The 471,089-nt window shown below is 37.2% G+C and overlaps 1 protein-coding gene and 1 long non-coding RNA gene across 26 annotated transcripts; one reads left to right on the top strand and one right to left on the bottom strand.

Annotated features, from left to right (window-relative positions):
* Positions 1-137,700: 137,700 nt before the first annotated feature.
* On the bottom strand, positions 137,701-193,118 carry LOC102148149 (uncharacterized). Of its 10 annotated transcripts, none has more exons than XR_002803224.2 (7): positions 192,912-193,118; positions 186,708-186,776; positions 185,880-186,022; positions 179,094-179,208; positions 140,825-140,917; positions 139,935-140,171; positions 137,701-137,856 (listed from the first exon to the last, which is right to left on the bottom strand). It is a non-coding gene; the product is annotated as an uncharacterized lncRNA (long non-coding RNA). The 10 variants fall into 10 exon arrangements; XR_011431191.1 differs by having other exon boundaries at positions 179,167-179,208; positions 192,912-193,060; XR_011431192.1 differs by lacking the exon at positions 192,912-193,118 and adding an exon at positions 192,062-192,378.
* RFX3 (regulatory factor X3) lies at positions 193,035-457,640 on the top strand. 16 transcript variants are annotated; one of them, XM_070248213.1, is made up of 20 exons: positions 193,035-193,331; positions 261,556-261,774; positions 261,892-261,969; positions 278,193-278,251; positions 305,197-305,321; positions 342,546-342,643; positions 359,675-359,933; positions 376,953-377,027; positions 385,645-385,826; positions 389,190-389,309; positions 400,613-400,734; positions 402,464-402,576; positions 406,737-406,852; positions 407,288-407,442; positions 411,416-411,513; positions 414,578-414,727; positions 420,485-420,693; positions 429,138-429,291; positions 446,903-446,945; positions 450,683-457,640. In XM_070248213.1, exons 5-20 carry the CDS (start codon positions 305,205-305,207, stop codon positions 450,919-450,921), a joined length of 2,250 nt encoding a protein of 749 aa, XP_070104314.1. In that variant the 5' UTR covers positions 193,035-193,331; positions 261,556-261,774; positions 261,892-261,969; positions 278,193-278,251; positions 305,197-305,204; the 3' UTR covers positions 450,922-457,640. The 16 variants fall into 16 exon arrangements, with proteins under 16 accessions (XP_070104314.1, XP_023483052.1, XP_070104311.1 ...); XM_070248215.1 differs by lacking the exons at positions 193,035-193,331; positions 278,193-278,251 and adding exons at positions 234,966-235,131; positions 239,002-239,075; XM_070248212.1 differs by lacking the exon at positions 278,193-278,251 and having other exon boundaries at positions 193,202-193,331.
* The last annotated feature ends 13,449 nt before the right edge of the window (positions 457,641-471,089 follow it).

Raw genomic sequence — 471,089 nt, 5'->3', positions numbered from 1 at the left:
ATGTGACTAATATCAAATTAATATCAAATGCTCATAAGAATTTATTTTAAGTTTTACCTTCATATACTACTCCCTAAATTTTAAAGATCTTTCAGAGAAACATGAGTTAGTTTTTGCTATTGAGTAGGGTAAAATTAACGTTGAAGAAGGAATAAAACGAATTCCCACAGGAGAAAAAGCAGACAACAGTCTTCCAAGAGAAAGGGCAGTGATCAGGAGCCAGGAGAGTTGAAGAGGTGGAGAGCAGAGAGGGGAAGTCACAAATCCAGGTGGAGCAGAAAAGATTTTTCATTGGTAGTCAATAAAGAAAAGTTGGCTGAGTTGAAGTAGATGCTTCTAGGCAACCATTTGTTTGGGGGGGGAGAATAAGGCTAAATAAAGAACAGCTCAAGCTTTCTTCAATTTGTATGTCAATAAAACTCATCAAATCTCTGTGACTCAAAATGAACAAATGGTTCATGCAACAAAATGAAGACAGAGCAACAGGATGTCACCTAGTAAAACATTTCCATTTTGGAGGTGGCACAACTGAGGTGCACAGAAGGAAAGTAACTTTACCAAGGATGTTGATGGTGGAATCATAGCTTGAACTTTGGGTTCCTGACTTTCTGCCCATTATTCCTTCCACCACACTGAAATGTTTTTTTAAAGGTCTTCAGAACGCACTTGGGGCAGTACCCCCAAATCTAGTCTAGCACAGCAACTCTCAACAGCACTGAGATGTGCAGTATTTTTGCAGAAATAGCAGCATGGCCAAACAAGTAAGATACGACCAGAAAAAAGACGTGGACACACAAGGTGTGAAACACCTAGTTATTTATGCCTCTGGTGACCACCAAGAGGAAATCAATCAAAAAGCTGGTGAATTGTAAAGGCGCAGTTAGTTAATAAATACTGCATGTATCAATGTGGCAGGAGACATCGTGTAAAAAATTCAAAGGTGCTCAGATTACACATATAAGGAATATATGAAGACCACTTACTTTTTACTTTGAAAAATGCCACTGAACTTCCATAAAATACGACTTGCACTGAAGCAGTGCAAAAAGGAGAAAGCGGCACAAATTGGGCCTTTAGCACACTCTGCAAGTTTAGGCTGCCAAGGGACAAGGTACCTGAACAAAGAGAGAAGAGACCGTTTCATCCTATGGCAGCATGGCCACACCTGGCTCCTAAGGAAGCTGAGGTGTCCATACAGAAAGACAACAGTCAGGACACTCTGTGAGGAAGACAAATGCCGGCAGGGCCACTCTGGAAGATCAGAGGCCTCCAAGCTCGGCTGCTTCCTTGAGCAAATCCTAATTAGCCCAGAGAAGACAAAACACACTGTGTTTTCTGGACACACGCCCCAGGGAGAGAGGGATTCCTGGGTATATAATTAGGAGCAATTAGCAAGGGCTAGAGGGGAGGAGAATAGAATTCGGAACAGGCTTGATTGACTAATGACATCCCTGGAGACTTGTGGGAGGGGGGGCCCGCTTAGGGCTGCTCTGAACTGACTTCACAGTTGGCCCTGTGCTCAAAAGCTTGAGGACAGAGGGTGGGAAATCAAAGGGCATTTTCTTACTCATATTTACCAAATATTTTCTCTGTGAATTGTTTTAAACCTCCAGTTTCCAGGCCAGTCTTCTGACACAGAGATTTTCAATAATGTTTACTAACGAGGAAACAAAGTGAAGTGAAATAGTGAAGGAAATTCACACGTTTCCTGTGGGTCTTCGTCCCCTATATAAGTTGTGAGGGTGTCGGCAGAGGTGGAGCTGGCTACCTTTAGTTACGAATAAGGCCCTTCTAGTTGTCTTGTACTAGCCCCAAATAGCCTGTAAAACCCAGCAAAGGGAAACCGGGATGATATTTCTGTTTTGCTGGAGGATTCATTAGGTGTGATAAAAGATAATGGAGGTAGGGCCTCTTAGAGCCTGTGTAGACAAGATGCGTATGGGAGAGGGTTGGTTCAAATCCAAGATCTACTACTTACTAGCAAGATGACCTTAGGAAAGCTATTTGATCTTTCTGAGCCTTGGTTTGCTCATCTACAAAACACACCTGACTTATATAGAGTTGGTGTAGGAATTAATAAGAACATGTCCCCAACCGGCTATAGTGAACAACCTGAGACAGTAAGCTAATAAGTTCATTTGCCCAAATGTGTGTTTTGGAATCAGTTTGTCTTGGAAGGTTCACCAGGAAACTTCATTTCTAAAAATTAGACATTCTAAACCTGGGAGATTTATTGGGATTTTTTTATGACCAAGGTGGGCGTTTGGCAATGCCTCCTTTTAAAGATTTTCAAGTTAAAATTATTGTGGCCAGGCTCTACACTGTCAAACTTTGAGCCATTCATGCATTTTTTGGAGTATTCCTAATTTATTTTTTTCCATTCTTTTTTTCTTAATTGTAGTAAAATAATACATAACATAAAATTACCATTTTAAAATGTGCGATTCTGTGGCATTAAGTACATTCATATAGTTGTGCAACCATTACCACTATCCATCTCCAGAACTTTGTCATCTTCCCAGACTGAAACTCTGTGCCCTTTAAACAATCACTCCTCATTCTCCGCCTCCCCAGTTCCTGGCAACCACCATTCTACTTTCTGTCTCTATGAATTTTACGACTCCGGAAACCTCATATAAGGGAAATCATATAATGTTTGTCCTTTTGTGACTGGTCTATTTCACTTAATGTCTTCAAGTTTCATTCATGTTGTGGCATTTGTCAAAATTTCCTCCTTTTTAAGGCTGACTAATATTCCATTGTATGTATATACCACAATTTTTTCATTCATCTGTGGATGGACATTTGGGCTGCTTCCACCTTTTGGCTATTATGAATAATTCTCCTCTGACACTGGGAGTACACCTAATTTATTTTTTAAGAAAAAGGTTTAGCCCTTTTCATAGGTACTTCCTTGAGCTACCATGGATAATGACTGGATTGTTTTTCCCTTTAAACACATCATCTCCTCAGATTCTTAAAATCTCACCAAAAAACTGTCAGCCCTCACCCCAGTTCAGTCAGCTGTTGAAACATATGAATTTACAATTAACAAAAAAAAACTGAATGGCTGCATTCCAGGTACTTGTAAGAAAGTATAATCTGAAATTGAATGTGGCTCAGTATCCTTCAGAAGATCAGTTGAGACGCAGACTTTGCTCAATGAGAGCTGTTAGAAGCTTTACCCTTTCGAGTCTATCCCTAAATCAAGGCAGACCTCATCCCAATAACCGGGATGTATTGTTTAGCATCCACAGAAGTGCTCTCACTGAATTATGATTTGGTAAAAGGTCTACACTTAGCTTCAGTTTTTCTCACCTGAGGTTTTATTAAACTGTATTGTATTTACTGCACAGCTATCATGCAGTGTGTGATTCACTTTTTCATACTGTGCCCTCTTTAGGAGGATCCACAGAAGAAATTGTTCTTTGGTGGCAGTATCAGCTGTGCCTTCTTGGAACTACTGGTTTGTTTTTTTCTTATGAGCACAGAATTGTGTAACAAATTGTGTTTCCATCATTGCTTTGGCTACTAGGAAGCTTAGAAACAAACTTGCTACCCACCTGTAACAAAAGACATGGAAATGTATAACATGAATTTTGTGTATTAAAGTCACCTCTGGCTTTGTCCTACACTTACCATAATTTTCTCTTTGCCATGATTTTCTCACTTATTCCCTGTTGCCACTGTGTGTTTGTATAAATCAAGAGAGAGGTAGAGGATATATTTTAAAATGAGAATGTATCTTTCAAAATTCTTGGCTGCAAACAACAGAAACCAGTTCTAATTAGCTTGATCATAAATTAATTAGCTAAAAAAAGAATTCATGGGAAGACTATTAGCTGAGCTCACAAAATTATTGGTGAGGGTGGAGAATAAGGCTAAAAAAATAGGCAATGTTCTGTAGAAGCCAGGCGATGGGGACTACAGGCACCCACCTATGGAAAGGAAGAGTGGGGTAGGATGCTGCTGCCGGGAAGGGAGGGGAGAGAAGGCAAAGGAGAGGAAGGAAAGGGGAGAAGGGAAGAGAGGGGAAGAGGAAGGATGGGAGAGGAAGAAAAGCAAAACAAAAGAGGGAAAGAGTTCTATGGAAGCTTCAGGAAGAGAGCTTTTTTTTTGTTAATATTGAGGTCACATTGATTTATAACCAATGTTATATAAGTCTCAGGTGAACCTCATTATATTTTGATTTCTGTGTAGACTACATCATGTTCACCACCCAAAGACTAATTACCATCCATCACTGTACACATGTGCCCTCTCACCCCTTTCTCCCTCTTCCCTCCTTTCTTCCCCTCCAGTAACCACCAATCTAATCTCTGTTTCTATATGTTTGTTTGTCATTGTTTTTATCTTCTACTTATGAGTGAGGTCATATGGTGTTTGACTTTCTCCATCTGACTTGTTTCGCTTAGCATAATACCCTCGAGGTCCATCCTGTTGTTGCAAATGGCAAGATTTCATCTTTTGTATGGCTGAGTAGTATTCCATTGTGTATGTATACCATATCTTCTTTATCCATTCATCCTTTTAAACCCATTGCTTCTTCCATGCACGGCCCAACTGTGTGGCAGTCCTCTTATCTGTGTACGCTTAGGCACATCTTAGTAGACCTCGAGCCCTTGGTCCTTTTCCACAGGCACACAGCACATTTTGTTATCTGAAGGTCAGGTTTCACTGAAGATTGCACGTGCTAAATAGATGGGAATGTTTTCACTTTATGTCCCCGGTCCCCACCAAGGCAAACCACCTCAAACATCCTGCAGCCAAGATGTCCATTTTCCCTGGCTCTCTCTCCAGTATGTGGTCCTCCTCCTTTTTCTGTCCCTGCCATAGTGCTTACTTGTCTAAACTCTGCTTCCAACTCTGTAAAACGAAAGCCCTGTAGTTAATAGACGCATTCTCCTTAGAACGTAGTTTACTGACCATCTGGTGCTGCCTGGGCACACCCCGCCCTCCCTCACTGTCCCCCACCCCCACTGCCATCAAGTGGCTCATAAAAGATTCTTCAACTCCACGAAGGGCTTTCCTTTAAAAGAGTTCAGGTAAACACAAATTCCTCCATCCTATTAGGCATCGAACGCGTCACTTCCTCATTCAGTGGGCCGGAAATTCCACTCTCCCCTAGGTCAGTGTGAAAGAAACTCATCTGAAGACGAAATGTCTAAAAACTTTCAGATATACCCAGGGCCTGACTCAAATATAGTTCCAGAAGTAACTGCTGTATTAGCATATCTAAAGCTTTGACCCTGCCCCCTTTTTAGTCTCCACAATCCCAAAGAAAGTATATTATCACAATGGAATGCTCTGTGTGGCACCAGAGAAAAGAAAATAAGTTTGAATTTGTTAGCTGTGTTCACAAGAGGGAGTTTCCTGACCAGAGGACTGGAAGTTTCAGTCCCTTTTGCAGGTAAATACGCGATATTCTCTTCCTGTATTGGGAATGACTACGTTAAATCCGCACAGCTTGAGTTTACCAAGTTCTACTTCCATGCTCACCAAGCAACCTTCAAATTAAAACTTGATTTCCCGTGTAGATTTTCATACTAGGGAAGGGTACACTGACATGCTGACATGAATGTCTGGGTGGCCCCCTTGCCTGTTCTAAATCTTACTGTAAATAAACGCATTGGTATAGGGCAATAAACCCTTTTGTGAGTTTGAGAGTTTAGTCTATATGGGCCAATCTCCTGTGCCCTCTTAACTGATTGCACTGAGGTGATCACATTTCTAGATCTATAAAGCTGAGCATCTCCATGATACTCAAGGCCCATTCATCCACTTACTCCCACCCTGTGAGGTCCTGTTGAAGTGGCCAACAGGATTCTTGAATCATAAGAATGCTTACCATTTATCACGCACTTACCACTTGGCAGGCACATAGTCTACAAACCCTCTTGTAAAAAAAAGACAATTAATTAATTTAATCCTCACAACATCCCTGTGAGTTAGGTACTATCATTATCACTGTTTTATTGATGAGAAAACTGAGGAGCAAAGAAGTTCAATAGCTTACCCAAGTGGTAGAGCCAGGATTCAATCCCAGGCAGTCTGGCTCCCGGGCTTGCAGTCTACACTGTGATGCTATAGTGCCTCTAGGGACTGGGGACCTTTGTATCTTTGCTCTACAACTATTAAATTTTGGCCAGACTACAAATAGCACATCTGGAAATTGTTCATCTGAAGTCATTGGATAGAAGCTATGTCTAGTAGCTTAGAGTGCTTTGATATTGGAAAGCAAAGCAAAACAAAATGGGGAATGAAGAAAACCCAACACATGTGGTACATGCCAGGTAGTCCTGCAAACTGCCCCAAAGTCATGTCTTCAGCATGGGAAGTCTTCAGCATGACCAAGGAGACTTCGCCAAAAATTCACATGGATGTTGAAGGATCATTCCAGGGGAAATACTCCTCCCTAATTGGCTCAGATGATCTCTCTAGACTTCTGCCTCCACACACACACCTCTTCATCAGTGATCTGTGATACCTGCATTGACAGACACCACACACATGGTGGGCGAGCATGGAGAGAGAGTTGATACCATCAGGCCTCCAACAAAGGAAAAGATGACACCATGATGGGCCCTTCAGCCAGGGTCTCATTCCTCAGTTGTCCTCCTGTGCTCAGCATGAGTCAGGCATTCTGACTTGCTAATGAGCAATATGGTTCACTTTGACTTTCTCCATGCAGATTCATCAACAGGATTCACAGCACAAACCAGAGTCTGGCTCACTGTACCCATTCTTCCTTTGTTTTTCTATAGCAAAAGCCTGAGCATCTTCTAAGAACTTCAGAGTTAGAGCATGATGGCGTCCCACCACAACTCTCACAGCTGAAGCCCAGGCCATATGCAGATCAGGGTGAAGCCTGGGTTGGGATGTCCCCATCAATACTGGAGTCATTTCTCCCAGAGGGGGTTTGATAAAAGCCAAGCCATTTGATTCGGGACTCACTAGAGTCATCCAGGGTCAACTCTTTGTCTATACTGGCTGAGAAGTCACTACGTCCAAGTCCGTGCTCTTCCCACTAAGCTGTACTGCTTCTTTTTCGGTGTCATACAGATAATTGTACACTTTGCAGTATTGGAATATGGAATTCCTGTAACTAGAAAGAGTTTTCATCAATAATAAATTGTGTTAGGAATATTCACCATGAAAAAGAAAAAAAGCATTCTACAGTGTCACTTGCAGCTTCCTTTCTGAGAGCTGTGCCTGAGAATAAAGCCCAAGCAGGCCCCAAGCCTGGCCTCAGTTTCTGCCTCCCAGCCTTCTCTCACCCCAGTCTCCGACTAGGGTCCAGCCTCTTTGACACATTGCGCTGGTCTTGAGCCCTCTGCCTGAGCGTATCTCAGCCTGCTGGATCCTCTCCTAACCTGTGACCATGCACTGACTCCTCTGCTGCCTAGAACTCTCTCATTATTCCATGACCTCCCTCAACTTCAGCTGCAGATGACCCCTCCCGCCCCAATCACTGCTGACCCAGTGTCTTCTGGAATGCCAAGCTCTCCTGCCTTCCTCTCCTATTGACCATACTTTTTGAATGACTCGTTAATTTTCATTTCAATAGCTCAGTCCAAGAGGCAAAAATGCCCTTAAGTGACATAGACAAACCCATGCTCGCCTTCCATCCTCCAAGCAGCTGAGATTCCTACCTTTATGGCTGATTCAGCAACTAATCATTTGGCTCAATTAGAAATGCATTTACTGAATGTTTTGTTGCTTACCAAATAATACACACTTATTGTAAAAAATTCAAAAATTGCAAAAAATATATAATAGAAAAAGCGAACGTTTTGATTATTCACATTCCCATTAGGCAACCACTGTTAACAGTTTGGTATACATGGATAGATAGATAGATAGATATTTATATCTATATTTATGTATATTTAGTTTCTTGAAACTGTAGTAGGGGTATTATATAGATATATATATAGTTTTGGAACTTTTTCCCCCACTTAATAATGCAATCCTGAACATCTTTTCCCATCAGCACATAAAAATCTACCTCATTTAAAAAAATGTTACATAGTGTTCCATTGTATACACATACCAAAAATTATTAACAAATACCTAATGATGGACATCTGCTTTGTTTTCAATTAATTTATTATAACAATGCACAGTAAACATCCTTAGACCTTAGTCTTTGCTTACTTGTGTATTTCTGTAGAGCTTAGATTTTTGGACGTGGCAAGGCACCTCTGAGCCTCAGCTGCTTTTTCTATAAAATGAGTGTAACTGCAGAAGGTTGTGAGAATTATATGAGATGATTCACACTGAGGTGGACATGTGTAATTCACTCTAGCTCCCTAGTATCTAAAGCTCTGTCTAAGCTGGGAATTCTCCACTTTATGAGTCCTGGTTGAGGACAAAGACTTGCTTCCATTAGAAGTATGTATCCGAAGTGCCGGATACTCACTTTCCCAGACTCCTTTGCAGCCTGGCAAAACCACATGACCTAAGTTCCACCAATCAGATGCACTCACAGTACACTTTGACTTGGGAGTTAGTGACACAACAGCCAAGATCAGGGAGCACACTCACTCTCTCTTTGATGGCAGTGGAAGTAATGGTAAAAGCAAGATCAAGTTCTCATCAGAGAAAGAGCAGTGGTGCCAACAGTAGATTTTGTGTGTGGTAACTGACAGCAGAAGAGGCTTCTTCATTAGAATAGCTCTCATGGTTTTCAACATTGTTTCTGGCAGCTTAATCTCAAGCTTCATTCTTCAGACATCCTGACAACTCGGAATTACTCAAAATCCTATGAATAAAGTCATTTTCTTGTTAAGTCAGTCAGGAACATTTTCTGTTGCTCATAATTAGGAACATTGTCTACTACATATGCGTAGCTGTAAAACACCATATGAAGATAAGGATAGAGCAGATGCTCCTGGTTGCCTCTCCAACGACCAATCCTTCTTCCTCCTTGCTAACAGGGTGGACATTTGACCCAATTTCATCTAAGCTGATATAAAGGATAGAATTCTTGAGATTTCTGGGAAAGAATTTTCATTCCTTCCTAATAAGAGAGAGGCATGTAAAGAGAAAAACTTTTTGTCACTGCCCCCCAGCTTTCTCCTTGGGATACCGTCATGTGAGAATGAGTTGTGTGGAGATCTGGCAGCCATTTTCTGACCATGAGGAGAGATATAGACCACACATTGGAGGTGAATGACAAAGCTCAAGAATGTAAAGAGCCTTGGTGATTGATGACACCATTGAATTTCCAAAACAAACTTGGTTTGCCTACTTCCAGACTATCTGCTAAATAAAAAATAATCTTTGGGGCCAGCCCAGTGGCATAGTGGTTAAGTTTGTGTGCTCCACCTTGGTGGCCTGGGGTTCGTGAGTTCAGATCCCGGGCACAGACCTACACACTGCTTATCAAGCCATGCTGTGGTGGTGTCCTGCATACAAAATAGAGGAAGACTGACAACAGATGTTAGCTCAGGGCCAATCTTCCTCACACACACACACACACACACACAAATCGTAATTTAAGACATTAAAAATAAGATATCCTGTTACTTTCAGCTGAGCACATCCTAATTGGCATAAGACATTTGAGTTTCTTTATAGCAGATGTGAGAGGCTAAGCTGACGATTTTGAGTTTTCAGGAACTCAACTATCTGACCCTATCTCCAGTTGCAAAACTATCCAAAATTACTGATGACATCTAGATATTTTTCACCCAAAGAAAACTTTTGGGTAGTTCAGTCTGTTAGTGTTAGAAGTCTGGTCTTATTGAAGTGCTCTTTGAGAGACTATTAAATTGTCCCAAATTGGCATAGATCAAAGTAATCTTATATACCCTGGAGCTTACCCACATAGGGCTCCCTAGTATACAAATGTCTGGTACTCAGGGTCTGTTGACAAACTGTGAACAAAACTGGGACCCTCTCTCTGGCCTAACAGGCAAATCTGACAAAGAACTGCGTAGGCTTAAAGTCAGTACACTAAAAATCCATGCTGTAGTGTGGAGCAGCTGTTCAGGCCACCCTAAGCCTGCACTGGAATGACCTTGCAACCCCTCCTCTCACAACTTAAGATGCCAGCAGGATGAATCGGCAACAGGAAGAGATAATGGACACCTCACTCTCACATTTCCAAACTACATTTCTTAGAGGTAGAGGGAAAAAGTAATGACCCCAGTCCTTGCCTCCCTCCACACGTAGAGAACACCAACACTCCAAGCCTTGTTTGATGTATAGCCAAGAAGCTCTTGTTATCCTTGAAGTAGATGACTCTTAGATGCGTAAGCCTTTCCCACACATACACTGCTCAGTGAAAAGGTATATAAACTATACTCACATCTCTAGGCCTTGGAGAAGTTCCTCCGAATACTCTGTTGGACTGTTTCCCAGGATGAGAATTCCTCACTTTGATTAGCGAATAAATTCCTTCGTTTAACCTTTACCCAGACTCTTTTATTTCAGTCCACAAAACCTGTGGCTGGCTTCCAGGTCTTAGGTTCACAGCATACAACTATCATTTCTTCTCTATAGACTCTGCTGATCCCAGGGAATCTACCAGATGTAACAACATTGTTCCACTTGACACTGTTCTGCATTCTTTTACATTCATCATCTCATTTTAGCCTCAAAAAAACTTGATGAGGTAGGTATTATTTCTTTATTTTGCAAACAAGGAAAATAATTTTCAAAGAGGTTAAATAATATGCTCCAAGTCACAAAGCTAGTGAATTGTAGAGGAGCTGTTCAAATCCATGCTTTTCCCTCCACCTCAGTGGTTCTCATCAGCTGCCTATCAGGATATCTGGGGAACCTTAAAAAATACTGATACCCATTCCCTGCTTCAAAGATTCTGATGTAAAGGATCTGGAGGGAAGCTTGGAAACTGGGATTTTTGAAACAGTTTTATTGAGGTCTAACTTACATAGCATACATTATTTATAATTGCAAATTAATTATTTAAGAAAATATATAGAATTTTGTGCAGCCGTCACTAGTTTTAGAACATTTTCATCCTCCCCAAAAGTTCCCTCCTACCAATTTGCAGTCAATCCTTGTTCCTACTTCTGACCCCAGACAGCCACTGATCTGCTTTCTATCTCTATCAATTTATCTTTTATGGACATACGTATAAAGAGAATCAGACCATATGTAGTCTTTTGCATCTGACTTCTTTCACTTCTCCTAATATTGTTGAGGTTCGTTCATGTTATAGCATGTTCTTTTTTATTGATGAACAGTATTCCACTTGTTGTTTATCTATTTAGCAGTTGATGGACATTTGGGTTGTTTCCAGTTTGGGGCTATTATGAATGATGCTGATATGAATATTTGCATACATGACTTTGTGTGGAAATATGTTTACATTTCTCTTAGGTATATTCCTAGGAACAGAATTCTGGGTTATATGGTAAGCTTGCATTTAAGTTTTTAAGAAACTGCTGTACTATATTCCAATGTGTACCATTTTACATTCCCACCAGCAATGCTAGAGTGTTCCATTTTCTCTACATCCTTGCCATTCTAGTGGTGGTGTAGTGATCTGTCATTGTGCTTTTAATTTGTGTTTCTTTAGTGACTAATGATACTGAATATCATTTCAAGTGCTTATTAGCCATTTGTATATCTTTGGTGAAATGTCTATTCAAACCTTTTGCCCACTTTTTAATCGGATTGGTTTTTTTTATTAGTGAGTTGTAAGTGTTCTTTATATATTGTAAAAACAAATCTTTTATCAGATATATGATTTGCAAATACTTTCTCCCAGTCTTTGACTTATCTTTTCATTTTTTTATTGGTATTTTTTTGAAACATAAATGTTTTTAATTTTGATGAAGTATAAAATATCAATTTGTCATGTTATGTATTATACTTTTGCGTCATATCTAAAAACTCTTTGGCCGACCCAAGGTCATGAAGGCTTTCTCCTATGTTTTCTTCTAGAAGTGTCATAGTTTTAGATCTTACGTTTAGGTCTCCAATCCATTTTGGGTTGGGTTTTATGTGTCTTCTGAGGTTTTGCCTATGGATATCCAGTTGTTCCAGCCTCGTTTGTTAAAAAAACTATCCTTTCTCCTTTGAATTGTCTTCGCATCTTTGTTGAATGGGTACTGGAATTTTAACAGACTCCAGGTGTAGTGAAAAGTGAGATCCAAGCTGCCTGAAGGTGAGTCTCTTCTGCCCTTCCATATTTGACAAAGATCTTGATACGTTCTAGAGTCCAGAACAGTTTCCTAGCCTGACGAATCTTTGTGATTTTTCCCTGGAATTTTTGCAAATGCTGTCACTATCTATCTGGACAGAAATCTCCAGAGGGATCAGACCATACAAAAGTGATCTTAAACTAGACATAAACGTGACCTACACTTATAGACCTGTGCTATTATGTCTTGCATGAATCACACCTATATCTGCTTTTCCCATTAGACTGTGAGCTATTCAGAGGCGAGAACAATGTTTTAATAATAAAAACAACATTCACAGCTACCATTCTGAACACCCGCTATGTTCCAGTGCCGTGCTCAGCATTTATGGATATTCTTTCGTGTAATGAGCATCTCATCATTTTCCAAGATTCTCGAGTTGTGTTTCACAGAGACTAGGTAACTTGCCCAAGGTCACACAACCAGTAAACGGCAGAGCCAGGATTCACGCCATGGAGAGTCTGTCTATAAAACCACAAAAATTAACGAGGCAAGTGTTACTAGATAGCCCAGTCCCTCACAGGAAATGGCTCTGATTCTCCAAACTATGGCAGACCAATGACATAATTATAGCATGAAAAATGTATACATAGTCAAACAGGGTGAGCAGGAGAGGCTGGCAGAAATCTTAGGCATGGGTGGGTTAGGGCTCGCCATGAGGTGGCACTCGCAGTCTTTGTTTTTATTTTCTATTATGATGACAATTTGGAATTTTTACCCCACTGCGAAGAGTGGTGCTTCGTTTCATGTTTTACGTGGTTGGTTTCCTGCGCTTTTGACAGTTTCCCCCCAATCTTGACAACTGTCAGGATTGATCTTTCTTCTGGAATGACAGGATACTACACTGAGACCTGGGAGAAGCCTGTGTTCCCTCTCACCAGCCATCCACAAACATGCGATGCTTTGTCTGTTTTCCTGTATCACCACTCTGATGGCCTCTTCGTTTTGAAAGATGATGTCTACACAATTCCTGACACTCCTGGTTGGACCACATTCCCACAGGTGAGGCCATACCTTTGCCGAACTCAAAAGTAGGGCCCACCTGCTGCCCTTTGTCGGTTTCTGGTTAGGAATATATTTTCAGAACCAGGGCTGCCTGCATTGAGCAGGCAGCATAGATAAGGGCGGTGACACATGCACCTGTCCTACCCAGCATGGCTTCTGCTACTGCTCTCTCCCAGCTACTGCCTTCCAGACCCTGCCTCCTGCCCGTCTGGCCTAGCAGCACAACACAGCCCAGCCCAGTCCTGTGCTGGCTTTGCACAGGACTTCTGTGCCTCTGCTCAGGAAATTGGAAGCATCTCCAGCTCAACCTTCCATAGGAAAACACCAAAGCCATAGCACCTGGCTCAGCCCAGTGACTTCTAAGCAGTCCTCTCTCTAGTGCTCGCCTCTCCATCAGCTCTGCCTCTCTGCCCCAGCAGTTCACGTAAGTAAAACAGAGGGCCTCTCGCCCTAGCATTTTTGTTTTCTGATGGAAACCTTGGGGCCTCACCTCACCATGAGTCACAGCTTTAATAAGGAAATAGCCTATCTTAAAACTCAGCCCTCATCAATTTCATTAAAAGGCAATTCAACCTCCATTAGTTATTTGGTGTAACATGTTGGGGACCCACAGGTCTGTGGTGGTCAGTTGTGTTTTTCTGAAAGAGATTTGTTCCATCAACTTGTTTGTGAATTTACAAGTCACAATGACCACTTGCTACTTAGAATTTTTCAAGGCTAATGAGTTGGTAATGCCCTGGCACACAAGAACTGTGGTTGGATCTGGCACTCTGGACTGTTCCTCTCAAAAACCAGGACAAAGCTCAGCTTTCCTCTTGGCCCTTATACTCAGGATCTTATGTAAAGACATGGAGGAAGCACTATGCAGTAGTCAGGAGGTCTGAGTTCTGACTTTAGCCCTGCCACTCTCTAGCTGTGTAACTTTGGCAAAATTACTTCATTTCTACAATCTTTAGTTTCTGTATTTGAAGTTAGGACTAGCTCTATATTTCCTAATTGTTGTCCTATGTAATGCAAACCTATAATGTTCTCTAATAAAATTGGTCTTAGTGGTCAATTAAGTGAAGGAGACTTCTCTGGGAATCCATCTTGTCCACCTGGAAATCTCCTATGCTTCCTTCAACCCTCCTCTAAACTTTGATTCCCCATGAAACTCACCCTGATCATCCTCCCCAACAGAATTCATCCTTTCTCTCTTCTCCTCCCATGCTACTTTTCAAATTCTTCTACTATAGCATCCATCCCATAGTACTCAGTTTATTTTCACATGTCTATCCAGCAACAACCTGAACTCTGAAAGGTTAGAATCTTGTCCCACTTATCTTTATATACCCAAGACCTAATGACACATAGTAGGTACAACATAAATATTGATATGAATAACTAACAATTGTTATTGGATGACTAGGGATGTGTTTACACTTAGTTGCGCTCCCGTAACCATTTTTGTTGGTCATCCACACACCTTTCTTCCCTCTCTTCCTTGGGAAACAGCTTCTCCCCAACTCCAGTTATGTAATCCTGGTGGGGCTGCCGATCATAGTACTCGGCCCCTTGCCCACAGGAATAGCCATGATGTGACTTAGCCTGGCCAACTAGTTTACTTTATCCTTCTTTCCTAGTGACAACATAAGGGGAGGGGGACATGAGACCAAAGCCAGGCTTCTCATGGTTCTTCTCCAGGATTTATTTCATTGTTGTTCATGAGTTCCTTATCAAATTTTGTTTTTATGTAGTCAATTAATACTTTTTAACCATGTAAAACCACCTTTACATGGAGCCACAAATTTATGGGATGTCACCCAAATTAATGTTTCCAATGACAGCCCTAGGGCACCAAAATTCAAGAAAAGGACTGTGATGTTCATGTTTACACATCCACATATTATGCACACATTTAAATGTGAGATTGACTTTAATTGTGTTACAAACCTTACCAGGAACTCTTCCATCACATTCTACTTGATCCCTCTGTGGTGTCTGACTTTTTTTACCATTCCCTCCTTGAAACTCCATCCTGCTCTGGTTTCTGTGACATAGCTCTCTGCTGGGTCCTCTCTTACTCTCAAGCCACCCCTCTCTCATCTCCTTTATAGACTCCTTTTGTTCTGGAGTTTGTTCTCAGTGGAGAGGGAGAGAGTGTCTTGGCTTTTGGGTCACAGAAATTGGAGCACATGAATCAGAAGCTGCTGGTGCCATCTTCCATCATCTGTGGAAATCTGTTTCCAGCAGGAGAGAATGAAGCCAGGTAGAGCCTCGCAGAGTGGAGATACAGAGAGATGGAGGGAGAGAGAGCATACAAGACAGTGGGCCTCGACAGTAGCAAATCCCTTATGTCCAGCAGTTTCTCTTCCTCTGATTCTTAACCTCCAGTGTCTTTCTAACATACTCCTTAATACTTAAGTGAGTTTGAGTTCCCATTATTTACAATCTAATTTAGCTAAATCACAACTCCAACCCATCCTTTAGCTTAGACCATTCTAGGAACGTGATTACTATAAAGGCTTAACGTAATGAAATAAAGATAAAGTCCAGGGTCTCAAACAGGGAGGCAAGATTCCAGGGCCGAGAAATGTTCTTTTCAGACCATAACTCAGAAAACTAGCACATTTTGCAATAATTCTTTGTTCCTGGATAGACTTTAAAAAATCAATCTACTCCTTGCCTCCAGCATAGCTCTCTGAGAAACCTGCAGTCCTTCAGAAGGATTCCTATATTTGGATGCTGACTCAGCCAAAAAAAATTTTTTCCCCAACTAATTTAATTCTGCAGGCCCCCCCCAGTGACTGACAGTGTTCCAGATTGGAAGCACTGCAACTGAAGGCAGCAAGGTGCCTGCTGTTATTTTCCACTTTGTTCTAGTTTATTGCTTTTGTACATGTGCCTATTACATGAAGAACTAAATGAAAACTCTACAGGACTAAAAATAGCACTTAAAATAGCATTATGTCCCCTCAGAGTCTCCTGTTCAACTCCATAGCTAGGCAGGTGTTTTTCAGCAGAAGGAAAGATTAAAAAAAAAGAATTATTTTGGATCTGGAGAAAATAATGGCTTCAATTTCACCTCGCCTATGTCACCCCCTCTGGCAAATTCTCCCATTAAAATGACAGGTTTCCTCCATGAAGCCCACCAGTAAAATGTTTCACATTTGATGATGGCAAAGGAGATAAAAGTTGTGTAAAATTTCCCAAGGTGAAAGTTGTCATTTTCTTAGTTGAATGGCGTTGGGTTTGCATAGTGAGATGTTTTGATAATAAACATAGTACTGTGCTATCTCTATATTGTCACAAACTTTCCTCAGTGTTCAAGTAGTAGTGGCCATTATGATTAATACACTGTGGATTGATCCACTCTTTGCCCTTCTTCTTCTCTGTCCTGGAACACGGAGGGGGTTGGGGTGACTCCCAGAGTTGTTTCCTGAGCAACTGTGACAAAAGGCTTCCTAAAGAGTTTGGCCAATGGGAGGAACTGGTTCTTGTTCATCCTACCACCAGGATCTAAGACATTTGAGAATGGAGCAAATGGAGAGGAACCAGAGGAAAGAGGTACAGAGAAAAACTCATTTGAGCTTCTGGATCAAGCCGTGCCTGAAATCAGAACATCTTTAGGCTTTTTATTTATATGAGCCAATAAATACCCTCTCTTTTTTTCGTCACTTGCAACCAAAAGAATCCACGCTGATACTGATCATTTCATTGTGTGCATTCTTCCTCTATGAAAAAGCATCTTTCAAGGAACCGTGAGGAACGTGAACTATATCCACCTTCACCTCCATGCCCAGTCATCCATTCCCAGCACATCCTCCTGCTGCTATTTGGCCTCACAGCTGTGCTAACCTTGCTAACTCAACCTGGGGTCAATTCTAAAACAATGGTTTGTTTTTCTTCAAAGAGCAATCCAAGTAGAAAGCGTAGAACAGAGGTTCTCAAAGAGCGTAATCCCAGAGCCAGCAGCATCAGCACCACCTGGGAACATGTCAGAAATGCACAGTTTCAAGCCTCACCCCAGATCTCTTGGATCAGAAATTCTAGAGGCGGGACCCAGAGAGCTGTATTTTAACTAGCTCTCCGGGGGATTCGGATGCGAGTTGAAGCTTGAGAACTGCTGGCACAGAGGATGTCCAAAATCATTGTCGACTGGAGAGCAGACGTGATTAGCAGTTATAATGAGGAAAATTGAGCGGTGGTATCTTATCAGGAATGTTCTGTGACACAGAGGCTGCAAATTTCAAGTGGTGCAGTAAGTCAAATGTGATGCTTGACAAGCATGGAGACCAAAACAGGGCTCTGACTTACTGGACCCCTGTACTTCTCTGCACACCAATACAAGTCAGCTTGGGAAAAAAGAAGCGGGGTGGGGGAGGGGGGCGTGGAGAGGTTTGGCTGTTTCTTCTGTAGAAGAATCCACTTGTAAAGCAGCTATTTTATCAGAAAGTAAATTCCCCAAGCGATCACATTTTGATATCATCTTTGGTGGTTTCAATCGAGTAATTTGGAAAGTTTTGGAGGGTACTCATTTGATTTCTCTGCAAAATAAATTTAGTTTCTGTTGTAACAGCAGCTTATCCAACCTTATCCTGCTACCTTATACTGCCTTATACTGCATCCTACCTTATACTGCTGCCTGTAATTTGGAAGAAGCCAGAGGAACCTCCTTCTCTCTTTTGATCACTGAGAGTGCTTGGTGCCCTTGCTCACTTATGCGTCACCGCAACTAGGTGTGGTTCATTTCTGAACACAGCATTCAGTAAAGCCGGTGTATTTTAGCAAGACTCCTCCCATAGCACCCATCTGAGCTATACCATTTAGAATGAGCAAGAACTTGAGTGAAGAACGTAACTCCCCAGGCCAGGGCGAGGACTGCCCTCGATTTCTCTGTATTTGTGCCCTGCTGCCTCCCAGTCCAGCCTTCTTTCTAGATAGGGTCACTGTGGTTATGGCATTGTCTCCATGCTTGGGGAGAGTCCTCAGTACGAACCAGTGAAAGCACAATATTAACCTGCAGCATAGAGAAACAGCTAACCTGGTCCCAGCTCCAAACCCCAAGGGCAGGTGGTGGAAGCAGGACCAGGTCCTGGGCAGCAATTGCAAGGGCATCCAAGCAGCACTGCCCACTTCTGAGGCTCTCTCCTGAAAATTCAGCCATGCCTCTCAGGTTTAGAAGCCTTATGGGAAATCAAGGATTTCTCCAGGGCACTCCTCCTTCTCACAGACACCTGTGAATGTTTTCGTCTGTCAGGTGCGCTCTGTGCCCAACCATCTCTCAGTCCCTCCCTCTGTTGCCAGATAATTAGCAGGTATTCAAGAATGCTGCTTTTGTTAAATGCCTGCTGAATGGGGTAAGGCTCTAGGACAAGGCTAAGGCCTCTACACGCACACACACATATACATACACACATATATGCAGGATGTCGTCTCAGCCATGAGTTTGATTTTTTATTAAAAAAAAAAAAGAAACCACAGCAACAAAATTGATCAAGAAAAGCTTGCTTTATTCTTTGCTGCAGTGTCTACCATTCCTCCCCACGTCAGCGTGATGAGTGTACAATCCTATTGCCTGCCAGCACTGTTATCCATCAAAGCTTCCACTGGCTTCCATTCCCACTCAGGTGTGGCAGCAAGAGCCCAGGACCTGCCACCTGCCATTGGACAGACCTGAGTCCAAATGCTGGCCCTCCCACTTACTCGAATAATCTTCTGAACCCCTGCACCCTACCATTCAATAAGTATTCACTGAGCACCTACAAATGCCTCACACTGATCGGACCACTTGGAATGTCAGTGACACAAGGATATCTGCCCTCATGGGTTTTATAGTCTACCAAGAAAAGATAAATAAGAAACATAATGAATAATAAAATATGTTAGAGACATAGTATGTTTCTACTATGTTAGAAAGTGGTAACTACTATGAGAAAAAACATAGATCAGGTCAAAGGGGATAGGCTCACCACGTGATGGGGATCAAGTTGCGCAGTTCAGTGGGGTAGTCAGCACAATGCTCAAGAGCAAAGATCTGACAATAAGAGACTTACATGAAGGGGATACCTGGAGGAAGAATGTTCCAGGCATAGCGCACAGCTAGAGCAAAGGTCCTGAGGCAGAACTATGCCTGGTAAGTTTGAGGAAGAGGAAGGAAGCTGGAGCGGCCAAAGTGGAGTGAGCAATGGGGAGAGAAACAAGAGAGGAGGTCAGGAGGTAAGAGAAGGGTGGGATTAGCTTGGTCACTAGAGGCAAATGTTAGGACGTTGGCTTTACATTAGTGACGTGGGGAGCCATTGCAGGATTTTAAGCAGAGGCCTTAGGTGATCTGACCTGGGTTCTAAATGAATCACCCAGGCTGCTGTATGGAGACCAGTCTGTAGGGGGCAGAATTCAAGAGACAAAGGATGGGCTGGGCCAGGCTGGCAGCAGTGACAGGAGAGAAGTGGTTGAACTCTGGGTATATATATATTTTGTGTGTGTGTGTGAGGAAGATTGGCCCTGAGCTAACGTCTGTTGCCAATCATCCTCTTTTTTTTTTTTTCCTTCTCCCCAAAGCCCCAGTACATAGTTGTGTGTTCTAGTTGCAAGTCATTCTGGTTCCTCCATGTGGGATGCCGCCACAGCATGGCTTGAGTGGTGTGTAGGTCCATGCCCAGGATCCAACTCCATGAACCTGGGCCACCAAAGTGGAGCATATGAACTTAACTACTCAGCCAGCGGCCCCATCTGGGCACATTTTGAAGGTAGGGCACTAACAGGATTTCTTGATGGATTGGATATGAAGTGTGAGAGAAAGAGGATGTCTCCAAAGGTTTTGGCTGAGCAACTGGAAGCTTGCAGCTGCCATCAACTAAGGTGCAACTGATCTGTGAGAATTAAATGGAAAGCACGTCCCCTGGAGACTGGCACATGGTAGGCACTCACTAAATGTTGCTGTCCTCTGCACCAGCCCCAGAGTCACTGTGCTCCTTCCTCCTCACTGCCTCACAGTGGGCCAATGGCAGTTCTTTAAGCCTCAGTCTCTTCATCTTTAACTTGGGGTCAGTAGAGCCAGGAGCGTGCTGAGGATTGCATGAGAGGAAGCATTTGCAAGAGGTTGGCGTGGAGTAAATGCTCAATGAATGTTGGCTTTTATTAAACAGAAAGAAAAACTTAGCAAGTTGTTGAGTACATCAGCATGAGTGATTTTGGCTGGGCTTCCCACTTCCTATCCCTGCGGCTTCATCCGAGGCTTAATGAATCTTCCCAGACACTGGCCTGATCATGTCACTCAGCTGCTCACATTCAATGGCTCCCAAATGCACACATGGTCAAGACCAGGCTTTTACACAGAGTTGACAGGCCCATCACAGTCCACGCCCAGCCCCATCAGTAACCAATCCCCTACAACTTATGCTCAATTCACACCAGACCATGTGCTCATCTTCCCAACCTCCACACGCACATTCAGGCCACAGAATGTGGTCCCACTGCCTCTGTCCTCTAGAATGCCCCCTTCCCTTCTCCTCTCCCACCTCTTGGTGTTGTCCTCCTCTTCCTTTAGGAGACAGATGAAATACCACCACGCTGTAAAGTTGAGAAGAAAGCTTTCCTGCTCTGTGCTACTACTGTGGAGTGTACACATGTTCCTGGTGGTGCTTCTCACACATCACAAAGCTGGGATGATATTAAAATATTTAGCAGGTGGTATGGCCTGGACACTGACCTATCACCTTAGACACCAGCCATACCAGCCGTGCACGACTGCTGCAGATCAGCTTCGCAGACAGTGTCATGCATCAACTTGCCTGCCTCCTCTCTTGATTCTAAGGCCCCACAGGCTAGAGACCACCAGTTATTGATCTTAATGCCCCTAAAGAGTGTCTGACATTTTCTAGCCTCTTTTTAGATATTTTCTGAATAAACAATCATAGGGAAAAGAGAAGCAGAGGTCCTGGCCTCCTTTGAAATCACCCCAGCACTAACTTCTCGCCCCTGGCACTGCCTGGATCAAAGAGCCCCTCCTCCCGCCCTGCCTCCTGGCTGTCAGAAGGCCCAGGCCCTGGCGTGTCTTCCTCCTCTTGACTGATGCTCAAAGACACTCATATTGGAGCTGAAGGTATCTCCCCAAAGCAAGTTTTCACAAGTGGCAAAGCCAAAACCCACAACATCCTCCTCTGCCATCCGTTCCAGGAGCACACTTGGCCCTGGGTGCCAGCGGGCACACGTGTGGAGGAGATGGGCGTGGTTTGAATTTACTGCTTTCAGCTCAGCTCAGCTTTGGCAACTTCCGTTGCCCACTTTTCCTCATTTGTACACTCACCCTTTCTAGCCCTAACTTAAAAGTGGGTTTTGGAAATTTATTCCCTCCCCACCAGGAAAAACAAGCTCCAAATAGGCCAAAGTAAATTGGCTGGGCATTTGAATAAATGATTATTTTTCCTAAGTGGCCTCTCACACATAGCCAACGTCCATGATTTTAGCCAAAAAATAAATAGAGGGAAAGTGAGAAAAATTAGATTAAAGAGGGTTGGACAATCTTCATGGAATTCCCCAAAGTTCAGGCTGGAAGAGGCCCTGCAGATCAGCTACCTCAAGGTTTCTCAAACTGTGTTCTGAGGAGCCCTAGGAGTGTCAAGCAACCCCATCGGGGGATGGAAAAGGGTGACGAGCAGGTGGGGTTCCAGGCCCCCATCACCTCTCCAACCAGCTTCACAAAGGTTTTGTGTGTTTTGCGTAAGTTTACTTAAATAGAGAGTTTTGTGGTTAAAAATGCTTACAAGCTACTGTTCCAAGCCTAATCCACACATTTTACAAATGAGGAAACCAAGGATGAGAGAGATGAAACATTCTGCCTGGGCTCTCACAGTGAATTGATGAGGGAGTCAGAGCTCCATTTCAAGTCTTTTAATTCAAACACTTTTCCCTCAGTCTTGGCTGCCCCACGATGTTCTACACTGTTATTGTCACTTGCGCAGTATTCTTCCTTCCCTTTTTTCTTCAGTTAAGGGACTCTGCCTTTTCCGCTACAGGTGGCTGAGGAGTGAGGGACTCTCAGAGCCTCTGATCCCCAAGATCAGAGTGACTGGTCCAGGGATGGGTACAAAATCCCAGCAAGGCCCATCAGAGTCCTTTCTAAAGGAATGGTAGTGATATGGAGAGAGAGAGGAAATGTCTGTCCTTCTGAGACTGAGGGTGTTAAAACTTCGTGCTACCTGGAGCTGTTGGAGGCCTGTTGCAATCATGGGAAAGGGTCTGTCTGAGAATGAAACCAGCACAAAGGAAAGCCAGTGAGAGCAATGGAGAGAGACAGAGCAGGTTCCTGCAGGCATTGCTCGAAACTTGTACCCAGCCATATTGAAAGCTCGTGCTACCTCTGGACTTCTCAGTCAATAATTTTTTAATTTTGCTTAAGTTAATTCGATTGAGTTTCTATCTCCTGTTGCTACAAAGTGTCCTGACTAACAAGTGTCCTAAACTAATTTTTATTTATAGGGCATTTTTTTTGTATATCAAGCTCTTTCCACTACCCCAGGTCACAGAGGTGAACGGACGGAGCCATACTCCCTCATCCCAGAATGGCATCACCTCCCTCCTGGCCAAAAGCTAGCTGCAAGGACACATGAAACCCAGGATGTCCCAACATGCCAGAATTATTTGCCCACTGGATACGCTTTGAGAGCCCTCTAAGTGCATTCCCAATTTTTCACACCCTTGATGTGAGCCCACAGTCTAGCTGGCAGGAAGAGACAGAGGGAAAAGTATTGGCTTTGGAGGCAGATGACTTGAAATTGTGTCTGGTGTCTTGCCTTCCTGGGTAGTGCCATCACAGTAAAGGGAAGAATACACATGTATTGGTCGAGGTCTAATCAGGAAAACAGGAACCACTTCAAGGGCTGACAACAGAGTGGATTTATTCAGGGAACAGGTCACACAGGTGATGGAGGAGCTGAGAAGCCAAATGAGATGGCGAGGCAACCTGGAGACTAGCAACAACAGGAAGACATGATCACCCCTAGGGCTGGAAGAACAAAAAGAGGGGTTGGTGATACTGGAGCCCAGTATCCAAGGTTACTTGATAGAAGCTGGGACCATAGTGGGCCCGTCCAGTGGGAAGTGGAGACAAGGAGAAGACTCAGCCACCACTGGAAACCATGGGGGTACAGATGGAAGACAGGTAAGGGAAGTGGGAAGACCCTGGCCTCTTTCTCTTTCCCGCCTTCAATCAAGCAAGAGCCAAGATAACTTCACTACGATGCATCACAGGTAGGAATACACAGGTGAGGATGTTACATGAGCCTTAGATCTGTTTGCTGCTCTTCACAGAGTTGAAGTGGAAATGGTGTTTTGGCCAGGTCAGAGAAGTACAAGGCCCTTCTCCATGGTTTGGAGACTTCTTCAGGCTTTGCTAGTTTTTGTTGGGGAAAATTTTCTCTTTGTTTCTATCACTTTCACATCGACCGGACACTTGCTACTGAGTTACATCAGCTGTGCCCTGAAAACAAACAGTGGGTGTTAGGGGCAACCACATCTCCAGAAGCAACTGATCAAGGCTTTTGTTCCCCTCTTGTTGGGGTCTGGGTGGGCATGGTCCTGGTGTTTTTCATTAAGCCAGTTGGAGAGACAAACATTAGTCTGCAGACGCACCCATTCCATGGAACTTCATGGTTCTGAGCCTGCCAAGGAGTAATTAAGAGAGAGGCCATCCGCGGGAACCAACCCCATTAACAAATTCCAAGAAAGGGGATAGAACTTCCTGAAACTTTTGGTCATCTTCTCTGCCCTGTTTTATTTCTCTGTGGAAGGTGCCAACCCAAGAAAGCTAGAAGGTCACTGAGCAAAGTTACTCATTTATTGGTCTTTTGTTTGGTCCAGCCCTGATTTGTTACAGTTTGCTTCTTAACAGCATCAGTCTGGCAAGGAAATACTGTCTAATCTTTGTTGATGCCGGGAGGGTCTGCAGTTTCTCAAGTGGAAAATTGGGATTTAATGGGAAATGAGTCTTAGGGAGGAATTGAGACATCTTCTTGTGTTTTACGTGTTATAAAGTGTTGCGTGACTTCTAACTGCTTAATTATAGTGCTATTCACTCAGCAAACATTTGTTGAGTAATCTGTTAGTGTATCTTCTTAGCTTTTCCTCAGGAAACAAAACTGATGAGGGCAGAACCATGACAAGCCTTCTGTAAGGATGAGAGATTCCCTTTAGTATTTGCTCTTTTCAAGAGACCACTAAAAGTCTCAGCAATTTTTTTTAAGTTGCCACATTTTGGGTGAAGGAGAAGACGTTTTACTAATTCAGACCCACAGGAGGAGGATGTCACACAGTGAAAGGAGTGCAGACTCTGAAGGCAGAATTGGATTTGATTCCGGACTCTATGATGGATCAGCTGCTTGCACACGGGTGAATCACATCCTTTTTGAATTTCAAGGTTCTCATCAAAAGAATGGGCATCACAATACCCACCATGTAAGAGAAGAATTAAAGATAAAGAAATCTCTAACATATTACCACTCAGTTGAGCACGTAATGAGTGCTCAGGTAATTGTAAATATCGTTATAATTTATGCAATATCCTCAGACATGCCTCTTTGCCAATTTTTACCCCCTGATTAGGCTAACCAGGCACACATATGGTATCCCCTCTGATAAGGCCCTGAGCTCTGGACATTTTGTGGTCTCTTTCCACCCTTCTCCCACCCTCAAAACCCTATGCCATTGTGCTGTTTTTGGTTTGTGTAAACACACCTAGTATCATGACTGGTACAGAGTAAGTTCTGAGCAAATACTTGTTGAATGAATAAACAAATGGTCTAGTTGATCTGATAAGTGAAATCATAGGGTGATGTGCAAATTTGTCACCAATCCTAAGTACCTTGTGTATATTTTAGGATGTTACTTCTGAAGTAAATGCAAATAACCTGAAGGAGGATTGCTAATATGAGAATTGCAGGGGTTCTCACATTAGGATGTGGGGACAAAGAATAAGGTAAATCCTATTGGGAACAGTTCCTTAGGGTGTTCCTCAAATCATACCCTGGAATTACACCCTGACACCCTGTGCGAGGCATTGTTCTTTGGATTTATTATAGGAAGTATAGAATTGGGTGGTTGGATGATTTTTGGATAATTACTGGGAATGGCTTATAAGCTTTTAAAACCTTGCATAAAGATTGTTTCTAATGCCCAAGTATTTCACCTCTAACTTATACCCACAGTAGGATAAACACTGCTAAAATTATTTGGGGAGTAGTGGTGATATTCTCAGGCCTCCCTGTAATAATGGCAGGACACCAGGCTAAAGCCTAGACTGTAGCCTGTGTTCTTCTAACACTGGTGCTTATGTGATGCACCTCTTAATTCAGCCTCATCAACACCAGGCTCTAACCAGAGAGCTATCCAACCACAGACTGGACACAAGTAATCAGTTTCCATGCTTGTCTCAAGCATCCCTTCTAGAAGAAAATAAACTGTTGATTATTTGGTATTTTTTAATGATATTGAATTTGGGAAATGTTCTTTTTTGCATAAAATTTATAACCTATTTACCACTTTCATATACATTTTACTCCCCAGAAAAAATAAATGAGGTGGGGGCCATTCTGGTGGCATAGTGGTTAAGTTCACGCACACTGCTTCGGCGGCCCTGGGGTTCACAGGTCCAGATCCCAGGCACGGACCTACACACCACTCATCAAGTCATGCTGTACTCCACGTACAAAACAGAGGAAGATGGGCACAGGTGTTAGCTCAGCAACAATCTTCCTCACCTAAATAAGTAAATACATACATAAATGAGATGGCTTGCTGATTGTTCTCTTCTTGTACTCCCCTGTCTGCTCTCTGCCTCTCTCTACCTTGCTCCGTGCTTGGACGAGGATGGGGCTGACTCTCCAGACTTTATCACTCAGGCGCCATGGGCTCCAGCTCCTAGTTGATTTCAACAAGGGGAAGTGCCAACAAGAGTTTGGAAGGCAAAAGGAGAGTGAGGTCAGGATATTTCTTCCCCTGCTACCTTGTGCATTGTGCTTTGTTCTGGCACTAACTCTGTCTCTAAGCCTACACCTACTCTCAGGAAGCGTCTCTTTATAGCTCCAGTTCACATCAGGCTCCAGGAACACAATTGTCTCCACTTGCCTACTTAGTACTAGGTGGTAATGGCTTCTCACTGTTGCTAGTTTCTAAATGCCCCAACATGCCCTGTTGGTTTCCTTAATCCTTCCCATACCTCTAGAAAGACTCCAATAATTAATTTTGTTCAAAATCTAAGGTGAGTGCTCCTTCTGTTTGTTGTTGGGATCCTAAGTCGCATAGGTAATTGTGACATTAAAGTATCGTATTCAGAGTGGCTTACATAAGAGCACTCGACTTATAAAGGACAGGAGCCAGGAACTCACCTCCAGATTGAAACTCTATACCCCCATCATGTTACCTCACGGACTAGAGAAAATGTCTTGGAATAACAATGCCCTCTTGTGTCCTTAGCTGTTTCTTATATGTCTGACAGTACCTCAGCCTCACAGCATTGTACGAAGACTAATTACATTTATAAAAATTATCCATTTTTTCAATATTCAACGCAAATTTATTTAATGCCTATTTGGAGGAAGAATTTAGAAATTCAAGACAAATAAGACATGGTTTTTGTCTTTGAGGAAATTTTCCATTCTGGGAGATGAAGATAGACCTAAATAAATGAATCCTTGAATTGAGTCTTGAGGAATGAGTAGACGTTCACCAAAATAAATGAAAGTCAGAAACAGAATACTATGCAGAGGGAATAATTTAACACCGGTTGAAAGAGGAGAGAAAAATAATCCAGTTGTTCAAGGAAATTCAAATTGTCTGTTGTGCCTAAAATGCAATAGGAAGGGAGAGAGAAAGGGGACAAGACAAGAGACCTGGTGAACAAGAGTTAAGAAGGGGCCAGAGCACAGAGGACCTTGTGTTCCAAGCTTAGGAGTTTAGACTTCTTCTTGAGGGTAGTGTACCCACTGAGGGCTTTTAAATTGGGGAGTGGCATGATTAGATCAGTAGCATTTTAGATTAGTCTGATGTCATCATGAAAGAAAGATTAGAGGGAGCCATAACTAGAGACTAGGAGAACAAGATATTACAAGCATATTGCCTTACCTAGATTTGAGAAGGCTAGAGGAAGTTGGTAGCTGAATGGATGGAGAAGGGGAACAAATCCAAGAGATGGCAAATGTATCGTTCACTGTCCAATCAGGAGACGTAACCACACAATAATTCGAGTGGAAAAAGCTTAATATAAAGAATTATTATCTACAAAAAGAGATTGAAGTAATGAGGAATTGACTAGCAAGAAGTAAGGAGAACTCTAAAGAATATAGGGATAGCAGATGTAAGGAACAGCAACACCCCCCTAGGGCTGAGATAGAATGCCCAGGGAAGAGAAAAACAGCAAACCTAACTAACAAATCAAAATTGTGATTAAAAAATTAACAAAATAGACAAACCATTAGTTAACTTGATCAAGAAAAGAAAGTAAGCACAAACATACAAATTAAAATGATTAAGGGGATATGATCATTGAAGCAGAAGAAATTAAAAACAATTATAAGAAACTACAGATCTCTGTGCAAGTAAATTTTAAAACCTAGATGAAATGGATAATTTCTTAGGAAAATTCAGATTACCAAATAGGATGCAATTAGAGTTAAAAAGTTTAAACAGACTGATTTCTACAGAAAAAATAGCATTAATAAGAAACTAACGCACACCCAAAAATTACCATGCCCAATTGGATTCACAAGTGATTTCTACCAAATCTTCAAAGACTAGATTGTCCCAATGTTCTATAAATTATTCTAGAACATTGAAAAAGAAGAAACAATTCCTAATTTCTTCTATGAAACAAGTGCAACATTTTCCTTAAACTAGATAAAAACTATACAAAGAAAGAAAACCACAGATCAATATCAGTCATGAATATTAATGCAAAAATTCTAAACAAAAAATTCCCAATCCAGTTGAGATTGAAGAAAATTTATTGAATGGAGTCTTTACAGAGGTATGGGAAAAGGTAAGGGAACCAACAAATACAATATTACCAAATATAATCCAATATCACATTAAATATAATAATACAATACGGCCAAGCAGGCTATATTCAAGGAATGCACTATTTCTGTAAATGCTGAGAAAGCCTTTGACTAAATTCATCACCCCTTCATGTTAAAAACACTCAAGGCAAAAGGAATTGAGGGATACCTTCTCAAGACAATAAAATATGCATGTCTTAATCCTAAAGCTAAGTTTTCTATTTAATGGAGAAACACTAGAGGAATTTTCATTAAGATCAGGAACAAGGCAAGAATCAAACATTGTACTAAATGTGTTACCCAATGCAATTAGAAAAGAGAGACTAATTAGAGGCATAAAAATGGGAAAAGAAGTAAAACCACCTCTGTTTGAAGATATGATTGCTCTCTTTGCAAAATCCAGAGAATCAGTGATGAAATCACTTCAAACAATAAAAGAATTCAGTGAAGTAGCAAGATATAAAATTAACAAACAGAACCAATAGCCTTCATACATAAAACAACAGAGGACACAGTGGCGAAGAACCCCCACTTACAATAGCAGCCAAGAAAATTGAATGCTTAGCAATACGTTTAACCAGAAATGGGCAAAACTATATGAGGACAACTTTGAAACACTCCCGAAAGACACCAAAGCAGACTTGGACAACTGGAAATCCATTCCCTGTTCGTGGCTAGGATGACAATGTTAAAAAAATGTCAGCTCCCCCTAAGTTAATTTTGAAACTCAGTTCAAGTCCAATAAAAATACCAAGAAGCTGTTTTATGGACAAGTCGATACTAAAGTTCATTTGGAGAAACAAACACGCAAGAATCACTAAGAAACATTGAGAAAGAACTCCTACAAGGGAGTACTAGCACTACCAGACATTAAAACAGACTGTGGTACGACATGTGAATAGGCAAATACTACAGACCAGTGGAATAGAACAGAAAGCAAAGGAAAAATGTTAAAAGGGCAAGCTCCACTTGGAGCAGGCAATGCAGGCTGGATTGGAGAGGAGATGTGATGATAAATTGATCAATGACACAGGGTACCCCTTTCGCTACTCAGCATCCATATGCACTCTTCACACATTTGAACTCTCATGCACTTTGAAAACAGAAAGTTCTGTATAAATATGAATAAGATTTCACAGGATCTGCGTACATGCTATATCTTTTCCCCTGTCTTTTCTCTCTGAAAACAACTTCATTTCAATTATAAATTCTTTTGGATCCCAAAGGGTGGCTTTCCATCATTGCCACCACGTAAGAGGAAGGGAATGAAAATTATATGTGGCTCTTGTATCTTTACTGAAACTAAAGTCAAACAGAGGGATGAAACCAAATGAGATAGGGAGTCTGGGTGAGATAACCTGAGAAATCCCTGAATTTTTTCTATCCTCGCTTCTCCTGGCTTTCGATTCTCCTGGGCTCTGAGTAAAAAAGGGAAAGCAGGAATTAAGAGGGCTGCTTAGGGGCTGGCCCTGTGGCTGAGTGGTTAAGTTTGTGTGCTCGCTTCAGCTGCCCAGCGTTTCGCTGGTTCAGATCCTGGGCTTGGACATGGTGCTGGTCATCAGGCCATGCTGAGGTGGCATCCCATATGCCACAACTAGAAGGACCCACAACTAAAATATGCAACTATGTACTTGGGGGATTTGGGGAGAAAAAGCAGGGGAAAAAAAAAAAAAGATTGGCAACAATTGTGAGCTCAAGTGCCAATTTTTAAAAAAATAAAGAGGGCTGCTTATTTCTCTCCTTATTTTCTTTATTTCTCACCTCTACAGACTAAGCCTTTTTCAACAAGACCAGACCATGGAGGAGTGGCAAAGAACCCAGAGCCGTGGCTTTAGATGGAAATTTCTAGAATGGAGTGTTATATAAATTTTTTCCTACACACTGACTGGCTTGAAGATAATTACTTTAGAAACATTGGTCCTTTAAATATTCCTCTGCATGTCTGATGTTGCCGTTTCCCTGAGAAGCCCATTTGTGTATAAGCCTGAGCGAATTTACTCTGTAAGTGAGTTATACTAGATTGTCCGAGAACACAGTGAAGTCTATTGTCTAACTCCACATGAAGCCCCTTAAAAGATTTGTGTTCATCTTAGGGCATATCAAGTAGTGAGTGTTCTCATAAGAGAGTGTCCTGTTTTCTCGTGGTGAGGTAACAAAACAGATGGCTCTGGCTTGCCGTTCTCTCACCTAAACTGTCAGTGAGCCAGCCATCTTGTCTCATTTCCACAAACAAACATCCCAGTCCTTGCAAAATGTGGAAGAACAGAGGATCTTCATTCAGCAATGGCTTTAGCTGTGAAAAGATGAAAGCATTTAGCCATCTCTCAAATAAGAGTTACCCAGGAGGTGCTGTATTTTCATATAGGCAAATCTAAGTGATTTAGGTTTCAAATAACCCTGTCATGAAAAAGGGAATGCAGTCTATTTGAATATCTTGAAATAAAATTTTCAAGTATAGTTTTGTGTGGACAAGAATTGGGTGAATGGAAGAGTATGGAGTCATAAGCATCCGACTTCTGTTTTAACCAGGACCTTCAATGAAGTGGAATTTCCCTCTTTTTTTTTCGGAGAGGGGGTGATGCTTTAAGAACTTGTATCAAGGATCTTAAAACAATTTCCAGGATGTTTCTTGGGATTGAGCTGCCTTCTAGATATCTAATTCTGTAGAAATAGAACTGATGGTCAAAAAGATAACCCTAAGTAACCAGAAAATCCCCAATTATCAAAAGAAAGAATCAACTGTGGTCATTCTACTACTGTACTGAATAAGATACGAAAGAGGAGTAATGCATTTATAAACACTTTTTCAGTGAAATTTTTCAAAAATTTTGGTTATTGTTTAATTAATTACACAATTCAGTTGATTTGGGTCATGAACTTTCTGGGTAATTGAGACTTTATAAGGATTGGTCTATAAAGTTGTGTGTAGACATGCCCTCTTTAAGAATTCCTAGAAATGTTTATTTGACATTAAAGTCCTTGTCTTAAAAATGTGGTGTGTAACAGAGTAAGTTTTTTTTTTTCAGTGAAAACACTCATTCAAAGACGGTGTTCTGTTTCAATCTGAAAGCATTATCTGGCCTTGCTTTGTTTAAGAGAATCTTGCCCTGGCATCCTTCGATAAGCCACCATTTGACTTCCATTGGCCAAAATCCATCGGTTAGGAGGCGCCTCTGGGAGTTAATGTGGCAAGTGTGGGGGCATGAGGGAAGTAAAAGATGCAATATCCAGTTCCCACCGCCAAGTCACTAGTCCAGGCTTGTCTCACCACCTCCGTGATCAATCATGCTCCTTACCTACTCTTTGTTTACATTTGACAGAGCCCCACTGGACACAAAGTAGTTAACCCAGCAAGCAGAAGCAAATTTGGCAGAGGCCTTCAATTAGAAGCTAATGATTAAATTCATTTGGTATTCTTTGTGCCATAAAGACATTATTTATAAGGAATTCTTTCGGTGGGAATGTGGCTGCCTTTTACACTTCCAGCGACATTTCTCATCCATTATCACTAAATAATCTTTAGTTCTTGTAAATCCCTTAGCAAAGGCTTCTTATAAAAGAACTTAAAAAGGAATAAATCCTCTGAGATATTACAGGATTCTCGCTGTGTGCCTCCCACAGACTTGCATGAGAATCGCTCAGCTTAAACCCTGTGCATTGCTTTGAAGATCCATGTGCCCGTAATTCAGGCACAAAAAAAATGAAATAAAAGACAGCCATAAATATTTGTAACGGAGCTAACATCTGAATTGGTCTGCGATATTTTTGGTGTGCTCAAGGAGGGGAGAGCAAAACTCTGATGTTTATTGCAGCCCCCTTTTGAAGGGGAATTTCAGTCTGTCTCTTCGGTGCAAGGAATTCACTTTTGAAAACATGGATAGAGCAGAGTTGGAGGACTGGGGCAGAGATGGAAATGAGAAAGAGAGAAATCAAATAATTTTTTGACACTTACCTTTTATTATTTAGAAGCCATTTGTATATTAGCGCATATAAGCCTCTGAAATGTAGCCCTTTTCCTCCCCAAAGGGCGTGCGGGAACACCTGCCACCCACTGCTTTCTGCAGCTGCCAGCAATTTCAGCTTCCTAAGGTATGGCCTTCCAGCTGCCAGATGACGACTTTCATGATTGCAGAGTTCCTATTTTTAATCAGACTTGCAGGAAATTGCGGGCATCTCTGTTTTATTTACTTGGGTCTAAAATGTTTCCTGCATGAGTTTCTTTTTTCAGCAGAGAAAATAAATTGTAGAAGACATTATCTGTGCACTTCAAAAAATTTCTCTGTTGGGTGGTGGGCTCCTTTTTTTTTTATCATCTGTCATCAGGGCCTTGAATATATCATAAAAGTCCTGAGTCTCTTGCCACCATTTTCTACGTGTAAACTTTTTTTCTTTATTTCAGAATTCACATAAATGGCCTAATGAGTGGAATTTTACTGAGTGTGTGTTGCATAGTATCAAAGAGCTTTCTGCAGCACTGGTGTGGTCTGAAAAGAGCAAGGTCATTTCCTCTCCATTCCACCATGCTGAGCAAATTCTCATAATACCAAGTCACCAAATGAAGGGTCAAGGTCAAGATTTTTAATTACTCTATTTTATCAAATCTATGCAGCCACTAAAAAAGAAAAGAAAACTGCCCATTAACTCTGAAACACACTGTCAATTGAATGACTGATTTCAGAGATGTTAAATGTAACAAAAGTGTGTATCCTTGAACTGATAAAAAGTAGGCATTAGTCCACAATTTTTTCCTGAGCCCTTTGGTACCAGCCCCTTTGGATGCTGTAGCCGAAGCGTGGGACGTGGTCCTGGTGTCAGGGAACTTATGGTTGCCTTGGGAGTGATAAAGCTATCATCCATGGAGCAAAAGGACAAATAACCACCTAAACATAATAGGTGGGGCTACATGCCATGAAGGGGGCAGTCAGGAGAAAATCTCACAGGAGTGATTTAGAGGAATGACAAAAGCGAGTGTTCAGGACAGTCCTATGGGTGGAGAGCATTTTAGGGAAAGACAAAAGCTATGATGTCTGTGGAAATGACAGGCAGTGATGTAGGTGGTCAGGCTCTGGAACCAAACTGCCTGGATTCAAATCCGAGCTCAGCAACTTACCAGTGCTATGACTCTGGGCAACTTACTTTAACCTCTTCCTGCTGCAGCTCATCCGTTTGTTGAAGGGAATTAAATTTGTTACTGTGGTTAGAACATTACTTAACACTCTATAGGCAGTCACGAGGAATTAACTGGCCAAAACAATAAGAATGGTTGGTAAATGGCTGAGTTGGCAGAAACAAGAAGAGAGAGGGAACGAGCCTGGAGGAGGGAGTGGTTGTGGGAGACCAGGGTGGTTACACAGGCCCCTCTGCTTTTGTTAAACACAAAACACGTGAAAGTGCCAGGGCCTTTGCACAACCTAGTGCCTGGCCTAAAGCACTCTTCCCCTAACTAGCTGTCTGACTTGCTCCTTTATATTTCTTTTTGGCCTTTGCTGAAATGTAATCTGACCAGAGAGGTCTTCTCTGACTACCCTACATAAAGGGATACCACCATTGTGCCCTGTTGCTTTCTATCTCCCTTACTTTACCTTTTTTTTTTTTGAGGAAGATTAGCCCTGAGCTAACTACTACCAATCCTCCTCTTTTTGCTGAGGAAGACTGGCCCTGAGCTAACATCTATGCCCATCTTCCTCTACTTTATATGTGGGATGCCTACCACAGCACGGCTTTTGCCAAGCACTGCCATGTCTGCATCCGGGATCCAAATCAGTGAACCCTGAGAAGCGGAACATGTGAACTTAACCGCTGCACCACCGGGCCGGCCCCTCCCTTCTTTACTTTTTAAAAAAATAGCTCTTACTACTACCCATTACTTTATATGCACATTTATTTGGTTAAGGATGTATGTGTGTGTGTGTGTGTGTGTGTGTGTGTATTATCATTCTCTGGCAGAACGGAAGTTATAGGAAAACTAGGCTCAGGTAGATAAGAATAATAGGAAAGATCAAGTCCTCAGAGCTAGAAGATTTGGGGACATCTGCATTGAAAGGGCTCAGAACATGCCACCCCAAAATATGCCACTTTGGCATAGGATTATTTTGAACTAAAGGCAATAAAGAAGCAGCAAATGCAGAAAGAGCTCTTTGCCCTCCTCCAATCTGCTGAAAAGCATCATGTAAATTTCCCTTTGTGAAGGTGTTCCCCTTCCTTCTCCGACACTGGGAGGAGGACAGCCCTTATCACAGGAGACAGAGGTCAGCACCGAGATGGGTCTGCACAGACAAACCCTACGAAAATAATCTTTTCCTTCTGTTAATTTTTCCCATATATTTACCTTCCCTACACTTACTACCTGTAGAAGCCCGAACTCCTGTTCCTTTGTCTTGTCACACCTCTACAGTTTGTCACTCTTTGTTAAAATGGTATTTAAGCTCCCATGCCTGACTGTCTTTTGTGGTTTTCAATTTTTTTCTGTGAGGCCCCTCATGTATATATGAAATAAACCTTTTCTCTTGTTAATCCGTCTTTTGTCTGTTTAATTTACATGCCCCAGTAACTGAAGGTAAGAGGATAGAGGAAAAGTTTTTTCTCTCCCCTATAGCATAAATCACACCATCAATGAATTCTATTGCCAAGGATATATAGTCTACATTTTAAAAACAATAACAACAACAACAAAAGCTGTGGAGCCCCTTGAAGGCAGGGATTATGCTGATTTTTTGCAACCTCAGTACCTGCTCATATTCTGTTCTATGAGTGAATGAAGAAGCATCTCTCAGATAGAGATGCCTCCTTGAGAGAATAAAACATTCTCCTGGCCCATTAATTGAAATCTGCGGCTCAGGGGGCTTAGGCTCACTCACTGCAGTAGGCTGAATAATTGTCCTGCAAGATATCCAGGTCCTAATCGCTAGAGTCTGTGAATGTTACCATATAGGGCGAAAGGGACTTTGCAGATGTGAGTAAATTGAGGATTTTAAGATAAAGAGATTATTCTGGATTCTCTGGAGAAGGCTCTAAACATAATCACGAGTGTCCTCATAAGAGGGAGGCAGAGGGAGCCTTAACTACAGAAGAGGAAGCCGATATGATGACGGAAGCAAGATGCTACACTGCCAGTTTGGAAGATGGAGGAAGAAACCAGGTGCTGAGAAATGCAAAGGACGCAGCTCTAGAGAATGGAAGGAAAGCCAGGAAATGGGATTTTCCCCTAGAGCCTCAGGAGAGTGCGCAGCCCTTTAATTTCAGCCCAGTGAAACTGATTTCAGACGTCTCATCTCCAGAACTACAGGGAATAAATGTGCGTTAGTTTTAAGCTACTGAACTGGTGGTAATTTCTTACAGGAGCCACAGGAAATGAATACACTCCTCGTGGTGTCTTTGTGATGCTTCCTAGACATGACACGCAGGGTGTCGTTTGTTCAGGGAAATCAGAGTTCAAGACAACCAATCCCACGGAGTCTCGGGAGGCTTCACATTTTGTTTAAGCTCAGGACAGAACTCTTTTTTATACTTCACTCCATCAAAACATTAAGTCACTGGCTATAAATAGCAGTTTCTTTGTCTTTCAGCTTGTCCTACCCAAGCAGGACCAAAGGCAATATGGACCAATGAGAATTCTCTGCACACCTACGATGTGCCTGGATTTGAGGCATAAAGGAGTTTTTGACCATTTGCTCTAAACTGTATTACACCAGCAAGGGAACTGGGATACGAGGAACTCATAAGAAAAATATATAAAGAAAGCTTTAAAAACCAAAACACCATACACAGAAAAGGCATTTTTATTGCCTAACACTGTGGTGGACCCATGGACAGGCTCAATAAATATAGTATTTAAATGACATAGTTCTTCTTGGTAAGAAGCTTAAAACCTAGGGAAAAAAATTTTTATATAGGAAAAACAAATTGATTTTCTAGATAATAAAATGTGTTACAAAACTCTTATAATTAAAACAATGTGATCTGGTATAGGAAAAGACACTCAAATATCCAGAATGTCATGAAACTCTAAAAGTAATACAAGGGGCATCTCAACTAGTGGAGAAAGAATAGATTATTAAATATATAATGATGATAAAACTAGCTAATATTTGGGGGGTGAAATCTTGCTTCCAAAATATGTACCTTAACACCAAAAGAAAGCCGGGTTATGAATAGAAAACCACATGATATATCAAATTAATAGAAGAAAGGACAGGTTAAGATGAATTTTATTTTTTAGTGCAATGACATTTTTAAAAACACTGCACAAAGAAAATGCCATAAATTTCAAATTTTATAATTTGATTATAAAAAAATTTTAAACTTAAATTTGTATGTCCAAAAAGAGAATATACAAATTCCAAAGATAAAGAACCTGAGAAATAATTAGGCAGTGTTTTAGCTACCTCTTTAGAACCTCTTTTAGCTACCAGAGGTTCATTGCAATGTATACAATATGTATGTGTGTGTTTAAAAATCTGGAAAGAAAACACCAATATATTATCAGTAGTTATATACTGTTAGTGGGATTATAGCAGAATCTGCCTATCTATCTATCACTAATATAATACAACAGATAGATATACAGATAGATGGATATTTAATTTACATGTTTATTTGGTAATTTAACTCTTGGTAAACTGCCACTTCACTATCTCATTTAATTTTCAGAGTAACAAAAACGTCTATGAACATGGACTAAGGTTACAGGGTTCGGTATCAAAACAGAGTGGAATGAACCTTGCAGGAAAGCAGAAACACTAGAATTCTCTACCCATTCTTCAATTTATTGCTAGCGATTTCATTATTTTAAGGGCAGAATACTTTGAATGACTAGACATCTGCATATAGATTATCCTTTAATTCCTTTCTTTAGTTTACAAAACGAATCTCCAACTTTGGTGTGTTTAATGTAAGTAAACTACTTTGAGTAATATAAAGAATATTTAATGTTGACTTTAGAAACAAATCCTGTATAAATGCCACTCCATAGATGAGTTTTATTTTTATTTAATCTATTTTAATATGGAGAGAAACCTAATTTGTTTTCATTTACTTTTTCCCACCTTTCTTAAATTAGGGGAGGGCACAGCACTGCTTGTGACGTACAAATATTCCTCAAGAAGAGTGTAAGGATTAAGCCCCGAGGGAGAGGAGAACCAGCTTTCTTGCTGCTGGCGATTCTGTTTCAAGGTTTAATGATGGTGAAAAACGCAGTGTCTTTACTCTGAATATGAGGTGAGAACGGAGGACCAGGGAAAGAAGGGGCAAGGGAGAAAGTCACCTGACAGATTCTCATAATTCTGGGAGTCGATCCTGGGGAACGTAGCCAAAAACTAAAAATAAAAAGATAGAAGGAGGCTAGTGGACTTGGAGAAGGGCCACGTAGAGGGACATTATTCAAAAGCCTGGGAGAGCCTAGCGTTCCCTAGTCAACTGCTCAGAGCCAAAGCGTGAGAATCTCCTATGGCCAGAATGCGAGCCCATGGCAGTGGATTCTCCAGCACGTGCGGGTGGAAGTTGGTCCCCGTGGGCCTCACCAGTTGCCTGATCATCAGGGACTGCACTCATCCATGTCATGAGATGAGGCTTGGTCCTTGTCACACCACTTGTTATGGACAATCCCCCCCTCCAATGTCACAAGATATTTTTCAGCCCAGAAATTGTTTCTAGGGGGCGGGGGAGATGGATCCTACATTAATAGCGATGAGAGCACCGAACTGAGTAGTTGGAAACATCTGGACTAGGATATGATTAGCAACACCCCTGACATAAACATTTATAACTTGTCAAAAAATTAAATAAGAAAGCCTTAAGCAATGGAATAAAATCACAGAGAAAAATATCTACAGATTTAATTATACATGCCTGAAAAAAAAAATCCCAAATTTTGCTTCCCAGAACCATATAAGCCAGATTAAAAAGCAAACATTATAATGGGGGAAATATTTGCAACTATCCTACCTTCCTTTCCCGAAAATGGCGGTCGTGTCTGCTGCGATGCAGACTGACCGCAACAATGCCAGTGTGGAAGGTCATTTTGTTTAGGTTAATTGCTAGAGTGATTGGGTATTAACCTGCATTTTCTGAATGCATGAACCCAGGCACTTTGAAAATTAGCAGGTGCCGGCAGAGCTTTTCTCATTCCAGTGAAGACAGACCAGGATGCAGTCTGACAGAGTTCTGATCTTACCGGGTCCCAAACGAGAGCTCACTCACTGAGACAGACCTGAAGGAGAAATTGAGGAGAGGGAATATGGTAGTTTGATTGATTTGTTATTAATGTAAACTAGCTTGGAGACTTCATTTTTGGAACTCTCTGTGACTTTTATAATGGGACAAGTTAATATGTTCACATTTGAGACTTCTTCAATTTTTATTTAGGCATATTTTGAAACTTCTGGTGAGGTATGTTGGATAAGATAAATAAATATAATTTGAAACAGAAAAGAGTAAATACTATGGCAGAGAAGAATATCACAATATTACATGGTTATCTGGGTAGTAGGATTATAAGTGATCTCTTATTCTCATATGTGCTTTTTTCTTTTTCTATATTTTTCAAATCCCTCCATATGCATACACTTTTTATAATACAAGCAAACAAATCAAAAAACATTTTAAATGTTAACGCACAGTGCAGAAAGGCATCTATACTTTTCCATAATAATAGTTGTCATCTTCTAAAGATTGTTACATGATTCTGTGCTTAAACTGCACCTATTTGTTCAATGAGGGATATTATTTATTGGAAAATCAGTGTATCTATGCCGTGATACAATCTGAAAAACAAGCCTCATAAACTCCCAACCTTTTACGTTCTCCCTCATTGCATTCCTTCTAAATAGGGTAATGACTTAGCCTTGGTGTTAATTCCTTCACGCCACCAGATTGCCAAATTTACCCAAGACAGGAGAACAAACTGAGGGAAGAGGAAAGGAAGAAAAACTGAAGCAATTAAAAAATTTTCTGAAAGTCGCAAATGAATCTTGATCTCATTGGAGGGCTACTGAGTGGACGTTATAGTTTTCCTTTTAATAGAATGCGTGATGGGGAAGCTTCCAGTTTCTTCCCACCTGGAGGGCTATGGGCTCTGTTTATACCAAAGTCGTGACTATAGGAATTCGATTTCTTTCTGTTTTGCTTCCAGTAAGTGCATTTGTACCAGATGACTCTAGCATAACAAAGGTTACCCTAAAAGCTGGTCAATAATTTATATGAAAGAATTTGTGGAATTTTGTTGTTCTCTGATTTTCTTGTTGAAAGGGAGAACAAAACAAGCAAAAGCCCTAAAAGCTTTTTGAAATGAATGTTACAGCAGGTTCCAACTTTCAAAACAACCACCACCATAATCGTGTGTGTTGTAGGGCAATGTGCTCCTGTGGTTTGGTCTGTGGCAAAGTTGCCAAAACTCACCAGCCTATGGCTTCATTGTTCTCTGCTGAAGAGGAACAGAAAGAATGATTTTTTTTTTTAATGCTCTTGCTTGTTTTCACAGTTGTTTTCCAGTTAGCATGTTCATCCAACTTGGCCACAACCCGCTCTTGTTTCTAGAAATGGGGTTAAGCCCTCTCAAGGGCTCACCATAAAACATAACGCAGCACTTCTTTGGCGAGGCCTCTCTGAACTGCTATTACGAACAAAGGCTTGCATGTTTTATGCAGAGCTTTCAAATTTTCAGATTAATTTTAGGTCTTCTATCTCACTAAGATGAGATAATGAAGACATAAACTATTACTCCTCATTTAACAGGTGAAAAAAACCTCTGAACCGTTCTAGAACTTCTACAGGATATTATTGGTTTGGGGACCTTCTGGCATTCAAATCCCCCTTCTTTTTAATACCCTAGTATGACTTCTAGGGGACCCAAGTCCTCCCTGGCCCTACCCTGGAGCAGATTCAGGCACATGGCATAGGTTGACCCAACAGGATGCTCTCTCGTGGGACTTTGTATCTTGACTGTGACCCAAACATAAGGAGACAAAAGATATCTAATGTCCCCTCTCCTCCTATTGTCTCTCTCTCTCTTTGGGCCCTCTTTCATTTATCTTTTTAGAAAATCATTATTTATAGTGAAATTTAATTGACGTGCAGAGAAGTGCTATATTTAAAGTTTAACCAATTATTTTAAAGTGAACACAAGCATAACCACCCTCTGAGTCAAGAACCAGTCTTTTGACGACCCTCAGAAGTCCCTGTGATACCCCTTCCTGACTGTAATTCTCTCCCTCCGCAGGGTAACCATTAGCCGGATGTCTGCAGTAAATACTCTCTTGCTAATTTTTAATTTTATCACCCAAAGAGGAATCTATAAACAGTATAGTTTAGTTTTTCCAGTTTTTAAATTTTATATAAATGAAGTCAGACAGCATGTATTCATTGTAACTGGCTTCTTTCACTCAGCGTTTTATCTGTGTGGTTGTGTGAAACTGTAGTTCATTTATTTTCATTGCTATGTAGCATTCCATTGTATGAATATAACACAATGTATTCACCCATTCTATGGCTGAAGGCTCCCTGACATAGTTGAGCTATTACAAATAATGTCAGTATGAACGGTCTTGTACACTTTATCCTGTTGTATGTCGTTGACACACATTTATTGAGGGATCTGACACACATTTATCGAGGGTATCTGTGGTGGAGTGGAATTGATGGGTCATAAGTTTTATCTGTCTTCAACCTTACTACATAATGCCAAAGAGTTTTCCAAAGTGTTTGTTCCAATTTAGACTACTGCCAGTAGCAAAAGAGTGTTCCCGTCATTTGTCCATCCTCACCAACACTTGGACTCGTCAGATTTTTACAAATGGAATTAGCAAATGATTTGCGCAATTGTTCCTGTCCGTTTTGCAAAAGATAAAAGTGAGCCAGAGTATTTTCCTCAAAGTTTCCTGAGTGGTGGGGTAGGGTAATGGTAGGAGCGCTGACTTTGGATTTAGTCTGAGTTCAAGTCTCAGCTCTACAGTTTAGCGGTATGACCACAGGAAAGTTACTTAGCCTATCAAGTTGGATAATAATAATGCCCAATCTCACGAAGTTGCTGTGATGATTAAATGACTTAGTAAACATAAAGCATTTAGAACAGTACGTAGCACACGATGAGTATGACATAAATGTTCGTCATTGTTATTATGGTAAAAGTAGAAGAATGTCTGGGATCAGGAATTGCTAAAGACTGGAATGCTTACGTGTTGGAAGAAAATAAGTCTTAGTGATTTATCGATTCAAGATGAAGCATTTGGAGGACTATGGAGTCTGAAAGGATAAGGGACATGGTTCCTCCCTTCAAGAGATTCATAATTTAAGGAGACAGGTGGGTACACAAACAAGCAACTCTGAACACAACATGGTAAGTGCTATCATGGTTGATGTACCCAGAGGAGGAAACTATTAACTGGGCCTGAGAATGGGGAGTTGGAGCAAAGACGGTTTCACATTGGTAGCAGGAGTTGAAACAAGATTTGCAGTTTGAATAGGAGTTCAACAAACAGAAATAAGGGAGAAAGAGCATTCCGAATAGAGGTAAAAGCCTGAGGAGAAAAATTACAGAAGCATGAGAGCAAAAAGCCTGTTTGGAGGACTTAAGTTGGTAGGAGATATTTAAAACACTTTTTAAAAAAATTAAAAAGTGGCAGAAAATTAGATTCAAATCAGATTATAAAGGGCTTTTAGGTAATACCAAAAAGTTGAGGATTTCTTCTTTACCTAATAGGAAGTCACTATAGGTTTTCATCAGAGGAGTGGACCAGAAATTTAGGACAGAGTAATAATAAGCTGTGATATATGGATTAGCTTGGAAAGGGAAGAGAAAGAAGTAGGCGGAGGATTAGAACCAAGCGTCCTTTCTCTGAGCTAGCTCCATTTTCAGACCAGGCTCTTCCCGTGTGGTCACAAGACTACTGCCGCAGCTCTAGATCTCACATCCTCTCTTCTTCAGATCCACGAAAACAGAAGAGTTTGCCTCTCCTCAACAGCTAAACTGCTACTGGCTTACCAGAAAAGTAAATAGATGACGGGTGGCACAAATTGAGAGTTGCCCATTTATAATGGGGAGATCATTTAGGAGGTGGTTAAACAGATCAGGCAAGAAGTTGCTGGAAAATTTAAATAGAAAGAAGCGGGGACAAGTGGGAAATATGATGGGACTTGACAATTGATGGGGAATGGTGGGGAGGAGGAGAAGGCTAAGATGATTCCAAAGGTGGGGGCCTGGACATTTGGGAGGATGGTGATGTCACTTACTGAGATAAGAATCACAGGCGGAGGAACAGCTTTGGGGGCCAGATGAGTTTTGTTTTGGACCTGCTGGGCTTGCAGTCCTGGCAATCCATCTCTGTGGAAAGGTTGACCAGGCAGATGGAAGAGCAGGTCTGTAGGAGGCACAATACCCTGCACACAGCTTCCCCATAAATGTTTATTAAATACGAAATAAACAAAGATGAAACCAGTTTCCATGTTCGCGTTCCCACAGTGATATTTACTGGTTGGGTCCTTGCCGAAGTGAGGCTTGAATATATCCAACTTAAAAATAATTGCTTACCACTTCTGTGCCCTCCCATATGTTTCTCCTTCCAGTTACTAGCACAATTAAAAAAAAAAATTAAGATTTTGAAAAAGAAAAAGAAAGCACCATTCAAACACACTGTTATCCTTGCCCTAATATTATCAATTACTGGAGAGGTAGGACTCATAAAAAGCGTTTTCAACTGTGTGCGGTAACACACAGATTGGCCGAGGGTCCTGAACTTGGCCTTGAAGCGAACATGTTTTCCTGCCTGGTTGTGCTATGGCCACTGCAACCCTCCGCCTCATACTGTCGGGCTGCTGAAACAAAGTACACAGACTGGATGGACTGTCAACAACAGAAATTGATTTCTCACAGTTCTGGAGGCCGGAAGTTCAAGATCTGGGTACCAGCCTGGTCGGGTTCTGGAAAGAGTGCTCTGCTGAGTTGCAGACTGTTATCTGCTCATTGTGTCCTCACGTGGCAGAGAGAGAGAGCTGGCTGCCTGGCCTCCTCTCCTAAGAGCACTAATTCCATTCGTGAGGGCTCCACCCTCATGACCCGGTTACCTCCCAGAGGTCCCACCTCCAAATACCATCACACTGGGATTCAGGTTTCAACATACGGATTTAGGGAGGCCATAAACATTCAGACGATAACTCATCAAAGATTTTGTCTTGTTTTCAGAATATTTTAGATGATAGTTTCCCATTTTTGGTTCTGGAAATATGCGTAGTATTGATGCAGATGTTCAAATAGAAGAAGGAAGCCTGCGTTCTTTGTAATGCCCTCAAGTCACACTCCCAGGGTAGGGTTTAAAAGGATCGCCAACAAAAAAATCTCTCATTTCCACTTGAAAGTAATAGAGGCTGGCAAATTCCATTCTCAGACCGTATTCCACAAATTCATGTCCCCCGCCCCCTCACTCCCGTTATTGTATCATCTGTATGTGTCTTTCTTCCACTGAAGTATCAGGCCCTTGCTCATCTTGGGCTCCTTCATTCTAACTCAATGCTTTGCATATAGTAGTTTCTCAAACACAGCCCGTGTGGAATATACTGGTCGAAACGATTATTTATTTTGTCAGGTCTACTATGAGATCACCACAGTGACTGCTTATCTTGCTTCTGTTTGCCTTGTGTAGTGGGGCAGTGGCTTTGTCCAGACCAGTTAGAAGCTGAGATGGTTTACAGGACAGGGGAAACAATGTCATACATTTTTCCACAGTAATAGAACCAAAGTCTGGCTATGGTTTGGTTTTTCTCAATGGGACTCTGTTCGAAAGATTCTCTGCCAGCGTTTCCTTTGAAGTCTTTTAAGAAAGAGTTTCTCTTTCACCCCAACCCTACTCATCCCAGCCAGGTGCCCAGAACACCACAACAGGGGAATCTGACTCACCCTCGCAAAAGCGAGGCTGTATAATAGGATGCATTCTTCTCTGACTAATTTCTTCTTCTCAACACATGTTGACTCATTAGAAATTGTGAGAAGAAGTTTAGCAAAAGTCATTGGCTTTTATTGCTTCCTTTGCGAAAAAAAAAAAAAAATTTCTCTTTATGACAAATTAATTGCACACTCAGTACCATATAATTCCACACCCGCTTCAAGGGTACCTACCAGGAAAAAGGCACTGGAAAGTGCTTCCTTTGGAAGTCGTAAAAATTAAGAAACTAACGAGGGAAAAAATCTTCTTACCATGTTTTTATGGCTGCAAATCAAATAACTTAGTAAGGTTGAGGGGGAACCTTTGAGGAGAAATAGGGAATGGACCTCAATGTGGAGGAAAGCTTGAAAATGAACATGGAGCTGGGGAGTGTGGCACAGCAGGGGTTTCTGGGAACACATGTGCGGTATAAGGTTGTTTACTCCTCAATGGTCTCTCCGATTGCTGCAGGAGGGAGGCATTCTTCCTCACCTCAAAGGCAAAATTTCTGGTCATTTGAGCCTTTTGCTTGTGTTTTTGATAAATTGTCGTTTGTTGTGTTTTGCTTCTAAGATAGGACATGTGCTGCTGAGGGGGCTATGGGAAGTTTTCCCCAAGGGTCCACTCATCCCTGTAAGGTTCAGCTCAAATTCTACTTCTTCTATGAATCCCCCAGTAATCTCTCTCTCTCTTCCTGGTGGCCCATGGTGTTTCTATCGCTGGTATCTATTACCATATAATAGACCATCCCCAAATTGATGGTTTAAAGCAAAAATCATTTCATTGCTCATTAGTCTGTGGGTCAGGAATTTTAGCAGGGCTTCATGAGGATGGCTTGTCCCTGTTCCATGTGGTATTAGCTGGGGCAGACCCAATGGGGCTGGAGGATCCCAGAAGGCTTCATCCCACGTCTAGCGCCTCAGCTGGAGAGGCTGAGATATCTGGAGAAGGGCCAAGTCTCACTTTCCAGAAGGCTAGTTGAACTTCTTTTCAGGGCAGCTCAGGGCTTCAGCAGAGTGAAGATCGAAGGTCTCAGGTCTCTGAAGGTCTAGGTACTGACTGACATAGTGGCACTTCTGTTGCGTTTTATAGGGCAAAATAAATCACAAGGGCTAGATTCAAGGAGAGGGGAGATGGACTTCACTTCTCGATGGAAGGAGTGTCATCCTCAGCTGAGAAGAAGGAATTGATGGTGGCCATCTTCACAGTCTTTTGTAGCTGTGTAGTTCCTTGGTCCCAATATTCTCTTGTTATTTGTCTGCTTATCCTATAATTCTGTGAGCTTTTCAGAAGGCAAAGCCAGGCTCATATACATTGTTGTGTCCTTCCCACAATGGTGACTCAAGGACTGTTTGGATAAATGAATAGATTTATGTAGGCTGGAGACAGACAGACAGTAGGGAAATATCTTGGAGAAACTATTGGCTTTGGAATCAGATGATGTGGGTTTGATTCCTAAATTTTGAATTTATCTATGAGGTCTAAATGTGCCCTTTAGTCTTTATTTCTATTTCCTCAAGTGTAAATTGAGGTGATAACTCACGGTCTATAGCGTGATTAAGAGTGAACAAGTTATTGTTTGTGGAAGTGTCTACCATATGGGCTAAGGTTGGGAACTGTGTGTCATTCTTGACTCTTGGTTTATGTCTTCTTTGCTCTCACATGTTCAGACACATTTTGACATACTTACTGACAGATTTGAGGGGAAAAGATTTCTCAATAAGTGGTTAAAAGTAGGATAATATTTTAAACACAGCCCAGGATATAATCTCATTAGAATAAATGCTGTAATTGGCACTTAGCAGAGTTGCTGACAAAAGACACTCCGGCATTCTCATTAAGTCCCCAGGCACAAATGCACACGTGGATATCAAATTAAGGGTCCAGTTGTCTCAGTGGCCATTGTTCCTTAGGATTATCTCTCACACCCATAGTTGACATCTTTCAGAAAACTGTCTATGATCTGTCTGTAGATTACCCCAGCAAACCATAACCAATGGCCATACACTAGAGGAGAAAGGAAGCAAGAAGGGAGTTGTTTAATATAACAGCCTTGACATCATAAAGAGCAGAAAGCTGCCTGTCCCTGGTTAATTCTAATTTCCTCAGTCTTTTGTGCAAAACCAAGGACAAATAGCAATCATTCACATTTCTTTAGTGTAGTAGTCCTCAACCTTCTCATCCCAGCTCCCCCTTTATAAAGCAGGTATTTTGCGTGGCCCTTTCAGTATTCTGAAATTAAATTGACAGATAAAATAACTCATCTGCAATCATAATTTCAAACACATCAATATAATGCTCTAGCTGTAGCATAAAGGGCAACGGTGAGAAGAGTAATTGATAATCAAATAATGTGTTTCAATATGTAAGTACTTAGGTACAGCTATACTTAAGAGAACCATGAAGTAGTTACATACTTGCACATACTTAAAATTCATAAATTTGAAATTAAGATAATATTCAACTAATATCTTCTTTAAACTTTTTTTACATTTAAAAAATAAGGGTTCTGTAAGTGCATACATGTGTATGTATATAAATGCATATATATGTATGTGTGTGTGTATACACGTTTGTATATATAAATCGCCATGAAAACTTCAGTTGCAAATGCAAACTGAAACACATGCGTTGTATTTGGACTCAACACCATAAGCAGCATCAGTGATGTGAATTTCAAAATGGCAAGCAGTCCTTGGAAAAGTTCTGAACGAAACTAAATTCTGTATTGCCTCAATTTACATGGTAATTTTCATCTGGAAAATTAAGTGCATGTTCCAACCATGCAAAACTACTTGGATTTATATATTAACCCAAGTAGGGATCTAAACTTGGATTATTATAAACAATTTTTTCACTTACACAAATGTCTGGCTTCTCGAATTGAAAAGGCTGTGACTTCAGAACATTCACAGGAGGCAGTGCAATTCCTCATTGTACAGGACTGTCTGCACGTTGCAGCAGACATAGCATCTCTGATCTCCACCAACCAAATGCTCCCCAAATCACAGCATCCAAAATCATTGTGATAAAACAAAGCCCCTACAAACTTCCAAAACCACCCTCCAGCTGTACTGCAGCTGTTGAGTTCCACCAATTGTGCAGTAAGATTCCAAAAATGGCTCTTTCCAGTGATATTGTTTCATTGGATCATCACAATGAGAGATACTATTATTTTCACTTTTTACTAGTAAGGAAACAGGCTCATAGAAGTTAACTGACTTACATATATTGTAATTGGTGATGTTGACCCCTAGATTTTTGTACTTGGTGTAGGATTTTTCCCAGTGGGGGAGGAAGACATTTCCTCTACCCTGTCTGGGTTCTTCTGGCCAGAGAACAAATTAAATTCATGTGAGACAGAATAGCAGGAGAAAATTAAACAAAGCTTTATAACATGTATACATTGGAGAGGCTCAGGCAAGCTGAGCATCTCGCCAAAATGGCTGAAGCCACCACCTTAAATATCATATCCAGCTAAAGACAAAGGAGGATGTTGGGGGTGGGGGGAGTCAGTTACAAGAGGTTACCAGACAAGCACAATAAACAAATGCAGATTTAAGTCCTTGCCTTCCCCATTGATCAAGAGTTTCTAGAGATAAGGTCATCCCCCCTTCTTCCTGGTACAGAGAGGGAGACATCTTTACAGATGGAGATTTCCTTTACAATGCAAATGTCTCTTAACAAAGGGCAAGCAAGTTCCACTCCTCAGAGCCTCCTTCCCTGTTCCAGTTTATTAAAAGTAACCAGTCCCAAATAATCTTCATGCCAAAGAGACATATCTTGGGGTGGCAAATGCCAGTCCCCCACAGCCCCAATGCTCATATTTTATGCAGAAATGAAGGCTTGTTTCCATCAGTGTGGCAGTCTTTTCAGACTGTGTGAAGGATTGCTGAGTCAGTCTTGCAGAAGTTAGGATTTGCTGTCTCACAGAGCAGAGACGTAGCCCCTCATCCAGCTATGACTTGGCTTTTCCTCATTTATCTTTCATCTAATCCCTTCATTTTTGCCTACCTGCTAAAGAGAGTTATGGCCACTCCAACTTTATAAGAGTGGTTTAAGGGGAAAAAAAAATCTTGATGACCGCAAGATGCCTTCAGCTAATTAAATGAATTACATGAGTTGATACAGATGAAGTGCTTGGAACAGAGCCTCACTCAGAAAGTCCATAAAGTTAGCTTAATAATGTTAGCTATTACTACTGAAACATTTGGGGGGGAAACATGGGTTTATGATAATGGTAGTGGAGGTGGTGGTGACTGGCTTTCTTGCTGTTTAGCTCAACATCTTTGTTTTGATCACCTACTATTTTCAAGGCTTTATACTAAGGCATTCTTTGAGTAGGATGCAATTCTTGTCCAACTAATAAGGTCCTTCAGGAGGTGAAGGACCTTTTGAGTCCTGTTAGGGAGAAGAGTTGGGATGACAAGAATGAACAATACAAATAAAGGTTATAGAAAGATAAATGTCTTCAGAGTCAGAATCACAGTATAATAAGGCATTAGGACTTCCAGCTTCTGGTAATAGCAGGGATCAAACAAAGAGAAATCACCTTCATCTGGAAATCAAGAAAAGTTAAGGTGACTCTGAATATTAATAATATGACAGTGAAATTAGAGGAGAGGCCCAGGAGAATTAAGAATCACGAGAGGAAGGTGCTGTATCAACAGAACCTCCAGGTGGCTTTGGGAAACACCTTCACAGAGCAGGAACTGGCTAGAGCAGCGGCCCCAAACCCGCTAAACATGAGAATCACCTGGGGAGCTTTTATTTATATGTTTGTTTGTTTGTTTATTTTTGGGTGGCAGCAGGGGCTTTCAAAAATAGATTCCTAGGACCTAGCCCAGCAGTACTGAAAGCAGAATCTCCAAGGGTGGGTCTAGAAACTTGTATTCTTTTGTAAACTTCTCAAAGAAATTCTGATGGCCAGCCTGGTATGGACCAGTTCAGAGTGTGGTCCTCAGACCAGCAGCCCTTGTGACCTTGTAAGAAATCCAGGTTCTCAGGCCTCCTGAGCCAAAAGCTCTGGGGCTGGGGCCCAGCAATCTGTATTTCAACAAGCTCTGCTGGTGATTCTGAAACACATTCAAGTAGAGTGTGGAGTGGAAAAATGTACTCAGCTGTCAATTTTTTTAATAGGATGGAGGAGATAAAGCCCATTCTGAGTTTTTCTTGGAGGCATAGCATTTCGAGGTGAGCTCTGACATAACCAGACTTCTTTTTTTTTTATTTTCCACCTTATGGAGATACAATTGACAAACAACATTGTACTAGTCCAAAGTGTCAATTTCTTGACAGTAAGGGGTTAATGAATTAGAAGGTAGCAAGAAAGTGGAGACAGGAGATAGTGGCTCTACCTTTCTTTGGTGCTTGGTGGTTTTTTTTTTTTTTTTTGCCCCAAGAACCTTAGTGGTGAAGGATAAGAAAAAAACAAACAAGATGGAATACTTCCTCTTCATTTAAAGTATAACAGTGATGACCACAATGGGATCAACAATGCCAGCCACTTTGAATATATTTTTCTCAAAAGTCTCATAACAACCTGAGAGGTAGGTTGATATTATCTCTATTCTACCCATGAGAAAACACTCTCAGAGATTTTAAATAATTTGCCCAAGGTCACACAGTTAATAAGTAGCTGAGCTGAGATTTGAACCTGAGAGTTTTTCACACAATGCCAAGCTGCCTCTCTGATCTTTCTCCAGTCAGGACAGTAGAACAGGCCGGGAATCTAGAGACAATGAATGCCAATCCCCCCAATTTTACCACTGGAATCTGAGGCCCAGAAGTGTAAATTGAATCACCCCGAATCACCAGGCAGGTTGGTGGCAGAGTTTGGGGTTAGAAGCGAGAGACAGCAAGCCCAGGGCTCTTTTCAATATGCCACCTTGAGGTTCCTTCTCAAACTGCTGGGACACTTGTTACATAATGTTTAAATTTATGTAGGAATGTGACTAATCCACATTTTTTGGTATTTGATCAGATGTAGAATATAAATGAGGAAAGCACTTAATTGAAAAACTCAATAAGTGGGAGAGCTGGGGAGGGCTGCAGTGCAGAGCAACAATGAAATGCAGGCTGTGTGAATTTTTTTTAGGCTGTTATAGATATGAACTAGTTTACTACATCTGCTGAGATCAATTCCATATTCCAGCTAAACAATCGCAGAGCCGTGTGGCATTCATGCCTGATTGAACTGAGGATTTGGTAATTACTAATCTTCCCGACTGATAGCTCCATGTGTGAATCAAGCAAAAATTAAATGTTTGTTGTATTGCTACCTGTCTCCAAACAACTGTCTGCGTCGTTCAGCAAAGCAGTGATCAAAGCAATCTGCTCATCATTTCACTTTCTTTCTTTTGAAAAGTCATTATTTAAAATTCACTTTTGCTATAGAAAAGATAGCAGACAGCAATGAGTAGAATTTCCTTTCTTAAGAAACACCTGTCATGTGAAGAAGCACAAAGACTGTAGAAGGAAAATACATATTTTAATCATTTTGTGTCCTTCTGATTATAATTATCTTAGAGCTCTGGTATAAAAATACGGAACATTTAGGTAAAGTAGATGAAACAGATCTCTAAATGATGCTACTAAAGAACTCTTTAATTTGATATATTATCATGCCTGGCTGATTCTAAATGTCAGACAACAATCACCAAAACTTAAAAATGTGATCTCTATGTTGCTGCTTTGACCTGAAACTTTAAAAGGCTAACAAATTAGAATGATCAGATTATTGAAACAAATTTATAGAGTCCGAGTTGAAGTCCTCTGTAGCTAAGAATTTGCTGCAGTGTGAGTCAACCACGCTCATGACTGTAGCTGACACTCTTGGTAGCCTATGCAATATCCAATCGCATATGCCACCTCCTTACTGTGCTCTCCTCCTCCAACGAGAACCTCATTTTTATTCAGGTATGCTTCCTCCTTGGTATGGCCATATGGCAGGCGGGTCTTGATTGGTTTCAGCCAATCATGTTGGTCCCATTCATCTTGTCAACAATTGGCTGAAGACATTGTCAGGTTGCAGAATTCTGGCTTTTGAACCATGAGGGCAAGCCTGTTAGGAGGACTTCTAGGAAAGGTGTCTCCACTATTCGAAAAAACACAAAAGAAGAAATGGCTGGTTTTCTGCCTCTGCGTGTTGTGGCCATGAAGGGAGTCAGCCTGAGGAAAGGACAAAAGTAAGAGAATCACAGAGAAGCAGAATCTGACGCTGATCCTGCTGCATCCAGAGGTATTCTGTCTCTGTACTTCCTGCTTAGTGAGAAAATTAATTTCTTTATTGTCTAAAACAGCAGTTCTTAAACTTCAGCATTCATTGGAATCACCTGGATGGAGGGCTTGTTAAAACACAGATTGCTGGTTCCCCAGGGGTTCTAATTCCAGTGCACCCAGGGTGGAAGTGGAGAATTTGCATTTCTAACAAGTTCCCCGATGACACTGATGTTGCTGCTCTAGGGATCACACTTTGATAGTCACTGGTCTAAAAGTCAATTGCATCAAGAGTTTCAATTACTTGCAGCTGAAAGCATCCTAATTTATATGCATAGGTGCTGAGAAACACATAAAGATGTAAAGGCCTCCTGTCTTCCAGGAAGTTTCAGGCCTGATTTATGTTAAGGTAACCAGAAAGAAACATTCTATCCTGCCTATCCTTTCCATTAACAATGACAATCCTTAAAAATAAATTGACCAAAACCTTGAAATGTAACATACTTCTAGAGTAAAGAGCACAGGCCTGGAGGCAGACGGTCCAGGACTTAAATTAGAGCTCTACAACGCTGTCTGCACTTGTAAATGACTTAGATTCTCTAAGTTTTCTGATTTATAAGTGGAAATTAAGACTTTATTCTATAAGCTTGTTGTGAGGATTATATGAAATAGCATGCAGAATTCTTCTAGGATAGCACCAGATACATGGTAGATTCATTCTGTCTATATATATACATACATACATGTATGTATAGAAAGATACACACACACATATATATATACACACACACACACACACATAATTTCTATGTCTTTTTCTAACTTCCTAGCTGAAGTACAACATACAGGACAAAAAATAGAAAGTCCTCATTATCCAAAACCTCATTATTTAATATCCTGTATTTATAAGATTGTCGGTGGAAACAAGTCTTCACAATGCAAAGATATTTACCAATGAGTGTCTACTTATAATATTAATACTCATTCAAACATCCCTCCCTACTAAAGAGTAGTGTCTATTTCTACATCCATCCTAATATTTGTCAACGAGTCTCTACCAGATTGCAAATTGTGACCATCTTGTAATAAAAATTGATTACAAGCGGTACAAGATTTCATGAAGTTAATTAAAGTGATGTTGAAAAACTCATCGTATCACACTCAAAGTCCCTGACAAATGAGGGTTCGACGGAAGTAGACCAGTGAAAATTTCAAAGTAAAACATCTGGAATTTTGATACTAGCATAGACTCTTTAAAAGAAAGATTTGAATATCAAAGCCCTAAGAGAGGCTCTTGGTAAAAATAAGTGATGCATATTTTCACACAGAGATGTTCTCCGTGATCATGGAACAAAAGAGAAATGGAAACAAAGAGTGCCCTATTGTTAGAACATATTATTTTCTCATTAAAATGACATCGAATTAAATAATCAGCACTTAACTCATTCTTGGAAAAAACTAATGAATAATTGCTATTATAGCAAATCTTGTTAAATATAAGATAAAATAAATATGTTTTCAGAATTTTAGTATCATTCTTCAAGGTAAAATTTCACTTGAAACTTTTCTCCGCACCATTTGCAATAAAAATTTGGTTTCTGCTTTAAATGGATTCACTTAAAAATATTGAGGAAAACAGAAATCAAGACAATAACATGATGTTATTTTTTACAATACCTAAACCCTTTTCAGGAGAAATCACCAGCTGCCTCCCAATAAATAGTCTTTTCTTCTCCCATAGTAACAGAAGCCTGAATTTTAGCTGGGCCAGTCCCATTCAGATAAACAATTACATTTTCTAGCCTTCTTTGAATCTACATCTGGCTGATGAGATGTGGTGAAAATGTTTTGTGAGAGTTCCAGCCAAGATGCTTAAAAGCAGGGAGATGTGTCTCTTTCTTTCCTTCCTCCTTCCTGCTGTCTGGAGTGTGGGCAGGACCTCCAGCCCACCTTGGACCATGAGGTGAAAATCACATACTGAGGATGGTGGGAAAGAAAGCTGGACATCTGGGTCCTAGACATGACCACGGAGCTCTCCTTCCAGTCTCAAAATGCCTACTCTTCAATTTCTTTACATGGTAGACAAACAACTATCCCATTAAAACTACTGTTGTTTGGGGGCTTTCTGGAATATACAACATATTTCTATCTAATATACCCTCTAGAAATAAAATAGATTTGCTGAAAATCTATTATTCTTCTTGAAGTACATTTTTACTCATTACTTTGGACTATAAGGATATGGGAAGTGGATCAGCAATGTGTTTGAGGGCAGGGCCAAAACACAAGGCAATCATGTAGTTTTTCATACCTGATTTAGCTCTGATTTATAATGAGTATAAATGTATTCATTTGGTTGCTTTTGCAGATTATTCACATCGATGTTACGTTGAGTCTACAATGTTTGAGCAGGAAGGGCCTTTGCGATGATGTAACACAACATTGTCCATTTCAAGAATCCTCTCTACAACAACCCTGTAAGATGGTCATCCATCCTCTCCAAAGAGACCTTGGTAAGGAAGTGCTAAAGGCATAAGGCAGCTCCTTCTGCTGATGGAAAATCCTCTTCCTTGTGTTAATTTTGAACTGAGTATTCAAAACTTCCGACTACCAGGTTATGGTTCAGCAGAGCTGAACTTCCTCTTAATAGCCCTTTTGATTACTAAAGAAAGCTAATATTGCCTTCACATCTTCTCAGTTTTAGGCTAAACACCCCTAGTTCTTTCAATTATTCTTCTTTTGAGGTAGTTCCTTGTCCTCTCCACCTCCTGATGGCTCATTGATGCATTCTAAATTGTCAGCAGTCTTCTTTGCAAAAACTCATTTCATCATGCTGTGCCTTACGGGAAACAGAGGGTCATCATCTGCTATAATTATACTTTTTATAGTCGATGGTTGCAATGAGTGTCCTCTGCAGCCTTCTCTTCACAAAACAGAAGCTTACTAGTTTTCCTCATCTTTCCTTAAAGCCCCTTAAAAACGTTTAACCTCTATCAAATAGGAGGCATAGAAATACCCTCCAAAATACAAAAGCACATAAACAATAACCTGGGTTGAGAAAAGGCAGACATTTGAAATATAGTATCCCAATGTGTTTAAATTCCCCAAACAAAAATGAGATAAGACATATGGGTTTTAAAAATAGATCACATTCCCCATAGTGTCTGTGACCTGTTGGATTCAATAAAATACTTGTTGATTGATTGATGATTTTCTGGGTGTGAGGAGAGTGGGACAGAAATGGACACATCTGAGGATAAGAAAATCAACCATCATCAGAGGAAATAATGGAGAAATAAATAAGAAATATTGGACCAAGCCAGTTGTTTCTTATTTTCCTGAAAACACACACACACACGCACAAACACACACTCACATACACACACACTAGCTAGTAAAGCCTTTTGCAACTTGCAGTGTTTCCCAGTTGTCTAAATATAAGAAGCTATGAGCAGCTCCAGGCTCTCTTATCTTTTTCACAGATACCTGCTCCTCCTGGTCCTGGGATTAAATCTTCTCTTGATCGCTATCTTACCCTCCAGCCATTCAGTTCCCCACTGACAGTGTAAATGTCACTTTGAAATAACTGTCCCTGCTATTTAGTTTGAGAATGCTTGAAAAAGTCATACTTTTGTAGAAGTCGACATTGAGTTATGTGACTTCACATAAAACAGCGTATGGTCAGTGGACAAGTCCTGCTTCTTAAAGGTTTTTTAGTTCCTCTTTTAAGAAAGAGTTAGTGCCAAGAGAAAATAAAAAGTAACTGACTTGGTCTTGGGCTCCCTCTACTTTTTTTTCATGGTGGTGAATCCATGTTCTGTCAGGAGGTTAATAGGTCAGGGATAGTGGTTTCTTAACTTTAAAAGCAGGCACTGAGCTGTTGTGCATTTTGCCAAAATGTTTGTTCCAGACTGGTGTGGAGTGGAGATTTACAGAGGCTTCTAGATTCTCAGTGGGCTGTGCCTAACCAGGTTCTGCCATCTTGTATCAGCTCTACCGTCTCTATTAATAACAAGCCTTAGCAAACCATTTTCTTTTGTTGACACAACTGTGTTCCCCATGTGTCCCATAGTATTTTTATTTCATCACTGACAAGCCCACGGGAAAATGACCAGCAGTCTTGGGAGTCGAGAGTCTTGAGTGCTACCTTGTGGCCTGTGTACTCTCAGATTGTTCAGAGCTATATCTATGTGCCGTCTGTCGCAATTGGCTCCCCTCTTTCAGTCCATGATCTTGACTGCCTTTTTCTACAGTATAACCTTGTGGATTTTGTATTGTAAGTTTTCCCCACATTTTATTTGGAAAGAGGCAGAGTACAATAGAATAAAGTGAATGGGTCCATTTTTTTTCACCAAATGGCTTGGAGCAGTCCTTACCTTCTCTGAGGCTCAGTTTGCAAACATGTGAGATAAGAGGATTGAATTGGATTTTGAGGCCACTTCCAGCTCTTACATTCTATGACCAGGTGACTTTCTGGCTCTAACATTGCATTTTAAAATAGAGCATAAAAGGAATACAGATCAAATGCCCCCACTTGAATAACAAGGTTGTTTTTCTGCCTATTTGGGGGCAGGAGGAAGGGTATACAGAGCCACTGTTGGTTCTTTAACAAGAGCTATGCCGTCCTGGGAAGAATTCTATAAGCCAAATCCACTCCTCATTGCATTTAAAGTGTGTCTCACTTTTGAGCTTTCAAAGGATGCAATTTGGTTTATTCAGAGGGTACAGGTAAGAAAGAATCAAATTAGCTTCAATAGCTTCATGCTAAAGATATTTAAGGTTGTTGACACAGAACAATTGAGACAAGTGGAGCTGCTGGAAAGGAGGTCTTCAATCCAGACATTATCAGGATCACCAAGACCTGGGGGATCCTTGTCCTTCACACCAGCGCCAAACTCTTCATTGAAAATTTCCATTATTTACTTGTTCAGTGGGGCTGAAAAAAATCTCATGGAATAATGTTAACCTGTTCTTCTCTTAACCTACTCCGGCCCTCCAGGAACCCAGTTACTGAGTGAAACCTGACCAAAGGAAGTCATGACCCACTTGCTTTGCAAGCACGCAATTCAGTTCACGAATCTGGAAAACAATAGTTTGATAAACCTTCCATTTTCCAACTTTAAAAAATGGAAGCAACGATTATTAAAACAAAAAAACCCCTAATTAGATATCATGTTTCCTCTTTCTCTTTCTTTTTAATAAGTTGATTTAGCTAGAAAAGACATTTTCATCATGCGTCTGACTTTCTTGCTGCAACGTGTTGGTAGAGGTCTACAAAGAATAATCGTTAGATGCAAAGTAGTAGGGGTGGGCCTGGAGCGGTGGGAAGTAGTAGCAAGCAGCATTTCCTGATGCATAATTCTAAAGAATTTGGTAGTTGCTGAGTGTACAGTGTACATAGGAGAGTCAACAAGCAGACAAAGAAAATCCAGACCTTTGATGACCCCTGGTGAATAAACTAAGCACTGCATTGAAATGCAGCTGGAGCTGCAGACTTCCCTTGCAGGCAGCCCACTGTATCTCCTCTCTCTCAAGGAAGGCAAAGAAAGGGGTGTTTGCCTCCTAAGCGCCTGTTTTGTTTGCCTTATAGACATGTGTTACAGACTTAAGGCGTCCGTATCCCTTAAACAAACTGGACTTTGGTGACTCTCTCTCTGTTGGTAGATTAAGAAATGTGTGTGCATGCACTTTTTTTTTTATATCTGTGCTGTGACCCCTTAGACATGAACAGTATTATTTACGGAACACTAAGGGATTCACAAAGGTCTGTAACTTTCTTTCAGATTAGGTATATATTGAGTATTGTTCTATGGGAGAGTGGTAAAGAATAAACCAAACTTCTTGTGTAACCCAAAGTTAAAATCAGAGTGCAGAGGTAAACACTTGCCTCTAACTCCTAAGGACCAGCTAAAATGTTCTTCCATGCAGCAAAAGTCTGCATTTTCATAAACAGCTGCGTGTGACCGGCACGTGGTACATGTGAGCCAGAAAGCAAGCTGTATTTTCTCAGCTTGCAGGAGAGGAAAGAAATTTGTTACTGTAAAAGAGAGGGGGGCAAAGGTAGGCATTTTGGGTGTACACCTAGGCATCAGTTGTAAAAGTGGTAATAAGAAATGCCTATTTTTAATACCCAGAAGGGAACCTACCTAATAGAGTTACCATAGGGTGGAATACTAAACAGTTTATACTGTTAAGGAAAGTTAGCCTATCAGTCGTTTGTGTACCATAAGCACTGGCTTTTAAGTCTTTGTTGCCTGGACTGGAGATATTTTTTATCTCTCTAAGATTGGTGTACATAGGGTATTGATTTTTTGAATTTATTTTCTCTCCCCTTCCCCTTTTTTAATCACCACAAAAGTAAGGAATGCCTTTATTTCTGAAAAATCAACTAATTAAAAATTTTTAAATGAGAAACATTATATATTGCCATGTTTGCTTCAGCGTTCTGGGGAGCCTTCTTGGTCTCTTCACTGGAATTACAGGGGCTCATGAAGATGTGAGCAATCACATAAGAAAATTATGGGATCTTCCAAACAGCCATGTGAGGCAGTCCTCACCTGCTGGAAGAAGAGGCTGGCATTCAGAGTTTAATCAACTTGCTAGATGTCTAAAACGTCAAAGGTGGAAAGAATCTTAGAAGTTGCCTAATTCAGTTCCTCCACAACCTGCTCCATTTGCAAATGAGCAAATTGAAAGCTAGAATTGGGTGATATTTCTAATGCAGCATAGCTCAGCACGGAGCTCTGTTGTCTCCCCATCCAGCTTCCATCCTCACATCACTTTGCCTTCCTCGAGGCATGTTGAATGTGCTGTGTCTTTGTAGAGGGAATCGTATCACCCTTGGGAATATTGGGTAAATTGCTGAATAAAAAGTGAGTCGAGGGAGGGAACATAATGAAACATTGATAAGAATTTGAGAAACACTCAATTTGGAGTCACATTTGTTGCATCATTTTTAAAGTTTCTTTTTCAAATTAGAGAAAGTGTGTTTTGATTTTAACCACAAAGTCCATCTATGTTTACTATTTCATTATAGGTTTTAATGAAGAGTTCCATTATATATAGAACATTATAATTTGCGAGGTTTGTCATAATATTATTATTGATGTGGTTGGGTGTGTATGTTCTACTGTGTGTTTGAAGGACAAACAAATTAAGAATTTGTATACTATATGTCTCAATTGTTAAAAGTATTTTCTGAGACTTTTCACTCAAATGTGATGCATTCTGAAATCTTTACATCATGCTTGAAGTTTGTTCATCCCTCATGTTTATATGAAGTACATATTTTGATTGAGCAACTGTAGCATTAAAAAGGCGCTCCTTGGATGATGCCAAAAGGCCACTGAGGCAGAAAAGTAGCATTGCATAAAGTGTTGGAAGTCATGTCCACAATGCCTTCAAACTAAAGATCATATGCTCTAAGCCACCAAATACAACATGAGACTGTCCTCTCCAGACTAAAGGAATCCTTCTTTTCAAAAGATCAACTGGGCATGAATGAGGGTCTTAGTAACCTGATCCAGGTGTTAATAACCCTGAAGGCTCATGTATCTCATAAAACCCCTTGTAGATATCAAGGCTTGTTTCCTAGTTCTAGAACCTAGTTCCTTGGTTCTAGAACCAAGACAAGTTTCTTATTGGAGGTAGCACAGCTTAATGGGAAAAGCATTGGGAATCTGAAGACTTGACTTTGCATCCAAATTCTGCTCACTCTAGCTGTGTAACCTTGGGCAGGTTATTTAGCCCAATGAGCTCAACATGGGGGCTAAGAAAGATTGGTTCTGTCAAAATATGTGGCTACAACCTGAAGTTCTTCTGGTCCTGGTTATAGGGTAGTGATTTGGGGAGCCACAGCTCAGGAGTGTGAGCTAGACCTAACTGTGGAGCCCACTATACTGTTAAAGCAAGAGCATCTCCACAGGAGTGACCAAGCATACCGTGAACTGGGCAGGACCGGGATTCAATGGCCACACCATGTAGCACTGGCTGAAGCCTGGTACTTTTAGACTGAAGGGATTTCAAGTCTCTCCTTTGTCTAAATAAGTCTTTGAGGTGCTTGGACACTTTATGTATGAGTGTGTGGCAGGGGAAGGGGAGTGAGTGTGCACCAAATTATTGATCCTAGATTTTCTTCTTCTTTTTTTCTTTTGAGGAAGATTAGCCCTGAGCTAACATCTGCTGCCAATCCTCCTCTTTTTGCTTTTTGCTGTAAAAGACTGGCCCAGAGCTAACATTCGTGCCCATCTTCCTCCACTTTATATGTGGGATGCCTATCACAGCATGGCTTGCCAAATGGTGCCATGTCTGCACCCAGGATCCGAACTGGTGAACCCCGGGCCATCGGAGTACAACATGCGCACTTAACCACTGTGCCACCAGGCCGGCCCCCTAGATTTTCTTCTTATAAGGGCAGGTTTGGTGGGGGGGTCAAACAATTGATTTGAAAAAATAATGCTGGCCTGAGCAGTTTAGCTTGAGGTTTGGATTTCTTGCATATTGTTATGCTAAGGAAAATTAATTTTACTGGCAATTCAACCAATTTTGAAAACAAACTCTCCCCACCTTGAAACAAACACCCAAACAAACAAAACCTTACACATAGAAAGGTGACATGAGTTACATTGGTGTCAACAGCACAGCCTTCTTTAGAGGATGGCATCAGCATCTCCTGGGCTGGGAGGATGCTGCTTTTTCTAATGTCATGCATATCAAGTGCCCCTTTCCTCTCTTAGAATGACTGCTTAATTTCATGACAGTTTCTGCTAGTGGATGTGCGTTGTGCATGTGAACACTGTACAGCCAGAAAAGAGGTTGCAAAATTTGAGTTTAACCACAAATACAAGTAGATTAAAGGCGTTGATTCATGATGTGGTGTAAGATGCTAGAACCAAACAAATGCGGAGAAAACATTCTTCAAATATCCAACAAATATTTATTCAATGTTACCTTAAATTTCCTACATTAATGTCCAATTGGCATGGTATCTAAAGCCTTTCATAATCTGACTGACATCTCCCTGTCTGGTGGATCTCCGTCCATCATCCACTTGAGTTCTGGTAATTCAGAACTATGGACCTTTGCTTCGACACATCATGCTGTTTCATACCTCTACTCCTTGATATACTGTTTCTTTCTTCTGGTTTGTCTTCCTCCCCTAGTGAATTACTACTCATTCTTAAAGACGTGGCTCAAATGCCCTTTGTCACCTGCCTTTGCCCTGAGAACGTATGATTAATTGCCATTTTTCCTGCATATGCCACATTGCATTCTAACTATTTGTAAACAGGTTTTTATAACCATCCAGACTATAAACTCCAAAGGGCAACTCCTCCTCAAGGAGATAGTATTCAAGTTAGAGTTTAAAAGGTAAGCGGTGGTAAAGATTGGAAATGCTGAGTGGTAGCATCAGTCAAAGCAGAGCCGTGAACCCATGATGTGTTAGGGAAATGATCAGCAATCCAGTTTGGTTGGAACGTGGTGAATTTGGGAAGGGATGGTAGGAGATTTGTCTGAAGACCCATATTAGGAGCACTATGAAAGTCTTGGATTTTCTGGGGGAAGTAATGGGGAACTGTTGAGGGTTTTGGAGCAGGGGAGTGAAATGATTTATAACTATATGTGTTGTGTGAGGATTAAATGAGAAAATATATGGAAAGTTCTTGGAACAGTGACTGGTAAATAGTAAATAATGAATGTTAGTTATTATAGGCAGATATTTTCTAGAAGAAAAAAAGGAAGAAATTGAAGTTAAGGAAAAAAATTAAGATATAGCAATTGTCTAGATAAAAGGTAATAAAGTCCTAAATTTAGAAAGAGACTGTAGGTATGAAAAGGGATTTTAGTCAAATGACATTTTAAAGGTAGAATGGAAATAACTTCATCACCAATTGGTGAGCCAAGAGGAGTCAAAAGCTTCTAGCCCTGCCGTCTAAGAGAGAAGTAATGTTATCAAAATAATGAAACCAGAGGATGAGGGGGTCTGGAAGGCAGGTGATGCATTTGTGTTGGGTATGTGGAGTCTGATGGATCCCTGGGACTCAAAGATGTTCACAAACCTGTTGACACGTGGGTCTGAGGTCCAGTAAAGACATGTGGAAGGAGATGTGAATTTGTGAATCATCAGCATAGAGGAATGGTTGATATCATGCAAATGACTTAAATGACCTCCTCTCCCAAAAAGTGTAAAGAAGAGTAATGAGGACAGAAAATTTGTGACTGCTGATTTTTATTGGGGATTGACTTCATGCCTAATAATACTTGAGACTTTCAGAGTACCTTGCTTTCTTACCAATCATGCTATTTTGAGTGCCAGTGGCTGTTGTGTATGGGAAGAGCAGAACACGGGGCAAGGCAACACAAATAGGTATAAACTGAGACAAGGTAATCAATAATAACCTCCTTATTACACAAAAAAGGCAGGCACTTTAAACGCGCAACATAAGAATGCTGATTCCACCTTAATGTACTACTAACTTGACCAGTGACACACTTTCAATTAGGGAAGGGCTTCCTCATTAGGAGCAAGATTTTGTTTTGTTTTGTTTTGGTTTGGTTTGATTCTGATATCGCATGGAAAACTGCCTTTTAACTGCATGCCTCACAGCTTTCATTCCATGACAATTATTTTTAAACGGTACCACCTCATAATACTTTACAATTATATAGCTCTTTGCAGCTCGTAAAACTCACAAGATTCTCTCAACAACTTCATAAGGTAGGCTGTAATTACTCCCCTTTTACAGATACAAAAATTGAGTTTGAGGTATACTATGATTTGATAATAACCTTGAGAGGAAACCTCAATGTGTAGCTGGATTTTAAAAACTGAAATATAGCCAGTTGCTTCAGAATGATCATATCCCTCAATTTGTGGCACATGATCATTGTTGATCCATGTAAGTTTCTCTTTTATTTTTATTTTTCTATTCTTCATTCCTCATCCTCCTTTCCCAATCCTTTTATTATCACAAAAGGTACCTACTCTCATGGATATTGAACATAAGGTTAAGTGAAAAAATGAAGCAGTGGGATGAGATGTATAGGATAATATCATGTATGTTCATTTTTAATATATTCATAGTGATATTCCATGTATTATTTATAGATAAGTTTATGTGCATGTGGGGTGGGGGAACAAAACCCTTTGTTTTCTAGGAAGCTGCTGGGAATTTTACTTTCCAGAGCAGAAATCTGAGGGTGTAGAGCACTGGCTGTCAAATTTGGGCATGAATCAGAAGCTCCTGAGGGCATGTGAACACCCAGATCACTGGGTCCCACCCCAGAGTTTCTGATTCGGTAAGTCTAGTGTGGAGCCTGAGAATTGGCCTTTCTAACAACTTCCCAGATGGTGCTGATGCTGCTGACCTGGGACCATACATACTTCGGGAACTACATTTATAGAGAAAGGGGGATGGGGATGTCATCAGTGGGGTTTTTTCAATTTACCCACCCCCAACCGGACTTTTCATGAGCCTGCCAGGCCCATCTTATAGACTACATCCCTTTCTGGCTTTTTTTGTTTTTCTCTTTATTGTCAATCTATTTCCCCCAACTGCTTGTTCCCTCCAGCTCTGCCTGTAGTTTAGTAACGTGGACTGAGAAGCAGCAGCTATAATTAAATAAATCTGTGCAGAGTCTCAACTCGGCCACTTACTGATTAAAGTCTAAGCAAGTTACTTAGCTTCCTGGTACATTCTCACATCTAAGGATAAAAAAAAATACTGCTAGGAAATCTTCTCCTTTATTCAATAATTTTGTTGTTGGAAGTAATGTTGGCACTGCTGTTTTGAAACCATTTTATAATGGTTTATAATTTTATAAATATTAGAGGATAAAGCAAATAAGTTCTTAGGAATCAAGACGTTCTAAGTAAGAGAAAGCAGATATAAAATCAAATAAGCAAAAACTCTAAATTGTCAAATGAGACTTGAAAATATAATTATTAATTCATTCTATTTTAGAAATATATTCCCTAGATCTGCACTGAAAGGACCTAAATCAGAAGCAACGACACTGCAGTAGTCATAAATATCTGTCTTGCCCAGATTTTGGTTTCTAAATACTATTTCCTAATAAAAGGAATCAGAGCTCCTTTAAGAAATGGGTGATTTCTGGTCTGTGGCAGTGATTGTGCAAGGTGAGTCTGAAAGCTAAGAAGTATTTACAGGTTAATGGGGTGATGTCAAAAAGAGCCAGATTTAAGGAGCTCTCACAGGCCAAATCTGGGACAATTTGAACATCAAAAAGAATAATAATCAATGGTCAATTAGGGAAATTTAAATATGGATTAAATGTTAGGGAATTGCATTTTTGGTGTGGTAATGGTCTTGCAGTTATGTAGGGAATTTCTTTAATTTTTAGAAACGGATGCTAAAATACTTATGGGTGATGTGTCACAATGTGTATAATTTTTTTAATGGCTCAGCAAAAAGCTATCTAGATAGATAAAACGAATATGACCAATTGTTTAAAAAATGTGACTATGGATAGTGAATATATGGATATTCATTTTTAAAAATTTTCTTTTTCTAATTTCTTTTATTGCTTTTTCTCCCCGAATCCCCCCAGTACATAGTTGTATGTTTTAGTTGTGGGTCCTTCTAGTTGTGGCATGTGGGACACTGCCTCAGCATGGCCTGATGAGCAGTGCCATGTGCAAGCCCAGGATCCAAAACCAGCGAAATCCTAGGCCGCCAAAGCTGAGCACGCAAACTTAACCACTTGATCATGAGGCCAGCCCCCATGGGTATTCATTTTTCTAATTTTCTGTATATTTGAGATTTTTAATAATATAGAAAATTTTGAACTTAAAAATATGTTTAATTTATATTATATATGTAACATATATTTTAATTCGTGTGTGTGTGTGTGTGTGTGTGTGTGGCAGAGCATGTTTCACAATTTGTAGATATTTGAAAACGTTAGTTTCCTCCCTTAGACTGAAAAAAGAAGAAAAAAACAAACTCTATCCTTGGCTCAGCTTAAATTCTTTTTTAGAATGAAGTGAAGTTTAAACAGACACATAAATAAATAAACAAACAAGCAAACAAACTTCTTACCCCACACTCCCTTCCACCCCATTCCTCTAATTGATTTACTTGCCTTCCCTTTGTTGTATCAACAGAGCGAGCCTTCAGCTTTTCTTTCCCTCTGGATAGTGCCAAAGACATTTTGCACTTAATTCAAAGCATAAGGTCAAAAAGAGAGAAAGTGGGAGAGGGAGCATGCAATGAGAAGACAGATGGAGTGGGGAAGAGATATGAGACAGATGGGCCTCTCTCAGAACAAGCAATGTAGCCATAATAATAAAACTGTAAAAAACAATTCAAGGAGAATGGTTAAAATGCTAAGAGCTTCACTGCCCAACTTACTAGAAATACAACCAGAGGTGACCTCTACTCACCCTAACCTGCCTCAAATCAGAATTCAGGTTCTTTCCTCAAAGGGAAGGTCACCCTGGCCTATTTACAGATAGGCAGGCCAAAGTCATTCAAGTATTAATTCATGTCTAGATCAAGGAATACATACTCAGTCACCCATTCAACAGATATTTATCAAGCTCTTACTGTGTGCCACACTCTTTTTCTAGCTGTTTGGGAGATATCAGAGAACAAAACACACCAAAATCCCTGCCCTATGGACAGATAATACATAACAAACTAAATGGAGCATGGGTTGTAATTTAAAATAGGATGGTCAGGTTGGGCCTCACTGAGACTGTGCCATTTGAGCAAAGACTTGTAGAAGGTAAAGGAGTCTGCTGCAGCTGAGTTATTAACTATGGGAAGAACTTTACAGACGAAAGGAATAGCAAGTGCAAAGACCCTGTGACAGCAACGTACCTGGCAAATCCCAGCAATGGAGAAGAGGCTGGGGGGCTGGGAAGAGTGAGAGTGAGGAAAGTGGCAGGACAACAGATCAGAGGTAACAATGACCAGGTTGTGAAGGGCCTTGAATACACTTTAGAGTTTGGATTTTACTCTAAGTGAAACAGGAACCAAGGAAAAGCTTTGAGCAGAGGAGTAACACATTCTGGCTTTTATTTTTAAAGGATGGCTCTGGCAGTTGTGTTGTAAATACACTGAAAGGGGGCAAGGGTGGAAGCAGAGACACTGGTTAAGGAGCTGCGGTGGTAAGCCGGTGAATGGCTGCGGGTGCGCGGATGAAGGTGAAGCCAGTGTCGTGTAACAGTAGATGTAATTCGATCAGATGCTCACAGTGTGGAGAAGCAAAAAGGGAATGTATTTAGACCCCTAATTCTCAATATCAAGTAACAAGATGTTTACTTTTTCATCTAGAGATAAACTTTATCCAACATTTGAACTCTAAGGGTGAATTTTCTTGTATATCTTTGTGCAGAGTTCACGGAACAAGACAATGGGAAGTATCTTTAGGGCTGAGAGGGGCAGGGGTGGAGTGAGCACATATAACAAGGACCCCAGAGTCCAGAAGACATTCCAGGGCCCAGCTATGCTATATGTCGATACAAATTGTGTTTAAAACCTTTCAGACAGTCTGCCCTTGCTGGGGTGCCAGAAAGAATATGGGTTTTGTTGTTGTTTTTTACCAGAACCAGGCCCACGCTCAGAGGGTATTCCATGGGGCTTTTTAATGACAGTTACTTAAAAAATGCTAGACATCTTCCTGTTGCTAAAGGCAAAGACATACAGTGAAATTCTAACTCTGAAGTCTCTTTCAAGTGAGAGTCAGAGGCTTGACATGATTCAGGGATAGGGCTTAGAGAATCGAGATGACAGAGTAAATCATGTCCAAGCTGTGTGGTCATCCCACCCTTGAGTGATCTCTGCCATATCCTAGAACTACAAGGCAAACACTTAGAATTGGGGCTGCAGGTGAGGGTTTTGTCTTGACAGATTTATTGAGGTATAATTGACATACAATAAACTCCATATATAGTGTAAATATTGATCCATATTCTACACCATCATCCCCCAAAGTTTCCTAGTGTGTAATCCCTCCTTTCCTGCTCTTCCTTGATCTGATTTCTGTTAATATAGATTAATTTGTATTTCCTACAGAGGTCTGGAGATCTTTTTCCGTGCGGCCCTCCCCTCTCTGGTACTCTATTCTGAAAACTCTAACTACTAAGGTCTCCCTGGATTCCTAGCTCTGTCTCCTCAACTGAAAGAGGGGGTCTCTGGGCTCCACCTGAGTTCTCACTCCCTCTACTGGGGACTGGAGATTCTCAAGGCAATCAGGAAGCTGGGCAATCGGAGGTCTCGCCTCATTTGTTTCCCTTCTCTCAAGAACAACTGTCTTTCATTGACAGGTTCTTGAAAACCTTTGTTTTATATATTTTGTCTTGTAGTTTGTTTGTTAGTTTGGATATTCGGGTGGGAAAATAACTGTCCGTGTTAGTCTATTTTGCCCAGAAGCAGAAGTCACTGGTGAAGTTTTGATGCGGAAGAATTCTATGTTGTTGGCTGAGAGGAGATTCAAGAGTTACAGGTTCTGTGCTATTGGTGGCAGAGCTGAAATTTTGCTTAGGAGTTACAAAGCTTGCCTTGTATATTTCTGCCCTTGGCCTGGAAGTTGGCTGCAGTAACACCAGTGGTCAGGGGTACCTTGTAATTTCCCTATTTGATATTACAAGTTGGAATTAAAGGAAACAGCTATATAAGTTACCTCTTTTAAAATGCAAATTCCCGTGGGAATTAATGTCTAATAACCTGTTCCTAACAACTTAATAGCCACCGATTATTGGTAATATATTGCTGTATGCCAGGCACTTTGCTGAACATTTACGTTCATTAAGTCATTTAATCCTCACATTGATCCACTGAGGTACCTTTGAGCTTAAACAGACTGGCAGAAGTTGAGAGAAACTTGCTGCCAGTTCCAGAGCTCTTGAGAGGATTAGAGTCTAGATTTAGGTGACACCAATCTCTTGCTATTCAAAGTATGTTCCACAGACCAGAGTATTAGCAAAATCTCATGCTGTACTCCAGACCCACTGAACCCAAACCTCCAGTATAACAAGGGCGCCATATGGTTTGCACGGGCAAGTTTGGGAAGCCTGGCTCCAATCCGTGCTCAGCTTCTCCCCGTCAACTGGTTGAGGGAAGAACTTAAAGGAAATTGAGACTTAAGACAAGGCAGGCGGGATAATCTGAGTGCTGGGAACACCATCATGGCTCAGGCAAGGCGGGTGGGGTGCCATGGTGTCTGTACTGAGCAATCAGAGATGGAAGGACATCTCACGTACGGAGTGCTTACTGCCTGCCAGGAACTGTGCTAACGGGCCTTGCAATCTTAAGTGAATCCTCACAACAGCAAACACATTGGGTTTGTCCTCATTTTATAGATGAGGAAACTGGAGTTCAGAGAGCTGAAGTCACTCGCCTCACCAATTTACGAGTGGCCGATTGTAACCTGACCTCAGGCAGTGTGGCTCCAGAGTGGAAGCTCTGGATCACATCACACTAAGGAAGCATCAGGAACCCGGGCAGAGGGTGGAAGAAGAAGGCACGGACAGAGAAGGGGAGCAGAGGTACAAAAGGACAGAGGTACCCTTGCTATTTTGCCAGGTGCAAAGCAGTGCATGGTCCTAGATCACCAGAGCATGCTGGGATCTTTAAAATATCCAGAAAAGTCTTTCTTTTGCATATCTGAAATGCAACATGTCATTTGCAGGTGAGCATAATTAAATAGTGCTGAAGATTTCTTGTCTATTAAAAGAAATGATGAAGGAATAGAGAGTAAAGTTTTGGCTATACAATTTTCTGCTAATTCTGTGGTGAGCAGAGAGAAAACAACATACTCAGAGGCTATTTCTGTGTAGCGTAGAGCAAAGAGAGATAAAAATATGAGAGCTGCTGGCCTTCATTAAAAGGATAAAGGGTTGCTGATTGGTATTTCCTTTTGGGCTTTATAGAAGCTTTAAATTTTAGAGGACATTGCTGCTTGCTGACATTGGTGAGGCTTTTTGCTTTATGTGGAGTGGCTTAATTGTGCTCATGCTTATTTGTTAGGTTCACTGAGATATATTTAGATATAATTTAATCTATAGTCCCTCCTCCTAGGAGAAAAAAAATACAAAAGCAGGAGTCAGCTGGCTTCCAGGGGCACATTTCAAGGCCTATGTCTTTTATTGTGCATTGCTTCACTTAATTAGCTTTCTAATTATGATTTATTCTAAACTGTTATTTTAAATCTATGCTCAGAGACTGTGTTGAGGTGACATATTAGTCTAGAAATGATAGGGATTTGGTTCTCTGACTTTAGTTCAGAGAGTTACACTGTTCAGAAAACCATTGTTTCTGTGCTTGCCTTTCCCACACCAACTCTGATTCTTTTCGATGTTCCAAGTCATCCCCAGAACTTGCCCATCAATTAGAAAATGTGACCATCCAGCTCCATTCTCAGAAATCGCCCACCTCACTTTGCTTTTCACCTAGCCTTTTACTTGGTTTTTGCTCCCTCTTCTTCTTTTTAAGCTGGACTTTTCCCTTTTATTCTTGCAGTTCTTTAGCACTTTCAACCAAGGACCATTGGAGGCCTATAGCACTTCAGCCTTGACTCAGCCTTCTGGTTCCTCTCGATCTTGCCTGGATTAGACACATTGCTTGCCCCCCTTGCAAGCCAAACCATGGAATTAACCTGCTGGACAAGTGCATTGGCTGGGGGTATTCAGAGCCTGTAGAGGAAGGACAGACATATCCATCCCTTGACTTTGCCACGTCTGGGTTTGGAGACCTGAGTTCTAGATTTTTGGCACTGGAAAAGTTCTAGATTTCCAACTTCCCTAAGAAGATAATTTATGGATGGGGCCTTTTCCTCCTTTAAATTGTGGTTTGCAGAGTTTTTATGTTATCAGAATCACCTAGAAGGCTTTTTAAAACACAGATTGCTGGGCAACACTCCCTGAGTTCCTGATCAGGAAGCCTGGGAAGGGACCAAGAATTTGCATTTCTAACAAGCTCCCAAGTGATGCTGATGCTGCTGGTCTTGGGACCACTTTGAGATGCCCTGAGTACTCGTCAGTCTTTCCTCTAACAACATCTTGAAGAAATCTTTAGCCAAAACATTAGTTTGATGGGCACTGCTGAGGCCCTACCCATAACCCGTGATGTACCTCTGCATACTCCTATACTCTGTAGACAGTTGCTGTACAATCTGACAGCTTCCTACACAAGTCCACAAGCCCCCCTGTTTCTCTGTCTGAGGGCTTTCTCCAGCACCAGGGCATCCTGCTCAGCCTGCTGATGGAGCAGCCCAGAAGTGCTCGGGATTTGTCACTCCTGGTAGAAATCTTCCACCAACAAGAGATGCTGTTGATGGATAAATATCCAAGCTTCCTCAGCCCTGAGTGGGACAGTTCTGAGGCAGGTTCTTTGTAATACTTTAGAAGATCCTAGGAGGATCCAGACTCAGTTGCCCACATCAAACTTAATGCTCCCTTTATTGCCTTTTCTTCCTTCCTTGTCTCACTTTCCCCACTCCCTTACTCCTGCTTCCAAGAATCACCTCCAAATAAACTACCTATAACCAAGTTCTCCAACTGGGATCTGCCTTGGGGTGGGGGATCTAACCAGAGTCATTCCTCTACTTATTCTGTTGTGTCTGCACCCCTATATGTTAGCACGACTCTGGGAGGGATAGAGAGTCTCATGTGGAATTGGCCATCACTGGAGGTGGGGTGTTTCTTAATACTAGAGGGCCTGGACCACATCTCAGTAGGAACAAATGAGAGGCAGTAAGGAGCAGCCCTTAAAGGCACAAGATTGCGAGTTGCACTGCCTGATTCAAACCCCAGCTTTGCCACTCACTGGCTGAAAAATTAGGCAAATTATTGTGTCTTCATGCCCTAGCTTCCTTATCTATAAAACCAAGATAATAAACAGTTCCCACCATATAGGATTTGGGGGATGATTAAATGAGTTAGCACACAAAAAGTTCTTAGAACAGTGCATACACAGAGCAAGCTTAACAAATGTTAGCTTTTTATCACATTTCTGGGGCCAGGGCTCCAGAATAAAGGGGGAGGAGGTTTCTAATCCTCTCCAACCCTGATGTACCTTCTCTTCGTGTCAGGAACAGAACAGCCATCTCTCTGCCACTCTTGCTAGAGCAGACAGCTGGCAGAGAGCTATGTGTTCTCTAATTGTTTAGTGCTTTCTGCAAAGTGAAATGACTCTCTCTTGTCCTTCTGTTAGCCTGTTTTCCTTGTTGATTTTGGTAAGTTACAAGCTGAAAATTTTTTTTAAAGAGAAGGATACAATAAAGGATAGTCTTTATCATTCAAAATCATTAGTAATGGAAGCTTTCTAATAAAGTTTCTGCTGGTCTCAATTCACAGCATGTGATAAAGGAGAGTAAAAATATAACTTTCTTTTTAAACTATTTTTTTTTTTAAGGAAGTTTAGCCCTGAGCTAACATCTGCTGCCAAACTTATTTTTGCCGAGGAAGACTGGCCCTGAGCTAACATCTGTGCCCCTCTTCCTTACTTTATATGTGGGACACCTGCCACAGCATGGCTTGACAAGCAGTGCGTAGGTCTGCACCTGGGATCTGAACAGGCGAACCCCAGGCCACCAAAGCAGAGCATGTGAACATAACCACTATGCCACCGGGTGGTCCCTAAAATACTTTTAATGCAAACAATGCATCCTGTCTGGAAAAAAATTGGGGAAAAAAGATATAAAGATCAGCTGTAATAATTCTACTTCCTTCTGAGGTTTTGTGTATCTCCTTACATGGCTTTCACTATATAAGTGTGTGTGAAAGTTGATAGATGATAAATAGATACATATAGATGATAGATAGATAGACAGATAGATAAAAATGAGATTGCACAATGCATGTTGCTTTATAACATTTTTAACTGAATATAGGTTGAACAGCATTCTGTCTTAAAATATTCTTCCACACATTATTTGATTTTTCTCTAATTTTATTCTCAGAAGATGACTTACCTTAAATTCAAAAGGTTATCTTACAATCTAACTCATTTTTCTGAAAAGAGAGAGAAACAAGAGATAAAGAAATCTGTAGATAAATGTCCATACAAAGCTTTTTAAAGGATTAGCTGAAAACAGCCAGCCGATGGGGAAATGCTTCCCATGTATTTTGAGTGGAACTGGAATCACCAACTTCTTCCTAAAAGTGCTAACGTAGCATTCAAAGGATTTTTTATTCCCTCCTCGGCCCCTATCCTCCCATAGGAAGAGTTACAAAGATGGGTTAAGATAGACATTTTTATCAGCATTAGCAAGGCGAGCCATCAAGTTGATTAGTTAGAATATGAACTGAATAATAACACATGAAATAATTCTGATTTCAATTGTGGGGAACCAGGAGGAGGCAAAAAGTAGACAATGAGCCAATAGTTTGTTCTCTAATTTAAAGGCCGTGAATGTGAGCTAATTGCACAGGGTACATTCCTTTGTGCAACTGGAGAGAGGAGGGGCTATTTTTGCCTCTTTCAGGTACATGATGTAGCAGACACAGACTCTTCCTTCACTCTCGGATGACAGGGACACACTGTTCCACCTGTCTCCCAGGAGAGAAGCTGCCTATATTCCTCTTTCATGTACTGTGGAAAATCAAATGGCAACATACCACCAGCTCCAAGTAGCAAACGCCAAAATTGATTTCTAACATTTCTAATTAGTTCCTAAGTCAAGAAAATGTACTAAGTGTACTAACATATTACACAATGGTTTTAATGGAAAAGAATTAGGAATAAAAATAGATTAAAGGATTTAAGTCTATCTTTGAGTAGTGGCTGCCACTAAACTAATTCAAAAATTATTTAACCATAAGTAGTTCTTTGAAGAACTGGGAAAGAATGAGAGACCCCATTCATGTAAAATGCTTTTCATATCATTCCAGTTGGCAAGGAGGCAAGAATGCATACCAGGAGAGGTCAAGGTGATTTAGAGGGAATGATGTTCCCCTCCCCATCCAGAGAAGCAGTCTGGTTGTGGAATTTAAAGGGAAATGAAGGCAGGCAGAGGGACTTGGGGTCATGTGGTGGGGGAAGGGGATAATATCGAGAACTTTGAAACAGAGAATTTGACTTGCATGTGGAAACAATTGGATATGTCACTGATACGGAGACTTATATATTCTTAGAACTGAGAGGGGAAGAAAGAGGAATGGCTTTAGAATTACACTCAGTTAGATAACAGGAAATTAAGAAAAGATGCCAGACTTACAGTAAGCTGGGGAACTCAAGTCGAAGTCATTGTGATAGTAGAATTTGAACTCACTGCTAAACTGATAGACTGAAAAATAGATATAGTTTTATCCTGGGAAAAGCAGAGACATAGAGAAAGGCATTGATGCAAACCTCTTTACGTTAATTTCCTTCCATTCACAAAAAAAAGTAGAGGAGAGAAAACCAGCCTCCTTAATTGTTAATGGTAGACCAGCACTGAAGCTCAGACATTAGATAATATCTGTCCCTGGAGTACAAGAGTCAAGTGTGAATGAGGTCAGTTCACACATCTTCTGTCCAAGCAAGTGTTGGATAAAAGATGGTGAACCGACATTACACCCAAGAATGGACGTTAGTCAAGAAGCAAATATCTTTGCATTTGAGTGTTTGAATTTCTCACTTCTCCAATTTTGCCTGAGAGAGACAAATTTGCCAAACCCTTTCATGTGCTAACATCTCGAAGCAATGTAAGCCTTAACAAGGCAAACAAAAGCTTTGCTTAGGCAAAATAGCATGAACAGCCTTGAAAACAGATACGTAAACAGAACCTAACGTATTGACTTAGGCTGATTTTTTTCTTTCCTCTTATTTGATTTGCATATAAACAACAGTGTACCACTCATCCAATTCTGTCTCTGGCTCATAAAGGCAATTTCTTTTTATATTTCTGTTTATTTTTTTCTAGAGGAAGTGAACTATTATTGGTTCCTGACAAGATATAAACAGAGGCTACAGTCAAGTCTATACGTCAGTATCTAACGGACTCACACCTCAAATGGAGGACTTTGAAGCCAGCGATAAACAGCACCAGACTTTTGGCTCTCTTGGCATTAGGAGCTACACTAGGGAACTGGATGCAATCACCTTTTAAAAATTATTGTTTACTTCATTCCTATGTAGAGGGATATGACCACAAGGTCATTTCACCATATTATCATCACTGAGATCACAACTAATTTTCATGGAAGGACCATCAGGTAGATGGCATTGATGATTTACTTTGACCAACTATTGAAAAGCTCAGGTTGGATCTACCTAACTGACCAGTCGATTGAGATATATAACAACTTAATTAAATTCAAAATGCAGATAGTTGACCAAATCATTAAAATGGAATTTTTAAAAATTGAATTGAATTGACAGCTGGTTTGGCTGAATTATCCAAAATGGGTCATAGGGGTGATACCTCATAGTCACAGAGGAGAGCTCACCATCACTTTAGAGAGTGTCCAACTCAGCTGAGCTGAGGCTGGCATTTCTCTCTGCTTCATCAAGCCAGTCTTCCAGGCAGGGAGAAATGTGCAGAGGGAAAGACTGAGCTGGGATTTGAATGTAAGGAGGAATATGACTGACTGGGTATGGAAAGGGGTGGTGATTCCAGGTATCCAGAACAATAAGAATGGAGCAGGTCTCAGAAACACATTAAGGAATGAGGCAGTCACTTTCTTGTCATGAATGCCCACTGTCTTCCCTTCTCTGTCCAGCTGATGTCCACTACTTGCTTAAAATTCAGCTATCACATTACCTTTGCAAGATATTCTTCCTGATCCTTTAGTTACAGGTCCCAGCTCTGTGCTCTCACAGCACATTGGCCTACCTCCCCCAGGCCGTGTTCATTTATAATCATTGTCTTTCTTCTCTGCCTTTCCTACTAAATTGTTTGGTTTTTTCAGTTCTTCATTCTATAAATGCATACTGTGAGTCTATGGGCTCCAAGCACGGTGCTAGGTGCCAGGGTTACATGAACAAACGGATAACAAACCCATATTCATGAAACTTACAATTCCAGTGGAAGAGACACAAAATAAACAAACAGTAAAAACAATTACAAACTGAAATGACTTACTTTAGGTGGAGAGATAAAGGCTTCCTGAGGATACAGCAATTCAGCGGAGACCTGGAGATAAGAAGGAGGGTATGTGTATGTGCTTATGAGGGTGGGTGGGTGGGAGGGGGCTAGGAGGAGGAAGAGAGGTAGATGGTGTGGGCTGGAGGATTCCAGGATGCAGGAATAGTAAATATAAACGGTCTGAGGTGCGAAAGACTGAATGTGGTTTCCATCATTCACTCTATAAATATTTGGGGGGCCAGCCCAGTGGTGTAGTGGTTAAGTAGGCATACTTCACTTCCATGGTCCAGGCTTCGAGGGTTTGGATCCCAGGTGCAAATCTAGCCCCGCTTGTGAAGCCACACTGTGGTGGCATCCCACATAAAATAGAGGAAGATTGGCACAGATGTTAGCTCAGAGCCAATCTTCCTCCCACAAAAAAAATTGGAAAGTAGGATGTAAAGGATGATTCCTAGGATGCCAGCTTTACAAAATGTCTGAGCAATCAGACTACTTACTAAGATGGGGAAAACAGGTGTAGTGGGCACTGTGGTGTGCCTCTCAGATCCCCCTGGGAGACTGTGGCCCTCATTCCTTCAGCCTCAGGAAATGTTGGCTGCTAAGGGCTTACAGATATATGGCTCTCTGGGACCTGCCCTTAGCCTAAGAAAGGCAGAGCCCACAGCCAGTGACTGGCAGATGCAGGGGTACAAAGTCCTATGACCCTTGTCTCAGGTTGGAACATCTCTGCAGGCCCCCCTCCGTTCTAGAGTTCCCCACGGAATCAGCTGAGGCCTTTGTTGCGACTCCAACACAGTTCAGCTTCTCCCTCTGCCCATTCCTACGGCTCTGATTCCCACACAGGTGTTAGTCTTGAGGACACTCTCTGATAAACCTGCATGCAAATCTTCATCTCGGAGTCTGTTACTCTGGAAACCCAATCTAAGGCAACTGGGTAGGATCAGGTTTGGGATGGGAAATCAAGAGTTCTATTTTAATCTTACAATTTTATTTGTAATTATACCTCAACAAAGCTGAAAAAAAATTATATATCCATGCAAAAACAATAGTCTCATTTTAGAAATATCGAGGTTTAGATGCCTTTGAGATATCCAAGTTGGTGTTTAAGTACACAATTCAGAACTCAGAGGACAGGTCAAGCTGGAGACGTACATTTTGGAGTGATCAGTACTTGAAGTATTCAAAGCCATGAAAATATATGAGAGAACTAGAGTTGCGCTGTCTGAAACGGCAGCCACTCGTCTCATGTGGCTTCCATCACTGGAAATGCGATTAGCGCAACTGAGAAGCTGAACCTTTAATTTTAAGTAGTTTAAATATAAAAATTGATACTCAATTCAATTATTGGCAAACTTTTAAAAACGTTGGAAATAACATGGTATGTGAATGTACTTTTTCCACTGCAAATTTTATGAAATCTAAATACAGACCAAGTATTTCCAATGAAAATTTAGCATCTAAATTGGGAAGTGCAAAGTATAAATACACACAGGAATTTGAAGATTTAGTATAAAAAGTGCGAATACTGCATTAATAGTTTTTATATTGATTACATGCTGAACTGATAATATTTTGGCTATACTGGGTTAAATAAAATGTATTATTAAGATTAATTTCACCTTTTTCTTTTTAATTTTTTTAATGAGGCTACTGGAAAATCTGAACCCACAAATGTGGTTTGCATATTTCTATTGGACAGCCCCGAACTAGCAAGAGCATGGACACAGAGATGAGAAAATGGCCTGGACTGAGATGCGGTAGAGGATAAAACGTCAGAAACAAGGACAGGTAGAGTGGCTGGCGAGGGAGATGGAAAACAAGAAGGGAGTGGTGTTCAGGAATGAACTGAAGAGTGTTTCAGGGAGAGAGATCATCTGCGTGGATGGCTACTGGGGAGAAGGGTCAATGAAAACAGGAAAGCCCCTGTTGGGTTATATGGAAGGAGGACCTGGTATATATCTGAATCCCCAGTACTTGGCATATTAAAAAACTTAGTATATGCTTATTTAGTGAATTCTTAAATGAATGCATTCATGCGGTGACATGAAATGGACTTAGTTTCCAATTCAGATGGAGAATGCCAAAGGTAAAAATCCAAACATTTACTTCATCCATCTTTTCTACATAAGATAGTTCTTTAAACTGTTCAATTCAAAAAAGTTGTACACAAGAAAAAAATTGTAACTTTGTAAGGTGTTGCATGCTAACTAAATTTGTTGTGGTAATCACTTATATATATTCATAAATATATTTATGAATTTATGACTATATACTCATAAATATATACATATTCATAATGCTGTCCACCTAAAAATGACATAATGTTTTATGTCAAGTAATTCTCAATAAAGCTAGAAAAAAAATTGTGTGAGCCCTCTTCTTGGAAATGGCTGCGTGAACAAATTGATGAGAATGCTTCAAGCCAAGGGGTGGATTCAGTAACGTTACTTAACTTCTCTGAGCCTTATTCTTCTCTCAAATTGGGGGAATAATGTCTATATTGTGCAAGGTTTGTGAGGAGTAAATGAAATCATTTAATGTTTGTAAAATGACTACAGTGACATTTATAACACAGCAAATGCTCAACAAATGCAGATTCCATTATTATGATTGATAATATTATTATTGTGGGGCCAGGTTCAAGTTTGGTTCCTAGATAAAGGAGTTAATTTTACTCTGTGTGCTTGCCCCAAGGTCAGCCACTTCGCAATGCTTACTAATGAGCATAGTACTAGGAAGACAGAGAAAAAGAATAGGTCAGAGATAGTACATAAATGGCATATGTGGCCCATACTCAGTACTCCTACACTCATGGCAGACATTAGTAATCAATCACGGCACTCTTTCCTACAGAGCCTGAGCACAGCCTCAGAATCCTTCCCAACACACTTCTTCAGGCAGATCCCAGCCCATGATTCAGAATAAATACTTGAGTTGAAACCTACTTGATAAAATAGAGTTAGCTCAAATATAATAGCACTCAGGGGGACAGTGAGCTGAAGTATTATTTTTAAAAAAGATAAAACAATGGTTTTGAAGGCAAAAATGAGTTGATTAATAAAATGAGCAAGGTGTGTTCTGAGAGGAGATTCAAAGATTATCAAAATGTCCTTTTTCTCGGGGTATAGTTTTGTCATAGTACAGGAAAATGTTGAGAGTAGCGTAGGGAAAAAGACAACTTAGCAAACCATATGCTGAACACAGTGTTGTCAGTAACAGCCACTGAATACTCAGGGAGACATCGTGTCCTGCTTCAAAGTCCTTCACCTTGCTCCTCTAAATGCAAACACAAGTGCCTGAGGATATTTGAAGCATGACAAACATTGGAGCGAGTGCTGATGTAAAGCCCTGTAAAGAATTTCCATGCCTGATCATATAACAGATGGCTCCCTCCAAGAATCACTTTAATATTAAACAGACAATTCAGGCCCAGGAAAAAATCTGCCATAAATCTGTAATTGAAAAATATTTAAAAAACATCCATTCAAAAAGACTGTAAATTTTTACGAAAGACTGTAAATTTTTAAGAGGGACTTCCTAAGCATTTCAGAGCCCATGTCAAAAGTAGGGATGTCCTTTTCTCTTTTTTCTTTTTTTTCTTTTGCTGAGGAAGATTCACCCTGAGCTAACATCCATGCTAATCTTCCTCTATTTTTTAGTATGCGGGCTGCCAGCACAGCATAGCTGCTAACAGAGCAGTGTAGTTCGGGGCCCAGGAATTGAACCCAGGCTACCGAAGAGGAGAGTGCTGAACTTAACCACTAGGCCACAGGGGCTGGCCTCTTTTATTTTTTTAAAGAGGGGATTTAAGATCAAATGGAGGGTCTATAGACTTTTAAAAATGGAAAGAAGACTTTTAGATGGAAAGAAGATAGGTGCGTGTGCATGTGTGTGTGTGTGTGTGTGTGTGTGTGTTGTATTTTGTTCTATTGATCTCATTTGGTCATTTTCACTGAATGCCTTCCTCACCCATATTGACCCAGAGGGCTTCCTGCTTCTGCTTGTCCACCAGCCACTTGTGGATCCCTGGTCTTCTTGCCCAGATTGTAAGCTCAGCCACTTTTGGTGCCACCCTTTCTAGGAGTCTGGAGCCTCTGACTCTCTTGCTCTCCCACCAATCCAACAGCGGTCGTGAGGAGCAAGGTTTGTGAGGGCTCTGCAGCTGCCTGAGGTCCTCAAAGTGTAGCTGCTGAGATTTTGGCTCAGTAGTTACACATGATTTAGTCCAGCCTTATTTGTTGTGTTGTTGTTTATTTTTCATTGCTATCCAATACACCTCCCACCATTTCTTAGCCCTGAGTGAACTCTCACCCCACCAGTTGCCCGTCTTCTTTCTTCATGGAGAAAAGGGAGAAGAAACCTGCCCAACGTCCACTCCTAGAGAGTGGCCATCACCTCATACCTGGTCCAGCAGTCTCCTCATTCCATTATAATGCTTCTTGCTTTGGGACACCAGGTAGTGCATTAACCTTTGTAGATTCTAGCTCCTCTTAGATCAGAACCCCAGTAGTTTAAAAGAGAATTTTAGGAGGCATATGGACAAACTCCTTTTTTTTTAAGTTTAAATATTTGTACGTTTAATATAATTTTTAGAGAAAAAAATAACTCATCAAAACCACAGTTTCAAGGATTCTTTATTGCAGAGGAGAAGGCTGAGGAACAGCAAAGTGCGTCCATTTAAAGTTGATTTTGAAGACCTAAGGCAAGGTGAAGGGAGGAGACAAGACATGAGGACGCCAGATGCCAACCTGAGACAGACTGTGGGGAATCAGAGGAGACTTGACGGCCCAAAGACAGAAAGACTAGGACAATCATCTGGACTCCACATGTGCATGGAATCAGCAAATGTAAGACTTTGTCTCTTTCTCAATCTCTGTCTCTCTCTTTCTCAGGCCTTAGACTCTGTCTTCCTCCCTATCCAGACAGGGCAAGACATAAGTTTGCCAAATTCCATGCTGTTGAGCTGATCAATATGACCCCTGGCCCTTCTCCTGCACTGTGATATCGATAAAACCACTTAAGAGCTTTTGCGTCAACTGGCTTTGTCTTCCCTGCAATACTCCATTTGTTTACAGAGCCTTGGCAACTAAAAGAATGCCTCGGTGTTTTGTCGTTGTTGCTGTTGGTTTTCTGTTTATTTTGGTGTGTTTACTTTATATTTAATGAAAGCAAGAAATAGTGCAGATTGGGAGTGGTCAGCCTTAGTCGTCCTTTGCTTCTTAAACAGGAAGTCTTTTGTTCCCATCCATTAACACTTTAGGAGACTCCCAAATCTATATGACCTTCTTGACCCAGATAGCCTTCTGGACACAATGGTTCCGTTCTAGAGAAGGGTAACAGTTCCATAGTTCTGAATAGGGGAGGAGAGTTAGATTTAAGTCCTCACATAATAAAGCCTTCAAAATTTTTATGTTAACAAATATTTACATAGTGCCTACTACATGGCAAGACTTGCTCCAAGCACTTGAGAAATATTAACTCATTTATTTCAATCTTCTTAATAACTTCATAGCCAGGAATACCTTTATACCCCCATTTTGCAGATTGGGAAGCCGAAGCACAGAGAAAGTAAGTAATGTACCCACAACCCCATGACTAGTGAGTGGAAATTTGAGCCAGCGTTCATACATTCTTCACCACTATGCTAGGAGAAAAACTCTTATTAAAAAAAAAAAAGGATCATGCCCTTATGTGCAGATCTATCTAAACTCTAAGAAATGAGGTGGGAAAATAAAAAACAGTATCTTTACATCATGCAGGCCTCCAAGAAGGACTGCACAATGAGGTCCTCAACAAAACACACGCGCAGGGCCGGCTTCATGGGTGAGCAACCTGTGCGCTGTCACGGGGTCCTGCACTTTGAAGGACCCCACATTTTGTTTAATGCTCTGCCACAACTGTCTTGAAATTTTCAATAATTTTTGAACAAAGAGTCTTGCATTTCATTTTGCGTTAGGCCCTGCACACAGTCCTATGCACATGGCACCCCCCTGCCCCAACACACACTCAATATGTGTGTGTGTTAAGAGTAGGAGGGGTCCCTACTCCATTCATTACTTAAGGCCAAAATTGTGGCTGTTGACTAGTGCATCCCAGATAATTAGAGTGAATGGATGGAGGCGTGGTGCTGAATCTATAAACTACTTGTGTATAAGGCACAATAAAACATCTTTGCCAGTGAGCAACCAGCCCTGTGTTGGTGCAAATCTGCTTATTTTACACCCCTGATGTCCTTAGGAGAACACCTTGCAAAATATTCTCGTGAGAGGCTGACAGCAGAAACAGTCTGTGGTGAGGTCACAAAATTTAACTCACGCCACTGCTGAGACTAGGTGAGGTCACAAAATTTAACTCACGCCACTGCTGAGACTAGGCTAGTTCCTGTATTTTGTCTATAGTTAACTGTGCTCCTCCTGGAGATCAGTATAAATTAACTAATCTGAGCTAGATTAAGTTTAATCCAGTCCAATCATTTAAACGGTGCCTTGCAATAATGTTTTGTCTCTCTAGGAAAAAAATGTTTATGTCCTCAAAGAGCCTACTCTTTCTCCTGCTCCTTTTTTTAAAATGACACCCACGTATTTAGGGGCAAGGGAAGCCAGTGCATCTTTGTGGAATGTGAAGTTGGGTAGGGAAGAGACGCGCCTGCTCCTTGGATGTGTGCTGGCTAGAATCCACCCGGTCTCTGGGATAATGTCATCACGTTCTTTCCCTCCTGTGTAATCCTTTAATCCTTGTCCTGCTCTCTTGGAACATTGTATTCTATGGCTGATTTGAGTTAGGATCCATTCTTTTGACTCAAGTGATGTTCCTGTGGTGTTCTGTGTCTCCTCACCTCCTCATTCAGCTCCTGCAGCTCTAGATACCACTGAACCCCTAGCTGTGTCATCTGTCTTGTCCTTTGAATTGGCAGTTCACCTCCAGCATCTCACCCAGCCATGGCAGACCCTGTGGAATGCCCACTGACTTCCATTCAATATCTGCACCACTTAAGAATTAAGAACAGCTTGGGAATGCTACACTGTAGTCGCTCCTCTCTCTAACCCTGTTTGTTATGTTTCTGTGGCTGTCCCCAGCTTCACCTGCAGGTTTGTCATCGCTGACTTAATGCACTTTCCTCTGCCTTTCAGCCTGAGCCCAGAGAGGACAAAACCAGGACAGTGATGTCTGGTCACAACATTCCTCTTCCCTCTCTTCCTACTTTTTTCAGGGGCCAGATGGGTGGGTTGTTCTGTGAATTCAACGTCATATCTTTTTTTCCTCCTGACTGCAGATCAGACTTAAGCACAGGCTTGGCCTTGATATGCTAAATGGTGCATGCAGGAATTTGGAAAGATTCTTTCTTAAGAAAATAACCTGGCTCACAGGGCTTTGTCTAGTTGCACAATCTGATTTCTAATGTCAAGAGCTGAATATTACCTCCTCTTCCTCTTTGCATACCTTCTGCTTTAATTTCTCACCTCTTCTCAGATGGATGGACACCTGGGGCAGATTAGGGTAAAGGTTTTATACTCCAAAAGGCAAAAGAGAAAACCACATTAATGTTTAAAATCATTTCTCATGTAAAAAGTGCTTTCTTCCACACTCACTCTGCTTTAGGAGTACACAAGGACCGCTTTGTCTTCATCCCTGACAAAGGAAGGCTAGGTCTCAGTTCCGTACACTTCCATTTTTTTGTCTTGCTGGTCTTGTATACACTTCATGCAGGATTAGAATATAACACTCTATATACCATTGACTGTAGCTATAGTCAACTTATAAAAATTTATACCAATTGTATCACTTAAGAATTGCATTTGATTATAACAGAAATCCAGAAATAATAGCCTTAAACAATTAGATGTTTTATTTTTCCTACATAATTACAGTACCCTCCTAGCCTGCCCTGCATTTAGACACAGCCATATGAATACTTCTGGCCAATGGGCTGTGTCAGGAAATGAACTGTTTGATTTCTGGGCTGAGGCATAGAAAAACAGTCACGTCACCTGAGGAGGCCACGTGTTCCAGATGGTACAGCTACAAAATGGTAGAGCCGCTGTACCTGGGTCCCTGAGTGATACATGGATCAGAGCTGCTCTAGCAACCTGCAGTGGACACAGTGAGAAATTAGCTTTTGTTGTGTTAAGCCTCTGATATTTTGGGATTGAATTATTACTGCAGCATAACCTAGCCTAACCTGACCAATACAAATAGGAAGGGCGAAGGACAAAAGGCACATGTCGGCTTCCTCCTGCCCACTTTTAAGGAGATCTTATGAAGCCTCACTCAATGTCATTTGCTTACATCTTACTAGCCAGAGCTGTATTACAAGGCCAACCCTATCTACACGGAAGGCTAAGAAATATCATTTCTTAACCTGACATGTGCTCCATCTAATAAAACCAGATTTTGTTAGGAAAAATGGAAAGATAGCTATTGGGTAGGCAACTAGCATTGTTTGCAACAGTCTATCCCTTAGGTTGCCCATCATTCAGATACACTCTTATTTCCAGAGGTGTGAAAATAAGACTTGTACCAGCTCACAAAAGTCGGTTGTTAAAATTTCAGGAATTTTGTGAGTTCATGATTAGACATGATCATTATTAAGAATGAAATTATATAAACTTGCAATTAAATAAATTATACTAAAAATAAAGATATATACTCAAAATTCATCACTTCCTAATTATCTTACTAAATTTTGCTATTACCTATGCTCTTTAGGTTTGCATCTATCATATCTACATAGTGGAGATCCTTTAAAATGGCATGATACAGCACATCTCCTCCCAACTCTGCCTTCAGTGACATGATGTTATCTCAAGATCAGCCACAGTGGGCGTATTTACACCATGGAAATCAGCCAATACTACAAATCAGACTTTGACATTGTTTTGTTGATTGTCTAGACTTACAAATGATTAAGAAAGTGTTACTAATGCAAATTAAACTTAAAGATACATTGTGATAATAACGCTTGCATTGTAAATACAAAAAATTGGGAAAATATTCTTCCAGTATTTGAAAACTCCCAGTATTTGAAAGTTGCTCACATCATTGATGAACAAGTGGAATTCTGACGTATATCTTCATTGCTTGACTTTCATTTTACTCATTAACATCAACAAACATATCAACCAACATTCACATTGGAACTATGCTCATTTGTCAATTGCTTTGTCAAAAAAAAGCATTCTGTGAGAATCAATTGGCTATAAGAGATTTATAGTAGATATATTATTATTACAATTTGTATTTATGTGCTACACATCCTTTATTCAATAAAGTTTGTAATAAACTTACGTATGTATATAAGTATATGTAACCCTACCCCAGACTGTGGTTATCAACATGCCAGTTTCTTTCCAAAAAAAGAACATCCTGAGGGAGATGTTCTCTCCCTCAAAGTCTCTTGCATTTCTTGTACCCAGCTCAAAATGCAGGCTGTTTTGGTGATATACAGTCTTTGCAGCAGATGTAGATTTTTAACCTGAGGAATCTCCTCCTTTAATTACAGGTCTCTATGCTCTGCCCATCTCCCTTGTCCTAGACTCCATGGCCACTGCCTGGAGGCAGTTAGAGTCAACAGACTCAGGTGGGAAGGCAACACGCTTGATCCTATCACTGCCATCAGTCTTTGTGCCTCTTTCCAGTGGAACATTGGCATTAGGCTACTGTTTGTCTATCACTATTTCTAACTGCTTCAAATTTGAAGAACAGAGGCAGTTGACTTCAGGACTTCCTTCACCATAACTTGTAGACCACAGGCAGGGGAAAGTTCTCTTGGAAAAGTGGTATTTCCTTCCTTCTCTGCTTGCAGCCTGGGTAGCTCTTGTCTAATGTCATCTTTTCAGTAAGATTTTGCTGAAAGTGGTGGAGCTAGCACATGCCAATATAGAAAATGTTTGCTACTATATCTCCTAATCATACAGCCTCAGTTGGCCCATTGCCCGCATTCCAAGTAAAGCAGGCAACAATGTCATCAAATATTCTGTCATTACATAACAAAGATCACCAGCTTTCCAGCTTAATGTATCTAAGTTCTTATTGCCCAAAGCCTCATTCCTCCCACCAAGTCAATTTCGAATTTTACATTTGCTTAAAGTATCCCACTTTTAGATGCCAAATTCTGTTATCACTTAGAAATTATATTCAGCTCTGAATCATAGAAAATTGAAAAACATAATAATGATTTCGTTTTTCCCATGAAATGAGAAGCCTAGATGTAGATAATGTGGGCCTAGTATGACAGCTCCTCCACTGTGCCAGGTGGCGGCTCCACCTTCAGCACTTTGTTCATCATCCAGAAGGAGAGAGGCAGAGGACAAAGGTATGTGCAGGATTGACCTAGTCCCCTTTTTAGGAACTTTACTAAAAGCCCCTTGTCCAAAATAGTAGTAATAATAATAATAAATAATAACCATAATAATTTCTGGTAAAATGGATCAAGATATTACCACACATGGAAATCTGATAAAGCCACACTCAGACATATTAAGTTCAAATTTTTCTACAACTGTAGTTATTTTTTTACTCTAGCTGTAATAATTTCCAGAGAAACTCTCTGGTTCAGTTGTCAAGGGCAACACTAATGTCAAATTTTGGACATTAGTAACCACAGTAGAACTTTTGCAAGAAGGATGATCAAAACCAAAATTATCTATTGATGACTAGATAAGAGACCTGCCTCAACTTCACAGTCTACAGCCATCTCTGCACTTTATAAATTCAAAAGCACTTCCCAGCTGGGATACAGTAATTGCATTTGTCTAAAATATCAGTGTAATCATAAAAGGGAAAAAGGCCCCCCAGGAGAAGTCCTCTTGCCATTAGCAGTAACATATATAAAACACTTCTCAGAAAAGGACTGTTAATCATGTAATTGTAAAGAGCCCTGAGAAGTCATTTGTCATCTTGTACAGCTAAATGAGTATTCTAACCTTAAAAGTATATTCAAAAAATAAGATTTAAATCCTTCTTTTGTTGGTGTAATAATTGTGGGCACTGCCTTGGAGCCGTGTTAAAAAGTGTTGATGATTCTAGTTCTTTCAGCAAGTGTTTATTGAGCATCTACTGCGCTTATAACACTGTAGAAGAAACAAAGAAAAATGAGATATGGTCTTTGGCAGCAAAAAAATTATAATCTAGTTGGAGAGATAAAAACATGGAGATGGGAGAATTTGCCATGGTGTGAAATGGATTAAAAAGGATTCCTGGAGGAGGGGGACTCTGTGGGCTTTGATAGCCATAATTTGGAGAGTGAATTCTAGAATAGAGAACATTCCCATATATCCAATTTTTATCAAATTCTCCCCATTCCTGACACCTCTGTTACTCCTGCCTGCTCTTTATCTACTTTGTTGCCTTGGTTCAAGCTTTCCTCATTTTCCACCTAAAGTATTAAAATAGACTTTTAATTTTCCCCCCTTCTCCAGTCGTAACCACCAAAGTCTTTAGCAATCCATACTACATACTGTGAGAGAGTGATCTTTAGAATATAGATTGAATGGCTTTTTCCAGGGCTGGGATTAGGGTGAGGTGAGTGAAGCACTAACCCTAAGCGCAAAATTTAAGGAGCTGCCAGTAAACTCAGTAATCAAGACAACCAATGTTTGAATGAAACTTTTTAAAAGGAAAAATAATGCAAAAAATCCACGATGAGCAAAATTTTAAATAAAAATCAGATCTGACAGTGCCCTGTCAAGCCATATTTGAGCCTGAGACAAAAGAAAAAATGTGTGCCTTTAGATACATGTTTTTATGTGTTTTTTAAATGGTTCTTTTCTAGAACATTAAGGTAGCTTAAAATATTGAAAAGTTGAAAAGTATATTAAAACTCAGCATTATTTTAAGTTTAAATATTTTATTTATACCAAAAGCATAATTTATTGTAATTTTACTGTCTTGGCTTTGATGAATATAAACTCACCAATTGGATAACATTTTCAAAATCAAATTCTTGCCTCCATGCCTTTGTTCATATTACTATTTCTGCCTGGAATGCCCTTGCCCAAATGCGTACCAGGTAAATGGTTATACATTTTCCAGAAATAAGCTTTGCCTGAACCACCTTCTCCTACGCTCACCCTCAGACAAAGTTGACCACTTTTCCTTTGTGCTTTTTACTGTAGCCTGTACTTAGCTCTATCAAAGCACCTGGAGCATTTCAGTATACGTATTTTATTATTTGTCTTCCACTAGATTAAGAGTACCCTAAGGGCAAGGATTGCTCAGTGACTATTATGATGTCTGGACTCTGTGGGTACTTAATGATATTTATTGAATTAATGGACAAACAAGGGTGAAACTATTTTAAGCATGTTCAAAGAAAAGTAAGTGGAAAAGCTTGGTTAGAAAGTTAGAAGATACTTCAGAGAGAGCCAAACGTTTATGTTTAAATAGCAAAAACACATAATACATAACAACAAAACATCCAAGTCGTTCAATTTAGTTGATTAGTTAGTTGCTTAATTGAATTATACTTAATTCTTTCATTGACTATCATTTTAGCAAGCCTAAGCTGTTGGCCCTCTGTTGAAGGAGGGAAGAGCTTCAAGCAGGGAGACAAAGTCATAGTCCATTATAGTGGTTTGTGTCCGATGTGATAGAGGCCTCTAAGAAGGTGCTAGAAGAAAAGCAAAGCAGAGCCTGGATGGAAAAGCTATGAAGAAGTATTGCATTGGATTTGACAACTAGAGGGTGGGATGCTATGTGAAGCTTTTACATCCCAGTACAATTTTTCTGAAGTTTTGCATAGCTAAAGCTTCAAGTACTGTTTAGGGCCAAGGTCCTCAGCTACATCCAGGGCCATTCTACTCATTAAGCACTAAGGCCCCGTGGCCAGGATCTATGAGTTTTTTAAGAATCTATAAAAGTGTTTGAGATATTACTGCCCCCCCATAATTAACTTGAAAAAAAATGGCAATATTAAAATTAGCAAATTTTTAGTTAAACCTCTACAAAAGTGTTTGAAACATTAAAAAAAATTTTCTTGACTCTACAACATGCAAGGAAGATAGCAGCGTTGAAATTAACATGTGTTTAATTAAATGTCTCTAAATTGTGGCATTAGGTCAACTAGTTGAGGGCAACTCAACTCTTCTATATATATTAAATTTTTTAATATTATTATTATTACTATTATTTTTTTTTTGAGGAAGATTAACCCTGAGCTAACATCTGCTGCCAATCCTCCTCTTTTTGCTGAGGAAGACTGGCCCTAAGCTAACATCCGTACCCATCTTCCTCTGTTTTATGTGGGACCCCTGCCACAGCATGGCTTGACAAGTGGTGCATAGGTCCGCAGCCAGGATTTGAACCGGCAAACCCCGGGCCGCTGAAGTGGAACATGCAAACTTAACCACTGTGCCACCAGGCCGGCCCGTATATATATTACATTTAATGTGGAATGTGAGTGCATTTTAACATATGTAACAAAAGGTAGGTGGCTTCCAAAAGTAAGTTTTAGAGCCCCTGAACGATCAAAACAACCTTGTCTACATGCTCAGTTTTGGTATAGTAGGCTGACCACTCTCTCTGCACCTCACTGGTGAATTCTAAATGGTGGGTCAGTATCCACAGGAAATGCCTACAGTTGCTTTGGTTTACAAGCATCTGAACCTGAACCCTAAATGAGAACTTAATAGGAAAAATCATATTCCTTAATCTATTTTTTCAGTTAATATTGTGTTAATTTAGAAAAAGGAAGTTTAAAGAATGTTTCAATTAAAACAAATGCTATTGATGGTATATAGTCACATAGTAAATGTTTATCAGCAATTGGCTTTACCAATGTGAGATGATAAGCTGATTTTACAAGTGCTCATAAAATGCATTATTTGCTTATACCCCTTTGAGAATGGGGAAGCTTGTTTTGGATGCAAGTACACTATACTTGCTACACTATACCATTTTTAAAAGCCTGTTCTTAGGGACTCTATCTTTAACAATGTAAAGAACTAATTTACAGAGCACTGATCTTGTTGAAGTATGGTTGATTTCTCACAACGGCAGTGGTATGCACAGGTGGTAGGAAAGTGTCGTGAGCAGCAGCGTCTCATTGGTGAGGGCCCGGGTCCTACCTGCAGTCCCTAAGAAGGTGTGATGATTACACTAGAGAATGCCAAAGGTGACCTGCACTATAATTCCTTTGTGTTCCAATGTCTGCCGTAACTAAAGGTACATCTGGAAATGACTACTCAGACACCATTTTGCAGATGAGTAAATTGCCTTTCAGCAACGGTACCTAGCCAACTAGGGAAATGGAAGTTTAATTCATTAGAGAGGGAGAAAAAGGTCTTTGTTGTTACCTTACCTTGGAGCGGATTCACAGGGGTTCCACTCTGGAAAGAACATAATTTGGAATCTGAAGCATTCATTTCTGGTTTTCTCTGCTGAGTCAATTGAACCAAGTTATTCCTAGACATTAAATCACTGGAAATACTCACTTGCTTGGTTTACTTTGTGCTGACATTTCCCTAAAATTTCTACTAATAGTCATTTGACAGAGACTACATATATTCACAAGCCCCTGAATTCTGCTAGACATTTGCTTTTTTTTTCTCCCTCTTACAGATCAAACAATCAGGGCACTGTGATTTCCCCAGGGTCACACAGTCCTTGGGTGCTAAAGCTTTCACTATGTGTTACCTCTTGTGTCTCTGGTCAAGGGCTTTTTTTCCACCTGGGTCTCCATGTACTCTTGGCTATGTCTTCTATTTCTTAATTCAAATTCTGAAAAGGCCAAATAGAACTGTTAATGTTCACATTCAACAAAAACATCTGTTATAGGCAGTTGCTGACTGACTAGTAATATTCATCTTCTCTGCCAGATCTAAATTGGACCTAGGAGAATTTTCACATTTGCTGGTAAACTATTAAAGGCTCCATATTGGAGCATTTTCCTGAGAGAAGAAATAGCTCACATATCTCTTCTTAACGCCTCTGAAGGAAATTGCCCCCAAATGGTAAACTCTGACTTCTTGTGGAAGGGGAAAAGAGGATTTCACAAAAAGTGAAATCTCTCTTGCTTTGTCTAAGAAGCTAACTCCTTTTCCCAGCAACAAATCTAGCAACTGTGTATACCTGTGTCCACATATTCTGCCTTCCCTCCTTACAACAGGTGAACAGAATCAATCCACATGTCACGTTAGCTACCTGTGCAGAGTCCCATTCTTGTTCTTCTACTTGCGGACTCTGCTTCTACTGCTATTCATTTCCCCTTGCGTTATCAAATTTTTCCTCTCTTCTAGATCCTTCACATTAGCATGCACAGATGCTCTAGCTCCCATTTAAACAACAACAACAACACTTTCCTTGATTTTATATCCCTTCTAGTCATGTCTCATTTTTTTTTTTTTTTTTTTTCCTTTTTCTCCCCAAAGCCCCCCGGTACATAGTTGTGTATTCTTCGTTGTGGGTTCTTCCAGTTGTGGCATGTGGGATGCTGCCTCAGCGTGGTCTGATGAGCAGTGCCATGTCCGCGCCCAGGATTCGAACCAACGAAACACTGGGCCGCCTGCAGCGGAGCGCACGAACTTAACCACTCGGCCACGGGGCCAGCCCCAGTCATGTCTCATTTTTCTGCTAGCTTCTTTACTGTGAAATTTCTCAAAAGGGTTGTCTATGCTTCCTGTTTTTATTTCTTCATCTTTTGTCTCTCCTCAGCCCACACCAATCAGATTGCCATCACTACAACTCCACAGACACTAGTCTGCTGGAGGTCACCAACAGCTAGGGTGACCATATGTTCTTGTTTGCCCAGGACGGTCCTACTTTACACCTATTGTCTTGGCAGAATTATTAATAACTTCCATTTCACTCTTTAAAAAAGTCATGGTTTGGACTATAAATTATATGGACTATAAATCATCCTACCAATGACCTCCATCTTGAAATTTTAGTGGTCATCTCTCTGTACTATCTTTCTCAACATCCCGGCAGCATTTCTTATTGCCTCTAAATGTTGGCACACTGCCAGGTTTTCTTATTTATTTGGTTTTTTTTTTTTTTTTGAGGAAGATCAGCCCTGAGCTAACTACTGCCAATCCTCCTCTTTTTGCTGAGGAAGACTGGCCCTGAGCTAACATCCATGACCATCTTCCTCTACTTTATATGTGGGATGCCAACCACAGCATGGCTTTTTTCTGCCAAGCAGTGCCATGTCTGCACCCAGGATCCGGGCCGGCGAACCCTGGGCCCCAAGAAGCGGTGAGCGCAAACTTAACCGCTGCACCACTGGGCTGGCCCCACTGCCAGGTTTTCAAATCGCATCTCTTCTCCCATCTCTTCCCTCTCCACACTCACTGTATAGTCATCTCATGTGGTCCCATGGCTTTGAATACTCCTATATTCTGATGGCTCACTAATTTATGCCTCCATCATTAACATCTTCCCTGAACTCTAAACTCACCTTTACTGCCTATTTGGTAGTTCCTCTTGTATGTCTAATAGGTGTCTCAAATTTAGCATGTCCAAAATGGAACTTTTAATTCCTTTCCATCCTTTACCTGTTCTTCCCTTAGGGCTCCCACTTCAGTAAATGGCGTCGCCATCACCTCAATTGCTGGAGTCAAAAACTATGCTTCATTCTCTATTACTCTCTTTTTTTACAACCCACATCCAATCTCCAGTAAATTTTCTTGACTATTTCAAAACTTATCATCAACCTGACTCTTCTCCATCTCTCCTACTATACACATAGTCCAAGCCACCCTCTGTCCCCGCCAGGACTGCCAATGGTGCTCCTGCTTCCATTCTTGCTCCTCCACAGAGCAGCCAGTCCGGCTTTCCAACTGTATATCAGATTACATTTCTCTTCAGTTCAGAGCCTCCGTAAGCTTTCCATAGAGCAATGAGAATAAATCTCAGACTTCTGTCCATTACTTAGAAGGCCCTGGTTTCCTCCATTTCTTTGAAGTATCTTAACATTTTGTCCCTCGCTTTTTTTTGCTTTTCTACCTACAGTGGCCTTTGTGCTGTAGCTCAAATATGCCAAGCTTCTTCCTGCCTCAGGGCCTCTGACCTTACAGTTCCCTCCACCTGGGGAAGTCTTCAGGCATCCTCATGCTTTGCTCCTCACTTCATTTACATCTGACCAGCTCCCCACCCCCACCCCGCCAACTCGTGTAGCACCCCCATCACTCTCCATCCCCTTGTACGACTTCATTTTTCTTTCTAGCACTTATCACTACTCGAAATTTTACTGTCTTTGTATATGGTTATTTTCTATCCCCTCCATCATAATATAAGTTCAGAAAATAGAACAATGATCTCATCTGTCTTATTTATCTCTGAATCCATAGCATCTACTTTAGTATCATCATACAGCAGATGCTCAATAAAATTTGCTGAAGGAATGATGAATCAGTTTTCAATTGAGTGAATTCAGAATTCTGAACACCCCTTATCTCATCAAGCATTTGTTTGTTTCTGTACTAGTTGAATGTTAGTTCCATTATCTGCATTTTTTAGATCTGTCTAGTTGAGAAATACTCCCATAGCCTGTAAACTCCCAATTAATTATCTTGAAGGACATAATTAATCTAATTTAGCCTCCAAAGAGCTCTCACATCAGAGTTCCTAACTTTTTTGTGTCGCTTTTAGACAGGCAGACACATTCATGTTGAACTATAAAGACAACAGTGGACTTCTCAAGTGTGAACTGTCCTGGACTCTCTTCTTTGCTAGTTTCTTTCTCAGTCTCCACATAGATCTGAATTTGGTTTCATATCTAACTCTAAACCTATCTTTGGGTGAGGGTTGGGGTAATAGAGCACGAAATACAGTTATACTTCCCCAACTCCCAGAGAAATGAAAACATATTGAAACCAACAGAAGAATAATAAAATAGTCAAAAGTATTTATGTCAAAAGTTATTTATGTAAAATGTGAAAAAAATAGAAATTATCATCTTTTACCAGTAGAAATACTATCATTACTACATCTAAGCAATTGGTATCTCCTCTTCAAGTTTTTGTCTGTGACTCTGTCTCCCTCAAGCCTAGATGCTCAGTTGTCCCTCATGAACTTTAATTCTCCAGTGTGCCTTGGTCTAGACCACCTCTCTTAGTGGTTTACATCAGCATGTTCTTGTTCTGAAAGCCCAAGACCCAGCAGTGGCCCTTTAGCGGCATTTCAGCTGGGACAAACGAAGCCTTTTGTTGATTGTGTGGAGTGATCTGGGCACATGCAGAGTTTTAAAATGCTTTATAATACAATAAATATTGCAAGCCAAGAGCCTTCTAAATCACATTATAAAAATGGCTTGTGATGACAAAATGTTTTAGTATAAAGACATCAATACAACGATGAAGAAGACATAGCTATCAGGCCTCACCATGACCTGGATGAAAGATTCTTCAAGATTTCCGCCTCTTGCCCTGATTCTAAACTCCCTGAAGGATCCTCTGACTATTAATTTGGCTTCTCAGTTATTCTGAAAACAGAAAAAACAGAAAGAAAGTGACTCCATGGGGCTCTCCCTCAAAGTAAGTTGATAACTGGTCATTTGAGCTTAGCCTTTCAAATATTAATACCTTTCAGTCCAGTAATTTTATTTTGTTTCCTATGGAAAGAATCAGCAATGTATTCAAAACCTTTGTATAAGAATGTTTTTGACAGGATTATTTACAATGGTGAAAAATTGGAAATAACAAATGTAATATGTTTGAGAATGATCTGGTAAAATACTTCATGATAAATTCTTACATATGCCATCATTAAAAACATATTTTAATGTCTACATAATGATATAGAAAAATGTTCACAATATGAAAAAAGTTAAATTTAAAACTCTACTTAGTATGATTCATTGTATTTGTGTGTGATACAAAATACTGTAAAAAAAGATACCAAACTGTTAATAATGGTTGCATCAAATGATAATTTAAAAGATGGTTTTTATTCTACTTTATATTCTTTTTCTTCTATCTTACATATTTTTGTAATTTCTAAATTTTGCATGAGTATATAATACTTTTTAAATCAAAAAACTATACATAAATTTACATCTATTTATGTAATATTTCAGACAAATGTGATTTTTTTTCTGAGACATATCACATTTTTTCTATGCATTTTCCCCCTGTCAGAAGAGTAAGTTTACTTTGCAGAGGTCACTAAGTTCTAAATTAGTCATACAAATCATTAAGGATGGAGTCGCTAAGAATATGCAATTTAAAAATGTGATTTAAATAAAGATATAAATGCCACAGTACAGGAAATCGTAAGAATTTTTATCCTTAAGTGTGATCACAGCAATGAAATGATACAATTAAAATTCTTATTCAAAATCCAAATGCCCAGGTGCCTGTTACTCACCAGGTGCTTGAGGAGTTAATTTCCAGAAAAACGAGTAAGTAACACAAATTATGACATATCTGTTCTCCTACCCCCCCCCCATCTCTGAAAATATCCAGAATCTGCTTTAAAAGCCATGCAAAAATGCCAAACCCCCATACAGATAAAAGATCAAGGGAGGGAATGAAAGATGAAGCAGCAGATGAGATAATAGACAAGATAATTACAGAGCTTTAAAAGCCTTGGATTTATTTTTAAGACGTGAGAGCTCTATTTAGAAAAGCCCATAGCTAACTTTAAGTGAATCTTGAATGAATTGTTCTGAAACATGTGAATAGTAATGAAATGAAGGAAAGCAAAGTTTCTGTCTTTTCTCTGCAATGTCTGTCCTGGCTGACCTCATAGCTAAGGTGGCCCAGTGACGTTCTGCCCTTCACACATAGACAATGCCACTGACCTTCCCATTGGTAGATCAGGGCTTGGCATTTTGTAGGACGAACTATTTTTCTCTCTCTGAATTTCCACCATAGCCCACACAATAAAATTGCTGTCTTTTCAGAGGAATTAGAAAGCTTCTTTCTGCCCCTTTCTCACCACTCTCCAAGAGAGGAAAAGTAACTTATCTCAGTTGTAAGTGGAGAACAGACTGATACTTTTATTTCTGAGCTCGCCTGTTCTCAGACAGGATTTCCTCATCTCTTGGAAACCTCCCATTGGCAACATGTAACATTCTGTCCATTGCTTCGCTCTGGCCTACAGCCGTGAGCCCTGCAGTTTTCTATTTGTACTACCCAGACCATGGATGGGCAACCCATGGTCTGGATGCGAGTTCTACCGAATATTAAAAGATGAAATTTTGGTCTCTATCTGACTCCATTGTCTAGTTTTTCAGGTGGTTCCAAATTCAGAGAGGGAACAGGGTTTGACTGCTACTTACTTCACAGAACCCCAAAAAACTGCAATTCCTTAGGTGGTCTGAAATTTATCCTGACCTATCCACATTATTCCAAGAGTAGATCTCTCATATAAGCAATAATATACAGCTGAATAGTGCCAATATTGTCAATCACATGGAAGGTTGAGATTCAGGCCACAGAACATATTTTAATTGGCACATTCTAACTGATAAAATTTATAGATTTGATTTAGGTGAAAGTGGGGTAGTAAACAAAATCTCAGCATTCTTGAGAAGAATGGATTGATTATTGATGACTTTAGCATTAGAGGAAGCATCATGCCTTCATGGACAAGAGAGTGAATTAGGAATTTATTTTGGAAGACCATTTATAAGGAATTTTAATCTGGTTCGATTCAGGATCCAAATTATGGGTGGCAATATTATACTACAAATATAACATCCTTTTCCAGCGGATGACTAATTTAGAGCCACAGTCCTTGATTCTGTGAAGATGTCCTTCCTTAAGTGTAGGTAACATAACTTAATCTTTAAAACTAAACAGTGTGTCATGTTAATCCTGGTCCTCCAAGAAGCAGATGCCAAGACAAGATTAAACAGGCAAATGTTTTCTTAGGGGAACTGCTTATGTGAGAGAAAATGGGGAGGAAGCTGGAAAGGTATTAAGAGTCTTCAGACCTGATGCAACTCTGACACAGTGAAGGAGAGAGAACCGAAAGGTTGAATAGAAGCCTCCTAGGCAGCAAGACTGTCAGGGAGTCCTGGAGCTGTCAGAAGATTCCAGGGCCTCCTGGGAAGGGGCCTGCCTTGGTATCCCTGCCCTGTGCAGCCATTGGCTGAGAGCAGTGTGGGAAGTGTGGCCTCGACACCAATCACATGTGTGGTGATGGATTTCAGAGCAACCCAACTGGGGCCCTTGGTCAATTTGCTCCCCATAGTTGGGGGGCTGTGAGGCCCATTATCATGGGCACCAGACCCACAATTTGGCAACCAAGAGGAACAAAACTAGATTGTTTTCAAAGCTATATTCCCATTGTGATTTGCTAAGATTATTCCAACAGCAGAATGTTGTTTTCACTTACCTAGGGAAGAGCCGATAAAAAAATTCATTGTTTTTAGTATGTCATGGACATAACTGAGAAACATTCAGAGGATAACAATCTGCTAAGGAACAAGACAAGCTCAAGAGATATTCAGAATTTGGCAAGAATCCTTCATTTGTGCCCCCCTACCCCACACCCCCCAGGGTAAGGTACTGCATAGAGCATTCCACACTGTTCTTTCATCAAGGAATGTGTTTACTCCAAGCACTGGGGCACGGTTACCTGCTAAATATCTGAGTTCCCAATATGTGGTGTGCGTGTGCATGTGCGTGTGTGCATGTGTGTGAGATGCATGGTGTTGAGGAGCTGAGGAGAGAAACAGAGAGAGATCTGAGATCCCCAGAGCTCAAACACATGTCAGTAATCAGTCAATAACTAGCTGGCACATGTGGAGCTAAATTTAAACATATGTTTTTGGTTTAAAAAACCTTGTTCTGACTGCCAAAGGAAGAGAGGATCTTAAATTTCTCTTTTAACCATCCTGAATTTATAATAGGGTGGTCTTATGAATCAAAACATAATAAAATGTATTTATCGGAAACACATTTATGCTTGTACCAGAAGAACAGGGTCATAATAATTTATTTAAAGGTTTTATGGTGGATTATGCTAGGCATTTATTTTCCAAAGCTTTTGCATATTTCACATGGGCCTGTGTAATGTAATTTTTACAACGGGTTCCTTAGATGAATCATGTTTACTATCCCCGAGATCTTTTCTTCATCTAAGTACACCAGGATGAGGTGATATTTCTTTGTCGTAAAGTGAGAATCTGAAATGGCTTGTAGGATACAATCTCATCAGATCTCTTGATTGCACCACGCAATGGGAGGGGGTATAAGTTTTCTCTAAAACAGATAAGCTGGCTATGTAGTCCTCTCCACACAGAGTGACTTCCTGGATCCCCAAGATCATCCGAGAGCAGGGTATTCGGCCTTCAGAACCCTTCACCCTCATTTAAATAGCTTTCTCTGAGTTGTACTCCAGCATCATGCCCTTGACTTTGTTGATGAAGTTTTTAAAAAGTGGCTACGTGAAACTTGCTGTTTCATACTGCAGGGACGTTGTTGAGGCTGTTGTGCATTATATCAAAATATCCCCTTCTCTGGAGGAATTTCTCGTCTCAATTCTTGGAAAGACTGTTTCTCTGATGCACCTACTAAATCTTTCCCTCACAGGCACTTTGAGTCTTGATTCCGATCATGCTTTCCTCTTTGCTTTGGAGACTAAGCAGCTCAGAGGCAAAGTCGCAGTTGGTATTTAAGCATTATGCAGACCTTGTAGCGCACATGTCTGTGTCCTAAATTTACTCCAGTTCACTCTACTCTGCTACCTGTCTTTGTTGTTGTTGTTGAGATATAATTGACGTATAACATTATATTAGTTTCAGGTGTACAACATAATGACTTGAAATTACCTTTACTTTCTTGTTATTTGATTGCATTGTATTTTTTTGCACTCCACAGCAATTAGCTTTTGGAAAAAGATGTGGCGTAAGTAAAAAAAAAAAAATATGTAAACTTTCTGGAGCTCTACAGTGAACCTAAAACCAAATCCAATTCATTCCAGATTCTCAAGACTCTTTTCTTTTTCTCATGCTCTCTAGGTCTGCAACTGGTATGATAGTCATTCCCTTGAAGAAGGCAGTTAATCACAACACACAGGATCTTGTCAGAGAATACATCTCTGGTTTACTGAAATGAGAATGTTAGCTGGTCAGGATAATAGACATACTGATGCATTCCATGAGTTCATACCCCTGAGTGTGTGTGTGTGTGTGTGTGTGTAGCAGAAGCAGAGAAGGTTTTGAGGTCCACCAGGAGATAAACAAAGAAAACGGCAACATTATCACCTGGCTACCTCTCGCTCCATCATTTATTGGTCTTCCTGATCTGAGTCACATGGACAAGCTCAATTCTCTCTAAAAGCACATCTCTCACCCTAGCAGGGCCACTCACTTGGGTCCTAAACTCTTTCTTTTGTGTGGCACGCACTTTTACTTGTGAACTCTAACCCTCTTCTCCATTGCCCTTCCCAGCTTGACTTTTCTTCCTCAGTTTTCTTCTGTTCTTCACAGCCTTCAACACTAAGCAAAGTAACATCTGATGCTCTTGTTACCTAGCTTAGCTTTTTCTTTTTTTTGAGAGGCCATTACAAATTTACAGAGATAAAAATAACAATATGAATGATGTATTGTGCAAATCTTTTTAAAAGCCCACAAAAACAGCAGAAAGAAATCAATTAGAATTGCCATGGCAACTACCAACAATTTTATATGCAAGAATGAAATAAAATAAAATAAGAAAAGTAACAAAATAGAAAAAGTGTAAACTGATTGCAACACTGTGAAGTGTTTATGAAGTAAACACTATAGACTGAAGCCTTGTGAAAATAGATTTCATTAAGGTAAATGAAATATGGTTTAACTCTTCATTACAAACGAGGTAGGTATATATTGTGAAATAAACTATTATTGATGAACTCTTAATGATGTAATTTTTCAGTTAAAAGTATTTTTGGAAAACAAGTTCAGACAGATTGGGAAAGCAAGTTAAAATGTATAAAATGCAATTTAAATAATATTTTTTTCTAGGGGAAGATTTCTTTACTTCTAAGAATATTTAAAGCCCATATATTAAATTTGATGGCTGGAGGTAAATTAAAGAAGTGGACTTGATATATAATGAAAGTAACTAATGGAAGTCAGAAAATAACACAATTCTAGGACATGTGTGATCTGGGTTTTTGTCCTTGCCCCCTGAATTTAAGATAGGAGCTCCCATTTCCTAGACCAGGGCTCTCAACTCTGCCTGCACATAAAGATCACTGGGGTCATCCAGATCCATGTCTTCCAATATTACGATGCTTGGAACCTATCTCAAACCTATTAAATTTGAACATCTGAGGGTGTAACCTGAGAATTTATACTTTTTAAAGCTTCCACATGATTATGTATGCAGCCAGCATTGAGAACAAGTGTTGAGTCCATCCGTCAGCTTGCTTGGTCTCCTTACCCACCTGCCGTATTATAGGACATTCAGCATCTCCCTGTTAGAGTCCCTCTGTGTGGTTGGCAGAATAATGCCCTCTCCCCGTAGATATCTGTGTCCTAGTCCCTGGAGCCAATGAATATATTAGGTTACATGGCAAAGGGGAATAAAGGTTGCTAATCAGCTGGTTTTGAAATAAGGAAATTATCCAGGTGAACTCAATATAATCACGAGGGTCCTTAGAAGTGGAAGAGAGAGGCAGAAGAACAAGAACAGCGAGCTGGCAGTGCGAGAAGGACTCAGCCTGACATGCTGGAGCAAGGGATCACCAGCCAAGGAATGCGTGCAGTCTCTAGATGCTGGAAAATGCCAGGAAATGCATTCTCCCCTGGAGCACCCAAAAGGAACGCAGTCCTGACACCGCCTTGATTTTAGCCCAGTGAAAACCAATTCAGACTTCAAAGCTACAGAACTGTAAGATAATCAATCTGTGTTGTTTTAAGCCACCAATTTTGTGGTAATTGGTTATAGCAGCAAAAGAAAATGAATACATCCTGTCTCCACAAATTATCCCACCAAAATCCTGGGCCTGATGTGGTCCAAAGAAGTCAGTATGACTTCCAAACCTAAGATGTTTCTCGCTCTTCCGCCATGTTGCTACTGCGAATTTGCCCTCTGCAGTCCTGCAGAAGATTCCAGTTCACTCTGAGATGCTGCCTCACTGTCCAGATTCCCATTCAGGCCTCTGTGGCCCTTTAAGAGATACAGCTCCTTCCATTTTGGACTCAGCCAGAAGTTCCCTACAGCTTTTCTTCCTCAGTTGCTTCATTAATGCTCAGCTTTTCAGTGATCTCTTTTCCTTTTAGCAATCTACACCCTCAGGGTTTAGATAACTCCCTTTTCTCACTTGAAAACATAAGCTGCCTGATTACACCTCCTTTTGGGGGACAAAAGACTACTCAGCTTCTCTTCCTCCATAATTGCTGGGTGCACAGGGCCTCATTTTACCCTTTCTCCCTCAGAACAGGATGACTCGTCCTGCCCCAACCTCTTGAAGTATAGCTAACTTCGGCGATTCCAGGACTTCCTCATCTCCTCTCTTTCTAGATATGAGTTCCAAAGTTGGTTTTCTGGCATGTTCCTTTTCCATATAACAGTGAAAAACACAATTCGTCTCCAGCAGGGCATCCTGTTATATGGCATTTCCTACTGTAACCTGAGAATAATGTAGACTCAGTATGATGCGGCTGAGGCTAAACCTTTTTTGCTTTTCATAGGATTTTTTGGATACTAAAACAATGTTTGTGTATCTGACAGCTTTGGATGAGTTAGAAAGTTGGCATAAGGAGCCTGAAAATTTAAGAAAGATCACCGGGGCTGGCCCCGTGGCTGAGTGGTTAAGTTTGTGCACTCCTCTTGGCAGCCCAGGGTTTCGCCGGTTCGGATCCTGGGCGTGGACACGGCACCGCTCATCAGGCCATGCTGAGGCAGCGGCCCACATGCCACAACTAGAAGGACACACAACTAAAAATACACAACTATGTGCTGGGGGACTTTGGGGAGAAAAAGAAAAATAAAATCTTTAAAGAATGGAAATGGGTCTTTAAAAAAAGAAAGAAAGAAAGATCACCATCGAGGACGTTATTCAGACAACAGCACTGTGTTCTCACTTTGACATGTTGGCACCATGTGTATGGTGGTAATCTCACCTTTGGTTTAGTCACTGGGCTGGGGTCCATCTCTATCCATGCTACCATCCAAATCCTATGAGGAAAAAACTTGATATTAATTGTTAATGATGATGTGAAAAATTCTACCTCAAATTCCACTCCTCCTGTCAATTTGTTTCTCTCTGAAGAGAAAGCATCAGGTGTAATTGTAGTTCTGCCCTAACCCAGGGATGATTGGGTTCTCAAGTATAATGATGCTATTTTATGGTTGCTCCTACCTTGGAATAAAACATAATGGGTATGGAGTCCTTGAAAGCCCACGTGTGAAAATATGACAACGTGTTATATACAGAGCTGTAAGTAGTGGGGCAGTGGGAAAGGAAATTGGGGAAGAGGGAGTGAGCGAAATTATGAGACTGGTTGAGTGTAAACTGGTGAAAGCATGCATTCACATTTATTATCCCGTTCCTTTCAAGTTTCAGAGTTAGAGATTTTGTTATGAGTAGAAACAGTACTGGGTTATGGTATGTAAATTATATCTCAATAGAGCTGTTAATTAAAAACGGCACAGGGTACCTGCTCTAGATCCAGTGTCTCTTTTGAGTTAAGAGGTGTGCTGGAACCTCAATCCAGTTTCAGGAGAAAGAGGCAGCTTAATGGGAGTAGAGGAGCGGACACAATCTATTCTCTATTCCTGTCACTCCAGGCAAGTGACATGCACTGCTGTTTAATTTAATCCACTCTCACTCCTAGAACAGGGAAAGCTTATTTAACTTCATGCAAGGTGTTTACCAATACAAGAATCAGCCTTCAACGTGATTATTTTAAAGTCCCTAATGGGCTCAGCTTAGAACTAAAGGTTACAAAGGAAAGCAGTTTATTTTGATTTTCACCAAGCAAATGTTGTAATGCAAAGATAAATTAGAATCCTGAGTTTCTTTGTGAAGCCAACAGAAAATATGGAATCCTTGTGGTAAAAATTACGTAAGTAGGTTATAAGCTCCAGAGTGTTCTAAATGAATAAATGGTGTGCTGGAGAATGTGCGCATACATACGTGTTGGAAAGTTCAGCATATGTTCTATATAATAATTCGTAAATATAAGAGTCTAACAACAACAACAACAAAAAACAATTCAGAGAGAAGTGATACAAGCATGCTTTACTAGAGCTAGCAGATTAAAAACATAAGGTCTAATTTTTCTTTCTTGAGTGCACGTGTGTGTGTGTGTGTGGTTTTAACTTTATGTTGACATAGAGGAAACATTTTGCAGCGATTTTGGTGTTAGCCAGACCTGGTCTGTGGGTCCGTTCTACCACGACCCAGCTTTTTGAGTGCTTTGACCTTGGGCAGGTTACTTTATTTCTCTAAATCTCGGTTTCCTTATAAGTAAAAAGGGATAAATAAGGAATACCTTGAGTAGTTATTGAGAGGAAATGTAGATAAAGTACCTGGCAGATAGTCAGTGCTCATTAAATGTTAGTCTCCTCTCTTCCCTTCAATAATCCTGTTATGCCTAATAACAACTGAAAATTAGTCTTTGGGGAAAACAAAGAAAAATAGAAAATAATATAAGAATGGGCAGGAAATATGAAAGATTGCGAGTTTCCTTATGGCATTTACTTGTATGGCAGGTAAATTAACCAACCAATTATAAGCTGATTTTTCTCAATGTTCTTCCACCTTAGCTAATATTTATATTTGAAGACACTGTTCCCAGAAGTGGGAATGGGACCAAATTAAATGCATTTAAAACCATCATGAGGAGGCTTTTCACTCAAAAAAGCAAAATGAGTAAAACCCTGAAGCAGTGGTTTTTGAAGTGTGAAATGTAAAATCAATATAATGGCCTCAAATATCAATTAAAAAGATTAGAGTAGAATGAAACATTTCAGAGTGTATCAAATATAGTAAGGGTAAGTTTTATTCCACAATACTTTTATTTCAGACAGAGACACACACACAATGCATATGTGTGTACCAGTTCACAATGTGAAACATATTTCTTATAATGGGTTGAGGTTAAAAAAAATTTTTTTTTAAGCCACTGCTTAAAAAGGGAAAGAAAGAGCTATGTTCTTTTCCAATAAGTTACATTCTCTCTTGGCCTTGTTTGAAAACAGTGTTGTTGCTTCTAGGGGAGGTAGACTTCTTTCTCAATGTCCTTGTCCTTGAGTCATGTCCAAAGCACACGCATATTATTTCAGATCATGGTGTACCTTTATCAATATTCCAATACATTTCTCAGGAGAGAGATGTAAGAAACATTGTCAAGTTGAAGTAAGGAAAAAATGTGAAAGCAAATGGTATTTTCATTTTCTTCTGATCCGTGATAGCTCCTTAGTAAGGTAGTACCAAAAAATATTGAGACGAAAAATACAAAATAGACTCACTCTGCTTTTTTCTAAAGAATGTTTTCTTCAATCATCCAAAAGCTGTAGATTGATGAAAGTATTTAAATGTATGGATAGATGTAATATTACAAAGGAATTGGCTCTGAAAGCGATTGGTCTTGGTGAAAAGAATCAAAAGACAAAAACCTGACAATATGGGAGTAGCACATAATGAGCTCCTACTCTGGGCCCAAAACTCTGCCAAGTACATTATCAATTATTTCATTTAATCCTCAAACAAAGGCAAGTGGAATATGTGCCCATTTTATAGCTGAGACAAATGAGGCTTTGATTGGTTAGGTCAGTAGGCCGATACAGGCACAATTGTAACCCAGATCTTAACTCCAAACCTGAGCCAAATCTGCCCCGCCTTTTCTCGGGGCACCTGCGCTTCTTGTGTTTCTGCCTCTGCCCCACGGAAACCCATTGCTCCACTCCTGTGAGTGCTTCATGCTTTCTCTTCACCAAAACTGATTCTCTATTGTAAGTTATTTATAACAAAATGCTGGTAACCGTGCTGGGTTTCCTCATGATCAAACCTTAAACTAAAGAATTCCTCCAGGGTGGAATTTCAAACGTTGTGGAAAAAGGTCAGAGAAATTTTAGGGATGGGGGATAGAGGAAGAGGAAAGGGAGAGAAGTACTTTATGATGCTCCGGGATGGGGGATAGAGGAAGAGGAAAGGGAGAGAAGTACTTTATGATGCTCCTGTATCTTTCCAATGAGATATTGTTTAATTGTGCCTATCTTTAATAGCTAGTTCTTTCAAGATGGTGGAAAGTTGCCCAACCTGTAAGACACTTCAAGATCAACCTGATTCTGCCATGTGCTTTGCATTCCATGTCTCTAAGTCCTGTTTGCTTTGCTCACATGCTGAGACTTTTCTTGTTTAAAACTTAAATAAATTACAGTTAAATAGGCCACCAAAAATTTCTTTTAAACTATCAGTTTGGCAGAGCCTTCATTTTCTTCTGCTTTTAGTTCCATACTACACACCCCTCAGACACATACAATTCAGAATCACTGGAAAACACTAACCATTGTCTATGTTCTGGCAGTGCATGGTCTCCTTGTTGTGAAAATGAATTCCAGTCCTCACATTCTCAGGCCAGCGTACTTTAAGAAGCCCAGTTCTATCCATAAATAAAGGTTCTGGTGCTCTCCTCCACCTCACCAGGTGCCAGGGGTCCCTTTTGGTCTTAGTGGTCCCTTCCAGCAGGGAAGCATCGCCATAGGTTGGTCAATTGGTGATGACATAGACTCATAAGAAGGGACAGGTTATTGCTCTTATAGGCCTGGCATGGGTTCAAGTGCAGACTGGGCAAATTCCCTCTCAAAGACTGTACTGGTATGGGCACAGACTCTGGATGCAGGTGCATGATGTTTTCCCTAATGAAAAGTCATGAAGATACTCTCCTGTTTTATCATCTAGAAGTGTTATTGTCTCGCCTTTGACATTTCCTTCTAAAATCTATCTATAATTGATTTAGTTATGTTGTGCTATAGGGGTATAATTTCATCCTTTTTTCCATTTATGTATCTAATAATCCCAGTTCTGTTTATCAAAGGCTTTCCTTTCCCTCTTCCCTGCAGTACCTCCTTTGTCATAATTGAATTGTCCCAATATGTGTATGTCTGTTTCTTTGCCCTCTCTATCCTGTCCTAGGTCTATCCTGTGCTGATCCCACACTCATTTGGTATCAGGTAGAGCAAGTCCTCCCATCTTCATCTTCAAAAATACTACTTTTAGTATTTTGCATTTCAAAACAAACTTAGAATCAGTTTATCCAATTCCGTTAATCAGTCTCTTGGGATTTTGATTGAGATTACATTGAATCTATAGATCAACTTTGGAAGAATTATGGTTTTTACAGGATCCAGTTTCCAAACTACTTTCGTAGGATACCTCTCCATTTATTAGGTCTTCCTAAATGTCTCCTAATAAGTTTTTATAGTTCTATCTGGGAAGGCCTTAGACATTTTTATTTGGATGTTTTCCTGTGTACATAGTATTTTGACGTCATTTAAAATTGAATGAAATTTTTATTTCATTCAATTTTAAATATGTCATTCTCTGTTATTGATGATATATACAAAATATTGATGTTTTTGTACTAAATTTTAGCCCGAAAACTTATAAACTCAATTATGAATTTGAATAATTTATATTTATATTATCTTTTTATTTTCTGCATATACACATATTTTGTAAATAATAACAATTTTCTCCTAGTTTTCCAATCGTTTGCCTCCTTTGCTTACCTTGCTATACCAGTAGGTAATGTTAAAAGGCGTAATGTTTAGAAAACAATATCTTTTTCTTGTTACTTTGTCCTGATCGTAGAAGGACAAGTCTCAACTTTTTACTTTAAGAATGTTTATTATGAGAATTTCTTTTTTTCTTCTGTAGATATCTTTTATCAGCATAAGAAAGTTCCCTTTTTATCTTTTTCATATGTCTTTGTTATGAATGGATGATGAATTTGATGACAGTGTGCCTTACATTCGTGGGAAAATATAACTTGGTGGCATGCTTGCTTATATTTTATTTAGGATTTTTGCATCTATATTCATGAGTGAGAATGGCTGGTAGCCTTCCCTTCTCTGTTGCACTTGTCAGGTTTTGGTATCAAGGTTATGGTAGTCTCATAAAGTAATTTTGGGACTGCACTCTATTTTTGTTTCTCTGGGAGAGTTTTTAAAGCTGTAATAGTTTCTTCCTTAAATGTCTGGTAGAATTCACCATTGAAACTATCTTGGTGGGCCTACGAAGGATTGTAGGAAGGATTTTCATTGCTGAGTCAATTTTATATGACTATTCACAGTCTCTCTTTCTTAAATGGTAAGTTAAATTTGCCTATGAATTTCTCCATTTCATCTAAATTTTTAAATGTATTGATATAAAGTGGCTCATAGCATCCTCTTTTCATCATTTTAACATCTATAGATTCTGTAGTGGCATCCCCTTTTTAAATTCCTGATATTGATTAATGTGCCTTCTCTCTTATTTCCTAGGTCAATCCTGCCAGGACCTTATCTTTTTTATCAACTTATTCAAAGAACCAACTTCTGGCTTTGAGCCTCAATATTTAATGTTTGTCTTCTTTTTTATTAAGTTCTGCTCTAATCATTATTTCTTTTCTTCTAATTTCTCTGGGTTTAATTCACTGTTCTTTAATAATTTCTTTATAAGCATGCTTAGATCACTAATTTTTAGCCTTTCTACTTTTCTAACATATTCATTTAAGGCTATAAATTCCCTCTTAAGTACTGCATTAGCTGCTTTCTACTAGTTTTGATTTGTTGTATTTTCACCCGTGTTCAGTACAAGTTATTTTTAGTTTCCATTGTGATTTCTTCTTTTACTAACTATTTAGAAGAATATTTCTTAATTTCCAAACTAATGGGAATTTTCTACTTATTTTTAGTAATATCTACTGTAATTTCATTGTATTAGAATATACATTCTAACGTCTTCTCTACTGAGAATTTTATGGCCGTGTGTTCTTGAAAAGAATTTCTATTCTGCAGCTGTGTCTATTGTGTCACTTTTGTCAAACATGTTGTTTAAGTCTGGTATATTTCTTCTTTTTTTATTTTAGTTATTCTATCAGTTGCTGAGAGAGATGTACTAAAAATTTCTCACTATGTTTGTGAATTTGTCTATTTTTTATTTTTAATTATGTCAATACTTCATATATTTTTAAGCTATGTTATTAGGCACATTTAAATTTTAAATTGTTGTTTCCTCATGGTTAATAGGACACTTTATTGTTATGTGGAAATGCCATTTCTTTGTAGAGTCCCTGCCAATGCTTTTGACCTTCAAGTGTACTCTGCTATTAGTATAGCTATAGTTGACTTCTTTGAGTTAGTTTTGAAATGATTTCTCTTTCTTTTTACTCTTAAACTTTCTATGTCTTTACATTTTAAATGTGCCTCTACAGTGTATAATTGTTTTCTTTTGTTTTAAATTCGATCAGCAATCTTTCTTTCAAATTGAATATTTGCTCCTTTTATATTTGATGTAATTACTGATATATTTGAGTTAAATCTGTGGTCTTATTTTATCCTACTTATCCCAACTGTTCTATTTGGATTATCTTTTTTAACATTCCAATTTTTTATCTCTACTAGCTTCCAAGTTGTATCCTTTTTCCATTTTTTGAAGTGGCTTAACTATAAATAACTTATTTCCTTACCATATCAAATTTTAATGTTAATTGAAAATATCATTCTGTTATTTTATGGCTTCCATTCTTACTGTAGAGAAGTCAGTTCTCAGTCTAACTGTTCTTCTTTTGAAAGTAATTTTTCTTTTTTTCTCATGCCTTTTTAAAGATTGTCTCTTTGTCTGTGGCTGTCTGCAGTTTCACTACAATGTCTCGATGCAGGTTTATTTTAACTTATTCTGTTTAGGGTTCGTTGAAATTCTCAAAATTGTGTATTGATGTCTTTATTGCTTTTGAAAAATTAAGAGCTATTATTTCTTCAAATTTTACCTCTGTTTCATTCTCTCACTCCACCCTTTTTAGATTAGAACTCCTCACTGACAGCCCATATGCTTCTTACCCTTTTATAGTTTCCTTCTTTTGTCTCTTTGGGCTACATTCTGGATATTTTCTTTTTTCTGTCTTGCATTTTATACATTTTTAAGTTAGCTACATTTAATTTGCCCTTAGACCCATCTTCATTTTGAGTATTATATTTTTTTAGGTCTGGGGTTTTTTAATGTGCTACATTACATTTTAGAGTTTCCAGTTCATTTCTGATATTTTTAAGCTTGGACGCTATTTCATAAACATAGCAAGCATGGTTATTTTGTGAACCGTGTCTGTTAATTCTGATAACAAGTTTTCTGTCTTCTTTCTGTAGTTCGCTTTTCTTCTGTTACTTACTCATTGCACCTTGTTGTCTTATAAGCCTGGTTATTTTTCCTTACATGCTGGACAGTATATTTTACAAGTTATTTGGAGGAAGTTTTGAGGCCTGATATGATGATGATGTCTTCCTCCTGAGAAGATATTCATTTGCTTCTGTAAATAGTGGTGGGTGTTATCATTCCAGGAATATTTAACATAATGTCAAAATTTGAGTTTGCTTGTACCATTCAATGATGCAAAGCTGACTGCAGATCCATGCAAGGGCTGGTTTACTTGCAATTACTCCTCATATTGACACTATGGCCCTTCAGATTCTCAACTCCAAGGAAGTTTGATTTATCAAATTCGATTCCTGGCAGGCTTCAGTCTTCAACTTCAGTTTGTCCACCCCTAATGACATCACCAAAAGTGTAGTTCAGCTTTGCAGCTGCTTCCCCAGACTTGGCAAAAGCCCTCAGGAAAAACAGCAATGTTGAGGGCTGAGTTTCTCTCTCCAGTTTCTTGTCTTCTTCTAGATCTTGACCCTAAATCTTGCAAGTCTTTGATTCTTTCAAGAAGGTGCTTTTTGAACTTCATCCAGCTTCTTTGTTGTCCTCAGTAAGAGGACAAAATACCTAGTTAGACGTTATAGGAAGTAGCAATCAATAAGAAATCTCTATTATTAGAGATATACTATTTAGATATTACTTAGAGCCTATAAAATATTATTTAGGGATAAACAAGTAATCATGAAAAAAATAAAAAGAAAAAGAGTTGAGTTCTTCTAGTTGTTTCCTTTGGGGAGTGGTATTGAGAGTGAGAAAGGATAGGGAAGATTTTCATAATACACTCCTCTGTTCTAGTTGAACTTTTAATCATGTGTACATATGGCAGGGGCCACTCAATGTCCCCAGTATCTATTCTCCCCCTTCCTTTTAGTAATAGAGGGCCACCTAGCTACAGAGTACATTGTCCAGCCTCTGGGAAAGGTGTGTCCAGCTAGGTAGTGGCTCCGTTTTGGCCAATAGATGTGAATATTACTGACATGTGAAACTTTTTTAAGCTCACTTCCTTAAAGATGAAACCACTTATCCTGGACTTTCCCTTTGCCCCTCTCTGGGAATTTAGACATCAAGATGAAATAGCTTTCATCACACAGTTGAGGGCAACACCCTAGGTGGTGGTAGAACCGCAAGGCAGAAAGAACCCAGGGTCGTATGGTTTATATGCCCTGGACCACACACATTCCTCTGGGCTGTTACATGAGAGAAAAATACATTTCTATCATATTTAAGCTAGTGTATTTAGGATCTCTTTGTTACAGAAGTTTATCTATACCTTAACTAAAATAATATCGAAAATATTTGGATAGAAATTTTAAGATAAATATTTTATAAAAAGAATAATGATGCCAGGAAATATGAGCTTAATCTCTGAGGGATAATGATTTTAGGGGAAGAAGGTTATATGGCAGAATTCTTCACGGAAATCTGGGAGCATATAAAGCTACATGCATTCACCAAAAAACAAAGGGATGGCCTTTGGAATCATACAGAGAACAGAATGGACAGAATGAAAGGTCACTAGGCTGTGTTAAAAGCAAAATGTAAAACTATGATGAAACTTCTCTTAGTTAATTGATATCCATCATTATGAGTGAGGAGAGTCCGCATATGTGTGATTGTCTTAATTTGTGTGTAATTTACATGGATCATAAACTATAGACAGACCATTTAGAAGGTACAGTCTAATAATAGCAATAACAACAGCTGATGTTATCGAACAATTACTATGTGCCAAATATTGGGCTGTGTACTTCACGTGGATTATCCTATTTAATCCTCACAACACTATGATATATCCTCATTTACAAAGGTGCAGAAAGGTCAGTGATTTGCCCACAGTCACACATGTAGTATGTGATGTAGCCGTCATTCAAACTCAAGACATTTGATGCCGAAGTCCTTAGAGTCAACAACTATGCAAGACGGTAGCAATCAAATAGTTTTGGGGACTCTAAAAAGCTAAGAATATCCTAAGTGGAAGAAGACACTGTGACGAAGAGTATTAATGGGAAGAGAAGGGACAGAGTGCCAAGGTATGATACTGGGAACAGAACCCCTGGGGCTGGTGGTAGCAAGTGCACCTATGGCAGAGCATGAGAGAGTTTCCACCCAGTATGTGATCTGAACCCATTTTAGCAGAGATCCACCAAACATAATTGAACCTGGAGGACCAGTTCAGAATTTCACAATCAGGGCAGCCAGAATTTCCAGTGGAAATAGTGGTGCTTAAAGTCAAAGAGCCAGCTGAGAGCAGCAGCAGCAGCGATAGCAATTGCAGCAGAAAGTGAGTGATGTGATAGTCAAGACCTTGGGGAGAAATGAGGAATACTGTGAAAGCTGGAGAAGGAAATGGGCCAGAGGCTGGATGGAAGGCACTATAGAGAACAGTGAGATGAGAGTCTGAGGAGGACAGAAGCAGGTTGGCAGCATTCTACTATCCTCAGAGAAACAGAAATAATGATAGCAACGAAAACAGCAGCTGGCAGAGGGACTGAAGAGGCAACCCAGAGAAAGAGAAGAAGGCTTGGCAGGAACTTGGCATTTTACCTACCTGGGGAAAGCTTTGTGTGTCATTTTGTGTGTGTGTGTGTGTGTGTGGCTTAAGGAAATAATCAGACTCTCCGGAAATCCTTTTACTTCAGTGTCTATCTCTTGGACTGTCACTCTACTTAGTATGCAGTATATGGAACAAAGGCAGAAGTGAAATCCTCATAGGGTGATGCCTTGTTGTAAATGACTTGGACAGACATTTGATTTTTCACTTTATGCAATTAAATACCACATCCTATGCAGGGTTATGGTTTACCGTTAAGCTATTTGAGAGTTTCTGAAAGAATAAAGTCCATGGCCAGGCTCCGTCCCTAAGTTACTCTGTGATCTGAAGCAGCTTCCTTGTCTCTGAGACAAAGGAGTTAGGCTAGAAGATGACTTCCAGGATCCCCTGGGTTCTCTGAGTTTCTTTTATGCCCTACCAAGGGAGATTCTGCAAAAGCCCGCCTGGAGCACTTACCTTAGATTATGGATCAGCTTTCCCTCTACCACCACTCTCTAGAGACACACGCACACACAAACCCACCCATATGTTGTGATGAATGCCAGTGATCTATTTGCTAATAATTTCTTAGTGTTTCCCAACCTTTCACGTATCATAGCAGACATAGAAAATGATATTTGTATAGCCACTACAAAGGCTGAGGGGCATGTTATCTCAGTGTACTATAACCCATTCCCACCCTACCATTGGGAACTTATCTCACCCATTAGACAGGTTTGCACTTCTGACTGTATATTAGAATCACCAGGGGAGTTTTTGAAAACTAACAATACCCAGACCCCACCCCATAACAAGTGAATCCAAATAGCAGGGGGTGGGTCCCGGGCATCAGACCTTTTAACAAATTCTCAGAATATTCTAACTGCGATCATTTGAGAACCATGGCATGAGCATCATAAAAGCAGAGACTATGTCTTGTGAACCCAAGTATAGTGCTTAATATATGACAAGCACTCAACAAATATGTGCTGAATTGATTAATTAATACATGCTCTAGATAGCATAGCCAGGGAAAATCCTAGACCCAGTTAAAAAGCTGGTTCAATTTTATTGGTTCCTTCCTCCCAGGAGCGCCATCTCCACAGTCATTCCTATGTACTCTCTCCATTTTCTCTCCTTCACTTATCCTAGATTTATGCTGTATCCCAATTCTCAAATAGCTACCGCTAAATTCATCACAAGATGTTAAATACTAACATCACTTCTCAGATCCCGTTAAAATCCCACAACTACATGGAGGCAGTATGGTACAGGGGAAGCATCAGGGGCTCTGGAGTCTAAGAGAGCTGGTTTTGAATCATCCCAGTTGACCCTTGTATAAATTGTGTGCAAGCCCCTACCTTTAAATTTTCTCATCTATCAGATTAAGATAATACCTTCCTCTGAACATTATAGTGATGTCTATAAGTTAGTAAGAGTCTGCCCATAAGTAATAACATACGTACATATATACACGTACACACCATTAGTATTATTATTACGTTTGATGCTTACAAATCTATTTGGACTACCTTTAAAGCTAGTCAGATGGACATAGCTGAGGGAGAAAACTTTGGCTGAACGCAAAGGCATTTCTTAAACTCCTTCCCCAGTACACAAATTTCTTATGCTTCCTTCCTTCATGGTCTTGTCCCGGCATCCTATATTTCTTTTTCTATTTTTGTTCCAAACAATGGTTCAACGTTTAGAAATCCTGCGGACAGGCCTGGAGGCACAAGAACTGGTCATTGGGTCATGGGCTTTCTTCTGTGGGTTGGGTCTTGACCCCACAGTCAGAAAGGTAGAAAGGGGCATGAAGCACATGTGGGGAGAGGGAACAGTTCTTGGGCTTACCTTCTCCTTGATCATCCTTGAGTTCTACAATCAGAACCTCAAGGCTGACATGAACATCCCCTTGGGTAGCAATTACTAGATTGCAGCCGTAACACTTCATTAATTTCTCTGCAGGACAAATGTGTTTGGGGACACCTTCTTCCACTCCTGCCATTCATCAGCCACTTTCTATGTAAGAAATGAAGATCTGAGATGTCATTATTTAAAAGCCACTGGTCACTACCATACATGTGTACACTGACTTCTCCCACCTCAAACTTTTCCTGTACCATCAGCACTGATCAGAAGAAGTTATAAATTTTAGAATTTGTAGTAAACTAAAACTAAACTTAATAAAACATTTTAAAGACAAAGATATATATTTATATACACATATGCATCCATATTCTCATGTACCCAAAAATATCAATTTGAGTCCTTTGTGGGAGAATAACTTTGTTAAGACAGCATGAGCTAGCTACCATTTATTGAGAATTCACACCTTCTGGTATATTTTTATTGTATAGAAGAAATGTCTGAATTTATTTCTCTGTGCTTCATTCTTTGGCATATGTGGAGGTGATGTTTTAGAAGAGTTATGCAACATCCAAGGCTGGACAGGGCAGTTCTCACAGAATATTGTTGGTTTGCCTACATGATAAATCCAGAAATTCTGCTCATAGACCATGCCAAAATTACAGTTTTCAGAAACTTCTGCAAAAGGATTTAAACAGTTTTGTGCCTTGCCACCAAAATGTGTGTTCATTTTTCTACACCTCCACACCTGGCAGTGTTTCAGCCCAACATTTGCTACAGTATTTTGAGTTCATCTTGTTTATTTTCTGCTTTATTTTTTTCTCCTGATGTACATTTTATGTGCAAAGCCGAAGTTACCACTTCCCATGTACACTGTTCCTATTTGGCCCTGCTCCTAAACCATACTCTTCTTAATTAAAATACACTTAAAAGTAACATGGACTTCAAGGTTTAGAATTTTTACTTCCAACCTCAGCTTTTGTAGCTCATGTCCGGAATAGCATTTGTTATATTTCAGATCCATAGAACAAAATGGCAGAGATCTACTAAAAGTGTGTATTTGATAGGAAATATTTCTTGGAAAATTGTATTTCAGAATATTGATGAGGTGTCTGTATTGTAATACGACAGGGAATGAACCCTACCTGGTGCATTGTTAAAGGGATGCAGTGTGGCAGTATACCAGAAGTCCAGCATTTGATCTGAGACGGTCTAGATTAGTGATTCTCTCAAAGTGGGGTCCCTAGGCCAGATGCATCAGCATCACCTGGAAACTTGTTAGAAATGAAAAGTCTTGGGCTCTTCCCAAAACTTACTGAACCAGAGATTCTGGAGGTGGGATCCAGTCATCTGTGTTTTAATATGTGCCCCTCCCACTCCCCCACACCATACACATACCCATAGTTCTGATGCATGTGAAAGTGTGAGATCAATGATTTGTGTTCACGCCTCAGCTTAGCTGCTACTTTGGTTTGTGGCCTTGGAAAACGATCTCTGTGAGCATTGCTTTCCCACTCCACTTGCTCTCTCTGCTTTCCTTTCCTGTACTCTGTTTAGAGACAAGAAGGCGGGAGTGCTGGGGACACTGATGTCCAGTTGATTGATGATATGCCGGTCTCCGCTTCTTACAGATGCCATCATATTGACAAGTGATTCTCTTGGCTCTCCTTGGGTCTGGGATTCATTGTGTACATTCTCTGAACCGGCCCTTCTCCGTAAACCTGTGAAGAGAGAGGTGGGCCCCAAAACTGGGGTCCTCTAGACTCAGAACATAAAACACTTCAGGATCCCTTGTGCTCAGCTATAGGCCTTCACTATAATTCCAGAATCACAGGAAAAACTTCCACTTGCCATTCTATTATGTTTGTAAAATGCGTATAATTATATATGGTGCTCTCTCCATTTCAGAGAATTATTGTGAGGGTCAAATGAGAAAATGATTATGAAAGTACTTTGAAAACTGTAGAGCACCACACAAACGCTAGTTTTTGTTGTTATCTAATACTCTCGAAAAATTTTGCTGTTCCACTTTCTCCATCGTTGTAATTCTAGTCTCAATAGAGAAAATGAGGCCCCTTCATTTTTAAGTATTTAACTGTCAGCCACATGCCTCATTGCTGTTGCTTGGAGCTGTGGTCCAGGCCTCTTTTGGTTATGAATAACAAAAGCCCATCACCCAGAAATAGGATGCATGGGGAGACTACGAGGGTAGCCCACAGAAACAAGGGAAGGGACAGAAAGTAGGAAGTAGGGCCTCAGGGACAAGAATAAGAGAGTTGACCCTGCTGAGGCTTTTTTTTCTCCTGCTGCAGCTCTCATCTCTGTCAGTCTTGACTTTGCTTTGAGGACCGGCTTGTTTTTTCCACTTTGTTCAGGTTGTCACCACATGACAGAGAACGTGGCCACAAGAAGCTGCAGCTTAGCAACTCCTGAGGAAGATATAGCATCTTCCTCCTATTGTCCATGTGTTCATCCCAGAGAAGAACTCTGATTGGACCAGGAGGTTGGGGCCGGGTCTGGATCATGTCACCACCCCAGAAGAAGGGGCAGGTGGTAGCGCATGAGGTGCATGGTATGTTACCAGAAGAAGCATTGTGGGGAAACTTGTTAGGAAGACCAAAAAAACAACTAACTAACTAAGACCTCCATAGGAATCATCTGGATCTTCTGATACAGGGCCAAGCGGGACACTTGAGCATGTATACTTTTGCCATTCCCAGTGGCTCATACAAGTACAGAAAAGGATTTACAATAGTCATGCAAAAGAATAATATAAAGATGTCTTTCTAAGCAGAAAACCCAAGCCATAAATAAAAGGTTCATTTTTTTGATTGAATCCAGCAAGTACTTAGCTTACCATTTGTTAATGAACAAAATCTAGGTAAGAAATGAAACCCACATTGAGACTGTGAAGAGGTAGGAGATGTGCCTGCCCTCAAGGATCTCGTTGTCTGGGGAGCTAAGCAGCCAAGCATATTTGTAATGCGTTCCATGCTTCCGCATGGTAACTTTCACCAAGGAAAAGACGACAAATGAATGGCTTATGGTTTACGTGGGTATTATATGACCGCAAAGCTTGTCTCTGAAATGCAGACAACAAACAGTCAAATCATGTCTATGCTTTTGAAAATACTAATGTTTTCACTAGGATTTAATCTTTATTCCTTAGATCAAAAACATCTAGCATTTCTTCCAAACTGTCTATAACGAGAGACTTCAGTTTCTTAAATCAACACACATGGGGAACAGCAGTATAGTGTAAATTTACGGCTGAGAGATGAGGGATTTGAAAAGTCAAGTACTCCCTAAGAACCATGGTGGCAACAACTTATGAATTTATATGTTGTTACAGATTAAAGTAATTACTTAGACTGCTCAGGGAAGCCAAATGTAATCCCCACTCTTAAAACAAGCTATAGATTGCAATTTCATCTTGAAAGCCCTGGTTAGACTGGTACATCTTATCAATAATTTTGAAAACTGTATTTCCACTGAGAAATTATAAAAGAAATAACTGCCATTCAATTTCTTTGTGCTTTGTATTCTTTCAGAGTCGGCAAACATAAAAAAGTCAGCAGGTGGAGCTCCTATTCCCTCCGCAGGCCTGATAGAAGTCCTTCTCTTGAAAGAACTTTCAATTACAGACTGTCTCTCCGGCAGCCAGTTCTAGGCTCCCGATAGACAGTATCAGAATAATACATGAAAATGCAAGACTGTGAAACGTTACAGTGTGCTGTCATAGGGCAGGAAGGAAAAGAGAGAAAGAAGAGCCAGAAATCTTTTATTTTACTTATTTTAATTAATTTTTCTGTGTGCCATTTCTCCCACTTCACATTTCTTTTCAATTAACAAAGAAGGTGCCATCCTTCAAGGGTGAGACCTGGCAGGATGTGCCAGTTCATTTCTCCCCTGGTACACTTTGTACCAGTTTTCTCTCCTGCTTGTGTTCAGTTTCCCTTTCACAATGTGACACTTTTCTACCACTGAGTTCAGCATTCAATCAGATAATAGAAATAGTATGTAGTACAGGAGAATGGAAATAAAAAAAGAAACTGTAAAATGTCTTGGATTCCCCTTCTAAATTTTTTTTGTTTCAGTTGGCAAGTAAATTCACAAGAAATTTAAGTATCTTTTCTGCTAGCCACTAAGTCTGATAACTTCTCTAAATTTTTCATGAGGGTGTGTGATTGCCATTTTGCAGCCGGCGATTACAATAAAAATTCCCTTTTAATTCACTCCATTTGATATGCACATAATTCCTTTAGTGTGAAACCTACTTAATGTCTTGTTCAATTTGCCGGTTCTAACGGAAGAGTGAGAAACTGAGTGATCAAATACATTTCTTATAAGGACCTGGCACGTGGTATCATGTGACAGCAGATGGCATGTGAAAGCCTTTGTGGGAAATATGGCCCTTGTTAAATAGGCTGTGAATGTGCAAGGTTGTGCGTGTCTCCTCAGAGTGTCGTTCAGTCACCCTCGCATCTGCAGGAGAGTAAAGAACATCCTGTTCACATTCATAACGAAAGCTAATGTGAACGACCTCGGGAAAGTCATGGAGCCGCAGGTACACATGGCCTGTTGCCGTCTGGTCAAATGCACAGATCAGAGCTAATAGCACTCACTCCGCAGGGGCCTGGGCTTGGGCAGGCCATGGAAGTTTGGAATTTATCAGACTGTGCAGTAGGAAACCACAAACAACTGAGATCTTGGGGGCCATAAGGGAAGAAGCAACAGAACATGAGGTTCCCAGTTTGGTATTAAAATTCCTTTGTCTATCCCACCCATGTCGGGGAGAGAAAGGAGAGGGTAATAAGGCCATCCAAAGGTGTCCTCTCTTCTGAGGTCTTCCAACTCATTGCACGCTCTGAGAATTTTGTGGCTCTTCTCTTGATTCACACCAAGGAGGAGCTAAATTTTGCTCTGCAATACACATCCAAGGCAGCATGCTAATGAGAATTATTATTAAGCAATGTAGAGTTGGCACTAGTCTCTTGCAATCTGCTCAGCGGCAGAAGCAGGAAGGGCAGAGGGAGAGAGTCAGAAAAGCAGCTTTACTGAATGCTCTTCTGGACCTGATTAGTTTTGGTCACTTTCAACACCAGGCAAAGCCAAGCATAGTTGTAAGCTTTCACAGGCATGCCACACTGTTTCCCACTGTAAAAGATCTGGCCTCTCATTAAAGGGACTTAGAGATTTTGCTGTTGCTTTAAAAACATTCTTCTCTTCAAGAACAGTAAAATCAAGAGTTTCTATAAATTCAATAACCAGGGTACCACAAAGACCAATGTGCTGTGCATTTGGGATTTCTTCCATGTTAGTCCCCCATCCAAACAGGCCCACCTCCCTCTCAGAATAGGAATTATGTGTCAGAACCTTTCCTGGAAGAACTTTTGGAATAAGCTGTGACATCTTGGTCAGATGGGAGAGACTGGACCACCAATCCACATCAAACAGAGGGGCCCAAAATTAGAGCTATTATGAATGATCCTCTAAGGAGTTAGACCAAACCCCCTTTTGTAAAGATGGCGCATGAAGCAAATTACTTAGAAATAAACCACAAGACCAAAATAAAAGGTCATTTTCACATTTGCATTGATTTATTATTGAAGACACTTTATCAGACAAGCTTTTACTGGAACATACTGATGTGAGGTGATCCTAAGACTAAGAGGCAGCTGTCATCCATACTTCTGTCTCTCTTGAGTCTTAGACCCATTGGCCCACATAGTTAATGGCCATCAGATGTGCCCTAGGTACCTCAAACACAGTAAGTTCCAGATTGTGCTCACCATCTCTCTGCAGCTGCCACCAAGATTGTCTCCTTTTCCTTTTTCTACATTTTCTATCAGTTAAGACTTGGAAGTCAGTCTTGGCTTCTCAGTTTCCCTCCATTTCCCCTCTCCATCCCCACTGCAATGGCCTTTGCTTAGCAGGTTTTTCTCATTTCTGGTCTAGACCGTTTGTTTCACACCACCAACTTTCCTCCATGCTGTTATCAAAGGAATCTTTCAAGACCACGGTCCTGATCGTGTTGCTTCGTTGCATGAAGCTGACTAGTAGCTTCCCATTAGCCTACCTCTTAGCACAACATCGAGCCTCTCTGTGATTGGGCACCAACCTCTCCAGACCCATTTCTAGCCATCGTACACTTCATGCCTGAGCCATACTGAAGTGCTTGCATTTCTACAGAGAGGTCATGCTCACAAAGTCAGACTTTTTATTGTATCTGTGTCTGTGTTCCAGTTGCTTCTTCTATCCCAGCTGCTTGATCCTCCTATTGTGAGCCTATTACCCTCATTTTTCAAAGATGTACTCAAACATCATTTCCTCTATATAGCCTTTTCAAATCCTTATGCCCTCCTTGATCCCAGCTCTCCCCTTCTTTCTGTGTCTCAATATATATAATATATACTATATATATTATATATAGTATATACTTATATTATATAATTTATACTATGTATTACATAAATTCTTATGTATACGTAACATACATACATGCGTGTATACATATATATCCTTTTTTACAGTATTGATGGTTTATTGAAGCATTGTTCTGTACCTTGCTTTTCTTCCTTTTACTTAACAATGTATGTTAGCATCAGGTCTATAACAGAGTACTTGGATCCATCTCATTTCTCACTCCTCCTTGGGAAACCTCCCTTGATCCTCCAAGACTTGGCTAGGAGGCGCCTCTGTGTAACCAGTACCACTCACCATGATGTATTGTAATCTTCTGTGTATAGATCTGATTATCTTCAATTGGAACCAACAGAAACTCAAAGTAACAGTAGCTTAAAAAGGAGGGCTTTTTTGTCTTTTTACACTAAGGTTTGGAGGAAAGCAGGCCAGGGCTGGTATGCTGCCTCTTCTCCATAACAACCTCAGGGACGTGGCTTCTTCTATCGTATTGCTCTATCACATGGGACCTCTTTGCCCAAAGCCACCTTTGTCCAGGATGTCCACTTCAGCTTCCAGCCATCACATCAACATTCCAGTCAGCTCTCATTTCTTTTAATAACTGCATAGTATTCTATTGAATGGATGAATTGTAATTTACTTAATAAATACCCTATTTATGGACATTTAATATCCCATCTTTATTCTGAGGCCGTCTTTTGAGAAGCCAATTTTTCTTTACAAGCCCAGGTAATCTTCTTTCAGTGTCCAGGCAGATTTCACTTAAACATCAAAATAATGTGAAAATCTGATCCACGTTAAAGATATTAATAACAATAATAATAATCAGTATTGAACATTTAGTATATATATATGAATTATTTCATTGAATACAATAATCCTCTTAGTTGGTTATTATTATTATTCTCATTTTACACATGAAGAAACAGGGTTAGGGGATTTAAGCAATATACTCAAAATCACCCAATTCATAGATTTGGGATTGGATTCTAATTTTGCTTGAACACTCTTTACTTAACATCCATTATTAATATAACTCTTTTTTTAACCGTAAAAATTATTGTAAAAGAAAACTTTGTATCACAACCACTAATAGATTTTCAGAGCTGCTTGGCATAAATGCAAGGTAAGTGTTAAAATAAATATGAAATTATTCAAATTTAAAATTTTCAAAAGTACCACTTAAAATTACCTCTTGTGTATAAGATATGTATAGCATACTTTAGGAAACATTGAATTACAGGATAAAATCAATATCAAAACTGTACTATTATTTCTTAGTATACTCTATCTGAAGCCAAAAATTGCATCAGTGTTACGTTAGGATCCATAAGCTGTACTATTAATACACTGAGTAAAGAAATTTCCATTTCACTAATCTGAGGACCAAATGAATGAATCTAATGGCAATAGCATCCATTTCCCCAAGTGGGTCATTGAGGCTTCCAGGCTTCTCATGCTATGAAGAAATTCAGAGTGTGTTGTGTGGGAAAGAATCAGGAATAAAGCATAAACAGGAAGGAGTAGGTAATAGAGAGGAAATTCCCCCCAAAAAAGGACTGAAGTTAGCAGTAATTTATGGAAGGTACAGGAAGAAAGATGATATTCTGGACTTCATCTCATGCTTTTAAAGATTTGGCCCTGTGCTGGGCGTGGTGGGAGCAAACTACATGTGAAGACGATGGATCCAATCTGCTATGCTTGTGGTAGTGTTTCTCATGGTAATTATCCTGGGCACCTACCAAAAATTCCCATTCCTGAGCCAAACCCTAGACTTTCTGAGTAAGAATCTTTGTCAATACGATCAAGAAATGTCTTCTCAAAAGCTCCCTAAAAAAAGCTATCTGTGCTATCAAGGTTGTCTATTATTTTCAGATAGAATCCACTTTAAGAATATCTGGATTTAGAAAATAAATCTGGTTTCTAAAACAGATAATATAGAGTGTGATTATTAAAAAAAATCATTTTGTTATTCCATTTGTATTATATTCTTTTTTTATCTGCTCCTGAATTACCAAAATGAATAGACATTAGAGAAATTGGGAAACTTCATAAATTTACATGATCACTATTTGTAAAACCAACAGCATTCATTAATTACCTACTATCTTATGTGTTAGGCACTGCACAGAGGGATATACTCATGGAGAACTCTTTGGAAAGGTGAGGTTATGAGTGACTTGAAAATATGATGTAGCACAGTGATGGTTTCCCACAACTTCATTCTCCTAATTTTTCTTGGAAACAGAACACTATATTTTTAGCTGAGAAAATAGGATTACATTTTCCAGTCTCTTTTGCACCTAGTATAGCTATGTGTCTAAATTCAGGATAGTAGGAAGTAAGTGGAAGTGGTGTATTCAATTTCTAGAAGTTTCTTAAAGGAAGGGGGCATTCCCTTCTTTGTTTCGTGTATTCTTGCTATTCTGCAGACAGGCTTGACGGCTACAGACATCTCGGATCTCCAGGCAGCCTTGGGAATAAAGGTTGTGCGTAGCTGAGCAACAAAATACAAGGAGCCTGGCTCACACACACTGCAGAGCACATATCAGCCCTGACTCACTTACTTCCAGGTTTATAAGTCAGAGAGAAAAGAACTTCAAACTTGCTGAAGCCACTATTTTGGGGGACTTTCTGTTACTTACAGTTGAACCAAAGCTTAACTAATACTCATAGTGTTTCTTGAACTTGGAGACAAGATGCTAGAAGCATGAATTTTGTTGTAGATGAGCCTTTGATTGTTGTTAGTGAAATCTAGAGCTAATTATGTAGGCCCCTACATACTTACACAGGTATTAAGTTAATCACAAATATTAAAAATGATGAGCTGGAAGAAAGGATAATTACGTAATGTGATAGAGGTGCTAAATATCACTACAATGGCAATCATGTTACAATATATAAATATATCAAATTAACACGCTGCATACCTTACGTTTACACAGTGTTACATGGCAAATTTATTCGATAAAACAAGAATGGTGGGCTGGGTCTTCCCTTTAGTCTTTTTCTAAGTGTACTTTGCTTACTTTATGGAATCTCTCAAGGAATTCAACCTATTGTCTCTCACGCCAAATTAACAAGAGGCAGCTTAGCTTAATACCTATGAGTAGAGGCTGGAGAGCAATGCCCTCCCCACCCTATTTCTGATGGCGAGAAAAAGGCTGATTCGGATTAGTGATGTGAGCCATGCTGGAGAGTAAGACCCCTCTAGACCAAACACATTTTCTTAAGATACACAAAAATTTTTATTGAAAGTTTAAGTAGGAGTCAAAAGATGGGGCCACAGGACCAGTTTACATAATCTGTGGAGTCTAGTACGAAAACAAAGCGTGGAGTCCCTTGTTCAAAAAGCAGGAAAAGAATATCATTTAAAAACTTAAAGCTTTTTCTTTTCATTTGAATGGCTCTCTCAAATTGTCATGGTGTTTTTTATTTGCTATTTAATGTTCTAAGTAAAGAAAAATTAAAATTTTACATTATTATCATGAATTTTACTATTCTTCTTTATGTTGTGCAATACCAGTTTTAAATGCAAATGTGAGAGCATTGAACTTACATGTAGAATCATTGAAACTACACAATTCGTGTTTCAGAGCTGATACTTGCATACGTATTTTGTTCTTACTGGAACAGTGGGATCGCTGTGCAAAACTACTGTTTTTATTTCATTTCTGGATCTGTGCACATTCTACCAACACTTTCTATCTTCAAGTCATTGAAGAGTAAGAAAGGACTGACAGTCATTATTTTTAGCATAAGTGGTTAGCTAATATAGGGAAGTAACATGAGTAAGAAAGGATATGATATTGGGTAGTTCATGTTTCCCGGAATGCCATTGCCTTTTTCTACATTCGAAGCAAGTTCTAGTTAAAACAGAAAGCCTGGCCTTTTATGGCTGTCAGAACCTATGCTTACTCAGATGTAACAAGCTTACCTTGCACTTGCTTTGAGTCTCAGTGAATTCCCACTCATCATGGGTCCCGAGGAACTCTGTGCACATGGGGTACCCTGAACACTAGATGTGAATGGGGTGGCAGAGAATGGCGGCATAAATGCATAGTGCCATATTGTGCGTATCTCCTCTGCTCATGCTGCATTGTCCCATTGGAATTCACTCATCAAGCACAAGTTCAAAGAAAAAGTTAAGACTGCATAGGTTGCACATCCATGAACCTGGCCTTATAGAGCAATTAGGAAGACTAGAGGTCATAAGAATTTGCTCTGAAAAATCATTCTTTTATACAGCCTACAAGAAAGCTCTTGCAGACTTGAACCTCATGAGAAAGATGCTCCTAATATATACTTTCTCCCTGCTTATCTTAGAAACATCCCCTACCCTTCTGTACCTTTATTCAAACCTCCATGTAGCACCCTCTTCAAGTTCTTCAGTGACTCCAGCTCTCCTCCTGGGGAATTCTGAGAGAAATGTGTTCCACTCTTTGCCAGGACTTATAGAATTTCTTATCTGCATATTTAAGCAAAAGTGAGGGAGAGTTGGGAGGTGGACAAACACTCGTTCTATATGCGAGGATGAAGATGACTATGGGTGTTCCCATTTCAGGTCAGTTTCCCCATCATAGAGAGTTGTAAACACTTTTCCTACCAGGAGACCTAAGAAAGATTAGTGCATCAACAAGGCAAGCATTCCATTATTTTCTAAGACAATATTGTCTGCAGTCATATTGAGGAAAAGCTCTTCTATTTACTGTCTTTGGACTTACCCCCTTTTGAATAATAGACCCCTCTATTATTTTGTTAAGAAGCATTAGGCACTTCTTGACCCTGGCTTGCTTTACTAGAAAAACCATACTAGCTGAAAATGGCTCTCTGCTGTGAAATGGCAGAGCTTATGTTTGGTCCTTCCTTCTCAGACTTCCAGGCCTTTCTCCAGCTCTGCCCACTTGACCCTGGACTTTAAGGACATTTCCCTTCTGATTGGGCATCTAATAGTCAATTAGTTCATGCTGCTATTATCTGATAATAGCTTAATGAATCCCACTTCTAGAATTTGCATCTTAATAGGAGACTCCTCTAAGTAAAAGAAGGAGGAGGAGGAGAAGGGGGGGGAGATGGATGAGGAGGAGAAAAAATGGTTTTAATACCCAGAATTTTATATGTATCAGACAGAGGGTGCAAAGGCAACAGATTACTCTGCTAGTTCTTGAGTTTGTGTTATATGGGGGAACAGGCAACCTTAGGAAAATGGAAAGAATATTGAACTGAGAGTCACATGATCCAGGGTAACAGTGGGGCTTTGCTGAACTCCTTCGACAAACAGTTTACTAATTCACAACAATCGTATTTTCTTGAAATGAAAAAGCTTCACAACTATTTTGGTTCAGGTGAATAAGAGAAAGAAGCTTGGATTCAATAAATATCCTAGTACTGTACTAATAACGATGTAGTGGTAGTGAGGTCGGGAAGGTAGAAAATTATAGGATAAACTACAGACCACTTCCTTCAGATTTCTTTAAAAGTTAAAGTCTATAAGCAGAAGTAAAGAAGGCTAAAATGAGATGTTAGAGATGCTCTGACATGTTCCAATCTGACTCTTACATAACATCTTTTAATAAATCCTCATCACCAACAGGGAAAAGAGTCACTCAAGACCTCTGGTTCCTGCACACCTCTCTAGCCTTCTGTTTTCCTATTCCCTGCTTCCATTTTTTTCTCCAATAGCATGTATTGCTTATAATTTGCCCTTACCCTAGGCTATGTCTTCACTTCATGCCTTTGATCAGTCTTCTCTTTCTGCATGTCTTAGCCTCTCCCCAACCTGCTTTTGCCTGGCTAATGCCTACTTATCCTTCAATATTCAGCTCAAATATCATCATCTCCAAGAAAACTTTCCCTTCATCCATCTCCAGCCTTAAGGTGACTTAAATATCTCTTCGTGGTAAACCCACAATACCTCATTCACATCTCCGTCATTGTACTTAACCCCTTCTAAAAATTCCTTTGTGCTACATGTCAGTCTGTGTTGCTTTACTGTGAACTCCTTGAGAGCAAGGACCAAGAACCAAGTCTTTTTTTTTCAATTCCCAACACGATGATAGGCGGTCAATAAATTTACATTGAATGAATGAGTGAATGAATGATTCTTGGAGTCTAATGACCTGAGGAAAAACTTGTGATTTGGAGAGGCAAAATGGCCTTCCTAAGACTCCATAACTAGCTTGACATGTACGTGTATCCAGCTGTCCTGACTTGAGGTCATTACACTTTTCTCCACAAACAACAGCTTAGAAGTTCCTAACAATAGGAAGATGGTTGTTAACATGGGGGACCGGGGTAGGGGGGTGCGGGGGGGAAAGATTAAAGGCAAAGAAAAAGTACTGAGACTGAAATCATTAAGGCATATAGATATGTTTTCACTTTAAGAAAATTAAGAAGTGTCTTGCTGAATTTAGATGCCACTCCACCTCTTCAAGAATAAAATGCTGAATTTATCATACTTGGTGCTCAGATTTGCACTTGGTAAATTTACTTCTAAGATTAAAGATATAAACAAGCTCATTAAAGAATGTCAGAAACTTGTCAAACATCAAATAGCTGTTACATAACATTTTGAAGTCTAGGTTATTATATACAGATTGAATTTCCATTAAAAAAAATTCTCTGTTCTAAAAATTAAGGGAAATTTACCACTTAGGTTTTTCCAAACTCCAAATAATTTGTAAGTGTTCAGAGCCATTTGAGAATTCTAAAACCTGGCTGGATATAGTGTATATAATAATATTGTTATTCCTACTCAAAATTATTATTGTCATTTGAACAAAGGGGAAAACCAGATGGGAAAAGGTTTGGATTCTTTTCCTTCATAATTGTTTAAAAGCCAAGTTTTGTATGAAAAGCTAATTTTCTGAAGATAAAATAATTCCCTGTTGCATCCAACCTCCAAATTTTTAAAATTAGTGCTTGTTGATTACCCACCCATTAATTCTCCTCCTACCAAGAGTGCCCCAATTTTCATTCACACATCCATAGCTCCCTTATCTGAAGTCATGTATTTCAAGAGTGATGCCAACCCTCGTTAATGACTGCTCAGGAATGGGGGCTAAGACACAATACTGGCCAATGAGGTCAAGGGGAACTTGGGAGCTCCTGGGAAATGTTTTCTTACCTTTAAGTGAGAGACATAGGAAGAGGTTGTGTACAGGTAAAGCTGAGACTACACTTCACAAAGGCAACAAACGGAGGAGGATAGAGCCAAAAGAACCACCTCTGGGACAGAAAGCTAGCACTGCCAGATTAAGGCAACCCTGAAGTCTGCCCTATTTTTCTGGACTTCCACTTATGTGAGTCAATGCATTTCATTACTGTTTAAGTCACTTGCGTTTCCATAATGTGTAGTGGAAAGAATCCTAATTAACATAAAGCAAAATTAGTGATTTCCTTTAAATCGCTAAAATACCTAATGTAAGACTCTAAGAAAATGTTTTGCTTTGAAGTAATTTAGCTTCTCTATATTTTCCTGTCTTTGGGCTAATTTTTAGGGTATGGAAGGACATAAATTACTTTAAAACTTAAGATTGCCTTGGGGGCCAGCCCCATGGCCTAGTGGTTAAGTTCAGCATGCTCTGCTTCAGCCGCTCAGGTTCAGTTTCTGGGTGCAGACCTACACCATTCATTGGTGGCCATGCTATGGCGGCTCACATACGAAATAGAGGAGGATTGGCACAGACGTTAGCTCAGGGCAAATCTTCCTCAAGCAAAGAGGAAGATTGGCAACAGATGTTAACTCAAGGCGAATCTTCCCCAGCAAAAAACCCCCTCAAGATTCTCCATCACTGTACCTCTCACACAGATGACCATCTATTTATTTCTGCATTTTAATGGATGGTTTCATAAAATTCTGAGATTTTTCCTCCTGTATCTTTAGGATCATGATTCTACTAGCAAATGACGAGTATATTAACCCCACACAGAGCAAATTGTGTGGCCCTGACGAGATCTATCCTCAGGGTATTGAATCATCCAAGTGCTTAATTAAATTTTGTGTATTCTCATAGAATGTCAACACATGCGAAAACCCCTATATTTTACCCTGAAATTTGAGAGTTCCTCCATTCAAGTGGGTGTTTTTTCTGGGCTCCATCGGTTGACCTTTAGAATATTCCACCTTTTTGGATTTGTCTGGTTGCATCCTCTTTTACTTTATCCCCTGTGCAAGTGATTTTAAAGGCTTGATGGATTCAAGTGAAACATCATGGACAGAATATCATGTGTGTTGTTGTGTACTTCATGCCTGTTGTATCACATTAGAAGACACAGAACTTCTAGTTCAGCTGCCACTAATTTGCTACAATTGATCTTCAGTGGAGTGATGACAGTCTGAACTCTAGATTGTGCAATTTTATTTAACTTCTTGTGATTAGAAAGTATTTTGTGTGGTATTAGTTTTGCACCAAATGAATGTCCAGGTTTCCATCAACCATTTCCCTAAGGATTTTAGCCCTGATAAACCTTGTCTGAATCGATATGTTAACTAAAGTTTGTTTAGGAAATGATGTTTCCCTAATTCTGTCATTCCTTCTACATTTATTTAACTGGCATTTAAAGTAGGGCTTTCCCTCATCAGTTGGTTTGGGCTTCAATCACCTCTTTGTATGATTATGATGTTGCCTAGATGATGTCTATGAGTTCATAAGTATTAAATCCTAGAAGTATACAAAGAAACATATAAAGTTATTGGGCACGTTTATAATGCCCGGAAAAATGAGTACATAAAGAGAGCTGTCTTTATATATTTAAATCTAGCCCTCTGGGAAAGGAATTACATCTATTATGCATTGTTCTGGAGGGAAGTTTCGGAAAGGTAAATATTAACTGAACACAGGGAATAACGTTCTCGTAATTGAAGATGTCCATTAACAGAAAAGTTTTCCTTACAGAGTAGTCAGGAGATATTTGTCTTTGGAAATATTCAGAGGCTGGACCTGTCATAGTTGTTAGTCCTCAAGTCCATCCTCCTCAGGTGAAGTATTAGAATCATAAGAAAGCATAAAGATCCTCAGCAGAATGGAAAATCCAATGGAAATGGTGCCTCACCTTGTACCAACCCCCCAAGAAGCCATACTAGCAAATCAACAAAATCCTAAGAAAGTTCAGTAATATCACCAAATCTTAAGAGTTAAAACTGAGTGGGGGTTGTCCTTATCTTTGCATTCTTCATTCTGGAAGTGTTAGAAATGGTTGCTGGGGAAAATGGATGAAATGGGAAAATAAACATGGGTATGACTCTCTGTGAAGAAAGCGAAGGTTTTAGGACCATCACTGAATTGTGGATCTTAGGTTCTTCCCTCCATCCAGGAACAGTTTACATCCCCCAATTAAGTGAACTGAATCCTGGAATAGTTTATTTAACAACGTATTAGAAGACTTGTACAGACTGTACACTACTGCCTTATCTCTTACCGATCTTCCTTGCTTCCCATTTCCTTCTTTTCTATCCCTCGAAACATCCCTATTCCTTTAGGTTGTAGAAAATAAACAATCCTAAAACTAAAAACTAAACAGTCTTAGATGTGGTGGCAAGATAAGCCACATGTTATGTGCAGGATATCAGAGCAAAGAATGTCTGCTCTGATACCATGCAGTCATACTCTGCACTCACACTAACCTTATTAGTGATATCACACAGCTCTAGACTAGAACACATGTTCTGAGTTCAAATTTTTTTTTTTGAGGAAGATTAGCCCTGAGCTTTTTTTCCCCCCCTCTTTTTTGCTGAGGAAGACTGGCCCTGAGCTAACATCCATGTGCATCTTCCTCTACTCTATATGTGGGAGGCATACCACAGCACGGTGTGCCAAGCGGTGCCATGTCCGCACCCGGGATCCAAACCAGCGAACCCCAGGCCTGCCAACGCGGACAATATGCACTTAACCACTGCGCCACTGGGCTGGCCCCTCAAATATTGATAGTAGTGACAACTTGGAATTAGTCCATAGTGACTTTCACTTTGAAATAACCAAACCAGCAAAATTATATGAGATCAAGTGAAAAGTTACGTGTGATGAAGAATGTAAATGAGTTGAAATGCCTCTTCTGTACCTCCTGCTGTTTTTCATGGGGCTACACCTGAAGTTTGGTGATTAGTGTGGCCCAAAATGAAATATAAAATATGCCAGGCTGGTGGACACAGACTCACTGATTGGTGTCTTTCATACTACTTGGACTGGGTAGAAGGCATATTATTTTCACATAAGAAATCTGTGCTGTGCCAGATCATATGCTTCCGTGTTGTAGCTCTTTCTGTATCATTGTACTTACTTCAGTATAATAATTCTGGTCATGGCCTATAACATTTACCAAAGAGAGAAAAGAGAACTCTATTTAGAAGAATACGTGACTCAGTGGACCAAGAAAAAGACTGGCTATGATTGCTAGTGGGTGGGTTGATTGTAACTTAAAATGCATGGGCGCAGGATATATATCCTTTTACTTTTGTGCTCTCTCCTTTCTTTCCTCCATGTGCTAAGCATAGCTAGACAAACCCTGACTCCCTGGTTATCCTCTTGTCTGTAGTTCTCTTTCCAGGCAGCTACATATTTGGTGATCCAATGCCCCTCTCATTTCCCTCAGATCTGCACTAGGGTAACAGGTGATTGCCATTTGATTCCCATTTTCCTATTGCTCCTTATTGGTAGAGATGCATCATGAGCCCTGTGGGGATGACTAGCAGGGAAGAATTTGAGCATTCTAGAATCATAACAATAATGCCATCAAACTAACAACAAATCCTACCTTAATTCCTATGTGTGTTTTTAATTCTCTGTTGAGTATTCCTATTCCCAATAATAATATGCCATTTTAGTGTACACTTTCTTAATTAGTGTTCCTCCATAATAAATCTATGTTCATTTGTATAGTATATTGATACCCACCCTTTTTTATCAAAAGCCATATACCTCCTATGTGGAAGTTGAGCCAAACTTCACAGGGAAAGGACACATTGCTCCACAAGAGTACCCTAACTTTAGACACCAGCCACAAGTTTGGGAGTACTCAAGCCACCCTCATTTCTGACCAGCTGGCTACATAGTCAGGGGTTCCCACTGCTCCCTTAGTTTCTATAATGTGCTAGAATGACTCACAGAATTCAGGGAAGTGCTATACTTATGACTACAGTTTTATTATAGCAAAAAGATACAAATCAAAACCAGCCAAAGGGAGAGATGCAGAGGGCAAGGTCTGGGAGGGTTCTAGATGTGAAACTCCTGTCAGCCTCATGGACATGTCACCTTCCTGGCACGTTGATGTGTGACAATACACAGTACTGCCAACCAGAAAATCTCATTCAAGCCTTTGGTGTCCAGGGTTTTTAGTAGGGCTTGATCACATACTGCCCATGTGGCTGACCTTTAGGCTCCAGTCACTCCTGGAGGTTCTGGCTGGTACCTTTAGTCTTCAGTTCCTCCAGAAATTCAAATTGACTTGGCAAGTTTCAAAAATTCTGTCATAAATCACAACGTTAGACTGTCCAGTGGTAAAAGCCTCCAGGCAGACAAAGACACTCCTAGGAAGCAAAGCATTCCAGGAGCATGGAGATCTCCCAGTAGCCAAGGGCGAAGATCAGAACTCTCTTTGGGTATAGTTAATTCTTCACTATACACATCCCAATCCTGTTATAGAGTGTGCATTTACAATTTTTGGTCAGCATTCTAACCAAACAATTATTGTTCCTTAATCCTGTATAGGATTTTTAAATTACTCAATGCAAAAGTAGTGATTTTAAGTTTAAGTAGTACACAAGTTAAAGTATATCTTCCATTTCTGCATTACAAAGAATATGCATTTATTTTATTAAGAAATAAATAAAGGAGAATTCTAGGCTGTTTGTGTTGGCAGTGAATCTCCCTGAATCATGATAAAAACAGAAAGAGCAAATAGGATAACAAAAACACAGACTCAAGCACAACATCCACAACTAAATCACGTGATACAGTATTCCTGTGAATCTAAAATAGGAACAAGTGGTGGCAAATAACTCGCAGTTAGAAGCTCCATTAGCATCTATGAAGGAGATAGGTAAGGGAAGCCAACAGGGTGTTCCTGAGAATAGGAGAACCTCAAAATCATCACAAGGTACTCACTAGAAGGTGCCAGGAGACAGTCTGAGGACAGAATCTGAAACAGAAATTTTTATAGATTCCAGTGCACTGAGATGGATAAGAGAGTCAGTGTAATACCTGAAATGTTAGAATCATTTGGTCCCAAGAACTCTCACAACCAAAAGACCAAAGCCTCCTATTAGGACAAACTGCTTGGAATAGAATCCAAATTGAGCAAGACAGGGACAATGGGGAAAAGGAAAGAAAAGGTCTAGATAAAAGTGAGAAGGAAGATGAGAGCCATCAGACGTTAGGAAGTAAAAGGCTATATATTTTATTACTTCTGGAAGAAATAGAAAAGGGAGTCCTAGAACCAAACCACCAGAAAAGTAATCCTGATCCACTTGTACATTCTGAAAGTATGGGGAAACTAGTTTCACTTAAAATAAGCAATAGAGCTGAATCACGGTTAAATCCAATGCAATTTTATAAGACAAAAGAAAATGAGGAGAAGAATAACAGCTTCAGAGATGGCTGAAATATAAGGTGCAGAGAAGAGAAGGGAGCTGCAAAGAGAAGAAACTTCAGAATCTGAATTTAGTCCCCTTGAGTCTTTGGCCACAGACTCAGTTGGACAAGCACAGGTTAAGACTCTGTAAGGCCAAGAAAAGCTATGAGTTAAATGGAGATTCCAGAGCCTGAACGAGGATGGGAGATGTTGGGGTTCCCCTAGCTAAAAGCAGAAGACCTCAATGAACCCCCAGGAGTTCAACTGACACCGAAGAAAGGCCAAATCTAATGCGTAGATCATTCTAGCCCTAGTCTAGACCTTCCACATCAAAGCTTATAAACAATCCTCTATAGAATCACAAGGAAACTAATTACCTACCATAACAAAGTTCAACTCTCTTTACAAAAGAGAAAAAAATTGCCCAGCATCCAATAAAAAATTACTAGACATGTAAAGAAGCAGGAAGATGGGCATGTATGTTAGCTCAGGGCCAATCTTCCTCAGAAAAAAAAAACGAATAAGAAGAAGGAGATGGGCACAGATGTTAGCTCAGGGCCAGTCTTCATCAGGAAAAAGAGGAAGATTGGTGGTGGATGTTGGCTCAGGGCTAATCTTCCTCACCAAACCCCCCCCCAAAACAAAACAACAGCGGTACATCTACTCAATGGAATACAACTCAGCAATAAAAAGGAATGAACTACTTTTATATGCAACTACATGGATGAACCTCAAAAAGTATGCTGAATGACATAAGCCAGACACAAATGAATACACACTTTATGATACCATTTATATGAAGTTCTAGAACATACAAAACTAATTTGTGGTGAAAGAATTCAGATTACGGACTGTATCTGGTGGGGTATGTGGGGAGGGTGGATGTTGACTGGGAGTTACACTCACTTTGGGGTCTATATATTCTCAAAACCCAATACAATTTTTGCTTAAAATGTATGCCTTAAAAAGTAATACCCAGGGGCCGGCCCTGTGGCCGAGTGGTTAAGTTCTCACACTCCACTTTGGTGGCCCAGAGTTTCACCAGTTTGGATCCTGGGCACAGACGTGGCACCTCTCATCAGGTCATGCTGAGGTGGCGTCACACATAGCACAACCAGAGGCACTCACAAGTAGAATATACAACTATGTACTGGGGGGCTTTGGGGAGAATAATAATAATAATAAAAGATTGGCAACAGATGTTAGCTCAGGTGCCAATCTTTTTTAAAAAGAGTAATACCCAAGGGGGCTGGCCTTGTGGTGTAGTGGTTAAGTTCAGCGGGCTCTGCTTCAGCAGCCTGGTTCATGGGTTCAGATCCCACGTAGGGACGTACACCACTTGTCAGCCATGCTGTGGCAGTGACCCACATATAAAGTGGAAGAAGACTGGCACAGATGTTTGCACAGGGCTAATCTTCCTCAAGCAATAAAAAAGAGAGGAAGATTGGTTGGGGCTGGCCTGATGGCATAGTGGTTGGGTCACGTGCTCCACTTCAGTGGCCCAGGATTCGCAGGTTTGGATCCTGGTGCAGTCCTAGCACCACTCATCAAGCCACATTGAGGAGGCATCCCACATAAAATAGAGGAAGATTGGCACAGATGTTAGCTCAGTGACAATCTTCCTCAAGCCAAAAGAGGGAGATTGGAAACAGATGTTAGCTCAGGGCCGATCTTCCTCACACACACACACACAAAAAGAGGTGGATTGGCAATGGATGTTAGCTCAGAGCTAATTTTCCTCAGCAGAAAAGAAAAAACAAAGTAATACCTAGGAATAAATCTGATTAAGACACACAAAACATTGACACTAACAAGTGCAAGACATTTTTAAAGAAGTAATGAGACCTAAATAAATGGTGATACATAATATGTTCATGGGTCAGAAGACTCAATCTTGTAAAGAGGTCCATTATTCCCAAATTAATCTATATACCCAATTCAATCCAATAAAAATGCCAGCAGGTTCTTATTATTTTTCCAACAATTGAAAAAGCTAATTATAAAGTTAATATGGAAATGCTATGAACCAAAGAAAGCTAAGACAATTTTCAAGAAGGAAAAAGCTGGAGGGCTTACACTACAGATGCCAATATCTATTATAAAGCTCCAGTGACTAAATCTGTGATATTTGAATAAGAACAAACCTACAGAAAAGAAGTGATTCCAGAAAGATCCACATATAGTCAGCTGAATTATGACAAATGTGGTATATCAGTGCAGTGGAGAAAGGAAATTTTTTCAATAAAAAGTGCTGGATCAACTTAGTGTGTGTGTATATATATATTATATATATATGTGAATTTTGACCTCTACCTACTTCACACCATAAAATTTTGGATAGATTTCAGTTTTTAAGGTGAAAGGAAAAACAATAAAGAGTTTAGATTTAAACATAGGAGAGCATATTAACAAATTGAGGGAGGCAAAGATTTATCAAACAGTGTATAGAAAACACCAGTCAAAGATTTTTAATGAATAATGGTACTATTTCAAAATTTAAAACTTCTGTTCATCAAAAGACATCATTACAGGGTTGAAAAGGTGACCCAAATGGTAGAAGATATTCGCAGTACATAATCTGAAAAGGGATTCATACTCAAAACACTTAAAGAATTTCTACAAGTCAATAAGGAAAATTGGCAAAAGACTTGACCAGACACTTCACAGAAGAAGATATCCAAATGGCCAATACACATTTGAAAGGGCTTTCAACTTCATTAGTGTACAGAGAAATTCAAATTAAAACTACAATAAGATACCACTACAATCCCACTAGAATGACTAAAATGAAAGCTAGAAAAAGACAAGTGTTGTCAAGGATGTGGAATAACTAGGACTCCCATACACTGCTGGTGGGAATAGATATTAAGACAGTCAACTTTGAACATATTCATACCCTATGACCTAGTGATGCCACTCCTAGGTATATACCCAAGAAAAATATAAGCAAATGATCACCAAAATCATGTTTTAGTATTTCATAGACATGCTATTTGAGATAGCTAAAAAGTAAGCCTTACTGAAATGCCCATCAACAGTAGGATGATTCAAAAATGTGTGGTATATTAACATAGTGCAATACTAGACAATAATGAGAAAGAACAACTTATTAAAGACAACCTTAAGAATGAATATCAGAAATATAATACTGAACGAAACAAGTCTGAACAGAAAAAGTACATACTGTATGAATCCATTTATATACTGTAAAAAAGCAGAGGAAATGAATCTGTGTTGCTGGAAGAGTGGTTACTCTTGGAGGACTACCAACTGGAAAGAGGCATCAGTGAGGGCTCTAAGGGCAGGCTCAGGGGGCTGCTAATGTTCTATTTCTTGATCTGGGTACTAGTTTCATGGGTGTGTTCACTTCGTGAAAATTCAGCAAGCAGTACACTTTGATACTCGCACTTTTCTATATCTGTGTTATACTTCGATGAAAAAATTTTAAATGGAAAAATAAGTAATCCTGGAGAAGAGAAAGAGATTTAAATGCAACAAGATTGGCTATGAGTTGATAATTATTAAATTTGGATGATGGGTACATGAGGGTTAATTTTATTATTCCTATTATTGTTATATATGTTTGAAATTTTCTGATATATAAGATAAAAATAAGAGTTGAAGAAAAGACAGGAAAAAAATAAAGATTTAGGCATGTTATTTATAAATACAGAGATGTACAACTATCAGAATAGTGCCCCTGGGGCGGAGGAGAGAGGTGAGGCATAGAACCATTGTTTTTGTTATAAACATTTTAAGAATATTTGATTTCATAAACTATGTGCCTACATTACTTTGATAAATTAAATATAAAATTTAAATGTCAAAAAATACAAATAGTAGGAAGGAAAGGAGATGAAGAAATTCCTATGATTTTAATCTCAAGTGATAATAAAATCATGTTTTGGGTTTATATTACTTGAGGAAATTGGAATAAAAGAACAGAAATTAGAATTCAGAGGCCTGAGATGCTATAATTTCATATAAAATTGAATTTAACATTTATGAGCTGAAAAAAGGGAAAGAAAATCAATAAAGAAGCAGTAACTCCCTGCTAACAAATACGTCAGAAACAGGAATTTTGAGACTGAGAAAATTTACATATACTTAATATTGTACAAATATATTTTAACAATGTAGCAAGTCAATTCTAATATTTCAAGCTTATTTGACCACAGCATTATTTGGTCATAATGAACATCCCACTGAATTCTATTCCAAGGAGAACACTTGGGGGAAATCTGAGCTGAAGATGGTGTCGATAAGCAAAGTAGGCACTTTGCATTTTATGGAGTTTCCCTAAGGTAGCAGTCTCCTAGAACCCAAGTGATAATTCAAATCCCTCCTCTCTACCAAGTAGGATTCTTGGGCCCTGTGGCAAACCTGATAGTTGGCTAGTCAACACACATGCACTTGCCCACTTCTGTTTTAAAGGTAGAAAAGGGAAATACTTTCTATCCTAGGACTGTTGCAGCTTGTGGTGGTCATGCGACTCGGTTTTCACCAAAGATACAAAAGCAAAAGTCTACTGGGAAAGTTTTTGCATTCCTGATGAAAGGGACAGATATTTTAGCCTCCTTTTTTCTGTCTTGATGGAATAAAAATCCCCCCTCCACAAAGGGACAGATATTTTAGCCTCCTTTTTTCTGTCTTGATGGAATAAAAATCCCCACCTCCACATACTGCCCCCTTCAACTGAGCAAAGTACAGCTTGTGCTGGTACTGCTTGTGTGATTTTGCCTTTATAGCACTTTTAGTCGGGTTTCCGGAGGGGCTGAAAATAAATATGTGTGTTCAACCCAAAGTGCTTAATTAGAGTCCTACATATTGTCTACAAATGCAAACATTTTATTTTATTTTATTTGAGGAAGATTAGCCCTGAGCCAACCTCTGCTGCCAATCCTCCTCTTTTTGCTGAGGAAGACTGGCCCTGAGCTAACATCCGTGCCCATCTTCCTCTACTTTATATGTGGGAGCCTACCGCAGCATGGCGTGCCAAGTGGTGCCATGCCCACACCCAGGATCTGAACCAGCAAACCCCGGGCCACCGAAGCAGAAGGTACACACTTAACCACTGTGCCACTGGGCCGGCCATGCAAACGTTTTAAGTAAGCAAATTAAAACATGCTTGAGAGTGATAGAACCAAATTCGGGGTCATGGTTATCATGAGGGGAGAGAGGAAGGGCACAGGCATTGGTGAGAGGTTTAAGGAAGCTTCTAAATCAATTATGTCTATAATGTTTTATAATCTGGAAACGAAAGAAAGTAAAGCAAAATATTAAATTTGATGGAGCCTTGAGTTTGGTATATGAGTGTTACTTATGTTAGACTGTATAATTTTAAGTATATTAAAATATTTCAAAATTAAAAAGACTATATTTAGAGGCAATTGTTTATAAACGCATAAACAGGAAATGAGAATAAAGGCCCTGAAACTGCATCCAGTTAGGGCAAGAAGGTGAAATATTAGGAAGAGGATAGGCAAAATATGAAAGAAGAATCCAGACCACAGTGTAGATGCTCCATTTGCTTAACTAAGGGCTGGAAGGTGTTATCAGTATCCACTGTGTAATATATGAATGCATTCACACACATGCATACATATACATGCATGAATATATTTGTGACTAGATTAGGCATAGAGTGTATATTGCTCATTAAATATTGTGTTAAATCCTTCTAAAATACATTCCTTTCTTGTTTTTACAAAAGTCTAATATTTTATAATTTCTGAGATTTTGTTAAATATAGATAACTAACCTGGGTAAACCCTACATCAACATTCTGGAACTCAGAGAGGTCCAGAACAAGTAAGCAGCCTCCTTAAAAAAATGTAGTCTTATTGAGGTTCATTTCTTTCTACCTGACGTTGTTACAGAAGCACCAGATAGTATGTGTCAGTGATCTATATTTAAAGCCAGTATTTAAATCTATACACTTTAAAATGTTTGACTAAATTTAGCATAGGACTACACATTAACGACAACATCAAAAGAGCAAATCACTCTTTCATTCGGAAACTTCCTCAAGAAGCTGTTTTACTCAGTTATAGCTAAAACTATTCTAAAACTGAACTCAATGGTACGCAGTTTATGTACAGTACTATATCTAGAATAGATGCTCTCCTCAATAGCAAGTGATCTGAACGATCTGATAGCACAATTCATTCAATAATTATCCATTCAGCCACAGAAATACGTATCTAGGAATTGAATCACCTCAATTATCCAGTTTGGGGATTCATAATGAAATACTGAATAGGTTTTTATCTAAATACGTTGACTATTTTCCTCTCGTAAATGCGTCTCTAAATTATATAATTTGTCTAGATAGTGAACATGATTTAGTAGAAGAGGCATAATATTTGGAATCAGGACTAGTTTGCAGCCCTATCTATGCCATTCATGAGATGTGTGATTTGGGTAAATTATTTGACCTCTTCGAGCCCCAATCTCTTCATCCATAAAATGGGGACATATGACTACACTTTATGTAATTAGTTTAAGTAATCTACGTAGAATGTAATCAGTGCCTGTTACTTCCATTCTTGCTTTGCTTTCAGAAAAATCCATCTCGAAGTTCACTGTAATTGATTAAGAAAGATACCGAGAATCCATGGACCATTAGCATTCAACCCAGCAAGGAACACCACATCTTTTATTTTAGTTGTTTAAGCAATTGATTTATTTTTTCAAATTGCTCAAACAAAAACAATGTATTTATTATAGCAGGGCTCTAAATCTGCTCGCAAGTCTTCCAGGCAAATTCGGCTGATGAACCATTTTATTTGTGCCTTCCCGCTGACATGAGCCTGATAAAACCAGAAGGGAAGCAGATATGAGAGAATGAAAGGTTTGGTTTACAGATGGATGGGAAGAGGGGGTTATGCAAATGTAATCACAAACATTTTAAACTTGCCCCAAATCTAAATGACCCTGTGTATATACTTTCTGTTTTAACTACTTTTACATATTTTTAGGTAAGTTGTGTGGTTCCAAATCCACATCTACCCAAAACATTGACCAAAAAACATATTCATTACTATATTTGATGGTTAGGGCCTTTAAGGAAGATACCCTTGAATAATGTACTGTCTTGTCCCACAAGCTACTAGGAGGGGAAAAAAAACATCTTGTAGTAAGGGGGGTGGAGAAAAAGAGAAGATACAGTTATGTCATCATTTGCCTTTGATTCTTCTGTTTGATAAAAATAAATCATTTTCTCTTGACTGAATGAATACAGTGATGACCCAGGAGATTTTCATGGCCTTCTTGGAGAATCCAAATCAGTTTTCCTCCACAGGTTGGGTGGGTGTACTTCTCCTGGGGATTTGATCAGAATCTCCACTGTGGCCTTTCCATATGACAAAAACTGCAGCTATCATTATTTTCGTGCTCCAGCTCCCCCCTGAGAATCACTGAGTGTCAGGGAAAACACAGCTGCTGGGGGGGAGTTGTGTAAAGCAGAAGAAAAGTTGAGGTTCACTGAGAATCATTTCAGCTGAGTGTGATATGGGGCAAATCAATATGTGACAAGTATACTGGCAGCAATCTACAGGAATAATTTATTTTTCTTGAAAATGTTCTATGAATTGAACAGTAAAGATTATGTACCTCCTTGGAGTCGGAAATATGTACTACTGATCAGGCAAGCTCTTCCCAGAAAAGATCACCTGTGCTTTCTAGCCTCAGTGAAAATCTCAGCTGGAAATAGTGATATTTGGAATAGACAACCTAGAATGGTGATTCCCCAGAACCAATCTGCTGGGCTGACTGGATGACAGTCACCTGGGGAGCCTGTTAAAAATACATATTCCTAGACCCTGACCCATAGATTTTGATTCTGTAGGTCTATGAGAAGGCCCAGGAACATGTATTTTAAAAAGCTTTCCAGGTAGACTAGTTAAACAACTTATGGTGCATCTATACAGTAATATACATTGCATATGCGAAAGGAAAGAGGAATTTCTTTAGGTATGGATATGTGCCAATAGTCAAGACATTTTATTAAGTGAAAAAAGCATGAGTGTGTATCATTTGCTACCAGTGCTGTTAAAAAGAAGGATGAACATATATATTTGCTTACAAGAGTGTGAAATATCTCTGGAAGGTTGCACAAAAACTGATAATACTGGTTTTGCCTCTGTAGAGAAGAACTGAGTGGTTGGCAGATAGGAGTGGGAGAGAGACTATTTTCCACAGCATAACCTTTTGTACCTTTTGAAATTTGAGCCAAGTAAGAATATTATGTATTCAGAAATGACTGAAAAATATTATTTCTATAATACTCATGACAAAATGTGGCTTATAAATAACTCTCCAGGTAACTCTGATGTTTGGCCAGAATTTTAACTACTGGCCAAGAAATACAAAATATGCAACATATTAATGTAACAATATGTAGTATGTAACATATCCGTGTCTCTAAGAGATTGAGGATGTCTCTTTCTATGAAGACGGAGCAGAAAACTAGATACGGAAGTTGCATTAATGTGAATGATACATTCCTGGAAACCTCACTTAATTCTAATCCGTATAGTTCAAGACTAAGTTTCAATGGATGATGGGTCTGTTTGCCAACTAATTTGCCACCTCCAAAGGAAAATAGCAAAAACACAGTTTATAATTTTCAGACAGCGAGCTCTGAATTATGTAATTCTTGATTATTTTTTATAATTGGAAAGAATATGAATTATTTCAAAGTATATACATAGAGACTTTATTAATGTTTTATACCACATCACTTCAGATTAGTTCAAAATCACATTAAATGCAGACACACTGCGCTTGAACTCCATTGGATTAACCTCCTCGGAAAAAATCTTCACAGAAAAGATATTTTGATGTGACTCATTTGGTTTTTATTTAGAGTTGATCAAGGAGCACTCACTTGAAGAACACGTCTGCATTTCCTGTGAAACTGTTAAAGGCATTACGACCACTGGGCTCCTTGATGCCACTTTATAAATCATAATTTCCCCGTTTAAATTTTTGTGCCAAGAAATATTTTTAAGAACTGTAGGCTTCCTTTTATCAGATGAGAATTGCTACCAAGAACCTGGGGTTGAATTTGATGTTCAACCATAGTATACAGCAAATTTCCTGACAAATTTTAAGATGATCTAGACTTGGGAGAGGAGAAAAGAAAAACAAGTATTACCTGTTTATAAAATTTACATAGCATAAATTTTTAAAAGCAAGCAAAACAATCTTGTACTAGATAACAATGTTTACAATTTCTGATTTTAATTAAAATTTGGCTCCCTACCTAAGGTAAAACAATTGAGTGAATCCTAGCGAGGCTCCTTTGTTTGAGAGGATCTTATGGATAAACAAGCCAATGAGAAAAGTTCCCACCTTTGTAGCAGCGATTCTTGAGTGGCTTCACTAATGAACGCACATCTTAAATGTCTGGACAGGAATTGTGAGGGAAATGCTCTAAGAGTTGAGTGTCAGTCTTGAAGAAAACCTATGCTTGACTCACTCTTACCATATGGATGACACCTTGGGAACCAACCAAATTCTTTTGACTTTTCCTAGTCTTTCCTTTGGTTAGGACCCTGAACAGAGCCATCTAAGAAAAATGACTAATCTGTATCTGGCAGAATATTCAGACCATAAGAGAAACCTGCTTGGACTAGGGTGGAAAAACATTGTGGCTTATAATAACTACCAAAGGAAAAATGGTGCAGCTGCTTTAGACAATAGTCTGGAAGTTCCTTGAAAGGAACATAAAGTGAACATATGACCCAGCAATTCCAACTCCTAGGTGTTAGTTACCTATTCGTCAGGTCACCTGGTAACTTCAATTAGTCCAGTGGATGGATCAGGGAAGAGAGATGAATTGTTTCCCGTTCTTAAATGAAGGATCATCTGGAATAGACAGCAATTATATTGGACTGTGTGTTTATTGTCTCCACTTCCTTCTGTTTTACATGTATGTCTCTATTTTTGTAAGTATATTAGACACAACTTTTTAACTAAAATATTTAACATGATTTTAAAAATAATAACATATCTAGTATTGATTATTAAAAATATAGAAAAACATCATGAGCCTAGTACCCAAAGATAGCCACTGTTAATATTTTACTACTTTATGCTTCTTCTTAGGATGTATTTACATATATTTATATTCATATACCTTATAAAAGTGAGCAAACATTTCAGTTGTCCTAACTTAATTTTTCCAATTTCATGAAATAATCTACTACAATATCATTCTCATGACTAGAAGATATTATCTCACATGGACATGCCATATGCTTTTTGAACTAGCTGTCCCTGAGAAACAGATTCTCTGAAAGAGATTTGTGTTGTGCACAATAATTTTATTGGCGAGTGCCCTTGGGATCAACCCTTATATGGGCAATTAAAGGAAGTGGGGTTGGGTCAGGGAGGGGTGGAACTACAATGAGGTTCCAATAAATACCCTGGGGAGCTCTGAAGCTGTGATGGCCCTTCAGAGTTGTCCCTCCTTGAGGTAAAGGAGCTGAGTTTTTGAACCCCCTTATTATCTAGTAATTGAATGGAGACTGTGCCTTGGGAGTAGGTGTGACCTTGGGCAAGGCAGCGCCTTTCAGCTGAGGGCAATGCACAGAGAGAAATTCAACTGAGAGCCATTAGCTGTCAATGCTAACAGCAACTGAGGTAATGAATGCCTCAATCTTGAAGGGGGGATCTGGATGACATAAAATCGTGTTTGCTAAATTCTATCTCCTGTGGCAGTTGAATTCACTTATATATTTCATTAAGTTCTCATTGTAGCCTTCCTCTACTATTTATTCTAGATTCCACTCACTTTTGACTAACATCTCTGCTGATCCAGGTGGTTTACATGGTCGGGCAACCCAGACCCTCATCATCCCTTATGGGTCTGAGCCCCCGGTCACCATGACCTTCTCAAGCTGTGGCTGTTGCACTTATCCAGTCATTGTCAAAACTGGGCAGTGTAGCATACCAAGAGACTCCCCCGTGGATTGGATGGGTACCAAACACGTTCCTCCCTGCCCTCATTGTAACGCAGTAGCCCTACTTCTGCCTGATGATCAGAATCAAGCACCCGTGCCAGGATGGTGACTTCTTTCTTTGTGTACTACTTTCTTTGCTTTCTTCTTGTCATGAGGACCCGAAAGTGACAGTAGTAGTTTTAATTTAAAGTTTAATGGTACTCTTGTGTCTTTTGATGGAACATTTACTCCTCCAGGGAGAAATCTAGACCTGCATTGTCTAGAGTTGTAGAGATGAGAAGTACAAATTCTACAAGTTGGTCACTTTGAGGGATGGTAAGCAGGAATGTTCCTACTTCCTTCTCTTGGGTCCTAGACCCATAAATTCTACCTATTGGGGACATAGCATCATACAACGTCCGCTGATTTAGGGTGTAACTAGGTCCTAGAGCATAAACCGCCTATCCTTGTAGAGTCTCATATCCAAGCTGGTGTCTCAGTTACACTTCCAAATGGCTATTTTGTTGTCAAGTGGGTCTCGGTCTGATGCAATATTGTGAAAAATCCCATGTCAGTGGATCAAACACTCTGTAAGCCCTTGAATAGTGGTGCTGGCTGAGGTCCTGTGGATGGCAAAGGCAAACCCATACTTGCAATATGTGTTGATTCCAGCCAAGATGAATTGCTGCCCCTTACAGGGTGGATGGAGTTCAGAGTGGTCAATTTGTCACCAAGTAGCTGGTTGGTGTCCTTGAAGATTATGCCATATCAGGACTTAGCACTGGTCCCTCTCACTGGGAAGTGGGATATTTGGCAGTGGAAGTAGCTAGATTAGCCTTGGTGAGTGGGAGCCACGCTTTTGGGCCCCTGCATAGCCTCCATCCCTGCCATTGTAACTTCTCTGTTTATGTGACCATTATGCCAGCACTAGGGTGGCTGATGAGAGAGACTAGCCAATAGCAACTGGCCCTGTCATTCTATGTTTTTGGTTGCCTATGTCCTCTTCTGTGAAGAATGATGGAGAGAAGGATGCTGTTTAGAGGGCATTAACATGTAATACAAAGATCTGCACATTTGGGCTCATGTCCATAGGCCCACGCACATACATCTTCCCCAGATGGCCTTGTCACCAATCTTCTAATTTTCCTTTTTCCAGGTCCCTGAACAATCAGCTAAATCATTTTCCTCTGCTCATGAATTGGTATATATTCTTACTTTGGTCTGCCATTCTTTCCACGAAAGGTAGATGAGCAGCTGCAATGCCCAAAGCTCTGCCCATTGTGAGCATTTCCCTTCGGTTTTCTTTACGAGATACCCTTGAGTGAGGCTGTAGTGCAACAGCAGTCCATTTTTAGCTTACACTTCATATCAGGATGACCCATCTGTGAACCATCTGTTGGACTTTTTCCTTCTCCGTGAGCTAATCATCAGGGACCCCTCATGTGGTCATAGGTTTGTTCTGAGGGTGAAGTGCCAGTGCAGCTAATTGTGCTCTCCATCCTGCTTATGCTTGATTCTGGATTTACCACTTCCATCTTATGATGGATTGCTGCTGAGTCCATCTGACCTTATGACTTGACAATTCCCCGAGAAGGACTTGGCTGAGAGCCATCAGATGCAGATACTCCAGCAGCTGGAGGAATGAAGGCCTCAGCTCATTCCTGAAAAAGGAACTTCAACTCTCTGATGCTGAGAATGTTAAGTGTTTCTTTGCTTGCTTTTTATTTTGGTATTTTAAACAATGCAACTTTGAAAGTTATTGTTGTAAGTAGATAGTTTATAAAAACTAGAAAAATATAAACCAAAAATGAAGCGGTAAGAAGATGATGAGAAATAAAATCAGGAGACTTGGGTTCTAGTCCTTGCTTTGCTGTTATCTTTGAATTTTATATTTGACTAATCATTTCACTTTTCAGAGCCTTAATTGCCTTATCTACATTAGGAGACAGTTGAATGAGATCAAATTTTTCCAATCTAGAGTTTGCTGAGAAAGTAATAAAAATTCAAGAGCTATTTCCAGTATTTTATAAAGTCTAATGAAAATAATTTATCTATCCTTGATAAGGTTGCAGAGGGATCAGGTGGGGGACACTGCGCTGACAATTTAGGCAAGCAAGAGAGCAATATCAGATAAATACTGTAGAATAAAAGAATCTTAGAACATCATTGCCTGATAGGTATTTCCAAGGTCATCTTGTCCAGCTCACAAACAGATGCACTCATCCCCTCATTATAATTGTAAACTTTCTTTGAGCTCCTCCAATATCGTGAGTAGGCCCGTTCGATTTCAGAGGGCTCTAATAATTATGCTGTCTAGAGGCATTTTCTTCTGTCAGTAGTTGCTTTCTTTCTTTTCTCACCTCATATTCTCTCATCAATTTAATCTAATTGAGCTTCACTACCCACCATTCCCCTGGAACTACCAGCTCCAATGGTCTCAACTTTGTTCTTATCTTATCTCACTTCTCAGCAGCATTTGACATAACTGACCACTCCCTTGTTCTTGAAATGATTCTTTTCTTGGCCTCCTGGTTAGCATCTCTCCTGCCTTCCCTCCTAACTCACGGGTTGATTCTTCTCAGTCTTGTATTCTGGCTCCTCCTCTTCCTCTATCCAATCTCTCAATGTTGGAGTACCCATTGGCTCAGTAACTTGGCCCTGTTCTCTTAAGTGGTCTCACTCATTCTCATGACTTCAGATAGTCTAGGCTTTCAAATCAATGTCTTGCCTTCATCACCTCTCCTCTGAGACTTAGATCCAAATATCCAACTTCATACCTGACAGCTATTCTTGGATAGCGAATAGGCTTCTAAAACTTAATTTATTCCTAAGAGAACTTTCTGTTTTTCTCTCCAAACCCATTCCTTCTCCAAGCTTGCAGATATCAAAAAATGGCATCACTTCTAATAGGTTTCTCAGACCCAAAACTTAGAATACATCTGTAATTTCATTCTTTCTCTCTCCTATCTACCCCCAACTTCAATCACCTCTGACTTCAAAAGTTATCCCAAATCTAACTATTTCTCTCTCTGTCCATTACCACTATCTCCCTCTAAGTCATTTCCATTTGTTGCCTGGATTATAGCTATAAACTTCAGTTGGTCTCTTTGCTTGCACTCTTGCTTTCTGTAATCTATTCTCCATGTAATAGCAAGAGTGATTTATTTAAAATATAATGAGATCATGTCACTCTGCTTAAAATCCACCCAACCCCTGGTTTCTGGTGGTAGCTAAAATCTAAATTTCTTACCTTCTCCTACAATGCCATAAATGAACTGGACCCTGAATCTCTGAACTTCCCATAAACATTATCTACCCTGTCCACAAACTGTCAGCAAACTGGCCTTCTCTCTCACCTTGGGATCTTTGTACTAGCTGTTCCCTTTTCTTGGAATGACTGTTTTCTCTTGATCCTCACAGTTCTGGTTCCTTGTTGGCATTCATATCTCAGTTGAGAGGTCAGCTCCTTAGAGAAGACTCTCTGGCCCATAAATCCAAAGTAGCTACCTAGTCTTTCCTATCTTTATGTCCTATTTGATTCCCTGCTAACACCTAACAATTTCTGGAATTTTTCATGTTTGTTTATTTATTTATTGTGTCTCCTAACTAGAATGTAAGTTCTATGAGAGTAGCGACATTGTCTGCTTTGTTCCTGTTCTTTTCTTGGGGCTTGGAAAAGAACTTGGCACATAGTAGATGTTCCATAAAAATTTGTTAAAGGAATTAAGGAATCAGGAGACTCTGAGACCCACAGTCTCTAGCCTAACATAATAGCCCAAATATCCAGGATACAACTGAAATCCATTGTTATTCAAACTGGTGTCCTTGTTTTGACATCTAAAACTCTACTGAGTCCAATTATAGGCAACAGTTAACTGCTATCCAACTCTTTCCTTTGTCAAATAAAAAGTTCTTATTTCTAAAGTTTGTCACTTTGGGGACGAAGATTTAGAGCAAATCACACAGTGAACATGAAACGTCAATTGCTAAGAGATGCAATAACATTTACTTCATAATAGAAGCATTTTCACCGGTATACACGTATTTTCTTATTTCAGATAATCCACAGGTACTATAATTTATTCTAATGAGCCACCTCTGCTCACAGTAAAGGGAGAGGTAACTTTCATAGTAATTTTGATAAATGTTCTCAACAGGCTTTATTGTCTTGGCTTTCAATGCAAGGCACAGGACATTTGCCCAGGCCTGCTAGGTTACTTATCATCTTGATAATCCAGTTTTTAAAAATCAGATAGCAATTAGTTTTTGTTTAATGCTGCTGGGTTATGGGACCTTACTAGATATTTTAAGATACCCTCACTTTAGTAATTATGATACATTTTCCTTCAGCCAGATTTATTCCATGATAAACACAAGCAAACTCAAATTCTCAAACCTGACTATTACTGTTCTTTCCTTTTCCATCACTTGTTTTCCTGAGTAAACCATCATCAAAAGTCTAATCACTAGTTTATGTTATCCAACAAGAGAAAAATTCCTATTAGGTTTTATTAGTAATTAAAATGTATCAAGTGTAGGGGGCTGGCCCCCTGGCAGAGTGGTTAAGTTCGCGTGCTCTGCTGCAGGAGGCCCAGTGTTTCGTTGGTTCAAATCCTGGGCGTGGACATGGCACTGCTCATCAAACCACGCTGAGGCAGCGTCCCACATGCCACAACTAGAAGGATCCACAACGAAGAATATACAACTATGTATCGGGGGGCTTTGGGGAGAAAAAGGAAAAAACAATAAAATCTTTAAAAAAAAAGTATCAAGTGTTTAACATGTGCCAGCCAATATTCTCTGTGTTTTATATAGCTTCATTCATTTAATCCTAATGATATATATACTATTATTTTGACCTTATATAAATGGGGAAACTGCAGCACAGAGCAGTTGAGTAACTCGAATAAGGTTAAACAGCCAGTAAGTAGTCGAGCCTGGCAGTTTAACTCTAGAGCTAGTGCTTTCAGCCACTACACTGCCTCCTCAGTGATAAAACTCTGATTTTTCCTTTTGTTCTTATACGCTGTTATTACTCCAGTCACTTTTATAGTTTGATAGTGACTAATATCTTCTCCAGGCAAAACATCCCAATTTCTTCAAGAGTTTCTCATATTACATGATTCTAAATCTCTTCATCACCCAGATCACCTCTGGAAATATAAGGGTATCTATTCACCCTGTCAAAGTGTCAGAACTGAGCATCAGTCTGTGTGTGGGCTTGGTTGTATGTATATAGAGAGATGATCAATCCTCTCTTCCTATATAATTTTGTTCATGTCGCATCAAGTCACTTTATCTTATTCGGGAGCCACATTGCATGCTTTACTCACATTTCTATCAAATGTATTTTTCACTAGATTCAAAGCTCTTTAAAGCTGCTGTACATACTTCCCAAAACACCCACCAGGAACCAAACAAAAGAAAGTTTCAGTGTAGCTGTCATAGTCTGAAATGGGCTTCCCTTAACATCAAGGGACATGTGCATATTCAAGCCTAAAATCCTTTAAAATAGTACACATGTGAAAACACTTTTTAAAAAACCAAAAACATTTTATTTTTTTGAACATTAAAATAATAAAATAAATCAAGAAACATTGTTTGCTACAAAAGCCCCTTGAAGGCCTGCTTATAGTACAGGCAAGGAAAATAATGAAAGCCCTGAGTAACTGGAGGCCTTCCACTAGACAGGTAAGAGAGGAGAGGAAAATAAATAAGTCCTGGGATTGTAATGTACAGCATGGTGACTATAGTTAATAATACTGTATCGTATATTTGCAAGTTGCTAAGAGAGTAGATCTTAAAAGTTCTTATCACAAGAAAATACTTTGTAACCACATATTGGTGATGGATGTTAACTAGACTTATTGTGGTGATCATTTCACAATGTATACAAACATCAAACCATTATGTTGTACACCTGAAACTAGTATTTTGTTACAAGTCAATTATATCTAAATTTGAAAAGAGAGAGGGGAGAAAATATAGTGCGTATGTAAGAAAAGAAAGGAAGCATGAAGGAGTTTGTGCTGAAATCTTTCTCCCTCTCCTGCTTTAAATTCTCACATTTACTAAGCTTTCTGGCTGCTTATTCTCCGGTGTTTTCCCTGCCTTACTCTCTGGACTTAACTATTAGCACTGTTTTTCCATCTGTGATCTTGGACCTCCAATAAAGAGTCAGTTCAATGATCTAGTCTTAAGCTTCCTCATTTGATCTTTTTGCCTTGGTGAAATGCTTTACGGCAGGGCTGTAACACCACTGAGTTTGCCCTTGCCATGTGAGAAGGAGCTATTAATGGACTGTTGTTAGCTCTTCTTTTTTTCTCCAGGTGGTATTGGGTAGATTTAGAAAAACCTAGGTGATAGATTTTACATTTATTCCTAACATACTGCCTCTTGTTTTATTCAACCTGTGCTAAGATCTTTGGGGAATCCAATTCTGTCGTCAGTACTAGCCGACCAGATTTCAGGTCATCCACATATTTGGTAATGTGCCAATTATTTAGCCAAGTTGTTCATGTAAATGTTAAACAACAATAGGTCAAGGATGGGGTTCTGCGATAAGATAACTGGCAATTTCTTTTTCAATAAACAATGACACATTAATCAAGACACTTTGAAAATGATCATTCCATCGTTTATGGACCATCCCAAGTGTACCATCAGTTAGCTCATCTTTTTCTATCTTTCTGCCATGGACATAATTCAGGTGAACTATTTCAATAACATTCTTGGGATATACCCATCCTATACTCTATACTTTAGTGGCATTATAGCATAGAGACTATGAATTCTGAAATGTGGCTACTTGTGCTTAAATACGTGTTCCCCAGTTTTAGTTTTGTGGTCTGAGGCTAGCTACTGCCCTAAACCTCTGTTACCTCATCTGTAAAACGGGAGAAAGCAATGCTTAAGATCAAATGATAAAATGCATGTAAAGCATTTAACCTAGAGCCTAAGACCAACTAAGTGCTAAAGAAATATTAGCTCTTCTTAACAGTGGTAGTTAACCTACCCAAAAAGAAAATGAGGCTAGCCTGGTACAGCTTAATCTTAATGAGCCCATGCTGGGTCTTAGTGAATACCACTTCCTTTTGAAAGAATTTACATGCTCTCATTTTATACTGTTTGAAAACCCATCCATTTTAATAATCCATTCTATGATTTTGCACAGGGATTAATGTCAGGCTCACTGACCTATAATTGCAGCATTTAGTGAAAATTTGCACAGTGCTTCTCTCCAGGCCTGTGACAGCTCTGCCCTTCTCCACCATTCCTTAGAGGTAACAGTTGCTGGTCCAGTCTCGTCCCCAGTTCTCCCCATCCCCGCAGTGAAGTTCATCTCAGCCAGGGCACTTGATGTTCTCTATCTTCCCACCTATCTTTGACATCATTTCCCTCTTAAACGAGTTTGTTCTACTGTCTTCAGTCTGAAGATCATTGTCTTTGACACAGAAGACTGGCAGAACAGGAACGGAGTGGTCCTGCTTTCTCTTTGTCGTCTGTTATCACCATCTGTCTCAAGCAGAGGGCCTACTCCTTCCTGTTCCTCTCGCTCATCAGTATAACTTAAAAAATTCCCCTATTTTTTTGCCTTATTATTTCATACAAACTTTAGCTCCATGAGAGTTTATACCTTAAATTATTCTTAAAGACCCATACAAGTAAATTTAAACTCACCATTGCTTATCTATTCCTCTTTCTTTTGTCTTTTCAAAATATAAACTCAGACATTCCCAGTCTAAAATGTCATTTGGAGTAGTTTCTCCAAGTTTCTTCCTAAAATTTCTTTTGAGACTCAAATTAAAAGCAAACACTCATACATAATACATGACTCTGGAGAAGTTTAAGGCGCTACTGTTTTAAATTACCGACCAGCCCTATGTGGGTTTTAAGTGAATTCAGAAAGTCAATTGTGAAGGAAATGTGAGTGCGTGGGTGACGTAGACTAAGGTTATAGCTATGGAGATGGTAGTAAGTGGACAGATACAGGATGTATGGAAAGTAACACCAACAGTACATAATGATGGATGAAATATAGGTTGTGAGAAAAAGAAAAATCAAGGATTCCAAAACCTATAAATTTTGTTTGTTTGAGCAATTAAGTAGGTGGTAAATCTGTTTAGGGAGAGGTGAAAGACTTTGAAGCAGCAAATTGAGAATTGGTATTAATATTTCTGTTTGGCCATGTTTAAGTTTGATATTAGACATCCAAGTTTAAATGTCAAGTAGGATATAGGAGTTTGGAGCGCTAAAGAGAGTGCTAGACTGGAGATATAAATTTGAGTTGTCTGCCAAAGATGGTATTTAAAGCCCTGGGAGTAGCTGAAATTACCCAGATGAGATCATAGAGGTGAGAGGTGAACTGAAGAGAGAGTCCTGGGTCACCAAAACATTTAGAGGGTTGGAGGAAGAGGTAAAGAGTTTGAGATGAAGCAGCCAAAGAGATGAGAGAAAAGCCAGGGAAACGTGATATCCTGGAAACCAAGTGAAGAATGTGTGTCAGGAAGGAGGGGACAGTGCATGGTGTCAAATGTGAAGAGCTCAAGTAAGATGATCTCAGAGAAGCGAACATTAGCTTCAGCAAGGTGACGTCATTGGTGAGCTAAGGTCCATTTTATTAGAGAAGTCAAGAGAAATATCAGATTAGGATGATTTGAAGAGAAAATGGGAGGTGAAGAAGTAGGGACAGTGAGTACGGACAATGCTCTAGTTTTCTATGAAGGAGAGCAGAGAAATGGGCAGTAGTTAGAACAAGATGTGGAGTAAAAGGGAGGTTGATGTTTATTTGCTTGTTTTTCTGTTTGTTTGCTTTTATGGGTTATCTTAAAACATGCTTCAGTTTGGATGGGAAGGAGCCAACAGCAAAGGAGAAATTAATAATGTAGTAGAGAAAGAAAAAAATGGAAGTAAAAAGTCCTTTTTTTTAAAAAAAAGTAAATGGAGCAGTTGCGTTAAGATAGGATTATAACTAAAAGGGAGACCAATATGTGTGTTCAGATATAAGTAGGTTGATGGGCTATCTGGTTGAAAGATGAGGTAGTTCTTATTGCAGTGGAACTGTTTTTGTGTAAAATATATAGAGAAATTAGTAGCTTAGAACAAGGGATGGGGAGAGGATGTTGGAGATTTGAAATCATCTGCTGAGGTGATGGAAAAATTGATTTTCTAGAGAATTGGGGCAGGTGTGTTTGTCAGTGTCAAGTGACCATTTGAGGGGTATGGTCATGGATTTGAAATGGCTCTGGTCTGTATTGCTGTGATTTTCTCCAGTAATATTGAGATCCTATGAACAAATGTGGAGATAGCAGTTTGTAGAAGAAAAGTTGGAGTCTTTCTGGCTGTGTACAAAAGTAAGAGAGATAGACAAATAATTAATGACAGTTGTAAGAGAATAATTATAGTGCTGGACAATGGAATCTAGGCCTGGTAAAGAGAAGTGAAGGAATTGAGAGTGGTTAGTGTTTTCTTTCTTTTGTTTGCTTTGGGCTTATTTTGCTCTTTTTTTTTGTAATTTCTTGAGATAGGAACTTATATTATTGGCTTGAGACCTTTTCTCTTTTCTAATGTAAGCATTTAGTGCTATAAATTTCCCTCTCAGCACTGCTTTAGCTGCATCCCTCATATTTTAATATGCTGTATTTTTATTTGCATTTACTTCTATGTATTTTTAAATTTCCTTTGTGACTTTCTCTTTGATCTGTTATTTAAAAGTGGGGCTGGCCCAGTTGTGTAGAGGTTAAGTTCATGCACTCCACTTTGGCAGCCTGGGGTTTGCAGGTTCAGATCCCGGGCACAGACCTACACATCGCTCATCAAGCCATGCTGTGCCAGCAGCCCACATACAAAATAGAGGAAAATTGTCACAGATGTTAGCTCAGTGACAATCTTCCTCAAGCAAAACAAGGAATATTGGCAAAAGATGTTAGTTAGGGCCTATCTTCCTCATCAAAGAAAAAAAAAGAGAGAGAGAGTGTGTTAATTTCCAACTGTTTGAAAATTTTCCTCTTGTCTTTCCATTATTGATTTCATTATGGCCAGAGGATATACTTTGTATGATTTCAATTATTTTAAATTTATTGAGGTTTGTTTTATGGCCCAAGATATTATCTATTTGATAAATGTTCCATGGATACTTGAAAAGTGTCTATTCTGCTCTTGTTGAGTGGAGTGTTCTATATATGTCTATTTTCTGTGGATTAACTGTGTTGTTCAGATCTTCTATGCCCTTGCTGATTTTCTGTCTGTTAGTTCTATTGCTTGGTAAGAGTGTTAAAGACTGCACAATAATTGTGAATTTGTCTATTTCTCTTTTCAGCTGAACTGATTTCTGCTTCATGGATTTTTGAGGTTCTGCTGTTTGGTGCCTACACATTAGGATCCTTATGTCTTCCTTGTGGATTGCTCCTCTTATCGTTATGTTCTGTGCCTCTTTGCCTCTAGTAGTATTCCTTGCTCTGAAGTCTACTTTATCTAATATGAATAGAACCACTCCTGCTTTTTAAAAATTAATATTTGCATGGCATACTTTTCCATCTTTTTACTTTCAGCCTATGTTGTTGAATTTTAAGTGAGTTTCTTGTAAACACCATATAGTTGGGTTGTGTTTTTTGATGTACTTTTTATTGGTTTATTTACACTATTTGTACTTATTGGTATATTAGAACTTAAGTCTGAACTTTATTATTTGTTCCCTCTGGTTCTTGTTCCTCTGCTTCTCTTTTCTTGCCTTTCTCAGGTTACTTAAATATTTTTCAGCATTCCTTCTTAATTTTTTTTATATATTTTTAAGCATAAGTCTTTGTATAGTTTTCATAGTGGTTGCTCTGGGTATTATAAAATTCATATATGACATAACAGTTTGCTGGTATCAACATTTTATTACTTTAAGTGGAATTGTTTCTTCCATTTAGTTCCCTTTACTGTCTCCACTTCTATATAGCATTGTCTTGAGTATAAGATGGCTTATAATATTTGTTTCTATCATCAAATATGATTTACAAAACCCAGGAGAAAGATAAGTCTATTGCATGTACCCATATTTCTGTTCTTTCCATCATTTTTTCCTTTTTTTCCTACTGCTCAGAATTGATTCTTTTATCACTTTCTGTTTGAAGGAAATTTTTTTAGCAATCTTGAAGGGTAGGTGGGCTGGCAACAAATGCTTTTAGTTTTCCTTCACCTGGGAATGTTTTTATTTCCTCTTCATTCCTGAAAGATAGTTTTGCCAGATATAAAATTTGATATTGACAGCTATTTTCTTTCAGCACTTGAAAAATGTTATGGTACATCCTTCTGGCCACCATAGTTTCACATAAGAAATCTGCTGTCATTTAAAGTGGTGCTTCTTATAGCTAATGTATTGGTTTGCTCTAGCTGCTTTCAAGATTTTTTCTATGTCTTATTTTTCAGAAGTTTAATTACGTCTTGGTGTGGATCTCTTTGAGTTTATCTTATTTGGAGTTTGCTCTGGTTCTTAATTCTATAGTTTTAGGGCTTTTTTTTTTCTTTCCTGTGTTTTTTAAACCTAATTTGGAAAGTTCTCAACCACTATTTCTGTAAATGCTCTTTCAGTTTGCTCTCTTTCTTCTCGTCTTCTAGGATTCCAATAATACAAATGCTGAATTGTTTTGTTATAGCCCCAAATTCCTCCAAGTCTCTGTTCAGTGTTGTTGCTGTTGTTTTTCAGTCTATTTTTAATCTGTTCTTCAGATTTGGTAAATTCTATTGATCTGTTCTCAAGTTTATTGATTCTGCATCTGCCATATCCACTCTATTATTGAGCCATCTAGCATATTTTTATTTCTAATATTGTATTTTCAGTTCTATATTTTCCATGTCATTCTATTTTTTTATAACATCTATTTCTCTTATGCAGTTTTCTATTGTTTTATTTGTTTCAACAGAATTTGCAATTGTTTATTTAAGCATTTTTAATATAGCTGCTTTAAAATCCTTGTTGGATAACCCCAATATCTGATTCATCTTGGTTATGGTGTCAGTTTATTGTACTTTTTCATTCAAGTTGGGATTTTCCTTGTTCTTGGTATATAACAGGTGATTTAAAAAAATTATATCCTGAAAATTTTGGCTATTATCTTAGGAGAATCTGGGTCCTATTTAAATTTTTTGTTTTAGCAACAAATTACCCTATTTAGGTTTAGCACACAGATCCTGGCCTACTTTTGTGGGCTGTGGTTTTAATGACAATTTAATTTTCAGAGCTCTCATGGAACTATTTTTATCTGCTTGGTTTATCTCATGCCAGTGGGGCTTCCAAAGGTCCATGATGGTACTGTCTGAAGAGACAGAAAAAGTTCCCCCAGGCCAGGATGCCTGGTGCCTCTACATTGAGTAAAAGAGTCTCTGACCAACAGAGAAAAAGCTTCCTGTTCCAGGCAGCTAGTTGTGGCAGGATTCCTCTTCCTGGTGCTCACCTGGTTTTTTAGGTAAATGGCATGCACCTCAAACAAGGAGATGTCTTTACTCAAGGGTTTTGCTTGTGTTACTCAAGGCACAGACCTAGAAATCATACACAATTCTTCTCTCTGTCAACCAAAAGTGAATTTACCAAGAATTAAAGAAGCTTAAGTTTTAGTGCCCCTCACTTACAGGAGACCTTTCTAAGACACTGCGACCTAAACATGTTCACATGGTCATGTATTTTTGTAAAATTTGCCAAAGTAGCATATTTTAACTGAAATTAATTAAAACTCTGCCTCTTTTTTTTCTCTGACTTCCCCTTTATCACATTACCCTCACGTCACTGCCACAGGCACTTTTGAGATCTGGCTGTGAGCAAGTTGTGTTAGCAATACATTTAGTTTGGATTCAGTACAATAAATGTATGTTGTCCACAGACACTTCTGTATACAATTAAGTTATTGCTAGTTATTCTTGCATGGGGTGACTTTAGGAAACTTCCTAACCACTCACCATGCTGACTCACTCAGCTTTGTGACACTAGGGTTTAGGACCTATGGTTGTCTTGCATTATGAGCATAACCTATCTCACTCAGAAGTACAGTGTAGAGAGGAAAAATAATATTTGAAATTTGGGGAGCCAGAAGTTAGTCTGTAGAAAATTCTTCCTATCATCAGCCATATAATATTTGGTATTTGTTTAGCTAAATATTAGAGCATTTATTTAGCTAAACATTGGAACATTTGAAACATAATGGGCCTAGTCAAAAAATAAGTTCTCTTGGGGGCTGGCCTGGCAGTGTAGTGGTTAAGTTTGCTTGACCACTTTGGCGGCCCAGGGTTTGCAGGCTCTAATCCTGGGCATGGACCTACACACTGCTCATCAAACCATGCTGTACCAGTGTCCCACATACAAAATAGAGGAAGATTGGCACAGATGTTAGCTGAGGGACAATCTTCCTCATCAAAAAACCAAATCAACAAAAAAGTTCTTGGGGCCAGCCAGTGTCATAGTATTTAAGTTCAGAATGTTCCACTTTAGTGGCCCAGGTTCACAGGTTCAGATCCTGGGTGTGGACCTATGCCACTCATCAGCCATGCTGTGGCAGCAACTCACATATAAAGTGGAGGAAGACTGGGACAGATGTTAGCTCAGGGCTAATCGTCCTCAACAACAACAAAAAAAAACAAAAAGAGGAAGATTGGCAACTGACGTTAGCTCAGGGCGAATCTTCCTTAGCGAAAAAAAAATAAACAAGATGTTCTCTCTTGCCATAAATACTCAATAATGTAACATATATAATTATAAATAACCCAAACCTTTTTTAGATGAAAATTGCATGAAACAGAACTTATCAGAATTTTTTATGTAGACCACAAGCTTAAAGCTGTACTACAAGTAGTAAGTACATCTATGTGTGCTGTCACATGTTTTATATATCCCAATTCTCAATAATAGAAACAAAAGTTGATCAACCATGCTAGAACAAAGACTGAATTACCTTTCTTTTCTTTGTTTACAAAATGATCTTACGAAATCATTGTCACATAAAAGGCAATATCAAAGAGTTTACTGCCAAAATGTTTCAAGCAGTTGATTGATTAAAAATAGTATGTTATTATTTTTTTTTTGGATTTGGTAATGTTTACAGTACTTGGCAGCTTTTTAAAATTTGTAATTTGTTGTGGCTTCTTTTCCCATTCTAAAGAAATACTTTTGTATCTAATTTGGTGTGAGTAATTTTGTATTTTTTTTAAAAAAATGGTTTCACAAAACTTGGATCTAATTCCACTTTCTTCCCACTTTTAAACTCATAAGCAATCTATCTGGAAATCTTGTTATTGCCACCTGAAGATATATATCAAATTTATCTACCTCTTTCCACCCTTACTGCCACCACTGCTGTAACTACTCTCCTCTCATTTGGGCAATGGCAGTAGCTTTTCTTTCTTCCCAGAAACATCTTAATTTAGCATAACCAAATCTATTGCTTTTTCTATATGTTTTCAAGACTTTACAGCCTTGCTTTCTTCATTCCAAGGTTTAAAAAAAAGTCTCTTGATTTTTCTTTTGATATTTTTGTCTTGTAATTTTTTGACACTTACATTTTTAGTCAATGTAGGATACTTTTATGTTCCTGCGGGTAACTAACCAGGAATGCCTAACATCATTTAAGAGAGAAAGAAATTTTTTTCTACTAAATTGAATATCAAATTTATCATTTATTATGTTCTTTTTAGATTTTATTTTATATCAATTATCTAATTGTCTATTATTACGCTAGTACATAGTGTTTTGATGACAGAAGATTTATAGTACTTTTAATATCTAATAGAGTAAGTTCACCCTTGGTATTTTTTAAAATGGAAAGTTACTGCACATTCTTTTTTCATATGAATTTTAAAACTTAGTTTGACCAATTGGAAAAAAAATTATGTTGATATTCTGATTGAAACTGCAATAAATTTATGTATTAATATAGGAAGAGCTGTCTTTCCAATTTCAGATCTTGTTTTACGTCTTTCAATAAAATGTTATCATTTTCTTCATTTAGATCCAATTCCTGTCCTCTTAGATTTATTTTTTGTGTAATTTATCTTTTCTGTTGTACTTATGAATGAGATATTTCCCATTTCAATTTCTGATTGAATAATATTAATAGAAAGAAAACTATTAATTTTGTATCTGGCCAGCCACATTACCAAACTCTCTTTTTAACACCAGTAGATATTTAGCAGAATATCTTGTATTTTCTAAGTGTATAATCATAAGAACTGGAAATGAAGATAGTATTATCTTTTCATTCCCCATATTTAAACTGCTTCTTTTATTTTCTAGCCTCATCGATCTCCAAAATGTGTTGAAGAATAATGATAGTAGCAGAAATCCCTGTCTTGTTACTGATTTTAATCTAAAAAATGGGTGTTGTATATAATGTAGTTGTTGGGTTTAGGTAGAGATTTTTTTCTTAAATCTTGTTTAGGTAGTGCTCCCGACTGAATTATGTCACCCCAAAATTCACACATTGAAGCTCTAACTCCCTATATGGCTGTGTTGCAGACAGGGCCCTTAAGGAGGTGATTAAGGTTAAATGAGGTCATAAGGGTAGAGCTCTGTGGGACAGAACTGGTGCTCTTATAAGAAAAGGAAGAGACGCAAAGGTTGCTTGCTCTCTGCTGTAGGAGGACACAGCGAGAAGGTATCCATCTGCCAGCCAGGAAGAGAGATCTCACCAGAACCCAGCTGTGCTGGTACCCTGATCTCGAACTTTGAGAAAGTAAATTTCTGTTGTTTAAGCCACTCAGTCTATGGTATTTTTTTTTGCCAGCCCAAGCAGACTAATACAGATAGTTCCCCTTTTTCCCTCCCAACTGAGAATTTATTACTGTAAATGCATATAAAGCCATAAATTATGATAAACATAGTCATGACATTGTCCTCTAGCCCAGCAGTTCTAAACTACGGTGACTTTGGTCCTTGGGGGACATTTAGCAATGTCTAGAGAACTTTCTGGTTTTCACAACTGGGAGAGAGGGTTGCGTGCTACTGGCCTCAAGTAGATAAAGACTAGGGATGCTGCCAAATATGCTACGGTGGATGGACAGCTTCCCACAACAAAGGCTTGTCTGGTCCAAAATGTCAATAGTGGCAAGGTTGAGAAACTCTAACTAGCCAAGCCCCTGAAAACTCCCATCGCCTAGAGGGAGGAAAAGGGAAGAGGGTGTCCCCAAGCTACTTACAAAATGCCCCATCCCCTGGGCCAAAGAGGCGTGCACATGCCAGGCTGGGAGGACTGCAAGACTGGCCCTCAGAGCATGGGTAGTTGGAGCAGGACTACTGCCTCTGCTGGCCTTGGAAGTAGAGGTCAGTAGTAGTCCTTGGTATTGGGCCACATACCTGTGGTGCAGAAGGTCTCCACACCTGTTTCACTGGCAGGTGTCTGTACCTCAGGTAGAACACGGGCTGTGCAGGTAGAGAAACTGGTCCTTTTGTAGCAGTGGGTGCACTTGCTCATACCACCTCCTCCTCGGGCTGCCAACTTCTGCCATAGAGCTTTCTTTTATTCCTTTTTGTACTTAGAGTTTTTCTTAGGAATGGCTAATGAATTTTATCAAATGCCTCTATGGCAATCACTGAACAGAATCATATGGTTTTTCTCCTGTAATGTTTGGTGTGTTGGATTATCTTGATGGATACCTTCATTTCAAAAAGTAAAAAGTACAAACTTCTTTTTGTTACTTTCATCAGGTTTTTTTATTCAGGCTATTCTAACTTTTTTCAGAAGGTTCTCATGTTTTTCTACAGTCTAAAATTGGTGGGCTAAAAATAATTATATATTTACTGGTGGTTAGAAAGAATTCATCTCTAAAACCATCTGTGCCTGGTGCCTCTCTTAAATTGTCAATCTTTAACCTTTGTTTAACCTTTGTGTTTTCTTCTATAGTTATCTTCTTGAGCCAGTTTTGGTCATTTCTGTCTTTTAACAGCTTCTTGATTGGTCTTGCCTCTTCCAGTTTATATTCCAGTGGTCAGAGTAATCTTTTTAAAACTGAAGTTAAATCATGTCACTATGCTGCTTAAAAGTCTACTCAATAAATAAAATAAAAAAATAAAATTTGAAACTCTTTACTATGCTTACAAGGCCCCTAATGATATGCCTTGTCCATTGCCATCCTTTTCGTGGCACTCTTTCCTTTGCAGTTTCATTTCAGACACAGTGATGAACTGTTCATTCCTCAGATACAGGGATCTTTGTCCTCAGGGTTGTTTTTATGGGTTTTCCCCTTTCCCCTCCACTTTGCACGTCAGTTGCCTTTTCTTGCTTCAGAATTCAGTTTTTAAACTTGTCACCTCAGACTTCCCCCCACCCCAATGCCCACCCTGCTGGGCAAAGTAGGCAGAGATTTTCTCTTTTCTGGCAGTCACAAAAGCTGAGTGTAGTTGTCAGCATCCATTCAAATATACTTTCCTTACCAAGGGAAAACTCAGAAACATATTGGATTGGTCACTAAGAGAATTATCCCCTCCTTCCTCACATTACTTTGGAAAAAGCACATGGTTTCAGAGCCCAAAGGTTATAACAGAATCCCAAACTAATTTTCTAAAGATAATTTCTGCCGCTGAGAACTTCTCAATTCCTTTTGGTTCTCTGAAGACAAACATTTATATGCGATTGCATACAAATGCCAGGAATATTTTAGAATTGTAGCCATATATGAATTAATATGTACATAAGAACACTAATGTTAAGAAAAGGAGGAAGGGAAAATTATATTTTTTATCAAGGTATCAACCACTTTTTAAAAAAATTTAGTCTCTCCAAATAGCTTGCTGAGAAATACTGTTTGGCAAGATATTTCTCAATCTGGCTTATGTTGCCTGTCGTAATTTTACTAAGCCTAGTATTTTAACATTTTTGAACATATTCCCAAAGATCTTTGATGATACATGCATCTTTAAAAAAAAATCAAAGTACACATGTAGCAAAAATGGGCTACTAAAGCAATGCTAAAAATTGGATGAAGAAAAATCACAGTATCAACAATGAAGAAATAAACCCATGTGTCATTACTAGGTAGGTGTGACAATTCCTTTGCAAAAGATTTCATTTACCAATTTTAACATGAAAGTATTATCAAATGCAGTGAATGTGTGTGTCTCTCCCCCACCATTTAAACTTTTTGAAAATAGAACCCACCCCGGATATCAAATTTTTGAAGATAAAGACTTGAATAAGTAAGTGAATACAAGATAGGTCAGTTCAGGAGTTGTATTTATAGACATGCATTAATAGTGCTGGTAGCATTTGCTAGTATCTACCAACTAAATATTAACGTTTTAAGGTTTTCTAAGTGTGAGTGGTCAAGACTTTGAATCTAGATTCCTTTTATTGTCACCTTAGATTAGCCAATATTTTTGCTTTTAAAATGATGAAATTAGCATCTTTGTGAACTTCAAAGGAGGGAGAGCCATCCTGCAGCAGATGCTCTCCTGCTAACTCAGAATCATTCATGGGAGTTGTCAATTTGTTCTTCCAAAAATATCAAGTAAAATGAGAAGAAAGCAAATGTTTTTGCTATCAAGACATAGACATTTGGTCAGAGCAATAAAATAGTCTCGAATGCCAAAAAATAATAAAGAAAATGTGGAATGAGTAACTTCCAAAGTTATGGAAATAACTTGACTGTCTTGCGACATGGTAAAAATCGACACGATTGCTAAGTACCGACAGATGGAGGTACTACTCTAACAACATGTTAGAGCGAAGTCATGATTACAGGCCTTATTATACTCATGGTGTAGCCAGGAATTTTGTCTGTTTCAAAACAATTAAACACGTGTATAAAATGTGTATACATGTATGGTTAATTTTCTAATGGTGGTGATTAGTTTGCGTTAAGCCAATACAAATTCTCTTATAGCAAATTTTACATGTTTAGATGGCTGAATAGGGCCTCAGGTGGAATCCATGAATATAACTTTCTAATCTGTTTGTAGTTAACTGGTCTATAGGTAAAGGGATAAAACCCACGTTTTAAACTCAACATAATCTATCAAATAAACATTCACAATCTGCTTCTGCCACACAGTTTAACCCTTATTTTCTCTTGGCTTAAAACGGGAATTTGTAAAGGTATAGAAGATATGGACAGAAACCCTACAGACTACAGATTTAATTTTTCTTTATATGCAACTTAGTTTGAAAAGTATTATGATAAACTGTATTATGATAAAAGTATTATGATAGATTGGATTAGAGAAGCTAGGAAGAAAAAAGGAAAAGATAGTACTTTTTTCTTTTCCCTGAGGAAGATTAGCCCTGAGCTAACATCTGTTGCAATCTTCCTCGTTTTGCTGAGGAAGACTGGCCCTGAGCCAACATGCATGCCCATCTTCCTCTACTTTATACATGGGATGCCTGCCACGCCATGGCTTGCCAAGCAGTGCCATGTCCGCACCCAGGATCGGAACTAGCGAACCCCAGGCCACCAAAGTGGAACCGCTGTGCCACCGGGCTGGCCCCCCAAAATAGTATTTTTGTAGCCTAATGCAGTGTGATGAAAAAGGTATAGATGTCAGTCTGGCAGACCTGGGTGTGGACCATGGATCCTTAATTATGAGCTGTGTGACACTGAGAAAGTTTCTCAAAGTTTCCTACTTTGTAAAATTAGGATAAAAAACCTCATAGGGATATGATGAGAGTTAAATAAAATATTGATTACAGAGTACTAGTGCAAGTGTGGGATACATAGTAAGAATTCAGTAAATGAGAGATATTATTATTTTCTACCTGCCAGGTGATTTTTATATGTTGTCTCATTTAAACCTTAAAAATCTTACTCTCCAGCTTTGCTGTAAATTGGAAATACCTGGAGAGACTTAAAAATTATTGCTGCCTAGCTCCCAACCCCAGACATTCTGAGGTGTGACCTGCACTTCTGGGGATTAAAAAGCTCACCAGGTGATTCTAATGTGCATCAAAGTTTAGGAACCACTGCCTTACAATTCAGTGAGCTAAGTATTAGTACACCCATTTTAGAGTAAAGAAAATAGAAGTGGGGGTTGATTTAATTAAGATCATACAGTTAATGGTTAACCTTGCAATTATAGGGAAAATGGTCTTGATGTATTATTTCATAATTATACTAGGTCACCAAATTAAAAAAAAAAGAGTTACAGAATAGTAGGTAGAGTTCAATGCTAATTTCTTTTTAGTTAAGAAGTTAATCATATGTATTGAAAGACTATAAGAATGTTTATCAAATATATTTTTTAAAAATCTTTTTGTAGTAGGATGAAGAGTAAGTTTTGTTTTGGGTTTTTTGCACTGTGATGATTTTTCCAAATGTCCAAAAATATATATTACTTTTTTAATAAGAAAAAAAAGTACAAATATTATTTCTTTAAGAATCAGAAAACTGGTGGGGCCGGCCCCGTGGCCAAGTGGTTAAGTTAGCGTGCTCCACTTTGGCGGCCCGGGGTTTCACTGGTTCGGATCCTGGGTGCAGACATGGTACCACTCATCAGGCCATGCTGGGGTGGCGTCCCACATGCCACAACTAGAAAGACCCACAACTGAAAATATACAACTATGTACTGGGGGGCTTTGAAGAGAAAGAGAAAAAAATAAAATCTTTTTTAAAAAAAAGAATCAGAAAACTGGAGAATAAGCAGCTTTATAAATTCAAGAATGAACACCTTTAATTTGAGGGGACTGGAGAACACTCAGGTGACAATATCCAAAAGGCAGAAGGATACATGATTCTGAAGCCTGGAATAGAGGTGTGGGCTGGGTATCTAATCCTTTCCTTGGAAAATTACTGTGAACCTTCCAACAATTGTAAGGTAATGAAGAGTTATAAGACTTTTTTACTAGTCTGGCATCAGGACTTGTATCCTTTTCTTTCTATTTCCTCTGCCACCATCTTAGCTTAGCCTTGAATAACTCATGACTTGAAAATTTCAGTAGCTTTTTAATTGTTTTTTTTAATTCCAGTCTATATTTCAATCTATTCTGTATACCTCTGCAATAGTACTTGTAAAGCTCCATTAAACTTTCTTCTTAAAAACACAATGGCTTCCCATTGTCTACTGAATGAAAGTTAAATTTCTTAGGCAAGCATTCAAGAGTTTCCATAATAAGCATTCAAGACCTTCCATAATATGACCCCTTGCCCCTGGTTTCCTTCATCCTACCCTCCTGTCAAAAATGATTATTTGTTTAGATAACCATTTATTTGTCCACCTCAGGCCCTTTACTTCTGCCTCTCCCTCTGTTCCAAGTGCCCATCTGTATCTGAACCTTTTCAATTTCTGCCCATTCTTTGATGCTCAGCTCAAATGCTAAGTCCTCCATGAAAGCCTCCACTATTATTCCCCCAGGAATTGATCACAACTCCATGCAAATTTCACACTCAAGTGTAACACTCACATGACATTTACCCCCATCCAGAATGTGGTTTACCATTTGCAAGTCACTTCACATTAAGTACTTATTTAATTCTCACAAAAAAAATACATGAATAGGTAGATACAGCAGTCCCCCTTATCTGAGGGGCAAACATTCGAAAACCCCCAGTGGATGCCCGAAACTGTGGATAGTACTGAACCCTATAGATACTCTATTTTTTCCTATATATACATATTTGAGGTGCAACAGCAAAACTAGGATGAATTTCTTTTTCCTTCTTTACAATTTTACAGATAGAAGATTAATTCTTACTGTAGACATTATCAGCCTCAGCACATGATTTTTTCCTTTCCTTATTAATTGGAGAACTTTCACTTTTTCACTTGAGGCACTTGACGGCTTCTCTTTGGCGTATCCCAACTGCTAGTATCACTACTTTTGTGCTTTGGAGCCATCATACAGTAAAACAAAGGTTACTTGAACACTGTGACACCAACAGTCTATCTGATAACCTAGACGGCTACTAATGGGCAGGTAGTGTATACGCTGTGGATGTGCTGGACAAAGGGGTGTCCTGTCCCGCATGGGACAGAACAGGATGGCAAGAGATTTCATCGCACTACTCAGAATGGCAGGCAATTTCAAACTTATGAATTATTTATTTCTGGAATTTTCTGTCTAATATTTTTGGACCATGGTTAACTGTGGGTAAACTGAAACCACAGAAAAAGAAACTGCAGATAAGGGGGGATTATTGTACTAGATTTTTTAAAATTAAGAGAATGTATGGCTTGGGATCATACAACCAATAAGTGGCATAGTCTAGATGTAAATCCATTACTTTTCAAGAAAGGGATATAAATCCTGAGAAGATCTTTTGCATTTTTAAAAATTATAGTAAAATACACATTAAAAATGTTGTAAAATACACGTAACAAAATTTAACATCTTAACAATTTTTAAGTATACAGTTCAATAGCATTAAATACATTCACATTTTTGTGCAACCATCACCACCAACCATTTATAGAAGTTTTTCATCTTGCAAAACCAAAACTCTGTACCCATTAAACAGTAACTCCCCTTTTCCCCCTTCCCCCAGCCTTGGCAAACACCATTCTGCTTTCTGGCTCTATGAATTTGACTACTCTAGGTACTTCATATAGGTGGAACCATACACTATTTGTCTTTTTGTGACTGGCTTACTTCGCTTGGCATAATGTCTTCAAGGTTCATCCATGTTGTAGCATGTATCAGAATTTCCTTCCTTTTTAAGGCTGAATAATATTCTGTTGTATATATACATACCATATTTTGTTTATCCATTCATCCATCAATGATACTTGGGTTGCTTTCACTTTTTGACTATTGTGAATAATACTGTTACAAATACGGGTGTACAAATATTGCTTGAGTCCCTCATTCAATTCTTTTGGGTATATACCCAGAAGTATATACCCAGAAGAAGAATTGCTGGAGCATATGGTAATTCTATTTTTAATTATTTGAGGAATCACCATACTGTTTTCCACAGCGGCTGCACCATTTTACACTCCTACCAGCAGTGCACAAGTATTCCATTTTCTCCCCATCCTTGCCAACATCTGTTATTTTCTGTTTGTGTTTAGTTTTTGACAATAGCCATCTGAATGGGTGTGAAGTGGATCTTTTGCATTTGGGGAATTTAAAACAGGAGTTATAAACTCAAATGTCCACAGGGGCCAGGAGGTAACTACAGACAGGTGAGGCAGGCCTGTTAAGATGAACTGTGGCACAGGATGCTCAGCCTCAGGGTCTAGGAAACAGTAGGAAGTGGCTAATACAATGGCCATTTAGACAATCCATAGCTTCTCTACTGGGACAGTTGTTCCTCAGCTTCAATGGATTAGGGCTGTGGCAGATCTTCATGTATTATGTGAAATCTTCTGATTTTTAAACATTGAGTAATGGATTTGAATTTAGAACTCTCTGCAAGCCAATATTCTTTAGGCAACTAGGTTTGGATGAAAGAATGCCAATTTAGGACGTCGGTGTGAATAGAAGCCTTTCTGCTTTTAGGGTGAGAATCACATTGATATGCAACAGATCAGAAATTCTGGGTCCATGATGGAGTGGGTGCTGACACTCAGCACCTAGAAGATGGCTGATATGGCAACTGATTGCCGATGGCTAAGAGCTCCAATACTTTGGGTTCTCACTTAGCAGGGTATAGAGCGGTCATCTTGCGATTTGACTTTTCCCAAAGCCTTGAAGAGCATGCCTTCACCCAGCTTCTGTGCTTGAGATACAACTATTGGTCCAGCTACTATCACCATTCTGCTGCAATTGCCCCTCTGCACAAGTCAGCTTGGGGAGACAGGATCAAAGTGGACTAAATTCTCTCTCAAGATATGGAGAAACATGTGCGACCCTTGGAAACACATCAAAGAGGAGGTTGGGCCATGTGTGTATATACGTGGACCATGAGAATGTTCTTCAATATTTGCCTTTGGGAAAGGACTGTGTCTTATGAGTTACATCCAGAACTGTGTAGAGCAGTGGTCGGCAAACTTGTTCAGCAAAGGGCCAGAGAGTAAATATCTTGGGCTTCATGGGCCACATACAGACTTTGTCACACATTCTTCTTTGTTTTTGTTTTGTTTTGCTTTTTATGATCCTTTAAAAATATACAAAACTTTCTTAGCTTGCAGGCCACAGAAAAACAGGCTGCGGGCCAGATTTGGTCTATGGGCTGTAGTTTGCCAACCCCTGGTGTAGAGGAACACCCCAGTTACATTGTGTGAACCTTGCCTTTTTGGTAAATTAAGAGACATTCAGGGAAGAAATAATTCTTTGCATCTACCAGTTTCTAGCACAGACCTTTATAAATAGAGGGGCTCAACAAATACCAGTAAGTAAATGATTTCACTATAAAGAAGGGAATTTTCAAATATTTTAAGTGAGTTAGTGTTGTCATGAGTCAGTTCTAGGAGTTTTCTCCAAACACATAGTGTTTCTTACAGTTTTCTCCAAACACATACTGTTAGTAACTCATCAAAAGAGATGGCAGGACTCACCATTTGTGGCCTGACATGATATGGAGAAAGTAGAAAGCCTGCCTTCCTGGATGGGAAGCAAAAGGGAGCAGGAGGTGTTTTCTTTTCCCCCTTATAAGGGGCCAGAGTACTTCTGGAAAGAATAGGCGTGAGGAGGTGGCAATAGCACCAATATTTCATGATCAGAACAAAGATGATAAGCATTAAAACCCCGTAATACCACAGACTTGAGATTTTTTTTTAATGTCCCAAATTCAGGGTACAACCATTGGGCAACACTGACTTTTATAAGAATAAATACAGTAAGTTCTCAATGAGCACATTTTTGTATATATTCCATTTGTGAAATGTCTATTTTAAAGGGAAATTTTATAGTGTCCTTAGGTTTCCAATATAAAATGTAGAACTCCAGTAAAGGTTTGAGGGCAGAATTTTATCTCTGGGTTGGTAAAATTATTTCCACTTAATAAATTGCCTCTATTTGGCTTATGCTTGCAGTGCCCCATGCCACTCACTGGCACCATGTAATGGCAGTAAATTAACATTCTCAGGTCTCTAGGATACCAGTGTTATACTGTCCTGATAGGGGTTTACTATGTGTTGAAAGAGTAGACAGCTCTGAGCGTGATATGAGGGGTCCCAAAAGAGTATCTAACCTCAAAATATTTCATTATTAGTACTCATGAGTGATATTAGGACTATAAAAGAAATTATTTCTCTAGGTTAATGCACAGAATCCATCAGAGTATCCTGTTAAAATAGAACACCTTGGGAAAAGTAATACACCCTAATTAACGCATTCTCATTAATTAAGAACCCAAGAGGGATCCACTTTTCAGGCCACTAAGCCTCCTCTAGTCAGCAGAGGGGAAAGCCCTCAGAGCACAAGGTTTGATAGTGGAAGAGTTACGGTGACGCAGCACCTATAGGGGAAGTAGGGCAGGTAGGGCCAAAATGAGGACTCTGGGAAATGAAGAGAGATGTGGGCGAGGAAGAACGGAAAAGAAAGTGTGCTGAGAGAGGCAAGGGCATACACAATATACGAGTATTTCCTTTATAAAGTTAACCAAACTCAACCCTGGTGCTCTAAGTGCCACGAAGCTGCAGTTTAGTCTCCTCAGATACAAAATTCACTAAAGAGACTAGATGTTTCAGAAGTGGAAACGAGCTAGTTTATTAAGAACTGTAAGTACCTATTATAAATATTGCAGTATTCTAGGTGTTATAAGAGATGAAGGGGGAAAGAAACAAACATGTTCTGAGCACGTACTATGTGCTCACCCATTATTTAGTTACATCATCTAATCCTTACAACCACCCTGTGAAAGAGGAAGCAATTCCCTCATATTACAGATGAAAATTTAGGGTCAAATAGCCTGTTGATACAAGTATAGAGTTTAGAGATTAATAATACTTGATGCCAAGTACTATGTTGAAGATTTATATGCATCTCTTATTTAAACATCAAAGCAGCCCATGAAGTAGACATCAGTAGTTTTTAAAAATTTTACAGATGAGTAATCTGATGCTCAGTCAGGTTAATTAATTTGTTCAAGGTAAGTGAGGATGTTGACATTCAAACACACACACAGTTAAAGGTCTCAGCTTTAACTGGTGGATTACATTGCCTTGAAGATGAGAAGTCCTTGTCTTCTGTCCTTCGAGCAGTATTTCACATCCATGCAAAGTATGTTATATAATGTTGCTCATACGGTAGAATGAAAATGTAACAAACTCCCTCCCTTAGATTGCCAAATTCTTCTTTCCCTTCTCCTTTTCCTCCTCCTCCTTCTTCTAATGATCTAAACTCCCTTATGGGTATGGGCCCTCATTTCTAATTAGGGGTGAGTAGGAAGAGATGACAGGGAGAATACCTAATCATGCTGATTAAAAGTCTCTTAGGGGGCCAGCCCGGTGGCAGGTTGGTTAAGTTCACATGCTCCATTTTGGCAGCCCAGGGTTCACTAGTTTGAATTCCTGGCACGGACCTATGCACTGCTTATCAAGCCATGCTGTGGCAGGCGTCCTACATATAAAATAGAGGAAGCTGGGCATGAATGTTAGCTCAGAGCTAATCTTCCTCAAAAACAAAAAGAAAGTCTTTTAGACCCATTTCAGGTGAGTATTCATTTAAATCCAAGTTCAAATCCTTATCTGTTTCCTTTCTCTCTTCCTGTTTCCAAAGATGAAGTCTGTGTTCAAGAGGGGAGCAACTACATCCTTGTGGTGGTGAGAAGGTGCTTCAGGAGCCCAGATGGGTTATTTTGCCTGACTTGTCTTTCAGATGTTTTGGTTGGTTTCTGTAAAGACATTTATCCCACTTGACAATGAGGTACCAGATTGGCACCTCCTGTTGAAGTCTGTGAGCTCTTCTTCCTTGACTCTGGCTTTATCTGTCTTCACCCAATCTAGTTCCTGTCAGTGGTGGTGTCCAGCAACTGGTTCTATCATGGGGCACATTTGATGGCCATCAGACACCTGCTGGACACACACTGCCACAGCCTTCTGGCATCAGGGATCTTTAGAATTGCTATTTGCATTCCCTTATTCCTGAAGGTGGCTCTCTCCAAAACTTCTCCATGAGGTCCCCCTTCCCTGCTGAAAACTTTTTGGGTGAGGGTGGATGGAAGGGATAGGCTCCAGTGAGCTGGTCCTTGGATATACTACTATGTGACCCTCATAAGACAAATGGGCATTCAGAAATCCCTGCCAAGCTAACACTGGCTCCAGTGAAAACTTGGGGTTGATCTCCAGATTTACTATGCCATCTGTCATTTCTAACAGGCAGGGGAGGAGGGGGAGGGCTTCATGTCAGATGCTGTGTCTTTCTAAAAAGGTATTGAATGTATTTACCTATATGAGTTGAAAACATAGGTCAATACAAAATCCTAAACACAAATGTTTATAGCAGCTTTATTCATAATTGCCAAAATTTGGAAGCAACCAAGATGTCTTTCAATAGGTAAATGGATAAACAGACTGTGGTACATCCGTACAGTGAAATACTACTCAGTGATAAAAATAAAAGAGCCATCAAGCCAAAAAAAGACATGGAGGAAACTTAAATCCATATTACTAAGTAAAAGAAGTCAATCCAAAAAAGCTACTTACTACAAGATTCCAATCATATGACATTCTGAAAAAGGAAATAGTAAAAAGATAAGTGGTTGCCAGCGATTCAAAGGGAGGGAGGAATGAAGATGGAACATGGGATTTTTAGGGCAGTGAAGCAATTTTGTATGATATTGTAATGTTGGATACAAGTCTAAGCCTTTTGTCAAAATCTATAGAAAGTAAACACAAAGAGTGAACTCTAATGTAAACTACGGACTTTAGTTAATCACAGCGTATCAATATTGGCTCATCAACTGTAATAAATGTGCCACAATAATGAAAGAAGTTAATAATAGGGGAAACTGTGAGGGGAGCATAAGGAGGTACCGAGGAACCCTGTAAATACCACTCCATTTTTCTGTAAATCTAATACTCCTCAAAAAAATTATTCTATTAATTTTTTTTTAAAAGCCATGGAACCAACCTCCATTGGGATCCCCTCAAGGGTATTTTTTTTTCCACACCATACCTTTCTAGGGTTTCAGGCTTGAAGGTGAGCAAAGACTTTGTGTCTGATCTCCTACCTTCTCCAGCCCTCTCTCCAAAAACCATCTCTGACTTACTCCTACTGGCTTTCAGGAACTTACTCTATGCCACATCCTCACATCCTCCCCCTTCCTGAGAAGACATTTGTCCCTCCCCCCTCCCACCAGGAGATGAAGGTGCAAGGGAACAGTGAAAGGAGCCATCCTATCAATAAGGAGGATGTGTAGGGAAATGCATCACAAATATTCCCAATTATATAGTAGAAAAATATTTGTAATATAACATAGGGCAGAAGCAAATAGCATGCCTATAAACATAATCATAAACTTTCAAGGACTTTCTAAAACTATGAAATATAAGATACATATAAAAAGTATATAAAGTATATACGAACACACTTCATTTGATGAATAATTGTAAAACAAACAAGTATGTAACCACCAACTAGGTAAATCAATAGAATATTTCCCACCATCATGAACGTCTTCACCCTTACCCCATGTGCCTCTCCCTGACCATAACTCTCTTCCTGTCCCCTAGAGGAAACCACTAATCTGATTTTTTGATAATCACTTCCTTGGTTTTTTAATAATTATGGAATTTTAAAGCTGGAAATATCATCAATAATCTTGCCCCACACATATTTCAGATGTGGCCTTTGATGCCAAGAGAAGGAACATCTTTCCAAAAGTCACACAAACTGGTGGTAGAGGACCAGAAACCAACTCTTCTGACTTCCGAAGCTTTTTGATATATGTCATGAATGCTTGGGAACAATCAGCAGAGGATGGCAGGGCGTGTGTTGGGATACTTGGTATCAATAGCTACATTTTATTGAGTACTCACTATGTACCTTACAACAACCCTACATATGCCATGCTATCATCTTTATTATTGTTATTATTAAATTATTGTACTTTGATGGGAAATTGATGAGGAAATCAAGACTTGGAGATATTAAGTAAGCTGCCAGAAGTCAGACAATTAGTATGTGGAAAATCTGGATTCTAATTTAGCCCCATCTGACTCCACAGCTTGGGCTCTTGTGCACTTTCTTTTCATTTAAAATCGTTGATTACTATTTCATTATTCTAAAAGTAATGTATTCTTTTGGTTAAAAAATCCAAGAGTTGCAACAGTTAGGAATGTGTTTGTCTACAATAGCAGGAAAACCCTATGAATAGTGTAGAGAGAAAGAAGCTCATCTGACTTATAGAGGAGAAGACTGGGTGAGGGGGGAGGCAGGTAGTAGAGGGCCATTCAGGGCAGCTCAATGGGCACATTAGGGACCCAGGCTTTTTCCATTTTCCCACTTCATCATCCTTAGCCTGTAGATCTTTGTCCTCAGGACTGTTATGTCAAGGTGGCAAAAAACCATTGTATCTCTAGGTATTGCATCAACCTTCTTAGTAAGGAGAGGAAGAAAGGAGGAAGCAGGAAGAAGCTTCTTATGAGAAAATGACAGCTTTCTAAGAAACCCTTAACTTCTGTCTCATTGTCCAGAATTGTGTCACGTGGCCACCCCTAGCAGCAAGGGAGCCTGGAGAGATATTTTTAGAAAAGCACACTGCCACTCTGAACAGAATTGGAATCCTGTTATTAAGGGTGAAGAGGGAATGGATTTTGGGTAGGCAACTAAGATTGTCTTCCACAAATGTTATAAAAGGTTTCCAAGTGAAACACCTGGGTCTTTCTACTACATCCGGCTATCATCTTCCTCCCATGCAACAGTTACAGTTGGTTTTTGAGTCAAATTTAGAGGACAGAGTGGACATGGATGGAAGGAAAGAATGGAACAACTTTAATGATGCAGTAAGACACAGGTGCGAAAAAAAATAGAGATGAATCTGAGGAAGTAAATTGAGGGGCATAAGGTATGAATTGACAATGGGCCTTAAAGGTTGGGCAGAATAGTTTGGCTGCTATACAAAAAGACTAAGAAAGTCACTGTAGATTTTGAACAGAGGAGTGAAATATTTCTATAACAAGAAAATGCATATTTGTTGTCATACTGAGATTCTTAATCTCTTTCCAAGTTGAGTCAATATAGTTATCAACACTTTGCCGCTTACCACCTCCAGAGCAACATGCTGCAGAATATGAATAGATCACTGGAGCATGATTCACCATTAATTAACAGTATTATCCTTTTTGGTGATTTATAAAAGACAAAGGAACAATTACTGTTTAACTAGAAATCTGTGTAGCTATGAGTGTCTCTTGTTTTCTAAGTTGGTTTTGCAACTAGTTTCTTTTGAAAAGCCATATGGATATGATTTAAGCTTTAAAACGATCAGTTAATTCCATTCAGGTGCATTGTAAAATTCATTACAAAATACTTCCTCTCCTACTACTCAAATGCCTCAGAGAATATCAGTTTTATATTTTTTACTCATTTGAATTGTGAATGTCAGCAGTGCTAAAAAGGGAACATTTTTCAGAAGACATAACAAAGACTTTATACTACTTTTCTGAAATATTTTGAGATAGTGCTTAGTACTATTGGGAACTTGAGTACCAAAAGTCCAAAACTTCTACGGGAAGTTAGGAACTTGTTCTAATTCTTCACAATTTGAGGCTTTTTAGGAATCTCCTGATATTTAAGGAAGTAATTTTTCTGTGATTCTGTCTGTAAATGTTTTCTCCTCCTGTAACAACATGATTTTGCTGTAATGCATTTCGAGACCACCTCAACATATGAAACTTCTTAATTTGAAGACAGATTTTTCTTCAATGGTTTTTCATTTGTTTTTATTTTTTGTTGTAGAAAGTCATGATGAAAATTTATTTGTTGAAGCATTTTCTCTCCTGGCTTTCTTTGTGTTTCCACAATAATTTTAAATATGAAAATTAATGTTCGTTTATACATTTCACTTATTTTTACCACTGAACTTTTATATTATTTCCTATAAAGGATTCATTAATTTCTCAAATGTATTTGTCTATCTTGTTGACATTCTATTGATAAATTTTGATAGCAGCAGATCATATTGATAGCAGTGAGATCAATCTATATCCCACCAACCTGTAATGCATGACAATTTGACCAAAGGCTACACTGGCTTTTAACTTTGAGACACATACATAAAATTATAAATGTTATTTCAATGGAAATATAATCTACTTAAGAAAACACATTTTTTGCCACTGTAAAATTATTTTACTAATAGCCACTTATATTTTAAAATATGCATAAAGGCATACCTGGTAATATCTTAATAAAAAACATGTAATCTTCCTTATAAAAATAAAAGCTAGGGGCTGGCCCAGTGGCACAGTGGTTAATCGGACATGGCACCGCTTGGCAAGCCATGCTTTGGTAGGTGTCCCACATATAAAGTAGAGGGAGATGGGCATGGATGTTAGCTCAGGGCCAGTCTTCCTCAGCAAAAAGAGGAGGATTGGTAGCAGTTAGCTCAGGGCTAATCTTTCTAAAAAATAAATAAATAAATAAATAAAAGCTAAAGGAGACAAACAACCTCAAAATAAAAATAACAAAATAAAAATTAGAGTTTCCAGGGTTGGAACTCAGTGGAAAATCTCCTTTGGCCAGAGAAATAGACTACACAGTCCTGCTTCTGTTTTCAAGATTTGTCTTTCCATTGATGTCTATCATTAATTAATACTGCTATCACCAAAAATTTAGTCTCAGACATGAGCTGCTCCTCTCTTTAGTCTGGGCCAAAGATGACCTGTGATCCTTCCTTTAATATCAGGAAACAGAGTCAGGACTGAGATATTGAAAAACTTTCTATTAAAGATTGAAGGATAACCAAGTAAACCAAACCAAGTGATCTGACTCAGAAAACATAGCTTTTCCTCTAGGTTTGCAGGCCCATTACAATTCTGTGGAAGCCTAATTAGGTAGAGGAAAGGTAGTCAGATAAACTCTTAACATCTCAGGAGTTTGACACAAACTCCTATAGATGAGCATTTCTTGCTCTCCCGAGGCTCTTCCCACTTTGTACCACAGCCATCTTTCACATACCTTCTAAGACCTCAGTGTTTGGCTACATCATGACAGATGAGGAAAAGATTTGGAGGCTTGCCCCTGTGTGTGGCCTGGGGGGCAGTTACGGACCATGCAACAGTTGCTGTGATGGAAAGCACTGGAGACAAAGACAGGGGCTCCAAGGCTGCCATTTCCTCTTGAAGGTTAATGAAGCCTGTAGTTGGAGGTGGGATGTACTCCCCCCCACATTGGGCTACTTCACTCCACATCCTCATCACATTTTAAAACCTAGCAAGCTGTCCTAGTGAAATCTGTGGTCTTGACTGAATAGCTCCTAATGCTTTTCTCTCCTTTCTTCTAATAGAAGTTCTATAATTTTCTCACAAAAAGTTTAATCCATTTTCTTTTCTTTGTTTTTGTACTGTGAAGTTGTTTGGGTGAGTATTCATATTTGTCAGTCTATACTATTCTTGTAGTTAAAAAAAAATGCTTGACTGATGCAGGTCAGGATTATATCTGAAAGCAAATGACATAAAATTTCCTCATCTCCTTCTGACTGTTTTGTAAGCAGAGTAAAATCACTTTGCTGCTCCTAGATGTACAGGTAGAAGAACAGGCAGGGCCTAGAAGAGCTTACAAGTTGCTCTCCTTGAATGTAGATATCCTTCTCACTTCATTCCTCTGGGTCTGGAGGTACTTGTCTTAGCAAGACTAATGGCTAATTTTCTTGAACCTAGTTGGAACAAGAGAATGTGACCCTTCCAAGTAATGCATTTGTAACTTCTTTTTCCTTTCCTTGGAAACTTGAGGGGTACTTATTGGTGGGCTGAAATAACGCCCTAAATCTTACAATTTGAAACAATTGGTTGAAAACTTCTTTGATCACGCATGGCTATTCTAATATAGTCACTCAAGATTAAAGTCAAAGGGGCCAACCATTCTCTCAGATTTCACTAAATCTCAAAACACAAAAGTTAGAAAAAAAGATAAGATATAATAGTTAATGAAGGTCAAACTGGATGCAAAATTAGGAATGAGTTAGGAAAAACATTTTACTTAAATATCCTGTATATAATATGACTAATTATCTTGAAAACTATAATGGATAATGATTACCAGAAGAAAACAGATAATTAACTGCATAAAGTATAAGGAAGGACAAAGAAAAATAATATTTTATCCATATCTAATACTGTCTAGGTGAGAAAATATTCTGATTCTAGTTAACTGATCCCAGATTTTACTCAAGAACTATCCAGAAAGGACAAAAGAATAACACAACAGGCCACAGTTAGTTGACATGAATTTCCATGGTTTAATACCCAACATCCTTAATTACTGCTCCCTAGCAACCTGATGGACAGTCATAATTAATTAAACAAACATTTATTGAAATTCTACTTTTGTAGTAAATATTTGACCCTTGAATTTTAGGAGCTTTTCAACCACTGAAAGAGACAGAAAAATAAAAGATCATATTAGAGAGGCATGGGGCTATGATGATGTAAACACAAGTGTACATGGAGAGGCATCTCGAATCAGCCTGGGGAAGTGGTGAAGGCCAGTGGTGGTAACAAGCTCAAACTCTAGAGACAGACTGGGTTTAATTTCCCACTCCATGATAAATTTTTGTATGACCTTGTGCAAACCCATTCATCTCTCTAAACATCAGTTTCTTAATCTGTGAAATGAGGAAAACAGGCACCTTTCCTAATGAGGTTTAAATGAGATTATGTATTAAAGCATTTGGTGTAATGCCTGTAGATTGTAAATGCTCAATTTATGTTGGCTAGTACTATTTACAGAAGAGATGATGCTTGAAATGAGTTTATGGGATGAGTGCGATTTAGAGAAGAGGGAAGTGGAAGAGAGCATTTTAGGGAGAGGCAATGACATGGGATAAGCACTGAGACACGAAACAGCATACCATCTCTGGGTAACAGCAAGTGGTTTATATCTATTCTATTTTAATTTACTTTCATTAAACCCAGCATGTCCTCACAGTTGGCATGCAGATAACATAAAAAGTTTGCTACAAACATTTGTAATCCACCTCAGGAATTCTTTCAGGTGTACCCTCCTCTCAAAACTCCTCTCCTTAATTAGCCTAGTTTCTGAATTCAGTTTGGCTCCCACCTTGTCTGCTCTTAATCTAACCCTCCATTTTGGGTTGTTTACTGCAGACCTGACTATGTACTTCAGGGGACGCACTCCAGCTGTTTGCCTACTGGCTCCATGAACTACAACCACAGTCAAGATATGCCTTACCATTGAACTGCAGCCATCCTCCTGGATACTCCCTAGCTAAGCCTGCCACTGATCCTTCACCACCAGACAAGGAGGATGACTAGACAACTTTCTAGAGAGATAGCCCAGTGCCAAATTATAATGAGCTTTGTGTGTTCAGCTTAGGAATCTGAACATTTTCCTAAAAACTATGAAGACCCACTGAAGAAATTTAAATAGAGGAAAGATGTGACCAGATTTCTATTTTAAAAAGATCATTCTAGTAGCAGTTCCTAGATCAGATATAGGAAAAACCATTGGGAGTGTCTGCTCAGGTAGTCCCAATAGAACGGACCTGTTCTAAAACAGTGGCAGTGGGAAAGAAGGAAAAACAGTGAGTGTGAAAGAGATAATGGACATAAAATGTCTTGGACTTGGTGACTCATTAGCCATGGAAGGTAAGTAATAGGGAGGAATCCAGGATTTCTACTAGCTCAGGCAACTAGAAGGGTAGCAATGTCAAAGAAAAGGAATACAGGATAAAAAAGTTAAATTTTAGGATAAAAACAATAAGGTCAAATTTGGAGTATGAAGATGATGATTCTTGTTTCCAGACTAGGTACATGTCTTCTATTAAAAATGAGTAATTCTTCTGTGCCAGAAGAATTCTATAGAAATCAGTGTCTGGTGATTTTGGATGCATGATTGCCTCCTAGAGGGCCTGATTATCATTGGATTAACTGATTGAACAATTCCAAAAGGTTCAACAATCATATGTTTTAATGTTTTCTATGTTAATAGGCATTTCTTTTAAAGCATTTTTTTAAAAGTTTGGATTGATCATTAATTCAGGCTGGCCTATTCATTTATTTGGAAAAAAAGATTTGTATTTGGTCAACTTATACAACCATTAGTACCCTGGAGGGGCAGCATAGTGAATTGCAGGCCCCTAATTGGGTGTGTACCCTGACGTTGGAAAAATTACTTAAGTTCTTTTGACCTTGTTTTCTCAAATATTTTTATAAAATGGAATTATAATAATACTTACCTTTTAGGGCTGCTGTGAGTATTGAGTAAATTTACAGTTCAGTGACTGGCACAATGAAAACCCTCAATAAATGTTAGCTATTACTATTATCCAAGATAATACAGCAAAAGTCCATTGCAAAGCATCTCATTTCACTATTGCACAGTTTTAGTTTCACTTGAGGTAAAATCATATTCCTCATGAAGATAGGCACAAAACATTGCAAGTTTATATGCTGCATTAATGTTTTTAAAACTATTTTTAACTAATAATGAAGGATATATATATATATATCACATTAATAACAGTATACATGTTGATAGATATAAACATAAGAGAAACATAGCAACAAGTGTGGTTAAAGTTAACATATGTTAAGAATATTTAAACAATATTTTGTATTTATATAGCACAAAGAGTCCAGAGTACTTTATAAGTTTACATTTTTTTCTGAATACTTGAAAAACTTCAATGATATTTCAAAACCTTCCCCAGAACCTTCAGGAGGTAGTTTGTCATGCTTAACTTCACAGAAAGAAATACAGACCATCCAAATACACCTGGCCATGATGAAACACAATTACATTAATTAGATCAATAAAAGTCTATTTATATGGAGAGAATTTGCTTTGATGAATAGTTGTTTTATCAAAACTTTACTATGTTAGAATTTTAAATAAGGTTCAGAGTTTATACAAATTCAAGTTTTGGCATTTCAATTGCAATCTTCCTATATTCACTTTTACTAATAAAAAGTAGAATGTAGAATTTTAAACATCTATTAAAGTTATAAAAATTCAAAAACTAAGCTGCACTGCACAATGTATGTATCTATTCAGGAACTCAAACGCTATGATATTATCTCAGGTTACTTTACCAACAACCAAGTACCTCATTTTAAATTACAAATTCATGGTGAAACCACAGCATTGTTCATTGTTTATATTTCTTGGAGTGATCAACTTCAAAGCGGACTATTCCTTAAACTTTAAAAATTGCTAATCCTTTTACAGATCATTAAAGATCAAATATTGAAGCCCAGAGAGATGAAGTGATTTCCTCAAAATAACACTGTAACAAAGCTAGTTCTAAAACCCAAATTCAAAGTAAGTTCAGTAAACTCTTGTGATGCTAGATCACCACAAGAAAGTTGCATAGATAGTATGCAATTTCTTAATAGGAAGTGCAGCAGACTTCAAATAATCTTGGAGGCCATTAGTGAAAAGCTAAAGTTAGGGTAGTCTAACAGTAGTATCACATTAATGTGAGAAGTAAGGTATGTTTGACGAACATGATAACCTCTTTTCTTCCTTTAAAAATTTCTATTTGCATACTTCACAACTGGAAAAGAAAAAAAAGCCTAATTATATAGCCTCCAAGTTCATTTCAAACCCACGTAGAATTCACAAAATACACACACCCTTGAAGGAAAAAACCTACTGCACTATAGGAAATTAGAAGTAAAAAACCTTTTCATATTTTCTGTGGAGAAAAATTTATGAAATGAATAAATCAATTTGTGGGGAGTTGTAAGATTAAAAGGATTACAAACTGTGGACATAAAGGAATGACATTTCAAAGGAGCACAAGATTGGTGATTTTTTAAAAAAAAATTATAGTTTTAAAATTTTGTTTTGCATTTTAATTTCTATACCCTTACTTCCTAGTTTTTGACACAAATTCATTGTTGCTAATGTGTTTTGTCAAAGTGTTACTTATTCTCCTTTTTTTCATGCAGAGGAAAGTATATAAAGCGAGGTTTTAAAAATTTTTAAAGAAAACATAGAGTTTTCCAAAATTTTTCTCAGTGTCATAATCTCAGATTTAAATCTAGCAAAAAAGAAAATATCAAGCAATGGCATACTAATTCCTTTAGCAAACACAAAAACATTTTAAAAACTGAATTCAAATTCATTTTGATCTACCTTAAGCTCAGGACACCCAGAGACATTGACTGTGGATTAGCTGAAAGCTAGGCTTGAGAGTGCGGAGACCTACCGTTCCTTCTTCTGTTCATAAATTCATCATTATCCAACAACCCTAGGAAAAACGTATTCAGAGACTTAGACGAATGGCAGAGTACAAAAGATATTAAGAGGAAACTCCACTTACCAACAGTCAATGAAAATGATGACTACATAAATAAAAGTGAAGGAGGTTTTAATTGACCCTGGGAAGGATCTTGTACAGGACCCTCTTTTCCCAAGACCTCCAGTCCCCCATGTCTTCTTTGCCCTTCCCTTATACGACTGTTCGGTTTCTTCTACCTAACTCACATTTTCATTGAGGGTTGTGGCCTTCTGGTCTTGGCTTTGTGGAGGGGTTTAAGATTATAACTTTTCACCTCATGAGGTCCAAGGCTTTGTCTCCAGTCTCCAAGAGACCATTAAAATTGAAATTCTAGCTTATTAAGGAATGGTAGATTTCTCTCTTCAGCACTGGTTTACTTTTTTTGATTTGGGCTTTTGTTCCTCTCAAGGTCTTTGGGAATTTCCTTTACTTTCTTGCCAGCTTGGGAATGCATTTAATAAGCTGCTTTAAAATGCCTTATCCAGAATGTTTAGGTGTTTGCTGAGGAGGTTTATTCAGCTTACCTAACTCACCACATGATCAGAAATGGAAATAATTGTTATAAATCTAGAAAGTGTAAAACTATAATGTAATCTGAAAAATGGGAGTCAGAGAGAGAAAAACAGGATGAAAGAAGGGAAAATAGTATAATTTTTTCATCTTTTATTGTAGAGCGTCAATAGACACCATTTAAATTTGGGCTACAGATCCATATAAATACTGTGATTGACAGAGGAACTAAAACTAAGCATTGTAAACAGGACTTATCTCTGAAACCTGAGTGGGGTGGGGTGATGTTAGGAGAGGAAGCCTTTTGCTTTTTGAACAGGTGGAAGTAAAACTGTCTTTATTCACAGTAGGCATGATCATCTACAGAGAAAATCTAGAATTGACCAAGAAGCTACTAGAACTAATAAGTGGCTTCAACAAGGTATCAGGATACAAGATCGACATAAAAAATCAATTACTTTTCTGTGCACTAGCAATGAACAAAAGGAATTTAAAAACAATATTATTTACAATATCATCAGAATTACAGTATACTTAGGGGTAAATCTGACAAAAGATGTGAAAGACCTACATACCAAAAACTAAAAGTCATTACTTAGAGAAATTAAAGAAGACCTAAATAAAAGGAGAGATATATCTTTTTCATTGGGTCAGAAGACTCTATACTATTAAGACATCAGTTCTCACGAGATTAATCTACAGACTGAATATAATACCAATCCAAATCCCAAGAAGTCTTTCTGTAGAACTTGATTCTAAAATTCATACGGAAATGCAGATGACCTAGAATATACAAAACAACTTTGAAGAAGAAGAACAGAAATGGAGTTAATACCACCAAATTTCAAAATTTATAAGGGCAGCCTGGTGGTGCAGCAGTTAAAGTTTGCATGTTCCACTTCAGCAGCCCAGAGTTCGCCAGTTTGGATCCCAGGTGTGGACAAGTTACCGCTTGGCAAGCCATGCTGTGGCAGGCGTCTCACATATAAAGTAGAGGAAGATGGGCACGGATGTTAGCTCAGGGCCAGTCTTCCTCAGCAAAAAGAGGAGGATTGGCAGCAGATGTTAACTCAGGGCTAATCTTCCTAAAAAAAATTATAAAGTTACAGTAATCAAGATAATGTGGTATTGGGATAAAGATAGACAAACATACGAATGGAACAGAATAGAAAATCCCAAAATAGACCCATGCATGTATGAACAACAGATTTTTGACAAAGGTGGAAAGTCAATTCGATGGAGAAGGATATTCTTCTTAAGAAATGGTGCTGGGACAACTGGAGATCTGTTTAGAAAGTTGTGAACCTCAACCCTTATCTCACATCCTACACAAAAAATAATTCAAAATGTCTCATAGAGCCTAAATATAAGAGCTAAAATAACAGACTTTTGTTAAAAAAAACAGAGAAAAATCAAATGACCTTAGGTTAGGCAAAGACTTTTTAGATAAAACAAAAAAGGTACAAATCATAAAATACAATATTGATAGATTAGACTTCATCAAAATTAGAATCTTCTGCTCTTTAAAGGATACCTTTAAGGAAATCAAAAGGTAAGCCATGCACTGGGAGAAATACTTGCAAAATATGTATCTGACAAAGAACTTGTATCCAAGCTATGTTAAGAACTCTTATAACTCAATAAAAAGACAACCCAAAAAGTGGACAAAATATGAACAGATATTTCATAAAAGAAGATATATGAATGGGCAGTAAGTGCATGAAACGATGCTTACCTTACTAGTCATTGGGATACAAATTAAAACCACAATGAGATATTATTACACATCCATTTGAACAGCTAAAATTTAAATGATATTTTAATCCTTGCCAAAAGTGTTGACAAGGATGAGGAGCAACCAGAATTTTCATACATTTCTGGTGGGAATACAAAATAATAAAGGCGCTTAGGAGAGCATTCCAAGAGTTGCTTACAAAGTTAACAACCACTTACCATATGACACAGAAATTTCATTCCTAGGTATCCATCAAAGTCAAATGAAAACATCTGTCCACAAGAACACTTATACACTAATGTTCATAGCAGCATTATTTATAATAACAAAAAATTTGACAACACATTGTGGTGTATCCAAACAATAGAACACTACTTCACAATAAAAATAAATGAATTACTGATATACACAACAATATGGATAAATTTCAAAAATATCCTAAGTAAAAGAAGCTGGACCAAAAAAAAAAGCAAAAAACTTTAAATATTGTATATTTCCATTTATGTGATATTCCAGTAAAGGGAAAAATATAGTGATAGCAGATCTAAGTTTTCCTAGGGCCAGGGGTGGGAGTGAGGTAGGGTGTTAGAGAGGATTGACTGCAAAGAGCGACAAGGAAATTTTTGATGGTGATAGAAATGTTCAATAGCTTAATTGTGGTGGTGGTCAAATGACTGCATACATTGGTAAAACTTATCTCATTGTACACTTAATGTGGTTAATTTTATTCTATGGGAATTATACCTCAATAGAGCTGTTTTTTTAAAAACGAATATACACTTATTTCTACCCAAAGTTGGCATAATACTGATTACAAATGTACTTTTCAAATGGCTTTGTTAGCTGGAAAAATCGGTTACAAGAAGAAATTAAAAACCGTGGTAGGTATAAGGTCAGTTCAGTTCAAAAATCTCATCCTAAAAAAAGCTGTTCTTGAGGATCTTTACTATTTACAGACTGAAAGCAAATTGTGTGAGAGGCATCACAGGTCCTTTGCCTTCTGTATTCTGCCTTCAGAACTTCTTGCTGCACGTGGATAAATGGATCCCTTTTAATTGCCTTATTTCTTTACAGAATTATAGTGTGTTAATATCCTCTGAGTAGATCCAATGGCCTTTCTGAAGCCTTTTATGTGGCCAGATGGGAAGGGAGTAGAACAATATCCACTGGTCCAGTTTCCCCCTCTTTCCAAACATTAAAAAAAAAAAATCAAGATGCCCTCAAAATCCTTTTTTCTCCAGTTTCTCTAAGAGAGGGGTTAACAAAGCGCAGTAACACTCTTAAAGCTCTCCTGCTGCTAACGGGAGTGCAACAGAGACTGTCACCATAAGGACTGACTCCTGACTGCGAGCTGAGTCTTTCTCAAGAGAAATCTGACAATTAAGTGCAGAAGTTGCCCCTGGATTGCACCAAAGATTATCTCAGCTGGGGTTCTGAGAAGGACTCTGGCAGAATATGGCCCAGGGGAAGCCCCTTTGTGGCGCAGATCTAACACCTTCTTGCCCTATGGGGCTGATGACAGCCCGATAGCTAGGAAGCAAATGCATTTTAGATTCATTGAGTTTCACAAGACGCCCTCCAAAGTGAAGTTTTTAAAAATGAAGTTTGGAAAGAGACACATTGTGAGTAAACAAAACTGTGGCAAATTTTAGGCTAAAATAAGCAATAAAAATATTATTGGTATGTAGAAAACTTTACCAAAAAGTTTTTCATTTTGTTTGCCTTCTCCCCCTTGATAGACTGTGTAGCACTGTTTCAAATTCATGTAAGATTCTCCTTTTTTAGGCTGTAGCTTTCAAAAATAATCCTGTTCCCTATACAGGGGAGGCTGGGTATAGGATCAGAGACTAGAGAGAGGCAGCTCAACATAGTGGTTAAGAGGGCAGACTAGGGTCAGATTCTCTTAGTCTGGTTTAAATCCCAAACCACAAGGTGTGTTGCTTAGGGAAAATTATTTAATCTCTCTGTATCTGTTTCCTTATGGAGGATAATAATAGTATCTACATATAGAGTTGTTACAGGATTAAATGAAATAATACACATAAAAAATTGAGAACAGTAACTAGCATATAGAAAATGCTTGTATTAATTAGGATTCATTTCACCTGTGACACAGAAAACAGGATGGCTGTTTTCTTTCTCATGTAAATATAGATAGTACAGGGCAGTATAGTGGCCTCACAATCACTAGGGACTTATTCTCCTATTCTGTTGCCCCATGTACTTTGTTTGGTCCAAGTTTGTGGCATCCTTGTTCTAAGCAGCAGGATGGAGAGGGGGATGAAAGGATAAAGGGGCAAAAGGACACAAGCAAGGTGCCTCTTAAGGAAGATTTGTTAGAAGTGGCCCCATGAACACTTATGAATGCCTCCTATTGACCAGAGGTTAGTCACAAGTCTCTGTCTAGCTTCCAGCGAGGCTGGAAAGGAAAGTCTGAAAAGGTCATTTTGCAGAAGAGGTCCAGCAAAAACAGGAGTAATTCTGCTACAGAGGAAGGAGAGAACATAACTAGTAATCTCTGTCAGAGTGCTCAATAAATGTTAGCTATTGTAGTTACTTTGTTACCTTATGGCTTCCCCCTCAGTCTCCAGACCCTATAGTTCCTCCTAGCTCATGTGATTTCTTTTGTACATGCCCCTCCACTTTAATGTGCCACTGAAATTTGCATGTTTATAAAACTGTGCTTATTTTTAAATTTTCCTCTCTTCTCCTCTAATATTCTGCCAGAGTAAGTGTAATACTATCCTTTACTTATATTCATATCTATACTTATAATCTCGAGATATTATTTTCTAATTTATTCAATGTCTTTCTTTTTCAACTAGTCTGTTATGGACTGAATTGTGTCGTGTCCCCACCCTTCATATGTTGAAGTCCTAACTCCCAGTACCTCAGAATGTGACCGTATTTGGAAATAGATTTTTTAAAGAAGTAATTTAGTTAAAATGTGTTCATTAGGGTGAGTCCTAATCCAATATGAGAAGTGTCCTTATAAAAAGACAAGATTAGAACAGAGACACATACAGAGGAAAGACCTTTGAAGACATGGGGAAAAGATGGCCATCTACAAGCCAAGGAGAGGGGCGTCAGAAGGAATCAACCCTGCCAACCTCTTGATCCTGAACTCCTAGCCGCCAGAATTGTGACAAAATAAATTTCTGTTGTTTAAGCTACCCAGTCTGTGGGGCTTTCTATGACAGCCCTGGAAAAATTACACATAGTCTATGATCTTACTTGATGTCATCAAAGTCCCAACAATAAACAGACGACACACTAGAAAGAGGGCAATTTGAGGAGAGTTGAAGAACAGAGGGCTCACTTACTAAGATGAGGGTATGGGGAACCAGAAAGGATGGTGCATTAAGCTGGGGAACGGTGCAGCTGTTCCCACCCCCTAAACCCAAGGTAAGAGGGGAAGGAGCCTTTATCAAAATCTTTAGTTGAGGGATGCAGCTATCTTGAAGTCAATTTGCAGGGAGGGAGAGAGGGTAATAAATACCCTGACCTCACTCTCCTCCCTCCCTGCCTCCAATCTCCTGCCAGAGTTGCTACTGATGGAAACCAACCGGCAGCCAGAAAGCATGGAAGTGCAATAATGTGGTCCATGAAGGTCAGCCTTCTAGAAAGGAGGGTGAAGAAGAGTAAGACTGAGTGAATCTAGAGAAACAAAGAGACAACCTCTAATACAGGAAGGAACTTTTAAGTTCCTTTTGTATTTTCCTCTTCCTTGTTCCCCATCCTCCACCACCTCCTCTAGGCACCCATAATAACTATGTAGCATAGCACGTATAGCAAGTCCTCAATATCTGGGATTTGAGTATTTTTCATACTCAGTAATTTTCAAGTACTATCAATATTCCCCTCATACTAGTTTTTAGAATATGTCATCTCACTATTCCCAGTTACAGCCTTAATCCAAGTCCTAACTATATCTTGCCTCTAGGACTACTGTATCCCTAATAGTTTCTTGTTGATTCATTCTTTACAAATGAAAAAACAAGCAAAGCAAATCAACCCACAAAACCACAGTAGCTTAAAAAAGACCACAATAACCATCTCAGTTGATTATACTTTCCGATTGCATTTTTTCCTTGTCTCACCTTTATATTGATTCATTATAGTTGAAATCAGACTAAGATTGTTTGTGGATATTTAAGTAAGGTTCCTGTCAACTTTCTTTCCAAAAGCGTTATAACTTCGAGCCTATCTTACCTGTTTCTGACAGGTAGGCATTACATCTTTTGGTCTATAATAAACTTTTAGGATATTCCTTTTTCAAAGATGATTGCCAAACATAGTACTATGGCTTTTCCAAGAGACACTAATAAGTTGTAATGTTTTGATTATACAATGAAGTTAACTTAATAATATTCTTATAAGAATCACTCTTACTTACACTGGATACTTCCTTAGTTTACTCTCAGCAGTGAGAATGCCTGCTCAGATAAATCTCCATTTTAGATCCACTTATTTATGCATCATTCAGTTCTGCCATCTCTGTAGCTGATTCCTTAGAAGCTGATGAACTTACTGGCTTTTCTAGAAACACAATGCTTTGTATTACATTGTTGGGTCATTGAATCAGTGCTGACTCGCAAGAAAATGACATGGTTATTTTATATGATTCTACTTTTTATCTTTTTGACTTCACTTCAGGAAGAATTTAACTTAAACAATTATTCACTTTCAAATATAGGCATTTTTAACCCTAGGAAAAATCCCTTGTCAGACTTTCAAATGTCTTTTAAAATTATTCCCATTAACATTTTTTGTCGTTCACCAATCTTCAACAGAAATTAGTGTTCTTTCTTTAAGGGTTATTTCTTCTGGGTGAAGAATGATATCACATTTAATAAGAAGTCTGTAATTATTGTGTTACACATTTGAAGCTACAAATAGAATATCCCTGTAATGTAAATCCAATTAATGAGGTAAACATTCTAGGGTCAAAGTAGGGTACTGAGTTCAAGGGCTCTTAAGTCATCATCTTAGAAAATAATTCTTCTATTTCTTGGTTAAATTAGTTTTTTTCTGATCTTTGTGAAACTAGTATACAAAGTTCACTGTAATTTTGTTATCTCAGCGGATTTCTATATTTTCTGGTTAGTTAACAGCCCATCCCCCATATGAAGAAGGAAAAACAAAGAGACAAATTGTTTAAATTCAGTTTTCCTACTATATTTCAGGGCCATTTTATTCATCAAGCACTATGGTCAGGACTTACATGTTTCTGAAGCTCCTCTGAAAATGTTGGGGATCTGGAAAAAAGTTACTTCAAAATATGAAAAGAAAGCTGCAAATCAAAATGAACAAATACTTAATTAGATGTCTGCAAAGCTTACCATTATGTCATTTGTAAACTCAATTGTTAGTTACATATATTTTATGTGATATATGGGTGCATTTTAATATGTTTGATATGATGTGGGACTGGAGGCCTCCAAAACCAAGTTCTAATCAGTACTTTCACTGATTAAGCCAGATCTATGAAAGTCTTAAAATGACCTTAATCTCCTTTATGGAAGAAAGTACCAGATAAAATTTTTAACAGTGCTTGGAGGCAAGTGTTTTAAACATTCTACTATACAATGTATACTTTTGTGTTCTCTGTCCCGCAAAATAAAAATGTTAATAAGCTAAACAGAACAAAATTTTCAGAAAAATATTCGATGCATATAAATTCTCTTCTCAAAACAAACAAAAAGCATCAAGAGACAAATTCATGTAGTTTGAATCAATGATCTTTATTTTTTTCTTTATTAGTGGCTAAGTTGGCAAAAAATATATGGGTGAAAAAATCAGTCATATGCTTTAACAGTTGACATAAGTACTCAAAAACAATCAAAATATAGGCTTTATAATGTAATGTGATGTTGGTGGGGGGTGGAGAGGGCGAGATGTATGACACGTTCCAGTGGGAATATACTTTCAGTACAGTTAAGATAGGAATAATGGTCTTAAGAATTTCTTTGGCAGTAAAAGACTTTGGATCAAATAAAATCACATTTTTGATAAAAATTGAGTAAAAATAAAATAGTTTTCAGCATATATCATATAGTATCAATTGCTGATTAAGTCATAAGAATTAATCTCTAACACAGCTCAAGATCATTATCTTGTAAAAATCTACTTGGGGTTCACAAAGTTCTTAAGAAATGCTGATAGAAGTATCTATTAACTTTATTTATAGTGAGTATTTACTCCACCAAAAAATTTTCCTAATTTCAAAAAAGTATTACATGAACATATATGTTTAGTATTTTGAATCATTTTACCTGGTGTGCCATCTCTGAAAATCCATGAAAATTAGAAGTTTATAATTGAGATCATTCAAGTCTTTTTTTGTCTGTTGGTGAGGAAGATTGGCCCTGAGCTAACATCTGTTACCAATCTTCCTCTCTTTTTTTTGCTTGAGGAAGATTGTCCCTGAGCTAACATATGTGGCAATCTTCCTCTATTGTGTATGTGGGACACCACCACAGCAGGGGTTGATGAGCGATGTTTAGGTCCACACCCAGGATCCAAACCCGAGAACCCTGGGCTGCTGAAGTGGAGGGCACAAACTTAACCACCATTCCAACGGGACAGCCCCGGGAGATCACTCAAGTCTTTTAATCCTTGATTTAGAAACTTTTTCTTCCACCTCCCAAAGCCTTGAGTCTTTACTTAAAGAGTTTACAGGACCTTCTCAACCTGGTCAGAGTTAGCACCAAATCTCTCAAATACCCTTAATGTTGCCTCAGAAGAAGGTTATATGATCTCCACCATGTTTATGATACTGCAATTCCATAGGGAAATAGGAAAAAAATTCTCCTTAGTCATCTAGAATTCACTTTAAGCTCTCAAAAGCAATTTCTTTGGTTTCTAGATGTATTCAGGATTATAAAGTGGCAGAACTCATTCCTTGGAGCAGCAAATCAACATTATCTACTGTATGGCCACCCTTAACACTTACCTGAAAATTTGCCAGGGATAATTTTACTACTTATTATTTACCCTTTTCTCTGCAGTGTTGAATGAAAATATTAAGGAAAAAGTGGGTTAATTGGGTAGGTAATACAATAATAAATACTTCTAATTAGTGACTTCTGGGGTTTGGGGGCAGGTATTATTGACATATAATGTATACAGAATATAATGCGCATTGTATTACAACTTTGACAATTGTAAACACATACGTAAATACTACCTAAAACAATCTAGAACAGCAGTCTCTAGCAGAATTTATGCAACAGAAACGTTCTGTATTTGCATCATACAATCTGGTAGCCACTAGCCTCATGTGGCTACTGAGAACTTAAAATGTAGCTAGTGTGACTGTAGGATTGAATTTTAAATTTCATTTAATTGTAATTAATTTACAATTAGATTTTAATAGCCATATGTGGCCAGCGGCTACCCAGTTGGATGGTACAGAACATTTCCATCCCCCTAGATAGTTTCCTCATGCTCCTTTCCAGTAAATCCCACCTCATAGCCCCTGCCATCAGAGGGAAACACTTAAATACAGATTAGTTTTTCCAGTTCTTGGACTTTACATAAACGGATTCAGACAGTGTGTACTCTTTGTGTCTGGCTTCTTTTGAGATTCATCCATGTTATACTATGTATCATTAGTTCCTTTTAATTGCTCAATAGTATTCCATTGTACGAATGTATCACAATTTGTTTTTCCATCCTCCTACAGACAAACACTTGGGTTGTTTCCAATTATTTGGTTTTAATGATGCAAATATTGTATTTGACATTCTGCATTAATTGAAGGGAAAAAGCTACATGTGTATATCAAAAGATATTTTGGTCTTGAGAAAAGATAGTTAACATGATTTTATCATCTTTCTGTGCTGAGGTAAAAATTGAATTCCAGATTATAAATAGGGATGGACATGCCTCAGGACTGTTGAGTAAACAGCTGGTTTGTATTACTTAAAGAGAACACCATTAGAAAGACAGATCTATCAGAGAAAAAAAAATTGTAATATTTTACAAACCAAAATATACTTTGGGTGGGGATGGGTAGAGCTGGGGGAGCTCCAGAGAACAGTGGCAAACCATGTCCAGTTTTGAATTACCTTGGCCTCTGTCACTCTCTATCATTATTGATAATTAGCATACATACACAGAATTTCAGGTCTAGTAAAGGCAATCAGTAATCCAGTAGTCTAATTCTCCAGTGCTCTGCATATATAAACACTGGGTGAAATGCAACCATTTATTTCACATGAGAACCTAGACTCTGGTTGTCTCTCAATTGAAGAAAATCAGACATTATAATCAAGTGAAAAGTTTTTAAATAGGTGTGATTTCTGCTTTATAAAAGGATTCACCACAAATTCAGTGGTAAGCTGCCACAGACTGATACATTTTCAAAACTCTTATAAATACAATTTTTGAAAGTAAACCTATCATATATCTGTATTTTATCTTTTCACATACAGCCTTATATTTTACGAGCATTAATGTTAAAGTAATTTTTAGTTCTTGAACATGCAGTAGATATCAATAGGAGGAAAAAACCTAACAGATAATATTGAAATGGAAATTTACCCTTAAGAATGTACTAATTTGTAAAGTATATAATTATACATAAATAATCAGGACTTCATATTTTTCAAGTGGTTCAGATACAAATGTGTTAATTGATGTCTCTGCCTATCGCTCCAAGGTGAGCAAAAACAATCCAAGTTCAAAGAACACAACATTTTAAATTCATAGATATTGACTTCGAGCATTTTACAGAGAGGAACTACGTTTGGCCCATTTTAGGTACTCAACAAATAACTGTGGCATTGACAATTTGTTGAATTTTTCAATGATTGTAAAATATTTTTTGGTTAGGTACCTTTTCTCATTGAGCCCAGTGTGTATTGCATGGTAACAGGTGATAAATGTTAGACACAGCTGGATCTTTTCTGTGACTTCTTAACAAATAATTTATTTCTGAAATATATGTACAACGTAATGAAGAGGAAACTATGCAGCTTAAAAATGACCAAAAAGGAGATCCTTTCAGAACTGACTATGCGAAAAGGGATTTCTGGGTCCTTTCACAAGTAGTTATAGCACAAAATAATAGATGCATATATAATCCAGCATTTTTCCCAATTGATAGCTTGAATCAGTAGCTTGGTTATTGGATTCACTGTGGTGGTCATATTAGAGTAACTTCAATATGGTTAAAAGTCATACCATCAATTGTCGTAAAACAGGGAAAAATATTCTAAATCCTAACTTTTAAAGAACTCAAAAAAAATTTATCTATTCCTAACTCAGGAAAAGGCCAAGTCAGGAAGTAGGTAAAAGAAGTCTTTAAGCAGCTTAAAACTGGTGTTACAATGTCCTCACACAAAGGTCACACACTTTTTCTAAATGAGAGTTCCTCGAAGTACCTATTTTCACTCTTGAGACACAGTTTTGCACAAGCTTCATTATGTGGTTTTCTTGCCTGCAGATTAAAAGCAGTACATTAAAAGGGTGGGGAGGATAACAGAGCTATGTTCACTGACAGCAGTAAGAAGCAACAGCTGACAGTGAGGGAAGGGACAAGCAAACTATAACAGACAATTGAACTAAAAAAGCAAAGCTATTCAGAGCTGCATACTGTGAGCAAACAGCCCCGCACACCATTACAGGAACAGAGGACTTTATCTGTAAATGTAATAAACGAATATTCATAATGACTATCAGTTTTCATACAGCTGGAGTGTACACCTTACTTCCTATGTGTATGTCGAAATTATTCTAAATCTGAAGAGTTTAACTGCTGTTGGTCACCACATTGTCATTTGTCTCAGACTACAAGAGCCTTCTACACGGTGGGTCATAAAACCTTTTAGCTTTAACACTGTAACACATTATTAGCGGAACCTCTATAACTCATTATGAGATTCCCAAAAGCAACATTACTTTCTTAAATCCATTCTTTAAATAGTTGGTTCCCAAAATGATACCCTTATCCAATATTCCATGAAACAGAGCCGTAAAATAAAACCACTGACTTTTAAGACTGTGCCTGCTTTCCCTAAAATGAGAATATTTCGTACCAAGTGGCGTTATGAGGATTAAATGAGATAATGTATGTAAAACACTAAGCACAATGTCTAGGGCAGTCTAAGAGCTCAGCTATTATTATTTCAGCACTGTGAACTTATGTCGGCCCAAATCCCTTATTTTGCAGGTGCAAAAATTAAGCCTCAAGAGGAGAACTGACTTCCTAAGGCTCTACTTCTAATGTTATTGTCTTGGATAAGCAGCTTAGCGCATGTGTTGGAGGTGTGGGATATTGGCAGGGCCCAGGGGCATGTGCCTGTAGGACTCTCGTCTGCAGAGAAGTGGACAAGTATGTTAGAAATCGGAGGTATTAGAGGCTGTGCAAGCCCGGCGGGTGTTCGAGAGCCGGGTGTGTGCTGACAACATCCATCACGGACGGAAGCCATTCGGCTGTCTCAACACAGCCGGGAAGAGCAAGACCCTGAGATCCAGCAGGGTGTCAAGCAACTGGGGAGAGGGCAGGGAAAGTCACAGGTTAGCGGGTCAAACCCCGGTTCGGTCAACTTTAAGGAAGGATGAGCCCTTTACCTAAGGGCTGAGGATAACGGGGAACTAGAAACGAACGGGGTGCCACCTCCGGCAGGTGTAAGTTACCCTGACCCTAATGCCATTCGCAGAGGGGACCGCCATGCGTGTTCTCATTCTCCGGCGAGGGTGGCTTCCTGCTCCTTATTAGCACGCACTCCCAGCCCTGTGGTAGGGAGCGCTGACCGCGCCTCTCCGCTCAGGAGCGAAGGCTGGACAAGCTCCGACCAGGCCCTCCGCACGCCGGGCCGGCGGAATGCCGGCGCGGGGCCCAGCGCCCAGCGGCCCGGGCGCGCCGGCTCTAAGATGGCGGCGGAGACAGCGGCTCACGCCCCGCCACCCGCGCTCCTCGGCTCGCGGCATCAGGAGGCGAGAGCGGCTCGGAGCGCGGCAACCTGGCGGCCGAAGGCGGCTCGGACCCTCCAGTCCAGCGCGAGCCCCGGAGCCCTGCAGCGCCCAGGCATACGATAAGCCAACAGGCAACGCAACTAGGAACACCGCCAGCGCCTCAGAAAAGAGAAAAAAATGGGAAAATAAAAAAAAAAGAGCGAGCGAAGGGCGGCACATCCGGGACCCTCCGCCCGCCCCGCCCCGGAAATGACGTTTAGGCGGTGGGTGCAGAAGACGCTCTTCAAAGTGGATCCTTCTTTTGCTGTAGCTGGTCTCCCCACAAAGTGCCGGGAATTGCCCTCGACACTCCCTCCCCTGGGTTAGCCGTCACCCTCTGGCGGCTGTGGGGCTTCTTTGCACAAAGCTGGTTACTGGGACGGACAGCTCTCGTTTCACAGGCAGTATCCCTCGCACACGCCCCTGAACGACCCCTCCAGCCTGGTCGGCGCTGGTAGTAGCGTACCTCCGAGAGGACTCTCGGTGACCTCAGCCCTGCCGAACCTAAGTGCACATCTTCGGAGCCCTTCCTCCGAACCCGGGCCTCGCGGCCCCCGGCCCCTGTTCGGGGGCTGTCAGTCACGCCGCCGGGCCCGCCCCTTCCGGCGGCTCGCTGGGCCCGCCTCCTCCCCTCTTCCCTCCCCACCCCTCCCGGTGCGAGTGTCTCCCTCTCTCGCTCCCTCTCTCTCTCTCCCTCTCTCTCTCTTTTGTGAGTTATAGCAACCGTTGCCTTGTGAATCAAGCGCCATAGTCACCGTAGTCCTGGCGACTGTTACCCATCAACAACAACTACTCCTCTCCTCCTCCTCCTCCTCTTCCTCCTCCTCCTCCCCACCACCACCATCTCCATCACCCACCAACAACACCACAATAATCCACAGCCAAGGTGAATATTCTTCGGTCTCTACATGTGTGTGGGAGCGTGTGAATGCGTGTGAACGCGTGTGTCCGTGCGTGTGTGTGTCCGTGTGTGCGAGCCGAGTGTGGCTGTGCGGGGGTCTCACTCCTGACATCGGGGGCTGCCGCTGCGGCGCCGCTGCCGAGGGGCTCCGTCCCCCGGGCTTGTTTACAATGGACCGTGCGCGCCGCGGCTGGGTCGGGGGTGTGGGCGCCGCGCCGCCCGCCCGCCGGCCCCGGCCCTCGGCTGCCGCGCTTCAAGGATGGAGCGGGAGCTCGGAGGGCTCCGAGACGAGCGGGAGAGGGAGCCACAGTTTGCCGATGCGGATGGTGAAGCTCTCCCGTAGGTCTGCTCTGAGAAGAAGGGTCAGGTGAAGAGAGAAGGATTTTTCCCCTTTCTTTCTTTAATTTTCTTCTTTTCCAAAGCTGCTTGTTTCCTGCTTCTTTCAAAACCGAAATAGACAACAGGGTGCGGGGGGGGGGGTACTCAAGAGGTGATGTTTTGTTGTTGTTGTTGTTCACTTGTGGGGCCTTGTTAAAGGTTTTGTTATTTTCATCCTCGTACAACGGTGAACTTTTCCCACCGCCTATTCCCTTCATTTTTGCCCCTCTTTGCCTTGTGCTAAATGGGCTGCTCTTCTTTTACCGTCATCAGCTGCACGGTTTTCTTTAAAAACTGTGTTTTCTTTGTGCTGCAAACAGTCTTAATATCCATTCAGCACTCTTCCCTGCCCCCTTCCTTCTCCCCCCACACCCCTTGCACACACATTGAAACCAGGGGCCTCTTCGCTGGGCTCTTTGCTGCACTGGCAAAGAGATTTTTTTTTTTAAGTCTCTCTCCTCTCTCTTTCTCTCTTTTTTGGTGTGTGTGTGTGTGTGTGTGTGTGTGTGTGTGTGTGTATGTGTGTGTGCGCGCGCTTGTGGTTTAAACCGGATGCAGGGCATCTGTGATACTTGGGTTAGTTATTGACAGTGCTTTATCCTTCATGTGGAGGTGGGAGGGGTAGTAGTGAGGTTCCATTTCACTTTGATGAACCTCTTTCCCCACAGTGGAGTGTTAACAATTTTCATTGTGGTTATGAGACTTTGTGTGTGATAAACAGGGAAAGGACGTAAGGAAGCTTTGTGAGAACTCAGTTTACAATGTTATTTGTGACAGTTACGGTACTTTACAGAGTTTTTTTTCTTCATCTTCTCTGCTCATTTTCCTTTGAGAGTTGAAATTGAAGTCAAGTTGTTCATAAAGAATGTATGAAGCTTCTCAACTTGGAACGTGTGTATATTTCACTTTCTTTGTGGTTGTTAAGATCTAGGCATGTGTGTACTTAACATATTCTTATTTACTTTTCACAATTTATTTATTTTACTTTTTGGACAGTGACTTAAACCTGCTGAGGAGAACTTTTTCCTTTTTAAGTCTTTCTTTTAAAAATCCATTTTTCTCTGTGGATTTGAATACTTATCGGTCCTCTAGTAGTTGGGCTGTTGGTTAGAGGTAACCCAATATTACAGATCCTGTAAATTTGTTCATTTTTCGGCTGAATGTTTAATTAATACATTATCAGTAAAGGGTTTTGATAATGTGTGCTAAAACAAATATAATGTACTATAATAATTGCATGTATTGAAGTTTCCAATTTGAAATTTTAAAATACTTATTTAAATAGTCTTCTTTCTAACAGCAAACATATATTGATTTACCTGACAGAGCAGCCTGTGAATAATGTGACAGTTTTAATTATTCTTGAGATTGTCAATGAGCAGGTTGGGTAATTGTGATGCTATTAAGGCTAATATTTTGTAAAATAAGAATTGGGAGTTAAAATACTTTTCCTCTTTCAATTCATTTCCTTGTGGTTGCTATTTTAAATGAGGATGATATTTTGTTCTGAAAGAAACCTTTCTCAGAGCCCTCAAATTTCTTTATATTTATTCACCCCCTCCCCAACCTGGGTTTCATGCAGATCTCTAATACTAACTTGTATTTTTTTTTTCTGTTCAGATGAGTGTGAAATGCCTGAGCACTTTTGGATGGTGAAGCTCCTGGGTCCTAAAAACTCTCTCTGAAGTTAATAGGAGTTTTGCTGTCTTGAGACAGTTTCAGACCTTATGCCATTTACAAGATAGATTTTCAGTGGAGTAGATTATATGCTATAATGTTATGGTTTAACACTTTTATTTGCAATGCTCAAGAACTTTTCTGAGGCATTTCACTCACTACAACTCTCTCAGGTTTTCTCTAATTTAGATTTTCATTCACAAGTTGATTTGAGAACAGAACTTAAATTGAATTCTATTATCCATTTTTAAAAGCACATATGTGGTATAAAGTTGCTGTTAGAGATGCTTTGGGCTCAAGTACGTCAACATTATTCATATGGATTGAGTAGATAATAAGGAGAAATACTAACAAATGATAAAATTTAACATTTAATGCAAGAATAAATACTTAGCAGTTAATTTATTCTTTCTGTGATATTTTTCCTAGGAGGGACTTTATTATATATTTCTATTCTCATGCCTTCTCAGCTTTTAGGCTAATGGAAATCTGTGAAAGTGACCACGCTTTGAAACTAAAATATTAAATAGGAGTCACTTGTAATTTGTTTTGAGTGGCTGAATATCTGTGATTTGTTATATGTCATAATGTCTATCTCAATCTTTTTTAGATTGTTTTGCCTGTGAATTGCATTAAGCAATTTAGGCATATTTATGTAGTACATTTACATGTATAGCATAGTAAGCTAAATGCATTCCTAAAATACATCATTCCACAATGTTTTCATTATATGAGGCAGTTATGCCTAATTTAAAAAATAGTATATTATTTCTCCAGTGTTCAAATAGTCTTGTACTCAGGTACTCAAATGAAAGGTTTATAGTTTATAAGTTTAATATACTTTAACCTTAAACAAATTTTTTATCCTGAACAAATTTAATGTGGTAAATTTTTTACCGTTAAAAAATTAGCAATTAAAAAATGAATGAATCATAAGTCAAGATAGATTCAATGTATTATTTAAATGATATGTATTACTTTTTGGTAACATGTTTCATAATTCTTGAGAAAGTTGATGGTGTGTATGTTTCCTCTAAACTTCCAACGGAAGAAATCAGTAGATGGAGTATGATTTTGCTTTTCAAATTGTAAAATGTGTGTGGGTTTAAAAGGGTGCATGTAGCATCAGATGTGTGGGAAGGGTTAAAAAACAAACAAAACTTTCCTAAACAGTCTAATAGGAATGTTACTTTGTTCTTGGTGCCTATAGTGAGACTATGTTATAAGAAATGAGAATACCAAAGAAGTTAATTTTTAAATTATGAAGAGTCTGCTAGTTTTTTGTTGTTGTTGTTTTGTTTCTATGCTGAGCATGCAGCTAAAAATCCTCTACTTCCAGTTACTTTAAAAATAAGTACTTAGTTTCCCTAATGGAATCATTTGCCTTTAACTTTTTCATATAGATTCCCAGCAGGCATCGCAAAACAGATTTTAAATTCCTCTCAATTCACAGGTGCATAGTGTTCCCATATTTTGGAAATCCAAGATTAAGTGGATTTGACTAAATCTGGCTTGTTAGGACAGATGGCAGCTTTAAACAGGTGTCACTTTTATTTCTAATGCATTGTGTTGGGACTTCCAGTGGTTCACAAAAGGACTCTCTAAAGCAGGTGGCATCCTTTGCTTTAACTTAGTAAAATATACTTTTGGAGTTAATTATTTTCCTAGGAGGAGTTTTTTTTTTTTAAGTAAAAATTTTAAACAATTCAAATTAAGGTTCGTAATTAACATAACTTTTTTATATCTGAATATCATTCTATTTTCATACTGTATAAGTCGCAGATGTTTTCACAAAACACCTTAAAAATTCTTAAAAGTAATGGTAAATTCCCTGTGAATCCAAAAAAAGTACTCAGGAGTACTTCACAATTTAATCATATTTATCTGAAGCAAAAAGCCAAGGCAGATTTAAGTAAAGTGAAATTTGGTTAATAGGACAAGTTAACTTTTGCCATCCCACACTCAAAGAACTTTTTTTGGACAGCATTATTTTAATGTGAATGTTAAATGTTGGAAACCAGTATTGTTTTTGTTGGTTCATTATTTTATATATTTTTAAACAAAATCATTTTCCTGACTTCAATTGTTACTATAAAGTTTTAGTGCTCTTTTTAAGTGAAAATTGTTTTTGAGCCTCAATGTTTAAAAATATGTGCTGGAGTAAATAAAAGAGTATCAACCTATTGATTTCTAAGGTTCATTTTTACTCTGATTCTATCCTTTGTGCGAATTTTATACATCTCATAACAGATGCACCAGAGGGTGCTGTGCTGTTTGCAGCATGAGATTGTTATCACTAAGAATGTTAACTGATTATAAGTTTTATTTAAACAAAAATTTTAATTATGTATGCATTCAAGCATATAATAGCCTTATTTCCGTGGAGTTTAAACTTAATATACTGTCTTAATTGGTAGTTTTATATCAAGACCTGTCTCTCTCTCTCTGCTAATATATATTAGCACAACATAAAACAATGTCAAGATTGATATCTTTGACATAGTCTTAATGTCAGCATGAGTCCTATAGGCATATACATTGATTATTTTCATATGCAGGTATTTCAATCTCAGTCTTAAAAATTTAGTTTAACTTGAGAATTATACTATTTTGGCAGTGTGGCTTTGTGCTTGTCAATTTGGCGTTGTCGGCACGTCAATATATTATACATTCTTAGAACATTTTTATATGGCATAATTAAGTGATATGCTTTTTATGGTGTAAACTGAAAAAGCTACCTCAAAAGTATAAGCAGTAATAATAATCAGGCTAATTAAATCAACAACAATAATAATATTAAAAATAGTCTGGAGAATTTGGTCTCCACTTCATGCCATTGGAGCAGTCTAGTTTGAATATTGAATTTGGCTTTATTATCTGAAAAGTTTTAGATTCTCTGCCTTGCTCTGTGCCATATACTACTAAACTGCAAGTGATCGTATATTGCTTTCTGTGTCTCCATATTTGTTCAGTGAGTGTTTTTTAGGAGAACTGTTGGATCCAATCTTTTGGGCTCTTCTTGCATCATTGTCTTTCCTTCCTTGGCAGTGTATTTTCTAAAAGACAAATACTGAAATGCTCATAGTATCTTCCTCAAGTAAGCTTAGAAAGATATAGTTACATCATATAAACTGTTTTCTATAGATAATGGATTTATCTATGCTATTATTCCACATTTAAACACAATCAGCAAAATGTGATTTTTTTTTTAAAGTACCTTTATAAGACATAGTACTTCATGTATTGGCTGTCACAAAGAATCCAAAACATCAATAGAGAATAACAATACTTTTAAATACTAGTCTTGTTAAAATAGGTTAGACATTTTTCTTTTAAAAATGTGATCCTGCAGTTTACCAGTTTGTTTATGCCACTAAGATTTTTAAAGTGTATTATATGACGTTGTTTCAAAACCGCTATATTTGAAATTTTATATTTCATATCAAAGTACAGGATGTACATAGTGAAAATGAGTCAGTTAAAAAATTCCAGTCTAGAGTATCAAATAGGTATATGTTTTCTTCTTTAAATAGATCAATGGGAGAAGTATATTGATTAAGAACACAGGCTTTGGAGTCAGATTTCAGATAATCTTATTAGCTGTGGGACCTTGGACAAGTTATTTAGCTTCACTTAGCCTCAGTTTTCTCATCTGAAAAATAGGATCAATCTTACCTGCCTTATGGGGTTGTGTGAAGACTAAAAGAAATAATTCATGTAGTGTCCTTTGCTCAGTATTTGGCACAGAATACGTGTTCATTACATGTTGGCTCTTATCATTAGGGAATACTGAGATGATACCCGTTCTAATCTTTTTGCCTTTTAATATGCTCCGACCATCTCCTTCCCAGTGCCCCTAAATTCTGAAAGACTTTGCCCACAATCTGTACTCATTAAATAATTATTCTCTTCTCCTCCCTTTTAAAAATAAATCAAAGACACAAAGCTATCAACCATAGGTTTGGATTACCATTTGATAACCAGTCTTGTTATTATACTGAATTAGTAGGATGCCCAAAGTTATATTTTGCTTTTACTCTGCAGCCTCATTGTAATGGATTTCTCTTACTATATTTGGATAGATCTCCTAATCCAGCAATCTCGGACTGAGAACTAATGATGCAACATTTCATAAACTCTTCCCATTGTCCATTTCATTGTCCAATTTATATTTTCTTTTTCACAGCTGTTATACATGAATTCATTTGAAAACATTTTGAACCCTATTAATAAACTTTATACAAAATACAGTCATTAATATATAAAAATAATAAATAGTTGTATAAAGATGAGTTCATCAAGGAATTATTCTACAGTTTTATAATGCATGGCTTAGCATTGTTATTTTACTAATGGTAGAAAAATGTGTGAGATCATCATTACTTGTATATGTGTGGCAATAAGTAATTTTGCAGTAATTTGCCAACTCCAGTTTTGAGGTATAAAGTAACCTTGGAACATTGTATAGTAAAACATGTGGTATGAAATTATAGAGGAAAAATGTCACCTTTGGCTCCCTTTCATTTTAGTTGGCTGCTATATCCAAAGTTGAAATTTAGTAATTTGCTGTCTATTTTTTTCTAAGCATTTTGACTAAGAATGAAATGTTTTCTCATTTTAGAGTGATCTAAATAGCCCTGATCTTTCTCAAACTGGAAATGTGATTTATACATTACAGTTGAAAATTTGCCTAGTACCGTGTATCATCTTTTCTGCCGAAGCATTGTGTGTTGTACAGGCTTTTTACCTGCCTCCCTCATTTTACCTGCTTCCATCCTCCTCACTTCTGTTAAGTGTTTAATTAATTATACAACTCCTTTTACATTATTTTTATAGATAATTAGCCCCAACATATGAAGTAGGCAGATTTTCAGCTCAGCCACCTTCTCTGCTTCCTTTCTCTGATGAATTTCACACACTTTTTTTTTTAAAATTTTTTCCTTTTTCTCCCCAAAGCCCCCCGGTACATAGTTGTATATTCTTCGTTGTGGGTCCTTCTAGTTGTGGCACGTGGGACGCTGCCCCAGCGTGGTCTGATGAGCAGTGCCATGTCTGCTCCCAGGACTTGAACCAACGAAACACTGGGCCGCCTGCAGCGGAGCTCACGAGCTTAACCACTTGACCACAGGGCCAGCCCCTTCACACACATTTTTAAAAGAACTTTTGGGAAAAGGCTAGGAAATGTGACTTAGATGATAAGGTTGTATGTCATCACCAATTTCAATTATCTATTGTATTTTTTCCTTAGAATTTCTCTGCATCTGACTGCCCTCTTAAACAAGTACATATCCTTGTTCTACTAATGATGTAACCCAAGCGTGATTTTGCTCCAAGAGGTTCCCTTTCTACACCTGGCTATGTACTGGCCTCTGGCTAAGCACTAGGTTAAATCTCTAGTCTAGTCCAAAAATATGGTGTTTGCACAATCACATATGCCTGCCCATTGCTGACTCTTAACCCCTGTATTATTCTTTTTCACTCCTTTTATTAGAAACCAATCTGTTTGCCTTTCTTTACGGTAAATTTTCCGGGCTGCCAGAGGTTCCTGGTGCTTCCTGTTGAGGCAGAAATGGGGAAGGGCTAACAGGAGCTGAGCCCAGGAAAACAGATTAAGGCAGCTGGCCTGAAAATAAAAGTACATTAGTTGGTTAGGGGAGACAGATATATTGAGAGGTGATGTGCAAAGAGAAAGGAGAGAGGGCGACTAGGCTGAGAAATAAAGATCTTCTAAAGTGCCAGCCAAAGGAAAGTAAAAAGGAGAAAACAGAGGTTCTGTTCTGTTACTCAGTCGGCCACAAACTGTAAAACCTTAGCTAGTCACTTAAACCCTGTGGGTCTCAGTTTCTCCATCTGTAAAGTGAAACAGTAGGGCTGTGTGATCTCTAAAGTCCTTTCCAGCACTAAAGGTCTATAATTCCATGGCAAGGTTGGCCCTGGGAAAAGGGAAACATGCCAGCAACAGGGAGCCAGGAATTGATGTTTCCTTTTCCAATGGACTCAAAGGCTAGCATTTTGCTTCCCTATTGTTTCTTCTGATAAGAACAACAAAGAAAAAACCAGAGCCTAGGTCTAGCATAATGACCATACCTATGTCAGTCTCAGAAGTTTCTGCCATTTCAGTGGCCCCTGTAGGGAGTTGTGGCCAAATACCCTGATTTCATCACCCACGTAGGAATGAGCTGAGTCTCCCAGCTTGAGCTCCTGCCCAGCCAGCTCCTCTGTGTCTGTGTGCCAGACAAGTGTCTGACAGTTGGGGCTCCTGCCTGTTGCTCACCAATGGAATATTTAAAACAGGACATAATTTCCCAAGTATGTGGATAGGCAATATGACAGAGAGAGAAGGAAAAATAACGGGAGCTCTCTCTTTCATCAGAAGCAATGAAAATTAATTTAGGTTTCTGTTTATCTCATTTTTCATTTCTTCCCCAGGTATTAAAGCCTTGACTTTTTCTTTCCTTCATGCTATTCAGCTGGTTTGAAAAGAACTAAAGTCCTGTGCAGGAGTCTAGGCAAGTTCTGAGGGCATTTGGACTACTTTGGGGCCCCACCCTGGGAAGCATTGTCATCATCCACATTAATATTCTTTTATATTTTTCTAATGGTAATACTTACTCCTTTTCTTTTTTCTGAATATTGTTTGTACTTGGATAAGCATTCTTTTTATTCAGGTTTGGTAGCAGAAAAATTGTGTCCTTTGGTAAGAAGTGTGCATTTTCATAAAATTTTACCTTAATGTTAATTTGGCAAGTGGACTTATCAAGATTTTAGAACATTGCAGACTATGAAAGAAAGCATGTTTGTATCAGTTCAAGATAAGTCTTATATTCTGCTGTATCTCACCTCTTTTACCAATCTAATAAGGAGTATGTGAAAGATTAATAGATGGTAATTATTGTTGCTTTTATATTTTCTTGAATGATTATTTTTTATTGATATAAACATATCTAAGTGTTTGAACTACTTTCAGATTGAAATACTTGACGGCATTCATACATTTCAATATAATAACTATCATCCTTGTAAGTGTATCTGGCCCTCTTCCGTTTCAGTCAGCATAGTTTATCTTAATGTGCAAAACCATTTTAGAAACTCTTTGCTTGTCAGCTGGGTTTCTTTCTTCCATGCTTTAGCTGTGGAGAGGTGAGGGAGGTTGCTGGAGGGAGGCAGGAAGAAGCAGATACATTTAGAAATCATATCCTGTTTCCATTGTTAAATACCAGTACATTGCGTCCTCTACCCAGTTCGTTTTCCTGGACTGTGAAGTTTTGGTGGGCAACGGAACGGGGTTGAGGTGGGGATCGGGGGCACGGGGAGTGGGGAGACAGAATCAACTCAGGTGATCCAATGTTTCTTCCAGCTCTCATTCCTTTTCTGCTTTAGTATTGTGCAGAGTACATATACTTTGTGAGGATAGGCATCTTATTACTTTTGTCAGTCATTCTTTTTCTCCGCAAGACTGACTTTGTCTGTATATGTCTATCCCTTAGTACGTTAGTGGATGTACAGTAATATCCTTCTGAGGAGCCTGTGTTGTGATTTAGTCATGCACAGCTTTAGAAAGGTAGGAATAAAAGAAAGGAGTAGTGAGAAAATCTGGTTCCTGTGCCAGATAATGGAAATGATGCCTTAACTTCTCCTCTCTTCATTTTGCTTTGGGTAGATTTTTTGTGGATATATTTTTTTGCAGTAGAACTTAGGGTTTTCCCCTGCTCCTATTTAGGCTGACATCTTCAAGAACCAAAGGGTATAATCTGTCACATCAGGCTTTCACTGACTGGCATCTGATTATCTCTGATGACAGTCTTGGAGATGAGTTTTAGTGAATTGTCAGCATAAGAGTCATTAATAAAAAAACACATGAAAAGATACTATATTAGTGATCTTAAAATTACCTTTACCATTTTAAATGTACAGTATGTATTTTGATGTGCCACAATGAAAACCTAACATGAAAAATTAATACTTAGACACCATGTAAGGTTAGATTTTGTTTTACAACATGATCCTATTACGTACTTATAAAGGACATTTTTAAACATTTTGTTTAAAGGTCACTTTATATTTTTTGGGTGTACTTATAGTAAGAAAAATTGAGTTTAGCTTAGATGTTATGTTTGTGTATATGTTTGTAGACCTTGAGAAAGTCATATTAATGTACTTTTCACTTGGTGCTTGAGAAATTCTATCAATGCCATGTTTGCTTACTAGTTTTTGCATTATACATGTCTTGTAACCACTCTACTGCTATTTTTTTGAGGCAAAGAAAATTTGGGGAAATGTTTGAAGTTCTTTGAATGACCTTTGAGTGATTTTGGGAACAATTTTTAATAGTGCCTCAGATTATATGATGGCTTTTAGAGGCTACCTTTAGTTACCAAAGGCCATGAATGCTTAAGTTGAATTAAATTATAGTCAAAGACAAAAGTTGTAATTTGTGTCAATTATAGTAGATTAAGGTATTATGCTACTGGGTCAATATTTGATCTGTTCCTTTATTTTTAGGAGTCTGCTGGGTTTTGAAATTTGAAACCTTTGAAATAATGTTGAATGAGTACAGCTGTATAATAGATGTGGATTTATATTTCAGCAAAGGTTTGGTAACCATATGGCTTGGAAGTGACGTGGGATTTTATTTTTGAAATTGGAAGGTGATTTATTTTACTATGTTGATTGGGTTAGACGTGCTTGAGCATTTATTGGTGTTAATGGAAATGCAAGTGACCATGGACTGGAGATGTAGATCAGAGTAATTTGTGAAAGGAGATCATTGTAGTGATCCTCACACTTCGCTCATCTCCAGTCCTGCTGCCTTGATGCACTTTGAAGTAAAAGCTTCTTTCTTGGATAATATAAGCCTCTCTGTTATATTATATTTTTGTTAATTTACATTACTGTCTGAAATTTCCCAAATCTTACAGCACAGTCTTGGGTGGTGCATCATATGTGAGCTTTGAGGTTCCAGCTTACCTTTTGATTTACAGACCTTAGAAAGAATGCCAACAGATGACACCCCATGCCCAGGGCAACTCCCTGATCTGAAGGAATAGGGTACGAATGAGGGTAAATTGGGGCAGGATTGTGTAATTGGAAAAACTAGAGTATGAACAATGCTTAGAACAAGGTAGAAAGAAAGAAGGGTCGTTAGGGACTGTATAAGAAAGCCAGTTTGCCATATTCAGCAAAGCTGGTAATGTTACCACTACTACTATTAATGTTATTTCTAATATTTGATTCAGAAACATTCTAGGAGAGGCCTAAGAGAAAATTGGATGTATTAGTCTCTAAGATTGTAATTTTATGTTGTTGTCCTTTAGCTTTACTTTTGAATGAGGAATTAAAGGATTTATATCAATGTGTATTTAATGCCAATACTAGTTTGGTTAATTTAGGAATCCCAAAATGACTTAGATTTCTATTGGATTTTAAGGTTTGAAAGAAAAGAGAGCAATGAGGTATTAGATACACAATTGCGTATTCCCAGCTATGTGGGCATATTTTTTAAGGTTTCAAATTGTAGAAGGCTACAAAAGTGACAGAGATGAGATTTGGGAATCAGTAAAGATAAAAAAGAAGTGTAGGAGGAGATATTGAAAATGACGTTAGATGAAATTAGTGGAGAATTTTGAAATAAAGATAAAAATAAGGTAAGATGGGTAAATCAAAGTATGAATGGTAAAATAATTGTTGGATGAATATCACTTTTTTGCCTTACTGTAATTTAACTAATAGAGGAGGCTGAGGAACAGATTGTACTTAAGTTTTTTTATGGACATCACATTTGTGTTTTTATTTGTTGGAAATATTTATAATAAGGCTCTGGGACCTTTGACTATTATTGTATGGGATTTCACTGATAATGTTGTATATAGAAAAGCATTAAGTGGAGATATTGCCTTAGAGCTTCTTGTAATTATTTTATTATTAAAAAGTTATACAATATAATAGCATACAAAATATACAAAATTAGTATATTCAGTTGGGATATCTGACTATCTAATATCTAAAGCAGTTTACATTTGGGAAGCCAGTATATAGTGGAAAACTGAGTACCATAAATGTATATATTCTTAAAACTTTCTTAATTTGGAACTTTTAAAACTTACATTGAGGGGCCTGCTCCGTGGCCGAGTGGTTAAGTTCGTGCACTCTGCTGCGGTGGCCCAGGGTTCGAATCCTGGGCGCGGACATGGCACTGCTTGTCAGGCCACGTTGAGGAGGCGTCCCACATCCCACAACTAGAAGGATGTGCAAGTAAGATATACAACTGTGTACAGGGAGGGTTTGGGGAGATAAAAGCAGAAAAAAAAAGAAGATTGGCAACAGTTGTTAGCACAGGTGCCAATCTTTGTGGAAATAAAAACAAAAAACACTTACATTGAAGTAGAGAGAACAGTGTAATGAACCCTCATGTTCCCATCACACAGATTTAACAATTAGTACCTTCTGTTGTTCTTAAAGCTGTGTAATTTGAAATATTTATTTATTTGTTTTTGGTGAGGAAGATTGGCCCTGAGCTAACATCTGTTGCCAGTCTTCCTCTGTTTTGTATGTGGGATACCACCACACAATGGCTTGAGCAGTGCGGTACCTCGGTGCCTGGGATCTGACAGACCCGTGAACCCCAGGCCACTGAAGCAGAGAGTGCGAGCTTAACCACTACACCACGGGGCCAGCCTCGAAATATTTGTTTATTGAAATAAACTTGAATCCTTCTTTATCCTGTTTTGCTCTGAAAAAACTTTAATGTTAAGAACAGACTCAATGTAGACTTGAAGCAATGCTTATATTATGTTTAAGATGAAATATTTAAAAGTGATTGATCTCCATGTTTCTTCTCAAAGCATTTCTAAATCAGGAAGTTTATTCTTAGTTGTTGGTCAAGTCTTTTCTTTAGTAATTTGAGGCTCTTCTACTTGAAATCTGACCTAACGTTTAAAAAGAGAGCAAGCACAAGGACAGCAGCCCATGTTTGCAGGACGCAGGAAAACAACTGTTTGAGTTATACCTCTTAGAGGTGAAATGGTGTTAATCTTTCATACATCATTCTTTTAACTTGTTTTGGGGTAAATTTAGGTGAACTGTTAAGAGCCATTTTGTAAGTTGATAAGGGAAGAGAACCAACTATCTTCTGGAGTATTCCCATCAAACTTAGCTGCTCAGTTACTGAGACATAATAGAATATAAAGGAAGAGATATCCATTGGTAAGAGCTGACGTACTCATAACTTCTGACATCATTCAAAGCAGTTTAATGTTTTCTGATTCACTATCTTCAGGGAATGAGGAGGGTCTCTTAGCTTTTTTATTTGACTATAGTCATGTAGGTATGAAAGCAGCTTATTTTCCAGTGCTATAGCAAAAAAATAATCCATTATTCATGTTGGAAATTATTCTGTAATGAGCAGACTAATATGTATAACAAATGATTAATGGCATTTTAGTAAACAACACAAAGTGTAGACCTAAATTTCTTTATTTAAAAGCTGATGTTTCCTTATTGTTTGAATCTAATTAAATGACTAAGACATGAAGAAGTAAATGTATTACATTAAGTAAGGCCTGCTTTTTTTTGCTTATATAGCTTTGCTAAAGTTCTTTCTGATCAGAAAGATTCCATAGAAATATATATGACTTAAAATATTTTAGCAGTCTTTTAAAATATTTCTACTACAGGGTAACTATCCAGACAGAATAGTAAAGTGATACAAAATTACCAAAGTGATACACTAAATGATCTTATCTCATAACTAAACTACCATTTCTTTTCTCAGAGGGTTACATTTAATTCTTTCTGCCGTTAGGAAATATCTAAGTTAAGTGATACTGTATATTAAATTCTCATATATTTAAACTTTCCGAAAGGAATATATACAAGAGAACACCAGTATTAAACCTTAATTAGCCAAACAGTGTTTGAACAAAACATAAATTTAACCCTGCAAAACAAAAGATCATGGAATATACGTGTTAATTTAAGTAATATTTATGGAAGATTTTGTTATGAATTTAATGTTAATATTAACGTAAACATTATTTGTAATAAGTTTTTCTATGCTTTTAGGTACCTTATACTTAGAATCAAAGTATAATTTTATTTGTTTTTTTATTATTTTACATTCAATATAGTGTCAATAAAAGCACTGGTAATTTTATTCTAGAGTTTAAAAGTTTTTTTAAAAATTTGGCTACCACTGCATTTATGTCATAAGGTATAATTTAAAAACAAACCATTTCCAATGTGAGAGTAATAATATTGGTTTACTTATTCTGTATTGGAGTAACTCCCCAATAGCAAACAACTTAATGTTCTAATTTGGAAGAACACCATGTAAAGAAAAGCTTTATCCAAGAATTGACTTGTATTTTAAAACCTGACCCTGTTTGCATAGCAGCTAAGCTTTAGGGTCTGGAGGTGAAACCTCAAACCTGCTATGATGAGTGTTTTCCTTCCTTGGGGGCTCAGCTTCAGCCTTTCTCCCTGTTTCTGCTTAACTATTCTACTGCGCTATTCTTTTGTCCCTTTACTATGTCTGGCTCTGCACCAAAAGGGGCAGTCAGGGTGCTAGAGTAGAAATTGAAGAGGTGAATAAGTCCTTTACCCGAGTTACCCATGCTTCCAAATGGGGCAAATACATGGGATTCCAGTAGAGACATAATTAGGATGTTTTATTTTACAGTCAGAATTTTTAAGTTGGAACAAACTTTGGAGGTTGTCTAGTTTAACCCCCCTCACTGCCTCCCACTTATTTTAAAGATAAGAAAACAGAGGTTAAGTGACTTGCACAATGATGTGTAACATTTATTAGAGTTGGGGCTGTTGAACCCCAGGCTCCTCACTCCTCCCCGTGTTCTCGTGTTGTATCACAGCTAGTGCAAAATTTTTCTTAAAGGCGAACAACCCAAATGTGTTGCCTTTAGTATTCAGAATACTTACGTATTTTATCTATAAGTTTGAACTATTCTTTCTAGAAAAAACAAATGAAAGTTTTATAATTCTGCATTCAAGTTTGAATAAATATCTTAATTTTTTACCTCCAACTATAATTTTTGGTATGTAGATCATTATTTAATTGCTTTATTTTAGAACGACATAGAAATAAAATTTTAAAATATTTTCCCAAATCATAAATAGGCTGTCTATTTAGGGGGAAATACCATACTTGCTAGATTTTTTAAAAAAGAAAAATATTATACTTTTATTCCTATCATTGGTATTTCCTCTTGCTGGGTGTTAGTGATGTATGTCACAATCAATGTGTTACTTTAAATACTTCTCAGATCTGGCCTGTGCCTCTTTACTTTTTTGATGAGGATAAGGGTGAGTCTAATCATTCTAAAGATTGTTGTAAAAATCCATTGAATTACTAGTTTTAAAATTGAAACTTTGTTCCTCTAGGTCACTCTCTTGTCGAACAAAAGTAAAATACTGGCATCTGACATCCGTGGTACAAGCTGAGGCTTGCCCGGCTGGGCTCTAAAGGTGTTGCAGCACTCTTAAGTAAGAGAGAACCAACAGAATGAGGATGTGAAGGGACTGCCCTTTATTCCGTAGCAACCAGAAGCAATACCAGCAGTTACACTGTCTTATGACTTCTTATTTTCTTAATCTGAATTTTTGGAAGGACATGTTGTTTACTGATTAATAGTATGAGACTGTGGCAGGAATAAGTAATTATCAAGATTTTTGTCTTATTTTTTCCCTCTGTACATCTGTGTGTGTTGTAGAATTAGAAGTAAATCTCTGAGATCAGGCTTGAACTTAGTTTTGGTATCTGTTTTGTGATAAAGATGCACAGTTTGAGCACTATCCCTGCTGATTATTGAAACAATCCATCTAAGAGAGACCAAGAAAATGACAAATAACTGAACTTTCTAGCAGTAACCTGATGCTCCTACCCGCCCCGTTTGTGGTACCGAATCTGAAAGGATACATTTATATAAAACAGGAGTAGGTTTCCAAAGGAGACAGCCGTTTGTCATTTGCTCTTAACAAGGTAAATCCCCATGGACAAACCTTTCTTGTAAAACTGCTCCCTTTGGATTTATCTTCACCTTCAATAAAAAAGGAGATATGATAAACAAAGGTATGATGAAATATTAGTTAGCTCTTGCATTTTTGCCTAGAAGTTCCTCATTCTTAGTCTTTATGATTTTATTTTTTTAATGTAATGCGCTGTTTCACCTGAATTGAGAGACTTGGAACACAATGCATTAAATTGATTTTGCTTTCTATTAATTGAAGAAAAGGTTTTTTTGTGGTTTGGAGGATCTAAATAATTTACTTTAGACTTAACTTTATTCCTGATCTGCCAACATACCTACTGGCCTGTAAAACAGAACAGAAAATACTGATAGGAAGAGAGTATGTAATTCAGATGAAAAGGGAGCGCTGAATATGAAATCTTAAACTAAGATTTGAATATAGATATTCAGTTACCAGAGTAACTAAATACTAGACTGCTATATTTGTTGGATATAAAGAGGAAGATTCTGAAACATGGAATGTGTTCTTAATATGAATTTATAATCTGGATAAGTTTCTACTTAAACTGTTTCTAAATACAGATTAATAGTATCCGCTGAAAAGAAGGTACTTTGGATGTTTTCAAATAGCCCAGAGTTTATGTTTCTGGGTCAGAACCTTTCAGGGTTCCTCATTGCCTATTCATCAGAATCGTTTAAGAAATATTTATTGAGTCCTGCAAAACTGCTATAGTGCTGTTAGGAAGGCTGCAGTCTAGTGTACATTTTCGAACTTATGTTTCACCACTCTGCTTTGTAACTTCTCTTTTCTGGCTAGCCTGGCTTATGATGTTGTATAATTGGTTAAGAGCGTGAACAGCCCTGGGTTTGAATTCCAGCTCTGTTACTGATTAGTAGTTTAACTTTAGGTGGATTACTTAAAGTCTGTGAAATAGAGCTAATAAAAACTACCTTAAATGATTTTTTTTTTTAAGATTACATTAGATGACATAGACAAACAGCACTGTGACACGTAAGTGCTTAGTAAATGGCAATTGCTATTACTACCCTGTGGACACCTGAATTCTGCCTTGTCATTTCTTTTCTCTCTAACTTGGTTCTTATCCTTTATTCTGCTTAGAATTGTTTCCCACCCTACTTAAATTCTTCTCTCCTAAAGTTAGATAGTGTAATTCCTAACTTGATGGGTTCACTTCCAATGAATTTCTAATTAACTCTGCTACTGATTGGGAATAGTGATTTGGATTTTTATTTGTTTATTTTTTTGAGGAAGATTAGCCCTGAGCTAACATCTGCTGCCAATCCTTCTCTTTTTGCTGAGGAAGCCTGACCCTGAGCTAACATCCGTGCCCATCCTCCTCTACTTTATATGTGGGACGCCTACCACAGCATGGCTTGCCAAGCGGCACCATGTCCGCACCTGGGATCCAAACTGGCAAACCCCAGGCCGCCGAAGTGGAACGTGCGAATTTAACCGCTGTGCCACCAGGCCGGCCCCCGTGATTTAGATTTTTGCTTGTAAATGTTTGACCTTTCCAAATTGTTTGTAAGGATCTTGAGGGCAGAAGACTAAATATATTTTGAACTTGGTGCAAAACTCAGTGTCCTTTCTTGGTAGAAGGAATCAACGATTAATTATTTTTAAGCCTCTGATCATTTATCTTTGTCTCTAAACAAATTATAGAAAACACATTTAACCATTTTATAATTTTGTCTAGCCTGATTTTATAATGACCATTAGAGCAATGCAGTTCTATTATTCCAAATGGATTTATTTTCTTCCAGTTTTTAAAATGGATTTAATGGCTATGAATTCTGAATTTTGGGTATTTCTTCAAATATAGCATCATCTAGCAGGCAATAGATTTGGGCTGACCTTAATCAAGCTCTCTTTTCCTCTTACCTTTTCAAATGACATTTTGTTACCTAACTCTGTTTGTATATATGTATATGTATACGTGTGTATGAAATTCTAGACTTGCCTGGGATTTCCTTAGTGTCTGACATGACTAATTCCTTAGTTTCAAAGTTGGAGAGTGCCTTTTATGATCCAGTACCTTCTTCCTATTTTCTGGTTGTGCCCGAGGAGTGGGAATTTCTAATGCTGCTTAAAATGGGAGAGACATGGGGGCCGTTATGAGAACTTTGCTTTTTGGGGGACTACTTTGAATACCCCGAACCTCTTGAGTTTCACCTTCTGCTGCCTAACTTCACTATTCCTGTTGGGATGTCAAAAGTATAGAATTGGTCCTTGAGTTCCAGGCTTACAGCAAGGCAAGTGGTGGTATCAGAATGGAATTCTTACAGTAGTAGGATCTGTGGTTGTGTTTGTGATATTCCACTAAGGGTCGCTCAGTGGAAAGATAGGGTTATCTGTTTTGGTGTCTGCTACCGAGCCTTTCTCCTAGAAAACCTTTGTTTTTTTTGTGTGGTAAAATATAAATCCATCCACCCGTCTTCTTTTTTGTTTTTTGTTTGTTTTTTTGCAGGGAATGAGTAGCCCTGAGCTAACATCTGTTGCCAGTCTTCCTCTTGTTTTCCCCTCCCCAGAGCCCCAGTGCATGGTTGTATATGCTAGTTGTTAGTTGTTCTAGTTCTTCTATGTGAGCTGCTGCCACAGCATGGCAACTGACAGACAGGTGGCATGTTTCCATGAACGGGAAATGAACCTGGTCCACTGAAGCAGTGAGAGCTGAACTTTAACCAATAGGCCATCAGGGCTGGCTTATGCACCTGTCTTTTTAATCAGTGTATTTTCATTTTGTACCATCTCTTGAGGTGATGAGTTTGGTGAATTTACTAATAGTTGTGAAGTCATCTTAATCTCTCTCCAGGCTCAGGGGTTCCCTTCAATTTCTAGAATCAGTTTAGGTGTACAAGCTCATTTTTGCTTTTTATGTTCATCCATGTATTTGTTGAGCAAATATTGGTACATACAATATGGGCTGAGCAGTGAACGGCCGTGGAGGATACAGCAGTGAACAAGGCTGATCGGGCCTCTGCCCTGGAGGAGCTTACATTCAAGCCATTGGGGATGATGGAGAGAGAAAACAAATGAGTATTGTAAGATATGGTTATAAATGCTATGGAGAAAAAGAAAGAAAGAGGGAGAATAGAGAGGGCTGGTGATGAGAATGGAGGAAGTTGCAGTTTTAAATAGGAAGATTGGGAAGACCTTAGAGAGAAGGTGACATTTGAACAAGGTCTGACAGAGATAAATTTTGTATATTTCTTCAAATGTGGCTTTATATATTTAAAATATTGATACCTTCATTGATGCTAGCCTTCCTTCTCTACTAAAGAGTCCTAATTGTTTACATCTCTCCTTACATGGTACTTTTCTTTCTGCTTTCTTTGCTGCCTTTCATCATTTTTACATACCTTTTCCTGAATGTTCAACCTTTTCATTTATATATTATTTCAAGATATATTCACTGAAACTATGGTTTTCTGTAAGGAAACAAGCAGATTAAGAGACTCTTTTAAAAACTGCTTTTAATTTTTTCTTTTTTTCTGTGAGGAAGATTGGCCCTGAGCTAACATTTGTTGCCAATCTTCCTCTTTTTGCTTGAGGAAGATTGTTGCTGAGCTAACATTTGTGCCAATTTTCCTCTAATTTTATATGAGATCCCACCACAGCATGGCTTGACGAGTGGTGCTAGGTCTGTTCTCAGGATCCAAATCTGTGAACCGTGGGCGTCTGAAGTGGAGCATACAGGCTCAACTACTATGCCACTGGGCTGACCCCTAACTTTTTCGTTTTGAAGGGGGAGAGATGGAGAGAGAAAACAAATGAGTATTGTAAGATATGGTTATAAATGCTATGGAGAAAAAGAAAGAAAGAGGGAGAATAGAGAGGGTTGATGATGAGAATGGAGGAAGTTGCAGTTTTAAATAGGAAGATTGGAAAGACCTTAGAGTCTCGGGGAATTTTTAATTCCCCGAGTTCACCCTACCTGCCTCCAAGTTGGAGATTCTTCTGAAATACATGTAACTATCAGTGAAATATATCCTAAACAATTGGAAAGAATGGTTACATGAAATATTAAGAATAAAAATCCCAATTAAGAAAATACAAACTAGAATTAGCTGGACTGCTAGTTGGTTGTTTATATCCTAGGTTTGCTTATATGGCTTATTTCAACTGGAGAAAGAATCTTTGCATATGATGACTTCTATGATCAAAATGCTCTGCAGTGTCTTGGAAGATATGAAACTAGAATGTCATTGTTTATATAACATAGCTATCTGTCATTATCTAGTTATCTTTAATCTGGGCTTTATGAATTGAATTTATTTGTAAAATTTTGTTTATGCAAAAAAGACATAAATGAGAAGTTATATAGATAAATAAAAGTCACTAATGGAGGCAAATTGTCCTGAATTCTGTTATTTTGACAAATAGATTGTCATGCTGATATTTTTAGAATGCGATTTTCAGTGTACTAATGTCAAAATCGTATTTTCCTTTTCAGTTCAGTGTCAGATATTCAGCATTATGTGCCTGTCATCCGTTATGAAATGTACAGTTTGACAGTGTATGAGGCTATTGTGTTATATTGGAATTCTTCAAAAATGGTACAAGATATATATATAATATGTGTGTATTTTTTTTAACATATTTAAGTTAAGAAAGTAGAAATTGCTATGAAACTTTAAACAAACAAAAACTACCTTTCGCTGTTCGAACTTATATAATTATATAAATAATATTTATTTCTAATCCAAATTTCCATCCTTAAAGGCTGGCTAAATGATTATACTTGCAGAAATACCCGGGCATTTGTGTCTTAAGTAAGTCAGAGGTGCCCACATTTTAGCAACCTGTAGGCCAGAGTTTATTGAACTTGGGCACCTGACATTTCTGCCATCAAAAATATAAATAAATGAAACATTAGACAATGTTTGATTGAACAATGAAACAAAAAAAAGTTTGAGCTATGAAAGACTTTGGAGAGCAAGCCTACTCTTTTCTTTTTTCCCCTTTTTTATTAAGGAAAAATTTAAACATGCACAAAAATAGAACAGTATGATGAAATAATGAAATGAATTCCCATGTATCCATCACTGTGCTTTAATAGTTACAACTTGTGGTTAATCTTGTTTTAGCTATACCTCTTCACTCCCGGCCTGCCCCATTGTTATTCCCCTCACTTTTTACGTATGGAAAGAGACCCAACACAGCTGAGTTAGGCTCAGCGCTCTGATTCCCAGTCCATTGCTCTGCTTTGCCATGCTGTGTAGTCTCCTCCGTGGATGGAGGGATGGATGAAAAGAAAATCATGAAAAGAATAAAGGTTAGTTTCCAAACAAGTATCATTTAAGATTTTGAAGTGTGAACGTTCAGTATTTCTGGTCTAAGATTTTGAGTTGGAATTAAATATAATCTTCCAAATTTAGTATAGACTCCATAAAGACAATTTGCTAGTGCTCTGTAATTTTTACCTCTTTATTGAGATACTTTGTTTCTTCTATGTTTTCTAAAGATTTTCTGTCTATTTGCTTTCACAAAAAATCATGAAATATATATCTTTGAGTTTTTTGGCATTTATAATGTGATGAAACTGAAATTGTCCTTCAGATTTATAGAATGTATTTCAAGATGTCTTTTTCAGTACCCTCAGTTCTGCATTTTAAAAGTCCGATTATACAGTACCTTTATTTTCAGTTGACTTAATACCTTTTTTCAAGTTTTCAAATGTTTAAAAGTGACTAGTAGTAGTAGTTAAAAAGTGAAAGTGGTGTGAGAAGTTTTAAAATATGTTTTTAGCTGATATCACTCTTCTAATCAGGTGTTTGTGTCACATTCCTTTTATAAATTTTAGTATTAGAAAACTCTTCTTCCTTTGTACATCAACATCCTTTTGACCTTGACTAAACAAATTGTAGAAATAATTTGAAAAAACATATCTTGGGAAATACTCTGTCAGCAGGAAGGAGAAATAATGTTATATTTATGACTCTGGTAATGATTTCTTTTCTCTTTATAATTGGTAAGCTATGACTACTAAAAAGAATTCTAACCTGTAAGTCATTGGTTACCAACCCTAATTATGTGATTTATCAGAGAACCTGCAATTCTTGATAAAAAGGTTATGAAATTAAAAAAAATCAGAATTCAGTTCTATTCAGCAACATTTATTGAGGATCTTTGATTTTTTTTTTAGGAAGATGTGTATGTGGAAATGAATCAAATATGATAGGGTGTTGTAAATCCAAGAAAACTAGAATGTGCAAAAAAGAGGGTTAATTCTATGGGGATGAATGCATTATTCTCTAAAGCTACATACTCCTATTGGTTTTTTTAAGGATGCCACACTTTATAATTATTGCAGGTTTGTAACAAACAACAGAAGGCTCTTTCCAGCAACACTTCCATTATAAGATTTCTGTCCTCATTAAAAAAATTTTTATTCTTTACTTTGCTCCGTTGCCTTTTAGTTAATAGTGCCTGACAGGATCCTAAGTATTAATGTAGCCAGTTTAGAACTTGGGTTTTTTCAGAGCAGATTCTTGCAGTATTATTTACTCCACTTGACTAGTAATTGACCAGCTATTGAATAACTGCTTTAAAAGTTAACACATTTCCTAACACATGCCCTGTAAATGCTATGCTCATAAGCAGAATCTGACTTTAATAACTTTATTGACTACTGCGTGTGTGTAATGTGTAGTGTATGTGTTTTAATGTTTTGTTGTTGTTTGGAAAAAAATCAATTTTCATTACTTTTAGAAAGATTTTCATATGTTAAATCCTGCAGCTTTAGAATTAAGTTAAATTTTTCTTATCCTAAATGAGAATTGAAAAGTATTCAAATTACTTCATTATAAAATTAAGTTGAATCTTCAAGTTACTGATCACTTGGGTTTTACATCATAAATGTTACTGATATCACTGCATCTTTTAAGAATGTTTTCTTTTTTGAGTTGTTGCATGCCTTCTTAAGTAAGGATGGATCAAGGAAAACAAAATTATTAAATATAAAATTTTTGTATTTTCCCTTTTTTCCTCATCTATAAAATGAATCAAGTTTCTTTCTGCAAGTTTTCTTTCAATTATTCTCTTTCCAGCACATTCTTGTCTCTCTTTATCATCCTTTATGTCCCTTTTTCTCCCATTTGCTCTGTTCTCTGCTTGGCTTATAGGCTGTTTCAGTTCTAACCCGTCTTAGTCAACCAATTCTCTTCCTGCCTCAATCTCAGTTCTTTGGTCAGATGTTGCCTTTGCCCCTCTCAGCCTGCTTCAGCTCTCCTTTATCATTGGATTCTTTGTTGTTCTTTTTTGGATAGTTGTTTCACATTCCTCCGCTTTTTCTTGGTACTTTTAGAGAAATAGTTAATTTCCTTTACTCTGCTTCCTATGGTGTGTACTGAGAAGAAAAGGTAAAACAACCATTGAAGGACAGATATACATGGCTCTTTAAAAAAGAATAATGTAGTTTAGTTGACAGATTATTTTCAAAAAGTGCTCCCAGCTCAGAGTAGTTAGATAAAAGGGTTAAATGTTACCATGAATGTAGATAAAATGTTGCCTGGCTTTTTTAAAAAAATGTATTTTTAACTTTCAGAAGTTGAAGGCAGTATTAGTATAGCCAAAATATCCTTGGAAAATTCTGGATAAATTTTCATTGTTAAGATGATTGTTGTAAAATCCTATTTTTGGTTATCTGTATGGTCTTTGGTATTTTATGATAGATCAACTTCATCTTTTTGCTTCAAATACTTTATGAAAAAGACCTGTCATACATAAGTACATAAAAGTCAATACAATTTCTTCTTTTAAAGAAGATAGAAATCCTCTCTCATCCTCTGGCCCTTTGTAAATTCTGTCTCATGCACTTTGTTTAGCAGTATTTTATTGATAGACTCTACTATCTTTCTCCTCTGTTCTCAGTTACATTCAAGCAATGCTATCTAATTATAGTGAATTTATGTGAATAACTTATTGAGTGTTAATCTTTAAAGTTATAGAATATGCATTTGATAGGATAGAATAGATTTTAGAATTAATATAAAATCATTACTGACCAAAAGGGATGAAAAGAAAAAGAAAAAATGATCTTTCTTTTAATAAAATGAAATTAAGAATTTCTTCAGTTTCTCCGTGATTTTTTGGGAGGGAATGGGAAAGGTGCTTTTTAGTTTTGCATACTTCATGACTTCTGGGTTCCTAGGTTTAATTTATTTTTTTTATTATTGGAGTTTATATAAGTGCAATAGTTTTATTTTTTTCATCAAAGTTGAAGGTACTTAGTTTCAGGGAAAAAAATAAAAGTACTTTCTCAGCTCATTTATATCCATTATAACCTTTTAGGGGACTATATGGAAATAAAAACTTGGAGATGGTAGGTGGTATAATTGAAATGTAGATCATAATCTGTTCTTTGTTTGTTTTACCAAATTAGTTAGGGATTCTGAGGATACATTTTGAATATTTGTGTATGTTTAGCATTTTGTCCCTTTGTTAGAAATCTCTCAGTGTGACTTGTTTTTAATAGGATGTGTCTTGAATTGTGGGCCAATCACTCTTGAAAAGTATTAAGCCCTTTAAACACACTGGTCAGACCCATAGAGGGAAGCCTACAGGTTTATTATCACTCCTTAGCGTGAAAGCACAGCATACCCTTCTAGGTTGCACAGCAACAGACTCCTAGCAACCATAATAGATTGAATTTCTAAGACTGACCAGGCCGGATGTAATAATAAAGCAAGAGGTACAAACAGTTGTCATGGTTTTCTTTTCACAGTAAGCTAGTTTGATTTGGGGAAGCTTAGGCTTTCAAAAAATGGGCAAACTTCTTATAAAACTACTACTGTTTGTGCACAGGACTTCTGGTATTAATAGTACCAAATTTAAAAATGGATCATAAAAAACCATAGCTACTGGTTAAAAAAAATAATATGCTCAAAATAAAACAACAAAAAGGTAAAAGGATTATTATGTAAAGAAGTTTTCAGGGGATTAGTTTTTTTTAGAGACTTATCATAAACTTAAAATTGAACTGTAGCAAAATAATCATAACAAGTGTGCTTCTTAAAAATAAAAATATTTTTGCTTTCTCTTTTTTTTGGATCTTCTATTTAATTTTGCAGCAACTTGTAGTTTTGTGTGTGCAATTTAAGTGGCTGTGCATATAAAACTAATGCTTATAGTAAACTTTGAAAATTTATCCAAGACAAGATGCTATTTGAACTCTATATGAACAATGTTTTTTGAAATTATGACCTAATAATTAATGGAGCAGAGAATTTATTGAAGAAGAAAGAATAAAGTAGTAAAATGTGCAGTCCTCCACAGTGACAGTGAAAGTGTCTGCGATTTTCCTGAAGGTGTAATATTGTGCTAGAACTTTTTCAGCATTTCTCCTGTGTATCCTCTGTATGTGTTTGCTACGTAGCTGTGAAAAAGAGATTAATTCAGATACATTCACACCCTGAAACAGGATGCCTCCATCAAAAGAAACGGATCCTCATATAGCTGCTGGAGTTGGGAGTGGAACTACAGCCTTTGACAGCAACAAGCTGTAAATATACACACATGCTAATACCCTTGATTTGTTCATCTTTTGTGTCAGCATTTGGAAAAGATTGTTAAAGTGGCAGTTATAGTAAAGACTGGCAATTACATTAAAGAGCAGAAATTAGGTATTTGTGACCTATTATATTTCATTAAAAAGACTTCCTTATTAAAATGGCACCGCTTAGTCTGATTACTTGACAGTTACCCTAAACAGATTAGAAAATACACAGCTTTAGCTGAGGTAAAATCAACATCTTAAGCAAGCACATGGCATAGAACAAGTAAATGGTATAAAATAAACCATTTTTTTTAACAATAAATTTACTTTAGGTAGAGATGTTAGTGATTAAGTGGCATGCTCTTTTGCATGTCTATGGTAATGGCTTACCCAAAGTGGCATTTTTCCATTGAGATATTTTTAATACACCCACCTAATATTATACTAGCTTCCTACTAGAGGATCTTATTATGAGGCGTCATAGATCCAGGGATCAGCATGGCATCACCAGAGAAACTTTTTCCTGCTCACTGATGAATTATTATCCCAATTCAGTGTAAATGCTACCTTTATGAGGCAGAACTTGAACTTTTGGAAGTTTTATCACTAGATTATCAATTTATGAAATATTTTTAGTGTTCTTTATCTTTTAATAATACGATAGAGCCACGATGAGTTTAATACTTGAATTTAAGCATCACTTTAACAACATTGAATTGTCTGCTTTTCTAGAAAAAAATTTATTATCTGGCTCTTGTTACCTTCAATGATATTTCTGAAATTTTACTGCTGCTTACTTTGTTTCTTCTATGTTTTACATAGTGACTGTATAGCATTTTATAGGACAGTCCTGCCTGTCAGTTATTCTAAGTGTTTAGTAATTTATTAGTAATTTAGTAGTTATTCTAAGTAGTTTAGTAGTTAAGTAGTCTGACCTGCTACACGTTCTAACAATTCACGACTTTGTCCCCATCTTCTACATCGTGAGGCATGGATATGCATGGTAGTTCAGCCTGTGGGTATGAAATCAGAGCTCACTCTTGAAGATGCAACACAGGTTCAGTATAAAGGAGTTTTGTGGGAAGATTACCTCCCTCAACTAATCTTGAATATAGATTTTTGTCAGGACTGTCACAATATTAATAGAAGGCTGTTGTAGTACTTGCATGGAACTGTAAGATTCCACAAAGATGCAAACTATAGTATGTGAGACACTTGTGCTAATTTAACATGCACAAATATCCATGACTACTTATGTCTTTAGCTTAAAAAAATAAAAGTATCTGATGCACATTGCATGAGGTCAGTCGGCTTGCAAAATTGTTAGGAAAAGCTGTAAATCCTAGTCTTTGAAGTAAGATAGACCTGAGTTCAAATCCTGGCTTTGTCATTTGATAGCTAATTATCCTTAAACAAATTCCTTAACTACTTTGATCTCATTTTTTTTAATGTCCATATGGGGATATTACCTATTCAATTGGGTTATAAAATGAAAAAGTGAAAGATAAAACAAGATAGGTGTATATAGAGAACTTAGCATGGCAGTCTAGAATTAGCACTCGAACTGTGGTGGCTAGTATTATCAATATCATCTTTCTAGCTTACTCCTTATGGTAGGATGTGAGGAGGGTTTTGCAGGAGAGGGTGACAGCTGAAAATAGTAACATGGAACTGCATGTAATCAGAAACAGAATTGTTTTCAAAGAGGGATATTATGTGCCATATATTTTATTAAGTCATTTTCAGTTTTGGTCAGTGGGTAGATCCAGAATTCTTTAGAGTAAACTTTAATGAAATGACCCCTCTTCACAGCTTCAAATCTTGGGTCAGGATCTTTAAAGGTTACCAGAGCAATAATTGATAGGAAAAATATGCACTAAACAGATAAAATACTTACTACCTGCACAAAGGGTAGAATTTAAAGGGCAAAGTTATTTGTTTTAGTAAATATGATGAACCTTAAATTATTTAAACGTTTAGCCTCTCTCCAAATTTTTCTTCCACTTAAAGAGCTATGAGAGCAGGAATAAACTGTCCAGCCTTATGTTAGCACCTTATATTATTGACACAAGAGAACTGAAAATGAATATCAATAGCTTCTGCTGAGAAGTAAGGCAACAGTGGAGTCACATAAAAATCTGATTACCTTTGGTACTGTTTGGCCTACCCCTTAAAAAATGTTCAACATGCTCACCATAGATTTACAAAAAAGTTTAAATTTTAATATATTCTGTTGTTGCTAAAGGGGTCATAAAGGCATTTAATGAGAAGATGATATTTGCCAAAGAATAGAAGTGGTTTAAAGTATAACAGCTTGAAGTAGCCAGTGGGATTAAACGGGGTTAGGCAATGGCTATCCTGTTTCAATTCTTTGAAGAAGGTAATTCCAGCCTGAGCTTAAGGAGAGGAGGAGGTACAGGACATACTTAAGCTCGCCTTGATGTTTGCAGAGGGGGAAGAATGCCAGGCTGCAGTGATGCTTAGAGCCGAGGGAAAATGGCCCTTGGTGTTATGCAGGTACGGTTTGTCAGATAAAATTGCTAGTGGTCACCAGTAGTTCTACAAGTTTTAAATTAATGAATTTTTTCTTGAGTATAATTTATGTGCTTATATTGTTAAGCTGTTTAATGATATAAGTTTGAAGAATTAAATATTGCCCAAAACGTTAAGTTGGGCAATTTTAAATTTCAGAATTAAATAAAATCTATTCTGATAGAAGCCATTTTTTGACATCAGCGAATACATAGCTCTGATTTATCATCTTGTACAAGTGCTGCAATTGTCCACTTGTAAAAATGTAGAACATAATTGTACCTTTTGTACTTAATTGGCTATTATGTCCAGCTCAGTGAAGATTCATATATTAGCTTCATAAATATTCTCTGCATAGAATTTTTTCTCCTAAAAATCAAGAAATTTTTACTTTATAATTATCTTTTTTTCCTTGATATTCTTAGCACTTTGAATTGTTGGATTGGGGAAATATAGTATGTGTATATATACATTTATATACATATGTATGTAATTATCTGTATATATATATATATATATATATGCATACACACACACATACACACATGAAATAGCATAAACTTTCTTTAGGGCAGCCTAAAGTTAGAATTCTTCATATTGAGATAATTGCTAGGTGAGAAAAACTAATTAAACTATCAAACTAGTCCAAACTGTCACTGTTGGTAAATCCTTTTTTCACCAAAGTCTTTTATTCAAACTGTATACTGTATATGAATTCTGTTAGAAGTGTGAATGGAAGACCCCTGGGGTCACCAGCCCCAGGAGATCCTCCCTTTTTCAACTAAATGTCTATGTGAGGGTGCGTTTTCTTCATCTACTTAACCAAAACAGCAGATCGAGTGCAGAAGTAGATACGAGAAGCTAGTTGTCTTTTATTAAGCAAGACATTAAAGATGTTTATAAAATGTAAAACGATGCCACTCTTCTCATGAAATCCTTTTTGTTTTGTTAAGATGCAGTGGTTTTATTGTCATTTTAAAATTAGTAAATATTTATTACATTTCTCCATTTTATTTTCCAATATGATGAATATGGATAGACATAACTGCTGATGTACTGAAGCCTGTTCTTAACAGCTCGAGAGAGCCAGTGTTGCTCATCTGTTCTTAACTCTGCATTCAGATGTCACATTGCCGGTTTGAAACTAGCCATGTTGGGAGTATTTACACCTTGGAAATGAGCAGAAACTACAAATTTGGCTTTTGCTGGGTGAAGGAAGGAGGGCTGGCTGTTAAATATTTACTAGGGCACAACTAGATATAATGCACATACATAAAATTTCTTTGGGATTCTCAAAAAAATTAAGATCTAAATGGGTTCCAGAACCAAAAAATCTGCTCATTACAAAAGAACTGCTGCTAATTACTGTGCAAACTTAACACCAAAGTCTATGCTAATATATCATCAAGGCAGATTTTCAGCCTGAGGCTCTGTCTTTAGAGCCACTTTACCAGGCTCTCCTATACTGCCTTCTAAAGAGATTAACTCCATGAAGTTATTTGAAGTCAAAAGGTATGTCATACCCTTTGTGGTTCTCACCATGCTAAGTACATAGCCCAATGACCTGTTGACCAACTAGAAACTGTGAGTATTGTGGGGATACAGAAAATAGGGGAAAAAATATTCTGGGCTTGAGTAGTTAGAAAAGTCTTCAGGAGGAGGTAAGATGTGCTTGGGGGGTGTATTGGCTGTGTGGAAGGGCTTAAGCACATGCTAGAGGTAGAGGCAGGCGTGATTTTGGTGCGAAGAGTTTGTTGGGAAATAATGAAGCAGATGGAGTAGAAGGGAAAATCAGGCTAGGGATTTGGAACTTAACTGGATAGAGCATAACCAGCCAGTGTCTATTTTTTAAAGTGGATCAAATGTGAAGATGAAAGTGGTGCCTTAGGGAGATTAGTCTGGCAGATCTGTGTAGATTAGCAGGGAGTGGGTCAGAAGCCAGATAAATTTCTCTTAATCATCTGAAAGGAAGTATAGAGTGAAAACCCTGGGCTTTTAATTTAGAAAGATCATGTTTAGAATCTCCTCTTCTGTCATTTTGTTACTTTCAATTCATGGATAAGATGCAGATGACTAGCCAGTGGGGTGGTTGTAAGTAACCCAAAAGGTATGAAAGAGCTTAGTACAGGTTGGATGCTTGGTCCTATGCTAGGACCTTCAGTGAGAGTATTATCAATGCCAATTTTACTGCTACTACAGCCACTTCTAGTATAGTAATCATTATTTGATAGGTTATAATGAATATTGGAGCCAGGAAACCTTCAGTGAAAATAGGATGTGGAAACCAGGCCCATAGGTTATAATGAATATTGGAGCCAGGAAACCTTCAGTGAAAATAGGATGTGGAAACCAGGCCCATCCGTAACACTAATGGGTGCAGGAATACAAGTGGAAGCTTGCTCATTATGTTTCTACATACATACATCAGCTGTTAAATAAAATATGCTATTACCTCCTAATTTGACCAATACAACCTTATAATGAGATGGATGACCATTTAGAATTCTCACATTTTACAGGAGTTCTGTTCTAGAATGTAGTTGCAAGGGAGACCTGGCCTTCAGTTACCTCGTCCTTCTCCTGCAGTCTCTCTCCTTTTCCCTGCATCCTAGGCTCTTTGCCATAGCATGTCCACATGCCCTCTCCCCAAGAAACCTCGCCCCACCCCTCGCAAGCTATTTCTTGACTACCCCTCAGGCCTAGAGGTGGGTATGCCTGCATCCCCGTCTGTCCTGGGGACCATAGTCCAGGGCTCTGCAAGGAAATTTGGGTCCTGAAAATCTACTGAGGTAGAGTCCAGAGGAGTCAGAGAGCATGGCCCCGGGCTGTGCAGACTTCTCACTTTATGAGGAAGTAACTGACCACAGGACCAAAGTGGGTTCTCTAAAGTGCAAAGCCCAGCCAATGGCCCCTTTTGCCTGGGTGTCAGGGTGGTGCCAGAAGGGATCATCTGACATGAGTGACAAGTCAGCAGGACTTGTTTACTATTAGTTGTGGTGTATGAGAAAATGAGAGTAAAAAAGATAAAAGGTCACTGGGTTCCAGGAGAATTATACAGCCACTAAGAAAATTAGAATGATATGTGAGAGCAGATGAGGTGGGACCTGAAAGCAAAATAACTGTTTTGCTTACCATTACGTCCTCTAGCACCTAATCAACTTCTAGCACATTGCCAAGCACACAGTAGTAACTCAATACATGTTGAAAGGCAAGATGAAGATATTTTGAATAGCTGTGCCAGAGCTGTGAGAAGAAAGTAATTGTAGAATATGGAAAGAAACAAGGAAAACAAGTTCTTGTGGGGCCTATTTAGAGCTTTGAGGGAGGGATAATCTTGCTGTGATTGGTATGGTAGAGTGTGAGCTCCTTGTGTGTGGCGACCACGTGCATTTAATATTTGTATGTGTGGTACCTGACGTAGTCACAGTTCTTTCTTAAATGAATAATTGAATAATATATGAGAACAGACTTTAAGACATGAATTGGATTTTAAGGTTAAATGGTAAGTGACAAAGACAGCTTTGTATCAGTTAACTGATATGGTGGCTGAATTGTAATAATTCAAGGAATGAAGAGATGCTAAGCAATTGTGTTAGTATCAGAATGAGGTGGTGAAAGTTGTGTTCAAAGAGGTTTTACTTGTGACCTGTTTGAAGAGGAATAGAGGACACAGATAACTGTAGATTCGCTTGAATTTTCTAATTTGGTATTCATTTAACAAGTTACATATAGGGGATCATGGTTGGAGAAAAGAATTAGAGTTAAAGGAGTAGGTAGAATTATCTTAGAAACCTAGGTATGTGTAACTCAGTCATTTGCTCAGAGTTGTTATGAAGTATTGTTTAGTCACTTAGTTTATAATAAATGTGTACAATAATACTTCATGTCAGAAAATACACTATATTCCAAAATGACAATAAAGTAATAGGAAAATCTGGTAATAGGATTTAAATGGCCAAGTTATTTTTGAGAACTCTGGTGTGTTAGTGTAGATTATTGCATTTTTGCTGTATCTGACTTATAATCGCCTAAACACACAGCAAACACCTGTGATTATTTTAGTGATCCTTTACTTGTCTTGTTCAAGTAACGCCAAATATGTGTGTTTAGACTGTTGCCTGTTCATATATACTCAGCTGTGCCTGGTTGCCTTGTTATTTTTCTAAGTTTAATGGATCAACATAAAAATTTATGGCAACTGTCACTTAATGTCACCTTTACCTTTAAAGGAAAGCAAACTAAACTAAATCCTGCCAGGCAGCTATGATGCTGTTTATAGTTGACTAAATGATCAGATATACTCTGTGCTAAATTGATCTCTAATATCATGGGTCAAATTTAGGACAAAAAAGTATGAACATATATAAACAAATACACTTAAGTATGCGTTTGTATTATCAGTGTTACCCTAAATTTACTTTATTAGCTAATAAAAATTATTAGTTTAAAAATAGCCTTGCCTGTTCTCCTGTGAACCAAAGTTTTCTTTTTAAAATTTCCGTAAAACTGAATAATCATGCGTATCTTATTAATTTCCTCAGCTTTGTGACGTGCTTATGCATTGCTTTTACTTGTTTATTTTTAAGAAACAAATCTCGTTTATTTTTAAGGAATATGTCAGCTGCTAACCCATTCTCACTTTTACTTCTCTATATACGAGAAGTTAGCAGCCTGACTCTCAGAATTGTTTGGTCTCTCATCTTCACAATTTAAAAGTACAGATTCATTCAAAGAATCCTTCTCTTTATTTTTTCCCTCACTTATAATTTTTTTGGCTAAATATGAAACTTTTAAAAATATAGATACAGTCATGCAAAGAAATATTTTAAAAATAATTCAGTTGCATGGCAATTAATATTTATTCACAAACCCAAAAATTTAAAAAAATTACATAGTTTCTAGATTTCAAAGAATTCATTTATAATGTTAACCTAATTCTTCTTGCTTTTAATATTTTAGGCCACTTGGTCGTTCTGGCATTTTATGGTAGAGAATACATTCATTTTGGCTCATGGAAAAAATATGAGGTAATTGATCACGTTCTCTATAAATTCTGAACTATACGTACACAAAACAGAATATTTTAATCTATCAACTATAACATTTCATATCTGAATTTTTTCAATAGCTTTTTTTATAGGTAAGATTTTTTTGTTTTTTGGTTTTTTTGCTGAGGAAGGTTAACCCTGAGCTAACACCTATTGCCAATCTTCCCCCCTTTAGCCCTGAGCTAACATGTGTGCCAGTCTTCCTCTACTTTATATGTGGGTCGCCGCCACAGTATGGCTGATGTGTTTGTGCCTGGGACCCAGAGCCATGAACCCAGGCCACCAAAACAGAGTATGCCGAACTTAACCACTAGGCCATTGGGCTGAGCCCTATATAGAATGTTCTTGATGCTTGGCAGTAGTTAATATGGTGAGGAACTTTTTCTTTTTTTACTACTTGTATATGTTTAAGACAAAATAGTATTGACTGTTCTTCACATTGTTATGTGGTTACAGTCATTATTTTTAAATGATTTGGTTAGCTTAGCTTTCTGTGCAGCCACGGAAACCATTACTTTTGTACCCATGTGTCACCCTGCATGGTGCCTTCTTCTATTGGCATTCTATAATGGCAGTCCACTAAGTGTATATGCCTCATACATTTCCTTAGTTGTTTCATAGATAACCAAACATCAAGCCTGTATCAGAGTTAATTCAAATTAAAGATAGCTGTCCTTATGAAATCCAGCCAATGACATGGTAGCTTATGGATCAATGGATATTATCTGTTTGGTAGAATAATGAGCTCACATACTGCTGACGTCATAATTTCTCTGCTCAATAATGGGTTGGTTATGTAGGAATGTGCAGCAGTTTGGTGTATGAACTTCTGCTTCCACTACAACAGTACTTTAAAGAAAGGCCCTCCATTGCATTCAGAAAGGTGAAAAGAGCAGGGTTAGGAGTGGGGTGGGGGTATGGGAGGGGCATCAGAAGGATAGGTCTAGAGTCCGAGTACATGTAAGCTGTTCATCATCCTTGGTCTTTGAGATTATTGTTTGCTCCCAAATTGCTTCCTTACCTTTCCACATGGTCTAAATGCAATTGCCAGCCCATTCAAGATGATAAAACATTGCTATTTTAACATTTTTTCAGTCTTTGGCTTCTATGGGAAGATAAATGCACAATCTGCCGTTTAAGAGATTTAACCAAGACTGGAGAGAAATAAGCTGGAGCTGTATCCTCCATTTAAAACCTGCAGTTTTATAAAAGTTCTCCACAGCGTGCACCAAAAATTCCCCTATACATTTTCCAAAAGTTTATTATGGATATAAGGTTACAAGAAAGAAAAATTGAATAGTTTTGTGTCTAAGACCTCCGTAACATGAACAGAAAACTATGCATTTATGTATAGGAGTTTTAATTTAAGAGCTATAATCTTTATCACAGATAGTATATTTAAAGGGACAGTACCAACTCTCTCAGATAGTTTTCTTAGAAAATCTTACAACTTTATCATATTTCTAAAACCATTTGATTTGTCTGTATCAAACAAATCTGACATTTTTTTCCATATCACTTAGTTTCATGATTGACAGCATCTGATATGGATGTTGATCTCATACCTAATAATTGTGAAAGCTCGTATAGTATGCTATACTTTAATAGACATATACTTCTATTAAAAGTGCTTACAAATAACGGTGATTAGAAATAATTTAGAGGAAATTTAAAATAAAAATGAATAATATGTTGGTGGAGTCCTTTCTTTGGGAAAGTAGTGGGAGATGAGCTTACCTTGAATTATCCTGAGAAGCAATAGAGAGCAATTATATGCATCTATCCCACCTTCCCCCATCTATCCTTCCCACCTTTTCCCTTTTAATCTGGTTTTTGGACCTTCTTTCATTTTGATAACCTTAAACTCCTTAGTTATATGTGAAATAAGGAAGTTGTTTTGGGGAGGGGAGTGGTAGGGAAAGAAAACTGTTTGTTTTTACGTATTGCATAGCATATAGGACAGTAATTATAATAGACTTTATATTTACATAGTAGATCACACCTTACAGAGTGCTTTTGTTAGCAGCATTTTATTTAACTTCTCCCAACTGATCAGTTATCTGAGGTAAGGATTGTCTCCATATTATGGATGCGGAAACCAAGACTGAGAGAAGTTAAGAAACACCTTTGGGGTTACATGGCAAGTAGGTAGAAGATCTAGCATGTGAATCCAGATCTTGTGACTCTTACTTTAGTAATGTTATCCACTGTTTCAGTAATTCTGCAATCAAAGAAGTTCCTCAGGAGCCACCTTGGGGAATCAGGAGCAGGTCTACTTTTGTCTCTTTTACTGTTGGAGCTCTGAGGAGTACATCATTAGAAGATAGACTTTCAGAGTCACTGCTTCCCTTTGTGCAAGCGATATAAGTTAGAGTAGCAAACTGTACTCTCTTTTTGTTCTTGCATTCTGTTAGATGTGATGAGCAAGGGTATATACCTCTTTTCCTACTGGCATTGTGGATCTTGAAACAAGAATTAGACTCTTAGTATTTTCCTTTGCTTCTGTTCCTCTTCAACAAATATTTACTGAATTAACACAGCACACAGGATACGTAAGTTACTAGGTTTTTACCAGGCTGATGATAATTGGCTTTAAAGTAGTATTATAGTTTTAAAAACATAAATATAAAAAGTTATAAAAACTAAAATATCAACTGTCTATATTAAGCATATCATGTCTTAGTCATAAAATGACATTAATAAGTGTCATCATTTTTTTATACAATGTAAAATATTGCTTGGATTTCATAAACCCAAATCTGGTAGTTAAGCACATTGGTTCTTAAATGTAATTTCCATAATCTACTGTATGTGTATAGAGCTTTGAAAATTCTAGGTTATAGTAGCATTTATGAGTAATGATAATAGTATCTAGAAATGGTTCCTTTGTCATATTATAAAATTCTAGAGTCTTTGATAGTAATGATTCCCAAAATATGTTTTTACCTTACCTACGTATGCATTTAAGCTTTACTGTATTGTGAAAATCTATGGAATTATCTGTGAATAGAAATAAATCCCACTAGTGGTCCAACAAAAACATCATGAAATGTAATAATGGTTAAAAGTTGATCACACAAATGCAAGAGAAGAGTAATTGTTTAGACTCAAAGTCATAGCATTCTATAAATTGAATATGTGTCAACAGTTTTGCACTTTTAGAAATGAGCGTGACTCTGGAATATTAATTTTCTTAAACCTAGTCATTGAGCTCTTAGAGTACTAAGCTAAACACTCTAAACTAATAATGTTAAATTATTTTCTCCACAATTCATTCTGGACATGGAAGAATTGGAGAGGCACTGAAAAGGGCAGCAAAAATGGATATTGCTAGGAGTGAGGAAAGATTCAAGCTGAGAAACTTGCTTATTTAGTCTAGGTAAAGGTGGAGGAGAAAGACTTTAAAATCTGTTTTCAAATTTATTTGTATTTCTCTTTATTTTTTGTTCAAACTTTCATTGAAACTCAATAAAGCAGCAAAATGGCAGGTATGTTGAGAAAGCCTTATCTCCTTGAAAGCCAGACCTAAATAGAATGAACTTAAGTTATAGAAAGGGTGATTCTAATTTGTCGTAAAGAAGACACTTCCTAAAAGGTCATTAAACTCTGGAATGGCAATTGAGAGATATTTAGGAGGTCATACCCCATAAAAATCTTTATGACCATAATGGTTAGTTATTCACCTAAATATATGTTTTATCTTTAAAGTCTCTACCAAGTTTAAGGTTGATTATAATTGTGCTGCTAATTGCTTGGAAATGTAATGCAATATGTACATAAATTTGCTCTTATAACTAAAGATGATATATGCAATTTAGGGAACTTCTTTTATTATTTTTTCAGAGATAGGATAAAAGTCTCAAGTGCATTTCAAATTTGGGGTTATAGAAAGAACCAAAATGCTCCTAATCTAAGAGATAATATAAATTCCATATTGTTATGTGCATTTAAAAAAGTACTTGATAAAAAATATAAAGGAAGCCTCATATAGCTGACTAATTTAAACAATTAGTCAAGAATGTGAGAATGAAGCTATATTCTTTGGCAAGGTGGTCTAGTGCAAACAGCACCTGGGTATTTGAGTTAATCAAACCTGAGTTTGAATTATGGTTCACTCACTCGTTACCTCAATATCCTTATGTAATATGAGGATAAAAACGCTTGTATTGCAGACTTGTGAAAATTAAATAAGGGATGTATGTAAAGTATATAATCCAGTGCTTGGCATAGAATAGTGTTTAACAGTGACAGTTCCTTCATTCCCCCTGTAAGTCTTAAAGTTTCCTCAGGAGTTTGGATCAGGAAAACCAGTAGAGCATGGGGGGGATAAAGGAGCATGGTAAAGCCAAATTTAGACCCAGCAGTCTTAATCTAGAGCCCACACTCCTAAAGCACAAGGCTGTTTTGCCACCCAGTTGCCAAGGCAAGATTGAGCTTAGTTGGCACCAGTGTATAAGTCTTGAGTTGACAGAATTGCTGATCTTTACTAATAGAGGAAGGTATATACCTGGATATTGTAATGGAAAATAATCCTCTTATAATTTGTATTTGGATGTAGGCTCTTAGGCTTTTCTACATAGTTAGGTATAGATGTGTCTGTTTCTAGAATTCCCCTGAGTATAATGGAGCCCAACCACAAAGGCCTGTCTTGGGTCGAAGTAGAAAACTGTCTAGTTTCTCTGTTGTCCCTCTTCATCATTTTTTATTATCTGTATCTCACTCAGTGCTAGAAATGCCTGCTATGTAGTAGGCTAGAAATACAACATTGAACTAGAAAATTATGGTCCCTATCTCAGCAGGGACACCATTGTCATTGTAGATAGGACAGTTCTTTGTGGGGTATCCCATGTTGCAGCATGTTTAGTGTCTGTGAGCCAAAATGGCATTAGAACAATTCCTCCTCCCCAATCATTGTGGCAACTAAAATGGCCTCACATTTTTCCAAAGTTCCTGGGAGGAGGATGCGGCAGTGATATATCTGGATGTTATTCAGACTCAGCCCTGAGGATGGTAGCTGCCCACTTGCCTATCCACTATCCAAACTGAGTAATTGATTTTAAGCATTTTTTGTTTTTTCTGGAATCCTGGCTTCATTCAAAGCAAGTAGAGCTGAGAGCTCTACAAAGCAAATAACTAAACTGCTTACACTGGATACGATGGCCAAACTGAAAAGCAAGATTAGTTGTGGATAATCTTACCTGTGGCTAATTGAGAATTCTCATTAAACTGTGTAAATATCGAGCATAAGTTAATAAACTCCCAAGTTAACATACCAAATGATGCTAGATTTTTTTGAGCTGTAGAATCAGTCTCTAGGACTTTACATATGCAAGTTATTTCTCCAAGACATATCATATAGCTCATTTATGCCAAGTGTATTCTGTACACTTAAACGTTTCTGCTTCGCTTGTATTTTTTGAAGTGACATTTTTAAAGAAATTACAAATTCTAAATGATTTGTCAGTAGAAACAACTATGAAAGAATTACGATTTTGAATTTGTCATGTGAAAGAGGAATAAATGCAAATTTTCATTCACTATCCATATCAGCTGCTTTTTTTTGGGGGGAAGATTGGCCCTGAGCTAACATCTGTTGCCAATCTTCTCTTTTTGCTTGAGGAAGGTTGTTGCTGAGCTAACATCTGTGCCATTCTTCCTCTATTTTGTATGTGGGACGCCACCACTGCATGGCTTGATGAGCAGTATGTAGGTCTGCACCTGGGATCCAAACCTGCAAACCGTGGGCTGCCAAAGCAAAGCGCATGAACCCAACCGCTGTGCCACCGGGCTAGCCCCCATATCAGCTGCTTTTTAATCAGAATTTTGTATTAAAAGTAATAACATTTGAAAATTCACTCAGGCTTCTGACAGTTGTCATTATTTTAAATGGGAATAATTTTATTGTATTATTACAGAAATTATATATGCTTAATGTAAAAGAATAGAAAACACAGAAAGGTACAAAGAAGAAAACAGAAAATCATTCTGCTCAAAGATTACTACACATCAGCTCACAAGATTACTCTCACATCTCAGGATTTCTCTCTTAGTGAGTGCATATGTGCTCACTCTGGTGCTCTTGGGTGTGCTTCTGCTCACACATGTGTGCTTGCTCTCTCTCTTCCTTACACAAATCTTATAAAAATTGGGTCATCCAATTTGCTTTTTAACTTTGGCACTCATATCTTGAACATATTTTTATGGTAATACATAGCATTTTATATCTTTTTATTGCCATTGTATGAATTTATTTAAGCAATTTTCTAGACATTTAGGTGGTATCCTATATTTTGGTATTACGATTATTATATGTGCATCTTTGTGCAACAATTCCATTATCTCCTTTATATGAATTCTTAGGGATGGAATTGCTGGCTAGAAGGCTGGGTACGTTTTGAATGTTTTTATCAACTACCAGATTGCTCTCTACAGAGGTCATGCCATTTTATATTTCCAACAATAGTGCTTTAATATTTTGTTTCTTTGCATGCTCTCCAACACTGGGTATGATCAGTCTTTGCAATTTTTTTGTATTTTTGCCAATCTGATAGTTGAAAAGAAAATCTCACTTGGATTTACATCTCTTTGATAACAAATGACAAAAAAATTTAAAAAGTGTATTAACCATTTGTGTTTCTTTTGTTGATTGTCCATTTATATCTTTAGCCCATTTTCCTCTTGGGCAGTTTCTTCTCTTCCTCCTCCTCTTCTTTCTTTTAAATTTAGAGATCTCTTTGTAACATAAGGATAGGAACATTTTTTGTCATTCATACTGCACATATTTTGCCATTTAAAAATATTTGTTTTGCTTTGTTTTAGAGACATTTTGGTACGTGAAGGTATCACTTTTTTTTTTTCCAGTTGGTGTTCCCACATTCTAATATAGCCATTATAACTCATAATGACTCAGTAGATGGTCTAAAGATTAGATGTTTAAAAAAATGAAGGTACTTTTCAGGTGGGAAACCATTTTGCTACCAAGGAAGGTGAAGAATTGCTCATGTTAATTAGATATGTTGGCTGTGATTACATTTTCAACGGCTGCTTATAAAAATAGGGATTATCAGAGGAAGATACTTTGATATAGTTGCAAGACTTCTTGTTTTAAAGCCAGATAGTCCTGGCTTTGTTTATTTGTTCTTTAAACAATAAATATTTATCAAGTACCTGTTGTACATTAAACATTTATAATGGTTTTTCTCCTTACTGGCTGTGTGACCATGGGCAAGTTACTTAAAGTAACCAATTTCATGACTCAGTTTATTTATTTGTAAAAGAAGGATAATACCTATCTTGCTGAGTTATTTTAAGGGTTAGTTATAGTTTACCTGAAGTATCCAGCAGCACTTGGCATATAATTAGACAACAATAAATTAGTTGGTATCAGTGTTGTTATTCTTCATAGTAACAAAACATAATGTAACTTTAGCCCATTATTATATATAATATCATTGCTGTGGTAGTAATTTAGCATATGGAGTAATTACCTGTGATTATTATAGTTTTATTAATAGAGAGAATGTAGCCTAGCTAGGTTGACTATACTTAAGATCCTGTCAGATAATTAATACCTCCTTATATTTGTATAGCAGTGTAGTTTTCAAAGCTCTTTCTCAATTCTTTTATTATTCATTCTATACAGTCTTCCTATAAGATAAGATAAAGGCCTGTATAATTTTCCATTCTACAATTGAGGAGCTGAAGCTTGGAGAGAATTATTGACTTGTCCAAGGTCGTATGGCTTGTAAGTGATTAATCAGGTTCATATTTTCCATCCACCTATGATTAAGATTCTCACTGAGCTTACTTTGACCCTCAGTATGGGAAGGAACAGAGAATGGAATCTGACTGTAGTTGCCCAGTCTTCCTTTAGCGTTAGCCATTTTATAATTTCTTGTGCTTACTCCCATTCCAGTCATCTGAACATTGACCTTCTGTTTTAGTTGTCTGTTGCATTGATGGTGGTTACAGTGAACCACACCTCTTGCCCTTGTGAAGTCTCTTTCCTTTCAATCTGGACTGGGCCTGTAGCTTACTTAAATAAACAGTATGCAACAGAATTAAAGCTGTGCCAGGTCTGGGTGTAGGCCTAAGAATGTCAGGTAGCTTTTGTTTTTGTGTTTTTGGAAGAATTGAAACATCATGTAAGAAATCTGGCCACTTTCCTAGAAAGAGCATGTGGCAAGGAGGCAACATGGAGAGAGAGAGAGGCCCTGAGGTTACATGGAGAGAGAGGCCTAGCCATCCTAGTATTCTAGCTGAGCCCAGTTTCCACCTACCAGCTGAAAGCAATCATATGAGTGACCACCAGCAAGATGAGCAGAAGAAATGTCTAGCTGAGTGCAGCCCAGATTGCAGAATTATGAGCAAATAAAATAGTTGTTTACTTAAGCCAGTAAGTTTTGGGGTGGTTTGTTACACAACAATAGAAAAGCAAAAGAAGCATGACAGTGTTCTTAAAAATGAAAGTTTTGCTAAAGAATGTTTACTTTTCTTGGCCTATTTTGACAGTTTTGGTCTTTCCCTGGCTTGCCAATATCAGGCAGTGTTGAAGAGAGGTAATAGTAATTAATAACTCTTTTCCTTTCCAGAAGCGCATCTTACTCTACCTTAACGACACAGCTTTGGCTGATACTTGGGTGAATCTGAGGTAAACCTTCTCTCTCTATACTGAGTCTCTTCAGAGAAATCTCAGGAGATAGGGTTGCTTCCTATGTTCAGGTCTCTAATTCCTCTTCTCTGTTAAATTTCCCTCTCCCAGTCTTTTGTGGCCCTTTTTATCCCTCTCAGAGTTTAATTGGATTTGGCCTGGGTCAGCCAAGTAAAAGAAGATGGAATAGCCTTTATTCCTCTAAGTTGAACTTGTTCCTATTGTCCAAAAAAGACTTGATAAGTCTTTTGGGGCTGAGAGTAGATCTAAGACCAGGAATCACCTTTATTTTTGATCACGTGTTTATTAGTTAACACGAAAGATATATACAGTTAACAGGAAAGATACAATACAGTGAGACATTGCTCATGCAGTTTGTTTTATTTTTCCCTTTCACAGGTCAGTTTCTCTCCTATTTAACTTTAAATATTGCAATATAGTTTATTCCCCCATAAGTTTCTACCAGAGATAAGAATCAGTGATCTAAAAATTTATAAGTATAATTATTTTAAACAATTTTTTTTGGTTAAAATGTTTTTTTTTTGTTTTTTCTCTTAAAAACTACATGAAGACAGATTTAAAGTATTCTGGAGTTTGATTGGCTTCCAGAGTGGTGGAGTGAGGCCTCAGTGTATTCACTCTCCCTTTAAACAACAAAAACATGGGCATAACAATTATAATCAACCATTTCAGAATTCTGGCAATTAACCAAAGCCAACGAATGAACTGAAAATTGACTGTCCATGAGAAAACTGCTGAACCTAGAGAAGACAGTGGAGTCTGTGACATTTTAACTTGTGGCTATTCTTGTTTTCCCTCCTTCCCCAGCTTAGTGGTATAGCAAAAGCTGGCAGCTTTACAGACAACAGAGAGATCTGACCACTTTTGGAGATCCATTAAAAGCACCATCCCCAGAGCACAGTTGATATTTTGTCTGAACTTGCAGCTCCCTGGGAAAATTGTATTCTCAGACAGTGGTTGGCTATTTGATTTGACTCAGAGGTCAGCTCAGTTGGGGGAAGAAAAAACCTACCCCCAGGGCTTTGCTGAAACAATAGCAACTGTTGGCAACATCTCCACTGTTTAAGGCTGTGATTTCAGTTGGGGCAAACAGGAGCTTGGCCAGGAATTTAAAAGGAAATCCTGGAGAATTAGCCAACCATAGGAAACTTTGTAAAGCTCCAACATATTCCTGGATATCTAACAGGCTGCACAATGTGCAAGGCTCTGCACATGCCCAGGAAAGACCCATGAAAGGAGATCACCTCTGGCTGGTCTTGAGGTTCTGTGTGAGCGGGAGGTGAAAACTAGGGCTGTCTTATAAACTACCTAAATTTTGAAGGTGTGATTGCTCACAAAGATTCTTTTGGCAAAGGGTGGAAGACATACAGGCAAGGCATTTAAGGAAATCATCTCACCAATCATTGGTTGACCACTAAATTATACTGACTCAGGTGTGACTCTTAGGAAACCAGGCTTAAAATAAAAACAAGAACTTAAAAAAGAAAATCTAACAGAGAACAGGGAATACAGAATCTACGGAATTATTTCATGAAAATATGAAACAAATAAGCAGCCCAAAAAAAGAACACCACCAAAACCAGTGATAAAAAATCTTGGTGGGGTGATTTGAAGGATTTTACCAAAGCTGGTAAAATATATTATTTAAAATGTAGAGTTTTCCACAAAAAGATTGAGACACACAAGAAACAGGAAAGTATACTACATACACAGGAAAAGAAAAAACCCACTGAAAACCAGCCAAAAGAAAAATTTCCCTGTGGGAGCCCAGATTGGGATTTAATAGACAAAAATTTTAAGCCAACTATTGCAAATATGTTCAAAGAACTAAATGAAATCATCTAATTAAAGGAAACTGTGAGAATGATATCTTATCAAAGAGAATAGCAATAAACATAGAAATTATTTTTAAAGAACCATATAGAAATTCTGGAGTTTAAAAGTATAACTGAAATGAAAAATTCACTAGAAAGGCTCAACAACAGGTACTATTAGACACATGAAAGAATTAGTCAACTTGAAGATAATTCAGTAGAGATTATCCAGTGCAAGGAGTAGAAAGAAAATTTTAAAAAATGAACAGAGCTTCAAGAGACCAATGGGACACCATCAAGTGTACCAACATATGCATAATGGGACTCCCAGAAGGAGAAGAGCCCAAGAAAGAGGCACAAAGTACATTTAAAGAAATAATGGCAGAAAACTTCCTAAACTTGCTGGAAAATATTAGTCTACACATTAAAGAAACTCAATGTATTCCAAGTAGAATAAACCCAAAGCAATCTACAATTTGATGCATCATAGTCAAATTTACAAAAGTGAAAGACAAAGAGCAATCTGAAAGAGTCAAGAGAAAAATAACTAGGCATATAAAAGGGATCCCCAATAAGATTAATAGCTGACTTCTTATCAGAAACCATGGAGACTAGAAGACATTTTCACAGTGTTGAAAGAGAAAGACTATCAACCGGGAATTCTTTAACTAAACTCCTTCAAAGAAGGAGAAATTAAGACCTTTACAAATAAACAAAAACTGAATTTGTCATAAAGACTTGCCCTATGAGAGGTATTAAGGGGAGTTCTTCAAGTTGAAACAAAAGGACACTAGACAGTAAACTCTAATCCACATAAAGAAATAAAGAGCAATAGTAAAGGTAACTACATAGGTATTATGAAAGACATACTTATAAAAATACATATAAATGCATTTTTCTTTGTAACTTTTTTTCTCCTGTTTTAAAAGACAACTACATAAAGGAAAAATAATAAAACTTTGTTGGTGGGCTTATAATATGTAAAGATGTAGTTTATCTGACAATAATTGTGAAAAGGAAGGGAAAGGACCAGAGGTATATTGGAGAAAAGTTTTTATATATTATTGAAATTAAGTTAATATTATTCCAGACTAGAACGTTTTAAGTTAAAATGCTAATTGTAATTTCCAGGCTAACCACTAAGAAAATAATCCAAAAAAATTATAGTGAAAGAAACAAGGGAATGGAAAGAAACAAGGGGATACTAGAAAGTATCAATTTAACACAAAGGAAGGCAAGAATTGAGAAATAGAAGATATTATAGAGCTCAAATATACTTTTATAGAAGTTAGATGTGTAATTCTCCTGTTAAATAATGTATTTATTTAATCTTTAAGGAAATGTTACCAGTAGGGCATATTGGTTCATGACTCCTCTTGGGGGCTTAATTTTATGATACTACTAGACAGTTATCAATAGATTTTTAAGATAACGGTATACGAAAAATGCACCCAAGGGAAGTCAGTGTGAAAAGATGCATTAACCCTCAGTTCTTAAATTGTATGTAGCTTTGTTTCCCTGGAGATGAAACAGCAAAATATGGAAATAAGAGATACCCTTTATTTTGTTTCTAAAAGTTTGAGTATGGAAAATTTAGTTCTTTCTCTTCTTCTAAACATGGAGGCGGGGGAAAGGATGAACAGAAGTCTTTGGGGGATCTTGGGAAAAAGGCATCTGGAGATAAAGAAATGTTGAAAAGAGAAATGTTCTGGGCAGAATATTCAGAAATCTTGAGAAGTATTTCTGCCTGCATTTTCCATATTTTGTTGGTTCTATTCTCCATGGGTTCCCAAGCCGATGGAGATCTGATCTTATAACAAGGATTGTTTAATGCAGTTTAGAGCTGCCATATTTATAATGTATTACATATGCCTTCAGAAACTAAAACCCATGTTTAGCTTTACGGTGTAAAAAAAATTTAATTATATTAAACAATATATGTAATTTCCTTATTATAGGAAAAGCGGCTAAATTGAATTTTCTAACTACTGATTTAAACTATCCTTTAAAAATGAAATTCTCAATCTGTTTTCAGTCCTAGCACAGTTGAAGAATATAACACAGTTTCATCAGTAATGATGGCTCACTCAACTGGGAGCATCTCTCTGGGTGAGAATAAGTAATATTTTAAAAGACCTCCAAGTAATTCTGATATGGCATACTTCCTTTCCATTATAAATAACAAATTTAAATCATAGATTCCTAGAATCTTACAAATGTTAGTGTTGGGATAACAATGATTAAAATTGAATCTACTCCTGTGAGACTATTTTGTTTTCTTGAGTTATATTGAACCTTTCCAATACTTACTTCTATTACCTTACTAGAGTTTTCAGGACATTTTTATTCCTAGGTTTCATTTTTTTAACGATGTTAACCATTTTTAAATGTACAGTATAATAGTGTTAATTCTATGCACACTGTTGTGCACCAGATCTCTAGCACTTTTCCATCTCGCAACAGTGAAACTATAGCCATTGAAGAATAACTCCTCTTTTCCCTCTCCCCTCAGACTCTGGTAACAACCGTTCTATTTGCTGTTTCTAAGAGTTTGACTATTTTAGATGTCTCACGTAAGTGGAATCATGTAGTATTGATGTTTTTGTGACTTAGCATAATGCCAAGGTTTATCCATGTTGTAGCATATGACAGGATTTCCTTCTTTTTTAAGGCTGAATGATGTTCCATTGTGTGTATATACAACATTTTCTTTATCCAGTCATCCATTGATGGGCATTAAGGTTGCTTCCACCTTTTGGCTATTGTGAATAATGCTACAATGAACATGTGTGTACAAATACCTATTTGAGATCCTGTTTTCAATTCTTTTGGATATATACCCAGAAGTAGTTTTCTGGATCATGTGGTAGTTATATTTCTAATTTTTTGAGGAACTTCCATACCATGTTTCATAATGGCTGCACGATTTTACATTCCCACCAACAGTGCACAAGCGTTCTGATTTCTCCAAATCCTCGCCTTGTTATATAACACTTGTCATTTCCTGTTTTTATTTATTTATTTAATAATGGCCATCCTAACCATTCCTAGGTTCTTAACGTATTGCTGACATATTAGGTCTTTATTTTACTTACCTCCTTATTCACTTTCTAAAAAAGCAAAATAGTTATTTTAGGAGATTTCCTATAGTTACTACAAATCTTCACACTGTGCTCTATCCTCAAACAGTAGAATACCAGTTGAGGCCAGTTTTCTAAACACACTAGATTGAATATATAAAATTGGACCTTTGAATTTGTTCATAGTTTAACAGTTATGGTCCTTTTTACCTGGAATTCATATGATACTGCATGAATGCATCACCACCTTATAAGGCAGAAATAAGATGCTTTTTTGTCTCTACCTCTAGTTTCTAACATGATAAATTGTTTTAATGGTGGTGTTATAATGGTATTTGCTGTCACTGGACTGACTTGTCTGCTCCTGTTTCCAAGCCATCCATAAATGCCACATATTTGGATGCATTACTTCGATGTATACCTAACGTGCTTCTTCAACTCTCTCTGAACATGGTTGTCTCCATTTCACTTATCCTGTGGCATCTACTTGTGAATCTTTCCGTCATCCATTCTCCACAGAGTTTTTGCCTAAGTGGAGTTGTGTTGCCCAAAACTTTGCTTCAATGCTGGTAGACCAGCTACTTTCCAGTGCACTATATTTGATTATCCTGTTTAGCCATTTAATAGTAAGTAAAGCTTATGGATGATATTTATGATTATGTTCAAGACAACAGATGTGATGCTTATAATCCATTTAGTTCTCACAGCTATATACATTTAGGTATTTTCCATCTTCTGGATGTTTAGATTGATTGGGACCCCAAATGTTGTTTCTAACTGTCTTTGACCCTTCCAAAGATTATACTGCAATATTGTAAGATTGGGGGAAAAATTGAATTTGGGGGCAGATCTCTATTCAAGTCTTGACTCTGCCACTTGTTGGCTGACTTACCTTTGGATGTTTCTTTTCTCTGAGGCAGAAATCTCATCTGTAAATTGGAGGTAGTGGTACTTAACCTTTTATTTTAAAGGCTCTGTTGATATTGTGAGCTTGTGTTTTTAGAAAGCCTTAACCAAGGAGACTATCGTGTTAGCATTTCCTTCTTCTTCTTCTTTTTTTTTTTTTTTTTTTTGAGGAAGATTGGCCCTGAGCTAACATCCGTACCCATCTTCCTCTGGTTTATATGTGGTACGCCTGCCACAGCATGGCTTGATAAGCAGTGCACAGGCCTGTACCCGGGATCTGAAGCAGAGTGCCCTGGGCTGCTGGAGTGGCGTGTGCGAACTTAACCACAAAGCCACTGGGCCTGCCCCAGCATTTCCTTCTTACAAATAATGAAGGTGAAGAGATTTTCAAACTCTAGTGGTTCTTTTATGGCCCATATTTGACAGGAGATCTGTTCTGATGAGTTTGATTCTTATAGTTTGTCCATTAATTGAAAAAGTCGCTTAAAATAGTAGGTCATAAAAAAAATGATGCATATATGCTACTAACTTATTACTTTAACTTAAAACATATAAATGGGCTATCTTTTGATTAAGACCAAGGCCTTTTCTTGTAGTATGTGTTTGCTGATTGGAACTCCCAAGTCTTTCATAAATCTACATTTCCAACAAATTGTTTCCAGTTTGTACTTTATTTCTTTAAGTAGATTAAAAATGTAGACAGTTGAAAAGCAGTGGTTCTCAAAGTGTGGATCCCAGACCAGCAGCTTCAGCATCACATGGGAATTTCTTAGCATGTAGATTCTTTGGTGTAACCCCATACCTACTGAATCAGAAACTAAGGGGGTGGAGCTCAGCAATCTCTCTTTTCATAAGGTTTCCATGCTAAAATTTGAGAACTACTATTCTGTATTTTATGATTTCCCCCCAGGTTTTATAGTTCTCTTCCTTTGCCTATTTCAGCAGCAAGGTTTTTATGACTTGCCTTTATCAAGTCTTTTCAAAACTTTTGACTTAGTTTTTAAAGGTACAGTATTTTTTATTTTTGCTTTCATAGTTTATCTAGTATTGAGTTAAATTAGCTAATTTACAGTAACAATAAAACTCCTCTAATGACGTTTTAGAACAAATACTTCTGGTTTTGGGAGAACATGCAACTTAGCATTTGGGAGCAGAACTGTGACGGGCACACTAGAGAGTAGTCTGCAGGCTGTGAGTTTTCAGCATGCCATGGGCATCTGTCAGTATGGTTGGAAAGGAAATGGAGAGAATGAGTCCATATAGCAAGTTAGGTAAGTGAAGTTTGGTCAAGAGAGCTTCTCATACATATTTTTCTGTATAAGCTTATAGATTTCTCTGATCCATTTGTCTTTATGGCCCCTAATTCAATATGCATGCTTTAGACTTTTGTCGGTCCCTCAGTAGTGCCTTTGGCTAGATCCTGGAGTTTGAAATTTGTTTTTAATAACTCCAAGATCTCTTAGGTAAACATCATGGGGAAAGCAGAGAGCCCACCCAGCAGTTCATATCGAAGATGACATGTGTTGTCACCAAACAGGAAACTGCGTAGCAGCTAATACTTGAAGATCAAAACAGATGGAAATGTTCTTTCCTAGCCCGAGACTGTAGCTTTTGCTCCAACTTGTAGGGCCTACTTTGATTTTTGGGGAAGCCAATCATGTGTGGGATCATTTAATTCAACACATCATGATAACCATTCTACCAAAGTGCAGCTGAAATATTTGCCCACTATTGAGATACTTAAAGGGTTACGTAAGTCCATCTGGAATCTGGCCTGCTGAATTGAAATCATTGCTCTTTGGCAACATTCTGGATGGACTTTCTATTGAGCTGCTTTTTTAAATGTATATTTTAATTATTTGTATATATTTAACCACATTGCTAATCTCGCCAAAGGAAAGGGCCTAAATAGCCTGTGTAAATCAACTCTGGATCATCTTGTTCCTGCAATAGTTGGGTCATAGTACTGCTGTGAAACATTAATAGAAAACTACGTAATACAAAGAAAATAACCATTGCATAACAACATCAGGATACTATTCAACAGTTCTCCAGTAAAACAGCCGTACTAGTCCCACTGAAGTTGTTCAGATATGGCTTTGATATAGCTCAGTATTCATTCTTCAGTGACAGAGCAACCTGATCATTCCACCAACAAAGTGATAGCTGCTATAAATCTGATTTTAAAAGGAGTGAATGTTGCTTAAATGCTTACAATAGACGAAAGTTTTTGTTAGGATAGGCTCTAAATCCACATATTTGATATGCCTACCATAAATTGTGAGTCTGTATTTAAATTCCACTTTGTTGTCTGGAGAAGTGTTTATAAAAGTAATGAAAACTATAGTTTCTTGCAAAACTAAAGAAAAATGAGGCCAAAAATTACACAGAAAATAATTATTGAATAAGTTTTAAATGTTAACTATTAGCTAGTGATGTATATGTGTATATCATTTTATTGTTACCCTCTAGAGTGTTGTTATCTGTGTTTTACAGATGGGAGAAATGGATTAAGAAAGCTGTTGACTTGCCCAAGGTCATTTAGTAGGTGGTAGAGCTGGGATTTGTGCTGTGGTCTATTTAACACTAAAGCCCAAGCTTTTAAATACTACTTTACACCTTAATATCCGGTGCTTTAATATTCCTGGCCTGCTTTCAAAAACTTTTCTCTTCCTGTCAATTCCAGAGATAACATTCAATAACTTGACAACAGTGACCTTTCTAAACAAATATAGAGTGGTACAGAACCAGATGGCCCAAGATTATATTTTATTTTTCTGGCTCAAAATAAATTGCCTGCTCTAAGACTGATAAAGTCCAAAAAAGACCCTTCTGTGTCCCAGGACTTCATCAGGCCACATGGCCAGCCAATGCCCTTTATCATGAGCCAGTCATGAGTACAGAGCCTTATGTCTTTTTACTATAATTTAGATTAGGGCCTAATGAAAGGGCAAGAAGCCGCTTTCCTAAATGAGATCATTCTGGCCTGCAGTAATGGCAGTGCACTTGGGTAGAAAGAGTCTGAGGAATTAAAGACAGAAAGGCAGTACTACTGTCTGTCTTATTAAGTGGATGCAAGCAAGGAGAAGGCTGATTTATAATTTAACAAACTCCCAAATTAGGCATCTTTTTTCCTGTTAGGATTTAAGTAGAATTTTTCTAAAAATTAAAAACCTTATTCTTGATCATTCAAAATCTGGGTAAGAATCTTTTTGACACTCTTAGACAAATGTCGTTAGAAAATAAATTCTATATTGGAAACATAAGTTACTACATACACATAAACATAAATGTAATGCCTAAAATGAGCTCAGTTACACTTAGTCAAGTTCAGAGTTAGAAAGACCAGGTTACACAGGGGAGGCATAGAAATGTTTCAAAGATTTGTTGACGCCACCTTGTAATTGACAATAAATTACAATAGCAAAAGAAACGCTGGACTTGGAGTCAGGAGGCCTATATTTGAGACCTAGCTTGCCATTACCCTGTTAAGGATCCTTGAGCAAGTGATTTAAATTCTCTGTGTCTCAGTTTTCTCATTTGTAAAATGAGGCCGGAATGATATTACCTGCCTTGTTTCTTTATGGGGTTGTTCTGAGGACAGATGAGGGAGCATGTGGCAAAGCTAGGGTGATGTACAAACAAATGCTGTTGTTATGGTGGCATCTAGTATATACTGGTAAGTGTCCTGAGTTCTGAATAGGACAGACCTGCATTTGGAATTGCTCTTTTATTTAGAAGTTTGGTGATTTGGGCCAAGTCACGACAATCTTTTTGAGCCTTAGTTCTCTCACCTGTATAAGCTAATCCCTCTCACAGAGTTATGAGAATTACATTAGTGTAGGTGCTATTTTTAAGTTTTAATAAAATAGTGACAAGTAGGAATTATAATGTTATCTGGAACAAATTTCAGTAAGTTAGAAAAGAAATAGCCAGAGGCTTTTTATCTGTTGTCAAATTTCTTAGCAAGATAAATAACTCAAAGAATATTAGAATGTTAGTGCTAGAAGGACCCTGAAGGTCATCTATCTTATCCTCCTCATTTTAGGAGAAAGGATTGCCTCCTAATCATATTTTTGTCATTTCTGCCACGTTTATATGCATACAGGATAACACTGGCACCAGCATCATCAATTGTAAAGCATGTCAACCATCTCTCAATCTTGATAGATTCAGATTTCTAAAAATGTAAAGCCAGAGAAGAATTCTGCTTGGAGGTAGTATTGTGTTGTGAAAAGAACCTGGGCTTTGTTGTCAGAAGTGGAGCTGGAATCTTGATTCTGTCAATTACTAGTCCTGGGACAGTGGGAAATGTACTTAGTGTTTGGTAGAGTATAGCTACTTAACTATGCTATTTCTTTACCTACCATGTAGGCCATGTGTATGTCTGTACCTTAACCGTTTTCACATATGATTCTTTAATTTGAGATGTTTGCTATGTATGTTATTTATACTAATTATTCTTGACTTTTTCTGCTTTGTCTCCAACAAATACCTTGAGATTGCAGGGTGGGGTTGTGGCAAATCAGAATCTTTGAGTTGTGGGTCAGGTATACTTAGAAAAGGCTTCCCTTTAAGCCTGGGTTAGGGACTTAAACATGGAACTATAATTTTTAAGACTATAATTATGTTAAGGCATTTTTCAAAATTTTTTCTTACATTATTGAGTTTCAATTTATCTATGTTGGTTTTGCTTATATTAGGGGTTACATGTGTTTAAAAAATTCATTAGAAAGCTAAATGGGCAGAGTTTTACTATGAAATTTTAAAATACTATTAAGTGTATTCCTGTGGGAAGAACTCTTCTAAAGAAAATAATAGGAAAATAATATTTTATCAGTGAAAACTCAGTAAGAACAAATGCAGAGAATATTTATATTGATAATCAAGAATAATGACACTTGTGTACTTTTTAGAGCACAATGTTAAAAGATTCCATAGTTTGTATATTGATGATAATTTTGTTTTTCTTTGACTTTTTAAGAATATTCTTTTCACTCTTACTTGATATTGTGGAAATATACAAGTTGATCCTTAAATTTGAAAAAAGAAAATTCAAAACTAATTAGTTATTCAGTTCTAGATTCTAATGGGACTAGATTGGAAAGTGGAAGAGAATAGCAGACAAACACAGAAGCCTAAGATTCAGTGTGAATTTTCTGTCATTCATCAACGTTTCAACTTTGGAATGCGTTTTCCTTTCTCTGTTTTCGTTAAGAAAATAAATGGACAGAATTTATCACTTGATCATCTGTAGCATAATTTTATTGTAACCAGTAGTTTGTAGACTTTCAGTGGAATTTTTTTAATATGAATTTGTGTAAAGAGGCTTTACGTCTGCCTAAATTTTGGCTGTACTATTAGAGAATGGGTAGTATAAAAAATTGGCAGTCAGTTTTCTGAAATATTAAAATGAATTGGTTATATAAAGGGATACAAATGTGTAGTTTTACATTTTTCAACTTGTTTTTATGTTGTCCTTCAAAACGTTTACTATTTTGTAATGAAATTATGGTTTTTTACAAAAAGAAAACAATTGGGTAAAATATGAGAAATATTTTCAGTTGTCCAAGGCTAATGTTGGCTTAAATAGGTCTAGGTCTTCATGGTTGACAGCTACAGATAATTAGCTTTTTCTTCCTTAACAAAGAAAGCAAATGGAGCTGCAAGACATTCATTGCCTTTTCTGTCATCGTAATAATAATGTATGTATTTAACTTCTGCAGTTCCTTAAATTGATTTAGTGCTAAGCTGCCTACATTACATATAATAGGAGTGACAAGTGAAAGCTGCAGCACATATTTGCGTGGCAAAAGGGAGCAGTGATTGACAGCAAAGTTCCTGTCTACAAGAAATAGCAGTGTTGTGGAGCTCAAAAAGGGCCAGATACATAATTCGTAAAATTGTAGAGCAGATTCATGAAATGAATTTTAAAAAGTGATTGCCATTCGGTATATTTGAGTCTGTGTTCTTGGCTCTGGGCAAAGGGCACAGATGGACAGAATCTCACCTGCCTGCTGAATATGAGGAAATTCCTTTTAAGCATATTAGTATTTGTAATTTAAGATTGATACTTCCAAATTGTAGATCACATTATGACTGACTGAAAATTTCCTTCAGCTGTAACTGATTGACCTTATTTGAAGAAGCCAAATAATACATTTATTCAAATGAGGATTTTAAGACTATAAATTGACCTATTCTTGAGTGAAAATAGCCATTTTCATGCTTCTGTAAAACTTGAGGTATCATTTCTGGAAAGGTTATATATATATATATATAAGGCTTGGTGGCTTCTTTGGGTCAGAGAGTGGGTAAGTGTGATCATCTTTCCAAAGTGCTCAAAATATTCTGCAGTTCCTTCGTTCCTGCAACACATACCCAGAAGCTTTAGTTGCAAAGACATTTGCTGTTTGCTGTTGAAGAAGGGTCTGTGATGAGCCCAGAATGCTGGGCTTCATTCTATACCATGGAAATGCTTCTTGTTTTTGTGGCAACTCCTTGTGTGTCTGTGGGGTGGAGGGGGAGCCCTATGTGTCCTTGTACATTGGCAGCCTCTACTGGTCATTGCAAAGAGCAGCATTGACCTCTGTTCTTTCCACTCCAGGGAGCATGTGATTTTACTTGGACTTAACTCTCACTTCTTTAGTTTCACCCCTTTGGTTATTCCCTTTTAGAAACTAGTTTATCTGTTGGATCTCGAGTTATAGTTATTAAAGAGCTACAAGTCCATTGTTCTCATCAATAAACTAATGTCATACATGAATGGAATTCTTTAGAATCTTGGGAGAAATTATGGATGTAACTTTCCCCGAGAAATAATTTCCATTTAAGAGATAAGATAGATATCATCCTTTTGTAGATTTTAAAATACTGTCTCAGTTGCATGCCTTTGATTAGACATTTACTTGAGATTGGCCAATAACCCTGAGCCCCTGAAAGAAAGCCTTGACTCAATGATAGATTTAATTAAACAGATATTTATTAATTCTTTAGACTTAGGTGTACCAACTGTCTTAGAGGTTTCCAGAAAGTTGGCATAAACTCTTACTGGACTTGATGAATATGGATACCTCTGGGGGCTGGTGGAGAGTCTAGACTTCTGAGTGTAGACAAACAATTACAAATGTCTGTAAATAAAATAGCTAATGGCAGTAAACCCTGGGTTATTCTGGTTTTAGAGGTAGAGACTTGTATAATGTTTGAGCTAATATCTTTGTGTTTGGGGAATAATTTGACCACAGCTGATGATTTCCTCAATGAAATAGATCCATTTGTTGACATTTCAGTGTTTTTCAGTTTCATCAGTGGCTCTGTTGGTCTCCTAGTTATCTTTGAGTCTCTTGGCATTTTCAAATAAGACTCCTACTTGAATTTTTTTTACACTCTCATAGACAATGAGTTTCATTCCTATTGCTCCCACCTATTCCTGGATTATTATAGTAGAGTACAGTAGATCTCCTTGCTTCCATATTCTTTGCCTTCTAATTCAACCCATATATCATGGCCATATGTATTTGACTAAAACATTGCTTTTATCATATCACACTTTTTAAAAAATGATTTATTATTTTCTTGAGAAAAAGGAGCTGAATGGTATGGGGAATGGAGCAAGAAAAGAGCACTAGACTAAGGGTAGGAAGATCTGGCAGTTTTTTTGGTCTATCTCTGGCTGTATGACCTTAACCATAAAAATATACCTTCCTAAGCCTCAGTTTACCCCTATTCTATAAAATCATTTGTTGTGAAGATTGTTTGAGATAAGGTTTGTGAAATTGCTATGAACTCTGTAGAACTCTTTCTTTTACTGCTACTGAGTAAAAAGACCAAATTCCTAAGTCTGGAATTTCTTTCCAAACAGCTCCATTTCTATACTGTGCCGGACATATAATAGGCACTCAATAAATGTTTCTTAGATAAAAATGAATCCTGTCTTTCCAACCTTATCTTGTACTTTTCTATAATCTTCCAACTGAGGTAAGTAGTCTCTGCTTTCTCAACTGAAAATGTTGTTCACATAATCACACCTGTATCAGTGTTATGCTCATTCATCTTTTTCATTCCTGTTGCTCAGGAATAGTCAAGTCCCTCATATCTCATTTTAGTCCACTTTTGCTTTCTTTTCTGCCATAGCAATCTTACTGTCTTTACCACTCATTGCTCTTTTTTGACATATATAATATCTTAGATTATTAATAAAAGTGTCCTGTGTGTATGCCTTTTCTTCGCAGATGTACTATAAGCTTCTGGAATATAGGAATATAATAGCTTCTATTTTGTAGTTACTCTGTAAGGATGTGACTTATAATATATCCACATTGACATATTGTATTTGCTAGGAGGTAAAGTTTAGAACAAGGATTGACAGGTTATTGGAAGTAGACTACTAAGATGCTGACCACTGATACTCTGATTTACAGGGTAAAGGCTTCAGATTGTAGGAGCCTTGGGGAAGGTCCTTCTCTGGAAAAGAATGACCTACAAGTTATTATCAGTTAAAGAATCTTCTATTTTAATAAAGTATCCTTTAAAATATAGATAATTTATAATCAGATCGTCATATACTAATATAGTTTCTTTGTGACTATAAATGAAATGATAAAGGCATAGAAATTATAGAGATGAGCAAGAGACTGACTTTTCCACTGACAGCCTTTTGGATTTTTTTTAGAATTTGTATAAATTCAAATAAACAAATTGCAGTCATTTCTTGGATAGGTAAGTTAATAGACGTTCCCACCAATATATGTCTTCAACATACATTTGATTGCTTTTATTTTTTTTAATTGGCTTTATTGATGTATAATTTACATACAATATACTTCATCAATTTAAGGTGTACTATTTGACGAGTTTTGACAAATGTATACAGTCATGTACCACAATCACATCAAGATATAGAACATTTCCATCATCCCAGAAAGTTTGTCCTTGCCCTTTTGTAGTCAGTCTTCTACCCCGTCCCCTGACCCCTGGCAATCAGAGCTCTGCTTTATATCTTTATTGTCCTGCCTTTCATAGAATTTCATGTAAATGGAATCATACATTATGTAGTTTTTGTACCTGGCTTCTTTTAGCTTGTACCTGTACATGTATCATACAGTTTGTTCCTTTTATTGCTGAGTAGTGGTTCGTTGTATGGCTGTACCACAATTTGTTTATTCTGTTTGCTACTTGGTTGGTTTTTGGGTTGTTTCCAGTTTTTTGGCTATTATGAATAAAGATGTTATGTATGTTTAGTACAAGTGTTTGTATAGGCATATATATCACTCAGGAAATAAGTAAGAGAGAAATTGCTAGTCATATGATAAAGGTATGTTTAACTTTACGAGTAACTGCGAAACTGTTTTCCAAAGTGGTGTACCATTTTGCACTGCCACTGGTAGTGTATAAAAGCAGGGTTGCTCTGTGTCCTTGCCAACATGTGGTATTGATAGTGCTTTTAATTTTAGCTATAGTTCCAGTGAATAAGTGATGGTAACTCATTGTAGTTTTAATTTGGATTTCCCTAACATGACTAATGATAAGTATCTTTTCATGTACTTTTTCCGTATCTTTTGCCATTTGCATATCTTTTGTAAAGTGTCCAAACCATTTACCAGTTTTTTAAAAATCATGTTTTTTGTCTCCTATTGAGTTCTTTTTAGATATTTACATATTCTGGATACAAATCCTGTGTCAGAAATACGTTTTGCAAACTCTATCCCCCATGTCTGTGGACTTGCACTTTCATGTTCTTAAGTGTGTCTTTTTAAACAACAAAAGTCTCATTTTGATGAAGTTAATTTACCTGTTTTTTTCTTTGGGCTTTTTATGGAGTGTTAAGAATTTTTGTCTAACCTGATGTCACTTAAATTGTCTTATGTTTTCTTCGAGGAGTTTATAATCTTATCTTTAGGTCTATGATACGTTTTGAGTTAATTTTACGTATGGTGTGAGGCAAGTTTCAGATCTTTCCATATGAGTATCTAATTTTTCTAGCACTGTTGAAAAGACTGTAATTTCTCCATTACCTTGGCATGTTTATTGAAAATTGATTGACCATATACGTACTGGTATATTTCTCTTCCAATTTTTTTATGACTATCTTTTGTTAATACCCTACTTTCTTGATTACTGTAGCTTTATATTCTTAAAATTATATGTGTTATGGTGATCTGTGATTAATGATCTTTGATGTTACTATTGTAATTGTTTGGGGGTGCCACAAACCACACCCATATAAGATGGTGAACTTAATAAATGATGTGTGTGTTCTGACTGCTCCACTGACTGGCCATTGCCCTATTTCTTTCCCTCTTCTCATGCCTCCCTACTCTCTGAGGCAATATTGAAATTAGGCCAGTTAATAACCCTACAATGGCCTCTAAGTGTTCAAGTGAGAGGAAGAGTCAGTCTCACAGCTCTCAGTTTTAATCAAAAGCTAGAAATGATTAAGCTTAGTGAGGAAGGCGTGTCTAAAGCTGAGTTAGGCTGAAAGCTAGGCCTCTTGTGCCAAACAGTTAGCCAAGTTGTGAATGCAAAGTAAAAGTTCTTGAAGGAAATTAAAAGTGCTACTCCAGTGAAAGCTTGAATGATAAGGAAGTAGAACAGCCTTATTGCTGATATGAAGAAAGTTTTAGTGGTCTGGATAGAAGATCAGACCAGCCACAACCTTCTGTTAGGCCAAAGTCTAACCCAGAGCAAGACCCTAACTCTCTTCAAGTCTGTGAAGGCTGAGAGAGGTGAGGAAGTTTCAGAAGAAAAGTTTGGAGCTAGCAGAGGTTGGTTCATGAGGTTTAAGAAAGAATCCATCTCCGTAACATAAAAGTGCAAGGTGAAGGAGCAAGTGCTGATGTAGAAGCTGCTTCAAGTTATCCAGAAGATCCAGCTAAGACAATTAATAAACGTGGCTCCACTAAATAACAGCCTTGTACAGGAAGAAGACACTGTGTGGGACTTTCATAGCTAGAGAGGAGAAGTCAGTGCTAGGCTTCAAAGCTTCAAAGGACAAGCTGACTCTCTTGTTAGGGGCTAATACAGCTGGTAACTTTTAGGTTGAAGCCAATGCTCATTTACAATTTCAAAAATCCTAGGGCCCTTAAGAATTACGCTAAATGTATTCTGCTTATGCTCTATAAATGGAACGAAAAAAAGATTCCTTTCAGCATATTACTACTCATTGACAATGCACCCAGTCACCCAAGAACTCTGATGGAGACGTGCAACAAAATTGATGTTTTCCTGCCTGCTAACACAGTATCCTGTCTGCAGCCCATGGATCCAGGAGTAATTTTGACTTTCAAATCTTATTATTTAAAAAATACATTTTGTAAGGCTATAGCTGCTGTAGATGGTGATTCCTCTGATGGACTTGGGCAAAGTCAATTGAAAACCTTTTAGTAAGTGCTCACCGTTCTAGATTCCATGAAGAACATTTGTGATTCACAGGAAGAGGTCAAAATATCAATGTTAACAGGAGTTTGGAAGAAGTTGATCCCAACCCTCATGGATGACTTTGAGGGGTTCAAGACTTCATTGTAGGAGGTAACTGCAGATGTGGTAGAAACAGCAAGAGAACTAAAATTAGAAGTGGAGCCTGAAGATGCGACTGAGTTGCTCCAGTCTCACGATAAAATTTTAACTGATGAGGAGTTACTTCTTATTAATGAACAAAGAAAGTGGTTTCTTGAGATGGAATCTACTCCTGGTGAAGATGCTGTGAAGATCCTGGTGAAGATTATGGAAATCACAACAAAGCATTCAGAATATTACATAACCTTAGTTGACAAAGCAGCGTCAGAGTTTGAGAGGATTGACTTCAATTTTCAAAGAAGTTCTACTGCGGATATCATGGCATCAAACAGCATCACATGCTGCAGAGAAATCGTGAAAGGAAGAGTCAATTGATGCAGCAAGCTTCATTGTTGTCTTATTTTAGGAAGTTATCACAGCTACCCCAACCTTCAGCAACCACTGCTCTGATCAGGCAGAGCCGCCAACATCAAGGCACGACCCTCCACCTGCAAAAAGGTTATGACTTACTGAGGGCTTGGATGATGGCTAGCATTTTTTAGCAGTAAAGTATTTTTTAACTAAAGTATGTACATTGGGTTTTCAGATATAATGCTGTTGCACACTTAATAGACTGTAGCTATATTGTAAACATAGCTTTTGTATGCACTGGGAAACCAAAAAATTCATGTGACTTGCTTTATTGCAATATTAGCTTATTGTGGTGGTCTGGAGCTGAACCCACAATATCTTCGAGGTGTGACTGTAATTGTTATGTTACAGTGAATTTTTTTTTTAAAAAAACTTTGATCTAGCAGAATATTGTCCTAATTGTACTTCTTCCTAGCAAGAACCTGTTCCTTGAAAGTGCAATATTTCTTAAATTATATCTTTTCAGATGAGAAGACTGGTAAAGACTTCTTCCAAAGTGTGTTGTGAATTTGAGGATCAGGATGACAAATGCTATTTAATGATTGATACAGTATCTGTTAAAATTGTTTTGGAGGATTAGGAAATTGGATTAAATGAGTAAAAATGATAAACTATATTATTTAATAAAGAGACACAAAACTCAATTTAAGTTTTCATTTGATGGAAATAGTTTGTTGTTCTCCTATATAGTTTAATTTTAACTTTACTATGAGGTTTAAAAACATTTGCTACATATGTTTTGCTATCTAGCTTAGATTGTAAACCCTCTGAGGAGAAACTCTATTCCTTGTAAATCATCTAGCTTATTCTTGCTTTGATAAATATTATATAACGTTTATTAGAATAATGAGATTTCAAAACTACCTGAAAAGTTTAAATTATATGGAATAGAATTTTATAAGATGCTTAAATAGATCCTTTTTTATTTGTCCTCTTACAACAATCACAAACTTGAAATTTCTCTCCTGTGTAAATTTGCTAAATGCTTACTTTGCAGTAAATACCACCTACATAATGACATAAGATATAAGAATCAATAGCTGTAACTAAATCATTAAGCAGATTGTTGATACTTTGCATGATTATATTTTATGAAGTACCTCACCCCATGAGTTGTATTTATATTTATTTACTGTATGGAATGACATAAAAGCCAAGTTACAAATTACTCTGTTAAAGGCAGCAGGGGGACTGCTACTATAATGTATATTTTAAATGAATATTAGTAAAGAAAGAAACTAAGAAAGAAATAGTAAATTTCAGGGATGAATGTTATAAGTCATTGGGAAATGTCAGATTTTTTTAGATTATGATAACTGTAATTTTACCCGAAAAATCATTCTGTGGGAACATTAAATCAAAGTGAAATACAATAGAAGCATTGGAAGGCATTTACAGTTCTCTTTTGCATATATAGTAAAAATATGTTGCTTGTTAGGAAATTGGTTAAGTGATCATCTCTGTATCATCCTTTCTCACTGTAGAAATAGAGGTATGTCTATTTGGAAATGGCAAGAAAATAGCAATGTTTTGGAGCTTTTTTTTTTGGTAGTGGATATGCATAATGTATTGCTATCATGGCTTAATGTAATTAGTTATATAACATATTTTTCGAAGACTCTTTTAGACCCTAATATTTCTCCTAAGCCTGGGAAGATGAGAGGTAGGATACTAGCTTTGAGATGCTTTGAAATCCTGCCTCAGTTAAGGCATACAAAGAATGAGGTGAATAAGTGACATTGAATAAGGTTTTACAACAACTTCAGTTTATTAGTTTCAGGTTTAATGCTAAGAAAAGTAAAATTGAACGTTAAAATTTATATTATTACTTTTTTAAATGCTGTTTTATCTTATTTGATGAGTGCATAAGGTAGAGGAAAACTGGGCAAATATCAGGGTGATAATTGTATAGTGTACAAGGACTTTTTTCTAACAATGTTAAATCTGTTGTCTGACACTGTTAATGCTAGATTATTTCATTGCATGCACATTGAGGTACAGGAGTATTTGTGTTATTTTAAACCATTTAGTCTTTAGCAGAAATTGCTGAGGTGCTGATTTAACGTGTTTCGTTATAAGAAAATTTGACATTTTAGTATAATATAGTGTAATTTTTAGAGTTCAGAATAGATTTGGTGTCTTTGCTAAGTACCTGATGTGTAACTTTTAGATTTTCCCCGTCCCTGCCGTCCATTGTCCAATTTTTCACAGACTTTATGACAAAGCTATTGAGTTTGTGCATTCATATCTAAGTTGGATTGCAAGCCACGATAGTGATAGAGGGTAAGAGGAAGATCCCAAACCAAGGTCCTTTGAAATTTACAACTTTTTGTAGTAAAATTTCCCCCCCATCATGTCACTACATAGTTATTTAAAATCTTTTTTCTTGATTATAAAAGCAATGAATATTTTATAAAGAGGAAAGGAACTGGTACCCATATCTCACCACCCATACATAATATGTTACTGTCTTTAGGTAATAATTACAAAATAAAATTGTATTAGAATCATTATTGGAAGAGGCCCTCTTTTAAATTCCACGTTCTATCAAAATATATCTTATTCTGAGTAGAATGGATAAGAAGATACTATGATGAGATGATGGATAACTAAATAGGGACTGAAATGATACTTTATGAGAAGACTCAGAGGGAAAAGAGTCCCTATCAAATTACTGAAATGTGGACCAAAAAGGAGAAAACAAACATCTGACTCCCATGAGCATATCTATGGAAATGTAAGGTTATGTAAATATAGAGTGTTGTTAACTGTGTTACATATTATTTACACATATCACTTGAGATTTTGAGGTTATATTTTGATTCTGGTTGCTTTTTAGTTAGCTTTCTGCATCCAAATTAAAAACAATGTCTTCACAATGGAGAAATACCAATAAAGATGCCAATTTTACATTTTTAAGTTCTTTATTTTCAAAATTTAATCAGTAGGTTATTCTTAAAATTTAATCAATAGGATCTTGTCCTGAAACTTCCCAGGTGTATTTTCTGCTTTTCACTGATGGGATTGGGGTAGAAATCATTCCTATTTATCTGAATGAGAACCCTTTGGTGAAATTCTTTTGATTCTAAGATAACTAGATGAAATGTAATGCATAAATCATGTCACAGCAAACAGTTGTCACCTGGCACTAAGCTTGATGAAATTTAAAAATGTTGGCTCATTGCCTATGGTGTTCAGTTAGCGTCCTATAGAAAGTCTGTTTGTGCAGATAAAGCCGTTCTTGGTAAGGGGAGATTCGTCTTTCAAGTGATAGGGTTTGTATGAGTTTATTACAGAGTCCCAACTCTGAGCTCCCAAGACATACTCAGCAAGGCTTTGTTTTAATTTCTCATTGCTCTCCCTTTGGCATACTTATAAGACCCTCAGCTTGGTGAAACTCTTAGTGTTGATTTAGTCCGGCATCACCCACAGTGCAGGAATGTTTTCAATAATATTCCCAGAAGACAGTCAAATTTGGGCTCTAAGATACTGCTTTTATTTGCAGCTCTTGGCTCCCTGTCAAACCTAGTCTTCACTTTCTTCTCTTACCAAAAGTTCTACATCCATCTTTACTTATTGGTAGCTTAGTCTGATACCTAGCCTTTTCTTGGAGAACGATAAAGATCTACTCAGCCTGTGCAGAAGAAGACGAGTGAACACACGCTCTTCAACTCCAGAAGAAACAATAGCTACAGGGCTGTTTATTTCACACAGGGCCCAACTTTCTTCCTAACTGCTGGATTAGATTTTGCCATTCCCAGACCTTAAGACTTCTTCTGTCACTAATAGGAAAACTAAGTTTTTTAATATCTTTGGATGTCACACAAATGTGTACCCACCGAAAAAAAACCTTTTTGTTCCCATTTCCTACCCCCTATTACATTCTCTTTCCATAGGTAATTATTCTCATATTTTTTATCTGAATCCTTTTATTTGTACGTGTTCCTGTAAAACATGTAGATTCACTTTGTGTGCAGACAAATGCTTGATGTGCATGTATTTTAATTTTACATTGCTGGTATTATACTCTAGGTGTTATTTAGTTTGCCCTCAGCGCTGTTTTAAAGATCTCCCGATGATATTGGGTGTACAGCTTGATTTCTTCTAACTGCTGCATAGCATTCGTAGTGAGCATTTGCTTCATTTTATTTGCCCTATGTGTTAGACACCTAGATTACAGGACCTTTTTATAACCGACTCCATGACACTTAAATCCCAGCTGCATGAAGTTAATCTCTCTTGTGTGAAAACAATCTACTCTTTATATTGCTATTCTTTTGCACATCCTTCCAGTCTTTAAATGACTACCTCCTCACTTCTCAAGACTCGACTCAGATATTATATTTCCTTGATGAAGACTCCAGCAGCTATTTCATACTCCAGCTAGTTGCTCTGTACTCTGCTCACACAGCGCTTACTTTTATCTTGGTAATATAAAAGCCCCTATTTCTGCCTAAAAGTCTAGTTTTCCCTCTGGATTCCTTGAAGTCAGGGACAAGATCTTAGGCATCTTTATGTTTTTTGCTTTAGTTTGGTTGAATTGCATACATTTGGCAAGCAGTAAAACATTAATTGAATGAATAAAATGTGTGTAGGTTCTTTAAAATGAAATACTATATAAGCACAATTGATTCTCGTATGTAAGAAAAGGTTAGAACACAAATGCAGAAATAGGATACAGGAGGCTGAAAAAACTGAGGTTTGTAAAGATCTTAAGAACCACAACATGTTACGTTCAGATCATGAAGAAAAACAAGCAAAAGGATCAACTATTGCTTGGGGACAGATGGTGTAATACTAGATGTTGGAGTGAAGGTGGAGCTATGGAACTCCTGAGTTGGTTTCAACTTCTCTATCAAAAGAAAATGATCTTCAAATTCAGTAAAAGAGACTAATGGTTGTAACAAGGAAATTAAAGTCCTAAGAAAGGGAAGCAGTAATGAGAAAGCACTTTGATGCTCTCAACTATTTAATGCTCTAGGATTGAATGACTTGCAGAAATGAATGGTTTGGTGATCTTTGAGCAATTATGGTCAATACCAGATGTGCCAAAAGACTAAAGATTGTACAGATTCTTTTTGTATTTTCAAAAAAGAGGGGTAAAAGTAAAATTATAAATTAGTGGGTTTCAAGTCTATCTTTGGGACAATTCTTTAGTTCATCATTAGACAAATGGTTTGTGAAGACTTACCTAGAAAAGAAGCTTTTCTTTCGGAGACCCCATGGGTTCACTAGGAATGTGTCATGTTAAACCTATGTAATTTTTTTTTACCATGTAAGTGGAGTGAGTTGCTTTTGGCAAGACTTTGGACAAGTGTCTCATGATATGTTTATGAAATAGATGGTCAAATTAGGAGCTGTTTTATAAGAACAGGTAGGTTCATTGAGGGTTGAAAAAATCTGATGAATGAATTGGTGTCAGCTTGGAGAGAGGTATTTCTAGTGACGTGGCATGTCTCTTTCTTTCACTCTGTTCGATTAATCATTTTTATCACTGACTTGGATGAAACAGGCCCATCCCATTTGCATATCACATAAGGCTGGAAGTGAAAGCTAATAGTTTAGGTGAGGGAATCAGGATTGAAAAAAAGCTTAGCTATCTGAAATGATTGGTTGAAACTGAAATGGTCTATAATAGTGATTAATGTAAAATTCTGCATATAGGTTTGTCAAGTTATCACACTAGTCCAGAATTGAGTAGACGTGTTTTAAGAGCAATTCATATGAAGAAGACCTGGGAATTTGTGATATAACTGTCACTGCTATGTGCCCGGTGTACACTGTTTTAATAGAAGTGCAGTGTTTGGAACAGGGAAGCTACAGTCTCTCTTTACTGGTGAGCAAATACCATTGTGTTAATTTATAGCTTCCAGGTTTTAAGAAGTGTCTGGGGACTTTGTCATGAAAGGATTATTTCAAGGAATCAGGGTGGTTTGCTTATTAAAATTTAACTTTTGTATATATACGTATAGAGTGAGGAATCATCAGAATAATAGCTGTTTTCAAATATTTAAAGACCGAAAGAGAAATTAGCCTAATTCTATATTCGTTCAGCTTTAAAAAAAAAGTATTGAGTACCTACTTGCAGGGCTGGAAATTGTGCCAGACTTTGGGGATATAATAGTGACTAAAAACAAAAAAAAAATGACCTCATCTTTATCCTTTGTGGCACTTGACAGTCCGATAGAAAAGTCAGACATTAACCAAATAATTATATGAGTCAATGTATTTGCAGCTATAATAACTTCAATAAAGTAGAGGTACATGGCACCCTGAGAGTATAGAGTAGGGACATTTGATTTGGTTAGTAAGGGAAAGTTTGCCTGAGGAAGTGATGCTTGAGGTAAGAGAGAGAGTGTATTAACTAGGTGAAAAGGGGAGGGGAGGGAGATCCAGGATGAGTGAGAGTGGTGGTTATAAAGGACAGAAAGTCTGTCTGATGCACAGAGAATACTCCGAAGCTCAAAAGATAGGAAGAGTTCAGGCCACTCAGACTTTGAAGACCTTGGTGAAACATTTATTCTGTATCTAGAAACAATGAAAAGCATTTGCTGGTCTTACCTCAAAGACTATCTGATTTAAAATGGGAAGATGTCTCTGGCTACAGTGTGGGGAGTTGATTGGCTTGAGGCCAGAGAGGATGTGGTAAATGACCTGAGGAAGGATTGTAGTTGGGTGGACAGAGGGCATTGCACTACAAGAAATGAGACCTGTCATTGAAAGCGGAATTCAGCTGTGGAGATCAATGGGAGAGTGTGGAAAGAGTTCTATTTGGAGGCAGAACACTTGGGTATGAATCGCAGTTTGCCGCTTAACTAGCTTGGTGGCCTTGTGCAGATCATTGTATTTTTCTGTTCCTGATTTAACAGCATAACATTTTTGCTGGCAGGTTTTATCAGGATTAAGTGATTTGATGTACATGTGAATGACTTACAGACTGTGAAGTATTACATAAAATGGAGGATTTGAGAAAAAAAGCATTAGTCAACAATGGCCATTATTGGACTTGGTGGTCTAGTAATGGAATGGCATACTTAAGTGGTTCCTCCTCTAACTATTTGGAATAGATGGTTTTATTTAAGATTTTTATCATTGTAGCTTCAGGTTTCCATTCCTCTTCCCACTTGTTTCGGAGCATTCACTAACAGGCACAATCTAAAATTTACAGTGACTCCATGCTTTTCTACTTTCTAGGAGCAGTCACGTTGCTAGATGTGATTTTAAATTAGATATGCATGAGGTGTTTTTCTTATGTGTGATCTCAAAAGCAAGAAGCAGTTTTAAAATGAGAAAGTATAAAATATTCTGCAATATATCTTTTGGTAAGGTAGTAATTTCATATCTTAAGGTACATTCAAGTACACAGAGATTCACATATATTTCTACTCTAGAGTGTTGCTTGTGTATATATATGTATGTGTGTGAATCCGTGCATTTATACATAATATCCTGTAAGTGCAAATATACTTTAGTTTTTGAAATGCTTTAATTTAAAACCACGATAAAATAGAAATAAGGGTAAAAACATGTTGAGCTACTTTTTTGAGACAGATAGGAAAGGAATAATATTTCTAATAACTCATAGGAAGGACTATGAATTGGTAACATATTATTTATTCACATATATATGTACACAAAAGCACTCAACAAATATTCATTGAGTACATAAAATGTTTACATGCATTGTTGTAACCTGTACTTTTATTAAAGTTATTTATATGTGTTACCAGTAGTCTCAAGAATCTGTCTAGGTAAAATGTGACATGCCCTTATGCAATCTTCTGGCAGAATCCCAAAGACAACTTCAACTGTAGCATTCTGCACATTTAATCAAGTTTTATGTTGTTCTTGAATATTTTGTTGCTTTTATGTCCATAAGAATTATTCAGTTCTAAATAGTGTGTGACTCCTGAATGTTTCTTATGATTTGAGAATTTCTCTGCAAAGAGGGAAATGCTGTTTATTCTCATTATTTAATGCTTTTTCTTTAGGGAAGTAGGAATAATAATTGCTGAAAGCCAGTTGCATTTTAGGAGTGTTAAAATTTGGAAGGTGCTTCTGGATTCATAGCTCAATAGAAGACACATTTGAGTGAGAAATCAGTTCTTCCCACAGACTTCCATTTGTACTGGTAATGACAGTAATAGGTGGACCAGGCACTATGCTAAGGATTTTACTTGTATTTTTATTTAATCTTTCCAATAACCTTGTGGAGTGTGAGTGTTATTATTCCAGCTTTACAGATGAGGAAGCTGGGGTTTAGTGAGGTTAAATAACTGGTGAATAGACAGGCCTAGGTTCCATCCCAAGTCACTTTTGATTCCACGACTCCTATGCTATTTTGAAACAACTGATTTGGTACATAAGAAGTTGATTGAAATCATTTTAGACTAATCTCCTGGAGCCATGATTTTTGCCGTGGTACTATATTAAAAGGAGATAACACACAGATAGCTCATACAAAGGTAAAAAAAGAAACCTATTTTCATCTCTGGGTAATAATGGATTTCTTGTTGTGGCTTTTGTAATAAGTTTTTAAATAGTTAATGCAAACAGTAGTAAAAAACAATTCTCATAGTCCAAGAGTATACACAATGCAAATCATGTCTTCCTCCCACTCTAGCCTCCTGTTCTCCCAGATAGAGGCAACCATCTAATTTCTGATTATTCTTCCACAGGTAGAGTTAACAGTGAATTGAGTTTTTGAAAAAATGACATTTGAGCATGAAGTCTAAAGAAACAAACTGAAAACAGCCAGATCTGGCACCAGGTTGACATCCAAGTGGGTCAAGCCAGAGAAGGGTGGAACAGGATTCAGATGACATGCTCAGGGATGAGAATGCAGACAGACCATCACACTAGCCTCCTTCCCATAGGGATATCCGAAAGCCCTCCAGGTAGGCTTGCCCCGTTTTATCAATGAGGAAATTGGTTACTTTGGTCGTAAGGATAGCTGCATGTAGAGCAGAACCCAAATGCAGGACTGTGCCTCACATCTTTCCATTCTACTGCAGTGCAAGTAAACTCTGGATCCGAGAGTGTCGTGAAGAATTGTACAATTGAAGTCTAAACTTGACTAGAGTTTTCTACAGGTAAGCTAGATAGTAAACTTCAGAAAGCCAAAGGCAGTAAGCAGACTTTTTTAAAAACTTTTAGAATACATTTTTTATTTTAGAATAGATTCAGATTTACAGAAAGCTTGTGAGGATAGTACAGAGTTCCCATATATCTTGCAGCTTGATTCCCCTATTATTAACAGATTTCACTGCTATAAAGTTTCTCTTTATTTCCCCCTTTCCATATTGTACTCTTTGGAAGGAAGTCACAAGGCACAGCCCGCACCTAAGGAGTGGGGAGTGATGTTCCACCCCTTTGAGAGTGGAATATTTTCAAAAGTTATTTAGACTACTTCTGTACAAGAGTTTTGTTTCTCCTCCCCATCTATTTATTTAGTCAATCATTTATTTATATAAGTATGGATTCATGGATATTTATTTTGTACTTTGAGTTATAATCCAATGCTATTTTATTTTATTGCTCAAATTGTTCCAGTTTTGGCCATTGGGAGATTTTTAATTGGCTCTTGTGTCTGTTTGACGTACCTTCGTTGATGTTTTTTTTTTTTCTTTTTTGAGCACTTCCTAACTTTCTGGCATTATAGGATACATCAGACTTGCCTTTATATTTCCTGCTTCACTCCTCGAGAGAGTCACTTCTCCAAGGAGCCCTGGTTTTTTTAACTGGAAAATGGTATTAGAAAACAAGATCTGGGGGCCAGATGTAATAGCAGCTCTTTTAAAACCAAATATTGAGTAGAAAAGAAAGTTTCAGCTCTTGTTTCAGATAGTACTGAATTAGGTCATTGTAATAATTTATTTGTTAATATTGCTAGAGTATAACATTTACCTGAGTGAATTGAATAGAATGATCCTAAAGGTAAAATTCTAGGAAATATTATTTTATTACTCTTTTCTGTTACTTAAAATAAAACAAACCACCTGTCCTTGATGGTACTTTATTTGATATATTGTTTTCATGTCCTTGACCAGAACCTGAGGCAAAACTCCAAAACATGGTAATTTGAAACAAGTCAGGATTAACCGTGGGATATTGCAAAGACTTTATACTCCATTAGGAAAATTAACAATCATGGAGTCTATGAAAGACAGATAATTCATATTTATGTAAAGAATAATGCATCACTAAGTATTTTAAATTTGTGTATCCATATCCAGCAGAGGATTGGGAGAGAACATTAAGGGAAAGCAAAAAAAAAAAAGTAAAAAAGAAAAAAAAAGATCATTGAACATAGTTATAATATCTGGACAGTAGTCCTAGCTGATTTTTTTTTATTCCAGAGGAATATTCCCTATTGGAGACCTGGGTTTTCTAACTCTATAACTGAGATTTTCTTACTCTGAGATATTTGCAGATAGATCAGACAATTCTTTTGCCGGAGACATTAAAAGGATTTGTGAGTGTATTTGTAATCTTAGTAGTACTGATGAACATTTCTTGAAATCTTATTTCTTAATTTTGCTTTTTGCCCTACCTTGCTAGGCAAGTAATCCCTTTTACTCTTTAGCCTCTACCATTTCAATAAGCAAGTTGAATTTTTACAGCTCATCAAGCAGCAAGGTCAGAAGAATCACAGGATCTGATAGGTGAATGCATAAATGTATGTTGATTGTAAAAAAACAAAATCATTTTCTAAGATTTAATCAAATGTTTTTTTCCTAGGCTATAGTCATCACTATTTGTCCTAATCTATTGTATTTTAATTTTCTGTCTCTTAGTTTAACTGTAAAGAATAGTCTTTTAAATCAGTGTAAATACAAAAGCTTCAAATTAAACTGATAGTGTGCAGTTGCAATTAGTAAGAGGCACAGCAGTAATGAGGAAGAGAACCAGGCAGGTAAACACTGAAGCAAAGGTAAATGAAGCGGTCTATAATGGATAAGTAAACGTGACTCAGTGCACAGAAAAACTGAGTGAGTCAGAGATGCCCAAGGAGCCCTAGAATGACAATAGCTTGAAAGCCTTAAGTGGGGGCAGGGGGAGCTGAGTGTAGAGATGGAGAAATAATGAAAGCAAGGTTCTAGGTAGGGGTTGCTGGTGAGTCCTGAGGCTGGCAAAGATTGACAGGGAGAATGCGAGAAGCTAAGTATCTTCTTGGGAGTTCAATGGAAGTGATAAGCCTATGCTTGAAGAGCCTGGAAGCACAGATCTGGGACATGGTGGAGGGAACTTAAATGTATTAAATGTCCACAGTGTTCTAGGTGTATTATGTCATTTAATTCTTACAATGCTTTTGTGTATTATGTCATTTGATTCTTACATCAACTCTTTGAGGGAGGGAATTATTAGTTACAGTATTACAGATGGAGGAAATGAGGCACAGAGAGGATTGAGAGTATGCTGCAGTCCACCCAGCAGCTAAGTGTAGGTAAACTCAGACAAGGGGTTAAAATTTGAATTTTAAATTTCAAAGCAGTTTGGGGGATCAAGGTAGATAGACAAAACCAATTATGTGTAGCATGGTTCCAAGCTCTTAGGGCCGGGGGCAGCCATCAAGACTCTTTTGGAGTTTCTGGGTAGAATTGGTTAAGAGAAAGGAGCTTAAAATGGTGGCTATTAGGTTTAAATAGTTTAGAGCTGTTGGAAAATGAAGGTTATTGTAGGCTGCTGTATTGAGGGGGCCTCCAAATGGACTGAGGACTCATGGAGATAGCTGACTAAAAAGTGGGCGTGAGGATTGACTGAGAGGTGGACTGGCGATATTTGGTCCTTTTAATTATCATTTCATACTCAGTTTGAACTTTTCAGGATTTCCATAGACTAAAGAGGGTGATTTTTGACTCTCCTTTTTTGGGAGGATAAATTTTAGGGGTTATTCTTAGATTCTGGCACACTGGTTGTTAGTATGTTAGTCCATTTGTGAGTGAGAAAGCAGGTTAATGAAAACCGCTGTGAATTGTAAAGATGTAGTATTTTTTTAAATGGTGTGTTTATGTTTACAGAGTAAATCTCAAGAGCAAATTAATTACATGTCTGTAGTTCTTAAAGTTAAGTAGGCTAAGTGGGGAAAAAGCATGATTTAATCTTGCTTTATTGCTGGCCAAATCTCTAGGCTGACCATTTTTTCCTTTTAATAAAAATGCTTTTGGTTCCTTGTCTTCCCATTAGCTCATAGTTGAGAGCTCTGTTAAGTTGTCTGTGAGACGGAGTGTATTAGGCTTGCCTGATTAAAATTGTTCATGAGAGATCAAGCAGACAAGGGACTTTTAGCATAATTAAAAAAGCACTTCTAGCCTTTAAAGACAAGATTTCAGAGATTTTGGAATTTATATCAACCTGTAGGGAACTGTGTTTATATAATTAGATTCTCGTTCTCTCATGAACCCTTCTTACTTAATTCACACATGATGTCCTTTCCTTTTATGGAATATCATCTTCTCATGAAGGAGACAAGAAATGGTGAGAAGAACCAGAACTTGAATAAAATGAAATGTTTCCCTTGAAAGATCACAATATGATAAGTTAAACAATCAGTTACCTCCTTTTGTTAACCTGTTTATTTATAAAAGAAAATGCAGGAGCAAAGTTCAAGATAGTAAAGGGAAAAATCAAAACAAATTGCATATCCTGTGTTCTCAGGCTGATCTGAGAAAAATTACACCAGCTATTGGAAAATAGTCTCCTTTCATTTAATGGATATCTTAGGCCAAATTTTTTTTTTTTGTCTTTTCATTTTGCAGTCCCAAACTTTCCATTGCTGGGCTCTGAAATCATTTAGTTATTATGCTCATTTTACTATCATGCTTCAGAAAAAGAAAAAAAAAAGATGATTACACTAAATGTGATTTAAAATGACTTTTTCTTTTGTCCTTTTAAAGCAAAGTCCACTGCTATAGACTGTTTGAGTACTTTATAGAGCACTTCAGTTTTTTTCCTATGTGTTTGAAAAAACACATTTTAGTGCTTCTTCGGAAAGGAACCCTTTCTAGAATAAATCAAAATGCTATTGCTGTAATGAGGCAGCATTTTAGAAGAACACTACCAAGGTGTGAACTTTTTTTTTTAACCTACATGTATAAGGCATTTATTTCATAGACTAAGGGCTTCTGAACATGTGAACGTTTCTTTAGAGGCATTTCCGTCAACCAGTAAGTAATGCTTTGTTTTCACCCAGAAGATTGCTTCAGAATATTTCTCATGTAATTAAAATAATTTTTCCATTAGCTGAGAGTGGTTCTCAAAGCTTCTTGACTTTTTTTTAAATTCTGTTTTATTTTGCATTTTTAAAAAGAATTAGTTCTAGTCTGATTTTAACATAAAACAGCAGTGTCCAACAGAAACCCAGGTTATTTCCATATCGGCTCTGGGTAAGAGAATAAGACAATGGAAGAAAGCCCCCCAAACCAAAATGTACCATAAATTATTCCAGTTATATATTAAGACTAATTTTAGGAACCTAATCAAACATACATTGGCCAGAAATAAAAATATTTTAATTTAAAATCATAAAGATTGAGGAAGAAAGGAGCTTGAAATTTTAAATGGTGGAAGTTTTTTCGATGTCTCACATTATCCACAGGAGGAAAGCACTAAACAAGGTTACGTCTTGAAGCAGTAAAATCTGTGAATAGTTTTGTTTGTGGGAGGAGGTCACAAAAAGGTTATTCCTCTGGCTTTCTTCTTCTTGACAAGTAATCAGAGTGGTTCACAGATCTCCTGGTTTCCAACCATTTTATAGTCTTGAGAATTAATTTTTGCATCAAATTATATATTACCCTTACTTTTGATTAAATGAACTGTTTTAACAGACCGCACAATCAAATAGGCTAGATAATAATAGTTGCTTCAATTAAGACGTAATTTAGGATGAAATCATATAGAATTAACAAGGTGTATTATATATATTATAATTGTGGCAGCTAGTATATCTCTGGCATAGGCAGTATGATTTCTTTTATATACAAAAAAAAAGGAAAACCCTTAAGTTTTCCTTATTATTGCTTAATTTCAGATACTGGTTAGTGTATCCATTTAATTGCTTCTTTATCCACCTGTCCATCATCCATTCATTCAGTCAATAAACATTTACTGAACCTTTGCTATGTATCAGATTTGAGTACGGGTAATACAGAGATGAATAACTTTCTGAGGAGATATTTTTTGCAGGAAACATTCACAAATAATTGTCAGTATGAATAGAGGGATGTACATGTAAAAGGAGGTACATCTAATTGTTGCTGGAATGTCAGAGAAAACTTTAACAGAGGAGACAATATTTAAACTTAATCTGGAAGGATAAAAGTTCCTTCACCAAGTGGAAAGTGAAACAAAGGGCATGCAGAAAAGTGAGAACGGCAAGTACAAATGTATTGCATTTTAAAAAGACTTGTCAATATTTTAGTATATCTGGAATATACAGGAGAAATAATTTGAAATCATGCTAGAAAAGTAGGCAGAAGGGTCTCCCATTGGCCATGCTGATGCATTTAGACTTTACTTAGGAGTTATAAGACACTGAAGGAAATGAAGCTGGATGAATAACATGAGAAAATTTGTATTTTTGCAAAATGCATTGGGCAGGATTATAGGAGATATTTGGAGAGGGAAGAAAGTGACTGCGTGGAGTGATCATCAGATGGCTCCTATTTCTTTGGTGAACTGGTAGGCAATCTTATATCATTGGGTTTTGGAGCCAGACAGACAACTTCAGATCCTTAGTCTGGAGATCCCCTTAACTTCCCGCAGCCTAAGATTTTTCAATCTGTATAATGGGAGTAATAGCTATCTTTCAGTATTGTAAAGTTCCTGTGTTCAAAATGCTTTGCTTGAATTTCTAGGCCTATAATAGATATTCAATAAATAGTAGCCATTATTATTAGCTATTGACCTCTTAAGAGCTTAAAATTACATAGTAAACATTGTAAGTACTCCTTTCCCTGAAGAAATTTGTGATAATTTACTACATGCAAAAACAAACAAGACAAATACACATTTTGCAAACTATGTTTATCTTTGAAGACTTCTTTATTGCTTTTCCTATGTGAAAGATAACCCGGTTGCAGATTGACAAGTATGCTCATTAACCTTGTTCATAGGCTCCTAAATACTTTAACCAATCAAAATGTTTGGCGTTGATGGCTCTTGGGCCTGATGAATGCGATTGCTTAGATTTCTCCCCAAGTGTAAACTATGTGTTCTGTTTTTCTAAGCAGTGCATTTAAGATCAGGAAACACTTTCCTTTCTCAAGTGTGCATTTCTCCTAATACCTCAGTTATCAGGTGATCAGTTGAGTTTCTACTTAACTCTTTATGTGACCGTGAGAGAGCTTTACCTTACAAAGCAGTCCGTTCCATGTTTGGACAGCTCCAGTTGTTAGAGTATTCTTTTGTGTAGCTGAGGCAGCTGCCTTTTAATTTCTGCTCCGTGGGTGCTTGTTCTCTCCTGAAGCCACATAGGCCAAATCTAATCACTTTCATTTTTCTCTGCTGTCAGCTGTTTGCCAAAAGCCATCATTCCTTTTTTCATGCTTCTCATTTGCAGACTTAGTATATTCTCAGATTTTCCAGGTTTTGTGGTTGTTGATTTTTTAAAAGACAAAGTTTTGTGGAGGTATATTTGACATACAATAAACTGCACATTTTTAAAGTGTGTGATTTTGATATATGTATATATCTGTGAAACCATCACTGCGATCAAAATAATGAATATACTATCACTCCAGTAGTTTCCTTGTGTCTCTTTATATTCTCTTTCTTCCACCTCTCCCCAGCCCCTTCAGCTCCCTCTCCCAAACCCCTGCAGTCTCTCATCTGTTTTCTGTCACTGTAAATTAGTTTACATTTCCTAGAACTTTATATAAATGAAATCATATAATACGTATTCTTTTTTGTCTGGTTTCTTTCAGCATAATTATTTTGAGATTCATCCATATTGTTACATGTAACAATAGTTTCTTTTTATTGATGAGTAATATTCTATCACATGGATATACCACAATTAGTTTATCCATTCACCTGTTGATGGACAGTTGGGTTATATCCAGTTATTGAGCTGTCAATAACTGTCAAGTCTATTGGCATAATGTTGTTATGATATTCCCTATTATCTGTTGATAAACCTATAAGCCGACTGAGCAGAAATTAAAAGAAAAAATATCTCATTCCTCACATAACTAAGTTATATTTTTTCTTTTAATTTCTGCTCAGTCGGCCTGTAGGTTTATCAATTTAATTGACATCTCAAAGAATGAGGTTTTGCTTTCATTGATTTTTCCTATTTTTCTATTTTCTAAGTCATTGAATTCTGCTATGATCTTTATTATTTCCTCTCTTCTGCTTACTTTGAGCTTAATTTACTCTTCTTTTTCTAATTTCTTAGGGTAGAAGCTGAGGCCATTGAGTTGAGACCTTCTTTCCTACTATAGATGTTTTATATTATATATTTCACTCTAAGTACTGCTTTAGTGGCATCCCATAAATTTTGATATGATATGTTTTCATTTTCATTCAGTTTAAAATACTTTTCTAACTCCACTTTTGGATTTTTCTTTGACCCTTTGGTTATTTAGAAGTGCCCTAAGTAGTTCTAAAATGTTCAAGAACTTTCCAGAGGTCTTTGTTATTCTTATTTAGTTCAGTTGTGAGCAGAGAACATACTTTGTATGACTGGAATCCTTTTAAATTTGAGGCTTGTTTTATGGCCAGAATATTGTATATCTTGGTTTCTATCAGTTTTTGCTTCATGTATTTTGAAGCTCAGTTATAAGGTACATAAATTTTTAAGAGTATTAAATCCTTTTGATGAATTAACTACTTTATCATTCTGAAATTATTCTCTGCATCCCTGGTAATGGTTCTATTCTGGAATCAACTTTTTCTGATACTAGTATAGCCACTCTAGGTTTCTTTTGACTAGTGTTAGTATGATGCCTTTGTCTAACCTTTTGCTTTTAACTTATTTGTGTTTATATTTCATGTACATTTCTCAAAAGCAGCATATTGTTGGGTCTGGCTTTCATAGGAGTCTGATAATATCTGCCTTTTAATTGATGTGTTTAGATCACTTGCATTTACTGTGATTATTGATGTGGTTCGTTTTAAGTCTGTCATCTTGCTATTTGTTCTCTTTGTTTCCATCTGTTCTTTGTTCTGTGTTTATCTTTTTCTATCTTCTTTTCTTTGTTTATTTGTATACTGTTTCTTTCATGGTTTCTAGACCCTCTAGGCATCCTGGTTGTCATCCTGGGTTAGCTTCAATTTATTTAAAGGTAAATAAAGACTTATGTCAACTTCTCACAGCCTGAAGTTCTAATGTCTTCTAAGTGTTTTTGACTAGTAATTTATATTTTGCTAATTTTGCTAATCCTAAAAAAATTGCATGCTAAATTTTCATTTGCCATAATACTTAGATGTTAACATAGATTAATATTGTAGATGGTGTTGAATGGTCCTTTTTAGGATGAACTATTGGCTTCTTGGCTCTTTGCATTCCTTGATGCAAGACTCTGTATGAGGAGGTGACACACTTGTAGCCTGGAAGTGCTTACTTATAAGAACCATATGGAGAGCATCTTGGAGAAACCAGCTTGGATTCCTAAGTTTATCATTATTTATCTGTCTTGATTCAGGATTTTTCTTCCATTTTATTTAGGGAAAGAGGAAAAAGGAGAGAGAGAAATCATTAGTTATTTTCTGTCTCCATCTGTCTACCCATTCTTTCCCAAATAAAAGGATCAGTGGAATATATTTTTCAAAAAGTTGAGAAACATATTCCTATTCAGTTTTAAAGAAGTATGTCCAATATGTTATCCAACATGGAGAGTGGGCATTCCAGGTCTTTGAATTTCTGTAGAAAAGAGAATGGCAGGATGAGGGAGGAGAGATGTGGTTAGGCTTGAGTAATGGTTATTTTATCAGATTTGGAAATAGGCAAATTAGCACCTATCTATCCTAGGAAATGGCAAGGTATGAGCTCTATGTGTGGGTTCCCAAGCGGCCTATACTTGAAATAGCTCCATTCACCCTGTCCTAGAACTAAGGAAAAGGAACTTTTCCAAATTCCTCCTTTCCTAAAATTTTGCCTTGCTTCTGGAGGATTTCCTTGAAGTAGTTTTGTCACTAGAAGATTTTTGTTGAAGTAGCTCTAGTTTCTAGAAGATGTGTAAATCAGAGTATTCTTGTTCATTCTGTATTCTAAGTCTAGCTCTTAAAATTTCAAAGAAGCAGAATGTGGTACATCCCTATTAAACGCAGGTGCTTTCTGCCCTGTTTACTTCAGACAGTTGAGTGTCTATAATTGTTAGGACTGATGATTTGTAAGCTGGTGAATGGATGCCAAAAACTAAATGTCTCTTGAGTACAGTGGAGCCTATAGTGTAGTCTCCATGAATATGAGGGCCGTGTGCCAACTAGAGCTGGCTTAGTTCTGCAAGCAGGAGCCTTTGCAGAAGGATTCATGGTAATTAACCAATTCAAAGTGCAATATTTTCCTTTCATTAATTTGGCAGAAAACAACTAAATATCTACAATAAGAATGTTTTTGACATTTTCATTTGCTGCTTGGAAAATAATGGATACTTTGAATTGTGCTACAAATGAAAAGTGGTAGGAATTTGTCATTTCCATTTTAACTTCCTAACAAAAAATGTGGATTATTTGATTAGCAATTATTTTTTTAAAAATTAAGTAGGAATAGTTGGCTGCAAGGGTGACCAGAATCAATTCATATTTTGAGGTGATTGACTGTTAGGAGATTCTTGGGAAGTTTGTTGGCTTAGACGCATTGCTTTTTATATCTCGTTCCCTGTCTGAGTTATAGAATTCCAGTTGGGTGTGATTGTTTCCTATCCTTCCTCCCTTCTCAAGTTCATTTCTACTGAAAATATTGCATAGAATTTCTCTCTCTTCTGTTTCTTTTGGGTTAAAGAAATATTTATTATCTCAATCAGCTCATTCTAATAATTGTTAATTTTTTACTTTTAAAAATGTAGTTAGGACCAGCCACCTGTAAAGAAGTATATTGAATAATTTTGGAACTAAGGGTCCAGTGATGGCAAATTTTTCCCTTAAGAATTATAGAAGTATTTATTTGTTTTAGCATATGTTAGTCTTCATATTAGTACTCTTATCTGTTGGTAGCATTTATCCTTTCACTAAAAATATAATCGATTTAATAATACTCATGCCTTTGATTACTAGGCTCCAGTTATTGAAAACTTGATGATTCCTCAATTTAACATTTTTCCCTCTTGCAATTTTGACACATTTTCTGTGTATATTTTTGCTTCTATATGGTCTTTATAAGTGGAAGTATTTAATTAGAAAGATACTGTCTTATTTTTAATATTCTTTTTATTTTAAGTATCAGAAATCCATTTCAATCTATCTAAAAACAGAAATGTGGAAAGATATTTGGATAACTCCTGAAATCCCAAAGAATAGGTTGGCCTCATGAGAAACTGGAGTTCTCCATCAGTAAAGCCATTAGGAGCCTAGGCAGTACTCTCCTCATCCTTTATGTTTGCTTCTGTCTACATGTCTCTCCCTTCTTCACACTCTATAAATTTACTTTCAGATGCACATGACCACATACAGTCACCACCACTACTCCTTAGTTACTCAGAGTCACCAGCCTAGACAGAGACCCCAGTTCCAGAAATCCCAAGAGAGAGAATATAGACCAGCTTGATTCAGCTCTTCATCTTTGATCTACTCAGGTATTGCTAAGAGGGCAGCAACATAAAGTACAAACTTGGCTGTTATGGCCCCATAACAGGGATGGAAAATAGAAGAGTTTGGGATGGATTTGTCAGTAACAACTAGCTTTTGGACTGTGTACATGGACCAAGACGGTGGTTTAATTCAGTAACATTTATTAGAAAATCTACCATGTTAAAAAGACTGGTAGATTTGGTAGACTTAAAAGCTAAAGTGAACATAACAAAGGATGAACCTCATAAAGGATGACACAGATAACAATGATGTAAGGCAGAACGTGACATTCTAGTAGAAGCTTATTCTTGGTTCTTTTCATTTGTTTCTTAAATATTTGCTTTATTGTGTGTCAAGTACTGTTCTAGGCACTGAGGCTACACAGTAGATAATTAGATAGGTTCCCTGTTCTCATGGAGCTCATCAGAACCTTGCTATTCAAAAATATCATTGTTTGACCAGGATCATCATAAGACAACTGGGAGGTTCTTAGAATTGCAGAATCTCAGACTCCGCTCAGACCTACTGAATCCGAATCTGCATTAAGATCTCCATGTGATGAGGCTGGCCCCATGGCCGAGTGGTTAAGTTTGCATGCTCCACTGCAGGTGGCCCAGTGTTTCGTTGGTTCGAATCCTGGGCGCAGACATGGCACTGCTCATCAAACCACGCTGAGGCAGCGTCCCACATGCCACAACTAGAAGGACCCACAAGGAAGAATATACAACTATGTACCGGGGGGCTTTGGGGAGAAAAAGGAAAAAAATAAAATCTTTAAAAAAAAAAAAAGATCTCCATGTGATTAGTATGCACAGTAAAGATTGAGAAGCATATTTCTAGAGCAGGGGTTGGCAAACTACAGGCTTCAGGCAAAATCCAGTTGATAGCCTGTTTTTGTAAATAATGTCTTCTTGGGACAGCCGTGCCAGTTTGTTTACATATTGTCTATGACTGCTTCCATACTACATTGGCAGATTTGAGTAGTGGTGACAGAGACTCTGTGGAACCACAAAGCCTGAAATATTTACTGTTTGACCCTTTATAGACTAAGTGTGCTGCCCTTTGTTCTACAGTATAAACAAATTGCTTGGAATGCACAACAGAGATTAAATTTTACTTGTTTGATTGTGAAAAGCTTACAGAATAGGAAGTGTTAGAACTGTTCTGAAAAGCAGTGGTTTAGCACATTTTAAGCCTGTAGTCTGTAACCCAAATGAAATACATTGAAGTCTGATATATAAAACATATTTAAAAATTGAAAAGAATGATTCTGACTTTGTGATTGATAGTATTATGAAAAATGGAGAATAAGCCTAGGAGATTTAAGAACGTTGGTCTCATTATGGCAAAATAGTAGTAGTTTAAATTTATTTATTTATTTTTAAATTTACCAAGGGCTTTTGAGGCACAATTGTTCATTTGATGCTAACAGTATTTTGAAGATTGCCAAGACATATATTTATATGTCTACCTCATTTATGAGAAAACTGAGACTACTAAATAAAAAGTCAAGTATTTTGCCAATGAGTGTACCAGTATGGAGCTGGAACTAGGATCTAGGCCTTCTTTCTGATGAAACTAATTGAACTTCACTGAAGCAAAGGGATCTAAGAGATTCAATAGTTAGCTCCTAGCACACCATCCATCTTTCATGACAAGCTTCAATCCAGAGCACTCTGCTTTTGTATATCGTAAGGATTATATTACTTGCAAGATTTCTTTTGAATGTCTTGGAAACGTAATTTTATTCTCTTAAATACTTTTTTCTCTTGTTGAAAATTATAGTGGTCACTCTGAACAGATAGAATATTTCTGTTGTTGTAAGACAGTGAAGATTTGAATACAGATGATCACTTGCTTGAACAGCCATAAGTGATAAATAAATTAAGAGAACCAGGAAAAGTGAGTGAACCTGGTAACCTAAGTCAGCTAAGGTTTGGGACTTTGTGGGTTCTCAGTGTGATTATCATCTTGGCACTACAAGTGGGCTATGAGTTGGAAGCTACCGCTTGGACAGGAATTGTAACTTTGTGGGAGGCTCCAAAGAGACTGAGGGCTTTGAAAGAGGAAGAGACATCAAGTCTACTTCTCTATTGTAGAAAGCAAATGTAAAGTAGCTGCGAAGCAGCCATGAAGATAACATCTACTACATGGTAGCTTAAAAGAGGCCATGGAGATGTCTAGCTTCCCAGAGTACAATTAGTTTGCAAGTGGATTTAGTTCAGGCAAACCAAAAAGATCAGAGGCAAATAGTTGAGGGATGGAATTGCCACCTCCAGGAATTGAGAGGGAAGAATGTCTAGAGACCTCATACCCTAGAATCAGACAAGGAATTAGATATTGAGGTTCCCAGAAAATCTGAAAACAATTGCCAATTTATGTCTATCTCCACATACGCACACAAACACACACACAGGCGTTTGATTATAATTACATTTTATGACTGTGTTGATATAAGGACAAATATATTAAGAAAAGTTAAACATTCTCTTTGACCTAAATTTTTAGTTACTCTTCTGATTTTAAGTGAAATTAAAACATTTTTGTGGGCCCCTGAAAGTATTATGGGCCCCAGGCACTGTGCTTAGTGGATAAGTCGGCCCTGTCTATCTCCAAGCATTTGCTTGAGTTAGTATATCAAGTATTTAAATCAACTGAGAAACTCATGCTTGGCAAAAAATATGCTTCCTTTGTGGGACTCACCATTTCATGTAAATGTTTTAAAAATTTTAAAGACTTTGTGATGTTTATTTTGATTTCCCATTTAAATCTCTCATTTGTCTGGGGAACAGGTAGATATTTCCATAGTCTTTAAATATGGGTAAGAAGACCTTTGTGCTTCCGAAGGTTGAGATCAGACCAACTTGAGAAATTGGGAAATGAGGACAATTCTGATAATGTGAGGTTTTTCTTTTCTATTCTTTTTATTTTGCCTTAAATAAAAATAAACAAACCTCCTTTAGCAGTGTGAAAGGCAGTATGGCAGCAGAGTATTGCTGATGTTTTGCTTGTGCTATTATTTTTCATGAAAAGGAAAGTAAGTATGAGAGGAAAGAATTTAAATTTAAAACATTTTTGCTTAAATTTCAGAAACTCTATAAAACTTATTAATATTTTCAAAGTGTTCCATCCTCATTATAAGGTCTTAAATTAAAAAATATTTTATCAAAATTATTTTGCAGTATATGTCAATTTAACTCAGGCTCAAAAATTATACAAATTGAGGGTGGGTAGAGAAGACAAATAGAAATTAAGAGAATGAGAAAAAACAAGAATCATTTAAAATAATATGGACAAGAGCATCTGCTACTGGCCTTGATAGAGTAACTAGGACTGGTCTAACCCTCCTCCCATAAACTGATAAAAGTGAAGAAAATATATGAGGCAACTGTTCTCGGGCATTGGACAACAAGCAGTACAAGACTGTGGTTATTAAAAGAGTGCACACTCATAAGAAGAGCCCCATGTCTGCCCTGGCTTTCTGCCTAGAGATAATTTCCTGACTGTGACACAGGGATATGGAGTCCAAGCAGAAACAGTGGTGCCTCTGACCTCAGAAAGCAGAGATCAGAGTTTAGGGCAGTTGAAACAGCTGGAATCTGGAGCAGTGCACCAGAAAGGAGAAAGGTATACAGAAATGGGCGTCCAGAATTCTAAATGTGGGTTCCCCATGAGTCCTTAGCTGAGAGATGGACTTCATATGTATCAAAAGAGAATCTGTGAGCTTACTAGGGATCTGGAAATGGAAAGACATATTAAAGGTTCCTAGTAGACTTTGGAGTTCTGTCCTAGGCAGAGTGGAGAGATATTATTAACATGCTAGGTATCCAGATGAGAACCAAGAACTCCACACCTTAGAAGTAAGTTCTATGTCCTAGAGTAAGGCTTACTCTAGATCCACCCTAACAAGTTCAAAACTAGACCTCAACAAAATCTACAAGGAAGACAAAGATAGAAGTTTGAGCCTGCTGAACTAGAACTGAACTTGTGAAACACCTTGAGCTTTCCTGAAAATCATTCCAACAATATATAAACAAATTCAAGATGTTCAACCAGTAGTTATACTGCCTGAGAAAAAAAGTCACCACTCTTCAGAAGAACGTAGCAAAATCAGAATCCAGGTTCTCTACACTCTATTACATTTTATAATCATACTATTGAATATATAATTAAACAATTACTAGACATACAAAAAAAATCAACAGCACAGACCTTGAGATGGCCTAGATGTTGTGTTCAGCTGACAAAGGGTTAAGTATGCATACACATATAAGGCTTAAAAAAAAGCAAACCAACAACTACTATGGTCTTAGTGATGGAACAGATAGGAAATTGTGGCAGAGAAATGGAAACTATAAAAAAAGCCAAATGGAAATTCTAGAACTGGAAAGAACAATGATTGTAATTAAGAATTTATGGTCGAGCGTAACAGTATATTGGAGATAGTAGAAAAATCAGTGAACTTGAAGCATATCAATAAAATTTATTCAATATGAAGAACCTAGGAAAAAAAAAGAAGAGACTTAAGAGATAGTACCTAAGGGTCTAGCATGTGTGTGATTGGAGTCACAGAAGGAGAAGAGCATAAAAATGGTGAATAAGAAGTATTTAAGAAATAAAGCTTGAAAATTTTTCATATTTCAGAAAGCATCAACTTACACATCCAGAAAGGTCAGCTAACCCCAAGCAGGATAAACTATGATGTCCCATACCTAGGCACATTATAATTAAACTGCTGAAATAGCCAGTGGTCATTAAGGTGGTGGTGAGGAGACTACCAAGTGGCTTTCAGTATTCCACCACCATTCCCAAAGGAGCAATTAGCTTTATCCCGTATGGGGAAAGATACGGTGCAGAGAAGGTAGGACCATTTTACACACTTAAAAATGTGGAATTATAAGGTCTTTATACATGCCTGGGTCCATTTAAAAAGAAAGGATTTTGTGTTTTTATTACAAAAGTAATGCCAGCTTATTGGAGAAAATATATAATAATATAGAAATAGAATATAATTTGCCTGTGATCACATGGCTTTTGACACATTTATTCTACCATGTTTTTCTTTGTTTTTGCCAAGCAGTGAGGAACTGTAAAAAAGGTACAAAGTTTTCTTATTTAAGGTATATTATTTTTTAAAACAAGCCCTAACCTCTGATCTCCACCTAAAGTTTTAATCTTAAATTAAGTTGGGACTGATATCCTTTCTGTAAGGAAAGCTCAGGATGAATTCAGTCTCTCTTTTGGTGTGTGTATAAATATATGTAATTTTAGGGATAAACAGTTATGAATGAGAAATTACTTATAGAATTGCAGAGCATGAAAATCTCTCATAATTTCTATTTCTGTATTAGGAAGCCTGAATATATAATTTCTTTTTCAATTAATAAAACAGTCAACTATGTGACCGAACTTGCTATTTATTTTTTCTCCTCACCCGTCTTTGGGAAGATACTGTCCTAAAAATATTCTACAGGCACTTATGAATATTTTAAAAAATTTTCTCAAGTAATATTTGGACAAAATGAAATTTAAGAGATTTTGCACCTGAAGGTCACCAAAGACAGCATCCTATTTCTTATTTATTCAGATATATTTATCAGAGGAACATAGACTGGAGTCTGCAGTGGTTTTCAAAATTCCAAAGTGGTAAGTGAGACCAATTAAGTCTTTTCTTACAAGTACTTATTTTTTTCCCATATAATTTTTAACTGAAATATTTAAAATGATGAGTCACATTAATCTTGGGGTCCTTTGCTTTTAATAGCAGCTTTCTTTTTAGCAATTTTGCCATCTGGTAGCTTTATAGTCTGGTTGTTAGAAGTTTTATAATTGTATCCTCAGGGCTCTGATTTATTTGGGACCTGGAACAGAGTTCGAGAATAGTAGTGAGAAACTTTGTGGAGCAGAGGTTATCTTAATGTTGTCCATGTTTCCCTCATCTTTTTGGAGCTGAAATCCAGAATTTCATGGCTCTTTAACCCAACTTCTAGTTGATTGTGGCAAATTGAGAATAGAGGTGGCAGCATCTTGTTTTCACCCCACTTCAAGATTACAGCCCAGACCCATTAAGTCTGGGGCTCATGTGGAGGAGCTAGTTGAAATGGATCTAAAAACATTTACAAGTTTTAAAGTAAGTGCTCATAAGAAATATCCACATAGAGCAAATAAAATATGCTCAGTGAATGGGAACTTAGATATGTCTGTATTTAACACCAGAATTGCTTTAGTAATAAATTTGGCTAAAAATTCTGAGACCAATCTTTAAGTCTTACTGACATCTTGTGCATTCTAGTCTATTTTTCTTTGCATGAAGTTCCTGCCTTCTCAGTTTTTGTTGTAAGTAATAAAAAACAATAATTTAAAAAATGACTCAAATGTATTTAAGCCACAAAGGGAATACATTAGCTAGTGTAACTCAAAAGCCCAAAGATAGGGCTACTTTGGGAATGATCCAGAGACTTAGTGACTTCCATTTCTTTATTCTGGCTTCCCAGTGTTGGTTTCATTCTGATACTTTTGTCTCGGTTCTGATATGGCTTCTAGTAGTTCCTGAGGCTTATTGTTTCTGTATTTACCTCCACTCGGAAAAATGTATTTGTCTCAGTATTTCTAACAAAAGTCCTGATATTTACTTTGATTCAACTAGTGTAGGTCATATTTCCACCTCACGACTAATCATTGTGGCCGTGATGGTGCAAAGTCCTAACTGTTGTATCCAGGATTGTGTGTTCCATCCCTGGAGTGAAGGGTGGAGTTAACTTCTTTGGAATCCTTGGATCCCTAAAAGAAAGGTCTACCTTCTGGGAAAAGAAAAATGAAGAGTAAACGCAAAGGGAGGTGATTAATGCCTATCATGTATGCCATCATCCTTTACATCCATCTATAGCTTACCTTACCTTTAAGATCTACTTTAAATTTTAACTTTCTCTGTCATTCTTACCATTAGAGAACTCTTTTTCCCCTGAATAGTAGGAAAAGCACTATTTTCTTGGGCCAATCATTTTACATTTATAGAACACATGGCTTATCTTTTTCTGTGTCAACAATTTTCTTTTTGGACTGTTAGGTAATACCTGAAATTTCATTAGAAAGTGAATCATTCTAGTGTATTTTATTTTCCCAAAAAGTAAAGCACAATTTAATTTTAAAAAATAGTTATTGAACACCAAAATATGAAATGCATGGTACTAGTAACCAGTATAAAATTCAGTAACTTGAAATCATGAAATTTTACTTCAAATTTTATTAAAGGGACAAAATACACTCTAAAAAGACTCTTAAAGGGCATCTAATCCATCAACCTATCTAATGCCCTCTTCAGTAAGTCTGACAGGCAGAGTTCAGTGATGAGAACTCAGTAACTACTTTCTTAGAAGGTTCATGTTGCATTGTATCTGGGATATAGTGAATATTAAAAGGGTGATTTGATTTTTAATTTGAAGTATAATTATTGTCTTCTATATACTGAGGACAAAATTTGTGTGTTTGTAGCTTCTACTGAGTAGGAATCTGTTTCTTCCCCTTAGAGGGTAGCACTTTGTACATATGAAGGCAATTATGTAACCCTATTTCATCTTCTTGTCACCAGACTAAACATTCAATCATTTTTCATGTGTGATAGCATTGCCAGATACACTCACCATTCAACTTACCTTCCTCTTAAGTTTTAAAAATTTTGTTTCCTTTAAATGTTCATAGAAAGAGACACCATACCCTTGATATCTTAATAGTGCAGTTAGTATAGTGGGGATATTTATTTCCTCATTTTCAATATGTTACTTCCAAAATTTTGTTGTTGTTTTTTATTCATCTTAATTGAAGTACACATATTGTAGAATACACAATACATACATTAAAATATACCCTTTTAAAATGTTCAATTGGGTTTTAAAAAATTTGTATCCATGTAACCACCACTACAGTTAAAATGTAGAACAATTTCTCTCCCTCCCAAAGCTTCCTTGTGCCCCTACTCAACATCATGCCCACCTCTTATTCCCAGCCCCAGGCAAGCACTCATCTGCTTTCTAGAATTCCATGTAAATGAGATCATACAGTATGCATTCGTTTGTATCTGGCTTCTTTTGCTCTGCACAACATTGTTGTGATTCATCTGTGTTGTGTATATGAATAGTTCTTTTCTTTTTGTTGCTGATTAGTATTCCATTATATGTATAGACTACAATTTGTCCATTCACCTGTTGATGGACATTTGGTTGTTTTCAGTTTTTGGCTATTATGAACAAAGCTGCTATGAATATTTGTGTACAAGTCTTTGTTCATACAAATGTTTTTATTTTTCTTGGAGAAATACCTATGAGTGGAATTGCTGGGTCATGTGGTTAATGTATGTTTAAATTTAGAAGAAATTTCTAAAGTACTTTCTGAAGTGGTTGTAGCATTTTACATTCCCATCGCTAGTGTATCATAGGTCCAGTTCATACACATCCACTCATTGTTTTAAAGCTGAATAGAATTCTTAGCATATGTTTGGACAGTGTCAAATTGATTTTAGGAAAGCAGTCTGTAGTCATCCAGAGTCTTCATTTAGTCTGACTAGTCTATAGTATAATCCTATAATAAGGAAATAACTTCTGTTTTCATCTTTTATCCTCTCAGGATTGTCAATTTTCTTGCAGCTCTTTAGTTTTTTGACAAAAGTACTATTTTTGTGGAGCTTCTTTTTTTGTAGGTTTTTTTTTTAATATAGCTCTATTGTGACAGTCCAGTCAGACATACTGAAATCATACAGAAATCACGTTTCTGAAATACGTTTCTCCTTTTGAAGCTATTTGTTTTTATAAAGCCCCTTGCCCCTCAATGTGTCTCATATATAGCAGCTCCTTACACATAGCAGTCAGTCTCCTTGTTTCTTGAATACCATGTTTTCACTCCACAGTATGTATTGTTGACCTTCTAAGAAAGTAGCTAAATTGGGCAGAACTGTAAATAAATCTGACTTATTATGGACCCTTCTTAACTAGCATAATGAATGATTCAGGTTGTTGAATTTGATCTGTAAATCACTTAGAAGATTTTTTTATTCCAAGTAGCATCAAAGGGTAGAGAAGAGGTTCTTCTGAGAAGGCAGTAGAAGGGTTTCTCCTTTGCTGTTTGACAATTCAGAATTCATTTATGTTGTGAACTCACATCCTGTAAGGTTGGGCAGATCCACTCCATGCCAGGGCAGAGGAGTCATAGTGTTTTTGCCTTTAAGTCATCTCCTTTTTAAAATACAAACACACACACATGCATCTCCACCACCACCCCCACCACCAACAGTAGCAACAGCACAGAAAACCCAAGTTTGTTTCAGGATCCGTTCAGCAACGTAGGGAAAAGTCGGGGCTGAAATAAGACCGGCCTTCCTCTCAGGTGAGAGGTACGTATGCTAGGATGGTTTAGCTAATATCCCATTAATACTCCACTGTGCATGAGTGTTTTCCTGGATTTGATCCTTCTCCCAACTATACTGGTTGGTATAGTTCATTGCAAAAAGTTCAAAGAAGGCAGCATACATGCTGAGAGCTTTAATCTGCTGGCTGACTGAAGGATGGATGGTAGCTGAGAGGCATCAGAAAGGAACAAGTAGTGCTGTGGGTGCCCACGTGCTTTTCTGCCTTTTCCAGCTAGTCTCACTCATTGCCTTTATGTGCCATCATGACCAGCTTCCTCGTAATTTTCTGTGAAGAAAATGTGCCTGTGTGGTATGAAGAGAAGAGAAAGATATTTTTGTAAATGCTAAGGTTATGGGTGAAATTTTAGTTACGTTATTAAAGGTATAGAAAATCTACTCACCTACTTTTCAAAGCAGTGGGATAGAGTAAGTCAGACTTATTTGGTATTTTATTACCTTATTGATTCAGGCGCATACTCATTCAGCCCAGCTGAGGCGGCTTTGGCATCGTTGTCAAAAAGAGCATGCATTACAAATAGTAGTTTTTATTAAAGTATGAAATTTTGGAGATACTTAGTAAAAATATATTTGTTTTACCTTATTCTTTAGGACATATGAGATTGTTTTAATTAAAAAATTGTTTTTTATATCAATTTATATTCTTTACAGTTTGATAGTACAGCATCTATTTTTGTGCTTTTAGTAATGTATGCAGTGTTGAAAGCATTAGTTTCATAAAATAAAAAATGTGAAATGTGTTCCACATTAGTTTTGTTGTTTTCTTATACCAAATAGAATTCGTTCAAATGACAAACTGCTGAATGCTGCCTTTTATCCATTTAAAAATAAATTTAGAAATGTGTTTTGTCTTTTAAAAATTATAATATTTAAATCCATAAATTCTAGTTGAATGGAGCACATTAGAAGGAATAGTTGAAAACAGCAGGATAGCCCTAATGTGTAACTTTAATATTATCTCATACGTGGTAGTATTAAATTTGTTGGTTGGTCCAAAAACACTCCATGTAATAGATAATTTTTCCTTGGATCATTGTCTCTCGCTTTGAAAAGAAATTGCCCCAGCTTTGTTTTGACATTGGCTTTCAAATAACATGGAATCGTTTTTAAATTTTTTAACACTTATGAATTGGAGGCAACCCATTTTTTTCTGTGCTAATATCTTATTTTAATTGATGTCAACCTAATTAAAAAATTTAAAGTCATTGTCTTGACTAATAAGCTTCAAGTAATTAGAAATCAACGCTAATAGTTGTCGTTTATTGAGCCCTTACTATGCATCAGGCACTGCTGTAAGCCTGCAAAAGGCATTAATTTGTTTAATCTTTAACAGTTGCTTTAGGAGGTAGGAACTACTTATTCTCATTTTGCAGTTTATTCCTATTTTATGGTTGAGAAAACTGAGGCATTGGTGATTAATAACTTGCTCAATATCATGGCTACTAGTGGTGGTAAAGCCAGAGTATTCAGGCAATGTGAATCCAGAATTCAGTACTCTCAAATATTATGCTGTGTGTGTAAATATAGAAAACCTACATATAAAGCACAAAATGCTCACATTAACCAGGCACAGGCCAACAAATGTGCAAATTTTATTTATACAACCTTTATCTGCTTTTATTAGGTGAAAATCGGCATTTAAATAACTCAGATATTTGTATAATGTAGCTACTAGCAGAGACTGCTCATTTTTAAATATTTACTATTATAAACTCTATTAAGCAAATCATATGTTCTTCCTGGAACTGTTTCTTCTGTAAGTTTTGTGGGTTTATGAATTTTACAAAGATTTCTAGAATTCCTCCAGTTCTAATATTTTATGAATTCATAATCTTCTTTCTTTTATTCTTAATTCCTGACTGCTTACTGAAAGTCTGTTGATTGATTAATTCATTTAACTCTTCTTTTTTCTTCACTCATATTTATTGAGGAGGTAAGGCATCTCCTAAATTTTAATATATCGTGCTTTCATTTTCATTCAGTTCAAAATACTTTCTAATTTCCCTTTTTATTTCTTCTTAGACTCATGCGTTATTTAGAAGTGTATTGTACCATTTCTAATTATTTGGTGATTTTCCTGGTATTGTTCTATTATTGATTCTAATTTAATTCTATTGTGATTAGGCAACTTTATAAGAATTGAATCCTTTGAACTTTGTTGAGACTTCTTTTATCGTCAAAATAGATCTGTCTTGGTAAATGTTCTGTATGTACTTGAGAAAAAGGTGTATTCTGCTGTTGTCGGGTGGAGTGTCCTACGAATGTCAGTTAGATCCAGTTAGTTGATGGTGTTGTTCAGGTTTTCTCTATCCTTACTGATTTTCTGTCTACTTTTTACATCAGTTATTGAAAGATGAGTATTAAAATCTCCATCTCTGATAGTGTGCTTTACTATTTCTCTTTTTCATTTTAATCAGGTTTTGCTTCATGTATTTTTAAATTCTGGTAATAGGTGCATAAACATTTAGGATTGTATGTTCTCTTGATGAATTAACTCCTTTATCATTATGAAATGACCCTCCTTATTCCATTATATATCCTGCTTTGAAAGCTACTTTGTTTGGCATTGGTATAGCATGGTATATCTTTTTGAATTCTTTTACTTTTAACCTTCTGTGACATTATATTTAAAATGCATTTCTTATAAACAGGTTAGCTTGGTCTTTGTTTCTTATACGATTTAACAATCTTTGCCTTTTCATTGATGTGTTTAACCTACATTTTATGTGATTACTGATGTGGTTGAGTTTAAATGTGCCATGTTGCTATTTGTTTTCCATTTGTTCTATCTATTCTTTGGTTCCTTTTTCCTGTTTTCTTGCTTTCTTTTAGATGACTTGAATAATTTTATGATTCCATCTTATCCCCTTTATTGGCTTATTGCTAAACCTCTGTTTTATTCTTTTGGTGTATAGTGTTCTTCTTTATCTTATCACAGTTTCCCTTCATATATTATTATTATACTACTTCATGTGCAGTATAAGAAAAGCCAGTGATTCTCAACAGCAGTTGGGGAAGTGGGATGGATGACCATACTGGATCATGTTGGGTGAATGTGTGAGAACTTTGAAAAATGCCCCACTTCAGATGCTTTCCTACTGGCTTCTTGTTCCTCCCACAGGGACACTCGTAACGCCCTTTCTTTTTCTGGACAAGAAAACTAAGGCTCAGGTTAAAGTGGCTTTAGTAAATGGCAGAAACAGGCCTAACATAGCATAATGTAAGGATTACTGGTCTTAAAGTCAGCTAGACCTAGATTTGAATTCTAGCACTATTGCTTGCTAGATATGTGACCCTGGATGAGTTATTTAACCCCTCTAACTTTTATGCCTAAAATGTGGATACTAATCACCTCATCAAGGAGTTGTCCTATGTACTCATATAGTATTTGTTTTCTATCTTGGTTGTCAAAATTAAATGATATAGTATTTATAAAGCACCTAGTTAAATTGCTTGGTACATTGTAGGACTTGAAAAATGCTTGCCATGTAAGAATTATGGAGTTAATACCTGACTCCCAAGTAAGTGCTTTTAGTTTATTTGTATAGTCAATTATCTCTTAACACTTTATTCTGTCATTTAGAACTAGCAATGTCTGTATACATGTGAGAGATGAAATAGTTAACATAGATGATGTTACTATGAGTGGATACAGTGGTTAACCCAAATAGGTTCAGAGTTTAGGCGAGAGCTACACAGTGAATAAACCTCCAGGAAGGCCAGAGGCTGGGACAGTCAGCGACATTACCCTATTTTCTGGAAACTGATAGAAGGAGAGTGGTTGAGGAGTCAGCACTGATGTGATGTGAGAGAGAATATCATCTTGGATCTCACTGTGTTGCATTTGCAAAGAGGCAGTTCATATTATGGAATTACATTTTAGGTAAATGAGAAGGAGGATCTGAGACAATGGATTTGAAAGTCATCATGATATACAAGTGAATGTTGAAGCTACAAAATGTTATTAGAGCAACAGTGTGTGCAGAGTGGAACATAGGAGAACAAAGGTGTCTTAGTGGACTAGTCCTTATTAGGGGGAGAAAAAAGAAGAGGTAACCAGGGAAGTTAATGCTTTCCTTATCTTGCCATCTTTTCCAGCATCTAATGGCAGAGGCCTGCATTCAGTGCGTGAGTATGTACTGAATTTATGGTGGGCAGAGGTGGTGAGCATAATTTATTAGTTTTAATCTTAAATAGATTGGGAACTGTTATTATACCTATTAAAATGCTATCTAATGAAATATGCTCTTTCAGTAAGACAGCAGATACGTCTTCTGGTCTTTGAAACTGGTGTGTGTAATGAACACAAAAGAAGTCCATGATGTTTTTTAATTTCTCAGTGACTTTGCAGGAACATGATTTTACTCTTAAGAATGCTGTTCTTGTAACAGTTGAGAATTTCAAATGTGAAACGCAAACTTTGTTTCCATATACTTGGAAATATGAAAAACAAAAAAATTGTAATCAGACGGGAGTATGGCAAGAACATAGATTATATAGTCAAATGGAGTTCCACGTGGGTCCTAGTGTTGTCTTTTACTAGTGGTAAAACTTTGGGGAAATATTTGGGTTTTTCTGGACCTTGTCCATTTTAATAAAGTAGAGAACAACACACATTTTACGAGGTTGTTAGAATTAGAGTTAAGGTATTAAGTTTAGTGGTAGGTGCTCAATAAATGGTAGCTTTTTCTTTTCTTTTGAATTGTATGTAACTGGGGAGCTGAAGATGAAAGAAAACAATCCTGATTTATTGGGAGAATCTTTTAGGTAACAAACACCAGCCTTACCTTTTTTCATGTTATCTAAGTGGAGGGTATCATTTTTTTTTTCTGTTTCCTGACTTATTATTTAGTATTCATCCTCCCACACTGAGATAGCGTGCAAAAAAGCATAAAATGTTTTCTCCTGCAATGTTACTCACAGTTGCCAAGAGAACTGCTATAGTACAGAACTTAGCTTGTATCTGCTGCAACTATCTTGACTCTGAAGTTAAAGCAGTGAACTGGTCGGTTAAACTCCACATTCAGGAAGCATTTGTTCCTTGTCTTCAAAGCAAGAAGAAAGGGAAGCAGGGATGAATTCTTCAAAGAAATGGTATCCAGGAGCTGCAGTAGTTTTAGGTAATTTTTTCTATTGAGGTTTTTTCCCCCTCCAGTTAAACCTATATATGAAAAAGAGCATAATCTAAATACTGAAAGTGAGCCATTTAAAAATAAAATAAAAGGAAAAGAGTTCATTCCTGAGCAACTCCAACAAATCATAAACTATAAAACGTTAGCCCTAAAATATAAATTTAACTCCCATGAAAAAAATAATTTGATTTTACATCCTTGAGAGGGAACATGTCACAAATTATGAATTCTTAATTACTGTTAAGTCATATAATATTTAACAAAATAATTTATTGGGTAAGTTTAGTGCACTTAAGAAGTTCTACTTGGTATGTGTTATATTATGCTTTAACAAATATTTTAATAATATTCTCCTAAGAAAACGTAGCTGTTTCTATCTTGGACAAGTTCTCTTTAGGAGAAAAGGTTCTAACTGGAAAAATTTAGATGTTGCTGTAAAGTGACAAATTTTGTAGAAATGCGTGTATTGTATGTATTTCCCAAGCAATGGGTTTTTTGAGTTTTTGGATTTTTCTTGTTAAACTGAGATAAACTTGCATGTATACAAATCTTGTGCTTTGAGAACCAATTTAAGAAGTGCCAGTTTCAGATTCGTCAATATAAAACATATTAGCATCTTATTTTTTTAAATTGCCTTATTCTCTATATTTACTGATTTTTAGTCAACTCACATTAAACAATAAACATAGCTTTTCAGCATTGGTGTTAGCTTTATTAATATTCAATTTGGAATAAAAGTGAATTTAAAAGTTGAATTGCCAGCAACAATAATAAAGAAAAGTAAGAAATTTATAATTTTTTTCTGGAAGTTCAAAGATAGTTATAAATTTCCTTCTCTTTCTAAAAATAAGTCTGTAATGTAGTTGGAATGGCTCAAAAATGAATGGCCTACTATATCTTGGAACCAGGCAGTAGCTTTTGTGGCTGCCACATGGCATCGTCAGAAGTTTCCTCAGGGACTCACAGGTTTCACTGACTTACATGAGTTTGGAGCGACAGCTGTTCAACTTCAGAAATGCCAACTTCACCATTTGCACCTTTCTTTTATAAGTTTTTACTCAATATATCTACCTTAGGAAAATGATATTTTTGTTTAGAGCCCTCTGAAGAAGAAAAGACAGCAAAACGAATTAATAAATCTTTTCTTATTAAATTGTTTGAAGCCTTTGCTTCTTTTACCTTTCGCTGATTACAATTTGTGCACTTAAAAATAAAGTGGCATTTCCTTAGATTCTGGCTAAGCGCTAAATTGTGTAATTCATAATATTTCCTAGTAAATTGATATGATAGAGCTTCATAATGGATATTCTAACCAATACAACCCAAACCGTGACTCAAGGTCATTACCTAGAAGGGGCTGTTCAACCTTAGAGTTGATGAGCCAGCGTTGCTCTGAAGTAACCACATAAAGTCAAATAATACAATGTGACTAGTACTGACCTTTAGAGGTCTTATTATAAAGTTCTATTGTAGTCTGGAAAGTACAAGCCAGGAATATTGAGCACTGGTCGTTTGATTTCACAATAAGCTTTATTTTGAGCACCAAATATTTTGGCCATATGGCTTATGTATAAGTATTGAAAAATAGTCAAGCTGTTATTTTTGATGTCTGTAGTGATCTAAGCAGTGTGACTGTAAGATCAAACCTATGGATAATGTCAAAATAGGTCATCAAGATATACAAAAATAATTTCAAAGGACAAAAGTATTGATATAATTAAGCTACACTGCTGACTCAGGTTATATACGTAGAACAATTTGGCAGGACTGTTGTGTGGCTACTGTTTAACAATGGGCCTGACTAGGTCTTTATATTTGGGAAGGTAGTGCTGAGGGTGGGTGGGTGGGATGGGAGGTGAAAGAGAAGACAGACAGAAATGGACTGAGGGAGAGAGAAGGAGAGGAAAAGAGAGGAAGAATCATTGATTCATTAGCCTGTTTTAAAAATTCTCTTTTCTTAATTAAAAAGAATCTATCATTCAATGTTGAGTAAACCTTATAGGGAAAGGGAATGGAGTTTTCATATGTAAATAACCTTCTGTTGCATATAGAAAATACCATCTTTGTAAACCTGGTTTGTGAGAAAAGTGGCTGCATGAAACCATGAGAAGTAATCAGCCCATATTTGTACGTGGTTTTGAATGTAATATGTAAATGTTAGCTTACTGTTTTGGTTCAACAAGAAAATCAATTATATTACCTTCACGAGAAAGGTTACATAGAAAACGTAATTTTTGAGTAGGTTATGTTGGGAGATGTTTGCTTCTACTTTGCTTTAATATTCTTCAATATTGCAGAAGCACTACTTTTATGTAAATTATATCTGGGCAACTTGTGAGCTAATAAAAACCAAGAGCATGCATCAGATGATTAAAGAAATCAAGTAATATGGTTGGTTTCAGAGTTGCATTTGTACATAACAATTTTAAAATCTTTTTAAAAGAAAGCGTGAACATAGTATGTAAAGAGGTAATTATAAAGCATTTGAACATGGATAAATAGTACAAGTTGTGGAAAGCTTGTAAACCTACTATCTGAAACTGATTACCCTTATGAGCCTTTCATGCTGTTTGACAGTGAAAAGTGCACCTTATAAAAGCTGTTACACAAACCATTACATTTAAAAGGTTTCTGTCTCACACCCGAAAATTACACTTATTTGCTGTGAGTGAAAATTCAGAATTTGTTCCCTGTTTATTTTGGTGGCAATTTCTGTGATGTAGAATTTTGCTTTTCCCCTTCTTCCTGGTGAACTAGAAACTAGTCTTTTTGGTTTCTTTATTTCAGTGTAAACATAGTTAGTCAGTTTGTGTATTATAGGTTACATGCAGAGATGATGCAATAATAAAATTGTGAGCCTGAAATGCTCAGAGACTCTATATAATAGTAAAATACTGAACCTACAGCAGCAAGATAACTCCATTTATCTGCAAAAAAAAAACAATGTTGTAAGATGATCCAGAATCTCTGCGGAATATAAAATCAAGTGAACCATTTTAGTTGATATCTCCATGCACACACAAAGTTTGCCTTACTTGAAATCTTGTTAAACACCCCGAAACAGTGCCTTATTCATTTGTGTAAGAAAGAAACCTGGAAACATCTAAGAGACCCTCTTATTTTAGGATTGCATTATCCATGTTATGAGTATTTCTTTCTTTATGTAATAAGCACTTTGAGCTTCTGGCAGGCCTTCTTACTTCTTTTTCAGTGCCTTCCTTCTTTCTTCTATAAACCATAGTCTGTTAGAAAGAGCTATTGACTGGGAATTGGGAGTTCTGAGTTCTAATGCCACCTCTGATACTAATAGATCCATCTGGTTTATCAGTCTTAGATGCCCTGTAAAATGGGGGCCTGAACTAAATGATCTCCTGGGTACTTTCTAACTTTAAAATGCTGTGATATTGGGAAGCAGGCCAATTATCTGAAAACGTATCCCTCCTATCCCCCCCCAAAATGTACTGAGTGTTCAATTCACTGAATGGATAGTTCTTCTAAAAGCAGTTTGCTGAAACGTAAATTCATTGAATGGCCATTTTGTTACATTTACCAAGTACTCTGATTTATCAATTTGCCTAAGGACCAGTTTTCCAAATTATCAACTATCCGAAATATGTTTGTGTTAACTACATATAATGTTTATCACATAATATTGAATAGAATAGTCTCAAAAGCTTTTGAAACTTTTGGTAGAAAGTATTAATGCGTTTTAATTTTTCAATAGCAATTTCATCCCAGACGTTTTGTAGTAGAAATATTTATCAGTCCAAGTCAGTTGGGTGCCAGATTTTATCATTGATATTTAGTATACTGAGTGCTTTTTAGTTGCTTAAAACAGAAGCAACATATTCATCTGGTTGAACTGGTTAACAGCTTTGTGAATTAAGAGAAGTACAGAATGCCTTTAATGGATGAAAATGTGTTGAAAGAAATAATCTTCTCTATTGTCGTTTATAAACTCCATGGCATTCAAGATATGCACATCCCTTTAATTTAAAATAAACAAATTCTCATTCTCAAAAGTCATTGGCCCAGAAAATGGCAAAATTCCAGAATATAATCATGGGTAGGCTGGAGTGCTGACCTGCAGCAAAATTTCAGGTAAATTAAGACCTTGAACTCATCAACGTAAACATCACAGAAATCCTCAAAGTCTCTTTAAAACTGTTTCTTCTGATACTAATTGTGTCAACAGTATAAATGGTTAAAAGAAACAAGTTTTCAGTAAATTGATCCGTTTATCAACTTAGCCGTTTGGCAAAATGATTCTTAGCAATAAAGTTGAATTTTGGCAAAGTAGACCTAGTGTTATAACCCCATGGCCATCTCTGCCGGCGGTGGGGGACAATGAGGCTGAAACGTAAGAGTCCTGATGTCTTTGCAATTAGTGTTTTTTTCCACAGCCATACCCTATAGCCAAAGTTGGAACCTTTTGGAAGGTCTTCTGCCTCTGTGTGTACTTGTGTGTGTGTGATGTACTGTGTGTCCAAACTTTTCATACCAAATACCTATTGTGTGTGGTGGGGTGTGTGTGTGTATGGGTGTGTGTGTGAGAGATGGGCACTACGACACAGACTTTCTGAGATATTGAAGAAGTAATATAAAAGATCTGATTGAGAACTGAGAAATTTTAACTTTTCTCTGCTCTTCAGATCAGCAAAATTTATGCCCCAAAATGTATTCCATATGAGTATTTGAAGCAGCAAAATTATTAGGTAAAAGTATATGATGAATTGCTTGGCATATGTCAAGGGAAGATGGCTCTGTGCTCAAGCAGGAATGAAGATGGTAATTGGACTAGAGGACTATTCCAGAGCATTGGTAGGAAGCTTAGTTTCCCTGAACACTATCTTTGGCCTGTAACCTTCCTTAAGGTTCTGTCTGCTGCTCCTTTAGTGCCCTTGACTGCAATGCCATTACATGGTAGAGTTAAATGTATTTTTCTTGGAGTTACTGAAGGCAATTTATGACTGTATATTAAAGTCAGGGAGCAACAAACCCTTGTATGTGTACCAAAGACCCCCTGATTTCACCAGAAACCAACTTTTTGATAAATTAACTAGTTGAGACTATCCCTTCTTTTGGCATATGAGAAGCTGCAGCCAATCATTCCTAGTCCTTTAGAAGTGGAATTGATGGTGGGCAACAGAGAGCTCAACTCCAAGATTTTAGAGAGAAAAGATACTGTGCTTTTTTTTTTCCCCAGCAAATTTTGATCCTTTGATTCAAATGCCGACAAGCCTATCTGTGTTAATACCTCAGCAGAGGTATAACCCACATGATTCAGCATTTTTTATTAGTCTTTGCTGAGATTACAGAACGGCATAGAATAGACAGCCATCTTGACAGGTAACTGCATTGCTGGAAATGAATTTAAGAGTTTTAAGAGGATAATGTATAATGAAAAATTATTAACTGGGTTAAAAAGTTACGGCATGTCTAATTTCTATAATGTAGAAGATTATAGAAAAGACTACTACTTTAGACAGAACTACATAATAGTTGGTCTGTAAAACATTCAAATTGTCATATTATAAGCTTAATACTGCATATGGCTGGGTTAAAAAAAGAAAGAAAAAGTCCTAACTTTTGCTCCTGGAACCTAATAGGTGGTTAGTATACTCATGTCCTCACTCTGTCCTTTTCTAGCTATGTGACCTTGGGGCTTATAGAGTTATTTAAGCTCTAGGTCTGAGTTTTCTCATCTGTAAGAATGGAATCATAATAGTAGCTACCGCACAGGGTTTCTGGATAAATGAAATAATACATGTAAAGTCCTTACATAAATGTGTTAGCTAATTTTTAACTAGAGGCTTCCTAAAATACCTTTTTTGTGAAAAGTTTCAGTGATTATTAAGAGTACATAGAATGTCAGTTGAGTGTTGCCAAGCTCAAATAAATTTCAAGTGGTTAATTAATGATGAAGTTAGAACAATTGCTATTAGGCTAATTACTTATTCTTAGCATTTCAGCTATGAAAATTAAAGATCTCTGAGTACTTCTGTCTCATAAAAACAAAGGAAGCATACCAGGCCACCTTTTCTAAGATGACATGATTAGAGCATTGGCTCTGACTCCACAATTCACTGAATCAGGTGTACTTATTAAAACACAGTAAATGATGTGTCAGGAGGTTCAGAGCAATAGCTGAAGACTTAATTTGCTCATTTAAGTTTATTTAATCCTTATCTTGTTTCTTTAGAAAAAAATTATGCACAAAATCTGTTGAGGCTTACAAATCTTGGAATAGGGGAGTTGTAAAATTCTGCCATAATGAGAATGGAAAGCGAAGTCACGTTATAAAATTAAGAGAAAACATTCTTAATGAATAACATGATTGGAAATGGCTCTAATAGAAAATTATATTTGTACAGAATTTTAAAGTATTCAATGCTTCTGATACAGCGTACTCTAATAGTAATGTTTCGGCAGTCTTAAACTCATCCCCTTTGTAGATTCATTTGTTCATTCAATACATGGAAGATCCTCAGTGTATTAGGTACTATTGCACATTCATAGGTGAAAACAATAAGCATGGTCTATATGCTCATGGTGTTTATAATCTGGATGGAGAGACAGTTACACTACAGTGTGATAATTGTTGTGCACGAAGTAAAGATAGGGTGCTATAGGAACACCCAGAAGGATACCAGAGCCAAAGTTGTTAAGAAGAGGGTGGACACTGTCTGGGGGAAGTAGAATTTATCCTAAGATCTGAAAAAGGAAATGAAAATGGGAGGAAGTAGGAAGGAAAAAATGTTTCAAGCAGAGGGAATTGCTTGTTCAAAGGCTCTGGCTGTGGGGAAATGAGAATAGTTCCATTTGGCTGAATGTATATACTCTTTGGAGATGGTAGGCAGGAGCTATATTCTAAAGGGCCTTATAAGCCTTGTTAAGGACTTTGCAGTTTATCCTGTGGGCACTGGGGACCTATTGTAGGGAGTAGCCTGAACTCTAGGGAGTTGGAAAGATGAAGATAATGTGAATAGATTATTGAGAGCTATTAGAAAGCAGAATCATTGGACTCAGTGATTAATTAAATTTGGGAGACAAGAAGAAAAAGAAGTTTGGCTCTTACTTGTAGGCTTCCTTGAGAAACAAGGTGCCAAGATCACTGGATCCCAAGATTGCTACTTTTGTCTTCTGCTATCAGTAGATTTCGAACTCATTGAGAACAGAGACTATACCCTAACATCATGTAACCATGGTTACTGGCAAAAGATTTAATAGGAATGAGGAGAATTTAAGCTGGGTTTTGATGATTTCATTGAAACAGTTGGACTTATAATGATGATGGACTACTGGAAAAAGATTCAACAGGTAGTTAAAAATCCAGAATTATAGCCTAGTAGAAGGAAGGGGATTGCCTAGATTTGTAGATTTAGAAATTATTCACACACAGGTAGTAGTTGTTAGTGGCTAAATTCTTCAAAACAGAGTGTTGAGAAAGCAGAAGAGACATTCCAAACTCAACTCATTTTTTTTCAGTTCAAAGGGAAGAAATTAAACCTTCAGGGAAACAGAAAGACTGGCCAGATACAAGTAGGAAGAAAATCAGAAAAATGGAACGCCTTGGAAGGCAATGAGAAAGAGCTCCTTCAAGAAGAAAGAGATTATTAATTTCAATTGTAATTTGATAGTACAATGAGTCTGAAAACTAAGAAAAGATAGTTTGTAGATTAAGAGATTTTTCCTTAGTGACCTTGTTAAAGACAGTTTTCTTAGAGTAATGTGGCAGAAACTGGATATCAGGGCATGAGGAATGTGTAAATTTTGCAGAAATGGAGATGGTGACAGTAGAGAATTCTTTTGAACAAGTTTGGTAGTAAAAGGAATGATTGAGATAGAATAGTTGCTATTAATATATTTCCAGGAATAAAGAAACACTTCTCTCCACTGTTTTAGCCCCGCCCCCCCACCAAGAACATCAAAATATAAGAGGAGGAGAGAAGGTGGAAAATAAAACTCATTGTGTGAAAATTTACGCTTATATAAAATGCATAATGACAACTGCTTTTAATCATAAAGAACTTACAGTTGATTTTGAGCATATTAATAACCACAGCTGGGGTATTAACTAAAGATTTCTCGTAGCCTAAGATAACCCACTTCAGAAAATGTAGCTATATAATGAGTTTTTAAAGGAACTATTATTTTTGGAGCTAAGAAAATGCTTTAGACTGAGTTGGAAGGACAGCCATATATAGAGTGCGTGACCAATTTCCATAAAATAAGCTCCAAAGGAAGAGTGTCTTTAATTTACTATAATTGACTTATTTCAAATATTAATTTTTGGAAATAATTTTTGTTAAGTTTGTGAGTGTACTGAGTTAGCTGTGCCGTTTCAATCTGTTTTAATTTTCATCCTTTGGCCAAGCTTTTATTCCAAGTGTATACATATGCATTTTATAATGAAAGTCAATGTAAAAATTTCATTTGATTAATAGCATTATGTTTTACAGCAAGTGTTTCCAAAATTTATGTGTGAATATATAGATTTCTTTTCAAGTCCACCCACGCCTGTGTTCACTATATTTGCCAAAAAATGCCAGTAATGAGAATTCAGTTCTTTAAGATACTGTACATTTAAAGTGGGGTATATTGTTTCCATTATTAGCAATGTTATTATACAGTATTATTTTCCCTTTTTAGATGTGTTGATCTTTTTGAGCCTGTCATTAGAATAGTTAGGAACTGCAAAAGACTCTATTCTCCACTTTTATAAAAAGAGAGAAATGAGAGAGAGAGAAAAAAAAAGAGAAAAACTTCTTGTGTGGGCAAGAGAATCTAAGAAGAAAGTTGTTATTGGAGCCTTTTCTGGTGTGGAGAAAATTAAGAATTCCTATCTTTGCCTTCACTCCCTGTAAAATCCAAAGGATATCTTCCTGTTTGGAGCAGCACTACTTGCTTGTTTCTTTTGTGACTTTTTGAGGAATGGTGCCTTTTAAGCTAACCTTTGCGTTCCCTTTGCTCTCATCCCATCTGAATTAAGACCATTTGGAAGGTCTAGTTGGCAAGCATATTCTTGTTTATCAATTCAAAACACAGATATTGTGGATACTTTCTTATGTGTGGATAAAACCACTCAAGTGAGTGTAGGGAATAAAAGAGAAAAGTTAAGGGTGTAAAATTTAATGTATGTAGGAAGAATGAACAGCTGACTCTTATAAAAAGGGAATACTTGTTTGCTTGGTGAGACTCAACATCTAGGTTCCCCACCTATATCTTCTCTTTAATTTGAGATCTTTGGAAGAGGTGCCACTGCTCTTGTAGGTTTGTATACAAGGGACCAGATTTGAAATTCATGTCTTGATCCTGGACTGGACACCAGGTACAGGGCAGTGTCATGGGAAGGGATCATATTTGACATTGGGGAATGTGTATTACCATAGATTTCTTTTTTTCAGTAGAAAATAGCAAAGGTCATGGAACTGGCAGTGAATGGATCTGTAGATAGAATCTCCAGATATATTTTTAAAATAGCCTATTCCATTAGAAACATTGAAAAGGTGTTTTTTAGAGCCCTTGAAAGTTTTGAGCCATTTAACAATACTAAGGGAGACAGAGCTCTTGCCAGCTACTAAACAGATCAAAATTTACCTTTACAGATATCTTTGGGATTACAAAGGCTGTTTTAGGTTACAGAATTTAATACTAAATTTTGGAACAGCTCCAGACTAAGCAGGGTCTCTGGAGGCCATGTTGCTTTTGACCAGCAAGTCCAGGGTAAGCTTGAGGTCACCCAAGGTTTATGATCTTTGGTTTGGGAAAGCCCATGTTTCAGGAGTCCTTAGAAGTTCCATCGATTTTATTGTCCCCTCTCATGGCCCAGCTTGTAGCATTTCCTCAAGAATTTTTCCAAAGCATGCAATTAGATATCTGTCAATAAGATTGCTTTGTGGGGTACATATTATTTGGCAACTGCTTTTTATGCTTACAATATTATGAATGTCTTTCCATGTTTATTTTTTATAGATCTGTATAGTATTCCATTATAAGGATATAGAACAGAACAGTTTACAAGTTCTCCAATTATGGATGTTTTGGTTGCGTATTATTGGCTATTATAAGCAATACTTGAGTGAACATCTTTGTGTTTGTCTATAATATTGTATATACTCATACTCACTTCACTGTGCCCTCATTTGACTGTTTTTATAGGACAAATTTAGATTCTTAAAAGCAAATGAGTCTTCTTATTTCCTGTTTCATCTATAAAATATTTTGTGAACGCAATATTAGTACAAGTCTCTTTTAACCCATAATATGCTTTTCCATATCATAAAAATTGTAACTTTGGTGACTCCATAAGAGAGTATGTTGATCACATACTAGGCATGATACGAACTTGCAGTTCATGTGATATTTGTCTTTTTGTTTAAATCTAGAATTCTTTCTTACTGCCCAAAGTCTCCATGGACTACTTTATCTCTTTAAAGTTGATTTTGCTGCTGCTGTCTCTGTGGCTGACTAGTAGTGTGATGACAGGGTGCCATTATTGGAATGAGAGACCTGGACTTGAATCCTGGCTTTATTTCTTAATAGTTCTATGACCCTGGGGAAGTTAGTTAATCTCTAAACCTTACTTTCCTCTCCTATAAAATGGAAATATCTACTTCCTGGGTGAAATTAGGATTAAATGTATGCAAAGCATCTATCACATAGTAAGTGCTCAACAGATAGTAGCTATTCTTATTATCTCTAATACTGAAGATGATCATAGATTTACAATAAAATGCCTCAATGTTCATCTTTCGATTCTAAGAGCTATTATCCTTAAATGCTCCATCCACTAGGTTCTAGTCACTCTCAGGATTGGATTGACCAATAGAGAATAACATTTATAGCTTTGTCTCATAGATTTTGTTAAAGATCTTTCTGTATATTACATCATTTTGTTCTCAGACCCTTCTTCCAGTAGGAAAGACTGTAGGAAGACTTAGTTTTGTTTGTTTGATTTTCTTTTCTTTTTCTTCAGTTGTTATCTTGGCACTGCCATTTTTTAGCATATGTCATCTGGTTAAGACTGATTTGCCTGCTAATTCATGAATGTGAGTGAGAGAAAACGCTGGGATGGCACCGGCAGTTGACTGGACTAGAACTTGGTTTTCCTTTTCCCAAAGTTACCCCCATGCCTGATGACAGCTTCTCTTGATAACTAGAAATAAATAACAGATAACAAAATAATTCTTACACATTTCAGCAGTTCAGCTTCAGTAATGTTGTTAATAGATTGCGTTTTTTTAAGGTAATTAGTCCTTTAAGATAAAAACTGTTACAGTAATTTAATTTGATTTTTCTTCTCCTGAAGAAGGAGTTTTTCATAATCTATTCTGAGTCAAGAGAAGAATCAGTTAAGAGAAAACCTTTGTTTGAAAAGTGAAAAAAGTTGCCCAGGCAACCTGTATATGTTACCAGTGTGCTGATTAATCATCGCCAACATTAATCACTGTCATCAGTTATCACAGGAAGATGACTGCTGAACAGTCTACACTATTATCATTCCATCATTTTTCTACAGATCAATTTAGTACAAAAGATTAATTGTACACAGTCATGAGGATTACGACATCAAACCTAAATAAAGAGGCAGAGCTTTTATAATTTGGAAAATCATGAATTTTCTTTTTACGTCCCTTCAGTTATTTGATTTATTGATTTCTTAAAGTCCTGTGTTTTACAATGAATAAACTTTTCACAGAGGTCTTTTTCACATGAAAAAGGCTGACTGCAGTTTATAGCTTCACCAGTTTCATTTGTACTAGATGAAGTGAGGAAAAAACCAAGTCATAATGTTTTACATTGTAGGTAAATTAATTAGCTCAATATATTTTTATCAAAGTTTTCAAAAAATTGATCACTTTATTATTTAACCATATATATGTAAAATTTCTAATATGCCCCATTCTTTTACATTAGATCATTTTCTTTGAAAGTTGCTTAATATCCATAGTTTTGGTTTTTTTTTAGACAATTGGAATAATCTTAGTATTTTCATTATCTACTCCAGAATAGTGAGAAATGTGTACATTTCATACTAGTTTTATGTTCAGGGAAGTAAATATTGGCAATTTTTCCCCCAAAATCTCTGCTCATTTTAGGTGTCTATTTTTAATCCATAGAGATTTTAATTGCTCTGGGCATTATGTATACTAATATTTATTTTCTAACGTTTATTCAAGAATGCTAATGCTTAATCAGAATATTGGCAATGAAAGTTTTGTGCTATAGAACTTCAGTTATGATTTGGGGTCTTTCTCTGTGTAAAAGTACACTAATGTTAAACTCCATGTTCTGTATTTTAAAAATAGTAACTTTAGATGATGAAAAACTTTATTTTTTTTCTGTAAATAGCATTTCAGTGATCTTATGTTGAGCCAGGTTTCTAAGTAAAGAATTTATTCTTGAATTTCACGTTAGATGTGATTTATTTTTACTAAACCTATTAAGTGACTGTCATAATTTTGGTTAATTTGGTTCAAGTAGGAATTCGAATTAGCATCTTTTGTTTTTCTATACTTAGGGAAAAAGGAGAGAAATTCTCTGTTGCACTTGAAAATTAAATTACAGGTCTTTATTTTCTATACTGAATTAAAACCTGTTACATTCCTCAGTATAAAAAACAGTACAGTCAGTGTAGTGGAACCAAACTTTGTAGACTTTGCTTTTTTGGAGAGCAAATTATTTCAGGATGAAAAACCCCAATAAAATTTAGTTGGATACTACCTATTTTTAAGCTAGCCCAGTATATAGTCCTGTTTGATAAGTAATTGATTAGATCAGACTATTAAACCATTTAATCTGGCATGTACATTGTGTGTGATAAAAGGAATCCAACTGTGAATTTGAGTGTATTAAATAATCTTCAGGAAGTTCCACAAAGAACATTTGAATGCCTTGAAACTTGCAATAACGCATGTTTGTTCCAAACACGTTTGCTTTGCCTAGGTTTTGCTCATCAGGTTGAAGAAATGCTAATCTTGTCGCATTCAGCTGCTGGGTTTCTGCAATATTCTTTTCCTTCTCCTAGGGGTTAATTAGCCTTCTTTCAAAATGTGGCCTATTTAGCTGTAGATTCGCATGATTCAGCCAGAGCTGGCTGTACAAAGCAGAACCGTTAACAGGCGGGTGTGTCCAACTGCTTAATTAGCCAGAATAAAAAGGTCCTTTGTCAAACAAGCATCTGTTGCTCTTGACACACCTGACAGCCGCATTAGGCAAGGATGACTAGACTGAAATTGTGCATGTCTCTCCTGCAAGAATATACAACTCATTTACATATGGGCTGCATCATGGACAAACTGCAGGGGTTTATTTAGCTTATCAAAATGGATTAATGTGACTGCATTTGTGGCTAATAAACAAATATCACTTGAAAGGAGGCTGTGAAGGAACTAAACTAACCAAATTACTCCCAAACATAAACAAAGCACCAGAAAGCACTGCTAGATGAATGAGAACTCCTCAAATGTACACATAAACCTTTATACTGGGTCTAAAAGAAAACCTACAAATGAAGCATGCTAAGGTACTACCCTCATGTGATGATCCTTGCTTTGCAGAAATGTTGGAAAGCTACCAGAATACTCTGAATGTGTCCGTGGGTTTAAATGATCTGTTTAGCAAAATTTGGCAAGAGGGTTATACCCCTCAAACAAGCTTTAACTTTCTAATTGAGCTGCTGTTAAATTAGGTCTTCAGAATTAATCAGTTAAAATACCTCTGGAAAAATACTTATTAGTTGGGTTTTATTATGGCCTCAGTAGAAAGAGAATACTTCCTAATTTTGATGTCATAGAGAAAAGGGATGTCTGTCCATTGTTGTTGGAAATGTAGATCAGAAATGATACATTGAGAATTCCGAAGACTTTGCTGCTCAGACCAACAGTCTCTAGCTTTTCATTTGGAAGCCCTATCATCATGATATTGCAAAGCAGTAGTAGTGGATGTCATGGGCTTTAGAGTCAGACAAACCTAGGTTTGAATTCAGGCTCTTCCCTTTACTAGCTGTGTGGCTTTTAGCAAGTTACTTAATCCACTTGTTCTTCAGTTTCCTCATTTGTTAAGTGGACATAATAACACTTCCATTATGGAGGTCTACTGAGGATTAAATGAGAAGGTGTATTTCAAGCACTTAGCATATTGCATGGTACCTGGAAAAGACTTGTTAAATGAGAAACCAAATTATGATTGGGTTCTCGAACCAATCTCTGGAAGGGATGTGATTGAGATGCTCTCAAGGCATCAGGTCTTGGTAAAGAGAGTCCCTTCCTCCAAGTTGAGGAAGACAGTGAAATCAGAGAATGAAGTTGTGCCTGTTAAGGAAAAATGGAGACAAAACTGAGAGACTAAGTTCTTATCAATTGGCATGACCCTGTAATTCAGGAGCCAAGGAGACTGGATATTCTTGAGAGTAACCAGAAGATGTCCTGGGACAGTTATTGGTTGTCTTGGATTAGGCTTTATGTGCCAGTTTTGATGTGGTATGTACACAGAGCCAGAGGCTGGGTGGAAATTTCTCCATGACTCTCTAAGTTATATAAGCCATCGTTTTCTGTCTGTCTTATTTTCCCCACTCTATTCTGTAAAGATTACTCCTGTTAAATAGTTGAGATCTTTTTCCTTTTTTCACTTTCTGGAAGTTCACCAGTTTGCTTTTCATTACTCTCTTCACGTCTATCTGTACAACGTCTGTTATGAAACTCAGGACGTCTAACATGGTCTAGTCATTTAATGCATGAGCTTTAGTGTTATGTCCAAACCCTCCTTTTCTACTTCCAGCTGTTTGACTTTCACTAAATGATTTAACATCTGTGGGCCTCAGTCAACACAGCTGTAAATGAGGAAAATCGTAGTTCCAATCGTTTTGTTACACATTTCTGTTAGTAAAGTGGTCAAAACTTGGGTATTTCTCTTCTGTATAAAAGAAGTGGATCAGTGCAAATGTTATCAATATCCAATATTCAAATGTTATCAATACCCAAATAATAATTTTCCATTTTCAATCTGGATTTGTAGGACTAAATTTCTGGTTACCCTAAAAGGTCTCATGAGCTCAAATGCCTATAGAAGCCAGGCAAGTGAATGAGTATCACTATTTAAATATTTTGCCTATAAAACACATAATATAGGCTCACCTTTTCTAAATTTTCAGATTTTTCAAGATAATCTGGAAATTTGTTTTTTAACCCAAAACTTTTCTTAGTTTTAAATGTTGGCAATTAAGAATTTTAATTTATAGTCACTCTGAACCAAAACCTGTCTGTGGAGTCCATAGGATGCCAATTTCCAAGACTAGGTTGTTTATCTTCTGATGAGATCTCTCAGGTGGTTTATTGAGAATTGTTAGGAGTTGCTTTAAAAATACATTTACTTTTTAAAGAGACCTTCATTCTTTATATTCTTGCATGTTTGGTCTAAAACAGTGGATGCCAAGTACGAGTCATAAGCCAAAAAGGGGTGTGTAGACTGGTCTGCAATACGATGGATGGGCACGCAAGAAAGCCTCTATAAGGTTCCCAGCCAGTACTGGGTGAAAGAGAAGGAAGTTTTAGTGTGAGTGACTTCACATATGAACTCACTCACCTTTGATTAAGCAGCTTAAACAAGAAGCCATAAGAGGTAACATGTTTTCCTCATCTGTATTCTAAACTGATAAAGGCCACCAGTTATCTTGGAGTTGGGAAGAGAAGCAAAGAAAACCTCACTGAAGATGGTATCTAACATCTGGTTTGTTCCTCATTTCCTGTAGAAAGGCATCACCTTACTCTCACTATTAGCTCCTCTGCTGTAGTACAAATGGCATCGATAGTCTATAAGGATGTAATGAATCAAAGGACACTCGCTTTTGCTTCCTCTTTGAGGATGGTATTTTTCCCCACTCTATGAGGGAATGAAAAGGAAGAGGTCCAGATAGGGTTCCTAATGTGTGTATCCCTTCCCCATATTTTGAGAAACATTGGTGCTGCAGTAATCTTAATTAGGCAAGAGTAGTCAGCCTCAAACATTTTCAGGCATATCTGTGGTCTTAATGCTAGTCCAAAGGAGAATATGTGCATGTGTTTGGAGATCAATGCTACATTAAAAAAAAAAAAAATCAGCCACTATTTGGGATATTTTGTGTAACAATCTAGATTTTCAGCTTCTTTTGGGAACTGGAAGAACTGACAGCTACAGCTTACCTTTCCCATAAATTCACAATTTTTTGGAGCTGAACATTAGCTGACCCAAATAAATGGGAGTCACGTTCCTTTTATTTTTTAGGCCCCTCCCTAGCCACCTTCACTCTGTGTGCCTGAGGTTCCTCATCGGTAAATGGAGATTATAATCATACAAACCACATTGGGTTATTACATGGATTAGTTTATTTATGAATTAACATGTAAAGCATTTAGAAGAGTTCTTAGCATATGTTAAACACTCAATCAGTGCTGGCTGTTACTGCCATATCTTTTGTATGTGCTAAGGTTTATTGTTTTGCTTTAGGGTTTTGACTAACAAAAGAGTAAGAATACTCAATCACCTAAAGTGATGCCAACGTCAAGGTCTACAAATTAAAATAAGCACAGATTCAAAGTGAAAAAGCCCAGTCCCATGTCTACTCCGGTCACCTTGAGCTAGTCTCTTAGCCTCTCTGGGCTTTAGTTTCCTCATTCATAAAATAAGAAAGTAGATTGCATGTCTTAAGAGGTCTATTTCTAAAACCGAATGAGATGATAGAAAAGGTTTGGGGAAAAAAATTGGAAGAGGTCACACTGTGACAAAAGATGCTGAGAGGGGTTAATTTTCTACTTGAAAGAACTGAATACTCTTTCAGAATTTTCTTAGGGAAAATTAATGTTTGCCATATTGTTCACAGATTTAAACCATAATGCAGTATTTTTCTTAGGCTACCAATTAAATATCATTTTTCACCCCAGGAAAGAAAATTAGAATCCTGGTCCTTGCTCAATAGCAAAGAAATGAATATTTATTCTGTTGACTGTATAAGTAGCAAAAGGGAATGCCAAGGCCAGGAAGTCTGAGAAACCACACTTGTTAGAGTACATGCTGCAAGTTTTAATCCTGTGTTAGTAGTAGGTCAGGCACATAAGAACTGAAAAATGGGCCATGTTGAATTGTGAATGAAAGGAGGTAAAATTTCTTATCTGTGTTTATAAATCTCATTTGTGTCATAGTGATCCTCCCGATCCTTCAAAATATTAAACATTATTGATACTTGGCTATCTTTGTTTAAGAATATAATTGAACTTTGATTTTAGTACTGTATCATACAACATGCAGAGAAAATTATTGAGCTTAATGGTTTTGTTAAGTTTAGGGTATATCAGTTGGTTTTGGATATACATTAATTTTTTAGATCACTGAATAGTAAGTTTGAAAGTTGGAAAGGACCTTAGAAATAATTTATTCTAAATCGTACACCTCTGGTAACATCCTAATAGTCTATCAACATGTCGAGAAAGTACTGTTTGTGACATATTTGCATCCAGTTAGGAGTTGTGTTCTGAGAATTGAGTATCTTGACATAATTTTGGACTCTAGTTTTATGATGTGTTTGAAACAATTTATAACAGATTTGAGACCTAAGGAAAGTAGATTTCAATGAAGTTCAACCTTTATAGCCTCAAGCTAGGAGGTACTAATGGGGATTTAAAAAAAATATGGATTGGTCATTTTCTGTACATATTTAAAAAGTGATCAGGGTCAGCTTGGTGGTGTAGTGGTTAAGTTCGGCGTGCTCTGCTTCAGTGGCCTGGGTTCTGATCCTGGGCCGGGACATACACCACTCATCAAGCTGTTCTGTGGCAGCAACCCACATACAAAATAGAGGAAGATGGGCACAGATGTTAGCTCAGGGTCCATCTTCCTCACCAAAAAAAGAAAGGTCAAAATGACTATAAATGTGTATAGAATATCAGGACAATTTGGGTAAGAGGTATCCTGAGAGTTTAAAGTTAGTATAAGATATTAAGAACAAATACAGTACAGCTAGTCATAAAGGAGAGCATTTAAAACTTTATTTCTATTTTAATATATTTCAGAGACCATCATGCAGACATCAGAGACTGGGTCGGACACAGGTTCGACAGTGACTTTACAGACATCTGTGGCTAGTCAAGCAGCAGTGCCTACACAGGTGGTACAGCAAGTACCAGTACAACAACAGGTAAGGAGCTGCTGTTCTCAGAGAAGATGCTATGCCTTCCGTTGTGCTGACTCCCCAACATAGCTGTGTCCAAAGATGATTGGATTATACTTTTTGGCCCAGTGGATGCTAAGACATGCTTAGTTCAGTTCTTAGGTTAATTCAGCAAATGTTTCTTGAGCATTTCCTGGATGTGCCAGGTTCTTGCTGTGTTAAGCTGTCGGGATGCAAAGATAAATATTCAACCTCTAATCCCTATTCTGAAAGAACCTCTCAACTCCTAGAGAGCATTTATTTCTGATTTGACCACCCTAGGTAGGCTTTCTCCTTCTCTTCTCCCCTCCCTTGTTTTTGTCACAACTTCCTATTTCTTTCGTATTGAAATGTCAGCGATCGTATTTTTATATAATTGGCTCACAGTAGTACTTAATAAGGAGAGGGTACCTGTACCTCATGGACAGGGATTTTGCCTTTGTGGTGTTTTCAAAAGTGCCTGGGCATTATGGTGACTGATAAATACTGTTTAATGAAAGTTAAATTATCTTAAAGATCTGGAGATCTGACTCACCCCATTAAAAAAGCGAGAGTGGATTCATCATCACATGTTTACTACAAGGCTTATTCATACTCAGGACACTTGGCTTGTTTAGGAAAGATACTGACAAAATACTGCTATTCATGCCAGTTAATAGTTCTGCATGTGGATTGTGAACACATTGGCCTGTCATTTCATCTAAACAGTGGCAAGAAACGAATGAGAAAGATCATGCCAAAAGCATTATCATGAGACTTGAGATTTGCCTGTAATTTCTTAGCATCAAGGGGGATCTTTTGCAAATGTTGCTCTTAGAATTATGAATAAGTTGGTAGGGAGAGGGATATCTTTTCCTAAATGATGGACAGAGGGACTCAAGGTGATATACTTTTCAGGAGATACAAGTGGGATGGGCAGGGAGAGTGCTAGAATTACAAAGGGTCTATAACTTTCGGGGTAAATAAAGACATCTGAAGTGATTTTTCTTTTTTTTTAATCTTAGCACACTCCACTTTCTGGTCTCTACTGTACACACATGCATGTGTGCACACACACACACATGCCCTTCCATCCCTCACACTTCCGGTTTATTAGGTTGAACTATATGCAGTTGTGATCTACTAAAACAACAGTCTTATATGTTTCCATCTATTAGTTATGTTTCTTATCCTTATCTTTCTTTCTTTTTTACCATTAAAAATGAGTCTTCCCCAAAATGATGTTCTAGAAGCGTCTGGTATTATTGATGTCGTCACCAATTTCAAGACTCTGAACGTAATTCAGAAAAGGGTAGCTTATGGCGTATTATCCGAACAGTAAGTAGAGATCAGTTGGGATGGTGTTATCTATAATTTGAAAGATAACTCAACAGTCTATCAATATTCAGGAAATGTGGAACAGTTAAACTCACCCTGGTTTGGGTTTTGTGTCATTTGTGGAAGAAGAATGGCTTTGAGAGCGGCTGTCTCTAATAGTAGTGTGATGGAGATCCTGTTCCTGTCTCCACAACGTGCCCTCAATGACATTGAAATGTCTGTGCTACGTGTATCTGGCCCTCTCTCCCGGCCTCTATCTTTCCTTCCTCCTTCTCTCCCTCCCTCCCTTCTTTTCTTCTCTTTTACTTTACTTTCTTTTTTTAAAAGCTTTTCTTTTTATTGAATTTATATATCATCAGATATTTACTACAGGTCTTATATAGTGTCTATAATAGTGTAAAGACTCAAATAGTTCAGCAAGCTTGTGTTTACAAAGGAAAAAAGCAGTCCTCAGCCTCCCTCTACTTGCATAAACCCTTCCTTAGAGGAAACTACTTTTACCTCTATTTACTTGTTATTTTGATATTTACCTACATGTCTTCAAAACTAGTACTTATTTGGGGCTGGCCTGGTGGTGCAGCGGTTAAGTTCATGCAGTCTGCTCTGGGAGCCTGGGGTTCTCCTGTTTGGATACTGGGGCGGGCCTACACCCTGCTTATTAAGCCTTTCTGTGGCAGGCATCCCACATATAAAATAGAGGAAGATGGGCATGGATGTTAGCTCAGGGCCAGTCTTCCTCAAAAAGAAAACCAACTTATTTGACTGTTTCTTGTCTTTTTAGTTTTAAGCATTGTCTTATCATGCTTTCTTCTTTCTGGTCCCACCATAAACACACACACAAATCCTTCCATCCCTCATGCTCCTAATGTACTAGGTTGAACTATATGCAGTTTTTGATCTACAAAAACAAAAATTTCATGTTTCACCCTAATAGTTATGTTTTATTTTTGGTAGATCATTATTCAGTGCTTACGTTCCCATGATATATATAAATGTTATTCAAATCTAGCCATGTAGTGAGCTGTGGTTACCTTTCTTTCCTGTACAACTTATTTACTTTCCCTGGATTTAATGATTGTATTTCTTCTTAAAGAAGTCTCTCAGAGCATCCTGACTTGCTCCAGTCTGCATTGGATGCCCTTTGCTTAGCTCCCATCCTGGGATTTCCCTTCACCATCGTCCTGGGGTTTTTCCCTCTTTCTTATGTTGGCTTTCCTGTTTCCTGGATCACTTGCTTGAGCACAACTTCTAATAACTTCCAAAGAAATGAGAAATGTTTGAGCTCTTTTGTGTCTGAGAGGGAATTTATTTATCTTCACAGTTGCTTGGTAGTCAGATGGGTACAGAGTTTTGGGTTGGAAATCATTTTCATTTTGTAAAGGTTGCTCCATTGTTTTCTTGTTTGCAGGATTGCTATGGAAAATTCAAACACCGTTCTGATTTCTGATCCTTTGTATGTGACCTACATGTTTTTTTTCCTCTCTGAAAGTTTATAGAATGTTTTAAATCCCAGTTTCTTGAAATTTCATGATGGTGTGCCCTGATGTGGGTCTGTTTCATACCTTGTGCTAGAACTTTGAAGGCCCTTTTCAAGACGGATATTCATGTTCTTCACTTCTAGGAAATTTGCTTCAATTCTTTCACTTACCATTACCTCCCTTCTTTTTTCTCCTTTTTTACTTTTTGGAATTTTTGTTCTACTTTCATTTTTTTTTTTTTAAGATGTTATTTTTCCTTTTTCTCCCCAAACCCCCCCGGTACATAGTTGTATATTTTTAGTTGTGGATCCTTCTAGTTGTGGCATGTGGGACACTGCCTCAGCATGGCCTGATGAGCGGTGCCATGTCCGTATCCAGGATCTGAACTGGCAAAACCCTGGGCCGCCGAAGCCAAGCGTGTGAACTTAACCACTCAGCCACGGGGCAGGCCCCTGTTCTACTTTCAGTTTTATCACCGAGCTCATCTTAACTTTTCTTTCTGCTATCATCAGTTTAATTTTCAAGAGCTTTTTAAAATTTCTCTCTACATTCCTTTTTATAACATCACTTTTTATTTCCTGATTATATTTTTATCTCTCTCTGAAGATACTAATTTTTTTAAGTTGTTGAAATTTTCTGTTCTTCGTGTAGTCTGTTTATTTCAAGGTACTTTGTTCTTTTTGGGTTTTTTTGGTCTCTGTCTTTTATTTTAGTAGCTTTTCTCAGATGTCTGATAATCTTTGGGTGTTTATCCATATTTTAAAATGTGAGGATAAAAAGCTAATTTGAATGCATGAGCGGGTCTTGTTGACTTCGACATAGTGTTACTGACTGGACTTTTTATCTGGGGACCCTCTGATGTTCAGTGTCTTTGTTTTTTCTCTTGGACTGGTCATATTTTTTAAAAAAACTTCTGTCTAGTGGGTGAATGCTTTGCTGCCTGGGAGCTGAGTAGGGGACGAGAGTTGGGTACTTCTTGCACTAATTCACTTAATCCTTCTCTTTTTCATGTGGTATCACCTGATCTTGGTCTTTCTCAGTGCAGAGATTAAACCAAAGAATCAACCTCCAAACTTTCACCAAAGTTAGGGAAGGCCAGTCACCTCACTGCATGGAGTTTGGGTGGAGAGATCTGATTGCTTCTTAAATAGAATCACTTTTTATATTAAAAACCAAAACTTAAGTTGCTGCCAGAAGTGGAAAATCATTATCACTAGCCATAAATAGAAGATTACACCTACACAGATGCACTTTGTTTATGTCCTCATAAAAAATGATCTCAGGTACTCATGGACCACACTTTGGAAAACATTGTTTTATGATGCCATATGGCTTATTCCCAACAGGCATATTTTTCACTTCCTGAAGTTAGCTCTTTCCTCTAGGACATTCAAGGCAGGTGATACCCTATGTCCCCTTACACCAAGCAAAGAAGGTGAGAACTCTCCTTTTTTTTTTTTTTTTTTTTTTGTCAACAAAGGGTTTTATTTCACATACTGGGTTAGTGTGATATTTGCCTGGAGATTCCTGTTACGTTGTCCTTCCAGGCTTGTTTGAAAGGATTTTTTCTTCTGTCCTTTCTTTTCTTTCTTTTTTCCCGCTAGATCAGTGTCAAGTTTGAAGCTCCCCACTGCATTCTGAAGCTGTCCCTGTGGACGTAAACTGTCTCTAACTGATAAGATTAGTGCTAGAGTAATTTCTTATTGCTCTAACATGCCTATAATCTTTGTATTGTTAATGTCCTAATGTCATCTTGACTTTTCAAACTGTAGTAGCACACCTTTAAAAGTTTCTCGCTTTTGTCACTGACCCATGATGTTATATTGAGATCATGGCATTGATGTCAAAGGTAGGTAGTTCTATTGATTCAACATTCCATTGTGTCTTTGCTTTGGCCATTTTGACATAAAGAGAAAACCTATAGCTAAATGTTTTTAGATGTTGAGACATGTAATATTATATGTATTAAAATGTTGAGAAACCAGAAAATTTTAAGATCTTAATATATGGTTCTGTTTCTTCCAAGCCCTCAGGTTTCTAATTTCACTATGTAATAAGTATCAAATAAAATGTTGATTCTAAAATTATTTCAATGTTTTTTCATTTATTCTGTATGATCTCAAGAATCAATTTGTCAGCTTTCCTTAGACAATCTGGTTCAGGAATGGAGAATTCTGAGCAATGATTGCAAGGTCTTGATATATAATACTTTATCAAATTTCTTTTGCAATTTTTCATTTCACAAAACATCATCAAGTCTCAGCTTCCAAATATAGACATTGTTACCCAATTCAGTAAGATCTATACAAATGTTCAAGTGTAGTATCTTCATTAGAAACTAAAATTTTGATATTAGCATCCTATCATCTTTATAAAAAGACTCTTTGGACTGGGGGGTTTCTGTAGACTATAACTAGACGTAAGCTGTGCTTCCTTCCCCTCTCCTCGCCTTGAGTGATTTGTTAGTTTCTTGCAGATTTTTCTTCACATTGGTCATTTAATGCCTAAATCTAAGAGGTCTTCTAACCTGCTTGTCCTAGAGCTGAATTAAAAATCCTACTATTCCATTCTCTTCCATAGCCAGCCAGTTTAGATTCTTTTCAAGGTAGAATGGAGATAAAAATTAGAATTCTGTTCCTTGTTTTAATCTTGGGCTCCAGATATTCTACAAATGCTACTGACATTGAGGATGTTTCCTAAACCAGCTTGAACCAGGACTCCAAGAATTTTTTCTCCCATTCAAGTTTCCCAGCTTTAGCTGCACTCCCTACTATAGTTCTTCCTCTCTCGACTGTCTCTGCCCGTCTTCCCTTTTCCTTGGAAAAGGGCACACATCTTTTCTCTCAAAGTGGGCAAGTGTGTTGTCTCTATACTGCTTCTTCTAAACATAACATCCCAGGTACAGTGGAGCACTGGGGTTGAGGGGCTTCTATTGTGAGTTCAAAAATAATTTTTTTGAAAGAAGCTGTCTACCTTATTCAAATTCTTTTATTACTAGAGACTGCAGTCTTTACCTTTTCCTGCCCAGGGACTCAGTGTGTTCCTAGTGAATCTTTGGTATATAATTAAGACATTGAACCTCTTTTTATGTGATAAAGACTCATTTCAAAATTATATTCAGATAAGAACCTTTGTTTTTATACAAATCACCTACATAGGCAGTGGCTCTTTGTGTGTATTTTGAGTTATCAAAATGAAAGTAATAGCTGTATGGCTATATTGTTTCTTTTTCTTTAGTATCAGTCTATCACATATTTAGCATGTCCACGTAAGTAATGAGTATGTCCTGGAGAGTGAGCATATTATCCCTGTGGTGAAGAAGATAATTGACGTTTTGTTTGGGAAACAGATCCAACCAGAATAGTCAGTTAGTTTCTAGGCAAAGGGCAATCTTCCAGAAGGGTGAGTTTTAAATGAATCTTCTCCCATAGATCTATTCATTCTGGCTATCTATAAAATGATGCCTCAACCTTTAGGAAATAGATTTTGGGAATTTCACTTTGTTAGGAATACTCCTGAGATCCTCATATTCCTTAGACCACAGCTTCAACAGTGAGTCATTTCTGTCTTCACTCCTGTTTGCCGTATTCCTGTGATGTAGTATATTATTACAACCAGAAAGAAACAGTGATAATTAGCAAGACACCCCATGAGGAAGTTCTTTTGGTGGAAGCAATCAATAGTGGTTCAGGGAAAAAAAGATTGCTTATACTATGTTAATTCATAACAGGATATTCTTTTGGATCGATATGTGATCAGTCCTATCTTAAATGAGTCCCTTTGCTAGTTGGGAGAGCTAAGCCTGAGAGGGAGTGCACTCTCATTCTTGTCTTTATCTTTCTTTTCTCTTCAGGGTCAAGAGATTTGCTTTCTGCACATCCTAGCTTTGATGGATGTGAAAAGAATTCTTTTCATTTGACACCATTATCTCATATAATCAACAGAAACAAAGACATTTTTCTCTCGTTTGCTCTTAGTTGGGACTTGAGTCTCATTGGCTTGGTTCCCTAAGGGGACCGTGTTCTCATAATTAAGACTGTGGCAGACATCCTAAAAGATGGGGTTACATTTTAAAATGAATTCCAGTTGAATGTCTTTTTATAAAAAAAACAAAAGACAGTGATTTTAGCTCTTGAAGAGCTTACTTATTTTTAGAACAAGAACTGCTAATTTTTAGTATCCAATATGAAAAAGTAAGGTATTTTGAAGGAACGTGATAATTTACAATTGAAAGAAATTTTGCTGTGCCAATCCAATATAAAGGCCCTACAGTTGACCACTTCTACTGAATATTTGTAAAAATAAGAGCTCTACTATTTAAATAATTGAGTAATCATAGTTTTTTATTTTCTGTTAAGTGATTTTTAAAATATTTTCTTATCTGGAGTTAGAACATTGAGATCAGTTCTGGATACTATATTTTAAAAGGAAATATGCAAGGCATTGTGTTAAATGCTGGGGTTTCAAAGGTAGTTCGACATGGTTCCTGATCATAGGAAGCCAATTTTTTAGTGCCTCAGGAGTGAAGATGGAGATTGTTCTTGGGAGTGAGGGTCAGTACTGCCTTCACTAAGGATGTGACCTTTGAGCTGCCTGCTGAAGGAGAAGTTGGAGTTCACAATGGAAGTAAACTGGAAGAGGGTATTTCTGATAGAGAAAAGCATAGAAGAGCTCAAGTGGAATCAGGAAATTGTACTGGGATGTGAGGGGGTTAGGAAGTGAGGGATGTGGAACAATGTTGCACAAGACCCTCCTGTGAGAGGTTGTCAGATAACCCATTTGTGGTGTCTTTACATTTATTCTCTTCCTAGTATTTTCCTTCTTTTCCCTTTTCAGCTGATGTATTTCTTTATGTATTTCCCCACTGCCAGTTTTCTTGATAGAGACATCTACATTTGTCTACTCTATTTCCCTTTTGTCTAGCCATTTCTTAATCCTATGAAATTTGGATGCCACCTTTATAAATATGGGTACTGTGCACTTTGAACAGAACCAAATCCAATAATATTCTCTAGGATCTTTCTGGATTTTTCTTTGACACAGGAAACTGTTGATTATCATGTATCTCTCTTCGTCCCTTGCTTTTGGGCTTCCCCTTTTGTTTTTTTGAGGCCTACTTCATCAAGGAAAGCAGGATTCATAGAGGTTAAGAGAATGTTAGTAATAGTTAGAAGGTTTCTAACTTCATAGTTAGAAGATTTGTGTTCAAATCCTGGCTCTAGCTCTTTCTAGTTGTATGACTTTGGACAAATTATTAACCTTTCTGCAACTCCGTTTCCTCATGTCTAAAACAGGGATAATAATATCTAGTTTATACTTAGCTATGGGTATTAAATAATATATTTATTAAATAATTTAGGATAGGATCTGGTATATAATAAACCTTTAATAAATTTATTGTTTTTTATTATTATTTTCATTGTTAGTGGTAGTAGTAGTAATATTGTCTGACTCCTCTAATGGAATATTTTGGGGTTTTGGACTCTCTTTTATATAAGATTTGTCTTTTCATTTTCTCTCTTTGCCCTCACAAGTAACTCATTTTCTGCAGCTATTTTAATCTTAAAAACTGGTTGTTTTCATTTTCTTTCCTAAGCAAGAACCTCTGATCCTTCCTTTTATTGCTGTGGATTGTGAATTAGGGAGGCTCAGGCACCAGATCAGAATGGTCTGAGCTGCAGGGGTGACATTGGTATTCTCCACCCTGGATAGGCACCCAGTGCAGTCACCACAGTGATTAGAGAAAATCCCAGAAGATTTCTCAGTAAGGATCAGGGATACCTCTAGTATTTTATTCAATTCGTGAAATATAATACTTTTGGATCAAGTATAGTATTGTGGTAGGATTTAAGACTTTAGAAAATTAAGGTGAGAATAGTATATTAATATCTTAGCTAGCCTAATTGGGGTTTGTGTTTCTAGTTAGAAGAGACTTAAACTAGTATTCATTTAGTGCAACTATTCCAAAGGACCTCCCAGAGTTGAATTGCAGAAATTTTCTTCTTTAACAAATTTCTTTCTTATATAGACTTCTTTTATTTGATTCTGTAATTTTGTTCATAGAGATATATAATGTTCTCTATGAATATCTAATTTCCTTTTCAGTCAATCAGTTTTGACATCAGTACTTTTTTTTTGCTTGGAAAGGTCAATTTGTTGTATAAAAATTTTTACTTGAGCAGAAAGTAAAAAACTTCAGGATAACTGGCACTACTGTTTACATAATTTGAACAATTTGAAACATAATTTAAATAGAGCACCTGCCCTCTTAGCCAAACAAAATTATCTGTGCTAAAAATTCACTCTCAGTATAATAGATCTCAGTATATAGCTGAGCCTGTTTGCCATCAGTATGTAAAAGAAAGAGAAACTTTAAGGTCCAAATAAAAATTGTTATTTTTAGGGACCAGCCCCGTGGCCAAGTGGTTAAGTTCACGCGCTCCTCTGCAGGTGGCCCAGTGTTTCGTCAGTTCGAATCCTGGGCGTGGACATGGCAGTGCTCATCAACCATGCTGAGGTGACGTCCCACATGCCACAACTAGAAGGACCCACAACTAAGAACATACAACTATGTACCGGGGAGCTTTGGGGAGAAAAAGGAAAACAATAAAATCTTAAAAAAAAAAAAAAAAGTAAAAAAAACAAATTGTTATTTTTAGTCTGAGCTAGTCAGGGAAATCTTTCCAGACTAAGATTTGAAGAATGGAGGTAACCGGTGAGAGAATAAGAGGAAGTGTTTTCTGAGGGAAGTGCGTGTATGAGGACTTGGTGTAAGAGAGAACCTGGTGCTTTTGTGGAACTGAGACAGGGTCGAAATGGCTGGAGAAGAGAGTGGGAGGGATGAGTGGTGAGAGGTGAGGTGGGGTGTTAGGTAACTTTTGGTTGGGCAATATAAGCTATTTATGTTTTCTCTAATAACTCTCATTTTGAAGTTGCCCACCATTCTACTTTGTCGGAAATCCAATTGAAACAATGAATCATAATAATAGTAGCTGCTATCTACTCAGCACCTATTGTGTACCGTTCCCTGTGCTTGATGCTTGGCTCATTATTTCTACAGCTGATAAAACCCTGCAAAGTAGGTGGTTCTTATCACCCTTTTACAGGTAAGAAAACTGAGGCCCAAAGAATTTAAATATCTTGCTTTGGAAAACAGTCGTTTGGCATTCTCTCACTGTGCTGACGTTTGAGAAGTATATTCTGAGGCAGTAATTACACAATGTATGTGTGTGGGGATGATGTTATATTTCTTTCGAGAGTGAGACATATTTGTATTATCCATTTAACAAATGGTTATTTTTTTCAGTTTTCTTCCATGGGACCAGTAAATGCTGGACAAGTAGTAGGTGCTCAGTAGATATTGGAGGAATATACTAAATAATACAAAAACTGAACTCTTCAGACTAAATCATTGTGTGTGGAGGGGAAAGGACTTGGGTCTTGTCCACTTAGCTTCCTTTTGTCCCTGATAGCAGCTCCAGAGATACCTTTGTGGAACCTCCGTGGATAAATGGGACAGAGTTTGAGAATTATCTCCTCTCCTGGACTCTTGAATTGTTCATCAAAATTATTCAAACTTGATACCTATATCAAACCAGCATATCAGAAGCCTAATTCCGTAGAACACTTAACATATCTTTTCTATCCTTGAAAAATGATTATTTTGCCCTTCATCTATCCACAGCTAATTTTAAAATAAACACACATTAATGCCTCTTGATTTTCTTTAAAACATTGTGTTGATATCATTCATAGACATTTCTGCTGAGACTCTGGTGGTCAATTTTCCTTACAATCCTAATAAACTCATATACTTTCTATCTAGAGGAAATCAGAGCCACCCTTTGTCCTGGTTGCTTAGTAGCTCAGTGCTAAATCCTAAGCCTGATAATCAGTTTAAACAAATATACCTTCCTCCCACCATGATTTTGTTTAGTCGAGTCAAACTCAAGTCATGTGACTTCAGAACCTGAGCTATTAAGCTCTATCCTACAGAGATGAGGAGTCAGATGAGTTCTAACAAGATAAACTGTAAAGTGGTGTAAGCCCATTGACATAGTGGTACTAACCATGGCAGTCCCATGGCAAAGAATGTGATCTGCTCTGTGTCAAGAAGGATTATTTTAGCTCTATGAATCACAATTCTTTTGTTCTTGTTGTTGAGAAAGATTTTCCCTGAGCCAATATCTGTGCCAATCTTCCTCTATTTTATTTGTGGGTTGCTGCCACAGCATGGCTGACAAGCAGTGTGTAGGTCCACACCTGGGAACCAAACCCGAAATCCTGGCCTGCTGAAGCAGAGCATGTCAAACTTAACCACTAGACCAGGGGGCCAGCCGCCACAATGCATTTTTGAGAAATGCCACAAGCAAAACTAGTGAAGCAAACAAGAGCATCTGGGGTAAAGAGCTATTTGAGCACAATAACTAGCAAATGAAAAAATTACCAACCTTGAACTTCCTAAAGCCCTATCTAAACCCAGACCCCAAGTGTGAGCATCAGTAAATATAGAATTTTAAAAAAAGAAGGGAAAAAAATGATAAACTCAATGTAGTAAAATGTCATCATCCAGATAATCTGAGGAAAGGACACCTGGGAATACTTTCCACTTCCTGCTGGGACACCGCCGCAGCATAGCTTGATGAACAGCTAGGTCCGCACCCAGGATCTGAACCTGCAAACCCCGAGCCACCAAAGCGGAGCATGTGAAACTTAACCACTACGCCACTGGACTGGCCCCTAACCTGAGTTTTTTGTTGTTGTTTATTTATTTTTGTAATGAAACTGTAGGTTGAAATAATAGAGCAAAATTATGAAGTTTTTGGAAAATTATAGTAAATAAATTAATTTTACCTTGAGTGAACCTAAGCTTTAGTTCCCAGTAATAATACATTTTCTGAATTTCATGAAACTGACCAGGCCATTGGTTACAGTCCTATTTCTGACTGTTAATAACGTAACTATTCTATGCAAAGCCTTTTTACCAATATTTTTTTCTTTTTTTTGTTATTGTGCTTATTTTCAAGGCTGTGCCTTGATGTTGAGGTTCACTAACGTGTTTGTTGCCTGTGGTTCATCAATCTGGTAGACAGTTATAAATTTAAAACTCATGATTACTTTTAATTTTTCCCAGCAGTTTCATAAATACACTTCACAGAAATTGAGTGTTTCTTTAGCTATTTATTTTAAATAGATATTAAAAAATAGCAAAGCAAAAGAGCATCAGAGTAGTTGAGGAACTCTATCTAGGAAAAAATGTATGACCTAGAGAAGCTAGTGTCATAAACAAAATCCATACTCTTTAAACACTCATTATAAAAATAGACTACTGATAATGCTAATAGATCTTAGTAGACAATTTATTTCACATGTGGAAAATATTTTTAATGTTTAAGCTTAAATTATATTTGTACCTATGTTTTGGTTGGTAATACTTTAAGTTGCTATTAAAAGAATGTTTGATACTCTGCTTCCTATGTAGAGTAATAATATTGCCCTAAAATATTAGATATATGGGCTAAAGGAACAGTGACTCAAATTTGATCTAAGGAGGTGTGAATGAGTTGGAATGCCAGGTCTGCCACTTATAAGCTACGTGGTATTGAGCAAGTCACTGTAACCTCCCCGTCCTTCAGTTTCCATAACTATACTATGGGAGCTCATTTGGCAAACATTGATTGAGCATCTGTTAGGGGCCAGGAACTGAAGATCTTGACGATTAGGTCTAAGAGACTGACAGGTAAACAGGAGATGACACAGAGAATAGTAATGCCTGAAGTGTACATGTGGAGCTGTAGGAGCGAGGAGGAAGAACACATAATATAATTTGGATGTGAGTCAGTTAATGGGAGGGGGCAATTGTGGGAAACTTCCTGGTGGTACCTTGAAGAAGTACCACCCTGCCTTTGCTTCCTCATCTTTGAAATAGATATTTTACCCAGAATTGTTATTAGGATCAAATGAGAAAATCTTTGAAATTGTGCTTTAGAAACTACAAACTGTTTTACAGATATGAGGACATGTTATTGATTCATAAATCAGACACTCTACTAGGAGCTGGAGGTAAGAAAATAATTGCAAAGAGTAGTTCTTCTCAAAATGTGATATATGAATATATTCTCAGGAATCGTGTGTGTGTGTGTGTGTTTATTTAGATAATCCTTTTAATAAACTTTAATAAAACTATGGGCACATTCTAGATTATCTGAATTACTACATTGTAATCGAGACTGCCATTCAGTTTCCATGTGTTTTCATGTGTCTTTATGATCTCTTTGGTGCCAGGTCAAACTACTATAGTTGTCTTGGGCTAATAAGGAGGAATAGAACCAGCCTTAATATGAAAATGATTGAGCTAAATGATACCACATGTACAGGGAGTACCAAAAAAGCTTCATCATACTAGTTGGCCCCACAACTATCATTGTTTATATCTTGGTTTATGTTTGTGCATGTTTTAATTGTATTCTCTTGAACACTAGAGGTCAGCAGTCACGGTCCCAGGGAAGCCTGCCTGATCCCCAAACTAGATTAAGCCTTTCTGTTATTCACTCTCCTAGCCCGGTGTCCTGTCCCTTTCCCTCACAGCCTGTTTCCTTGTTGTGGTTTTAATTGAATTACGTGATCTGTGTCTCCCCCCCAAACTACATTGTAAATCAGTGATCCAGGGACCATGTCTTCTTTTGCTCTCACTGCAGTACAACCTAGCATTCACCATCTGTCTGGCATGTAATAAGTGCTTGATAAAGGCTTGTTCAGCTAATGACTGAACTAGGTAGTACTGAAGGGCCTTCTAAATTAATAGTGACTGGAAATACCTAATCACATATTTAGTGTTAAATATGCACACACACACATGCCAGTTTTTAAACACTGTAATTTCTGAATAGTGTAAATGATCACTCTCAGATGTCTCCAGAACAGAACATCTACATCCTAGGTTGTGCAACAAGATTTATTAGAGTAAGAGAAAGAAATGTTAGAATTTCTATTTCTATTTTTTTAGCTAAAAAAGAAGAAATATGACTAAGACATACAAAATTACATGTATCACATGTAAATCAGGCATCCTGAGGGGAGAGGGGTTGATGGTAGCCCCCTCACTTGTTTGTTGCATTTTCTATGTTTCCAGCAAGGTGAATTAATGGATTATATAGTTTAGTTTTAATTAAACTAACTTTATAATGTGGACTAGCAGCTTAAAAAATTTCCCAGATATAGCCTAGAGATTGAAGATGCCGCTGATATTGTAAGCAGAAACAAAGGTGGTGGCAGAATGGGCACGTCTCTAATTCTTTGACAGTCACATGGCAAATGTCTGTCTAGACAGTCACTGTCTAAATAAGAAGTTGGCTGCACGAGTGCTAAGTTCTGAGAAGATCTTTGACGTATGAATTTATGTCCACTCTCTGCAGTTATGAACCTCTTACTTAAGTATATATCATGCCATTAGATTAGCTGATGAAGTTGCCTCAATTAACAGGACATTTAAATATTTGATCTTTAGCTCTTTATAATTCCTATTTTTCTATATATTTTGTCAAGTGTAAATTTCTATTAATGCAATAGAACATGTAAGTAATTTATAAGTACAGTTTTGTTAAGTAAGAGAGGAAAATAATCAAAAGAGTTTGGAAACTATAAAACCAAAATATTGCTATCCTATAACTTCCCAGGAAGAGGGTATCATGTATATATAATCTACCATTAAATGTACAGTTTGATGAATTTTGAGAAATATATATACTCGTATAAACACCATCACAATCAAATAGTTATCACCCCAAATAGTTCCCTCGTGCTTCTTTACTCTCAGTTCCTCCCCTCCCCCATTCCCAACTCCAGGAAAATACTGATCTGCTGTTGTTTAGATTGTTTTATCTTTTCTAGAATTTCAAATAAATAAACATACATCATCTACTCTTTTGTGTCTGGCTTCTTTCACTCACCAAAGTATTTTGGAGGTTCATCCATGTTTTTGTGTCTATCAATGGTTCATTCCTTTTTTATTGATGAATAACGTTCCGTTGTAACAATGTATCGCAATTTGTTTATCCATTCACCTACCAGTGAACATTTGGTTTATTTCCAGTTTTGCACATTTGTCTATTAAGTCTTTGTGCAGACATATGTTTTTGTTTCTCTTGGGTAAATACTAATGAGTGGACCTCTTGGGTCATAGGGTAAATGTTTGTTTAACCTTATAAGAAATTGCCATACTCTTTTCCAAAGTGGTTATACCATTTTATATTCCCACCAGCAGTGTATGAAGAGGTCTAGTTGCTTGACATCCTTACCAAACTTGGAATTGTTAATGTTTTTAATTTTAGCCGTGCTAGTGAGTTATGTAGTGTTATCTCATTTGGTTTTAGTTTGTGTTTCTCTGATGATTAATGATGTTGAGCATCTGCTTATGTGCTTATTATTCAACTATATATACTTAAATATTTTTGCCTTCTAATAGTTTATTATTCTTCCATTTCTACTTTTGTTTAAGCCAGTAAATACCTAATTTGTGTCTAATTAAATAGATTTCTAAAATACACTTAGATGAGTTCAAGTAATTTTTTAAAATTTGAGTTAAGACCAAGGAGAATAAGAAAATACAAAATTTTATAATGATAAATTAACTTAGATCAGGTTATATATTTTCAATAAGAAATAAATAGAACTATACAACAAAATGAAATGAGATGATTTATTTAATTTTAGAAGTCCTCTTACCAACAAGTATTGAGAAACCTAAGAATTTATGAGTAGTTGGTACGCTAATTCAAATGAATTTAATAAGTGCAGAGTGACTACAGTGTGCCATGGACAGAGCCAGGTAAGATGAATAAGCTGTCGCATGGCGAAGTCCTGCTCACTGGCACTCAGAATCAAGGTAGAGTGGCAGAGGTGTACAGCTCATTCTGACACAGGTTTGACTATGAGAGTGTAATAATGTTACTCTGGGAGAGCACAGAAGAGACTACCCTTCATTTGGACTGGGAATTAATGGCCTTCAAAGTGGAGGTGACAGCTTTGCAGAGAGATTAATTGTAATTTTAAATCTGCAGAATTTTCTATTTGGTCATAAGATTTCCAACATTTAGGTAATATTTTAGTGACTCTCTGTAGAGAGTGTGAGTAAGTATTATTAGTAGCCATTGAAGCTCATTCCTGGATCATAGAGATTAATGGTTATAAGATACATACTGTAAATATTGTGGGTAATGTTTATGGGATAAATAATTTTTTTGTTCTAATTTTGTTCATGAACCTGTATCATGGCCATGATAAATTATGTAGTTGTTAATGCTAATTCAAAGACTGTGGAACTGAAAGTAATCTTAAATGTCATCTTTGTGGAGCTTTTTTAACTTGTATGTTTTTTTAAATTTAATTTGTGGTAAAATAAACATAACATAAAATTTACCATCTTAACCACTTTTAAGTGTACAGTTCAGTAGTGTTAAGTACATTCACGGTGTTGTGCAACCAGCCTCGAGAACTCTTTTCATCTTGCAAAACTGAAACTACACCCCTTAAACAGTAACTCCCCATTTCCCCTGGTAACCTCTGTTCTACTTTTTGTTTCTATGAATTTGACTACTCTAGGTATGCAAATAAGTGGAATCATGTAGTATTTGTCTTTTTGTGATTGGCTTGTTCATGAAGGATAGTGTTGTCAGAGTTCATCCATGTTGTAACCTGTGCAGAATTTCCTTCCTTTTTAACGCTGAATCATATTCCGTTGTATGTATGCACACCACATTTTGTTTATCCATTCATCTGTCAAAGGACACTTGAGTGCATCCACCTTTTGGCTTTTGTGAATAGTGCTGCTATGAACGTGGGTGTACAAGTATCTCTTTGAGACCTTGCTTTCAGTTCTTTTGAGTATGTACTCAGAAGTGGAATTACTGGATCATATGGTATATTCTATTTTTAATTTTTTGAGGAACTGCCATACTGTTTTCCTTAGTGGCTGCACCATTTTACGTTTCTACCAACAGTACACAAGGGTTCCAATTTCTCCATATCCTTACTGACACTTATTTTCTCTGTTTTTGATAGCAGCCATCCTAATAAGTGCAAGGTGAGGTGGTACCTGTATATTTTTTTTAAGTCTAGTTTCTTTTTCTTTCTCTCCTGTCTTTCTCGTCTCCCTTCCCCTCCTTTTCTGCTCTCCACCTGCTCCTCTCTCTCTCTCCCTCTCCCTCTCTCTCTTCCTTCTCCTACTCCTCCTAGCGAACAGGTCTATATGTAAAACTGATCTTCCCAGAATTGCTTTGAAGAATAGGTTTGGGAAACCCACAGCTTCACCTTTGCCCCCTCCTTTTATTCCTGAAGTGAGAAGGAGAAGAGAAGAGAAAACATGAATCTATTTTGACTTTCTTATTTTAAGGTTGAGGAAACAGAGGTCCAGAAAAATGAAGTAACTTGGCCACAGTCACACAGAAAATTAAGACTAGAATTCCTAACTCTCTGTAGCAGTTTCTGAAACTAAATAGGGGTCAAAGAAGTCTTGAGAGATCTCTAATAATTTTTTCTGAGTAGGATTGTGAATTAGCTTTCTCAGAGTTATCTATTCTATAGCTTAATATTTTCTGAAGTGTGGGATGTATATTCCATTGGGAAGTTAAGTGATTTTAAGTGGTCTAAGGTGATAAGAGGGACTTCAGGTGGTTCTGGGAAAGAGATTTAAGACAACATTGAATCACAGAGTGAGGAAATTATTCCCTCTTCCATTCTCTGTCACTCAGTTGAACTAATCAACAAGGTCAGTTTGGTGCAGCATATCTGTAATACCTCACAAATATTCGCAAATCTTCCCCTAATCCCACATACACACTTTAAAAAACCCGAAAGAGGGGCTGGCCCAGTGGCGTAGAGGTTTAAGTTCGTACACGTCACTTCAGCGGCTCGGGGGTCATGGATTTGGATCTGGGATGTGGACCCACACACCGCTCATCAAGCCATGCTGTGGTGGCATCCCACATACAAAAGAGAGGAAGATTGGCACAGTTGTTAGCTCAGGGCCAATCTTCCTCATCAAAAACGATGACAGCAACAAAAATACCCAAAAGAGCAGGATTCAGATTCAGAGTTAACAGGCAACAGTAGTTCACTAGTATTAAATAACTGTTTTGATATCATTTATTTTTATTGTATTATAACAAGGGAAGATGGGAGGTATTAGTTTTCCATTTCTTGTTGTGTTATAAAAGTTTTTCAAGAAATTAAAAATTAGGGAACTATTTAAAGAAACTATTAAATCTGTAAAAAGACAGGTGGTACATTGAAATGGCATATGTGTTGCCTTAGTTTGGGTTCTAAAGAAGCAAACTCTGATACAAAGATTTCAGTGCAAATAGTTTATTTGGGAAATGATCACTGGAAATGCCAGTAGGATATTGGGAAAGTGAGACAGGGATGGGATTTTATCCAATACATATTTTATTATTATACAAGTTATAACTGTGGATAACTGGAGGTGGATCACGTTGGGGCAATCTGGGAGCCAGTGTTGCACCACATCTCAGAGTTATCTCACCTGAGGGGAGAGGAAGCCTAGGGTATTTATACAGACTCCTGTCAGTCATTGGCAGAGGGCAGCTCATGCACAGGTTAATTTCCTGACGTTTCTCGCTGCTGTGCAGGTAGACAGATAGGCTGCTAAGGGTCTGAGAAATCTCTTAGACAAAGAGGTGCTGTAGTGTGAGCTAGACCAGTGTACACTGAAGTGGTAATGGTGAGAGTATGTAGACATGGCACACACAACATTTGCTACAAATGTCTTAGAAGAATGACTACCTTTGGTAATTTCTATTGCAGCTAAACAATTTCAGAAATATGAATTTTACAGCCATCTTTGTTTTTAGGCTCTAAAGTTTTGAAACTGCAAAGGAATACATATATATTTTTTTGATACTTACATATAGCCCTTCTAGTTGCTACTTGGGTTTAACTTCTTAGGCTCCTTTCTTGGTGGGCAGAGAGTGCTGAAGTTCTGTCTGCATAGTATTACTTCATCTAGTTGAATGAAGACTGTTATTAATTCCCGCCCCAGCCTTATATTCCCTACCAACTCAAATTATTTTAGGCTTTCTTTGTTAAGTAATTTCCCAATCATTTAGTAATTTATATTACTCGTTCCGGGACATTCTCCAATTTTTCTTCATCTTACTTAGGTTGATGAGCCTATTTTCCATAACTGCTTTTTCAAGATAATACATTTGTTGAAGTCTTATATAATTTAAATTTCTGGCCACATGTAAAACTTCATAGTTTATTAATAATTTATCATCATTTGAATGGTAATTTAAATGATTTTAGTTATATAAATTACTGAAATTATCCCCAAAGTCATAGCATATCTATATCAATAGCCCTGAGCTAACATCTGTTGCCAATCTTCCTCTTTTTTTCTTCTCCCCAGAGCTCGCCAGTACCCAGTTGTATATTCTAGTTGTAGATCCTTCTAGTTCTGCTGTGTGGGACGCTGCCTCAACATGGCCTGATGAGCGGTGCTGGGTTCACACCCAGGAGCCAAACTGGTGAAACCCTGGGCTGCCGAAGTGGAGTGCCAACTTAAGTGGTTAAGTGCCAACTTAACCATTCGGCCACAGGGCCAGCCCCGCTGTCTGCTTTATCTTATTAACTCCACTGGCAAAAAAAAAAAAAAAATACTATATTTCTGGCACTATAAATAGAAACATCTGAAAAAATGAAAACTGCTGTGGATTGTAGACAGGCAACTCTGATGTTTAGGGAACTCACCCTTGATAGCAACTAATGATATCCCAATGATATAGATACAATGGCAAATAAACTGAATGACTTGCTCCTAATCAGTTTTTCCCTTAAGCAAAGTAATTCAGTAATTATTTTGCTTCATTAAAAAGAAGGATTCACTTTATGTTAAAACACAATAATTTAAAGAATCTTTGTTTAATTATAGTCTTGGTCATTACTCCTGCAGATGTCTTACCATACTGTTGTGGCCACATAGCATTATGAGAAACTTAATAAATTACTGCTGCGCTTTTCTGGGGGAAACACACCAGAGTTACTTATCTGGACATAGTAAAATAAAGTGTGTATTCTCAGTTTACAATTAATTGCATTCTATAAGTGTGTCATATAGAGAGAAAAGGAGAAATATTTTATATACATATATATTTTCTGCCTTTTAGTTTTTAGCGAGCAATTTACATTTAGTGGGTTTATTTACAGTGGGATACACAGATCTTAAGTGACACAGTTCAGCGTGCTGAGAGAAGTGATTGTGTCCATATAACCCACACTTTGGTCAAGCTATAGGCCATTTTTATCACCCCAGAAGGTTTCCTCTGCCTCTTCCCAGTCCACCTCTGCCCTCCTCCCTCCCCACTAATCTGAAAAGCAAGCACTGTTCTGATTCACAGATTACATATTAATAGGTTTTGTTTCATTTTAAAAAAATCGCATTCCTCATAGAAGAATTTGAAGTGACAGAGTTGACAGTTTATTGAAGACTGTTTTGAGCTACTGATTAGGTAAAGACTGAATATTGATATTATGATTCTAAAAAGCAATTACTAAAACTATATAGTGAGTAATTTTTAATACTCTTACTTTTTGACTTTATAAATATTTTGTCATTTGGATTAATACTGAATTGAACCCTACATATAGCCAATATGAACTCATTGGATAACTTTCCTGAGATGACTTAAAATGTTTTTGATCATCTCAAATGCCCTAACTGCCCATCTAAAAAAACTTGCCTGTAAACCTAATTGGTCATTGATTCAGCCCCAAATTAGTCATCAACCATTTTGTGACCCATATCTTTAGTTATTTAGCCAAGTCCTTGGCTTCAAAACGTTTTTGCTTCTGCTAGTGTAAAAGTGATCTTCATCTAACTAGTTGTCTAATCTAATGTATTGTCAGTGCTTACAAGGCCTCATCTTTTTACCTCTTTGGAAGCAGCTCCTTCATGGTAGAAATTTTTTCCCATCATTCCAATGAATTTCGTTCTTTAAAAGAGCATATGGATGGAGCTATTAAATGAAAAAGTCATAAAGTAAGGAAAAATAAAATTGCTTATTTAGGAATAGTGTAAGAACTGAGTTTTTCCTGTCTACTTCATGGTCATCTTATTCTCTTGATATTTTCCTCCCCTGGTGTGCGATTTGCCTGTGTGATTTTTTGTTCTTATGTTTCCTTGGCGGCTCAGAGCTGTTTGTTGAATTTCAGTTTGTGCCTGCCTCCTTTCCTTTCTCAAATCCTTATTGAGGAATTACTATGTATGAGCTGTTGTGATAAAGAAGGAAACAGACATTGTTCCTGCCTTCGTGGGTTTTACTTATGAAATAAAATTTTCTCTCCATCAGAACTAGCTTTGTTTTTGCGGGGAAGTTAGTTATATGAGAGGTAAGTGGATGACAAAGCATGAGATTTAAGTGATAAACTACAGTGCTTAGGAATGGACAAAGTATTAGTTCAGAGGAATCGTTCTCTGTTGTGAGGTCCCGGGCAGTTTGGCAGCCAGGCAGGAAATAGATTTTAGGTGGTTGAGCTTTCCCAACGACTGTCAAATTGCAGACCTGTTCCACCAGAGTGCAGGGACACCGTGGTAGTTAGATCAATAATGCCTTTTGTTTACTAAGTTGAAAACCATGGAGACGTCAAAATAAATCAATTAAGGAAACAAGATCCCTGTCCATTGTCTTGATAAGACCATCTGTCAAAGCTCTAAGAAAGATACTGATTCCTACGTCTGTCACTACCATTCTCTTACTTACGTTTCATAGAAATTGGAGTTTTGAGAAGAGCCATATTCGACAGGTCAATAATTTAAAAAATCCATTTTCACTAAGAGAATCAACTTCTAAAATTTCAGTCAATGATGAGTAAATGTTTTCTTTTTAATTAACTCACAACATTGTTTTAATAGTTCTAACAAGTAGCTCATCATTGTATTCCATGTTATATTTTCTTATTTTAAAATATTTCTGCTCTTTCTATTTTGACTTTTCTCTATTTTTTTTTTCAGATTCTAAAATTTAGCAGGTTGCTCTCACTTCTCTGGAAATTGAAATCATTATCTTTCATATTCACTACTTAACGTTTTTCTTGCTTTACCCTATTTATTACTTTGTCTTAAAAATTTTACAAGTGGTATGTATATACAGCACATTTTATTAAAAAGGATTCAAATAGCATAGAAGCATGCAGACAAAAATAGTGAAGTTTATTATATTTTCAGTCTTGTCATCGAGTACCATTGTAAATTTTCTTTCAAGATATCTTTTTAAAAATTGTATAACTCAGCTACATATCAGTTCAAATTTCTCTAAACTGATTTCAGAGTATGAATAATTCAATATTTCTTAGAGTATGAAGAGTTTTAGAAATTTAACACGTTATGTAATAAGTTACATTGTCACTTAAAGACAAAAGGTAACAGTGAAGCAATTTATTAGTGGAATTGAGATTGTTGATTAATTACTCTTTTACCAAAATATTGTATTCTTCTTTAAACATTGTAGTCACTGCATATATGTACATAAAATACTGAAAGAACCCTGGTTATCATACTTTTCCTGACCTTTTGAAATAGATTTGGATTCTGGGGTTTGATAATAGTTATTAGTCTCCTAAATTTTTATTAGGTACTTTACCCAATGACTTTGAGATTCCTTTTTGTCCTATGATATTTTTGTTTTTGATTTACTCTGTACCTTAAATATTCAAACTTTTTTTTTTTTCTCTGGGAAAGATTCACCTTGAGCTAACATTTGTTGCCAATCTTCCTCTCTTTCTTTTTCCCCTCCCCAAACGCCCACTACGTAGTTGTGTATTCTAGTTGTAAGTCCTTCTAGTTCTTCTGTGTGAGCCGCCACCACAGCATGGCAACTGACAGATGAGTGGTGTGGTTCCATGCCTGGGAACCGAACTTGAGCCACTGCAGCTGAGCATCCCGAAATTTAACTACTAGGCCATCAGGACTGGCCTAAATATTCAAACTTTCTGAAGAAGAATTAGCCTTTCATTTTTCCAAAGCCTTAAAATTGAGCAGAAATTAAGGATTTAGTTTAGTATTTGTGTCAGTCTTAATAGAGACTATCAATGAGAATACAAGTGAGGAAGGGGGAGGTGGTTCTGAGTGTATTTCCTCCTGTAGGAATCCTGAAAACCCAGGGGGGTGGAAAGTGGTAGTAGCAATTGTTTTGTAGTCTATCTGGATTAGTTTTCTATTGCTGTGTAACAAATTACAACAAATTTAGTGATTTAAAACAACACCCATTTATTATCTCACAATTTCTGTAGGTCAGAAGTCTGGGTGGACTTGACTGGGTTCTCTCTTCCATGTCTCACAAGACTGAAATTAAGATGTCTGTTGTACTGGGCTTTCATCTAGGGTCCTGGGGAAGAACTCACTTCCAAGCTCATTCAGGTTGTTGGCAGAATTCATTTCCTTCCTTTCAGTTGTAGGACTGAGGTCTCTGTTTTCTCACTGTCAGCTGGGGTCTGCTCTCTGCTTCTAAATGTCTCCCACATTACTTCTCCTGCGGCCCCACCATCAGCAAAGCAGCAGTGACATGTTGAGGCCCTCTCTGCTTTGACTCTCTGACTTCTGCCACCAACGAGAGAAACACTCTACTTAAGGACTTGTGAGGCTCTCTATTTTGAGCTCAACTGTGCCGTATAACATAACATAATCACAGGAGAGAGAGCTCATCACATTCACAGGTTTCGGGGATGCAGGTTTGGAATCTGAGGGGGGGCGAGGAGGACTTTCGGAATTCTGCCTACCACATCACTTTGAAATTTAGCATCAATCTTCATAGCAAGTCAGGCATAACCAGTGCTAGGTTATATGCTAGGGCGAAGCATATAACTCACATATGAAAGGCCATTAAGAAGGCCTAAATTTTAAAATGAGATTTTTGCTACAAAAGATACAGTGTGAAACTACTATGTTTCTGTATGGGAAGACTCAGTATTATACAGAATCCATTTCTCTTTCAAACAAATGCATAATTTCAATATAATCCAACTAAAACACCCAGCAAGATTTTCTTAAATATAGTCCATGGAAAAGAATATACACAAGAATAGCCAAGGAAATTTGGCAAAAAAGAATAGCGGTGGAGGAAGGACTTGTTCTACCTAATCTCAGAAAGTACTATTACTCCAAAGCTATAGTAATAAAAACTTGAGTGATGACAGACTAAGAATAAGTAAGTAGATCCGTGTATAAATGAGAACTTAGTTCATGATAAACATATTTCAAATGACAAATGGATAGTGCAATAAATGGTGTTGGAGAAAATTGGGTATCTGTTTAAACAAAAAACTAAAGTTATATCTTTATCTTAATACCCAAAACAGATTATAGAGCTAATCAGTTTTAAAACTACAAAACCAACACAAACAAAAACAGGAGAATATTTTTTCACGATCTTAGAAAGGGGAAGATCATCTTACGTAGAACATAAAATACCACAAGGCTTATAGGACAAAAGCTGATGTATTTTGTCAAGCAAAAGTTAATAAACACCATAAACAAATTTAAAGGAAAAAAGACATGAAATACATGGGAATAAAAGTTTTGTCATGTTTTACAAGATCCTGTCAATCATTAAGGGAAGACAAACAATGCAATAGATAAATGGGCAAAGAATATGAATAGGCTGTTCACACATGCTGAAAAACAAATGGCCAGTAAACATATGCAGAGGATCAACCCCATAGAATGTTTGATTAAAACCAGATGTAGTCTTTCTTTATAGCACTTTTTTTATAATAGAAAGCAAGTAACCTAACTGTTCATCAATAGTGGACTTAAGCTTTATCTATACTATGTCATATTATGAAACCAATAAAAATAGTTGTGCGTGCATGTATGTGCACACGCACATACACTTGGAAAGAGCTCCAAGATGTTAAGAGAAGAAAAGTAAAGTGCAGGAAAACATGTTATATCTCACCTGGTTCATATATGTACTCTCTGACAAAAAGATACTGTATCAGAGACATAATGTTCACCTACGTATTTTCCCTCATATTTAGGTTGGGCCCTGGGACGTAATCTGGGTAGTGGATTGTGAGCAAAAGTGACATGTATTATTTGTGAATCAAGGCATTTAGGAGCTATTATGTCACCTCTACAATCTCTCAGCTCCTACATGGCCACATCAGGATGATACAACTACAAAATGGGACAGCCTCTGTTAACCAGGGTCTCCAAGTGACCATGTGGAGCAAGGCCTCCTGCTCCCACTGTTAGATAGGTAACTTAGGTTGGTCTGGAGTTACAAAAGTTACTTTTATGCAGAGTTAGACTTCCTGATGTGCTGGTCACATTTCTTGGTATTTTATGTTTCTGTGGTTTCATTTATTACTAGAAACACTAAAGGAGCCTCTTGTTCCGAAGACCTCTCCTAATACTGCAGGAAGGTGGCAGACTTAGCTCATTTGCTCTTTCTGGTCAGCAGAGTGTTCACTAAATTCCTTTGCCCAGAAATTATTGCTTAGTGTAGTAGAATCTTAATATTGGTTGGTCCTGCTGGGTCCCAAGGGAAATAATGTTTAAGACAGTGCTGTAATCATGATAAAAAGTGTTCCTTGCTTTGTAGGAAGTAGTTGTTACTTTGTTCCTTTTTGACTCACAAAAATACGTTTATATATTTTATGTAATATCCGTCATATTTTTTCATTGAGAAATCATTCCAAAATGAATCTATTCAGAGTCACCTTCCTGCTCCTAGAAACACTTCTCCTCTTTCCTTTGGAAACTTGCTTCACCTCTTCCAAGCAGCTTCTGCTCTGTGATATTAGGTATTTTTTGGGAGATAGATGCTAGGCAGTTAAGGATGATTGATTGAACTGATTCACTCCCAGTTGATTACCCCCTTCTCACGTGGTCAGAAGTGCAAGAGGGTGAGCCAGGACCTTCCTTCCCACCATGTTAGCCTTCACATGATTCTGCTTAAAGTCCAAGTGTAACAATAATACTTATACTTGCTGACAATTTCTGGTTGCCTATAGCAGTCACGTAGTTTTAGTAAGTAATTTCTATAAAGCTTAACTATTGTGTTTAACTCTAGCCCTGTTGAAGCAGCAGGCTTTGTGATGTTTATTGGATTTGAATGTGCTGGAAGTATCGTTTATTTACTTAAAGTCTACTACAAAAAACTGTCTCCAAAAATCTGAGATTTCCTGAAAAACAGAAGCCACGCAGTTTATAATTGAGAGAGTTAACTAACACAAGGCCAGTGAGTGAATTTACAATTCCATTTTCTTCGTAAACTGAATTCTATCATTTAAATTAACTAAAAATTAACTAAAATTAACGAAAAATATGTTGTTTTCCAATAGTTCACATTTATCACATTCTTTGAAGTGGAAGGACTGCCATTCCTAGAAGATCAAACAGGAGTTTTGTAGCTATCCTCGGATATCTCAGGAAGAACTTTGTGAATTAATGTTAAAGATCTAGGGAAACTTCTTTTTCAGTGAACACAATGAGAGAATTTCAGTCACCTTTTTTGCCAACCTGTCCTGTCACTTATCCATGCTCTTTGTTCCCTGTGATCTTGTGATCATAAAGTATAAACATTTTTTGCCTGCAACTTACTTTGAACATTCAAAATATTTGTAAGATTTTTTCTTGGCAAGATTTATTAAATAGCCTTGTGACATATAATCTATTTTGCTTTTAACCAAGACTGAAAAATTGGTTTTAGTTTTATGGTTTCTATTTCCGTAACCTGTGCCTGTTGAGGAAATTAATTTCTCCCTTATGCTTTTTCTTTTCTTGCATCTTCCCTTCTAGACGCATCATACTCACACTGTACTCTCTCAACTTTTGACTTATCTTTCCTCAATTCCCTACAGTTTTACTGGTCCAGAAATATTGAATAAGTTCTCTTCCTTCGCTTTTCTCACAAAGTGGCTTTTCAGAGTGACTTTCTGCAGTTACTCTGGGTGTCTTGCTTCCCCATTGCCCTTTAGACGTGTTTCAATGCAAATCGTTTTTCTGGGGCTTCGCTTTTGGTCCGTCAAATAACAGCTGCTAACATAGAACATAGCTGTTCTAGTATCTCATGTTTTTAATCTGCTAAGAGCTCTCTCATATCTCTTGTGGATCTAATGAAGTTATCTTAATGCAGTTTCTGACAGTTCTCGGTACTAAGGTTTGAAATGTTTAGTGCCAACCAAATGTGTAAGGAGTGCTTTTATATGAGAAGGGCAATGAAGATCTTGACATAATACAGACACTTTTATAAGAGACAAGTATTGTTCTTAGCTGACTAATGAGCTTAACAATTATAAGTGATTTCATTTACTATTGAAAAAGATTTCTGTTTTGAAGTGTGATTCATTCTGTTTTCCTTGCAGTACATCCAAAACAACATATTGTATAAATTTTGTCCTCAAAATATACTAACTGATTCTGTTGAGCTAACACATTTTTCAATGGCATTTAATTTGTTTTGGTATTCACTTCTTTTATAAATAATAAGAATTATAAAAATGTACAGAAATAAGCAAATGAATTTGTAATACTACATTTGAATAGTAATAAGAGGTGCATCCATGTAAATATGTATCAGTAAAAGAGTGTTAAGTTGCTTAATTCATCTCGTGTCTGTGAATGTAAATACATTGTTGCATATATTTATATTTTGGGGGATAAATTTTTTTCCTTCAGTTGACAGAGAATGGATAAATTTCTGGTACAGAATGTTATTATGGTTAGACTTCATTACTGCCAACATTCTGATGTACTAGGTAACCTTTTAGAAATTAGCCCTAGGTCATTTTTATTCATTGAACAGTTAATTACAGAAATTGTTGATTATTCCTGCTAATTCCACCTTTGTCCATCTCTTTTTATTTCACATTTTCTCTACTTTCTTGTTTATTAAAATTTAAAAGTGGTGAAAAATATTTGTTCATTCTCTTTGGAAACACACCTGAGAATTTATTTGGGGGAAGACAATGAAATTAAGAGAAAATTTATTTCCTATAGAGTCTATTTAATTGTTTTCTTCCTTTCCCGTAAAGAGTTGGATAGTGTAGGCAGTAAAATGTGATAGTTTATAGATTTCACAAAGATGGATGGAGAATATAGTTACAGGGAATGTTAATGAAATGCCTGCAGGATGCTAGTTTCCCCATCCCTTTTAGCAATGCTAGCTTGAATAGTTCCTGCACTGAAGTATAGCAAATAAAATAGAAAATAAACTTATAATACATAAAAATTTAGTAAATAATTGAACAGAAATTAATATTTAACATAAGAACAATATCAAATAACATTTGAACAAGTTTGAGTCAGTTTATTGTTTTAGGGAAGAGAAAATAGCATACAGCTTTCTTTTAAAATTTTGCCTTTGGTCTTTACATTAAAAGGCGTTAAAAGTGATCACATCGGTTCACTTTGGAATGATAAGCATTCCTTGCTGGTTTCATTATTTTTTAAAAAAGCTAATACACTTATCCGCATTTAGAAGCTACTATAAATTTTACATATATTTACTAGGCATTTTCTTTGCTAAGTGCAAGGCTTTATTTAGTTAAGTAATTATTAAATATTTGCAGTGTGTTTACACTGTGTTGGGTCTTTACCAACAATATAAAAATTATCTCTGGTCTATATGTGCACTTGGGCCAGGGGTAGGGGTGGGCTGGAATTCTGCCAGACTGATTCTGTAGACACAACTCTCTTCCTGAATCTGACTGGCTTTAGTTTGAGGTAGAAAGGAACATTTCTGTGGCTTTCCAATCCACCTTTCCTAATAATAGAGCCCCACTGTCAAAAAGAAAGAACCTGAAACCCTCAACTAAAAGCTAACGAAATAAAAAACTGAAAGATCTTAACTTCTCATTGGTAAAATGAGACATATATACATAAGGTAGTTATTTTTCTTCCTCCTTTCTTTTTCTGTCTTTTTTTTTTTTTTTTTACTTCCTCCACTATCATTATACCCTTGAAAGAATACCTTCTCAAACTACAAGCACTATATGCAATTCTGTTTCTCATCGCTAAATTGTTTCAAGGGCCTCTTCAGCCCAGTTTCTAATGGTTGGTAAAAACAAAGACACGTACTAGATAATAACAAAAATTGTGTTACCTCCAAAATATACTGTAATTCAATATTTTCAGTATTTAGTTTGGTCTTCTATTTACTTTGTCAGTACCTTAACTTGGTAGATAAGGCAAAGAATCATGCCCTATTTTTACCTTGTACTATAAAGTCTCAATGTGATCAGTGGACATATTTATGTATTGCTGTCCTAGATGAGTTAGCCAGCATCTACGCAGACTTCTTTTCCAAGATTCTTGACTCTTCCTGAGTTTCATTTCTGCTTTAATTATAGAATCTCATGATTTGAAGGAACCCTTTGATGAACATATATTCTACATATTTATAGCTGAAACCAAGTGGATTTAAAGATGAAAATTTACCCAGATGTAGAAGACAAGATTCTTATTTTTGAAGTATTTAATAATTTAACTATTCAAGATGTATTGTAGTTATTATATATGCCTATACCATGCTTTCTATCTATATTTAATAGTTTTGGGTCCTCAGAAAGATCCTTTATGATAGAGTAGGTATAATTTTTATTTTATACACAAGGATATTATTACTTAATGAATTGACTATCCTAATAAACAAACAGCAGGTATCAGCACAAAGACTTAAAATCAGTTCTTCTAATTCCAAATTAACTGATTCTGCCACCTCGCCATATTGGCCCCCATGAAGGAAACTACCTGCGAACGTAAGTTAGTACTAAGTCATGTGTTAACACTTGTATTAATGAGTCCTAAAAGAGCAAATGGAAAGGAATAGTCTTTCATGGGATAAAGTGAGTTACAGAGGGCTTTTTATAGAAACTAAATTTTTAATCAGGCGTAGAAGGAAATAGTGGATTTGTATTGGCTGATGAGAGAATTTATGTAGAGAAAACAGCATGAGCTATGAGAAGGTAGCAAGAATATGCAAAATTTGAATGGACGATTATGAAGGAGCAGAGAGGCTGTGTTTGAAAATACCCATCAATGTTTAGATGATAGTAGTAAGAAGATTTTGTATTTTAGTCCAAATTATTTTGTTTTCATCTAATATGTGATAGGGAGGCAGTTAAGAATTTAAACAGAGGAGTTATGAAAATGGTGAATATTTTTGAAATGCTAAAGATGTTTTCCACCATTTAATTTATATCATGTTTGTATTTTTTTCATAGATGCCCTTTGTTGGATTGACGAAGTTTTCTTCTATCCTTTTTATTGTTTTGTTTTTTATTATGAATTCATTTGAATTTTGTCATATGCTTTTACAGCATTTATTAAAGTGATCATATGGTTTTTCTTCTTACTGTAAATATGGTGGATTACATTTATGGATTTTTAATATTAAACTGACATTGTATTCTTGGACTAAACCCCACCTGATTATGATGCCCTGTCCTGTAAATATATTGCTAGATTAGATCTACTTATATTTTTACATTTATGTTTATGAGAGAAATTATTTTGTAGTCTTCTTTTCTTGTAATATCTTTTCTGGTTTTGGTCTCAGGGTAAGGCTATCCTCATCAACACAGTGGGGAGATGTTCCCTTATTCTCTATTTTCTAAAACATTTATGTTAGATTGGCATTTTTTTCTTCCTGGAATGTTTAATAGAATTCACCATTGAAACCATCTGGACCTAGAGTTTCTTCTGTGGGAATAAATTCAATTTCATGTATATATAGATAGAATTTTTTTGCCAGTTTTGGTAATTTGAGTCTTTTAACGACTTTTTCTGTTTAATCTAAGTAGTTGAACTTATTGGTGTTAAGTGTCTTTATTATCTTTTTTTTTGTCTTTAGGATGTGTATTGATGTTTTCCCTTTCATCCTTGGTATTCATAATTTGTGTCTTCTTTTCCTCTTGATAAGTCTTCCTAATGTTTATCATTTTTTCTGTTGTTTTTCAGATTTCTGTTTCATTGATTTCTGCTCTTTATTATTTCATTTTTCCTCCTTACTTTAGGTTTAACTTGTTCTTCATTTTCCAGCTTCTTAAAGTTGAAACTTTGGTTAATATGTTAGTGCATTAGTTTTTTTTCCCCCTAATAAAAATATTTAAAACTGTAAATTTCCCTCTTATGCATGGCTCTAACTGCACTCTGCAAATTTTGATATATTGTATTTTCAGTATCATTCAATTCAAAATATTTTCTAATATCCCTTGGATTTCTATGAACTGTAGATTAAAGTGTGTTGTTCATTATATAAATATTTGGGGGATTTTCAGATAGCTTTTTGGTTTTTATTTCGAATTCCTTTTTGGTCAGAGAACATACTGTGTATTGTTTTAATCCTTTTAAATTTGTTAGGACTTGTTTTATTCCTCAACATTTGAGCTTTCATGCTGCATGTGCGTTGGAAAGTGCACATATTCTGCTGTTGTTACATGGATCATCATATGAAAGTCATTTAGGTTGAGGTGGTGGATAATTTCTATACCCTTACTGATTTTCTGTCTATTTCGTCTAGCAATTATGGAGAGAAGAAAGTTGAAATCTCCAGTTGTAACTGTGGATCTGCTTATTTTGTCTTTCCGTTCTTACAGTTTTTGCTTCATGTATTTTGAAATTCTGTTCTTAGATGCAAAGACATGTAGAATGTATTATTTCTTCTTAATAATTTTCTTGATGAAATTTCCCTCTTTATCTTTGGTAATGTTCTTTATCTTGAAGTCTACTTTGACTGATATTAATATAACCACTCTGTCTTTCTTATGATTGATGTTTGCAAAGCCTATCCTTTCACATCCTCTTATTTTTAACCTGTCTCTGTGTATTTCTGATAATTCTGATGATCAAGATTTAAATCTTGTACATCAAATATAATTATTGATAGGTTGCATTTAATTCTAGCATCTTTTTATTTGTTTTCTATTTGTCCCATTTGTTCTTCTTTTATTTCCTCTATTTCTGCCTTCTATTGGATATATTGAGTGTTTTTTAGTATTACATTTTATCTCCACCATTGACTATACTATTTTTTTATTTGGTGTTTGTTCTACAATATTTAGTATATATCTTTAATTTATCACAGCCTGTGCTCAAGCAGTATTACACTACTTAGCATTTAAGAATATCACAAAAGTGTATTTTCATTTCCTTCTCCCATCTTTTGTGCTATTTTTGTCATACACACATTTCACTTTTACGTATGTATTAAGCCCCAATTATACATTGTTGTTATTTTTGCTTACATAGTCAGTTATATTTTATGGAAATTAAAACATGAGAAAACAAAGAAAAAACCCTTTAATTTACCTACAAATTTACCACTTCTAGTGCTCCTCATTTCTTTGTATAAATCCCAGTTTCCATCAGGTATTATTTTTCTTCAGCCCAAAGAACTTCCTTTGTCATTACCTTCACTGGAGGTCTGCTGGAGAAGAATTCTCTTTGTTTTTGTCTGAGAAATGACTTCCCTTTCATTTTTGAAGGACATTTCACTGGTTATGGAATTCTAGATTGACCTTTTTTTTCCTCTCACTACTTTGAAGATGTTATTTGATTGTGTTGGGCTCCAATTATTTTTGACTGGGAAGTTTTTAATCAATCTAGTACTTGTTACCTTGTCATATAATGTGTCTTTTTTCTGTCTGCTTAAACATGTTTCTCCTTATTACTGGTTTCTAGCACTTTAATTATGATGCACTTTGGTGTGGTTTTCTTTATCTACACATTGGTACAGTTCAGGTTCTTAGATCTATGTGTTTATAGTTTTAGTCAAATTTGAGAAAGTTTTTTTTTTTTTTTAAAGATTTTATTTTTTCCTTTTTCTCCCCAAAGCCCCCCGGTACGTAGTTGTGTACTCTTCACTGTGGGTTCCTCTAGTTGCGGCATGTGGGACGCTGCCTCAGCATGGTCCGATGAACGGTGCCATGTCCGTGCCCAGGATTCGAACTGACGAAACTCTGGGCCGCCTGCAGCGGAGCACGCGAACTTAACCACTCGGCCACGGGGCCAGCCCCAAATTTGAGAAAGTTTTGACCACTTTTTCTTCAAATATAGTTTCTGTTCTTCCTCTTCTTCTTCTTGGCCTCCAATTACACTATTTTAGACTACTTGATATTTGTCTATAGTTCATTGATTCTCTATTCCTCATTATTTCTTTTTTGTCTCTGTTCTTCAGATAATTTTTATTGCTAGGTTTTCAAATTGACTTGTCTTTGCTTCTGCAGTATGTAATCAGCTTTTAATCCCATTCAACAAATTTTTCATTTCCGATATTGTATTTTTCAATTCTACAAATTCAGCTTAGTTTGTTATAGCTTCTCTCCTTTTTTTCTCATCGTGTTTGTGTTTTCCTTTAAATCTTAAGTCTATTTAGAATAGTTGTTTTAAAGTCTTTGTCTGTCACTTCATATCCTCACTTCTAGGTCTGTTTCTATTGATTGATTTTTCTCCTGGTTGTAGATCACTTTTTCCTCTTCTTCATGTGTCTAATATTTGTTTTATGATTTTTATGGTTTTGTATGTCTAGATTTTGCTATCTTCCTTTACAAGTCTTAAATTTAATTTTGTATAAGCAGTTAAGTTACTTGTGGATCTACTTAATTTTTTGAAGGCTTGTTTTTTAGCTTTTTTAGGATGGATCAGAGTAGTCTTTATTCTAGAACTAGTTTAGCCCTACTATTAAGGCTTTACCTTTCTAGTATTTCTACGAAGTGCCCTGTGTGTTCAGTAAGGTCACCCCTATGGCTGATCAGAACTTGAGCATCTCTGCACCCTACACATGTGCAGCTTAGTATTCAGCAGTAGACTGAAGGGTTGTCTGTGAATTTTTCTGCATCTATTTCTCTGCTTAACATCCTCTCTGATACTACCCTCAAATTTCAGCTGTGTCAGCCTCCCCAATTCCAATATCTGTCTCTTCACCTCCGTGAGATCACTTTGCTCTACTTGAATTCTCCCTGCTCTGCAGTCTGGAAATTGTATCCAGGTCAAAAGCCAGGATCACTGTAGGGCTCACCTTGTTTATTTCCCTTCTTCTAAGGATCACAATCTTCTGATGCCTCTTGTCGGATGACCGAAAACATTGTTTTATAGATTTTTTCTAGTTTTCTACTTGTTTAGTGTGGGGAGGGCATTTCCCCACATCATATGTACTCCATCACAGCCAGAAGTGGAAGTCCTTCCATATATTGATTTTGTAAATGTTTATTTAGATGTATATTTATTATAATAGACTTAATATATGAATTCATTTTCATTTTTTTTAAAAGGTTTTACTTTTCCTTTTTCTCCCAAAGCCCCCCGGTACATAGTTGTGTATGTTAGTTGTGGGTCCTTCTAGTTGTGGCATGTGGGACACCACCTCAGGGTGGCCCAATGAGCAGTGCCATGTCCGCGCCCAGGAATCGAACTGGCGAAACCCTGGGATGCCGAAGCAGAGCACGTGAACTTAACCACTCAGCCACGGGGCCAGCCCCCTCATTTTCATTTTAAAAATCTAAAAGCAATATAAATATGCAGAATATAAGATACTAGTCACCTCACCTCTCTCATTTCATGTGAGTGAACTGAGTAACCATTTTTAGAAATTTGTTGTGCAACCTTCTATTCTCCTTTATATACTTTATACATTTGTATACACATGTGCACCTATATGCAGATATATATGTATTTTTTTAACATAAATCACACTGTAAGTGCTATTCAGCAGCATACTTTTTCACTTGGTAATACGTCTTAGAGATCTTGCTATTAAAGTGCATATCAGTCTTACTTTATTCTTTTAACGTCAGTCATGTATTCTACAGAATGGTTTTCCTATCATGTATTTAATCACTCTACTTTTCACCATCAGTAAGGTTTTCCCTTCTGATTTTTTACGCTTATAAACTGTATTTTTATAGTATTGTACAGCAACTCTACAGATGGCGAATATTCTGTAGAAGAAATCACAAAGATGTGTCAAATTGTATACCTGTTTTTAAATTGCCTTCCCAAACAGTTTTTGCATATTTATATTATTCCTAAATAATAAGACCCAGGGCCTTTTGAAGAAATGATTAATTCCAGATCTAGGACAGGAAATAAAAGAGATAGATCTGGAACACCCTATCATAACAGAAAGGAGGGGAGTTAAGAAAAGTTACCGTGGTCATATCAAAAGATACAGGACTCAGTTTGAAGGAACTATCATTGGTCAAAGATAGGACATTTTAGGGTGAAAAAAGACTGCTATGATTGAAAAACATCAAGTGTGTTCAAAAGCCAAGAATCATAAGGATACAAACCAAACCAAACCAAACTAAAAACCACATTGGCTACCTTTGGAGGGAGCTAGGGGATAAAATCATTATTCTGAGTACTGGTGAATAAATGAATCATGTATTTATCCTACTCTTCCTGTACAAATCTTATTTCAAAGTAACCAAATAATTGAGAGGAATTTCTTTATAGAAGTCTATTAATAAGTGAAGAAGGATTAACCGAATCAGGCTACCACAAGTTTGCAACCTTTATTTTTTTTTATTTTTTTTTTTAAAGATTGGCACCTGAGCTAACATGTGTTGCCAGTCTTTTTTTTTGCCTCCTTCTCTCCAACGCCCCCCAGTACATAGTTGTATATTCTACTTGTAGGTCCCTCTGGTTCTGCTATGTGGGATGCCACCTCAACATGGCTTGATGAGTGGTATTATGTCCACGACCAGCATCCGAACCAGCGAAACCCTGGGCCGCTGAAGCAGAGTGAGCGAACTTAACCACTCAGCCATGGGGCTGGCCTCTGCAACCTTTATTAATTGGGAAATAATATCTCTAGAAAATGATCATCAATGGCTACTGATATCCTCAGATAAAAGATGGATAGGAAACATTACAATAAATGGATCCAGCTGCATTGAACTCACTGATCAAACTTAATATTGCAGAAAGAGAGACAACCAGTTGTTATATGACAGCTGATAGAATGCAAGAGGAAATACACAGCTTTTCAAAAATTGAACCTGTTCAAGGTTCTCGATCTAACTATCACTTTATAGGACATACAGAGTGAGAAGAATTTAGTAAATGACATCTCAGGGATGCTATCAGCCAAATGCAGAATTCTGGAAATTCTACAAAGATAAACAATCCAGTTTCTTCAATAAGTAACAGTCAAATAAAAAGGACGAGAAGCTGTTAGAGATTAAAAGAGAAAGGTAGGCAATATCAACCAAATGTAACATGTAGACCTTGTTTGGATCCTGATTTGAACAAACCAATTGTAAGAAGACATTGGAATAATCAGAGAAGTTTGAACAATCACTGGATTTTAGATGATATTAAGGAATTGTTAATGTTTATGTGTGATTAGTGTTGTGTTCATGTTAAAAATAGCTCTTATCGGGCTGGCCTGGTGGCGTAGTGGTTAAGTTCACACACCCCACTTTGGTGGCCCAGGTTTGCAGGTTCAGATCCCAGGCACAACCTGCATACTGCTCATCAAGCCACGCTGTGGCAGCATCCCACATACAAAATAGAGGAAGATTGGCACAGATGTTAGCTCAGCGGCAGTCTTCTTCAAGCAAAAAGAGGAAGATTGGCAACAGATGTTAGCTCAGGGTCAATCTTCCTCACCAAAAAAAAAGATAGATAGATAGATAGTTCTTATGTCTTAGAAGCAAAACTACTTTCTAGCGAAATGATATAAGCTCTGCACTTGTTTTTTTTTTGTTTTTTTTTTTTTTGAGGAAGATTAGCCCTGAGCTAACATCTGCTGCCAATCCTCCTCTTTTTGCTGAGGATGACTGGCCCTGAGTTAACATCTGTGCCCATCTTCTTATACTTTATATGTGGGATGCCTACCACAGCATGGCTTGACAAGTGGTGCCATGTCTGTACCCAGGATCCAAAACGGCAAACCACTGCACCACTGAGCTGGCCCTGCACTTGGTTTTGAATAATCCTGTGAGGAGTTAAAGGGGGAGGTCTAGTGACAATTACTTCTCTTGGATGATGAGTACATCGGATTTATTATAGTATTTTTTTCTATGTTTAAGCCTGTGACATTTTCCATCATGAATTTTTTAAATTAAAAAATAAATTTAGCTTTAACAAACCAGGTGGAGAGAATTTCATAAATCATCAGGATAAGTGACGAGCTTTCAGAATTTTCATCCCAAACATTTGAAGGGTACGTATATACATATATACCTGTGGGAATGTTATAGAGTTCATTCAGCATAAATACTACAGTTGATTTGGACCCAACGTGCACTTATCTTGAAATTAGCATGAATCTAATAGTTTTCATCATAAGACATTCTCGTGTTTATCAACACCCTGGAGAAATATTTGAGGTAAATCTAACGCTGTTTGTTCATTCTATCGTATGTGTCTCTCACCAAGATCCTAATATTTGTTTTTCAGGTACAGCAGGTACAGACTGTGCAGCAGGTACAACATGTCTATCCAGCTCAGGTGCAGTATGTGGAAGGAAGTGATACTGTCTATACCAACGGAGCAATGTAAGTTTAGGAGTGGGAGTCTTTCTAATTCTCCCACCCACAAAAAAATAGTGTACTTTCTGACAAATCCTCCTATTCTCAAATTGTTTCCTTGTCACAATAATTTTTTGCTAGAACAGAGTTATTAAAATTAAGCTGATGTTTAGAGCTTTGTCTGTATTTTTAAGGATCTTTGCTCATTCTTCTCTCACTTAACCCCAGTGGAATACTTTAAACTATTAACATTGCTTTGCTCTGACCTTTAATCGTTTTCAGTAGGTTGAGAAAAATATATATCCCTTGTTAGTGGTTTCTGTATTTTAATAATACCTAATAAAACCTATACTTTTTGTTTGTATAAATAAGGTGAATTTGTGTGTATATATTTGTCTGAAAACTAATATAAAACTAGTACATTAGGAGTTTTGATGGGTTTTTCTTTGCATTTATTAAAGAGGTGCTTACTCTACATAAAAGTACCTGATACTTAATAAATCTTATTTTCCTATCTGATCTTTTTCCCCCTGCATCTCATCTCCTTTGCATCGACAATAATATAAATTTGTAAATTTATTTCATCTGGGTTTTTCAGCCACTTTAGATTAAGATTCAAGATGTTATGATAAGTAAAAGGACTGAGAACTATTACAAGTCACCAGGACTGTTCTCATTTACCACTTGGGTTTTTGTTTGCAGCCTGTTGGATCTCTGGGTTTACCTGAAATGAATTCAAATTCTCTCAGTGACTCTTTTGCCCATCTCCCTTCAATGTTGGTGTGCCCCAGGTTGATAACCTCTGCTTTCTTTATTCTTAGTGCACCTTTTGTTTCCTTGGGTGATTTCATAGATTCCTATGACATCAACCTGTAAGCTCCACAAGGACAGGGACTTCTGTTTCTTTCTCTACTGCAATAAATCCAACACCAGAAGAGTGCACGGTACATAGAAAGAGCCCAGTTTTTGCTACCTATTATTGTAACTAGATAACTTTAGAATCCTGGCTTAAACATAGATTAGTTTTATAATCATGGTCAAGGTACTTAACCCTGAGCTTTTTTTTATTCTTTCCTGGGAACTAGGAGAATAATAACCTCACCCTTATTAGGTTGTTGTGAGGATTTGAGGAAGTATATTTAAAGCGACTAGCACAGGGCCTGGTGTACAATGGAAGATGCGAAAGTGAAAGCTCTTCATTGACCCTGACTCTTCTCTCTTTTCTCATTGCTTTTGGACATTGAATCTCTCTACTTCACACTGCCTTAAAACCTCTATTACCTGTAAAATAAAACTCAACTCTCCACCTTGGTATTCTCCCCATTCCTACCTCTCTAGCTTCGTCTTCCACCTGTTGTAGGAACGAACAACTTTGTGCATGTGTCCCCGAATGTTCCCTTTCATGCCTCTCTATTTTTGGACATGTGGTTTGTTTTCTCTGCTGGAATATCATTATTCTCTGCCTTCTCTCTCTTCTTCCCAGCCCCCTACACCCAGTCTAGTGTGATCTTTATATACTGACACTTCACCCCCTTCTTTGTGATGTGGACCCTGACTCTGCTCTGTAGTTAACTTATTGCTCCTCTGTGGGGTAAGGACAGAGTAAGGACAGCGCTCTCCCCTGACTTTGACTTTCAGCATGCTGCTGTGTTTTAGATTTATTGTCCTAGGAAGAACTCTTCCTGAATGGGAACCGTTGTCGTTTTGTTGTTTTATTTACATCTATTTAAGTGATTGGCACATAATAAAAGGTCAATAAATATCCGTTACTCTAGTGAATCTATAACTCTTTACATATTTTAGACATACTCTGAGCATTTTTTACCTGTTTGTCACGTAGGGCCTCCTGGAGCCTGCTTTTGAATTCTCTACCACAAACCCAAATTACTGTTGGCATTTATACCAAATAAAAAGAGATGCCTGCCACTTGGACCTTTATGCTATCAGGGAAAATAAATGAGTTCTGGACACTGCTAGAGGTTACTCAATTGTATTGTCATTTTATACTTGTCCGTGGTATATTTGTCACAAGAACCTCAGAGTAAAGTCATTGTATACTCTCCTTTGTTCAAGCATGTACCATGTCCTACCTAACTTTGTTCTCCTAGTTCAAAGGCATCCTGGGTAAAGGCGTGCTATACCCCCGCTAGAGGACTGAGTTATCACTCTGCTGTCTATTTCCATAGCATTTCATCTTGCATTTATTACAGCATTTATCAGCTAAGAATCCAAGAAAATCTGACAAATAGAGGTTTAAACAAATTAGGGCTTTTATTTTTGTTAGGTAATAAGAAGTCCAGAGGTAGCATATTATGCAAATCACTAGCACCGAGGTAGCATATTATGCAAATCACTAGCACTATGTGGTGCAAATATAGAATAAGCCTTATTGGAGAAAATCTTACAAGCTGGCGTATAGCTGAGGGAGCATAGCTAGACTGGAGGCACCATGGAAATTGTGTGTATATATACACACACACACACGCACGCACACACATATATGTGGAGATATATGCACAGAAAGTTCAAATATATTGAAATATATGTGGAAATTCCTGATTCGTTTAGGAGACACTTCACTTGTCTCTTGCACAGTTCAAAGGTGAATATTTCCAGGGATTTTTTTAATGCTTTTTTTTGGAAAGAGGAAAACATGCATTAGAAATGTAATTATCTAATTTCTACAACACTGGACTGCTAGGAGTAAGTTTTTAAAGATTGTTGCTCTACATAAATAAACTGTTCGAAATTCAAGTACAAAAACACCTGAAATAAGATACGTTGTCTTTTGGGCCGTGATAAAGTGCACTGTAGCAGTGCCATTTGCCACGGACCCAACTGCAGCCCTTCTGTGTGTGCATCTCCTTCTGAGTTCTTTTGCTGTTGTTACACACACAGGCCTTTCTGTCTGCTCCTTAAAAAAGCCAGGCTTCCAAAGCATTGTTGAACACTGAGGATTCTACTGTTAACGTGGATGTTTGATGAGTTGTATTTTAAATATCAAAGATTATTAAATAAAGATAATGTTTGCTTTTTTTAAAAAAAAAAAAAAAAAGCCTATTCTTCCACCTTTCCTCTTCTTGCTGTCTGCAATATATACATATATACATACATACATGCATGCATGCAGAGGCTTTCCCAGAAACTCCCAGCTCCCTTTTGCTTTCATCTCCTCAGCTATAACTGTGTCACATAGTAGTGATGAGCTGTAGGGGAATCTGGGAATGCAAGTTTGTAGCTTTCGTGCCTGTTTAGTAGAAGGCATCAAGGGAAAAGGACAGTTGGAATGGGTGTTGAAAGAGTTAACTATACAGTATCTATCACAATCAGTTATCATTGGTCCCAGGTATGGTGGAGAGATGTGAAAGAAAAACAACCTGCTTCTCTTTTTCCATCTATAAAATGAAGATAGTTGGCTTATCAAAAATGCTTTGTATAGCATCTGAGAAATAGTAAACACTCAATAAACATTAGTTGTTGCTGTAAAATTATGTGCTATTAGTTCTTTATTTTACATTTTTCTTCCCTATTTATGATTCTAAATTATGCCTATTGCCTTGTGCATTTTTAAACTCCCCCATCGCTCACCTTAGGGTCCTCCACATAATAAATATATGTGTGATCAGTGAATTAATTCGTTCACAAAACCTTAGAAAAACAACATCTCTAAAGTTCACTCTCTAAAATTATAGGCCCATTTAAGTACAGGAATGATTCAAAGTAAATGTGTAGTGCCAACATATATTTTCTATGGCCTACTAGCCCCAGTTGGTTAGATCATGACTAATGAGGTCTAGGTCATGAGTTCATTTTCTACAAAGTCCAATTAGCTTTGATCTGGTCTCTGTGGGCCCAGATTGTATCCTCAACTCCAGCCAATCATCTCACAGATATGCACCCTTGGTCAAGAGAAAGAAGATGCATTTTTAAAAATCTTTCACTACTATCAAGTGTAATTTTTGGCTAAAGATTCTATAGCATCATTTTCATATTTACTGAAGAAACACTGTGTTGCCATGAATGATACTCAAAATTTTAGTAGCTAGAGGACTATGAATATGTTTCTCAAATATAACCAAAAAAATTTTTTTAGCATAAGCCATTCCAATCTTTCTGTAGTTTTGTAGTGCTGACATTTGACAATATACAATTTTTATCTCTAATGTTCAGTTTAGGGTCTTTATATTCTCTCTTTTTATTTGCTACACGTCCATGTGTGGTAGGAAAGAGTATTCCATATTCTTCTATTCCTTTATATTGAACTAATAGCCAGCTAGTGTTTGATCCCAGACTTGGATCACAGTCAGATTCCCACTTCTGTGTGGTAATAAATGCTTTTTGCTAATGATACTCCCAGAAGATAGTGATGCTGATCTTTATCATGAACTTTCAAGCACCTAATACATGGCCATACAACCTGAATCCCCTGTCACAGCATCCCCGTGCTTTGTAGACATAATGCATGGATTCTCACTCAAGAGGTGATGATAGCCCTCACAGAGATGTGTCGTCACTTATGAAAAAGTGTAATCATTATAATTTGATGATACTAAGTGTTTACCTGATTCTCGCTGTGGATATGAACAATTACTGCCAGCATAACAGGCTTTACAGTGTGAGTTAGTGAGTGAGCATATATTTCAATTGAACAATTCAGACTGCTTTACGGTGCTGGATGTTGGAGTAGAATAGCCTTTTACTCAAGAGAGAAGATAACTTAATTCACTTTTGCTCCTGTTTATTTCATCATTGCATCTATAGTCACCCAGGCTATACCATCTGTACATTTCCTTGCTATAGTTTTCCCAAAAAGATGTTTTCAAAGGCTGGATCATATTCTTATCCATTTCTGCAGATTCTTACAATTTATCATCTCTAATTATTTAGAATACTGTAATTAAACCCACTGGGAAACATTGCATACCATGTAGAGAGAGTCCAATTCACTTGAAATTTCTTGAGGTAGCTAAGAAATCAGGTTTTTTAGTAAAATGATTTTGTTCTTTCCCTCACTACTTTTTTAACTCATACTTCCCCCACTCACTCCTCCATCATGTTAGCCAAAGTGGAAATAAAGACTTCATACTATATCATGGCCAAATTAAGAAGTCTTTAAAAAATTTTTATTTTAAAGTATTTTCTTATATCAGCCACTCTTTGAAACTTATCCACTGTTTAGAGATGATGAATGTTTTAGAATGCCCAAGTGTTCTTTGTATGGTTACCTGTTGTGATAAGACTTGACCGGTAGAAAGCCTTCTCATAATCTTCCTGTTTAGATTATAGATTGCTTATCAACCCTGATACAGAATTTATCAAACTGTGTTTCACAAAATGTTAGTTCTGTAAAAGAGTTCTGTGGTTACACAAGCAGGGAGACACTGCATGAAGACTCTTCTTTTGAGGACTTTAAATTTCTATTATTAGTCCTTTAAAGACTCTGAGTGGTCCTATAGGAAAGAAACACAGTGTTTTAAAACCTGAATCACAGAACTCTTTTATCTGAATAATGTCTAATAACATCACATAGTATACTTTGGGAAGTGGTACATTATTAATATATTGACATTGAATAGATTTTTTCAAAATCCATGAGCATTTGTACAGGACTCATATTTTTTAAATAGTCATTTCTTGAAAGTCTTATACTTAGTGCATTTTCTGAAGCCATCCAATTGTTTTTTTTCAAACACTTTAAAAATGATTAATAAGCAACCTTAAAAGCCATTCTCTTCCTTTTTTGTGTTTTAGTGAAATAGTGAGTTTTAGGATTTGCAGGTAACATTATGCTTTCTTGTCATCATTCAGATGTTCTCAACTTAGAAGAAATGATTGTATGGAATTTCTGTAACTGAGATGGAAAGGATGCTTCATTTATGCTCCTACTGTTATACACACTGTTATAGGAGCTGGTTTGTCAATCCACTTGTCATTTGGATTTCAGGAATTATATGGCTAATTACTTAGGAAGCTCTTAGAGAGAGAACTGCCCTTTTGTGGAAAAAAGCACTGAGATCTCACTACAATTAGAGAAGAGCCCATTTCGTTAATCACGTAACAATTCCCATCTCTCCAAAAATGGAAGACTTTCAAATATGGCTTCTCAGAATGTCATGGTTTAGAAGGTTATGGAGATCATTTATTCCAATCCTTCCATTTTACAGATGAGTAAACTGAGGCCCAGAGTAAACTGAGGCAATAATTTGCCTGGCTAGTTAGTGTCTAGAGTTAATATTTTCTGACCCTTGATGTACAGTCCTTTCCAGTGATTTGCAGATGATGATATTTTGATCTTGAGTTATTTTGGGCATTGGGGGAAAGCGTCGACCAGTTACAAAAAAATTTTTTTAGTAAGTGTATACGTTGTATTATTGTATATCCTACTGTAGATAGATAATTAAACATGAGTGTTTTTTTTTTTTTATGGCTGATGACTCTTTAAGTATTTAAGACTTGCCCCCAAGAGAATCCTCCAAGGCCCCAGACTGCTTTCAGGTCAGTAGTGTGCCTGACTTTGTGTATGGGACACCCCACCGGTTTGCCTGGATTTAGTAGCCTGTTTGGCCTCAACAACATACATACCTGCTTTAGCTACTTTTGTCCATTTTGGAAAGTCCCCTGGACAGTATATCCATCTCTAAGACGTGCCTAGTTTCTCTGTTCCTCTTCATAGTAAAACTTCTTAGGATTGACCATATGTTCTTCAGCCTCTTCCAAGCTGGCTTTCCCATCCACATTAAAATGAAATTGCTCGTATGAGAGTCATTGGTGATCTCCAATTGTTAAATCTAATAGACATTCTTGTAGATTAAATTTTCTTAATCTCTAACAGGTAACCAGCCAGCTACTCTATCCTTGAATCACTATCTTCTTTTTGGCTTTTCTGACTATATTCTTCTGTTTCTTCCTATCTTATTGGATCCTCCTCAATCTTATTATTGGCCAAATAATTTTTCCATGGCCTAAGCTTTGTGTACATTTCCCTTCTGTTCTCTAATAGAGACCACATTTCTTGCACGACACTTATTACTATCATTCTTGTAACTGTCTATTTTTAACTTATCTAACATGTCTTTCCTCCACTAGAATGTAAGTTTCCTGTGGACGGGTACCTTGTTTGCTTCCTCCCCATTCTCTCTCTAGTACCTAACTGTCATTTATGATAGATTGCTCAATCATGTTTGTTGAATGAATTCAATAGAGAAAAACATTCGATGATGGGTGAGACAGGAACATGCTACTTGGTAGTTTTAAATACACAGGGAAAAATGAATAGAATGGACTGAGGTGCTGCTAACATACTATTAACACCGTTTTTTTTTTTTTTTTTCCAGTACAAAGCTTTTTTGGGCTTACGCCTGTGTATATGGGTGCTCAGTTTTGTTTTTTGTTTTTTGGGTTATTTTAGTATACAATACAGTATTATTAACTATAGTGACTGTACTGTACATTAAATCTCCAGAACTTATTCATCTTACAACTGAAAGTTTGTACCCTTTGACCAACATCTCTCCATTTCTCTGGCTCCCCAGCCCCTGGCAACCACCATTCTACTCTCTGTTCCTATGAGTTTGATTTTTCATATACCACATTTAAGTGAGATCATATAATACTTCTCTTTCTCCATCTGACTTGTTTCACTTAGTATAATGCCCTTAGGTTCATCCATCTTGTTGCAAATGGCTGAATGATAGTCCATTGTGTATACACATACACACACACATATATATACATACATGCCACATTTTCTTTATCCATGCATCTGTTGATGGACACTTAGGTTGTTTCCACGTCTTGGCTATTATGAATAATGCTGCAATGAACATGGGAGTGCAGATAACCCTTTGAGATACTGACTTTATTTCCTTCAGATATAGACCCAGAAGTAGGATTGCTGGATTATATGGTAGTTCTAAAACAGACACATAGACCAATGGAACAGAATAGAGAATCCAGAAATAAACTCATGCATGTATGGTCAACTAATCTTTGACAAGGGCACCAAGAATACACAATGGGGAAAGGATAGTCTCTTCAATAACTGATGTCAGAAAAACTGGATATCCACATGCAAAAGAATGAAATTGGACCCCTATCTTATACCACTGACCAAAAAATTAACTTGAAATAGATTAAAGACTTAAATGTAAGACCTGAAACCATAAAACTCCTGGAAGAAAACAGCAGGTAAGCTCCTTGTGATATCAGTCATGGCGATGATGTTTTTGGATATGACAGCAAAAGCACACACAATAAAAGCAAAAATAAACAAGTAGGACTATATCAAACTAAAAAGCTTCTTCATGGCAAAGGAAACCATCAACAAAATGAAAAGGCAACCTACGGAGTAGGACAAAATATTTGCATACCATATATCTGATAAGGAGTTAATATCCAAAATATATAAGGAACTCACACAATTCAATTGCAGAAAGGCAGATAATTTGATTAAAAAATGGGCAAAAGACCTGAATAGACATTTTTCTGAAGAAGATATACAAATGGCCCATGGGTACATGAAAAGGTGCTCAATATCACTAATCATCAGGGGAATGCAAATTAAAACCACAATGAGATATCACCTCACACCTGTTAGGATGGCTATTACCAACAAGTTGTTGGTGAGGCTATGGAGGAAAAGGACCCCTTGTGCACTCTTGGTGCATTGTAAATTGGTACAGCCATTATGGAAAACAGTATGGAGGTTCCTCAAAAAAATAAAAATAGAACTACCATGTAATCCAGCTCAGTTTTTCTTCTTTGTAAATTAGATCAGTGACTCGGGATCAAAATCTTCTACGATCCATTTCTGCCAAAATTATTTAAGCTCATAAGTTCATGACTTCTGTTGTCAGGGCAAATGACCTGTATATGTACTTATTATGTGCACCTTTTTGGTGTGCTTCAAAAACTATTATAGCAAAGGAAATTTTGATAATGTGCTCATGGAGAGAATAGAACTCCTCTATAATGGTAGACTTTGACTTTTTTAAAAACTCAAATAGACTAAAACAACTAATAGTTGTGAAACAGCACTTTTTTTCCTTCATCCCTGTGAAAGTTGGGCTTCACATTTTTAGTATCTTCCAGTACAGTGGTTCTCAAAGTGTGTTCAGACCAGCAGCATTGACATCACCTGAGAACTTGTTAGAAATGCCTTCTTTTGGTCCCCAGCCCAGTTCTACTGAATCAGGAACTTTGGAGAGGGGGGTGTCCAACAATCTGTGTTTTAACAAGCCCTCCAAGTAATTTTGATGCACACTAAAGCACGAAAACTACATTTCTTTTCTTTCTTTCTTTCTTTCTTTCTTTTTTAAGAATCTAGCCTTTCGTTTTTTTACAGGGGAATCTCACCCTAAGTTAACATCTGCTGCCAATCTTCCTCCTCTTTTTTTCTTTTTTCTACCCCAAAGCCCCAGCACACAGTTGTGTATAGTTGTAAGTTCTTCTGGCTCTTCCACACAAGCCACCACCACAGCATGGCCACTGACAGATGAGTGGTATGGTTCTGTGCCTGGGAAGCGAACCTGGGCCACTGAAGTGAAACGCACCAAACTTTAACCACTAGGCCATCAGGGCTGGCTGGAGAACTACATTTCTTTATTATAGGAATAGAAATTCAAAGTGTAAATGTCCAGATATCTTTATAGTAATGATAGATATAGGATGATATAAATTTAAAGTTATGATTCCAATACTCTATACATTGTCAACATATATAGTAATGAAAATAACTACATATGAGTGAGAAAGCTCAATTAGTTATTGCAAGAATTATTATTGACTTTTAATATTTGTTCTTGCATTTCTTCCCCAGTTGTTGTGGGAACAGCTCAATAAATGCTTTTATATTTTAGTAATTGTTATCACAGTTGAAATTAGCAGAAATAAGTATGTCTTCTGAATTTAAATCAAGGTAAGTATCTTATTACTGAGTACTATTTATTACTTTGTATTTAATCTATCGTTTTTTATTCTTAGGTAATAGCAAGAGGTTAAAGGTCAGGTTACTTGAGTTCCTTTCTGAATTACTGTTTTCCCTTTAGTGTCTTTAACAAAATGGATACATCACCTCTCTGCTGTATCTTCTGCCTTCAGTCTGACTTGGAGCATTCAAGAGAAGATCTATTTTGAAACTCAAATAAGTAGTGCATGCTGGCCAGCCAGAGATTATACACCACATGAATGCAATTTATTGAAGATCCGAATTATGTGGCTACTTCTATGCAGGGTTTTGATGACTCACATAAAAACTTCATAATGGGAAACTGTTTAAGACAGGGTTTCAAGCAACAGAAACCAACTCTGGCTTATTTAAGCAAAACAAAGAATTTATTGAAAGATATTTGTGTCTCAGAATTTCCAGTAAGTCTGGAGAATCAGGCTGAAAAACAGTCAGGTATAAGCAACATTAGGCAGCAGTCAGACCATAGACACAATCAGACCACAGAAGTAGTCCAGTAGGGACACCACGCCACTGCAGCCTTCCCAGATGCTGTCCACCAGTGCTGCCACTGGATTCTGGTCACGGCTGTAAAAAAGGGGTAACGATTGCTAACCTGTGTGATGTCACTTTATGAGGAGTAAGTGAGATGAGGTATCTCCTACCCCTAAAAACAGATCCCCCAGTTCCCAAATTCTCCTAATTCCCTCTTGTGCTCTCAGACTTTTTGAAAACGTTTAAAAAGTTGTTCATTCTGGCTGCCTTTCATTTCTTATTTCCTCAGTCTAGTCCAATCAGACACATACTGCTATCACTACCCAGAAACACCTTCTAACAGGATCACCTCCTGTCATTATATCTAACGAACGTGTTCCAGAAACATCTCACAGGACCCACCTGCAGTGTTGCACCCTGTTTGCCACGCCGTTTTCTCATGGTTTCCCATCACTCCTCTGGCCTCATGCCTCTGTTCAGCTTGTTTCTCTGGCTAGAACATTCCGCTACCTCCCCTACCCGTGCCTTTTTACTCCTATCCAAGCTTAAAACAAAATCCAGACTCTTACCATAGACCATAACAATGGCTTTCAAACTTTTTAAACTTCTATCCACAGTGAAAAGTTAGATATTCATTTTATACTCCCATAAATACACACATGCACATATGAGTATGCACACACACACACACCATATATGTATATGATAGAGACAAAAATTTCTCACAATAATTCTTATCCTTACGAGGTGTAATATGCTCTGATATTGTCTAATCTAGTCTAGTTTCCTTTTTTTTTTTGGTGAGGAAGATTCACCCTGAGTTAACATCTGTGCCAATCTTCCTGCATTTTGCATGTGGGATGCCTCCATAGCTTGGCTGAGGAGTGGAGTAGGTCTGTGCTTGGATTCCGAACCCATGAACCCAGGCTGCCAAAGTGGAGCACACAGAATTCTAAACATTCAGCCACAGGGCTCGCGCCTAGTTTCTTTTATTTTAATGGTGTTTGTTGCCCATTAAAATTGTGGATCGTGACCCACAGTTTTAAAACAATTATTTACACTATTTGCATGTTTAAGGTTTTTACCTATGTTTTTAACCCATTTGTTTCTAATATCCTGGTCATTCATCATATTCAGCCATTCTAGACTCCTAATTTCTTCCTAAATACCAGGATCTTTCCTGTGTTGTGGTTTTTGCACATGCTGTACTCTCTTCCTGAAATATTTTTCTTCCTGTTTCCCATGGGGCTGACTCGCTTTCATCTTTTAGTTTAAATCTAAGTATTTCTTCTTCAGGGGTAACATTCCTTGACTACCCTATCTAATATGCCCCCTTCCATTTATTATACTTTAGTATGCAATTTTTCTTTGATAGACTTAAGAAAACTTCTAATTATCTTATTTTGTGTCTTATTTAGACCTCCTACTCTTTGTGGAGCCTTTATGATAGTAGAGGTCATGTCTGTTTTATTCTTTTTGTTCTAGGTGCCACAACAGATGCTCAGTAAATATTTGTTAAAAGAATGTGTACAGAGTAGACTGAAAACAATAAAACATTATACCAATGTAAGATATTTTAATGATCAACATTACTATATTCTATCTTCATAATAAATTTTATAGCGTAAAATTTGCAAGGTATTTCCTTAATTGACCATTTTCATACCATTGCTTGGTTTCATAGATGACTAGCTTATTGATGGGAGGATATTCAAAACCCGGGTAAAATGCAGAACACATAATTTAGAGGTATTATATATCTGGACTTGTGGATAAGACACCTGAAGCTAAAGAAAATAGAAAATTGGTTATAGCTAAGGTAAATTGACATAATCATCCTAGTGAATAAGCAAGCAGGGAATATTTAGGGTCATGCTTAGCCAGGGTGTATGTTGAGGCATGGTGGGGTGCAAACAGCACTAATTTACTGAAGTCAATGCATCAGAGTCCTGAGATTTACATAGAACCTTATCATAGAGGCAGCTATGAAGAAGCTTCTGTCAGCAAGTATGCACATATCTATGTGTTTACATTTATTACAGGATACATATGCAGAACAATGGAAAGATTCCTCTTCTGTATAGAAATGATAGCACATTATTTTCATAACAGTCTGTGGCCATCAATAAAGAACAAACAAAAGGAAAATAGCAGCATCTTTCAAATGTGCATGGAGTTGCTTGGGAATTTAGCCATTTCAGGAATGTGCAGTCCAGCAATAGTTAGCTGCTTTCAATCTGATATGCCAAATATTGACTAATTTTCTCAACCATAGGTTTTGGAAACTTCTGAGGAAAATAGTGTGCAAGCAATAACTCATATTGTATTCATTATACAATATGAAAGCCAAGCTGATCTGAGGTATCAGAATTAAAGTGTCATTATTTCTAGTAGCTAAGAAACAACTGTTTTTGCTGTTGGTACTTCTTTTTTAATGTAAATTCTTCAGTATTTATTCAGGAGCTTAGAGCATTTAGACATGGAAAAGACCTTTAGGACTTATCTGTGCATGACTCTGGCCTGGCTCTGGACAGGACTCCAGTTATCTTCTTACCTTTAAAGAACAATGACTAAGGATATTATGGTCTGCCTCTGTTACCCAATCTGATGTTTAAGTCTCCTCTATTTCCCATTGCAAGTGTACATTTGTCAGAGACAAATTCAGAAACAATTCACAATTCTTCATTTCCTAATAAAATTGTCTTTTTCCTCCTAGAAATTCCCGGTATTTACCCCAGTGTGTGTTTTTGCAGTAGACAAGCCTTCTCCTCAGTCCCATGGGTCATGATTGAGTAGTGAGGATAGTTTATGGATTAGGCATACTCTTTAGTGACTTTCACCCTCCTCCTGGTCTTTGCTCATGTTCTAGCTCATGAATCATTTCCAGCCAGAGGGAAGTATGGAATTCAAAGTAGGTTCCTTTTTGCTGCCATATTTTCCTACTGACTTGAGGGCTATAGATAACAGATTTTGTACATCTGTGATGTATTTGTTTGCAGTAGTATTGTTTACTGAGAACTAATTATATAAAGGAGGCATGCCCAAAAGATAGAGTGATGTAAATCCCTTAGAATGTTTCTCTTATGATAGAGTAGTAACTTCCCTGGTCAGAGAACTTCTAAAATCCAAATGTGTGGTGTTAAGTATCCTCCAAAATAGTCCCGCTTTTTCCATCTCTCTTTCTCTACCATTGTGAGTACGTCTGCAGATCCCATTCTGAGTAAGAGAGGAGAGTACTGTGGTGCCAGTAAACACTGAGCTAAAGCAATCCCAAATAGCAGGAGAAAGTTCATATGGCCCCTGTACCACCTGTTAGTGCTATTCCTCAGTAGTTGTTCACAAATACCATTGCTGTACATATAAAGTTAGGTTCTTTTTATGTGACAAAATGGTTGAGAGTATGGGCTAAGTGCAGACTTCAAATCCAGTTTTTACCAGCTGTGTGCTTTGGACAAAGCTGCTTAAACTATCCAAATTTCAGTTATTCACCTTGTCTGTGAAATAGGATTTATACCAGTACCTATCTCATAGAATTGTAATGAAGATTAAATGAGTTAATACCTGAAAAACACATAGAATAGTGCCTGTTGCACAGTAAATTGTCAGTAAATGTTAGCTATAATTAGTTAATATTGTTTTATTTGTGAAATCAACTTACTACCAGGAAGCGTGCTTAGGCATTTTGCTAGGACTGTGAAATGAATGCCAGCACCATGTCGTGCGTCTGTCAAAGTATTTATTGTCTTACATCTATTCTTATGCCTTACTTGGCTATACTGAAATATCAGTATCAGATTGTGTTATTTTAACTACAGTTAAATAGAGTCACTATTATATTCGGTAGATGTAAATTAATATGATTTCATTTCTCTTTTTACTTAAATTTGAAATCAACATAACTTTTATTTTATTAAATAAATGTGTAATGAAAGAAATATATAAATAAGATTTCCAATTGGGAAATTCAGCAATGATGAGAAGAGCTGTGTATGTATTTTAAACAGCATTTTTCTCTCTATAAAAACATGTTCTCTGTGGAGTTGTTTCTGTCATCACTCCACACTAAAATTTATACCTGAATCTGTGATGGCTCTTTCTGGAAAGCAGTAACTTACCCAGTGTGGAATACTTTCCATGCACTATTATTATTTTACTAAAATTTACATTAGAAGTTATATTACAAGTGTAATTTGTAATGAGTAAAAATGGCCTCTTTTAAATGATACAGAAAAATCTATGAATAGGTTAGTAAAGTCTCTCATATTTTAACAAAACAAAAAAAATTTGTTTTTGAAATTTATGTAGCTGGCTATTATGTCAAATATATTTTAAATAGAATTATATTTTTATTTGTTGACTAGTGTGCCCACTGTGTACTAGCAACTGTAAGTGTTGAGGGTACAGATAAGAATAAAACATAATTTTATGGGAGTACAAAGACACGCGGAAATCAGCAATAAATTTATCGAGAGCTATACTTCAGGTGTGCACAGGGTGTTAAGAGAGTACAGAGAACAAAATCTGATAGCTCTGTGGGGAATGGCCATGGAGGGGAAGGGCTGCAGAAAAATAATTCTGAATTAAGGTGATGCTTGAGCTGAGAGTTTATAGATGATGAGGACAAAGGAAAGGAGTGAAGAAAAATGTAAAGGCTTCCAGGCAGAGGAAACCCTGCATAACGAAGCAGGAAGGCAAGAGAAAATGGCCCTCTAGAGGGACCAACAAAATGGTCAGTGTGGTGTGAGTGAAGAAAACATTTGAGGAAATGGCTAGTACCAAATCCGGAGATTATGTAGGCACCAGCCCTGCTCATTCTTGTAAGGCAGATCAAGGGTTTTGAATTCCTTCTGAAAGCAAGAGAGAATCATGGAAAGGTTTTTAATAGAGGTTTTATTTTCATATTTGCATTTTAGAAAAATTTCCCTGGTAGCAGAATTGAAGATAGATTGCAAGAGAGCCCAATTAGAGGAATGAAAACCAGTTAGAAGGCAATTATAATGGAGAATATTGTGAGTTAATGCAGTGAGTGCAAGAATGGAAAGGAGAATTGTAGAATTATTTAGAAGGTAAAATTAGTAGGACTTAGGTGAGGAGAGAGTCAGCAATAATTTCCAAAGCTGAGGATGATGGTGCTGCCCTCTGCTGAGAGGGGGAATATGAGAAAAAGAGCAAGAGAGATGAGGAATTTCTTTTTAGTCATATGTTAAATTTTACATATGGGACTTCCCATATATCATGGCGTTTTCTAGTAGTGATAACCAAGTGGCTGTTAGAAACCCAGATTTAAGATTCTTAATGTATAACTAGAAAGTAAAGAGAGTGGAGATATCAACTTATGTAAGGTTGTTGACTATGAGTGTGTATATGGTTATGTATGGTAAATGTATGTGGTCTGAATAAAAATGAGAGCTAAAAATGGACACCTCACAAAATACCAGTATTCAAAGTGCCAGAAAAATGTAGCCTCCAAAAGGTTCTTGAAAGGGAGTAGTGAAAAAAAGTAAAAAGTGGAAAAGAAATGCCATAGAAACTAGGGAACAAGAGAGGTTAAGACAAAACTTATATATACATAGAAAATATCTGAAAACTTTTACACCAAATTGTTAGTAGTGGCTAGCTCTGGGAATGTGGAGTTGAAGAGAATGACAAAAGAACTGGGAATTTTAATTCGATATTTGAATTTTTAAAAAAGAAGTATTTTATACCTCTCTGTACTATTTTTGCCACTTCTTGTGAGTTTATAATTATTTCAAAATAAAAATTAAAAGCAAAAGTCATATTAAGATGTAAGTTATAGTCAATGGCAAATGAAAAATAAATCAAATAAGCTTAACCAGAAGAGAAAAAGGAGGGAAGGGGCAACATAGAGTGATCAGCAATGTTATACTGCAGATGGGTCAAACAAGATGAGGACTGACCCCAGCCTTTTAGCTTGGTATTTAGATTCGGTCACAAGTGACCTTATTAAAAGCAATTTCAGTGAAAGGCTAAGGGCAGAAGCTTGACTGCAGTTCTTGGGAAGTGGAAATTGAGGACGTGAAGAGGTGACATAGTCATCTCATCAAGAAGAAGCTTGTGTGTGGAGGAAGAGAAAGGTACATAGACAGGGATTCAGGATCCAAAGTGAGTGAACTGTTTGCCCAAGATCCTTATAGTAGCAAGAAAGAGATCCATGCAAGCTACCTTAGTCCTGGAGGTTTATTGCAGGGCACCTGGGAATTCGAAGTACCATGGGGAATTGACTTGTCAGCCCCCAGTCTTTCCTGATCCCAGCTTTTCTAAAACTGGGATTTGCAGGAAGTTTTATAAGGAATTGAAGAAGTCACTCAGCAAGATTTCTTAGAGGGAAGAGACCTGAGATTATATACTGGAGGTAGGCGCCAGTAGAGGGCAAACTCTCCAAAGCACAGAGAAGTGTTGACATACTTAGGAAAGGACTATGCCTTTAATTTGGAAAGTAAACCCAACTATTTCTGGGAAAGAAGTTTTGTACAAAATACAAAATTCACCATGTTCCAAAGGTTAAGCTAACTGATATATTTTAAACATATATTCATGCTGGAAGAAATTAAGATGATATAAATAAGGTAGTAATTTCTTCCTTTTTTCTTCTCTTAAAGCCGAACAACAACCTATCCTTACACAGAAACGCAGATGTACAGCCAAAACACTGGAGGAAATTACTTTGATACTCAAGGGAGTTCTGCACAAGTGACTACCGTGGTCTCGTCCCACAGTATGGTGGGCACTGGTGGGATTCAGATGGGCGTCACGGGAGGACAACTCATCAGCAGCTCTGGCGGAACCTATCTGATCGGCAATTCAATGGAGAATTCTGGTCATTCAGTGACACATACCACTCGGGCCTCCCCAGCGACAGTAAGTATTTGAGCTTTTATTTGTTTAATGTAGCTTCTTAGTAGCCTCTATTGTACATTTTCCTCTTTGGAGGGAAAAAACAACACAGACTGGGCTGGGGCTAGTATGTGTTGAGCAGTGTTAGTGCTGTGGTATTATCCAGAATGTAGTACCTGTCATATTATGCAGAATGTTACTGATATGTGCCCCACAGTTACATGAATTAGGAAGAAGTTTTTGTTAATAATGTGACGTAAGAGAGGTGATTCATACTCGTTAATGGTGATTTTAATTGGCTTTCTTCCATGATATTGAGTAAAATACTTCAAATTTCTACTGAAAGAACTCACTTTTATATTATGCTGATTTACACTGGCTTTTTAAGAGATAAAACCAAGAAGTAATATAGAGAATAAAATATAACTTTTTTTGGAATTTTCATATCTTTTGCCAATAATATTTATGTTAGCTCATCATCGGGGAAGTTACTTTATGTTGGGCAGCATTTCCCAGACCTTAGACATTCAAGTTTGGCCATATTCACATGGATCTGTCTATACTGTTATTTACTTAACATATTTTTTTAGTTGATTCACTCTTAAAATACAAAAATAAAAAATATTTTCTAATGTGTATTAAAATCCATACTTAAATAGTAAAATTAAAATTTTTAATTTTTATTTAAATTTTTAAAAATTTAATTTAAAAATTTAATTATTAAATTAAAAAAAATTTACCCACGTGCCATATGTACAATCATTTTGCATTCTACCAGAGGGACACTTGGGAAGCACTAATCTAGGTAATTCCAATGAAAAATATTTGTATTGCCTCTGATCATGGCTATGATCAAATAATATCTTAGGAACACATCTACATATTTGAGTTTTCAAGATTTTAAAATTTAATAAATACATTTATTTTTACACAAGATATTTTAATGAATTTAAATAATGTCATGGAAATAGTCATAGACAGCTGTGTAGAATTTGGTATTATCAAACTCCATAACCCAAGCCTTCCATTTTCACCTCAACTAAGCATATAAAGAAGAATAATCATTTGGAACTACCTAGCTAAAGTAGCAATGGGATTGGTTATCTAGATGTTTCATGTGAAGGGAGGCTGGGGATTTGAATTAAGTGCATGTGCCCCTTTTTCATCATCTTATCACATAGTTTGTTCTTATAATGAAGTAGAGGTAGAAACAAATTTGGTAGAAAATAATAATATGAAAGGCTTTACATTTCTCATTTTATGGATTTTCTTAAAGACATAGTATGTGCTTGTTAAGTATTTTGTATCTGCTTTTTCTCTTTGTAATGATTACGTGTTCATACTTTCGTCATTTAATGCCTCTTCCCTAATCCATTGTTTAAGTCCTTTATTTTTAGTTCACTACTTCTTACTAACTTCAGATCACTAGCAGTTCTGAGTGGAGAGTTTCTTTTTTGTAATTTTTTCCTTTGTGTTTTTGAAGAATTTTTTATGCATATCTGTCTCTTGCTTTTAATAACACTAATAAAGCATTCTAAAGTGTCTACACACACCAGTATATTTATGTAGATTAGAAACTAAATCATAACCTCTCTGGACCTCAGTTCTCCTATTAATAAAATAATGGGTTAGTTAGATTAAATGGTTTCCTAATTTCCTCCCAGCTTTAAAATCATAATATTTACAAAGGAATTGTAAAATGTTCTAGATGTAAAAAATAATTCTACCTTTACTGTAAAAGGAAAAGAGACCAGGTGCCATTGCTTTAGGTGCTCTTGAGAAGGGCCACCCAGAAAGTCATTTTCAGCGGAAAGGGAAGTACTTGCCGCTTTCCAAGGCCTTAGGAAAAGTGAAAAACAGGGAGTAAGAGTCCTTTCCCACTTTCATTCTATCCGCCCTCTCTCATGCTGGCATACCGTCCCTACCTTCCCCATCCCTCTCTTACTTCACCTTCTCCTGCTATTTCTCCTTGCCTTCGCACTGATTCCTGGCTACCTGTTAAACATCCTAATCAACTGAATATGGGTTTACTGAATTTACTAGTTCTGTCACTGAGTTAACGAAATTGATTTTCCAGGTCATGTAAATACAGATTCAAACATTAATAGCGTAAATTTTATAGTTTGATTTCTTTTCCTTTGGTAAGGGATACACTTTGGTTTTCTATATAGAGTATGAAAAGTGGCAATACTCCTTAAGTTGTCCATTACACAAATTTGATGTGTGATTTTTATTATATTAATTGGTAAATTAAACTAACTTAAAATAACTGAATTATAACAACTGAGAATAGTGGAAAACTATTTGAAAAACCAACCACCAATTCATAGTATCAATTGTACATATTAATTTACACATAAAAAAGCATTAATATTTAAGATTCTGTTGTTAAGGATGGTTTTTTGTTTTCTTTTTTACAAGAGAATTTCCTTTTTAGCAAAAGGAGTATAAGAGTTAAAAAAATAGCTCTTGCATGGAAAAATGGCAAGGTGCCCTCATCAAAGCACATGTGATAATGGCATATGATAGATGTATGTTATCTAATGTACACCTGCTAGTGTTTATTGTTTTATCCTGCATCTATTACCAAAGTTAATATTTGGTTTCGATCCCCCTCTCAGTCATGCTGAAGAGCTTCATCTGCTTCATTCACAGTGAGGTGGTGATTCTCAATTTACGGTTTCACATCTGTTACTCCAGTAAAGTTAACAAAGTTTAAGTGCCATGAAACCTATTAAAGATTTCCTACCATCCTCCTCTTGCCAAATGTTAGAAAATTGGTAACTCTTTGATTGTTTGGACTCCTAGAACTCAAGATTTTTTGGTAGGTGCCATGTCTTTAAAGGGAATTTGAATATTTTCATGTTTGTAGAACCATGCAAAGAATGTACATGCACACAATCTTTAGCAACTTGTTGGTCAAGACTCAAACCATTTCCTTCCAAACATTGAGCCACACTGTGCCATGTAAGTTCAGTTTTTCTGGCTGTCCTGTCACCTACAGCATGCCTGATGCAACTCACTGTGTAGGAGTAGCCAATACTGTGGCCAAAATTTCTGACTGGCAGATAGTCAATTGGGCCATTCCTTTAGAGCCTATCATAAGCGGAATGTATAGTCACTTAATTCAGTTGATGTGAAACTAGTTAAATGTGAGTCTGTGGGAATAACACAAACCTAATACCTTTACTCAGTTCCTGGGTAGCAAGATTTTCTGCACCAGTTCGCAGAATAATTGCCTTGACTCTCTTACATTTGACCTGTATCTGCACAGAAATACTTTCCTTTAAATTTATCAGGAATAATTTCCTGCCACAAAGAAAAGTTTACTCCACTGTGCAAATCAGTTTCTCAAGATAGGCCAGTGAAAAAGAGAATGATTTGAAATTGAAGCCACTACTAAGAAAAATAAATGATTAGCACTTGGAAAATTTTCTTACCTAGTCTAATATTCAATATACAACTATCTTTCTTATACTAGAAGGATCTCTGAATCATTAATGGGGAATTTTTATTTGAGCATATGATCTACTTTAGTTTTATAATTTTAAATGATAATGCTGTTTTATTTCATTTTTGCTTATGCATTGTAAAAATTTTCAGTCTCCAAGATACACAGAGAGGTCAGAATTTTTCAAAAGATTAATGGTAACAAGTTAAATGATATTTGATGATTATATTATGGTGCAAACTACCAATAATCACATTTGGTCAAAATGCTATTTCTTCTTTTCCTTACTGTGTTCTTTAATTTAGTCAATGGAGTCCCTGTGGATACAAATTACATATGTATATGTTTTTACTTATATATATATATATATATATACACACATTTAAAAGGCATTTCTTGCTGATAATATTAAATAAGAATTTTCGGAAGATTATGTAACATTTTTAGAGGAACGTCACTGGATATGAGTTCAACTAAGTTACTACTTGAATAAATGTTTTACATTTCATTAACTTAATGCTAGGGATCTGTTTATTAATATTTCAGTAGCACAAGGACAGTAAGGTAAAAGAATTTGCTACAGTCAAACTCTGAACTCATTATACTTTGATCTTCCTTCTAACTACATCTCCATAATGTTTCCTTGTGTGTCTTTATTCATTTGAAACTCTTAATTTATTTTTATTCATTATTTTTCTGTATAACTGTGTTGTTTATAGAATTTTAGAATTTTGGAACCTGAACACAATTTGCATTTGAGGATCAAAAATTTGTGCTAGTAGTTGGTGATATTTTTGTGCTCATCACAACATAGTTTATCTTATACCAGACTATACAATAATTAGCAATTTGCTTTAAGAAGTTTTATTTACTCCTCCATAAAATAACATTTATATTCTTATAATTAGGTGGTTATTTATGGAAAATTTTTTCTTACTGATAACTAAATAAGATTGCATTAATCATTCTTGAGACTGTGATATGAAAGCTAATTTTTACACCTTTCTATGTATACATTTAGTAATTATATATGTTAAATGCCTCTTGCTAAAATTAGATCCCACCAAAGGGCACAAGGAAAATGTGTTTAGATTAATTTTGTTCATATCTCTACCTCTTTAGAATAACGTAAAATACTGTAATTTCTTTCAGTTGTTTGGAGGAAATTTTGTATGTCCATCTGCTGCTATATAACTAAAAGTTTAGCCTAGCTTATATAATCTATAGAAAGCTAAGAATTCATTTATGAATTGTAGATGCTTTTATTTCTTTATCCTTGGGTTTACATATTTATGGATTTGGTGTAAGGGAATGCTTTTTTTAAGGACATGAATATGTTTAGCACCCCATAAAATGATTTTGCCTTCTTATTCCTTTGCTGGAGCAGTACCAATGCCCATTTGTTTTGTTTAAAAATTTTTATTAATTTATTTACATGAATTACTTATACATTCTTAAGTTGCATAATTCAAAAAATATAAGAAAGTGCACAATGCAGTCTCTTTCTTCCCCCTGTTCCTCAGGTCTTTCCCTTCAAGGTAACCAATGTTGTCAAGTTCTTTGAGTATCATTCTAGAGATATTCTATAAATATACAAGCAGAAAGTGTCTCTCTCCCTCATTACCATATTTTTTATACAAATGGTGACAAAAATACTGCATCTTGCTTTTTTTTCACCTAACAGTATGTCTTAGAGAGTTTTTACATATCAGTACTTGAAGGGCTTGCTTATATTTATGGGAAATGATTATATTAGAGGGAGCTGAACTGCCTATCTATCTTCCCAAAGGGAAAAGAAACAGTTAAAATAATGTTAGATTACTGGTTATGGCTATATAGAGACAGAAAAGCAACATAATCACATGAAACGAAAACTTCTGTTTAATTTCACATATCATATATAAAGATATGCTTGGAAGAAAAGTTTTTAAGTTAGAAGTGTGCATAAATTATACATAGATCACAGTTGCATCTTATATGTTACAGAAGAAATAATTTCTATTTTAAGTAATTTTCTTAGTCTTCCAGTTAGCCTAAATGACAATAAAAAATCCAAACAAAACTACTTCTCCACTTACTTTGGCAGAAGTGTATTTGTTCATTATAATCTTAGCATTTTCTGTTTTCCTAGGCCAACTTAATCCCTCCGATGAATCTCCTCAGAGAGAGTACCACGAATCTTTAGCTTTCTGCACTAAATCCTAAATTGACTGAAGGTTCTGGGACCTCATTCTCAAAGCACTTAATAAAATGGGACTTTGAGTGACTCATAGTCTCCATGGCTTCATCTGTATTCTGTTCAGCTGTCAGTCAGTTCTACACTGCTCCAGCCTTGAAGCTGATAAGGTCTAGAGGCACTCATTTTATGGTTAAGGCTGTGAGACATTCCACTCCTAGAAATCTTGATAAACTAGCATGTTAAGACAAATAGCGTGACATGGGCCTTCAGCCTCTCCTGAACATAGCCTATGGATTCCCCTGAATTTCTAAAGCAAAATATAAATAATGAGTTACTTTGTTTTTTTAACGATTTCATACTGAGACAGCATTTCGGAACACAGGTGTGTTGTAACATGCCAGAAATGGCTAGATTCTATTTCATATGAAATCTAGATTCAGAAGGTTTAGTGATGTTTGTACATTCTACTTATAAATATGCAAATAAGCTATTCCAGATGACCTCTTGAGTAACTTTTGCTTGATTCTTTTATCTATAAATCAAATTTCAAATTAATTTACTAACTTGAAACTGCTATAGATTTCGAAGGAAAAAACCAGTTAAGTTTCACACAGGGAGACCAGGTAATCAGATAAAATATGAATGGTGTTGGTGCCAAATTAAAATACACTGTAGGGGCCGGCCCAGTGGTGTAGCGGTTAAGTTCTCATGCTCCTCTTCAGCAGCCTGGGGTTTGCAGGTTCAGATCCCAGGCACAGACCCACACACAGCTCATCAAGCCATGCTGTGGCAGCATCCCTCATACAAAATAGAGGAAGATTGGCACAGATGTTAGCTCAGGGACAGTCTTCCTCAAGCAAAAAGAGCAAGATAGGCAACGGATGTTAGCTCAAAGGAAGTCCCCCTCAGCAAAAAAAAAAAAAAAAAGAAAAGAAAAAGAAGAAAGAAAAGGAAGTGAAATAGAAAGGAGGTAAAGAGGTCAGAATTTGCAGATGATATGATTGTATACCTTATAAAAATTATAGAAAATCAAATGAAAAAACAGTAACAAATAATAAAAGAATTTAGTAAGGTGACTGAGTATAATGTTAATATACAAAGAAATCAACAGCTTTTCTAGATACAAACATTAGTTAGAAAATGTAATGGAAGTAAAGATCTTATTTATAATAAATTCAAAATACACCACGCAATAAACTAAAAATATATGTGTAAGATTCAGCTGCTGAATAAAAGTTTTTAAAGGTCCTAAGGGACACAAAAAGAAGCTTGAATAATTGGAAAAGTTTCAGCATCAAACATTTTGAATCTCCCTAAGTTGACTTAAAATATTTTAATATGGTCCCAATCAAAATACCAGTGGATTTTTATAAATATACATACAAGAATACAAGGCTGTTTTTATAAATATACATACAAGAATAATGAAGAAAATTTTATAAAAAGAAAAATAATGGAGGGTGGGGTGGGATGGAAACAGCCCTACCAGTAATTCAAACATGCTATAAAATAATAATAATTAAAACACAATTGTCTAGGGGGCTGACCCCATGGCCGAGTGGTTAAGTTCATGTGCTCTGCTTCGGCAGCCCAGGGTTTCATCGGTTCAAATCCTGGGCACGGACATAGCACCGCTCATTGGGCCATGCTGAGGCGGCATCCCACGTGCCACAACTAGAAGGACTCACAACTAAAATACATACAACTATGTACTGGGGGGCTTTGGTGAGAAAAAGGAAAAATAAAAAATTTAAAAACAAAACAAAAAAACCCACAATTGTCTAGTCACATGAATAGACCAGTATAGACCAGTAATGGACTAGAGACCGTCAATAGGCCAAATACATATAGGAATATAGTATATGATAAAGGTGGCGTTGCTTGTCAGTGGAGAAATTATGGATTATCAATAAATGGTGTTTAAGACAACTAGATAACTATTTAGAAAAGAAAATGACTGGTTCCATACATTACTGTTTACACCAAGATTAATTTCCCTTGCATGGAAAATGTGTTATTATTCTCTTAGAGTGGGAAAGCATGATGTAAAATCCAGAAGCTCCAAAGGATATACTGATCTACTCCACTACATAAAAGTGGAAACATTCCGTATGACAAAAACCATGGGAACAAAGGCAACAGTGGAGCAACAACCTGGCATAAAGTTATGAGACATTGTATTCAAAGGACTAATTTATTTAATATATAGACCTCTCTTATAAATCCATAAGAAAAAAACAGATGAAAAATGTGGAAAATATAAGAATAAGCAGTCCACTGAAAAGGAAATGAAAAACTACAAAAAGATACTGTTTTTCATCTCTCACACAGGCAAAGTTGAAAAAGTTAGTAAGCCTTGGCAAAGGTGGAAAGAAAGAGGCACTTTCATTCATCGTTGATTGGAATCTAAATTGACACAGGATTGGAGAACAACATGGAAATTCTTATCAAAATTGAAAATACATTTATCCTTTGACCCAGAGAGTATACTTCTAGGAATTTATCCTACTGATGATTCTCTTACATAAGTGAAATGCTGCATAAACAATTATGTCCAGTGTATAGTTATTGGTAGTAGAAAAAGATTGGAAAAAGCCTAATTGTCCTTCAGCAGGGATATAAGTAAATAAATTTTGCTGCATTTGTCCATTCAGTGGAATTTTATATAGCCCTTAAAACGAGTGAGTCAGTATATATGTGTGTGTGTGTGTATGTGTGTTTATATATACACTTTTGATATGGGAAGATCTCCAAACCTATTGTTAAATGAAAAAGCAAGGAGTAGTGTGTGTTGTGTGTGTGTGTTTAAATAGAAACGTACATTTGTGCTTATATAAGCACATAGATATCTCTAGAAGAATACATGAAGAAAAAAGATGGGAGGCATGTGAATATATTACTATCTATTCAAAAAGTGATTTATTATTTTCAAAAGTCTCAGGCAAGCTCTTAATGATTATAAAGTGTCTATTTGGTCATGTTCCCCAAATGCTTGTGGCTGAAACAACCCTTTCTTTATATGCCCAATATAAAGGCTGACTGTGACATGTCACAATTCAAATTAAACCTTAACCCTAAATTTCAGGAAAAGTCCTCCTTTATTAGACTGTTGAAAGTTTAGAGAATGAAAACTGGCATTAAATTTGGTAAGGATTTTTAGAGCCGTTCTTATTCAGTATTTTGTAGTGAAAGTGAATGTTTTGTATTTGTATTCATGTACTTAGAGTCTGGATTATTTTTTTTAATCCCTCACTGTCTCGAACATTTATTGAGCAATTACTATTGACCAGGCACTGTGCTTGTATGAATATAAAGGTTTGCAATATGTGTAATGGAGCTAGTTCCAGCACTGAAAGCTACCTAATCTTCCAAGGCACAAATGGAAATCCACAAATAGCCCCCAGACACCTTTTAAGTGGTTATTTTTATCTTCTCTCCCACCGCATTACTTTTTAAATCACAAATGTTAATATGTTTGAATTGCTGAATTTTAGATTCATCAAAATTGTGCTTATGTTCTGATTATGTTGCTAATATAAATTGCAAAATTGCCTAGAGGTTGGGTAGGGTAGGGTAGCAAGAGAGTGAAAGAAGCAAAAATTCAAATACTGAGGCTTCAAAATCACCCTTTAAGAAGTTAGCACCATTGTAGGAATGCCCATTACGTCCTCGCTAAATCTCCCGTAAGTAGTAGTTGCAGTCTAACCCTGGCAAAGAAAAACATTTTGATCATGTTTTGGTGCAGTGTTCCTCGAACTTGAGTGTGCATTCTCTAGAGCATTGGTTAAACGTGTAGCTGGACCCCACACCCAGGACTTTCGATTCAGTGTGAGGAAGAGCCCAAGAATTTGCATTTCTTACCAGTGCCCAGGTGATTCTCATAGTGCTCACCCAGGACCACATTTAGAGAAAATCTCTATTTTAGCGATTATCAAATAAATACAAAGTGAAAATGGTCTCAGAAAAATCTGCAAAAGGCGGATCTGAAATTTTACATTTGAAAATGTAAGCTTGGCTTACATTCCTGAAGGGTACTTCTAGCCCTGAGTGCTGATGCAGCTGATGTCTCAGAAACTAGTTTTATTGTCACGAACTGGTAATGCCAGCCTCGTAGAGTCCTGACGAGGGTGGAGGGATGTGGGCTCTACAGAATGATCAGGGGAAGTCCGAAACAACAGTCTTGGTTTCAATCCACCAGCTTAAACCAAGTGTTCTCAGAACACATTCAGTTTATGCAAGTTTCTTAGCCAAATGTTTTTTCGCATAAATACTTAAGAATAGCTTCAGGTGGTACAAAATTGCCAAAACTTCAGGTTGAAAGCGTAATAATTTTACATTTTTCTCTAGATATTGTAAGATTATCAATGAATAAAAAAGATTTCCTATAGTTAAACATTTGCAAGACCTAAAACTTCTTTGCTGTAAATATTTAGTGTGTAAGATTAAAATTCCATCTTTAGCTACTTTCTAGTTCAAGAGGAGATAAAAAGGAAAGCTGGCTGGATGTGTTTTCTGGGCATTTTAAATTTTTTTTAAGAGTTAAAAGAACAACCTGTCCTGAATCTCTCACAGTTAAGCTCCTTTTCAGCGTTGCTGTGGAGTAACATATTTATGTGTTGATTTCCATTATCACTTGAATATACAACTTAAACAGCAGTATCATATTCAGAGTCGTAGCTTCAGTGGGAGTGTTTCTTTCTGTGTTCCCTGGGCTCCTGGGCTGAAGAGTCACCTGTGGATCCTTGGAAGAAGGGATCCAATGACTAGAAGGGAACTGATGTCACTGCTTAGTGCAGAGGATTGAAAGCTTTGAGGCCACAATCTACAATGAGAAATGCCTTTACATTGTGATCCAATTGCTCATATAGATACATACATACATACATTCATGAGTATACATCTGTATATGCACACATATGACTGTGTATATGCATATACGGATGACTGAAATCAACGTTCCATGAAACAATGCTTATCCAGTGTGTGCAAGGACATCTGATTATTTTCTACTGTATTTGATTTCTTTAATTTTTTTACTGTGCTGGTCAGGGCCCGCACAATTGATCTCGTAACCCATGAATGGGTTGCACCTTACCTTCTGAAAATCACTGCTTTGGGCAAATTGTAGAGATCAAAGCATTAGCAATACATAGATGAGAGATCTGGGTATGAATCTCCATTATTTTTTCTTGTTGTTTTGCATTTCTAGCAAGTGCCCAGGTGATCCTAACAAGTGATCAGGACTACACTTTGACAAAAACCTCTGTTATAGCGATTATGTAGATTAAATGCACAGTGAGAGTGTACTTTCCTGTGATGTTCCTGGTGAAGTGCTTACTGTAGGAAGTCCCCTTCCACACACATGTAAACCAAGAGGCTGTCATTTCTAACAGGTATATGGGCAGTGGCTACAGGCTCAGGTCAGCAATCACAGATAGCTTTTCTGAACAAAAGCCACCAAGTAGAAATATTTCTGTCTTACTTGATCTCAAATGCAAACAAATTGTGAAGTCTTAGAGTTCGAGAAATTACCCAAAAGGAAATTTTCAGTCTTAAGTATATTCTGTTCATTGGGTTTCTCTAAGAATTTACTATTCTTTCACAGGGAAACGAAAATGTTGTTTCTCAATAAATAAATAGACGAATAAATATTTTAAAATGCTGTTTCTCTAAGAAAGTGTTAACTGGTAAGGTTGACAGAGTAACTTGTATTAACAAGAAATGCAATCATCATACATTAAGGATAACTATTTTTGTGATGAGTAAAATTTAACTTTCCATTCAAAACTTTTTGTTGCCTTGTAACTTGAACACCTTTAAATCATTTTCAAGTAATGCTTGTCACTCATATTTAAACCCGTTCTTATTAGAAAGTAAATCTTTTGTTAACAATAAATCATTTAACAAATTTTAATTTTACAAGCTGCTCCTCAGAAGATAGTTGCATTAAAACAATTTGAGAAATTTCCACTTGATTTATATTCATATTATATTTGTATCAAATGGAAATGATGTTGAACTTAGAGTGATAAATCTTGGATTCCTATCTCATAGTTAATTCCTGTGTAATCTCAAGAAAATCCCTCAATCCCAGAGAGCCTCAATTTTCTAATCTGTGAAAAGGAGATAATATTGCTTGCCTTTCCTGTTTCACAAAGTTGCTGTGAAGATCAAATGAGAATTAATGTAAAAAGGCTTTATAAATCATAAAGCATTATAGTATTCTATTTTTAAATCACTTTCTTTAACAGTTCTGGGAAGGAGACAGTTTCTACCATGAGACCAATTTTAATTAAAGTGGTAGTGGAATATATCAATCTTGACCTTTAGTCTTTAAGAAAGATTAAAAAGCCATTTCATAGTCAAGTGAATATGCCTTGACCTATAAAGACAATGAATAAGATGATATAATTGTTCTTTTTCCTTTTGTCTTATTAGCATGTAATGAAATGATTGGTCGATATTTACATTTAGAGAAAGTCCTGATTGTCCACATACATGATATCCTATTTGGGCCATTGAATAGATGTACATAAATGTATATATAAATCACATGTCCAGGGGAGCCTCTTATTTGCCCCATGTAACTCATGTAAAAGACAGCTCTTCTTCACATTGCCCTGCACTTCCAACTGAGGTTTACCTTTTTGATATTTATCAACTGCCCCTAAATGAACCCTGTGCTCCAGCCAGTCTTGATTTCTTGTGTCTGGAGTATCTGTGGGTGGCATAGATTTTACTGAAGATTTTGTAGGAGAAAGAGCTGAAGGTTTAGCATGACACTCTGCAGAGCACAGTCACGCAGAGCCTCTTTGCACCGTCTTGTTGTCCCTGTCTGTGTGTTTGTTCTCCCAGTGAGCATTCAGCTCCAGTCTTCTCAGATCCTAGTCTCCTCTAAATCTCTCACCCCTTCAGCAGAGCACTTAAGCCTGGCAGCAAGTCTGCAAACAAAGGGCCATCCTATGAATTCTCCTTCCTTAGGAGGCAGTGCCAAACTATAAATACCAATTATGAATAACAATGGGGAATTACAAATAATGGGGAAATTGGCGTTTTTCTTATTACTTTTTTCTCTTTGAAAGTATTTGCCTACCCTAGAATGAGTACAGTGTTGAACCCTTCTTTGAGCTTGGGAAAAGAGAATACAAACGCAACATTTCTTGGACATCCAGACATCATACAATCCTTTCTCTCCCCTCTGCCGTCGTCTTTTCCTAAGGGCTTGAGTGGGACTTTTCTCTGAAGTCCTTTTTGGGACACTGATTCTTGGTTGCGTATCGCACAAACCTCAGGGGGACCCTGGGTGCTTGGAGACTCTCCATCTGTGTTTGATTACAGCAAGGCAGCATTAGCATTTTAGTGACTGCAAAAGAGTTTGCAGCCTGAGTTTTAGGCCACATGTTTGTCATACTGTGTATCTGTTCCCCATCAGGTAGTAAGCGCCCTCTCCCCTTCAGGTCCTTCCTAGAGGGTTTGCACTATCTTTGTTGGAGCTCCACTGAGCTTTATTATGTTTTTTCTCCTAGATATGAAATATAACATCTCCCTGGCCTCTTCTGAATTTCTGATCCTAATTCCTGAGAAATCAGGAAAGATTTCCTTCACTGGTGCAGTCTGCCACAGATGTGCGTATTTGCTATACTCAAAACAAATAGGAGTTTCTTCTGCCTTTCAGGGCCCGTGCTTTTTTTTTTTGAATCTACCGCACAAGAATAAGGTCTGCTTATTGCCGTGTGGTCATATTTTTATCACATTTGTGAACATGACACTTTCTCTACCAGAAGCAAAGTAATTGGCGTAGTCTCCTGCTAGCACTCCGGACTTCGTGTGGAGATCCTTTTGCCCAAATGAGGGAAACCCACTTATACCATCCCTGGGATTCTGTCTTTTGAGAATTCAACCTTTGGTTGAGGAGTTGAGTCACACATGTATTTACTTTAATTCTCCAATTCCTAACTGGTGACATGATCCCAGACATTATTTTTCCATAGCAACTGGTGTTACCTTCTTCTCTTTCTTCATCCAAGTTAAGCCTGACTCGCAGCAAAACTCATGGGCGTCCCCGCACTCTCAGATGAAGTCTGAATTTCTAGAGTAGTGAACTACTCTCTCAGCAAGCTGCTTCAGCCAGGTCTGATTTTTCAAATTGGGCTCCATAGCATCTTGTCATTCGGCATGCTACAAAGAGGGCTGTTCAACTTCCTGCTAATGCGTGGTCAGAAGGAAATCTGACGTGTGAATGTAGGCAGTTCTCTACATTACCTGAGCTTTGACTCTTCAGACTTTGCCACGTACTCTGTCAGGGTAGCATCTGAGGCTTTGAGACCAAATATAATTCCTAAGGCTGGAAAACTTTTCATTGATCTTTATCACTTTTCTGCCCTAGAAGCCTGCCACTCCTCCAACATTTGAGTTGCCTGTCTAAACACAGTGCAAAATGCTCTTCTCCAGGTTCTGAAAATGTTTCTGCAGTAGCAGTGGACCAAGGGTTCCTATCTTTAACTGATAACTACCCTCAGAGTAGATTCCCATTCTCTCATGGGAATCCTGGTTTAACTGGTAAATCTGGAAGGTTTTAAATCATCCCAAGTATTTTGCTAAGGATATTCTTTCATCTTCCAGAAAAGGCTAATTTTCCTTAAGAAGTCGTGTGCCCATAGTGGCTGGAATGCATATCAGTTTCTTACCTATTCTTGCACATACGGAATTTGTAAGTATCACCCACTCCAATCTCACTTAATGCTCTGTAAGCCTGAACATCTCATCTCAAATGGAGCACCCCACCATTTGATGTCAGAGGAGTTACCATAACTTCTTATGCTATTATGAGGCAGTAGTCCAGCATCATCATGAATCAGTCTAAACTCCCAAGCACCATGTATCCTAGCATTAGATAATCATGGGGAGGATACGTACACCATTGGTGACTCGGCCCTGGGGTGATTATTTACTGAGAGAGACAGCTCAGTGCCGTACCTTAGTTCAGAGAATTGGTTTTTCCAAAAAATAAGCTAAGATACACTCATAGTCTAAAGCTTAATTAGTTTAAGGAAGAAATGGAAAATGTTTACTTACCATGACCGCTTTTTTTCTTTTGATTTATGATTTTTTAATTATTTTTGGGTATATGTGGGGAAGATTGGCCCTAAGCTAACATCTGTTGCCAATCTTCCTCTTTTTGCTTGAGGAAGATTGTTGCTGAGCTAACATCTATGCCAATCGTCCTCTATTTTATGTGGGGTGCTGCTAGAGCGTGGCTTGACAAGTGGTGCTAGGTCCACGCCCGGGACCCTAACCCACAAACCCCAGGCCACTGAAGTAGAGTGTGAACTTAACCTCTACGCCATGGGACCGCCACTATGTCCACTTTTTAATTGTAAAAGACAACAACCATTAATCCTTTAGTCATAAGGAAATTAAAATTGCTGATTAACAAACAAACCCAGACATGGATTTCTCCCTCAGTGTTCCTCAGCTAATATATTTCAGATAATTTTTAACTTCCATCTAAACCTATAAAATCACAAAATACAGATCATTTTATTTTTATTTAGTGGACTGAAATCTAACTTCAGATTTTCCACACTCAAACTTTAAAGAAAATGTAGGTATTTTAGCAAATTAGAGTTGTGAGCAAATTCTTCCTAGAAGTGATTTAAAGTCACAGGAGGATAAGACTTTGCAGCTGTTTTTTGATATATTTTCTTCTTGAAAAACAAGAGCACTTATTGATGCCCTTTTAAGATATGAATACTGAGGTCCTTTAGAGTTTTTCACATTAGCATTTTGGTAAAATGTTTGTGACTCAATACATTTGTATTACTCCTTCTGTAATGTGTCTTTTCTTGCTCGTATGATATCACTTTCTTCAGTTTATTTTCAAGTATAATGATAAACTACATTAACGTTCCATCTGGCAGAGGGAATGTTTTAGAAGCCAGTTTACTTAATTTTGTGATCTAAAAAAATTTAACAATAGAATAAATTGTATATCATCTTATGAATTATTTTAGTATCTACTTTAAGAATGTTTTTTCCATAATTTCTAACCTAACATTCTTCTTAGTATTACATTTTATTAACTCTAGAGAAGAAGAGCCAGTAACTTGGGAAGTAATATAAAATAAAATTAAAGCTATTAGTTCCCAAGTTGTTTAGAAGAAAATTAGGTTTAATGTTGGTATAACTGAGATTAAACATTCTATATATAAAGTATTCTTCCATAAAGAAATTGGAAACTTGATACAAAAAGAAAACTTTGCTGTGGATATTGCCATCCATCTTTTCTTTTGTTTTTTTTGGTGGAGGGAGGTAGTATGTTAAAATATCAAGGCATCATTAATTTCCATAGTCAACATAAAGTATAAGTAAGTTGACTACATTTGAAAGCATTAAGGATTTTTTATTACTGCTTATACTGAATTGTTGATTTGATCAGACGGTACAAATAAAAATAATGAAATCGATTTTCTCTCTTACAGACTTTGATTTTTTATTTAATTTTAGTTAATATCGTTAATATATTACGGTAACCAAATGCACGATGTTCAGAACCTGATTTTATAGTACGTGCTATAGTGCTAGGAGCTGAGAGATAGGTGTCTTTAAATATGAGGTTGTCAAGAGTGAATCTCATTTATTATTGGCACCTACTACTTAATTAAGGTGTTATGATTGCTCATGGTGTGCTGAGATTACATGGAATAAAACTGTTCCTGTGGCTGTCCCCTTTCTTTGTTGGCTCTGGATTATTTTCTCTTCTACATTCCATTTCTGCTGTCATTTCTCATAGCTCTGCCTCACCACCACATCCTAAAATATAATGTAGGGACCATGATTACATCTTAATGTTTATTCGTAGTAATGACCCTCCACTTCTAAATTTTTATACAAGGTTAAGAGAGGGATGGATAGATTTAGTAGCTTTTGAACATTAATGAAGGTGTCTTTGCACATTTGCATTAAAATACTAATGCGTGTTAAACACAAAATCTGCAGTATGATTTTCCTTTCGTGACAGAATAGAACACATATTAAATACTCTTTAGGTGGGAGACTATTTAGAAAGAGAGTGATTTCCATTCCCACATCTTGAACTATGAAAGTCAAGAATGTTTTCTCATAACCAGAAAAATCCACTGGGGTTCCTGCTCCTCGAGTCTCCATTCTGATTATAATTACAGAATGTTCAAAAAGGTTGACTTTTGTGATTGGGCTTATTATTAGTGTGCATATTTTTATTTTATTTTCCGGGAGTCGGGGGAGGGTGGGGGAAATACACATTTAGTGAGAGCTATTCATTAGCCACCATTGAAGAAGAAATTGAACTTTAAAGAATCTATCAAAAATTCTCTGGTGAGCCTTTTATTACTATCTTGTCTTGAGCCCTTTTTTTAATGACATCTATTATCAGATTGAAATGGCGATTGAGACGCTGCAAAAGTCTGACGGTCTGTCCACTCACAGAAGCTCTCTTCTCAACAGCCATGTAAGTTGCCTCTTCTTCATGTAAACTAATCTCTTGCTTGTTCTGCATGTGTTGCTTGCTTCTAAATGCTTGTTTTATTTATTTACTTATTTATTTTGCTTCTTAACCTTCCTTTCTCAGCCCCTTATAATCTCTGTATCACTGAATGGCTATTTTGAACAGTGGAATGTCTGAAAAATAAAACCCCCAATATACTACTTTACTAGGTTTTTGTACTGTTTTGGTACAGATATAACATTTCCAAGTTAATATCAAGCTGCCATTTATTTGTAAAAAGTAATTATGGAGATTTGAAATATTTAAAATTTTCTAGTTTGATATTTATATACTGTGAAGCAGATGTTTGTGATCTGCATCTCTGTGTCTGAGACAGACAGATAGCCGTGTCTACTTGTATGACCAGTAATATTCTTTAAGTGGAAAAAAGATTATTAATGCCAAACCTGTCTGAAAATGATTTATTTATCACTAAGACTGTATAAGATGGGCATGAAACAGCTACCTAGATGAGCTCAGGCCCTAAGACCTGAAGAAAAATAAAACTGGGCCAAAAGAAGAAGTGAGGCTCTAGACAAGCCATAAATTACAAATAATTGAGATAAAGGAGGATTACTGTTTCTATTTCTTGAAGCTTTTAAATGTTACCTCATGCAGCATCACTGTCATACTGGTAAGTGTAAGAAGAGTGATGGCAGTTTTGTTAAACTATAAACATTTTCACTAAATGTTCAAATTTTGGGAAACCAATGAAAATGCTGATTAAAAATTATTTTGTTACCATGATTTCTGAATATATGGGAAAAAATAAATAGACCTATGACTTAAATCTGTTCTGGATAGATCTTCTGCTAAATTAATATCCATGACAATGTAGTAAGAATTAGTTTTCCCTCCCAGCTCACAATATGTTCTTAAATTTAGAGATAAATTATTATCAATTTTTAAATTCTTCCCCATATTTTGTGACTGAAAAGTCCAAAATTGGATCACTTAAATGAAATGAAATATTATTTTTTAGTAAACCTATAACCTTTAGCTCATAGAAAATGTCTTCACTATGCTTTTTAAATATCTGAATTTTCAAACATTTAAATTTTATTTTCCGAGGCTGGCCCAGTGGCGCAACAGTTAAGTTCACATGTTCCGCTTCTTGGCAGCCCGGGGTTCACCGGTTCGGATCCCGGATGCAGACATGGCACTGTGTGGCAAGCCATGCTGTGGTAGGCGTCCCACATATAAAGTAGAGGAAGATGGGCACAGATGTTAGCTCAGGGCCAGTCTTCCTCAGCAAAAAGAGGAGGATTGGCAGATGTTAGCTCAGGGCTAATCTTCCTCAGGAAAAAAAAAATTATATTCCAACATAACACTAAACACTTCCTTATGTTCTTTTTGTCTTGTTTTTATTTTCAAGGAGAAGTATCATGGCAAATAAAAACAGGTTAACCAACTAGAGAATGCCTGCAATTTTGGTGAAAATTATAGATTATAAACTTTAAAATAATATATATTTTGGCCCTTCTTTTCGAAACAGTTTGAGGAATCTTATTTTTTCCCCCTTTCTGAAAATTTGTATGCACTGTGTCACTCTTTCATATGTTTCAGAAGTGCATCCCTGCTGTGATAGCATGAGTCTGTGGTTGTGTGAAAAGGCTGATTTACGGTAAACTGTTAGGGTTTATGTTTGCAGAGGAGTGATTACTAACTGGTGTTTGTGTTTTGAAAATGGCAAGTGAAAATGTTGTTTATTTTTAGGCAAAAAAGTGTAGGGACGTAAGAAAAAGAAAAAAAACCCTGAAGTTTCCAGTTAACTTTTTTGAACTTTCAGACTTCTAAGAAGTTGTGCTTTGATATTCAATTTACATTTCATCTTCATTTGCCATATATAGTTTAGTAAAATATGTGATATATTTAATTTTAACTTGAATTACCTATCTTAATTTAGTACTTTCATGAACAATAGTATAGGTGTAAGAAAATGTTTTTGGTATACTTTTATTTGTTGATTTGTTTGAAACTTTTCAAATACGTTGGGATTTTTTTGAAATTACTATTCTCTTGTAGAATTCATGAAATAATATTTAATGTTAATGAATGTGTGAATTAAGCTGCATAAACAACAGATAAATGTTCATTACTCCATGGTTTCCTATGTTTTATTACACAGAATAGCAGCTCTTCCATGCTGTTTACAACTGCCAGAGGCATCTCAGTATCTAGAAAGAGTGGGCGTAAATGTTGCTGATGCAGTGATAATCTTTCTCTGGATGTCCTGATTCCTTTTTATTACACCTCTGAAGTACAGTTAAATTCATTTGAAAGCACATTTATAGTCAAGTCTTTAGAAATACAAATGATTCTACAGATGGTAGGTAAACAGTGAAGAAAGGATTTTCTGCTGACCAGTCAGGTTTCGTTTCTCCCTGAACACAAAAGGAGATCCTGTTGTCTTTCTGTCCCTGGAAAGTTAGCAGTGCTCCTAATTTTTGTTAGATTTATTCCAACAACTGGAATAAGCTACTGCACGCTTTCTAGTTGATAGCCACCTGCTAAGGGTATTTTAAATTCCGTTGATGATTTTCACTTGTGTAGAAAAATTTTAGTGGAGAAGTTTTAAAAAGAAGTTGTTAATATTTTAAGTGTCAATAAACTATGCTACCTTTATCCCTCCCTATATAGGATGTAATATAGAATTATCTGAGGTTTATGGGGTTCTTTGAAGTAGACATGAATTCAACTTTATGATAATAATTCCCTGACTTACCAGTTTCTACAAAACATCAATTTCATTAAGCAAAAAATTAGGAGAAATTATCAAGAATTTGTGTCTCGTATTTACTAGTTTCTAAAGAGAGATCTTAATTATGATTTTTGAACTGAAAGTCTGTTGTCATTCTATTTTGGAAAATGGAATAGACAGATTTCCTATTTTCTCTTTGTAGATTTGATTATTCACAGTAGTTCAGAAAATTCTTGTTACGGTCAAACCAAATAAATAATCCTCTCTGATTAGGATGTAGCTTGATTGCTTTGTTTTTCGCCTTTCTTTCTACACATGAAAAGATGGAGTAGGGTATTAAATTTCGTATCCCTTTTTCAGCATATTCTTGAGGTATTTAGTACTGCTGCTCTATTTTTATCATTATCGTGCTATTATCATCCAGATTGAAATATATGTTTCAGTTTATAACTTGTCTATGAATAACTTGTCTGTTTCATACCCTACATAGAGCTCCATCTGTGACTGAGCACAGTTACAATGAATGCCATGTTTTATTCTTTTAACTATATTAATGTAATGACAATTATTTCAGTAGTAGCATTGCATAGGCAGATAGTAAGTATTTATTGACAAGTGAAAGTTCCAAGGGAGTAAGGATTTTATATGTTTTGTCCACTGATGCATTTCTAGTGCCTAGAACAGTGCCTGGTACATAGCAGATACTTACTAAATATTTACTAAATGAGTGAGCATAATAAACAAGTAAAAGAAGGGAACAGACCCTATTTTACCTTCAGTATTGTAAGTACCTTTGCCAATCATGTGTGCATTTATTTGTGACTCAAACATGCATGGTTTTGTTAGCAAGTATGCTTCAGTAGGTGTATGTGTGAACATCATTGGTAGAGAGTGGTCTTCTCCCTGCATACCATTTGAATGAAAGAATATATGGTCACTCTGTCATTTCCCCATGCGCAACCTTCACTTTAAGAGCAGTCACCTTTTTTTCCCCAAACAATTTAAGCCTTTAAAGAAATTATAGACAACCGTGACATCATTTATCTCCTTGTATTTTAGAATGATAATTTTGATTTAGCTTTATAGAATTCAGTCTGTTAGTAAGTATAATAATTTTTATTTAAATATTTTTATTTCTAAATTTTTTGTATGTGAAGATGCTATGGGTGAATGATATATAGTCTGCCTAAATCAAATTAGAGTATCTTAATTCTCTTCATTGCAGACTTTTTATTTTACGCTTCTTTTCAGTTGTAATTAACATAAATTGACGTTTAATGGTTATATTGTATCTAATTTAAGATTTTTTAGATTGTAAGTTTGAATGCAGCAATGTTTTTAAATTAATTGTTCCCAATTTTCCACATAATGTTCTTAAGCTTGTACATTTTTTAAAACTCCATTTAAAGTATATAAAAAGCTTTAGGCATTTATTTTATATGCTTTTTACAACCTAGCAAATAATTGTTTCATGATTTTTACTGGTTTTAGCTACTGAGATATGTTCAGCTCAAAGCAAAACCTTGTTTTATACCCACTCTCCCTTGACTTTGCTATGTTATAAATATAAGTTATGACAGAAATAAGACCTGTCAAAATGCATATCATCAGTGAACTGAACTTAAAATGAATCCTAATGGATAATAACCCATCTGGGAAAAAATGCCAAATGTTATATTTGGATGTTAATTGGGGAGTACAATATGTATTTTTTTTTTATTTGTCAATCAGTGTTTCCTTTGGGAAAAATAGGAACTGTTCATCTTCCTTAATCTACCCTGATTAATATAGATTAAATGAAAAGGTTGAAAGATGCAATTATCTTGGTTTCCACCCTTATGTGAGTTTATGTTAGTTCATTAGTAGAATAATCAGGTTTTAAATATAAATGTTAAAAGTTCCTATGGTATTTTATGGGCTTTGAAAATCGTAAATGTAAACAAATATTTTATAAGACATTTTCTAAAAGATAAAAGAAATAGTAATAGTTTATTTCTAAATTACTAAATGTTAAGGGTATTGAATTCTAGTGTCCAAATTTTAATAAAGGCAAAACCCAAGCAAACAGTGTATCTTATAACAGGCGTTAACTTCCCTTGGGCAGCGCATGGAGTGTACGCCTTTAGGTTACGCTTAACTGCTAAGTTTCTCTTACAATAAAATTAATCGTTTCTTATACTACCAAGTTTCTCTTACAATTAAATTAATCGTTTCATATACTATGTTTTAGACTCAAATGTCTGATTTACAATTTCGTCACTGTGTCAAAACTTAAAGGATAACTACTGGCGTTATTTATCCCCAGCCGAATCTCAAAGTCTTATCTGATAGGTCTTAATCAATTTGCACTTGTACATGAGTTTCCAAGAGCACTACTCCTGGGCGGTGCACTTGTTGGCCGGCTTCCTGGCTGGAACAGCCATGGCTGCAGCAGAGCCACCTCCATCTTTCAGGGCTTTTATCTCCGCTTGACCTCCTCTGCTCTTCCAAAGTGATCTGCAGGCTTCTGGCAAGTTCCTCCTCCAGCAAGCAAAGGCCAGGAAGCAAAATGTAGCCTTGCTTCTGTTAAAGTTATGATCACCAGAATACCCACTCTTGTGGAATTTTTCCAACCAACTAATGGTTATTTTATATATTTGTTCACATGTGTATCACACACATATATATTACAAATAAACTCAGGTTTTTAATAACTGGTTTGAAAGGAAGAAGAATCTTTAAGAATGTAAAACTATATAATAAGAACAATTTGCAAAGCAATCACTCCAGATTATGTGACTTGCTTAGCCATTTCTGAGGACCACATAATCAATCCAGTAAAAGCTTCAGTTTCTCTAACTTACTCATTTGCGGCTTGAGTAAATCATTTAGGCGTCTGAGTATTTTAAGTGAATTTTTTCTGTAATTATTTCATTATGTCTGTGAAATTTTCTTTCAAATATTTTATTATTGCATTTGCCTTTTCAAATTCTTTTATAAAATTTTTTATCTACAAGACAATTTACTTGATTATGAGAAATTAGTAAACTCATTTTTAGAGAAAGTATTTTTAGATGTTAAGTAATTAAATATAGCAAGAAGATTAGTAAATAGCTAAGGCAATTTACAGAAATTTTCCATGTGTATCTGGTTAATTAAACATTATTTTTATTTGCTTAATAGCCTATTAAAAGTATTTTACATCAGATCTATTTTTATTATTGGTATACTTTTGGTTATAAAGTTCATGTTATGAAATTGATTATTTTCTGTTTCTGAAAAAAGAGTGTCTCTTAAATTCACATTTCCTATATAGAGATATGTTCTGTTCATTACCAAAAGAAATATTTGATTTTTTATTGATTTTTTTAAGAAAACATACTATTTTGGCCTTGACAATATACATTTTTTAATGAAGATACATAGGTATACGTACAAACATACCTTTAGTGTTTTTAACTTACACGTATTGTGTGTTCCATGGATGCTTCATTAGTTCAGTTGCAAACTATTGCTGTTTTTCAAAAAATATTTACAGTTTTTCTGTTTGCCTTCCTGGGAATTTTTTTCCTTAGTGTTTTCTGTGTATTCCTTGATCTCACGGAACTGAATTCTTCAAAGAATATTCCTTTGTATATTTTTATATTCTATATTTCTGTATTCTTAATATGTTAAGAATACCAGCAGAAGGCCCTCTCTAGTATATGTACATAGAACAAGACCCAATCGTGCAATATGGTTCACTAGAGCTGTCTTACACCATTCACTTGAGGAATCAGTGCTCTCAGATCCCAGTCATCTTACTGAGGCTCGTGGATGAGAGATGTGCGGCAGGTTTGTATTGCCACATTTTATGTGTTGTCTCCTTCAGTTGAGTTCATAATCAACAAAGTCTTAAAATTTTAAAAGAAACACTAACGAGACCTCCTGACCCACTGTTGTAGGCAGAATACTGCTCTTAACCTTAATAACTTGGTCTCCCCATCAATTTACCTCGTCTCTTTTACGCTAAGTGAATATGTATAGGTAAATTTACTCTATGTGTCATTTAGAATACTCAGAAATCATATGTGAGTACCTCTAGGAAACGTGTTTACTGACAGTAAGGTTATGGATGATTTATATCAAAAGAATTCTTTTTGACCTGTAATTTTTTTGTCCTTATAAACGTGAATGTTTATTTTGGGTAATCTTTTAAAATTTTTATAGGGGAGAGTTGTTTATGATACAGAGGCAGTAGGTCTGTTTAGATGTACAGATTCATATGCATATGTGGTGCATAGAGAACTTCAAGTGTTCCTGACCAGAACATGAATTTTATTTTTAAAAATGCTCTGCTCTATCTTGTAAGCTTGGTGGCCATATTTTCTAAGCCAACATCAGTGTGGATTTAATGACAGAAGTTTAATTACATAAGCGTCATGTAGGAATATTTGAAATTAAAATGGTTCTGGAAAACTCACTTGTCATGGTTAAAGGCACTAATTCTGAAAATGTTTTTAATGAATTTTCTTATTAAGAGTCTGAAGGTTCTGGTTCTGAAATTGATCACAAATCTTAAACTATGTAAGCAAAATGGAGAAATGCTTTAATTTATTTCAGTATACATATTATCATTTTTGGGATAGGATTGTAAATTCCTAGAGGACAGGGGTGAGAGCACATTCATTTTTACATCATTGGCTGCCTAGCATATTGCCTGGCTCATAGTTGATGCTCAGTAAAGGAATTCATTGGCTTCCATAACTTATATTTAACTTGAATTGATATTTGGATATAAAATATCAACTCTTTATGATACTTCTTATATATGGCATGAAAATTTTGTTGAGACAAGTAATGTGAAATATTTGCTGCTTTTGTGGAAATAACAACTGGTATGCAAGTAATCAGGAAATGTGTGTTGGAAACCAGACCCAAGCACTGAGACTGTGGGCCCTTATGAAAGTCATTTAAATCTATTTCAGTTCTCTTTTTGTAAATAAATAAGTGAACAAATTAATAATTTAATTTCCTAATGCTGAAATTCAATAATATAACCTAGGTTAGATTTTCTAAAATTTTCTTTTATGTTCTATATTTTAAAGATCCTTTTTTAAAAATACACACAGAGACAGCATAAAACTTTAAAATGTGAACTATAAACTAAGAAAATATTGCTTTGCCGCCTTCCATTGTAGTGTATCTTCCAAAATTATGAAAAAAAAACCCGTAGCTTTGAGGTATAAAAATACAGATGATTGTATAAGTGATTCCTTTTCATTACACATAATTTTTTTTTTTTTACCAATGTCTAGTGAGTTTTCTTCCTTCTGGGGAAGAAATAACTGAACTTTTTCCTTTCTGCTTGCAGAATTTGTCCCAGTAGATACTATTTATTGTATTATCTTGTGAGCAAATTAGATAAGTAAATTAGAATTCTATAAAAATGAATGGAAGCTTAATATAAAACTTATACAAGGCAGCCTGCTGTTCATGTGTTATAACAAACCAGTGCTAAAGACCTACTGTGTGATATGTAGCCAGCCTTGGTAACGTTTTATTCTGTAGCAATTATAAATTATATTTATGACCAGTTATAGGATTATTTGAATTTCCCAGAGAAGTGTCTGTCTCCGAAATAGCAATAAATACAGGGAAAATTTGTATGTCTTTACATATGCTTGAATGTTTGCAGGAATGGACATGGTCTAGGATCATAAGTGGTATTCAGCTATTTACATTTCTGAGAGTTTTTCAAAGTCAGATTATATCGGCCTTTGAATTTCAACAGTTTACCCCATCACAAGCCTTCATGAAGATCTTCTAAGTATTTCTGTGTATTGTATTTGCAGTGTCTTGCAGACATTGTGGTAAATTGTATGATTTCTCTGTGTTCTTACCCTGTGTTATTTATACTAGCTCCAGTGGCTGTTGGATAATTACGAGACAGCAGAAGGAGTGAGCCTTCCCAGAAGCACTCTCTACAACCACTACCTACGACACTGTCAGGAACACAAACTGGACCCAGTCAATGCTGCTTCTTTTGGAAAACTAATAAGGTCAATTTTTATGGGGCTACGAACCAGGAGATTGGGAACTAGGTTAGTACAAAAAAATAAGATCGTAAACTAATCTCTCTTTTTCAAACTAGAGCAGTTCAGTATATTGTTTGATCAAAAGTACTTGATTACAAAAGTACTTGATAACGTATAAAAAATACAGAATTAGCTCAGCTTATAAAATCCCTCTGGAAAAGGAAAGATCATTATTCAGTGAATAGAAAACTATGCTTCAGGAAGATTGTTGCTGAGCTAACATCTGTGCCAGTCTTCCTCTATTCTACGTGGGATTCTGCCACAGCGCAGCTTGACAAGCAGCGCTAGGTCCACACTTGGGATCAGAACCTGCAAACCCTGGGTGGCCGAAGCAGGGTGTATGAACTCAACCACTATGCCACCGGGCCAGCCCCAATCTTTTTGGCCTTTTTTAACCTGTTCATTGTGAAACCATACATGTATGGAAGTAAAAATATAATATAGTTTCATTGCATGGAAGCCAGTAACGTGAAGAAGACCCTTAGTTTCTCTGTTTCCTTCCTTTGGAAATAGATATGTTTTTACTAATCAAAATATGATGAAACTAATACTTAGAACTGTGGAGCATCATTTTTGCTTCTCAATGCTTTTTAAAAATTATCATAACAAATGTTTTAAGTCGCTGGGCAGAAAGATATGGATGTTTTTGATTCCCTAAATCTTACAGAAATCTATATTAAAAAGTATAAAAATAAAAATGCTACTCTGTAACATTGGATGATATACCTTTAGTTAGTTATGTCACCCCTTCATAGTATTTTAGTAAAGAGTTTTTAATATTCTTAATAAAATAAACAAAGCCTTAGTAATTGACTTCATTATAAATTTATACTGAAAAAAAGAGTGTGTCAGTTTTATGTATTCAAAGTGTGACTTATTCCTTTCTGTTGCCTTTCTTCTGATTGCACAGCTTTCAGATTGCTGGAGGTTCAGTTCTTTCATAAATATATTTTCTTCTACCTGTACTTCAAAAGATAGTATATTTTAAACTGGAGAATATGATTGTCTATTCAGGCTAAAGGAACTAGCTTTCAGTCTCTTGAAAAAAAGCTTTTTGTTTCTCTAGTATTTTTTTCCAAAACCACGAAAATCATTATTTGGGGACCTAACCTACTATCTCCTAGCTGATGGCTCAGTAGTTGTGCATACTGTGCCAATATTTTGAAACTCTGGGCTTTATTCAACATTCTAATAGCTGTATTGTTGTGCTTCTTTTGTTGCTGAAAGGGATTTCAATGGATCCTATTTTGAGGCTCCATTCAAACCTTGAAACACATCTTTAAAATAGAAGGGAACAAAATTGGGGTTGTTTGGGTTTGTGAATGAGTAGAATCCATACGCTATAAGTACATATTGCAATATTGCAGCTTTTACTTTCTGGTGCTCTTTTTTTCCCCCCGTCTCACCATATAACAATTATTCTCCTGTTCCTTTTAAAATTGTATGTAGTGTTTGCAGTTAGGGATGGAAAGCAAAACCTAGAAGAATAAGGCAAAAAGAAATCCTGTGAGGAAAGTTTAAACAGATGCTGTGTTATGAAGATAGCAGAACTCTAATATAGAAACACTGACGATGGTAGTGGTTGAGGTACCCAAGATTCTGTCTACCATGGAAACTGTTTTAGCATTCACTGTCCACTCCTAACCTAGGAACAGAAAGAAAATTGGTATAAACCATGAGGCAGACTAACTCAGGTACTTTTTTTTTTAATCAAACTGTATGTAGAACTGTTATTTTTCCATTAATAAAATTATCTGGTGAATTTAGTCAAACCAGAACCAGACGTTTTCTCAAGTTTTTGGACCTAAGTAAAAAGTAAATAAAATCACCATCTTTCTAAACAAAGGCAAATCAAAAGACACCTTTTGTTAGATCCCATTTCCAAATTAAGTTAAAGCAAGGAAGACCTGGGACATGCTGATCTCTCCTGAGCAACTCCAATGAAATAGAAAGAACCATCTCCCCACCAACCCAACCAACCAAAATGCTGATTTCTAGGAGGCTGAAAAGAAACTAGACCCTTTGTCTATTTTGGGGTCTCACAGAGAGAAATCATTTTACTCTGTAGCTTTGTCATCGGCCAAGTCCCCTGGTTAATGTCTTCTGCTTCCCACTCCATCTCTGCTCCCTACGGGAGAACCTAATTGGGTTGGTGGTGTTTTTTATTTTTGTTCTTTTTTTTTGCTCTGTTCTGCAGTGAGGATTTTGGAGACAAGATCTGATCTCTGCAAGTGGAAGGCCTTTCTTGATAGGCATTAAGTTTTCATACTAGTTTAGTTTGCTGGAACAATATAGGTATTCAGATGCCCTACTTTATTTTTTTTAACTAGCAATAATTTATATAATCAGATTTTAATGTCTTTTCAGATATATGAGGTCCCTCTAATATATATTCTTTAATCTTGGAAATAAAAGTCTGCTCTATTTTTATATAAAATATTTAATCCACACTCCCCTTGCATTTCTTTTTGTAAATGAAAGAAAAAGTTGGAAAGAGCACTGTCTTGCTATATATATAGACTTGTGAAAAACTAGTATTTTTTTCTTTGCAAAAATTTACATATTTAAAATGTTATTTTTGCAAAAATTTGCAAATTTCATTCAGAGCAAAACTTTGTCATTTCTAGTAACAAACATGGTCTTTCTCATGAACATGGGGGAATTGTGACAATTTTATTCCAGGTGGAAATTTGCCATTTTCACAGAGAAATTTCCCCATGTCTGTTGTGACACATCTTGTTCAGCCTGTAAAACTGATATGAATCCATAAAAACCGAAATTAATAAGATATGTTTTAAAATCAATAGATTAAATGCCTGCTTCTTTTTAGGTTTCAAAATATTAAGTAATAGACTTCACCACAACATCTTGTATCATTGAAGTTATCTTCACCATTTCTGCAGTAATAAAACTAGAAAAATGCAGAACTTATCTAAGACAGTAGAACTAAGATCTTTTTCCTGTTGTTTCTATGTAACCACTTTATAATAAACTTCTATTTAGTGTGCAACCCTTTATCCTGTTAATGAATTTTTATTGGCCAGAATTTTTTTCTTAGCATTACCTCTTCTAACTTAAACTTAAAATATAAATTTGAAAATAAAATATAACTTAAATGGAATAAATGGGCTATTTGACAAATATTTATATAAAAATTTATAAGGAAAGATTTTTCTTATTTTGATTCTTTAGAATGTAGCCACCATAAAAATATACAAGTATCCAGAACAGGTAAATCATAAATATATAACATTAATATGCTGCTTTTTCCTAATTTTTCCAAATGTGAAATTAAATGGACATCCTATATGATTAATATTGATTTGACTGACTTTTTGTGTCTCTAATGTTTATTATTCTTTTATGAAGAGGAAACTCCAAGTACCATTACTATGGGATTCGTGTCAAGCCAGATTCCCCTCTTAATCGTCTGCAAGAAGACATGCAGTATATGGCTATGAGACAACAACCCATGCAACAGAAACAAAGGTAGACTCTGGAATTATCACTGACGTGTCAAGGCTATGTATTTCTTTAGATGTTCGGTCTCCATTTTTCTGAACAAATATAATAAATACCTAAGTGTGCAAGAATTGTCACTCTTTTTGGCATGCTTTTACTGTGGACAGTTCTCAAATTCGATTTAGAATTTCATTCATCCTGTCTACTTTCCAAATCTTTTAAAATTACTTATCAGTCAGTCTGTTTGACCCTTTTAATGTTAAATGTGACATCCCAAACTATTCAGACAAGGAAATTAAACACAAAATGTAAGGAGCTCCCAAGCAAATACCAACTGGAGAAACTTGTTTCAGTATTCATGAATTTCTTACATGCTGTTCTGTACATCTCTCAAGTCATTCTTTTCAACACAGTATAAATTCTTGCAGAATGTTTGGGACTTCTTAATTTTCTTTGAATCCACCTTTCATAGATGTAGAATTGTAGATATTAGAGCTGTAAGAGATCTCAAGCATTCATGGATGGATGGATGGATGGATGGATGGATGAATAGAATCATAGATCGTAGAATTGAAAAATACCTCATCTAGTCTGGCCCCGCAGCCTTGTGATGATCAAAGCATTAATATCTCTGTGTTTCAGATAAGTCCCAGAGAGGTTAAACGATTTGCACAAGCCCCTAATACTGTTACATAGCCAAGGGCCTTCTAGTCTCACATGACTTATATCACAGTTTGGCGTAAATAAAGTAAAAAATCTCTCCCTCATTACCCGTATAGCTCAGCCATGACAGTAGTTATAATTTCTCTTTTCAACTGAGCATGCAGAATTAGGTAGGAGAAGGGAGGCCTACACATAGGTAGTCAGATGATCTGCATCAGTCTGCCTAATCCATTGATCTGGGGTGATTAGTCGCCCTGGCCAGATCTCCTCCACATCCATCCTAGCTTAGTCAGAGGCATTAGGTCTAAGTCACTGCTGGAGAAAGAATGTAGCATGCAGTAGTCCTTTACCTATCTATTCAGCAGTCACTGATTGAGTCTCTACTATGTGCTGGGCCCTGTGTGCAGAGATAAGTCATGGCCCCTACCTCTGAGGAGCTAAGAAATTAGGAGAGGAGGCACATGGGAATTTTCTTTTTGAGTAATCCAATCTGAGAAGTGCTAAAATAAAGCCTTGATCAAGGAGCTATTTGAATACAGAGGAATTTTCAGCAAACTCGAGGAGAAGGAGGATTGGGAAGTTCTATAGAGAAAGTGCTGTTTGAGTAGGGACTTAGAGGGATCAGAAAAAGAGAGGAACATTCAGGCAGAGGGAATAATGTAAACCAAAGCACTGAGGGGTAAAGTCTGTGATGTCTTTAGTAAATGCTCTGTGATTTGTTGAGGTTGGTATTGCAGGAGGAGAATTGAGAGGAAGCTTGAGGAGTTTAGTGGGAGATGAGATTTTAAAAGTAGTTTGAATCATAGATTAAGGGATTTGGTTGTATATGAAGCTAATAAGTTTGTTCTTTGTGCAGAACATAGCTTTGAAGCTTTGTAAGGTTTTGAAGCCAAATAATGAAACTTTCAGATTTTTTCTAGAAAGATGACTTTTTTATTTTGGGCAAGAAGTATTTAGTGGGAGGAGATTAGAGGTAAAGACGCTTGTTAAGTGCTTTTAACACAGTTGTAATTTGTAGTGGGAGTGTTCTGGACTAAAGAGTCAGTTCAAGATTGGCTATTTTATAAAAGTTTCTTAAGGGTTTTAGATTTTTAATTTTTTTTTTATTTTTTTGAGGAAGATTAGCCTGAGCTAACATTTGCTGCCAATCCTCCTCTTTTTGCTGAGGAAGATTGGCCCTGAGCTAACATCCGTGCCCATCTTCCTCTGCTTTATATGTGGGATGCCTGCCACAGCATAGTTTGATAAGCAGTGCATGGGTCTGTGCCCAGGATCTGAACTGGTGAACCCCCGGCTGCCAAAGCAGAGTGCTCAAACTTAATCACTGTGCTACTGTGCTGGCCCTATAGATTTTTAACTTACATATTCTCAGTCTTAATTTTTAAATTACTGATCTCTATTTTTTGAGGTAGAGTCAGTGAAATATATTAAGAAGGGCTCTGAAAAAAATGTTAAAATAAATCATAGGACAGTCCCTTATATGGTTGGAAATAGAGTTCTTGTGAGTTGTGATAAACCGTTATTGTTTTGGGTTATGATTATTTTTTCCACCTGTTAGTGGCAACACTTACAGCTTTTACTTTCTACTGTGGTCTCTGCATTCATGCATAGCAGCACTGCATGGTGGAGATGATGGTGAGATCCAGAGAAAAAAAAGTTTGATCCAAAAATAACATACATTCAAACTTAAATATGAACAAAAACGATAAATTGCACCTAAGACAGCTGAAGTCTACTTCTTCCTGTGATTTAATTGCAAAGAACCCTAGCAAGTTTTCATGGAAATGGAAGCCTTCAAGGAACATTTTTAATAAAAACCCTAGGTTAGGTAAGCAAAAGCTAGGATTTACAAAGGTCTCCTTATGAAACAGATTCCAGAGCTATAAAGATTAATGAGCCATGAAAATCCATCAGCCTCATTATAGTAGTAATTGCTTTTAGAATTAGATATAATATGGATGTATTTAAAAAGTGACATAAAATTCTCAGTAGTATTAGTAAATTGTGCGGACTTTAGTATTTGCGTTCTTATGAAATAGGAATGTTAGAGAACCAAAGAAGTACTGAAACTCCCTTTAAGTTTTTTTTTTTTAATTATAAAAGTTTTGAATTATGGACAGTTGCTCTTGGAATGATGTCTTGATAACTGATTGCAGGGTTAGTGTTATCAACTTCACAGACCCCTCATTGGAATTAGCAGGACAGATGGAGGTTTGTTGTCTCTCTGAAGGATTCTGTCAACTGGCGACATGATAGGCCTTAAGTGAAGCCAGTTATCCCCATGTGCAGAAACACTGGGACAGGAGAGGAGGGGTTTCTCTCCCTAAGTCTGCGTGGAAGGGTTAAGAGAATTTGTTGAAAATAGTGGGGAAGAAACTTATTGTATCATTTGTTTTATAGCTTATAAAATAAGATGATTCCAAAACTCAAATGATTTTATTGAATAGATTAAAATTCACATTAAAAGGGACTGACATTCTCTTGTTAAAATACAGGGACATGTGAAAGGTTTAAAATATATTATAGCAGGTACTAGTGTTTAATATTTTAGAATATTCAAATTGTTTAAATGCCTCAAGGTTTCTTGTGTGCATCTGTATGTGCACATCTTTCATAGTATAAATTTATGTATTTCATGTGTTCTTATGGTAAGGAAATTCAAGTATATGCTGTGATTATTTTATCAAATTAAAGTGAAGTTTTGGAGCTCAATTTGTGCAGTTTTCTGATAAGTTTCGAATCATAGTATGTAGTTATAGTGGTAATAGTGATTATTGTTTTGTATAGCTTTATCATTTTTAGAGCTCCTTTACATAAGGTATCTTATTTCAAGATATGATAGGGTAGTAAAGGAAATTTCCACTTCTCTACAAATCATATTCCCAGCACCACCACCATATGGAATATAGCTATGAGTCTAGAAATAAATGGAAACAGCTTCTGATTGAAAAACAGATGTCACAGAGCCCGTAGTTTAGTTTAATTGAAAAGATGAAGCCATCTTCAAGCCATTTACCTAAAATAAAGGAGCAGATTAGAGCCCACTTGATTCACAGGCAATCATGAGATATAACAGCTGGCAAGAGGAAATACAAGTAGACAAGGGTCTTCTGTTTACTTTTGGGTTATTCAACACAGCAGTCTGTGCACATTCAGTGGAGGGACAAATAGACCTAGGCACTTCAGTAGGCCCTTTGAGGATCATTCTAGTGATTAGAATCTAGTCTGACACAGTGTAATAACTATTTTGCTTATTGATGACATTATAGGTAATCAAGAAGAGGTTAAGGAAGCACAGCAATGTGTAATAGTTGAAAATATTTTCATATGAAAATAACTTCTACACTTAAATGAGATAATCTTCAGTTGTCAAGGAAATTCACTCATGGACTAATTTACTTACCCTACTTTAGACAGTAAATAAATTAGGTTGTTATACAGCAAAAAGGAGATCAGTAATTTTCTTTTTTTTTAAAGATTTTTTAAATTTTTCCTTTTTCTCCCCAAAGCCCCCGGTACATAGTTGTATATTCTTTGTTGTGGGTCCCTCTAGTTGTGGCATGTGGGACGCCACCTCAGCATGGCCTGATGAGCAGTGCGATGTTCACACCCAGGATCTGAACCAGCGAAACCCTGGGCCCCCGCAGCAGAGCACGCAAACTTAACCACTCAACCACAGGGCTGACCGCAAGAGATCAGTAATTTTCAACTCTACAAACTAAGGAAAAATGTTTGCTGCAATTTATTTTTAATATTTAAAAGAAGCTCATAGAGAGTGTTGGCACATATGTTTTAGGTATTCTTCCAAATCCTAGTAGCAAAAGAGGTGTTAGAGCCAGGTGCTTTTGACAATGTTCTTGGCTATATTTGATCTCAGTAGCCATTCTCAAGATATTAATTTGCGTTTATCATTCTTTCAAAAAATACGTGCAGATACATGCAACCAACAGTTGCATATAGAACATGCCCATCACATCTGAAAGAGATATCACAGAATCATAGAATGTTATAGCTGGAATGAAGAGATCACTGGTCCAGCTCATCCTCTTGATGAGAAAACTGAAGTTTGTAAAGGGTAGATAATTTCTGCACGATCGTATAGCAACCAGGACTACTAGAACCCAGTCCTCTTGTCTTTATTCTTATAAGAATTCCACCCTTAAAGAGGTAAGATAACCCAACAGGAACACACACATGTAATAAAATTTTTGCATATGAAATAAAGGGAAAAGTCACACTTTAGTAAGTATGTCCCAAATAAGTGGGGAAATGTGCCACTTCTAGCCTCTTTGAATGGTCTCTTCACAGGAATTGGATCCTGTGAAAGAAGGACCCTTCGTGGCACTGAGGGGAGGGATAGAGGCCACATGGAAAGATGGTACAGCAAGGCTGCTTTTGCTTTGGCTGTAAACAGATGTGAAATCATGCGTGTTCCTAGGGAGTGAGGGAGGCCAAGGACCTTTCTCATTAAAAGACCTTTCTTAATATAAGTTTCATAGACTAGTGGAAAGAACCCTATATTTAAAATAGGGAAATAGGGACTTGAGTATAGGCTGCTTTGTGGCTTCTGCAGAGTGTGTGACTAAACTTCACTGAATCTTGGTTTCTTCATCTGCAAGAGAAAATCAATAATAATAGACCTCTTCACAGGTTGTTTTGAAGTTCAAGTGGAAAAAAGTATATAAAGGTTTTTTATAACTGGAAACATTCAAGTATTAGATAAATAATAATTATTTTTATCATTATTATGCTTTGTGCAGTAGAAAAAAGTATTTCTTTAATAAGACTGTTTTGGAGAAGAATGAAGCCTGGCAGTTAGGCAAGTTTGGCTTCCATTTCTTTGGCCAGTGGTTTTCTACTGTGACTGATGTTAATGGCTGATCATTTCTCTCTTAGACCAGGAATTCCCTGGGGTTGTTACAGAGCTGAACATCTATGGCTGGTAAATTGCTCTGAGGCAGCTGAGGGTGGCAGGAGTCTTTAGTGGGAAGAAGATGAGGTGCATGTGCATTTGGATTTTGGAGACAAATAAGAAATCTTGGCACTGAGGTAGTTCTTGTTCGCTATGCCCCTGAAGCAGTCCCTGAGGTAAACATACCTTCCATTGAAGATAGGAAATTCATAAATCATCACAATTCGGTAATTATTAACTGTAGTAATTCATGTAAAGTTTGTTAATAGTAATAGTCACCACTTATCCTTCCAATGAACATTTATTGAACATTTAAAATGTTCTTCAATAAGCACTTTATATGCAAGTCTCATTTGGCAATTATATTGTTATTTACTGATACGGAAACTGAGGCCCATTTAATCTTGCTATATGCTGGAGGCTCGCTAATTTATATTTTTCCTAGATAAAGCCTCAGATGCCCTTTTTTGTTTTTGTTGCTATCTTGGCATCAGGTGTAGTCAGGTTGTCATTCTCCAAATAGAGAAGTGGGAGCATCCCTTTGGAATCAGTTTAACAGAAAGGGCCAGCTGTAGATAAAAGAAGTGTCATGTGTATTTGTAGCAAGAATCTGTCAGTTCTATACAGTTAGCCCTAAATTACCCATGCTCAGAGGTCTAAGTGAAGAAATTCATGAGATAAGGGAATCAGTTTTATCTCTTTCAACATTTAGGTACATTCTCAGCACCTAGAAGAACAACTGAGCATATTGTCAGTGCTTAATAAATATTTATGAAATGAATGAATGATCCACAGCTTTTATTTTAGCGAACAGCTTCAACTTCCTCCTTTCCCTACCTCTCCCACATTTTCGACTAAAATAGCCGCAATTAATACAACTACCCCATTTGAATTTTTTTCCTCCTCTCTTGCCCAATTATAGATGTAGAGCTAATGAAGAGACAAATTCCGTGAGAGCCACCAAAGAGAATTGAAGAGATGGAATAACTATCATTAACCAGCAGGGTTGATGTTAGAAGTCATTTAGATATAGACATATTCAATGTGACATCAAGGAGTCAGTTACTATTCTGAAAGAATGGCACTCTTAACATTTACTGTTTTCTTCTGATCTGTTCATGGTTATATCATTTGGTTCATTTCAGAGCTCAAGCCATTTAAAGATTTTCTGGGACAGTTTTTCCAAAGAGAATCTCAAGATTTCAATAGAAAAATTTTAGCCTCTTGATTATGAGCTCAGCATTTAGATTTGTTCATGCAAATCAAGTGATTGTGTACTTCCTAGAGTTATAAACATAATAATGACTCTCTTTGCCTCTAGAGTTCAGGTTTTGCATTTGTGTTTTTCATCTGCTTCAAAGGGACTTTTTCCCAAATGTTTTGTTGAGTCTGGAAAATCCTTCCACCAGTATGGTTAGTTCAATGGTGACACCTTCCACTGGACTCCTTCAGTATCTGTACATGTGAGATTATTGACAGAATGAGATATTATTTTACAGTAGAGTTACAGCTGTCCAAGTTCTAAATAACAGCTATGACTAACCCCATGGGGAAGATTCTTAATAATTTTCCAAGTTTTCTGTGTTAGTGACAGGTTTCATGCATACACTTAGCTATTAAAGCATTAGAGTTCCTTTGATTTCTTAATCATTAACAACTTCAGCTTTGATTGCCCATGGAGTTGCAAGCTGTTAAAATTATCATTTGCCTCCTACTAATTTTAAAACCAAGAGCTGTTTCTTCATTTGATATAGTACAGGTCTTTCTCAGAGCACATACAACTCAGAAGCACTAAGAATCTACTATAAGAAAATAATCTAAAAATAATGAATTTATAAAATAAATGGAGTTAAAGGGAGACAATACTCTTAAATACTAAAGAGTTCAGTTTTTTAAGGATTCAACATAGAATTTTTTTTTCAGTAGAAAGCCTCTCTTTCAGTAGAAAGTTTTTACAAATTATTATTTAAGTGGTGATTATTTTGTGAAGAAGGTAGACAGGCAGGAAATCTGAAAGCTATGTTTCAATGCTAAAAGGTCAGTTGAAATTCAACCAGAGTTAAGATAATGTTGAATTATCATGTAAGTCAGTAGAATATAAAAATCGCCCTGGAAAAATTCTCTTTAGACACAGCCTTTTCAAAACCGTGAACTTACAGTGCTTTACTTATAGTAAATGCTCAATTGGTACTTGCTAAATTGATTTGATATACATTGAGATCAATTGATTGTATGATAAAATGAAATATGTTACCTTGAACATTCATTCACTTATTCATCTATCATCCAGAGATAATTTATTTACATTCCAAATGTCATTTATTGGAAAACAAATTGAAAATTGATGATTTATTTTATAAAGAATGATTTGTCTCTGTTATGGATGTACTTCTACAACGATGGGCTGAAGGAATTTATATCAAATCAAAAGGCTCCTGCAGACTAGTTCTGTGCAGGCTACTTAAGAAACATTTGAGAAGCTAGTTAAAATAATTAATTCCTAAGCCCCCTTCTCAAAGATTTTGTTGGGTAGCTCTAGGGTGAGCCTAGCATTTGAATTTTTTGAAAAGCTACCCCAGATACTGATATACAATTAGGTTTCAAACCCTAATATAAGAGAATACCATCTTTCTTCCAAGAAGAAACAGTTTCCACAGATGCTTGTTTAGCTTGTTTTTAATGTGGCTATTCTTGACTTCCTGTTAAACTCCCTCCTTCTCTGGGAAGACCCAGCCCTTTCAGGTGATGGACAGAGATAGCATGTTTTCCTTAGAGCATCAGGAAAATGAACGTCTAACTTTCCTCAGTTCAACATTTCTGATTTCTGGGGATTCCTTCTAAGTACCAATCCAATGCCAGGTAACGCACGGTGGATATGCCACTACATGATTTATTACTTAAAACAAAACAGGAAAAGCAAAAGTCAGCACTACGTGGAAGCTTCTCATACTTACAGGCTCCCATTAATACTACTTTTGTACATGAGCCATATTCCTGCCCTTTCTGACATCATTCTTTATAACACAAACCCCTCTCAAACTTGTCCCCACAACCACACATACAACATAAGGTTCTGGTTTACCGAGGTGCTATTGACAGTACAACCAAGAATGGATCCACATAGTGCGTCTCTGCCCGATCAGTTCAATCTACTGTTCTCCTTGTTACTCTTATGGTTAGAATAAAACCACCCATTTCCTAATTCTGACTATATTTTCCTCTTTTTTTCTTCTCCTCTCCTATATAAGATTTATTCTTAAATACTGACCTGTACAATTTCTCCAGAATTTACCAACTTTTTTCCTTTTTACAAACTAATCTCAATGTATTTTCCATCCCCTATATAATACAATGTACCTCTAACCCGTGCTTCCCACTCAATATCATTATTATTAAGCATAGTCATACATTAATTATAATGTATTGTGATTTTGAGTGCTATTAAAAATATAATATCTCTTTCCTCTAGGAACTTCCACTGTCTACATCTTTCTAAGGAAGCAGATAATTTTACTTGAAGCCTGCAGGCTTGCTAAGCACTGTATGACAGTAGACTGTGACATAGCATCTGTCCTCTGAAAACTTAACAGTCCTAGAGGAATATGTGTCATTTCCTTTTATGGTTAAATTCCACTTGTCCTATTAAACATCTGTAGTATACTAGATGCTGTCTTGGACAAAGAAAACTTTATAAAGCATAGCTGGGCAAAGTCTGGTAATTACTCTCTAATCCTGTGTTAAAATTGAATATAATCAAAGTCTATAGAAAATATTTCCATTTTCTTTTCTCCAGGGTAAATAGGTCAAATCCCTTTAACCACTTTTGTTTATTAACCTCATGAATCCCAAATCCGTTAACTTAAATGAAGAAACATGATTAAATAATTTTAGCCTATTTTATTAGTGATAAGAAATTTCATAGCTGGAAAAGGGAGGCTAAAGTCAAATGAAACCTGGAATGGATCGATAAGGACAAGAAACTTCCATAAATATACTCCCAAAGAATAAAATCATTCAAGTCTTCTAGAACAGAATGGTTAGCAACTGCTCCCCCACACAAGGACTCAAAGTACTTGCCTCACAAAGTTTTTTTTTTTGCCTCTCTAAGATGATTCTTTAAGGGGGGAAAAAAATCAGAAAAACATTCAATTTTTCATAAATGGTACTTCTAGCACGCCACAACACTAACCCTTATGTCATCTCTTGATATAGCCCCTGTTGAAAAGTACCCTCAGGTGGTTTTTTCCATTGATTAAAAAATAGGGTTGAGTTCTTTATATCATTAGAAAGCAGTAACCAACATTTGGTGGTACGGGGTCATCACTAGAACGGTAACAAGAATGAAGTATTTTGTGCCCTTCTTTCACCCTGTTCATCTTCTGACTTTATTTTTGCTTTTCATAGTTCTTTCTGATATATTGTCATGTAAGAAATAAATGTAAATGTCATTATGAGTGACTTTACAATTTTTCTTGGAAGTTTCGTTTATCTAAGTTATAATTAATAACATTCGAGATTGAATCATTTGCTGAGGCAACCTGAGCATTAGTTTGTATGTTTCACCAAGTCAGTTCATTTCATATCTGTCGTCAGAGTGCAGGCGTCTTGCGTATATCCTGTTTCATGTATCAGGGAAATTGTTATTCACAATAACTTCATATTCATGATGCAGTTGACTTATGATATTAACATAAGAGTCAAGTGTCTGGATCCTGAGACTATTAGGTGGTTTTGTTTATAAATACAATTAGAAATGGGGAAAAATGAAAGGAAAAAATATTATAAAGTGAATGGTGATATCTCTAGGTAATAAGCCTATTGTAGATTTTAATGTTTTCTTGCATTTATCTGTTTTTCCAAATTTCTAAAATGAAAAATAAATGAAATATTAGCAAAAGAAGAAATTGTAGTTGCTGCTTATTTCTTACTTTGTATTTGCTTATCCCTGGAGACCTACCCAGCTCTTTTTTTTATGTGTTATTTCTCTCCCAAGCAGTCTTTCCTTCTTGCCCATGCTGCTGCTGCGTACTTTCTCTGTCTTAGCAGTGTGGAAAGTTCATGAGTTTGTATGAGGAGGACCTAAAGATAAATACATAACTATAGTTGTCTTTGATTCTTTTTTTTTAGCTTGGTAAACTAGGTTTGTAGATGGATTCTTGCCTTTATTTTGCTGCAATCTGATGCTTATGGTCTTTGTATTTGCAGATATGGATAGGAGTCAAGGGAGATGAATGTGTTGAGATGGATGGGAGGTTTTAGGAGATATGAAAAATAGTATGATAAAGTTTGTAGTCTGAATCATATTTTGGAGATATTAATCAATTGAAGGCCATTCATTAACATTTCTCAGGCCCTAGCTCCTAGATCCTAGTTCATATTAAAATCCCATTGTATTTAAAATGTTTCTGCCTTGATCCATTGGCCATTACAAGTTATGTTCAAACCATGTATTAAAACTATAATCATGGACATCTTTCCCACTGCTGTCCAAAGAAATACCTCAGAACTCTTTCATTCTTAAGTAAATTACTGAATTTTCAAAAATGGGTCCCCTTCCTACATCCCACCCTCTTTTTTTCTTTTCACAACTGAAAAAATTTCTTCATCCTAACTTTATGAGACTGTCAAGGGAAAAAAATCCTACAACTATCATGAGACATTAAAGATAGAATAAAATTGGATGCCTTGGGAGTTTTGTGTAGTGTAAAAAAGCAAGGAATAATTTGGTTTGTTTTTTCCCATCTAATATTTTTAGGTACAAGCCTATGCAGAAAGTGGATGGGGTTGCAGATGGTTTCACAGGAAGTGGTCAACAGACAGGCACATCTGTTGAGCAAACTGTAATTGCCCAAAGTCAACATCATCAACAGTTTTTAGGTATGTTAAGGTGTAATGCATATTAGTTGCTATTAGGATTTTGAAAACAAGAGAACAATAGTAGTATTTTCTCTAAATGTGATGTCTCTTACAGATGTTAATTACATAGAAGACTTTCTTTGTGCTGAAACTGTGCACATCATGTGGTAGTTCCAGTTCATTTCTACTTTCTCATGTTCACTAGAGATTATTTTTAAAAATCTCAACTATGTAGGACTTTTAAATGTATGTAAATTAAAGGCTCATTGCTGTGAAATTGTTCTCCAGAATTTGTATTAATTAGGTTTTTGTGATCAAAATTGTGTTGTGTTTACTTTCAGTAGTAACTTCAAGTGCCAAAAAGAATTCTCATTTCCTGTGTATAAAGTTGCATATGCATAGTCTCAAATTAGAAAAAAATTGTAAATGTTTAAACAGTAATTTATACTTTTAAGTCGATCACAGCACTTTCTATTTTTGTAATTTTGTAGATGATATACATGTTTCTTTTTATTTAAAGAGTTAGGAAGTGGAACTTGAACATTTTGCATATTCCTGTCATAGCCAAAGGTGCAAAAATGGCACTTTGATAACTCTTCTAGAGATGAACATGCATAGTTTTCGTACAACAGGTCAAGATAAGTAGAAGTTATCAGAGAGTGCATGTGTGTATGTGTCTGTGTGTGTGTATATGTGTCTATGTGCACTTTTTGACAAAGACAACTAAAATGGACTTTCAGGTCAGAACAGCTACTGAAGTTGAAAATACTATAGCAGCGTTTCCCAAACTAAAGTCCTCAGGTGTATTCTTGTGGACATGTGAGCTCTCGACAGGAATTTTTATTTTTTTATTTTGTGTTTTTATTTCAGTTATAATTTAAAAAAAATAAAAGCATATTCTCGATTACCTAGAAAACTAGAATGAATATTGTTCTGCAATTTTAGTTTCCACATTTGTATTTGCATTTATGATAAAGCAGGCATCAAAATCTATTTCATTAATTGTCCAGAGCTAACGAGAAAAGAACAGAGAGAGACTTACTATGTAAATTACGCCTTCATCCCAAGGGAAGGCTAAATGATGTCCCAGTGCTCTGTGTGGAGGAAGGTTTCACAGCTCATTTGAATATAGAAGAGTAATGGGAGAACCAGCCACCATGAAGTGCCTGTTGGTATAGGCCTGTCGAACTCAAAAGATCCTGTGCCACAGCAGTCAATACCGTATTCATGTTGCGAGAGGTAATTTAGTTAGAGGACTACAGCATCATCCATCACATCAAATTAATGTTAAGTTTAATGTTATTTTTGTAGTTTTCTTTGTATTTATTTTGTAGCTCTTTTGGTTTATGATTATATAAGAGGTGCGAGTGTAATGAGTTTAAAGCTAGATTTATTTTTTATATACTTAAGTAACATAATAAAATAACTAAAATTGATACTGGCCAGCTTGAGATTATTTTTCTTTTAATAGGGGCCATATATTGAGAGACACTGTGATGTCTTTATATTTCCAGTATAATTGTAATGAAAATTTAGTTTCTCCAACATGTTTAAGAGTATTCCCTTTATTCTTTTGTGCTGACGATGTTGCTCAGTTTTGTTTGCAAAGTACTAATCTGAAAAGTCCTTGCTCTTTGGACCTCGGACCTTTAAAATATTTTCTTTTTTAGTCTTCTTAAATTTTCCCTCATTAATCTGTAATTGGCACCATCCACAATAGCTTTTTTCTGTTGTGTTGTCATGGTAACAGATGCATCTCGAGCACTTCCAGAGTTTGGAGAAGTTGAAATCTCTTCTCTGCCAGATGGTACTACCTTCGAGGATATCAAGTCACTGCAGAGTCTTTATCGAGAGCACTGTGAGGTAAGTCTTTTTAAACATACTACGAATACTTGCTAAGTTTTGCCAGACAACTTGCTAAAACAAAATAATCAAACTTACTCCTAGAGGCAGATGACGTTAGTTCATATTTCTTTGAGCACAAATAAGTTAATTTTTCTTCTTGTCTCAGACTGGAGAAGTGAAGACTGCAGGAAAGAGAGAATAAATTTTACTCTCTGTCTTCTTAGCATATCCTAATATGAATCCTTTGGTGTAGTAATTCTACTTCTAGGTGTTTATCCTAGAAAAATGCTTACCTAGGGGTGAAGAGATAAGTGTACAAGGGAACTTGCATTATTGTTTTTAATGTGAAAGATTAGTTATAACTTTAATATGTAATAGGGAACTGAATAAATAAAATATGGTACAATCTATAGAGTGGAACACTATGTAGCCATTAAAAAGAACAGGCAACTCTAAATGTACCAATATCACAAGCTCCAGGATTTATTTTTAAGAGAAAAAGCAAGATGCAAAACAGTGTATATGGCATATTATCATTTGAATGAAAAAGAACATGTATATGTATCTTTCCAGAAGAAAAAACAAAATGTTAATGGTGGTCGTCTTTGTGAAGGAAACTGGGTGACTGGGAGTCAGGGAAAGGGACTCAATTTTTCAACATACTTTTTGTACCTTTTGAATTTTACACCATAAGTGTGTATTTCTATCAAAAATATTTTCTGGAAATGTTTAATAAAGTACTTTAGGTGTTCCTTCCAGGGATCAGTAAGGCTCTAGTTTTGTTTGTTTTGTTGTTAATTAAGGTTTCTCTTGGTATTTTCCATCTCTGCTCCTACTCCCTCTCGGAATATCCCACATCAGAATTAGCTACGTTGTCTCCGGGAGGTGAACTCTCTCCAAGCCAGCGTGTTCATGTACCTGTAGCTCACCTGGTAGAAAGGGGATAACGGATTGCAGTAAGAGTTTTCTTAAGTACCTCTCCTTTTGAGAGAAGAGTCTGTTTAGAATTTAAGTAGCTTTATTCCAGGGCTATTTGTGATCTACTTAGGAGTAAAAGATAATCCTCTGGATTTCATGGGCAGTCTTCCTGACTGCTGACAATGCAGTATGCAATGAGAAGTCTCAGCTCATAGCATTCACCGATTTTTTTTCCCACTCCAGAAATAACAACTGCTTGAGTGAATCCGAGTGCTTGTCAAGAGTGCTAGATTATTAACAACCAAGAGCAAGTTCTCTCTTTATTAACAAACCGTGTGCCAGAAGTGTTTTTCAGTGTGTTCTGCCAGTTCCCAACATTTCTTGGAATGATGAAAGATAATAATTTCTCTTTGACTACTATGCTTTTCCCAATGTTAGAGATTTTCTGGATGATCCTTACATATCTAGAAAAATTCTTTCTTTCTACATGAATATGATATATATTTAATAAAGATATATATAAAGATTCTCTAAGCAATTTCTCATTTCTCTGTGTTTAGGTGAACCTGCTTTAAGCAAACTAGCCTATAGAGATATAATGGGGATTTTTTTTGTTTCTCATATTTATTCAAAATATAAGTTGGAGCATGATTATTCACATTACTCAAGAATGTATAATAAGCTTATTTTAATTGAAAAACTCCCCCAGTAAAATGAGAATATTCTTTGGATTACAAAATTTTCATTAACATACCACTTTTGGGGAATACTCTATATGAAGAGTCATGAACATGTACAGTAATTAATCTGTGTGGGAAATAGCGGTGCATACAATGATCCCCATTTATTTCAGAGTTACCAGCATTCATGCCGTCTCTCATGGGGCATAGTGGCATACATGAAAATGAAGAATTCTGATTATTTTTTCCTGTCAAACTTCCAAACTTTTGAAACATAGGTGCCTGAGTCTCATATCCAGTCCTGTAAATAGTCATTTGTCCTAAGCCATTAGAATATGGATTATTTTAAAATATATTGCCTATATATTTTATCTGAACATATTTGAAAGTAGGTGGACAAATGATAAAATATTTTACTCATTTGTAAAACTGCCTCAAATGAGCCTGATGTGAATGTCCTTTTCGAAAGAATTATTTGAAATTATTTAATTTGAAGAGCTACTGAATTTAACATGCGCTGAATTCTTTACTTGCCTTATTTTATATTTCCTACAGTTTATTTTTTTTAAAGATTGGCTCTGAGCTAACATCTATTTTTTTTCTTCTCCCCAAGCCCCCCAGTACCTAGTTATATATTCTAGTTGTAGGTCCTTTTTTTAGTTCTGCTATGTGGGACGCCACCTCAGCATGGCTCGATGAGCGGTGCCGTGTCTACGCCTAGAATCTGAACTGGCGAAACCCTGGTCCACCAAAGCAGAGCGTGCGAACCCAACCACCCAGCCACGGGGCCGGCCCCCAGTTTACGTTTTTAAGAAAGATTAATAATATACCTGTTTTGTCTGTTATTTGGAATTCTCACAATTTATCGAAGATATTTTGTATCTTTTTAATATTTCTATATCAACAGTTTTGTTATGTAAGGAACAAGTATAATTTTCTACACAAGTTGCTCCAAGAGTAATTTTTTTTCTTTTAACATATGCATAGTGTTCTTACAGCAATTTCATAGTTAGAGATATGTAAGGTATTATATAAGATATTAATAGTTCCTTCATTAATAGATGTCTCTTGGAATGTGCCTAAGCCACAGTTGAGAAAGCAGCTATAATAATTTCCCTCTTAAGAAGATTTTGGGTTTGGCCTGGGAGGAGGGACATCCTTATGCCCTGTACTTTCCGGGCTTTCGTTTGCATTTTTATTGCTGCTGATATTAAAGGGTGAGGAGTGTGCTAATTTGTTTGTCCCCTTCCCTCCATTTTCATTATCTAACTACTTGCCACATTTCTTGCTAGTTCCCGGAACGTGCCTCCAAACAGATTTGCTTAATATTTGAATTGGTCTCAAAGTATTTTTGTATAGAACATCAATTATTCTTTGTATGTGTCATACATAGGGCCAGAGCTACACAGGTAGCACAGACTCTAGAATTATGAAGTTATGGCTTCCTTTTTTTGCCTAAAATACTCAGATTGTCTCTCTCGATTGCCCCATGTTGTCCCTTAGCTTCTGTGAATTGCATAGGTCTCAATGGGGCTGTTTTACCTGTCGTCGTTCCCGATGCTGACAACATCAAACACATTATACTGATGTCTTCCGTCTTTGATGCTCAAAATAATCACTGAATCATGTGTTCTTTGCACAAACAAGTTATTTGTTGGTTTTATGACTGCTTTTATCTGAAGGCAAATTCACAAACTAATTGCCATGGCAGGGTGAAATTAAATATGATCATCAAAAGTTAGTAAAAGTGCAAAATTTTAGCATCGAAAAAAATGTGCTTGATGCAGCTTGAGAATGGTTGTATGAGATAAAATTAAGGAGGAGGTGAGGCCCTCACCCCCAAGATTAGAAAAGGGATAGTCTTAAAGCTGCTCTCTAAAGGAAGTGTGCAGAGATAGGACTGAATGGAAGGCATTGCGTGACCAAAGAGATATGCTCGCTGTGCTCTTTTTCTGCCTAGACAGTTGCTGTCCTCTGAAGGCCAGCCTGACTCTGTAGTTTCTGCCCCAGCCTCTGCTTGGCTCGGAACACTCTGGAACCCCTGGTCAGCAGCCTTAGACAGAACTAATTTAGTCCTAAGTCCATCTGCCACACACAAGCACCTCCACACCCTTCACTTCTGCCCTCTTTGATGGCCAGTGGACACACTGAGCCCCTGAGGATTGATGTGAATTGAGTCTGTTCTATGCCCTTCTGGGTCTGAGAATAGGAAGAGAGGAAGGCAGAAGGAAGCAGTGGGTAAAGGAATGGAAGACAAGTAAGAGAAGAAAATGGAGAGGAAGGGAAGCAATGAAAATGGAGGAAAAAGAGAGGTAAAAGTGAGGGTGGGGTATGAGGCCATTACAGGAGGAACACAAGTTCTCCTGCTCAATCTTTCAAGAGTTTTTTTCCCTTTTTTTTTCCCTAGCCCATCTCTTTTGTTTCCCTCCTTCTGTTGGCAAAATTTAGTCCAGTTTCACCAGGTTAACTTATGAGCCCAAAGGTGTCTTTACTATTTAAGTCCCATTACATTATGCACTCCTCACACAGCCCAATAAGAAATATTGTGAGGTAATTACTGATAACCATTTTGTTTTTTAGGCAATATTGGACGTTGTTGTGAATCTTCAGTTTAGCCTGATAGAAAAATTGTGGCAAACATTCTGGCGCTATTCTCCCTCTACTCCAACTGATGGCACTACCATTACTGAATCAAGGTCAGAATCAATATGCTTTTCCAATTCATTTTAGTGGCTGAGTAGATGTCACAGCTAATGAATTAGAGATATGTATACCAGTTGTGAACCTTACCTGATAACATTAAATGAATAGATTAAAATAAACCACAAACTGCTCTCTTGAGGTTTCAGCGTGTGTTGTAGCTCCCCTTTTTATTGATTTGGGGGACTGCGGTAGAGCTAATTCATCCTCATGGAATTAGTATCATATCTGCCTTTCATACCGTCAGAAAGTATTAACGTGCACAGGCAGCTCTGGGGGAGTGTTATATATATCCAGCTGTATGGCACCAGTGCAATGGTGATATAGTTCTAACCTCAGTGATATTTGATAAACTAAAACTATTTTTAAAGTCCATTTTCTTTTTTATCCTCATTTGCCATCTATTCATTTGCTACATTTATTCACACCAGCAATCTGAGTGAAATAGAAAGTCGACTTCCGAAAGCAAAGCTGATAACTCTGTGCAAACATGAGTCTATCCTGAAATGGATGTGTAACTGTGACCATGGGATGTACCAGGCTTTGGTGGAGATTCTCATCCCCGACGTCCTTAGACCTATTCCTAGTAAGTTAAATGCAGACAAGTACGGATGCTTTTGTTCTCATACGTTCCACCCAGGAAGTTTTGGGAAGTGACATTGCAATCTAGAGTGATTCTCATCTCATTTAGATTTGCCAAGTAGAAAACATGCAACACAGACTATTGCATGAAAGCAGCCTAGAGCAAAACTGTAGTAAAAGGGGAAAAATTAGCTGTTTTCCAATCTTTTGTTTTCTTTTTGATAGAAAAGACAACCTATAGATGTGACAGCCCCAATGACTAATTGCAAGAACACTCCCAGGCCAGTCAACCATGTAAAAATTATTCTACCCAAGGATACAGTTTCCTTCGTAAAGCCAAAACTTTTTGAAATCTATAATTTCTAGGCCACCCTCTTTCTTGGTTGCTTTTGATTTGAAATGAATTTATCTTGGTTTCCACTGAAGTTGAATTCGTTTATAAAAGCTTTTACTTTGTCACCTCCATCATGGTAAGAACTACAAATGCAGTTTCCATTAACAGTAATGGTTAACTGGCATTTTGAGAGAAAAATCTATGTAACTACGCAAGCGTTGTATTCCCGCCATGCAGCAAATAGGAATTACGTAGATAAGTTAGATTACTTTTTTAAGCCATGGTGCTTTTTAAACTACCTTGTAGCAAACAAAGCTATTTTCTGCTTCTGTCAATATAAATGCTACTAAGGAGGGTTGTGTTAGTCAGTTGAAACGATTTTATGCCTACATCTTTATGAGCACATACTAGTGACCTTAACTTTTAAAGAAATGGGACAGAATTTCCACTCTACAGTAACATTAATAGGTAAAAGCAGTCTTTTAGCTTGTGAAATTGGCAACTGTGTACTTCAAGTACACTCTTGACAGTGAATTTGTGTTAAATTATTCCAGAAAATATTTAAACAGGAATTTAGTAGAAGAAAAGATGAAGATATTAACATTTGTCTGTTTATACTTTCTTTTTCTAAATATGATAGACCACAGTGGAAGATATGAGTACTTTTCTATGTTCCCCACCACCTAAAATAGATGCTTAGACACTTATTTACATATAACATCAGTGAACACATAACATAAATTTGTATAGAAATAAGTAAAAACAAAAAAAAATCCAGCTGTCATTATCTCACAATTTTATAAATTGCTAATGTTTTCCACTTTATCTGCACCAAGTTTCCTGACTAAAGTGATTAAAAGTGATATTGTCATGGAAAATTTCAATGTGTAAATTCTCTACTGATTTATGTTCCAGAGTCCAATTTTCCTTGTTTTGTCTTGCTCCCTGTGCTCTGAGTGATACTCTCTAGAGATGTTTAAGAGAAGTTGCATAGGGTGGCTCATTAGCCTATGACATCTTGCTGCCAACGTACAATTTCTCATAAGATAGAACAAGAAACGTCAGGGAGCACTTTCTTTTTTGAGGCAAATCAACAACATCAGTATTCATCAAACAATTCTAAAACCTTTTGCTTCTATGTTGGCATCACAAGACTTGTGAACTCAACAGTTCTCTAACTTAAATCACATATGGATTTTAGTTGACTTTAAGCTCCATAATTCTAAGTATGCAATACACTTGACCTTTGTTTTTGCAAATTTTGATTTGAAAAACCAATTCTGTCAAGTAGTTTGTCTCTACATTCAAACTGATAATTCAACTTCAGGAATTTTCAGACAAGTATAGTTTTATAGTTTCTCTGAAATTACAGGATACATTAATGTGCTCCCTTACAAAGTACATTGGGAAATTTAATTCCAATTCTATAACCAGACTTACCAAAATAAAGCTTAAAATATAGTTTAGGTAGCTATCTTCTGATTGTATGCATTTTATTATTAATCAGGAGCAGGTTGAGACAAGTTAGCTTTGGAATACGTTTAAATTTCAAGCCATCCATTCATAAGAAAAAGTTGCCAGAGTCAATCTGCACAGTTTGATCTGACATGAATCCTTATAGAGAGAGCAAACTTAATTTTATTTTTAAAAATTGTATTTTCCTGGCTACTAGTACTTCACTCTACCATTTACTGTCCAGATGGGATTCCTTTTTTTAGCCAAAAAAAAGTCTGCATATCACACTAATTTAAAGTCAGCTTGAAGCTACTATATTCTAAAATACATTTATCTGAAAATGAAAAAAAGTTAAGTATAAAGAATTGTATAAGAACTCAACTGGTAACACTAAAATGTGCAATTATGAGTGTACTTAAATGTGGCCCAAAATGTCATTTTGTACACAAAAGCAAAAATTTAAATCACTTGATGTATAAAATATATCTTTTTATTTTATAATCTTGCTAACATCAAATTTGTCTAGATAAAACAAGACCCATGTGAAATATTTTTTAAAAGTAACTTTTCCTACTTCTTGGTTTTTCTTTTTCAGATTAAATAATTATTGTATATTAATTGTAGAAAAAAATGCAATATACAGATTTCCAAATTGAATCTTGAACAAAATTTTACCGAGGTGGTTAGTTTTTTTTTCACTCTTTTTCATTTTCATTCATGCCTGCCCTCCATGGTTCTAGTACATAATACAGCAGAAAAATATTTTTCTTTCTTTTTTCTTTTTTGGCTAAAGTGGGAAGCTTTGGAAATTTCAAAAGATCAGTTCTCAAGAAATTTCCAACTCAATGTTTCCAATAGAAGATTCTCATGATTAAGAGTCTGCACTTCTTGAGTGTTTTTCCTAATCAAAATTTAGCCATTTCAGTCTGTCTTCTGTTATTTGACCAATTAAATAAATCATTAAAAAATTAGTTGTGTTTATTATTGGGTTAGTAAAATTTATATCTTTTGCAGGTAACTTTGAGTAAACTAAATTATTTCTAACCCTACTTTAACAAAAGTAATAAAGAAGCATGTCAGACTCATTTGAGCACAGAAGGAAAAACTGAGGAATTTAGTCCCATCATTAACATTAATATCCTTGGGAGCCTTGAACAAAAATGTAACTTCTCTGTTTCTTTTAGTGGACTACAAATTGTAATACCTACCCACATTAGAGGAGACCTGTGGAGATTAATTTTATGTGTGGGTGCTTCAAACATTTATTAAATGTCTTGTCTAAAACTGCTCCCTTCAGTGTGGGACCTTGGGCACAGCTGAAGTAAAATGCTATTGACTGAATTATTTGTTGAACAAGAGAAGAATTTGGTCTTCCATTATACAGGAATCTCAGTAAGCAGATTCCTTCTTGTAAGATGGCCATAGTCGTCCCTGCTGATGAGGCTTCTAACCATTTTATGATGAGCATAAAAGCTGCTCTCCTGGGACCTATCCCCATTTCAGGTTTTGTCAGATATGTGAAGAATATGGAATGGACAATTTTACTAATATCTTAAGAATATTGGTCTCTGTGGCAGCACTTTTATCACACTAATCTTTTATCTCTACCTGCCGAGTGAAATGGAGAACAGTCATCCAAAATTTTCAAATCAGGCAATTTTAATTTTCACCTTACTTTTCAACAAGAGTGAGAGACAACTCCTGTAACTGGTGTTCTAGTGTAAACAGATTCGTAGAGAAAGAGAGACAGCTTTGCATTATTTTCTTTTTAACTAAGAAAAGAAAATAGATTAAGAGCTTGAAAACTCAAACGAAAAATTTATAAAGAAAATACATAGCCATTGAGCACAAAACTGTTCATGCAAAGAGTGTTTTGTTAAGATAGAAAATTCATAAGTATATTCACAACTGGTATATGTTGCTATAAGCAAAAACGTTAGCGTATTTTCATTTCCCAATGAAGTGTCATAAGTATCTGGGAACAAAATAGCTTTAAAAGAAAAAAGAAAGCCCAAAATATAACTCTTGGATGCTTTCAAAGTTAGGAATAATGTTAAAGTCTCGTAATGAGGACAATATAAGTTGTGTGCTGTTTCAGATGTCATGTATGCTGTTTTCCCTTATTCTGGCATGAAGATTAATGTTCTTTGGTATCTTTTTCGTTCTGCTTTTATTCCTTAACATTTAGGTGCCTTGACCCAAGCCATTCGAAATTTTGCAAAAAGCCTTGAAGGTTGGCTTTCCAATGCCATGAACAATATTCCACAGAGAATGATACAAACCAAGGTACACTTTTATGTTTTTACTTTTTCTTTTATGTTTAGGAAATTGTTCTGAACTGTGAATTTTATATCTGTCCTATCAAATTGTTATGTAAAATGTTGATGTTATATAGAACTTTTAAAACTGACTTTAATATTTGTATTTTATAACCACGTAAAAAAGAACTTATGCAAGAGATGTTTGAATGCTCCTTTCAAAGAAACTAGAGAAGCATTGTAAGTGTGGCGTATTTACAAGCCCTTTTCTAAGGCATGTATTTCAGATTACTTAATTTCAAATATTAAAAAAGAATAGCCTAGAATATTTAAATAGTTCTCGTTTGAAGGAGTTTTAGATTTTTTATGTCCCCGACTGTACTCATTATATTGTGAAAAGTTCATGTACATTAATATTCTTTTGCTTTTCATCATGTTTTGTTTTTTTTTTAACACTGGAGGATGCTTTTGTGGATCGAATAATCATTTCTTAAAGTGAACAATTATCTCATAATTGATCTACATATATTAAGAACATGGATTATTTAGCTAGGGATATGAATTCTATTCTCCACTTCGTCCGCTACTAACCATGTTACTTTAGGTTAATCTGAACACACCCCATGGCGAGGTTGGACTGATGCCGTCTAAATTTTGGTACCAAAAATAACAGTTGTGGCTCTTTGTCAAGGACTGTATCCACTATCAGACTCCAACAATATACCTTTTCTTTAATTTGGGGGCATAGTTGACAGATTAAAGCTCTTATAGCTGACAAGTCTCCTGGGGAACACAAGTGGCTCCCAGTTCTTTCTGCTTTGACTTAAGGTTTGCAATAACACTTTCTATTTCAAAAATGCACAGTCAAAGACATTTCATTGATGCGCCACCTTAGATTGTTGCTCTGGAGCTATGCTGTCAATACAGTAGAAGTAGCTGCGTGGCTATTTAAATTTGAATTTTAAATTTAAATTAAAATTCACGTACTTATGCACACTAGCTTCATTTCAATTGCACCATAGGCTCACGTGGCTAGTGGCTACCACATTTAGCAGCACATATGTAGAGCATTTCCATCATTGCAGAAAGTTCTGCGTGGCAGTGCTATTCTAGAGCACCACATTGAGGTGGGCAAAAAAGGAGGTGCTCTTTGATTATGACGGTCATAGCAATGCTTTCCCACTTACAAAATCAGTCCTATTCGTAACAATACTTCAAACAGCTGAAAGCACTGCCCTTCCCAGTGTCATCAAAGTGAATGTAGTAGCAATCCAGCTGCAGTATTGGCCAGCTCCTTGACCTCCAGAGTTGATTTGGATGATTTACTTTGGCGGAGGGTGCCTTCTGCTACTCCTCTCTCACTGGCGTGTAGCCTTTTGTCAGCTGAGCACTCAGTCAAAGAAGACAACCTACCCTGACGAGGGAAACAGCATAATTAGGTTATGATTGGCTCCTGTTATCAAAATGCCTGGGTTCATATCCCACCACTGTAACATAGTTTCTGCATGACCTTGAGCAAGCTACTTAACCTCTTTAAGTCATAATATGTATCTAATAGGATGGTTATGAGACTTGAGCAAGGTAATATATGTGAGATGCTTAACACAGTACCTGGCACATAGTGTATACTTGGTTAATATAAACCACAGCAATGGAAAAAAGAGTAAGACTCTTTTTTGAGGGTACATGAACTTGCCCCAAGTTCCACATAGTCCTAAAACATGTCACTATCAAGATAGAGCATGCTTTGGCCTGTGAACACTCTCTACCACTCAGCCAACTAACTGTTCAATCAGTTGCTTTTCATATACCCATTGTGATGTAATGCCATACATTATGATAAATCTGTTAAAATGCTCATTAGATCTACTGTGAATGTAACACATTTTCATGAGATCATAAAATTCAAATATTTACCTAGACCTTTTTTTTTTCATTATCTTTGATATCTTTCCTTGTAACCTGGTTCATTCAGGGTCTCAGCAGGAAACAAACGATATATCCAAAAGGGGGAATAATTGAAGAGAGTTTAAGAAGGGTCCATTTCCAAAGATGTGAACAGAGCTGAGAAAACCAAGGAGGGATGATAAAGCACCCCAGAACTAGCAATAGTGGGAAGTTGTGACCATCCCTAGCTCTGAAGGAGAAAGAGGTGAAAGCTACGGCACTAGGAGATCCTCTCCTTCCCCCAGGACTGTGGCGTTAGATGAGGAAAGCAGGCTCTGCCAAAACAGGAGGGAGCAGACGTTGTCGGGGAATGAATACTTTGACCACTCTTCTCCCATCCTTCAGTCTCCTACTAGCGCCTGTCACTGGCCAGACCCAGCTGAAAGCCAGAGTGTAATGGAGGCAGTTAACGTAGTTCATTCAGACCAGTCTTCTTGGGCACAGAGCACAATGGAGAAGGATGGAAAGTAGATTTTGCAGGGCAAATGGAGATTTCTTGAATAGCCCTGTTGCAGAAATTCAAATTCTGAAAAAGAGTTTTTCTTGTTACTTGTGTCTGATAAGTTTGTTAACAATATATTTGCTATATAAAGGCTATAAATAAACACTCTTCTTTCACCTCAGAATTACCCAGGTTTCTATAAAATAAAAGTAATAAGAGTGAATGTGAATTCTAGTGGTCTGAAAAGTATATTTTTTCATCCACTTAAAAAAGTGGGACTGTATAGTTTGGTTTTCCAAGTAAAAAGAAAAAAATTTTATTTGCCTAGTTGTAGTTACTTGTCCTACAGAGAATAAAAAAGAAATGAAAATCAACATTTTTCCTACTTCCCTAGACAAAGTCATTTCTTGCTGTGGATGAGTAGTTACTTGCAAAACTAGTTTAATTAATGCCACACTCAGATGTCGAAGAATGTGGGAGTTTGTTTTAGTCTTGACCTCAACCTACTCAAAAGAAAAATAATACTTGGTTTAGAGATTTAAATGCTATAATTTACAAGTAAGCTCTCTCACTAAATGAATTTGAAATAAGTATCAGAGGGAAGCATTTAAATTTGGCAAGGGAATAAAGATTTGAAGATTGCAGTGGTTTCTTTTACTGGAGGGGAAAAAAAAAATCTCAGTTTAATTGGATTTCTTTCCAGGTTGCCGCTGTAAGTGCCTTTGCCCAGACTCTGCGAAGATACACGTCGCTCAATCACCTGGCCCAGGCGGCTCGTGCAGTGCTTCAGAACACCTCTCAGATCAACCAGATGCTCAACGACCTCAACCGTGTTGACTTTGCCAATGTCCAGGTAGGCAAGAGATTAAACTTTTCCATTTACTAGCTGTGGGGTCTTGGGCAAGTTGCTTAACTTCTCTGGGCTTTACTTTCCCCACTTTGTAACACCTATTAGATTATTGTTTACATATTTAGTAATACATAAAGCCCTTTGCACCATTAACACACAAGAGATATTTGTTTTTAATAGTGCTCCATCTTGAAGGAGCTAAGAACAATTCTGATTCAGAGTTTATTGTAGGTACCTGGTAAATATTTGTTCATTTGAAAAGAATTAGATGCAATGTGTTTGGCTGTTTTGATCATCCGAAAAAAAAGTTTAGCCTTGTGATCAAACTGCTCACTTGTACTATAAAGTATGCTTAAAAAATAGTTAATTTAGGAATATTATTATGGAAGGCCCAACAAATATTTTATTTCAGGTACTCAAGTAATGAAGCTAATTATTAGCATATGAAAACAGTACCATTGCTCACTCAAAGTGTAAGCAACAAAAGAAAAAATACATGAACTGAACATAATCAAAATTAAAAACTTTTGTGCTTCAAAAGAGACCATCAAGAAACTGAAATGGCAACTCACTAGAATTGAGAAACTTTTTGCAAATCATATATCTGATAAAAAATATGTATCTAGAGTATATAAAGAACTATTACAACCCAGTAACAAAAAGACAACCCAGTTAAAAAATGGGCAAAGATCTAAATAGACATTTCTCAAAAGAAGATATGCAAATGGCCAATGAGCACACAAAAATATGTTCAGCACATTAGCCACCAGGGAAATAAAAATCAGAATCACACTGAGATACCACTTCACGTGTGCTAAAATGGATATAATCCAAAAAGACAAATAATAACAAGTGTTGGTGAGGATGTGGAGAGATTGGAAGCATTATACACTGGTGATTGGAATGTAAAATGCCGCAGTCACTTTGGAAAACATTCTGGCATTTCCTCACAAAGTTAAACATAGAATTACCCTATGACTCAGCAGTTTCACTCCTAGATATATACTAAGAGAAATGAAAACATGCCCACCTAAAAACTTGTACATGGATGTTTGTAGCCACATCATTTTAGCCACATAAAAGTGGAAACAACCATGGCTGGCCCCACTGCTGAGTAGTTAAGTTTGTGCGCTCTGCTTTGGCAGCCCAGTGTTTCACTGGTTTGGATCCTGGGCACGAACATGGCACTGCTCATCAGGCCATGCTGAGGCAGCGTCCCACATAGCAGAGCCAGAAGGACCTACCACTAGGATATACAACTATGTACTTGGGGACTTTGGGGAGAAGAAGAAGAAAAAAAAAGGAAGATTGGCAATAGATGTTAGCTCAGGGCCAATCTTTAAAAAAAAAACTGTATAAATGTAAAAAAAGGAAAAAATAGTAGAAACAACCCAAATGACCAATAATTGATGAATACATAAGCAAAATGTGGTATATCCACACAATGGAATATTATCAGGCACTAAAAAGAAATGAAATTCTGATACATGCTACAACATGGATGAACATCATGCTAAGTGAAACATTATGCTAAGTGAAAGGAGCCAGACACAAAACCACATATGGCATGATTGCATTTATATGAAAGGTGCAGAATAAGTAAATCTATAGAGACAAGAAGTAGATAGTGGTTGCCTAGGTCCTGTAGTCTGGGGGATTGGGAGGTGAGAGGTAAGGGGTGTGGGGTTTCTTTTTAGGGAAATGAAAACATTCTAAAATTGATTGTGGTAATGGATGCACAATGCTGTGAATATACTGAAAGAAGCCATTGAACTGTATAAATGAGTGAATTGTATGATATGTGAATTATTTCTCAATAAAACTGTTAAAAAAACAACAATACCATTGCATAAGATAAACTAATTATTACTCCCTTTCATAGACATTTTAATCTGCAGTTCTGGTCTGGTTTTATTATTTAAAATATATTAAAAAGTAATATTTGGGCTTGATTTATTTTGGGGTCTAGTTAATTAGTTAAGCTCCGTCTAACTTTCACAGATTGGGCTTAAACTTCTGAGTATATAAAGTTTTTCTTAAATCTGTCTTTCTGTATATCAGTTTATACACAAACACATGCAAATGCATGACCTTTACAAGGACAAACTGCCTCAGGTTTACAAAGCCATTAACTTTACATATTTCGACGGAATTTACAGTAACTGATTTTAGTAAGAATATTAAAGTTCATATTGCCTTAAAATTTATACTGTAATGTTCATTTCAAATCTTTATTCAGAAAAGATACCTTATGAAAAAAAAGTACCTTAAGAAAAGTTGAAATAGTAAGGCAACTTCTAGTCTCAAAAAGTAATTTAAGTTCAATAACAAAATATTTTTAAATATCTGAGAAAGATTTTAAATTTTAACATTATTTTCATTTGTGTATTTGTGTGTCTGCAACCCTATGAAGTGTTTATAGAAATGAATTCTTTCTGGTTATAAACACCAACCTTGACAATGTATTTGCCTGTAAATGGTCGACTATAGTCTACTCTACCTCTCATCCTCCACCCACCAACTTTGAGCCACCTTTTCCCTTCCTCTGTTCCCAGCTACCAAGTTTTCCTGGGTCCATGCTGAAACCTGTATAATTAAACATCTGTCCTTAAGACCTCTTTCCTTTCCTCAGAGGACGGTGGCCCCAGTGGTGTGCCCTTCATTTCCCTCTACGTTTTACTTCTCACAACTCTGTTCACTTTAATGAGCAATTTCTTTCTTAGGATAGCATATTTCATCTTTAACACCCTTCTTTCTTTCCTTTTCTGTTCCAAGTTTTGCGTGGTTTTCTGGGTCATCTGGTTTCCTCAGATTCCACCCTTGTCACCCTCTCCTGTTCATTCGGAAGTTGTCCCTGCCCCTACAAGATTAATCTCAGTAAGAGTGACCCGTGTTAAGGTGGTGCTCTTGTAATAAGGAAACTTTCATTTAAAGCAATGAAATTCCATGTGAGTGTCAATAGTATAATACTCTAAGAGCTTGAAAGTACTGAGAAGTTTCTTTCAGGATATTCATGAATCTCTTTCACCATGTCATTCTTCTCTAAAGCTTCTTTTCCTCGTGCATTCAGGATAATTTTTCTATTGCAGTATAATTGGCTTTCTGTTTTGTTTAATTGATAGTGTTACAGTGGTATTGTTTTCTACTTTTTTGGGTAAATGGATAATTTTTCATCTACATTATGGGCTAAATAGGTTTGGATGGGTTGACCTGATAAACTAATTATTGCGTATACTTGTGTTTCTGTATTTAAAAGATGTTCTAATTTTGAAGCTACCTGACTCCTTATCATCATGGATGTAATTTATTTGTAAGTTACAAATTCCTTTAATGTTCATCCTTAGCTTTTTCCATTATAAAATCGAAACATCCAAATTCCTTTCACGGGCAATATTTACAGTGTACTGTATTGTTAGTAAATTTCAGGCTTGAGGGTAGTAAAATGAAATATAAAGCCAGAAAAATGTCTCATGGTTTCATTTCTCTAAGTTTGGTTTTAGGTTATCAGCCCCTCTTGGCAAAAGCTAACTTCCAAGGAAATAGTGAGTCTGAATTTATGGGGAGAAATGAAATTAAATTCTTCCAGAGATGCCAATAAGTTCCTCACCCCTGTTATCAGTACACAAACAGATAAAATACAACATCCTCTACAATGGGTATAGAGTTTCACTTCAAGATGAAAAAGTTCTAGAGATCTGTTGTACAATAAGGAGCATATAGCTAATACTCCTGTACTGTACACTTAAAAATGATTAAGATGATAAATTTTATGTGTTTTTTACCACGATAAAAAGATGTGTAGCCATTAATGAAAAAACAAATACAACTTCCCCGATCCTTTCCTTGAGGCCTAAATTCTTCCCTGGGTAATCTCCTGGACTCTTAAAATGACATAAAATTTCTGGGAATCATTTGGCAGTGTATTTTAAAAGATCTTAACTGTTCTTATATAAATCTATCATACAGAAATAAGTGTAAAAGTAAACAAAGATATAGTTGTAAGATTGCTAATTTGGGCATTATTCCTAATAGTAAAAAATTGGAATGACCATAAATGTCTAACTGTATGGAATTGGTTATGTAAATAATGGTATATTTATGCACTGAAGCAAATTCAATCATTGAACAATAAATATAGCTCTACTTTTGCTTATATGGGAAGATAGTTATCATCTATAGTTAAGTGAAACTAAGTAGAGTATCAAGTAGAATGTACAATATGATCCTGTTTTATTTTAAGTATTTATATATGCATAAGCATATATTACATGTGAAAAGTTCGGAAGGTATATACTTTAGCATGTTGTAGTTATCTCCTAATGTTGGCATTTTAGATATTCTTCATATTTTGTTCCTTTTTGCTTATTTGTATTTTCAGTTTTTCTATAATCATATTTTAGTGTACTTAAAACATTTAAAAGTGATATTTAGGAGGTAAAGTCTCAAAGACTTTACAACTAATTAGATAAGAGAAGAAGGATAATAGATGGTATCATCAGCTGGAAATGTAGAAAAAACTGTAAGTTTCCCTGGAGAAATAAAATCACTTCAGTTTGGGCATTTCATATTTGAAGTACCCCCAGGCTGAAATCTCTTGAATAGGTAAAGTCTTGTCCTCTGAGAGCATGTAGAAGAAAAGCTATAACACCCTTTCCAGGAAAAAAAAAAAACAAAACACACATATTCACAGTGTTTTAGACATAGAATTAGGACCTTCATGGACACCCTCTCCACAGAATTCTGTCTTGAAAATATTATCTGAACACAGTGAGCCCAGCTTAAAAATTCTTGTCATTTTATTTCTCTAATTTTCTATTTAGGGAAAATGAGGCCCTACGTAGATTAAGTGAATAGCTTGAGGTCACTTTAGTTGATTCAGGCCCTGTATTAAAATCCATGTGCTCTGATCTCAGTCAATATTATATTACTAAATAAGCATATTCTGACCTTGAGAGTATAGGTTTTTGTTAATCTGAAAATACAACATAGTACTGGAAGCATCATGAAACTTACCGCAACCCCTGAAAAGTAGAACTTAAAAGTTCCCATCTTAACTGCTATCACCAAACTTGAAACTTCCCAATCAGAACTGGAAGGAAAATTGTAGTAATCAATCTCTTGGCAGGTAGCATGTCTACATTTTCTCAAAAGTCTTTTTGTTGTTGTTCTTGTTGTTTTCAGTTCTGTGAATTAATTTGCATTCATAGCCTTGCCTTGATAACCCTTGAGATTTTACCTCCCAATCCATAAAGCTCATACACCATATGGTTCTACCTAGCACCGCTCAGTGTTTGTTTCTGTTCTAATCCCAAGGGAACACTTTTAGCCAATGAATCTATTTATCCATCTGACTTATCCTAAATCTTCTCAAATGAATTGGCTTTCAAGTTTTATCTGATTGGGGGAAAAGAAAAAAGAAAGAGAACTTTTGAAGACGGTATAAAACCTGAATAGAATGAAAGACCCTGCATACTGTAGATTCAGGCTTCTAGTTTTCTTAAGTAGTCTTGTATCGTCGTCTCTCACACAGACTAGCTAATGTGGAAAAACCAAGTCATGCTTTTGTGTCACGTCACTTTTTCATGCACAAAGGCGATGTTAGTTTCCTTAACAACTGACAGGTCGTTCATTTTCTTAATTCATTTAAATTGTTCGAATCTTTCATTATAATTTCCCATTCATGCATATGGTTTGTGTGCTGACATTCAGTGAAAAGATGCTGAGTTGAACTTTTCATTTGCTTTTTGTGTACTGTCCCAGGAGCAGGCTTCCTGGGTGTGCCAGTGTGATGACAACATGGTTCAGAGACTAGAAACAGACTTCAAGATGACTCTTCAGCAGCAGAGCACCCTGGAGCAGTGGGCTGCGTGGCTTGACAATGTGATGATGCAAGCACTGAAACCCTATGAAGGAAGACCCAGTTTTCCTAAAGCTGCCAGGCAATTTCTCCTAAAATGGTCTTTCTACAGGTATCATCTCAGTTTTTCCTAAGCTTTATTTTGCATATTCTGCAAATACGTGTGTATGTACCTGCTTCTCAGACAAAAGAAAAAAAAAAGAACTTTAGGGGCTGGCCCCGTGGCCGAGTGGTTAAGTTCGCGCGCTCCGCTGCAGGCGGCCCAGTGTTTCGTTGGTTCGAATCCTGGGCGCGGACATGCACTGCTCATCAGACCACGCTGAGGCAGCATCCCACATGCCACAACTAGAAGGACCCACAACGAAGAATATACAACTATGTACTGGGGGGCTTTGGGGAGAAAAAGGAAAAAAATAAAAAAATCTTTAAAAAAAAAAAAAAGAAAGAAAAAAAAGAACTTTAGTTTGCAGAAGCTCTCAGTTGTGATTATCTTCACTCAACTTAATGATTACAGCATCGTGGAATTATACTAGGAACTTTATGGAAATAAACTTTCTGCTAGGAAAAGAAAACCTCTTGCTCAAGGCCCTAGAGTTCTCAGATGGGATCATCTGAGATTCCGCTCTAGATAACACGTTCAGCAGCAGTCAGAAAAAGGCTCGAGTCTTCCCTCTTGCAAACTTACATTATTTAGTCTTCTTTCTGAGACCTCAGCACCGCTCATCTTTTTATTTTCTGGTTCAGTGATTCTCACACTGGTCCCTAGACCAGTAGCATCGCTATCACTTGGAAACCTGTTAGAAGTGCAAATTTTCAGGCCCCTTTCCCAAATCTACCTGAATCAGAGACTGCAGAGGTGAGGCCCAGCAATCTATGCTTCTTAAAAAGTCATCTAGGTGATTCTGATGCATACTCGGAACCTTCTAGTTAGTTTCTTAATTTGATCTATTACAACTGTTATAAACTAGCTTCTCATCACAATTAATTTTTTTTAAGAAATCCTAGGTACCTCCCCAACCTACTGAATCACAATCTTGATGGTTAGGGAGTAATGATTGGGGATGGGGTAACTAGAAAGTTTTTTCTTCAAAAAGCTTACTCCTGGTGATTCTAATGCATAGCCAGTTTAATACCCAGTAATCTAGTAGACAGTAGAAAATGAATCACTTTTTGACCAAAATAATACAGATATAAATGTTTGTTTTTGTAGACATAGAAGAACCCCAGAAGAGAAAGGCTTTCAGATCACTTGATATGTGATATCAAATGTTGGGATAAGCTGTTGACTGTAGGTCTGCCCTTAGGGTGAAAAACAGAGCCTGTGTGAGTGGCATATATACCATATATATGCAGGATAGAATGGACAGATGGAGTTCCATTTCATAAGATAAGTTACGTAGGTTATATTTTTGACCCTGGCATTTGTTCTTGTGGTGAGAGTTCATGTTTTTGCTTCTTTAGATAAAAGTGGCCCCCACTGACTCAAGCCTAAAAGCCATATCTACCTTGAGATTAGGCAGTCCCTTATTTAGAGCTTACGCAGTCACATGCATATTAGAAAGTAGTAGCCACAGGACGTAGCACTGACTGTGGCTGTGGGCACACCACGGTCATCACCTGGACCTCAGCAGTGAGTCCAGAGCTAGTTGTGAGGAAAGAGGGTAAGCGAAGAGTAACAGGGTTTAGGACCAAGTAGTGCTTGTGAACCCAGTCAGCCCAGACTATAGGATTTCCATCTTGTTTTGACCACCTTCAAGATGGAACCAGAGATCTTTTCATTCTGTGATAGGAGTTGCTTGGTTTTTATTTTGATTTCTTTCTTCCTCAACTCATTTGGTCCAATTCTTATTTCTTAAACCGAAGTAGAGCGGCAGATCCGCTATATATGTCTGAGAATTAAATTATCCTTACATCCTGAGAATAGTTTTCTAGTGTCTAGCCCAGTGTCAAATGCAGTGAAGGAAAGCCTGCCAGTTTCTGTTGCTGTTGTTTTGTTTTTAGTTTTGGAATGGAATAATTCTCTAATTCTGTCTCTCATATTTAATACCTTTAGCCTATGTGATTGGAGAAGCACCTCATTACGTGAGCTAACTCTCCGACCCACTGGGGAGCTTCAGTATAGCCAGTGCTGGGTTTAGATCTGGGTCTTAATGAGAAAAGTGAGTTTGCCTTCAATACATGAGGAATATTTAGAAAACATTGTCACAGTATTCTAAAAGTTGATGCAACAACACTAATAGTAATAGGAAAATCCAAAAATTTTATTTGGAAACATTTCTTAAGAAGATTTCAGGCATCTTCCCATTTGCTTGCAAGTTGATTTTTTATTCTTCCATCTTTTTCCCCAGAAAATCATATAGATGGTATATGTGCTTCACAAATAATTGATGAAACAGAAGTTATACTAGCTGGTTATTCCAAAACCTGAATGACCAAAAGTAGAGTGCATCCTCTGTATGAGAAAAAGCAAGGTTTTGTTTTTCTTCTTACTGCTTTCATATGTTGTTATGTCAGACTTGCCCCTACTCCTTCCCGTGGGTTTTTATTTTTCTATATTTAGTTGATATCATTTTAGAAACACACCCTTGGAGCCTTTGTCTCCACAGAGCTCTGTTACAGGTATCTTGAAAAGAGAGAAAATTACTTACTTGTATTTCTTGTTCTCTGCAGATATACAGACCCAGTGGATCATCACTTGCCTGCCCTCTGTCCTCCCTGAGTTGGGGATAATTGGCTTGTTATTATTAGACACGATTATGGTTATTATTTTCATTTTAAAAAGACTTGAAGGCCTACAGTTCAGGGCCAAAGAGGGAAAGGCACATTCAGATAGATACATACCTCCTGCTGGTAGGCAAAGTCAATAGCTTAAGAGCCTTTAAAATCTGAACTGTTTTTTACTGAGATATAAGAACATAGTGAGTAATGAAAACTGCATTCACAAAAACTGCGTTCACAAACTATCAGAGAAGCAGAATTACAGAATATTTTTTTAAAGGTTTTTCGCATTGTAAGAAGAATCTGGCAGTCACATACACAGACCCTTCATGTTCTGAGGTCGCTTAATCTCATAATTTCTAAAATTCCCTATATATATTTACATGCATACAACTATAGAAATAAACTGGCAGAGAATCATGATAGCTGTAGTTGATACATTGTTGCCAATACCCTCTGCTCCTAGGAGGTCTTTCCTTGCCTAACCTGGCTTTGCTTGGCTACTGTTGGCTCCCTGGGAGGTGGAAAAAAATATCACCGCCTTTCTTGGGCAGAAATGGGGAAGTTATGTGGGCCAGTTCTCAGCTTGCGTGTTTTGTGGATAACAGCACAGCATTCCTCAGGGCTGCCCTGAGGGTCAAGCAAATATCCCATTTTTAAAGAATGTAATTTCTATCTTTGATACAGTGACTTGAAAGGGGGCACAGGGAACCTAGTTTGCCTACAACTGGACAATATATAAATCTTCCCTAAAGGAATACTCTTTTGGAATCAACTGTAAGCAGTCTTTGAAAAGAGAGTTCACATGAGGGTCACAGGTATGATGTTCTCACCTTTCTGCTTAGAGAGGGTATGATGTAGCCCCAAATACACGAAGAAAGGTGGATTGGGTATCTTGTGTTAGGGTATCTGTTTCAATTTCTACACTATCAGTTATAAAGATAAATACCCAAAGGTATTTCTCATCTGTTATAAAAATAATTAACGTTTATAACTCTGATTTTAAAAGGAGTTGAATTTGTGGTAACTTAGCAACATGAAATTCAGTAGAGTCAGTTTTGCAACATATCTTATAGAAGTCTGAATCAGACAATAGGTTTCCAATTAAACTGTTAATTGTGTTATTTAATACTTAGCTTGTAGGGCAGCAACCCAACAGAGAGAAATAAAGTAGACGCAGCATTAATAATATAATTCAGCTGATTCTTTTCTAAACATATGACAATAATTTCATGGCATGCTTATCAGTATTTTTAAGAAATAACTAGGTGTTGTAACTGTAGGTCAGCAGATTCTTTTTTCATTTCCCAACAGAATTTAGTATCACATGTACATTTTATGCTGAAATAAGGTGATTGCCTAATTGTACAAAAGTTTCCAAAACACTTTGAATGAAATCCAAAGACCTTATCATGGCCTACCAGACGACCCTACATGGTCCAGCTACTGGTGACCTCCAGACCCTATCATGTATTCTTTTCTTTGCTCACTGCCCTTCAGCCATGCTAGCCTCCTGGCTAATCTTTGAATCTTTCAAGCATAGTTCTGCCTCCAAGTCTTTGCACTTTCTTGCTTTCTGCCAAGAAAGCTCACAGGTTCACGTAGCTCACTCCTTCATTTCAGTCCAGTTTCTGCCTCAGAGAGAATTTTTCTGACACCCTAACTTGAAATGCCTGCCCCGTCACTCTCCATCCTCTTGCCCTGGTTTATTTATTTATTTATTTATTTATTTATTTTTAAAGATTTTATTTTTTTCTTTTTCTCCCCAAAGCCCCCCAGTACATAGTTGTATATTCTTCGTTGTGGGTCCTTCCAGTTGTGGCATGTGGGATGCCACCTCAGCGTGGTTCGATGAGCAGCGCCATGTCCGCGCCCAGGATTCGAACCAATGAAACACTGGGCCCCCTGCAGCGGAGCGTGCAAACTTAACCACTCGGCCACAGGGCCAGCCCCTATTTATTTATTTTTAATTGAAGTATAATTGACCTACAATATCTATTAGTTTCAGGTGTACATCATAGTGATTTGATATTTATATACATTATGAAATGATCACGATAAGTCTAATTACATCTGTCACCATACAACCTTATTACAATATTATTGACAGTATTCCCTATGCTGTACCTTACATCCTCATGACCCATTTATTTTATAAGTGGAACTTTGTACCTCTTAATCCCCTTCACCAACAAATGGGATTAGATTAAACTAAAAAGCTATTGCACAGTGAAGGAAACCATCAACAAAACATAAAGGTAACCTACTGATTTATTTTTTTCATAGGATTTATCACTACCTAACTTTATATTTTATATCTACTTGTGTTTTTATCAACTGTTTCTCCTACTAGAATGTGAGCTCTGTTGAAACCAGAATTTTGTCTGGCTTTTTCTAGAATAAGGCACTGGCACAAAGTAGGAACAAAATAAACATCTATCGATAAATGAATGTGGATTCTCTTGGAAAAAAATAATCGACTTTGCATTTCTAGAATAATATCAGAAAGCTACTCAGTATGAATATTCTCCTTCATCATTTATATGCTTTCAGGGTTATTATATTTTAAGGGAAATATAAAGGCCTAAAATTTGAATGTAGAAATATATATATAATTCATTGTGTGTCTGTGATAGATATCCCTGGAAATATTTATTGACATTCAACTGACCCAGGATTGATTTTCTATATTATAATGAATGTCATCTTTTAAAATAGAAATTTTTCATTATGAAATTAATATGTGCTCACTTTAGAAAATCTGGGAAATACTAAAACTATACAAAATATAAACTTAAAACATCATCATTTGAATACCCAGAAGTAACCACTGGTAAAGTATTTTATTTTAGTGTTATATAAAATTAAGAGCCAGTTGTTTAGCATAGTTTATTATCTGTGTCTTTCCCTTACCAAATTCATTTACTGGTATATCTTGAGCATTTCTTGTCATTAAATATCTTCAGAAACATAATTTTTAATGTCCTCACAAAATTCCATTATGTATATGTCTCATAGATTTTTGAAATGTTCCCTTTTTCCCCAATTCTTGAGCATTTAGGTGGTTTTTGTTGTTGTAATGCAATTGTAAAAAATACTGTAATGATTATCTTTGTGTAAGATTACACATATATCCTCAGATAAATTCTGGTAAAATGGTTTGAACCTTTTAAGGTAACTAATACTATTTTAATGACATGTGCTATTTCAACGCTAATAAAGTATTCAATATTCCCATTTATTTAGGGTTGAGATTTTTTAAAGAACTCTACAGATAGTTTTATGTTAAATGGGTTCATATTATATGCATCTTACTTCTTTAATTTGATATTATATCATAGACGTCTTTCCATGTTACTACGTTTATGTCTGGTCTACCTCATTTCTTTAAACTATTGTGTAAAATTCCGTATATGAATGAACCATAATTTGTTTAATCAGCGTCCTACTAATGGATATTTAGGTACCCCCCACCCCCAGTTTCTCACTAGTATAAATATTGCTGTAACTAAAACAATTTCTGCTCATTTGTATAAATTTCTAGAATTAGAATTGCTAGGTCAAAGGATTTGTGCATTTTTAATTTTGACAAATATTGCCAAATATCTCTCCGCAAAAGTTTCATTAATTTATACTCGCAGAAACAGTAAATGAGAGTTCTTTTTCTCATCCCTTCAGCAACACTGGATCTTTTAATCTCTTATAGTGCTATAGATGATGTATGATATCTTACTTCAATTTGCATTCCTTTTAATTTTGAAGAAGGTTAGTCATTTTTATATGTTTGTTAGCCATTTGTCTTCTTTGGGCTATATTTTAAGTATTTGCTGTCTCTTTTCAACAAGAGAGATGCGATTAGGAGTAAATATTCTTCTCTTGCATTGCTTAATTTTTCAAAATTATTTACTTCACATGATCAAGTTTGGATTGGTGTGCATAAAAATGTTATGCAACATTTTATTGTTATTTTTGTGTTATTTTGGCTTTTTAAGTAGAGGGTTCTCTGCCTTTGAAATTTTTTCCATAGGAAAAGAAATGTTTAATTTCAAATAGCTATTATATTTATGTTAATCATTTTTACAAATAGTTGATGTGTCACTGAATTTTAGGAAAGGCATGCATAGAATTATAAACAGAATATTGTCATATATCTTTGGCATATAAGTGAATGTATTAATCTACTTTTAGTGATTCACTTACAGAGTTCTAAACCCTAAGGAATCATTCACTAGAACTACTGTTAACAATAATCAATATATTATTAACTCTAATATATGTAGTAGTGTAGTAATGGGTAGTTTTCTTAAGATCTCGCATACGTTATCTCATTTGACTGTCAGGCTAACCTTGAACCTTAAAAAGCTGAATGACATGCTCACAATCAAGATCATGTAGTGGTTAACGTGGCTCTAACTTCAAACCCATGCTTTTTTTCTTTTTAGTAAATAGATCCACAGAAATAAGAGGTCCTCTACCATCATCATATAGTAGCCCCCTGTTCTTGCTGCCTAACTCAATGAGAATGAGAAGCTCAGCTTCTCCTGTTGTGTATATTTTAATCATAATCACTTATATTTGCATAGTGGTCTCTTCATTCATAAGTTTTTTCATATCCTTGAAATCATCATGTAAGTTAGATAAGACCAAAAATATTGCTTTCATTTTTACCCAAGAGGAAAAACAGTCTCAGGGAAATGATTTGAGGTCCGCATTGAATTAATGAAGAGCCAGAATCAGAATCCAGGGCTTCAGAGTTTCAGATGTATGTTGATAATCTGTCACTTGCCAAGATGAATGTATAGAATTTGATATATTAGTAGCCACTATCTGGATAAAGTTGACAGTGGAACAGAAAACAGAAGTACGGAAGACTTCTGTACAGTCTTCTTCCGTCTGCCTGGCATTTTACAATTCTCCATTGCAAAACAAGCTTTGGGAATATCAGCCTATACATTCTCCTATCTGAGAATATAATGGCTGTTTTAGTTTTCCTAGGCCAGAAGTCTCTGGAAAAGGCCATTAAATGAAAGTGATGAGAAACACTCCCCCTCCGCCCCCCAACTCTGTCTCTAAGTTAGAAAGGTTAAAGAGGTTTGAAGTGCATGGACAAGCTTAATGATTGGCATGTCTTCGATGAAACCAAAATTTTATTTTGGACTCATTTTTATTTTAAATATAATAGAGTTTATTGTTAGTATTTTATTAATAGTGCTTTTATATTTTGGTATTTTGTAAATCAAATATTCGCATTTTTCAAACATATGTATTTCTTCTTAATTTAATTTCTTGCAAGGATCCCTGTACATACTCACCTATCTTCTGTATTGCCACATCTGGGCACACTGCTTAGGATGATATGTAACCTTTGTTGTCCCACACAAATCCGTATTTTCCCCCAAGTGAACCCCAGAGTCATTATCACTGAGAAATGGTGACATAGTGTTTACCCATTATCAATAAGATTGTCACTTTGAGTTGCTTTTTCTTATCATGGTGATGAGTTGTCAACCTTTCAGAATCTTTTTTATTCAATTCTGACCCATTTGTGAATTAAATAGAATCAGCAGACTTGCCTATTATAGTTGAATGGTTTTTCCCAATGAAGACCAGTCTAGCTCTAATAAAGATCTGATCAAGTCTCAGTGAGGATTACTTCTTTAGCACTCTGTTTAGAAGAGTTGAGGTAACTGCTTTCAAAAATGAAATTATTCTGTGGCAGGTTGCGTGCTATACCAACCTTTTAGACCTCTAACTTAACTCCTTTTAAGAGGAAAAGTAGGTTGAACTCTAATCTGGTCACTAATATTGGCTGCATACATGTCTTTTCTCTTGGAACAGCTCAATGGTCATTCGGGACTTAACCTTACGCAGTGCTGCTAGCTTTGGCTCCTTCCACCTGATCCGTCTGCTCTACGATGAGTACATGTTCTACTTAGTAGAACATCGTGTTGCTCAGGCAACAGGAGAGACACCCATAGCAGTCATGGGCGAGGTAAGAGAGACAGAAGGTACTGCAACCCACAGGGCTTTTCAAAAAGAACCTGAATTTCATTTTAATCTAGATATGTTAATTATTGATTAAAGCAGTGGTTCCTAACTAATGAGTCTTAGACTCTGGAGGGGCTGTGGAGTAATTGTAGGGGGTCCTTAAATCCCTCTGTTCATATGTATTTTCTTAATCAAAAGATTCTAAAATTCTAGATTATGTCATGTGAAAGTTCATGGAATGCTTCAATATGTTGTAAAGGTGTTATGTAAAAGAAAAGTTTGAGAATCACTGGGCTAAGAAAACTTTATTGAATGGAAAATAAGAAAGATTGATGTTTCTGATACAGATAAGCGCTAGGAATGCAGAGGAAAATGTTAAATATGTATTTTGTAGACTCTTTTTCTGAGTGCTCAAGTACAAAATGAATGATTCTGTTTCAGAAGAATAACGACAATGATGAAACATTTTGGGGGCATTCACTATGTGCCAAGCACAGTTCTTTACATGGAATAAAGCTTTTGACGCTTAAATAACTCTTTGAGATCAGTGCTACTTTATCCTGTTTTACAGATGAGTATCTGAGGTTCAGGCAGAAAGCTAAGAGACAGAGAGATGAAATGGTTGCATAGCTAGCAAGTGGTGGAGAGCTGTTTCGAATATTCAGTCTGATTTTCAAACCCATGCTTCTAATCACAAAAGATGTAGAAAAAGAATTCTTTTCTTCAGAATTTCTGGATAGTGTCAAAATGTTGTATTTTCAACAAATGAAAAAAGCTAAAACTCTGAAGTTAATGTACACAAGTATTGGTTAATATAATGAGGGATAGACTCAAATGATTCAGCACTGGCTCATTTTGTTGTATTGTATTGAGCGCATTTTAGATCTTGCTGGATTATACCAGTTTGGGCAATATTACAAATTACTCAAAGCAGTAAAGAAGACGTGTTCATTTTTAAGCTATGTGTATGTGCTTATTTAAATAAAAAAGGTGAAAATAAATATTAGATACATTCCCTAGTTTAGTAAATATAATAATAAAGGTATAAATAAAAATGTGTTAAAATACTTCCAAGACTTCTATAAATATTCTAATACAAATAAAATACATGTCAAACTTATTCTTATTCGAATGTTGGTTACAATATACCTCTTTCTCTGTTCTTTAAATTCCCTTGCTGTGTGTCTATATGTGTTTGTATGATGTTCCTTAATGGTGATTTTGCTTAAATGATGCCAATGTGTGAGATTAAACAAGAATCACTGTAGCTTTTAAATTATAGGCAGGATCTCATGTGACCAAAACTATCAGGACTTTTCTTAGATTTGACTTCACCTCAGTGCCTCTTTCTTTAGTCCTTTTGTAGATGCCTGGTTGCAAAATGCCCAGTTGGCAGGTAGATTAAGTACTGTAAGATTTCTCAACTCAGAGCTCAACACTTCTGAAATAGACATGCCTTTTGGTGTATTTAACACATTTGCCAACCACCTCATATGCTCCGGGACTTCTTTAACAGGGTGATCAGGACAGTGGTAACAGGGATTCTCATTAACACCCTGGGACTAATCCTGATGCGTGGTCTTTGCTTTCCTTGCATCTCCAGGGAACAAAGGCAGTGGTTGTAAGCTGGTCACACAGTGTGAAGGCTTAGCAACCTGCTCATATGCTTGACTAGGCAGCACTGGCTCACCAGAATTAAAGTGGCCGATGTAGTCAATACTGCCAACTAATCATCCTAATAGGCACTTTTTTTACTATATGTAAATAATGTAAATGACTATGACAGACTGCCACATGAGGCAAAGATATAATATGAATAAAATCTAGATCAGAAAATAAGGTATAAAATGCCTTCTGTAAGATCAAAGATCTAAGCACACCTCTTGACTTCTTTGCTTGCTATCTCCTTACTCAACTTACGGGAAAATCTTTTGGGCTGTCTGTGATCATCCATTATTCAGTCCAGGCCAATTAAGGCTAGTTTTACAGGTTTGATCTCCCCTTACGATATTGACGCCTCATGTACCTGTTGGGCATTATAGACCTGTTGGCCATGGTCATATTATCACATCTAAAATTTCTTGATTCTTGGGAAAATGAGAAGGAAACTCAAGGAAAAGGAAGGCTGTTCTCTCATATGTCTCTCATATGTTATCCTAAGCCTGCCTTAGACATCAGATTACAGGAAAAAAAGGCTTTTACGTGGTGAGGCTCTAGTTGATTCTCAGAAGCCCCTTAGGTGACTTCCCTTTCCAAACACCAAGTCCAGAAGTGCTTACATACACATTGGAGCAACACATCAGGCCAAAATCCACTGAAATACGTAAAATCACCATTACCCTCAATCACAGCAAGTGGTTTTCAACCATCAGTAACAATAGCAACCACAAAAACGATAATAATTGTTATTACTTATTGAGAGCTTTTTATTATACACTTAGCGAATTAAATTCTTGATCTGTCTACTAATGGCTCTTTCTCAGTAAATGGTACCACAATCCTCCCTGTTGATGATACTGGACACCTGAACATCGTCTTTTATATGTCTTTCTATCTTGACCTCTGTGTCCAACCAATTAGTAAGTCTGCTTTTTCCCAAACTTCCCATAATGCAGTCAGTATCATCTTATGAAAATGCAGAATTGACTGTGTTATCACCTACTTAAAACCCTTCAGTGGCTTTCTCTTCTCTAGTTAAGGAACAAAATTCTTTCCTTGGTGCATGAGGTCTTCATGATCTGGCCCTGCCTCTTTGATCAACCTCAAGCTCCCTCTTAGTGCTTCTCTTGCAATCACAGTGGTCTTTTCTCTGTTCTTATTCACCAAGCTTTTCTCATCATTGGACCACTGTATAAATGGTTCTTTCTACCTGGAACCCTCTGCCCAACTTCCCTTGCCCATTCTAATTCCTACTTCATGTCTTAAATATCAGTGCCTCAGGGAAGCCCAATTCCCCCCAGACTACCTTAGATACTCCTGTTCTTTCTGATTTATACTTTTCCTTTTCATTCTGGAACCTACACAATCCTAATTGCTTGGTTCTTTGCATGATTTGTGTAATTTAAGGTTTAATGCTTGGAAAGAATAGAGAATTTTGAGTCAGGAAAACTGAAATCTACTTATAGTTCTGCCATTTATAGTGGTATAATCTTCAGCAAATCGTGTTCACTTATGCTGAACCTACCTCCGAAATTTATTTATTTATTTAATAAATATTTCTTCCATACCTACTCGAGGCCAAACACTATGATGATTGGAGTATAATGATAAACGAAATAGATTTTGAGCCTACGTTCAAGGAGCTTACATTTTCGTAGAGGAATGTACTAAATGTTCACGCAACTGCATAGCTGCAAATTCTCATCAGTGCTATAAAACAAAACTAAAGGAATATAGGGATATATAAAGCATAGGGCTCTTGGGGAGGTCAGGGAAGGCTTCCCCCCAAAAATGGTGTTTAAAGTGAGAGTTCAAGGACAAAAGGAGTTAACTATGTTAAGTGAGTGAGACTTGGGAGGTAAGGGGTAGAGCCCACTGCAGGCATGGGGAAACACATACACAGGTCCTGCCTGAAATGGAAGGGAGCACGGCCTTCCAAGGGGAGGTTTTCATGGGAAATCGGAGGTCCAAGCATCAAGGAGACCAAATATACACCATCCAATTCAGCAGACAAGACGCATAATTGGATTAGGATAGAAATCCAGAATTTCGAGTGAAGCTTACACACCACATAGCACTTATGTGTCAAGCACTGCTCTAAGTGCTTTGTATATATTAATTTAATAACTCACAACGACCTTGTGAGTGAATATTATTATTATAGCTAGTTTACAGATGATGAAATGAGACACAGAGCCAAAAAGTAACTTGCCCAAGGTCACACAAGTTATGAAATCAGGTTCTGAAACCAAGCAGTCTGGCACCAACGTGCTTGCTTTTAATCTACGATTCTTATTGCCTGCTACGGGATCGGGTGATAGTGGAGCAAGAACAGTTCAGAAACCAGGGGAAACCTGGAAAATAGTCGCAAACTTTGCTGGACATTTGTTTTGCCTTTATGGGTGCTGTATTTGGGAGAGGTGGTTGTTGTTAGTACTGTCACGTCGATTCTGACTCCTAGTGACCCTGTGTGTAGCAGAGCAGAACCCTGCCCTGTCTTTTTCTACCATCTCACATCTTCCAGCGCTGTATCAGACAATGCTCTGCTGCTGTTAACAGGGTTTACATGGCCAATAGTTTCAGAAGTGGGTGGCCAGGTCCTTCTTCCTAGCCTGTCTTAGTCTGGAAGCTCCACTGAAACCTGTTTACCATGGGTGACCCTGCTGGTATTTGAAATACCGGTGGCATAGCTTTCAGCATCACACAGCCATCGCAGTATGACAACCAACAGACAGGCTGTGTGGTTCCCTAATCGGGAAAGGAACCTGAGCCGTGGCAGTGAGAGTGCTGAATAGTAACAGTTAGACCATCAGGGCTGGCTTTGGGAGAGGTATCAGACAACTAAATAGATCCAGAAGCAAGGAAAAAGATTTTGCCTTTAAAGTAACTTAAGGACAATTAATGTATCTTTTCATTAATATGAATTCAATAAATGAGTTAAGATTAACATTATTTACATTATTTGAGCAGGCAGGAGAGACTGGTACATGTTACATAGAAGCACAGTATACATGCAAAATACTATTTTTCCATTTACTGGAACACTATCATTTCAATTGTTGAAATGAAGACTACTATATAATGGAGCCCTCAAATCAAACAGCATCATAGCCCCAGTAAATTTTCTTCTAAATGTCAGTCTGCTACTATGTTAATACTGATTGGTAAGTTATTTAAAAGCATTTGCAACTCCAGAGTTTAGTTATTATTACTATTATTTCTGCCTAGATGATAAAAGGGAAACTATTTTCTGCTAAAATTTATGTAATTTTTTGAATTTTTAATTAAATATTAATATGCCCATAGACTTTCTGGCAGTGGTGAAATTTTAAGTATAGGAATAAAGTAAACTAAACAAGTTGCATCTGTTTGCACACCTGTTAAATAAAAAAAATCATAAGGCTTTCCATGCAGCTCTGACAAGAAAAATTGTGCAGAAAAATATCCTTTTATTTGAATTTTATGGCTATTTGAAATCTCTTTAGAAGTTTATGGTATGTATGCTTTATTGCTTTAAAATATACATAGTCCATTAATAAATTCACTGAATCTGTCTTATTTGCTTTGTAAAATGATTTTCTGTGGCAAACACTTAATATTTCATCTACTAAATATAATGCTCTTTATCATAATTTAATTATACTTATTTAATATTATATCTAAGCCACCTATATAGCCAACTTTTTGAAATAAAAAATAGGAGCCGAAAGATGCTTTAATTGTTCAGTTGTGACTATCAATATAAAAAAGATAATATTTTAGTAATATTTTTAGGGAAAAACTTTAAGGACCCTTAAGGATTTACCATCAAAAGAAAAATGTCTTAGATTCATCAAAATTGATGTCCTCAAAGTAGAAGGGGGAAAATAGTCTAAAAACTGGGAAAGAGCAATAATAGTTCAACAGGCTAGCTTTTATAGTAAAAGTCAAGTGAAAAAGTTCCATTTGGTAGAAGTACAGTCATGGTAAATAAGCGTAAATGCTTAAAGTAAAATTACACTAAGGAAAAACGGATTCCAGTGAGCACTATTCTAGTGAAACTAGGGGAGACACTGAAAATGCACCTGTGGAGTAAGAGACTTGTAGAATACTGTAGAAGGGGTGGATCATATCACAGGTTAAACTCATTTGGAGAAAAAAACTCCATCTTGGAGCAGTAGTAGCTTAGAAAATGTAATAAGTACTTTTCAAAAGTTATATTGTTTACTGTTTTTATAATAAAGCTTATTGTTTATTAATATTTTTCTAATTGAAGACTGGCCTTGTGACAGTCACTGTGCCGGGTGTTTTACATCCTTATTTGATATTCACCAAAACCTTGCAAGAGATGTGTTGTGTTCCCGTTTCACCAATGAGGAAAACAGAGGTTGAAAGTTGCCCCGAAACAGAGCTAGCAAGTGGTAGAGCTAACTGTAGGAGGTAGGACTGTCTCACTCCAGATAGCCAAATAGGCTCAATCCGCATTTTAATTTTCACCATATAAATTGTTTGTAGACAGTTTCAGAATAGGGACTAATTTATTTTTATCTGTACTGTACAACTCCTCCAAACACATGCACACTCACAATTATACACAAACCAGATGCCTCGCATGTAAGCTTTCATTATTTTGTCCCAGGGCTGCTTTCCTCTGCATTCCAGAATGCATCTTGATAGTCTTACCACCCTTCCCCTTTCCACTTTTTGTTAGTAAACGTTCAGAATATGCAAACTAAATCGAATATTAGTCTAAGGAAATTGCAATTGGAAAGCTAAATCTGCCAGAAAACAACAACAACAACAAATTATACCCTTCAGCTCCTCCGTACCCACCCACAGACCAGACCTAAATCAAAATTATTTTTTAAGAACTTGTAGGTTGCTTTTAGCTGTAAATCGCTCCTCTACATTAGCACAGTTCTCACAACTTGAAAATAAGTTATAGAAGTGACCCCCTGGAAGAGAGAGATCTGGGAGGCCCTTCTCCGGCACCCGCATCCTTCAAGTTCCTAAGAATTGGCTCTGTAGAAGCGCTCCCATTTTTCCTTCTCTTTCCTGTTTTCTCACTCTGTTACTCTCTCTCCTTGCATTTGAAAAAAGCACCTATTGATGCAGCAGCCCGGGCCCCAACCCTTTCCCTCTGGGATCCCTGCTCATTAGCTTCCTGTTCTTGGTTTCCTTTCCTGCTTGCTCTGGGCTGTAACCTCTCCTCTCATCCTCTTCAGGGAATGGAGTTTTGCTTAGAACTGTGGTCTAAACATAGTCCTACAACAGGTGCTCAAAAAACACTCATCCGAGGAAGGAAATACAAAAGAATGATAGAAAGACAGACTGCCAACCTATGGGCCTTCCCGTTGGATTTCGTGATTGACGTGCTGGATTCCTTTATCAGGAAAATAAAGCTCCTAGACCAAGAAGTGCTCCTTATCCCCTGAATGTGCCTATCGGTATTTCAGAGAACCTCTGTATGAAGTAGGGTTTTTCTCAGTGCTTACAACCCCAGATTAGTTTTCCTAAAGAGTTCGGGGTGGGAAAGAGAAGAAAATAGAAGTTCAAGATTTCTTAACATATTTTAAGAATTAAAATGGTCGCTATAGACATCAGGAAAGAAATCTCCGCACACTGATTTTTTTCAGCGAAGTCCACTACTGAGCTGTTTGCTTAGAAAAGAGTTAGCTTGGTAGCCGCAACCACAGAGCAAGCACGGTGTACAAGATTCCCTGGCATAGATTAAGCATGACAGCTCCCCCTGCTGGCCTTTGTGCCACACTCTGCTATCAGGTGCCCAGCCCAGGTGGCTCTGGCCTTGCCGTTGCTTTGCCTTGCTGGTATGTTTGCTCACAGACACAGGTGAAGATGGTATTGCTGGTCCTCCTGATAAAGAAATAGTCCTTGTTTGAGTTGGGTACGTTCCTCAATTTTCAGGAATTGTTTTCTGCTTTTTACCATCCCTGCCCTACACTTTCCTGTATTTTAGGGGGAGCTGTCTTAAGTCAGGGCCACCAAGGTTCTTTTCAACCCATATTTTTATTTACATAAAGGATATGCTTGCCAAGCCCAACCCTAACATTTGCAGGGCCTAGGGTACCCTATGTCTAAATATTTTAAAACTTATGAATCAAACTGTAAATAATATCTATTCTGTCCATCTAGGTTGATAAATATATCTTGATAACTACTTGGAAGGCTGGGTTTAAACTTAAAATTCTCAGGCTCCTCCTAGTTCCATGCCAGAAAATGGTGACACAGACATAGCCATCCCCTAGCCCAGTCTCTGGCCCCTAGACCACTTCTCTTACATATCACACCTCATCCTATACTATGAATAGCCTTGTGCTCATGCTTGTGGACACCTCAGTCCAGCGTTCAGGTTTTGGCCACCCTTTGCAAACAGCTGCCCCTCGTTGGCTATCACATGTTCCTCTGAAGAGTGGCCTTGGCCATCTTAGCAGGCTTCAATAAAATGCTTTTCCTATAGAAGCAGGAGGATTGTTCACATGCAGATTTGGAACTTCCTGACCCAATTCTAATCTTTCAACATTCTAGCTTGAATTTTGTAATGTTCTGAATTTTACAAATCTTATATAGCTGAGAAATCTTCTATGATTTCAGTTCTATGAACTGACGTTAGCAGAACAGATCAAAAGGATTAGGCAGCGGCAACTATTTTGAATGTTTTTGATGGAGAGAAATGTCTTGAAATTGCAATCATAAGGGAGTTCAGAGCATTATTATTTTCTTTAAACATCCTCCAAATGAGAATTAAATTAGTAAAAGCATTTTGCATTTAGCATTGGTACAAGTTTCACAATTGAGGAAAAATAGTTGCTCACTGTAAAGTGACTTCCAGTTCTACAAAATTTGCAAGGAAGGTTAATGTTCCATTTGGTAAAATCTTGTGTTCCTTGGTTATTTTTTTTTCTGTAAGTACACTTTTCTATGTATTTCCAAATAGTTTTATTGAAGACTGCTAAGATGGCCAAGATTTCTTCCAGTTTGCTTCACACTAAGGCAGATTCTGACCTACAGTCACTGTTGGTCCTGCTCCTTTGGGCTAGCCAGCTATCCTGGCAACGTGTGCTGTTGGCCACTCTGTACACAGGTAGCATATTTCCATCGTGATTCTAACTGTGCAGGCTGTTTTGTTCGCCTCTGCACCCTGGGAGCACAGCAGAGTGAAGCAGTTGGTTAGGCCAGGGTTTACATGTTGATATTCACCTGAGCTCATCACCTATTTCTGGTTGTGTGGTCATCCCCATTCTGCCAAACACACAAACCACACACACGCACACACACTTCCATGCTTAGGATGGCCACTTGAGGCATAAATGGCATGGTTGGTACATAAACTGACTGCAACTTCAGCCCTAGATTGAGTTTATATATCAACAACCTTAAGTCAGAGCCTAAGGAACACTTCCATTCTCAGGTATTGCTTCTTGTAGCTCCACTCAGCTAGAGGCATTTCATTTTGAAATCACCGTCTTACGCCCTTACAATTGAATGGAATTCTAGGGCTTTACCAATAGTATTTGAAAATTGAGTTTTGGAGACAATAGACCCTGTCTGTTTCATATATAAGGAAATCTAAGGATTGAAGAGTAACTTGTCTGGGATCACATAACTGACAGTGGTAGTCCTGTGATTCAAACCCAGGTCAGACTGGCCCCACATCCTGTGTTCCTCCTGTACTGTGTTCCACACCCAAATTTAAATTCTGTATTTCCCATTTAATGCCTTTGCAACCTGGGCAAGTTTATATATCCTCGCTTGAGTCTTAGTTTTCTCATCAACAAAATAAGCATAAGGACCATTCCTTCACAAGTTGTCATAAGGATTAAAGTAGGTAGGTAGGTAGATAGGGTGGATAGGCAGGCAAGCAGGCAGGCACATAGTAGGTACCTGTGTTTTGTGAGTTCCATCTCTTTTCCCTTTCCTTTTCATAAATATATAAATATCTGAAGCTATGTGGAGTACTCAGGAGGGACTATATTTGCTTGCCTTCTACTCTGGATGAGATTTTTTTAATATTCTGAACTGACAATACAAGTAATACTGTGTACAATTAGTCCATCAATTTTTTGACAATATAAAGATGAACTTAGAAGTTGAAGTTAATAAAACAGATAAAATAAAATCACATGAAGGCTATAATAATACTGTATTGCAAAGGGGAAAAGACCCTGTAGTTTTTGAAATAGTCAAGTGATTCATGGAATTACAAAGAATCTAACAGCATTCTTTGGGATGTAGCCAAAGTGGTAATCAGAGGCAAATTAATTCAATGCTTTGTAAAACAAGCCAACAAAATAGAATGGAGAAATAAGTCAACTAGAAAAGAAAATGGGCAACATTAGGGAAGAAGCATAAAAATAATTAGGTCCAACTAGACAGTCATAGTGAGACTTGTATCAAATCTTAACTAGTAGGAATGAATGAAAGGTCTTATAAGTACTTGTGAATGTAGAGAAAGTATTATATGTAAAGTTGTTGTATATGTATGTAATTATGTAAGCTAAATGGTAAAAGTCCCAAAGGGACATCTTATTCCAACTATGAGAGGAAACTACTTCAGAGAATTTGATAGTTACCTGTTCTGAGTGCCTATGACAGCTTAAAGATCTTCTTTCCTAGAGCAAATGATTCATTGGTAGAAACTGGAAAAGATGTACACATATACACATACATAGATAATTTCTGCCCTACGTACGTATATCACAAGTTACTGGCAGAACTGGTCTCCAGTATGAGACCAGGGCATCACTTTATTCTGAATCTATGTAAAGACTGCTCCTAAAGAGTAGCTGAGGTCCCCCAAATGAGTAGTCTGTTCTAGTTAAAACTTTCAACTACCTGGCTTATCAGCTGCTGATGATCATGATCCCCAGGTCACCAGGAGTGCCTAGGGTCACATGGTGAAGTTTACTCTGTGGATTCTGCTGTGTATGCTGCCTGTGGTCGCTTCCTTCAGCTAATCATCTGCCAGCACCTTGGCATCAGGCTGCCAGTGTCTGTACAGGCTGGATCCTCACAGAACCATCAAGTACTGCTAACACAAGAGGGCTCCCCGAGGTCTTTGGGGCTGTGTGTGGTGCAGTTTGGTGCCACAGGTTGACCCTCATGAAACTGTCCAAAGGACCAGTATGTATCCTATTCCTTAGGGTCTAACTTCAGCGTTACAGTTGCTCCATAGGCCTCCGTTTGGATGTGGAGCTTCAGGTTGTGCTGGCCCCACCACCTAACAGCTTTGGTTTCCTGAATTGCGAGTTCCATTTCTTTGTCTGGAATGACTTCCTTATGTATCATTAACAACTTTCAGCTCTATGATCCTGATAAACTTTTTGGATGTATGTATGGTTTCAACAAGCCTAGACCTTGAAATGTATGCTGTAAAAAACTTTCAGACTGCTAGGAAATTGTACATAAAATTCAAAGTCTGTACATACAAAATAAAGTACAAGCACCCATAGTGACAAATTTATCACAAAAAATGAATCCATGCCTGTATACTACCCCACCCCACCCCCAGTGAAGAACACAAAACAGACACAATTAGGAAAAAACTACTATGTTCTAAACAGCTTAATCTGGAGGGTGTATTTCCTCCAGTACTAGGGAAAAAAATTGAAGTCAAATGGTTTTACTCAGATGAATGTGACAGTTTTTAAAAGATAGCTTAGATATATGTGGTAGGCAGTATAAGGGGCCCCCAAAGATGTCTATATCTTAATCCCTGGGACCTGTGAGTATGTTAGGTTACAGATGGAATTAAGGTTACTGATTAACTAACCTTAAAATAAGGAGATTTTCCTGGATTATCTGGATGAGCCCAGTGTGATCACAAGGGTCCTTAAAAGTGGAAGAGAGAGGCAGAAGAGTCAGTGTCAGAGTGCTGCAGCAGGAGAAAGACTTGACCTGACATTGCTGGCTCTGAAGATGGAAGGGGCCTCCCCAAGAATTGTGGGCAGCCTCTAGAAGCTGGAAAGGGAAAGAAGAAATTCTCCCTTAGAACCTTCAGAGAGGAACGCAACCCTGCCAACACCTTGATTTTAGCTCAGTGAGACCCATTTTGGAATTCTGACCTCCAGAATTAGAAAATAATAAGTTCGTGCTGTTTTAGCCACTAAGTGTGTGGCAGTTTGTTAGAGCAGCAATAGGAAACTATTACGATATGAAAGCTCTCTTACTCCAAATGAAGCCAGTTATTACTGGTGGAAAGTACACTCTTCCTCCAGTATATTACTTTTTCTTATTTCCTCCTCTCCTCAACATACATACTCTGTCATTTCTCCATTGATGACTCCACCTGAAAGCCATCCTCATCTGGAACTACTTCCCAATTGCTTTTCCCAGTGGAGAATTTATGCTTTTGGACTATCTCCTGGCATCTTCACCTACCGTCCATATTGAAACAAACTTCCCATTAGGAAGGCTTGTCCCATCTGAATTCCTACCACGTGTCACCTTTTTCCCAGTCCCTTTTCTTGCAACCTTCCGTGTAGTCTTTCCCTGCGTCCTAGGCTTCTTCCTTCTTGACCTGCTGATTTGCACAATTAAACACGAGCCTTCGTCTGTCTCTGTCTATGCACGCAAGCCTCCATAGAAAAGAGAGGACTATTACTCTTCCAGCTGACTTCCGTCTTTAAAAGTTGACCCCTGTTTCTTTCCTTGTGACCTTCATCAGTTGATGCCCATGTGCCTGAGCTGTGCCAGCTCTTAAAGCCTCCGGTTCCATATCTTTCACACCTTCCTTAAAGACAAAATCTTCCACTCCCTTCACTTTTTGTGAACTGGAGCAGAACTTCTATGGTTTACAAGCTCTTCTTCTAGCCAGGGGTCAGCCCATCATCTGTTTTTGTAAATAAAGTTTTATTGGAACACGGTCACACCCATTCGTTTACCTATTGTCTGTGGCTATTTTTGCACTACAGTGACAGAGTTGAGTAATTGCAACGGGACTATAAAGCCTGAAGTATTTACTATGTGACCCTCTACTGAAAAAAGTCTGCCAACCCCTGTTCTAGGCTATACACTTTCATATTTCAATGCCACTAGGTAAATCAGTTTGCTTCTGTGTGTGAGTGTGGTAGCTTAGTTAACATCATGATTTTAGACTTGGACAAGCTGATATCTCAGTAAACAAATAGAACATGTGTGTGAGTATGTACGTGTGTGAGAGATTCTGTCTACCTGTGTATCTATAAATCTGGATATACTAACAGAGAGATTTTCTAGTAAGAAGCCTTTTCTATAGGAAATGTTTACCTGACTGCCCAAGAGGATGTGGTTATGATTACTCACTAATCCTTTCTCCCTGGAAGGGGGTGAACTCTTCCAGCAGAGAAAGTGTCCCTACAGGTGAAGTTTTCATCACAGTCTCCGAACTCTTTCCTTCTATCCCCCACTTCTGTCCCCAGTCTTTGCTTGTGGACCCCCTGTGGATCCCCGCCTGTTTGCTGGCTGGGCTCCCTGACTTCCTCTGCATCGTTTCAGTTTCCAAGCATTACAGTACAAGCTTGCCTCCCTCACTGAAAAGTTTGCTGCCACTGAATCTCCTGTGCAGTGGTCTCTCCGGTGCACCGTGGGCTGCATTCTTCCTCTCATGGCGCCTGTGCAGTGGTCTCTCCGGTGCACCGTGGGCTGCATTCTTCCTCTCATGGCGCCTGTGCAGGTATTAGGCCTCGAAGTCCTGTGATCAACTACTCCTTATCTGCTTGGCCACAAGTCAGGGTCACAGTCACCGTCTCTCTCAAAGATCCTGTCCGTGGTTGCACTGGCCATGCTGCCCAGTTGCTACTGCTGACTAGTTGCCCATTTACACTTCATGGCCATTACTAGTCTCATCATGAATTTATGGTCTGACAGACTCCCACTGGCTGTCTTGACCACATGTTTTTTTAGTCTGCTGTTGTCCAGGAAGGCACTCATTATTATGAGCCCTTTTAAGGACCTGGGGGAAATGGTTTCTAGGATAGGAGGTCTTTCTTCTTGAAAACAAGAGAAGTGCTCTCTTTACGTTCCATTCTGTTTTTACTTCAGAAACTTATCTATCTGGCTGACAGAAGGTTAATTCCTACATACATCAAAGGCCATATGCTTTCTAACCCCAGAGCACATTTTAAATCCCTTAATTTATATTCCTTCCTCCATGTGTGGAACATACATGCTTTCTCTCCCTCTCCCGCTGCCTCTCCCACACTCCTAAACTGGGGGTCAGACTCTCTGGTCTCGAATCTAACACTGCCGTATTTCCTATATAATGTTAGACAAATCAATTCATTGCTTTCAATAGCTGTTAGAGTAAATCCAAGCTCGCTACCTTGCCAAATTCATTAGTTTTTTCTGAGGCTTAAATGAGGAAGCAACTTCATTCATTTGCTGTTTATTCAGCCTTTACTATTTATCAGGTGCAGGACTCGATTAAGGGGTACATTAATGAAGAGGACAAACAGGGTCCCTGCCCTCATGGCACTGGCTGGCATTAGGGTTGGGAAGACAGATATTAGAGGAGGAAACAAGTTATTACATGTTGTGGTAGGTGCTTTGAAGGAAGTGGTGAGAAGGACAGCGGAAGAGATCCTGAGGTGGGGCTGTGAGGAAAAGCCTCCCTGAGGAAGTGATCCTTGAGGTCATAACATCTGAGAGGAAGCCTACCATATCCGGGCACACGGGAGTACTTCGTGAGCTGTGAGAGGTCACCCAATGAGTAGCAGCCCCTCCAGGCCCCTGTGCAGCAGGGAAGTTAGAAAACAACACCATTTTCCAATTGCTGGAGCTATGACCTTACAGTAATCTCTGTCCTTTCTTACGAACCTCCGTATTTTTCATCCAAATCGTTTATCTCTTCCTCCTCTTCTGTTTCTGGTTTGTGCCGGCCTGATCTAGGCGCTTGCTGTGTGTCCCCTGTGTGTGATGCTGTCTTCCTTGTGCCCACTCTCAGGCTTCCCGGCACCATTGGCATCCTGCCTTCCTGCGGCTGTCACCTGCTGCTCACTCCAAAGCCCCCTGCACTGGGTTCCCTGTCTGAGAACTCTGTTTCTAAAACCTTCCTGAGGGTTTCCTCTGTTGCCTCATTTTCTGGCTGAACTACCTATCCTTCATAATGTAAGCAACTTCTGATACCTCCAGAAAGGGAATATTTCCAGGTTAATCTGACTGGACCTGGCTGGCACGGTGCCCAGCACGTAGCTGGCTCTCAATAAATCTTTACTGGATAATGAGTGAATGAACTGACTCTCCTAGCTGTACTCAGTCTATCTATAGGATAAAGTGGTTTTTCCTGAATCACATGTGTATTCTTTCCTCACATGTAAAATGCATGTAAAAACCTTTATCTTCTGCTGTGTCGGATATCAAAATCTTACCTCTTATTCACAAGATTTTTATTTTAACTCTACTCTGTTTGCTGTACATGTGGAACTGTCGTTGATCCCAGAGACACCTGGAGTGTTGACAGTGTCTCTGAGATTCTTCTGTACGGTGCATAGCCGCAGGCACGTAGCACTTAGTATGCAAATATTTATTTACTAATGATAATAACAGTCACTGAGATTTCCTGTTGCTTTGGTTTTTATTTTCAGCCTCCTGAATAATCAGTTGTATTCTTTCAGATTAAGCAGAAACTGTCAAAGAAAAATCTTTGTACTAAGGAAGTTGTCGTATTTTCAGAGTTAGGTAGAAAGTTAAAGCAGTGTTTCATTTGAAGAAAATTTTCAAATATGTCCAGAGTTTGGTTTTAGCCACTTCATGTGATATTATTTATCACCAATGGCAATAATAATTTAGTCTCAAACAGCTCTTGAAGAGTTTTCAAAAACAAGTGGAATATTCATTTTTTATAGGTATAGAGGTATATTTAGACTCATCGCTGCCAACTTGTTTCCAGAATTATTTCTTTTTTTTTTTTTTTTTAAAGATTTTATTTTTTTCCTTTTTCTCCCCAAAGCCCCCTGGTACATAGTTGTATATTCTTCGTTGTGGGTCCTTCTAGTTGTGGCATATGGGACGCTGCCTCAGCGTGGTCTGATGAGCAGTGCCATGTCCGTGCCCAGGATTCAAACCAATGAAACACTGGGCCGCCTGCAGTGGAGCTCATGAACTTAACCACTCGGCCACGGGGCCAGCCCCTCCAGAGTTATTTCTTAAGTGTTCTTAAGTATTCACTTAAAAGAAATAAAAATCTCATTGTCTTGTGTCAGAGGTAACTTATAAATGATCCTTCTGCGTTGGGCATTCTCTGTTTATAGTTCTAAAATGTTTAAATAATACCAAAAATAGAGTCTCACTGGTTTTTTGTTGCTTATGTTATATTCTTTAATTCAAGAAATCCTACATAATTTAAACTGTAATTTTTATTTAGACTAATAAAAAGTTCTGACCCATGTGATCAGGAACAACTTCAAAACAGCAGCTCAGTATTTATGAATTTGCATTTGAGACCCAATGGGATATAACTGTAAAGTAATGGGACCATCTTTCAAACAGACTTGCTGGGAGTTACATATCCAGGAGGCCCGTGTCCCCTTCACAGCAGTCACTTGTGAAAGCGGCATATTTATTCCAGTAATGCTGCCATAGCTTAAAATGTTGTGGAATGCCTCTTTTAAAACTACCTCTGAGCTGCTAAGAAATACTAAAGAGTAAAATGACATATTACTTTGAATATGTTGAATTGTGGCAGAGGTGAATTTGATTTGGTGAGTAGTCAGAAATCACCGCAGGACCAAGTATGATGAATAAAATTGGGAGTGTTGTTTGGAGTCACAATTGGATGTAAGATAACAAGGTGGGTTTTCTTGAATGACACATAAACTGACTCTTCAAACTGATTATCAAGGAGGAATTCCAGAACCTTGGACCTTGGAGTAAATGTATAAGCTCCCAAGGTAGCTACTATGAAGAACAATACACATTTAGGAAAAAGAAAGAAAAATGTGTGTATGTTTGCAAAATAAAATCAGTTTTATTACTTTATAGACATACTTTGTAGATGAAAAAAATACTCCTATCATGGAACTCTTTATAAGCAAACTTCTGAATGTAAGTAGAATTTCTGTCTCACTCTTTCCTAAGCCTGTTGAGAAATCTGAATTTCTAATAATGACTTATTCTGAATCTTCAGCTTTAAAAAAAATAAGGTTTACCATTTAAAAAGTGAATGCTTTGGGGTTTCACTTCACTTTTTTCCAATTGGCTTGTTACCTCTGCTTTTCAGTTTTTTATTTAGTGTATCCATCTTTGTTCACTCTCAAAATCTATTTTCTCACTTTAAAAATATCACCAAGTACTTCAACCCAGGTAGAAAATAGAGTCTAAACTGAGGGTTATTAACTGTCCCATAGTGTTTTAAGCTCATTTTTGTTATTAGTAATGATCAGATGCCTTTCCTTTTTAAAGTGGGACCCTATTATCTTGGTGAATAAGAACATCAAATTACAAGAAGAGAAGGCTCAAAGATTTTGTAAAAATAAATACTGTCAACTTTGGGGCTCCTATTATGTTTTTCATTTCTACTAATAAAAGCTTTAAAAACAGATTTCAACCCAGTGGCTGGCCCATGTTTCTCGAATGTAGACTCCAGGGGGACTCATGCAGGGCGCATGGGAGCAGAGCTGGTGCATCCCTCTTCATCACGGCTTTCCCAAATGCATTCCACCACATCCATCTTCAGCCAGCCAGCCAGGCCCCTATTTCTTCACTGCTAAGTTGAAATAATAAAAAGTAAAATGGAGCGTGGAAGGCAGAGAAAATTATCCTTTTGCAAAGAGGCTAAGACAGCTAAATTGTGACACAATTTAAACTGTTCAAATTCGACAAGTTTGATTGGAAAATTATGTGACCCGTGTAGTTAGAGATCAAAATGGTCACTAGTTTACAGTTTTAAAAAGTCATAATGTGGTGTTTTTACCGAAGATTGATAGAACATTATTTTATTCTGCCTGGTAGTAACGGTTGCACAAATGGCTATTGTTTTGCAGTTTGGTGATTTAAATGCTGTGTCTCCTGGAAATCTGGATAAAGGTAAGCACTGAAAGTAATGTACATTTTTAAGAACTTTTGTTGACTAAGAAATTCTCCTATAGAAAACTGTGGTTTAGTGTGTGTGTCTACAGCACTCTGATTTTGTGGAAATGGCATAGTCCTAGATGAATATGACAGTTACGTCTTTTGGAATCCTTCATTATTTCTCCATTTCTATGCCTTCCTTATGTGAGGTATACTAGATGCAAGAATTAAATTTAAATGCAGTTCCAAGCTCTTCTTCACTGTTTGCCTGCAGTTTATTACAAGTAACAAGAAATTATTTCTGCCCATCACCAGAGTCCTGGAGAAAAGTGATCAAATTGGGCCACATATTTTTATTCAAGGCCCTCTTGGCAAGAAAAAAGATTCCTCAGCCTACCTACCTCATCAATTCACACTTCTCAGTGGAGAAAGAACTCAGAGATAGCAATGAAGTTTACTGTAAAAGCAACATCAATAGTGGGATAGATAAAAAGGATAACGTATATAATTCTTAACTTTTAATACCACCCTTGCCACTCTAATATAAGAACATGACATATATTCCTGAAGAAAATGGTGATCTACAAAACTCCACAGTAAGAGGAATAGGGCTTGGGAGGAGTGAGGTTGGAATAGCACACACAGACAGAAACAATCCTGATAAAATACCAGCTCAGTTTAAAATAACGAGCACTGCAGAAAATATAACCCTTTCTTAAAAAAAAAAAACACCAAAAAAGTGAAGCTATCTTGAGGTTTTTAAGCACTGAGTTCTGGAGGGAGGGACAAAATGCACAGACTGGAGAAAGCTACACAATTAGCCCTTCTGGGACAGAGCCAAAGCCAGAGGGGAAACTGAGGCAAGAGGAAGTGCTTGGGGAATTGGTACATGAGGTGCACTGTTCTCTGGAGTGTCTTGTACTAGGGTACTCGGTGGTCAGCTTCTGTGCCTCCTTGGTGGTGGAAATCATTGATGTGCTGGGAAAGTCCTGAATCAGCATCACCCCCACATTAAACTCCTGTCAGTCTCTATTTACCAATTGTGCCTGTGTTTAATTCCTGTTTTAGTAATATGCGTAATAGCAAAACAGGAAAAGTAGAAAATGGTAGCCCAAAAATATTGTTGCTGCACATATATACTCTATAGGAGCAACCAAATAACAGTCAAAAAGTTAATCAGTGATGATACTAATTTGTAATTTCAGAGCAAGCAAGGTGGCACTTGAAACCCATGTCCCACATGAGGCACTGACACCAAAGCCTCCTAACCCAAATTTGGGTCTTTCATCCCTGCGTGCCCAGCAGGAGTGTTGCTACTTGGCCAAACACTGAATGGCAGCCAGTCTTTGTAAAGTGCTGAACCAAAACAGAGCTTCAGGAAACTCCAGTAGCACCTAACTTTAGTTTTTGTGCACCAGATTTCCCTCACCTCGAGTAGATCTCTAGGAAATATCTTTGAGTCTTTCTAGGAGCATCAGATATCTATGGAATTGCATTAATTTGCCCTTGGGAACTGGAGAAAGGGCTTGCTTTTATGGATTGCCCCCTAACCGTCCAGAGGAGCCCTGCCACCCACGAGCGGACCTAAAGAGAAGTGGCCTGAAGCACTTAGGTTGGTTTGTTCAGTCCATTGTCCCATTGTGCTTCCACCCACAGCAGGGGAGCTGAAAGGACTTTCTCCACTCTCTCTCCACTCGCCCACCTGCTTGAAATGATGTTTTTCCTTTGAGTGCTGCCTCTTTTATGTTCACACTGTTTCTCAGGCACAGAAACGTTGGTAGAGAGGGAGCCGAGAGCAGTTTAATTTTTCTTCACCTTCTTGATGTGGCCCTACTGGCTTCTTCACGCCCAGACCTGATGCTTCTTGAAATGTAGCCAAACTGGCATATGCAGGGCCGAATGCATGAAATCTTCAAGAGTGTTTTGTGGGCTGTTTCCACAAAATGAGAATTTTAATTTTTTTCCTGACAATAAAATATTAGCTCTATATAAAAATTTCAGTAATACAGAGAATTAGAAACTATAGAAAGTGAAACTTCGTAGTCACAACCCTAAGAGACTACCACCATGAAGAATTTAGTGTGAGCATCCTTCCAGACATTTTTTTTATCCTACCTTCTTGATGAAGCAGATGTCTTCCAAGTGCATCTCTCTCCCTGTGGCCCACCAGCCCTTTGAATATGCTTGTCCTGACAAACTCTAATGTTATCATCAAGACCATTTTCCAGAGGCAAAAAGATAACCAGATAAAGTAGATGAGCCAGCACAATTTTTGCCTCGTCTAAGAGCATTCCGTGTTTGTCAATAATAATGCATTACAAACATCATTTCTAGTCAATACATCTAATCTCAGCCTTTTTAATCACACATACCATTTCTCAGGAGATGTCACTCCTGGCAGCTGCTCACTACACAGCTGTATGTGGAGGCCCTGGTACTTCTCACTTTTCTCTGGAACCATCTTTGCCCAAATTGATAATAAGAAAAGAAAAGTCAAGAGGCCCATTTGTGTGGAGAGCTGCATTAGCAGGAACTTCTGCTGTAGGTGTGCCCCAAAGGGGAAAACTAGACTCAGTGCTCCTTAGAAAGATTCCAACTTAATCTGACTGATGAGATGCTTGTTACACACCCACTGTACGTGATATGCCATAGAAGAGGATATAGTGGAGGTCTGATTCCCGTTTATATAAGTCACTGTCACGTCAGAAATCTAACAATAAGTAGAGACATATTTTAGTTATAGATGAGGTATTTGATGTAATTATACGTTTATCCTTTTTTTGGTAAACAATAAAACATGCTGAAGTAGAAAGATTTTTAAGGCAGAAATATATTCCTCCTTGTTTAAAAATTATCACTCCTGGAGAGGTATTCCCTGCACTCTTTTGAGGAGACTCTTGCAGAGGATAGGAGTAAAGCTGTGTGTGAGCATTTTCTCTCTCTCCTTTTGAATTTTAACAGTGCGTGCTGGAAAAAATTAAATAGTATTCCATTATAGTGACGTCTTAGTTAATACAAAATGTATTAAAATTTGGAGGTAACAGTGACTATTTAATACGTTTAATTTCCAGAAATGAATACTAGCTATTAACAGTGAGTATCAGTGTTGCCAGAAATGGAAATTCATCGTGCATTTTTAATCTGATACTACTGCCTCAGTCTTCATAATGTTTTTGTAATAAAAATTAAAGGCCTATTTAGCGTTACAATCTGCAGCATTCATGTGCACCAAAAAGTCTGTCGAGCAGCCCCTGCTTATACATGCTGTGGCTGTTGTGTGAACCAACATGGGTCTCACCGACATTAACATCAGCACAGAAGAAATTTATGTCTAGTGTAGAGTTTTGGAGGAGACTGAAAATTTTTTCTTTCTTTTTTCTTAGTTAGCATTTTTCAGTACAATACATTCCCCAAAAGCCAGCACCATGTACCAAAGTGACTACTTTCTGATGACACAAATTATGCCGATACTTAGGAAATTCTAAAGGTCTTCTTAAAAGAAGTTAAAGATATCAATCACAAACTAGCCAAAAATAAATTACCTTTGCTATGTTTGAAAGAATTGTAGATGCTTTAATAGAGCACTGACACAAGTAAAAGCTGCTGAAAGGAAAACCTACAAGCTTTGTCCCCCGACAAGAACGAAGAAGTTGCTTTCTTAATGTATTGTATTAGTGTTTCTAAAGCATGTGTTGATTGCTGTTTTCCAGTTTGTCTTCTGGTAATAATCTTGATGGTTTTTGTTTGTGCAGATGAAGGCAGTGAAGTGGAAAGTGAAATGGATGAAGAACTAGATGACTCTTCAGAGCCTCAAGCCAAAAGAGAGAAGACCGAGCTGACCCCGGCGTTTCCAGTGGGCTGTATGCAGCCTGTTCTGGAGAGCAGTGTGCAGCCAAGCCTCCTGAATCCCATTCACAGCGAGCACATCGTCACGAGTACTCAGACTATCAGACAGTGCAGCGCCACAGGAAATACCTACACTGCAGTCTAAAGAATATTAAAGCATATTTTTCCAGCTAACGTTAACCCTGTTGATATTGGGCTTAAGTTGAAAATTTAATAAGCCTGAAGGTCGACTGTTGTCAAATTCTATCTGTGCTGAACATTACCTTTTTGGAGTTGTGAAATGGAATGGGTGTATGTATTTTGCCAGGTCTTTTTTTTTTTTTAACATAAACAAATTATTTGCCTCTTAATAATGTTCCCCCCCCTTAGTTTCAGGTGTCAAGAAGGATTTTTACAACACTTAATGTCGATGTTTTTGTTTTCTTATAATTAAAAAGTAATTTACTTTTTTTGTAGCTTAAAATATTTTATTGTTGATTGTTAGTCTTGGTGTATGATTTCATGTGTAAGTTTTTAATTAGATGCACTTCTGTGAAATATCAAAAGAAATGAATTTCTTTGATTTACACTGGAGGCATGCCCATTTGGCAGCAGATGCATCCAATTTGCTTTTGAAAGGTGCTTTTCATTGGACAGAACCACAAGACACTATTTTGATACCATTTTGGAGTATGGAGAGAATACAGAGCATTTTTATTATAGTGCTAGAGGGTTGGGAAGGCCATCTATTTTTCTCTGAAGAAAAATTGAGCTGTGCATTTATCAGTTCAGAGTAAATGACAGAATTGCAAGAGATTATGCTAATATGTACATAATTTGTGTACATAATTATTAAACCATGTTAATGCAAGCTTCCGTTAAACATTGAATTTTAACTGTTATTTACTTACCAATTCCTCTGTTTGAAGACTACTGATTCTGTATTTGGGACCACTGCACAGATGCATTCTGCTGTTGAGTGGGGCTGTTATAGTAGATACTGAAGCTGAAAAAATGACTTGACTTTTTTTTTTTTTAAGTGTACATGCTACTTATGCTGAGCTGGACATACAGGAAACCATTCCATTTGGATGACTTTCTTTTATTCCAGGTCTTTTTCCTAATAGTAGTTCAATATGCTGCTATTATAAAAGAAAATTTATAGAATGCAAGGAATGTAGCAACCTGCATATCGTTATTTCCTTCAAAAATATTTCCTGGTTTCTAAAGTAAGTGGATTTAAATTTTAAACAGAACCTGAAGGCAGTGTAACTGGCACACCGCTCTGTTGCTTATCCCCGATTCTGTAGGATTTGGATAGGTGGCTGGATGGACCCGTGCCATTGAAGAATGTACATCAGGGATCATCGTACCTCGGCTATTACATGGTGCCTTAAAACAGAACTGAAGCTAAGGTTTAGTAAGGCTTATTTTGTTCATGTGAATTCCTCTTCAATCCATTTGACAAGGTGTGCCTGTCATTTTCAGATTCCCGAAGTAAGGACAGGTTACATGTTCTTCAAAGGAAATTGAGGGCAAACAAAGCGAAACAAAAAGATGAAAATCACTTCCCCTCTTTGAGTGACTGCGAACCTATTTTTTCTGCTTAGAGCTAATATTACTTGATTACAAACCAGATTGCTTAAGGGTGTGGAATAGCAGGCTAGTTTTAATTACCAACTTGTTACATAAAATCATGTATGTTTTAGACCATTCTTATCTAGTTATATTTAAGAAAGTTAACAAAATAAGCAGGTACTTATCGAAGTGCATCTTTTCAGTCTAAATGTTGTCTGTGTGTCTCGGTGTCTGTGTGTCCACATGCACACACGAGTGCCTGTGGGCAGGAGTCAGCTACAAAGTCCGACGGTGAGATCCTAGAGAGGATACACCCATCCCCGTTTTAATTTACATGAAAAGCCAAGGTTCTTTTAAGCACTCAAATTATTAACAAAAACCAGGCACATCCATTCATTTAAATAGTCGTAAAATAAAAGCTAATCAGCAAAAATAAATACACAAGCCAAAAAAAAGGGAAAGCACAAAATGATTTACAGATTATTAATGAGGCCTATATTAGACTCAAGATGTTTATCTTTCCGGTTTTATTGGGGTGAGGGGTGGGGGGGGTGGAAAGAAGAGGGCGAGCCAGTCTGTGAAGTTAAAAATACCAAATGGCTTATTGGGTGATATGCAGGATACTTCAACTGCTGTTGCTTGATTGCCTTAGACTGCTCAAATAACTAAGATCAACAGAGTTTCTTAAACTTTGAATGTTTTAGATGTAATTTTTAAAATTGATTCAAATTTTGTATTATACAATTCATTCATATATTTGAAAGTCGTCACTAGCATCCTAGCATAACCTTCATATCATTTAAATGATTATCCCCCTTTTTGCTCCCAAAAGGCGATGAATTTGCACCATCACACACAAAAAAAGGCAAGCAAACAAAACACCTTAAGCTGCGAAGACCATGTATCTACTTCATTGTGCATTAGGACACGTTTACAGGTAAAATTAAAATCAGAAAGTGGGAAAAACACTCTTCATTCTGACTCTCAATTTTTTCACTTGCCTATCCCTGTCCACCACCCCCAGAACTATACTGTATCTGTATTGGACCAAATGTATTTGCTGGTTTCATCTTGTTTATTGAACGATTTTAAATGTATTTATTATCACTGTTTAATGTTGGATATATTTGTATCGTTAGAGGAATCTGATAATAATGGGCAAATTTAGATTGATGAAAGTTAGGGATTGGGGACCCTCCAGGATTCAACATTTCTTCCAATTGTTCGTGGTTTGTTCTAAATTAGGACAGATTAGGAGTTAAATATTGTTACATTTCAACTTGACTCACTAAAAATCTTCTGATCTCCTTTATGAACACAGTTAGGAACGTTAGTTCTTTGTGACGAGGGTAGATAGTTCTGACTGACAGAAAAAAATAACAGCTACGATCTATGCTACTTGCAGTTCTTTGTAATCCACAGTAAGACACATGTGCGTATCCAGTCACACACAAACATCCTAGCTGATTTTGAGTTTGAGTTGTAAAATATATTAGAAAATAAAAACATAATTTATACATTTGAGCAAATTGGAGCAATCACATTTATTGCATTTATTGAACATTTTCTTTCCATTTTTTTCATTCATTGAAACTGTGACTTTTCTAAATCACATTAGACACCAATACTCTCAGAGTAAATTTATTGACAAGTGACAAGCACACATTTTAAGGACTTATTAATATTTCTTGGCAGTGTAATCAAACACTTGTCATGAAAAATATCTGCATAGACCAAGTACTACACTTTGAGTGAGGAAAAATGTAAGGAAGGTATGTTGGCTATTTTTAATTTTCAGAAAGATATTTCCATGTAGTAGGATTGAGTATCGTGGGCATAGTTTGATCTTCACATACACTTTGAGAATCATACCCAAAAGATTTGCATTCGTGAAGCCAGTGAACAATAGGGTGAAATGGGTGAACCATCTCCTTGGAACACAGGGCCCAAATTTTAAAATTTTTCTTTGAGTATCAAGTGGCTGGTCACTTTTTTCAGGATTCTCATCCAAACTGTGTTTGGACTGACTGTATAAGTCTTACTGCCTTTTCAGAAATCTGCTTTCCTTTTTGTGCTTTTTCTTGTACTGTATAGCACGGTTCATGCACCTCTCTTTAGATGGTGTACTTTAAAAACAAAAGTAAATTTTAGAAAATGGTTTTAACACTGCATACCTAAAATTAGTGTGCAACATTGACTGCCTTTGATTTGTAGTAGACGAGTAAAAATGAGCGCGTTCTTGTAGAATGCTGTCAGAGTCGTTCAGGAATGAATACGGTTTCGTGACCGTAATCAGGAACCTTTGTACATGAATGCACTCTCGAGAAGTGCTAAACGTGATGCATTTTCAAATTTTAAAAAAATTCTTCATATGATATATTTGAAATGTCTAAAATAATGCTGTGCTTGAAACATTAGTGTAAAAGGAAGAAAATGTGTGTCACTGTGATGTTGGTCCTCCCTGTGTGGACACAAGTAGAAAGTAAAAAACTTCGGCAAGTCACCTTTGTGTACAACTTGAGGCAGTGGTTAGGTACAACAAATTGACCTTTGTTATAACTTCCCCTCCCCCGAATCCTTGGTGAGAAAATAACAGCCATTGAAACATTGCAATCAGAACTGGTGATTTGTATGAATCCCATCAGAACATGGGGGAGAGGGGTTGACATGCAGTGCTATTGACAATTGGGCTTGTCACTAGATCAGATCAACCTCCATGTATATGGTTAGAACAGATCAATTAATGGAATCCTAGTATTTCTGCAAGTTTGGTGATTTTTTTAAAAACCGGAATAGAAGCATTAATTCAGTGCTTTGTTCTAGTATTAGAAAACCCCTTTGATGTAATGCCTTGTATTAACCCTTTGAGCATTGTAAGATATACAATGGGGGACAAAAGCCTTTCAGATCATTTATTTAGACTTAGACCGGTAAAATATACTCTATATCCAAATGTCTAATTATGCTGTTTTTTTAAAGGGGGGGTAGGAAGAGAAAGTGTTTCCACGCTGGACACTTGCATTTTATATACAACTCTTAATTTTCTTCAAGAGGGCTTGATATATTTATTCCCAAATATTCACTGCCATCTAAGTAAGTGTGCTGTTTACAGAAAAAAACAAATCAACTTTTCTAGCATCACATCATGACTCTAGAAAAGGAGGACAAACACATGGGCCTGTAGACCCATGTCATAACTGATCTGCACATTGAAAGTACCTAGATTGCCTTTAAAAGGTATGATAAAGAAAGGGTTACATTTCTTTCTCTTTTTTTTTTTCCAAAACAAAACAAAAGATCTCGTTTATTTAGCTTTAGAAAGTACAATTGTAAGTGAAGCCTTAGGAAGAAACGAGTTCAAGTGGATAAAGAAAAGCTGAACTCTTCGAGGGCAGGTAAGCTATCTGGAGTTAGATCTCTCATCAAATACTGTTTGGGAATTTCATACAGGGCATAATTTTATCTATGCTCCAAAACTTTAATACTTTGTCAAAAAATTCTACATTGATAGAATGGAGAGCAAAGCACTTGATTTTAAGCTCATCTGTCAGGAGATGCTATGACTACTGCTTCTGATACCTGTAAATGCCAGTCTGCTGACACAATTGCTGACTTTGCTCAAGGGACGCTCTCCGAGCATTGACCCCTCTGTCCCCTGCGTGATGGAACAGGAGAGCAGTGTCATCTGCAGATGCGCTTGCGCTGCCCTGGCCCGGCGCTCGTGAGAGTGTAACCTATTCCGATGTCTGGTGAAAGGACATCCATAGCATAGTGCAAGTTTGCCGTCAACGTTGCTTTTTTTAGGCAGTTTAGGAAGTCAAACCATGCAAATTACTCATGTGTTAACATGCAATACTCAAAGGGTTTTAATTTAACTCTCTTCTTTTGAATTCTTCATGATGATTTACTGTAAATGCTTCTCAGTTTGCATGCCTTGATCATTGCTGCTAGTGATTTTATGTGCCAGTAGACCTGAGTTTAGTTTACCAATTTTACTTAAATAGTAAAAGCCACTTACAAAGTGACTGCCTAGGATTTTTTTTCTTTTGTTTGAAGTAATTGGTAATACGTCTTATTTTCAGAAACGTGTTTTGTCTCTTCTTTCATTTGGTTCTGGTATTTGATTCTTTTCTTTCCCCTCTTTCCTTTGTTTTTTAAATAAATTATGATCTTGGGATTGGAAGCCCTGAGTAATGAAATCTTTGGTAAGAATTGTTCATGTAGCTCAATAATGAGGACCACAAATCTTTGTTAGAAGAATTATGATTCTGGGGAGGAAAGAAGAAAAGAAAAACTCCCATTGACTGCTGATAACCAAGTAAATTTTTCCTTCAGTGAATTAATAGTTTTGAACAAATGATTGCTTTGTTTTAACCTGCTAAACACAATTTTAAACGACCCAATAAAGGAGGTATTGAATTGTATTCATTTAAAAAAACATCTTTTGTACCAAAGCAAATTTTTTTCTCTACTCATCTCCATCATCGATTGGGACCTATGGTGGTGACCAATGCATTGGTTACAGAAACTTAAGTGAGTGCCTTGAGAACACTTGGAAATTTGTGCCTGGGGTGGTAAACGTTTAATTAGGTTAATTGTAGTGCTTACCAATCAGTAATTCCACTATCACTCAGGGCTTTCGTACCTTCTAGGTAAAACTTCTTTCATTGTGTTTTTTTAAAATACTGTATTTTTTTTTAAGTGCCATCATTTAAATTTCACTTAGTAAGTGGCAGATTACATTATTCAGTCCCACAAGCACAGAAACATAGTAACACTAGGAGATATTGGAACATTTATTTTACAATCGACTGAATATATTATGTAAATGAGGTAAGCAACTTTTGTAGAGATTGTATGTGTGAGATAATGTAATGTTCTTTTCCAGTTTTTGGACTACAGTTGAATAAACTTTTTAATTATTTAAAAACATCTTTACCGAATAACATGTGATGGTTTTTTGTATAATGTATTTGATTTTGTAAATACGTATTTCCTGATGTGATTTTTGTGAGAAATGCTAAATCTTTTAGTATATCATGTCCTCTCAAAATTGGCAGGAGCTAAATAATAGTTTGTGGGCGATTTGTATTGTGTACTGTACAATAACTGGGGAACTTTTATAATTATAAAAATATATATTAACTTTTAGTGTGTTGTTTAAACAAATGACTGGAACATACTAAAGATATTAGTAGGATTTTTCTGAATATTTCAGACTTGAACTCAGGCTAGCTTTCTTGTGTTTTTCAAAACAAAATGGTGTCTTGTCTTTTAAAATCAATAAATTTGTTTCCTTGTTACAAATACATTTGAAATGGCTTGATTTTTTCCCCCTCAAATCATTGCCAGGAAGCTTATATTACACTGCCTCATCTAGAGGGTAGTCTCTTGTGCCATCCACTAGCGTAGAAACAAAATTAAGTTGTTTTCCTCTTTTGTGTCAAATGAAATTGGCAATATTTACACATGAACAGCACAAAAAGAGAAAACAAAATTATAAGCCCAGCAGGGTACAAATCTTACCCTCAAAGAAAATTAGTGATTGAGTGCTGTTTAATTTCAGAAGCTGTCAACATTTCCATTGTAAATCCAGATTTTTGGATGTTCATAATGTGTTTGTTTTAAGTCACTTCACATTGATATTTGGCGCCCAAGTTTCTTGCTTAGATTGAAATAGCTTATTAAAATTTGTTTTAATACACTTAAGAAAATATCCTGCCCCAATTTTTTCTTCTTTAAATAATGTAGTTACATACAGGAAAATTCACCCTTTTTACTGTACATTTTGTGAGTTTTGACAAACACAGTCATGTAAGCACCACTGCAATCAAGTTTAAACATTTTTCTACCTTGCAGATATTTAATTTTTTTCAAATCAGAGTATGTGTAGGGCCTCCTCCTAGAATGGGGAATAGCCGATTGATTTGGGCTCTCTTAAAAGATAGAAATGCAAGACAAAATACCTTTTGGGAATCTCCAGCATGGTCCTTTCACATCATAATAAAAAGTTATTTCTAAAACAAAAATATTGACATCTAAGCTCACAGAACCACCAAATTCATTCTGACTTATATGGACATTTAATCCAATGACACAGGAATGTAACAAATAATGTTATTTAATAAATAAATGAAAGGAAGGTAGACAGAATTATAGCAAATCTTAGAGACAATGCTAGGCCAGAAAGAAAATGAATCTGACAAATTTGGGCATTTTTATGTTGCAGCCATAGCCACTTGTGAGGTATTTTGAACTTTTTGTGCAAAAATATGGAGTTCCCAGTTTCTAACCTTATTTTTATACTTGATATCTCTTGGAAATCTGAGGCCTTTCAAATATATGCTGTAATTGGTGCATTTACTTCTTGGTTACGATATTCTTCCTGCCATGGAGTCTTAATCTTATTTCCTTGTCTTTTGTAACTTGGATATTTCAAGACGAACTCAGCCTGAGAAATGTAACTGGTTTTCATTAGCTGACTCAATCTACCAACTATTTTTTCTTCATTATGGTCTAAAAGTAACGCATGTAGAAATTTGTCATTTGCCGTTTGGCTGCAGCACAGACTTTCTTTTGTGAAACACCATAATTAGTAGTGTGGCTGCCATATTGTTGAGGATAATGTACTTTGAAATCAGGGGAAGGGAGCAAGAGGGCTCTCTTATCTGCCTCTGGGCCGCTTCTCTCTGAAGCAATGTCTGGCCCAGGAAGTGGATCCATTTACCTTACAGGAGCTGGGTGGCAAGCAGAGCATTTAGGTTGAGGGACCCTAGACACGGCAGCTTCCCTGTGCCGATGAGCCCTGTTTTGCATCAGCTCATTGCTAGCCTTGAGATTGGAAAGTATCCTATGCACGACTGGGAACACGGGAAGTTGTGTCTGAGTTGTCTGAACACAAATACATTGGTAATCAAAGTAAATAGAAGTGTACCATATACTGCAATTAAAAGGAAAAGATTGTCAAAAATTTTAAAATCATAAGGCATTTCTATACTATACAGAGTAGAGGGCTCAAAAAGTTTGAGAGCAAAAAGATAGGGAAAGAAATAAAATAGAAACACTAACTATGAAATACTTAGTGATAAATCTGTTAAAAGATGTGCAAGGCAAACGTTGAAAACTACAAAACACTGCTAGAGGAAATTAAAGACTTAAATGGAGAGATATGCTGTGTTCATGGGGCATAAAACTCAATATTGTTAAGATATTAATTCTCCCCAGTTTGATCTATAGATCCAACACAATCCTAATCAGAATCCCAGAAAGCTTTTAATAGGAAATGACGTTGACTTTACAATTCATATGGAAATGCAAAGGATCTATGATAGCTAAAACAGGTTTGAAAAAGAAGAACCAAGTTGGAGAATGACCAATACCTGAATTCAAAGCTCTTATAAAACTACAGTAATCAAGAGAGTGTGGCACTGGCATCAAGATAGATTAATGGAATCTGTCAAATAGATCAATGGAACAGAATAAAGAGTGCAGAAAGGGACCGACACGTTTATGGACCACTGATTTTTGACAAATGGGCCAAAGCAATTTAGTGGAAAAGGATGGTCTTTCAAAAAATGGTGCTGGAAAAATTAGATATCCATATGTGAAAAAAAAAGAACTTTGATCTTTACCTCACACCATGTACAAAAATTAAATGGATCACAAACCTAATTATAAAACTAAACACTATAAAACCTTAAGAAGAAAACAGGAAAAAGCTTTGAGATCTTGGGTCAGGCAGAGATTTCTTAGATATGACTCCAAGCATGATACACAAAAAATCAAACTGATAAACTGAGCTTCAGCAAAAACAAATTTTCTGCTCTTCAAAAGACGCTGCTAAGGGAATGAAAAGACAAGTCATATATTGGGAAACGATTTTCCCTGGGTCTCTCAGTTTTCTGCATGCGTTTTGAGCAAATACATTAACCACTTTTGTTCTGGACTATTTTTTCAAAGATATCTATGTAGCAAAAAGCCTTGGAAGATAGAGATAAAGGTTCCCTCTGGGATAAAGGGCACATTTGTTTCCTGACCGGTATAATAAAGATAATGACTTTTCCAGGGCAAAGGTGGCAGACCTCTTTAAATGACTGGGGTTTCCTATGCTTGGGGTTTCTCAGCTGTGACACGAACCCACTATGTGTGTGATCCCTACCTGGGCCTTTCCACAACTCTCATGGATCTGGGGGGCGGGGGCGTCGAGGGAGCAATTGAAACAGATGCGAATATGAAGCTCCAAAGTCCTTTTTCTCCAACCCAGGAGCCTCTTGTCTCCTGCCAGTACCTTTGGAACCCTGGTAGGCTCACTTGTTAGTTTGCCAGCAGGATAAAATATCAGACCCTTCACAGTTCTTGACACCACAGACTAGGAGAAAATATTTACAAATCCTATTTCTGATAAAGGACTTGTATCCAAAAGATATAAAGACTCTCAAAACTCACGGTTTTGAAGTGTATGTGTATAGCGCTAACCACTTTTATCACTAAATAAATATGTGGATGAATATTAACTTAATGTCTGTCCCCCTCTATAATTCCAAACTCCATGACTTCAGGGACCTTTAATTAGACTTCAGGTCTTTAATTAGAAGCCTGCCCCTCAGGCTGCAGCTATGCCGGTAAGCAATTAGGCCACTCTCACAGAAAGACTGAGCTCCTAGGTCTGTGGCCTTTTGCTGTGCCCTGGGGGTGGCAGCTGTGTAAGAACTCTTTCTGCATTGGTTACAGTCCTGTAAGCCCCACTGGCAACCAGAGCCAGGCCATGTAGAGGTGTCCCCCGGAGGCAACTGCAAAAATCCGGGCACGAGACAAGGAAGGGTATAAGCTCCTTTCTGGGTGATGCCTGCAAGCTGGAGCAAGGCAGAAGGAGTGGGGAAAGATTGCATCCACTGGCCTCCATCCCTGAGAGCCCAGTAGGCCCCTAGGTGTGTGCCACACCAGAAGCCTGCCCCAGGCCAAAGCTCCTGGACAAGCAAATAGGCTTCTTTCTCAGAAAGACTGGGTGTGTTTCATCTGCTGTCTGTGCAGTGTCCTGGGGGTCGTAGCCTGCCAAGAACCAACTCTCGGATTCCTACCATCCCCTGGGCCGAGGAAAACAAGCTCCCCAGGCCTCCAGAGCCAGGTGCTCAAGGGTCGTCCCCTGGGCAGCAGCCACAAAAAGGCAGGCACCAGATGACTGTAAAAGCTCCCTTCTGGGAGATACTGGCTCTCTGGAGTGTGACAGAGGGAGACCACAACGATGGCGTCCACCAGGGAGGAAAAAAGAAAGACCTCGAGTTAAAAAAAAAAAAAAAAAAACACGAAAAGATGGCGCCCGCCGGCTAGAGCAAGGCAGATGGAGAATGCCAGGAACCACCAGTCTCTGTCCCTGGAGAGTGTTCCAGCAGGTTCCTAGACGTGTGTGTTCTGACATGCCTGCCCCTCAGGCTGATGCTTTAAAATGAGCCTTTTTCAATTCATGTCTGGGCGCCGTTGGCTGCTTCTGCACTGGGCCTGGGCGGGTGGGTCCGAGCCTCCGCATCCGTTAAGAGCCTTTCTCAGTTTTCCTGTAGCCTGTGGGTCTCAAGGACGGGATTCTGTTGGTTTTCAAATATTTTAGATGTTCTGGAGGCTTGTCTCTCAGGTGCAGGTCTTAAAAGTTGGGGTGCGGGATGTGGGGTACCAACCCTTCACTCGCCGGGAAGCTCCAGGTTTTGGGTTGCCTCCTGATTGTGAGTGGCTGCACGGGGAGTGGGGTTTATGGCGAGATTGTGTCCCAGCCTCTCCTACCCACTTCGATGTGGTTTTTTCCTCCTTTGCCTGATGTGTAGGAGTTGCTCAGCCAGACCTAAGTTTTTTGCAGAGGAAACTGCTCCTTATGTAGCTGTAGATTCGGTGTCTGTGGGAGGAGGCGAGTTCAAGATCCTCCTAGTTGCCATCTTGAGCCCAAACCCTAGGGACCCCCTAGTCTTGATCACTACAGAGTTCCCAGGGCTTGGCATGGTACTTGGTATATAGTGTGATCAACAAATATTTGTTGTATGAATTAAGGAACCAGTTCTCTCATGATTATACCTAATGATTATATTACTTAAGATAGACTGTTTCTGCTGTTACAAATAATTCTTAATGACTCCTCTTTAACACTTTATCTGTGCATTTATCCTATTTTTTCTTTACACATATATTCTCTGCACATATTTCTAGAAGCCAAATTTTGTGGCTAATACATTGCAAAACTTTTTTGGACCATGTTGCTGAACTCTACTGAGAGAACTTGAGCCAATTTATAATTCCTGCAATAGCTCCAAATCAAATCACTAGGAGCCAATTAAGTGGAAAAAAAAAAGTTGTAAAAGCATCTTATATTTGATCTAGGACTGTTGGCCATTTTACAGGCAGAGAAATAAACACTTCAAACAATCCTGAATAATCTGGCAGATCAATTACTCAGCAAAATGATATTTGATCATTTGGAACCCTTCCCTCAGCAATTGCCATATTAATTGTAGATACATTTTGGGCAAATAAATATTTTATACCCCAAGTTGAACCTGATGTTAAACTCTGAATGTGAATTGCAAATACAACACTAAGCACTTAGGTTAACACATCATTACATCTCTGTCATTTTAATCGTAGCCCTTTAAACATACGTACATATTCCCAGAACACTTCATTATGTGCATTAAGTAGGGGAACTTTTCTTTAAATTATGAAAAAAGAAGTTTAAAAAGATCCTTCTGATCTAAAAAATGACTCATAATCTCACCAAACTGAAAACAACCCATTTCCTTCAAATGTAGACTGGATAATGAAATTATGGGCTATTCATATAGTGAAATACCATACATTAGTGAATTAAACCAAGGACGAGTAATAATATGCTAAATCTCACGAACATTACGCAGAAAAAAAGAAGCCAAACTTGAAGGAATACATGTTACCTTGTTCCCTTTATAGAGTTCAAGAACAGGAAGAAGCAAACTATAGTGTGTTGTTTACCTTTGGAGAGGAGACAACAACATTTGCAGTTAGGAAGGAATTCCAGGCTTTTGGGTGCTAGCAGCATTCTATTTCTTGACCTGTGTAGAGGTTATCTGTTTATTTGCTTTGAGATAATTTATTGAGCTGATAAAAAAATTAAAACTAGTCTGGGTGCAGACTCACCTCCCTAGCAGAGTTCGATGGCTTAAAATCCCAAATCCACTGAACAGTTTCCTAAAGCCCAGGAAGCATTTAACTTATGCATTTATATTCAAAAGAGGCCCAAATACTGCATTCCAGCCTTATTTTCAGCACATTATTTAGTGGTATCTTGAGCCAGAAGTAGCCATGAAATGTTCACGCTTCAGTAACCACAAATGAATACAGCCTACCTGATTTCTTACATCTTATTACAAAAGGACATATTTTTTGAAGTTGATTTGAGTTAACTCATAAATACTAAGAATATTCTTTTTAAAAAATCTCTGGGTGCCTGGTAAGAGTAAAGGTTACAATCTATAACAAAATTTTTGGAAGTTTCCCAAATTTACAAGCTGTCCCTATTCTGCAGAAATGTTTCTCAATGGTCTAGAGTGTTCGGTCTTTTTCCACTTTTCTCAAATGACTATTCAGATGATTAACATCAGCAGGTTCTGTGCATGAGAGGGGTAGCCTGTGATCTCTAGAATACAGAGGGCTCAGTGTGACACTTGGCAGCAAACCAAGACCACAGAATGTGTCTAGGGGAAACCCTGAGAACAGCAGACATTACGGGCGGGAAAGAACACTGTTTGCACTGCATAAATAGATGATTTACTTGCTTGATAGGTGTGCTATCACTGCAATATGCCCCATCCCAGGCAATTAAACCTAGGATGCCATATGGCCATCCTAAACGATTTGCACAATCCAAAATGCCACACAGCTTACGACCAGTGAAACAGCAAAAGTCATACTCTTGCCTAGAAATTCTTTTGCTAAGCAGTGTCATATAAATGAAGAGGGACAGAGAAGGGACAGTCCCAGCACTTGCCCACCCCACCCCCTGAGGTACCCCCTGTCCTTGCTGGTCCTCAATTACTGAGCCAATGAGGATGTCTACACTCACTATCTACCCTCCTCTCTACTCCCACTACTGTACTTCCGGCTTTCTTTGAACTCTATTTTCTGGCGTTAGAACATTTCTGCCCCATGTTAGAGGCCCAATTTCCTGACAATAGTCTGTAGACACATCAGTCCTAACATCTGATTTTACAAGGTGGCTCTGGGGGAGAACACATCTGCATGCCATGTTCTCCTGGATGAACCTAGAATATTCTGAAGCATCACCATCAATCAGCTGCTTTCCCATGGATAACAGAGTTCATCTGGATCTGGTCCAAAGAGGATTATTGTTAGGATTTAGGAGTTAGGAGTTTCATGAAATAATAAAGTAAAATCATACAGAATTGTATAAAATTTAAAAAGTTCCTCCTCCCAATCCAATTCTACTTTACCGCTGTAACAGCTATTAACTTTTCTGCTAACCAGCAGAATGGGAGCTGGAAATAGAGATTTAAAAAATAGTTTTGTAACAGAGTTGAGTTTATGGGTTGTGAAATTTTTGCCCACAACACTAAAATTCCTGGGTCAGAGCAATGACCCAATGCCTCTGCAAATGGCACACCTTCTCTCTAAAATTCAGCGCATTTCAAAGTTTCCATTTTCCTAACATTTAGATGTGAGGTTTATTAAATTATTTTGTCTGCAACATCAAGAAAAGAAGCTGCTGGGGACACGGGACCTCTGGTCTTCTTGCTCAGGACTGAACGACCAGCAGAAGGTGCTGGAAGGGAAGTGGTGACCACAATCCTGCCATCCCAATGACCTGATGAGGGACTTCTCTCTCTGCTCACCAGAAGCAACTGCCTAGTCATGAGTTTACGAGAAAGCTGTTCTTTAAATTTGACTTTATTTTTTTTCTCTCAACCTAAGAATGAATTTGAATATAAAAGTTCAAGAAGACCAAGATCTATTTTAAAACCCCACAATACACTCCCATCAAGTAAAGATAAAAATAGGGAATGTGTGTAACGTGTGACTCAGGATTCCTCAGACTGGATGTGATACACTGGACTGATTCGCGTAACCAAATCTCTAAGAAATTAAAGTACTGAACCTGGTACAGCTATAAGAGGAGTGAGAGCAACGTGTCTAGAGGGGAAATTGATCCCAGAAGGGAGATGGCAGCTGTCAACTCATGGTGATGAAGCCAAGAGCACAGGGCTTAGATGTCTACTTGGTAATCGAACCAATTTGACCAACCTCCAGCACTCCTTCAGAATCAGGATATTTCTTCTCTGAGAGGAACAAAAATCATGAAATTTGAGTGTTCTTCATAACTGCTCATGCATGTTCATCAGAATGGAGAGGGCATGAGTTTTCCAGTCAGTTCGCCTGTCTCCCATCCCAGCCAGGCCATCTGCTAACTATGTGGCCATGAAAATCACTTTCTAAAGTTCAGTTTCATCATCTGTGAAATCAGGATAAGAGTGGCACCCACAATATAGGGGTAGGGTGAAGATTAAATGAGATAACACACGAGTTTTGCCAGGGACCCAATGAGCTCCATGGGAGGCCCAAGGGCACGCTTGTGGGAAAGTCTGCAGCCCCCACCCGTGTTCCCCTGGGCAGTTCAGGGGGAAGGGCTTGGACAGCTATTGCTGTAGTTATGCTGTAGGGGGATATTTGTCTGGGATTCCAGTCTTTCCTTTCTGACTGCTAATAAAGCTACTAAAAAACTCTTGGAGTGCTTACGAGGTGCAGTAACAAGGACTTTATATTAACTTATGTCTTCTCTTCTGGATATTTCTCAGATATGTTTTCTTTTAATAATGCTTCTCTACCATTCTCTCTATCTTATTTTTGTATTTGTTCCTTAATGTTTTGTGGACTTCATCACCGAAGCCACTTAGACCTGGAGTTTCCTTTTGGGGAAGATTTTAAATGACTGGTTCAGTTTCTTTAATGGTTATGTTACAACTCAGGTTTTAAATTCCTTCATAAATCAGTTGTGGTAAGTTATATTTTGTTTTAGAAAATTTGCCATTTTCCCTAAGTCTTTCAATCTATTGGCATAAAAATCTTCAGGGACAGTTTGATATGTGTTTATAATCACTCCTTTCTAAACATTGTCTAATTTACATTCTCTCTCCCTGTTTAATCCCTGGACAACCTGGAAGTCTGTGTCTTACTTTCTGAACATATAAGGATGTTCTAGTTATCTTGTTTCGATTGATTTGTCTCTTAATTACATTGCTGTCAGAGAAAAAAAAATCTGTATGATTTCCATCTTTTGAGGTTTGTGTAGGTTTGCTTTATGACCAAGTATAAAATCAGTTTCCTTAAATACTGTATGTGCCATAAAAGAATGTGTATTAGTCAGTACTGTGTACAGATTTTAGGCACATCCATTTGCTCAAGTTTGTGACTATGTAGTTCATATGTTTTTTTTTTTTTAAAGATTTTATTTTTTCCTTTTTCTCCCCAAAGCCCCCCCGGTACATAGTTGTGTATTCTTCGTTGTGGGTTCTTCTAGCTGTGGCATGTGGGACGCCGCCTCAGCGTGGTCCGATGAGCAGTGCCATGTCCGCGCCCAGGATTCGAACCAACGAAACACTGGGCCGCCTGCAGCGGAGCGCGCGAACTTAACCACTCGGCCACGGGGCCAGCCCTATGTAGTTCATATTTTTGATATTCATCCTGGTATATTTTGTCTGCCTGTTCTGCAATTTCCTCAGAGAGGTGAGTTTTAATCTCTCACTCTGATTGTGGATTTGTCTACTTCTCCTTATAACTCTATGATTATTTTTACTTATTTATTTAAAGGCAGTGTTGTTAGGAGTACAGCAACTTAAAATTGTTTACCTTCCTGGGGGTCTGAGTCTTTCATCGTTATGAGGTGACCGCGCGTCTTCCTTGTGCTGCTTTTCGCCTGTGAGCCGGCCTCGTCTGATGGTAATATAGATAGACCAGGGGTCTTCTGGCTTATCCTTTTTCATAACATTTTTTTTTTTAAAGATTTTATTTTTTCCTTTCTCGCCCCAAAGCCCCCCAGTACATAGTTGTATATTCTTTGTTGTGGGTCCTTCTAGTTGTGGCATGTGGGATGCTGCCTCAGCGTGGTCTGATGAGCAGTGCCATGTCCACGCCCAGGATTCGAACCAATGAAACACTGGGCCGCCTGCAGCGGAGCGCGCGAACTTAACCACTCGGCCACGGGGCCAGCCCCCCTTTTTCATAATTTTTAGTTTCAACTTTTACATATTTGGATGTTTTAGATGTGTTTCTTGTAAACGGATTAAAGTTGGATTTTGTAGACAAATCATGGCTGCTAGCTAGAGCATTTAGTCTGTTGACAGTTGACACGGTCATAACTGCTGACATAATCAGGTTGCATCCACCATCTTATTCTGAGCCTTTATTTGTCCTGTCTGTCCTGTATTTTCTTTCTCCATTTGTCCCTTTTATTGGACTGAGTAATTTCTATCATTCCATTTTCCTTTTGCTGTTTAAGAAGTCAAATACTCTTTTTCTATTCTTTTATTAGTTAATTTGAAAGAAATATTATATATTATAGTACATATTATGTATAGTATCTATTATTATCATAAATTATATATATTATCATGTATATGATAAATTATATATATAAAATCTGAAAACAGCAATACTTTTACCTTCCTCGTAGACAATGCATTAACCTTAGAACAATTTAACTCCATTTATTACCTTCACAATTATATGTTATAATTGATATATTAGAGTGCTGTATTTTAATTCTATTTGTAAAAAAAACCCCACAATTCATAATTCTCATTATATATCTCAGTCAATGTTTGTTTAAATTTATCCCTATATTTACTTTGTTTTTTATAAAGTTATGGTTTCTCTCTCTCAGTGATCTCAAAATCATTCTAAATCTGTAAAACATAGTCAACTTCAGTGAAAAACTTGGTTCAACATAGTTCTACAAATATTTGTTATCAAACACCCAGGTCAAGGGTAACGAACCATCAAGCTGATTCCCGAAGTGTATGTGTCATGGGAGGAACAAAATTCCTAGCTCTAACAAGTAGTTTCCTTAGATGTAGTACTGGCATCATAATAAATATCTAATTTACAGGGTTATTGTGGTAGAATAAATAAGACAATGTGTGCCAACATGCTTTGTAAGGTGGCATACAAATATGAAGTCACTGCCCTCAGTCTGCCATTTACACGTTGTGTGATACTGGGCAAGATCTGGTCTTCCTGTCTTCCTCACCTACTGGGAAGGCTTTGAACTACTGGACCTTTAAGACCTCTGTGGTTTCTGAAGGCTCTGTGATTCTGTGATCTCTGGTTCATTGCATGCAATGTTTCTTCATGCACAAACCTTTGGAGTGAGTGTGGTATCTTTGGTTTGGACTTTTTTCAAATACGTCCCCATGTTATCAGAAATCTTTCCTCTCCTCTTTATTAAAGCACACCTTGCCCATTTTCTCTTCCAAGTGTTTGGCACTTCACCTTTTCACCAGCCTCATTGCTACCACATGAAGGGGTGACCAGCCCATGGCTGAGTGGCAACACTGATTTAGAAAGCAGGGTGGAAACCCTATCAGGAGGCGTCACTGCTGAGACGGAGATGGAAGGCCACAGGCCAACTGCACAGGTGCTGGATTGACTGGGAACCAAGATCTGTGACTGGGGCAGATCCCTTGCTGAGATTCTAGATGTCAGCAGCCAGCAGTGCTCGCTCAGTTAGGGACGAGCACGTGGGACTGAGCCCTGGGCAGAATCGAGGCAGCACCAAGGCTGGCACTCTCCCAACTCCTAAAGCCAACTTGGAAAACAGTCTGGCACAAAATACCTTTGCAGGTAGGTGCTCAGAGCCAGCTGACAGAGTAGAGGAAGCAAAACCAAAGGAAGGAATGTAATCAGGCAGTTTGCTTAATTATTTGCATAACCGTCAGTTCATTTGCATATCCATCCATTCGTTTGCTCCTTCGCTCAATAAACATTAAATATAAAAAGACTTCCAAAGATTTTCTTTAAATCCATGGAACCCACAGGTTTGTCTTATCCAAGTACACATTCCTTTTCCTCCTGTGTCACTGGATATTTATCATGTGGGCAAATTAAACAGGATTGAAAATTGTTGCCAGCTTAATTCACCAGAATTTAGCCACTGGTAAATGACAGAGATGGAAGCAAGATGTACAGATTCACATCTAGTGTGGAAACTGAAAAACTATGAGTCCCCATAAAAAAAGAGATCACAGTAAATTATAAGGAAACTTTGAAACAATTTCACAGAACTTTTATTTGACCGTGTTCCATCGAATAAATTACTTTTGTTTGGAGAATGTATGAATATGTTGTGAGCTGTGGAGATTGGCTAGCTAGATTTGTCAAGATGAAATGGCCTAATTGTCAAAAGCGTGTTTACTTTTAAGTTATTACCATTCTTTGTTTTTCTGACCCTAAGTCACTAAGAGAAAAACCTTTTTTGAGGTATATTATGTCTGTCTTTATCTCTTAAAATATAAGTCCCAATCCTGACTTTGTTTTTTAGTGATGTCTCCCTCAAATGTGGTCAGAAATTTTCTCTCTCTCTCAATTTTAAAGGCTTGAAAGAAGCACTTAAAGCAAACTTTTAACGTTTCTCTTTTCACTGCTGGTGTCCCTCTGTGAACAGTGCCATCCAAGTTATGTGCTGTGGTAGCTCTGATAACCCCCACCCGAGGTCGATGCAATTGTTGCCCAGTGTTTCGGTTCTAGCTTGTTTCTAAGCACACACATTTGACGTTAGTATCGTTGCTTCTACAGCCAATGTTTGTTTTGGCTCCACCCACATATTTGCCTTATCTCGTATGGGAGACCTTCCATCTAGGATCATTTTCCTCTGCCTGAAGTATATCCTTTTGAATTTCCTTTAGTGGATAAATTTAATGTTTTGAAACACTTTTAAATAGCAGCTTATACAAAGTAATACGTGTTCACTGTGAAAATCCGGAAAATACAGGACAATCCGAAGAAAAAAAGCAAAGCATCGCCCAGAATATCACCATTGAGAGAGAACCATTAGAAAAACTTCAAGTGCTTTTCTACATTATGTACACACACACACACACACACACATTAAGCGCTGTGCACATAATTAGTTCTCAGTACATATTGGCTATTGTATTACTATTTTATATCCGTGTTATCTTTACACAAATGGGAGCATATTGCAAAGGTTGTGTAGGGGAGGAAAAAGTTTTCCTTGACCCTCTCAGGGTCCCTGGCTGGGTCTGAAAATTAAACTGACAAAGACAGATTAACAGGAGAAAAGCTTACAAATTTTCTTAAATTTTTACATGTACATGGGAGCCTTCACAAGAGAATAAAGACCTGAAGAAGTGACCAGAGTAGGAAACTCTCATACCTTTTAGACAAAGAAACAATACATTTGTGAAAAATTGACAACACAAAGGGGTTTGGTCTGGGAGCGGTAAATGGTGAAGAAGTAACTAGGAAGATAAGGGTTAGTTTAACAAGGTTCATCTGTACAGATTTCTTGGCCCCAAACTCCCCGTCTCTGGTGATGCCATTGTCCTCCCTCCTCCTGGCACAGGGAAGGTACTTTTCACACGGGAGTCGAATGACCTGTGTCAGGGAAGAAGGGTGATGCAGAGGAGTCACGGTGACTTTCCTGCTTCTGCCATTTTTAAAAAAATTCCTTCAGCTTAAGATATTTAATTTCCCAAGGTGCCGTATTTTGGG

The sequence above is a fragment of the Equus caballus genome, chromosome 23, assembly GCF_041296265.1.
Source record: "Equus caballus isolate H_3958 breed thoroughbred chromosome 23, TB-T2T, whole genome shotgun sequence".
Taxonomy (NCBI): domain Eukaryota; kingdom Metazoa; phylum Chordata; class Mammalia; order Perissodactyla; family Equidae; genus Equus; species Equus caballus.
Note: the sequence above shows the minus strand (reverse complement) of the source record. Positions and strands in the feature narration are given on the sequence as shown.

Bases quoted from the DNA above. Each gene is read 5' to 3' on its own strand.
- RFX3 (XM_023627284.2), top strand. From the start codon at position 261,696: ATGACATGCTCAGGGATGAGAATGCAGACAGACCATCACACTAGCCTC. The intron at 377,028-385,644 runs GTAAGTTGCCTC...TATTTATACTAG, and splicing joins GCTCTCTTCTCAACAGCCAT to CTCCAGTGGCTGTTGGATAA. The intron at 446,946-450,682 runs GTAAGCACTGAA...TTGTTTGTGCAG, and splicing joins TCCTGGAAATCTGGATAAAG to ATGAAGGCAGTGAAGTGGAA.